Source organism: Garra rufa, chromosome 10 (assembly GCF_049309525.1).
Source record: "Garra rufa chromosome 10, GarRuf1.0, whole genome shotgun sequence".
Taxonomy (NCBI): Eukaryota; Metazoa; Chordata; class Actinopteri; order Cypriniformes; family Cyprinidae; genus Garra; species Garra rufa.
In genome coordinates this window covers 22,770,155-23,275,290 of record NC_133370.1, presented here as the reverse complement: position 1 = coordinate 23,275,290, position 505,136 = coordinate 22,770,155, and the positions used below count along the sequence as shown (strand labels likewise).

The following is a 505,136-nucleotide window of genomic DNA, read 5'->3' as shown; positions in this document are numbered from 1 at the left end:
ATCATTGTAATATATTATCTCAATTATGAACACACTGGTTTGTAATGCAAACAGTTTTACCGTTTACTGTACGTGGTAATTATTCTCGTTAAATCCCTCTAGCGGCTAATGAACCGGAAGTCTCTTCCGCGTTGTAGAACAAGGTGGAATGTCACTGTAACACTTTTTTTTAATATATAAAAATATCTTCTTGTCCAGAGATTAAGTTTAAATACTAACACTTTACCCATTTTAAAACAAAAATTTTATATTTTGATGACTTTTGATTTTGATTTTGATTGAAGAGAATTTCGACATTTGTAGTATGTAGTGTATATATATATATATATATATATATATATATATATATATATATATATATATATATATATATATATATATACTAGTATAGCATGGTAATGCAAAGGTCATGTGCTCAATTCCCACTGAAAATAAATAATATTAATGCATTATTAGTTTAGATACAAGCACATGACAAATTAAAATGATGCACTGGAAGCTATGAAATTAATTGAGTTTTTCTTTGCAGGGAGAATATCGGATTCACGTGGATGTGACCGTTGTCGATGATGCTGAAAAAATGCTGCAGTTAAGTTTCAACGTCACTATGCAAATTAAAAGTACCATTCATAAGAATATTATATTATATTAGAATATTAACAGATTGGAGAGCTATAGGATTAATCTTCTTAATCTTTTTATTCTTAAGAAGGCAAACACGTAAAAGAAAGTAATATTTTTATTCAGCAAGGACGTATTAAAGCATTTATAATGTAACAACGATTTCTATTTCATATAGCACAACTTTTTTCAGTAGTGATAAGAAATGTTTCTTGAGCTGAAAGTCGGCGTATTATAATATCTCTAAAGGATCATGTGACACTTAAGATCAAAGAACACAATGATTTGTAATTAGAATATTTCTTTAATAATATTAAGTAAAAGTCGTGATACGCTTTCAGTTTGGGAAATGTCTGTGAATGCGTAAATAAACTGCAAGTGCAAATGTCCTCTGAATTTACTGTAAGATTTTATTTTGTGGCCGAACTTCTGTTTACTGGCACTTAATTGTTTACATACTTACAGGTACTTGCAGGGGAAAAACACAATTCATGCTTCAATCCAAAAGAGAAGTTTTGCAATTATGCAGTGCTTCATTGTGTCCTGTTGTTAAAGGGGTCATCGGATGCAAAACTCACTTTTACCTGTTGTTTGAACATAATGTGTGTTGGCAGTTTGTGTACACAACCACCCTACAATGAAAAAATCCACCTAGTGGTATTTTTTAATCTTTAAAAGTAATATCCCCTTTTTAAAATCAGGTCATTCTCAGCTTCTTGTTGGTGTGAGGAAGCACTGACAGAGGCCACTCCCACGATAGTTGATTGACATGAGCGCCTTACCTTAGGCCCGCTCTCACCGAACTGAAACGGTCTGACTCCCATCGCCATTGTGTGACTCAGGTGCAGGTGAAGACAATAATGTCTCTGATTGAGTGATTGAGGTGTTCTGTTGTTGGATGTAATGATGAACATAGCAGTCGTTATTTACTCCCGACATCTGAGCCGCTGAAGACGCAGAGGATTAATGTTACTTTCGTTTTTGAAAGGATCTACATGCGTCTATGTTCGTGCAAATCATTCGTGATGCATCTTCACCCACAGCAGCAGTGAGTATAAGGGTTTTCTGTGCATCTTTGCAAATGGCCTTTCTTTATAATGTGCTTGTTGGAAAGTTTTGACCCTAAATGCAGCTAAAGTAAAAATTATGCCTCATCATCCCACGGCAGAGAGGGGCGGGGCAAGCAGAGCTTATTAGCATTTAAAGGAACATGCAACACTCCAAAAAGGGTTGATTTTGACCAGGTAAAAAGAGTTTTTTCACTACAGTTGAGAAGTTTTAACCAAAGTATGTTATAGACTTCTAATTAAGACCCTAAAGAATCATATCAACCTGTGGAAAATGGGCCTCCAATGACCACTTTAACAGAATCACAGCTTTCAGGAAGAAAAAACCTCAAAGACTGCAAAATGTTGCCACTGTTTCATTAGATAAGAACAGCAGTGATGCTTCTGTACCTTTCAGCTTTTCTTTGCTATATTGTAGTATTGTCTTCTATATCCTTGGCAGAAAAACAATTGGGTTTGTTCTTCAGTTTGGTACAGCTATACAATAACAGTTTGCACTAGAAACCAGTGTGATCATAATTAAGATAATATATTAAAATAATATGGTAAGACACACCAGTTTGCAATAGAGTGTTCACGACGTCATCAATCGGCTATCCGCGTCACTGAAAGTAAACAATTCCACTGAACCGAACAAAACTCGCATATTTTGCTGATTATTGCTGCTGAATTAAAATGGTCAATTATTGTCATGTTTTGGCCTGTACTAATCGGTCCGACTGGGAAAAACATTTGGAGTGCTATAGACCTTTTTCCTGTGTAAACGATGAGTGCCGCCATTACGAATTCTAACGTCAGATTGAATGCTTTTCTGTTCCGGTCTCCATAGGAACCCATTCAAATAGCGTCCATCTGTTTTTAATTTAGCTAACGTCCGCAGCTTCTTGTCATCTACACTCATTAAAGTGAGGCACTGACAACTGACGGTCATTGCCAAGTGATGGCGCTTTGGAGCCTTGTGCTATTTAAAAACATTTTAATAGGTTTAACATTAGATTATTAGCTTGGAATATACCCTAATTTGACTAGAAACAATGCAGACCGGAAATGCAAAGCATTCTTTCAGTTAAGGAAACTTACTTCCGCGTTCAGGAAAAACGTCTATAGACTGCCAAAGGTTATAACAAATCAAAGAGAAGAGTGCAAAAAACTGAGGAACAAAAGGCGTTTGTGGTTGGCCAAACTGAACCAGGATTTCCAGGGCAAGAATCTTGACAACAGTTATGTTTGTTCTTATCATTTCCAGTCAGGTAGGTGAAATATTAGACTAATATCATATGTAAGACTGCTCGCAGATACCTTTACCACCTGTTAACTTTAGTGTGTTAAAATATTGCACCATTTCCTGCTTACTAAGTCCGTCTCTATATAATTTAGCAGCTTCCACATGTTTTATCCGTGGTTAAGACAGCATTAATTAGCAGAACAACATATTCAGTAGTAAATTAACCATGCATTCAATGCTGTTGTTTACATCTGAGTATTGCCAGTATGTCCGTGCATCCAGGGAACTGACCAAATCATGACTTTTAAGTGCAAACCCCTGTTTTGTACAGCTAAAAATAGCTGGATGCAGATGAGACCGGGAGACAGACCATAAAGTTAGCAAACTGCATCCGTTCTTACGGGAAAAATAAGGTGGATATGAAATTTTTCTTTTTCCAAAATAAAAGACATCTTGATGATTGAGTAGACACACACTCAAAATAATTTTATTTATCATGTTTTACCTTCTAGGGTAAATATCAGCTTTATATGAATGTCAAAAAAAAAAAAAAGTTTCAATAAGTTGCGCAAGTAAAAAATCCCGAAGTTATGAATACTATTTTTTGACAGATGCACGATATGCTGTTTCCTTTTTTTTGAGCAGATATTCCATTCATGTTTATGATAAGTTAAAGTGGATAATTCATATTCTCCTACTCTGGTGCATAGTGTTTTTATGCCATTTTTATGATGAAGAAATTGATCTACCTGAAAACAGGCAGATTTATTTACACTGCCAGATTGTTCTTACTGTTGACTAGAACCAGCAGACTGAGGAACAGCTTCTTTCCCAGAGCTGTCTCCTTATTGAACTCTGCCCCCCACTGACACCCGCCCCTCTCACCCACCCCACACTCTCCCCACTACCATTGCACTATTTAATATTCTTTGCACTACACTGTACATACCCATTTGTAAATGCACATTTCCATTGCACATATACATATTGTAAATCTGTGATAAATCTATACATGTCTATTTGTAAATTCCTGCTTCAGTAAACAGCAACCTGTATATTATGTTCATATCTACCTGCAATTTACATTATAGTTAATAGCAACCTGTATATTATGTTCATCTATTTGTACATTCTAATTGTAGTTAATTATCATCTGTAAATTATGCTCACAGTACTTCATCTGTAAATATTATCCATATCCTCTCCCTGTACATATCTCCTATAAGTGCACTTATAATTTATAAATTATACCTATATCCTGCATTTGCTGCTTATTGCACTCCTGGTTAGACCTAACTGCATTTCGTTGCCTTGTACTTGTACATGTGTAATTAAAATAAAGTTGAATCTAATCTAATCTAATCTGTTGATTTCTTTGTATTTAACCTGTAAAATACACTGATGACATGAATAAAATCTTTTTGTTTAGGAGGGATGTATTTGTGATGCCATACTTGCTCATGAAAACAGGCACTGGTGTGAAAAGCAGGGAGAGAGGAAATTTCATTTAGTCATTTTCAGTGGACTCTTCTAATGTATAAAATATTTGCAGAAATGATGTCATTCAGTATGTTTGTGATGCTGAAACATGTATGAAACAGTAAATAAAATCATTTACCGTAACCTCTTCATTTCTGCTTATTTGTGCATGACAAGCTTCCTTTCTTCAAAAGTTTCCAGTTCCTAAAAAACACGTGGCAGGTTTCAAACCAACAGTGTTGGCAACAATGCAGTTTATTGTCAAAAGCAAGAACTATAGTTAGTCTGAAATTTCGTCTGTTTAAACCCCAGATTCTCTACTTGTACATAAATTTTCCAACACTGTTTGCCTCTGGTGTTGTTCATAAAGGATAACAGATATGATGCATTTGTGCCTTTCAGCTTTTCTCTGTTGTATGGCATTATTTTGTATGTCATCTGTGACTGCTGAGAGAAAATTATTTTGCTCCTCGGAATATATTGATATTTGGTACACCTTTGATGGTAAGTGAATCAAAAACTTCATATTTACACACATAATATACAGTCTAGGCTCAGTAATGTGATTCTTCAGAAATAATTTAATATGCTGATTTGATGCTTAACATTTTCATGGAAACTGTGATACCTTTAATGAATAGAAAGTTCAAGAGAACAACATTTATTAGAAATACAAATCTTTTGTAACATTATAAATGTCTTTACTGTCACTTTTGATCATGTCCTTTCTGGATTAAAGTATTTTTTTTTTATCTTACTGACCCCAAAATTTTGAACAGCGTAATGTACATAGAAAGACTATAGATAATACATGATAACATAAAAACTACTTTATTTCATTATGAACAGCTAATACTTTTTCTTTAATCAGGTCCGTTGTATTACCTGTCAATGACTATGACCCCCTGTCAGCTAGGAGTGGATATTTACTCTGCAATTTACACAGTAATCCCAAGTAAGTTTGTGAAAGATTTAAAGTTGATTATAGTCTTATTTATGAATCTCTGTTAATCCTTTTTAATTAAATTGATATACAGTTGAGGTCAAAAGTTTACACCCCCTTTTTAGAATTCGCAAAATGTTCATTATTTTACCAAAATAAGAAGGATTGTACAAAATGCATGTTATTGTTTATTTAGTACTGACCTGAATAAGATATTTGACATAAAAGATGTTTAAATATAGTCCACAAGAGCAAATAATAGTTGATTTATAAAAATGACTCCATTCAAAAGTTTACATGCACTTTGTTCTTAATACTGTGCTGTTACCTGAATAATCCACAGCTAAATATTTAACATTTTTGGCTAACATTGAATTCTGCCCTTTAAAGGCTAGAGAAGTTACTTACATGTTTCCCAGAAGACGAAATAAGTTAAAATTACCTTAATCTTTAAATTCAAAAAGTTTTCACTCGTAGGTTTTCCTTATTAATACGTCGTGTTTCCTTTTGGAGCATCAGTGAGTGTTTGAACCTTCTGTAATAGTTGCATGAGTCCCTCAGTTGTCTTCAGTGTGAAAAGATGGATCTCAAAATCATACAGTCATTGTTGGAAAAGGTTCAAATACACAAAAATGCTGGAAAACCAAAGAATTTGTAGGACCTTAAGGATTTTTCTTAAGAACAGTGGGCAGTTTAACTGTTTAGGACAAACAAGGCACTCATGAAAAACTATCACTAAACAAAGAAATTTGGATCATTCAGGTAAGAACACAGTATTAAGAATCAAGTGTATGTAAACCTTTGAACGGGGTCAATTTTCTCTTGTGGACTATATGTAAACATCTTTTATGTGAAATGTCTTATTTAGGTCAGTACTAATAGATAATATCATGCATTTTGTATGATCCCTCTTATTTTGGTAAAATAATTAACATTTTGCAGATTCAGAAAGGGGGATGTAAACTTTTGAACTTTGACATGGCCAGTTGACATTTGCCTTGTTTTTCAGTGTTCACGATCAGTCGTGCTGGATATCACGGTATTGTTTACTACAAAGATCAGCTGTGGTTGGATCATGAGCAGCCAGATATGGCTTGTGAAGACTTTAAATTCTGTTATATCATCAAAGGAGGTACTACTTGATGAAATACGTTTACTGCATTATGTTTTACTGTGCTGGTGCAGCTGCATGAGGATGCTTTCTTGTTTCAGAAACACTTCATGAGACCGTTCCATTTTACGTGAAAAGGTTTTTTGGCCCTAAGGTGAGTAATCAGCCTATTGCTCTATCCACTCCACTTCAAACTCATTTGTATCCTTCAGAAATTAAATGTATTAAAGCATATCTTAATTTATTTAAATAAAAATACAAATTAAAAGATATAACCTTATAGTAAAACAGATTTTGCTCTTTTACTTTACAGGGAGAGTATCTAGTTTACCTGACTGTAAACATTGTTGATGACCTTGAAAACCAACTGACTTTACAATTCAACATCACTCTAAATGTGAAAAACAATCGCAATAAGAAAAACAAATTATTTCCATATCTGGGAGGGTTATAGAACAAGCTTTATTTTTTTATTTATTTTTTTGAGGCAAAAGTCATTATTTATATGTATTTTCGGTTTAGTTTTCTGATCAGATCAGGTGTTCGTCACATATGAGTGTCCCTCTAATAATTGCTCTGGAGCTCCTGTATTAGACATCCTGTCATTCTAGCAAATCCATCTTAAATGGATGATATTCATACTGTTTGTTTGTAGTATTTTGATACCAGGTAGTATTTTTAAGAACATTTAGATTTTACCAAATGGGACAGGCTGCCCCTTCAGCCCCCCCAGCAGTCTGTCAATTAGGAACTTGATTCTTCTTCCTAGATGGTGCATGATCAGCTGCTGAGTATTGTCATTCATTCAGAACAGCCTTCTGTTTGAAGTTCGGACCGACTGAAATAGTTAAAGGAGGTTAAAATAAAAGCCTTGAGCTGCTTCACCAACAGCGTCTGCCATCAACCAGGAGTAGCTCTGATGCATTTCTTGTAAATGGGTGATCTGTGAGACAAAGTTATGTTGATGTGTTATGCTTAATGAATGCAAATTGTAATAATTTGTAAAACAAGCCATATCAGGACTTAAAAAAAATTTCTATAATATGTCATCGCCTTTTCACTATCCACCTTATGCTTCAAAGAGCAAATAAGCTTATGGGCGAGACTTTTGGTTCATTAGCTGCGAAGAATAACAACATAACACTGAACGTAAACAGTGCCTGAACCAGCAAAACTTGCATATTTTGCTGATTATTGCTGCTGAAAATGGTCAGTTATTGTCATGTTTTGCCCTGTACTAATCGTCCCAACTGGGAAAAACATTTGGAGTACTATTATAGCTATAGTTATAACAAATTACGCAGAAGAATGCAAAAAACTGTCTGAGGAACAAAAGGCGTTTATGGTTGGTCAAACTGAACCAGGATTTCCAGGGCAAGAATCTTGACAACATTCGTTTTTGTTCTTATCATTTCCGGTCAGGTAGGTGAAATCATATTTAATACTGCTCATACATATCTTTACCACCTATTAACTTTAGTTTGTCAAAATATGGCTCCCTTTCCAGCTTACTTAGTCCTTCTCTATATAATTTAGCAGCTTCCACATGTTTTTTCCGTGGTTAAGAAAGCATAAATTAGCAGAACAACGTATTCAGTAGTAAATTAACCATGCAATCAATGCTGTTGTTTACATCTGAGTATTGCTAATATGTCCGTGCATCCAGGGAACTGACCAAATCGTGACTTTAAGTGCAAACCCCGGTTTTGTACAGCTGAAATTAGCTGGATGCAGATGAGACAGAGAGATAGACCATAAAGTTAGCAAACTGCATCTGTTCTTACGGGAAAAATAAGGTGGATATGAAACTTTTCTTTTTCCAAAATAAAAGACATCTTGAAGATTGAGTAGACACACACACAAAATGATTTTATTTATCATGTTTTACCTTCTAGGGTGAATATCAGCTTTATATTAATGTACAATGTTTTAATGACCTTGAAAAAACCTCCAAAAATATGTTTCAATATCACTGCACAAGTGAAAAATCCCATTGTTTTGAATTATTTTATTTTTTTTGACAGATTGTAAGTATATAGGACAAGCCATTTGAGCAGATATTCCATTCTGTGTTTTATGATAAGTTAAAGTGGATATTTAATATTCTCCTACTCTGGTGCATTGTGTTTTTATGGCATTTTAATGGTGAAGAAACTGATCTACCAGATATATATACACTGCCAGATTGTTCTATTTGTTTATTTCTTTGTATTTAATCTTTGTATATGTAATTTTCTTTGTATTTAATATTGCTAAATTTCATTTAGTCATTTTCAGTGGACTCTTTCAATGTATAAAATATTTGCAGAAATGTTGTCATTCAGTATGTTTGTGATGCTGAAACATGTATGAAACAGTAAATAAAATCATTTACTGTAACCTCTTCATTTCTGCTTATTTGTGCATGACAAAACGTCCTTTGTTCAAAAGTTCTCAGTTCCTAAAAAACATGTGGCAGGTTTCAAACCAATAGTGTTTGGCAACAATGCAGTTTATTGTCAAAAAGCAAATTTCGTCTGTTTAAACCCCAGATTCTCTACTTGTACAGAACTTTTCCAACACTGTTTGCCTCTGGTGTTGTTCATAAAGGATAACAGATATGGTGCATTTGTGCCTTTCAGCTTTTTTCTGTTGTATGGCATTATTTTGTATGTCATCTGTGACTGCTGAGAGAAGATTATTTTGCTCCTCGGAATATATTGATATGTGGTACACCTTTGATGGTAAGTGAATCAAAAACTTCATATTTACACACATAATATACAGTCTGGGGTCAGTAATGTGATCCTTCAGAAATAATTCTAATATGCTGATTTGATGCTTAACATTTTCGTGGAAACTGATACTTTTTTGGGGATTTTTATGTATAGAAAGTTCAAGAGAACAGCATTTATTAGAAATACAAATCTTTTGTAGCATTATAAATGTCTTTACTGTCACTTTTGATCAATTTAACATGTCCTTTCTGGATTAAAGTATTTAAAAAAAAAATAACACTTATTTTTTATTTCAACAGTTAATACTTTTTCTTTTTTCAGGTCCGTTGTATTACCTGTCAATGACTGGTAACCCCTGTCATCAAGGAGATAATTTGTACTCTGTAACTTATACAGTAATCCCAAGTAGGTTTGTGAAATATTTTAAATTGATTATAGCCTTATTTATGGAACGGTCTCGGTTTAATTTAACCTTTTTAATTAAATTAATATACAGTTAAGGTCAAAAGTTTACATCCCCCTTTCTGAATCTGCAAAATGTTCTTTTTTTTTTTTACCAAAATAAGATGGATCACACAAAATGCATGGTATTGTTTATTTAGTACTGACCTAAATAACATATTTCACATGAAAGATGTATATAGTCTACAAGAAAAACAAAATAGTTGAATTTATAAAAATGACCCTGTTCACTTAACTCTTGACACTTCTGTGTGTGATAGTTGCTTTAGTGATAGTCCCTTGTTTGTCCTGAACAGTTAAACCATGGGTTATGAGCCAGGGGTGAACCTTGATTTTTCTTATTTTGCATAAATGTCATATTTTTTTCATTAATACTGCCCTTCAGGCTACAGAAGATACTTAGATGTTTCCCAGAAGACAAAATAAGTTAAATAAGTTAAAATCCCCCAGTTTTCCTCAGTGTGAAAAGATGCATCTCAAGTCATTGCTGAAAAGGTTTAAATACACAAAAATGCTGGAAAATCAAAACAATTGTGGGATCCGAAGGATTTTTATGAAGAACATCACTAAACAAAAAACAGCTGTGGATCATTCAGGTAACAACACAATAGTAAGAATCAAGGGGATGTAAACTTTTGAAACTGGGTCATTTTTATAAATTCAGCTTTTATTTTCTCTTGAGGACTAGCCGATATGTAAACTTCTAAGAAATATATTGTTCAGGTCAGTACTAAATAAACAATAATATACATTTTGTATGATCTTTTGGTAAAAAAATGAACATTTTTCAGATTCAGAAAGGGGGATGTAAACTTTTGACCTCACCTGTAGACTTGGACATGGCCTGTTGACATTTGCCTTGTTTTTCAGTGTTCACGATCAGTCGTGCTGGATATCACGTTATTATTTACTACAAAGATCAGCTGTGGTTGGATCATGAGCAGCCAGATATGGCTTGTGAAGATGTTAAATTCTGTTATATCATCAAAGGAGGTACTACTTGTTGAAATACGTTTACTGCATTATGTTTTACTGTGCTGATGCAGCTGGAATACCGATGAGGATGCTTTCTTGTTTCAGAAACACTTCATGAGACCGTTCCATTTTACGTGAAAAGGTTTTTTGGCCCTAAGGTGAGTAATCAGCCTATTGCTCTATCCACTCCACTTCAAACTATTTAAATAAAAATTAAAAGATATAATCTTATAGTAAAACAGATTTTGCTCTTTTATTTTACAGGGAGAGTACCTAATTTACCTGACTGCAAACATTGTTGATGACCTAGAAAACCAACTGACTTTACAATTCAACATCACTATGAATGTGAAATACAATCACAATAAGCAAAACAAATTATTTCCATATCTGGGAGGGCTATAGAACAAGCTTTATTTTTTTATATTTTTGAGGCAAATGTTATCCATCGCAAATGATTGATATTCATACTGTTTGTTTGTAGTATTTTGATACCAGGTAGTATTTTTAAGAACATTTAGATTTTACCAAATGGGACAGGCTGCCCCTTCAGCCCCCCCAGCAGTCTGTCAATTAGGAACTTGATTCTTCTTCCTAGATGGTGCATGATCAGCTGCTGAGTATTGTCATTCATTCAGAACAGCCTTCTGTTTGAAGTTTGGACCGACTGAAATAGTTAAAGGAGGTTAAAATAAGAGCCTTGAGCTGCTTCATTAACAGCGTCTGCCATCAACCAGGAGTAGCTCTGACGCATTTCTTGTAAATGGGTGATCTGTGAAAAATAAATCAAAATGAAATGTTTAACCCAACCTTCTGGATAATTTTTTTTTAACAAAAAATAAAAAATGACTATATGGCTGGCCTAAAATGAACCCAGAGTAAATTGTTCATTTTTAATGTTTTTTTTTTTAAAGAATTCTCGTCTGCTCGCCAAGCCTGCATTTTTTTGATCCAAAGTAAAACAGTAAAATTTTGAAATATTTTTTACTATTTAAAATAACGGTTTTCTATTTGAATATATCTTAAAATGTAATTTATTCCTGTGATTAAATCTACATTTTCAGCATCATTACTATAGTCTTGTGTCACATGCTCTTTCAGAAATCATTCTAATATGCGGATTTGCTGTTCAAGAAACATTATTATTATTATTATTATTATCATCATCAATTTTTAAAACAGTTTAGTACATTTGTTCAGGTTTATTTCATGAATACAAAGATCAGCATTTATCTGAAATAGCTTTTGTAACATTATACAGTATCAGTCAGTATCCATTTTTTATTTTTTGGAAAGTTTTATAAAATTATAGAATTGTAGAAAATAATACTTTTATTTAACGAGGATGCTTTAAATTGCTTAAAAGTAATGATAAAGACATTTATACTGTTAAAAAATATATAAATTATATTTTAGATAAATGTTCTTCTGAACTTTCTATTCATCAAGGAAACCTGACAAAATTCTAATCAGCTGTTTTCAGTATATTAAAATAAATTCTGAAGGATCTGAAGATTCTGAAGAATTCTGAAGATGTGACTGGAGTAATGATGCTAAAAATTCAGCTTTGGAATCAGAAATAAATTACATTTTAAAATATATTCAAATTAAAAACAGTTATTTTAAACAGTACCAATACCAGTAAAGTACCAAAAACATTTACTGTTTTTGCTGTACTTTGGATCAAATAAATACAGGCTTGGTGAGCAGAAGAGACTTAAAAAAAAAAAAAAAACATATTACTGTTTGAAAACTTTTGACTGGTAGTGTAATTACTAGAGGCATCAACAATCAAAAGGTGAACATTTATTAAAAAGCAATTAAAAAAATGTTTATTATTTAAATATTATTTATTCAACTTATTCATTTTTAACAAGAAATATAGTCATTTTTAAGCAATAGCTGAGTTAAACATTTAACCCGACCAATGGATCAAAATAACCCAGCATTTTTAGAGTGTATGTATTCACTTATTTTAGCAAAAATATAGCGAAACCAGTAATATTGAGAAATTCTGTTACAATTCAAAACAAACTGTGAATTTAAACTTATATATGTGACCATGGACCACAAAACCAGTCATAAGGTTAAATTTTACAAAACTGAGATGTATACATCATATGAATACTCAATAAATAAGCTTTCTATTGGTGTATGGTTTGTTAGGATAGGACAATATTTGGTCGAGATACATCTATTTGAAAATCAGGAATCTGAGGGTGCAAAAAAATCAAAATACTGAGAAAATCACCTTTAAAGTTGTCCAAATTAGGTTCTTAACAATGCAGATTACTAATCAAAAATTAAGTTTTGATATATTTACAGTAGGAATTTTACAAAGAATCATCATGGAACATGATCTTTACTTAATTTCCTAATGATTTTTGGCATAAAAGAAAAATCAAAAATTTTGACCCATGCAATGTATTTTTGGCTATTGCTACAAATATACCCCAGCGACTTAAGACTGGTTTTGTGGTCCAGGGTCACATATTTATCTGTAAAATGTGTGTGTAATATTGTTTTATGTGAAATATCTTAAAATGTAATTTATTTCTGTGACAGCGAAGCTGAATTTTCAGAATGCTGATTTAGTGTTCAATAAAAATGTGTTACTATGTTGAAATTAATACTTAATACACCTTTCAGGATTCTTTACGGAATAGAAAGGTAAAAAAAATAGTGTATTTGAAATAGAAATATTAGGCTATTTTATAAAAGTCTTTTCTGTCACTGTTTTTGCTGAATAAATGTATTTCTTTAAAACATATTAACAGGATAGATAGCTCGATAGCTTGATGGATAGATAGATTTCCTTTGTATTTATGAATCCCAGCCCTGTGTCTATTTCTCATATGACATAAAATGAGCGAAATCTCTGGTGAGCAGCACATAGCAGACACATGCTGTATTTGTCAGTGTGATATATACAGTCAGGGCTCGCTACAGCTCTTGTCAAGAGGGTTGGGTGTGAGGTGGCATATTCACAGTGGGAGTGTGGGTGTTGCAGGCCTGACAAGAGAGAGCAGGTGTCTCAGGACGGGCTGACCTCGCAGCTTTGACCCTGGGGGCCTATCAATCTAGATCTAATGGCGGGAGTGGGCAAGGAGGGGTAAGAGTGCAGGGTTAATTAGGGAGCCCTGCCACCCAAAAAATAAATACATAAATAAAAAATCTAAAAACCGTAAGCTGAGGTAAAAAGTTTTAACTTTGCATACATAGACTACATGTCACTTTGAATTGATAAATGTCATCTGTGTCCTGGAGCAGCAAAACAAATTAAATTACTTTACATATTAATTAATAATGTAACAATTTTGGGGAAAAAATGTGTTGAGGCATATATGAATATAAAAGAACTTGCTTTATGTGAGAAGGCCACTGTAGTGTACTTTATTGTTAATTTCTTTAAAAAAAAAATAACACAAAAAAACACTGTTCACAATGGCCCTTTACCACAAACCTTTTCTTTAGAAGAAGTGATGACCTGTGAAATATGAGCTGGTATAAGTAGTTTGAGATGGTTGAGGTTTCTCACCGTCTCCCATTCACATGCCACAAATTCTGTGTAACCGATACTGTTTGACCTTGGCAATTCCCACAAAAATATTTCTCAAACTATACAGGATCTAAAGTTGGTCTCAACCAATTGGGGCGAAATTATGCAAACAATGACACAACGTACCGACAGTGGAGGAAATTCCATCGGTGCTGACTGAGCGCTGTCATGTAACTACGTGACATACAGTACCTCTGAGTGATCCTCTTCCTGTTTGTGCGTCAGCAGAGGGTTATTGAGGTAAAATGTCACGTGAGATTAGACGCTAATGGCCGCGGCTGTTGAGAAACAGAACTTTGTGTGTTATGTCTGTTGGCGGAGCCTCTATTTCAGGCTCTTGCTATATTAACTGTAGTCCACCATGGGGTCCATGTTCACATACTAAAAGAGAACAACAAAGCAGCTGGTGGGTGACCTTCCACTCTCTCCAGTGAGCTCAGAGGAGGAGAGAGACGACATAGGCTGGCGCAACTCTCATGGTGCTCAAATACGACCCTCTCCCAGCCAACAGCAGCTGCTTCGCACTATTTTGGTCTTAGGATCACCGCAGCAATCCTCCAGACAAGGAACAATTTTCACACTCAAGGGGGAAGGACTGCTCTAAAATAAAACATACCTGTAAGCCTAGAGAGACGGCATGGAAGTAACGGGAGCCCCCCGTCTGGTCTGATCTCTTCTCTGTCTAATAATTTTCTGCATTCATCTGTGTAAACTCTTCTTTGTCTAATAATAGGTTATTAGGGATGATTCACACTGGGTGTTGGTCAAAGAAATGCGATTAAAACAGTGTCAAGACTTTGCAAAGTCACCTTTTTAATGATAATTTATATCAATAATTTCCAAAAAATAATATATATCTATATATATACCTTTCAGTATCATTAAGGTGTGTGGGACAGTTCATATCAAAACTTTCAGCAACATTTTTCCATATGTTCAACCTTTAAAATGAAAACAATACATTCAAAGCAATCTGAAAATGTGAAGATATTACAATGACACATTCAAGCCATTTTAAATGCCGTATTTAACCCTTTTGTGCTGTTGCAAGATTGTCAGCTAAGCTAGATCTTAAATCTCACAGCACAAAAGAGTTAAACTGAATGCTGTTTCACAATAAAAATACAGATTAGAAAAATACAGAAATTATAACTTATCTTGGTACAGAGATGAACTTTCTTATAACTTTTCTAAATCAAAATGACAAAAAAGTGTTTACTGGTTAAACAAACGCCAAATTTTCATGGGGAAATTTGAATTACATCTAATATGAATCAGGTCATAATGGAATAAAAACAGAAATAGAAAACAAAACAGCCATTTACATAGCCAATGAGTGTTTACCCCGCCACAAAAAGAAACATTTCTTTAAAAGATATTATTTCTTTGAAAATAAGTCTACATTTGAAGATTATTCTCTCTTGTCAAATGACAAGCCATCATCCATTCTGATGCTCTTCTCTTCCCTCCTCCTTCCCTCTCACATACTCTCGCAGTCTGACAAAACCTCTGTAAAAACAGTCACCCTGTTACTGCTGAAATTCATGCTTCACACCACACATACAGCCCCACATCCAAATACACCATGCACGCAGGATGTTCGAATCAATCAGCAAAAGATGCGGTGCTGTAATTTTAGTCAAGGCCATTTAGTGTCCAACTGTTGACTAAATATACTCTGACTTTGTATATAAAATAGATCTATTTATATGTATACATTTGTCATTTAAATACTGGTGCGACTGCACCATGTGCACATTAATTGCAACCACATCCTCATGCACCACCAGACCAAAATAATGGAGAATAACAGCAGATTTGCACAAAAAGTTCCTAATTAAGACAGCATTTCAAAACTCACATTTTCTGAGGTAAACTATAACACTGTTACAAATTCTTTAAAGGCAACCATCTCTACATTCGCATTTTAACCAGTGGGTCGACCTGAATGTATTCAACACAATTTAGCAGGCATAATATCGAGGCAGGTACCGCTCTGCGCGTGTCAAGTTAAGGGTAAGTGCGAGGGGTTTTGGGAAAGGATTAGAGGGCACAGTCTCAGGCCAAGAAGATTAAAGGTGCAAAATATCACAATTAGTCATTTCTCAAAAAAAAAAAAAATAAAATAAATAAAAGCCATGCATTATACCCTATGGTAAGTACATACTGCCTATCTTTCAAAAGAAAACACACACACAATTTTACAATAATACCTTAAATAAATAAATATATATATATATATATATATGTGTATGTATTTTTGAAATCAAACCACGCACTATACTCCTAAAAAAGCCAATTAAAAAAAAGTGTAATATAATTTTTTTTTTCTCCATGGTAAATCATACAGTTGAAACTGTAACGTGCTGTTATTTTCAGGTTTGATTTGACATTGGACTACTAGAGATATTTTCGTCATCCTTAGCTAAAGGTGCAGAAATAAAGAACACAACATGAAGAAAAACAAAGGAAAAAAGTCAAGACAAAGTCGTTAAACCAGTACCATGCACAGGCATGTCACGGATGAATCTCCTAGAACAGGAGCGAGAGATGTTAGACAAGGCTGTAGAGATGGGTAATGGAATAAGACTGGCAAGTGACCCTTTCAAAATGTGCATGGTGTTTCGAACCAAGCGGAAAGCGGACACTGGTACACACTCCTGCTGCCCAAACACACTGGCAACCCACTGCACATCTCCCCTTTAAAACGTCAGTTGGTAAAATAGTAAGGCAGCTGTTCGCTTCCGTCAACTAAAAGTGCATCTCCGAACATATCCAGTTAAGTCCCCCCATTCCACCCCTCCCCTTAGCAGCGGGGTGGACATGCACTTGACTGGTTACGGCTTGGATCAGCAGATTCTTTTTCTTTCCCAACGACTGCTTGCTTCAGCTTTCAGAGCCCAAGCGAGTCACAAATCATCGCCAGAGGAACTGGGTTGGCTCAGGCCGAATGGTCCGGGTTTCGTCTTTCTCCTGTGATTTGCTCTAATTCCAGTCGTCCAGTCCTTTGCCTGTGTCTGAGTCTGACTGGCGCCATTTTGTTTTAAAGGCCATTGACGCAAGTGCGGAGAAGAATTAGGGGCCTATGCCGCTAGGTTTCATGAGCTCACTGAAGGGTCGAAACAGTTAGAGGGTAAGTAATTATGTTGAATAACATTCAGGCACAGCTGCAATCACATGGCAAGAGTAAAGGTAGACTACATTAGTTGGTGACTGACATGGGCCAAAGATCAGGGCCTAGGGCAACCTGCAAAATCCTCCAGCTGAGTGCGAGAGTCTTACCTGAGTTTAATGTGCCGTCAAGTGAGGAAATGGACAAAAATAATTGCCAGTCCAATATTTATCAGCATCACTAGTATGACCAATATTGAGTTGGGACCCTGAAGAACCAGCGAAAGAGACAAAGCTGATATTAAAGACAATTAAAACGACATTGCTGTCATATAGGCATTAGGCATGCATCAATGTTGAGCTTCAGGCCAATAACAAAAAGCCAATAGGTAACACTTTAGAATAAGGTGTCTTATTGTAAAGTTACAATAACTATTTGTTAACAACAGTTCATTAACTAACATGAACAAACAATGAGCAACACATTCATTACAGTATTTATAAATCTGTTAACATTAGTTAATGAAATTCACAGTGCATTAACTAATATTAACAAACACAACTTTTGATATTTGATTTTAAGAATGCATTAGTAAATGTTGAAATTAATATGAACTAAGATTATTAAATGCTGTAGAAGTACTGTCAACCTGATCTCATGACAAAAACGTAACTGTGGGAATTTATTTTGACGTTGGTTTTGTATGTCACCGCAGTTGACTTGAATTGTCCGCCGAGTGGCGCTATAACTCTAATGCTCCGTGACGTTTTAAAATAATGTACCATCTGCACTACACCAAAACCTACTCAGTACTATGAACAAAAGCGAATGTAACTTAAAAACAATCGCATGCAGGCCGTTTCAGCTTGTTTTTCCGATCTCAAATCTTTCAGCTCTTTCATTGTGAGTCATATTTTTTACGGGATTCGTACCCGAGAATCCCGCATCCGAAGTCTAATTCCATGCCATCTGAGCTACCGAGCGAACGTGAAGCTGTAATCATAACTGTGTAAGAAAACGATTACAAGTGCTCATTATTTTACCTCCTCTAGTGTTCCTTTCTATTGAAAACTACAGTGATATGTACACTGTAAAAAGTTTTCACCACTTTCAACTTAAAAACCTAAGTTTAGCAGCTGCCTTAAGTTTTTAAGTTAAATCAGCTTAAAACTACAAGTCATTTTAACTTATTATAATAAAAATGAGTTGATATAACTTTTAAATGACTTAAGTTGATTTAACTTAAAATCTTAAAGGAACACTCCACTTTTTTTGGAAATAGGCTCATTCTCCAACTCCCCCCGAGTTAATAAGTTGAGTTTTACCGTTTTTAAATCCAGTCAGCCGTTCTCCTGTTCTGGCGATATCACTTTTAGCATAGCTTAGCATAGATCATTGAATCCTATTAGACCAATAGCATCACGTTCAAAAATGACCCACGAGTTTCGAAATTTGTCCTATTTAAAACTTGACTCTTCTGTAGTTATATCGTGTACTAAGACCGGTGGAAATGCAAAGCTTCAGTTTTCTAGGCTGATAAGATTAGGAACTACACTCCCATTCCGGCGTAATAGTCAAGGAAGTTTGCTGCCGTAATATGGCCGAAGCAGGAGCAGTAATACCACGCAGCACATGTGCAAATGCTAAACTAGCTGGGAACTCATTTCTGATAATACTCCGCCTGCTTCGGCCATATTACGGCAGCAAACTTCCTTGACTATTACGCCGGAATGGAAGTGTAGTTCCTAATCTTATCAGCCTAGAAACTCGCAGCTTTGCATTTCCACCGTTCTTAGTACACGATATAACTACAGAAGAGTCAAGTTTTAAATACAACAAATATGGAAACTCGTTGGTCATTTTTGAACGCATTGCTATTGGTCTAATAGGATTCAATGATCTATGCTAAGCTATGCTAAAAGTGATATCGCCAGAACAGGAGAAGGGCTGAATGGATTTCAAAACGGCAAAAATCAACGTATTAACTCGGGGGAGTTGGAGAATGAGCCTATTTCCAAAAAAAGTGGAGTGTTCCTTTAAGGCAGCTGCTAAACTTAAGTTTTTAAGTTGAAACTGGTGAAAACTTTTTACAGTGTACTTATTGGTACATATTTCGCGTCTTGCGAAAAAGTTCCCACAGGTACGTTTTCGTCATGAGATCAGGTAAAGTAAAGTGAAATGAAACCTTACTGTAATCTTAATACACTAACTTAAAAATCTTTACTTAAGAAATCTTAAAATAAATATAAATATATTTTTAATTCTGTGCATTATAATGTTGTGATTCCCAAAATACCTTTAAAAAGAGATTTTATATTTTTGTTTTAATTGTATTAATTGTATTTTAAATAAACAATATAGAATAATGACAGAATATATGTGACCCTGGACCACAAAACCACTTATAAGGGTCAATTTTTTAAAATTGAGAGTTATTCATCATCTGAAAGCTAATAGGATAGAACAGTATTTGGTCGAGATACAACTACTTGAAAATCTGGAATCTGAGGGTGTAAAAAAATCTAAATATTGATAAAATTGCCTTTAAAGTTGTCTAAATGAAGTTCTTAGCCATGCATATTACTAATTATGATATATTTACAGTAGGAAATGTAAAAAAAATATCTTCATGGAACATGATCTTTACTTAATATCCTAATGGCATAAACATTTTTGGCATAAAAGTCAAATCAAAAATTTTGACCCATACAATGTATTGTTGGCTTTTGCTACAAATTTAGCCATGCTACTTTCGACTGGTTTTGTGGTCCAGGGTCACATATTATATTGATAGTGATAAATGTCATGCATGTTGCAGCTACTTACTGACTCCTCCTCAACAATGTCAGTAGTAATTTCCATGCTGGCTTTCTTAGTTTCTGCTAGGCTCTTTGGCTTCAATGAATCCTGTTTCTTCAGTTTGGGTTGGGGTTTGCTCTCTTTGGCCATTACTGGTTTGGGAGTCGGTGCGCGGTACTGATTTGCAGGTGGCGGCATCCTGGTTTGAGCAGTTGACGTTGCATGGTGTTCTTCGTCCTCTGGATCATCGGGTGGCATCATCACCTCTGCCTTCACATAGTATCCGTGATACTGGGAGTGCAGCTCACCGTTCCCAGGGCTGGAGGCATTGGCGACCGGCGCCGGCGGCTTGGAGGGTTTGGCTACGGGTACTACCTCCTGTTTTACTTCCTGTTTGTCTGATATTCTGGAATTAGACTTGGTGACACCCGCTGTCAGGCTTTCGGCAGCAGGGGGCTTGTTCTCTTTGATGGCTTTTGGGGCACTTCTGTTAAAGAAGGGCTTTTTCTTGCTTTGGGGGGGTGAGGGGGGTGGAGTAGGACCGGGGCTTTGGGAAGGAGACTGGGTTGGGGTCGTGCCTTTGCGATAAAAGTGCGGACTTCCCGAAGGCGATTTCTCTTTCTTTTCTTCCGGTACTTCTTTAATCTCGATGGGCTCACTGGAAAACCTTTGCTTGATATAGTCAGGACCTTAAAAGGATATAAAAAAAGATTAATATTAAATAATTTAATTTATTTTATATTCAAATTTTTACAAAATTGAACAAAGTAAAAAATATCAAATGATTACTGTCTGACAAAAAGACCTTGATGCATCTAAATGTGGCTCAAATGCCTAATACTCAGAAACAACACATCTCAAGAGAGCCGATTGCGAATATCAAGCTCAGAATAAACTGCCAGCACAACAGATGCAATTTCACATTTTCACAGTCTCAGTCTGTTAGTGTTTATGCAGGGATGGACATTAAGAACTTTGCCACTTGCTTTATGATTCAAGTCTGAGCTTCCAGTCATTCTCCGGATTCTCCAGACCACGGATATGGCCAGAGTGGCCTCACAGCTGACACAGATGGGCTTTCTAGAACTTGCACTGGACCGTGCCCAGGCCCAGGCCCAGGCTGCAAATAAATCACACTGTTTATCAGCCTTTTTTGCAAAGCTAAAGTGAGGAACAGCTCATCTACAGAAAGTGTTGACAACAAGCACTCTCTCAAAAAAAAAAACTGTGAGTACATTTCAGAAAAAAAACTTTCAGTCCATGTTGCTCCCTTGTGAAAGTTGTGTTGATGCTTTGAGGAGGCACAAAATGTGTTTTAATATTTCTGCGAGAGTCTGCAGGTCACAGGAGAACTCATAAGCCTCACTGCACTAAGGTTATTTTTACAAAGTCTGTAAGGATTTTTGACCTTGTATATTATAACATGACTTTTACATATACCACCAGCAGCCTAATTATTATGAAATAAAATATATATTGTAAACTAAAATGAGTGTCTCACTAATATAAATATTTGCCATTTGTATCCCAATCCCTAAGATATGATTCTGTAAGGTTATTAAAATGGTTAAAATAAAATGGAATGAATGAGTCCTGCACTAGAGTTGACTAGTCCTGCACATGCAGACAACTAAGGTTGTGTAAAATTCAGAACCGAAAAATCAACTACATTTTACTTCATGAGCTGGAATTTAAAACAAAATGTATGACATAACTAAAGGGAAATTAGCCGGGTTTCCATCCAAAGTTGCAAATTTAACTTGCAATATCACATAAAACATTTGTGTATAAGCACCGTTTCCATCCAATCAGTCAAAGAGAACAAAATCGTCTTTTCCTAATAAGCTTGCACTATATATCACTAGGCAAAGTAGGAGAAGCCACAGAATATAGTCGTTTTCATATATAATAAATGACTTGCACCTCAGAGCGTGCAGACGAAACACAGTAAATGCAAATATTGCTTTCGAAGGTGGATGCCTGTTGTTTGGTAACGCAGTTCTAGGAGGCAATTGTACAGAAATACTTTGATGGCAGACTTTGCTTGGGCATTTCAGAATGACCATAACAACATTTCAGATGGGTGCGCTGGTTAGTCAGGTTTTGCCGTCCCATAGTGTAAAGTCACATGGCTTTTTTGATGCGTATGGAGGAATTTATTTGGCAAATGTATTTCCATCTCCCATTATTTCCATTAACCCTTTTGTGTACAAACGTTTCTAATGCGATACTTCAAAATACGCATAAAAACAGGATGACGGAATTGTTGATGGAAAAAAATGACATGGAAGGTGAAACTTTTGAGTTTTTTGTGTTCCCTCAAACAAAACTTTGTGATGTAAATTATATGGAGTGGGAGGAAAAACTATATTTCAATGCCTTTGTGAGCAACACAGCATTTCTTTGGGGAACACAATACTTCTTCTCCATGCAATTGTCCAACCCCACAGGTAAAGCATTCTGGAAAACAGAGCTACAAAACTATTAGTTGCGATTAATCAACTCAATATAAAAGTTTAGGATGGTAGCCCTGTTAGTAGAAACATCTGATCTCATTGAGAAACGCATAGGTATTTCATAAGTTAAAGATACAGAAAAAATGTATTCGGCTCTGATATATCTACCACAGTTGGAATTCTGCAATATGATTCTTTGGACCCACCCAACCGGTCATAGTGGACTAAATTTTCCCCCTAAACAGCAGCTTTAATCCCACTGTGGCTGTGCTGTCAGAACCGGCTAGTGCGCAATTAACTGACAATTGAGTCTAAGCTGCTGTTAATGTAATAGCAATGATTTCTATTTATTATTTATTTATATTAATTATACATTATATATTATTTATTTAAAATAGTTGAGGAAGCAATAAGGATTTTGAACAAGACATAGTATCCACAATGTGTAAAATATATTTAGCCTCGCAAGCAAGACGTCAGTGGCCAGCCATGCAGGCCTGCGATTGAGTTGGGGGTGGGGATTTAAGGATTCCACTAGGAGTGTTTAGGAATTATCCCGAAACCATTTGGTAATGTATGGACAAATGCCAAAGGCTTTTTGGCTTTAACAAGGCTTTATATGAGCAGAAAGAGATATGAGAAGAAACTGTGGCCTCACTGAATTGAGGTTAATGTTATATTATAAATCATACATATATACGCTGTATGGCATTCACCAACTCGTTTCATATCTATTGGTTGAAATAAAAAACGAAATGTGACCCTTGACCACAAAACCAGTCATAAGGGTCATTTTTCTGAAATTGAGATTTATAAATCACATGAAAGCTCTGAGTCTTTGTGTTTAAAAAAAAAATCTAAATATTGAGAAAATCACCTTTAAAGATGTCCAAATGAAGTTCTTAGCCATGCATATTACTAATCAAAAATTACATTTTGATATATTCACAATAGGAAATGTACAAAATATCTCCATGGAACATGATCTTTACTTAATATCCTCAATCAAAAATTAATAATTTTCACCCATACAACGTATTTTGGCTATTGCTGCCAATATACCCGTGCTACTTAAGACTGGTTTTGTGGTCCAGGGTCACAAAGGTTCTATAATAAAATATACAGTCTGCCACACACATTTACAATTCTTGACCCTGATGGGATTTTTAAAATAAATTGCAGGAATTAAAATCAGAGAAGAGGTAGATAATTTATGCAAATGATATTCCTCCCCTTCACAACTCATTTGCAATTGCATCTGCTCTCTTTGCCTTTGCTTGACAGGAAGGCAAAAAAGAGACACTTGACCCAGACACAAAGACAAGGACACAAAGGGAGTAATTAGGGAGGGGCAAAAGGGCATAGAAAATGTGTGTTTGTGTGTGTGTGTGTGCGCGTGGATGGTGGGATACCTGGTTGATAGAAGTTGGGGGATAGATCTCTGGCCACTGCTCTGGCGATATCAGAGTCCTGGCTGGCAGATAGGGACGCCTGGTCAGCTGCCTCTGCTTTGGCCCTGGCGTGTGCGGTTCTAGGTAAAGCAAAAAGACAGAGCTGGAGTCAGACAGCTTGGAGGATAAGATACGGGAGGAGGGTACATCACTTTAACACTGCTCCTGGCAGTATCAGCCACCACCACTGCAGTGGCTGCAAGTTCACTGTGCCGCTCACAACAAGCACACAAAGATGCATTCATTAACAGAAGCTAAGAAACAAGTTTCTATGCTGTGAATTGGTTTCGTTTTTCTATTCACAAAAAGCTAATAGTGTTAAAAATAGAGGCAATGTTTGTATTAATCAGTTGAAAGAGTGTGGGATTGTCCTCTGTCAATATACAGACATCTAGGACTGAGAGATATAGCAAAAAATGAAATAAAATAGTAAAATTAAATAAAAGAATTATATTCACTACTATTCCAAAGGCTGAGGTCCATATTTTTTTTTTGTCTTCTCTCAATATACAAACATATAGGGCTAAGATAAAATAAAAAATATGAAATAAAATGACAAATTAAAAATATATACAATAAAACGACATATTAAAAAATATATAATAAACTGACAAATTAAATAAAATGAAATAAAATATCTAGGGCTAAGAGATAAAAAAATAAATAAAATTATTCCAAATATTCCAAATCCTGGGGTTCATATTTTTTTGTCCTCTGTCAATATACAATGGGCTGAAAGATAATGATAAATAATAATATTAATAAATAATAACAATAATAATAATATAATAATAAATAAATAAATAAAATATCTATGCTAAGAGATATAGCAAAAATAAATAATAAAAATAAATAAAAAATAATTGATATTCACTAGTATTCCTAAGGCTGAGGTCGACATTTTTTGTCCTCTTTCAATATACAAAGGGCTGAAAGACAATGAAAAAAAATAAATTATTAAAAAAAAAATAATAATAATAATAATAGAATAATAATAAATAAATAAATAAAATATCTAAAGCTAAGAGATATAGCAAATAAATAAATAAATATATATATATATATATATATATATATATATATATATATATATATATATTCACTACTATTCCAAAGGCTGGGGTTCATATTTTTTGGTCCTCTGTCAATATACAAAGGGCTGATAGATAATGAAAAAAAAAAAAAATAATAATAATAATAATAAAATAATAAAAAAATTAAATAACTAAAATATCTAGGGCTAAGAGATATAGCAAAAAAATAAATAAAAAAAAATAAATGATATTCACTACTATTCCCAAGGCTGGGGTGTATATTTTTTGTCCTCTGTAAATATACAATCATATAGGGCTGAGATAAATAAAAAAAATAAAAAAATACATTAAATTAAATTAAATTAAATTAAATTAAATTAAATTAAATTAAAATTGATATACACTACCATTCCATGTTTTAGCATTTATTAACTTTTTAAGTATTATTACTATTTAACTATGGAACTTTCTATTCAGCAAAATATATTTTTTTAAAATATATCATGGTTTTCACAAAAATATTAAGCAGCACAACTGTTTTGCACATTGATCATAATGTTTTTAAGAAACATATGTTTCTTGAGGAATAAATCAGCATATTAAAGTAAAGCTATAGTAATATTACAGTAAAATTCAGCATTGACGTGACAAAAATTAATTACACTAAAATTAATAAAAGTGTAAAAATGTTTCACATTATTACTGTTTTTACTGTATTTTTGATGTATTTGAAGTTCACAAAGATTTATGCCAACTTTAAAACTATTGCAAATATATACATATTTAATACACAGCAAACAACTCTATATTTAATCCATAAACTTTTAAATATAACTTAGTATTTTGTATCAGCCCAACAAGGCCTTAAATAACCCACTGGATTAACACTTGTTAAGAGGATGTTCACATGAGTGAGTGAAGAGAGCGTACAGATGTATGTTACACTATAAGGTACACAGTACAACTTCAATTATTTATATAGAGATATGCAGTGCAACGAACACTAGAAGGCCATCCAAACCTAATTTTAGTTTGTTTTACATTTAACATTTAATACATTGGAAAACTTTTGCAAGGTTACTCTTACTATCAACAAAACTAGACTGCTCTTCTTTCAGACAGTGGCCTACTTAACCAAATCCCCATCACATACACTGACTAAAATATAAATATCGGTGCTTTCTCCTCCCTCACTATTTGTTAAACATTTAACCATTACTATTTTTTTCTTCTACACACACCAGTCTTACTATGAATGAAGTCGTAAGTGTTAGCCGGCTTTCAGGAAACATTCCAGACAAAGTATCTTTCGAAGTCCATCCACATTACAACTGTTAAGCTAAGCTTGCTTTTAAGGGATCATAGTCTTTAACTGTGGGGTGGAGCTTTGTATTCATCACATTCTAAGAAGAGCTATGCAAATAAATTAAATCGAATCTAAAGCTCTGGTTGAATAAATTAAACTAGCCAGCCTTTACTTTTCCTTAAAAAAATAAACCTCAAGTAATGAGATCTGCTGCACTGTATATACTTAGTACAGTATAATTGTGATATATAGCACTGGTCCTCTACTGCGAATAGCAATAATGGTGATAAATGAAACTTTAAGTAGGAGGAAGATATACTGTAAGCTTGATTTAGAGAGTCATGTCACGGTGTGGTAGCGCTAACACAAATATACCGAGTGTCTGGTCTTCGTAGAGCAAAAGCAGCTCTAATGCTCTGTGAGAACGGGATTAATGATTTATGGTTCATACCAAACCAGCCCAGTTTGAGGCTTTTTTTGAAAGAAATTAATAATTTTAATTAGCAGGGATGCATTAAATTGATGAAAGGTAATAGTTAAGACGTTCATACTGTTACAAAAATATATATATATTTCTAATAAATGCTGTATCTTTTGAACTTTCTCTTCATCAAAGACTCCTAAAAAGTATATTTCCAATAAATGCTGATCTTTTAAACATTTTATTCATCAAATAAAGTGTATTAGGTTTCCATTTTATTAAAAAATATTCATCAGCGCTACTGTTTTTAACAATGATGATAAGAAATGTTTCTTGAGCACCAAATCAGCATATTAAAATGATTTCTGAAGGATTACATGACATTAAAGACTGGAGAAATGGCTGCTGAAAATTCAGCTTTGCCATTACAGAATTAAACTACTTTTTAAAATATATAAAAATAGAAAACAGTTCTGTTAAACTGTAATAATATTTCAGAATATTACTATTTTGACTGTATTTTTGCTCATATAAATGCAGCCTTGGAGAGCATTAGAGACTTTTTCCAAAAACATTAAAACAACCTCCAGAATCCAGACTTTGCATTGTGAAATGATTGGTCTTAAAGGGATAGTTCACTTAAAAATAAATCTGCAAAAGTCAATTTTAACTTATGCAAACATAAAGAAGTGATAAAGATTATTAGTGAAATTTTACTTTTGTCTGTTCGTAACAGAAAGATAAAATAAATAGATTAACAAATAAATGTTTTGTCAAATGGGTTTGAAAATACATGAGTGTGACGGTGTGTTCACACGGGGCGTCAGCGTCAACGCTTCCCATTGAGTTTGAATGGGTGACGTCAAGTGTTGCCGAAAAGAATTGTGGATCCATCGGCGGCGCTTCACTGGCGTTGCTCGCGGCAGAAGTTGAGAATTTTTCAACTTCTGCCGCGAGCAACGCCAGTGAAGCGCCGCCGACGGAAGCGTCAGCCAATCAGGATCGCTCTATGCAAATACAGTAGCCAGGCGACAGCCAATCATGTTCGTCCTGTTCAAGAGAAGCAAACTGTCTAATTTCATTGGCTGATGCTGCTATGACCATGGCGTCAGTCCCAAACTTTAGCCACGCCTTCCGTCAAGCGTTGACGCCCCGTGTGAACACACCGTGAGTAAAAATGACATTTCTGGGTGAACTGTACCTTTAAATGTGTGACCATGGACCACAAAACAAGTCATCAGGGTCAATTTTTTGAAAATTTGGATTTATGCATCACCTAAAAGCTGAATAAATGAGCTTTCCATTGATGAATGGTTTGTTAGGATAGGACAATATTTGGTTGAGATTTAACTATTTGAATGGGTGCAAAAAAAATCTAAATATTGAGAAAATCGCCTTTAAAGTTGTCCGAATGAAGTTCTTAGCAATGCATATTACTGATCAAAAATAAGCTTTGATATATTTATGGTAGGAAATTTACTAAATATATTCATGGAACATGATCTTTACTTAATATCCTAATAATTTTTGGCATAAAAGAAAAATCGATCATTTTGACCCATACAATGTTTTGTTGGCTATTGCTACAAATATACCTGTCCTGATTTTGTGGTCCAGGGTCACATATGTGACTTTGAATTCAATATCGCTTACTACTGATTAGCCCTCCAAACGATTAAAAATCAACTAGAAGCATGGCTTTTCTAAACATACGAGGCATATATAATATTAACACAATATTAAGAGAGCATCTACATACTATTTGTCAGCCAAGTAATAAGCAGCACCTTCCCCAGGCGTTAATGGACCTAATGTGATATTCTTTGGAGTCTGAGCCAAAGAACATCTCCTAGGCGACAGATGGAGCACTTGCAGAAATTCTGAGGGTTTTAATTTGGCAGTGTGTCCTCACATTCGCCCACTCTATCACACACAAGAGCTCAGATAAAGATGTGAAGAGGAGCACATCCTCCTCGCTCGAGCCCACAGCAACTTGACACGTGTCTTGATTCTGATCTGTCCAGTTAGCCTTTACAAATCTGGACGTATTCTTACGCTGCTAGTTGATGTGATGTTTTCAGTGATCAGACTACACTGATAATTAATATAAACATTTTACGGCTGCAAATCACTAAAAATATTTAAGCATGATTAATCTCATATTTTTTTCTTTAGTTCAATTTAGTTAAAATTCCATAATTGTCAAAACAAAATAAAACACAGCAGTGAAACAGGAAATCTGCAATGTGTAAGAGTTTTTTTTCACTAACATGTCTATGAATGACAGACAGCATTTCACTGATGTGCGATACTTCACTTCAATTAAAACTGCAGTTCAAAGAATGTTAATGACTCTTAGTTAAACTCTAATAGAGCAAAAGAAATGCAGGGTTAAATACAACCCAGTGCTGGGTGAAATATGGACAAACTCAACATTTGACATGTCAACAGGTGAACATTTATTAATAAGCAATTAAAAAATATATATATTATTATTTATTCAACTTATTAATAAATGTTTATTTATTGAACATATTAATTAATGTTAATTTCCTACATATTTTGGTTAGTTTGGTCAGTAAGATTTATTTTAAAGAAATGTATACTTTAATTTGGCAAGGACTATACATTCAATTTATGCTGACAGTAAAGAATTAAATGATATTTCAATTAAATGCTGTTCACTAAAAATGACAGTGATTTTAATGGTGAAAACCTATTAACTGGATAAATACTGGATAAATACTGTATCGGACATTACATGTTTTTTACGGTAATATACAGTTTTCGAAGTGAAAAAGAATGTATAATTTACAGGGAATAACTTAAATCTGCAAAACCTTGAATGTTGCTACTGTATTTTTTTATGGTAAAATGTTTCCATCAACAGCTGCCAATTTTTTACATTTTACAGATTTATTTTTACATTTTTACCTTGTTCTTTTGAACTTTCTATTTATCAATTAATTATGAAAAAAGGTATGAGTTTCCTCAAAAATTTATAATAATATTAAATATTTCTTGAGTACTAAAAAAGCATATACAAATTCTGAAGGGTCATGTGACACTGAAGACTGAAGTAATGGCTTCTGAAAAATTCAGATTTGCCATCAGAAATAAAATCACATATTAAATATTAAAATAGAAAACTGTAATTTTGAATTGTAATAACATTTCACAATATAACTGATTTGTCTGTATTTTTGATTAAATAAATGCTTTTGAGTATAAGAGACTCACTTACTGATGCCAAACATTTTGAATAGTACCATATTTGATTAATTTAATTTAATTAATTAATGTTAAAATGTTGAGTTTGACAGCTCTCAAACAAATAAAATGGACAGGAATATTACAAAAATGGATTAACCTAAAATATATAATTTGGGGACAAATAAGTCAAATAAAAGTAAGTATGCCTTTGATTATGCAAGATTTCAATACTTTAATAGGTTGGTATATTAACATTATATTAGTTATTGATGAGTTACTGTTTTTCTAAACAAAAATTTAAGTTAAATTCGCAAAACGTGGCTACTGTATTTTTAACAGTAAAGTTCCGGCAACCACAGCTGCCAGTTTTTTACCGTTAATTTCATTCAAAATGTTTTACAGTGTTTTTTTACACTTTCTATTTATCAACTAATCCTGAAAAAAGTTTCCTCAAAAATATTAAGCACTAAATAAGCATATTAGAAAGATTTCTGAAGGATCACGTGACACTGAAGACTGGAATTATGGCTGCTGAAAATTCAGATTTGCCATCACAGAATTAAAATCACATTTTAAAAAATATTAAAATAGAAAATGTATTTGTATTTGAAAAAGTGTCTTATGTTCACCGAGGTTGCATTTATATGATCAAAAATACAGTAAAAACTGCAATATTGGAAAATAATATTACAATTTAACAGAACTGCTTTTTATTTGTATATATTGCAAAATGTAATTCTATTCTGTAATGGCAAAGATGAATTTTCACCAGCCATTACTCCAGTTTTCAGTGTCACACGATCCTTCAAAAATCACTACAAAATGCAACGTATAAAGCAGATTACCATAGAAGAAACAGGCGTCTATATAAACTGTTGTTGAGGACAAACAGAAGATTAAGAAAAATGGTTAATCTGTTCAGGTAATCCCATCTATTAAAGCCTTGACCAGATCTAGAGATTCATAGGATGCATAAATCTCTCATTATGAAACCAACTTTTTACAAAAACTGAACCATGGTAAGAAATGTTTCCACCAAAATATCATAGTTTCTACAATCTCCTCAAAAAGTAATAAAATGACAAAGCTATTCCTGTATCCCATAGAGTTGCAGAAACTCTAATATTTTGGCAGGAATTATGACAGCCACGGTAAGAAGAAAGTCAGTGCTGACAGGATAAACGCGCACACATACGTGCAGCTTTAAACCTGAGTGCTCTAACAGATGATAACAGGACGCAGACTGGCTACTGTATCAGTGACGGCTGCAAGACTATATTCTTGTCAGCGATTGAGAAGCCAACTCCTGCCTTGCCTTATTTAGTCAGGCTCAGTGCTGACACACAGTGCACACATGTGTGAGAGAACACAGGTCTGAGTGAGAACCCCCTCTCCCTCTCTCGCGCGTTCTTTTTTTCAAGACTCCTTCAAGGCAAGCCAAAGCCTTCTCAGACTCTCCACACATTCCCTGAACCCTCACAGTGCTTATCACTTCTCTGTGTAACAATCTTCAAAGGCACTGAGAGATATTTAATTCATCCAGCAGCTCTGGGACATATTACTATTTCATTAGCTACACGGACTGCGCAAGCCTCATTATAGCAGCTTTCATTAAAATTCATACTCTTTCAGCTATCAGAAAGAAGCACATGGTAATGAATGAACAGGACAAGGACATGGGTTTTGTGCTGGCAGAAAGAAGTAAATAACTGCATTAATAGAGCAAAGCAAAATGTGCTAATGCAGAAACCTGCACGTGAAAAACATAATAAAGAAACACTAAATTAAAGAATAGTTCATTAAAGAATTTACAATTCAGTTGACTTTCTTTCTTTTATAGAACACAAAATCAAGAATAATATAATATGGAGGTCACTTTTGAAATTACAAAAATAACAGCTGGAGCTTTCAAGCTTTAAAATGCCGTTATTATGCCATTTTGACTATTGCCTTTCATGCAGTGTGTAATGTAACTATATGTGAATGCAAACCGCAACCGAAAAGGTACGATAACTAAAGTTATTGCCTCCCAGAAGAAAGAATCAACTCTGAACAGCCCAAATGAGTCGTAAGTATTCGAATCCCAATTCCGTGATGGCTACATGTCATAGTGTACCACATTTTATAATTCCCGCCTTTGTTCTACGTTGACCAGCTGCGAACAAATTGACCCCCCCTCAAACACGTCATTTTACGGACGTATGCTTCTCTAGTGTCCCAGAATTCAACAAGGGATTCACAAAATGCTTACTCTTAAAAGATGGCTCACTACTTAATTTGGACTAGCTGGCTTCACTGAATCACAACCTGAAAGGATAATTAGAAATTGATGTTTATATTTTCTATCGAGCGTTCAAAATACAGAACTATGACAATAGGTGTATCGTTTCTGACATGTGCTGTATGCGGTAGACCAATCACAACAGACTAGGCCATCTGACCAATCAGAGCAGACTAGACTCATGGAAAGGAGGGGTTTAGAGCAACTAAAAGCCCTTTTTTAATTATCTAAGTGCATGTTCTGAAGCTCATGGCGCAGGTGAACTTAGGGCACGTCTAAATCTACTTTTGCTAGTTTAACGACAGAAAAAAATGGTTGGCGCACAAGGCACATGGTCCAAAAGGTCTGTACCTATTCTCTCAATGAGTCATGGGTCAATGTGTTTTGGGTATAACGTCCAATAAACCAATCAGAGTCTCATCTCCCATTCCCTTTAAAGTCGGTTGCGCTTACGGATTCAAAATCTACATGGCAAATGAATGCTTTAGGGATGTGCACGAGTACTCGATTAATCGATTACTCGATCCCATCAGTGACGATCGAGCATGAAAATGACGATCGATTGGCTCTAAAAATGCATTTTTAAAATTCAACTATTTTCATTCTTTCTGATTGGTTATGCTGGTATTTGGGCAGTAGTCTGATATTTGATTGGTTACGGCTGTGAGAAGTTACGGTCTAGAGACAAGACTGGAGCACAGAGCGAAAATGGCTTCTAAAGCGCGCAGGGCTTCAGTTGCCGATGTTGCCGAAGTAACCGGAGAAGCGCATCCACTACTTTATGATTGGCACGTAGTTGAAGCGCACATGCATTTTGTGTAGATAAATACAATTCGTAATACCATTTACATATTTATGTATCTAGGCTATGTGATTAATTTTATATACAATGCGTCATGTAGAAAAAGCGCTTCAGCTTCACCTCATGCTGTTATTTCTTTTAAATGTTTACAGTATACTGTGACGCAAACACCCTGCCCCTTGCTTAAACTCCACCCCCGATTAATCGAGTAATCGTTTCTCATACCTGTGGATTACTCGAAATGAAATATTATCAGAAATACCCATCCCTAGAACGCTTCTACAGAAAGAAAACAAATCTGCCATGCGCAAGGTTAAAACATGCACAATAATAATCGTTTACATTGTAAACCTTTTATTTTTAATATGTGGCATGTTTGTGTGCTGCTGTGTGTCCCTGTGTGCGTAATAAGCAGAGTGTATGCGCATTGTGTACCCGCCTATAAATAAATAAAAAAATACTGCGCCATTGAATTTAGACCAGGGTATACTTGGTCAATGGTGCACTCGTTTTAGTTGCCTCAAAATAGCAACGTGCCAACAATGTGCCTGAACACACCTCGTTTTCAGACCAGCACACCCATGGACGAACAGATGGAAGAGCATTTGCTATTTAAACAACAATGGCGCTGGATGTGAAAATGATAACTGCATCAGGCTGAAACTAGGAAAAAACATTTGAGACGCGTCGCGCCTGGTATCACATTGTGCCGGGTGTATGATACGCCCTTGAATCTTTGAACTGCTTTGAATGAATCATTTGAGAATCACTGGAAAATTAGATATTTAATTATTTGACCTTGCGTGCATGTAAACCTTTTGTTGAAGACTCCTAAAACAATTTAATAACCCTTACAAATGGCATAACAGGGGCACTTTAAATAAGAATGTAAAAGCATCACAAAAGTGATTCAGATAAAGTTTTACAAAGCTTTGTTTGATGAACAAACTGAAATTTAGGTAATTATTCACTGATAATCATCAGTCCGCTTCATTAAACTAAATCATTCAGATCTGTTTTGTGAACTGAATGAACTGAATAATTAAAAAGAATGATTAATTCCCAAATCTCTCTGTTGAAAAAAAAAAAAACAGTATATGATGGTTAGTTATGTTTTGAAGCATGGCTGCTGGTTTAAGCTGGTCATGAGCTGGTTTATGCTGGTTCTAAGCAACTAGCTTCTGCTCTGGACCAGCACATGACCAGCTTAAACCAGCTCACACCAGCAGCCATGCTTCAAAACATACCTGAGCTACTGAACTCAGAAGAACACATCCAGCAAAGCTGGGGTGAATGTAAAGATTTTCAGTCATATGAATCCCTTTTATAATGCTTTTTTTTAATTTTGAAGCTTGACAGCCTCAGTCCTCATTAGTTCATATTGAAAAGAATGGCACTGCAAGTTTGGAACAACATGTGGGTGAGTAAATGATGACATAAGTTTCATTTCTGGGTGAAGCATAATGTAGTCATCCTTTACTCTCCGAGTGTGTCTCTAAATGTGTATCTTAAATTGAAGGGAAATTAATACTAAACAAGTGAGAATCTTCTACTTCAGAATCGGGGTTCAACACCAGCATCAGAAGTGCTAGCCTATAGGCTCACATGTCCTTACATAAATTAGAGGTACCGCTCAGCTCACACAACATTACTGAGTCCCTGTTTAACACACTCTGATCTTGACAACCTGCTTTGAGTTGCAAAAATCGATGTGTGCCTTCAGCCAGCTGTGTTGATGAATTACAAGAGTAAAAAAAGGAAGTTTTAGTGGAGTGGAAAAAACGTGTTGCTGTATTAGTAAAAAAAAAATCCTCCACAATTCCATGTGTGACTTAATCGATAATTATGTGTTATGTATAGTTATTAAAATAACTGATGGTAATTCAATCCCATAGGTATGAAGCAGCTTTGCCTTTGAAAACGCATTTGCCGTTTGATTTACACATGCCACCAAAGTTACATAAGTATCTCCTCAGAGCAAATTACATCTGTGCCAAACTTCTCTTAAGAATTAAAGGCCTTTTTCATTGTTGTAATGAGCAGCAATGCATTAAAGTGCCATGCAGTTTCTCCACTAAAAATGTTTAAATGATTATAAGCGTTATGACTGGCACCCCGATTCCTCTGTGACTTCATTCAGCACATCCTGTTGGCCCTGCATTGATTATGTGATCAGTATGTGAGCTATGGCCGGAGGGCATGTGATGGCACTCATGCAAACAGACTATTCAACGGGGCTCTTCTGCACAATAGCTGTTTGCCTGGTGACCTCCCTGCTGCGTTTTACTCATTCACATGAGGGCGAATGAGCACCGTTCAACTCCTCTACAGCATGCAGGTGCTATGTTGTAATTAGTGTGAGCAATACTATTGGTTAGATGAAGAAAATTATGTTTCATTGAGTTTAGAAAGAGAGTGTTGTTGTAATTATGCCCTTGAGATGCAATTGATAGTGTGGTGTAGCATTGATCTGGAGGAAGTATTAACCTTGAGGTGGCAATTTCTACTTTTGTTCGGGCAATGGCAGACGCTCTTATGGCTCCTTCAACGGCACGGTCCACTTTCTGCTTCGTCTTGGTGTTCTTGAGGGGAATAAGCTGCTTCTTGATGCCACGCACCAAAACGTTATTTTTGTACTTCCCCTCTTCTTTCGTCCCATCTGGGAATATCGTGCACCCGTAGCCGTGGCGTTTGTTGTTTATCCACTCGCCTTCGTATTTCATCCCATTTGAGCGCTCGCTGACACCGAAGCCATTCCGCTTGTCATTCTTCCACTCACCCATGTACGACTCGGTGGTGGTGGCATCAACGTTGTCCTCAGCTGGCATGTACTCATCAGCCACTTCTCCGTCGCCAAAACTAATGGTGGAGTTTGCGTCACTAGAGCTGATGCGGCTCATTGTGGCGTCGCTTCGTGCCGAACTGCGCTTGCTGGATATGGAAGAACGGGAGTCTGACTTCCTCAGCTGCTTGAGGCTTCCAAACAGCGAACCCCGTCTGAAAAGGCCCTTTTTTTTGCCGGAGCCCACTTCGCTGTCACTGTGGAAGTTCAGGACGAAGCCGCCACGGGTTCCAGCAGGGCTGTCGGACATGTGGTCGTGAAGAACGGAGCCGTTACTCTGCTCGCTGCGGAGGGAGGCCAGTGAGGTGCGCAGCGGGGAGCGGATGACAGTGGCCATGCCGTAAGGCACGCTCTGACGTACACCATAGCCGTGTCGCATGCCGCCCATCCACTGGCCCTGGTACGTACCTGACAAAGGGATTAGAGAGACTTTAGTCTAGATATTGCATAACACATAATACAGGGATTACAAACAAAAGAAAACACCAGAGGAACTAACATGTCTGGGTGCTTTGATGTTTTTAAGCTATTTTTATTAAGGCATCACAATATTTTTAAGCTAATTAGATTAAATAATGCATTCATTTAAATGATTCAAATAAATAGATTATTTAAATAAACAATTTATTCATTTTTTATTTATTCTGCATACCATGAACACGGAAAAACAGTATTAGTAATTGAAGACCTTCTTAAATTTTATCCTAATATCTTATATTCTATTAAAATCTATTAAAAGATGAAAGCATCCACTTCAAGATCAATCTACCATCAAGAAACATGAATTTAATCTTTCAAAGCAGTAGGATTTGACTTTGAAGTCATCAAGGCTGCATTTATTTGACCAAAAATACAATAAAAACAGTAATTGTGAGAAATATTATTACAATTTAAAAGTTTTCTGTTTTAATTTTAATTTATTCCTGAGGTGGCAAAGCTAAATATTCAGCATCATTACTCCAGTCTTTAGTGTCACATGATCCTTCAGAAATCATTGTAATATGATGATTTAGTGCTTAAGAAACATTTCTTTTTAATCATCATTGTTGCAACGGTTGTGCTGCTTAATATTTTTGTAGAATCCGTGATTCTTTGATAAATGTGACCCTGCACCACAAAACCATATTAGGATATTAAGTAAATATTGTATTCCATTAAGATATTTTATAAACTTCCTACCATAAATATATAAAAACGTAATTTTTGATTCGTAATATGCATTGCTAAGAACTTAATTTGGACAACTTTAAAGGCGATCTTCTCAATATTTAGATTTTTTTGCACCCTCAGATTCCAAACATTATCCTAACAAACCATACATCAATGAAAAGCTTATTTATTCAGCTTTCAAATGTTCAAAAATTGACCCTAATGACTGGTTTTGTGGTCCAGGGTCACAAATATAAAGTTTAAAAGAACAGAACTTATTTGAAATAATCATTTGTAACATTGTAAATGTCTTAACTGTCACTTTTATTAATTTCCTTTTAAATAAATCTTTAAATAACTGATCCCAAACAACTGAACAGTTTTGTATGTCCTCACTATTCAATATATAGTCATTTAATCTGATTTGAGCAGATATCCAAAGTGCTAAAATGCATAAATGAAATAACATCAGATTATAACTAAATAAATTACTGTCAGGCTAGTAATATACAGGTGTAATCCAATCTACATTATGACGCTGAAGTGACGAAGTGAACAGCTCTCCCTCCTATATCTCATATGCCGGCCTGTCAGACCTAACAGCTTCAACAGCAGAGCCAGCACTATTTTAAAACATGGAAGTAATCTGAGCCGTTGTGAAGTTTGTGACTCCAGCCAACCATAACTCTTATTTATTTACCTATTTATTCACTCATTCCTTCTGATTCTGCGTATGTCATAGTCTCTACAGCAGTAATGCTGAGAAGCTTAAATTCCAATAATAAGTAAAGATGCAGAATGGAAGTGACTTAATATGCGCAAAAGAGCCTCTGTCTCAGCAGTCCAGCCGAGCTATAACACTATTTTCAGGATTCTTTGCAGAAGATGAAAGTGAGTTATGAGTAAGCGGTAATGTGCGACCCTGCCTCATAAATTCGACAGTAGGCCTAACTCTCTGACGCCACCACATTTCAAGAGAACTTCATGCTCCTTGCCAAATATCAATTTACCTTGGATTTAAATTTCTACTTAAAAGACTTCATAATATATTACTATGCAATCTAAAAGTTATTTAAACAGTAATGCTGTTTTATCACTTTGTAATTTAGTCACATTTAATGAAACATAGATACATATTCACTATCATGTCGTAATGTTACTCATATACAAAAACCTCTTTCACTTTAACAATATATGAAGAGTTTATTTGCAAAAACAGATAACTTAGTTTTGTACATGTTAAAAATCATGTTTTTTTTATGTCATGTTTTTATTGTGTTAGTTGTATTTTTTTGTACTTTATATCAAAACAACCCAACTGTAGTATGATTGAATAACTGGAATGCACAATGAACTGTTTTTGCAAATGAACTCTACTACTGTGACATTCTGTGAATAAAAAGTCTTATAATATTAAATATTTTAAATCTTAAAATTTACAGTGTAAACATGTATTATATTTAACAATACGATACATTTAAATTATGATTTTGTTGTCTGATAATTTATATGGCTTTTATAGTTATTAGAAATATTTTGTATTAATTTTAAATCACCTTGTGGCCTTCTATTTTACCACCCATACAAAAGTACATTTAAGTATGTTTGTATATTAAGATATTTATGAATGATATATAGAGTATGCTTATAAACTCTAAAATATAGGCATCAAAATGTCACTTTTAATGCATGAAACACTGTTATTGCATTTTAAAGTGATAGTTTATCCATCCATGAAAATCCTGTCATCACTCACCCTCGAGTTGTTCCAAACTTGTATGAGTTTGTTTCTTCTGTTGAACACAAAATAAGATATTTCAAAAAATGTCTTTGGTAGCCATTGACTTCCATAGCATGAAAAAATATACTGTGGAAGTCAATGGCTATCAACGACTGTCTGGTTACCCACATTACACACATTTCCCACAATCTTCACAATATATTTTGTGTTCAGCAGAAGAAACAAACTCATACAGTTTTGGTTCGACATGTGGATTGCAGTTTTGGGTGAACTGTACAAACAAGTAAATTTAATTAACAGGTGGACATTTCTTACATATGTCAATTTTACGATTTAACTTCCACTGAATTAAGTGACAGCACAGAATTTTAATGTAGCGCAATTATTTCTTCCAAAAGAAATAAGCAGAGACAAGAACTTGTCTGCTGGTCTACTAGTCTGCTAGAAGAGCTTTGATTTGACATGTTGCAGATGTAACTATTATTAGCCATGACCTCTGTGAGCAACTTCTGCTGACCAGTCCGGTTATCTGCCATACATCAACTCAACTGCATGGACAAACTGCTTCATAAATCTGTAGACCATGATTTAGAGGCAAAATCAAGGCACTAGAAATAACTTGAAGACGCATTCTCTTTTGATCTTCCACACAAATGGAACAAAAACAGAATCCTTATTATATTATACTGCATTAGAGGCGTTAGTTTTATAATGATATATTACAAAACAGAGACCTGATTTCACTCGGCATGCAGCTGCAGCAGCATCACATACACGCAAGACTTTAAAGAACATTAAATAGGTCAAGTGATGTTTAGCTCAACTCACCCCCATCTCCGTATGTCTCGACCCCATATCCATCTTGCAGTCCATTACTCCATGTGCCTTCATACCTGGCAGGTGTATTGAGACTCTGGCGAACCCCATACCGACCCTTAAATCCGTGACTCCACTCCCCGCGGTATAGCCACCTCCCCTTGGACTCCACGCCGAGCCCGTGCCGTTTCCCCTGCGCCCAGTAGCCCTTGTATGTATTTCCACTGGGCCAGGTGTATACCCCGACTACCTCAAACCCGTTGGACCAGGACCCGGAGTATTCGCCCTGGCCCTTGGGGCCGGTGCAGATGCCGTGTCCGTGGGCTTTTCCGTCCTCCCATCCACCGCAGAAAGTGCCGCCATCGTCGAAGTCGAACCGTCCGCCCGTCATTCAGATGAAGGGTTGAAATGAAAGTGCTTGCGTCTAGACGGTTGCTCGTATGTCGGATGCTCAACAACTACAACAGTACAAAAGGGGGGTAAATTTCAGACCGCGGGCGCAGTGCTGTGATGCGGTGGTGTCTGGTGGAGATGGGTGAGCGCGCATTTGGTGCGAGTGTTGGCGGTGAGTGAGAGGGAGGATCGCGCACAGGCGCCGGAGCCGCAGGCGCTATCACTGTCGCCGTTCCTGGCTTTTTTTATGATCCTCTCCCCCCTGTTCGCTTCACAGGGAGGGAGAGAGAGAGGAGACAGGAGCCCAAAGCCGGGCGAGAGACACCCAGCTGATGACGTCAGTACTACAAGCCCGCCCTCGCGTTGTACCACATTCACATTGTTTCATATTATGGGTGGGCGAACTATGTAAGTTTTAGCTTTTGATCGTCAGAAATTGAATCTAAATATCCTATTTTTTAAATATGTTCTGTATAAATTCCCTTTGAATCTTATTATCTATTAGCCTAAATTTATTGTCTTTATACGATATTTATGCATTTTATACGATTTCGCAATAGTGTAATTGTTTACATGGCAACTCTGGTGACTCAGATAGATTAGATAGATTAGATAGATAGATAGATAGATAGATAGATAGATAGATAGATAGATAGATAGATAGATAGATAGATAGATAGAATTGTAAACAGATCAGTCAAACATATCCTAGTAGCTTATGCAAAGCCCTGATATCACTTTGTTGACAGCTATGTTGAGCAAATTTCATAATAAATTTTGTTGTGACAAAATGGACTGCCAGAGGACCTTGAGATTTATGGATCTGGCATAGACTTTTATTGTTTCTAAATTCTCCCTCCAACAGTCAGACCAGTTTAGTCCACAATTAAGTCTATAATTATGCAGCTTACCTTGGCCATAACTTGTGCCACTTCATTGTAACTAGTAAAGAAAACAGTGGTAATGTTGTCACAACAAAATAGCCGGCCACTCTCATGATCAGATGTGGCCACGTTTGTCCAGGGTGGGTTTATGACAGCGTTAGTGGTGGTAATGATTGGCCACTATGCTCTTATAACTATAAATAGATCCAGAAAATGTATCATTTCTCTGTGGCACCAAAGGCTACAGAACTGCCAAGACCAATGTGTGCCATTTGAGCACATTTCAGCTGTATATGCCTTGCAGATTGCAGTTTCTGTATAGACTGAACGCTCAGATGATGTCAGACACTGACTTGCTGAAAGATGAATGAACTTGTGCCATGCAAAAGGTGACAAAGAACGTCATCAGTCCTCAGAATAGAAACACTGATCCATGTGGACAGTATTTTACAACAATGCTAAAACAACGAATGCAGAAGTGCATAGCCTACCGCTGTGGTAAGTTACTTAACTAAAGCTAAGCTTAGTTGTTAGACTTGGGGGAAACTAGTTTTTATAATATATTATTATTGAAATCATTATTTTCTAACCTATAGGTCATATCACTTTTATGCACCATGCTTATTATTAGCATATTGACTGTTTATTAGCACTTAAAAAACATTAATCTGCAAGACCATATTTTAGATCCCTTAACCCTACCCCATAAGCCTGCCTAAAACCTAACAACTACCTTACTAACTATTCATACGCAGCAAATTAGGAGTTTATTGAGGCAAAGGTCGTAGTTCACAGTTAGTTAATACTGAGAAGTGGTCTCTAAACTAAAGTGTCACTAAATGTTTACTTGATTTACCCAATAGAATGCTATTTTCTGAGACCTCATAATAATAACATTTTGAATCATTCTTAGTAACAGGTGTTTTGACTGAGCATGGAATAAATCTTCTAATGTATTTGAAGAAAAAAATAATGGCAAGAGTGACCCCTGGTGTCTATCCATCATGTGTTAACGCAAGTATGTCCTTATTCAAAGGCTAAATTATTTAGAGTTCGGTAAGAATTCAGTAACGACTAATTTCTGTGCATTCATTATATTAAATATATCTAAAAAAAAATCAATACAGCTGTGTTAGACTATTAATTTGTGAATCTACAATTATGTGAATCTTTATTAATGTAAAATGTGAGTGACGCGAGTTGTTTTGCGTCAGTTATTTTATTGTTAAAACAATAAAATATGCTTTATGGCCCATAAGAAAATTATTTTTCCCCCTCCAGGTATGTTTACTGGTTTTCAATACTAATGGAAAATAGAATAACAGTAACAAAGCATAGATATATAAAAATGCACTTGTTACCACATGAACAAACCAAAAAAAATAAATAAATCAATAAAATACAAAATAAAACCACAAGAACCCAGTAGGACTTTTTACCATAACACACCACAAGATGTCAGTGTGTGCTTGGTGCATTTCCCATAATGTGTGGAACACTTAAATACTTAAAATGTCTCGTTACAGTACATCTCTTTTATGAAGTATGAAATCTATAAATACAGATTTCCTCTCTTATGCCTCATTTTGGACACAGACATTTGTTCTAAACACACATTCGGTTTATTGCCTTGTCCGAATGACTGCTCCAATCATTTTGAAAATTTATACGACGTGGAGCAGACCTCTTGCTGGTTCCTTTTGGGCAAACATGATTATGATGTCAGTGTCTTTTTCCCCAAACAGCAGCTGTGTTTAAATAAACATACAAAGACAGAACCACTCCCAAAAAAAGAGCAAATTCTTATACCTTAAGCTGATGGGTTAAGCATCAGAGAATAAATTAAATTAAGTCTATTTTAGGATCAGAACATTGCTGTGTCCAATAGTCATATCTCTATTTTGTTCTAACTGCAGTTTTGTGTTTGTGTGTGTGTGTGTGTGTGTGTGTGTGTGTGTGTGTGTGTGTGTGTGGTTACAACAGAACAGTTGAATGATTCTTCCTTTCGTCATAAACCAAACATGATCATTTATAATCACTTGCAAAATGGCATTGGCTTACTTGAATGTTCGCACCAGGAGCTAGTTCGGTTGCATCATAGCTATCCAATAGTTGGCAACACGGTTATCCAATACAATATTTTTCTTATATTCATGGCCACCTGACAAAATAAAGCAGACCAGCTGGTCATGTAAGACCTGTTTCGTGCCTCTCTAGGCAGTAGTTCATGGTGGTTCTCACAAAGGCTGGGCCCTCAGTATTTGTTTGGGGGCACTGCAGAGAGCTCAGGCCTCAAACGGGAGGGAAACGGAACTGCAAGCCAACAATAACACTTGCTAAGCACTTAGATGGAACAAAGACAAAACCAGGGCTGCCAGTATTTCCCAGAGGGCATTGCAAAGCCAAACTATATTCCTATAGATAAAGCCATCAGTGCACTCTCTATCAAAACGACTCTTTGTAGGAGACACAAATAACAAAGGGCCTGCGTTCCTTGTTGCCTAAATAAACATCTCTGCAGAAAATGCATTTAAAATGTGTTTATTTTCCACTGCATAATAGACAGGTTGAGAAATATGAAATAGTCTTATCATGACATACCAAGACAATTTTGCATGCCATATTGCAGTGGATTTTCCCCAAAAACCCACCAAAGCTCACATGTAACCCCTCATCAAGGACAAGACGTCAAAGATTGGGTGCTCAAATATCTCAGAAAAACAGTGCTCAACTTTTTCTTTTCCTGTAAAAACAATGTAATTGATACTCTACAGCTGGCATGGACTTTGTCGTGTGTGAAAGTAACATTTGCTGTATTCCGTGTAAGTGAGCAAGAACACACATGTACTGTATGAATATCCAGTTGAAGTCAAAAGTTTACATACACCTTGCAGAATCTGCAAAATGGTAATTATTTGACTCAAATAAGAGGGATCATACAAAATGCATGTTATTTTTTATTTAGTACTGACCTGAATAAGGTATTTCACATAAAAGACATTTAGTCCACAAGAGAAAATATTAGTTGAATGTATAAAAATGTGCCCGTTCAAAGGTTAAATACACTTGATTCTTATTACTGTGTTGTTACCTGGATGATCCACAGCTTTGTTTTTGTTTTTTTCTTGTGTGTGTAATGATAGTTGTTCATGAGCCTCTTGTTTGTCCTGAGCAGTAAAACTGCCTGCTGTACTTCAGAAAAATCCTTCAGGTCCCACAAATCATTTGGGTTTTCAGCATTTTTGTGTATTCGAACCTTTTCCAACAATGACTGTATGATTTCGAGACCCATCTTTTCACACTGAGGACAACTGAGGGACTCATAAGCAACTATTACAGAAGGTTCAAATGCTCACTGATTCTCCAGAAGAAAAAAAACAATGCATTAAGAGCCGGGGGTGAAAACTTCTTAAATTTGAAAATCAGAGTAAATAGTCTTTTGGGAAACATGTTAAGTATCTTCCGCGAGCTTCTAAAGGGCAAAAGGAAAAAAGGAAAAAAAAGGCAAATAGAAAAAATGTACACATCCTCATTATTTTCAAAAGTTTTCACCCCTGAGTCACTCAGTTGTTCTCAGTGTAAAAAGATGGATCTCAAAATCATACAGTCATTGCTGGAAAGGGTTCAAATCCACAAAAATGTTTAAAAACCAAATAATTTGTGGGACCTGAAGGATTTTTCTGGAGAACAGAGAGCAGTTTATCTGTTCAGGACAAACAAGAGGCTCATGAACAACTATCACTAAACAAAACAAGCTGTGGATTATTCAGGTAACAACACTTTTGAGTCATTTTGTTAAATTCAACTATTATTTTCTCTTGTGGACTAAATGGAAACATATTATGTAAAATGTCTTCTTCAGATCAGTACTAAATAAAAAAAACAACATGCATTTTGTATGATGCCTCTTATTTTGATAAAAAAATTAACATTTTGCAGATCCTGCAAGATGTATGTACACTTTTGACTCCAACTGTACAGATAAAGATACATGACATAAAATAGTCTTTCTCTGTCATTGTTTCTCTATAAAGTTGGTCAGTATCCATTTGGCCAGAAAATTCATCATGTCCATAAAAAAAGTACAACAGAACTGCACAATGCTGCCATAATTTTACACAAAACAAAGATAAAACAAAATCTGGTTGGGAAGTGTAGTCGTAAATTGCTGTTGTGCTGATTTATTGTGTTATTCAGGTGGACGGATACATTTGCTATGCTTCTCCTTATCGTACCCCTTGTATCAGCTTGAAAAACAAGATTGCATGACATCATTTCTTTTTCGAAACCATGACTTCAACCAGTACAACATGAGCTCCTGCCATTATGTCAGCTGTTATTGTTAAAACAAGACTTTTTTAAAGCCAAGGTTGGCTGTTACGCTCTCCTTTCGTTGATGCTGTGACGCATGAGAATGAAATTTGATTGCCAATTTGTAATATACATTTTAACCATAGTTTCATTTTATAGGTTTTGCATGTCATCATATTGTGTCATTACTATAAACAGTTGCAGTGTAGTTCTTCTGCATTAATAGTTTGAATATTTGTAAATGCCGTCTGTTGGTCCTATTTTAGTAGCGTAATTCTATATATGGTACTGAGAGCTGTTTTCTTTTTTGGCATACATGTGAATTGAGGAAGAAAAAAGATGTTGGAATGCAGAAAGAATTGTTACACACGCACACACACATACAGTTACTATGCCCATTTTCATAGCTACATTGTAACCCGATTGTTATGCTGTATCGAAAAGCTCTAGAGACTTTTACATTAATGCATTTGGCTACGCAAAGCAAAGGACAGAATGCTAAAGAAATCCTAATTTTGGTTAAAAAAATGGTGTTGTAATGAATGTAAAACTTAAAACAAATGTCCATATGTTCCTTCTTTACTGAAAATGTGGGCCAATGCCGCTTCCTGTCTAAACCAGAAAAGTGACCAGCCCAATGCACCATCACTTTAATCACTGCAAGATATACAGCTTCTGTTCCATTCGGTCTAGACCACATTAAAATTCCCTTTGATGCAACATGACATTTTACAACATTCAACATTAGTTTGTGCGTTATTCCACACTGCACACTGTAATTCACATTTATTTAAAGTGCTTTGGTTTCCACTCTGCAGTGCTCTGGCCAGAACAGCACCAAATACATGTTTGTGTTTCGTTTTTTAGTTTAAGATGGGATTGTCCCAAAGGTCATTCTATGGTCAATATGTGCTTGACTGAGTCCTTAAAGGGATGGTTCGGAGTAGAATTGACTTCATTGCTATGCACTCCGAAGCCCATGTAAATACCCCATCCGAAGTTTTTTTTGCCTTAGTCAAGCATTTATGGAGATATTAGAGTTTTTAGAATTGCTTGTTACAGGAGTGAATGGTACATGTGATGTATCTCGTAAATTGCACCACTAAACGTGCAAGTAATCTTACCAAACTTGTACAGTAGTGTAAATAGGTTATGTACTCACAAAACGCTGCATCAGAACATTTGTAAGTCCGCCATGAGTGTTTTAAAAACACGTTTTACCCGAGAACTACTAGTCTCAGAAACTACAAGTCGACGTCACTTCCCTGGTTTGAAAAAAGCATGTAAAAGTCCTCCTACTACATCTGTGTGCATGTCAACTTGTAGGAGGACTTTTACGTGCTTTTTTCAAACCAGGGAAGTGACGTCGACGTGTCGCCATTTGTAGTTTTTGAGACTAGTAGGGATCGGCTAAAACGTGTTTTTAAAACACTCATGGTGGACTTACAAATGTTCTGATGCAGCGTTTTGTGAGTACATAACTTATTTACACTACTGTACAAGTTTGGTAAGATTACTTGCACGTTTAGTGGTGCAATTTACGAGATACATCACATGTACCATTCACTCCTGTAACAAGCAATTCGAAAAAACTCTAATATCTCCATAAATGTTTGACTAAGGTAAAAAAAAAAACTTCGGATGGGGTATTTACATGGGCTTCGGAGTGCATAGCAATGAAGTCAATTCTACTCCGAACCATCCCTTTAATGTCTTTTTAACGTACATTCGTTTTTTAGTTTCCTTCAGTAGTTTCCTTGAAGAGATTTGCATTTAATACAGACTGTGATTCAATTATTCAGATTTTTCTGACATAATATAGTTCCAAACATAAGTTCGGGAGGAGCCTAATCATTCAGTTCTGTCAATCATCATTATGAGCCTATATAAGCAGCATTCTTTGATCCGTCCCAGCGTCAATTCTTTCGGCACCCCTCCACCTCCCCATCTCCTCCTCCTATATTTATTCTATTCTCTTCTTTTATAGTTCCGCAACGTGGGGTGGGAGCTCAAGCCGAGCCTTGGGTTCAAACCTTCATTGAGGACAGCAAGCCAAGTTCATTTACCATTAACCATCAGGATTGTACGGGCAAGTGAACTCATGAATTGTAAGTAAGCAATATTACACAAATGTCACAATAGCTGCGTCTCAATTCAGAGGCTAAATTTTCAAAGGATGGAAACTTAAAAGGGGTCATTGGATGCAAAATTCACTTTTACATGTTGTTTGAACATAAATGTGTGTTGGCAGTGTGTGTACACAACTACCCTATAATGTTAAAAAACCACCCCCTTTTTAAAAATCTGAGAAATTTTAACCAAAGTATGTTATAGACCTTCATTAAGACCCTAAAAAATCATATCAACTTGTGGAATATCCGATAACTCCTTTAAATTAGGACACAGCTATAGTCATTTGATCACAACAAATGATTTAATGGCACAGTTTTCACTTGTCTAATTTCAGAACGAATCAGTGTGTTGAACAAATTGGTTGAGTGAATGACTCAATGACTCACTCATAAAGAGCACAGAAGAACACAGCGGTTGTGTTCAAAGTCACATACTCTCCGAGCAGGTATTTGAATGAAATAAGTAATTACTTTGTTTCATTAAAAATGTTCTATATAGGATAAATGTATAGCCTATAATTGTATTCTGGATGTACTACATTTGTTGTGTTGTCACTAGCTGCGTTTCCTTTACCCTTACCACAAATTTAAATTGCAAATTGAAAATACGCGCAATTTAAACAATTTCGCGAAAAATTCCATATACTGCAAAAAAGTTTTTACGGTTACTTGAGGTGGATTTTCAGGCAATTTGAAAAAGGAATACACGTCTGCAGTGTATTACGGCATCTGACACAGCTGATCATGGCTACTCTAGTCAGTGTTTGTATTAATACCAGTCGCGCTGCAGCACGTTTCCAAAGCGCCCCAGAAATGGCTCTCCACACTGCTTTGCTAAAGATACACGTCTATTTCTCTATCGATTAAAAATAATGGCTAGTGTGGTGGCTGCAATATACAGTTGAGGTCAAAAGTTTACATACACCTTGCAGAATCTGCAAAATCTTAATTATTTGTCCAAAATAACAGGGATCATACAAAATACATGTTATTTTTTATTTAGTACTGATCTGAATAAGATATTTAAAATAAAAGACATTTACATAAAGTCCACAAGAGAAAATAATAGTTGAATTTATAAAAATGACCTCGTTCAAAAGTTTACATACACTTGATTCTTAATACTGTGTTGTCACCTAAATGATCCACAGCTATGTGTTTTTTTTTTTGTTTTTTGTTTTTTTGTTTAGTGATAGTTGTTCATGAGCCCCTTGTAAAACTGCTTGTTCTTCAGAAAAATCCTTCAGGTCCAACAAATGCATTTTGTGTATTTTAACTAGGGGTGGGCATAGATTAATTTTTTTAATCTAGATTAATCTAGATTAAATCTTGGAATTAATCTAGATTAATCTAGATTAAAATGGCTAATTTGAATTCTGCTGAAGGCATTCAGAATATGTGTGCTACCCAAATAATGACTAAAAGTAAGTCTTTGAGAATGGGTTTCTCAAGCCAGGTGGCGCATTAGACCAGGGGCTCATCTCCTGTTTCCAAACTGCATCACAAACTGCTCATAAAGCTGTTCTATGACAATTTGTTGATGAAAATAAATTATGTTCAATAAGATGTACTTGTGTTTACTAACTAACTAACAATGGAATTATTTTTTCTACCTATTAGATTGTGATTTTTTTAACGTCTACACCTACCCAACCCTAAATTTAGCCCTTGCTGTAATAAAAAAACAGTATTATTGTTGTACAGTGTGATAAAAATATACATCTACGTATATATATCTATGGTAGCCAGTGTTTCCCCTACGTTTCCAGCTTGGGGGGGGGGGGGGGGGGGGGTTACATGTTACACCGTACTTTTATTTTGACAAGTTGCCGTGAAGTTTCAGTATGATATGATGCGAGTTTTCTCAAATGAAACGGTAAAAGTGACACTCACAGCAGTTTTGGAGATTGAGTTTATCTGTTCATGTGAGATGCAAATGCCAAAAATTACCGGGAGCGTCACGTGTGTTTCAGTATGCGTGTAGTAAAAGCGCGTCTCCATCATTCATACATACAGCTAGGCAAACGGAACATACCGGATTCATATTAAAACGGTCTTTTTGCATTTCAGTTTTCACATACACTAGTCCATATCGCGATTTGAATTAAGTGACAGACCAACATTTGATTTATGAATCCAAAAAACGACGAATTTACGTGGCATTTCGCGCTATAGTAGATTCGGTTTTTATGAATGGAGGACGAGGAGATCCGTCTGTGTTTTGGCGGAGGAGACGTAAACGCGCGACCATATTCTATAGTCTTTGCTTGGTATACATCCGCGTTAAACTATCAAGGTGAAAGTCATCATAGCTTGCGTAGTTTAGACCCAGCTCCCAACCCAAATTTGAGAATAGATTAACGGCGATATTTTTTTTATCGCACGATAAGAGTCTCACGTTAACGCAGCACGTTAACGCCGATAACGGCCCACCACTAATTTTAACCCTTTCTAATAATGACTATATAATTTTGAGATCCATCTTTTCACACTGAGGACAACTAAGGGACTCATATACAATTATTACAGAAGGTTCAAATGCTCACTAATGCTTCAGAAGGAAAAGCGATGCATTAGGAGCCAGGAGTGTAAACTTTTGAACAGCATAAAGATGTGTAGATTTTTTTAAGGTAAATTTACCCTGATCTTTAAATGCTCTTAAAGCATTGGGATTCCTTTTGAAGCATCAGTGAGCATTGGAACCTACTGTAAAAGTTGCTTATGAGTCCATCAGTTTAGGGTCTCAAGATCATACAGTCACAGTATAAAAGTAATCAAGTGTATGTAAACTTTTGAATGGGGTCATTTTTTATAAATTCAACTATTATTTTCTTTTGTGGACAATAAACATCTTCTATATGAAAGGGTCAGGTCAGGACTAAATAAAAAATAACATGTATGATCTTTTTTTTTTTTTGGTCAAATAATTAACATTTTGCAGATTCTGCAAGGTGTATGTAAACTTTTGACCTCAACTGTACATAAACTTACCAACATCGGTCGTCAGGACGGAAACAATGACGTTCAAGTCGCATTTCATCGTAAATGGACACGTCATCATTTTGCAATGTTTTTTTTAATCAAAACGTATAAAGTTTCCCAAAGTTTTGCGCAAATCTGTAATGGAAACAAATCTATTGTCAAGTAACCTACCAGCATCATTTGCCACACTTCACTGCCATTCACAAATCCTCTCTGTTGGTATCATGGGATTTTTACAGAAAGTAGTAGGTCCTCTAAAGACTTTTTGGTTTTAAATACTGAGTATTTAAAAGAAAATAGCACAGATGCTGTTTCTCAATTTGTTTGATATATCTGTGTTAAACAGATACCCTCGGGGCCATTGAGTTTACATAGAATATCCTGTGAATACATCTGATGTGTGAAATCCTTGTCCACACTGTTAGACCTCCATTATCTGTGTCTTGCCAAAGACACAAGATTGCCAAGCCTCAAAATAACCATTTATTGCTATAAAAACCACATTATATTTAGATTTCTTCATTTGATTATAGATTCCCACATGTGGTTTTAATTACTTTTTTGTAGGTTATGTGAGATTCATCTATGGTGGGAAGTTTAAGGTCATCTTATAAATCATTAGCTATTAAAATCCTAATGAGAAAAACACTGCACTGCATCATGGTTGTCACAAAATGACAAAATGACAGCTGATCCTGAGGTCCACCACTGATATCAGCTTTAACTGTAAGAAAGTAAATCAACGACTACTTGTGGACTCAGAAACGGATAGTTAATCACAGCATTAGGCTGAGCCAACTACACTGAACCGTGACTCTTTTAAAGGAAATATATTAGTGTTAATGAATTTCGGCGTAGAGACTCCAGAGGCTGTGTTTGGGTGATCTCCCAATAGTACTTTTACGAGCTTTAACCCTAGTTATAGACATTAATGTGCTTCATTTGAAATACAATTGTTTTTATTACAGCGCTCATAAATCGCACACATTAATAAATAGCCAAAAAAGTCTACGTTAAATTAAAATGATGATATGATCTTCGTATAAACAGGGCGGCAGTTTAAGTAAGTGCATTAGAGGTCTGTTCTCTTTGTGTTCCAGAAAATTCTGTTCAGTGACTCATGATAGTAAGAGAGGTCTTCAATCACTTTTGTTCATATCCAAGCTGTTAGTCCAGTGCTTTTATGGAGTACTGAGAGAGTTGTTGTGCTTGGAGGTTCCCTTAGGGGCTTTTTTCCTCTGTCCCTATTCTGACATAGTCTTAGGTCAATTACATAAAAGCAAAGATTTAATTTTTACTAGAATTTGCCTTGTATCATAATTGTTGGGCTAGTTTCTCCAAGTCTAATCTGAGTACAATTGTTAGCAAGTAAACAATGAGGCAAGAAATGATGTCAGAGATGTTCTGACATTCTGTAACAGAAGACCATTCAGAGAATATGGAGATGTATTTGATTAAGAACATATCATACACACAAGATCGCTTGCCATCGCTGACACAATCTTTGAGTGCATGTTGACAAAAGTTTTTTTAGATAAATTTTTTTCATCACAAGCTGTCAAGACTGTCAGAGTTCTTTTTTTTCAAAGCATTTTATATTACATTTATTGCAATGACAGCTCCCCTGGACAGACTGTTCAGGTTTTCAGCGCCCAGAACCCATTGCACTGTTAAATATTGGAAAATCAAGTGTTTTGTTTTAGGCCTGGCCTATAACACGTGTTGTGTATTGTACCACATTGATGTATTTATGAGTCAAAAAACGTGATTGAATTTTACTTAGCCTACATTTTAGTGTAAGAAGAAACATTCAGCTGAACTTTAGCTTAGTCATGATAAATATTAAGTCATTTTGAAGATGACTTTGTGTTGTGTTTTTGTTTACCAGATGTTTTGGCACATCATCTACGGAAAAGTTGCACAATCTTATTATTCCACAGATCGTTTGTAACAATAAGCACTGATTTGCAACAAAGCTCTCTGAAGAAATAAATGTATTTTGGATGATCTTTCATTTTTGTCAAGGAACACATCACCCTATCGCAGTTATATTACAATGAGACATATTTCTTGACAAATGAAGTTGTAAATTTGTCTTTGATAACCATGACCTGTTCAAATGAACTGTTGCTGGTCTTTCTGTGATACCACATGTTTCTGTCTGACTAATGCCTCAGATGTTTGTTTGCCAAACTTCTGTTCTTTTTTTTAGCATTTATCCCAAGTTATTCAATCATTGCATTTACAGAAGATATATGTACACCATTTTGTGAGTCACATACATCAGACATCATTTTCCAAACTGCTTGTAGGGTCAATGTAACTTTCAAATACAGTTGAGGTCAAAAGTTTACATACAACTTGCAGAATCTGCTAAATTTAGTTAGTTATTTTACCAAAATAAAAGGGATCATACAAAATGCATGTTATTTTTGTATTTAGAACTGACCTGAATATGATATTTCACATAAAAGATGTTTACATGTAGTCCGCAAGAAAAAATAATAGTTGAATTTATAAAAATGACCCCATTCAAAAGTTTACATACACTTGATACTTAATACTGTGTTGTTACCTCAATATTCCACAGCTGTTTTTTTGTTTTGTTTTGTTTAGTAATAGTTGTTCATGAGTCTCAGTTACACTGCCCACTGTTCTTCAGAAAAATCCTTCAGGTCCCACAAATACTTTGCTTTTTTAGTATTTTTGTGTATTTGAACCCTTTTCAACAATGACTGTATGATTTTGAGATCCATCTTTTCACATGGAGGACAACTGAGGTACTCATATGCAACTATTACAGAAGTTTCAAACGCTCACTGATGCTCCAGAAGGAAACACAATATATTAAGAACCAGGGGTGTAAACCTTTGAACATGAGGATGTGTACATTTTTCTTATTTTGCCTAAATATCATTTTAAGCTACAGAAGATACTTACATTCCCAGAAGACAAAATAAGTTACATTCACCCTGATCTTTAAATTCAAAAAGCCCACAGCTTTTAACGCATTGTGTTTTCTTCTGAAGCAACAATGAGCGTTTGAACCTTCTGTATTGCAATATTACAGTTTTTATGGTATTTTTGTTCAAACAAATGCAGTCCTAGTGAGTACTTCTTTCAGAAACCTTTCCTTATGATCACAACCTTTTGAACTGTATGTTTGCAAACACTTTCCATTCACAGTATGCTATATTAAAAAAAAAGGCCAAGGACAACTTGTTAAAACTAAAAGTGATCAGACACTAAGTGTCAGTTTATATGGACTGTGTGGTGATGACAAGGAACAAACCCTCCCTGGTATTTCATTCACACAATGTTCCTGTTTGAGATTTTCATGGCTCCCTAATGAATAATTCAATAGTATGTTTCTTGTCATTATTATTATTATTTTCTTTTTTTTTTTTGACATTTTCTAGCCAAAAATGTTCAGTTCTACATTTTAATATTGAATGAAGTCTGATGAATCATTTGACCAAGACTGGGATTTTGTATTGCTGGAGAACTCCGAGAATACAAGCCATATAAATAGGTTTGTGCAAATCATGTTTTAAAGAATATAAACAATAGTTATATATAGAAGCCATTGGCTTTAGTGAACTGGTCCTCTGATTACAGGTTTGTCATTTGGACATTTTACTGGGACAGTATTTACTTCCTAAACAGGGCACGGGGGTAATAAAGTCGTTATTCTGTGACTATAAGCTGCCAGTTTGCAAGAACATCACTGGGTGGAGCACACAAACGCTCAGCGAGGATATGGATGGTTTGGCAGTAGACCTTTCTTTTTTTCTTTCTCCTACTCTTCAGTTATAGTTAAACAGTAGTTATCCACTAAATTTAAATATGCATTGTAAAATTATCCAATATAATAATAATTATACTAGGCCAACATACATAAATACTGCAAAGGCTTGGATTTTCATATAATTTTTCTACTGCTGAAACTCAGTGTGTGTGAATTGTATTCTTAAACTCAAAAACAGCCCGAATGGTTCCTCCATTAAAAATGGAATACTGTGCACAGGTGAAAGGAAATCCATAAGATTTCAGATTTTACATATGGTTTTATCATTTTCTTACCTTGCCCAAATACTACGCAATTTCAAGTTATTGAAGTGCCTTTCTGCATGAAATAACATTTGTCCATTTTATTAAAGCGATAGTTTACCCAAAAATTAAAATTATGTAATTAATTACTCACCCTCATGTCGTTCCAAACCCGTAAGACCTTTATTTGTCTTCGGAACACAAATTACGATATTTTTGATGAAATCCGAGAGTTTCCGACCCTCTATAGACAGGAAGGGTCCAACCACATTCAAGGTCCTGAAAGGTACCAAGAACATCGACAAAATAGTCAGTGTGACATCAGTGGTTCAACCGTAATATTATTTCATTGATTGGCTGGTTCAGGGATGTTTAATTAGGGTTGGAGCTAAACTCTGCATGACAGTATCCTTCTAGGAACAGGTCTGGATACCCCTGATTCCAGCCAAAGAACTGAAAAAAGCATCTCAAGTCCCTAAAAAGGTTTTTCCTTTAAACAAAATAACCATTAATAGGCCCTGTGGAGAGAAAACCCAATGAAAAAGTTGCAAAGATGCCAGACATTTCCTTAATATACAATTTAACCCAAAAGCTAAACTTCTAACTTAGGGCTAATTACTGTTTGGACACAGTAAACATCTCCCTTCTGGACCGAAGAATGCATAAGCAGTAACACTCAATTCCAAGAAAACCTGCAAATTCACAGTTCAGCGGAAGAAGGGAGGAGAGTTGAAGGGGGAGTGGGGTCATATGTGCGTCACGTTGCTCTTACTCAGCTTCCACCTGCCAAAGAAAACGATATGCCTCTGAAGGGCTTCTTAGCTTGGCTTTACACACATGCTGGCAAATGGGCTCTTTGGACTCTAACACTAAACAAGTGTATAATGAATAAGAAAAGAAAAAACAGATATAAAACAAACAAAAAAAAAACATATTTGAGAAAAGTTACTTATATCCATTAAAACAAAAGTTTTAATCTCGACAAAGAATGTTTATGCCATGTGTTGACTAGGTAGACAAATTTGTACTGCATCCAGTACAACATGGTAGGCTATAAGCTAATAACAAACATGGCTATCTATTACAAGTTTTTAAAGTTGGGTGCTGTGAAAATGACATGACCGGTTATTCCTCACAGCTCTTTGTTTTCATCAGCGTCGAATTCAATATGGCGTAACCTGATTAGAGTCTGTAAGTACGCTAATCAATTATTTTTATTCATAAAAATATTTTTTGCCCATTTATGTATTTCTTAGTTAAGCAACAGTGTCCATAATGAAAAAACACAGGTTGCTCAGAACAACTGGAGATAGTCTGTCACTATTATTAATACAGTAGCCTATAGTGAGCTGGCTGGAAACATGCCCTGTTCAGGTAACCGGCGGGTAGCAGAGCACCTTGCGCTTGCCTCCTGAATCACAGCAGCACAGTATAAAAGCCAGAGGCAGCAGTGGACAGGATGAGAGATCTCCATCAGGATAACTGAGACTCACGGAGCTGCTGCTTCACCGCACGCTCAAACAGATACGAACACTTCAACGGTACGATGTTGTTGGAAATTTACATAAACCTAACATACATAAACTGTTTATATACTTTATATGACATTTTATATATTTCAAATATCATGTTTGTTACTGTTTGTCTGAATTAGAGTTTATTTTGACATGTAAATATTCATGAGTATTATTTTATTTGCAGATAATCAGATTATTTACCAAAGAGGGATGAAGAGCATCAACTTTTTTACCGACTTGCTTCTTCTATTTATAGCCAGTGATGCGAGCGCATGGATTATCAGAAATGCGACTGAAACGCTTACCGGAACCAATATCACTATTAATACGTCGGAACTGGAAAATGACGGATTAGCATCCATGCCCAAATCAAGGCGAAAACGGTACATTTCGCAAGGTGACATGATAGCTATTCTGGACTATCACAACAAGGTGCGAGCGAATGTTTTCCCACCTGCAGCCAACATGGAGTACATGGTAAGCAACCAACGCATCCCTCTCATCTTTCAATCTTTCCATAGAAACAATATCCAACGTTTTACCGCTCAATAGCAAAACTATAAAAAGCTGACTAGATTGACATGCGGTTCTGCATTTAAATCATTCGACAGCTCCTCCTGCTGGATACAATAAAATATGATAAAAGCCTATTATAATAGCCCATGTAATTCCACTGATAAATGTTGTTTTGAGTTTGAAAGGTATAAAATACTTGATTTATTGTACACAGAATACTTGCTTTCTTGTAGACATTTATAACAATAATAAAATGCCATCTTATGACAAGGTTAGGATTTCCTCTACGGTTTTAGGTGTAAAATTTGTAAAATAACAATTAAATTTGTACTTCACACAGTTACCTCTGTTGTTATATTGTTTTAGCTTTGGGATGAAGGCCTGGCCAGGTCAGCTGAAGCTTGGGCAGCCACCTGTATTTGGGAACACGGACCTCCTTACCTTCTCCGATATCTGGGTCAAAACCTCTCAGTCCGAACTGGCAAGTAAGTCTCGCAGGTGAACAGTTGTTTGCTTTTGATAGAACAACCTCTCAGATCTTCATTATTCTAGAATAAAGAAGAATTGTGCTCATGAAATGTCACTTTGGCAGCATTATCGAATTACAAATAATGAACAAGACTCAAGGCAATGGGCCAGACCAGAATTTCGTGTTTTGGATGCAGTCCAGTTTTTTCATTTTCTAAATTGCATCTAAATTGTTTCTGCTCCCGCCAGTTACCGCTCCATTCTTCAGCTGGTTAAGCCTTGGTATGATGAGGTCAGAGATTATGCGTTTCCATACCCACGTGACTGCAATCCCCACTGCCCGATGCGCTGTTACGGACCCATGTGCACACATTACACACAAGTGAGTTTGGTTGCAAGTCATAATTCAGATTAAGCAAACAGTAAAAACGTCTGACGCTTTCTAAATGTTACAGATGGTGTGGGCGTCATCAAACAGAGTTGGATGTGCCATCCAAACCTGTTACAATATGGTAGTGTGGGGCGCCGTGTGGAGGGAGGCAACGTACTTGGTCTGCAATTATTCTCCAAAGTTAGTCATGTTTTTATCTTTTAATGCAACTCTAGCCAGATCTTACACCCAACAAGAGCACAGAGTGTACCATTCAAAGTCTGATAATACTAGCACGTGACTAAAGTGTTATGCATACTCGTCATTGTGGTATATTTTTAACACAGTCTTATTTTTCAGGGGCAATTGGATTGGCGAAGCACCTTATAGAGTCGGGGTGCCATGCTCAACCTGTCCTCCAAGCTACGGAGGTTCATGCAGCAACAACATGTGCTTCCCTGCCATCAACTCAAACTTCATGTACTGGTTTAAATAAGCTGTTTGTCATATGTAACTCTGGACCACAAAACCAGTCATAAGGGTCAGCTGCTGAATAAATAAGCTTTCCATTGATGTATGGTTTGTTAGGATAGGATAATATTTGGCCAAGACACAACTATTTAAACATCTGGAATCTGAGTGTGCAAAACAAATTAAAATATTGAGAAAATTTCCTTTAAAGTTGTCCAAATGAAGTTCTTAGCAATGCATATTACTAATCAAAAATTAAGTTTTGATATATTTACGGTAATAAATTTACAAAATATTTTCATGGAACATGGTCTTTACTTAATATCCTAATGATTTTTGGCATAAAATAAAAATCTATAGTTTCTTAATTTTGAGCCATACAATGTTTTGTTGGCTATTGCTACAAATATACATTTGCTACTTATGACTGGTTTTGTGATCCAGGATCACATATGTTTAAAGGAATAGTTCACCCAAAAATTTAAATTTGCTGATTTACTCACCCTCAGGCCTTCCAAGATGTAGATGAGTTTGTTTCTTCCTTGGAACAGATTTGGAGAAATTAAGCATTACATCACTTGCCCACCAATGGATCCTCTGCAGTGAATGGGTGCCCAAACAGCTGATGAAAACATTATAATAATCCATAAGTAAAAGCAAACTTAATAATAAAAAAAAAAAAACAATTTATCATTAAGATTTGTAAACCATTGCTTCTAGTTAAAATAGGAGCCCTCCATACAAAATATTGCATTCTCAGTGACAAATCATAATTATATGTATATATGTATAGATCAAGAGTCCTTTACAAGCAAAAAAAATGTATAAACAAATATTTTGATGTCAACAGACAAAATGAGATGGACTTATTATGGGTTATTGATATTTTGGACAGAAGCGACAGTTTTTAGTTAAACCGCCTTAAAGATGGATGTTCTTACAAACATGCAGCTTTTCACTTTTCAAGATGTTCACTTGACATCATAATTTGAGTTATGTGCATCACTTGTGGATTACTGAAATGTTTTTATCTGCTGTTTGGACTCTCATTCTGACGCCACCCATTCACTGCAGATCCATTGGTGAGCAAGTGATGTAATGCTAAATTTCTTCAAATCTGTTTAGGTGAAGAAACTAACTCATCTATATCTTGAATGGCCTGAAGATGAGTACATTTTCAGCCAATTTTTGGGTGAACTGTCCCTTGAATGCTATTGAATGCATTTTTACAGTGATGTACTGTGTAATATATCTTTTAAATCTATATTCATTTTGTACAGCAGATACAGCTGCTTTTTTATACGTGATACTGTTGACTCCAGAAATGGTGCTAATGTTAAAGGGATAGTTCACCCGAAAATTAAAATTCTGTCATTAATTACTCACCCTCATGTTGTTCCAAACCCGTAAGACCTTCAGTCATCTTCGGAACACAAATTAAGATATTTTTGATGAAATTTCTGATGCTGCATAGACAGCAACACAACTGAAACTTTCAAGGCCCAGAAAGGTAGTAAGGACATTAAAATACATGTGATGTACATCAATGGTTCAACCGTAATGTTATGAAGCCACAAGCTACTTTTTGCGTGCAAAGAAAAAAAAAAGACTTTATTCAACAATTTCACGATGCATGCATGCGGTGCTGCTGATGCAGGAGTCAGTGTTCAGACGTAGGACCTTGTTTACAAGCAAAAGAAGATGCACACTGTGAATAAAACTGTCTGCGTGAACATGTTTGAAGATTTCGACAGAGAGAATGACTTGCAATTTTTTTGCCCAGCCTTACTTTTTTGAACCAGAATATACAGACGATGAACTAAGAGAGATGGATGTTCTATGTCAGAACGCTGGCTCCTGCATCAGAAGCACCACACTCATACGTCATGATACCCTCGTGAATAGATTCACAGGATTCTTGTAGCTTCATAAAATTCCAGTTGAACCACTGATGACACATGGACTATTTTAACAATGTCTTTACTACCTTTCTGGGCATTAAATGTGTCAGTTGCGTTGCTGTAGGGTCAGAAAGTTCTTGAATTTCATCCAAAATATCTTAATTAGTGTTTCGAAGATGAATGAATGTCTTATGGGTTTGGAACAGCATGAGGGGGAGTAATTAATAACAGAATTTTCATTTTTGTGTGAACTATCCCTTTCATACAATCTTAATATGACTGTTCAATCAGCCATCATATTGATGCTCATGGATAGATTAGTTATATTTTCTTCTGTAGAACTATGTTTATATTCCACTTTTATACATTTATTTCTATATTTTTTAAAAGTCTGTTACATCAGGGGTTTTCCAAGGTGCTTAGACATAAAACATTCAAGCTATTTTTTGGTAATGAAAAGACGTAAGAAGTTATTATAGCTGTCCGTGTATTTTTAGTACCAAAAACCACTCTGAGGTTTTTGTAATGATAATGTTGAATGTATTTTCAACATTTTTATTTGGCCATGTAAAGTTTTCATATGTGTTTAGTTATATTTTATGTCATTGTGTGTGATGCTTTTACCAATATAGATTGGCAATCCATGATTAATGGATTTTTAGCTTTACATAATGTTGCTATGGTTAGACTTACATGACCTCAACCTGTGACCTCTCCCTAACACCACATCCTTGTTTTATAGTTCTCTACAAATGCATCTAAGCTATCTAATATAAATCTGAGCCAATTGGTGGCTCATTGAGATGTTTATTAACTGACATTTGTTGTTTATTCCCAGTGTATAGTAGCGGTATTTTTTCTTCATTTTTTTAAATTTACGTAAAGAGATAGATCATAAGCCCTTAAACCTACACACAGGATAGCATATATTGCACTGAGATTATTTATTTCAGCCCAATATGCAGTGCTGAAAATACACTAATAAAGACGTCTTTACATGTAAGTGTGTGTTTTGGGGTACAGTATGAGGTTGACACTGCATTTCAAATATTGCTTTTGCAAATATACACTGATATTTGAGATCAAGAGATGTATTGTGTCGATTTGTAAACACATTTCTAAGATTTTCCTGGCACATGCTGCTCATTGTTTCAATGTCTTTTAGAGGCTCCTGCACTACATGACCTTTATTGATTGTGTAATTGTGTGTCTATAAAGTTAAATGGTTCCAGGTTTGCTGGACCAACCTTTTGCTTCTCATCCACTTTCCAGATTTTCTTTTGTATTATGTCTTTTTTGTTGTTATGTGTATACCACTTGTGTACATTCTAATAAATATATATATGCTGTTTCTGATTAAAATATCAGATCTGCAGGTCTCAAATATCAGAGTTTTGAGACACCTGAAAATATTCCTGATCACTGTGCAAGACTGATCTGCTGAAAACATTCTCAGCATTTCTGTATGTTGATTAAGCTGAAATATGAGAAAAAGTGAACCAATAGTATGTTTGCTCAGGGAAAAAAACAACACACCCTTATTTTTTTAATTTGCAGACCATCAATATTGGCAATGGATGTAAGCCGAAAGAAACTAAAAGACTTTCCCCCTCACCACCACCAAATAACAAACATAACAGCCCAGCTCCCTCAGCAAAATATAGGTCAGAACCACTGCATACATTAACTGGGCCTGCTAAAGACGTTCCTAGCCAATAGATACACTGAAATGACTAATCTTTTTCACACTAAAGAAATATATATTTTTTTCTTTCACCAATTGCATGACTTTACAAAGTATACATCTCAGGGAAGTTTTAACTCTTCCTCTACTAAAATTACATGGGTAAATATGTGACTTTACCAGAAATATCAGAATATTGTGTGATTAAATTAAGCTTCTCGTTTTAATATTCAAGCTGAATCGGTTATGTTATGTTTAAATAAATCCATGTAGTTATTCAGCCCAAATTTCATGTTTGTAGAGAGTAATAAGAGTTCATGGAGTTCAATCTTTTTAGCCATTAAGTGAAGGCTTAAAAAAATCACTCAATGCTGCCATCTAGTGTTTGTTTGGTCTATGACACAGTTTTACAATACTGTACAGTTCATAGATAGATAGATAGATAGATAGATAGATAGATAGATAGATAGATAGATAGATAGATAGATAGATAGATAGATAGATAGATAGATAGATAGATAGATAGATAGATAGATAGATAGATAGATAGATTTTACAAACTATACAATGTACTGTTATATCCTGTAAACCTAACTCTCAAAGAACACTTTCTAGATTAAAAATATAGTTTCTCATGGGTACCAAAAATGCCCCCACAGGGTCCTAATTGAAAAATTTTAGGGGTATTTGATCTACTTACCACACACACACAGACACAAATAAAAATAGCATAAATCTTGGTTAACTTTGACTAGATACGCAGAGCAGAAACACAGGCTAATGCGCCGGTATTTACACGTATATTTTCACCGGTATATGAGCTTCTGCGCTGTGGGTGTGTGGATGTGGTTGTGGGCGTGGCTTAAAGTTCACTATAAATGAGAAAAGCAGCCTCACAAATTGAAACATTTGTACTTACATTATTTTGCCGCGCAATGACTCACGATGACTCATTCATAAAGAAACTTAAAGCAGATGAAAACGGGTGGACACGTGTATTTGAAATACAAAAACAGCAGCGAATAATTATTTCATCAAGTCAACACCGGAGATAAACATCCAAGAGCGGAACGGCATAAGGTAAATACTGGTGATTTTATTATATATAACATTTAACATTTATTTTAAAATACGTCTTATAATATGATGATACTACAAGGGCAACTCTGGTAAAAAATAGCCTAATAATACATTTGTTAAAGGTAGCATTAGAGTTACTCACATCTGAAGATGCTATGACTTCAAAGACTTGTGCGATCAGTTTTAATGCAGGACACGACCGTATGAAATATTGCATGTGTGTGCAAAAAGGCGTACACACGTCTTTGACCACTGAGAAACAATCAGCTCAGTTGTGAAATTGCTGAAACAGCACTTTTCAGTTAGGCTTGTGTGAACTGATGTAGTTCCGAGCATCCATGCAAATGAATAATTCAGTACAAAAATATATATAAAAGTATACATTTGTGTGCATTAAAATTTAGATCTGATAAAAATGATTTTGATTTCACAGGCCGAGGACAGATACCACTTTGGATTTTGTAACTGACAGCTGTGGAAACATGAAGTTTGGACATGAAGATTTATTTAGTGGGTTTGTGCTGCTAGTGACTGTCCAGACTGTGGTCTCAATGGTGATTCCCAATGCCACCCACTTAGAAGCCATCCTGGAAAAATACATGGATAAGGATGAGGCGTGGTGGCAATCTAAGTCAAGGGGCAAAAGAGCAATTTCACAGAGCGATATGCAACTCATTCTTGACCTACATAATAAGCTGAGGGGTCAAGTGTACCCCCCTGCCTCAAATATGGAGTACATGGTAAGATCACACAATTCTACCTCAGTCACAGTCCTACTGAATCATGTTTCTAACTTCTGATCAAACCATGAACAAAAATATATTTATTGCAGTGTCTGCCAGACTTCTACATTATTTTGCCAATATTAAAATGATATATGATCTATATAAATAAAAAAATAAAAATGACAAAAACAGTTAAGTGGATTTACACATCATAACTTTATAATGTTGAGTTTGAAAAATGAACTATGAGAAGTTATTAATAGTGTCATTTTTAGAGTGTTAGATGACTGTAAAAGTAATCTAAGAGTTAAAAATGGAAATGTTCAATTAAATATGCATTATCTGGCAACGTATATCAAGCAAATTAAAAAATCTTCTAATACATCATGCACCCCTTCTTCAATCTACAGGAGGATGTACAACAGAACGAATTGATAAAATGTATTACAAAAAATATTAAAATCTCTTATAAGATGTTGCATGACTGTTAAATTGTGCTTAAGTACAACTTTCCCATTGAATTGTGAGTTAAAAGGCTATTTATACATTGGTGGGGTCATGAGGGGGCTCATAAATTTATCAGATGGCTCTGCCAACCGGTGTTGGGTACCGCACCATAACCACACTTTGCACAAATGCACTAGAACACACTGAACTACAGTCAAGTTTGTGGTCTACAACAAACAGTTCATCAGGTCCATCAGGGAGGCCAAAATGCAGCTTCTCCTTCCCACGTTCTGTGGCTCACCTACTGTACGTGGCACTCCGCCAGACCTCTCATTGCTTTCTGGCCAAAAATGACCTGATACTTCTTAGAACCATCTATAGCTGCTGCTTCGCCCCGCAGCATTGCACTTGGCAACAATAAAGGCAAATATTGACTCAGACATCAAAGAATAGAATTGAATATATCACTCTAAATCAGCAGATACCATCCTCTTATTTTAGTCCAGTGTACAACACAGTAGATCGTCCTAAATGCATTTCTCATTTCTTATGACTGACACTTGCAATCAGCCGTAAGAGAAGAGTTTCAAAACATTCGTCTTAGACAATTACTTTTGAGTTGATAACATCTGTGGCGCTCTGGGACTCTGAACAATTCAGTGTTAAATCTGTCAAATCCCAGAGCCCTGTATACCACAGCAAAGTTTAACAGAATGTGTCTTTGTGTGGGGCACAGGTAGGGGAGGAGACATTAGCTACCTCCATGCTACACAGTCCTCTGGGTAATTACTCTGAAAGGGAAGTCAAGGGAATCACAGAGAATGCATATCTCCCTTGGAATGCACCCAGATGGTCGCTGTAACAGCAAATTAGGCATCGCAACAAATAAACAATGTCAAGACAGGTCTCAGAGGCCACATAAAATGCCAGCGGGCTTTGCATCTCAATGCATGTTCTGCTCAGATGCAGAAAGCTTGCTACAATTTTAAGCACCTGAAAGACCAATATTACATTCTTATTTACGGTTAACATATCAAGTACATATTGAAGACATAACATTTAATACAGCTTGCACTAACATCATTGTAAACTGTAAGAATGTTCTATATTTTAGGTGATTTATTGTGCAGGATGAAAGATCAGAATTATCAAGGTGGCCGAGGAACAGTATTTGTTGAGGACTGATGGAATGGAATGTACCAGCTCTGCACATATGGAACAGATCAGCACAGGGCAGCAAACTACGCATATGTAATTTTAAATTAAGCTGATCTGTATTGAAATAATCAGAACCCTGTGTAGAACAGTACACTGCTTATTCTTTCATACAAAACACTTTAAACCAGTAGAGGTTACCCTAATGGCAGTTTTAATTAGGCTTTGCTTTGTCTCAAGTTAGTGAAACAAAAATTCTTTATGGTTTTTAACTCTAACTGGCCCACTTATAGATTTATATCAATCTACAGGACAGAACTAAACAACCATGCATTGACGTACATACTGTAGGCAGAACCAGGTTCAACAATTTGCCAAAAAATGTTATCAGAGCTCTTGCTCTTTAAAATAGTTGCTCTTTGGCATTTTAAATGGATGTATGAAAATTCGGTCATTTACTCCTTCACTATATGGATACCTTCATGTCCAAACCTATATGACTGACTTTCTTCTACTGAGCACAAAATATATTTTGTAAAATATTGATAACAAAACAGTTTTAGTAACCATTGACTTCCATTTCAAAAATACAAAACAAACAAAAATATAGCTGCAAGCAGCGATTACCGCGATTAAGTCTGTAACCACCTAAAACAATGATTTAAAAATTGGCAAATCCAGGTAATTTACCATAAAAAATTTTGTTTTTTAACGTTTAATGTTTTCAAGTTTTCCTTTAGGCTTTGGTAAATTTGGACAGGCCCCTTTTCTAAACAACTCCATTATAGCTTCTCAAAGGGTAAATTTCAACATTTTTTTGAAAATTACTGACCTAGAGAATTTGCAAAAGTAGGTTTTTTACCTCTTCTCAGTCATTTAACAAACGATTTGATTGACAGCAGTGGTTCTAGAGGCAAAGTTGTCTGAAATTAGGGAGTTCCATCATATGATACTATTATTGTGTGTATGTGAGAAAAACCGTGCAATGTTTACGACCTTGAAAAACATAATATCGCCCCCCAGTGGCTGATTTCTTTCACATTTCTCACAGACCTTTGGGGCCGTGTCAAACAGGCCCACCGAGTTTTGTTCCAATCGGCCTCTGTTAACCTTGTCTAATAGGTGCTTAAACTTCATGTTTGTGTCCTTTTGGACCAAGATCATGCAGAGATTTTCATGTTGATAGGAAAAACGGTTGCGTAGTTATAGCCATTTTTATGTTTTTTCACTCTTATAGCACCACCAAGTGGCCAAGATGTTATATTGCACATCTGCTATATTGTTCCTGTGACCTCAGATTGAGCTCCTACATATGTGTTTGGCGAAGATATATCATTCCGTTCAGGAGTTATAGACATTTTACTAAAAGTGGCCCTGCCTCTTTAGAACGTTTTATTAATATTCACTCTCTAGAGAATCTTCCTGCACTTGTTTGGTTCCAATCGGGTGAAAAACCTAGGATTAGTCAGCAAAAGTAGGTTTTTCAAAAAATCCAAAATACCCGAATATCTGAGTGCGTTTTGTCCGCCGTGAGCCAAGGATTCCAATGACAAAAGACAATTAACCCGGCAACTGATGGTTTAGGAGTTATGAGTGATTTCATACTTTTGATCGCTGTAGCTCCCCCGTCAGGCCAATTGAGGTGAGGCTTGGTGGCGTTATCGGTGGTGTGAGTACTACCATCTCTCCAAGTTTCAAGTCTCCCCAGGTGAAAAAAAAAAAATAGTTAAATGCAATGAAAATACACTTAAATACCCGCAAATACATTTTTAGTACATTGTTTTTTTTTTGTGTTAAAAAAAGTGTGATGTTTATACACTATGAATACACTAATTAAAAGTATGTTTATACTTCAGTAGGACTTAAGTACACTTGAAAAAAGTATACTAAATACCAGTAATACTTAAATAAATTTTTAGTGTACTAAAATAAAGTATACTACAGAAAAAACATGCAAAAGAGTTTTATTAGTGTGTTTTTCAAAAGTGTGCTTTAAATGCTTTAAACATTAGTTGATTATTAGTAGACTGTTTACATACTAATCCTAAGTTTAAAATAAGTTAATATATAAAAAATCTATTAGTAATGTATTGTAGTAGAAGTATATTTTCTCAAAAGTTGTACTTAAGTACACTTAATATGAATGCATTATTAGCACTAACACTTAAAATGATTTTGAGTGTGGTAATTTTAAGTTTACATTAAATTGATTTTATTAAAAATCTATTAGTAATGTATTGTAGTAGAAGTAGATTTTCTCAAAAGTTGTACTTAAGTACACTTAATATGAATGCACTATAAGCATTAACACTTAAAATGATTTTGAGTGTGGTAATTTTAAGTTACATTAAATTGATTTTATTAAAAATCTATTAGTGATGTATTGTAGTAGAAGTACATTTCCCCCAAAATTGTACTTAAGTACACTTAATATGAATGCACTATAAGCCTTAACACTTAAAATGATTTTGAGTGTGGTAATTTTAAGTTATATTAAATTGATTTTATTAAAAATCTATTAGTAATGTATTGTAGTAGAAGTACATTTTCTCAAAAGTTGTACTAAAGTACACCTAATATGAATGCATTATTAGCACTAACACTTAAACTGATTTTGAGTGTGGTAATTCTCCCAGGTTAAAAAAAAGTGCACTAAAATACACTTTATTTAAGTATACTTACTACACTTTTCAGTAATGCACTAAAAGTGCTCTATTTTCGCACACTAATTTTGTACTTATTGTACTAAAAAATAGTATTAAGTATATTTTAAGATAAACTTAATACCATCTAAGTGTACTCAACTGTGCTATTTTGAGACACCATGAAATTGAACTAAAATGTGCTTTTAACATACTATATCTGTATTTAAAAAAACAGATTTAGTTACAACTAGAAATACACTTGAACCCTCATTTTAAACATTTATAAATATATTTATGACTAATTTAATGTATAACAATAATATATTAAAAGAATATACAAATTGTGAAAAAAATGTGCTAAAATACAATTTAAGTACACTTAGTGCACTTCTCTAATGTACTTAAAGTGCTCTATTTTCGCGCACTAATTTTGTACTTATTGTACTAAAAAATAGTATTGAGTATATGTTAAGATAAAATTAATACCATCTAAGTGTACTCAACTGTGCTATTTTGAGACACCATGAAATTGAACTAAAATGTGCTTTTAACATACTATATCTGTATTTAAAAATATATATTTAGTTACAACTAGAAATACACTTGAACCCTACTTTTGAACATTTATAAATATATTTATGACTAATTTAAAGTATAGCAATAATATATTAAAAGAATATACAAATTGTGAAAAAAAGTGTGCTAAAATACAATTTAAGTGCACTTAGTGCACTTCCCTAATGTACTTAAAGTGCTCTATTTTCGGCAACTAATTTTGTACTCGATATACTAAAAGTTATTCTTAAGTACTTCTTAAGATAAACTTAAGATCATCTAAGTGTACTCAACTGTGCTATTTTGAGACACCATGAAGATGAACTAAAATGTGCTTTTAACATACTATCTCAGCATTTCCAAAAAAATTATTTTGCTACCACTTCTAATAGAATTGAAACATATTTCATAAACCTTTAAATATACTAATTATACATAAAAAATAAACTTACTGATTATTTAAAATACATGAATAATATATAACAAATGTATACAAAGCGTATTTATAATGTATTGCCCACATATTTTTATCAATAAAAAATACACTTGTTGATTATTTAAAATACATAAATATATAACAAATGTATGCAAGGCGTATTTATAATGTGTTTCCCACATATTTTTATTACAAAAAAAATACTCTTGTTGATTATTTAAAATACATGAATAATATATAATAAATGTATACAAAGCATATTTATAATGTATTGCCCACATATGTTTATTAATAAAAAATACACTTCTTAATTATTTAAAATACATGAATAATATATGATAAATGTATACAAAGTGTATGTCACGCCCTTGGACTGTTTGTCTTGGTTTTTCCCAGTGTTTCCCCCATTGGACTGTCTGTTTGGTTTCTCCCATGCCCTTTTTTGGTCTTCCTGCTCATTAGTGTGATCCCCTCCACCTGTTGTTGTAATTATCTCCCCTTTATAAGTTTGTTTGATTTCCTTGTTTCTTTGTCCGGCTACAAGCGTTACACCTATGTTCCTTCATTGTGTGCACATCTTCTCCAGTCATTCCTGTCTATTGTTACTCTGCCTGAGGATTTATTGAAGACTTTTTATTGAAGATGTTATTTTTTGCTTTCCTACACGTTTCGTGACAACGTATTTATAATGTATTGCCCATACATTTTTATTCATTATAATACACTTAATAATTAATTAAAATATATGAATTATATATAATAAATTTATACAAAGCGTAATTATAATGTCTTGCCCACATATTTTTATTAATAAAAAATACATTATAAATACGCTATGTATACATTTATTATATATTATTCATGTATTTTAAATAATCAACAAGTGTATTTTTTATTAATAAAAATATTTGGGCAATACATTATAAATACGCTTTGTATACATTTTTTATATATTATTCATGTATTTTAAATAATTAATAAGTGTATTTTTTATTAATAAAAATATGTGGGCAATACATTATAAATACGCTTTGTATACATTTTTTATATATTATTTATGTATTTTAAATAATTAATAAGTGTATTTTTTATTAATAAAAATATGTGGGCAATACATTATAAATACGCTTTGTATAGATTTTTTATATATTATTCATGTATTTTAAATAATTAATAAGTGTATTTTTTATTAATAAAAATATGTGGGCAATACATTATAAATACGCTTTGTATACATTTGTTATATATTATTATTGTATTTTAAATAATCAGTAAGTTTATTTTTATGTATAATTAGTATATTTAAAGGTTTATGAAATATGTTTCAATTGTATTATAAGTGGTAACAAAATACATTTTTGGAAATGCTGAGATAGTATGTTAAAAGCACGTTTTAGTTCATCTTCATGGTGTCTCAAAATAGCACAGTTGAGTACACTTAGATGATCTTAAGTTTATCTTAAGAAGTACTTAAGAATAACTTTTAGTATATTAAGTACAAAATCAGTGCCCGAAAATAGAGCACTTTAAGTACATTAGGGAAGTGTACTAAGTGTACTTAAATTGTATTTTAGCACACTTTTTTCACACTTTGTATATTCTTTTAATATATTATTGTTATACTTTAAATTAGTCATAAATATATTTATAAATGTTTAAAAGTAGGGTTCAAGTGTATTTCTAGTTGTAACTAAATATATATTTTTAAATACAGATATAGTATGTTAAAAGAGCATTTTAGTTCAATTTCATGGTGTCTCAAAATAGCACAGTTGAGTACACTTAGATGGTATTAAGTTTATCTTAACATATACTTAATACTATTTTTTAGTACAATAAGTACAAAATTAGTGTGCGAAAATAGAGCACTTTTAGTACATTACTGAAAAGTGTACTAAGTATACTTAAATAAAGTGTATTTTAGTGCACTTTTTTTTTACCTGGGTCTACGACTTACGGTTTGGTCTGCATGATTAGTTTTACGTGGAGATTGCTGTTCCTTGGCCATTCAAACAATTACAGTAGGATTTCAGCACTATGTGCTTAAACCCCTAAAAAAATACATTTCTTAAAGTTTATGTGCCACAGAAGAAAGAAAATCATACAGGTATGGAACAACATGAGGGTGATTAAATATGAGCAAAAGCAGTAACAATAATAGCAGTTATAGCAGATCTATTCCGCCAAGACCAAATACATTAACATTGTCATATCCATTACCATGCTAAAATCTTCTGAGTGTTGTCATGCTAGAACTGTATTAAGCGCTCAAATACAAGACTGATAACCCTGTTCTGCTGCTGTGTTAACATAACTTGTGGCTCTTTACTGTGACAGGTGTGGGACACTGAACTGGAGAGGAGCGCTGAGCACTGGGCACACACATGTCTGTGGGAACATGGACCGTCTCACCTACTGACCCGGATCGGCCAGAACCTGGGAGCTCACTGGGGAAGGTGGATAAAAACAATATTGATGTCACATCAAATAACAAGTTTATCTAATTCAGTTCTTATACAGTGTACTAACTCTTTGTTTTACATGTGATCGTCTTTAGAGACAGACCCCCGACATTTCATGTCCAAGCCTGGTATGATGAGGTGAGAGATTTCAGCTACCCCTATCCACAAGAGTGTAACCCTCACTGCCCCTACAGATGCTCTGGACCCGTCTGCACACATTACACACAGGTAAAACCACATTCAGGTTTTAACAATTTACATTTTGTAATGAGACAAGCAATCAAGCAGTTGAGATGTGCTATATCGTAATAGTGATTTTTATTTTATCACAGCTGGTTTGGGCCACAAGCAACAAAATTGGCTGTGCCATTAATGTGTGCTACAACATGAATGTATGGGGGATGATCTGGGCCAAAGCCGTGTACCTGGTCTGCAATTACTCTCCCCCGTAAGAATGTTCAGCTTTTTTTGTCATTTGCAGTATGATATAATTGTAATAAAGCACTATTATTAAATTTAGTCATGTGGCATCCTTTTCACAGAGGTAACTGGTGGGGACATGCACCATACAAGCACGGGACCCCTTGCTCTGCCTGCCCACCTAGCTATGGCGGCGGTTGCAGAAACAACCTCTGCTATAAAGGTACTAAACTGACTATGTTATAAAATGATGTGATGTATATTACTCTACAAATAATAGAGTAATATGAGAGAGAGACTTGAGTGAGTGTGATTACCTGCATCTGATACAGCATTCATTCTTCAGCTCAATCTCATATTCACAATAAAACATTACTTTGAATGTTCGCTGAGGAAAGCGATATCTTTGTCGTAGTATCCATTCATCTCTTAAAGATAATATATCTGATGACAGCTCTGTTCATGACTGAACGAGTGAGCAATTTTGGAGCTAATTTGCTAAATTGCATCAAGCTAATTTGCATATAGACATTATCTTTATTAACAAACTTGCCTGAAAAACTCTTAAAACTACATTCCGTGACACAAAACAGTATTGTTTGTAAAATGATAGTGGATTTGGGAATCGCAATGAATCATTGTGAGAAATACTGAAAGTGGAGTGATACAAACGTTGAAATGGATTTCTGTTATCAAAATAATGCTACTGGCATCCCTAAACTAGCTAAGAAACCAATATTTAGCTAACATTTGAAGGAGGCAGGTCCTGAATCATTTGAAACATGTAATTAAATTGTGCTCTCTTCAGATGATGGCAGTCATTCTCATTACACCCCTGAGACAGAAGAAAATAACTATATTGAACCAGAACCCGAGCCAGTCCGAAGCCACGACACCCACTACAGAGATGAGACACCGACAACTTCTCCCAACGAGAACATTGAGGGGAATGAAGTCGTCAATACTTCACAGATGTGTAAGATGTCTTCACTGACTTACTAAAGATAAATTTCATTGGTTGACTTAAGTGGGCGGGGATGTAAAGTTTTTACTGGGTGCATATGTTTGCATAGATATGTATGTTCTGATATATTTTACACATCTCTACAATGTTAACAAGAAAAAACACTCCTGTGTTTATATATTAAAATCTATTCTTTTTTGTTGCAGCTCAACAAGTAGCATGTGATACTAGATTGCGTGATCAATGCAAAGGAACTACGTGTAACAGGTAAAATGTGTTGATTCGCACATCAGCTATCAAACAAATGTGTTTTGGTCATTCTACTATGAATAATTTCATTTCTTGGTAAATGTTTAATCAGATACGAATGCCCACCAGGCTGCTTGTACAACTATGGCAAAGTAATTGGATCGGGTCATTATGACATGGTAGGTAAACGCATCTGCATTGTGGCATTGCACAGATTTACAAGCTGATTTTTCCATTTACGTATTTAAATACTACCTAATTTTGGATGGATTGTGGTCAGCTCAGGGTCTCTCTCATTATTAATGTTGCTGTTTTTCCAGCAATCCAGCATCTGTGGGAGTGCCTTGCATGCTGGAATAATAGATGATGATGGAGGCTGGCTGGATATCACAAGGGTGGGCAGAAGGCAACGATTCTCAAAGTCCTTCAAACATGGAGTTCAGACTCTAGCGTAAGTCACAGAACCCACGTTTCATGCTGCTAAATGTGGGTTGAAAAATGTTCTCACATTTTCCATGTTATTCCTCAGGAAAAATCAGAGTGCCAATGCCTTCACCGTATCAAATGTCCCAGGTAAGCGCACATGTGATTATTTTTTAACTACAGTCATGGCCAAAAGTTTTGAGAATGACACAAATATTAGTTTTCACAAAGTTTGCTGCTAAACTGCTTTTAGATCTTTGTTTCAGTTGTTTCTGTGATGTACTGAAATATAATTACAAGCACTTCATACATTTCAAAGGCTTTTATCGACAATTACATGACATTTATGCAAAGAGTCTATTTGCAGTGTTGGCCCTTCTTTTTCAGGACCTCTGCAATTCGACAGAGCATGCTCTCAGTCAACATCTGGGCCAAATCCTGACTGATAGCAACCCATTCTTTCATAATCACTTCTTGGAGTTTGTCAGAATTAGTGGGTTTTTGTTTGTCCAACCGCCTCTTGAGGATTGACCACAAGTTCTCAATGGGATTAAGATCTGGGGAGTTTCCAGGCCATGGACCCAAAATTTCAACGTTTTGGTCCCCGAGCCACTTAGTTATCACTTTTGCCTTATGGCACGGTGCTTCATCGTGCTGGAAAATGCATTGTTCTTCACCAAACTGTTGTTGGATTGTTGGAAGAAGTTGCTGTTGGAGGGTGTTTTGGTACCATTCTTTATTCATGGCTGTGTTTTTGGGCAAAATTGTGAGTGAGCCCACTCCCTTGGATGAGAAGCAACCCCACACATGAATGGTCTCAGGATGCTTTACTGTTGGCATGACACAGGACTGATGGTAGCGCTCACCTTTTCTTCTCCAGACAAGCCTTTTTCCAGATGCCCCAAACAATCGGAAAGAGGCTTCATCGGAGAATATGACTTTGCCCCAGTCCTCAGCAGTCCATTCGCCATACTTTTTGCAGAAGATCAATCTGTCCCTGATGTTTTTTTTTGGAGAGAAGTGGCTTCTTTGCTGCCCTTCTTGACACCAGGCCATCTTCCAAAAGTCTTGGCCTCACTGTGCGTGCAGATGCGCTCACACCTGCCTGCTGCCATTCCTGAGTAAGCTCTGCACTGGTGGCACTCCGATCCCGCAGCTGAATCCTCTTTAGGAGACGATCCTGGCGCTTGCTGGACTTTCTTGGACGCCCTGAAGCCTTCTTAACAAGAATTGAACCTCTTTCCTTGAAGTTCTTGATGATCCTATAAATTGTTGATTTAGGTGCAATCTTAGTAGCCACAATATTCTTGCCTGTGAAGCAATTTTTATGCGACGCAATGATGGCTGCACGCGTTTCTTTGCAGGTCACCATGGTTAACAATGGAAGAACAATGATTTCAAGCATCACCCTCCTTTTAACGTGTCAAGTCTGCCATTCTAACCCAATCAGCCTGACATAATGATCTTCAGCCTTGTGCTCGTCAACATTCTCACCTGAGTTAACAAGACGATTACTGAAATGATCTCAGCAGGTCCTTTAATGGCAGCAATGAAATGCAGTGGAAAGTTTTTTTCGGGATTAAGTTAATTTTCATGGCAAAGAAGGACTATGCAATTCATCTGATCACTCTTCATAACATTCTGGAGTATATGCAAATTGCTATTATAAAAACTTAAGCAGCAACTTTTTTTTACAATTTCCAATATTTATGTAAAAACTTCTCAAGTTCTCAAAACTTTTGGCCACGACTGTAGATAATTTGCTAACGTTTCAGAAAACAAATTTAATAACAAATATTTTATTCCAGTGAAAGCAGTTAATTGTGAAACTACAGTGGCACAATTCTGCCCTTTCAAGAAACCAGTCCGGCATTGTCCCAGGTAAACTTACTTTGTAACAAAAATAATCTTGATGGATTACACAAAATACTATGCAGTCAATTTGTCATTAATAGCACATTCATTGTCATTTTTTTTTTCAGGTTGTATTGTCCTCGTAATTGCTTGTACGACAACTACGCCAGAGTAATTGGAAGCCGCTATTATTCAGATGTAAGTCTTCATACCATTTAAAGGGATAGTTCACCCAAAAATGAAATTTACCCCATGATTTTCTCACCCTCATGTCATTCTAGATGTATATGACTTTCTTATTTCTGATGAATACATTGGGAGTTAAAAGACATTAAAAGATGTCCTGGCTCTTCCAAGCTTTATAATGGCAGTGAATGGGTGTTGATATTCAGTAGTCCAATAGAAGTCCAATAAAGTACATCCATCCGCTGGAACGCCACTCTCTTGTGAATGCTAGTACAAAAGTTAGCGGAAGCTAGAGATTCCGGTTTATAAAGTTTTAAGTAATATAGATATTTTTCTTACACAAGCACATTGAGTCGTGTGGAGTACTTTTTATGATGGATGGATGCACTTTATTGGACTTCAGAATCTCAACACCCATTCACTGCCATTATAAGCTGAGAAGAGCCAGGACATTTTTTAGTATAATCATGGATACTAAATACTTTTTATTTTTGGGTGAACTTTTTGTTTTTTTCATGTAAACATGTTACATGAACAATTTGACCATTATCTCACACATGATACACGGTTCAAAACACATTATGCTCAAGTTAAAATAGGTTCAAATAAAAAAAAAATTCACGTTTCTTCTCTAAAGTTTTAAAACTGGTCAGATTTCTGTATTTTGCTATTTTGCTGTACTCTGCTTCGACTTAATTTAAACTCAAACTGTCCACATCTTTTTTTAAAGCTCTATACTACTATTATGTGCCAAAAATTGTCTCTTTTTGTTTCCCCTAATGAACTTTAGGACAATCATCTGAAACAAAGTCTTCTGAGCTATAAAAGAACAATAATATATTCCTCTGGGTCACTCTATTGCAGCTATTAGGAAGTCACTGTTCTGTTACGACTGTAGTAGAAAAGAATCCATCTTTTCTCTTTCTGTCCCACTGAGCAGAATTCCAGTATATGCAGGGCAGCTATCCACGCAGGGGTGATTCGAAGTGACTCGGGAGGTTATCTGGACGTAATGCCTGTGGACAAGAGGAGGCAGTACAAGGGCTCCTACCAGAATGGCATCACCTCAGAGAGGTACTGAGTGTGTTGAGTCAGCTTTTGAGCTACCAATACTGTGTAGCTGATCTTTCCTTCTTGGCTTCAGCTGGTCTTCAGTCTAACTATTTAATATCCCTCAATATGAGCTTGGTCGGAAAACGTAATCATTTTATTTAGTGGGTGGCTGAGCGGTAATCTTATAAAATCTGCTTCTCCTCTGCAAAATAAAACCAGACCACCTACACAGTCTGGTTTTATTTTGCTTCATTACATCGCATGATGAGAGTATCTGAAGGGTGATTAATGAAACATACTACCATGCAAATCATATATCTTTCTATCCTGCTGGTCCTGGATTAATATAGGCCATTATTCTTCCATTTAGCCTACAGAATCCCCCAGGAGGCAAAGCGTTCAGAGTGTTTGCGGTCATTTGAAACCATCGTCCAAGGACAGATGCAAAGAAATAGAGCTCTTGGTAACATTACAGCCAGTAATTACCACGCGTTTGGTTTGCTGGTCTTGCTGGGCTGGATTTAAGGCCAGTGCTGTCACGAAAAATCTCCTCAACGGGAAAAAAAGACATTGACTTTGACACCATCTGGCCCTGAGAAAACATTCTCCATATTTTTTTTTCCCTGCATGTAAATGTCATGTATATAGAGTTGTAAATATAGTGAATTGTTATTCATTACATTCATTCTTGTATGTTTTTATAAAAGTATATATACGTAAAAATATAAAGCATTCCTTAAAATAACAAAATTGTGCATGCAAACACAAAAGTGTTAATGTCTGAACTTGTCGAATGTGTAGAAAAGGCCATATATTACAGTTTATATTTTTGTAAACATATTTTTATATCAGTGTTCAAAAGCTGCTCATTGGTGTATTGCGCTTTACAGTATATTATGCTGCATATGTTCAGAATTTGATACTGTAACAACCTGGCAGGCCAGGAAATCATTATTGCTTTAGAAGAATTTGAAAAATGTACCACAAAGGGAGCAGCGGAGAGACATTTTTGTGTTATTTATTATCATGCAATTTAAAATAAAGATATTTAGACTCATAATTCTTGGTACAACTATTACTCCACAATCCTGTTATGACTGTGACCATTTTATTGCAGAGCAAGTATGTTGAAGTATTTCACATGGTCCCATCACAATGTCCAGTTTTGATGTATTATGTATTTGAAAGTCTGTGATTGTTGGCTAAACACAGCTGTGAGGTGATTTTAAATTCGAGACTCTGGAAGGCGCAGACGGAGCCTCTGCACCTTGAAGAATGAAAACCCAACGTGCCTCATGTGAAAACACTCAACTTCTGCTGGCAGTGCACAGGCACCACAGACAAAGAAGGACATTGTGTGTATGCTGGTGTGTGTGATGATTTCAATCTCACTTCCTGGAGTGCATTTCCTCCATGTCAGGCACAGATGTGGTTGAGTGCTAGTAGTGAGCTCTCTGTCGCTCACCTTGACCTCTCTCATTTCCTGTCTGCCCTCTCAGGCTCTCTCAAGATCATTGCCTCCGGGCTTAGAACCCCTCGCAGTTTATCAAAAATCACAAGTATGTTTCTGTCTTGTTCATATAGCCATCAAACTCAGAGTTCAAGGCCCAGAAAGGTAGTAAGGACATTGTTACAATAGTCAATGTGACATCAGTGGTTCAACTGTAATTTTATGCAGCTACAAGAATACTTTTTGTGTGCAAAGAAAACAAAAATAACAACTTTGTTCAACAATTTCTTCAATGTCCTACTACCTTTCTGGCCCTTGAATGTGTCAGTTGTGTTGCTGGCAAGGTCAGAAAGCTCTCAGATTTCATAAAAAATATCTTAATATGTGTTTCAAAAATGAACGAAGGTCTTACAGGGAGTAATTAATTACAGAATTGTAACTTTTGGGTAAACTATTCCTTTAAAGGAACCCTCCACTTTTTTTTTCGAAATAGGCTCATTCTCCAACTCCCCCTGAGTTAATAAGTTGAGTTTTACCGTTTCGAAATCCATTCAGCCGTTCTCCTGTTCTGGCGATATCACTTTTAGCATAGCTTAGCATAGATCATTGAATCCTATTAGACCAATAGCATCGCGTTCAAAAATAACCAATGAGTTCCGATATAACTGCAGAAGAGTAAAGTTTTAAATAGGACAAATACCGAAACTCGTTGGTCATTTTTGAATGCAATGCTATTGGTCTAACAGGATTTAATGATCTATGTTAAGCTATGCTAAAAGTGATATCGCCAGAACAGGAGAACGGCTGAATGGATTTCAAAACGGTAAAAAATCAACTTATTAACTCAGGGGGAGTTGGAGAATTAGCCTATTTCCAAAAAAAAGTGGAGTGTTCCTTTAAATAAATTTTTACTCAGGAAAAAATGGATACTATTTTGGTCACACTACTGTCAGTAAGATACTATAGAGAGAGAAAGAGCAAGGAAGCATTCAACCGTTCAAAAGTAACAGCATTTATGTTAAAGAGCTTCTGATTAGAGATTATGTTAAAGAATATTAAAAATGTTTCATGGTTTACACAAAAATATTAAGCAGCAAACATTTTCAACACTGATAATAATAAGAATGTTTCTTGAGCACCAAATCAGCATGTTAAAATGATTTCTGAAGAATCATGTGACACTGAAGACTGGAGTAATGCAGAAAATTCAGCTTTCCCATCAAAGGAATAAATAACCTTTTAAAATATATAAAAATAGAAAATAGTCATTTTAAATTAAAATAATATTTCACAGTTTTACAGTTTTAATAAATGCAGGTAAACAACATCCAGTAAGCCGTAAAACTGTTTGGACTACAAACCAGTGTGTTCATAATTAAGATATTACATTAAAATAATATGGTGAGTCACACCAATTTGCAATATCAAGCAGTTTTGTACAGCTACAAATAGCTTGACGCGAATGAGACCAGAAGCCAGACCCATAAAATTTACAAATGGCTGTGCCCGCTCTTATGGGAAAATTAAGGTGAATTGACTTCTCATTCCATCTCAGTAACCCCCTGTTGGATATGTTTGATAGTAGAAAATGGTATGACTATTTAGCGCAACTAACATTAAAAAACAGATTCACAGTCATACATCTATAGCATAAAAGCTAACACTTGTTTGTCAGCTTTTGTGAAACAAATTGCAGTAAAAATTACTACCCATCTTTGGTCAACTGACACTTTGATGCAGGCCTTTTGAACAATAGTCACCAATTTGTTTGACCGCAGTTACCGGGAGATAAACGCTGTGTTGTGGAGAAAGTTTTCCCCAGAAGAGGCTGGGGAACCAGAGCAGATCTGTATGGTGGTCTCCAGAGAGAAGAGGCATGCATCAGAGCTCTGTCAAAATTCACAGGCCAGTGTGGCAGAACTTGGAGGTGGAACGGGATAAGGACATGTCTGTACTCAAGACACCTAGGCGGCACAACAATAAGAGAACTGAATCTGCAAGTGCAGCACTGCGAATATAAAAATCTCAGTGGTATTGTGCATGGTGTTCTTTTATTTCTACATTTATTTGCAAATTGACAAGTCTCCCAAGTGTCATCTCAAGGAAATTCATGTCTATATTCTTAAAATACGCTGTGGACCTTTGAAACGTGGGCAGTGAGTGTGAAGCTACACAGGTTTCACATGCTCATGTGTTCTTGGTTTAGATCCAATGTCAGAAAACAGTGCGACTTTATATTTTATATTTGCACCCAACAGACTATTGGCTGGATCCCTATAAATTGTAATGAAAAATCTTTGTGGTTCATACTGCGGTCAAAATGAATTATGATCAATATGTCACGAAACGTTATGAGCATACCAGAATTTTTCCTAGTAATGTGGTTTATTGCCATATATTTAGAACATATTAGGGATAGATATATAGTTGAGGTCAAAAGTTTACATACACCTTCCAAAATCTGCAAAATGTTAATTATTTTAAATAAGAGGGATTGTACAAAATGTACATTAAAGGTTTTCATACACTTGATACATTCTTAATATTGTGTTGTTACCTGAAATATCCACAGCTGTTTTTTTGCTTGTTTGTTTGTTTAGTGAGTTGTTCATGAGTCCCTTGTTTGACCTGAAAAGTTAAACTGCCTGCTGTTCTTTCGAAAACTTTTCAGCATTTCTGTGTATTTGAACCTTTTCCAACAATGACTATGATTTTGAGATCCATCTTTTCACACTGAGGACAACTGAGGGACTCAGATGCAACTATTACAGAAGGTTCAAACGCTCACTGATGCCTAGAAAGAAAAACAATATGTTAAGAGCCGGGGGTGAAAACTTTTGAATTTGATGATCAGGGTAAATGTAACTTTTTTTTGTCTTCTGGGAAACATGTAAGTATCTTCTGTAGCCTCTAAAGGGCAGTACTTAATGAAAAACATATTATATTTAGGCAAAATAAGAAAAATGTACACATCCTCATTCCGTTCAAAAGTTTTCACCCCCGGCTCTTAATGCATCATGTTTCCTTCTGGAGCATCAGTGAGCGTTTGTACCTTCTGTAATAGTTGCATATGAGTCTCTCAGTTGTCCTCACTGTGAAAAGATGGATCTCAAAATCATACAGCCATTGTTGGAAAGGGTACAAATACACAAAAATGCCAAAAAAAAAACAAAGAATGTGTGGGACCTGAACGATTTTTCTGAAGAATAGCGGGCATTTTGTATTAAATTGGTAAAATAATTAACATTTTGCAGATCTGTAACAGTTAAATGTGTCTTCATACATAAAAATGTATAGCTGCCTCTATAGGTGGGCATCTGCTGACAAAATTTCAATTGTGTCATACTTTCGCTAGCTAATAAATCACAGAGGAAATCACATAGTGGTTCTCACAAACCACATATAACCAAGCCTGGGTAGAATTTTTTTACCTTGTGTAATTTTGTTCTTGGTTTTCAAGGATGAGGACATGTCACGCAACCTGCCCATGTTGGCATCTGGCCATTTCACTACCTTCTTTATATCATACAGTCTTTAGATATGAAATGGAAAGCCCTTTCCTATCTTAACTATGCATGACCGTATGAACACATTTTATTATTCATATTTAGCATTGGATTTCCCCTGCTGCCCACAATACTTTCCAAACAGACCTGTGATCCAGTGGTCCAGAGAGAGATGACCACAGCACTGAATAGTGAGGATGTCTATTTGCGCCCAATTCCATTTTTGATATCCACAGCCTGGTCATTGTAAGGCAGTTTCTAGAAATGAATTCCTCAGAAGCCGCTCGCTTGAGTGGACGTATATGATGTGCATGTGGTCGACAATAAGTACCTTCACATAAGGGCTTGCAGAGGCCGTGTGCGAGCTCACCGCCACAGCAGATTTTAATGAGTATTATTCTAACATACTTACAGCAGGAACTTGGTGATGAGGGTGCTTTTCTTTGCATTGCTGGTTTGTATAATGATAATGGAATATTTTTAACCATGCTTATATACATAAATATCCAGCTCACAGCCCACAGAAGTGTCATATCTGGTTCCAGATGTTTTCATTCTATACATGTAAGTGTATTTCTGAAAATAAGACAATGTGCATGGGCTTATATGGGACAGAATTACAGGAAAATGGTTGTAACTTGATCTGAGATTCGTTATGATTCCAAAATGCTGCTTGCAGATGTTGATGTCCTTTCTGATGGGTGGTAAGTGTGGGTCATTATGATCATACACAAAGAGGGAATTATTTTGAAAATCGGTCAAACTGAGTCCACACCATTTGCTGATACGCTGAAATATTATTCACCTTGGAGGTTTGGCTTTTTTTCCTTTTCACCCACCAACATATACATCCTGTGCCAAGTCTCCCGTTTCTCAGTACTCTAAATCTTTTGCGTTTCACCCTCCCGGTTGCGATATTGGCTGTGTTCTAAGATGTATTTGTCAAGATCCCACACACACTGAGGTTGTGCCAGTGTGGTGGTTGTGCAAGTTTTCCCTATGTTCACACAGCAGTCATAAAGCAAAGAGGGCTTTCTGCCTACTCCTCATGTACCCCCACTGTATGTCCTCGAAGAACCTGAGGAAAATTTTCCGCCATGGCTAAAATAGGCATGCTAACGCTTGGCACGAGCCGTCGGTGCCCTCCTGTCGCTGACCTGAGCAGAGTGCACACAACCAAGCCTATTTTCATCGTAATATTTATAAATTTCATTAAAATGTATATTTTGCTTCATTGGGAGTACACACCATGTCTTGAAAACACGACAGAGGTTAGTTTTTGTCAGCTTGTGTGAAGCAAATCGAAAGAGAGTGGTTTGTTTGGGTTGGATGCCTAAGTGGGTCATTTTGATGTAATTGATTTGTATGATTTTTGATTTGATATGGTTATTCTACATTTTCACATAATTTAAGAAGACTTCATATCTCACAATTATGACTATACTGCACAATTGTGTTAGCCTGGGAAAAATCCAGACCCTAATCTATTAAGATTAAGGGTCTGGCATCAAGCAATGAAAAGGGCCTAACTCGAGGGGCGGCACCAAGCATGCATTTGAAACTCTCACTGCACGCAATTGGATAACGCCACGACCAATCATACGCATACTCCATACGCTTAGCTACCAGCGGAGCTAACTGATAGATTAAACTCTTGCCATATCCAGTTGGCAAAACAGCAAAAACGTACTTCTTGCAAAGGAACGATTCGAGCGCGGTTTTCTGTTCCTCTTTTATATGAAAAGCCAAGTCTAACTCGTTCATTGTAGCGGCCAAAGCCATTTCAAACAACTGGTGTTCATCTGTAGCCATCTTTCAATGTTTACTAAATGATTCCGGACGTCGCAGTGCTGTCGTCATCAGCTTAACTCGCCTCTGGCCCGCCTACATCAGATACACCGATTTGATTGGTTCCCAGAACTGCTTACATAATGCAGTAACATGCATCATTGCTCGATGCCAGAGTGTCTTGCAGAGACAATTCAAATTGTGCTCTCGTGAGACCTCTGGATTTCCAGGGTACAATTGTGTCTTTATATCTCACAATTGTCACTTAAAAATTTGCAAATATGTCTTTATCTCAACGTGACTAAATCTCACAACTGTTATTTTTTTTCTCACAATGTGACTTCATATCTCATAATTATGACTTTACCTCAATGTGACTTTATATCTCACAATGTAACTATATCTTACAATTATGAATCTATATCGCACAAGTGTGATTTTTAATTTCACAATTATGACTTTATCCCACGTGACTTTATATCTCACAATTATGGATCTATATCTCACAAGTGTGACTTTCTCATAATTATAAATTAATATCCCACAAGTGTGACTTTATATCTTGCAATTATACATCTATATCTCACAAGTGTGACTTTATATCTCACAATTATGAATCTATATCTCACAAGTGTGACATTATATCTCACAATTATGGATCTATATCTCACAAGTGTGACTTTCTCATAATTATAAATTAATATCCCACAAGTGTGACTTTATATCTTGCAATTATACATCTATATCTCACAAGTGTGACTTTATATCTCACAATTATGAATCTATATCTCACAAGTGTGACTTTCTCATAATTATAAATTAATATCCCACAAGTGTGACTTTATATCTTGCAATTATACATCTATATCTCACAAGTGTGACATTATATCTCACAATTATGGATCTATATCTCACAAGTGTGACTTTCTCATAATTATAAATTAATATCCCACAAGTGTGACTTTATATCTTGCAATTATACATCTATATCTCACAAGTGTGACTTTATATCTCACAATTATACATCTATATCTCACAAGTGTGACTTTATATCTCACAATTATGAATCTATATCTCACAAGTGTGACTTTCTCATAATTATAAATTAATATCCCACAAGTGTGACTTTATATCTTGCAATTATACATCTATATCTCACAAGTGTGACATTATATCTCACAATTATGGATCTATATCTCACAAGTGTGACTTTCTCATAATTATAAATTAATATCCCACAAGTGTGACTTTATATCTTGCAATTATACATCTATATCTCACAAGTGTGACTTTATATCTCACAATTATGAATCTATATCCCACAAGTGTGACATTATATCTCACAATTATGAATCTATATCCCACAAGTGTGGCTTTATTCCTCACAATTATGAATCTATATAGCACAAGTGTGATTTTTAATCTCACAATTATGACTTTATGCCACATGTGACTTTACATCTCACAATTATGAATCTATATCTTAAGTGTGACTTTATATCTCACAATCATGAATCTATACCTCACAAATGTTACTTTATATTTCACAGTTATGAGTCTATATCCCACAAGTGTGACTTTTTATCTCACAATTATAAATCTATGCAATGCGATTTTGAGCGCGATTTGGCATAGCTTGTCAGAGATATACGTCTCTGTGTATTAATTGCCGCTCCAGCGGAACCTGAGCGGAACGCACGTGATGGAGATTTACTACTAATCAAAGTACCGGCTTCATTGACTAAACGCGCCTCACAATATCGTTCGATTTATCGTCCAGCCCTAATTTTAAGTGTGATTTTATATCTCACAATCATGAATCAATATCTTAAGTGTGACTTTACATCTCACAATTATGAATCTATATCCCACATGTGTGATTTTACATCTCACAATTATGAATCAATATCTTAAGTGTGACTTTACATCTCACAATTATGAATCTATATCCCACATGTGTGATTTTATATCTCACAATTATGACTTTGTCCCACTACTGTGGCTTTGTATCTCACAATTATAAATCGATATCCCATAAAAGTGACTTTATATCTTGCAATTATGAATCTATATCTCAAGTGTGACTTTATATCTCACAAATATGAATCTATATTCCACAGGTGTGTCTTCATATCTCGCAATTATGAATCTATAGCTCACAATTATGAATCTGTATCTCTCAAGTGTAACTTTATATCTCACAATTATGACTTATCCCACAAGTGTTACTTTATATCTCACAATTATGAATCTATAGCTCACAAGTGTCTTCATATCTCACAAGTGTGACTTTATATCTCACAATCATGAATCTATATCTCACAAGTGTCACTTTATATCACACAATTATGAATCTATATCTCACAAATGTGACTTTATATAACACAATTATGAATCTATATCTCACAAGTGTCTTCATATCTCACAAGTGACTTTATATCTCACAATCATGAATCTATATCTCACAAGTGTGACTTTATATCACACAATTATGAATCTATATCTCACAAGTGTGGCTTTATTTTCACACAATTATGAATCTATATCTCACAAATGTGACTTTATATCACACAATTATGAATCTATATCTCACAAGTGTGACTTTATATCACACAATTATGAATCTATATCTCACAAATGTGACTTTATATCACACAATTATGAATCTATATCGCACAAGTGTGATTTTTAATTTCACAATTATTATCATTAATCTATATTTTAAGTGTGATTTTATATCTCACAATCATGAATCAATATCTTAAGTATGACTTCACATCTCACAATTATGAATCTATATCCCACATGTGTGATTTTATATCTCACAATTATGAATCTATATCTCAAGTGTGACTTTATATCTCACAAATATGAATCTATATTCCACAGGTGTGTCTTCAATTATGAATCTATAGCTCACAAGTGTGACTTAATATCTCACAATCATGAATCTATATCTCACAAGTGTGACTTTATATCTCACAATCATGAATCTATATCTCACAAGCGTGACTTTATATCACACAATTATGAATCTATATCTCACAAATGTGACTTTATATCACACAATTATGAATCTATATCTCACAAATGTGACTATATCACACAATTATGAATCTATAGCTCACAAGTGTGTCTTCATATCTCACAAGTGACTTAATATCTCACAATCATGAATCTATATCTCACAAGTGTGACTTTATATCTCACAATCATGAATCTATATCTCACAAGCGTGACTTTATATCACACAATTATGAATCTATATCTCACAAATGTGACTTTATATCACACAATTATGAATCTACAAGTGTGACTTCATATCTCACATGTGTAATTTTATATCTTACAATTATGAATCTTTATCTCACAAGTGTGATTGTTTCTCAAAATCATGAATTTATTTCTCACAATTATGCATCTATATCTCACAAGTGTGATTTTATATCTTAGAATTACGAATCTATATCCCACAAGTGACATTATATCTCACAATTATTAATCTATATCCCATAAGTGACTTTATGTCAAACAATTAGGAATTTATATCTAACAATTTTTACTTTATAATATTGCACAATTATGAATTTATATCTTACAATTGTAACTTTATATCTCAATTGTGACTTTATATCTCACAATTATGAATCTATATCTCACAAGTGTGACATTATATCTCACAATTATAAATCTATATCCCACGTGACTTTATATCTCGCGGCAGAAACAGGCTTCCACAATATTCTTTTCATAGGAAACACAACTCAAACTGCTTCTAAAAACACTGGCATAGGTTTCTCACATAGGTTTTGAATTAGTGAGGTCTCAAACCACTGGCAAAACATTATAGATTTTGTACGCACAGCAAGGAAGCATTTCAAACCACACTATCAATTATTCTACACCAGAAGTTTTACTAACCATTTCAGAAAACATAAACGATTTGCTGTGGATGTGTTGCTCTGTCTTCAAACATATGCCCTGTGACTTTGAATGCTGACTGAGCAGGACACACATAAGTGCACTGTGCAGTGTGTACACTGCGATGACATGATTTCATCCAAGTCGTGGTGTTTATGTGGGTGCTGGGGTTTCTTTTGCCAAGGGTAAACAGTGAGAGGTGCTGCTTATAGAACTGGGCTGCTTAATGATACGGTCAGGAGAGGGGCTTGCCCTCACTGTTCACGTCATCTCTGACCTTTTTTCTGTTTGGAGGAGGTATTTGATTTCACCTCTTTTTTTTTCTCACGTTCACACATAAACCATTGTGGACAGTAGGTGAGTGTAAAATAGCAGCTTTGTTTTGATCCGATAGAGGTGAAGCAGCCAAGGCTTCAAATCATGGCACGCAAGTTTCTCTAAGAGTTTAAGACTATGTTTTTATGATGATCTGTTTGTGTCATTAGTTATCAGATCAGTTTTTGGTCTCCAATGCCTTTAATTCAATCTAACATGAATGTGTTCATGCTCCATCTGCAAACACATGACAAATCACATCTCATTTATTTATGTTATTTATCATTTTTTTATAATGCGTGCACCAAAAATGGAGCAAGAACGAATGGCTGATGGTCTGTGAGTGTGACTGAGCATATGGGTGCAGTAACACTATTCAGTTTTAGACCAGCTGTTTAAAAGCAACACTGCCCTCTACTGGACACTTTGGCCTCATTTCCTCTAGTTGTCATTGCAATTTTCATTTCAATTAGCCTTAAGCACAAAATTCTTATTGTTCTGCAGAAGGGAATAACTTATTACAAAAAAAATGTCCTGGTAAGCAGGAACCCCTGGATGTTTTGGAAATATTCCTGCTGAATCCCACAAGCAATATTTTATAAGCCAACCGTGACTGCAATACTAAAATTCAAACAAAAGAAGGTATCTTACTGATTGCAGTATATGTTTCCGAAGTTTCAGTTTATAAAGCCAAAGAGAACAGGGATAACCTGCTCTGGATTTACTCTGCTCTGGAAGAGTGTAATGAAAGTGCTCAATTTTACAGGTCTACATACACTTGACGAAACATTATGTTCTTTCTTGCCCCTGTTTTCAACCTTTTAAATTTAGTCTCATCAAGTCTCGGATAACAAGGGAGCCCTTTATAAGGGGACACTGGGGGCACAGTCAAAGCAGGTCTGTGTGGAAGAAGCCAAATTTCGTCTCGCTTCAGGGAAGTTTGGCACAATATATACTGCTTTCTTCCTGATAATCAAAGAAAGAGCAAATGCAGCAGAACTGTGTGTGTAGACCACGGGGAACCAGTGGGGTTAAGCTAAGCAGAAAGAAAATAAACCCCATTTCAACAGACAGGCTGCCTATGGCCTCATAGACCCACCGTGGCACCTCAGATGTGCAGCTGAGTTGCTCGCTCTGTTCCAAAATATATTCATTGTGGGTGCTGATGATATTTTTGTGTACCTTTTTGATGCATAGTGCATTTCCAAAATTTTCCAGAAAGAAAACATATTGATTTAAGTCTCTTTTTCTCCTCCTTCCCATGTCTGTCTTGCATAGAGATGCAGTGTCTCATTTGCGCGAGTTCACTTAGTTCATTATATCACATTAGGTAAATCAATTCTAGGCCAGCCACTGAAGATATTAAAAATCTTGAGGTTTGCATACACAAACGGTCCATTAAACATATAGCCAAAATAATCACATATGACTTGTGATTATTTACTCGCAACCCCATTTTTGCACTTGTGGATAGCAATGCATCAGTGTGCCTATTAAACCCCTAGGGGAAACATGTCTGGCAGGAAGCCCTCAGTGGTGATTGACATGTTTTCCTGCCTGTAACCACCTGAACTAGTGCCAGTTTCAGCAGTGGTGACCTCAGCACACTTCCTCTGGATGTCTTATTTAAATGTGGCATAACCCGTAAAGGTCTCAAATACTATTAGTTACTGTCAGTCATTTTGTCATACTTTCATGATATGTCGCATTAATGCAGTGAGTAGATAATACATTTAAGACATTAAATTAATGTCTTAAAGGGATATCTCACCCAAAAATTTTAATTCTGTCATCATTTAAGATATTTTGAAGATTTTGAACAGTTGATGGTCCCCATTGACTTCCGTATATTTTTTCTATAATCATTGGGTTGATCTTATTGGGTCATATGTTGGGTTGTTCTTTCCAGTGCTAGGTAGTTTTTGTGTTACCCAGTCATTGGGTTAGTGTCTGGGTCAATCTCACTGACAGCTAAAACTAAAAACCCCTCTCTTGCTCTGTTGAAACAACCTTCAACCCAGCTGTTGACAGTTGGAGACAGTCAGAGCGCGGTATTTTTGCGTCCTCTTCAGTAGAGAGCGTTTCTCAGCGCTGCCTAACTTGTGCACTTCTCCAGTGAAATAATGGTTTGTATACATTTTATTTTATCTATAAAGTCTTTACCTTGCTGTGAATTCTATTATTTTACGCAAAGCAACATGGACGAGACGTCAGTCAGCTAAATGTGTCAGCAGCGGTCATTCGTTGCTCATGATGGAAATGCCTTATATAACAAACTGATTTTATTCGTGATAATACTGAATTACATTTATTTTGATTTTAAAACATTTTTTTTTCTAATCTCAGCACTGTTTGTTAATGGGCAGGTTATCAGTCGGTCAGCCATGGCATCTTTCAGCTATGAGTGAAACGCGAGGTGGCGGTCTGAGGTTCGCAGTTCCGTCGGCGAACAGCAGCCCATCACGGCAGATTTCGCCGACACACCAACACAAGACTTAGCATATTTCGGTGATAAGGGATTAGAGAGAACGTTTGAATACACTTAAACTGAAATGTTACTATAAATGTTACATTTTCTAGCTCTGAAATGCTTAAACAACTTGTGGTATTGTAAACTATGCCCAAATAAATTCAATTTTGTCCATATACTCTCAAAAATGCTGGGTTAAAAACAATACAACTTGGGTTATTTGGCAACCCAGCACTGGGTAAATACTGGACAGAACACATGCTGGGTTATTTTGACCCAGCTGGTTGGGTTAAATGTTTTTCAACATGCTGGGTTGTTTTATTTAAGTCAACCATTGTTTAAAAATTACTATATTGCAGGCTTAAAATAGGCAGGAAATTAAAAAAAATACTTACAGAATTGTTGAGACAAAAGCAATGATCAAAAGATGAAAATTTATTAATAAACTAAAACTAGACCATAAACCATAGACAAAAATTGACAAGAAATTCTGAATTGATTTGGGTGAAAACACCATAATTTACAGTATTACATAAATTTAAACTCATTTAAAGGGTTACTCCACCACAAAATGAAAATTTTGTCATTAATCACTTACCCCCATGTCGTTCGTCGTCGGAACACAATTTAAGATGTTTTGGATTAAAACAGGGAGCTTTGACTGCCAAGTAAATAACACTGTCAAGGTCCAGAAAAGTGTGAAAGACGTCGTCAAAATAGTCAATCTGCCATCAGTGGTTCAATCATAATTTTATGAAGCTACGAGAATACTTTTTGTACGCACAGAAAACAAAAATAACGACTTCATTCAACAATTCGTCTCCTCCGCGTTTTCGTAGCGCCATTTTGGAGAGTATCCCCTGGACGCAAACTGCGTACGCTGTTCTCTGTCGGCTGCGTCACGCGGATACGCTGTTTTCGTTCGAATCAAATCGTAAATAAACGTAGAAAACATGTCCATGTCGTTATTTTTGTTTTCTTTGCGTACAAAAAGTATCCTCGTAGCTTCGTCAAATTATGGTTGAACCACTGATGACACTATTTTGACGACGTCAACAGGCTGAACCCAGATTTTGGGATAAAAAAAATAACCCAGCATTTTTTAGAGTGTGGGTGTTCTTGTTTATAAATGTTTATCTTGATTATTGCTGGTGTTGCCTCGAGTAATTCTTTGTGTGATTTTTAATTCCAATCCCATTTTAAGCCAGGAAATTAGTTTTTAGTTTTTAGAATTTAGTTAATTTAGTTTAAATAAAACAACCCAGCATGTTGGGTAAAAACATTTAAACCAAACCAGCTGGGTCAAAATAACGTACTCGGTTACTAACGTAACCTCGGTTCTCTCAGAGAGGGAACGAGTACTGCGTAGCTAACGCTAGGGGAAAATCCTTTCCGCGAGAGATATTGAAGCCAAAAAATTATCCTTAATTTTGTATTAATGTAAAACGCGTTGCCGCAGTGAGCAGACATAGGCGAGGCGTACTGCGTGCCTATTGGCTGCTCCGCAGCAACTGCAGCACCTATCGAGCGAGGCTTGGCGCGAAGTCAGCTCCAATGAGTGCATTTCGCGCCTGACACGTCATCTCCCGCCGAAAGTGGCGTGATCCCAGCCTATAAATATCGCTCGCAGGTAGCTACACTCTGGTTTTTTCATCATAAGAGCGCCCAGAGCAGACGCTTGCACGGCAAGGTACGCAGTACTCGTTCCCTCTCTGAGAGAACCGAGGTTACGTTAGTAACCGAGTACGTTCTCTTACGAGAGGTCACTCTTACTGCGTAGCTAACGCTAGGGGAACGCCCTGTAAAACGCCGTGCATGCCAGATCTGATACCATAGACCCTAGGGCCGTAGCCCGGGGTTCATACAGTGCTTAAACATATAAGGGGATTAGTGCCCTAAACACACTGGCTCCTGGTGTATCCGGGCAGGTAAACGGCCTGGATAAACTTAGAACGTGGGTCCAGATATCTGCTAATATCTAGACCGACAGCAATTTGGCCTGTAGGGCGGGAACCTCCAGGTTGTAGAATCTTATAAATGTAGACGGAGAGGCCCAGCCTGCCGCCGTACAAATATCTTGCAAGTCGATCCCACTCGACCAAGCCCACGACGAGGCCACGCCCCTCGTGGAATGTGCTCTGACACCCAGCGGGCATTGCATGCCCTTAGACTCGTACGCCAGTGCAATAGCATCCACTATCCATCTGGATAAAGTCTGTTTTGACGCAGCCATTCCCTTAGAATGCCCGTAAAACGAAACAAACAGCTGTTCTGTCTGTCTAAAAGCAGACGTGCGAGACACATAGACTCTTAGCGCTCTAACTGGACATAAGAGTCTCGCGTCAGCCTCTCCATCCACAGCCGGTAAAGCAGACAGTGCGATGACCTGTGCTCGAAACGGTGTGTTAATAGACTTTGGCACGTATCCGTGCTTGGGTTTGAGTATGACTTTTGAGTCGTTGGGCCCAAACTCCATGCATGTCGCGCCCACGGAAAGCGCATGCAAGTCTCCCACGCGCTTCACTGAAGCGAGCGCTAGTAGGAATATAGCCTTAAGAGACAGATATTTTAATTCAGCCGCCCGTAGTGGTTCAAATGGTTCGCTCTTCATAGCGTCCAACACCACAGAAAGGTCCCATGTTGGGACTGAGGGCGGTCTGGGTGGATTTAACCTTTTAGCTCCTTTAAGGAAGCGGATGATTAAATCGTTCTTCCCTATTGACTGACCTAGCGTTGTCCTCGAGAACGCTGCTATGGCCGCCACGTAGACTTTGAGCGTGGACGGGGATCTGCCCTTGTCCAGTAGCTCTTGTAGGAAGGAAAGTACATCTGTCACACCACAGTCTGTGGGTGAGGATCCGCGGGCTGTGCACCAGTCCGCAAATATCGACCACTTCGATGCATAGAGCCGTCTAGTAGATGGAGCTCTAGCTTGTGCGATCGTTGATATCACTCCTGTGGGGAGTTCATCATATATTCCCTGGTGACCCATACATGAAGGGACCACAGCTCGGGATGGGGGTGCCAGATCGCGCCGCCCGCCTGCGAGAGGAGGTCTCTCCTCACAGGTATTGGCCACGGTGCGATGCTCGTCATCTGCATCAGCGCTGGGAACCAAGTCTGGTTTCCCCAAAACGGCGCTATCAGCAGAATTGCACATTTTTCCTCTTTCACCCTCTCTATCACTTGTGGTAGGAGAGAGACCGGGGGAAAGGCATACAGAGGACGGCGGGGCCACGTATGAGCTAGTGCGTCCTTGGTTTTGGAAAAGAATTCTGGGCAGCGAGCGTTGTCCTGAGATGCAAATAGATCTATCTCCGCTCTGCCGAATATCTTCCATAATAGCTGCACCGTTTGGGGGTGCAGCGACCATTCGCCTGCCGGAACAATGTTCCTGGACAGTCTGTCTGGTCCTACATTTAGGGTCCCCCGCACGTGCGCTGCCCTTAGCGAGCACAGGTTGCGATGAGCCCATACCAGAAGGCGTTCTGCAAGTGCATGTAGGTTTCTGGACCTGAGTCCGCCCTGGCGATTTATGTAAGCCACTACCGATGTGTTGTCGGAGCGGACTAAAACATGACTTCCCTTCAATAGGGGAAGAAAGTATGTCAGCGCATTCTCCACTGCTATCACTTCGAGGCAGTTGATGTGCAGTGACTTCTCTCGTTCTGACCATAGGCCGAACGCCGGTCTGCCCTCTAGCAGTGCCCCCCCCTCCCAAGGTGGACGCGTCCGTGGACACTACTTTCACCCTCGAGGGTCTCTCTAGAGTGACACCCTTTTCGGTACCAGACGGCTGCTCTCCACGGCATCAGGGCTGTAACGCAACTCTGATCGATCGTGAGACGGAGTCGACCGGACGCCCACGCTCGGCGCGGCACGCGCGCTTTCAGCCAGAGCTGCAGTGGGCGCATGCAAATCACCCCTAACTGTAGAACTGATGATGCTGAAGCCATAAGACCTAACATTCTTTGAAAGGTCTTGAGCGGGGCAGACTTGCTGCGGCAGGGCGCGCTCACTGCGCTCTGAACGCTCAGCGCGCGCACTGACGAAAGCTTCGCTTTCATTGCCAGCGAGTCTAATTCTATGCCCAGGAAGGAGATATTCTGGCTGGGGTTCAGCGAGCTTTTCTCCCAGTTGACTTTCAAACCCAAGTTCTCGAGGTGATCGAGTAACATGGTCGTGTGTTCCCTGAGCATTGAGTGAGATTGCGCTAAAATCAGCCAGTCGTCCAAATAATTCAGTATTCGCACGCCTTTCTGTCTGAGCGGGGCGAGCGCTGCATCCATGCACTTCGTAAATATACGGGGTGCTAGGGACAAACCGAATGGCAGGACTGTGTACTGATAAGCTTGGCCCTCGAAGGCGAATCTCATAAAATCGCCTGTGACGCGACGCTATCTGTATTTGAAAATACGCGTCTTTCAGATCCACTGACACAAACCAGTCTCCTCGGCACACTTGCGCGAGGATTTTCCTGGTTGTGAGCATTCTGAACTTTCGCTTCACTAGCGCTTTGTTCAGTTGCCTTAGATCTAGTGGTCACTTCGGCTCGTAGCAGGTGTGCTGCATCTGCCTTTATCGTGGTCTCGACGCGCGCCGTGTAACGGCGAGGGCGTCGTCGAAACTGGAGCGAATAGCCTCTCTTTATAATGTCCAGCACCCATTTTGAGACCCCTGGGAGTTTTTCCCCTGCATCTGCATGTAATGCGAGGGGGTAGGTGCGAAGCGCGCTCCGATCTGTTACTAACGGAGCCGCTTCGGTGTCTGTGACATGCAAGGCTCGGGGTACGCTGACCGCGGGGACTGCTTTCTCTGTGTGTATATGTGGTTGCGTGGTAACGGGCACATTTAACACACTCGATGCAGCTTTTAGCCGCGTAGGCTGGGCGTCGTCCGGTTTACAGAAACCGTAAGACATGCCTGATGTAATATGTGTGGGCACTCTGGGGTGGGCACATATACCACATGCGAAGTCGGTGAAACTGTAGCGAATAGCCTCCTTTAATAATGTCCAGCACCCATTGTGAAACCCCTGGGAGCTTTTCCCATGCATTTATCTGTAACGCAAGGGGGTAGGTGCGAAGCGCGCTCCGATCTGTCAATAACGGAGTCGCTTCGGTGCGTTGTGACGCACGAGTGACTGTGACATTCGAGGCTCGGGGTACACTGACCGCGGGGACTGCTATCTTTGTGTATATATGTGGTTGCGTAGTAACGGGCACATTCAACACACTCAGCGCAGCCTTTAGCCGTGTAGACGGGGCGTCGTCCGGTTCGTTTTTACAGAAACCGTAAGACCTGCCTGATGTGATATGTGTGGTCACTCTGGGGTGGGCACATTTATCACGTGTGAAGCTCAGCCGATTCGGGTCGACTTTATGTGCGCGGGTTTTGTATGACAGGATGTGCTCATGTGTATGCGCATGCGAGCTACACACAAAACACCTTCGGCTATGGCCGGAATACCCGAAAATACACTCCTTTGAGGATTTAATTGGGTAGCCGTGAGAACGGCTCTAGAGTGCAGACAAGCAGGCTGCAGCGCCGGCTTGATGACTGCGGATAACGCTGGAACAGCCCCATTTCTTGGAGCTGAGCGAGCGAATACTTTCGGTGGGAGTCTGGCAGCCGCGGGACTCGCACCGGCGTTCAACACTCCAAACAGCGTTCGCCTGCATAGAGCGAACGCACTCCTGGTTTCGTTTTTACAGAAACCGGTTGACGTGCATAATGAGGTGTCTGTGAGCACTGTGAAGCGGGCACATTTAACACTCCAAAGCATAGAGTTAATGCACTGTTGGTTTCGTTTTTACAGAAACCAACAGTGCATAATGTGGTGTCTGTAGGCACTGTGAAGCGGGCACATTTACCACGTGTGACGCGCAATCGATCTGAGTCGATTTTATGTGCGCTGTGCTTGTGTGTAGAGATGAGCACTGGTTAGTGGGCATATTCTTACAACACGTGAAACACCATCGGCCGTGGCCGGGACACCAGATAATACACTTTATTGGGAGTTTATCTGTGTAGCCGTGGGAACGACTTTTGTGTGCAGGCAAACGGGCGACGGAGCCGGTTTGTTGGCTGCAGAAAACACTGGAACAGTCACATTTCCTGGGACTGGACGAGCGAATAACTTTGGTGGGGGACCGGCAACAGCGGGACTCGTACACCGTCGTTTTCCTAGTTGCTAGGACGATTTCGGAGGCTCAGGTTTCAACTCAATCCTGGGCCGCGGGCCGCGTCTGGCGGGGCGGCGGCCAGACGAGAAAACATCAGAATCCGTTAACCGCGGGTGCCTCTCAGCAACGGTGAGAGGCCATGCTACGCAGCGCTGCGTCTGAGCAGAATGCGCGTTCCCGCTCTGGCGGGAAACGGAAATCCTCCTCCTCCTTCATGGCCCCCCTCGTCAGCGGCGTCGATGGAAGCGGTGGCATACAGCGGCCGCTTTACGTCCGGAACAGAGGCTGACGAGATCGATGAAGCAGGCGGGCGAACCGGCGAGCTTTGTCGGCTGGAGGAAGGGTCCGGGGCCCGCTGGGCACAGCGCTTTTTACGGCGCGACACCGCGCGGGCGGGGGAGCAGTCTCAGTGAAGAAGGCAGGCAAGTCCTCAGAGTCGCCATTGGCATCTGCACGAGCCGTATGAAAGCATCTTTAAAAAGACACTTTGCTCTCTTAGAGAAACAGTGTGTATCGCAGCGGCAACACACTGTAGATTATAAAAGATTATAAAGGATATAGGCGCCGGAAAGCGCAGCAGGAAGGCACGGAAGGCGGCGTGGCCAGCAGCTCCAATGGCTCGTCCCGCTGAGATGCTTGCAGTCAACGGCGGCGGCTTCCTCTCCGGCTCCAGCGATGCGTGAGCTTCGCTTGAAGGATGAAAAAATCAGAGTGTAGCTACCTGCGAGCGATATTTATAGGCTGGGATCACGCCACTTTCGGCGGGAGATGACGTGTCAGGCGCGAAATGCACTCATTGGAGCTGACTTCGCGCCAAGCCTCGCTCGATAGGTGCTGCAGTTGCTGCGGAGCAGCCAATAGGCACGCAGTACGCCTCGCCTATGTCTGCTCACTGCGGCAACGCGTTTTACATTAATACAAAATTAAGGATAATTTTTTGGCTTCAATATCTCTCGCGGAAAGGATTTTCCCCTAGCGTTAGCTACGCAGTAAGAGTGACCTCTCGTAAGAGAACCCTGCATGTGTTCTGTCCAATATTTACCCTGCGCTGGGTTGCCAAATAACAATGGTTGTTTTTGACCCAGCATTTGTAAGAGAGCACAATCAATTTCCCTAACATGTTTCTAAATTGATGTGTATTCTCCATAAAAGGAAACCTGATTTCATTACTTAAAAATCAGAGAAACTTGTCAGTTTGTCATTGTTACATTACAGTGAGGTTATGTCTGAAAGATACTGACTGTAATAGGCCAACTGATAGCTGTGATATCACAAAAACTACATTTTGTTCCATAGTTTTGTACATTCAGTTCAGTGTGCATTAGCACAAACATAGCACATTCTTCGCATAAAACTGTGCAGTTTGCAAAAGCTTTTCGGTCTCACAGCAGTGCATAACACCATATTCCTATGCAGCTTAAATATTTAATTCCTCCACGGAGATGCTATCACACCTCTTGATGGCAGCATCCCCCTTTCCCAAGATATTTTAATATCATGAACAGACAGGCCCCAGGGTAGCAGTGCCAGTCAGGAGGAAACGGATACACAAGGGGGCAAAACAACAAACAAACCCTGGAACCGGTACAGGAAGCTATGAAAATGAAGCTTGTCCATTCCTGCTGATGTTAGTTACTTTCAACCGTAGCCTAAAGCGTTGTGTTTGTATGAATAAAATAAGCAGTGGTACAGCTGCAGGAGACGATGGAGATACCGCTGGTGTCTGGAGGAGATAATGAGAGGTACCAGTGAAATCTTAATTTCAGCATTATTTCCACTCACAGACAAAGTAGAAAAGCAAGAAATCAAGCAAAGTTAACAAAGGAGAGACATCAACAGAGATTTTGAGACAATGTGACTTTATACCTCACAATTCTGACTTACATAAGTGAAATCTTAATTTCAGCATTATTGGAGGCCAAGTGGAAAACAAGAAATCAATCAAAGCTATAACAACAGAAAGACATTCAAATAGTGACTAAAATAGACAGGCCGAGAGCACTTTCCATTACGATTCATTCCCCTTTGTTTGATAGTAAAGCTTTATTGTCTTTTATTTTGTATTTATTTTAAGTAGATGATGTTGAATCAAATGACAATAGTTGTGGCACACACTAACAACTCTCAGTCCTGTCATTTGAATTGTGCTTCAGCTCTTCAACTTAATATTGCAGCAACAATGTCAAACCACTTTAAGAGAAGCAATCGACCAAACAGGCTATTTGGGAACCAAAATATCATCTAAAGTAGGCCGCTGATTATGTTTAACAATTAGTTTGTTCTGACAAGCACTAGCAACATTTATGATGTATTATTATTATTAACATTTCCCTTTAGCATTAAAATTTTCCAAAAGACATAAAGGAATCGAATATTTTAGTGCCCAAAGTCGAGACAAAGCTCTTTTCCTCCGATGTTAATGTCCTATGCTAACCGATTGAGCTGTAAAGGAGACTCGGGTCAGCTCTCTCGGTTGAAGAACGAAATAAAGCCTCATGTCGACAATCAGCCCTGATTTGTGATCCATCATTCACATCACTCCATCACACGGGAAGACTTCTGCAGTGAATGAGAACAGCCTGTTGGTTGAGTCATCACACGTACCCTCACACCGGGCTCCATCACCCCCAATCAAACTCATTGTCCTGCTGCTCACCAGCCCTCTGCGTGCACCTGTTAAACATCCCCGCTAAAGGATGGCCCGTCATGACGGCTTAATTTGACCTCCGACCCTCGTGAGCATGTCAATCACTCTTGCTCATGTTTTCCATCTGGCCTCGCCGCCAATCGAGGCATGAAAACATGTCAGATGACATTGAGTCTCAAGGCAGTTTATGCTATCAGGGGAAAGTAATGCGAGCTGTCATGGCGGGTTTTTGTCACATCACTGTTCAAAACCGCTGGAGAGATTTCTTTGACATACAACAACACAATGTAGGTCTAATACTCATGCCCAAACTGTGTTTGTTTACAGATTGCATCACTTTATTTAATTAGTGAAAATTAAACTTCACTGAGTAGATGATATAAATACAGAAGCATTTGCCATTTAGATTCACACCGTATTTTGCATATGAAAATTTGGAGGGAAAATCTGTAGAACGATTTGCAATATCTACGTAAAATGCAATCCAGTAAAAGCAAAATACTTTGTGTTGTCTGTGATAGAAGTGCTTGGTTAACCCTTGTTGCTGAAGGTAATTATCCCTCTGCAGAGTATCTGTCTCCACGTTGTAGCTTTCGGTACACCTGACCACAACAGCCCACAGCTCTGTCAGTTAAACAGGGCGGAAAAAACAACACAGAGGAGTATGACATCAATTAGCCTGGCCTTGGCATGCTTTGGCGCCCTCTTTAAAATATTACTGACACTAATTAGACCACACTTTAATCAACTAAAAGTCTGATGTGCAAAAGCACAACAAAAGTGCAGGAGGCTTTGCATTTTTGCTTATGAGCAGCCTGGTTTGCTTTTCCAGTGTCTCTTCAAAGAAGTATGAGCGTATTGAGGATAGATAAAAATACTCTGATCTGGAGAACATTTTAATTGGACTGTAGGTTAATAAAATAAAAGTAAACCTGAGTATACATTTTGCACTGTTTAAAATTAGTACAAACAAATAAATACATGCATACATACATATATGACATACGCTGCAGCCACAACAAAAAATGGCCAAAAAATGTAAACAAACAAACAAATTAAAAATAGACAGCTCTCCAGTTATGATTATAATAGTGTCACAGAAGTAATTACTCATTAAGCAACTTTTATTATGTAAAAGAAATAAACTTAAATATTTAAAATAATCTTTATTTTTCGTTATTAATTCAGAACCAAAGCTTTAAAGTAAATCAGTATTCATACATAACCTTGCAAATTTACAGACCCTTAACTGTTGCTTTCACTTTATGGAATTAATTTTTTTTTTTATTTCATCCCCATAATGAAATATTTTGTAACATTATTAATGCCTTTATCAGCACTTTCAATTTAAAGCATTGCTAAATAAAAGTATTAATTTCTATAATTTCTTTCACAAAAAATTATAATTATACTAAAATTATACTGACTCCAAGCTTGTAGCTTTTTATTTCAGATAAATGCTGATCTTTGGGCTTTTCTATTCATCAGAAAATCCTAAAAAAGTATTTATAATTAAAAAAAAAAAAAAAAAAACTGGAGTAATGATGCTGAAAATTTAGCTTTGATCACAGGAATACATTACATTTTAAAATATATTCAAATAGAAAACTGTTATTTTAAATAGTAAAAATATATCAAAAGGTTATACTTTGGATCAAATAAAAGCAGGCTGGTTGAGCAGAAGAGATTTGTTAAAAAACATTAAAAATCTTACTGTTTAAAAGCTTTTGACTGCTAGTGTATACAATTACAACAAATAAACATTTGATTTAATTAAAATATAAAACACGTCAAAACAAAATGAATAATTTAAATAATTTAAACAATATTTACATGTGGTTTCTTGTGCTCAAGCAGATAGTCAGTGCTGCCCCGACGAGCATCAAAGATCTCCTCCCCTCCTTCACATTCATTCCCATGATGCAACAGCAAACAAAGAGGGCAGAGAAAAAAAGACAGTACAGGGAAAAACGGCAGTTAGCTAGAGAAAAGTTTCAAACGCCGAAATTAGGCACAATTCAAAACGTCCACAGCGTACGGTGTCACTTCATCGCAAAACGCGCTCATAAAGTGGCCATTATTTCTCGTCTCTGTGGAAATTGAGCTCGTTTCTGCGCTGTTTTTGTAAGTGCAGGTATCAGCTAGCCGTGAAGTAATAATGTCTCCTAATATGATTTCATAGCTCTCCGGGCACTGAAATGACAACTGCTGTCAGTTGACAGTGTATTCAAGGCACGGCAGGTAATGTATAGTTAATATTTGTATATTAATATTGATGACTAGCGTTGTAGCATTAAGACAGAAGTGATGTTTAATGTACAGGGCCTGTACAGGTTAGCCTGAGTGCTAACTGCTCTTAAAGCGTTAGCACGCACATATTTATCAATTCAAGGAGTGTTTTCAACTTTGAACTTTATAACTTGTTTACAGAGTGGGAGACTCATATTGTATATCTCTTATCATCTGGTGATTTTATGATTTGCACTAGTCAGGTCAGACAACAATCAGACAGAAATATTTAATCTACTGTAAAATAATGTCATTATTCTGAAATACACAGCAGATTTGAATGTGCTGTGTACAACTGGTGGTGCTTATTACCATATGTTTATGTTAAACATATGCATTATGGTTTTGAATTATATTGCAGTTAGCTAATCTGGTGAATCTGGTATTTATTCTAAAATCTGTTCATCAAGCAAACCTTAAAATCAACATGAATTAAAAACCCATGTAATCTTATTTTGTCTAATTCATTTGTGCATGTTATTTCCTGTAGTGTTGCATGCTTCATCTGAACCATTTTTTCAGTATTTACATTTCATTCGCAGTTATTATGCATGCAAATTATTTAGAAAAAGACAGGTATTTGGTTTGACCAGTACTTTTTTTTGCTGATGCTTATGTTTCAGCTTCACTGTTAACTTTTCTTTATTATTAAGTCTACCAATTTAGTACTTGAAGTGATTACTCAGCTGTTTCAATACCAAATAATTAATTTTGAAGTGATAATGCACTGCCATTCAGAAGTTAGGGGTTGACAAGATGTTTTTTAACTGATGCTCACCAAGGCTGCATTTATTTAGCTACAGTTAAGTGGCAATACTGTGAAACAGTATTACAAAATTTATTACAACTGTCTGTTATTTTTTTTAAATGTAGTTTATTCCTGTGATGGCAAAAAAGCTGAATGTTCAGCAGTTACTACTCCAGTCTTTAGTGTCACATGGTCTTAGAGAAATCATTCTAATATGTTGGTTTTGGTGCTCAAGAAACATTAATTATTGAAATCTGAGGGTGCAAAAAATCTAAATATTTAAGTTGTCCAAATGAAGCTCAATGCAAATGCAGTTTTTATATATTTTCGGTAGGGAATTTTCAAAATATCTTAATGGAACTTGATCTTTACTTAATAACCTAATTATTTTTGGCATAAAAGAGACCAATACAGTCTCTTCTTGTCTATTGCTACAAATATTTAATTAATTTAATTAACACGTTTAATTAATAAATTGTCTTTAATTGTTACCTGGTCTTACAAGGGTGATATTTTTGAATCTCAATCTTAATGACAAATTAAGACACTTCACAGAATATTTGTACTTTTTTTATTTACTTTGTTACATGAGTTAGTCAAGGTGAAAAGGTTTATAAAATGGTTGAAACCTTAAAGATCTCACAGAATTTTCTCTCACATTGCAATTGTGATTTGATCCTGAATATAAAGAATCTAAATGTAAGATTAGTTTTTTCCACTCTATTAATGTCTTATTTTGTTTTGTAGGTATGGCAGTCGTGGGCCGTATGTGATCAGCTATGTGTAAGTGTTCACAATCATCTCCCACATCCCAAGAACATCACGCATAATCCCCCTCCAAATCATTAAGGGGGATCTTTCAGAATGAAGAAGATCAGTCTGAAAACAATAAGAAAGTCATTTAACATAAAGGGCAAAGAAGAGAATGAATTTGCCGTATCACAGCCGGACCTGGCGGCCAGTTACTCCGCTGAAGACTCTCTGTTTGGAGGATGCTACAGCAAAGATCTGGTCAGTAGCGACCTGGATAACGAGGATGAAAAAAGACCCAAAGTCCGATCTAAGAGCGAGGGTCTCATGGGCACCTTGAAAAGGAGACTCTCAGCAAAACAGAAACCAAAGGTCAAGGGTGGTTCTCCATCTGTATGCTCTATAGATGAAGACACATTCTCCTCTTCTTCAGCACCCATTACTCTAAGTGACATAAAATCCCAGCGTTCCTCCCGCTCAACATCCGTCCATAGTCATCATTACAGTCCCACCCCGTGGCCTCTCAGACCAGTGAACTCAGAGGAGACGTGCATCAAAATGGACGTTAAGGCGTTAATGAACTCCTCAGATCCAAGTCCGACTTTTAACGGTGTGCGCCAAGACTTCCTAGACCTCCAGAGAGAGTTCAAAGAATCTAGCGATTCGTTGAAAATCACCGGACATGTGCCAGACCACCATTCTGGTGCTCAGAATGGCGATTTGCACCTTGAAATGGATGAAGAACACATGCCTGTAGTTATTGGTCTTGCAGCTCAGGATTATATTCAGTACACAATGCCTTTAGATGATGGACTCTTTCCTGACGACGAAGGTTCGCGCTCTTTTTGCTTAGATGCCACCACACCCATGGATGTCGTTCCCCAGTCCGAGGGATGCAGATCCCTTCATGCAGATGAGGAGCCTATTGACCAGGACCTCTTGTCCCCAGACATCTTCATGGAGACATCATCGGTGAACCAGCTCTTTTTAAACACTGCAAATGTCTTGCTGCAGGGCTCCAGACTCGAAGCCCCACTTTCCCCCTTGCTACCTCCGTTGCCCGATAGTTATCTCCAGAGAAGCTTCTCTGGGTTTGGTGGTACACATGCTCAGGTTGCAGAGAGAGTCATGCACCATCTCAACTTTGACCCCAACTCGGCTCCAGGGGTGCAGAGGGTCTACGACGCCGTGCAGAACAGCGGACCCATGGTGGTTACTAGTCTCACGGCTGAACTGAAGAAACTTGCCAAGCAGGGTTGGTATTGGGGTCCCATTACAAGATGGGAAGCCGAAGAAAAGCTGACGAATCTTCCAGATGGTTCTTTTTTAGTCCGCGACAGCTCTGATGATCGATATCTTCTAAGCTTGAGCTTTCGCTCACAGGGTAAGACTCTGCACACACGAATCGAGCACTCAAATGGCAGTTTCAGCTTCTACGAGCAACCTGACATCGAAGGCCATGTATCAATTGTGGAACTCATTGATAACTCGGTCAAGGATTCAGAGAACGGAGCGTTCTGCTATTCCAGATCTCGCTTACCGGGGTCCATCACCTACCCCGTTAGACTGACCAATCCCGTTTCGAGGTTTATGCAAGTGCGCTCGCTGCAGTACTTGTGCCGCTTTGTTATCCGCCAGTACACGCGGATAGATCTGATCCAGAAATTGCCTTTACCGAACAAAATGAAAGACTACCTGCAGGAGAAGCACTACTGAATGCACTAAATCCTGACTCGGTTGCTACGTGCACTTTTTGGAAGACACAACGAAGCAGGTTTCGCAAACATTTCAAGAGTTTTGTTACCATTCGATTACGCATTTTGTTGAAAGGAATGATGATGGTGTTTGTCAGTCTGGTAGAGTAGATAATTCAGTGGTTTGTGAAGAGATGCAGTGCCAGGATGTCAGTAGAGTGTTTGGATCTCGCATTTTACGCATGTTCTCGTAGTACTGTAGCATTTCGTTTTTGTTACAGTCAAAGACAGTCCAGTATTTTTCTTCATATCCCACACTTGTTCTAGGGCATTTAGAGGTTCTTGGCAACAATGCACAGAGTTATAGACACCTTAATAATGGCCGCACGTTTGCGAATGCGTAGATTACATTCCTCCTCGCCCCTTTTTCAAACACATAACTTTTGTCGTACCAGCCATCTTATTCAAAGGGAAAATATGCTATACAATATGCCAAATGATGTCCTCTCACCATACATATGATCTTACCCTTCTGTGGAGTTAATCTAATAAGCTATATTAGCTGCTCATATTTGTCAGATCATATTCTCACCCGTTATTTGTTATGCATTCTTTAGCAAGTAATGCCAAGTTAAGGTGCCTCACTCAAATCGTCTTTGCTGTAGTTAATTGACTTCGGACTGTATGATTTGTTCTTTATAACAGTCATCTTTTAACAGGCATGCAGTTGCATTATGAATACATCTGGTCTTCTCCCCCTTGCATTGTTTAAGTGTTCATTAGTAGTGTATATCATTGTTTAAAAGCTGAAAGGTTTCCTGTTATGGACTATGTCAATGGTACAGTTTAAAATCATCTCTTTTTGGGAACAGAATTTGCTTACTGATATGTTGTAACTTGAACTTGTTCTCCAGTTCAAAATAAAAGTTTTATATGATTAATCTCTCTCAGTTCATTCTAATGTAAATCTCTTATTGGGTCTGTAATTTAAAATCCAATTCATGGTAGTAAAAATAGAAGCAGAATGTTGGAATGCTGGAATTTCAAGTGCCATCATTTTGGTTTTATTTACATTCATGAACAGATTTTCTTTCTCCTACCACTTTGTCGTTGTTGTTTTATTTTATGCTTTATTTGTACTTGATCTTTTACCTGGAGAATTGCATTTTTTATCAATGAATTGCAAAGCAGCAAACAAACATCAGGCAAAATTTTCTTCTTTCTTTTGTGCCTTTGTTGAGCTAAAGTTGATTGGCTTACACATAATTCCTGTTTTCTGAAAGTTGTTAAATGGTTAAGTATTAAAATAATTAAAATACTGTTTAAGTAACTACATAACAGGGTTGAAAATTAACAATTGCTAGTGTCAAAAATAATCCTACCACAATGAACAAAAATGCCCCATAAATTCAAGGCAAAGGGTCAAAAAATGCCCCTGCACAGTTAAACTACATATTACGGCTGTCACGATTAAAATGAAATGTGAAATTGAATGAAAAGTGTCAGTTCGCAGAATTACATTTAGATTCGCTCACATGGAATCAGATTGCTTTTACTTGCTGTTTTGTGCAGCGTTAAGCCTTATAACCAGTCAAACGCATTTCTGTTGAATTTAGGATTGCATTGGTCAATCAGAGGCGCTCAGATTAGTCAGCGCTGAAAACGCTGGAGCTGAATTCCCTCATTGTACTGTAAACAGACTGCAGATATGATGTAAATAAATGTAAAGCTTTATAATAATAAGGTGGTTATAGGGTTGGGAATCGAAAATCGATTCCGATTCTGGAATCGGATACTTGTTATAAAATTAAAATTTCGATTCCTCGTATCGATTCCTGGGTGCATTCTTTTCATCTAGCAATCTGCCAGGACCTTACGTGGTAATGTAAACATCAGTCTACTAGATGGTTCGCGGGAAGCGCTCGTAAGTGTGGCTACGCTTTGTAAAAACCGAAGACAAAGCTACCGCTGCACGCAAACTTTATCTTAGAGACCTGCAAGGGACGGATTTTTTTATTCCCGCGCCCGCCCGCCCGCCCGCCCGCTCCAGCAGAAATGTATGTAATTTCGTCCCACTCTCGCCCGCAAAAGCCCACATAAAGTAACTTATACCCCCGCGGGAAGACAAGTATCTACTTCATTTCTTGGCTGCATGAAACAAACCCTCCCGTTAATGTAAAGGCAAAGATGATCAGAGTAATAGGAACGTACATTAGGCACGCATAAGTCCGCTGTTGATTCACAAACTATTCATGATTTCGGGCTCTGATCTATAGTATTTTTGCGTGAAATTTCAAAATATTTGCATAGTTGTCAAAATGAATGTCCTGTAAGTGTTTTATAATGAATGCTTACCCATAGAGGTGGATCTTGTAAGGGTCAGTGGTGTTTATGCATATATGAGCACCAGCATCAACAGATTTACAATGTATTTACTGTATTTTTCATTTATATGTTCATTTTATAATAAATACAAACAGTAGATATTCAGTCAGTCCAGTTCAAAAGGACAGGTTTAGTGAGTGGTATTTAATTTAATTTAAAGTTTGTTTGAATTTTTTTTATAACATGAAGTAGAAAAACAAAAAGGCAAAACAAATGTTTTGGTTAATAAAAATGGTAAAAAAAAACAAAAAACACCTTGTCAGGCATAGGGGGGCCTTGCAAAATTTACCCGAGAAGGTGGGGGGCCCCGGTATAAAAAAAGGTTGAGAACCCCTGTAATAAAATAATATGTTGCAAGCAAGCACTGAAAATAAACATGTTTGATATATTAATGTTTGACTTTTGTTGTTGTTGTTGTTTTTACTAAATTGGAATCGAAACTGGGAATCGAAAAGAATCGTAATCGATAAGTGGAATCGGAATCGGAATCGATAAAATTCAAATGATACCCAACCCTAGGTGGTTATAACAATTGCCCGCCCCTCACAAATGTAAAAAATGTCCCTAATCAATTCCAGGGGGCAAATATTGCCCCTTAATGAAAAAGTTAATTTCTGACCCTGCTGAATAATGTACAGTTGAAGTCAAAAGTTCACAAACACCTTGCACAATCTGCAAAATAAATATTTTATGAAAAGAAGAGGGATCATACAAAATGCATGTTATTTTTTTATCCAGTACTGACCTGAATAAGATATTTCACATAAAAAAAGAGGTTTACATATGTGATCCTGGACCACAAAACCAGTCTTAAGTCGCTGGGGTATATTTGTAGCAATAGCCAAAAATACATTGTATAGGTCAAAATTATTGATTTTTCTTTTATGTCAAAAATCATTAGGCAATTAAGTAAAGATCATGTTCCATGAAGATTCTTTGTAAAATTCCTACTGTAAACCTATCAAAATGTAATTTTTGATTAGTAATATACATTGTTAAGAACTTAATTTGGACAACTTTAAAGGTAATTTTCTCAGTATTTTGATTTTTTTGCACCCTTAGATTCCAGGTTTTCAAATAGATGTATCTCGGCCAAATATTGTCTCATATCTCAGTTTTGTAAAATTTAACCTTATGACTGGTTTTGTGGTCCAGGGTCACATATAGTCCACAATTGTTGTTTACGAGTCCCTTGTGTGCCCTGAACAGTTAAACTGGCCACTGTTTTTCAGAAAAATCCTTCAGGTTTAATGAAGATGCAGGACTTTTTCAGATTTTCAGCATTATTGTGTATTTAAACTTTTTCCAACAATGACTATGATTTTTAATCCATCTTTTCACACTAAGGACAACTGAGGGACTCCTGTGCAACTGTTACAGAAGATTTAAATGTGCACTAATGCTTCAGAAGAAAACACAATGCATTAAGGTGATGGTGATGTGTAATTTTTTTCTTATTTTGCCTAAATATCATGTTTTCATTTAGTACTGCCCTTTAGAAGCTACAGAAGATACTGTACATGTTTCCCAGAAGAAAAGTTAATTTACCCTGATTTTTAAGTTCAATAGTTTCTGGAGCGTCAGTGCACTTTCTTTAATAGGTGCATATGAGTACTTCAGTTGTTCTCAGTGTGAAAAGATGGATCTCAAAATCATACAGTCATTGTTGGAAAGGGTTCAAATACACAAAAGTGCTGAAAAAAAAAACAGATTTTGTAGAACCTAAAGGATTTTTCTGAAGAACAGCAGCCAGTTTATCTGTTCAAGACAAACGAGGGACTCATGAACTACTATCACTAAACAAAAAAACACAGCTGTGGATCATTCAGGTAACAACACAGTAATAAACTTTTGAACAGGGTCATTTTTATACATTCAACTATTTTTTCTTGTGGACTATATGTAAACATCTCTACGTGAAATATCTTATTCAGGTCAGTACTAAATAAATAATAACATGCATTTTGTATGATCCCTCTTATTTTGATAAAATTATATTTAGCAGATTCTGCAAGGTATATGTAAACTTTTGACGTGATTGTAAGTAGTAGCTAAATTGCATTTGAATGACTAAATATATAGTGTAAGTTACTTATTGTCAACAATATGCCTATTATGTATATGACACAGACTTGTTTGGTAAAGACTTGTTTATTTTTTCAGTGGGCAGAATCCTGTAGATCGTGATTTGGCTTATTTGGAGTACTAGAACAATCATTCCTCTTTTGTACGCATGTGGTGGGTTTAGATTGATGATCAGTTGTGCTTAATCGTGACGTTCCCTGTTTTTCAGCTGAGAACTGTTTTGATGCCACACTCGGCACACCAGTGCTGTTATTTTAATTTCTCTGAGCTTGAATTAATGTTTTTGGAAATAACAATGCAAGTGGGTAGAGTGTAGGCTTTAATATTGGTTGCCAAAGAAGCTTTGTGCTGTTTTCTCCATTCAGCACACATGCACAAGACTTTCTTAACCTTTCTTTGTTAAATATTTTTTATTACCAAAGCAATTTGAGCCAGGATGATTAAATTTTTATATTTGGAGTTTTTGTTTGTAACTGCTGAGTAAGTGAAAGACAGCACAGGGCCAACAACTCCCTTACGACAACTTTCTGGCTGAATTGAAACATCGTCACATTCCATCAAAAAGACATGCTGAGCGCTCTTAGAACTGACATAAATTGCTTAAGCAGTTCTGTGAGACTCCAGAGACAAATACATTTTTAGTACAGTTTTTATTTCAAACAGTTTTATTTGGACAGATCATCTCATTTTCAAACCAGCATAGTGTTAATAAAAAATAATTTGATGCTGCTGTGGGAGAATCAAAGTGTCTCTCCCTCACACATAGAAAATGTTTTGCTAATGCCTGATTTTTTTGTCTGTTAGAATCTTTTTAGCTTTGTAATTCACCGACTGTACTTCGACAATATGGCTTATTACATTTCACTGCCATTTAAAGACATTAATTTGATAGATTGAAGGCCAACAGCTGCTCCGGTGGAGGTGAGTGTGTGTCATGGGATGTGACATTTACACGCTCTGGACTTGAGAAGGCAACTAAGGTCTTTAGTAAACTACCCCAGGTATCTTCTGAACAAGACAGACATGGATCCTCCTTAACCAGCTTCCATTTTGCTTGCATTGTGCTTTAACTGACATTGTCAGTACGCATTTACTTAGAAAGCTGCAGACGTGTTGTTAATTTCATCGTATGTTGACTATTATGTTGTCAATGCATGATTTGTCAATCCCCTACATCGCAGTGACCCTTCTAGTAATCCATCCTTTTAAGGCTCTGGAGGACGCTTTATTACAGGTGGTGAAGGATTTCTGGCTCTGTTTATTACTCCCTCCCTTCTTTTTTAATTGGTTTCTTTGGAGTTTCACATCAGACTCCTCTGAGAGCTTTCTACACTCCACTTACCGGTATGAATGCATTCTATGTTTTAATCAAAACTACCTTTTTGGATCTGTTTGTCTGTTGTATCTGAGGTAATTGAGAAGTTTTGACAGAACATAAGACTTCAGAAGTTCACTTGTCATTCAAAGTAATCTGAGAATCAAATATAACAAAAGCATTTAAATGGGTTATGTGCTGAGAAATCAAAATTGCATTGATCTTTTGACATATAAGAGGTCATTGTACTATAAAAACATCCTGTAATTTCAGACAAACCAAACCAAAACGATAAATATTGCTCAGAAGAAAACACGATGCTGTGCAGTCTTTCCATTGCCTGATCCCAACATTAAGAGTGGATGGACTTAATTTTTTATGAATTTCCAGATTGTGTCTGTAAGAACTTGGTCCTTTGTTCACTTCATTTTACCAGGGATGTGTTTACAAACAAGGCACAGTTTGACGCAGGAGTTTTAGAAACTAAAAGCCAATGCTGTGCCGACTATATTGAATCCGACACAAGTGTGAGCAACTGTTTTTATTACTTGGTCGCTATTGCTTTGTATGCTATTACAGGTCATTTAATATGTAATGAATATTTATGTTTTTTTAACAGCAGCGTGCATTTATGAAGGCATTTACTTCAGAGTCTATAATCCTCAATGCCTATTCAAACAGATTGTTCTGATGAGAGGGGTCAAAACAGGACAGAAAATAGACTATTACTTGTAAATTATGATGTTTTTTGATGTAAAAAATATTTGACATTATAAGTGGATCTCAGAGAGCAGTACAAAATAATAAAAAAATGCAGTTCATGACCCATTTAAATGTATAAATATATAAAATAGTTCTTGGGGACATCACTCAAAATTCTCATATTTGATAATTTGGTCATATTTGATGGCATTTTACTGCATACTATTGTTCCTCGGGCTCTTTTATTCATACCTTCATCCTAAAAATCAGTACTGCTGCTGGATGTTTTTGTAGTAGACCAGTTCTCACATTTCAACCTTTGACTGTTGTCCATGAAAAGCCCTGCAGGATTGCAGATCCACCAGCGCTTAACATCCACCAATATGCTTTTTTCAAAGTCATTTAATATTTTCACTTGCTCAATCTTCCTTGAATTCCAAACATGTAATTCTCAGTTATCTCATTTCCTGATGTAAATAATACGGTCTGACAATTTTATCTATTCCACAGTCCATGTTGTTTGTTTTATCTGAAGGCAACAATTCACCACACGATAAGACTAAATGCTTCTTCTGTTCACCATGATGATTTGCTCAATATCAGGATACATTCTCTAAGCTCAAATGTTACATCAGAGATTAAATTAGGTTTTATTTTGTCCTCTCTGGGAAACTCATGCAGAGTTTGACTGGCAAGGCCAAGTGCCTTTTAAAGCATATGAGTATATTTGAATATTTCACAGAGGAGCAAAATGTCACAGATGAAACAATCCAATCACATTCCTATAGCCCGAGGTGCCATTTTATGTCCTGGCTTGATAATGAGGAAATGTTATCTGAGCTGGACGGGCTCCTACGAATGTCGCTTGACGCTGAATAAATATTGTAAACCAGCTGTTAGGTATTCTGTTGAAATTATGCAGTTCTTTTAACCTCAGACTTTCTGGAAAAAACAGTTAAAGCCATTTATAATGATATATTTTATCCTATATACAATTGTTTAGAATATCAAAGGGCAAGTTCACCCAAAAATTAAGATTCTGTCATTAATTACTCACCCTCACATCGTTCCAAACCCTTAAGACCCATAATTCATTCATTTTTGTAACATGGTTTAAGAAATTTTTGATGAAATCAAAGAAGAGAAGAAATTATTGAATAAAGTTGTTAATTGTTTTTTTTTTTTGTGTGTGCACAAAAAGTGTTCTTGTAACTTCATAACATTTAAGGATTAGTTCACTTCCAGAACAAAAATGTACAGATAATTTATTCACCCCCTTGTCATCCAAGATGTTCATGTCTTTCTTTCTTCAGTCGTAAAGAAATATTTTTTTGAGGAAAACATTTCAAGAATTTTCTCCTAATAGTGGACTTCTATAGTGCCCCGAGTTTTAACTTCAAAATGCAGTTTAAATGTGACTTCAAACTATCCCAAATGCGGTTGTCAACGATCGCAGCCAAGGAAGAAGGGTCTTATCTAGTGAAACGATTGGTTATTTTTTTTTTACTTTTTAACCTCAAATGCTCATCTTGTCTTGCTCTGCCTGAACTATGCTTTTTCCAGCTCAAGACAGTTTGTCATCCAAGATGTTCATGTCTTTCTTTCTTCAGTCGTAAAGAAATGGTGTTTTTTGAGGAAAACATTTCAGGATTTCTCTCCATATAATGGACTTCTATGGTGCCCCGAGATTAAACTTCCAAAATGCAGTTTAAATGCAGCTTCAAAGGGCTCTAAATGATCCCAGCCGAGGAAGAAGGATCTTATCTAGTGAAATGATCGGTTATTTTCAAAAAACATTTACAACTTATATATTTTTAATCTTAAACGCTCATCTTACCGAGCTAGACAAGATGACAATTTGAGGTTAAAAAGTATAAAACAATTTTTTAGAAAAAACCCATCATTTTGCTAGATAAGGCCCTTTTTCCTCGGCTGTGATCGTTTAGAGCCCTTTGAAGCTGCATTTTGGAAGTTCAAGCTCGGGGGCACCATAGAAGACCATTATATAGAGAGAAATCCTGAAATGTTTTCCTCAAAAAACATAATTTCCTTACGACTGACGAAAGAAAGACGTGAACATCTTGGATGACAAGGGGGTGAGTACATTATCTGTAAATTTTTGTTCTGAAAGTAAACTACTCCTTTAAGGTATGTCGAAAAACTCCCATCTCATTTTTTTCTTCAACTTCAAAAATCATTTCAAAATCATCCTACAACGCTGCAGAAGTACTGACCCAGTGTTTGCAAAGTGAACATGCAAAGAAGATCAAACACCCTTAACAAAAAAGGTAAAACAGTGATGTAGGATGATTTTGGTTGAAGGAGAAAATGAGATGGGAGTTTTTCGACATACCCTAACTGTCTTGAACCAGAAAAAAAACAGAGTTCAGGCAGAGCAAGACATGACAAGCATTTAAGGTTTAAAAGTATGCAAATTGTAATTAAAAAATAAAAAATAACCAATCGTTTTGCTAGATAAAACCATTCTTTAGAGCCCTTTGAAGCTGCATTTAAACTGCATTTTGGAAGGTCAAACCCATGGGCACCATAGAAGTCCACTATATGGAGAAAAATCCTGAAATGTTTTCTTCATGAAACATAATTTCTTTACAACTGAAGAAAGAAAGACATGAACATCTAGGATGACATGGGATTGAGTAAATTATCTGTACATTTTTGTTCTAGAAGTAAACTAATCATTTAAGGTTAAACCATTGATGTCACTTGGACTATTTTAATGATCTCCTTACAACCTTTCTAGGCCTTGGATGTGTCAATTGCCTTGCTGCAGGGCCAGAAATCTCTCAGATTTCATCAAAAACATCACAATTTGTTTTCTGAAGATGAACAAAGGTCTCACAGGTTTGAACCAAAACCCACAATGACACTGACCAAGCAAAGAAATATAAAAAAGCTGAAAAGTTACATGACATTTATTACTAGCCGGGCTATAATTTGGCTATTTTTGAAGCAGTTAAGCTAACATTTTTACTACCCAAGATGCTGCTGCTGAACACTGTTAGGAGATGCGTTTTAAGGAAACCATTACATTATTGAAAAATATCGCACACCCTTGTTGTAACAGCCAATTTCTCAATAATTCAACCGCCTATCCTTACTTATTAAGCTGTTTGGGCCCTTTAAAGGTAGTTCAGACTGCTGAACGTCATATCAGCACCATTTTGATATACTAATACACTTCAACACTTCTGATTCAGTGCGTAAAGAGCGAGAATGAAGCTGAAATCACAACGGCATATGCAGCCTTACACTGGGTCTCTACTAGAGACCTGCAGAGTTGAGCTTTTTGTCACATTGACGCTGTCTTTATCTGTGAGCCATGCCATCTGTCAGAAACCCCAGAAGACCTCTTTCTGAGCACACCATGTGTCTCCACATAAAAGGGTGGCTTAAGCAAACAGTACTGCACAGCACCATACCTCACTCGCTTGAAGATTTGTTATTCTATGAGATTACCCTAAAGGCTTTTCCAGATGTGGCTTTAAATATATCCTAGTCTTCACCTGTTGTTCTTGATAGTACGTTAGCATAGCCGAGATGACACTTTTAATCATTAGCATTAAATTAAGTTAAGCTTAACATAGAATGTGAGAAGATCAGAAGGGCTGTGAATTTTTAGATGTGGCTTTCCAGCTGTTTTCTGGTTTCAGGTGAGCTGTTTCGGTAGCATATTGGTGAGATAGCGTGCAGTCGGGTCTCGTGAGGATTCCTGCTCAGTTTGATTGAGTTTACACAACACATCGCTTTGCTTGCTGCTAATTTACTTGATATTTACAGCAAGGGAACATTTCATCATCTATAGTTCTATCTTTATATCTTTCTGTCACTCACTCCTTTTCATTTTGTTTTAAAGAAACTACTTTTAAAGAACCATTCCCAGTGTGTCATACAAAATCTATAGCAAACAATATCTTTGTTGTATTATTTTCAAACTTCTGAAAGAGGTGTTGGTAGACCTAATTTCTTTCTCTTGATGTCTTTCTCGCTTATAAATAGCATACCTGCTTATTTAACCAGCTAGAGATATTCCTTAGTTTAAATCTTTCATTATCTGCAACACTTCTCTGTATTCTTAGGTTGCTTGTGATTTTGATTGAATGAGAATGTGCATCATCTGTAATGCACTAGATACTGTAAACAATGTCCTTTGTGGCTGGTGCAGCAGGTAGCCTTGCTTTTTACATTTCAACAAACTGAGATGTGATCTCAATAAATAAAATATAAATGTGTAATCTCTTAGGAAAAAACTACTTAATAATAAATCTCAATGTGGACACTTCACAACAGATGTGAAATATCAAGCTAAAATATGAAATTTCCTAGTATGGCACGAAGTCATGGGTTTTGATTCCCTCCTAAAGAAATGAAGTTGTTTTTAATAAAAGCCACTGCCAAATGAGTACATTTAAATGTAATAAAGCGATAATAAAAATGGCTGTAGTCTTAGTTTGATTAAATGAGGTCTGAAATGATCAATTGTGACAAAGTTGTGAAGACATCCTTCTTTATAAAAAGACATTCATTTGGTGCTGCCACTTTTGAAGGTGTTTGAGATTCACACTTCTAGGCAAGAATAAATGTGTGGTCCCATTAATTTAATGTATCCCCTGCTGAGTTTCATCCATAGGAGATCTTTCCTTTGCCTTAAGTCTGAAAGAATCAAGTAGAGGTTAACGTAATTTGAAGGACATCTAAAACACTTAAAAACATCATTAAAGGATAAGTTCACTTCCCGAATAAAACATTACTGATAATTTAATGTCATCCAAAGACACTCATGTTCACATTCCAGGATATTTCTCTATATAGTGGACTTCAATGGTGGTCAACAGGTTGAAGTTTCAAACCACCTTCAAAGGGCTCTATTTGATCCTATAGCCAAGGTATAAGGGTCTTATTGTTTTCTTTAAAAAAGTATATAAAGACAGTTTGTCTAACCTACCTTTTGGAATTTAAGTACACAGATGAAGTAACCTAACCCTAACTGCGCATTAAAAAAAGTATATATATATATATATATTAATTTTTTTTAAAGAAAATGACCAATCATTTCACAGACCTTATTCCTAGGCAAAGGACAAACAATACAATGTACAAGCAAAATTAATATTAAATAAAGCTGCAAGCAGCAATTAAGGGGCCAAGCACAACAGAAGTAAAATGTCTTTAATTACTCAATAAAGACCAGGGTTCTCAAACCCTGCTCCTGGAGAGCTTCCCTCCAGCAGACTTAAGTTCCAACCCTGCTTCAACACCTGAACCTTGATTAGCCAGTCCAGGTGTGTTGGATTGGAGCTGAAGCTGAACTCTGCAGTAGGGTAGCTCTCCAGGAGCGGAGTTGGAGACCTCTGTTAAAGACATTTGTTGATACAGAATTTTGCTACAAAACTCAAAATGGCTGATGACCAAAAAGGCTAACATAGGAGATTTAGATACTGTTTGTTTGCCGTTCTGAATCTAATGAGACCAGTCTTATGATTTTTGGTCAAATTAGTCAGAAGTTATAAGCAGAAATGTCAATTTTTTTAATCTTTTGACCAGTAGGTGGTGCTGTGCTGAAACGACTTGTGTCCTCAGAACATGCTTGTTATAACACATACCAAGTTTGGTCAGAATCTGCTAAAGTGTTGTAGAGATATATCCTCATGTCAATTTTTACAAAAATGGTTTGGTATAACAAAAAGCTTTGCCAGAATGCTTATTTTATCTGAGTCCATTTTAGTTAAATTCAACGAACTGTCTAGGATGAGTTCGAAAAAGTAGATATTTTGGAAAATTGCGAAAAATCTTGACAATAGAAATTAAAATTTTCATATTCATTCAATTTGATGAGAGTCAAGGAATCAGAAGAAAAAAGAACTTTGCTTTTAGAACGTATGGTTAAAAAGATATTAGCAGGAAAATGAGTGCAAATTTGGCCTGTTGGTGGCGCTAGAGAGTTAATGATGAGACTGTCCTCTATGAGTATGCCAATTTTCATAACAATAAATTAAAGCATCTGAAAAATACAGCTTTTCACTACAAAATCTGAAATAGTCCACGCTCAGATAGCTAACCTAGGAAATTTGGTATCATTTGATTAGGTATGCCATTCAGTATGCAAATTTATTAACATGCTTTACAAAAAACATATCAAAAAGCTTTTGATAACTTTTTGCCAGCATTGCCTGAAGATGATCTAAGCCAATTTTGATTAAAATCAGATAAATCATCTAGGAGGAGTTCTAAAAAATAGATTCAATGTTCAAAACTGCAAAAAATATGGACTCGTAGATATTTAAGTTGTTATGCATTTGAGTCAGAGGGAAAAAAAAATTAGCTTCTAGACCTCGCAGTTCAAAGGTTATTAGCAGAAAAATAAGTGCAAATTTGGCCTATTGGTTGGCTATGGTTAATATTGAGACTTGAAAAGATTGTCCTCTATCTGTGTGCCAAATTTCATAACTTTCCCGCAAGCGGTGCTACGGGCTGCCATAACCTCCTAGAGCAGAAGTAGAACCAACGTATACAATAGGTGCCCCTGATAATACCTGAAATATTAATCCTCTGAGAATTTTAACTACATTAAACAACTGAGATGCAAAAATGCACCAGCTGCGTTTGTATAAAAGGGAGCGTAATTACGCAGTGTAATATGATACATGAAAGTAGCACCAGTTTCTGTTACCCGGATGAGCGGACTGATACCGTTTTTTGCTGTGGTTGATGGCAAATACCAGGAAATATCTGACAGCTTAATGATGCGACTGTGTAATCTGTGTAATAACAGTGTTACCATATTTAACCCAAAAATGAAAACCAATGCACTAAACTGAAAGTATGAGATTATTCAAGCATTGTCAGCACACCATGTGCACATCAGTGTGACAATAACTAGACGTGAGGAGTGTGCTCTTCGCTCAGGCTTATTGACTTAATGAGAAGTAAGTAAAGGGTACATAACAGGAACCAGCAGATGCTCTTATTTATTATTTACATACAGCCTCTGACATCCTTTAGAGACAGCTTCTCATAAGAGTTGGCATCAAGGTCTACAGCTTACAAGACAATCAGGAGGCTCTAGAAACAGAGGACAAATGCTCAAATGGGTGCAGTCAGTTGTGAGCTTATTAAAGATTCTTTAAACTGCAGCATTTGACAAAATAGCTAAATTACTAAGGCAGTGTTTACTTTATTTGAATACCTGACACTATACCCTAGACTAGATTTGTTTGTATTGTACTAGCGTTCAAAGCTAGATTGCTCCTCTGAGGACTATTTTAAAAAATGTAATATCACAGCTGATTGTTGGACATTACTCTCCTAGAGTTGCCGTCCCACACATTTCAAACCGGAGCAAATTTATGACCAACTTTTTCAACAGATTGGACATAAATTTTATGATGGCCCACACTCTGTTAAGCAGTCTGAAAATCACAGCAGATGGGGTATGAAAAACCGCTTTAGATGCAGAAAAGTAAATGCTGTAATGTCAATATGCTCTGGCCAAGTTTGACAGAATAAACCATTGTCTGCGATGGAGCCAGCGTGCAAAGTGAACTATTGCATTCAAACAACCTGTTCAGAGGCCATAAAGTGAGAATCCATTTGGGAACGGAGCAAAGGGACAAAGGATACACACTGATATTTCCATACACTGTATTTTACCCAAACAATATTTAATATTAAGGGTACTGAGGATTTAAAAGTTTTAAAATAGTGTTGTTAGATGTTAGTTTTGGCTCAGTATGGTTTTGTTTGGGTCAAAATTATTCTTTTTTTTAAATGCCAAAAATCATTAGGAGTAAAGATCATGTTCCATGAAGATATTTTGTAAATTTCCTACTGTCAATATATCAAAACCTATTTTTTGGTCAGTAATACGCCTTGCTATGAACTTCATTTGGACACGTTTAGAGGCGATTTTCTCAATATTTAGATTTTTTTGGCACCCTCAGATTTCAGATTTTCAAAATAATGTCCTATCCTAGCAAACTATACATCAATGGGAAGTTTTTAAATAATGTATAAATCTCAATTTAAAAAAAAAAAAGTACCCTTATGACTGGTTTTGTGGTACAGGGTAAACTAAATATAAATTATATATATTATCTTTATAAATTATATAAAAATCTAAAATATAATAAAAAAAATATATATATATATATTTTTTTATTTCAAAACCCTACATGTGATATTTATTAACAAAACATTTATAAATTAAAAAAATGTAAAGTTATACATTATTTTAGAAATGTAAAAAATGTTAATTATTTTTATTAAAAATCCTATTTGAATATAATTAGCCATTTACATTTGTATTGTAGTTATTTTCAAATGATAATTCTCTGTTTTTTTTAAAAATAAATTATATAAATAAAACTACTTATAAATATAATAATGTACATATACATAAAAATAATGTATAGGTGAAAAAAATCTAAAAAATGTAAAAATCTCTTATGAATATATTTAATTATTTACATTATTTGCATATTATTTAAAATTTTATTGTATTTTTTTAAATAAATGCTAATTATATAAATACAATTTAACAATGTAAATGTAACTAAACGTATATTTAACATTTTATATTATTATTATTTTTTTTAATACACGAAAATAAATAAATGAGTGATTATTTATCTCTATATAAGTATTAGGCCAAAGCATAATCTGTAAAAACATTGTAAAATCAGTCCTGTATCGTATTCAGTGAGCTAATACAGTAGTACGTTAGGCTGTAATGAAGATTGATGGTAGCTTTCCAGGTGTAATGGAGACACAGAGGAGCCCAGCAACTAATTATGTTTTAATTACAATAACTGTAAGCGTTGTGCCATCAGCACAATATCTGCCTCTTACAAGCATTTTTACATTTTCATTTTGTCATCATCTTTACAGTAAAATAGACAATATATCTAGTTTCTCATACCAATTTGTTCCCCTCCAGTTTTGTCTAATATCTCACTTAAACTGTGTGCCCCAGCACAGGAAGCAGCAGGCTGAGAGTTGATATCCTAATATATCTAAATGCCTGGTAGAGATGGCCGTGGGTTCTTCTGGAGACGTTTCTGTCCCTCTTGCCTATAAAGGGCAGCTTGGCGTGAGTCTGCAGCGCTTGGGCTGATTACGGAGCCACGTATGCCATGTGTCAGTGGGTCACAGATTGGACCGGTGGTTTGCCACTCGGGCTCTCCCAGCATGCATCCCACAAGGGGTACGGACATCAAAAGGCCCTGTGTTGCACTCATGCTGGAGAGATGAGGAGGCTGTGCCTTTACCATCTGAACAGGGACACGTTACAGCCCAAAGATAGATGCGGCGACATGAAATCTGCTCCTGTTGATGGCAACGGATGAGACAAAGGGAGTGCTGGAAAACTCATTTGCATTTGCTTAGTAGGTCCTTTAGCTTTTCTCACCCTAGACAAGACACGTAACACGTTTAATTGAGATAACAAATGAGAATGTGTTTGTCAATGGGGTGTTAAGCGTATAAATCGGTCATTAAATCATTCCTGACAGTGCGAAAATACACACAGAACCAGCATTTTCTCTATAGGATCAAAAGTCTTCAATGCTTAATGCTTGCTGCCAAAGATCTGAAGTATTCTAGGATGAGCCCACGCATGAATTTTGTTATTAAAGCTATTTTGGTTTTAGAGAAATTAAGTAAAAAACATGTGCCAGACTATAGGAGTCCAGGAGCTCTCATTATCACATCAGGCTTTTCCTCTGGTTGTGGCCTTTCATGTCTAAACTTACACAACTCAGTCTCATTTTCTTTCTCTGCTGGAGTCGGCTCTGTTAGACACTATACCATGTGATCGAGTGTATTTTAGGAGATCAACGTAGAGAGCAGGAAACAAAATTAGACAATTCATCCTGATTCATTCATTGATTTATCTTTTTCATGTTAAACATGCCATTTGGACAACTATACAACCAGTCAAAAGTTGTTGAACAGTAAGATTTTAATGTTTTATTAAAGAAGTCGCTTTGGCTCACCAAGCCTGTATTTATTTGATCCAAAGTACAGCAAAACAGTAAAATTTTTAAATATTTGTTACTATTTAAAATAACTGTTTTCTGTTTAAATATGTATTTTAAACAGAAATTTATTATTATTATTATTATTATTATTATTATTATTATTATGTTGAAAAAAAGCTGAGTAGAATTTTTTCAGGTTTTCTTTGATGAATAGAAAGTTCAGAAGAACAGCATTTATCGGAAATAGAAATATTTAAGTATAGAGTAAATGCTGATCTTTCAAATCTTCAAAGAATCCCCCCAAAATGTACTCAACGGTTTTAAATAATAATAATAAAAGTTTCTTGAACGGCAAATTAGCATATTAAACTGATTTCTGAAGAATTATGTGACACTAAAGACTGAAGTAATGATGCTGAAAATTTTACTTTGATCACATGAATAAATTACATTTTAAAATATATTCAAATAGAAAACAGTTATTGTAAATAGTAAAAATATTTTTAATATATAAAGCTGTACTTGAATTAAAAAATGCAGGCTTGGTGAGCAGAAGAGACTTCTTTAAAAAACATTAAAAATCTCACTGTTCAAAAACTTTTGACTGGTCGTATATGTATTGAATGTAATTTGAGGTTAGCTATATATATATATATATATATATATATATATATATATATATACTTTAAATAATACATTTATTTAGGTATTTAAAAATTTATCAAAAGTGACAGTGAAGGCATTTGTATAGTTATAAAAGATCTATTTGAATTCTATTCAGCAAATAATCCTGACAAAATGTATTGTGGTTTCCACAAAATGTTTGTTGAACATCAAATCAGCATATTAGAATGATTTCTGAAGTATTATGTGACACAGACTGGAAAAATGGCTATTATAGAAATAAATTACATTTTAAAATATATCAAAATAGAAATAATATAGCACAATATTACAATTTTATTCTAAATTTGTCACTAAATAAATGCAGTCTTGGTGAGCAAAAGTGGATCCATTCAAAAACATTAAAAAGTTTAGACACACTGGATTTCTATTTTATGATCTTGAAAATTTTATTTAAAGGATTTAAAATCGAATGCATTGCTTAGTAGATGACATGCTTTAGAAAGCAAATATAAATTCACCCCCATATATGAATTTCTTTACAAAACTAAAAACAAAATAAATACAAAATATTAATAATTCAAATGTAGTTGGACAAGATTGTGATGGAGCAACAGCCAACAAGTGTCCCAGGATGCACATTAGGGAGAGAAGATGGTAGAAGCCCAGAGCTGTAATCTAGACAAAGGGTGGCTGCTTTGAAGAAACTAAAATAGTTTCGATTTACTGAACATTTCAAAATTCCCATTCTTCCATTAGTTTTATTTCTCAACTCTGGTTCACATTGGGCATATGTGTTGTATAATAATGATAGCATAAACAATTTAATAATAAAGTAGACTGACCTTGCCTCACATTTGCATATGAATGAGATAAAAAACACTGCAAGTAGGCAGATTCCTTATAAGCCAGTTTAATTCACCAGCACCCAACAGTACCAAGTCTATGAAATCATGACACTTCATCTTCAGCACAGTAATTACAATAATTAAATCATGAGTGTTGGGGGTGAGACCTCATGGTATGACATGTTTACACACATGAGAAGGATAAATAGATTTTAATGCTAATGTTAACAGAATATGTGTAGCACTTGCTTTTTATTTATATTAAAAATAAGATTTCCTTTTCAGCAACAAGATTTGTTCTTAAAGGACAAATGAAAGAATTATGCATAGAAACACTTTTTGCATTTGGTTCCCCAAAACCAAAGTCATGTTTAGTGACCTAGTAGTGACATGTGCTGTTGAGTCATGTTTTCATTCTTAATCATCTTTATGAAAAAGAAAGGTCGGACACAGGCATCAGACAGCTTTTAGCCTTTGGGCGATGTTTACTTCCAAGCCAAATCAAATGACAGAAAGAAGATGCAGTGTCGAGATGGGATTTTTTCCTTTTTTTTTAATTTTGAAAACATTTTCAAGTTCACAGTCTGAACATGCGGTCAAACATAAAATAAAATTGTAAAATATTATCTAACATAATGACAGGTTACCCTCTGAAATAACTCGCACTATGATATAACATAATGTGACACGGCCTTGACAAGTGAAAATATGTGCTAGCGTCTTTTTAAGCTACTCTTGGAAGGAATCTTTCACTGTTTAACACTTAACACCCACATCATTCTCATATCTCGTCGCATTTGCATTTCACCTCCAAATAATGCTGTCTTCACAGTTTTTAATTGTGCCCATGGTAATAAATTACCTAATTTCCATCCCGTTTCCCAGCCATGCTTTGAAAGATATATAAAGCTATAAATGTTAAATCTTTAAAGTTCATCGTTGTGTAAGACAGCATCTCGAAACACACTGCCCTGCCTGAAATGAAGAAACAACAATCTGCCTGGTGTCTATATCTTTCCAGTTTGTGCGCATATTGAACTCTGTAGGCGAGTGTTACTTTCATCCTTCCTAAAACTGCCCCTGTTGACAGACTTAATCAGATATATTTAAATATTATATATGTTTACACCCTCACATTTACTCTCAAATACTTTTAAGATCCCCATGTGAGTCTGTACATGTAGTCTAACTAGTGGAAACTCAATTGAAGGTGATGTATGTATCCAAAAGAAATGTGACCCTGGACCAAAAAAACAGTCTTAAGTAGCATGAGTCATAAACACATTGTATGGTTCAGAAAATTATAGATTTTTCTTTTGTGCCAATTTTTTTATTAGGATATTAAGTTAACATCATGTTCCATTAATATATTTGGTAAATTTCTGTAAATATATCAAAACTTAATTTTTGAGTAGTGATATGCATTGCTAAGAACTTCATTTGGACAACTTTAAAGACAATTTTCTCAGTATTTAGATTTTTTTGCACACTCAGATTCCAGATATTCAAATAGTTGTCTCTCTGCCAAATATTGTCTTATCCTAACAAACCATACATCAATGGAAAGCTTATTTTTTTTATATGTATAAATAAAAAAGACCCTTATGACTGGTTTTGTGGTCCAGGGTCACAAATGGGACTAATAAATGTTACACTGCATTTTTGATGCAAGCATTTAATAAAATAAAAAAAATGTGTACTGAACAGGTTTGCAGTTTTTGAAGGACAGCTGTTGTTCAGCACCATGGACAGCGTTGAGGATTTTTGGATAGTTAACCAAAAAATGAAATAGTTGCTGGTAGCCTTTGACTTCAATAGTTTTTTTTTATACTATGGAAGTCTACTGGGAATGATTTGGTTTCCAACATTCTGTAAAATATCTTTTTTTTTTTGTATGTGTTTAACAGAAGAAAGAAATTCATACAGGTTTGGAACAACACAGGGATGAGCAAATGATGACATTTTGATCCCTTTTGCAAAATAAAACTTTTGAGTCCTAAGAGTTTTTAAATACATTCCTTTAGTTTATGACACAGTATATTTACATTCAAGTAATATAAAAATGCAAGATATCATTGCTTGTCTATGCATTAAGCCAAACAACAAAGTTTAAAGAGAAATGGCAGTTTTTTTGTACTTACTACGCTCATATTGAACATCAAATTTATAAGGGCTATACAAATCAATAAAATGACAAGCACATAACAAAACACATTTCGTGCAAAATATGCTTCTGAATGCAAAAATATCATTGACAATAACAAACCACTCTTTCCCAAAGCAATATGCACACATCGATAAGTCCAAATATGATCACTGTCCTAATTTCTTTTAAATCTCACAAATGCACACACACACACACACACACACACACACACACACACATACATACATACATACAAACTTACATTACATTTCTTTAGATCCTAACAATAAATAAAATAAACGCATTCCATGTTCTCTCTGCTACTTTTATTTTTGAAAGCAGATACGGAAATGTCCCTTAGTCTTCAGTCTGGGCCATTTAAATTGGGCTATATTCAATTAAAGAGGGAAAACAAGAAAGCCAGAGAATGTGGAGTACTTCCATCCGCCCATGAGGTTCCCTCTCTCCAGTTTGAGATACAGTCTGTCTTCACGCTCCAGGTGAAGCAGAACGCCGTTACTCGCTGCCTCTCGGGTCACATCTTGATCACCGGCAAAAGCAGATATTATTGGGTATTCATTATGCATCAGATTGACCTAATGACATGGAAACACAAGATGTGATCAGATGCATCACAACAAGCCAGATTTAACTTTACTTCATAAAACTAAACAGTATCTATTTTTATATTTTAGTATATATTTTTAATTACTAACAAGTATTCATGTTTTACAGCTAACAATTGTTAGTCCATATTCCAATATAGTGACTGTTATCAGTTCAATTTGTAACTACTACAGTGTTATACATTACCTACTAGAAAATAATAATCTGGTGCTAGACAGTGTTCTAAACACTCTTAAAAATAAAGGTTCTTTATTGGCATCCAAGGTTCCATGAAGAACCTTGAACATCGAAGGAACCTTTCAAATGCAGAAAATAGTGGAAAAAGGTTCTTTAGATTTTTAAAATGTTCTTCAAAATGGTTCTTTTAAGAACTGTTCAGATATGCCTTGAAAGGTTCTTTGGGGAACCAAAATGGTTCTTCGATGGCATCACTGCAAAAACATCCCTTTGGAGTGTTTATTTTTAAGAGAGAAACTGGTAAGAAGGAAATCATTTTTCCAATTTAATTATATCTGTGGTTTACGTATTCATATTCTCGTGTGACTAGTTAATGCATTCCGATTGTTGCTGATACCTATTCCAATTAGTTAGTTAGTTGCTATTACAATTCAGCTTTGAAAGAGGCTATTTAATGTATACAGCACATATTTATGAGATAAAAATATCTATCTCAAATGGTACTGATAACACATTTAATCTAATTAGTTACCATTTATTTTTTTTATTTGCCATATGAAATGACTAGCCAGACTAATACTAAGAGTTTAATTAAAATCTTTAATACAAACGTTGGAATACAAACAAAAGTCTAATAAATACTAATGTCTATTAAGTCAGAACTAAGAAACCTGGAACATATTATAACTATTAGGTTAAAGAATGAGTAGTAGCGTCAAATGACTAGTTCTTAGTAAAACTGGACACAGAAAAGAGTGGTTAATATCTATGCTTATCAGTGTTTCAGTGTGTTATAGTTCAATGGCAAAACCATTCAATTTAAGTTTCAGTTTGTCTGTAATTAGTTTCTTATAAAGACCCTGAATGTTAACAGACTCACCTGAATTGTCTGTCGGTTGTAGACCTTCACAACGTGAAAGCTGAAGCTGTAAATGCCTCGCCGAGGAGCTTGAAATACACTCGCCTTAAGATCGAAATGATTTCCAATGTTCACTAGAACCTGCAAAAAGGTGTTTGTTCACTTAATTAGCGTATGTTTTCGGGGAAATTTTTTTAAAGCCTACTTAACGCACAGATATGCCTTGCCTAAATGTGAAAGCAGGGTCTGACCTGATCAAAGTAGATTGTCATGGACTTGTTACTCATTTCTGATGGTTCATGGTTAGTTCCTCTGACAGCAGAAAAAGCCACTTTTGCACCAGCAGCCCGGACTGATATCCCAAACGACGAGGTCACTCCTCCTTCGGCGGACGGGTTCGAGTCACACACAACTAAACATTTTCCTTCCAAAACTACCGGTTCTGTGTCATTCTGTCCGAGGGAAAACACAACGCCGAATCCCAGAAGAAGGGTGGAGGCCAGCACGACCAAAGATCCCGGTTCCCTGGCTCTCAACATGACTGTGGAAGACCTCTGAGCAAAAAACACTAACGAACACTCTTAGGAGATCAGTGAAGACGACAGCACCTCTCCCTCTCCCTCTCTCTTTCTCTCACAAACACACTCTCATCCGTCTCTCTCTCTCTCTCTCTCTCTCTCTCTCTCTCTCTCTCTCTCTCTCTCTCTCTCTCTCTCTCTCTCTCTCATCCACAGACAACGCGCGTACGCTTTATTTGAAAACGCCCTGAATTTTCACCATGTGCTAAAGTTCCCATTGCGCAATAGTCTCCAATCAATGTCTATGTATTACAGCAACAATAAATTATAATATAAAAGATAATTAATTAGAATAAACTCACTAATCGATACTTTGACCAACAATACTACTTAAGAAGCCTAAACAGTCACTTGAAGGGTTCATGCGTTGAATGGATATTCCAACAAACCCTATGCAGTTAAAACTACTGAACTACTGTATTCAGTGTAGGCTACTGTAATGCAAATGTCTTATTATATCTTATAAACGTTAACAGGTCTGCTCAGCATTTAAAAAATGAAAAAAAAAAAATGTAATTTTAATGTAAATTTATGTTCTGTAGGAGGTCAATGGCTGTCCACTGGTGACATCCCATTGTTTAGTGTCGAGGTGGTTCAGAAATTAATATGATGTGCTATTGCACCATCCAGTGGTTGTACAAAGATATTAACGCATACGTTACATGAAGAGACTTCAGACTAGTATTTAGCACTTCAAATTTGAATTCACACATGCAAAATTGTGTTAATAAATACAGTATGCATTAAACTAGTATAACATAAATACGTGCAAAAGACTGGATAATTGATATATAACAAGTACATTGGCTTTTCTTTTAGCAACATTTTAGTTTAATTTAGGCTGAAAGTAATGAATGCATAATAGAATGTGCACAGCTGGCACAAATGTCAACATATTTCAAGCCTATGCTGAGTTGGCAATGTAAATCTTTTCATGTGACAGAATTGGTAGAGTCACTTTTTATAGTAATAACTTTAAATCAGTTGTGGTGAGCATGCACCAGCTATGCATGCTGTTCAGGTGTGATTATAGCCCATTTTTAGATTCATCAAATGACGCAACCACAAATTTATAGTACCATACCCTTTTCAATTATTATTTTGTTCTTATGACACAGTGTGCTAATTGGATCACTGTCTTGTTGAAAGATGAGAGATTTGGCCAACTGTGGCAGGTTCTCGTGCAGTATTTCCCTGTGTTATGCAGCATCCATTCTTTCCTCTGTTTTAACAAGATGCTGATGAAAAGCAGCCCCACAGAGAATGCCAGTTTAGCAGAAGGCATTTGGGACCATATTAGTGTCTTATTTTTCCTTTTTTCATCCACATTTCTGTGCTTCTAGTTTCTAGTTGTTCCAGTCTTGTTGTTAGGTGAATCTAATATGCAGCAATATGGTGGAAAGTGAAACACAAAAGAAAAGGGGATATTTTTGCAGGTTACCATTTTTCCGTCTCTGTTAATAAACATAAACTATGACCAGTTAAAATACATACAAAGTCAGTCTAAATTTAAGTTATCTGTGATTTGACTGTTTGAACGAGGTGGGCCATATGAGAATGTACATTTCATTTTAATGTCATACTTTTCATTGATAGTACATGTTATCAGACCATACAGCTAATGCCAAAACACTAGTAAATAGTGAATGATGTTGAGTTGGAAATAGTAAACTTTAGTAAACATAAAGCCCACCTTATGTTCAAACAGTGAACACCGTGAACACACACACACACACGGAGCAGTGGGCAGCCATAATGCTATTGCTGTGGCGCCCGGGAAGCAGCTGGGGGTTCGGTGCCTTGCTCAAGGGACTCACTTCAGTCGTGGTATTGAAGATGGAGAGAGTGCTGTACATTCACTCCCCCACCTACAATCCCTGCAACCTTCGAGTTACAAGTCCGACTCTCTAACCATTAACCATGCCCCAATAATGCACACCTTAGCCTATATTTATGTATGTACTGTATGTATGGCATTGCATATAAATACATATAAATATTATCATAAATTTCACAATAAAGAAGACCTTATTCAGTTAGAAGCCATAATTTATCACGAATAAAAATGGTTGTGTGTGGTCAGCCATTATGCACTGTTTTAAGGTCACCAGAAAATTCTGGAAGTACACTACCGGTCAAAAGTTTTTGAACAGTGAGATTTTTTTATGTTTTTTCAAGAAGTTTCTTCTGCTCACCAAGCCTGTATTTATTTGATCCAAAGTACACCAAAAACAGTAACATTTTTTAAATATTTTTATTATTTAAAATAACTGTTTTCTATTTGAGTAGATTTTAAAATGTAATTTATTCCTGTGCTTTCAAAACTAAAATTTTAGCATCATTACTCCAGTTACATGATACTTCAGAAATCATTCTGATATTCTGATTTGCTGCCCAAAAAACATTTATTATTATTATTATTATATAATTATTGTAATTATTATAATTATGTTATATAATATACTGTATATATTAAATAATAATAAATAAAAAGATAATTAAAGATAAGCATAAACTCACTAATCGATACTTTAACCAACAATACTACCTAAGAAACATAAAGAGTAGTCATTTGAAGGGTTCATGCGTTGAATGGATATTCCAACAAACCCTATGCAGTTAAAACTACTGAACTACTGTATTCAGGCTACTGTAATGCAAATGTCTTATTATACTTATAAACGTATATCTCATTATATCTTATAAACGTTGGTCTGCTCAGCATCTATTGATGAAAATGTATATATATATATATATATATATATATATATATATATATATATATATAAAATACTAATATATGTAATGTTGTTATTCATATTATATATATATATATATATATTATATATATATATATGTGTGTGTGTGTGTGTGTGTGTATATATATACTTTATCTGAAATAGAAATCTTTTGTAATATTATAAATGTCTTTTTCATCACTTTTTAACAAATTTAAAGCATCCTTGCTAAGTAAAAGTATTAATTTCTATAATTAAAAATTGTACTGACTCCAAGCTTTTGAATGGTATAGTGTATAATTTTACAAAACCTTTTTATTTCAGATAAATTATGATCTTTGGATCTTTCTGTTCATCAATGAATCCTGAAAAAAATGTACTCAACTGTTTTAAATATTGATAACAAGAATAATAAATGTTTCTTGAACAGCAAATCAGCATATTAGAATGATTTCTGAAGGATCACGTGACACTAAAGACCTGATAAGTCTAATGATGCTGAAAATTCAACTTTGTATCACAGGAATAAATTTCATTTTAAAATACATTGAAAGATAAATTTATTTTAAAAAGCAAAAATATTTCAGAATTTTAGTGTTTTGCTTTAGGCTACTTTGAATCAAATAAATGCAAGCGTGAGCAAAAAAATAAAAACTTATAACATTAACATTAAAAATCTTTCTGTTCAAAACCTTTTGACTCGTAGTGTACATATTATGAAATAGGCAACACAACAAGTGCAGCCGTATCCATTACAGCCTTGATTTAATTCTCAAAAAATTGAGAATTAAATTTTGTCTCACAAAGTGTAATCAGTACACGTTCTTTGACAAGTTATCTACACTAAATATAGACGGTATAAGACCGCATAGGCTACTTGGAACTCTATACAAATCACTTAGAGCAATGTTTTCACTTTGCACACATGACAGTCCCATATTTTATAGTAGGCTATAGTTTAGCAAACCATGGGTTAACATCACCTGGACAAACTTCATCTGTGGCAGGGTACCGCATATAAAATATTCTGACCAAATATGAATGAAGGAATCGTGTTAATCCACTCTTCGCGTCCTCGGGTCTTTTGTGCACTGAGGCGGATTACGCAGATGTATTCAACCTGTTCCATCAAACAAGTCTTCAACTACAGCGTGAGTTCAGTTCGGGGAATAGCGGCAACAGTTTTTGCGATGAATATCACAAAATTTGAATCGCGTTCTTTAAGCAGCTTCTTCTAGAGACAGACTGCTTCATAATGTAGTTATATTTTATCTCAAATTCATCCTGCGCCTCGCCACTTCCATTCGCATTTCATGGAATTCAAAGTTGAAACCCTTGGGGAGAATCATGGTGCCGCGGGTGAAACTGCTTGTTGGTGAGTAAATATCAAAACACTGGGCGAGTCAATGAAAACGAAAATAATTATGATGTTTCATTTTACTGTTATCGATGGAATAACCTCTTGGGAACAATACATACATGATTTCATTAAAGTTTAAGCAATATTCATATATTTAATGTCATTCTGTTCGCATGTTCAGACGAAAACATGTACATCACTAAAGCTAAAATAGCAGTTAAGAAAACGTAAAAATGCACTTGTAATAGTGGTGATAAAGTTGCAAAAGAGATAGATAGATAAAAACGCTATTTAGCACATTATACAGTATATAAACGCATCATACAGAGTATACTGTACACTGGAGTTTTATTTGAACATTTAAGAACTGTATAAACAATTTTTGCCTCAGATCATTATTTATTTTAACAGTTGTTGCAAGTCTTGTCAATCTTGGATTTTCTGGAGCACCAACAGCACCACCAAAGAGAGCTATAGGTAATTATCTCTTCCTAACAATTAGCACAAGTAAACAAGAAGGGCTTTGTGATCTCATGCACAAGTAGTATTACTTGATTTGATTGTAGATTGTTTTTATATATCTTTTAATAAAGTAATGCTTTGTCTCTTTAGTTAAAAACAACTCAGGTGTGACGCCGGCAGGGTTGTGTGGTGCCTGGATCAAAGAACCTGAAGGAGGGCTTTTCACATCTCCTAACTATCCTGAAAAATATCCTCCTGACCGAGAATGCATATACATAATCGAAGGTTAGCAAATGGCCACTTTGACCATTTTTAATCAGTAACATTTGTATATCTAACTAGAGGTTTTAATTTTGTCATAGCTTCTCCAAGGCAATGCATCGACCTGTATTTTGATGCAAAGTATGCTATTGAGCCATCGTGGGAGTGTAAGTTTGACCACATTGAAGTCAGGGATGGCCCCTTCAGCTTTTCTCCTATTATCGGCCGTTACTGTGGACAAGAGAGCCCGACCTATGTTAGGTCCAGCGGGCGATACCTTTGGATAAAATTTGTGGCAGATGGCGAACTAGAAGCCATTGGATTTTCAGCTCGGTACAATTTCACCCAAGGTAAGATTTGTGTGTGTTTTTGTCATCCGCATATGGATTTGTCTGGATTGTTTTATGCATGTTTATGTAAAACCTCATAATCATGTCCAATTTGCAGAATTCGAATTATCAACATGTTACAGGTTTAAATTACAATTTGAGTAGCAGATTTTGTGGTCTCAAACTTTTGGACACCATCTTTTCTGAACAAAACCTATATACAGTTATAATACTGGTTTTGTACTAGTGGTTTATTCTTAGCAAGATCCTCCGTGTTTTGGTAAATGCTGTGTTCTGTGCTCAGGTCAGATGGCCCTGCATTTGTAGTGCAGGCACACATGCAGCAGCTGAGTGGGGGAGGTTTGTGATGTCTCTGATCCTAGTTAATGAAAGCTTGTCTTCAGAGGAGCACACTCAGTCTGCTCCATGTCCTGAGCTCTGTCCTCCTACTTCAGCTTCGCCAAATCCTATCGCAAATCTATGGGATGGCCAAAATAATGTGCTTTCTGTATTACTGTTGGGTTGCAATAGACCATAAGTCTTTCATCAAGATATTTTTTAATCCATATTACACATCATTCAGTAGGGATGTAACAATATCAAAATCACACAATATGATAATATCACAATATGAAGTCCACAATACGATATTAAAAAAGAGAGAAATAAAGACTTGGAAAAAATGAAAGTTTTGGACATTTTAAAGTTATATGATTATAACTAATGTACCTTGAGAGTTCAAAATTAATGTGTTTTAAGATATAACTTGAACTCAGATAAAGTGGAAGATATTCTAATGTGAACTGGTAAGTTGTTCCAGAGGGTGGGACCAGGTACCTCAATGCCTCTAGACCCCTTGGTTTTTAAGCGAGTTCTAGGGGTCTGGAGGAGAAGTTTGCCCTCTGATCTTAGTCCCCTCGCCAGGGTGTAGGGGTGGAGTAGATCGGACAAATAAGGCAGAGCTTGATTGTTAAGTGATTTGTAAACAGGTAGCAGGATTTTAAACTCAATTCGATAATGGACTGGGAGCCAATGCAATGGTCGCGAAAGGGGAGTGGCATGATCAAACATTTTACACCCCTTCAGGAATCTAGCTGCTGCATTTTGAATCACTTGTAACCGAGAGATTTGTGACTTGGATATACCAAAATAGAGAGAGTTGCTATAGTCCAGCTGAGATGTAATAAATGCATGGATAGCAACCTCTAAAGAGCTTTTTGAGAGAAATGAGAGACTTGTACCTGAAAGGGAACTCAAGGGGATCCTAAAGGGGACTCAACACAATTCTATTCGTGGTATACTGTCTCAGTATAAATTACATTCACACTGGTGTTTTAGGAAGCCAAATTAGAATGCAATAATAATAATAATAACAATAATTTTATATTATTGATATTTCTATGACAGTAATAGCCATTTATTGTAAAACAATTGCACTGTAAGGGGCCATTCACATGTCGCGCCTAAAAACGCGTGGAAAACGCTAGGCGCGCCGCTTTCTTCCTTATCAACAAAGCGCTCGGGCGCTTGCGCTCCGAAAGCGTCTGCCGTTTCTAAGCAACCATCAGCTGCGCTCTTGCTCCAAGCCTATGCGTCTCCATGCATTGTTTCTTCTATTAGCGTCAAAATAACGGGGGCTTGACAATTCATAAAGTTCAGGAAATACCTGGACCACAATAATGAGCTGCTCCTCCATGTTTCTGCTGAGGTTTCAATGTAACGGAAAAACGTGAGGAAGCTGATTGGTTGGTTCATGACACATGACCTGCGGTGCGCTTGCGGCTGGAAAAAACGAGCACGTCGCACCGCGTGCGCGTCGCGACCGCGTCGCTTCCATTATGCGCGCGCAAGCCGCGTGTCTACATTTGAAATAACGAACTTGAGCGCGCAAAAGACGCTACATGTGAGCGGCCCCTAAAATAAATGAAAATGAATACTTCATAGGTATATTATTTTTGCTTGGCACTTCCGTAGCGAAATTACAATACTTCTTTCTAATTTCTACACTTGAAAGAGATATTTTGAATTTGGACTGCAGTAACATGGCATGTCGTAGAGAGTTGGACTTGTAACTCGAAGGTTGCAGGTTCGAGTCTCTGGTCCGGCAGGGATTGTTGGTGGGGGGAGTGAATAACCAGAACCCTCAATACCACGACTGAGGTGAGACACCTGAGCAAGACACCAAACCCTCTGGTTCAGACATGATGAACTGCTTCCTGGGCGCCACAGCATTGGATGCCCACTGCTCTGGGTGTGTGTTCACAGTGTGTGTGTGTGTTCCATTTAAACTGCTAACTTTTAGCAATTCATACTGTACTTTTAAGCTTTATTATTTTGACGGAAAATTCCAGCTTCGGTGAATACAGGCTTCTCACATCTTACTACATATCTAGTGAAATGCTGTAATCATCTGCTGTGAAAATAAAGCATAACTGGTGAATGTTGAATTCCCAAATGTGTGCTAAACTCACAGCTCATGCAATAAACAATTTCACTGCATTCACTGTGAACTAAACCGTTCTGAGACGCAGAAAACACTGGACCACAAGCTGATCACCTGAACAAAGTGCGCGCTTAGCTTTAAAAACGTGCAGAGAAAATAGACTTATAGTTAATTTAAAAGATACCGTGACAAAACATAATGGCCCAAAACACAAGTTTAAAATCTTTTATGTTAAAATAAGAAGTTTAAATATATTTGAAAATATACACTTTTTGCATGAAAGACCTATCGTTTCATATGATTATTTGACCACAATAATATCAAGACAGTTTTGCTAAAGTGATACCATGATATTGATAGTACCGTTACATCCCTATCATTCAATGAATAGTCATGGAAACAACTGAAAACAACTCTACTCAAGACTACTCAACTGAGGCATATGAGACATATGTAATGTATGTCTTGTCTACACTTGGCTGGTCTTTCTGATTATGTGATGTTACTTAAATTCTGATTACACTAGTGTTTATTACAGCTGCCTAATAAACTCTGAACAGCAGTGCTAATCTCCTCTCAAACCTAAATCCAGTCTTCAGATTTTGGTAATATCTACACACTGTTGAAACCCAACCAAATTTAAACAAAAACATTCTTTAAATTTTAAATTTTTTTACTTTTATAACCATCAAGCAATGTTTTAGGTTGCATATATGTATTCCAATTAATTATTTTTTTGTTACGTATACATCGAAAATACTGTAAAATATCATTCTGCACATCATAAATCAAAGATTTATTAGAGACCTACATCCATGTGTCCTGTTACATCAGCATAAAGATAATCTTAGTCAAGCTGTACCAGAGGTAAGAAAACATGAGAGGATTATTGCGAATCCCTGAATGATTTTAGATTGAAACCCAAAGGACTGAAATATCCTGGTGAATTTTTTGGAAATAGATTAGATCTAGATAGACATGATAAATTGGCCTGTTTATGCCTCTGCATGAATAAAGGAAATTCAAACAAGCTCGTATAAACACACCTACATCTTATTACATTGCTTCCTGTAACACTGGGCAGCCTAATCTGTGTGAGGCTGGTGCAGGGATTATTAATCCACGTACAATCATGACTCAAGCCTCAGGACATCATTCTCATTCCCTAATCCTATGTGCTTCAGTTATTATGGTAAAAGAAAATAAATGATTGTGCTGGGACAGAAGTTCCTGAAGGTCAGGGAGAGAAGTCTACCATATGTTTATCATTGAAACCATCAGTAAAATAAAATTCCATCTGTTTTTTAAATATTTCTTGGGAAGAAATAATGCAGACTATATACTACCATTCAGAAGTTTGGGGTCAGTAATAGTTTTTAATGTTTAATGTCTAAAGTCTCCAAAAAGTGCATACAAAATATATATAAGTACATATAAAATATTAGTATACTGAAAATAACTGCTTTCTATTTTAATATATTTTAAAATATCACTTATTCCTGAAATGGCAAAGATGAATTTTCAACAGCCATTACTTCAGTCTTCAGTTTCACATGATCCTTCAGAAATCAATCTTATATGCTGATTTGGTGCTCAATAAACATTTCTTATTATTGTAAATGCTGAAAACAGGTGTGCTGCATAATATTTTTATGGAAACCATGATCCATTTGTTATGTGATAATTAGAAAATATTAATGTCTTAACTGTCAGGTTTGATCAATTTAATGTGTCCTTCCTGAATAATAGACATACTGATTCCAAACATTTGAACAGTAATGTAAATACACTGTTTTGTATGCTGGTGTATGCTGAAAGATCATTTTGGATAACCAGTATTTTTTGATAGCAAACAGCATGGCACAACCTGCCATTAAATTCACACCGATCTGTCTTTTCAACAGCAAGAAGCCACCACTTTTGATATTTAGGACAATATTTTATATCACTTGCATGAATATGAAATCACTTGTGAGTGGTTTATATGTCCTTGTAAACTAAACAGATTAAGGCCTTATAAAAATCCTTAATCACTCCCTCTCTGATTATTTTGCAGATCCTGAATTCAAAGACCTTGGATTTCAACCACCTCTTCCCAGTGAGTGAAGTGTTTTTTTTTTTAATTGATCTCCTCTGCATAATAAAACCACTTCACAATGATGCGTTACTGTGCTTTTATGTTGTAGTTTGTGAATTTGAGATGAGTGGGCCAGAGGGGATTGTGGAGTCCATAATGGTTACGAAAGAGGGCAAAGCGCTACAGACAGAGGCTGTAGACTGTAGGTGGTTCATAAGAGCTCCTCCTGGCTCGAAGGTAAAATTCTATTAACAACTTTATTTAAAGGTGACCTATTATGCTTTTTACAAGATGTAATATAGGTCTCAGGTGGCCCAGAATGTGTCTGTGAAGTTTCGAGAATAGGGCTGTGCCTTTACAGCTTGTATCTTAGATAGTTTGCCAAAAAACATCTGTTTGGTTTTGATTATCATATCAAAACCAAACAGAGCCATATCAGTTTAAACTTCAGATATACGGTTTTCTTAGCACACACATTCGAAGGACGCACAGAAAGCGGCTGTCACACAGCATGTGAGTACTAAGCTAAGTTCTCTTTCATGTCTTAATACGCTTAAACTGTCAAATACATACAAGTTTATGTTAAAAACAGACAAGAATATAATACAGCGAAGGAATACAGCTGGGAAATAAATTGCATGTTTATATTAGATCTGTGTGGCAGCAGAGTAATATACAGTAAATAAATCAATAAATCCACTGCTCTCTTGTCTCCTCTGAGGCTGGGACTCTAAATAGTGTTCTGTGCTCGTTTTTTCAGCCGAAGACAGAACGGTTAGCAAGCTTAGCTTAACTTTTGCCATGGCATTAGAACTAGTACACCAAAAACAAAATGGTGGCACAGTGCAGTACAGATTAAAGGAGTAGTTCACTTCCAGAACAAAAATCTACAGATAATGTACTCACCCCTTGTCATTCAAGATGTTCATGTCTTTCTTTCTTCAGTCGTAAAGAAATTATTTCAGGATTTTTCTTTATATAGTGGACTTCAATGGTGCCCCGAGTTTGAACTTACAAAAAGCAGTTTAAATGCAGCTCCAAATGATCCCAAATGCGGTTGTAAATGATTCCAGCCAAGGAAGAAAGGTCTTAATTAGCGAAATTATAGTTTTTGTTAAATTACAATTTATATACTGTTTAACCTCAAATGCTTGTCTTGACTAGCTCTGCCTGAACTTTTTTCTGGGTTTAAGACAGTTCCCATCTCATTTTCTCCCTCAACTACAAAATTGTCCTACATCACTGTTTTACCTTTTTTTTGTTAAAGGTGTTTGATCTTCTTTGTATGTTCACTTTGCAAACACTGGGTAGGTACTTCTGCAGTGATGTAGGATGATTTTGAAATGATTTTTGAAGTTGACAGAGAAAAAAATGGGAGTTTTTTGACATACCCTAACTGTCTTGAACTGGAAAAAACAGAGTTCAGGCAGAGCTGGACAAGACGAGTGTTTGAAAGTATATAAATTGTAATTAAAAAAAATAAAAAACGGATTGTTTCACTAGATAGGACTCTTCTTCCTCAGCTGGGGTCGTTTACAACCACATTTGGGATCGTTTGAAGCTGCATTTGAACTGCATTTTGGAATTTCAAACTCAGGGCACCATAGAAGTCCACTATTTAGAGAAAAATCCTGAAATGTTTTCTTTCAAAAAAACATAATTTCTTTACTACTGAAGACATGGGTGAGTACATTATTTGTAAATTTTTGTTCTGGAAGTGAACTTCTCCTTTAGGGGCAGTAATATTATAATGATAACAGGGGAAGCAAAATCTGAGTGGCTCGTTTTTTTCACATGCTTGCAGAGAAAGGTTACTGGGTTGTCCTTTTTCACATTTTCTGGGTTGGTAGATACATCGGGGACTCGATTATAGCACTTAAACACTGAAAAAGTCAGATTTTCATGATATGTCACCTTTAATGAATTTAAAGCCTAGCTTGGTGGTCTAGAGCTGATCTTGGTACTCTAGACCATGAAAAAATATAAATGATAAAAATGTATAAATGATCCCCTAAGAACACTGATATAAATGTGTCTCTTCTTGTATAGATCTATTTGCGTTTCCTGGATTATGAGATGCAGAACTCAAATGAGTGTAAGCGTAACTTTGTCGCAGTGTATGATGGGAGCAGCTCAGTGGAACACCTGAAGAATAAATTCTGCAGCACGGTGGCCAATGACGTGATGCTGCTGACTTCATTAGGTGTGATTCGCATGTGGGCCGATGAGACCAGCCGCAGGAGCCGATTCCGTATCCTCTTCACCACCTTCCACGAGCGTGAGTCATTCGATCGTTTTTTTTTTATCTTAACACATTTCTGTAGCACACAGATTTCTTTCTAGCATTAAAGTCGTGATTTACCTCTTATTTTAACTGCATATTTGGACCTAACACATTATCATGTGGTTTCTTCTATAATTATTATTATTTTGCTCTGCTCTTCAGCTCCATGTGGAGGAGACTCTTTCTTCTGCCATAGCAACATGTGTATTAACCACACATTGGTGTGCAATGGTATCCAAAACTGCGTCTATCCTTGGGATGAGAATGGATGCAAAGGTATATAATCAGGGGAAAAAATAGATATATAGCCAAAAAAAAAATTAAACATGCTGATATCATTTACTCACCCTGATGTCATTCCAAACCTGTATGACTTTCATGAGTTTGATATATTTGAAATATTTGGAAGAAGAAACAGTTTTGTTCATACAACAAAAGACAAGATAAGTATAGCTGCAAGCAGCAATTACCAGGGTTCAAGCGCTTTAAGGCATTTAGGCACATATGAAAAAAGACATTATTTAGCAAGCCTCCAACCACCTAAATCAATGATTCATTTTTGGCAAATCAAGGTAATTTACCTTAAAAATATTGGTTTTAACGGTTATGACAGTTACAGCGCAAGCTATGGTCGGATCTCCTTAAAACTTTGCTTGTTTAGAATCAACTGTCGCATGAGTCCAGAGAATTGTACTGCAGTGTTTTTTCCAGATTGAGCAAAAAAACCTAGGACTAGTTTTTTTTACATTTTTAACAAACAGTTTGATTGACAGCAGTGCTTCCAGGAGGCAAAGTCCAGAATAAGGAGGTTTATCATATGATATGAATATCGCATGAATGTGCAAAAAGCCACCCCAGTGGCTGATTTTTTCCAAATTTCTCACAGACCTTTGGGGAGGTCACACAGGCCCACCGAGTTTCATTCTGATCGGCCTCCGTTAACCTTGTGTAATAAGTGCTCAAACTTCATCGGCCAATGGTGGCCATGTTTTTTTTAATCTGGCGGTTTAGGAGTTAGGAGCGACTGCAGTGTACTGCAGTGTTTTTTTCCAGATTAAGTGAAAAACCTTGGGCTAGTTTGCAAAAGTAGGTTTTTTACATCTTCTCAATCACTTAAAAAACATTTGATTGAGGAATATTGTGTGTATGTGTGAAAAACTGTGCAATGGACAAACGTTTATGCCTTCAAATTTCTCTCAGACCTTGAAGCCGTGAGGCCCACTGAGTTTAGTTCTGATCGGCCTCCGTTAACCTTGTCTAACAGGTGCTCAAAATTTGTCGGCCAATGGCCGTGTTGTCCGGCATGAGCCAAGGGTTCCAATGGCACACTTGAGCCTGCGACTGATGGTTTAGGAGTTTTGAGCAAATTTGTACTTTTGATCGGTGTAGCACCCCTGTCAGGTCAATTGTCATCTTCCAAGTTTCATATATGATTTTTAGGGGTTCAAGCGCACAGCGCTGAAACTCTATTGTAATTGTTAGAATGGTCAAGGATCAGCAACCTTCCATGAAAATAAATCATGCAGACCAAACCGTAAGTTGTAGAGACTTAAAACTGGATGGATGGTAGTACTCACACCACTAAAAACATTTGCCCCAATCAGCTTGACAGGGGTGCCACAGTGATCAAAATTACAAATTCGCTCAAAACTCCTAAACCATCAGTCGCAGGCTCAAGTGTGCCATTGAAACCCTTGGCTCGTGCTGGACAAAACGGCCATTGGCCGACACATTTTGAGCACCTGTTAGACAAGGTTAACGATCAGAACAAAACTCAGTGGGCCTCACGGCTTCAAGGTCTGAGAGAATTTGAAAGAAATCGGGGCATAAACGTTTGTACATTGCACAGTTTTTCACACATACACATAATATTCGTATCATGCGATACTCCTCATTACGGACAGTTTTGCCTCTAGAACCACTGCTGTCAATCAAATGGTTTTTTTAAGTGATTGAGAAGATGTAAAAAACCTACTTTTGCAAACTAGCCCAAGGTTTTTCGCTTAATCTGAAAAAAAAAAAAAAACACTGTAGTACAATTCAATGGACTCTCTAGGCCAATAAATATCAAAAAAATGTATTATACCCTTTGGGAAGCTATAATGGGGTCGTTTAGTAAAGGAGTCTGTCCAAATGTACCCAAAAGCCTAAAGGAAAACTCAAAACATCACAAAAGAGATCAGAGCACAGCTGGCCCTATAACAGTCATAAACTTTAAAAATGTAATATTTCTATAAGTATTTGCCAAAAATGCTTCATTAAATCATTGACTTAGGTGGTTACAGGCTTGCTACATAACATCTTTTGTCACAAGTGCCTTAAAGCGCTTGAATACCGATAATTGCTGCTTGAAGCTGTATTTCAGAATATTTTTGTGTGTGTACGTGTCTGTGTGTGTTCCACAGAAGAAAAAAAGTCATACAGGTAAATGATGAGAGCATTTCATGTCCATGTAAATACATGTAAATATAAATATATATATATATTTTTTTTATTCAGCAAGGACACATTCAACTGATCAAAAGTAACAGTAAAGACATTTATAATTATATAAAATCTTTTACATGTATGATCCTACATAAATATCAAGAATTTAAACATTGATAATAAGAATAAACGTTTCTTGAGCCCCAAATCACATATTAGAATGATTAGCATCACAAGACTAAATCACATTAAAAATGATTTTGAATCGAAAACTGTTTAGGAAATAATATTTCACAATATTTACTGTATTTTTGGTCAAATAAATGCAGCCTTGGTAAGCGTAAGAGCCTCTTTCTTTTGAAACATAAAACATTTTTACAGACCCAAAACTTTTTAACTGCAGTGTATATATATATATATACCCCCCCCCCCCCTATATTTAAAACAATGTGCCAGATTCAATATTTACAATATGCTCCTTTCAAACAGAGAAAAGAAAAGCCACTATCCTGGACAGTCTCGACAACACTAATGTGACTATTATTGGCGTGACCTGCGGAGTGGTGATTATCCTGCTCACCGTGTCAATAATCATCCAAATAAAACAGCCAAGGAAGAAGTACATCATCCGCAGAGATGAATTCGACCCCACCTTGCTACACGAGGCCTTTGAACCCCCTCACTACGAGTTGTGCACATTACGGCAAGCAACCTCGTCCGATGGTGAGATTTTACCTGAGGACTTTCCTAAACTGCAGCGTACTTCCTCCAAATGCATCCACGGCCACCACTGTGGATCCCAGGTATCCAGCACTCGTGGCAGCCGCAGCGATCTCAGTCTGAGAGATGCTGCAGCGATTCTCTCAGAGATGGAGCCATCCATACAACCTCCATTTCCTCTGCAAGTCACCCCTACTGTCCGCAGGAATATTCTAGTGATGAAGCACAGCTACTCTCACGATGGGGCTGAAGAATGCGACCTGGATGATGAACTTTATGATGGGCCCACCACCAGCCGTGGGCGAGCTGCAATGGACAGAACTGTGCATCGGTCAGTATCCAATGACTTTTGATGGTTTTCTATGCACGTCAGCCCAGCTTTTGGATAGATTGTTTCTTTATTGTCCTTTTTGTCACTGTTTTATTTGTAGTAGTCATTCACTTGCTTATTACATTTGTTGACAGACAAAATTTCCTTGTCTAATCACTTCACCGTTTTGTATCCATAAAGAATTATGGATCAAAAAACATGGATAAGTGAATCATTAAACTGTATTACTGTAAGTTTTCCTTTCCTGTTTTGTATATGACTAGTCCTAGGCTGTCTAGTTCGTATACACTACCAGTCAAAAGATTTTGAACAATAAGATTTTTAATATATGCTTATAAGAAGCTATTTTTATTATTATCAATATTTAAAACAGTTGAGTATTTTGGGGATTTTTTTGATTTGAAATAAAAAGCTTTTGTAACATTATACACTATACCATTCAATAGCTTGGAGTTTTTTAATTTTTATTTAGCAAGGATGATTTAAATTGATCAAAAGGGATAATAAAGACATGTATAATGTTACATTTCAGATAAATGCTGTTCTTCTAAACTGTCTATTCATCAAAGAAACCTGAAAAAACTCAACTTTTTTTTAACATAATAATAATGATAATAAATGTTTTTAAGCAGATCAGAATATTAAAATGATTTCTGAAGGATCATGTGACTGGAATAATAATGCTAAAATTTTCAGCTTTGAAATCACAGGAATAAATTACATTTTAAAACATATTCAAATAGAAAACAGTTGTTTTGAAATAATACAAATATTTTAAAATGTTACTATTTTTGCTGCACTTTGGATCAAATAGGCTTGGTGTGAAGAAGAGACTTCTTTAAAAACATTAAACATCTCACTGTCCAAAAACTTTTGACTATTAGTGTAATTTGACTGTTAGACACTTTTGTTTTAATCCTAATATTGAGAAATGATATTAGGACACTCAATCATTTCATGTTTGATGTAAATATCTTTGGTGATGATTTTTGGTGTGGGTATTTTAAAACATTACATAAAGCATGTTATTATTGTAATGGCTGTTTCCACCATTGTGTTTTGTGATGTGGGACCATAGGGACAGGCTTCTCTTTCCTTGAACTCTGTGGTTTGGTTTAATTTAATTGTGTTTAAATGGTGACTTAATTTATTTGTATTTTCATTGCTTTTATGCCTATGTAAGAACATTGTGCGTCTTTTATACTTTGTTACCCTTCAGTGCACCAGTTTTCATTCTCATATCACATTACTGACAAAATTACAAACAAGTACTGTTCTCATTTTATTGCTTTTTTAATATAAAATGGTCTTTAAAAGGCGCTTTTCCGTTTTATTCCCCTCTTGCTTATTGATAACATTTTAGAGTGGTTGTAGTCATGTGAACATTTCTAATATTGCCAACCTCGTAATAATAACATTTAAATAGTACAACTACTGTTTTTATTACAACAATAGTGTGAAGCGTAATGAGAACACACAGGGGGTTGTGAATACAGCATAATAGTGTCTCCCTCTGGTTTATCAAAGTAATTGCAGGCGATGCAATTTTTTTTGCACTATTTAAAAATAACCATCTAAAAGGACTGTTAATTAACAGTCTATAAATCTTGAACCTAAAACCTGCTTTCGTTCATTTTTATTATCTCATGAATAAATAGTATGTATGTCTGTCTGAGGTAAGTGACAGAGTGGAACTAATAACGCTTCCGTTTCTCATCGGACAAATAAAGAGATGCACCAATTCTCATGTCGTTTGTCTCGGGAAATAATGTAAAGTTTTGTAGTTGTTTTGTAATATATAGACAGTATATTCGTCTGTATGTTGTCAGAATTATGCAGTTAAATTATTTTAATATTTTGATAATCGACTTATCTGACCGATTTTAACTGCGGATCTGTCCAAAGCTGCGTGCTGTCATTGGGCTTTCGGTGAGGAGGTCAGACTCACTGGTTGAGTCCCGCTGCTTTCATTTCAGGATGTCTGATTTCGGCACAGAATTAAATCCCTCCACAGAGACTTATAAACAGGGAACAGGAGAAGGTGCTTTTAAAAAACGACTCGGTATCATTGCAACTTGTGTCGTCGGAGGGTCCTTGGTCGCTTTGTATGCAGTAACTGGACCGTTTGTTGCACCAGCACTGAGGAAAGTTTGTCTCCCGTTTGTACCTGCAACAAAGACTCAAGTTGAAAACGTTCTTAAGGTTTTGAAAAATAGATCAGGGTCCCTGGTGGATATCGGCAGCGGAGATGGACGGATAGTGAGTTTCTTGACTGTTTTTGAATATCTATTTGTTTTAATAAACAAAATAGGAATTTATGTAACGTTATATATTTACTTGAATTTTTATTATATGACAAAGCAAAGGATTTTATACATTTTCTCAGAGATATACAGTGATCATATCTTCATCAGAATATTTTATGCTCAGTATTACAATATAACTGTATAACATTATGGATGTTAGTTGATCACAGTTTGTTAATCTGTTTGTAATTCTGAAATTTTCTAGAATTAAAATTTCCTGATAATTTACTCACCCTGATGCCATCCAAGATGTTCATGTCTTTCTTTCTTTAATCGCAAAGAAATTATTATTATTATTATTTTTTTGTAAGAAAAACATTCTAGGATTTTTCTCCATAAAGTGGGCTTCAATGGGAGCCAGCAGGTTGAAGGTCCAAATTGCAGTTTCAATGCAGTTGCACAGGACTCTACACAATATCAGCTGAGGAATAAAGGTCTTGTCTGGCCAAATGATTGTCATTTTTCTTTAAAAAATAAAAATTATATGCCATTTAACAACAAATCCTCATCTTTCACTAGCTCTGAGATGTGCATGTACGTCTTCACGCATTGCGAAATTACGTTGGAAAGGTCATGTTGTTAAAAAAGGTAGAATAGGTAAAACACATCTCATTTTCTCCTATAACTTCAAAATCGTCCAACATTTTTTTTTTTGTAAAGGGCGTTTGACTTTCTTTGCACATTCAGTTTGTAATGCATAAGGTTCAGCTAGTGCAAGATGAGTGTTTGTGGTTAAAATGTATATAAATTTGTATTTTTCTAGATAAGACCCTTATTCCTCAGCTAGGATTGTGTAGAGCCCTTTGAAGCTGCATTGAAACTGCAATTTGGACCTTCAACCCGTTGGCCACCATTGAAGTCCATTATATGGAGAAAAATTCTGGGAAGTTTTCCTCAAAAAACTTTAATTTCCATTTGACTGAAGGAAGAAAGACATAGGAGTGAGTAAATTATCAGGAAATTCTCATTCTGGAAGTGAACTTCTCTTTTAATAGTCCTAAAAATCTTGTTCTTTGGACTAGGTTATCGCTGCAGCAAAAACTGGTTTCAAAGCAGTTGGCTTTGAGCTGAACCCATGGCTGGTCTGGTACTCTCGTTACAAAGCCTGGAGGGAAGGTGTTCATCACAACACATCTTTTTATATTTCTGACCTTTGGAAGGTGAGAACAGACATGTCAATCATAATCTAAATGTGGATTTTCATTATATTTGTAACTAATTTATTAGGTATTTACAGATCTATATAATCTGTATGTAATCATGGCACATGTGTTGGCATTATCATGACATAAGTGTTATTATAGTGTCTCTTAAAGGGATAGTTCGCCCAAAAATGAAAATTCTGTCATTAATTACTCACCTTCATGTCATTCCAAACCTGTAAGACCTTTGTTCATCTTTGGAACACAAATTAAGATATTTTTGATGAAATCAGAGAGCTTTCTGACCCTGCATAGACAGCAACACAACTGACACATTCAAGACCTAGAAAGGCATGGATTATTTTAACAATGTCTGAAGAAAAACAAATGTCTTACATGTTTGGAACTACATGAGGCTGAGTAATTAATGACAGAATTTTTATTTTTGGGTCAACTAACCCTTTAAACTGTCTTTTTTCAAAGGTCAATTTTTCACAGTACTCCAATGTGGTCATCTTTGGGGTTCCTCAAATGGTAAGATCTGAGATCTGACTAATTATATATACAAGATTTTACAATCTGGAGAGACATTATCTTTGTTTTCTCTGCAGATGGAGCAGCTTGAAGTCAAACTCCAAACAGAGCTCCAGGGTTCAGCCAAAGTAGTAGCGTGTCGCTTTCCATTTCCCACATGGACTCCTGATGATGTTGCCGGAGAGGGAATTGATACTGTTTGGGTTTATAATGCCAAGACATTCAAACCCCCCATCAGAAATGATAAAGACAGTGCAAGACAAGCAACAAACTAGGATTTTTATTTCTTTCTTTAAAATATTGACAAACATTTTGTCTTTTTCATGTAAGTATGAAAAATGTAGCCTATTTTGGCTGTCTTCTGTTCCTAATTAAATATCCCTTTGTTTTAGTAAAGAAAATAAACATCAGTTTGTTTTCTGCATTTGTATTATATGGCAAATAAGTTTTGGGATTTTATATATTTTCTCAGAGAGGTGGAGTGATCATATCCTGATATGAATATTTTATATTCTTGTTCAAAGCTTCTTCTATTTATTTAATATGAATTTATTTTAGTAAGTAAACGTACATCTTTGTTACTCAGAGGGAAGAATACAGTTAAAGTCAAAAGTTTACATACAGAATCTGCAAAATGTTAATTATTTTACCAAAATACAAGGGATGATACAAAATACATTATATTTTTGTTTACTACTGACCTGGATAAGATATTCCACATAAAAGACGTTTACATATAATCCACAAGAGAAAATTTATAAAAATGACTGTTCAAAAGTTTACATACACTTGATTCTTAATACTGCGTAGTTACCTGAATAATCCTGAATTTTTTTTATTTATTTTATTTTTTTTTGTGATAGTTGTTCATGAGTCCCCTGTTTGTCCTGAACAGTTAAACTGTCCGCTGTTCTTTAGAAAAATCCTTCAGGTTCCACAAATTCTTTGTGTGTGTGTGTGTTTTTTATTTATTTATTTATTTTATTTCTTTAGGATTTTTGTGTATTTAAACCCTTTCCAATGACTGTTTGATTTTGAGATCCATCTTTTCACAATGAGGGACTCATATGAAACTATTACAGAAGGTTCTGTTCAAAAGTTTACAGACAAATACGTTTTTGGCGACAGAAGACAAAATAAGTTAAATTTATCTTGATTGTCGAATTAAAAGTTTTCACCCCCCGGCTCTTAATTTATAATTTTAAATTCTGGAGCATCAATGAGCATTTGAACCTTCTGTAATAGTTGCATATGAGTCCATCAGTTGTCCTCAGTATAAAAAGATGGATCTCAAAATCATACAGTCATTGCTGGAAAGGGTTCAAATACACAAAAAATGCTAAAAAACCAATGAATTTGTAAGAACTGAAAGAACAGCGGGCAGTTTAACTGTTCAGGACAATCAAGGGACTCATAAGCAACTATTACTAAACAAAAAAAAAACTGCTTTGGATCATTCAGGTAACAACACAGTATAAGAATAAGTGTATGTAAACTTTTGAACGGGGTCATTTTTACAAATTCAACTATTATTTTTTCTTGTGGACTATATGTAAACCTATTTTATGTGAAATATCTTATTCAGGTCAGTACTAAATAAAAAATATCATGCATTTTGTATGATCCCTCTTATTTTGGTAAAATAATGAACATTTTACAGATTCTGCAAGGTGTATGTAAACTTTTGACTTTTGTGTGTCATGAAAATAATCCAACATTAGTCTTTAAATAAATTTATTGACTATGTCACATTTATTCTAAAGATTATATCACATACTTATAACAGATGCATGGATATTCATGTTAAAACTAACACATCAAATTACCATTCATAAAAATCCCATTCACCACAAAACCTTTCAGAGTGATACACACCAAATTATCTTATTTGCATTATTTGTAACCTACAAAACACAAGAGGCCAGTAAAAAGTCAATATCCCTGATAGAAAAAGGTGTGTATGTGTGTTTGCACATGGCAAGGTGTACCAAGATTCAAAGTCCCATGCCTTACTCCCTCCCTTTGTAACATGCAAACCATATGCCTCTATGCTGGCATTGTGCCCTGGTTATAGTAAATTTCCACATACTATGATGCTTCCATATTGTATTAATAATAAAAAAAATAATAATAAGAAGAAGAACTGGATGTTCAAAATATGCTAACATGTTGCATATCCAGCTGCAGTAGTTCATATGTAAATTCATTCATCTACCGTCCAGCGCAGTCACCACCGGAAAACGCTAGAAAGTGTCGCGTTTTTGACGCATGCGCGTTAATTTGCCGTAAATCGAAACCGTAGGCTAGCAGCACAGCAGAGGCCACAAACATGTTCAGCCGAGCAGTACTATAATCGACCAACAAGTAGCTTGTTCAGCGCTATCTGTGTCCACTACGCGAAAAAAGGGGGTCCGGTTTGGTGTTATGCGGCGTTCATGCGTGGATCGATTTCGTCATGTTGCATTTTAGCGTAGTTGTGAGCTGATATCGTGTTTTGTTCCGCGGTGTGTGTTATGTGTTGACTGGAAAGAGGACAGTGCGTCACCGTACAAGATGGACACTGCCGAAGAAGGTAAGCTGTCTAGACACGCAGGCACTGTGGCTGCTGTACGTTTGCTTATTGTGTTTTTTTAAATAAGCGTTGACAAATGTATGTTTATTATTATGTGATGATTTAGCCTGGGCGCGCAAACAAATATGCATCTTTCACTGATGTGGCCTTTGCATGCTAACTAGCTAACGTTTTCCTGCCAGCTTGGTTTTTGGTACAGCTGTCATCTTCCAAGCACACCCAAATAAAGACACTAATATTATTTTGATCTTGATTCTGACTTTACAGGACATTGTTGGGAGCACATTAGTCATGTTAAAGGAGTTTTAGCTATTGTCAAACATGGGTAACATACGTAAAATGGCTTATTTGTGTATTTTGGCTAGGTGTAAACGCACCTGAAATATGACATAAATTAAACGTCACGATATCCCATTGATTTTTGAACTGTACGTGTGTCAGAGTGATAGCTGTCTCTCATGTTATTCATTATTATCTAGTTAGGGTTTATACTGTTGTAACTGCAAGAGGGCAAAGATGACCAGGAGATTGACTCACAAGATACCAAGCAATAGTCTTGCATGTATCTACTTTTTTTTTTCCATCAGTATAAATTAAAAAGCACAAAACGTAATTACGTCTAATTTCATAACTCATACCCTTTCATGTTTTGGCAGGTACAGTGTGTTTGTTGCAACACTCATCCTGTTCATTCTCATTTAATTTAATGTGTTTTGTATACACTACCAGTTGAAAGGTTTTGAACACTAAGATTTTTAGTCTCTTCTGCTCACAAAGCCTGCATTTATTTGATCCAAAGTACAGCAGAAACAGTAATATTGTGAAAAAAAATTACTATTTAAAATAACTTATTTCTACTTGAATATATATTAGAATGTAATTTATTCAGTGATCAAAGCTAGGTTTTCAGCATTATTACTCCAGTCTTCAGAAATAATTCTAGTATGCTGATTTGCTGTTCAAAAACATTTATTATTATTATTAATATTATCAATATTTAAAACAGGTGAGTAAATTTTTTTTTTCAGGATTCTGTGATGAATAAAACTATTTATCAAGGTTGCTTTTTAATCTTAGAGGGATTTCTGAAGGATAATGTGACTACTAAAAATTCAGCTGTGAAATCACAGGAATAAATTACATTTTACATATTTTAAATGGTAAAAATATTTTAAAAATGTGCTGTCTTTGCTGTACTTTGGATCAAATAAATACAGGCTTGGTGAGCAAAAGAGCCTTCTTTAAAAACATAAAAAACTTTTGACTGGTAGTGTTTATCACTTCTAAATTTTAATTTTGCCCATCATTTCTGGCAGCTGATATATGTAGGGTGTGTCGATCTGAGGGAACTCAGGACAAACCCCTCTACCATCCCTGCGTGTGTACTGGAAGTATTAAGTTCATCCACCAAGAATGGTAAGAGCTTTGTTCATTTATTGACAAAATTCCCTATATAGTCTGTTTTTATTTTGTTTTATAAGATGCTTTTTAGGTCAAACTATATCTTCCACGTGTCAGATTGATATACTGTTATCAGACTTAGAAATGGGACATTAGAAGTAACGACTGGCCTGCTTTATTATTAGTTTATTGTGCCTGCTATAAAATTCAGAGGATGTAATTTGAGCAGTTAACTACACTGAACCTGCTGTCCCGTAGTAATAATTCTAGGTGTCCTACTCAAGATGAGTCAGTAATGGCAAAAAATGGGACAGCGTGAAATGGAAAACCACATGCAATGTAAGAAGGGGTTCCAAGCTCTGAGAAACAAGAATATGATCTGATCTGACAAAGGCCTTGCTGTTTGTTAGTAAGCTTCAAGTCAACAACTGCAGGCATTAGACATGGTTAAGATGATTTAGTGGAAGTCTGGTTGATTACGTACTGTTCAAAAATTTGGGGTCTGTAACTTTCTGCATTTATTTGATCAAAAACACAGTAAACAGTAATTTTGTGTGATGGTAAATCTGAGCTATTATTTCAGTCTTTAGTGTCACATGATCTTTTATAAATCTTTTGCATTGTATTGCTGATTTTATGATACTTATCAATGCTGAAAACAGTTGTGGAAACTCTGATACTTTTTGTCAGGATGCTTTGATGAATAGAAAGTTAAAATGAACAGCAGTTATATTAAATAAAAAACTTTTGTAGTATTATTTATAAACGTTATTACTGTTATTTTATCAGTTGAATGCATCCTTTCTGAATAAAAGTTTTAATCTCTTTTTTAAGAAGTTACAAACCACAACTTTTTGAATGGTAATGTGTATAGCTTTGGCAAATGAAGATGGTAAATTAAAAAGAAAAAGGGGTTTAGTTGTATTGCACATTTCTATAATGCCCTAAATCGGCTAATTTGGCATTTTCTAGAACCGAATGACTGTCAGTAGATCTAGGTTAACCTTTCTATTGGGGCCAGTTATTTTTGTTAGGCTTTGTGTTCAGGCTTTTTGGTTACTGGATGGAAAAACTCTGTAACACCCATTTGACTAGCCAACTAACTTATAAGCTCAGGGGTCCTCCTCAATGTAATGGTAACCAACTATCCCAGCTGTTGTTTTTCTTCCCTTGTGGAAATGGGAAACAAAGAAGGATTTTCTGTGCTTTTTCACACAAGTCAGATCATCATCCTCACTCCTGCTTCCTGCCCCCCTCTTGTGTTTTAACAGCTTGGTGCAGTGGCTAAAACACAGCAGAAAAGAATACTGCGAATTATGCAAGCACAGATTTGCTTTCACGCCAAGTAAGTAACCCACTCTCATTACATTCTTCAGGGGAGGTAAAGCCATGAACGGCTCTATAGAGTCACAACGGCCTCGAATGGCCTGTTCAATAGCAGCGATTGTGTGCTTTAAAGCAACAGGGTTCTATGGGTTGATCATGTGATGTCAAAGCATGGCACTCGTGTTGTCTGACGTAGCTGCTCTTTGCTGAGGTGAAACAAAGTTTTTACATGAGTCGCTGCATGGCTTTACTACACTGAAGGTGTTTTCATTTAGTTTTGTTCTGTGCTCTTTAAGCTTTGGGAGGAAAGTAAACACACAAGCCTTTTGGAAAGCATTACTTATAGTTTTCTGAGGGAACTTAATGTGTATTACTTAACATAGAATGACACAATTAAAGGGATATTTCACCCAACAATGAAAATCTTGTTGTTTCAAACCCGTAAGACCTTCATTCATCTTCAGAACACAAATTAAGGTATTTTTATGAAATCTGAGAGCTTTCTGACCCTCCTTAGACAGCAAGGGTTCTTCCACATTCAAGGTCCAGAAACGTTGTAAGGACATTGTTAAAATAGTCCATGTGTTCTTATACACACAAGCAGCTTCAGTATATCATAACGGCATGGTTCTCAGTTTATGCTACTCCAAACAAAATCATCTCTGCATGTGATTTGAGTTTGGGTCACTTATTAAATGCATTTAAGAATGCAACATGCACCAACCTTCCACCCGAACTTATAAGAAGCATTTGTATACCAGCTGTTGTCAACAAAAGAGAAATTTAATGGATTAGATCACTTCCAGAACAAACATTTACAGATAATGTACTCACCCCCTTGTCATCCAGGATGTTCATGTCTTTCTTCATTCGTAAATAAATTATTTTTTGAGGGAAACATTTTAGGATTTCTCTCCATGTAATGGATATATATGGTGCCCCCAAGTTTGAACTTCAAAATGAAGTTTAAACGCAGCTTCAAAGGGCTCTAAACGATCCCAGCCGAGGAAGAAGGGTCTCATCTAGTGAAGCGATTGGATATTTTCTAAACAAATTGCAATTTAGATCGTTTAGAGCCTTTTGAAGCTGCATTTAAACTGCATTTTGTAGGTTCAATTAATGTTGTTTTACTGTTGTAATATAAAGTAAAATAAAATAATTATGGTATACTGCTTCTTAAATACTTTTTTATGTTACGGTTGAATATTACTATTGTAATATTTCTTATTAGTAACCTTGGACCACAAAACCAGTTATAAGTAGCATGGGTATATTTGTAGCAATAGCCAACAATACATTGTATTAAAATGATCTATTTTTCTTTTATGCCCCAAAAAAAAACATGTTCCATGAAGATATTTTGTAAATTTCCTACCATAAATATATCAAATGTTTGATTAGTAATATGCATTTTTAATGTCCTTTCTACCTTTCTGGGCTTTGAACGTGGTAGTTGTGTTGCTGTCTACGCAGGGTCTAAAAACTCCTGGATTTGTGTTCTGAAGAGGGTCTTACATATTTGGAATGACATGAGGATGAATAATGTATGACAGAATTAAAATTTTTGGGTGAACTATTCCTTCATTCAAATGGATGAAGCCCCAAATGTTTGTCTACATTTATAATATAAAATGCATATAACAGTCCTCTTCTGTTTTCCTTTCAGTTTACTCTCCAGACATGCCTTCACGGCTCCCAGTGCAGGACATTTTCGCAGGACTGGTCACCAGTATAGGCACGGCAATCCGATACTGGTTTCATTATACGCTTGTTGCCTTCGCTTGGCTGGGGGTCGTACCTCTAACAGCATGTAAGTGATGCCCAGAGGTCACAGTCTGGTACGCTGTCTTTTTCCCAATGTTGTGCATTGTGTGCAGTGTTGCTCATATAATGTTCTCCTTTTCCTGTAGGTCGCATCTATAAATGTCTGTTCACTGGATCCGTAAGCTCCCTCCTGACTCTGCCGTTAGACATGCTCTCCACGTACGTACCAGACAGGAAAGCTCTCAAGTTTTCTCCTTAAAATATTCATTTACATTGCGGATTGGCTCATTGTGAACTCTGAGCATGATAGGTTATTGCAGTCCTCACCGCGGTCTCAGGTTTAGCCGTGGACGTGGTTGTGTGGTGAACTGTAATGGATGGATATTTCAGAAGTGATGATCAGTGAATGTTCATGCTCTGCAGAGAGAACTTGCTGGCTGACTGCCTGCAGGGCTGCTTTGTGGTGACCTGCACCCTCTGCGCCTTCATCAGTCTGGTGTGGCTGCGGGAGCAGATTGTTCATGGTGGAGCCCCTTTATGGTTGGAGCAGAACCAGCAGCAACCTGCCAATGCTGCAGGACCACCCAATGAGGTACAATGTTCATGTGACATAATGCCGCTTTTCATCAGATTGAATGCATCGCTCTCAAATTTAATCTAGAATAAACAATACTGGCACACTAATAAAACTGTATAACAAAAAAATTAAAAACCAAACACACATTTGCTCGATTCAATTTGAGTACTCAATTTAAAAAAATCCTTGATTGCATTTTGTCTGAGTGAAGTAACCGGCAAAATACCAGAAGTGGTGCATTCCATGAACGAGAATCCGTGAAATGCATTATTAGAGTGTTTTCCAAGGCTGCATGATATATTAAACCAATATAAAAATCATCATACAGCATAATGCTATTGTGAATTCTCAAAGACTACGATTCAAATAAATCTACGCGTTGCAGGTTTAATAAATGCACTTTAATAATTTAAATGCATGTAGGTTACATATGTGTGGCTCTGTTCACATTATATGCTGCTTCACAAGAGCAGTTAGCATGTACATGTGTAGAGCATCTCAAACATCTCTGCATGTTGTTGTGAGTTTGGGTTCATGTTAAAAAACCTGTAAGGAAAATGATTTGTAAGGTAAATCATTTATAAACCTATGCAAACACAGGAGAATACATCAATTTCTTTCTTAATATGCTAACCGTTCATCGCAATTTCAAAATAAAAGCTCACACCCTCACTCCGAGTTCATACATTTTAATGTCAACATATTCAAGAAATTACAGTGGCTGTATCATTTCTGCCGTAAAGAAATTAACAAATATTAAAGATTAAGTAGACATTTTAATTAAATGCTGTTTAGTTTGGTTACCAAAATAATCGTTAGTGACAGCCTTAATTTTGTTACTTTTTTTTTTTTAAATAATTTACTTGTCATTACTACATTGGCATGTACAGTACTATTCATAAGTTTGGGTCGATTAAAAAAATAATTTTAAAAGAAGACTGCACCAAGGTTGCATTTATTTGATCAAAAATACAGTAAAACAGCAATATTGTGAAATATTTTTACACTTTAAAATGAGTGTTGTCTATTGTAATATATTTTAAAATGTAATTTATGCCTGTGATGGCAAAACTGAATTTCCAGCAGCCATAACTTCAGTCTTTAGTGTCACACGATCCTTCAGAAATCATTCTAATGCTGATTTGGTGCTTAGGAAATATTTCTTATTGCTGTTCTGTGTTTCTTATCACTGTTCACTGCTCTTCTGTTTTAAACAGATTACCTTTTTTGATGATGATGTGTATAAAAGTCAGGTTATGTAAAAATATCCTTTTAAATAATTTAATATGTTTGGCATCATGCCACTTTCGGCCCAATTTTTTCGGTGGCTGAAACTTAAGTTTATGTCTAATAAACTGTATGTTCATTTTTATTTTTCCACAATTTTCCACACGAGCAAGTTCTGTACAGCAAAAATGTCATTCCTATTGCAGTTTAAGTCAGCGAAACTTTCTGAAAGCTTGATAGTCTTCCGAGACCAATTATACAGGTTGTGCCATGACCCTGTTTGTTTACTTTGCTTACTGCTTACTGTAATTATCATTTTGATTTGAGCAACAACAGAGTAGCCTGCCTGACCTTCTGTCATCTTCAAATCCCTCATTATCCCCTGAATCTCTGGAGACCACACTCTTACCAAAATAGCATCTTATTTTTTCTTGGATTGAACCAGATGCAGTTTACTTCTTCACGAACACTCTTGTACATACTCTACCGTAGTTAATTCCAGTCAGTAGGAAATTTTCTTCATTATTAATATCCTGTCCTTTAGGCCGCTGGCCAGGGTAATGGGGGTGCTGAAAACCAGCCCATGCCCGCACCGGCCGAACCTCCCGCAGAAAACGCTGCAGCGGCTGAAGCTCCTGACCTCCCTGCTGACCCTGCGGAAGAGATGGAGCTAGATAATGAAGATGAGGAGGATGGAGGAGCGGAAGATGTGGCAGATGCCAACAATGGAGCACAGGGTATGCTGGCTTTAATTAAGCAAATGAGAAACTTTTCAGTGGGTATAAATGGTAACAGGTGCAACATTGTGTATGTTCTGTGTAGATGATATGAACTGGAATGCTCTGGAATGGGATCGTGCAGCTGAAGAGCTCACCTGGGAAAGGGTAAGACTATGTGCTGTATGTCAGTATATCAGACATCATACCAAAATCTTTCAGAGAAACATTAAACCTGTTCTCTACTCTTTCTTCAGATGCTTGGGCTTGATGGGTCCCTGGTTTTTCTGGTGAGTGACACTTTTTTTTCTCAATAAACATCCGGTTTATAAGAACTAAAAATTAATGTTTTTTTGTTTGTTTTGTTTTAGGAGCATGTGTTCTGGGTGGTCTCACTCAACACACTCTTCATCCTGGTGTTTGGTAAGCATCACTGCAGATTTGTTTAAACAAAATAATAACATAAATGCATTCTTGTTCACTAATCTAATATGAAAACACTGACTGTCTTCTCCAATTACAAACTTAAGCTTATAAATTGTCTCTCCTTAGCTTTCTGTCCGTACCACATTGGCCACTTTTCAGTGGTTGGACTTGGTTTTGAAGAATATGTAAGTATCACATAAGTTTTAGACCTTATTTATCCAGCTTGAATAAAAAAAACATTATGTAAATGCAGTTTCAACATTGACAACTGTCTCTTATCTGTTTTCAGGTTCGTGCCTCACACTTTGAGGGACTCATCACTACTATAGTTGGATATGTCCTTTTAGCCATCACACTCATCGTGTGTCATGTATCCTTAAACACTTTTAATAATGCCTGAAATAATCACCCTCTAAGTAACTACCTTCTCTGGTGTACCAAGTCTTCCATGAAGTTACACAACCAAAAATGACTCGCCAAACATCAACCTCCAAATCATTCAGTTTCGGTATATGTTTTCTTCTAGGGCAGTATTACAAAAACACACCTAAATTTGTGGTTTATCCTTGTTCAGGGTTTGGGATTTTATGGGCCAAATTCAGTTGTCTCAGTAGAAATCATTTTCTACAGACCTTTTTTGCCCACAAAATTATGCTGATGTGACCGATAACAATTTCAGTTAAAGTGGTTTGTATGTTAGCTTCTATATGTTAACGTAAGATAGGAAGTTTCTGTAATACGGCCCTTGGTGTTCCTTTCCTTAATTCAGATCTCAGGGATTGGCAGCACTGGTGAGATTTCAAAGATCACGCCGCTTGTTAGGAGTCTGCTACATTGTCGTAAAGGTCAGTTACATCAGCATTTCATAATTTCAGGTTTGCTAAACTTGAGTAATTAGACAGGGTAAAAACAATGACTTAATAACATTGAATGCACCAACTGGTTTAGCAAAGATGTTTGGGATTTACTGTAATTCTGTTCTCAGTCTAATGCTGTAATTAGGTCACATTATATAAGCTTAGATTACACTTATTTATTCTACCATGTATTTTATTATTTATTTGTTAATCATTTAGTATCAGTCATGTACGTCATTTATTGTGGCTTGTATTAAATGATCATCTTTTGTTTCTTACAGGTGTCTCTTCTAGTAGTCGTAGAGATTGGCGTGTTCCCCCTCATCTGCGGCTGGTGGCTTGATATCTGCTCTCTGGTATTTAGTTTCATTTAATAAAGCTAATTTAAAATGTGCTTACGCATTTCTGTTCATGTTGGCCAAAAAAGCTTTCATAATTAGAGAAAGCTAATGGTTTTCATTTCTATTCATTTCAATGACAGCTGCTCTGCCTCTTTTTATTTTTTAATGAGGGGAAAACCAATGAGTGTGTCTTTTAAAGTTTTGCTAAGTTCAGGTTACTAACCTTAACCTTAGTATTTGTCGTACAGTAAAAGTACACATTTGTTTATCTCTCCATTTTGTAGGAAATGTTTGATGCCTCGTTGAAAGACAGAGAGTTGAGTTTTGAATCAGCGCCAGGGACAACTATGTTCCTTCACTGGCTGGTGGGGATGGTCTACGTCTTCTATTTTGCTTCTTTCATTCTTCTACTCAGAGAGGTAGGCATTTCTATATCTGTTTAATCATGCAAAATATTTTTCAGGAGACGTTTGATGGATTTAAAACACTCTACCTGTATTTCTTAGGTTCTAAGGCCTGGAGTCTTGTGGTTTCTCAGAAATCTGAACGATCCAGATTTCAATCCAGTGCAAGAAATGATACACCTACCAATATATAGACACTTGAGACGATTCATACTGTCAGTGGTAAGTAAATGTTTACCTTTTTTGAGACTCTTTTTAACCTTAAAGGATTGATCCCCTTGAAGGATTTGTTCACTTTCAGAATAAATAATTAATTTATTAAATAAATAATTTACTCAAACCCATGACATCCAAAATGTTCATGTCTTTCTTTCTTCAGTTGAAAAGAATTGGTTTTTGAGGAAAAAATTGCAGGATTTTTCTCAATATAGTGGACATCAATGGAGGCCTATGGGTTGAAGGTCCAAATTGTGGTTGTAGTGCAGCTTTGAATTGCTCTACATGATCCTAGGAATAAGGGTTTTATCTAGCAAACTAATCTGTCATTTTCTAAAAAAAAACATTAAAATTGATGTACTTTTTAAGCACAAATGTTCACCTTGCACTAGCTCTCTGATGCACATGCACCCTCACGCATTACATAATCACATTGGAAAAGGCATGCGCAACTAGTTCTTTGTCTGTGTACTTTGGTTCAAAAATTTAGAGTAGGGTGAAAAACTCATCTCATTTTCTCCTTCAACTTAAAAAATCATCCAAAATCATTGTTTCACCTTTGTTGTAAAGGGCGTTTGACTTTCTTTGCACATTTACTTTGTAAACACTGGGTCGGTCTTTACGCGTATTACGTAGTGTGAGGTTAAACTAGTGCAAGACAAGCATTTGTGACCCTTATTCCTCGGCTGGGGTCATGACATGTAGCGCACATTGCATTGAAACTGCAATTTGAACCTTCAACTCATTATCCCCATTGATGTCCACTATATGGAGAAAAATCCTGGATTGTTTTCCTCATAAACCTTAAATTCTTTTAAACTGAAGAAAGAAAAACAAAACATCTTGAGTAAATTATCAGGAAATTTTTATTCTGCACGTGAACTAATCTTTTAAATTGCATTGTGATGGTAAAAAAAAGAGAGAGGAGGAAAAATTATTCAATGGTTTTGCGTTTGCTCCTTAAGTATAGTTTTTGTCCTAAAAACTTTTGCGTTCACTCTTTTCGAAACTCATTCAAATCTTTTGTGATGGAAATAAAATAAGGTGGGAGGAAAAACTATATTTCAGTGTTCAAGTTTCTCAGGGGAACCCAGTACTTTTGTGAAAGAATGCAAATGTTTTGTGAGCAAAACGCAGTTTCTCAGGAGAAAATACTTTTGTGAGAGGGTGCAAAAGCATTGAAACTTTTCCCTTCAATCTCATATTTTTTCCATTACCATGCCCCCTTAGGTGCTTTATATTTTTCTGTTTTCCGTGTTCTTAAATTATTGTTATTATTTCTCATTTCAGGTTGTGTTTGGCTCAATCGTTCTTCTCATGTTGTGGCTTCCTATCCGGATAATAAAACACATTTTCCCTTCATTTCTTCCGTACAATGTGATGCTATACAGGTAAATAAGATGTATTTCTACCTCATTACCTATAATATTTCTCGTAATAATTGCTTAAATTCAGAGCTCGAGGACAAGAGTGACCCTGGGACCACAAAACCAGTCTTAAGTAGCACGGGTATATATATATTTGTAGCAAAATTATCGATTTTTCTTTTATGCCAAAAATCAGTAGGATATTAAGTAAAGATTATGTTTCATGAAGATATTTTGTCAAAACTTATATCAAAACTTAATTTTTGATTAGTAATGTGCATTACTAAATCTTTAAAGGTGATTTTCTCACCTTTCTCTGTGCAGCTTCATGTTTAAAAGGGCCATAAATGTGAAGTGCTAATTACTGCTGTCATGGTAGACCTTTGCTTCGTTACCTAATGAGTGTCAGGACTCTCTGTAGTGTCATGTGGGCCCGTTGCATCATTTGGCAGGTGTGTTACACCTGATGTCATCATTCCCAGCAGAGCATTACCACAGTCTGATCTTGCAGAGAGTTATTAATATGATGTCCACAACAATAATGCTGTTGAAAGTCCCCTCACTCTGCGTTTGTGTAGAGTATTTTACCCTATGTAACCCTACTGTCCTCTTCAACAGCTTTGAGCTTTATATTTATCACTAGAGTACTTTGAACAGCTCTAGTGTGTTTGTTAGGGCACTGACTCTAACTTCTGTGGAATGAGGCCATCTTTCACAAGTCAGGGGCTTTATAATATTGTTTGAATGACTGAGAAAGCTAATGTTTGAACTTCCAAACCCGTATGACCTTCTCCTGTGGAACACAAAAAAGAAAAAAAAAAGCTTCAGCTAATAAAAACAACACTAGACTGCACTGGCATTCATGGATAAATAAAACAGATATATTCTTCAACAAGCAACATGTTGACTACAACCGTTTTTAAATGAACTACACTACAGCAAGCCCATGCACACATACTGCCCAGTAGTGTTGGCTCTATTTTAAAATGGTCCTGTTAGTATTCACAAATTGAAAAGGTGAAATAAAATGAGCTTGTCTGGGAGTCATGGTGTGAAATTGTTATTAAAGAGGAGCAAAAGGGTGGTGTAAGGGCTGGAAAAATGCTACAGATGCAGTAGGATGACTCCCAGGCTATTTTATTTCTAAAAACCAATTAGATATTCCATAGGGAGCCCATGGAGGTTTAGCGTTATGGGTGACCTACAAATTGATGTCATGCCTGAACAGCTCTATTGCTAAGAACAGTGATACTAGTAGTTTATATACAAATGTAATCACTTCCTTTTCCTCTCTTTCTCTCTTTCAGCGACGCTCCAGTGAGTGAGTTGTCTTTGGAGTTGCTATTGTTGCAGGTTGTTCTTCCTGCTCTGTTGGAACAGGGACATACACGGCAGTGGCTCAAAGGTCTGGTGCGCGCGTGGACGGTGACCGCTGGCTACTTGCTGTGAGTCTCATATACACATTTACTATGTTGCTCGTTATGTCCATGACCCTCATGGACTGAAATGACCATACCTGGTTCTCCATGTGTTGTTCTAAAAAAAATCTGTCACTGGAATTGAACTTTGTGTTGGGGTAGCGTGAATGACTAATCATAATTGTTCAATATTTCCGTTGATGTTACAATCACAATCATGAGTGATTTAATAGATCTTAGAATAAATGTATTTGATTTGGAATTTCTATGCTCTCATTCTATTATAATCAATGAATGCTGTCACTTCAGAGTTCATGCAACATGTTTGACTCCCATGTGCAGTGAAGTCAGTAAAGCTCTCCACATTGCAGAATTAATCTTTAATTTACATTATGCCTACACCTTGATTTTACCAGAATTGTTTAGTTCATCTGTCTTTCTTGAATTTTTAAATCATGGACACTACTTTGTGCCACTCCTTTCAGAGATTTGCACTCTTACTTGCTGGGAGATCAGGAAGACAATGAGAACAATGCCAACCAGCAAGCCAACAACAACAACCAGCAGGCCCGAAACAATGCCATTCCTGTGGTGGGTGAAGGACTGCATGCTGCCCACCAGGCAATACTGCAGCAGGGGGGTCCAGTTGGCTTTCAGCCCTATCACCGGCCCATGAAATTCCCTCTTAGGGTACTCCATCCTGTATATTTTTATACTTCAGTGAATGTTTTGAATTTGTGAATCTGATTTTCAGATTTATCTTTAATGTTTTTTTCCTCTTTTGGCTCCCTGTAGATTGTGTTGCTGATTTTGTTCATGTGCGTGACTTTGCTTTTGGCCAGTTTGGTTTGTCTCACATTACCAGGTGAGAGCTCAACAAATTGGGCTGTCTTATTTGCTCACCCTCGTATTTTTCCAAAACGGTGACTGACTTACTTCTATGGATCACAAATGGAAATTTAAAGAATTGTACTAGTTGCACTTTATTTAATTACAATGATGAGATTCAAAAGAAGTACTGTAAGTGGCTAGTAAATACATTTTCAAGCTATCATATGACTTTGCAAGACTAAAGGTTAAGTTCACTTCCTGAATAAAAATTTCATGATAATTTACTCAACCCTACGTCATCCGAAATATTCATGTCTGTCTTTCTTCTGTCGAAAAGAAATGAAGGCTTCTGAGGAAAACATTCCAGGATTTTTTTCTCCATAAAGTGGACTTAAATGGGGATCAACGGGTTGAAGGTCCAATTGCATTTTCAATGCAGCTTCAAAGGGCTCTACACAATCCCAGCTGAGAAATAAGTGTCTTATCTAGCAAAACGATTGGTCATTTTCTAAAAATAAAAGTTTTGATACTTTTTAGCCACAAATGCTTGTCTTGCACTAGCTCGCATTCACGCATTATGTAGTAACGTTGGAAAAGTCACGTGTGACGTAGGCGGAATTACCAACCCATACCCTACCTTTTTGAACCAAAGTACACAGATGAAAAACCGTGTGTGACTTTTCCAACATTATTACATAATGCGTGAAGACACGCATGTGCATCGTGCAAGAGGAGCATTTGTTGTTAAAAGATATACATTTACATACGATTATTTCGCTAGATGAGATCGTTATTCTTTGACTGGGATTGTGTAGAGCCCTTTGAAGCTGCATTGAAACTGCAATTTCAACCCACTTATCCCCACTGAAGTCATATATATGGAGAAAAATACTTAATTTAAATCCTAATATCTTTTCAAATGAAGAAAGAAAGACATGAATGTCATGTATGACATGGGATGAGTAAAATGATCAGGAAATTATTCTTTGAGTGAACTAATCTTTTAAAGCACATTAGTCTTATGGACCTTAATGATATGGGGTTTTATGGGGTTTACAAGGAACAGTACATTGCATGTAAAACGGCAACCTACACATTCTTGGTAATTTCGGTTGCACTTAATTTTAAATGGTATTTGTTACAGTGTAATTACATTTAAGTGCTGAGAAATATGACAATATACTTACTACAGAATTACGATTAGGGTTTGATTTAGGGCTAATTGCATGTAATTATCAATGTAATTATCAGTGTAATTATAGTGATTACATGGAATATGTTACAAAGATACTGTAAAATAAAGTGTCTCCTTTTATGCTCCATTGAATAATTACAGATTTTTTTTTATAAATCCAGCCTTGGTGAGCTTAAGGGACTCTAACTTTTAAAAATGTAATTAGGTGTTATTAATTTTTTTTTTTTTTTATGCTTTCAAATAGAAAGGGGGCATAGAAAAGATTTTCACAGATTTTCAGCAGTACTGAATTCTCTATTTGTGTTTGTCATAGTGTTCACAGGACGCTGGCTGATGTCCTTCTGGACTGGCAGTGCTAAGATCCATGAGCTGTACACTGCAGCGTGTGGGCTGTATGTGTGCTGGCTCTCCATCAGAGCGATCACAGTGCTGCTGGCCTGGATGCCTCAGGGGCGGAGAGTCATCCTGCTCAAAGTTCAGGAGTGGACCCTCATGGTACTGAATGTAGTGGTTTCCTTGTGGCTTAAAAGTCTCTCAAACTGAACCGTTATTACATACAAAGGAAACCAAAGACAGATGATTCCATAATGAACCGTGTCGCTGATTTGTCTGAATTCAGATTATGAAGACGCTGATTGTGGCTGTGCTGTTGGCTGGAGTAATCCCTCTGCTGTTGGGACTGCTGTTCGAGCTGGTGATTGTAGCTCCTCTCAGAGTGCCACTGGATCAGACGCCTCTCTTCTACCCTTGGCAGGTAAAGTGTGAATAGGTGTCATGCTCTTAAAGGGATAGTTCACCCAAACATGAAAATTCTGTCATGAATTACTCACTCTCATGCCGTTCCAAACCCGTAAGAACGTTTATTTTCAAGAACACAAATTAATATATTTGAGGAAATCCGAGAGCTTTCTGACCCTGCATAGACCGCAATGCAGTTGACTCGTTCAAGGCCCAGAAAGGTAGTAAGGACAAAATAGTCCATATGACATCAGTATTTCAACTGTACGTCGCGTATGAGGCTACAAGAATACATTAAAATGCCGGTTCCTGCATCAGCAGCACCACGTGTATCGAAGACTGACATGGAAGAGAAGAAATAGTTTTTTTTGGCACACAAAAAGTATTCTCGTAGATTCATAACATTACGGTTGAACCACTGATGTCACATGGATTTCTTTAATGATGTCCTTCAGGCCTCTAGACTCCTTTTACCCACTGGTCGCTCTTTTGCAACTAACTTTCTCAGTTGGTTGCAGGAGCACATCATTTGGTCGTTTTTGTTTTTTTGCTACATCATGGAATTAATCAATGCCTGCTGATGCACTTTTATCATAGTTTATAGTTATATGGTAATGAAAGTGGTTAACATTCAACCTCTTTTTTTAAATTTTTTTTATCAGTAGTATTATTTGTGATTTGGATTTTGTAAACGGGAGTTGCTCTTTTGCTGCTATAAGCCGGGCTTCGAATGCTTTTGCAATCTTGTGGTCACGTTTTACAAGAAAAGATAATTGTCTGTTTTGCTTGCATCTATGTACCTTTCACTTTTAAGGACTAAAACAAAAGATGGATTCATTGTTGTTAATAATGAGAGAGCACAACAACAATAAAACAGTAGGTTACATTGACAAATTAGGTTACATAATGTTTATTAACAAAAACGAATTAGGATTGGCATGCACCTCATGCTGTATTATATACAGAACGTTTAGCAAACAATGAAGAATCAAATAAATTAACAAAAAATATATAAAAGAGAGCCTCCATGGCGTAATGTGAGGTAAACAGCAAAGATAACAAGCTTTTCAAAATAAAAAAACAGAAAGAAAAGAAAAGTAAAACCAAACTGGCTTTCGGTGACGGTGCTTGCATGTTGCTATTGCAGTGGAAAAAAACAAGTTCACCTTCTTTGGTTTAAGAAATATCTGTCCGTCCATCATTTCCTCAATATTTGCATCATTTTGCCATGCGCTGTGCTGATGCGGCAAGTTTAAACCAGGCTTTACACCTGAAGCGAAATGCGACCATTTTGGTTGCAATGTAAAGACCAGTCCTTACTATCTTTTCATTTTTGGGTAAACTATCCCTTTAAAGACACAATTCACCTAGAAAAGAACAGATGTATGATTTACTCACGTGTATGTTGTTCTAGATCCCTATGACTTTATTTCTGCTCTTTTCCATTTAATGCAAGTGAATGAGCACAGGGGCTGTCAAATCCAACAAAATCCCACCATTAAAGTATCAAAAGCAGTTTATAATATGACATAGTTAAGATTTGGTCACACTGCATGTTAGAACCAATGGCTTTAGGATATATATTTTTAATCTCTTTTCAAGACAAATTAATTTGACGTCATGAGGGTAAAAAAACATTGCCGGAGTGTGTCATTTATCAAACATCACCAGAGAAAATGTGTTCGTCACAGTGTAAAGGGTTTTTTCATTAGGAAACCACATGTGTCTGGAAAGGAATACTGCACCCAAAAATGAAAATTCTCTCACCATTTACTCACCCTCATGCTTTGTTTCTTGAGAAGAACAAAAGAAGATTTTTAGAAATCATCTCTGTAAGTCCATTTAGTGAGACAGGCACGCTTGCATTACATGGACTCATAAAGATTAATTCTTTTTTAAAAGCCTTTGTTTGTGTTCAAATAAAGAAACATATATCTGACAGCATGAAGGTGAGTAAATGATGAAACATTTTCTGTTCTTTAGTGTTGTTAGTCCATTATACACAAAATAACATTGACTTAGCAACTGTATTCTCATCTGACATGTCCGCTGTGTGTCAGTATTTATCTGACCTAGCTTTAGTTTTTGTGCCTTGTGCTGTTCTCTGTTTGAGCTAATGAGCTGTGTCACTGATGTACCGGAAAACAGATTTTGCTTGGATCTACTCCAGCAGCAGGCAGTTTTTCAAAAGACTCCTTTTGCCCTACTAATCTAATCCGTCCTGTTTGGAGAACTTAATTTCCACAGGCTCTAAGTGGGGCGCAGAGGTATGGCCGTGTCAGTGCTATTGACTCTTATTTTTCTCTATATCATTAAGGACTGGGCTTTAGGAGTGCTGCATGCCAAAATCATTGCTGCCATCACCCTCATGGGTCCCCAGTGGTGGTTGAAGACCGTTATTGAGCAGGTTAGTGGCTGCACTGACTATCATTTGTTGATGATCTCTGAGGTGCTGTTACAGGTCTAGATGCTTGACTATAGATGGATACACTCACTCACTCACTAACTGAATGATTTACTGATTTTCAGGTGTATGCCAACGGAATCAGGAACATTGATCTTCATTTCATCATCAGGAAGCTGGCGGCCCCGGTCATCGCTGTATTGCTGCTTTCGCTCTGCATCCCCTATGTGATTGCTGTGGGCATCGTTCCCTTTCTAGGTGTGTAGAAACTATTTTTTAAAAGTTTGATGCAATCACTGTTTTTGTTCAGTCATTCAAAAACATTACTGTTCTCATTCATTCTGGACATCATTGTAAACGACACTGTCGTTGCAATTGGACTTGGTTTGATTCTCATCTTTAGAAGAGGTTTGAGCACTCATTCGAGTGGCTTCATCATGTGGAGCTTCAAGTGGTCTTCAATCAACGAGGAAAAAGTGCAGTTATAACAGCTGCATAGTAAATGACTACTTAAAGGAGTAGTCCACTTTCAGAACAACAATTTACAGATAATTTACTCACCCCCCTGTCATCCAAGATATTTGTCTTTTTTTCTTCAGTCGTCAAGAAATTGTTTTTTGAGATAAACATTTCTAGAAATTTCTCCATATAATGGACTTAAATGGTGCCCCGATTTTTGAATCTTCAAAATGCCGTTTAAATGCAGCTTCAAATGGCTGTAAACGATCCCAGCCGACGAAGAAGGGTCTTGTCTACCAAAACGTTCGATCATTTTCTTAGAAAAATATATTTTTACATACCCTTTAAGCACTGAAACTCGTCCAGCACTAGGGCTTGTAGTGCGCGTTCCCGACTTTACGTACTGCGTCCACCGTGCTCTGCAACGCAGCGAATGCTTGAAGCAGTCCCATCACCTTACTCGCCGATTGTTTGTAACAGTGGAACAGATGTGGTCCAGTCGTGACAGCACTGAGATTCCTCCTCCGCTGGAAATGGCTGGAATTTTCCACACTTGCACCACAATCTCGTCTCGTTTGAACGCGGTCTGCCCGAGGCTTGTGTCGCCGCCGCGACTGTCGCAGTTTTCTCTCTCTGACAGAGTTCATCGTCTGTGTATTCCGGCTCAAAAAGGACGAAACGGTGAAAAACTCCATCTCATGTGCTCCTCCAGCTTCAAAGACGTCCGACATCGTTGTACTTTATGTTGTACCTTGTTGCTAAAGAGTATTTGATTGTGTTGCACTTCTCTCTTCTCAAGTTCGCTTTGTAAACACTGGGTCTCTAGTTTCGCATACGTCACGCGTGACCTTTCGACGTGAGTACGTAAAGTCGGGAACGCTCACTACAAGCCCTAGTGCTAGACAGTTTCAGTGCTTAAAAGGTATATAAAAATATATTTTTCTAAGAAAATGACCGAACGTTTCAGTAGACAAGACCCTTCTTCGTCGGCTGGGATCGTTTACAGCCATTTAAAGCTGCATTTAAAAGGTATTTTGAAGATTCAAAGATCGTGGCACCATTTAAGTCCATTATATGGAGAAATTTCCAGAAATGTTTATCTCAAAAAACATATTTTCTTGACGACTGAAGAAAAAAAGACATAAACATCTTGGATGACAAGGGGGTGAGTAAATGATCTGTAAATTGTTCTGAAAGTGAACTACTCCTTTAAGCTCTTTAAGTGCAAAGTTCAGATGAAATCTGAACAGTTGGTCACAGTTCATCCTGCATATGGGAGTTGTATAGTGACATTTAAGATTCCTGTTTGTTCGTGTCGGGACACTTTGGGGCTCGGTAAAGAGCAGACCACCATCAATCTGCATATGTTCGCACACTGGCTAATTTCTGTTACTGCACCACTGAAAGCATTCTGGCTGTATTAGAGGCTGTTGTGGGAGTAGTGTGGTAAAATTAGCTTGTCACCGGCTGTGCTACCGAACATGAGGGATATCTTACTTGCCTTAAGAAGTCTAGGTATATACTCAGGACATCAGTCACCCAAAAACAGCACTATTTCTTTTTTCTAAATCCTAATAAGCAGTCAAAAACCATCATGTATTTTAAGACCGTGTTTCTGTATTTATGTAATGCTCTTGTCTCTCTCAATAGGGGTCACTATGGAGATGCAGAATCTGGTACAGAGGAGAATCTACCCCTTCCTTCTGATGGTAGTGGTGCTGATGGGTATCCTCTTTTTCCAAATCCGACAATTCAAGCGCCTTTATGAGCACATCAAGAATGACAAGTGAGTCACCCATTTAGTGTGCCACCCATTTGCTCTACCATTCATTTGGAGACCACATTTGGACCTAGCCATAAGAGTATGCTTTACATTGGGGAATTAGATTAGGCCGAGCTACAACTATTTGAAACTCTAGAATCTGAGTGTACAAAGAAATCAAAATACTGAGCAAATCACCTTTAAAGTTGTCCAAATGAAGTATTTAGCAATGCATATTACTAATAAAAAATTTGGTTTTGATATATTTACAGTAGGAAATTTACAAAATATCTTCATGAAACATGATCTTTACATAATTTCCTAAATAATTTTTGGCTTAAATGAAAAATTTATAATTTTGACCCATACAATTTTTTTGGCTATTGCTACAAATATACCTGTGCTACTTTATGACTGGTTTTGTGGTTCAGGGTCACAAATAATTAATACTTTCACTCGACAAGGATGCACTGAATTGATTAAAATTGATAGTAAATATATTTATAATGTAAGATTTATATTACAAATATATATTTTGACTTTAATTTATCAAAAAAATCTTTAGATTAGATTTCTGAATGATTATGTGACACTAAAGACTGGGTTAATAGCTGTTGAAAATTCAGCTTTGCATCACAGTAATAAATTGCATTTTAAAGTATATTATACTAGAAAACAGAAAATTGTATTAATATTTTACAGTAAATAAATGCAGCTGGGATGAGCATAAGGGACTTCCTACCAAAACTTATTTAAATGAAATAATCAGTTATGGCTGTTGCATAAAAATCATACCTTGTAAGTAGTATTATATTTTAATATAATATGAATAATATAAAGTGGCATATATATCATGTTTTTAAAAAAGACTCTTAAGCTCATCACGGCATTTACTTTATTAAAATTACAGAGAAAAACAGTAATATTCTGAAATGTTATTATAGTTAGAAATAATGGTTTTATATTTTAATATATTTTAAAATAGAATTTATTCCTGTGATGCAAAGCTGAATTTTCAGCATAATTACTCCGGTCTTCAGTGTCACATGATTATTTGTTACTTTTATTATCAATGTTGGAAACCCTTGTGCTGCTGATTCTTTTTTTTTTTTTTTTTTTTTTCCAGGATTCTTTGATGAATAAAAGGTTAAAATAGAATAGCATTTATTCAAAATAGAAATCTTTTCTAACAATATAAGTCTTTACTATCACGTTCTATTAATTTAACACATCCTTGGTGAATAAAGGTATTAATTTCTTTCAAAAACAAAGAAAGAAAGAATAAAACATTTACTGACCACATACTTTTAAATGGTAGTTTATGTTGTTACAGATGATTTCTATTTTAAATAAATGCTTATTTTCACTTTTTATTCATCAAAGCGTCCTGAAAAAAGAATGACAGGTTCCAAAAAACATTAAGCAGCACAACTGTTTCCAACATTGATAATAAATCAGCATATTAGAATGATTTCTGAAGGATCATGTGACACTAAAGACTAGAGTAACACTGCTGAAAATTCCGCTTTGCGTCAGAGGAATAAATAACATTTTAAACTATATTCACGTAGAAAACAGTTATTTTACATTAAAATAATATTTCATAATTTTGCAGTTTTTTTTATCAAATAAATGCAGCCTTGATGAGCATAAGAAATCTTACTGATCCCAAACTTTTGAATAGCAATGCATAAAAACTTGGGTCATTTTTGGTCATTTTATAGAATTCATCAAAGAGAAGGTCATTGGATAGAATTTACATTCCACTTTTGAATAAGAATTAAGTCTGTCACTTCACACCTGATTTACTGGCAGCTTTGTTTTTCTGCTCTTTACTTTTTGCACTGATGTGTGTTTTGTTCTTTCTTCCTCCATGTAGGTACCTAGTTGGACAGAGACTTGTGAACTATGAAAGGAAAGCTGGCAAGCCCAGCACAACCACACACAGCAGTTCAGTGCAGGAGTAAAGATCTTGGGATTGCTTTTGGAGTCACTGTTTTTGTGTGCGAGTGAGTGAGCGAGCATGTGCGAGCATGCGTGAATGACTGAACAAGCCTTCCTCTCCTGCTCCATCTGTGTGCGTCTATACATCCAGCACGTCCCAATAAGACTCTAAAAACTGACCTCTGGCCTCTCTGACCCTGCCAGCAAAAAAAGAGGCGAAAGAGCCATGTACATAAACGGGCGAAAGAATGAATCCCTACAGCCAACCAACCATGGATTAAAAAGAATGCCTGACTCCTAAAAGAAAACAAAAAGAAAAAAAAAAGTTGAAGTATGTGTATTAATTTATTAAATCTAGTAGTTACCTTATTTGTAGAGATTCGTTCGTGGCAAGAGTCGACCCATATGGTTTCTTTCATCACCCTCGTGGAGAGGCCAGTCAGACTCCAGGGATGAAAATACGTCTGGGTCGTAATGGAGCTGGACTGTCGCATTAGTACCTTTTTATTTATTAGTTTTGAATTTTCAATGAAATATGATCTTGAAGTTTTGGAATGAGAGGGTCTTGTTTGATTTGATGCTTTCGGTAGTGTGTCTTACCTTCATTGCTCAATGCTTTATCCTCCCTAATTTTATGTGCAGGCCACAAGCGGATGGAGGCGGATTGAATGGTTACGCCACGTCCGTCTGCTTCCTGTCATGTGGAAAAGAGGGAATTTTGTTTCACCAACAGTTCACGTGTGACCGTTGTTGACCAATTCAAGAACATAGAAGCACAGAGTCAGTATCTAGCAGCCGAAGCGTACTTCGACGGTAGAGTTTATGGCTCACAGTGAGCCGGAAGCCGACCTCTGCCTGCTAGCTCTTCGTTCGATCCTTTCGAGTAGCTTAGAAGACCGTAATTGCGTCAGTGGTTGAGCTAGCATATTTGTTTGCTGTTCAAGTTGATATCGACCGTTGTATGTCCGTCTCGTGCTCAGCATGGCCTAGCGACACTTTCGTAGATGTAATTCTGGCACGTACACAGGTTGTTGCACTTTTTTTAATTTAAGAAAGCGTCTTTTAAGAGCAGCAATAGTTCGGAAACCCTTTAGACCAAATTTTAAGTATGAGAGCTCACTAAAATACCGATCAAATTTTCAGCCGAAACGTGGGTTAGGATTCTTGCTTCGGTTCGGTAGAAGTTTTGTGTCTGTAGGTAAGTAGGAGATCCTCGATGCATTTGTAAATAATGTAACTTTTTCGATTCTTCGTAGCAGAGTATGTTTTTCTCCATTTCAATTTTGCTGCATCTGTTACAGGTTCGCGATTCCCCAAGAATTTGTCTCAGACAGCTTTAGAGATAGTGTTAATCAGCGCTGAGATTCTATAAGTGACCTTATAGTATCTTATTACACTGAAACTGGATACTGTATGCTTCTTGATAGCTTGAGCTCCTCTGAAAGGCAAATGTTCTATTTTTATATGTGCAACTAGTGACACCGTTTTCATGTTTGATCAGCCATTGATATGATTTTCTCTAAAGTTTTCTGAGGTCAGCTAGAATCCAGGTTAAGGTAGTGCTCCAGCACTAAACACCTTTGTGTGTCTGGTTTACTAAGCCTTTTCCTTTTCATAGCATGTTTGTGTGAGAAGTATTCAGTATTCTGAATGTTTTCAGACCTCCTCTTAGAGGCTCTCGCTGTAACACTTACATCCTCATAATGGCAGACAATATTTTTTTTTTGTTTGTTGAAAACTTTTATTACAAATATTAAATCACAAAGTGTAGTACATACGCTGCTTTGTGTCTTCAATCAAACATATCATTTGTATACTTGTTTTTACACAATTCACTGACCAAGTGAATTAGAAACCGAATGTGTTTATTACAAAAGATTACTGTCAGTGTAATAAAAAGATATTTAGTATGCAAATGACATTGATGTAACACAATAATATAAATGTTTGTGGTACCAAAACCACAAAATGCGGAGAAAGGCCACTTATTGCAGAATTAATTGCAGAGCAGGACAAATGCTATACGCATGTGGAATAAATGACATCAACCAAGTTTCCAACTCTTTTAGCAATATATTATGAGCCAAACTGCTTTGTTTTAATACACTTTGAACCTATTAAATGTTAAACAGAATAGTTTGCTGATTTACTCACCCTCAGGTCATCCAAGATTGGATCAGGTTTAGTTGGGTTTAGTTCTTCATCAGAACAGATTTTGAGAAATCTCGAAGCCTTTCATCACTTGCTCACCAATGGATTCTCTGCAGTGAATGGGTGCCGTCAGAATCCAAACACCTGATAAAAACACTACAATAATCCACAAATAATGCACACCACTCCAGTCCATTAATTAATGTCTTGAGGAGCAAAAAGCTTTGTGTCTTAAAATGGCTGCAATGATTCCTCTATTCCATTCGAGTATTGAGTATTTTGCCCATGTACCGGAAGTGGCGCATTCCACATATTAAACATTTAAAAATCATGATAAATCATAATGCTATTAAGAGTTCGCAAACTCTGATTCAGTTAAATTAACATATGCGCTTTAATTGTTTACATGCATAAAGCTTATGTACCAGAGCGGCTCCATTCACAGTAAAGCAAATGCAGCTAACAAACTTATCATTTAAATGTGTGAAGTGTCTCAAACTCCATTTCTGCATGTTGTTGTGAGTTTGGGTTTATTATAATGTTCATCTAGGAACTTAATGAGCGCTATTTCATCAGATTTGCAAGGTAAATCTTTTATAAACATACGGGAAAAACATGAGAATACATAAATATCTATCTTAATATGCTAACTGTTCATCGCGATTTCAAAATAAAAGTTTAAACCTTGTTTTGATGGCCACTTATTCAAGAAATGACAGTGGCTGTAGCATTCTGTCATAAAGAAATGCCAAATATTAAAGATTAAGTGAACATTTGAATTAAACGTTTAGTCGATATTAAAAAAGGATTATATCACAGTGTTGCCAGATTGGAAATATCCAAGTATGGTAACAGAAGCTCAAAATTATCGTACAGGAGTCAAACGTTCAGAATACAGCTATTTATTCTTTTCAGAACTCTTTTTCTATACTTTATTGCTAAACTATCAACCTCAGTTTTGAAACAACTAACCTAAGTGCAGCAGGAATGTTAACTTCTCCACGATGACTGGTTCGAGAAGCCCTATGATTACAAGACCATGGTGTCACAAAATTCAGAAATTATTGTACATTATGGTATTATTGATCGTACGTCGTACAGAGGACAAAATTCTGGTACAAATACGATAATTATGGTACGTCTGGCGACACTAAAATCGCGCAGTAAAGTTAACAAACAATCGCCAGGCCATTGGCGCCCTCTGCAGGCATATAATGCTTAATTTACATTGGCTATATTGTTTAACAGTTTTATTCAGTAAAACCATATGATTACTTGCGTTTGATACTTTATTTGAACTAATTATCATTAATTAATTACTATTATATATATATTTTAAGTCATTTTAAAGGCTATTGTTCACTTAAATCTATGTTTATTACTATAAAAAAGGTATAATTATCTGATTACTCAATTAATCGTCAGAATAATTGACAGATTACTTGATTGCCAAAATTAGTGAAAGCCCTACTTAAAAGACATTTTTACTTTAAACCATAGCGTCTAGCCAAAATAATCCATAATAGTGCGTATCCCAGTTGAAAAAGTTGCCCACTGTCATTAGTTTAGAACTGTTTTGGACTTTTTGCTTGTAAACTGTGCTTGATCAGTGCGTATTTCTCTCCTTATTAGGACGAGATGACTTTTTCACTTGCAGCAATATTGTAGAGGTCAGACCTCCAAGGTCTATTCACCTTATTTTTTCCTGTATTGAGTGTGCGTGACCATTTGTCATTTTTATGCGCCTGGCTTCCAGTCTCATTCAAATCCAGCTATTTTTAGCTGTACAAAACAGCTGGTTTTGCTGCTTGATATTGCAAATTAGTCTGTCTTACCATGTTATTTGAATGTATTTCCTTAATTATAAGCACACTGGTTTGTAGTGCAAACAATTTTACCTTTTACTGCAGGTTGTTGTTATTCTTCTTATTTTCTCATTATTATATCACACTAATTTGACATTTGGATGACTGAATTTCTTGTCATATATGTTGTTGGCAAGATGTACAGTTCATTTTGTACTCCTACCTTCTTTTACACTGTAAAATAAAGGAAAACTTTTTTTGTAAACAAGCATGTGAGTGACCAGTATACATTCAGGATGATCAAAGTTCATGACCTTAATGTTCACTGGGGGTTAGTCACATAATCTCTTACAGTGTACAGTTATGTAATAGATGTGTCATGTCTGAGCTACACAATGACCTGCCTTTAGCATGCTGCAATGTTAAGTTGCACAGGTCTTATAAGTAAATACACCATTAAAATGGTTTGCATTCATTCAAATAAAATATAAATACTGTATTAGATGAAGAACGTGGAAGAAGTGATAATTACAAAACTTAAATATTTAAGTACTAAAATTACTACTAAAACTGAAATAAATTGAAAAAACATTTACAAAAGCACAAAAATGACAAATCAGCCTAAAATTAAAATGAAAACTCATGCAAAATCTATAATCATATGTGACCCTGGACCACAAAACGGTCATAAGGGTCTTTTTTTATTGATTACCAAAGATTTTCATTGATGTTTGGGCTGTTAGGATAGTACAGTAATTGGCTAAGATACAACTATTTGAAAATCTGGAATCTGAGGGTGCAAAAAAATTTAAATATGGAGAAAATCACCTTTAAAGTTGTCCAAATTAAGTTCTTAGCAATGCATTTTACTAATTCAAAATTAAGTTTTGATATATTCCCAGTAGGACATGTACAAAATATCTTCATGCAACATGAAGATTTGGCATAAAAGAAAATGGATCATTTTGACCCATACAATGTATTGTTGGCTATTGCTAGAAATATGTCCGCGCTACTTACGACTGGTTTTGTGGTCCAGGGTCACGTATAAAAATAATACTAAAATAACAGATATGAATGTTTTATGTTCATATTTTTATTTGAAATGCAATTTTTTACCATATTTAACTCACTTCTTGACCTGACAGTTTAGAGAAGTCACGTTTGTTGTAGACATTTTCTTCTAAGATAGCACATATCCTGAAATATAATTGGCTGTATTAGTTTCCCAATTACCTTTACCTAATTTCTCATATTCTCTGGAAAATGTGATCTTTTGGCCTTTTGTGAAGATATTAAAGTGGCCATGGGCAGGATAAGCCAGTGGATAATTTTTCTTGTATAATTTACTCAAAGCGGCCTCTAGGATGTGCTGTTTCTGATGTTCTGTGACCAGAAATATCAAGACAAAACATGCCTTTATACATTATCCCAAAGCCACGTAATCCATGGATTGTAGTTAGCCAAAAACACTGAAATTGACAGTATGCGTAGGTATGTTTGTTATCGTTTTTTAGGAACGCAAATGAGAGAACAGCTTATCCACAGCAGCATGTTATTTCTGCTGCATCCAATTAACCTTCCACTAATCCAATGGCTTGTGGAGCCAGCAGTAGATCACAGTCAAATACAGACTACCAAAGTGTGGAAAGTCACTCTGGATGTTCATGTGAGTATCAAAGTCAGCTAAAAATAGAAGCGATAAGAGTAATAATGGTACACAACAGTACAACTCGGACATAGAAGTCCTCAGTGGATAAACAGGCATAAGCTGTGTTGAGTGCTGGTGCGCTTATTCTTAGATGAGTTGGGAAATATATTGCATTGATTCCTCGGACAGTAAGATTACTGTTCAGTACATGTAACTGTGAAAGGGGAGGGAGGAGTAGAGAGAGAGAGAAAGAGAGACAGAAAGAGACTAAAGGGATTAGGAGGCTTCTCTCGAAACAGTGCCCATACCAGTCAGAGCATTTTCCGATGGAAGTCCTTCATCCTTACTTTGAACTATTGCTGAATTCTCCAACAAGAGACAGATTGGATCACAGAGCAAGTCAAGTGAAGAAAAAAATGGGCTAGATTAGGTTAAAAAGCAAAACTTGGGTATGTATATGATAATAATCCGAAACCAAAGCTGGACTTGAATACAACTGGTTTTTGAAGAGCAAAGGATATGATATGGAAAAGGTGCATCTAAAAGATCATTGACTTCTGGTTCCAGTGGTTCTTCGTTTTGTACAATTTCTCGCATCAAGAACTGGTGTTTAGGATTACCATTCACTATGTGACCGTTTCATTCTGGATCCGACACAATTTTTGCTTTTGTGTTCCACCTGTTGGATAGTTAAATGGTGCTAATAACTGAGAATGGTGTTGCAGGAGGTGTACTTCTGGTCAAAGATCACCAACACGGCACTGGCCAAAACCAAGCAAGAAGCTGGAACAATGAGGAGTCCTCAATACAGAGCTCTACTTTTGTGGAGCCGACAGAGGACTCTTATTATGCAGATGACGAAGACCACCATCCCTCTGATGATGATGATGATGACGATGATGTCTACCAAGAATTCGAAGAGTTGGACTTTTCAGAACTACCAGATACCAAGAGCATTGCATCAGAAGATTCCTTCTACCCACTTGATGACGCGCTTAACTTTGAAAAATCTCAGAATCCAGAGACCCCCGAGCCCATCAGCTTGTTCAAAGCATGCTGCACTAACAACTCTGTCATCGTCAAAATCATGATAAGACAAGGAGTGACGGAAGAGGAAGTGCGAGAGGTGGACAAAAACAACAGAGTAAGTTTCGCTACAGCTGTGAAATGTGTTTTTACTATGCCACCAAACTGAAATGATTGTTTCAAACAGATTTCCCAAACCCTGCCTTTAGTCAGTCAAAGAAAAAAGTCTCATCCCCAAACTCTCACCATTGGTTGAATATGTGCCGTTAATCGGGATGCTTAGGAACTCTACAGCTACAAATGGCTTACTTAAAGTCACAGTATGTAAATTCACCGCTAGAGGACGGATATGTTTAAAACAAAGAAAGAAACAAAGGCGTAGTTTGATGACGCAGGGATTGAGTGCATGTGGAATCATGGGAGTAATCGTCTTCATCCCCACAGCCGATGCAATCCGAATGGACTTGGGCAGAAATCATGTTCATGGATGAGCTAATGTAATATTGTGTTGACACCAAACGCAAAGCGAATATGCGTATTGCGTCAATTGCTCTAGATTACCCGTGGGATGTTTTTCGAGTCAAAATTTTCGTGTGAATTGTGTTTATATCTGCACAAATCATTTCACTCCAGATTACTGTGTGAATGTTATGCCATTATAGTGCTTAGCTATAACGTTTTAACCGTATTTGTGTGCATTATTAAAGTATTTTTAATTATCAGTGCCATGCTGTCCCTATGGTGGCTTTTGCAAACACTTCCTCCCTGTGCTGCTGAGTCGGTCGCGCCAACACTATCTCATGACCAATTTGTTTGCAGTTAATGAGGTGGCTAATTCCAATGAAATTGTACAACCCCACTCATGCAATTTTGTGAGATTTGTCTAGACCCCACTGACGGGTAGGTTTGGGGGTAGGTAATTCTTACAAATTGGGGAACTCGTAAAATAAGCAAAATTTTGCAAAAACCATACAAACTTATACGAGCTCATTCAGTTAGCCATCTCAAAAAAAAAAATATGTACGATAAGATTGGGTTGGTCAACATTGCACTGTTTGGCTTCCTGTATGTATTACTTGCAAGAGTATAGAAGACAGGATCAACCACCAGTTGTTACTGAATATTAAGGCTCACATCTGGCTTTAAGACAGCTTTGAGTATCTTTAAGTGGTCTTGAAAGGTAAAAAAATATCTAGTTTAACTAATATCACAACGGCACCACAGGCAGGTAAAACATTATCAGTCATTAGAATTAAACCGCAGGAATGTACTCATGCAGTCCAAATCTCTATCATTACTATTGCTTAGAGTTTTCTGAATACTGGAACAATGAACATATTAATTTTCAGAATCCATTCAATCGAACCTTGTATTTAAAGAATAGCATTCTTCACTGGCAAAAGGCCTTTCACTCGCCTTAGCTCTGAGGAGCTGACAATTATGACAATGTGGGTGATAACAGTGTCATGTTTATGCAAAGCTATTATCATATCAAAGTCTTTAAGCATGCATGATCCATGCAGCGCTCCTCAGGGAATGAGCTCATGCGCTAAGGCTGTCTCCTTCCTCCATAAATATCGACATTGCGCTGAAGTGAGGCTAAGACTTTTATCTGTACATAAATATGACATTAAAAGCAGTCTATAAGAAAATAAATCTGGCTTGGATGGCAACTCTAAGCAAAACATTTACCTTCTTGACACATGGTGGAATTGTGATGAGTCTATAAATATTTGATTGTATTGATGTTTTCATCGACACAACACCCACCATATAGTCAATATGTGACCCTGGATCACAAAACCAGTCATAAGTAGCATGGGTATATTTGTGGCAATAGCCAACAATACATTGTAAGGGTCAAAATAATCGATTTTTCTTTTATCCTAAAAATCATTAGGACACTAAGTAAATATCATGTTCCATGAAGATATTTTGTAAACTTTCAACCGTAAATATATCAAAATGTTTGATTAGAAAGAAGCATTGCTAAGAACTTCATTCGGACAACTTTAAAAGTGATTTTCTCAATATTTCGATTTTTTGCACCCTAAAATCGCAGATTTTAAAATAGTTGTATCTCAGCCAAATATTGTCATATCTAAACAAACCATACATCCATGGAAAGCTTATTTGAAATCTCAGTTTAAAAAAACCCTCATGACTGGTTTTGTGGTCCAGGGTCACATATATGTAAATGGAATGGTCATGGAATGTGCAGGAGTTTACAAACTGCTGTCCAAGGGCCTAAGTCAAATCTTTGTCTTGACCTGACATCCAGTTGTTGTGACACTGTGATCTCCAGCGAACATCTCCCAGGTCTACACCCAGCCAGCTAAGCCCTGCAACAGATGGGAGTGTGGATTGCAGTCCGAGATGCAGCCCAAGCAGATCGTAATCATGCCTGAGCTTTTAAAAGGCTCTCGAAGACGTCAAAATACTGCAAGGCTCTGCCGAGACAGGGATTTTTTCGGCATGTCATATGAGGAGAGAAACCCTAATTTGTCCATTAAGTGCAGAACTTATAATGTAAGCGTAATTCCACTCAAAGGAGTCTGGCTGTAGGCCATGAAAGCCTAAATTTGAATCCGACACCCATTGTCATGCTAAATTATATGTGAGAATTGAGATGACTTCCTTCCTCAATGAATCATTTTGAACTCAAATTGCACTGACTACTGCTAAACGGGTCTGTCTTGCTGAAAATAGAGCTTAAATAAATGAAGCATCACCTATTGCCACTCTCCTTTTTGCCACTCTAGTCACTGAGACCGTGTATCGAAAAAGATAGTTTGGCACACTTTGCCGCCTGGTACAGGCATTGAATTTGTTAATAAACATCTTTTTTGACTATTCATCACTGTTGAATGACGCTCTATCTAGGACTGTATGCTTCGTCTGTGACTCACTCTTAACTCAGACGGCGCAGTTAAAAAACTCAATGTTCTGAATGCAAACAGAAACAACACACGCATGGAAACACAAGGTTACTCATGCAGAGACAGAAAAGACTCTTGTTCTCCCCAAAGCAGAAGGCTCTGTGGCAGTAAAAGACATGTAGTCGTCCTTTAAGACACTACGACCCATTTGCATGTAAATGTCTCCTAACTAACACAAGCCCTGATCATTTGTTTAATCCAAATCTTATTCTACTACCATTAGCACAGGGGAAATTATATGTGCAGCACAGTTAAACAGCTCCATTAAGCGCTAATATTTAATGATCCTGTTTATCAGTCTCGGGAACGATCAACCTGTTTGCAGTGCTGATAATTAAAACAGAAAAATTGATGCTTTTTTGGTTGAGGAAACCCGGTGTCTGTGGGGACGCACATCCGATAGCTTAAAGTTTTAGATTTCACCTTGAGGTTTGTATTCACCTTCACTGTTGAACTCCTGTTGATCCCATGAGGGGGAGCTTTAGGAGGTTTGAGAGGCTTTCCTTTACAATCATCTTATGACAGTGTGACATTTCGCTTCCCTGCACTGTGTAACCTGACAAGATCCCTATGAAGCGTCATTAAAATCCACGACTAGGTAGAAATTGCTACATCTCATATAGTACTGGCTTTTGGCCTGTAATAACCTTTAAAGTAAATCAAATAAAAACATTAATATTTGCAGGGGAGTCTTGGTGCAGACAATGCATCCAAAATTGTGTTTAAAAACTTCGTTTTTTTCCTTAGCTGCACATTGATTGCATTATAGCAGTAATCATATTCAGTTTCTTGATATTCTGGAGTTAAGAACCATAAATGCCAGCAGACAAGCGCTCTGAGCCTGGAGGAAACTCCATACTAAATCTTAGCTAATAGTCTTTATGGGGCTTACCATCTGCCTGTAGTGCTCTATAATCACTCACAATCTGGAGACGCACAAGAAAACGGAACTGCTCTGTACTATTCAAGTAATGCCTCTGACCTCATACATTTGTTTTTATTTCCTCGTAACCCTCACTCATCTGTGCCTTTTAGATTTGCTGAATTGTTTACATATGGTGTTACACTCACAAAGAAGGCCTCGCTGTGTTTGCATTGCATTTGTCTGTGAGTGTTCAGCTGTACGATTTGTTATGCTTGATTGTTAGACATTGCAAAGTTGAATACATTTATAGTGCCCTATGAAATCTATTGTATTTTTTCCCAAATTTCTGTTTGAATTTTTCTGTATTCCATTTTTTCCTTTTAAATTCTTACATTAAATTTTATTAAATTTAAAGGTATATAATTTTATTATATTTTTTTGTCTAAACAAATTAAAATCTTGAAACTTACAATTTAGCATCAATTTTTTAAAAGTTTAAGAAAAATTTAATTTTTATTGGCCTATGAAATGTTTTATTTGGGACCCCGGCCACAAAACCAGCCATATGTTTTTTTTTTTTTTTTTAATTAAGATTTATACATAATCTGAAAGCTGAATAAATAAGCTTTGTTAGGATAGGACAATATTTGGCCAAAATACAACAATTTGAAATCTGAAAATCTGGAATCTGAGAGTGCAAAAAAATCCAAATATTGAGAACTCACCTGTAAAGTTGTCCAAATGAATGAAGTTCTTAGCAATGCATATTAGCATACCTATAAAAAAAATTATGTTTATATATATTTATAGTAGGAAATTTACAAAATATCTTCATGGAACATGATCTTTACTTAATATCCTAATGATTTTTGGCATAAAAGGAAAATCAATAATTTTGACCCATATAGTGTATTTTCAGCTATTGCTACAAATATACCTGTGTGACTTAAGACTGGTTTTGTGGTCCAGGGTCACATTTTTTTCTCACATTCTGTTTTATTATTACCACCAAATTCTGTTTAAGCATGTCTAATTGTTTAAATGCATAAAAACATGTATATTCTTCTTCACCACAATAATATTCTGACAATTTCTACAAGTTAAACTAAACTTTTATTTTGACGGGCTGCCATGAGGGCCTTTAAAGTTTCTGTGATGTGATGATAGTTTTACTTAAATTAATATATTCAGAATTCATATTTAAATAGTCTTTTTGCGGCTTAAGTGTTCAAGAAACCTGCTAGAAACAATGGCTGCATCCAAAATGGTGTCAGGGTATGTATTGCATTTGATTAAATTATTTACTTCTGAACTGTTAATAAACATGTTTTACAAATGTATTCCAAATAGGTGACATGTTAGAATTGTCATGTTACCTGGCTTTTTACAAATATTGTTGACAGTGGTGTTTTGAAAGTAAAAATCCTATTTATTTCTTCCAAAGGGGGATTGATTTTAGGGGCCAAGAAACAAAGGTGCAAAGGCACCTGTGGTATCCGTTGGCATTCCTATTATTCTTCTTCTTGTTCCATTTCTGTTTCTTCTTCCGCTCTTGAGATAAATTAAAAAATCGTAGGGTTTTTCGCTATTTTTAATTTTTTTGAAAATCCTTTTTCAAACTCATTCTAGACGGTTTGTCTAACTTTCACCAAAATTGTCTCAGATCATCTTTAGACAATGCTAGCAAAAAGTTATGAGAAAAAAGCTGATTAGTCAATGAGCATGCAAATATGGATGTGAGGCTATATCTCTGCAATTGTATTAAGACCAAACTTGGTGTATGTTACAATGACCATGACTTAAGACTACCTTCACAGTTTCGGTGCAACGCCACTTTGTGGTCAGGAGATATTACAAATGCTTATTTTGGCTCAGAACTTCTGAATGTTTTGACCAAAAATTAAAAAAAAAAAAAAAAACTAAAAACTGTCTCTTTAGATTTGGTGCAGCATGTCGAGTTGAACCATACCCAATTTTCCCATGTCAGCCATTTTGGGCGTCACATTGGCGAATCTTTATGAAACTCAATATGTGTCTTCGGCATCATGCTGTGACAGTAACTTTTCATTAAATTGGCATATTATAAGTCAGCCAACCTTCCTGTCCACCATTTTGTTTTATGTTGAAAACCTACTTTTTCGAATTCTCTCTGAACAGTTGTCTGATGTTCACCAAATTTGACTCAGATCATCTTCAGACCATGCTGGCAATAATATATAGATTTTGTGTCGATATACGAAATGGTTATCATTTAACGCATCAATGTTTTTGCTGGAATGATGCCAAACTGTGTCTGAGACTGTATCGCTGCAAATCTTTGACATATTGACACCAAACTTTGCATGTGCCATTGTCACCTCACACTGACCACGCCACATCAATTTGGTAACAGCACCACCTATTGGTCAAAAGTAATTAACCATTCATTAAGCATTAGTAATGAAATTTTCAAAAATGTTAACTTTTGATTGCATTAGCCTATATTGTAATTAACTGGTGTCAAAATATTTCTTGGGTCATGCGAGAACAAAGATGCCATTTATGCCATAGAGGATCTATCCTGGCATAGCTTTGACACATTGACACCAAACTCACACAGAAAATACCACATCGATTTGATAACAGCACCACATATTGGTAAAAAGTGATAATCTATTAAATTAATTATTATTAGTGGTTGTATTTATGATTTTTCACCCATTTGGCTAAAATCATCTTAAATTGACAATAACTCATTGCTTCAGTTGTTCTGATGTTTGCGGTCTTGCTTCCCTAGTGCTTGGTCCTTTAATTGCTTAATTAGTACTAAAACAGCCAATGCTAGTAATAGGCATGCTGATAAGTAACCAGTTAATAGTGAGAATTTGCCTCTAAACTAAAGTGTTACCAAAACACCTCCAGAACCAAACCCTGCTTAAAAACTTGGGGAGGCACTGTTGCACACTATGCTTTTTGCAAGCTAGCCTATAAAATATGTAGTATATTTACTCGGGAGGAATTGTTTATATTCGTAAAGGTTATTTGCACTTAGTATAAATAGACACTTTGTTCATTTTTATTCTATTTAGAGATGTATTTTTATTTTATGGATATGGAGATGGAGTTTTATTTAGAATGTCTCACTTCATCTTTAATACCCATAGAAATTTCGCAGTAGTGATATTGCGGTAATATTGACTGATCTAACTTTAGGCTACACTTACCAGTTTAAATATGCTTCTGCATTTACTCTGTAGATCATGAGCTCATCGACCTCATAAATAAGACCACTCAACCCAGGCCTCTCCTACCCTCTAGAGATGAATGTGAAAACTCATCCTCCAACAATCCCTGCCCTTAAATGAACTGCTATATAGTAGGGTTCAACTGCTTCAATGTCTCTGCAGTTTGCACGTTAAACAATTTCTTCAGTAGTAATGATGGACATTCAGGAAAATGACTGTTGAAATGAATCATATTTTTCCTCTCCACTGCTTAACAGACAGGTCTGATAGTGGCGTGTTACCAGGGCTATGTGGATGTGGTCATTGCTCTTTCTCAGTGTCCATATGTGGATGTGAACTGGCAAGATAATGAAGGAAATACGGCTCTCATGACTGCCGCACAAGCAGGTAAGGGAACTGATGCAATTCAGCAATCAAAGGCAATAAAATTACAATCAGCATTTCCCAGTAGATCCTCATGGGCCTTCATTTGACTGTTTCATGAAACTACCACCAATATTTTATCCTTTATCATACCTAGGCTTAAAGTCGCAATGAAACATTAGCAGCAAAAAATAGTTTTCTTCAGTATTGGGCCATATGTCCAAGTCAAAAGGGTCATTGAAAAGGAAAAACAGTTGAACCTGTGATGTCGCATGTTTACAGATAATGTATTCACCCCCTTGTCATCCAAGATGTTCATGTCTTTTTAGTTTTTTGAGGAAAACATTTTAGGATTTCTCTCCAGATAATGGATATCTATGGTGCTCCCGAGTTTGAATTATCAAAATGGAGTTTAAATGCAGCTTCAAAGGGCTCTAAACGATCCCAGCCAAGGAAGAAGTGTCTAATCTAGCATTACGATCGGTTATTTAAAAAACATTTGACATGATCCCTACACAGAGTCCATTGCTCCCTACATCCTTGAGCAGGGGAAATCCATTGAAGTTTACTTCACTTCAGAACATTCATTCACGGATTTCGTGCAGCGCCATTGTCTCCAACGTCTTCACACACAGACAAAACTTACTAGAGAAGCGTGACAAAATATACCTCTGTAAATAAATACAATTTAAATTCACATCTTGCACACTTCAATGCACTTTGAATGGAACATTTGCTTTGAACTGGAATCATGGGGGAATATCCTGTGATGTCCACTTCGCAGGGCAGGACAAACGTCTAAAGCGATGAGAGAAACATACAAAATGTGCAGAGCGGGGGTACGCGAGGACTAGAATTGAGAACCACTGGTTTAGAGCCATTTAAAGCTGCACTTAAACTGCATTTTGGAAGTTCAAACTCTGGGCACCATATATATTGATTATATGGAGAGAAATCCTGAAATGTTTTCGTCAAAAAACGTAATTCCTTTACGACCGAAGAGAAAAGAGAAAAAGACATCTTGGATGACAAGGGAGTGAGTAAATTATCTGTAATTTTTTGTTCTGGAAGTGAACTACTCCTTTAATGGCAGAATTTTCAATTTTGAGTGAACTATCCCTTTATAAGGAATGCTTGAACTCATGGTGTTGCTTTGTATAAGCGTCTGCCAAATGTATAAATGTAAATGTCTTCTATGCCCTTTTGAATTATAGGCCACAGCACGATTACAAAACACCTGCTGAACTACTTTCCCGGGCTTGACACTGAGCGCAGGAACTGCCATGGCTTCACTGCGATGATGAAAGCAGCCATGCAGGGTCGAGCCGAATGTGTACGGTCACTCATGATGACAGGTGCAGTATCAGCAGCTGAAATATGGGTTCCTAATTTAGTTCACACATACGTAATAATCCATTTTGTTCCTTCATGTGGGCATTCATTTTCCTTCTCAAGACCCTTTGCCTGCTATTTTTTTTTCACAGGAGGAGACATTGAAGCAAGGGACTTTGGTCGTAAGCTGACTCCACGTGAATGGGCCCTGTTTACAGGCCGCTACGAGACCGCCAATCTGATGACCCGACTGATGGAACAACCATGTGCCGAACAGTTCTGTGACTCTTACCACATGGAGTGGCCTATGCTAAGCGAACTGGTGGCTCGTTCAAAGGAGCCCAAGTCCTGCTGGAGGAAGTTCTCCGAGTGCGTCTGTAACTTGTTTACCCTGAGCATGAAGACCAACCCTGTGGAGGAAGGCGCCATAGACTACATGGTGCGCATGACCACAGCGCTGACCAGCCCATTCATAGCCACCGCCTGCCACACCGTGTGCCCGGGCAGCCCTCCGTGTGTGGGAAAACGTCGCCCTGCTGTCCAGGACATCCTTCGCAAACAGCGCATAGCTGAGCTGAAGAACCTGGGGCCCGAGCGCCTCAACAACTACAAGCGGCTCTTTCAGAACTCTAGGGTTCTGCTGGTGCCAAAGAAGCAGGATCGGCGTGCCAGTCTGCAGCCACAGTTACTGCACAGTGTCGCGATGGCCTCTACCATGGCCCTGAGGAGAAGCAGCCTACTGCCGCTTCACATGATGCGCAGGAGCAGCGTGCGTCCCGGGATGGTGGTTCCTAAAGTCATGCTGGGCAAAGCACCTTCTCCCACATATGTCCCGGAGCGTCCGCCGCGCAGGACTTCAAAAGACTCGTCGCACCTACAGATCCCTAAATGGAAGTACAAAGCTCTGAAAGAGGAGAAGAAGAAAGCCGAACGCATGGATAGGTTGAGACTGCCTATCGGGAGGAAAAAGTAATGTGGCTTTTGATGCCTTAAGTGTTTTTAAGGATGTTTTCCACTGTGAAGGCTTGTGGTCAGTGTGAGGGTCAGGAATACTCAGCGTACACAACTCTATAGGTGTGTTCACACTTGTAGTTCGGTTCATTTGGTTTATTTTAACAAAAAGCAAAATTATACATTTGGTCCTAATCCACTTAGTGTTCACGCTGGCATTTCTGACAGCAAACCTAAAGGTACAGAACCTAAAGGTGATATGTTTACAACCTGATTGGTCGGGTTGAATGATGTATATTTCGTGACGGAACTCACTGAACACTCCAAACAGGTGCGTTCGACTTAAAGCAGCGCTGCGGGTGTATGAAATTATTGTACCCATTCACTGATCGGCCTGCTCAGCGCCGCTTTAAGTCGACTACACCTAAGTGTTTGGTCCTTGTTGCTTTCATATTTCATTCGAACTGCACCAGAGTTCATTTGAAAGTTTGTTTGGTGCGCACCAGGGATCGGATGGCAGCTGGATCTCGGTACGGTTGTTTGGTCTGCACCCGAGTGCGATTGCTGTATTCACACCTGCCGAAAAGAGCCGCGCCAAGGGGGGAAACGAACTTGAGTTCGATTTAGTCGAGCCAAACAAGCCAGTTGTGAATACACCTATACTCAAATGAACCGCACTAACAGAGTAATCACACCAGAGTTCATTTTAATGTAACCAAACATGACAACTGTGAATGTACCTTAGACTGCGACTTTAGCACTTTTATAATATTTGTTCTTACTGATACATTATTTTTAATTCGTAATGATTCTAATTTATAGAAACAGCTAACATATTTAATATATAGTTTTTTTGTTTGTTTATTACGTCGAGCCAAGTTATACTTGAAAGTTTCTGCATACTAATTTTTATTTTTTATATTGCTCTCAAAGACTTAATTTTTGAAAGTGGCTGTTATATGAAAAGCTGCTAAAACATTAAACATAACAATAATGGAATTTCATAACAATTAAATACTATACTTCGCTTGGACATGGTTTCTTCTCTTACCTATATTTATCTAAAGGGATAGTTCAACCCAAAAATTCTGTCAATAATTACTCACCCTCATGTAGTTCCAAACCTGTAAGAGCTTTGTTAATCTTTAGAAAACAAATTGAGATATTTTTGATGAAATGACCCTACATAGACAGCAATGTAATTACCATGTTCTAGGCCCAGAAAGGTAGTATGGACATCCTTAAAACAGCCCATGTGACATCAGTGGTTCACATATCATTTTATGAAGCTATGAGAATACTTTTTGTGCAAAAAAAGAAAACAAAAATAAGAATTTTATTGAACAATTTCGTCTCTTCAGCGTGTTCACGAGTACCACGACGCATGCGTGTGCATTCCTCTGCTTCAAAAAAGACGGAGTGCATCCGGACTCTGTGTCAGCAGCGCCACACTACAGTGTTGCCAAGTCCGCGGTTTTCCCAGGTTGAAGAGACCCTAAGAACGTGATGTTTAGCCCATGAAATGTGAATTTGACCAGGGGACCCCCACCAGAAACACACTTTTTACAGGAGGACTCCTCCGAAACACAATTGGGCTAGTTTTGAGAAGGAATTGGGCAGGTTTTGTTGTGAAAACCTGGCAACCATGCCACACGTTTGTGTCGTGGTACTCTCATGAACGTGCATCGACTGACACAGAAAAGAAGAAATTGTTGAATAAAGTCATTATTTTTGTTTACCACTGATGTCTCATGGGCTATTTTAATGATGTCCTTACTGGCCCCTTTGAACGTGGTAGTTGCGCTGATGTCTATCTAGGGTTAAAAATTCTTGGATTTCATCAAAAAATATCTTACTTTGTGCTCCAAAGATGAATAAAGGTCTTATGGGTTTGGAACGATATGAGAGTGGGTAATTAATGATAAAACTTTTTTAGGGGGTGAAATAACCCTTTAATTTATCATTGAGTCTGCATTACAAAACTTTGCTTTTTGTTGACATCCAAAGATATTCACACAAAACCTACTTCCTGACTGTAAAAGTGACTTCCAATTCATTAGCTGCCATAGTGCACTAACGTCACGGTTTTGTCAGTTATCTGGATGCACGGCCATATTGGTGATACTTAGATGTAAACATCAGCATGGATTGCACGGTTATTACTGACTACATTGTTCTGCTTATTTATGCTGTCTAAACAGGGAAACCAGGAGTGGAAGCTAATCACATAGAGAAGGACTTAGTGAGCGGGAAAGGGCGCAATTGTTTGACAAACTAAACTTAATAGGTGGTAAATATACTTAAGGACATTAATAATTAAGATATTAGCCTAATATTTCACCTACCTGACTGGAAATTATAAGAACAAATTCTTGCCTAATCCTCCTGGTTCAGTTTGGCCAACCACAAATGCCTTTTGTTCCTCAGATTTTGCACTCTTCTCTATGATTTGTTATAACTTTTGGCAGTCTATAGTACTCCAAATGTTGTTCCCGGTCCGAACGATTAGTACAGCCTGAAACATGACCATTTTCAGCAGCAAAAATCAGCAAAATGTCCAAGTTCTGTTCGGCTCAGTGGCTTTGTGTACATTCAGTGCCACCACTATGCCCAACTGACGATGCAACGTGAAAACCCTCTATAGGTAAATAAATAGTATAAGTAAAGTAAAAATAATGTTAAAATGATCAGTTTGCAATATCAAGCAGCATAACAGACTTTGTACATCTTAAATAACTGGAATGCACAAGGCTTCCTTTGTCAGACAAGTTAAAAGTGGCCGTTCCCGCTCTTACGATAGGATCTTTTACGTATCTTAAACAAATGGCGCTCTGACTGACTAGTTTACTCATGTTCAAGTAGCTGTCATAATCAACGATTCAAATGTATTAATAAAAATTAAACTGTTTTAAAAAGAAATAGGCTACTATAAATTATTCTGAAATACCATATAAGATATTTGAAGATTTGAAATCTACTGCTCGTTGGGTAACTTCAACAAATGTCAATCATAAAGATGTCAAATGATAGCGTTAAAATCCTTTAAAAACAAAACACTTTATAAACCATGCACCTGCACAGCAATGCAGAGTGAAATGGTTATTAAACTTCCAGTAGGGGTCAGTATTACATCTAGTCAGTTGCGATGAGGCTCATATTCCCAAAACACACAATCCAGACATGTGGCCATTTCCGCTCTCAAAACGCATCTTTCAGTATCCGTATCTAACGACACGCTTACATTAGCAATACAATCAACATTCACATCACACCATCACCACATTTCTATGCATCAAACTGGCTGTATAGGGATTAAGATTCTCATACGTATTAGCATTGATGAGATTGAAATGAATGGACGTGGAGGGCCTGGTGTTTCAGAGCTGAAGGCACGGGTTGTCGTTTAGCGCCTGCCACACTTTTTTTTCTTTGTTGCAGACTGGCTCTCAGGACAAAGTGAGAAGCACATAGCCTGTCAATGTCAAAATATCTCTCTGTGGGGAAAATGGTAATGAAACAGTCGTGATGAAACCCGTAACAGGAGCTCGCAGCTTGCCTACCTGGCCTCTGATAGCTATCTAAGAATTCTATCAAAAATACAATGAATTGAAAACTCACGCCAGTACAAGGTAACAGAAATCTGTTAGTGTGTTAGTGCTGATGTCTAGAACACAATAAACGCAGCTGACTAAATCGATACAAAAAAAAAAAAATCAGTGCTTTTGAAGTGTTAAAAAACATCTTTTTTAGTATGTGGATATAATGTGGCGATAAAATACATACCCATGAAAAATTCACCCAGTAATGCAAGAAATGACTCGGACACAGAACAAAATAAATCACAAAACAGTGATTCTCCATTAGTTTATATAGCAGTTGCAACCTGGCATTAAAAAGGTTCACAATTCTCTCAAACACTTTGTCTAGCAACAGAAAAAAAAGTTTTACTTACATCTTCAATACAGGTTGTCTGATATGTCTACTTTTTCACAGATATTTTGCTTGTTCTCAGACGTTCACTATCGATGGTGCTGAAGATATGTGAGTTTGGGGATCATCCTGAATCCTTGCATCTGACAATTACCTCTAAGTGTAAAATGACATGAAGGGAAGACCAGGGCTTGCTTCGTACCTTCCTGAAATCTGACAGACTTGATGTTTAAGGTTTAGAAATCGCAAAATTATAGGGTAGTGTCATTCTTTGTTCTCTGTTCAGTCAATAGAGGAATGTTCACCCATCTTCTCCTGCAATAAGATGACCTGAGATAAGGTATAGGCAATTACCTAAGAGAGAGAAAAAAAATGAAAATCAAGAGGTGCGTCTATACGCACAGCTCTCCTTCTAGAGCATAGGTTGTGTAGGGAACAAAGCTATTCATTTTAGTAGCATCCATTTTACTAAGGACATGAAACACATTTAAAAAACGCATTAGTAAAAGATAGCAATATAGGCCAAAAGGTGTAGTTTTAGCACCTTTTCAAGTCAACATTAGAAGCGTCATTACCTCAACCCTCATTGAGCCCTGGTCTCGCCTGTTTTTACACAGCAACAACATGACAATAGGAGGTCAACATCTGGATTAGAAATTAAGGTGAACAAAACCCTATGCTTTTTTTTACTAGCATTTTTTCCTTGCAATGTTTCTGCGTTAGGTGACATCCACATCTGCACATAAAAAGTATATATATATTTTGTATTTATATAATATATATCCATACTCTATTGACAGATTTGTCTACGATGAGCTTAAGAACCACTGATTTTCTGGAAGAAAAAAGCAGATTTTGCAAATGTCTATTTTACAACACAGCGTCAACTAATTGTACATCTTTGGAGGGGAAGTAACTGTCAAAGACCGTGTCCCTCCTTTATCGTTACAGTGTGAATGCTGCCGAAACACATTGTTTTTAAAAAAAGCATTTACAAACGGGCGGCAATAGAACCAGTGACTTGTCGTTAAACGTAACTTCAACAGCAGCTCTACAGCACCCCTCGGGTCAGGGATTACCACATTTGGCACATAACTAAGCACAGATCACTCAATGGCTTGTGGAATGACCAGTCTTCATGTCAGTACAGCTGGGCAAAAGAAAAAAAAATGACAGATAGGCCTGAAAATGTTCTTATTATTGGTGGTAAACTCTGTCCAGGCAGTGATGCTCTGTCGTCAGTTAAAAGTAGTTTCCTCGCATAGAAAAACGGGGGGAAAAAACACATTAGAGCAAACGACACTTTTGAATTATATGCTTTCTGCTGCATTTCTTACCCAGGATGCTGGAGTTCAGTAAGTGTATTTTCCTCTCTCGTTTAAAATACCGGAAAATAAAACGATGTATTGAGCCACATGGGAGGACACAGTAGTCTTTGCGTAATATACACAATGCACCTTGTATCTACATCTGTAATATACAACAAGTACTTTACACCAGACTTAAGAAGTTAAAAAGAGGTACAAAAACAAGCAAATAATAAAAAGAAACCAAAAAAAGATATAAAGGCAAAGAGTGTAACGGAGCACACCATAAAAAGCATGGTTGAACATAAAGAAATGTCAAAAAATGTGTAAAAACTACTTCTTTAGCTTGTGTTGAATCTCGTTTTCTTGTGCTTCACGTAACTGTCCCATCTCTGCGCCAAATATCTCCCGCTTTCACGTTAACATGTCGATTCTCTCCACTGCTTTGCTAAAAATGCCAAAGTTCAAGTGGTCCTTTTCTGTAAAACGCACAAGCTTCTTTCCTAAATCCTCTTTCTCCAAGCACTTTCCTAACCTCGCTCATCGGCCGAGTGGCAGCCCACTGTGGTGCGAGCAGTGAACCGAACTGAAGGTTTACGTGTGTGAGATGTCTACTAGTGTTCATGCACATGCTGGGCTGGTCTCTGTGTAATGGTGTCCGTAGGCCAGCCTCCAGCCTGCCTCTGTGCCTCTACACCCAGGAGTCCGGCGAGGCAGGGTAGTGGCTCGTCTCGTAGTTGAGTTCACTGTACGGACGGGATGCCGAATAAAAGTCCACGTAGTTCCCCGTGGACTTGAGTCCCAGGTGCATGGTGCCGTCGGCGGCAGGTGGGGGGCGTTTATGCGCTTGGTCCTCGTAATACGGCTCCTCGAAGTTGGCTCCTGGGGGAGTCTGGAAGGGAGGGTAGGCCTCTGGAGGATTGCCTTGAGCGGAGACCTGACGAAAACAATGAGAGTGTAAGGGCTGCTGTGGGAAGTGACATAAATGTGTTATGCGGTAGTTCAGAAACTAAGAATCTCATTTACAATTCAAATCAAGAGCTTTCCGTGCAATGAAGTTAAAAGGCAATGAATGTATTTTATATAAAAGGTACTTCATCTAAACCATTGTTTCTCAACGCTTTTCGGCTTAGGCACCCCCACAGCGCCATCAAAAAGTACTTCATCCACACTAAACCACAAACGTGTTCATTTTAAATCATAATAGAATCATTTCAATCATAATTATCATTTGATATTATGATTATTATAATTCACTAATTTAATATACGCAGTGTCAAACTAACGCCGCCCAGTTTCGTTTTTGAAACACTTAACTTTGCTACGGTTACGCCTGGCGTTTACATACTCCACGATTTCGGCTCTTTCGAGTCTTTTGAAAATGCTGCAGACCCTGTATTACTTTGAAAACTTCAGGGTTGCGTTTCAGGCTATGTTTACACTAGTGCATTTTCATTTTAAAATGAACGAATGAATCATTTTTGCTACAGTTTCACCTGTCATTTACACTATACTAGCATTTTCATCCTCGAAAACAGAGACTTTCGAAAGTGCTGCAGACCCAGTTTTTAGTTTAAAATCTCCAGAGTTGCGTTTAAGGCTACACTAGTGCATTTTTGTTTTAAAATGCGTAACTTTTGCTATGGTTACACCTGTCTTTTCACCCTCGAAAACAGAGGCTTTTGCTGCTTTAGTTTGAGAACTCCAGGATTGTGTTTCAGGCTACATTTACACTAGTGCATTTTTTGTTTTAAAATGCATAACTTTTGTTATGGTTAGCATTTTCGACCCTTGAAAACGGACGCTTTAAAAAAAACGATGTAGACTTTGGGTTTCAGTGAAAATGGACCAAAGCAGAGACTTTTAAAGGGGTCATATGATGCAGTTTCTTGTTTTTCTTTGTTTTTGGAGTGTTTTAAAAAATTTTTTTTTTGCATACATAGGATCTATAAAGTTGCAAAGCTTAAAGTCTCAAAACCAAGAGACCAAGAGATATTTATTATAAAAGTTAAGACTCAGCCACAACTCCCTAAAATGGCTTGTTTAAACACGGCCCCATTTGTCCACGTCACGGGGTGAGTAGATTAGCATAACATCGCCCATATGTATATGCAAAGAAAGATATCGTAACTTTTAGCGGCAGTAGTAGCGTTGCAACCGTCATGCAACCGCCATGCAGACGCAACGCAACGCATAAAAAGACAGTATGAGTCATTATAATTAGTAGTTACTGTATGTCCCCACTGGATGCAACAAATGCCTGGTTTATAATGGGTTTTATAGTTTCTGTCTTGTCTGAAACCCTTTTAAAACAAAAACGCACCAGTGTAAACTGGGCTTCAGTTTAAATGGAATAATAAAAAAAACCTTTTGAAAACGATGGCCTGGCTGCCCACATTCGCTCTGCATATCCGTGACGACCATGTAAACAATAACATCATGCTTATTATGAATTATGAATTATGTGACATGCATTTTCGGCTGGGTACAGAGATCATTAGGGCCTTAGTGTAGACAGCATCTATTGCTACCGCTGCTTTTAATATAACATCTAAGAGGTGTTAAAAACAATAAATAGCAAATATATTCTTCAACACGTTTCATCGACAATTGTTGTTGTTTTTTCCATAAAAAGAAACTGAGATTAATTTTTACAATTGTTTAACCCTTGATAGCCTTGTATTTTAAAGTTAAAATATCTGAAAAAAGCAAAACAAAATATTTCCAAATACCCCAGTAACCTGCTTAACAAATGTGCAAATTTCATGTAAAACAACTGGCAAACAAAATACAATAAGATATAAGTTAAATAAATAAATAAAAAATCCTTTTCAAATTTCAATATGAGCTACACCTTACAACTTTGTGAGCTGTAGTGAACTCACCTGGTTATGCTTGATGTCATCGCCAGGAGACATGTAAGCACCTCTGAACAGTGTAGATGTTCCACTGGAGATTTGAGCTGCAGAGAGAGAGAATTATCAAGACTCTCAGAGGACTGGTAGGTGCTTTACATTTTTTATATATGTACAGAAAATGTTGACATGAAACAGGTGTGCAGGTATATGAATTACTGAGGTAACAAACTTCACACCAAGATGCAAAGGTGAGATATCAAACACATTTCTGTAGAATAAACCTGTTACAATGTTACTTTTACCAATTACAACTCTCACATGGAATTCACTGCCTTTGTTTACAATATATACGTTGGTTTGTCTGGAAATCATTGTCGACTCCGTCAGTCATTTGCCAACGGTGATACTTTCTGCTGTAGAACTCCGAACGGCAGCCTTACCTGCCATGGCGTCTTTTCTGGAGGTGTGCTCGCCCTTGTTTCCATGGTAACCAGAATTGGTTCCAGTTGACTCATAGTCTGTCTTTCTCTCCTTCAAGCTCATCATTTCTCGAGGGGAGGTGGGGGCACTTGCTAAAAAACACAGCAAGTCAACCAATAATGAGTGTGTGTGTGTGTGTGTGTGTGTGTGGGGGGGGGGGTAGCCTGTTTGTTTAGGCAAAAGTATCTTGACACATTTGAAAGCACAATAAGATCTCATTCCATCAAGGGATCTTTTATTTTACATAAAAAACTCATTTACTGTAATGAAGCAATTCTCTTGTTGCCTTTTGAGGCAAACAAGTGTCAGTGCTCTGCTCCTAATTGCCAAATGGAATTGGTCAGGTAATTGATTGGTCTTGTCTGGGCTTCTTACCCGTTCCTTCAGCAATAATTTATTTCACCTTTCTTGTCAGCTTTGTGTTTGGAAAAGCCTTAGTTAGTTTAAATAAAGCCGTCTATACACTTTCTGTCAGGAAGTGAGATCCAAGTTTTTATAGAAGGTATAAAAGAAACACTTAAAAAAAAAAACTTTATAAAGGTAATTAACTTACTTAATTTATTAACTATTAGCAAGCACTAGCCAAGTATTTAAATGTTAAGCAGCAAGCTCATTGGCTGCTGATTTGGAAAGAAACCAATCAGCTGCGCCATTTGAATAATGATGTAATTACTGCGCATCTAAAGTTTCATGACAGAACTTTGTATTAATTTTAGTAAAATTGCAAGAATTTTCACCCAGTAAATACTGAACTGGCTTATTATTATTTCACTCCTTGCTCCGATTATCATGTTTATATTGATTTCTGATGAAAAAAGTTGAATTTCCATATAGTTTTATAGTTGAACAAGGGCAAGTGTAAAACAATAACATTTATGACATAGAAGGCTACTAAGAAAGTATCAAATTATAATAATAATAAAAAATTATACATAGTTTTAATGTGACCTTCATATAACAAAAAGCAAAATGAAATGTGTTGATGAAACTCCTGGGACAGACTTAGTGAAGTGCCCACAGTTGAAGAAACACACAACAATGTCCTCAGTAATTCGCGAAAAGATTATTTTACAACAAAGCATTTTCATTAGACCAGAAAATATGGAAGCCCATTTCAGCCACTGAATAAGAAATAAACAAAGTTTGTGACTTTTTATCTGAATTGTGACACATTAACATGCAATTGCGAATTATAAAGTCAGAATTGTGTGATAAAAACTTGCAATTGCGAGTTGTAAAGTCAGAATTGCGTGGTATAAACTCACAATTCTGACTTTTTTCTCAGAATTGCATGAAATAAAGTCAGTATTAAAAGATGAAAACTCACAATTTTTTTCTTGCAAATGTGAGTTTGTATTTTGCAATTCTGACATTTTTTACACAATTCTTTTACAAAATAACCCTGCAATTCTAAAAACTTATCAATTGTGAAGTTAATTCACAATTTTGACTTCATAACTCACAGTTGCAAGTTTACATCATGCAATTCTGAGGAAAAAGTGGGCTTCCGTAAAAAAGAGATTTATGTGATTATTTAAATATTTTTATGTTAATGAATCAGCTTTTGAGGACAGATTCTGTGTTTTTACTCTTCTCAGCATGCCTTTGTTGTCCGGTATACTGTCTACCCTAGATTGCCATCTTACTTGCAAATGTACTGATTTTCATTTCCCTGAGAAATTACAACTTCCTCAATTTAAAAGGTGTGAGATTCTCATTTGGGATAGTTTTACCCAACCCTCTGAAGCAGCAGGTAGAATAAATCTAACTCCACCTTGTTTGTCCCATGATAAGCAAGGACATTGTAAGCATTTATTATTCAAGCTGCCCCTAGTCTACATTTGAATAAACATAATGAGAATTCTGAATAAAGAGTTACTGCAGACTGAAGATGATACAGCACTATTAATGCAAACCTAAAATGATCTACTAAAACAAACTTTGATATCTGAAACAGAGAAACTAGAGAACAAACAGTGCCTGCTAAACAAAGCATGTTAATTAAGCAGAACAGACTCTTCTGTAGTGCTGTGTAATTAGGATACGCAAGGCGCCCTGACTAACAGTACAGTACTGTATTCTCTGTCCTCCCATCAGTTGGAAATGGACAAATATCAGGATGTACCCTCATCTTGACAGATGTGTTCCCTCTATGATCACATAACAGCACAAGCAACACTTTTCTCATTAATGTACTATTTTAGAATTAGTCATTATGAATGACACGTTGACAAATTCTCCAACAACCGTTTGGCTGATTAATGAGGTCAACTTGCTTTAGATGCTTTAATTGGTGCACTTTCATGTCTTTTTTGAGCACCTTGAGTATTGTTGTCTGTTCCATCCTGATGCACATCTGAAACCATCCTATTATACAGACTAATTAGTTGACTAGGTGTTCATGCAACCCACTGACTACTTGATTTTGAAAATAAGTAGTTTTGATCATTTCAAGTACTTTTTTAATCCTCTAATCCAGGGGTTTTCAAACCTGTCCTGGAGCCTCCCCTGCCCTGCACATTTTGTATGTCTCCCTTACTAGGCACACCCAATTCAGGTCTTGCAGTCTCTACTAATGAGCTGATGATTTGAATCAGGTGTATTAGATGAGAGAGACAAGCAAAATGTGCACGGCAGGGGAGGCTCCAGGACAGGTTTGAAAACCCCTGCTCTAATCTATTCCTGAGGAGATAAAGATGTTGATGATAGAGTGCAAAGCAAATGTCAATGATATCACTTGTCAAAATGGAAAAATAGTGGAGCGTCTCTCACCTGATCGATTATTGGGCGAGGTCCGCACAGGAGAGATAGATGGAGTGCGAGAGGAGGAATAAGGTCGTTGTCTGTCTCTTTCAATTGTAGATGAAGAGCCAACAAAGTGATACTGAGAATAGCCATCCTGTCATAAAAATAAGAGGAGCATGATTATCTGTTCATCCTGAAACTTCACTCATTAAAACCTTCTGGCTTTATGACAAACACGGAAAGATAAAAACTGATTTCCATGCATTTGAAATCGAATTCCTTTAAGAGACTTGGATTAGATAAACCAAAGGGTCAGAATGGCCGGTTAGCACCTGCTGGTAGATGCTGTATCACTTGGCAGGAAAAGGCATCTAACTCCACTGATGCCCATTTAAAAGTATATAGGTGCAAATGTAATAGATGTGAGAACAGAGAGGTCTTCTGAATTTATTACCTTTTTATAGAGGCTTCGCAAATCTCTGTACTGCCACATGCTGTTCAGGACTTGAGATGCTGCTTTCACCACCTTCGGTGTGTGTCTGTAGGGAAATGTAGAAAAGAAAATGGATACACCACATAGCCCTATCTGCAATAATACAAGCAATATAACTAGTGAATGTTTAGTTTACAATCCATTTCTGGGGTTGCTAATATAATGGATTGCTTCATAATCTTTTGCAAAGAGAGCAAACTAAATCAAACTTTATAGAAAGCACTTTCTCAGCTGTATAAACAAACAGTGTTTGTAGACATGTACTGTAAATATCTCTGTAAAATTGAATTTTAGTTCAGCTTTGTGCATAGAATTCTCTAATGGGGATATATTCTAACATACAAAATAAACTCTAATGGGGTTGGGTTTTCTAAATTTGAATTTATTTATACTACTCTACCATTCAAAAATTCAAAAAAGTTTCTGAAAGAAGTCTTTTATGCTCACCATGCATTTATTTGATGATAAAAAAAAAACAGTGAACTGTGATATTGTGAAATATTACTATAATTTTAAATAACTGTTTTCAATTTTATATTTTTTTAATTGATTCCTGTAATAGCAAATCTGAATTTTAAGCAGCCATTACAACCAGTCTTCAGTGTCACATGTTCCTTCAGAAATCATTCTAAGATTTTTGTGGAAAGAAATTCCCCCGTTTCCACCACTGAATAAAAAATATCTTTTTTCTCAGAACTGCGAGATATAAACTTGAAGTTGCAAGTTAAAAGTCAGAATTGTGAGATATAATCTCACCCTTCTAACTTTTTTCTCAGAATTGTGTGAAAACTTCTATAACTTCTGCAATTCTAAATTTTTTCTTGCAAATGCAAGTTTATATCTCATAATTCTGACTTAACTTGCAATTGTGTTATAAATTCACAATTCTGGAAAAAAAAAAGGATAGGGGGATATACTTACAATTCTGAGAAAAAGTAAATTGCGAGCTATAAACTTACAATTCTGAGAAAAAAGTCAATTTTGAGTTTCTCTCGCAATTCTGACTTTATAACTCGCAATTGCAAGTTTATATCATGCAAATTCTGAGTTCATTTCTCAGAATTGCATGCTTATCTCACAAATTTGAAAAAAAAAAAAAAGTCAGAATTGCGAGTTTGTAACATGAAGTTCGGGGAAAAATGTCAGATATGGGAGTTTATATCGCAATTCTTACCTCATTTCTCGCAATTGTGAGTTTATATCATGCATTTCTGAGAAAAAAAGTCAGATTTGGGAGTGTATAGCTCGCAATTCTGGCTTTATAACAATCGCGAATTTGTATCACACTGACTTCATTTACATTTCTGAGAAAAAAAGTCAGAATTGCGAGTTTGTATCATGCAGTTTTATGAAAAAATTTCAGATTTGTGAGTTTATACCACAATTCTGACTTTATAACACAATTGTGAATACTTCATTTCTCACTACATTTCTCACAATTGTGAGTTTATATCACAATTCTAAGCAAAAAAGTCAGAATGCAGATATTAACTCACAATTGCGAGAAAAGGTGTCTGAATTGTGAGATAAAAAGCAATAACCATTTTTTATTTTGTGGCAGAAACTGGTTTCCATAGAATTCTTTAATGAACAGAAATATAATATAAAACAGAATTCTTATTTCTTTAACAAACCTTTAAACAGTAGTGTGTTAACCATTAAATAAATGCTTGCTTTCTGAAAACGGTCTTGCATAACCGCTAAAGCGGAATTGCATTTTTCATAATAAAGAATAGGAGATGTAACAAATGGAGTCTGGCATGTCCTCTTCCTTTATAAACAAATTTGCTTTCCATTTAAATATGCCTAATTATACAGCAAATGTAGAATTAGGCATTTGGGTTTGTCTACACACTCTAACTGGTTGTGATCATACTACAGAAAACTAAGACACTAACTTGTCTCCTTTGCTGCGGGCGATGCCAATGAGTTTCTCAATGCCGCCGGCGTCACGAAGAGCCTTGGTGTTCTCCATGTTCTTGGTGATGACTTCATGCAGAGCGCAGCAGATCGCCGTGATGGTGTCATCGGACATGCTCTTGCTGACGCCGCCGGTGCCGGTACTGTTGTTATTGTTGCCTCCCGGTAGACGATGGACCAAATCCCTCATGGCATACTTGCCTTCGGGTTGCGTGAATGAAAAGAACGGAACAGAAAAGTCAGAGAGGAGGTGCGACAACCAGAGGCCTTTTTTAGAGATGCAGATTTTGGATTCAGATGCTACCGCCGGCACGCGGAGCTCTTTAAATGGGCTGAACCTCAAGGCTGCAACAACCGCAGAACTAAAAATGCCAAAGCGTCCGATACACCCACATCACTACCCAGCAGCTCTATTACACTTAACGTGACCGCGAAAGACCCGTTCCCACCAGGGAGCTAATTCTCCCTGCGCTACAAAACTGCTTTCAACTGGTATGCATTGAAGTTACATGAAAGAAAGGTTCCCATGAGCACTTGCAGCTTTGCCCACTTCATCACTGATTTCCTTAAATAATAAAGGACATTTGAACAGCTCTATCTGAAATGAGCCTGCAGGATCAGTATTCCAAGGGCATTGCCGTCTCGACATTCGTACAGTTTTTTATGCCGTTCCATTTGCCCTATATTCCAAAAGAAATTCACACGCCTTCGAACTCACGCAGGGCCAAGACCAGACTGAAAGAGTGCGAGCGGTTGCCATGGAGACAAGGGGGCCCATCAGAATACACAAACTATTAAAAAGATCAATAGTCTGTTAGTGTCGTGAGCAGCCTTTCAAACAATGCCACCTCGCCTCACCGCAATACCTGACTAGAAATGCTACACAGATGCCCTCGCTGATACACACTTAACAAATACACACGCTCGCACACAAAAGGAAATAGATCTTGAAAGTAATTTTAGGGTACACGTACCTCTGCGGCATTCGACTCTGCTGGAGTCAAAGAGAAAATGTTAGCTCGAGGCAAACAGACTTCCATGTCCCAAACTTACCTATGAGCTCCTTGTTCCTGACATCAAGGGCCATGTTTCGGAGAGCTGTGGCCACAGCGCATACAACCCGGTCATTGTCTATTCTCAGCAACTCCACCAGAATGGGCAGACCTTTTTCTTTACGAACTGCAGCACGGATGTACACCGACCACTATAGACACAGGAAATGGACAAAAGGGTCCCGCAAAATGATTATCAATACATCAACTGAACAGAAGTGAAGGTGTTAGAATGAGACTTTGGTGTCAACACTGTTGTTTGTTTCTCTTTTCTGTGAAGAATGAGCAGAAAATGAGGACAACAGAAGATTTTGAAGTGCAAAATTGCAAATTTTGACAGAATATCTGAGTCACTTTGAAGGCGTTGCATGAGAATTCAGTTCTTTTCTACATTTTATCCATTTGAAGATGTAAGTCTGAACCCATCAGCTATTTTACACTGATTGTGTGCTCTCGAAAAATACTTTGTTCTCAATAGAAAGTTCACAGTGTTCTCCAAGTTTGTGTTTGACATCTGTTTGCTGTTTGTAGAACTCCATGACCTTCACAGACAGAACTGAAGTATGAATGTGTGTGGTGATGGGTGCCAGAGCCAGTTTGTTTGGTTCGTGGCTCTTTGGGTGCAGGTTTACTCACAGGTTTTAAGGTGGGGCCTACCTTCCAGCTACCCGCTGCCAGGTTCTGTAGAGCCCCAGCTGCTCCCTCCAGCGTGTCCGGGTTCGAGCACTCAGACAGTAGAGTGAGGTAAGGTTTTACTATGGACGGGTGCCACAGCATCTGCAGTCCTTTTGGAGGGTCACTAGAGTCTGGGAAAGGCCCAACACCATCCCACTGAAAGCAGAGATAGAGTGAGCGTTATTACACAGTGTGACTACTAAAGGGATAGTTTACCCAAAAATCTAAATTCTGTCATTAATTAAGCACCCTAATGTTGTAAACCCACAAGATCTTTGATGAAATCTGACAGCTTTCTGACCCTGCATAGACAGCAACGCAACTGACACATTCAAGGCCCAAAAAAGTAGTATGGACATTGTTAAAATAGTCCATGTGCCATCAGTGGTTCAACCGTAATGTTATGAAGATACAAGAATACTTTTTGTGTGCAGAGAAAAAAAAATTTTTATTAAACAATTTCTTAGTTTCTTTGTCAGTTTTCAACGCGCATTCATGAAAATGCTACGACACATATGTGAAATTGTTGAGTAAAGTCATTATTTTTGTTTTCTTTGCACACAAAAAGTATTTATTGTAGCTTCAAAAAATTAAGGTTGAAATACTGATGTCATATGGACTATTTTAACGATGTCCTAACTACCTCTCTGGGCCTTGAATGCTTTTCTTGAATGCTTTTCTTACTTAGATTTTTTATCTTGTTTCCAGCCAAAATATCTAAAAATTATACAAAAAAAATATAAGTAAGAAAAGCATTTTTTGCAGTGCAGTTGCATTGCTGTCTATGAAGGGTCAGAAAGCTTTTGGATTTCATCAAAAATATCTTAATTTGTTTTTTGAAGATGAACGAAGATCTTACAGGTTTGGAACGACATAAGGGTGAGTAATTAATGGCAGAATTTTCATTTTTGGGTAAAATAGCCTTTTAAGAAAGAATCATACACAGATACATTCCACAGTTACAAAAACAAAACAATAGACAAAGAAATTAGATGCACAAGCTTCATTAAATATAGATCATCAACCTTGATTTAGTTTATTTTCTATATGGATTTGCAACCTAGTTAGCAATTTTAGCGATGCTTTTCTAGCAAAAAATCACCAGAAAGTATAACACAGTTTCTAGAAGTTTACTCCAGTCCTCACTGTCACACAAACCTTCAGAAGTCATTCTGAGATGCTGATTTGGTGCTCAAAAACTTTTATTATCACTGCTAAAAAAAAACAGTTGCTCTGCCTAGTACAACTCTGATGAATAGTTCAAAAGAACAGCAGTTATTTGAAATGGAAATCTTTTATGGCATTATAAATGCCTTTACTGTCACATTTGATCAATTTAATGCATCTTTGCTGAATAAAACTATACATTTCTTTTGAGAGGAAAAAAAACCTACTCCAAACTTTTTAATGCAAGTCTATTTTTTTATAACAAAGCACAAATTATGACACTGTTGTATGGCTTAAATTGATAGATACAGTGGAGATGGGACAGGCTAAAAATCAATCACAATTTAAAGAGGATGGAGAGGGTTTCACAACAAAAAACATGGGATTTGTGCCAATACGTAATGGGACACAAACTTGTACCCTATTCATGGAAAGTGCCAGATGCTATTTTATTTTTGGCCTCTTTTATTAATAAGCACAGTACAGAGCCATCAGGAAATGATGGTGAGAAGAGGGGGAAATAGGACTGGGCAATGTCACAAGCCAGACTCGAACTAATATTGCCTGGTTGAGCACAACGGCTTAATGCGGACGATCATGATTATTCATATGCTATAGTATTTACATGGCACTCCAAGGTAATTTGAAGAATCCCATAGTATTCATTGAAAATAACAAGGTACTTTGCGTATTGAAATACAGTGCTTTGCGAAAGTATTCATACCCCTTAATTAAACTGCTTTAAATTACTTTTTTCCATATCAATCTACACTCTGTACACCACAATGACAAAGCAAAAACAGAATTGTCACAACTTCATAAATGAAACTGAAATAAGTACATTGCATAAGTATTCATAACCTTAACTCAGTACTTAGCTGAAGCACCTTTACAGCCTCAAGTATTTTGAGGTATGATGCAACAAGCTTTGCTCATCAGCATTTGCCAATTATCTGCCATTCTTCTCCTCACCTCTTCACCTCTCAGTGACATTTACAGAGTTGTCTATAAGCCACTCTTGGAGTGTGCTTAGGGTCATTGTCCTGTTAGAAGCTGAACCTTCTGCCCAATCTAAGTTTCTTAATGCTCTGGACTGGATTTTAATTAAGATAAGGTATGAATACTTATGCAATAGAATCATTTAAGTTTTTTTTTTTTTTTTTTTTTAAATTTGCAAAGAAAGTAAAAACCTGTTTTTTGCTTTGCCATTATGGTGTCTGGAGTGTAGACTGATGTGGAAAAGTAATTTAGCAGTTTAACTAAGGCAGAAACAAAATGTAAAAAAAAATGATGAATACTTTTGCAAGGCACTGTATATGAAGATTAATCTCAGTAGTTGTTTGGAATACAGAATAATTGAACAGACAGGGCAAATTCAACCGTCACACAGCCAGATGTGCATTTGCATCGTTGTTAAAGGAACAGATGACTCACAGACAATTTAGTTATTTAAAAGCCACAATGCAAAGTAATGCTACCTTTTACCTCGCTATTCATGCCATGCAAATGCTGAACAAACACTCCCGATGCCCTTATCTTCATCTGTTTTCAGAAACTAAATGAAATCAGCCTGGAAAATACGTAATTATCCACTGGAGGAGGACGAGTGTCGACGCAGGCGACCCGCACGCGAATGCTGCTAAGTGATGCTAATTGCCAGCAGCTGCAGGGATAAAAACCCCCGGCCCACCTGATCGTGGCTCTTCTTTTTCTTTTTCTTCTTGCCCCAGCAGCCGGAGCTCTCCGCATCCTTCCCGCTGGCATCGGTGCACAGAACCCCGTCCAGCTCCTCCGATCCCATCTGCTGCCCTTGAGACGTCTCTGCAGCCAACCTGTACGACAGGTTCCGCAGGATGCACACGCAGTTCTCGATGGTCTAGAAGGGAATGCGTTTTCAGATTATGAAAAATGCAAGAAAACACCTGCAAATAGGAGACTCATCTGTTAGAATTTACCGTAACACACCTCTAGAATTTCAACTTTATTTGACACAGTAAATATCAAAATGTCTTTTTGTATTTGCGAGACAATCTGTCCTCTTTGAGAAGGCTGTGCATTATTGTGCTCTGAACTCTTAATAGTCTCTTGTTAGATTAGTCCTCTGGACGGACTCCAGTGGAGAGCTGGAGAACTAATCCTATTGTGATGAGCAGTGAGGCAGGAAAAACAAAGAGGACGACTTTGATCTTGTAAATGCTTTCAGAGGGATTAAAGTGTGACGCTCTTTTTTCCCCTCATTCAAACTTGTTCTCACAAAGTATTATGCCAGAAACAGAGACCCCTCGAAATTCAAACAAAACCTGACTCAATATAGAGAGGTGTGTCAATGCATGACTTTATCTGTGTAATTACCATAAAGCTCTCATAAAAGCGACCGCGGTTATGAAGAGCAGTTTTTTTTTACAACATTGTTGGTGGTAAAAGCAATTAGAGGAGACAAAACAAAACCTAAACTGCCTGTCTAATACAATGGCTATTGTCCCTAATGGAAAAATAAAATAAACTACGAGTTTGGACCAGCTTTGAAGCATCAAAGATGATTTTATCGAGATTTAGGGATTTCTTTTTTCTGTTGTGCACAAATGAAGATGATTTGGAGAATGCTGGTAACCTAACAGTTGACAGGAGCCATTGTCTTTCATTGTATGGAATGAAATATACAGTTGAGTTCAAACGTTTACATACACCTTGCAGAATATTCAAAATGTTGTCCTGAACACTGTTCTTCAGAAAAAACCTTCAGGTCCAAAACAATTTTTTTGTTTTTTCAGCATTTTTGTGTATTACAACTATTACAGAAGGTTTGAATGCTTCAAAAGGAAACGCAATGCAATAAGAGCAGGGGGGGTGAAAACTTTTGAATTTGACAATCAGGGTAAATTTAACTAATTTTGTCTTCAGTGAAACAAGTAAGTATCTTCTGTAGCTTCTGAAGTGCAGTACTAAATGAATATATTTAGGCAAAATAACATATATATATATATCTTCATTTTGTACAAAAGTTTACACCCCTGGCTCTTAATGCATCATTTCTCCTTCTGAAGCATCCATGAGCGTTTGAACCTTCTGTAATAGTTGCATATGAGTCCCTCAGTTGTCCTCAGTGTAAAAAGATGGATCTCAAAATCATACAGTCATTGTTGGAAAGGGTTCGAATACACAAAAATGCTGAAAAACCAAAGAATTTGTGGGGCCTGAAGGATCTGTGGACTATTTACAGATGTTCCCTCTTATGCCATACATACATGCACACTCTTGACAAACTAAAAGACGTACAATGATATTTGTATATATTAAATGAAAGATATAGATTTAACTGTCTGTTAATTTGCTTATTTTGCTCAATAGCATGATCTATTTAAGTCTACATGCCATATTAACAAGAAACTCTGCATTTATCCACAGGTTCTATGTGATGTTATGTGCAAATGTTTTTTTGCAACTATGGTTTTAGTGATAAAAACACTTTATCACTAAACTACAACAATGCTTTTGGGTAATGCCCACTGCATCAAGATTGATTTTTTGTGTTATGCGCAATATTCATCAGACTGTGAGCGAACGGACTGTGGGTGGCCCGTGGGCGTGCCGTCTGAGACTAAGCTGGTCTAGACAGGGTTTTTTCCGCAGAACTGGCTTTTTCGGCTGAGGAGTTTTTGCCTGTTTTGCATTGTGTCTTCAATCTCATCTAACATTTAGTAGAGGAGAAGTGCTCTAGAGCAAAAACTGCACAACTAAACCTGCTTGAATTCTCGGTGGCACTCCGCTGAATGCATATACTTCGGTAGAAAGGCAGAGGAGGGAAAGGTCAAACCTTGCTGTCGATCTCACTGGTGCCCAGGGCTGTCTGGATGACATAGAGCAGCGCATCGGTCAGCCCCTCACACTCTCTCATCCTGCGGCGGGCCTCTTCTCCGGCTGAGCTCACATTCCTGTAGAAAACACATTCACACAAAGTCACGCATGTTGTATTATCGACTCCATTGATTACGTTTTGGCAGTTCTGAGCTTCTAAATCAATACTCAACCTACCAAAGGGCAGATGGTCTTCAACATCAATAAGCTTTTCATGGAAATGAGTAGTAACTCACTTTTCCACCACAAGAGCAATGTATGGAGAACAGTGTTTTATACTCTTCACGAAGTCAACTCTGCAAGTTTTTGAATGTAGAAAAATTCCAAACATCAGCTTTATGAATCACCAGCAACATGCCTCAAAGCAACAAGCTTAGAATCCCAAGAGCTGGAGCCTCGGGAGACCTGAATCGGGGAGTCTGATCTGAGCAGGGCCTTATTCGAAGGTGCCTGTGAGAAATCAAAGACCACATCCTGTCGTCTCTCTCTCTCTCGCTCTCCAAGAAGCTTCTAAGAGATCTGTGTGTCTCAGGCAGCTGCAGGTGGTGTGGCAACTGTGTCCAACCATTAAATATTCAATCAGACTTCTAGTTCCTCAGCCATCCATGAAGAGGATTAATTATCACGCTGGGCGTAGGGAGCTTAGTCCAGCCATCCAAGAGTGACTCAGCACTTTCTACAATCCTGCCGCTTCAAACCTGAAAGCTGATGCGCAGGGAAAGAGAGGATAGTATGTGCATATAGTATGTGCTATAAATGTAAAGTGCTGTTAATATCAAAATGAGTTTGAAAGTAAAAAGTTTCCGAGCTCCGAAAGTGGCTGCAGATTTCTTGATGCTTCACGTGAGCTTGTAATAGCTCCAAAATAGACCTTTCCATCTAGTCAGCAAAAACTAGAAATTGGAAACTGTGATCTTTTTATGAAGAAAAAGCCTGAGCATGTGCAAATAATGTGATCATAACTTATGCATGATGCATCAACATTCATCACATAGATAAAAATGACAAAACCACAACATACAGCAGTCAAACGTATTAGAGTGGCTTTTTAGACCACACATAGTTTATGTATACCCAGATCAGAGGTGGAAAGTAACGAATTACATTTGCTCGCGTTACTGTAATTGAGTAGGTTTTTTGTGTACTTCTACTTTTTAAAGTAACTTTTACATTTTGTAATTTTACTTTTACTTAAGTACGTTTTGATTTAAGTATTGTACTTAACTACATTTTAAATATTATCCGTTACTGAGTAAAAATAAAAATAAAAAAAATAAAATAAATTATTTAAAAAAAAAATGTGCGTGGAGGGAAGGAGGAGATAGCGCACCGGAAACTACTGATTGCTTGATGAGCAGCAGAACAAACGCAGCGCGCTAACTCAAGAAAGATGGAGACGGACAAGGCACAGTTTTGCAGTTACATCTCTCGGCTGCACGCATGAAGCTAACCATTGCGCTAATGTTAAGGTAATAACGAACTTGCGCGTGCCTAATGTATAACACTTGTGTATATCAGAGTCGTACATTAGGCACGCATAAGTCCGCTATTGATTCACAAACTATGCACGCTCTCTGGGCTCTGATCCCTATCGTATTTTTGTGTGAAATTTCAAAACATTTGCCTAGTTGTCCAAATTATTGTCCTGTGAGTGTTTTATAATGGATGCTCACCCATAGAAGAGGAGTGAGGCTCGGTGTTTATGAGCATCAGGCGTGCACTGACAGTTCACTGATCGTGTCTTTGTCGAACCTTCACATCGATGCGTTTCAACATATTTAGAATATATTTGCTGTAGTTTGAATTCGTATGTTAATTTTTTAATGGATACAAACAGTAGATATTCAGTCAGTCAAGTTCAAAGGGATAGGTTTAGTGGACTTTTGGCATCTCCCTGTTGTTCTGTTTGGTAAGGCAGGTACACTTATTTAAGAAAAAGTACTCTGAAGTTGTAAAGAATGTCTTTAGTAAGGAATTCAGGAGCTTAAAATCTGTATATATAGTTTTAAAAAGTTAGAATTTTGCAGAGGTTTTCTTTAAAGGTTATAAGGTATATTTAAAGTTTTAATTTAAAGTTTGTTTGAATTTGTAGTTCCCTTCCAGATAACTTCGAGCTGCGTCGAACGCTGTGGGAACGCCTCCTGCGTGACCGCGTCCTGAATCATGTGTGCAACTATCCAACGAGAGTGTGCGACGTCACGGGCGTCATGACGTCACCGACCGGGAAGCATAAGAACACGTGCGGTGGAGTACAACGCCAGCTTCTGTTGTTTCAGCAAGCGCTCTGTGTCTGTGTGTGATCGTTCTCCGTTTTGTACAAGTTAGTACAGCTTTTGTTTTGAGAGTGATGTCTTTACTGTCCTCTAAGATGAGTGTTAGCAAGCAGCACTATAAGGTGTGCGTTCCTCTGTACACTCGTTTCATTACGAGTGAGGACACGCACAGCTTATGTGTTGCTTGCTTGGGTGCGCAGCATGCGGCTTCAGCCCTCGAGGGGGCTGATTGTCTGCATTGTCTGCACATGCCATTTCGGGTGCTTCGTTCTAGGAAGGCTCTCTTTGAGAAGGGAGTCTTCACTAGCGCTCCTCGCGGGTCTGGTCCCGCTTCCGTCGAGGCGGAGTGGCGATTGTACTCATGGGGCTCGCAATTAGATCTAGCAGAGGGAATGGAGACGGGCAATATTCTCACGTGGCAGGGCTTTCAGAGCGTGCTTACAGGGAGATGCCTCGGGTTGAACAGACGCTTGCAGGCTATCTGTCTCCCGATTCGGCATCTTCCTTGAAGGCTCCAGCCCTTCCCTGTAAACCGTTGAGAACTATTTCCGTTCTGGTTGGGAAGGGTTATACGGCAGCAGGTCAGGCTGGTGTGTGTCTGCACACCATGGCGGTGTTACAGTCGTACCAGGCAGACCTGCTGAAACAGTTGGATGAGGGCGATGGAGTTCGGCCTGAAGATCTGGCTGAACTCAGGAGGACCGCTGACCTGTCTCTTCGCGCCACCAAAGAGACCGCTCGCTCTATTGGGCGGTCTATGGCAGCTTTGGTTGCCGCGGAGAGGCATTTGTGGTTGACTCTGTCCAACATTAAAGAGCGTGACAGAGTCTTCCTCCTCAACGTACTGCTTGTGCCTTCCGGTCTGTTCGGCAACGCCGTGAGCGCCATCGTCGACAGGCATCAGGAGGCGCAGCGACCAGCGGCAGCGTTTCAGCGGTTCCTCCCTCGCCGTCCTCCAGCTCAGGGGTCCGTCCGTTGGGCGTCAGCGGCCCCCGAGCTCCTCTCATAGGGAGACACAAAAACAGAGCGTCGCCTCCCGTCCCCCCCCCTCGGGCAGAGTGCGGGACTCTCAGCCACGCTCTAAGCCGAGCTCCTCGAAGCCCAAGACTGACCTGAGGGAAGTCCTGAGAGCTAAGAAGAGCTCGGCAAAGAAGCCCTGACGGTCGAGGCCCAGGGCTAATGAGGGCAGTCCCCTCTGGGGAAGAGCGGTTTACACCTCAGTGTACGGTGCCCGTCTCTGCTCAGTGTCCTCAGGGGGTCGCCATGCTAACCCTGTCACCCTTGGTGTTTCAGGGCGCAGCGGCTCCCAGCGAGCATATCTCTCAGTCACTGCCCGATCTCGTAGCGGTGCTAGGAGGCTTGCGACCTCAGCAGAGGTCTCTCGAACGGCTAGACGGGTTACCCAGTCCCCATCCTTGGGACCCCTAGCTAGCCATTCCTTCAAATCCAGAGGTCAGTCTCGAGGGACTGATTCCCCTTGTAGACTTTCTGGCAGCGTGGAAACTTCTGCCGAATGTCTCTCAGTGGGTCCTGCACACTGTAGGAAGAGGGTACCGCATTCATTTCGGTTCACCTCCACCCACTTTCAGTGGGGTCTTTCCCACCGTGGTGGGTTCCGAGCAGGCTCTGGAACAGGAAGTAGAAACTCTCCTGAGGAAGGAGGCCATCGAGGTGGTCCCTCCTCACGAGCGAGAGTCCGGGTTCTACAGCCGGTACTTCATAGTTCCAAAGAAGGATGGAGGCCTGAGGCCTATTCTAGACCTACGCGTTCTAAATCGCTCGGTCAAACGCCTCAAGTTCAAAATGCTGACGGTGAAACAGGTTGTCTCACACATCAGGTCCGAGGACTGGTTTGTGACTATAGATCTCAAAAACGCCTATTTTCACGTCTCCATCCTTCCCCAACACAGGAAGTTCCTGAGGTTTGCTTTCAGGGGCAAAGCGTACCAATATCGGGTTCTTCCTTTCGGCCTTGCACTCTCACCTCGCACTTTCACAAAGTGTGTGGATGCAGCTGTGGCTCCTCTGCGATTCCAGGGCATCCGCATACTCAACTATATCGACGACTGGCTGATTTTGGCCCAGTCGGAGCAGATGGCGGTTCAACATCGAGATGTTCTTCTGTCAAACATGAAAGTGCTTGGGTTAAGACTGAATGCCAAGAAAAGTGTACTTTCTCCATCTCAGAGAACCACTTATCTAGGTGTGGTGTGGGATTCAACTACGATGCGGGCACGTCTGTCTCCCGCTCATGTCAGTTCAATTCGCACCCAGGTCGTGAGAGTCAAAGAGCCAGTCACTCACTGTGAAGCAGTTTCAGAAACTGCTCGGTCTGATGGGAGCTGCGTCCAAAGTAATTCCTTTTGGCCTGCTGTACATGAGACCCCTACAGTGGTGGCTCAAAGCCAAGGGGTTCTCCCTGAGGGGAAACCAGTTTTGCATGATCAAGGTCACGCGGCGATGCCTTCGTGCCTTAGATATGTGGAAGAAGCCTTGGTTCTTAACTCAGGGCCCGGTGTTGGGAACTCCTTGTCGCCGCATCACGCTTGCAACGGATGCATCCCTCACTGGGTGGGGGGCGGTCATGAGTGGCCGCGCAGCCCACGGTCTGTGGAGAGACCATCATCTCACAATGCACATCAATTGCCTGGAAATGATGGCCGTGTTTAAGGCTCTGAGACACTTTCTCCCGGACGTAAGAGATCACCATGTGTTGGTGCGCACCGACAACACAGCGGTGGTCTCTTACATCAACCACCAGGGAGGTCTGCGTTCACGCCCCTTGTACAAGCTGGCGTACCAGATCCTTGTGTGGGCCCAAGGGAAACTCCTCTTGCTGAGAGCGATACACATCCCTGGGCATCTCAATTTGGGAGCAGACATCCTGTCGAGGCAGGGACTGAGGCCCGGGGAATGGATGCTTCACACCGAGGTGGTGAAGCAGATCTGGAGAATTTTTGGCCAGGCTCAGGTGGACCTCTTCACGACTCAATACAATACGCAATGTCCCCTCTGGTTCTCTCTTCATCATCCAGCTCCTCTGGGACTGGATGCTATGGTACAGACGTGGCCAAGGCTACGTCTGTACGCATTTCCCCCGATCGCTCTGCTCCCGGGAGTTTTGGCAAGAGTACGCCGGGACGGGGCCCAGCTTCTTCTAGTAGCCCCGTGCTGGCCAGGTCGAGTCTGGTTCTCGGATCTAATATCCCTTCTAGACGGCTCTCCCTGGGAGATTCCCGTCAGACCAGACCTACTCTCACAAGCAGGAGTGGAGATTCTCCACCCATGCCCGGAGCGGTGGAAGTTATGGGTGTGGCCCCTGAGGGGGCACAGTTCGTAGCTTCAGGTTTCTCAACTGAGGTTGTTGAGACCATCCTCCAATCCAGAGCTCCCTCTATGAGGAAACTGTATGCCCTGAAGTGGAAACTCTTCACTTCTTGGTGCGGGGACCGCCAGTTAAATCCAGTCGACTGCCCAGTTGGTTCAGTGCTGGAGTTTTTACAGGCCCGTCTTTCCGCCGGGTTGACTCACTCCACCCTGAGGGTGTATGTGGCGGCCATAGCTGCTTACCACACCCCTCTTGGTGGCACTTCAGTGGGCAGACACCCATTAGTTACACGTTTCCTCCGCGGTGCGCTGAGGTTGAGACCTCCAGTACGCTCTCGCGTCCCCCCTTGGGACCTGGCTGTGGTGCTTGAGGCCCTATGTAAGCCTCCGTTTGAACCTTTAGAAGAGGTCTCCGACCGTCTTCTCACTCTAAAGACTGCCTTTCTGTTGGCTATTACTTCCCTCAAGAGGGTTGGGGATCTTCAGGCCCTCTCAGTGGCCCCATCATATCTAGACTTTGCGCCTGGCATGGCCAAAGCCTTTCTGTCATTCTCTGTCATTCTGACATTCTCAGTATGGCGGCACTGGCATACTCGTTCCCACAGCGTTCGACGCAGCTCGAAGTTACCTGGAAGGGAACGTCTCAGGTTACGTATGTAACCCTGGTTCCCTCTCAGTCGGTCTCTACGACGTCACGTCGGAGACCGACGAATTGGGATATCGCTTTAGAGACACCAATCCTCTTCGTGTGCAAACCAAACGAGCCAATGCACATTGGCATGCATGATTGCATCCAGCTGTCGCCGATCACAGCGTGAGCATAAATACACAGCAGGTGCAACGCATAGACAGCATTTCGCATCGGAGCCGATCTTTTCTATGAGAGACGCAACGAGCCATTCTTCAAAGAACTCTTCACTGCGGTGTTGGCGATACGGCGCGTCAGCGGTGGTGGTCTCCTGTGGGTGGAAAAAGCGCGCAGTCAAGGATTGCACTACCTGCCTTCTGTGTCGCAGCGGCCATCTCCCCTGTGTGCTTCAGCACTGAGCAGTTTCTAAAAGAGTATCACGGGTGAACGTCTTTTTAAAGACGAGGTGTTTGAAATACAATGCCGTTTCACCCGTGCGTTTCTGGATGCGGTCGTTACCTGGCGCCAGGTGATGGTCACGATCGCTGTCTGACGTGTCTGGGTATTGAGCACGCTCAGGCGGCGTTTGTGGATGAGTCATGCTGTCATTGCGGCGGCATGTCCATCACGGAGCTGCGGACCAGACTCCGCTTCCTGCAAAGGGGCGGGGTGCCAGTTCCTCTGCCCAGATCTACCGTTCCCCCCGGCAAACGCCGGGGGGACTCTACCTCTGGCAGAGGGCTGACTGGTCTGACGGTGACGGTGGGGAATTTCCCGGCGGATGATCCGCTGGGGGTTCCTCCTTCCACCGACAGTCCGTTCCATCTGGAGCTCCCAGAAGAGTGTTCGGGTCCTCCTCGTGAGGTACCGCTCATTACTTTTGGGGCTCCCCCTGACGACCGGATGTCAATCGCTGCATCGGGGGGTGAGCCAGACTTCTCGGGGGAGGACGATTCCGGATCGCTGCCGTCCACTGGGCGGTCAGCGGTGCCGGATACCGACCCCGAGATGATGGCTATGCTTTCCCGGGCCGCCGAGAGGGTAGGGCTTGAATGGAACCCTCCATCACGTCCCGACCCCTCTCGGCTGGATGACTGGTATCTTGGGGTGGCCCGCGCTGGTTCTCAGCGTCCCACCCCAGTGCCCTTCTTCCCGGAGGTGCATGATGAGCTTACTGGGACGTGGACGGCACCTTTTACTGCCAGAAACCGCTCCAGTGGCACGTCCTCCCTCACCACCCTTGATGGCGGACCAGCGCGGGGGTACGCGGCTGTCCCGCCGGTGGAGCGTGCGGTGGCGATGCAATTGTGTCCCGGCGCCGCTTCCACTTGGCGGGGCAACCCGTTGCTCCCCTCCCGGGCCTGTAGGCACTCGTCGGCTCTGATCGGCAGTGCCTACACGGCTTGTGGCGCTGCTGGCTCCGCCCTACACGCTATGGCGTTGTTACAGGTCCATCAGGCCCAGGCACTGAAGGACCTGTACGAGGGTGGTCACGACCCGGAAGTTCTACGTGAACTCCGTATCGCTACGGACCTCGCGCTACGAGCGACGAAGGTTACGGCGCGGTCTCTGGGTCGTGCGATGTCCACGATGGTGGTCCAGGAACGCCATCTCTGGCTGTGTCTGGCCGACATGAGGGAAGCAGACAAGGTCAGGTTCCTGAATGCCCCCGTGTCCCAGACCGGCCTCTTCGGCGACGCGGTCGAAAACTTCGCCCAGCAGTTTTCGGCCGCCCAGAAGCAGACTGAGGCCATCAGTCATATCTTGCCCCGGCGTGCTCCCGCTGCTGCCTCCACCCAGCCGCCGGCGGCACCTCGGTCTGCTCGTCGCCGAGGGCGGCCCCCTGCCTCCGCCCCCGCTCCACAGCAGCCTGCGCAGCAGCCTTCACGGCGGCGCCGTGGAGCCGGTCCCAGGGCGGCCGCCCCGCCCGTCCAGGCTCCCACCAAGACCAGTGGGAAACGCAAGAACAAGCGTCCCTGAGACGGGCGACCCAGAGATGGAGGAAGCTGCTCTTCGGGAGATGGTGATCGCACCACTCCCTCCCCCGGAGGAGGGCCGGGCGGAGAATCTTTTGTTCCCCTTAAAAAAGTTTCTTTTAAGAAACCCGTCATCGGCCTCACGGCCGGTGACACCCAAATTTTCAATAAAAGAGCAGTTTCTACTATCTCTGGGTCCCCAGAGGGGACAGCGGGTGTTGCACGGGTTAGCCCCGGGCTTCACCCCCTCTCCCCTCCCGCCAGCAAATGGCGCTGGGCGGTTGGAGAGTGCGGTAAGACGGACTACTCACGCACCAGCTGCCAGAACGCAGGTAAATGTCTTGCACACACCACACACAGACACTCTGACCCCGCTTCGGACCGGCATAGAGACGCCCGAGCGGGGTCCCTGCGTTCCACCTCGCTGCCCCCCCGCAGGTACGTCAGTGGTCCCGCTGGTCCCTCTTGTACGTTGGCTGGGGGCCTGGAGAAGGCTTCCCAGCCCGTCTTGCTGGCTCCTCCGGACCATCAGGCTCGGCTACGCGATTCAGTTCGCCCGGCGTCCGCCTCGGTTCAGGGGCATCCACTTCACTACAGTGAAAGTAGCAGATGCCCCTGTCCTACGGGCAGAGATTGCTACCTTGCTGGCGAAGAAAGCAATAGAGCCGGTCCCTCTAGCCGATATGAAGACAGGGTTTTACAGCCCCTACTTCATAGTACCCAAGAAAAGCGGCGGTTTACGACCGATCCTGGACCTGCGCATCTTGAATCGAGCTCTTCACAAGCTACCTTTCAGAATGCTCACACAAAAACACATCCTCAGATGTGTTCGTCCCCAGGATTGGTTCGCAGCGATCGACCTGAAGGACGCGTACTTTCATGTTTCGATCCTTCCGCGCCACAGACCATTTCTGCGGTTCGCGTTCGAAGGCAGAGCATATCAGTACAAGGTCCTGCCCTTCGGGCTGTCCCTCTCCCCCCGTGTCTTCACGAAAGTCGCGGAGGCGGCCCTTGTTCCCCTCAAGGAACAGGGCGTTCGTATCCTCAACTACCTCGACGACTGGCTGATACTAGCACACTCTCGAGAGCAGTTATGCGAACACAGGGACCTGGTGTTGGCACACCTCGCCCGCTTGGGCCTTCGGGTCAACTGGGAAAAGAGCAAACTCTCCCCCGTGCAGAGGATCTCTTTTCTTGGTGTGGAACTGGACTCGGTCAGCCAAACAGCTCGCCTCACGCAAGAGCGGGCTCAGTCGGTGCTGAACTGCTTGAATACGTTCAAGAGCAGAGAAGTGGTCCCACTGAAACAGTTTCAGAGGCTCCTGGGGCATATGGCAGCAGCTACGGCAGTTTTACCGCTTGGCCTGCTCCATATGAGACCACTTCAGCACTGGCTTCATGGCCGAGTCCCGAGGAGAGCGTGGCAGCGCGGCACTCTCCGGGTCAAAGTAACCTCGGCCTGTCGCCTAACCTTCACCCCGTGGTCAGACCTAGCTTTTCTTCGGGCAGGAGTTCCCTTAGAACAGGTCTCCAGGCACGCTGTGGTACACACGGATGCCTCCACCACCGGTTGGGGAGCCACGTACAACGGGCAGGCAGTGTCGGGGGTTTGGACGAGCCCCCAGCTACACTGGCACATCAACTGCCTAGAGCTGCTGGCAGTACGCCTTGCCTTGAACCGTCTCAAAGGGCGCCTTCGAGGCAAACACGTGCTGGTCCGTACGGACAACACTGCGACCGTTGCGTACATCAACCGACAAGGTGGTCTACGCTCCCGTCGCATGTCGCAGCTCGCCCGTTCTCTCCTCCTCTGGAGTCAGAAGCATCTGAGGTCGCTTCGTGCCATTCACATTCCGGGTTTGCTCAACCGTGCAGCCGACGAGCTCTCACGAGCTGCGCTTCCCGGAGAGTGGAGACTCCATCCCCAGTCGGTCCAGCTGATCTGGAGACGTTTCGGGAAAGCTCAGGTAGACCTGTTTGCTTCTCCAGAGACGTCCCACTGCCAGCTCTTTTACTCCCTGACCGAGGGTACACTCGGCACGGACTCCCTGGCATGCAGCTGGCCACGGGGCCTTCGCAAGTATGCGTTTCCCCCAGTGAGCCTTCTCGCACAGACACTGTGCAAGGTCAGGGAGGACGAGGAGCAGGTCCTGTTAGTGGCGCCTTACTGGCCTACTCGGACCTGGTTCCCAGAACTGATGCTCCTCGCGACAGCCCCTCCCTGGCGGATTCCTCTGAGGAAGGATTTACTGACTCAGAGACGGGGCACCCTGTGGCACCCGCGTCCAGACCTCTGGAAACTACATGTCTGGTCCCTGGACGGGACGCGGAGGTTCTGAGTGATCTACCCCAAGGAGTGGTAGACACCATCACTTCGGCGAGAGCTGCATCCACGAGACATGCTTACGCCTTGAAGTGGAACCTGTTCGTCGAATGGGCTTTCTCAAGAAATGAGGATCCCCGAAGATGCTCGGTCGGAGTAGTGCTTACCTTTTTGCAGCAAGGATTGGAGCGTAGGCTGTCTCCCTCCACCCTTAAGGTCTATGTAGCCGCTATTTCTGCAAACCATGACCCCGTTGAAGGAAGGTCAGTAGGTAAGCACGACCTGGTCGTCAGGTTTCTCAGGGGAGCCAGGAGGTTAAATCCTCCTAGGCCCCCCTCCGTACCCTCTTGGGACCTGTCTCTGGTGCTCACAGCACTACAGCGGGTCCCCTTTGAGCCTTTACAGTCAGTCGAGCTGAAGTATCTCTCTATGAAGACTCTGCTCCTGCTGGCATTGGCCTCCATCAAGAGGGTAGGGGACCTGCAGGCGTTTTCGGTCGACGATTCGTGCCTTCAGTTCGGGCCGGCAGATTCCCAGGTAACCCTGAGGCCCCGGCCTGGCTACGTGCCCAAGGTTCCCACTACTCCCTTCAGGGACCAAGTGGTGAGCCTGCAAGCGCTGCCCCCGGAGGAGGCAGACCCAGCCCTAGCTTTGCTTTGTCCCGTCCGAGCATTAAGATGCTACGTCGACCGGACGCAAAGCTTCAGGACCTCAGATCAGCTCTTTATTTGTCACGGAGGACGGCAGAAGGGGAAGGCCGTCTCCAAGCAGAGGATGGCACACTGGATAGTGGATGCCATCGCCTTGGCTTATCAAGCTCAGGGCGTGCCCTGCCCGCTCAGGTTGCGAGCTCACTCTACTAGGAGTATTGCATCCTCCTGGGCGCTGGCTCGTGGCGCCTCGCTATCTGACATTTGTAGAGCTGCGGGTTGGGCGACCCCTAACACGTTCGCTAGGTTTTATAGCCTTCGTGTAGAGCCAGTCTCCTCCTGTGTTCTCACCTCAAACGGGTAGAAGCACTGAGAGGCACTGGCTCAGGTCGGCTTGCTATCTTCTCCAGAGTGTCCATGAAGACCCTGTCGAGTCCTCCTTCCTCGGCTCCAGACGTAGCGGAGCGTCTAGGCGCCAGGCCTCTCTCGATGAATCTTTAGAACCGATAGAAGGCTTAGGATACATGAGAGACTTAAGTGAATCCCATATGTCTTCCACGGTACCCACAGAGGCCGTGTTTCCCCGGTAACCTTCTACCATCTTCACGAGGGTTCAATCACCTCCATTCTTCCATATGTCCTAATTGAGCCATATGCGTATTGCTCCGAACCTCCTCCGGGATGGGTGGGAGCTCCGCACGTTCCCAGTGCTCCAGCTTCACTAAGTAGGTAGTGCTATGTTATACAGTGACTGGTCTTTTCTGATCCGCCCTTGGCCTTAGCAAAAATTGGAGGCCAGGTGGCTTGCTCAGGACACTGGAGGGGGGCAGCAGCTGCGGCGCTTTGCTAGGGATCCCAATTCGTCGGTCTCCGACGTGACGTCGTAGAGACCGACTGAGAGGGAACGTCTTGGTTACGTATGTAACCCTCGTTCCCTGAAGGAGGGAACGGAGACGTCACGTCCCGTCGCCTCAGCTGCTGTACCACCGCTGTGCGGCCGGACCCAAGCTCGGCTCCTCAGCGAAATCCTGTCTATGCGTTGCACCTGCTGTGTATTTATGCTCACGCTGTGATCGGCGACAGCTGGATGCAATCATGCATGCCAATGTGCATTGGCTCGTTTGGTTTGCACACGAAGAGGATTGGTGTCTCTAAAGCGATATCCCAATTCGTCGGTCTCCGACGTGACGTCTCCGTTCCCTCCTTCAGGGAACGAGGGTTACATACGTAACCAAGACGTTCCCTGAAAGGAACGAGAAGGGAACCAGGGTTACATATGTAACCTGAGACGTTTTTTTTATAACATGCAGTAGAAGAATAATAAGGCAAAGAGATGTTTTGGTTAATAAAAAAGATTTAAAAATAAATACTTTTCTCTTTATTGTGGAAGTAAATAAGTAAATTAATAATATAATAATAAATAAGAGGACATGTCAGGCATAGGGGGGCCTTGCAAAATTGACCGGAGAAGGAGGGGGCCTCCGGAGTAAAAAAGGTTGGGAACCCCTGCTCTACTGAATCCACAGTTTATGCCACATTCAGTGGTTGTGATGTTTTAAGTTGTATGGGATCATTTGCACTAAAATTTCCCGAAATGTTTTATATGGTTATTTAATTTTTAATTGTATATTATTTATTTGTTTTTATTGCACTTTATTTTATAAAGTTGTTTCCTCAATTAAAAACAACCAGGTTGAGATTTATAACCCCTTGTCTTTTTTGAATAACACTAGAATCCCCCACCCACCCCTGCTGTTCAAAAAAAAAAAAAAACTAATAAAATTTTAAATGAGTTACTTTTTACTTTTACTTGAGTAGATTTTTTGACCAGTACTTTTACTTGTACTTAAGTAAAATTTCATTGAAGTAACAGTACTTTTACTTGAGAAGCATATTTTATTACTCTTTCCACCTCTGACCCAGATACATAAACATTTGACAATACGCCAAAATGTTTCCCATGCCTGTGTCGTGCCAAATCAACCCCATTCAAACCTTCAGACTTTAAAGAGTAGCTGTTTTAATGCCTCATCAAAAAGTCAGTCACATAGCCATATTTTGTTCTAGCTAATCAAAAGGCTATTTTGTTGTGGAGAATGTGGTCAAGTTAACCATTTAGCTTTAACATAAGCTATCAAGCCATTTACAGCAGTGTTGTTTTCGTCAACGATGACGATGACAAAATCATTTCGTTGACGCCACTTTTTTCATGACGATAACGAGACGATGACGAGATAAAAATGGCTCGTTGATGACTAAAACATGACGAGACGTGTGTGAGTTTTCGTTGACGAGACGAGAATAGATGAAAATGTTAGTGGGTGGTCCGTCAGATGTTTAAAATGCATGACATTTCTGCTTATTGTGCATGCCAATCAAAACCTAAAACGTATCTGCCGCTATGGCAAGCCGTTTTAGCATTAAATACTCTTTGCCATACTAGTATGGCAAGCCGTTTTAGCATTCCATCCTTGTTTGTCTTTTATGTTTTAAAACATTCCTTCATTATTGTAATTATTGGTGAAAATAGTCGATCCGGAAGCTCACATTGTGTTGAAATATAGATCTGCTATTTTCAGAACTTACAAGTGACACTACCCAACAGCAAAATACTTACTGACCTACATTAATTTGTTAAAAGACTACTTTTTCCCCTTTTTTGACTAAAACTAGACTAAAACCTTTTTGACTTTTCGTCGACTAAAACTAGACTAAAACCTTTTTGACTTTTCGTCGACTAAAATTGGACTAAAACTATCACATATAGAAGTGACTAAAATTTGACTAAAACTAATAAGCATTTTAGTCCAAAAGACTAAGACTAAGACTAAATCTAAGATGGTTGTCAAAAACAACACTGATATACAGTCAAACCAAAATTTGTTCAGACACCTTTAACATTTCTCACATTATCACAGTTTATTCGCAATAGTTTAGAAAATGGTTATAAAATATGATTACAAAAGGTATGTAATGGATTAGAATCAACCAAAAATTCAGAAAACTGTTAGAATGACAATATTTACACAACTATCAATACTTTGTTGAACAATTACCAATCAATGGCTACTTTGGTTCAGTCTGTGGTGTAAAAAAGGTTGCACTAGCAATAAAAAAAAAAAAACACTTTTCACTGTATGAATTTTTGGTCTAAATTTTTAAATCAGTTTTACTGATAGTCCTCTGTATGAAGAATTTTTGGGTATAATATGTCACAGTTTACTTTAATTTGCTATCCACACTTACATAAATGAGCTACAGTGTCTTGCACCCACTAGTAAAAAAATACTAGTAAATCTGTATAATTTTTATTTTAACTATACTTAGCTTGCTAACCACAAATTGCAATACATAAAACTCATTATTTGACACATTATTATGGTTAAGACACATTTTAGCACAAACTATATTAAAATATATAAAAACTACAGCATTATAATATAAAAAATAATAATTTGGTTAATATTTAACACCGACTACTGTTCAAAAGTTTGGGGTTGATACGATTTTTTTGTTTTTAAAGGGGTCATCGGATGCCCATTTTCCACAAGTTCATATGATTCTTTAGGGTCTTAATGAAAAGTCTCTAATATACTTTGGTTAAAAATTCTCAATAGTAATGTAAAAAAAAACACCCCTTTACCTTGTCAAAATCAGCTCTGCAAAATATCAGCTCATTTTATCGCATGGGCCCTTTAAATCCAAATGAGCTCTGCTCGCCCCGCCCCTCTCTGTTGAGGGATTACGAGCTGTAATGTTTACTTTAGCTGCATTTAGCCACATTTAGCTGCATTTAGCTGCATTTATCGGAAACTTGCCAACAAGCACATTATTAAGAAAGGCCATTTGCAAAGATGCATAAAAAACCCTTATACTCACTTCCGAGGTGGGTGAAGCTGCATCAGGAATTATTCACACAAACATAGATGTATATGTAGAACGGGATCGGCGCTTTCCTTTTAAAAAACGAAAGTAACGTTGTCTGCCTCTTAAGCGGCTCAGATGTCGGAAGTAAATGGCTACTGCTGTGTTCACTATTACATCCAACAACAGAACACCTCAATCACTCAATCAGAGTCTTCCCCTCCCCCTGTCACACAATGGCAATCGTATTCGGACTGTTTCAGCTCGGTGAGGGCGGGTCTAAGGTAAGACGCTTAGATGTCACAGATGTCAATCAACTGTGTTTCGTCACAACGACAAGAAGCTGAGAATGACCTGATTTAAAAAAGGGGATATTACTTTTAAAGATTAAAAAAAATACCACTGGGTGGAATTTTATCATCGTAGGGTGGCTGTGTACACAAACTGCCAACACACATTAATGTTCAAACAACATGTAAAAGTTAGTTTTGCATCCGATGACCTCTTTAAAAGAAGTCTCTTACGCTCGCTAAGTCTGCATTTATTTGATATGATAAAAATAACTGTAAAAACATTGTTATTACAATATCACCGTAGTGTGAATCATCTTTGGGCAATCCTTCAGGAGGCTTAGAGTAATATATCAAGTCAATGTTTAAATAAACCGACAGCTCGGATGCCCAGATAATGTAATAGCTGCTAATGGTGGACATTATAATGAATCGAAAAAAAAATTTCTATATATAAACTGTTTATGTTATCATATATATATATATATATATATATATATATACCTAAAAGAACATAATTGCTTTGGGGTCCAAAGGAGATTTGGGCAAGGGAAAGGTTTTGGCATGCCATCAGTTCCCCAATCAAAGTGCTCAACGCTATTCCAGAGCTACAGAATCACATTGTTAAATCCGACCAATACTGGGCAGAACATAATCCTACTAAAGTGGCAAAACAAGCTCCATCACAAAATGGTTTTGTGCACAGAGTCTGAGACCAGCCAAATTCATCAAATGCAACTGAATCTATTTATTCAAATCAATTAACTTAAGTTATCAGTGAAGGGCTCCTGGAAAAGCCTCAAAGCTAATTCACAAATGTATTTGGTTGACACACAGAAGCAGAAAGCCATTATCCAGCAGTGTACTTTTGCCCCCTGAGACCCCAATATACGGTGACATTTCTGAAGGCACACAAATTCATCATACCATGTCGCTTTGAAAGACGGAAACTCTGAGGCATTACCATAATATCTGCATAATTCTTACTTGAATAATCACCTAATAAAACAATGAATTGCTTCTAGGTGAAGATTAAGCCTCTTGAGAGCAACAACAGACACAACAGGTCCTTTAAAGTGATGCTTTATATAAATATGAATGAACAATGAAAAACAATAAATGTTGAAACTTGGATTGACATTAATTAGGAGCTGTACCTGAGACACCCAGTAGCATTGCGGAGCACCTGTGAGGAATGCAGGTGCAGCTTGCGGTCGTCCTGGTGGGGCGAGGTGTCCCAGCCAGAGTGAGGAATAATGACTGTGTTGGTCAGCACTGCCAGAGCGTCCTGAATTATGGGCATCTTCAGAGCATCGCACGAGGACAAGTTCCACAGCACACCTGTACACAAAAACATCAGCTATGAACCAAAAAAGCCTGATCCAGTGAGGAATACACACAGGGTATTTATACAGACTACAATTTCCCTTCTTCACCTTGAGATTTTGTTGTGCACAAAAATATATAATTAAAAACACTGATTGCAGCAGGCTACAAACATGCCTTTGAATATTGCATGAGGTCTTGGTCAAGAGCTCTTAAATGAAACACTTTCTAAAGTTTCACTAGTGTGTCCTCATCAGCTTGTGGTACACAAGTTTCAACATTATAGGGTGTGTTCTAAGCCAAATCACAATCAAGAATGAACTGTGAACATCCAGAAAGTAGCATGAACTGTGTCTCATTTTGCATACTATTAAATATAGTATGTTATAAATATTTCATCTCTTTCATGAGACCCCTACAGCTTTGATTCAGTGAACAAGGGAGTGATTTGGCATGTTCCTCCTCCCTGCTGCTAGCAGGGTATAAAACTCTCTCCCAGCTAATTGCATCTTATTTTTGTTTGTTAATATCACAGACTTACAGCCCTAAACAGTATGGTGCATCCCATATTATCCCATTTGTAGTTAAAGGTATATAAATTTGTATTTATTAAAAAAAAAATAACCAATCGCTTTGTTAGACAAGAGTTTTATTTCTCGGCTGAGATTGTGTGGAGCCCTTTTGAAGCTGCATTGAACTTGCAACTTGGATCTTCATCCTGTTGGCTCCCATTGAAGTCCACTATATGGAGAAAAATCCTGGAATGTGCGGAGACACTAGGAGACGCGTGAGAAATGAAAACAGCGTGTTCTAAATTTGGCTCAAAATATCAAACATATTTGATATTCTCCAACTGCATGGAATCATAGTCTGAAGCTAAATAATCGAAGTCTGTGACCATTATACACCACGCGATTTTCTATTAAATCTGTTCACTCAAATCTGCAGACTGGCTCTGACTTTAGGCAACTAGCGTCAACTTGTCTGTACTGTAAATCAAGGGAAATTCGGGGCAAAAATCATGTAGTGTATCCAGCTTTTAGTATGAACACCAAAGAACAAATGCTAGAAATTAGCATGTGGCAACACCATGATTGTGTCCTCATTCACCATACTATCCACCCAAAATAGTACACAAAATTAAGACCAGTCAAACCAAACTCCTACAAATAGTATGCCAAATGACAGTGTGCATCCATACTTAATTTTTTGCCCAAAACTGCTGGAGTTCTGTAATGTTTATTTTTTTTTCAGTTACAGAAAAATGCCGAAGAAACCAAGTTCAAAGCTGCCATAGTACTAACAAATTTAGCTAGACGCTAATACACACAAGGAAGCTCAAACAGTATTAAATAGTACTCAAAGTAATTTCATGACAGTGCATCTGAATAGTCCAAATACATCTAATTGTGCTATTACATACTCAAAAGTATATGGGTTATTTCTGGAATTTGGTAACATTTCAACTTGGAATATACATTTTTGTTAAATTACATATGATTCATTTTCTAAATACCCCACATAATCAGGCACATGTCAAACCTCAAGAAAATCTTTCAAAAAAATATTTTCTTACCTCAGGCATTAACAACCTTTTATTATTTTCATTTTTTTTTTTTGGATTGAGACATTTTCCTCAACCCCGTAACAGACAAAACTGGATTGGTATAAAAAGGATCTTACACGGAACTTGTTATAAATCAAACATCTACCTACTGCTCATGTGTCCCTGATAACAATTTAATGAAATTTAAATAAGAAGTTTAACTAAAACCACAATTGTATTGTTTTAGTCCTTAACATGTCAGATGGTTATCAGCAAGAAACGCTTTCATTCTTATATATTTCTCCAAAAATATTAATGTGACAAGGTGTGATGTCTATAACACATTTGAAGGGTTACATTGCCTTCAATTAAAATTTTTGGTTTTGTTTTTCTCTCAAATTATCCCCTTATTTCGGGGTCAACATATCTGCATGCCCAACACTGTCTTTCTGCTGCAAATGTGGGTGCATTTTCTGATGTAGGATGCTTGTCAAAGTTTAAGTGGACATATTACATCAAACAAATCTATTTATAACAAAAAATATGAGTTGTCATGATTTTGGTAAGTATATATTTGCTGAAATCATGACCTTTTTATTTTTTTTCATTAAAAGTATTATTAAATGAAGTAAATAACTCCACCTGTCATAAGTTTACAACCCCGTAACAATGAGAAATACATATATTTGTGACAGGGTTAAGGTGTTTCACTCAAAATGGCCACTGCTCCTCATGTAGTTAGGAGAGTAGACTATATACGGCAGCAATAATACAAGTACATTGTTTATACTTATGGATTAAAATAATAAGGTTGAAAAATCCATCTTAAATTTTGGTGTTGTTAAGCTTGACAGTACGCTCCCTGACTATAATATGCCTCAAAAATATGAATAAAAAGTATGATACTACCAACCATTTTCTGCACCAACTGAATGATGTAATTTCTGGTAAATTGTGTCACATATGAGCAGTCTAAATTATTATGGGCATAGAATGGTTAGTGTGACAGACTGAGGAACATACCTTTAAAGTCTGTTTTTTTTATAAAATATCTTGTCGTTGTTTTTAGAAACATATTATTCACAAGACAGGAACACATTATTGCATTACATTTTTTCCAAAAATCACAGACACTATGCGCACAGACAGACACTCAGTAAAGTGCCTCGGGGACATGACAAAATGCTTGGTTTAAGATAGATATAAGACATTATTGGTTGCTAAAAAATTAAATTGCAACAACTATTTTTATTCATTATTATGGGCATACAAAAGTATTGAGAAAAGCTTTGAACAATTCATTTTTGTCAACCACCACTTTAGAAACTCTGGTGGACTGAAATATTACAGAATCCAAGGAAATGACCCTTATACTTTTGCATTAGTATTGAAGTGCATACTTTTATAACATTGTAGAAGTGTACAAATTAGAAAACAGTATATGGATGCTTGCCTCTCATTTGTTTGTTACCCTCCACTAATGCGAGTTTGCCTTGTAGCATCAACCACAATGTTCATGTGGGACACTATAATCGCCTTTTTACGAGTCGGTAATGGCAGGAAACATCTTCTTTACTAGTGTTTCACAATTCCGCTCCTGGGGGCTATTTTTTAGGTGTCTTACTGCCATTTAGGTCATGAAGGACCTTACTAATGAGATGATGCACTCAATCCAAGGGCTCAAGGTTAGGCTGGTTAGCATTGCTCTGTTAGCCGCTGCTGGCAGATGCTGTAACTACACCATCTAGTTGTAAAAAGAATCTTTCACCATTCCGAATTGGCTATGCATGGCCAAGCAACACATATATCGCAAACATTTTTCATTACATTTCATTTCAAAAGCATGAAATGGGCTCACTGCAGTGTACAAGGGAGCGCTTTTGTAGGTCCTTCCTCTGTGCTGCTAGCAGGGTGTACAGCTCTGCTCTAGCCAATTTAATCTTATCTTATCTTATCCTATCCAATCTTGTTTGTTAAACATCAAAGACTTCCTGTTTTTATGCAACCACCTGCAGAACGAAGAGTTCTGAGCTCAAATTCAGGCCCCAGCAGGCACGACAGGCCCATGTCTGGCTTCAGCAGTCAGCAGGCAACTGGGGTCTGCGGACATGTTGCGTGACGAGGGTTTGTTATGGACTGACGAGAGGACTCTTTGTCTCCTATTTTGAACCACTCTCTAATTTACATGTTAATTGTCTTTGAAACGGCATAAATGGCTTCTCGCCTCTTTCCAAATGTTTCAGCCAAAGTGAATACAAGCACAGAGACATGGAGCTGTAATAAGCAAGTGCCACTCAGATTCACTCGGCTTATATTCAATTTGAAACATTTTAGATGTTTCTCCGAGCTCTGGATTCAGGAGGATGGTGATTTTTCAATTGATGGACATTTAGATTGCTCACTAGGCTGAAACACAAGGGAGCCGCAGCATCCTATTGAAGCGTCTCCCAACAATTCAGCATCTGACATTTATGAAATGCCTCAAAAAGCAAATTGCCGCCCAATTTTTCCGACATCTCTCAGGAACCGTCTCTCTGTACCAGAAACATTTCTATAGGGGATTTAGAATAGCCTTTGTCTTTTGTCATCGAGTCAAGACTCATTTTACACAAGTCCCTAAAGAGGCTACACCAAGCACTGGTATTATCCTTAATTATTATAGCCCTAACCAATTAGGAGATCATTAACAAATCATTTAATGGGTAGTGGGGTCTACAATAACAAGAGGATGATTCTAGGAGAGCTGATTAACAAATTGGGCCCAATTATATAGAAGCCAAAGATAGTGACAGAAAGGTCACAAACAATGTATTTGTATGCTGAACTTGCAAAAAAGGAGGTGAGAGAGGAAATAAAGATACAGCACGTTCAAAGATGAGGGCAGACACCATGTCCTAATCAGCCGCGACATGTTTTGTTCACATTTAGTTTTGCTCATTTTTACTGTGAACAAGAATAGCCAAGCAAAGACATATTTACAAGTGGGAAACTTTGAATTTTAGATCCAAGTTGTGATTCTGGGAGAGTGACAATTTAAAGGAAACACTGATTTATAATATAACTAGGGCTGCCGTCCACTAAATATTTTTCTCTTTTAGGGTTTTAAGGTTTAATCGACTATTAATTGGACGTTTATTAATAAACCATATAAATCATAATAATGAGCCTTTAATTGCCTACAAAGCTTAATAAGCGCTCTAGTGCACGCAAAAAAAGCTTGCCACAGCGCACCGGCAGATATAATAATCTGAATGTTTCAGGGAAATAACAGCAAGAAAACTGCATTAACTTTCTAATAATTAATTGATAAACTAGTGCTTTCTTTGTTTTTGGCTTAGGAGATGAAGTCAGTGACACTTGACTTGTCATCTCCGCAGAAGTGGATGTGCCTACATGTTTCAAATGGATTATATAATCTGAGAATATTTGTTTTCTATTTGAATTGTTTCATTTAAGACCTGTTTTTATTTGAGACCTAGACCTCAGAAAGCGCATACTGTTTGCTTCCATTATTTTACAAAAGTGCAATGTTTCGTTGTTATTCTAAGTGCACACAAAAAAACGTAGTCTTTACAGATTCGAAAGATGTATTACTTTTATCTGTATGACTAAAAATGACTATTTTTTGACTGTGTTTTTTTTTTCTGCGACTAAACGACTAATACAATTTTGGTCATTTAAGCCTCTTCTCGTCGACTAACAGTTATCAGGGGCATCTTCTCTGAGGAGGCAAGGGAGGCAGTGTCTCCTCAAAATATTAGATGAGAAAAAAAATCGTAGTACAAAAATAAAATAACACCAATATTATAAAATATAATGACCTTATTCTGAATAAGACAATAATATGATTAAGGTGTTTACACGAGTTGCTTTAAGAATATTCCTTTCATGTTCCCGTTTTACATGTTATAGTACATAGATCGATTAATGACACACATCATTACGCTATCAGTTCATCTTCGTTATAGACTTTTGGATGTTTTGGTTTTAATTTTACAAAAGCTTGAAGTGGCTCTGGACATATGCAACAAATTCTTTAGAATGTGAGTTAAAATTTGCAGTGGTCGCATTTGTGCGAGTGCATGCTGCGCTGCTCCAAAGCGTCTGCTCCATACAGCGAGCATTTCAGAGCCAGTCAGTTTTTAGGAAAAAAAAAAACACGCAACAAGCACGGTCACCGAAAGCCAGTTTAGTTTTACTTTATTTTGTCTGTTTTCATTTTGAAAACCCTGTTATCTTTGCCGTTTACCTCACATTACGCTATGGAGGCTTTCTTTTATTTTTATTAATTAATTTGATTGCTCAGTGTTTGCGCTCCCTGTAATAAATTTTTTAGTCGGCATATAACACAGCATGTGATGGAGTCCATGCCTCGTCTTATTAGTTTTTGTTAATAAATGCTATATAAGCCAGTTTTGTTTTATTGTTGTTGTGCTGTTTAATTAAAAATATCAAATCCATCTTTTAGGAATTTGTTTTAATCTTAAAATTAATAGGTATCCTTATATATGTAAGCAAAACCAAGATCATGAATTCGAAAGTAAAAGTGAAAAGCATCCAAAGACCCAATAGCGGAAATCCCGTTCACAAAATTAAAATCACAAATAATACTAATGAAAAAGAATGGGTTGAATGTTAACTACGTTACCATAAAACTATAAATTATGATAACAGACAAACTATTTATCAGCAATGAGCATTTAATCCCATGTTGTAGCAAAAAAAAAAAAAAAAAGAAACCAAAGCATATGCACGTGCGACCAACTGAGAGCGTTATGCCGCGTTCCAGGCAACACGTTACCCATGTTTTTCCAAACTTCTACCCGTGAAAGTGCACTGGAAAGGCAGTCAAACCTGTGAATTTCCAGTGAACTCGTACTAGATCGGCGTACTCCCAGTTCCGAGTTCTGACGTTACATAGCCTGCGAAGCAATAATATCAGCCTCTAGGGGTGCGGTGTTTATGCAAGTGGCACACGGTGGAAAAATTTAGTTTAGGACAATATAACGTTGCAATCAAATTATTATTAATATAAAAATAATAAATGTGCTTAGGCCATTTAGTTGTGGTTTGAAGTCGTGATTTACGAGCTCAAAAACCTGCCTGGAATGCAGCATTAGTGTGTATCCTGTCGCAAAATGTGGCAAAAAGTCCTACACAAGGCGAATAGTGTGATTAAGGTGTGTACATGTCTTCCATAATGCAACTAAAAAAGGAATACTCCACCTGTCTTAATTCGATTTGTGTTTACTCCGATTATGACTTTAGTCGGATTAAATTAATCAAAAATATCAGTTTACATGGTTGCTTAATCAGAGTATTGTCTTAATCGCGTTAAAATCGGAATACTGTTGTCCATGTAAACATACTCATTGTCAAACAGTACGACTCTGAGGTATATGTTTACCAGGTACACTTGAAGACAAAAGAAGTTCTGCAATGTGCATCAACACATTACTTCTCACCAGTATCCCATCATGCCAGAAAACAAAAGGAGACTAATAAATTGAAGTATCCCATCATGCCAGAAAACAAAGGAGATGAAACGAAACTGAATGAAAAATAAATGTGCTTAATGTGCTCGGCGCACCTGTGAGAAGTTCTCTGATCTCCACGTCTGTGGTCTTGCGCAGGAGCCGCACAAGTGCAGGGATCCCACCGCAGTTCTTCAGGGCGATCTTGTTGTCGTCATTGGCCTTGCCGTAAACCAGGTTCCTGAGAGCGCCACAGGCACTCCTATGCACATCTGTCATACGGTGATCCAGCAAGTCCACCAGCAGCTGGATCCCACCCTGCCTCCGTATCTGAGATTTATCAAAAATAAATCACATTTTTGAACATAATAAACTAAAAAATAATATTTCACGATATTACAGTTTTTTTCTGTATTTTGGATCAGCCTTGGTAAGCATATCAGTTTCTTTCAAAAACATAAAAAAAAATCGTGCTGACCTACCATTGAGAAGTTTGGAGTTGACAAGATTCCTTTTTTAAATGTTTTTGAAAGAAGTCTCTTCTGCTCATTTCAATGTTGTTCATGTTGGCAACTGGCAAGTTTGGCTTATTTTCTCCTTGTTGTTAAGAGTTAATAAGCCTATATATTTTGCTATCCTAATTATGCACAATGATACGGTAAGCTGCACTAAGCTGCACAATTTTTTTTCTCCGTTTAGCAGTTTTGGGTCACCAGTTGAAAACCACTCAGCTAGAATGACTCCATACCAGCTCAACTAGCTTGAATCAGCATGGATATATGCAGAATGTACAGTGGGGAAAATAATAATTTGATCCTCTGCTGATTTTGTTTGTTTGCCCACTGACAAAGAAATGGTTAGTCTATAATGTATTTAATGTTAGGTTTATTTTAACAGTGAGAGACAGAATAACAACGACAACAACAACAACAACAACAACAACAACAACAAAAATCCAGAAAAACGCATTTCAAAAGAGTTATAAATTGATTTGCATTTTAATGAGTAAAGTAAGTATTTGATCCCCTATCAATTAGCAAGATTTCTGGCTCCCAGGTGTCTTTTATACAGTTAACGAGATTAGGAGCACTCTCTTAAAGGGAGTGCTCCTAATCTCAGTTTGTTACCTGTATAAAAGACACCTGTCCACAGAAGCAATCAATCAATCAGATTCCAAACTCTCCACCATGGCCAAGACCTAAGAGATGTCCAAGGATGTCAGGGACAAGATTGTAGACCTACACAAGGCTGGAATGGGCTACAAGACCATCGTCAAGAATCTTGGTGAGAAGGTGACAACAGTTGGTGCGATTATAACACAAAATAACAGTTAATCTCCCTCGGTCTGGGGCTCCATACAAGATTTCACCTCATGGAGTTTCAATGATCATGAGAACGGTGAGGAATAAGCCAAGAACTACAAGGGAGGATCTTGTCAAAGATCTCAAAGCAGCTGGGACCATAATCATCAAGAAACAATTGGTAACACAATACGCCGTGAAGGACTGAAATCCCGATGAACCCAATGAACATCTGAATGATTGAGAGGAGACCTGGGTGAAAGTGTTGTGGTCAGATGAGACAAAAATCAAGCTCTTTGGCATCAACTCAACTCGCCGTGTTTGGAGGAGGAGGAATGCTGCCTATGACCCCAAGAACAACATCCCCACCGTCAAACATGGAGGTGGAAACATTATGCTCTGGGGGTGTTTTTCTGCTAAGGGGACAGGACAACTGCACCACATCAAAGGGACGATAGATGGGTATTCCAGCATGCCAATGACCCAAAACACATGGCCAAGGCAACAAAGCCTCAAGAAGAAGCACATTAAGGTCCTGGAGAGGCCTAGCCGGTCTCCAGACCCTAATCCCATAGAAAATCTGTAGAGGAAGCTGAAGGTTCAAGTTGCCAAACATCAGCCTCAAAACCTTAATGACTTGGAGAGGATCTGGAAAGAGGAGTGGGACAAAATCCTTCCTGAGATGTGTGCAAACCTAGTGGTCAACTACAAGAAACCTTTGTGATTGCCAAAAGGGTTTTTACCACCAAGTACTAAGTCATGTTTCACTCATTTATATTCATATTTATATTTATATTCACTCATAAAATGTGTTTTTCTGTATTTTTTGGTCGTTAATCTGTCTCTCACTGTTAAAATCAACCTACCATTAAAATTATAGACCGATAATATCTTTGTCAGTGGGCAAACGTACAAAATCATCAGGGGATCAAATAATTGTTTTCCCCACTGTATGTGATGTTGGTATGCATGAGTTACCTCTGATTTGATCTTGTTGTCTCCAAAGCACAAGTGCTGGAGGTAGGCGGCAGCGTTGGACTGTACCGATGGAAACTGGTGCTGCAGCATTTGGATGACCTCCGGCAGTTCAGGATCCCTCCAGCCAAATTCCCTGAAGAGGCACATACACACACAAAAGTGAACGTGGAGAAGCTTTGACACAAAGAAACACTATAACATTTGAAAAAGCATGTTTGTGTCTATAATAATAGCATAACTCTTTCATATGGTGTGTAAAAACATTCTCCTCTCCAAAGCTCTGAATGTTACTCTTCGCAATTAATCAAAATGAATGCAACATACTCTAACTTTTTGCCAACATCTGTGATTTCCCACTGTTAAACGCACTACTTTTCTCTTTTTGAAAATAGTGAAGTAATACTAATTAACACAGAAACAAATCCTACTAAACAATGAAAACAAATTAACCTCAAAAAAATGATGCATGACGGTGTTTGTGAGGAGAAAAAAATGAAAAGATAAGAAACAAAGCTTTCACAGCTACCGCATGTCAGCGATCATTTTTAAATTCTGATTAAATTCTGAGGTATGTTATATCTCAGCTAATGTATACAGACAATAACATTCTACCAGAAATGTCGGCCTTATCACGGGTATCAGTGACAGCTGTGCTATTGCCTGGAGCAGTCCTAAGGTGCCTGGAACCCCATAGGAGAAGATCTGCATTTCCTAAACCCCTGGGTGCTACGACTATCGTTAAAATATCACCAACAGTGCTATTTTAAAAAGCAGCAGAAGCAAATTCAACATACTATCCTGAAATCTGCTGTGAAAACACACATACTGCTTGTAGACAAGAGAGGAGAACACTGTGTTTGACATTCATGTCTTTTTTCCCCTCTCTCCTTCTCAGACCACCAAACACTGCATCTGTGCTACTGCCATGTCAGAGGCTGTCAAACAAGAGGAATCGATTCAAATAATAAGATCAGATATGAAAGAAATGGGGTGGTAATGACAGACAGAGAGCACAAGGAAGGAGGGAAAACAAGAAAGGAAAAATAAGACATGTGGAGGCAGAGAGAAAATGTGATGCTGGCAGAAAAACAACATGATGGACAAACATCTCTGGGTAAGAGGCACCATGGGAAACATCTATTGTAGCATTTCCCATTTCTCTCTAGCACAACCAGTAAACCTGAGAGGGCAATTGCGGTCATGAAAAGAAGAATGGGATCCATTGGGAAAAGGTCAAAATGGAGATAATCCTGAAAGATGGGTACTTAGTTTTCACTTGCTGTATCTTTGTTGCTTTTTATCATTGTTTAACCTTGAGAAACGAACACTTGTTTAAATCACATCTCACTAAGGGCTACGTTGAGGGCTTTGTTCACAAAACAGGGAACCGAATCCATTACACAGGGTAGGAAATGCCCGGCAGCCCACAAAACGTCATGGCAAACTCTAGATGCAATGACAGGAGGCTGTCATAAATCAGAGGAGTGGGCTAATTGATAATGTTTGCGTTAATCAGTAATTAAAGCGTAACACAAAAATGGCTATAAAACGGATGAAGTTTTTATATGGTAATCAATGTGGCGCTGTCACATAAGTCAACTCTAGGTTAATTAGTGTAAATACATTTTTGACAGAAGCTCTAAAATGACTGCGTTAATTAACTTGTGCACCTAAGGTGAAATTATTCACTCAGTGTTTACCTCATGTAATTATAGACGCCAGTTACGCAGAAGGCATTGCCCCAATGCTTTAACAGCCTCTGGGTTCATTAATAAGTGACGTTTATGCTTAGCAATGCAAAAAGCTAAAGCTAGCTGCTTCAACAATAACCAGCATCATAATATAACCATAAGGAACCAACTATCTGGTGAATGTGAAACAACAGCAAACAATACAGTTAAGTTAATGCTGTGTAACTTACATATTAGGACATATTTTTATTTACTCTGTATATTTTTCTTCAATTAATCAAAAATAGTTCCAAAAGAAGCCACTGCAGAATTATCTGTGGAGACTCTCAGCAACACATAGTTCGTTTCAGAATGAATCACTGCTTTGAATGAATCGTTTGAGAGAATGATTCAATGATTCACCCATAAGGACAAATGAAAATTGTCAGTCAAAATTATTCTTTTGCCATTTTGGACTTAAATGTCAAAAAGTTTTTTAATGGTAACTAGATGAGTAAAGTTCATGACCAAACTTTAAAAAGTTGAAAGTAGTGGTAAAAGCTTTGTTTTGTTGATTGACAGAATTTTTGATTTAGCACATTGATAACATTATTAGCATGTTGCCAGCATGTTTTTTTTAGCACGATTAGCATGTTGCAGGCACATTTTCAACATGATTAGTGTTTTTAGCATGATTAGCATGTTGTTAACATGTTGCTAGAATTCTTTAGCATGATTAGCATGTTGTTAACATGTTGCTAGAATGCTTTAGCATGATTAGCATGTTGTTAGCATGTTTCCAGCATATTTCTTGCATGTTGTTAGCATGATTACCATGTTAACATGTAGCTAGCATGTTTTAACATGAATAACATGTTGTTAACATGTTTTAAGATGATTCTAGCATGATTTAGCATGTTGTCTAGGACAGTCATTAAGCTTTGCTAGTGATAGACTGCTTAAATACTCTTAAAGTCTTATTGTGCAAAAGTTTTTAACCCCTCAATGAAAATCTATGGAAATCTATGAAAAAAATATATTTCATAGATCGGCCATTTAACAAAATTGTAAGCCTGATCAGTTAGAAAAGATATAGCATGTTTTTTTTTTTGCATCATTAGCATGTTTCTAACATGATTAGCATGTGGTTACCATGATTATTATTTTGTTAACATCTTTCTAACATGCTTCTAGAATGATTAGTATGTTGCTAACATGTTTTAACTTATTGCTAGCATGATTTAGCATGTCAATAATCTTTGCTAGTGATAGACAGCATAATGTATTAGTCTTATAGTGCAAAAGTTTTGACCCCGTCAATGAATGTCTATGGGACTTTTGTAGTTTTGATCATCCATTTAACAAAAAACATAAGTCTAATCAGTTAGAAAAGATATAGCATGTTTTTAGAATGATTAGCATGTTGCCAGCTTGTTTAAAACATGATTTGTGTTTTTAGCTTAATTTCCCTGCTGAAAAAAACAGCAAAAACCAGTCTAAGCTAGCATGTTTTTAGCATAATTAGAATGTTATTGGCATGTTTCTAGCATAATAAGCATGTTTCTAGCATGATTACGATGTTAACATGTTGCTAGCATGTTTCTAGCATGATTAGCATGTGGCTAATATGTTTAATATCTTGCTAACATGATTTAACATGTTTTCTAGGACAGTCACCAAGCTTTGCTAGACAGCTTAAACACTTCTTATTAGAAGTCTAAGTCTTATTGTACAAAAGTTTTGACACCCTCAATGAACATACTCCAGGACTTTTTGTAGTTTCGATCGCCCATTTAACGCAAAAATCGCAAAACATGTTTTTAGCATGATTAGCATGTTGCCAGCATGTTTCTAACATGATCTGCGTGTTTTAGCTTGATTTGCATGTTGTAACCATGATTATCATTTTGCTAACTTGATGCTAGCATGATTAACGTGCTGCTAACATGTTTTAATATGTTGCTAGCATGATATAGCATGTCATTAAGTTTTGCTAGTGATAGACTGCTTAAATAATGTGTTTGTTTTATTGTGCAAAAGTTTTGACCCCCCTCAATGAAAGTCTGTGGGACTTTTCATAGTTTTGATTGTCCATTTAACAAAAATCATGTCTGATCAATTCTAAAAGATATAGCATGTTTTAGCACGATTAGCATGTTGCTGGCATGTTTCTAACATGATTTGCATGTTATAGCTTGATTTACATGTTGTTAGCACTTTGCTAGCATGTTTTCTAGCATGATTAGGATGTTGTTAGCCTTATCATTTTGCTAAATGTTTCTAGTATGATTAGCATGCTGCTAACACGTTTTAATATGTTGCTAGCATGATTTGATGTCATTAAGCTTTGCTTATGATAGACAGCATAAATACTGTATTAGTCTTATTGTGCAAAAGTTTTGACCCCTCAATGAAAGTCTAGGACTTTTGATAGTTTTGATTATCCATTTAACAAAAATCGTAAGTCCAGTCAGTTAGAAAAGATAGCAACGAGTTTGGTAGTTGTAGCTTGAAAAAAAATTAAAATTTAGTCTCAGAAGAAGAAGCTTAAATAGTAGATCAGCACTTTGTGAATCTTCTAGTCTTCTAGCGAATTGGTTGTGTCATTGAAGATTTTTTAATAATGTAGAAAGGAAGAGGGAACATACTTAAGGTACCAAGGCCGCTGAAGAAGTGGACAGTCACAGTTGTGCTCTACATCCATACATAACGCAGCATCACAGCATGAACGAATGCATACATAAGTAATGAGGAGTAAATGTGTAGTAATGATTTAAATGTGCATAGCAGGACACTGAGATTTATTAGATATCTGCTGCTCTAGAAAGCGTCTATATCATTTATGATTAAAGTCAGAATAGTAATGGCTCCCCGCTCGTCCTCGTTCGCATCATTAAACCTTAGCGCTGAATCATTCCCAGCAGGCCAGTCCTACAGGGACACACACATATGCAGAGAGCAAGCTGCTGCAGCCTGGTGACACTCCCTCCTCTCTGTCAGGTCTGTCACTGGCAGCCAGATCCTTAACCTCCCCATTACCACAATTAATGCCCGGGTGAGGCCACTCCCCCTCAGCAGAGCTCCAGTCACTGTGACAGGCCACTGAGGCAGGAATGAACCTACCATTAATCACCAAACATGAATAATCAAACGTCTGCTCAGATCCCAGGCCTGCAAAAAATGTCATCCCTTGCCAAAGCCGGAGAAGGATTTGGCTGGGAAATGACTCATTCACGCTACAGAGAACAGAGAGCTCTTTGGTTATGTGTGCGCTCAGACTTGTGATTTCACCCCTCGTGGTCTGATAGGGAGAGATGCTGGTGGGTGGGAGGCTGGTCTACTAATAAACCGTTTGTCCCTTAACCTTCACCTGCAGGATACACCCCCTCATCAGCACAATTAAACTAAGGGTTGACCTTCATTCCAACAGTCAGAAATGAGAGAGGCTCTGGTCCAAAAACCTAGCATGCTGCCTAGGTAGGCAGTATTTCAAGGCACATTCATGCACGTAGACGGTTAACATTTGGGGGAGCGTGGGAAAGAAACTGAAGCCAAGATTTTGAAAATGCATATTTACTCAGTATTTCTGTACAGTATGTATTCTTAGGCTTATTATATATATTTAAATATATATTTTTTGCCATTTTCTAACGTCGCTATTCTTCAATGTAAACAGTCTGCAAAGTTGTTAATCAAAAAAGTGCATTATACATCAAGATATTGTCTCTTTTAAAAGAAAGAGTCGACTCAAGCATTTCCAAACCACAACCTGTAAGTACGACTGATGCAAAATGTGCATTTTCAATTGAGTGCTCAAAATATCTATTTTTTTTTGTGCTAAAACGTGATGTATACCTAGTGCAGCTTTAGGTTTCCGGGTAAACCACAATATCACTGTCTTACTGAAATAGTTCTGATAATTTGCTGTGAACCCGCTGTTTCCTGATTAATGTAGTCGTTGTTCTAATTATTTTATTTAATGATAAAGAATGTAACTTCGACATATTTTGCTTTACAAACTGTGTGTTTCATCAGTTAATCACGTTAGCACTCGGCTAACGTATCCACCTCTGTTGTTTACAGTTTGGCAGCTAAACTTTAGCTATGGGCACAATTCGCTTGCATAAGTGTTAAACAGAATGTTTTTATGTCATTATTTTAAGAAAGGATTGGAGCACTATATTATTGTTTTAAGTAAATGTGCAGGTTGCCAGGTCTTCACAACAAAACCTGCCAAATTGCTATTCTAAACTAGCTCAATCGCATAAAAAAATCATGTTCTATGGTGTAAAATACACACTTTTTGTCAGGGTTCCCCTAGTAAATTCGCATTCCAGGTGCTAAATATGACGTTATTGGAGTCGTTTCAACTCGCAGACATCAAAAACAACTATGGACTTGGCAACACAGATGGTAGAGTTTGCTAACTTGCGCTCTGTGCCAATCACAACAGGCTTATCCAACTTACCAATCAGAGCAGAGTAGGCATATGGAAGGGAGGGGTTTACAGACATTACGCTCAAAGCTGGTTCGAACAAACCGTTTGGAAATCATTGACAAATGACTCTATGTATAAATGTATATTTTGAGAAAAATTGTTTTCTGACTTAAGATGGATTTAAACCTGTTGTAGGGGATTCCAATACAATATTAGGATAATCTAAAAAAAAAAAAAAAAAAAAACATATGACCTGCTCTTTAAAACCTAGAAATTAGCATTTTTGAACTTCTGGTTCTATCATTCTGAAGTCAATGGTATTTTTGAAATGTGTTTTTGGTAAAAGAGATAGTTCTCCCAAAAATTATGTTGGAGGAATTTGCTCTACAACAAGGGGGAAATTTAGTGTTTAAAATGTACAACTCCACTAAACTGTATTGAAATTAAATGTTGAGCTGCTGCCTAAAGGGAGTGTTCCAAAATATGAGGTTCTACATCAACTAGGATGCTGCTTATATATGTGGCAAAGCAGCTCACCAGGTTTATGAACAAAGCTAGAGGAAGAAAGGATTGGGTCTTGTTGTCCATGGATTTCTAAAAGGTTTGCTAGGCATGCAGCTTGAAAATCCTTCAGCTGAAGATGATGTAACATTTGAGCACTCACTGGATTGAGACAAACTCTCCTGTTTGTGACAGGTCTTTGTTAGGGCTTTTGTTCTGGTTCAGTCAGGTGAGCCTATCTTTCATTCCCATAGCAGAAACATTAACACCACAAAACCCAGCTTCATGTTTCAGTGCAACAGCCAAAATAACCCACGGGGCCAGAGGAAGAAGAGGATAAACCCCTCGTGGACCACTGAATATCGTGGCATAAAAAACAGCCAAATAAAAGCATCATAAATTATGCATTCAGGACGCTTGACTGAGCATGATTATTAGAAATAGAGCTAATGGACTGATATTTTGAACAGGATGCAGCAGAGGTAAATCTAATATAGTCTTTATGTGAGAGACACACTTATCCTCCTAGAAAGTAAATGTCAGTTTATTGGTGTGCAGCTAAATTGCCAAGACACTATGACTGTTCTTTCAAAAATTCACAAAATTCTAATCTTTCATTGAAGTAAAACAAAGGAAAGTGGAGGGAAAATCTTATTATGAAATAAATGTTTTTCTCTAGTTCACTCTAGTTTGACCACAATTATTGGCACCCAATTATAGCAATGTAATTTTCAAAAGATACAGTAACAACTCTGAGTTTTCTCCGATAATGCCTGACTGGTTTGACCATTTGCTCATACAGAATCTCTCCAGATCCTTCATATTCCCAGCTCTATGTTAGTGCGTCTTCTCTTCAATTCACGCGACTCATTTTCTATAGGGTCAGGTCAGGGAACTGGGACAGCTGTGGCAGAGGCTTCATTTTGTGCTCAGTCACACATTTTTGTGTTAATTTTGACTTTGTTTTGGATCATTATCCTGATTGAAGATCCAACCACTGCCCATTTTAAGATTTCTAACATAGGCAATCAGGTTTAGATTTTATATCTGTTGGTATTTGATAGAATCCATGATGCCATGTATCTGAACAAGATGTCCAGGACCTTAGGCAGAAAAATAGGCCCAAAACATTAAAGACCCAGCAGTATATTTAACCATGGGCATGGTGTACTTTTTATCCCAAAAAAATCCCCTCTTTTTTAGTTTTATCTGACCATAGAAGCCTGTCCCGTTTGAAGTTCTGGTCGTGTCTGACAACTGAATATGCTGGAGTTTCTGGATACTCAAGGAGGATTTTTCTTGAAACCCCAAACAACATGTGTTTGATATTGTATTAGGTTTCTGACCCCAAGACTCAACTAATCTCTGCAATTCCCCAGATGTGATCCTTGGAGAGTCTTTGGACACTCAACCTACCCTCCTCACCGTGCATTAGGAAGATATAGACACATTTCCACTTCCAGGCAATTTTTTTGTAACATCTTTAGTTGATTGGAACTTCTCAGTTACTGCCCTGGTGGTGGAAATTGGGATTTTCAATGCTTTAGCTATTTTCTTACAGACACTTTCTATTTTGAGAAGCTCAACAATCTTGTTCTGCACATGAGAACGATATTCTTTGGTTTTACTCCTTGTGATGGATGATTAAGGGAATTTGTCCTTTGTGTTCCTCATATTTATATTTGTTTTCTGTGGGACAGGAAGTCATAGCTGGACAAATTAATGCTACTAGTCACCCTGGTGTGCTAAAACAAATTAAAATGTGAATGGGAATATACATCAGAGATATTTTACTCATAAGAATTACTAGGGGTGCCAATAATTGTGGCCAACATGCATTTGAGAAAAACCAACTCATAATGTGAGTTTCCCCCTACTTTCAATTGTTTTACTTCAATGAAAGGTTATAATTTTGTGAACTTGAATGAAAGATAAACATTGCAGATTTATTTCCACAGCCGCCTTTACTCATATTTAACAAGGGTGCCAATATTAGTGGAGGGCACTGTATATGATTGTCAACAGTATGTTGTTGATGATAAGATCATAATTATTTCATGTTATGGCTCATAACTGATCAATATGATCTATATGACATTCAGAGATATTATGCATTCTTATGTTTTAATTAAAATTATTTAACAGTATTTCCATAGTCACTGCTAAAAAATAGTTAAATAAATAAATACAAATTAATCAGCATGTATTTTCAGCAGTGATTTCATTAAGAAGGTCAACGCTATGCAATTAGTCAGGTCTTTTTCATTTCTTGCTCATAGACAGAAGTGGCATTGCTAAGTGCCACATGTTCAAAGTGCGTAAAGCGCCAACGAAACTGCCACGCTACAGGCCTGTTTGTATGTCATACAACTAGCTTCTGGCATTACGGGCAGATGAATAGAGAACTTACACATGCTGAACAGAGTAAATAAGACCAGTCACCAGCCCATGTAATCGCTGCAGCTCTAGCTTGTGGCTTAGCCGCTGAAGCGTGCAGACTGTTAAAACAAACACTCTAATGAGCATAGAGCTCCTCTGTCCTCTCAGCTTGCTCCCTGGCTTTCCTATTCAAACACGAGCAGAGTGCTGAATAAGCTTCACGCACATGAAACATGCACTTCATGCACTTCCATTCTGGTTCGTGCTATTGTCTGAAAGAAAACGGGAAAATGACTGCTGGAACAACAACATGTGACAGCTCAATCAAAGACTGCGCGCATACAAAATAGATTAGACAAGAATTGTGGATTCATTGATAAAGCCGATGTTGAAATACCTTTTTTCTATTCCACCTTAAAGAAATCATGCTGTTCCAAACCTGTATGACTTTCTTTCTTCTGTGGAACATAAAAAGAGACATTTTAAGAATGTTTTAACTGTTTTTGTTCATGCATTGAAAGATCCAAGATGGATAAAAACACTAAGGCATTTTTCAAAATATCTTTTGTGCTCATAGAATAAAGTAAGCAATACAGGTTTGAAATGACATGAGGGTGAGTAAATGTTCATAGAAACTTTATGAAGTCATCCCTAACACAGAAATACTGGACTGACCAATAGCGTGAGTTTGAGGGTGGGATTCTGCTTTGTCCGACCAATGGAAGATGGAGGACTGTATGGGAAACAATATTTGACAACAGTAATTGTTTAGCAACTCTGTTTCCTGTCTGTTTCCACAAAAATACTCATTTCACCTTAAAGTCACCATGAAATTGACAATTCTTGTTTGATTTTAAAGTGCAAACCTTGAAATCTTTAAAGGGGTCATTTGATGCGATTTTATATTTTTCTTTGTCTTTGGAGTGTTACAAGCTTTTTGTGCATACATAAGATCTGTAAAGTTGCAAAGATTAAAGTCTCAAACCCAAAGAGATATTCTTTATAAAATTTAAGATTCATCCATGCCTTCCTAAAACGGCTCATTCAAACATTCCACCACAAATCTACGTCACGGTGTTGAATGATTTGCATAACACCGCCTAAATGTATACGCAAAGGAAAAAGGCCTAACTTTTATTCTGTAGTATTGTTGCAGCCGTGGCCATGTTGTGAAGACACTGTGTGTTTCGCTGTGAAAGTGATAGTACTTTGTTTGGCCATCCAAATGAGTACACAACTAGAAATCAGTGGTTAAGTTGTATTTACAACACTGTTCCAGAACAGTGCAATGCAGGACTGTTTCCTGAACCTGGGAGAGTAGCCTGCAATGCGGCTGTGAACACTATAAAGTGGTGCAATTCCAACTTTGGACAGTCTGGCGCGTCTAGCTCACAGCCTGTAAGTACATTTTCATATTTGAAGAATTTGCTAATGGCTATTCAAACGCAAGTTTTGAACAGTGTAGAGTAGTGCTTGTTTGTTGTTTCTACGATTATGAATGCAGACATAGTGTTATGTTTATGCAGTGCGACATAAGGCAACGCGTAAAAAGACAGGATGAGTCATTATAATCAGTAATTATTTCCTCGCTGGATACAACAAATGCCTAGGTTTTATTGTTTTTGTCTTCACATCGGGACATGGCATTACAACACGGTAATGGACGTAACATTTCTGTCACATGCTTGAGGTATTCGGCCAATCGCAATGCACCAGATTGCTGGCTAATCAGAGATCACTTCGCTTTTCAGAGCGTTGAGCTTTGTAAAAATCGACATGTTTCAGAAAGACAGGGCAGAGAGGAGAAACAATAATGTAAAGTATGTGGAAAACAATGTGTTTTTTTTAACCTCAAACCACGTAAACACATTGCATTGCACCAAATACACAATATAATGTTCTTTTTAGCAACATCATATGACCCCTTTTATCAAAAACTTGTTTTCTTTTAAAAAACCCTCTTCTCTTAACACAAGGACGGGATAATAATCCTCCCTTCCAGGAACCTGTCACTCACTTGAGATTGCAGCAATTATCAAACGACAATGAACCAACAATCCAATCAATTCATGATGGACAAAATCAAGTCCCACCCTAGACTCTTTTCTCATTCAAGATGTTTTACTTGGATATATCTTACAACAAATTTGCAGCTTTCGTTTCATGCCAAAACTTTAAAGGTATAGTTCACCCAAAAATGGAAATTGTGTCATTAATTACTCATCCTCATGTCATTCCAAACCCGTAGGACCTTTGTTCATCTTTGAAATACAAATGAAGATATTTTTGATGAAATCCGATTCTAACTCTACATGGACAGTAATGTAATTACCACATTCAAAGGTAAAGACATTGTAGTAAGTAGTAAGAATATTGATAAAATAGTCCATGTTACATTAGTGGTTCAACTGTAATGTTATAAAGCTACGAGAATAATAATTTCTTATCTTCTGTGTCAGTCTCTTCTGCGTATTCACAAAGAAATTGCCGAATAGAGTTGTTATTTTTGTTTTCCTTGCACACAAAAAGTATTCTTATAGCTTATACAATTACTGTTGAACCACTGATGTCACATGGACTATTTTAACAATGTCCTTACCACCTTTCTTGGCCTTGAACGTGGTAGTTGCGTTGCTGTCTATAGAGGTTCAGAGAGCTCTCGGATTTCATCAAAAATATTCTAATTTGTGTTTCGAAGATAAATGAAGGGTTTGGAACGACATGAGCGTGAGTAATTAATGACAGAATTTTCATTTTTTAGGTGAACTATCTCTTTAACATGATTTTCCCAAATTATTTTTCATTCTAACATCCTTAGTTATTTGATTAACATCTTTATTTGTTCATCCAGAACATTCCTGTCAACCTGTCAGAGTTTAGGGATAAGCTTTAGGGGGTTAAACAACATTAGTATCAATATATCAACAGTCAGCTTACAGTACAGTATATTGCTTTGGGACCAACATAATATGTTCTACCTCAGTACATCATTTTGTACGGGGCAACTAACCACCAGTCGGTTTGGGATTACAGGTGGCTAATTCTGACAGCTCTCACCCTAAAGTAAAACGAACCTCTAATACACTGTTTTGACAGCCGTAAGAGAAACTGGGGACTCAAAGAGCTGCTAACGGCCATATAAATATGATTTGTGCAGCCAGGAGCGCTGAGCTCTAACAGGGTGTGAACGTGCGACCCGCGGTTGACCCCGTCTTTGGGAAAATTGGTCAGCAGTGTTGTGGATTCAGCACACACATGCTTGAATGGTCCTGAGAGGCGGTTTGAATGGTCTGCAATGAGAGAGGTCAGGAAATGTCTCTGTCACGTTCAGTGACCACTTCATCTCCAGCCACCCACTCAGATCGGAGAATCAACACTGCACTTCTCAGCATTAGACTATATTAATGCTTCCACATGCCTGAACGGCCAAACGCTTCTGACATTTTTCAACAAAACAGTCACATAAATTTGATTTCCACAAAATGGGCAAATAAATCTGCACATTTTACGTTAATGGCATTATTCTGGAACTAAAGGAGCTCTGTTGAATCACAAGCATATGGCTTATAATAGTGGATATACTATCTATCTATCTATCTATCTATCTATCTATCTATCTATCTATCTATCTATCTATCTATCTATCTATCTATCTATCTATCTATCTATCTATCTATCTATCTATCTATCTGTCTATCTATCTATCTATCTATCTTGAAAATAAAATAATGCTGAATCAATTTATTTTCATAGATTATGCTAACAAAGGCTGCAATTATTTGATCAAAAATACAGTAAAACAGTAACAATATGAAATACTACAATTTAAAATAATGTTTTAAAATATGTTTAATATATTTTAAAATTTAATTTATTCCTATGATGGCAAGAATGCTGAAAAATCATTCTAATTTGCTAACTTGATGCTTGAGAAAGTATTCTTATTATAACCAATGATGAACACTGTTACGCTGATCAATATTTTTGTGGGAACTGCGTTTTTTCCAGGATTTATTGATAATAGGAAGCTCAAAAGAAAAGAATGCATTTACCGTCACTTTTCGTCAGCTGAATGCACCTTGCTAAACGTATTCATTTTCTTTCAGAGAAATTATTTTGTGTCTTACATTGTTTTATTTATCCTGTGCTATGCTGACAATGCTATAATGACACATTTGACAGAGTTGTATTGTGGTAACAATTATTAAAGGAACTATTTTGACAGAATCTGTAGTTACCACGGTAAAAAAAAGGCAAAGTTTTACTTAATACACTTTAAAAAATGACAACCTGAACTAACCCCTGTGTTACAATATCTTTTGTTGCCAATAAAATGATTCCATTATGCAAAATGTGGTACACAACAACACAATCATGGCTGTTGCTTGCATTGAAAGGAAGACAATGGTGTTAAATAAAGTATAAAAAAGGATAATAAGCATGCGTTAACATAAAATGATAACAAAACAATGAATAACAACACAACAGGAGACACACACATGCACGCACACACGCACAATGTGATGCTTTGCAGGAATGAACAAACTCTGGTCACCTGAAGTATCAAAACCCAACACAGATCTGAACATCTGCTCTTCATGTAACTATGATTAATTTCTATCACCCCGTTAATCAAAAATGACTTTGGACTTGACCACAAATGAACCTTTCTGTGGATGAATCAAAGGCTAGTGCTCTTCTTGGAGACAGAATGCGGAAATGTTGGAAGGAAAACATTTTCTGACATATTCTGTAAAGCAAAGCTTGTCTCAACACAGTCATGCTGCCCTAGCATATGATGTTGAGTAGAGAGGAGAACAGTGCTTTTGTAGATGAGGAGTAGAAATGTAAATAAATGTTGGATTACTTTGTCATTCTTTGCTCGGCTTGATTTTGATTCCAGACAAGGAATTCAGGGTCGTACCTATCAGGAGACAGGCAGAGAGAGAGACAGGGTAGGTGTCTAGCAAAAAGGTGACATTTTAAAAAGAACGTGTTTATGTTTAGCTGTCTTCTTGCTGCTGCATGAACATATTACACACTTGCATTTGACTCTCAACATGCACTACAGTTTATTTGCTGCTGGTTTTTATTAAAGAGGGGTCTCACATAATGGAAAAGAACTCCCACCCGTATCACTCCAGTTTGAACTAGACATTATAAACTGTAACAGTTAATTTCTTGATTTCTAGTCAGTGCGAGAATGGATATGTGACCCTGGACCACAAAACCAGTCTTAAGTAGGACGGGTATGTTTGTAGCAATAGCCAAAAATACATTGTATGGGTTTTTTATGCCAAAAATCATTAGGATATTAAGTAAAGATCATGTTCCATGAAGATATTTTTTACATTTACTACCATAAATATATTGAAACTTAATTTTTGATTTGTAATATGCATTGCTAAGAACTTCATTTGGACAACTTTAAAGGTGATTTTATCAATATTTAGATTTTTTTTTGTTTTGCACCCTCAGATTCCAGATGGAAAGCTTATTTATTCAACTTTTAGATGATGTATAAATCTCAGTTTTAAAAAAATGGACCCTTATGACTAGTTTGTTTTTGTGGTCCAGGATCACATATATGGTTAGAAGTCCTATGCATTCTACTTTTCTTAAAAAAAAAAAAAGTGTGCATTTCTCAAGACAATCATCTAGATTCAGGGGTTTTCAAACTTAAATTTACTTAATATGTTTAACAGAATAAATACAATTATGAAATTGGACATTATAACTTTTTATTCAGATTTTTAAAGACTGGAAATAATGAGATTGATCACTTATATTTTTCCATTGTGTATCTTTCATGGATATTTTTCTGTAAAATTGAATTAAAAAAAGCACAAACCTATTAATTTAAACTAAATAGTTAAGCTCAATTGTTGAAATATTTTTCATTAGGTTTATACATTATACATTCCAGAGAGTAAAAAAAAACTCAGTATGATTCAAATAATTGTTTTGGCTTTAGAGCCAAACTACACATATTTCTTGTAAAATAGCACTTATATTTCTATACAAATATATCAAATTGTATAAATGTGTCATTACATGAAGATACTGTATGTAGCTAGAGTCCTATGAAATATGTTTTATTTTTTCCCAAATTCCGTTTAATTTTTTTCCAAATTCTGTTTTTTTTTTCTTTCTGTTTTCTGTTTCTGTATTCTTTTTTTCCCGTTTATTTTTCTAGACTCTGTTTTAATTGTCTAATTAATTAAAATCAAGAAAACAAGCAACTGATTAAAAGTTTAACACAAACAAAATTTTAAAGCCCTATGAAATCTTTTATTTAGTTTTCTCAAATTCAATTATTTTTACCACATTCTGTTTCTTTGGATTTAATTTTAACGGTTTCATTAAATTTTCATAATCAAAAGCATCTCTAATTAACTGATTTTATAATTCTTTTTTTTTCTTCTAGAAATTCTGCGTTGTGTATTTGCATTACTCTGCTAAATAAATTTGGACAAATAATTTTTCTGGCAAATTTTTAAAAATAATGTTTTAATAGTAATTTTAACGATAAAATACAGCGAGTATCATTCTTCAGTATGTATTTAATAAACGAAACTGCATGTCTGCGCCATTCATTCACACAGAGACATGCAGAACATGCAGGATTCATATCTAAATTGTATTTTTGTGGCTTAATATTTATAGAAACTAGTCCATATCATGTTTTGATTTAAGTGTACTGACCTACTTTTGATTTGTTCATCCAAAATTGGGCAAATTCTGAGACATTCCATGTTTTACAGTAAATTCTGATTTTGTGACTGGATTCCGCAATTCCATTCACGGAAATCATATGGCCCTATATAGCTACTTTATATTTCAAGAAGGAAGTAAACATATTTACAGTTCCTTGATGTCATACAAAAAGTTTGAAAACCCCTAATTTATAAATTTCTTTTTCTTTATAGTAGGAGTTATTATTATTAATAAAATAATATTTTGTGTATATACATTACAATATTTCATTACAAACCTTTAAGTTAAAAAATGCTGTTTTATGTATAATTTACAAGGATTTGGGTAATAAACTGTGGTCGGTATTGTTGCCAGACCCACCCTTTAATATACCAAACACTATTAGTCAACCAAAGATAAAAGACGACTTTGTTTAACATGTTCTGAAACAGTATGAAATTGTCTGTGCATATCTGTGCATTTGTTTGCAGCCAGTAAATGCAATGCATCACACGTCATACCATCTTCACCATAGCCACTAGCAGTGAAAAGACATGGGAGAGAAACAAAGCATGAGGAATCAACAAAAGGGATGACAAGAAAAAAAGGAAAAAAAAGAAACAAGGTCAAATCAGCAGAAAAAGCAAGCAAACCAAAAAAAAGGAAAAAGAAAAGAGTCCTACAGTACTTTAGCTCTCAAGAGATGATCGCCAATGGCCTCTCAGCACATCAAATTAATGTCACACGATAAAACCAAAAATATGCTTAATACCAATATAAAGATAGAGTGAAAAAGGTGGAACTGACTACCTATATAATCCATAAAATCATGCGCTATCATTCTTGAAGAATGTTTACAAATGTGTTTTGTGATTTTGTAAGTGTACACAGGCAAACTAAGGTACTACAGGAAGTGATGTCATGTGAAGTTTGATTCATGCTGTAGGGAAGAGTGAAGCAAGAAGCACCTTTAATCAAGCAAACTGCACTTCTTTTTTTTTCTTTTTTTACATGTGACCATTAATTTAGAAAGAACCTATCATGTGTAGATGCTTGACGGAAAGATCAACACAAATAGTGAGCATTTTTATCTACACCGATAACAAAATATTAGACAAAATTTGGTAAAAAATGTATGTACACAACCATTCAAAAGCTTGGGGTAAGATTTTTTATTTTAAATCAATACTTTTATTCAGCAAGAACACATTAAATTGATCAAAACAGACCGTAAAGATATTTAGAATGTAACAAAAGATTTCAGCATTAAATAAATGCTGTTCTTTTGAATTGAGAAACTGAAAAAAAAAAACTGAATTGAAAAAGAGAATTTAAAAAAAAGTGTTTTTTAGTATTACACAGCACAACTGTTTTCGAGACTGATAAATAGAATTATTTTTAAAAATCTGAAAAAAAAAAAAATATATATATATATTTAAATAATGTTTCAAAATATATAAATTTATAACTGAATTAAATTTTACTGAATAAAAAAATAAAAAAAGCTTATTGCGACTTGTCTCACAATTCTGCCTTTTTTCTCATTTTATATCAATTGCATGATATAAACTCACAATTCTGAGAAAAAAGTTGCAACTGCGTGATATAAACTCACAATTACAAGTTATAAACTCGCAATTACGAGTTAGAAATTCAGAATTGCATGATATAAACTCACAATTGCGAGTTAAGTCAGAATTGTGAGAATTCTGTGAACATAGTCTTTTTTTTCTCCTCAGAACTGGACTCAATAACTTGCAATTGTGAGTTTATTTCTTGCAATTGTGCATTTATATCTGACAGTTCTGATAAAAAAAACTGAATTGCGAGATGTAAACTCGAAAAAGTCAGAATTGTGTGACAAAAAGTTGCAATAACCTTTTTTATTTTTACTCAGTGGCAGAACTGGGCTTCCATACATAACAGACTTTCAAAATCATTAAAAAAATATATTGACCCCCAAACTTTTGAGCGTTAACGTATCTTTGGGGTAAAGTGTGTCAGATGCTTTGAATAAATATTATTCTGATTATAAAATGCTGAAAATGATTTAACTTCATGAAAACATGTAATGACTTCTGTCTTTGGTGGTTTACACAAATGCAAATGAAGTGCATAAAAATTACTTTGGAATTGGATTGTTTTTCATTATTCATCAACTTTTGAACTGCTTTCTTCTGTATTTACTTGACATCAGAAATCCTGAAGTATTATTAGCTGTATTAGATCTGGACAAATAAAATGAATCTGTGGCACAGCTTACCCACTCTACCCTACAGTGTTATAATTGTCAACATGTGCATGTGAAGCTCTGTTTGATTTGTTAATCACACAGCATGTCAGTTCAGCTCTAATTATCACTATCTGGGTGAGATCTCCTTAAGCAGTTCCTTCAAGATGCATTAGACAGTGGGAGAACTCACCTGGGGTCCTTCTGGATGCTGTCCACAGAGGGCGACCTGACCAGCGTTGCCTCCGGGGGCAGAGCAGGTCCGGATTTGCTGTAGGGTGAGTCTGTAGAGGGGCAGAACTGTAGTGTACGGTAGGGGTTGGCATAGTCGGCGGTGGAGGCACCAGGACCAGTGGCATAGCCGGCACGAGGGAACGTTCCCGTTGCGTTCTGGCTTCCCGTACGCTGCAAGGGTATGGAGTCAACACCAGGAGAGGAAGGGGCTACAACAGGAGAGTAGGGACAGAGCACAAAGTTCAGGGCCTGGTCACAAAACCAGTTCTTTGGATCTTTGGGTGCAGCAAAAGGTGAAAAACGTTATATGTTGACCAGGTGTTTCAATCGTAAGAGGGGAGAAGGAGGACAGGAGGAGCAAAACAGAAGAGAGATGAAGTTAAAGCATCAAAATAACAAACTGACCCATAATGATAGCTCTTCAGTAGGTGCTTTATTAGACTGTCTGAGTGTAAATGCAAAACAGTTTTTTTCTCTCTGGCCTGCTTTTGTTCAGATTTGAATAGCTACCCAGAAAGCACCACTGAGGGCTGTTCATTCTGACGGCAGAGTTTTCCAGCTGACTGGAGCTTAGAGCCGTGCTGGAAACGTTCCCGCTTTAAAGTCAACACGAACATTTACTTTTCATTGCACAAGCCTGGTGTGCACGATTTTATTTTTTATTGTTCCAAATGAAAAATGTACACTTTTTTGAATGTTAATATGTTTAAATGTTTTTCATAACAAAAACAGGATAGTTTAAAACATGATGCCAAGCAATAAACAAACTCCTAGTGCATACAAATTGGTATGAAGTACTTTAATATTATAGAAATTATAAAACTTTTTCTGATGGGGACTTTAAAAAATGTCAAGTAAAACTATTTTACGACATCAAGATTCCCTATTAATTTTTAATGCTTCTCTTTCAACAATCTAGCTTCATTTTGATACGCAACACCCACTGTTTTTAGCAAACAAATACATTCTGAATCCATACCCTATCCCATATCATGATCCAAGGAAAAAAAATCTCTCAACTAATGCTGTAAAATATCAATGAGAATCAGTCGACACTACATTACTATAATATTGAAGGTTAAAATTAACTGATTTGTATACAAACTCTTAAGTGCAACTTTATAAAAATAAAGTTACAATGACACAATTATATTTCCATATAATTTGTTATATAAACATTGAAATAGTGGCTGTCATAAAAACTTGACGGATTTATTTAAACATATATTTTGCAAAATGCTCCTCATTTTTGTAGCTGACGAACAAATTTATGGTCACCGAATATGTTTTTTTCTGAGGTAAATGTGACATTATGTGACATTGTTTACAAGCTGTTATATTGCTGTTTCCACGGTTGAAACAGATTGAGCGACTACATGAAACAGATACCCATTTTGATTAGTTGTACTCTTTTTTTTTTTTTTTTACATATCTTCGGATGTTTATTCATGTTTATCTTGTGGTGAAACTGGCATTAAAGCAGAGGTGGTGATCAGTTCATGTGCGCTTTGCGCTGCCACTTCTCTTGAACTACAAAGATCTGTCACTCCAGATTAAACAGCGCCAAAATGGTATTTATTGTTTGAATATTGTAATAAAATGGACAGAATCTGTAATCTGAGACTTTGTTTCATATTAAAAGTAACAAAGCACAAAGCTTATAACATTTTATTGAATGGGAGGCGTGCTATAATGTCTGTTCGTTAACTGAAAACAGGCTAGACTAATCGATTCATGAGATTTAAAAAAAAGAAATATTGTTTCGTAAAAATGAGAATCGATTAAAATTCAGAAATCAATATTTTTTACTCCTAGTTTAAGTAAACAAGCAACTGATTTTTGATTGAACTCTCCTTTTAACTTATGGTACAAAGCACATCCATTAGCCTGCAAACATGTAATGTAAGTGTAGAGAAGCCTGTGCTCTCATATAGATTACAGTGTTTTTTTAGGCAACAAATTTTTTAAAAGGCGTCTAGACATGCCATACAGCATCGTAAATTAGCTGAAATTATATATTATATTCAGCTCAAAACTAAAAGTGAACGGAACGGAATTGACTTTAAAACCTTAAAAGCAAAAACTTGATACTATCTGATACAGTTAAAGTAATGATGTCTAGCGGCTCACTGCTATTAATTGGGCACTTGGGAAAACGTTTCTATTTTGAACAAAAAGAAAGTCGAAACAAGCCTTTTGACTTCATAAACGCACCTGTACCAGAGCCATGAAGATGTTCTAGAAGAGAAGATTTTGTTGTTGACATTAAATTGTTAGAGAACCTGATGTCTGCTCTTACCCTGGCCTTGGTTGAAGTTCCTCAGGGGGGCTTTCTGATAGACTCTATCCTCATAAATGGGGTCGATGTGGTGCTCAGGAGACTGCAGGGGTCTGAGCTCCGAGCCCAGGTGACTGTGCTGACTGCTGTACGAACCCCTGGAACCTATATCATGGACAAAAGCAGCTTCTCAAGCACCATTAACCAGAACAAAAGCACTATAAATAAACTTGGAAACAACAATGTCAAATTTTGATCCATCTGTCTGATGATGAAGTGTGAAAATGACCAGTGCTTATGTGTTTTTGATGGCGATGCTATCAAACGGAAAGACCGTATCCCGCAAATCACACTGACCTGCCAGACTGCCGGGTCTCTGGAGGGTGGCGTTGGCGTACAGATCATGAGAGATCTTGTACTGATCGGTGGTGTGGAGCATACGCTTGGTGGGGGACAGAGTTGCGTAGCTTCCCACCGCAGCGCTGAGCTGGTGTAACGGAGACGAGCTGGAGGCATTGCCCGGTCCGGCCATGTGCAGCGGTGAAGAGGATGAGACTCCTCCCGCCGCCATGTTGATGGGAGAGCTGGTGCTGTAGGACTTGGCCAGCCGGCTCGGGGACTGCTTGGGCGACGACACCCGCGCCAGAGTGGCGTAGCTGGGCATGTCGGAGGCTGAGCCCAGCCTCTGCAGTTTGGATGGGGAGCCCAAAGCCTGCATGGAAAAGGGAGAGCTCACTCGCTGGGCTGGTAGAGTGGAGCAGGAATAGTTTACAGGGGCTGCTGGCTGATCGTCAGGCATGTGGAATGCACTGCCATGACTCTGGGCAAAGGAGTCTCGAGAATGGGCCCGGGCGGCTGTCTCTCTGGCAGCCAGCTGGGCAACACGATTAGACGTCACCTGGAGGTAAGTGACATGTAAAGAGCTAAAATTTCACTCGTCTAGGAGCTGTGAGCTAAGTGATGGTGAGCTAAGGGAAAAAGGGGTGAATTCACTAAACTCTTGCGCCACTTTTGTGACCAGTAATTCAGTGCAGCAAAAGTTCACAGTCCAGTTGAAATGCAAATGAGGATTTAAGTCACTGTCATTCTTTTTAGCGCAAGGCTCCTTTTCTATTTAATTTAGGCTCAGTAAAGATTACCACTATAGCCTCATTTGCATTACAAATTTTAATTTAATAAAAGTGTTATCCTTGTCAAATAAAGTGTTTTTTTGATTTTGTCAACAAAGACAAAACAAAAAATGTGCATCAATTTTAATTAAATCGTACTACTGATTAAACTCTGACAAGAAATAAATAACACAGCAAAATAATGACAATGCACTTTTATGTTTTTGTTTAAAGTTGATGTTAAAATATGCGTAGGAAAGGACAACTTATTAAAGGGTTTGTTCACCCAAAAATAAAAATTCTGTCATTAATTACTCATACTTATGTCGTTCCACAAACTTTGTTCATCTTCTCAACACAAATTAGGATATTTTTGATGAAATCCCAGCTTTCTGACCCTGCATAGACATCAATGCAGCTACCCCCGTTCAAGGCCCAGAAAGATAGGGAGGACATCATTAAAATAGTCCATGTGACATCAGTGGTTCAACCGTAATTTTATGAATCTACAAGAATACTTTTGTACACAAAGAAAACAAAAATAAGAATGTTATTCAACGATTTCTTCTCTTCTGTGAACAAACTTTGAAGACTGACAGGGAAGAGAAGAAATTATTGAATAATGTTGTTGTTTTTGTTTTTTTGTTGCACACAAAAAGTATTCCTGATGCTTTATAAAATTACAGTTGAACCACTGATGTCACATGGACTATTTTAACAATTTCCTTACAACCTTTCTGGGCCTTGAACATGTCAGTTGCATTGCTGTTTATGTAGGATCAGAAGGCTCTCAGGTTTCATAAAAAATATAATTTTTTACGTTCAGAAGCTGAACAAAGGTCTTACAGGTTTGGGAAAATAAGAGGGTGAGTAATTTCATTCATCTCTTTTATTTGTTACATTGTTTTAGGTTAAATTGTGGTACTAATTTGTAATGTAACAGACATTGTGGCCACAATTTAACTAAAATAAACGAGGGAACAAAATAATAAAATGTGGCCATCAATTAATAACACGCCTCAACTTTTACCAAATATAACAAAAATGCTTAAAAAAATGTTTTTAGTATCTTGCAGTGCAATGTTTATATATAAAATATTATTTATTATATTAAAAAATACCTCAATATTTGATTTGACAAATTTCTCAACTAAAATTAGATGCATTTTAGTCTGGGATGTAACGATATCAAAATGGCATGCGATAGTATTGGGATATGAAGCACACGGTACAATATTTATTGCGATATTTAAAGAAAAAAGACAAATGGCTTGATGACTTGGGGAAAATAGAACATTTTGTACATTTTAAAGTTAAATTATTCTATCTAATGCATTCAAAATGAAGAGCTCCAACCCATGTTCTTAATTAAGAAAACTTAAGTCAGAAAAAGTCAGTGAATTGACTTGTACCTAAAATTTTAAAGGGAATCAATCCTCTTTTTAGTTGTGATAAACTGTCTTGGTCTAAATTACATTCACACTGCTGTTTTAGGAAGCCAAACAAATTAGTATATAAGAATAATAATAACAATTTTATAATATTGCATTCCTATGACAGTAAGAGACATACAGTACAGACCTTCTCATTGAGGTGTGTCCAAACTTTTGGTCTGTACTGTAGATATGAATTCAACTGAAAACACTTGTGAAAAAATATCTTTCAGGTGGTCAAATAGCAAATAGCAAATAGTGGAGCTCTGCAGCCACCTACTGGTAAAAGTTATTTGTAGTTTTTTTTTTTTTTTACTTTTAAAACTGGATTTTCCAAAAGATGGGCAAAAAGTCTTACACTAAACCATGTGAAATTATCCATGTTATCCCCATGAATTAACGTTAGAAATGTGGGTCTTTTATAAAGTGAATTTTACATAAAAAGCAGTTTTTGTATAAAAACTCATTTAAAAAATATTTATTTATTAATTTATATATATTTAAAAAATATCACTAATCCACTGAAAACTGCACAAATGTAGAGTAAAAACTTTAATAAACAGAAAAATGTACAGTACAGACCAAAAGTTTCATTTGAATGAGAAGGTGTGTCCAAACTTTTGGTCTGTACTGTATATTGTAAAACAATTGCACTGTAAAATAATTAAAAATGAATATTTCATAGGTATATTACTTTAGTTTTTCACTACAGCAGGAAAATTACAATACTTCTTTCCTTCGCCTTGAAACATGTATCGAAAACTTGATAAAGGGATTAAGCCAAATTGTGCTTGCAGTTTTAGTTTGTTTGACAGATACTGTGCCACAGCATAATGGCCCAAAACACAACTTCAAAGACCTTTTATAGAGTATTTTTAAAATCTACACTTTTATATAATGTTTCATTTCGTCATGTGACCACGATAATATTAAGACAGTTTTGCTATCGCGATACCACGATATTGATAATATCATTACATCCCTACAACTGAATGAACATCGACTTAATTTATAAATGATTTTAATAAGGCAAACCTGAAAAAACAAACATTGTTCAGGCACTAAAAACATGCACATGAACAGCGTTATTAGCGGACGCAATACTTAGTGAATTCCCCCCAGAGGGTTTGCTCATAAAAACAGGGTACAACTCACATGGTTTAAGACAAGAGGGTCAATATCAGAGTTTTTACAAAGAGATGAATCCATACCTGATTATAGCTATGTAAGACTCCTCCCACCTGACCACCGCGAGGAGGTTGGGAGCCTGACAGGTCGCCGAGGGCCAGGGTCTGGTTGCTATGGTAACTGACTGGATAGGGAAAGGTGCCCTCTTGATTATTGAGCTGCAAAGCACTTTGAGAGAGGATGCCTGGTCCTGTGAAGGGAAATTTGGGAAAAAGAATCAACAAGCTGAATTGTTTAACTTTAAAACCTTTACAGTGACTGTTCATTCTTGTGTGTCCAAAGCAGCATGATGCAGTACATTTACACAGAATGAAAGCCTAAAATCTAAACTTACATAAAACTTATTTATTTTGCTGCCTTGCGAGCTCAAGTATTTCCTTCAGGAGATGCAAATCTTGTTACCCTCTTTTCTCTGTCCATATAATTTCCCTCACCTCACTTTACCTTCGTAAAATTGGTTAATTGCTTTACCATTTCATCTCATATTCTTTCATTGTCTTCCAGCCTCCATCCACAGCTCTGTGTTTTACTTTCTTTTACACCGCTCATTATTTCAAGCCTCACAGTGAGTAGATGGACAGAATAGGCATGCATAATTAATCACTGCTGGAAGACACTCAATGAGCACACATTCAAGAAAATGGGGTCAGCATGAACAGAAATCTCAGTCCGTTCTATTCGCTAGGCCCTCCTATACTGACAGCCTGACACTGTAACATACAGCAGTGATTCCCAGTCCTTTTCCGTCTTACAGTACGTCCCCGAAGACCACATAAATAAGGCACAAGTACTGCTAGGAATGTGTTCCTTTAACTCATATTATACTGGATATCATTCAGAATGACCATAATACATTATTAAATTGGACTCTATTAAAATGCTTCACTTTAAAAATAAAACTTAAATACTGTTGGGGAAAACAACTAAAGCAGTTTGAAAAACTGTAGAAACTTGATTTATAACGGCATTTAGTTTGACATTTAATAGGGTGAAAATCTGAGTAAAATGAGAAAAACTGTTGTACAGTTATATTTTATTACACATTGTAAACGCTTCAAAGGAGGCCATAAGCATATGAGTATTTCCACTTTGTTAAAAGCCTGCAGCAACTCAAAAAACTTCACTGAGAGAGTGTGTTAAACCAATGGTGCATGATAGAAAAAACAAACAAAATATTGATATATTGATGAAATATGCATATTTTAATAAAATATTTGTAGTTGGAAGGTAAAAGTAGCTTTTAATCATATTTATTATATATTCTACATTCATGAGGTCAAAAGTTTATATACACCTTGCAGAATCTACAAAATGTTACTCATATGCAACTACTACAGAAGGTTGCAAAGGCTCTCTGATGTTTCAGAAGGAAACACAATGCATTAAGAGTTGGGGGGTGGAAACTTTTTGAAATTGAAGATCAGGGTAAATTTAACTTATTTTGTCTTCTAGGAAACATGTAAGTGTCTTATGTAGCTTCTAAAGGACAGTATTAAATAATAAACATATGATATTTAGGCAAAATAAGAAAAATGTACACATTTTTATTCTGTTCAAAAGTTTACACCCCTGGCTCTTAATGCATCGTTTTTTCTTCTGAAGCATCAGTGAGCGTTAGAATCTTTTATAATAGTTGCATATGAGTCCCTCAGTTGTCCTCAGTGTGAAAAGATGGATCTCAAAAGTCATTGTTGGAAAAGGTTCAAATACACAAAAATGCTAAAAAAACAAAACAAAGAATTTGTGGACTTATAAACAATCACTAAACAAAAAAACAACAACAAAAAACACAGCTGTGGATTATTTAAGTAATCATTTTCTCTTGTGTACTATATGTAAATGTCTTTCATGTGAAATGTCTTATTTAGGTCAGTACTTAATAAAAAAGAACATGCAATTTGTGTGATACCTCTTAATTTGATAATATAACATTTTGCAGATTCTGCAATGTGTGCGTAAAATTTTGAACTCTACACTATATAACATAGCATACATTCATATTTTTATATTTTATAATCTTTTATACAACAGTTTTACTTTCTACAACACCTTGTAAGATGAAGCCAACAAATGCACTAAGCAGTGCTGTCCTCGGAAATCACCCTAAACAGATGAAATTATAATATGACAAAGATACCGCTTTCCTCAGCGGACAATCAAGCTAATGTTTTATTGTGAATATGAGATTGAGCTGAAGAATGAATGCAGTATCAGATGCAGGTAATCACTATCAATCCATCTCTCTCACATAATACTCTACATAATACAGTGAGCTTTTAATACAGTATTACAATAAGCTTTTAATGAAGTGGTCTTGTGTAGACTTTAAGATGTACACTACCATTTAACAGTAAACATGTTTTTAATTAACAAGTAAAATCTGATGAAGTAATTCCTGTGATTTGTACCTGTGTTTGGGAATCACTGCTATGTAGCACCACATATATCACCTGCATGCACAGAGACGAGTTTGCATGCTGTTTAATCTCTGACAGCCTGCAAAGTCGATCATGATGGTGTGTGGTTTGTGTCATGTTAACTGAAGCTTATTGCCACACTGTCAGGACACGTTTCTCCTCTTCTGAGGATGTCTGACAGCACCTAAAGATGTTGCATCTTTTAAAGAGGTGCCAGTTTGAAATGGCCTGACAGAAGCAATAATGTTTATTTACAAAAGATCTTCATGCCACAACATGCTGTAATTATGAAACACCTTATTTTAGTTATATTCACTTGCTACATTTTCATCTCTAATTCTGTTCAAACAAAAATAGGCTGCAAATATGGAGATTAAAAGAAAACCAATAAAGGTTTGCAGTCTATGAAAAGATTTCCCATAAAGCTGACACACACATAGACATAAAGACTATGTGACAGTGTGACTTCAAAACCACTGAAAATGATAACTGGGTCATTTCAGCTGACCCAGTAATATCAGAAATTGTCGGACTGCGGTTATTGAAAATGGTTGGAGTTTACTACTATAACCACTTTAGCCACTATCAGATTCGAAAAGAGGCACATTTACAGTAAGAGCTGGAAGTTTCATAAATCCATAATCAGACTTCTGGTCCTTCTCCAGTATCAACCCAAGCATTTTAGGCATCTTAAGATGCCATTTGCTGCCATACAGAGTGGTAGTGCGGTGGACAATCTATGTCCAGGTGGCTGGTCACTTATCTGTTAGGGAAGACAGGTTTTATCTCCACACTCTATGACCTGCATTTTAGATCAGAGCCAATAAATATTTCAGCTGAATTCTATTTAAAACTCACAACTAGAGAGAGTGGAACCACTACAGCCGAGTAAATAAATACAAAATCGACTTTATCTGACTTGTAAGACGGTTCATTAAAAACTATTAAGAGTCTGTGTATCCATGTACACTGATTTATTTAGCACTTTGCTTAATATTTCATGTTCTACATTAAGCTTTAGTTTAAGTTCTCCGCAGTTAAGTTTGTTAAGTCCCAGCTATGTCAAACTACATATGTTGCATTGTAAAAATAATCAGTAATTGGCACGAATGGCTAAAACCAGCCTAAGATGGTTAGCTGGTTTTATCTGGTCATCCAGCCAGGTCTTAGAGGGGTTTTGGCCACCTCCTTAGTTGGTCAGGTTGGTCTTAGCTGGTCAGGTTGGGGGACCAGCTGGAACAACCAGCTAATACCACCCTCAAAAGCCTAGCAAAGCTGGGAGTCCAGCTAAACCCAGCTCCTTCCAGCTTAAACCAGCTAAGACCAGACAACCATTGAGAGTCTAGATATAGTAATATATCTATACAGTATGTAAGTATAGTGCACTTTAAAAAGTTCATTTTATTTAGTATTTATAGGTTTTAGAAGTACACTAGCACATTGACTATTCAAAAGTACATGTACATGAACACTTTTATTTACTTTTATTTTGCAAGAATGAATTAAATTGATCAAAAGAGACAGTAAAGACTGAATTTGTTTCTTTTAACTTTATATTAATCAAAGAATCCTGAAAAAATGTATTAGAGCTTCCACATAATATTAAGCAGCTCAACTGTTTTCAACATACTTCAACATACACCAAATCAACATATTAGAATGATTTCAGAAGGATCATGTAACACTAAAGACTGAAATAATGGCTGTTGAATATGAGCCTTTCCATCACAGGAATAAATTACACTTTAAAATATATTAAAACTGAAAAGCAGCTATTTTAATTTGTAATAATATTTCACGTCTACTGTTTTTACTGTTTTTGATCAAATAAACACTGTTTTGGTGAGCATTAAAGACTTCTTTCAAAAGTTTTTTTTTTTACAAAATCATACCAACCCCCAAGCTTCTGTACATTAGTGTATTTCTACCTGATTTAACCCCTTCAGAAATTATTTTTGTTTGTATAATCTTATGTACTCAGGCTAATTCTGTTAGCGTCTATTTTAAATAACATTTGATCTTAATATAATATGTAATATAATAATATGTGATGTTAAATCAGATGACCTTTTTATACACTACTGTATATCTCAACATCCCTTAGACACTAAGAAACTGAGCTGTTGAAAATATATCAACTGTTCAGAGTATTCATATTTAATCAGTTCAAATGAGGTAGGGTTTTTGAACATTTGTTGCCTCCTTGAATTTTTTCTCCCAAAGAAATCAGCTCAGAAATAACCTGTAATTCATGCATTAAGCTACTAACATGCAAGGGAGGCTCACTCATAAATTTCAGAAAGCTGGAGGATATACTAAGCTCATGTGGATACACTCTACAGAGCAACACCTGCAAGCTCATATTATGGGCCGTTACACATTCATTTCTGTCAAAGAACACTCAGAGAATGTAAATTATAGTCTTCGACTATCAATCAGTTCAGCTTAAGATCACAGCTCGGCAGGATCAGAACATTTAGAAGTCATTAGCATTGTTCAGTCTCAGTAATTTCATAATTGTGTTAAACTTGCAGCATTTAAAAGTGCTCCTTACTTTCGCCCGCAGTGAATTCCTGTGAATCCAGAATACCAGATTCTTGAAGAGATCGGATGCAGGAATCTACAAGTTCCAGACCAGTGGTGAGCTCCTCCTCTATATCCTTCTGTCCGTCTGTGAGCAAAGACATGAAAGGTAATTTAATTCAGTAGGCAAATAAAAACTCCTAAGGCAGAAAATAAAACAGCTCCCTATGATGAGTGTTTCAATAAGCTCGTAATGTTTAATGTTTTAAAATGTTACATTTTAATTGCTGTTAGGTTACAATGCAATAACATGCTTTAAACATTCTAAAAATTACACCTGTAATTTAAAATTGTAAGCAATAATGTTTTCCATATTCAAATCCCATGCAAATAAAATCACACCAATCGTCATACATTAGACGTATTAAGTATATGGATTGAAATGTTATCACAACCTTTTCATGTTTTTACAATGTAGTTGTGGTAGTTGGGTATCTACGTCATTTGATCAAAGCCACAACATTCTGAAGTACAAAACCTACCGCTGATGAATTACTAAGAAAATTTAATTTGAACTAGCCAGGAATGCGAATGAGATGCTTAATCTGGTTTTGTTTTGATGCTTCATCAAGAGCCCAGTATTTTAAAGAGTGTGGCGTGACCGCAAGCTCATGAATCATTTATGCGCTGCACTGCTCCTGCTCCTGCTCTTCAATCTCAGCCTCTCCTCAGTGTTTTATGTTCTGGAAGGCAGAGGTTGTCATCTTTGGCTAACGTTTTGCTGTAGCACAATCAATAAAGTCAAAAGTCAACATGCTTCACTCTGACATGCACGGTTTACCACGTGGGCTGCTAGATGATGACAACTGTCAAAATGCATTGGAAAACGTGCTCTTCATGCAACATTCACCTTCTTGGTAGGTTTCAATTCTTGCATTTTAAACAATGAGCTGAAGAGCAAGAAAACAGTCTAGTTACCTTGATTGTTCCAGCGAAACTTTTCATCTGCAGAACTGTAAGATGAAACATAGAACAGATTTAGATGCATCATCAACACAATCTTTTACCTGATTTTACAATCCTACACCTGCAACTACTTAATAGACCATTTATATCTTTACTATGTGGTTACAAGTGTGTGGGCACCTATATGTGCTTGTTGAATATTTAATTTCAAAATCATAGGCATTAATAGGGAGCTGGTCTTCTGTAAAAGCTTCCAATTTTCTGGTAAAGCAGACACAAGAGCATCAGTGAGGTCAGGCATGATGGGTTCTAGCTCCCGATTCATCCCAAATTTGTTCAATAGTTCAGACTCAGTGATCCATTTTTTCATGGACCTTGCTTTGTGCACAGAAGCATGCCATACGGGAAAAGAAAAGGGCCATATTTTACTGTAAATGTTAGGAAATCATACAGCTGTATGTTTGGTTTTATGCACCTGCAAAATGTAGGCTTGCACAGACACTATAATTCAAAAGTTCAACAGGGAAAGCATATTTCATAAACTGTATACTGAAGCACACTATGAAAAACTTAAATGAGATATTTAAAAAAGAACCCTGATCAAAATTAGAGAACACTTCTTCCAAGTTATTATTATATTACCTCCAAGTTACTGGAGTTAATCTGGCATCTTGTGCTAATTTCCTGAATTATATAACAACCCTATTTAACAGGCAGCATTCTTCCAGTTTTCACTAAGATTGAAAAGACCTTAGAGTGGGCCGCTCTAAGGTGACTGAAACCCTGCAACAGGAGGTTGTCCAATTGAAGGCCAAAGGGATGACCCTTTCAGCCACTGCAAGAGAAGCTGGTCATTCCAAATCTGTGATTTCTTAAATATTGCAGGTTTACAATGACAATAATTAATTCAAGTCCTACAAAAAGGCTGGTCGTTCAAGACAAATGCATGAGAAGACAGGATAATGCGGAGAATCTCAATGTGGATTGGGTTCAACACTGCAGCTGGAATTGCTTGCCAGTTCAGTGCTGAACAGGGTAAGGGTCTGTCTCAGCATGTTAAAGAAAAGTCAGACAGAATGTGCACTCTGCATTGACCAAACCTCTCATCAGCAGCTCACCTTTGCTGAGGAGCATGTTGAGTGGTGAGTGGAGAACTGGTCCAAAGTTCACTTTAGTGATGAGGGCAAGTTTTAATTTATTTGGGTCTAATGGGAAACAATTTGGCTTCAAACTGAGGAAAGACTGAAACCCAAGTGCGTGAAAAGGTTAGTTAAAGGTGGAGGAGGAAGTGTCATGGTTTGGGGGATGTTTTCTCCAGCAGGAGTTGGGATTCTCATACAGACACATGGCAGGGTGAATGCAAATATTTATCAGAACCTTCTTCAGCAACATGCAGTTTCTTTCTTGCAAGCATCTCCCAATCAGCCTGCAATTTTCATGCAAGACAATGCCCCCATCACACTGCAAAACGAGTAACGCAGTTCCTTTACACTCTTTAAAATAAAGGTGCTTCACGATGCCATCGTGGTTCCATAAAGAATCTTTAACATCTGAAGAACCATTCTGTTTTACAAAAGGTTCTTTGTGGCGAATAAAGTTCTTCAGATTATAAAACGGTCAGAAAGAGATGGTTCTTTAAAAAACCTTTGACTTAATGGTTCTTTTTGGAACTAAAAATGGTTGTTCTATGGCATCTATGTGAAGAACCTTTTAAAGCGCCTTTATTTTTAAGAGTGAAGATAAGAACTGATAATGAAATAATGAAATAGCTGGCCATATGCCCTGATCTAGGCTCTTCCTAGCAAAGTTATGGCTAAGAAACCTATACTAGAGTTACCAAACTATGGACAAGAGTGGAAAAAGAGTGGACCAAGATCACACCAGCACAGTGTGAGAAATAAGTGATGCCTTGCCTTGCGGCCGCAGATGTGCTGAAGTCATTTAAAGCAAGGGCCTCTTCACTTCCTACTATTTTATGACAGCTGTAACACTCCTACTTTCGTGATACAGTGGTTACTGTTCTCTAATGTTGATCAGTGTTTTCCATAAAATAAAGTTTTTTGTTAATATTCCTAGGATATTTTGTCAAACATGTTAGTAGAACAGTGGTTACCCACAGCTAATATTCCTTCAAAGTATAAGCGATGAAATTCCTAAAAAATCTAGTATTTCAAGACTTCTTATTTACAGACTTTTCTCTAATTTTGATCTCAGCTGTATTTTTAAAAGCATTAATGCAGCCTTAGTGAGGATAACTGACTTCTTTCAAAAAATCTTACCAACAAACAAACTTTTAAACAGTAGTGTACTTTTGCCCATGTGGTGTTGCTAAATACTTTGTCTGCCATGAACTGCTTATGTAACTATTTACCCATCAAGTTCATAAACCTATTTGCGCACTTTCTGAATCACATAACTCACTGATCAATGAAGTATCATCTCCGTTGTAGAACACACAAACAGTGGCCATGATGGTTATGGATTGGGTGGAAATGAAGGCTTGAGGAAGAACATAGAGCCACATACCCCTAATCAATGACCGGCTTTGGCACCACACGGTAAATAGTGGCCTGCCTTACCCATAACGCTATCAGGAGGCTAAACGCTCACCCATTGTCCTTGGAGCCTTACAGCAGCTGCTAAATCACTCTATTGATTTTCTTCCGGCGAGTGTGTAAGGATTCATTTTGTGAGGCTGTCTATGTTTGTGCGGGGGGTGACGAATCGCAGAAGAAAACAAAACGCCACATGTTAATAGGGCCATGGCGTTGTTCTCCCAAAACCCATTCATCACCGATTCTTCCACGAACAATGCCTAGACAGAGACAGGCTCCCGGAGAGTGAGCAACAGTGATGAGCCACAAGGCATTTTTACCCCGAACCCCCGTTTTAATGAGTGCGTCGACCTGCCTTCAAACAAGCATTAACTGTTTTCATCCTAATGGCTTCCTATAAAAGACAATTACTGGCTAAATATGTCAGATAATTACATGCAAAGTAATAAATAAGTCCTGTAAGGTAAATAAACACAGATTCGGTTGCGAGATACGATTATGAGGGCCTACGACATAAAATAAATAAATAAAAAACAACTAATTGTTCCCATTGGCTGGAAATTGTCGTTCAGTTTCCAGTACGCCATAAGACTGACAGTTGTGATATCGCTCTCGAAGACGTCTGGCTAGATAACATCACTTTGATAGCACAGAATGAGTCTGTCTTCATGGCGATCATTAAAGCCTTTTAGGATGAAGATATTTTTCTCTCCCAAGATAATTAACTCGAGAATAATGACATGACAGATGAGGCAATCACAGCTGTGGGTCATTGTGTGGTCAGTAGTTAATCACTGTTCTTTATGTGCTCCATTTCCATATTGACTCAACATATTAGCTGAAACACTCGGAGCAATGTGATTTGAGCCATTACAATTAGCACACTGATTTAGTGTTCTTTGCCTCCATTCTGGCTAATTTTAATTATGTACGCTGTACTACAATTATTCAAAAGATCATGGTGAAAATAAACAACAAAGGGGCGTGAAGTGCAAACAAATGCAGTGCTAACACTGGTAAACTAATGAATAGTCTCACCTGACAGTGGCACCTGTTGAATTGTTAGGAGTACCAATAGTGGTACTCAAAGGTGATATTTCCTACCTGTTAAGATTAAGTGATAATTAATTCCCACGTTGATTTTAACTAATAATTTTTCACAAATTATGGTATAGCTTTTATACAAAAACAGTTTATTCAACACAATTTCCTCATTCTCCATTCAAACACGTCAAACATTCCCTGTTGACATTTTTGGACCAGCTGAATATGGCATTAAAATATAATTATATAGTTAAAGTAAAATATTAGTTGTATAAATGTCAAATAGGTTAATTAATAACTGCCTTAAATACATTAATATATACATTTAACAGCATTAAAATAATGTTTAAAAAATATACCTTGCTGTCTGCCTGTCTACAGTATTTATCTATATATCTATATATACAGGTAAACAATTTGTTATTATAAATAACAAATATATAATTTAATACATTTTTAATTTAATTTAATTTAATTTAATGCCATCAAATCTGTGTATATGTTACGGGTGCGTGCAGGAGTTGACGAGACGGACGACAAGGATTACAATATACAATATATTTAATATAAATCTTCGATTGGAACAAGGCAGGAACAAGTCAGGAACATCACACACATCTATTCAGACAAAAGGACCGACAGGGAACTGAAATCAAACACATGCTTATAAAGACAGACTAATTACGGGGACACAGGTGATACAGATGACAAGGACTAAACCAAAGCAGACAGATTAACGGGGGGAGACAATGGGAGAAACCAAATACATGACATGACTAAGACATAAACTGACATAACTGTAACATTACGCCCCCCTCCGGAAAGGCGCGTCCTCGCGCCGTAGAAAAAACGAAAAAACGAGAGGGGCGGAAAACCAGGAAAACAGAGTCAATAAGGGAGGGGGCTCCGGCGGAGGACGCAACCCCCGGAGGAGGACCAGAACACAAGTCCAGGAAACAAAAAGGACAGTCCAAGGGGGCGACGACGGTGGGAGGAGCCAGGGAACACACAGGAGGGACCTGGAGCAGGGGAGCAGGACCCAGATCGCAGCCAGGATGACGGCCCACGGAGGAGCCGACGGAGGGAGGAGCCATGGTGGAGGACGGACCGCCGACTCCGTGGGGCCGACCGACAGAGGCAGAGCAGCTGGCAGAGGAACCCGAGGCGGAGATGGAGAGCCGAAGATCCAGGGCGACACCGCGGATCCGGAGGGCCAAGGCGGAACGGGCTCTGGCGGCCGAGGCGGAGACGGAGTCCCGGAGATCCGCGGCGGAGCCGGAGCGACAGAGGATGGAGGCTGTGCCCGCAGGAAGGAGGAGTCCCAAGGAGCCGGTGGGACGGCGTGACGAGGCGCAGCCGGAGGAGCAGAGTCCTGAGGATCCGATGGGGTGACGACTGACCAGGGCGGAGCCGGAAAGACGATGGAGCCCGGTGGAGCTGGTGGACCGACGGGCGACGGTGGAGAGGAGGGCGCTGAGAGCCGTGGTGGAGCCGCAGGGTCGGAGGACCGAGGTGGAGGTCTGGATTCGGAGGCTGGAGGCGGAGCTGAGGGAACCTCCAGCCTTGCCACCGAAGTGAGCAGGCATCCCTGCGGCGAGCCCACTGCAGAGATGGTGGGCTGAGGGTGAGCAAGGGGACTGACTGCTGACTTGGGGAACTTAAGACGGCTGGGCGGAACCAGCGGGGACTCAGGGCGGCTGGGCGGAACCAGCGGGGACTCAGGGCGGCTGGGCGGAACCAGCGGGAACCAGGCAGATTCGGACAGATGAGGGCGGGTGGGAGGGAAGTCAATGCGCGTCAGTGGCTCAGAGAAAAAGTCTATTAAATCCGGCGTGTCAATATCCACAGTCTCAGAAACAAAGTCAATTAAGTCCCCAGAGATATCCAGCTCACCCCCAGCGGAGTTGCAGTGGGCAGGGCTCTCCATTTCCCTCCCTAGCTCCACGTCGCAATCCACCGTCAGAGATGTAGACTCCGACTCACGCACCTGATCAGCCGGAGAGGACTCTGGCTCTGTCGCTCACGGCTCTAGTCCTGCATCCGCGGTGCGCTCGGGTTCCCACTCTGCGTGTCGGGGTGATGGTTTGCTGCTCTCTGGGTCATGAGTGGGGCTGGTGTCATCCTCCATGGTCAAGGAAGCTCTGCTGGACACCAACACCCACTCGATGTAATCAGCGATGCTCTCTCGAGGACCCTCCCCGGACAGCTGCGCCTTGATGGTGTTGTTAAGTCCATTTCGGTAGAATGTGCACAGGCAGCTGTCCGGGTAGTGCGTGTAAGGCACGAGGTGGACGAAGTCTCTGGTGTGGTCCTCGAGAGAGCGGTTCCCCTGCTCCAGAAGGATGATGAGGACATTGGGATCATCCATAACCAAAAAAAACAAAAACACTGAGACAAAAACGGAAAATAAACGCAGGGGAAAAACGCTGTGACTGTTTAGGTCGGTCCTTATGTTACGGGTGCGTGCAGGAGTTGACGAGACGGACGACAAGGATTACAATATACAATATATTTAATATAAATCTTCGATTGGAACAAGGCAGGAACAAGTCAGGAACATCACACACATCTATTCAGACAAAAGGACCGACAGGGAACTGAAATCAAACACATGCTTATAAAGACAGACTAATTACGGGGACACAGGTGATACAGATGACAAGGACTAAACCAAAGCAGACAGATTAACGGGGGGAGACAATGGGAGAAACCAAATACATGACATGACTAAGACATAAACTGACAGAACTGTAACAGTATAATACTGTCAAATGTCAAATTATATACTGCATTAAATACATGTATATATACACATTTTAGAACATTAAATTAATTACACTTTTTATATTAATATTAAAGCATGTTTATTTTTTTCTGGCTCTATCTAGACATATTAGTATTTTTGATTTGATAAATTCTCTTAATTTAATTTACCACAAATGTGCATATATATATATATATATATATATATATATATATACTGGAATCAGTAAGATTTGTATTGTTTTTTAAATATGTTTCTTATGCTTACCACGGCTCCATTTATTTGACCAGAAATACTAAAAAAAAATAATAATATTGTAAAATGTTAACACAATGTAAAATAACCGTTTTCTATTTTTTAATACACATTCAAATAAAATGTATTCCTGTGATGCAAAACTGAGATTTCAGTATCATCACTCCAGTCTTCAGGGTCACATGATCCTTCAGAAATCGTTCTAATATGATGATTTATTATCAATGTTGAAAACAGTTATGCTGATTTTTTGGGGGGGAATCTGTGATACATTTTTTAGGATTCTTTGATGTAAAAAAAGTTGAAAGTAAATTTTTACTCTTTCTTTTTTTAAAAGAAATTAATAAATTATAAACAACAAGGACTTGTTAAATTGATAAAAAGTAATAGTAAAGACTTATTTTGTTAAAATATATTTATATTTTGAGTAAATGCTTTTCTATTGAACTTTTTTTGAATCAAAGAATCCTGAAAAAAAGAATCACAGGTTCCAAAAAAATACTAAGAAGCACATCAATTCAAACATTGCTAATAATAATTAGAATATTAGAATGATTTCTGAGGAATCATGTGACACTAAAGAATGATGCTAAAAAATCTGCTTTCCATAATATTTCACAATATTGCTGTTTTTTTTTTTCTGCATTTTTGACCAAATAAATGCAGCCGTGATGAGAGAGATTTGTTTAAAAAACATTAAAAAATTGTACTTATCCCAAACTTTTGAATGGCATTGTATACACACAGATCTTGAATAAAAAAAATAAAAACTACATTTTTTTAAATCAAACAAACTAATGTTATGGAACCCGCATTACAAAACCTAGCTGCCTAAACTGCAGTCATGCAAAAAGTTTTTTTGTATATGTTTGTTACAGCCTGTTTGCCTTGGATTGTCACAGGAGAAAGAACGCTGAGATTTTGGTGTGAAAGAGTGAAAGTGTGCTATGAAAAGCTGGAACAAAGCTGAGGGCGGCTTTTGTTCACTGCTAACGTATGTGAAAAGAGTGAAAGAGGGTGGGAGAGGAGGAGGCCGGCCCCAAACCGCTGGGGGTCAATGAGTGCCTCGCAATTGACAGACAGAAAGATAGACACATGCCATCAAGTAAGAGAGGCTGCCTGCTATTTCAAGCTAAATATATCTAAAATATAGAGTAGAAGAAATTCAAATGTGAAAACACAACTTAGAAACCCGAACATCTCCTTAAAATAGATTTGTGCTGAGATTTAGATTACGGTACACACATAAATCTAACTGGTGATTTTTACATGTGTTTGATCGAGGGGGTCGGGCTAACTACTTTCCCATGTCTTCAGTGTGTTGTATAAGCCATGCTGTCCAACAGAGCATGTGAAAGGGCTTCACGTGATTGCATTAATGAGTGTGGAGCAAAGGCACTCTTCCGTAAGAGCCAGGCCACCCATCATTAAACTCTAGATGAGTTTGACTAAAATAGTCCTTGTTAGTTCTGGTACTGTATGTGAGATATAACACATAGAGCAATTTATCATGTAACATTTCAGCTAGACAGATAGGAAACAATTTGTTAAATTTAGTCAATTTAGTCATTAGGGCTTCAAGATTAAAGAGACAGTTCACTCAAAAATGAAAAGACTTATCTGACTTAAATTCTGATTTACTTTCTTCAGTGAAACACAAACTGTGATTTTTTTTAAAGATTATCCTACCCATGTCTTTCCTTCTAATGAATGACAATAAGAGCAGTCAAGCTCAAAACTGACTAAAAGTACTATAAAAGTACCATATGCCAAGTCTTCTGAAGCCATACAATATCTCTCTGTGAGGAATAGACTGAAATGTAAATCATTTTACCAATAGAAGCACTCCCACAGTCCTTAAAAAGTCAGTTTGGCAAGGACAACAGAACAGCAGAAACAATCCTGTGTGGGCTTTTGGTCTCTTCATGAGGTGATATACGATACACTACAAATCAAAAGAGATGTAACACAGTCCTCAGAGAGGAATACATTTCAATCCCAGTGCGATCCCGTAATGAGAGAGCCCCTCTTGAAGTGCTGAATCATGGCCGTCTTTCTCACAGCGGAATTGTGTCAGTGGATAAAAAGGCAATGCTTGGTGTAGCACAGATGCTGTACAGCTGCTCTGTGGTGGCAAACACTCTTTTACAGTGTATTACTATGAATGGCATGAAGGTAAAATACTCTTACTACAAATCACAGCAACATAAACATGAGTCCCCAGACACCTCTGCAGACCAGGCTGGCACAAAATGGCTCTCGTCTGGAAACTGCCTCATGAAAATTTATAGTAGTTTTAATATAGTAACACTAGTGGTAGTACAAAACTGTGGCAACTGTAGTACTTATATGGAATACCATGGTATGTTTATTTTAGCAAAACAAGGGGATCATACAAAATGCATGTTATTGTTTATTTAGTACTGACTTGAGTAAGTTATTTCACATTAATTGATGCTTACATATAGTCCACAAGAGAAAATAATAGTTGGATTTATAAAACTGACCCGGGTCAAAAGTTTACATCCCCTCGATTCTTAATACTGTGTTACCTGAATGATCCACAGCTGTGTTTTTTTGTTTAGTGATAGTTGTTCATGAATCTCTTGTTTGTCCTAAACAGTTAAACTGCCTGCTGTTCTTCAGGAAATTCCTTCAGGTCCCACAACTTCTTTGGTTTTTCAGCATTTTTGTGTATATAAAGCCTTTCCAACAATGACTGTATGATTTTGAGATTCATATTTTCATACTGAGGACAACTGAGAGACTCATATGCAACTATTACAGAAGGTTCAAACACTCACTGTTGCTCCAGAAGGAAAAAAACATGCATTAAGAACCGGGGGTGAAAACTTTTGAATTTTAAGATCAGGGTAAATTTAACTTTTTGTCTTCTAGGAAACATGTAACTATCTTTTGTAGCCTCAGAAAAGGTAATTCTAAATGAAAAAAAATATGATATTTAGGCAAAATAATAAAAATGTACACATCTCCATTTGGTTCAAAAGTTTTCACCCCAGCTCCTAATGCATGGTTTTTCCTTCTGAATTGGGTCAATTTTATAAATTCAACTGTTAATTTTTAAACATCTTTTATTTGAAATATCTTATTCAGGTCAGTACTAAATAAACAATAACATGCATTTTGTATGATGCCTCTTATTGTGGTAAAATAATCAGCATTTTGCAGATTCTGAAAGGGGGGTGTAAACTTTTGACCTCAACGGTATATAGTTGGCGTTTTTAAGCAATTTTACATTTATTCCAAAATAATAACTCAAGATAGTAACAGTTTAAACAATATATTTTATTTGTGAACTTATGTTCAGCTATTTTTAGCCACAGACACAGAGATTTACTTTCACCAAGCTGATTACTCACTAAAAACTCCCACAGATTAAGTTTTATGTCATTTCAAGTCTTATTTTGACTTAACAAAGTGGTTATATCTAAATATGTGAGTTGTTTACTTACTTTTTAAAAATTAGCCATACAAGCCTAGGATTGTAGATGGGGGAGTGAATTACCAGCGCTCTCTCCACCCTCAGTACCACGACTGAGGTGAGTCCCTTGAGCAAGGCACCTTACCCCCAACTGCTCCCCGGGCGCCGCAGCAATGGCTGCCCACTGCTCCGGGTGTGTGTTCACAGTGTGTGTGTGTGTGTGTGTGTGTGTGTGTGTGTGTGTGTGTGTGTGTGTGTGTGTGTGTGTGTGTGTTCACTACTGTGTGTGTGCACTTGGATGGGTTAAATGCAGAGCACAAATTCCTAGTATGGGTCACCATACTTGGCCTCACATCACTTCCTTTCCTTTCCTATTGAAGAACTATGATAAATTTAAGCAAGGTCGCTAGAATTTCAAGAGAGTTTCCAGTCGAATTTGAATAAATTAAAATTAATTGAACATTGTCAATGCTAAAAAAAATGATAAACATTGATTTAACCCCAGTGTGCTGTCATGAGACTAAGACAACAGCAGTTAGCCTGAGCAATTACTGGATCAATCACACATTTCCAATTGCAAGTGTACTTTCTAAAAGGACGAAATGTTATTTTGAGTGCATCTGAGGATGTGGTGGGTCATTAGGCTGACAGCGTGAGTGATATCACATGTGGGGAAGCTCAGTGGTTGAGATCTACACTATGCTAAGCTGTCTTAGTTAAGCTAGGCGGCAGTGTGCTGCTTTGTCACAAGACAAAGATCAAGTATGTGTCGCTGTCTAGACACTTCCGCTGGCACTGACAAGCATGTAATGTTGTCAAAAGACAATTTCCTCTGTGTAAAAATACTCTAGAACCACGTTAAATCCCAAAACATTAGCATTAAATGATAAAAGCTGATAAAAATGATATGATAAATGACAGAACTACTATTTAAACATCTTTTCTGAAATTTGAATAACTATTCAGCTATCAAAGAATCATTTTCATTCAGCATAACCTAGTCATCTAAAGCAACTTTCAATATAGTAATTGCAGGGTTTCCCCAGTAATTGAAATGCAGACGGTATCCTCGTCTCTCAGTCACCAGACTGGGTTTAAGTCTACACGGTTAGGCTAAAATCAAGCAGTACGGGACTTATAACTGAACTTGGTAGTAGAAGAAGCTTTCATCACCTCTTAAGCCTGACAGATTGCTTGCTAAATCAATACGCTCTGTATTCCCTGTACTGTATAGGGAGACACTTAGTGTGAGTCAGCCAGTGCAGCAGACACCCTTAATATGCTTAATATCCTGTAAGAATGAAGAGGGATTGTCTGAGCACAGACAGCCTGGGTACACAGGCAGATGGGAAGGTTTCTTACTGGCCTTCTGACTGTCAGTGTCCTTAACTCTATGCCAGTTCTAGACGGGTTCAACAGGATGAATTTCAATGGGTATAAGTTCAAAACAATAGAAGAACCTGAAAGAGGATATTTTCAAGAACTCTTTTTGTACATAGAATGAAACAAATTTGGACCACACTGACTTTCATTGTATAGACAAATACAATTCAGTAATTTGCTTTAAAGGGATCCCTTTAAAGAGCAGGTCATATGGGTTTTCGAAAAATATATTTTTCTGCATGATAAATAAAGTGTTAAACAAAATTTAATATTTAACATTATTTTAAAAACGGATTGGAGCACTATATTATTGTCTTATGTGAAGGTACGTCAGGGTTGCCAGGTTTTCACAACAAAACCCGCCAAATTGCTACTCAAAAGTAGCCCAATCGCATTTCGAGTGGGGTACCCCATTAAAAATCTCATTCCGGGGTGTAAAATATGCTTTTTGTCTGGGTTCTCCTGGTAAATTCGCATTCCAGGGGCTAAATATGACGTTACTGGTGTCGCTTCAAACTGCAGACTTTAATTCTAACTAACCATTACCTAACTAAATAATATCTAACTAAATAATATTGTTTTTGCATGCAAAACACTAAAGGAATATTGCAAATCAGATAACGGTACAAACAGGACCAATAATGCTGTGATTCATAATGTATAATTTATGTTCTTGATGCTGTTTGATATTGTAGCCTACAGGTGAAAAGATTGCAAAATCCTACACCGAAATACTTTCCCCAGACCATGTTCCAGGCACCTGAATCGGCCTTTGCCATAAATGCTTTTCTACACTGAATGTTTGACTTAATTCACATTGTGACGAGTCGGCTGCCTCCCCCCTAATTATCATCACCACCCCGTCCCTTATTCGCCAACCCTTCTCCAAGCTCCCGACGGGAATGGGTGTGTAGGGGAGAGGAGGGGCGAGAAATCATCTCGGGCTGGCAGTGTGTGATGAGGAACATGTGAAGGAAATGAAGCCTCATCACCGCCGCTGTTTAAATCCCGAGCGCGCCTCTCCTCAGGAGACCGGTCTCTCCCCGCAGTCCGGCTGAAGACCGCACCCGAGACGGCCGACGGGCCAGGATGCCAGGCCGTAAATTCCCCGTTGGAAGTGCCGGACAGCTCGAGAGGGACGAAGCCGCAAGAGATGACGCAGCCCTAGCACCCCGGTCCCAAGCGGGGAGCACGTGCGGCCGCCGGACTCCGCCCCTTACCTGGACCCTTCCCTATCGAACACTGCCCGTCCTTCACAAAACCCCAGTACTCGAGGACACCAGATCCCCCTTTTATTTGGACACTTTATTCCCCCTTTGGACACTTTTCTTTCATTTTCTGTTTAATAAAAGCCTCTCCGAGGCCTGACGCCACACCCACTGTGTCTGTCGTTTGCTCCTCCCGCCACAGCATACTCATGGCATGCTGCGATTTCAGCTTACTTAAAGTCTAGTTAAAGTAGATTGCTGGTGGTTAGTAAATACAATCCAGATTTCTATGCTGAAATACCAAACACAAAACTGTTGAGTGAATTTACCTACCACCTTTCTTTCTATAAATGTATCCTCTTCACCTAAAGGGTAAAGAGAAATATAAAACATTTCTATGCAGTCTCAAAGGACAAGCCTTTCAATGTTTTCTTTCCTTTTCATGTGCAATTTCAAACAAAGTGGGTATCTGAATACTGGATGTGCATCATGCATTTTCTTTTTACATTTAGGTAAATGCTTTTATTCAAAGCAGATTACACTCCAATCAAGTAGCACACTTTATATACATGATGTAGCTAGCGTCATAACTCTACCAATTGTGCTGCAGGAACAGACAAAAAGCTTGTTGCTGCATATAGCAAATGCTGAAATAATGTACATACAAACAGAATACTAATAATAGTATTTTCCCGTTGCCAACTGTACGTCCAGAAGCTCTCGCTTCCCGTTCTACTACAGTAAGATTAGAGCATTAGAGCTGTCAAACACATTGTCTCCTCAATACAACTTATTTACACCACATGCCAACAAAGCATTATCTCTCCTCGAGGCACACATTGTAGACGCGTACACAGTGCCAGCGCAGTCCATGCTCACAGGAGACTGGTGGACTAATCTGGCAGGAAAACAGTCAAACAGCTTTGGCTTAATACTCCCTCGCTGTGCTCGACAGACAGCGTTTAGTGAGACAACTCCACGCTACAGGATAGGGCTCAACAGTGAATGTCTAGTATGGAGTCAAAGGCCTCACTCAGAGCAGCAGATGTTTGACGTTGTGCCGAGGTCCGGTCCGATGGACATCCTGCTAGGGACAATGAGACAACTTCACTTGGCATTTCCAAAGGCATTTTGCACATCGCCGGCTAATCAGAGATTTGTTTTTGCTGAGTATCAGACAGTTAGCTGAAGAACTAGGCCAGTATTGTGTTTGTTCAAAATGGAGTGCTGTTTGAAAAGACCCATGTTTCATTAAACAAGTGGGTCACGGGCTGAAAGTGCTCTCTTTAGCCCACGGTGCTTCTCCTGGTGCTGTGACTTTCAGCTTGCTGTCTTATTAAAAAAAGAACAAATAACCATCTGTGAAGTGTTTTGTATCAGTATTGTTCTGCAATTGAAATCGAACACCAGCTAGTAACACCATCACGAAAAGTTCATGGCTGTTGCAGTCAACAGCTGAAAAAAACGAAGGGATAGAAAGTGCACAAAGTAAAATAACCCTGGATTGTGAGACCAATCAAGATCCATGCAAACCCTGATTAGATACTTGAGCACCGTGTTATTTGACTAGCAGCTTCTATTATGGCCTTGAGCAGCTTGTTTGTCAGTAAGCTGTATTTGTCTTGAGGAGAGATTTGACCTAACTTGACTCTTTAAGAAGACAACACGCCAACAGCCAGCAATAAATGCAAGAACATTCAAAGACCAAGCCTGAGTTCAATCAACAACAACACTGATGTTGATAACCAACATAAAATGTAACCAATAACAATCTGAAAGCACTACAGTACTGTTCAGAAGTTTGCAGTCAGCCTTTAAAGGATTAGTTCACTTCCAGAATAATATTACTCACCAAGGTGTTCATGTCTTTCTTTCTTCAGTCAAAAGAAATTAAGGTTCCCTTCCGGAGGGAACTCTACGCTGTGTCCTAGCGGACACTTTGGGAACTGCCTTCAGCGTTACCGGTTCTGAAGCTCCTATAGAACAACGACAATGAACTTGACATTGGCCGGCGCCAGCCTATGACGTCATTAACAAGGCGCCTACCAGTATAAAAGGGGCGCTTGTAAATACATCAACCATTTGTCCCTTTTCTCGAGGGAATTGGGACATTCATCTGCCCCACGCGGCTCGGGTCCCGCGGCAGCCGAGGCTGCCCGGCGATTGAGATCGTGGGGTTCACAGATGGAGCTCGCTGACGAGTTTGAGAGAGGGCGCGCTGCTGGATGAGGATGTTTTATCTCTTACATCCTCCGATCCAGCAGCGAGTGCTCTTTTGGCTGCAAGCCAGGGCGAGCAGGAAGTGGCTGATATGGACGAAGAGGAATTCTCTGAGTCCATTCAGCCTGCCTGCCCCGCGTATGAGGAGTTGATGGCCGTTATGGAGCGTGCCGCTGTGCGATTAGATCTGCAGTGGAGGCGCACGCAGGGAGAGGTCGCTCATGGTAGCCTCCCATTCCTTTCCGACCTACATAATGAGAGAGACATCAGCATGATAACTATGCTGATGTCGACGGAATGCGTGGGCACGGGTATGTGTCGATGCCCCCCGTGGAAGATACGGTGGCTAGCTATCTTTCAGCGGGGATAACATCGACGCTTAAGGCTCCGACCCGGCATACGCGGCTGTGGGTTAGGGTGGTGCCGCCCTGCACACGGTGGCAGTGTTGCAGGCGTACCAGGCTGATCTACTAAAAGATCTGGACCGGGGTCTGGGGCTTTCCCCTGACGAGGTGACTGAGCTGCGCCGCACCACTGATCTGTCTCTGAGGGCCACCAAGCAGACTGCGACCGCGGTTGGCCGGGCCATGGCTGCCTTGGTGGCCACAGAGAGACACCTGTGGGTGAACCTGGTGGACATCGGGGAAAAAGGCAACTGCCTTCATTCATGTTTTGCTGCAGGGCAGCAATTCTGACTAAATTTTCTTTTCTCTTTGCAGGACTGTGATATAACGTAGATATCTATTGGAATGTCACATGACTAAACATGCGGCATCATTTTCAAAAGCCTCAGTTTTCACAGTCCACACTACAATGTAAAAATGGCGTTTTAAAATGTATCCACTTTTTATTTATCCACTTTTCCTCAGTAAAACGCTGTCTCAGTGTGGACGAAATGGAGAGAAAAAGATGCGTTTTAATTAAAAACGTATTTGTGTGGACAAGGCCTATATTAGTATGTATCACATATACTGTAGCAAAAGCACTTGATGGCCTGACATCCAAACCATCACTGACTGTGTTGTCTCCGCTCCACTTTACTCTAATTAAATATTCTATGTGTCTAACCATGTCCGTTGGCAGCTCTTGTCTAATGTGGGAGAGAAGTGACTGAACTGCTGCATGAGAGAGAACAGGCTTTGCAAAAATGACTTGCGATAGAACAGGAAATAGAAGATAGCTAGGGAGATATGAGTATGTAGAGTTGCAAATTTAGACATTTTCTGTTTTAAAATAATTTCCCAAGGTCAGTAGTTACAATATGCAGTTCTCCGCTCACACTGATGGTAGTGATACTAAAACCAATGATACAACTTTAAACCTGACATCATCCTGTACAACAGAATCTCACTGACAAAGCAAGCAACGTGGAAGTCTTTCTGACTGAACAGCTGAAGGACATTTGATTTATTGAGTTTTCAGGCTAGATGAATAAACACACAAAATATGCTTCACGGCAACAACAAGAGGACAATACAATGGGGCTATTCAATTCAATTTGAACATTCGGTGTAAACAGTGATTAGAAGAACTTATCAGCCTTTGAAAGGTCGAACAGATACAGATGCATATATAATCCATAAGTCTGTTTTATTATAGTATCTGTTCTCGTTTACTACTTAAACAAGATGAGATTTTAATTACAAGCTGAATTCGAAGCTTGTGATAATTTAATCTTTTGTTTACTTAGCAGTAGTGAAAGAATTTAGTTTGAGAGAGGAAGTTTGAATGTGTGAATGTGGTTACACAAAAATATTCATGATGGAATATGCTGGGCAAGGAAATCAAAAGATTTCAAATTTAAATGGCATTTGATGGCTTAATGACAAGTTGGATGGTGAATATCAACTTGTCGTTAAGGGTATGAAAGATATATTTAGCTTTCGCTGGTGTAAGTGGTGATGGTGGGGTGAGACAGATTGAGTGAGTGAGAGGTGTCACTCCACCAAACCTACCTGATGCTGCTCATGCTTCCAGTCTCAGATCCCAGCTTGCATCTCTCCAGCTGGGTGGCGACAATCTGCCTCTCAGCCTCCAACTCTCTCGTCAGTCGCTCAAATTGCAGCTCCTGCAAACATAGAGCAGACAGAGCGTATGTGTAAGGTCCTGAAGGTATTATGGAATTGATTCTGTCTATAACATGTACCAAACATGCACTTACACATGCTCCAGTAAATACTGCACAGAGCGTGTGTGTGTGTGTGTGTGTGTGGGATGTAAAGACACTGTGAGGCTTTGCAGCCACTCAGGGCTTTTATATTGATAAAATGCACTTGCATTTTATTTCTTTAAAAATGCTGGCATATAAATCTAGTCTCCGGCCAATAACTTCTGCAATTTTAAACATGGTCAAACTGTAAAATTGACTGTTAAACCCTGCTGATGTAAGCTGGCACACAGGCCATGTATTAATTTTTTTTTTTTTTTCAGAAATTTATATGGCAAAATATATGTGGAAGGCTACTTGCAGTAAAACATAAAAAAATATATATTATGAACAACCTCCAGTGAAAAAAAAACTGTAAAAGGTATTTTAGTGTACTACAAATACATTGACATATTTATCTACCTAATAAAAATACACTGCAATTGAACTTTTATACTGGTATACTTAAAGTCTGCTAAATTAGAACAACTAATTTTATGCTTAATGCACTTTAATTGTGCACAAGTATTGCTAAGGCCTAAAGCTATACTTGAGTGTATTTCATTGTGCTAAAGTGGAGCTACTTCAAGTATACTTCAGGTACACTTTAAATATCTTGCATATGAAGACTAATCTTGCATTTAAAGACTAATATTATACAGAGATCAGTGGTACTCAAAGACATTTTAGGCATAATATTAATGAACAAACTCCATCGCACACCTGCAAGTGATAGGTGTGTAGGATAATAAGACCAACCAGGTGGATCGTTTCAACAGACAAGCAATTCCCGCACACTATCGTAACTTGCAACTCCTGATGAAGGTCGTGTGACCGAAACGTTGTGTCAATAAATATTACTTCTTTGCAAGGCATAATATTAAGAAATGTGCATTATGTGATAAAGAAATCCTCCAAATAAAGTTTAATTATAATGTTCTATCAGTAGGTCTTAAGTGATATGTCAATAAACATGTTAATGGGTTTGAAGTATACTTGGTATTAAAAAAATGTATTTTAAGTAAATTAAGACAATCTAGGGAAATCTTAATGTGTCATCTTATGTGTACAGGCACGGTTCTACAGAGAGATGGAAATTAGCTTTTTTATTTAGGAGAAAGCAGGCAGATACCATTTATAATTTTATTTTATTTTATTTTGTGTGGCCATGAAGCTGTAGTTTGCATCATTTTTAATAAATAAATTGCTAATAATATACACCATCATTCAAAAGGTTGGGGTTCATAAGTTTTTTAAATGTTTTAACCCTTGTGCGACCTTATGGACTTTTTTGTCCGTTTCAGTTTTGTTTTTTTTGTTATAAGTGTGCCTGTGTTAATGCCAACTGCATAAATCTTGGCTCAGGTGTGTATTTTTATTGAAATTTTAATATTTCACCCCCATTTCCTTCAAAAAATAAATTTTACCCTCTGTACAAAACATACTCACACTCACGACCTTAAGGACAAAAATGTCCACATTGAAACCCATTAAAACTGAAATTTTTTAACCCAGGGCCATTTGACTATAAAATGATGCAATATTTGCTAATAGGCATTCATTCTATCGGCAAGGCTTCAAATTTTAAATGTTTACTATTTTTTACTAGATTGTACCATTTTTTTCAAATTTGGCATATAAAAGAAATCTACTATTTTTCATTTTTTCATGAAAAAAAACCTGTGGCATTATTTAACAAACCAGCATTTTAAGGGTTATAATTCTGAAAATTAATGAATGTTTGGTATCTATGGATAGAACAGATGCTGGTTAAAAAATTGACATCAGTGAAAGTGGGAAAAAAAATAATAATAATATTTTTATGGCATTGGCATTGGACATGGACATTTTTGTCCATTTTGCACCTATGTGTAACTTTTTTTTTTGAATGCACAAGGGTTAAAGAAACAGTAATATTGATAATAATATATATATGTTTTTCTTTTTTAGTTTATTATAAGATGTAATGTATTCTTGTGATGGCAAAGCTGAATATCCAGCAGTCTTTACTTCAGTTTTCAGTGTCACATGATCCTACAGAAATCATTAAAAAATGTATTAAAAAAAACCTTTAGGTAAACTTTAAATATTTTGCATTTAAAGGCTGATATTATACAGAGATCATACAATACCTATTAATAGTGATATTAAAATACATTTTATGCATACTATTAAAAAATGTGCATTGTGTGATAAAGAAATCATCCAAATAAAGTTTAATTACAATTTTTATATTAGTCTTAAGTGATATGTTAATAAACGTATACTTAGTATGGAATAAATGTATTTTAAATTAATGATGTCAATCTAAGGAAATCATGATGTGTCATCTTTTGTGTACAGATACAATTTTACAGAGAAATGGAAAATAGCTTTTTTATGATGCTGAAAGGAGAAAGCAGGCAGATGACATTTATTTTATGTGGCCATGAAACTGTATGAAACTTTTTTCTATTTTAGTTTATTATAAGATGCAATGTATTTGTGTGATGGCAATATATATTTAGCAGCCTTTACTTCAGTCTTCAGTGCCATGATCCCACAGAAATCATTAAAAAACTGTATAAGAAATACTTCAGAAACACTTTAAATATCTCACATTTAAAGACTGAGATCATACAACTCTTATTAATAGTGCTATTAAAAGACATTTTAGGCATAATATTAAGAAATTTAATAAAGTTTAATTATAATTTTATATCAGCAAGTCTTAAGTGATATGCCAATAAATATGTTAGTTGATTTGAAGTATACTTAGTATGAAATAAATGTATTTTAAATAAAACCTTTGTGTACAGGTACAGTTTTACACAGATGGAAACTAGCTAACAGGCAGATAACATTTATTGAATTTTATTTTATTTTATTTTATTTTATTTTATTTTATGTAGCTGTAGTTTACATTATTTTTGATAAAAAATAAATTGCTAATAATATACACCACTGTTCAAAAGGTTAGGGTTCATAAGTTTTTTAAATGATTCAAAGAAAGTCTGATCACCAAGGCTTAATTATTTGACCAGTACAAAAAAACGTAATATTGTGATATATCAGTGCAATTAAATAATTAAAATTATTTTAGTTTATTATAAGATGCATTCCTGTGATGGCAAAGCTGAATATTTGATTTGATTTTTCAATGTTAAAAACAATTGTGCTGCTTAATATTCGGAAACCCTGATACATTTTTCAGGATTCTGTGATGAATACAAAAAATCTAAATCATTTTTAGAAATACAAATCTTTTGTAACATTATAAATGTCTTTACCATCATCTTTGATCAATTTAATGCTTTCTTGCTGACTGAAACTTTTAGTACAGACCACAAACTTTTAAAAAGTGGTGTATATATACTTCATTTCAGACCCTGGCCATAATGAATCAGCTGTCTGCAAAGTTCAATAATTAAAAAAATGAAAGACTACATTCTTTTTAACTACTCTCTCTCTCTCCACATTTTCTCCAGACATCGAAAGGCATTATTCTGAACTTTGATAGTCAGTGGACCATTCCAGCACCACACACCCCTCCCACCCCTCTCTTAATTAGATATGCGCCGCTTAACATTTAATGACAAACTTGTCGATGCTAAATCAGAGATAAAATCCCAAAGCTCCTCTTTAAAGTAATCACTGTGAAAATCCAGTCAGAAACATTGCACTATGTGCCTGCGCCCGGGGCTACGACAGTCAATGCGACGTTCCCACTTCTTTTGTGACAAGGCTGAAATGAGTTCACTCAGCCACAAGGTCAAAGACTCTCTCCCCAGAGCGGTTAACGCTAAGAGGGCTCCAGAACGCATCACCTGCTATTTTGGGCACAAACCCAGATGAAGGCTACAAAAATACCCATTCACAGTGTTGAAGAGAGCTCTATGGATCATGACGACTCTAAAGAGCCGCTAACTGCAGCATTCAAACACTTTTCAACAATCATTACACACGTCTAGGGTCTCAATTAATGCATTTCGGGTGCATCTGCAACATACAGGCAAGCTGCATAGCTCCACGACTGAAAAAGCAAAGGCAATTATGATACTAACAAGCATCATCTCTGACCTTTCTTATTTCACATCAACAAGTTCAAGATGGAGCCGCAAACAGAGAACAACAACTGATTAGACTCTAACAATCTGAGCATCAACAACAACAAAACTGCTTTAGCTTTCACTCCCGCAAATAAAACACCTGTTGCTTTCACAAATAAAATGCCAGCACTCTTACCGGCACATGTACCATACTCCAGAGGCCGTCCGCGCTGAGAAAGAGCCGTGTCTGCGCATCACTATCCCACTAGACTGCGTTCATCTCTGCTTATCAGGAAAGTAAAGTCATTAGAGAAACTACAAGAGTGGTAGTGACTGCCTTCCAGCGGGAAAGCAAAAAGTGGAGTGCAGTCAGGCACAAAGGTCGTCATGGCAACAGTGAATTTAGAGCCCCTTTGGCATTATTTATGCAACATTGCATCACAAAGGGTCCCTCCCACCAGCCAGTCAGCCAAATACCACCGCCCTCCAGTCACTCTTCCGCCTCCTCCTAAACTCTTCCCCTCTTTCTGACGCCATCTGTGCTTCACTCCGAAGAGGGGGGGGGGGCGTGGAGTCTCGTTGAAAGGATCGCAAAACCGCAGAGAGAAAGAGGTGTTTTTTGCGGGTCCAGGCAGCAAAAAAAGCACCGTTCCACTGTGCAATGCTAAGCTTTGTGCTTCCTCTAGGGATCCTAACAGGCTGTTCTGCCTCAGTAGCCTGCAATGGACAGGCTCCCTGAGCGGGAAGTAGCCTCCACTTGTCACAAAAGTTGGTTAAATATAGCACTCCGAGCAGACAGAAAAGCACTGGGGTAGTCTAGTAGGACAGCAGACATGTCACCTGGACCAAAAATGGTGATTCTTTAACATTCAAAGCTTTTTCTCTCACTACGGTACGCTGTAAAAAAAAATTTACAGAGAGATTTTTGGAGATTGTTCACTAGGGGTAGGAATCTTTTGGTATCTCGTGATTCGATTAAAAATCAACTCACGTTTTTCGTTTTTTAATCACAACTCACGATTTTTCATCTCATTTTTGGTGCACACTGAATGTATTTTTTATTCAAAAATAAGCAAAAATATTTTACACTTCACATTAGCGATGTGCCTGAATCCAAATACCGTTTCCAGAAAGAAAACGACGTGTACTATGGAACCCTTGAAGGGAATAAATTCGAGATGGGATGAAAAAATATATTTCAATGCTTTGAATATGAATATCAATCTGTTTTGTTTAACTGTTTAACTTGTCAGTTCTTGTCATATTTTATTACCATATTTTATTACCAACTATAGCGAATAAACTATGATCATTTAAAAAAGGTGTCTGAATTCTTTTGGTTTGACTGTATATGATTGGGTTATTCTACTGTACATAAATTGCAGGCATCAGGGAGCTGTTATTAATATATAGGGCTTTGAAATGGCTTTTGAACGCACGCTTGCTTTTTACTTTCACTTTCGAGATCCCATGATCGCACATACTCGGCGTGTACTGGACGTCACACTGGACGTCAAACTCACCATTATTTTGATACAAAAACACACTCTGTCCTGACTCGAGAATTCAGTGTTTCGTATGAACTATTAATTTCCTAATAAAGCAAAAATATTTTACACTTCACATTAGCGATATGCCTGAATCCGAATACCATGTTCGGAAAGGAAATGACGTGTACTACGGAACCCCTAAAGGGAATAAATACGAGATGGGATGAAAAAAATATATTTCAATGCTTTCTCTTGCAATTACAATCAAACCAAAACTTATTCAAACCCCAGATATAATTTTTATATTTTTTTACTAGTGGTGAAGGACACTATAGTTCTTTTATGTAAGTGAGGATAGCAAAATAAAGTAAACTGTGACTGGGTTTTTTCTTTTTTACACCACAGACTAAACAAAATTAAGCATTACCTGGTAATTGGTCAACAAAGTATTGACAGTTGTGTAAATATTGTCATACTAACAGTTTTGGTTGATTGTAATCTATTACATACCTTTCTATAAGTTATCTGACATTATCAATATGAATTTGTTCTGAAACTGTTTAACTTGTCAGTTCTTGTCATATTTTATTACTATATTTTTCACCAACTATAGCAAATAAACTATGATCATTTGAAAAATGTTTGACTGTATATTGTTGGGTAAGTATAATGTCTATAAATACCACATGTTTTACAAAATTAGATGTTTGTCAGTGGTGCTCAGGATCTGCAAATCATTTGCCATTGTCCTATCAGACGTCTCTTCTTACTCCCTTTATAGGTGGTAAGTGAAATTTTATGTACTGTAATGTAACAGGCAACCACTAGCAAGTGGCTATCCATTGTTCGTTTTCCGTGGCTTTCCGAATATGGATTCACTATTTGGGCACATCCCTACTTCTTATACTAGATCAATAATTATTGTTATTATTATTACTATATTAAAAGTCCACTGAAGTGCTTTGAAACATGCAGCATTATTCTATGTGTTGATTGAATTTCAACTGAAACAGGAAGGCAGCTGCAGCTTAGATGGCGGGATGCATTTGACTGGACAAAAAGTTTGATGAGAAGCTGAAGTGATGTCATCAAAATCGTTGATCCATAGCGGCAGAGATGAATGCTTCTTATAAATGCAAATTTTATCATTGTTTTGAAACACGCTAACTTATAGATAATCTTAAGGCTAACATATTCATACTAAAAGCCAAAAAACTTTTTGATTTCATGGGGATTTTAACTTGATTTTTGACATTTGTGAATCGATTCCCAACGCTAGAAGACTGAATCGTGATTCATATGTGAATCGATTTTTTCCCCCAACCCCTATTGTTCACTCTTGTCTAGAAAATTTAACTTCTAATTCAGTGTGTTACTTGCCATTTCTTTGTAATTAACTTTTTGTACACCATTTTAGTCTGTTTATTTTGATAAAAACTCATAAAATGTGTTTTGAATAGTCAGGAGTGTGACAAGAGCGCCAAACAGAAATGTATTCCCATTATCTTACATAATAACTCCAGAAAAGGCAGTTAAACCTATTTGTTTAGAAAATAAATAGCCAAGGGACTGAGAAATTGATTTGACTGCTTCAAGAGCCGAATGTGGTCTTCTGGCCTAAATGCCTAATTGCACCCTGTGGACAAAGACTGACATTTAAGTTTCTTCATTGGTCCATTTGATTGCAAAATGTCACTTGGGGTTCGCCTCATGAGTTCCTTTAAGGATTTAACCCAATTTCTATAATTTCACGGAGTTAAATGAGTCCACAGCCACTCCAGTCTGACCACACCGACTGAGAACTATACAAAACAGTGTTAAACAGACAGGAATGACTTGGATAAACTAATTCGGTTTGTAAAATGTAAAGGGAAAAGTAGACGTATTCCTAATTGAAAATTACAGCAGAAATGAGACTTCAAATAAACTTGAACAGCCTTTTTGTTGATAATTTGGTCAAAACAGTCTCAACTTTTATTGGAAGTAATTAAAAGAACTACTTCATTACATTCAAAATGTGATATTATTATGTGATTAAAAAAAAATCTAAATGACTTCACTTCTGGCTAAAGCAAATCACTCCTATCGGACAAAGATATAATGAGCTGATTAACTTGATTAAAATAAAAAAAGACTAAAATGCAGAGTTAGAATTAAAAGGAAAGAAATATTTGACCTTAGCAGTAGTACACCTTACAAACACTGACACTTTCCCCAAAGAATCCTTGCCATGCTCATAATAAAACTTCACATGCCAGTGGCTTTTTTATGAATAATTAATGTGTCATTTGAAAAACTCTAAGATAAATTTCTTTAATTAACACCACAAAAGCTAGGCTTTAATAACATCTTCTGAAAATTCTGAGAACACCTGTACTTCATACATTAATACAACTACTATAATCACTGTGTCAACATAATCTAAGAAAGTGACACTCAAAGGCAAATAATAAAATAAAGAGAGTTCACTATACAGAAGAAATCACACTAAGCAACATTTTACTATACAGTGTGAGCATTGCATATAGGTTGTTAAACATGCTTTCCCTGGTCATCGCATGTGATTCTGTTTAGCACAAGTGATACAGGAGAATTTTAATGGGAGAGAGTCGTACACAGGAGAGACTGTTCTGCTTGCACGTGCAACCTTGAAAACTGCACACAAAGCACACATACAAGAGACCTGGACATTTTGCCAGACATTTTGGTACGTTGTATTTATACATGGCAGAGAGGAGATGCTTTTTCACTGCTGCAGAGCATCCTTTGTCATCAAAATCTACACTGGTTTTAGATTTTCAGTTCAGTTTTATTCTGTGAATTTTGCCTCACGACCTCTGTGATAAAGTCTGACTAAATGCCTCCAAAATGGGAGATTGCCATCTAGTGGAGGAGAACAAAAAAAAAAAAAAAAAAAAAAAACATGGTAATATGTGTGAGTAGACAAGCAGTGGCAAAATGATAAGCATTTATTTTTAGTGTATTTTGAAAAGGACAGCATGCCTGCTGTGCTTGATTACAATATTATGAATCATAAATATGACTGTCATGAAAAAAAAAAAAAATTACAAAAAAAAAAAAAAACGCACAGGGTTATACTAAAACAGAGTGGGATGTGGTTTATGCTTACAAACCCCATTAAATCATCAAAATATACTGTATTAGTTAGAGTTTCAGTAAATGACTTTTCAGCTCGTTTTGAGGACTTATTTTCCCTGTTCCTGAAGGTTGGCAGAATTCATTTTTAGCACATGTAAAGTGTTTCTTTTTTCAGGAAATGGACCGAAAATAGTGATGACTCATCTTGTACTACACATTTCTGTACACTAAAATGCTCTCTATAGTGAGAATGCCCTATCTGCCAACATAACCTGACTACACTATATTTAGAGAAAGCTATTTATTAGCATTCCCATTGAATTCATTGTCTAAATATGCAAAATAAATGTATTTGGTCACTTTACGCAACTAATTTTGATAACAAGTAACTAAGATGAAAGAAGGTCTTACAGGTTTTGGAACAACATGAGAGTGAGTAATTATTTGACAGAATTTTCATTTTTGGGTGAACTAACTCCAAAACTTCAAACGATCCCAAATGTGGTCGTGTAGTGAAACGATGGTTATTTATTTATTTATTTTTATTACAATTTATATACTTTTGAACCTCAAATGAACATCTTGGATGACAAGGAAGTGAGTTCATTATCTGTAAATTTTTGTTCTGGAAGTAAACTACTCCTTTAACAATGTCCTTACTGCCTTTCTGAGCCTTGAACGTGTCAGTTGCATTGCTGTCTATAAAGGGTTAGAAAGTTCTTGGATTTGATCAAAAATATCTTAATTTGTGTTCTGAAGATAAACAAAGGTTTTATGGGTTTGGAACAACATGAGGGTACATTTTTTTGGTGAACTAACCCTTTAAAATGACAATACTTTTGGCATAACAGGAATAAATTGCATTATAAAAAATATTAAAATAGACAAACAGTTTATTTAAATGTGAAAAAAATGTAAATGACATTCAAAAATGTAACAACATGGCAACTAAAGCTCTTTGATATGCCCCATCCAATAATCCTTTTTTAATAGGAAGTACATCAACTCAGAAAAGAAATATCACACCATTTTTAAAATCTCCTCTCCGAGAGAAACACTGTACACGACATGGACTCTGTCCACCAGTACCCTCCAGTGAAAAGCATCAAAAAAAGATGGCAGACAGTTTTTCTCGCTCTGATAGGAGAGCTATTAGACTGGCCCACAGCAGCCTATGGCTGTGGCCTACTTTAACACTCCCCGCGTAGATTTCCAACCCTAAGAGCATGCCGCTTTTTTCTGTCCCATGTTTAAAAGCAGGAGTGCGAGCTAAACGCTAGCAGGAAGCGAAGGGCTTGTCACGATCCATTTTTATCTACACATGGTCTTGACTCAAAAATGGCCTCCACCCAAGACAGACATATATATATATATATATATATATATATATATGCAAAGTAAAAGTGAGAAATACTCTACATTATCACTCACTACACTCTGACATAAGCAATAATCCTATAATGCATTTCCTAAATGACTTTTTATGACAGGAAGTCATCAGCAATTACAATCACCTGTCATTATTCCTGACAGATCAAGCCGGTTTATCATAAGGTTGCGCCAACGTCTGGGAAGCTGTCCACCTGCTGACAAGCAGGTGACCAATCTTATTATAGATGGGTTCCGGCGTAGTGCCTAGCATAGCATGGAGACCTGATTGCAACATGGAGTGTCAAATATTTCACATTTCTTACACCACGCAGCCTCAAAACCTACATCCATTCCTCCCACTCGTCCGCAAAACCATGTGATACCGAGGCGCAACGGCGCATTTGCAGTGTGTTGACCATCAAAAACCATTTGTATCTGTGAATTTAGAGACCAGGCGCTAAATGAAACCGGCAGCACGAGATGATGGAAATGACTCACGCAGAAACCACCAAACCTTGCGGCTCCTTAACCCAGATGGCATATGCAGTTCATCTGAGGACTGGTATGGTTCTGTGTAATTACTGTTTACAGTTTATAAAGATTTAGAGAGTTTATAATTAAACTGTTGGAAAATGAATGTTTCCCCAAGAGTGTGGGGAGAATCATAACCGTCTATTAGAGACGGTCTGTAAGAATGAAGAACTTTACAGTAGTTTGAAATGAAGTACCTACCTGTTCTTTAACAGAGGCCAAGATGGCGGAGGTGGTCTCCGTCTCGGATCCATCTCCGTTTGAGGCGTTCAGTACCGGGCTCAACATGCTGGAGTTCTCTGTGTCAGAGGGTTGGTCTGGTACTGGCATTACTTCTGTAAACCAAAACAATAGCATCAACAGTTACTAGAGCATTCAGTTGAAGTATAAAAAATTTATAATGATTGACTGTCGGTTAAAATGCCATCAAAAATCATGGTTTGGCACTTCTCAGATGTCATAATACTAATCAAAGTGCTTTATCAACATTTTTGATTGTTTGTCCTGATGTAATAATTGTTAGACGTAATATTTAATTAACCGTCTCTGTTTCTTTCGGTCTCTCTCTGTCTTCTTTGACCTAGTTTTCTCTCCTCATCTCTCGAGGTTTGTGATTCCAAACACGATTCTCAGCTTGTCGCCGTCATGCTTTGATTTGTATACATCAGCTTCAGAAAAGACTTTGAAAACCCCATGAAACTAATTTTGGTTGTTTTGTGGCTTTCAGTTCATGTGCATTAGCATTGAGACCAACTATACGCTAATGTGTTAATAACCATTTACAAATTTTACTTTTAGCAGATATTAGGGTTGTCACGATACCATAAAAATGACTTACGATACTATACCAGCTGAAGTATCACGATACCAAGTAGTATCACGATACCATGCAGTATTATGTTAATTTCAAATCTACAAAATGAATAAAAAAATTCATAAATAAAAAGATGTAAATGAAAACAGGCAAGATTTTTCTCTGAATACTTCACTAATGTGAATAAATGACTGGCTATTGTTATCCATGAAATCATGTCAACAAAAGTCATCTGAGCACTGCACAGAAGCTTCATAGAGTGACATTTAGATGTGGTATTTATGCATTTAGACTGTACTTATAATTGCATAAATAATGTTATAAGATAAATGTTTTAAATACAAAACTCTGAATATAGAAATATGTTGGAAAAGAATGGAACATGACGGGAAACTTAAAACCGCCAGCAGATGGCAGCAGTGTTCATGATTGAATCACTGAGTTGTTCAAACGATTCTTTCAAAACGGCTGAATCATTCAGGGGTGAATCAAATGACTCGTTTTTATGAATGGCTTAGTGAATCAGTGATTCGCCCAAACTAACGCGAATTCAGATTCGAACACAGAAACGAAACTAAAACATCTTGCTCGTGTCTTATTGCTGAACTGTCACGGGCATTTTTGCTGCCATATCTTAAAATATCCAAGTTATATATATATAATGATTGATAAGAACCAAGGTCAAAACCACTGTTAATGAATGGAATTGCATTCGTGATCGCAAAGATGCTTCCAGAAACAAATTATTACACATGTTCTAAAAGTGGGCAAATGAATAAAAATACGAAAATTCTGTCTAGTAAAATATTTTGATGTTTAATAATTGATTCTTGGGCTGATATTTTTTAAATAACATTAGACAGTCGTCTGAATCAGACCCTCTCTTTTGATAAACTGCAGCGTGAACAAGGACGTGCGCGTGCAGCTTCTCATTTCAAACTGAACTGAAGCATGGTGAAACACTGAATAGCATATAGGCTAAAGCCTATACACCGCTTGTACTACACAAAGCACAGCAGAAAGACATTTTGGCAGTCAACTTGTAATGTTTCTGCTGGCGTGCATGAACGTTTTAAACAGTGTTCCTGGTCTTATCAACATATCTTATGGTGCTACCGTTTGGACGATACTACCGTTTCAAAAATGCAATGGCACCGCGGGTATTTGTAAGCTTTAGTATCGCGATACTACCGTAGTACCGGTATACCGTGCAACCCTAGCAGATATACACATATGCTACCATTAAAAAATTGGTACAATTTTTAAAAATGTTTTTAAAAGAAAAAGAGAGTTCGCATTTAATTCATTGAAATTGTGATTAAAAAATGTATTATGGTGAAATATTTGTAATTAAATCAAATGTATTCCTGTAATTTATTCCAGTGATAGCAAGGCTGAATTTTCAGCAGCTTTACTCCAGCCATCAGTGTCACATGATTGTTCAGAAATCATTCTAATATGCTGATTTCTTATTATTATCAATGTTGAAAACTGCTGCTTAATATTTTTGTGGAAACCATAATACATTTTTTCAGGATTCTTTAATGAACAGAGAGTTCAAAAGAAAAGCAATTATTTAAAACTTATTTTAGTTTACAGTCACTTTTGATTTTTTTTTTTAACTAGGGCAGTTACCAACAATTATTTTGGTAATCGAGTAATCTGACGATTATTCTGACGATTAATCGATTAATCGGATAATTATAAAAAATGTGTTGTAGTAATTAAAAATAGACCTAAGTGAACAATAGCCTTTAAAATGACTTAAAATACATATATAATAGCAATGAGGCAATAATAATTAGTTCAAATGAAGTATCAAAAGCAAGCAATTATATGGTTTTACTGAACAAAACTGTAAAAATACATAATGTATTATAAACAATAGAGCTAATGTACATTATGCATTATAACAAATGCCTGCAGAGGGCGCCAACGGCCTGACGATTGTTTTTACACTTTACTGCGTGATATAATCATTTTTTAATATTGACTAAACAACATTTAATTCAAATGTCCACTTAATTTTTAATATTTGGCCATTTCTTTGCGATGAAAATGCTTCAGCCATTGTAATTTTTTTTAAATATGTGGACAGTAAGGGTTTAAACCTTTTATTTTGAAATCGCAATGAACAGTTATATTACAGTTATTAACAGCATACTGAAAATGATATTGATGTATTCTCCTATTTTTGCATATGTTTATGAACGATTTACCTTATAAACCTGATGCAATAGTGCACGTCGCATTTCCAGATGAACATTATATTAAACTTAAACTCACAACAATACGCAGAAATGAAGTCTGGGATGCTTCACACATGTAAATGATAACTGTTTGTGTGGAGCAGCATTTACTGTGAACGGAGCCGCTCTGACTTACATAACCTACACGCATGTAAATAATTAAAGCATATATTATACCTGCATCACATATATTTATTCAATTTATGAATTCTTAATAGCATTATGCTTTATTATGATTTTTAAATTGGTTTAATATGTGGAGCGCACCGCATTTGCCGATTATTCCACACGGTCAAAATGCAATTGAGGATTTTTTTAAATCAAATACTCGACTAGAATCGAGGAATTGTTGCAGCACATCCTTTCTCTTGCAGGAAAACAGATGTTTTTGAAATTCCTCACTAGTCCCGTTCCAACACCACCTGCAACCAACTAGCAAGCAGTGATGTAACAAAAGCCTAATAGCTTTTTTTTTTTTTTAATGACGATAAGCCCATCAATATGTTTGGCTCAAACTTTCTGTTTCAAATACATAAAGTGATTTTGTGGGTTTATAAACCTTCTATTTCAAGTAATAAAATCCCACTCCTCTCTCTTCATCCTCAGCTTCCTCTTTGCCAATTGCTTCCCCTCTTCAAAATCAACCACCCAAATTTAAAGCTTCCCCGGAGAACTGTCTGTGCACAGCAGGAGCAGACAGAAAATGGCTGCTCACGTGTGAATGTGTACCTATGAGCACCAGCACACAAAGCCTTTTTACACAACCACATCAGGCACAACTGCGAACACATCTGTTCTGTACGGAAGAGAGAACACACAATCAGAAATGCTAGTTGTTGGTGAAATAGGGAAAGTATTGGCAAATGCACATTTTATTCATTAGATTTGATGACCCCTTGACAGATACTTTTCATTTCGAAGTCAAACCGATGACTTACTTCCAGTGAGATCATGCAAAACAGACCAGAACATCAACTAACGCCAGTCCCAGCTGTTGGTGCGTGTGCGGGTTCAGAAGGATTACACTTTTTTTTTACAATAATCTTGGTTATCCATCTGCCTCTGATTAATAGCATCCTGATATCATAAATAAATCATGATTTAAAAAATAAACAAACAGAATATCATTCAATGGATGGCCTGAAGACTCATGTTGCGTGCCAGTGCAGTGTTTTAATAATGTTTTAATGTCTTGCAATTGCACAAATATTGTCACAGTTCTGTCAGTTCATGTCTGTTCTATTGGTTTCTCCCATTGTCTCCCCCTGTCATTTTGTCATCTTTTGGTTTAGCCCTTCGTCAGTGTGATTCCCTGCACCTGTCCTTGTATGATTAGTCACCCTTTATAAGTTTGTCTTTCAGTTCAGTTGATGTCGGTCTTTATTTGATGTTATTGTTACATGTGTGTGGATTATCCTGCCTGTTCCTGTCTGTTCCTTGAAGAAGATATTAAATATAGTGTTAATTGTTGATCTCGACTTCGTCTCGTTCATCCAGCACGTCTATACCGTAACAGAAAGACCGACCAAAACAGTTTTTCCGGCACCTTCCCCTTTGTTTATTTTGTCGTTTGTTAGCCTCAGTGTTTTGTTTTTTGGTTTTGATTTTTTCAAGCATGGACCCTACTGTTCTCCTGATCCTCCTGAGGCAGGGGGAACGCTCTCTTGAGGACCACACACGTGAGTTTCTCTTCCTGGCTAACCAGTCACACTTCCCGGATAGCAGCCTATGCATCCACTACCGCTTAGGACTGAATTCCACCACCAAGGCGCTGCTATCCGGGAAGGGTCCTCAAGAGAGCCTGCCGGATTTCATCGAGTGGGTGCTGGCGTCCTGCCGATCATCCTGGACTGTTGACATCGTCAAGGAGGACGTCAGCCCCACTCCAGACCCAGAACCCAGCCAATCATCACCCCGACATGCGGAGTTGCAGCCCGAGCCCACCGCAGATGGAGAGACAGAGCCGAGAGCGATAGAGCCAGAGCCTGACCCATCTGACCAGGTGCGAGAGCCGACTACAACCTCCGTGATGGTGGATTGCCACGTGGAGCAAGAGAGGGCGATGGAGAGCCCTGCCCACTGCACCACCGCTGAGGGTGAGCTTGGACTAAATTCTGGGGATTTAATAGACTTTTTCTCGGATCTCATCGAAGATAACTCTGGTAACTTAATTGACTTTGATATGGAAATATCCGTCTGTCCTGTCTGCCCGGAATTCCCACCCACCCACCCTCTGTCATCCGATGCCATGTTCGTCTGGCCGCCGCTGTCCCCTGACAGCCCCTCAGCTCACCCTCAGCCCACCACCTGTGCAGTGGGCTCGCCGCGGGACTGCCAGCGTCCATCGGCGTCTCGGCTGGAGGATCCCTCAGCTCCGCCTCCAGCCTCCGAGTCCAGGACTCCGCCTCGGCCCTTCGACCCCGCGGTTCCACCACGGCTCTCGACGCCCTCCTCTACACCGTCGCCCGTCGATCCACCAGCTCCACCGGGCTCCATCGTCTTTTCGGCTCCGCCCTGGTCAGTCGTCACCCCATCGTCACCTCAGGACTCTGCTCCTCCGGCTGTGCCTCGTCGCGCCGTCCCACCGGCTCCTTGGGACTCCTCCTTCCTGCGGGCACAGCCTCCATCCTCTGTCGCTCCGGCTCCGCCGCGGATCTCCGGGACTCCGCCTCCGCCTCGGGCGCCAGAGCCTGTTCCACCTTGGCCCTCCGGATCCTCGGCGTCACCCCGGATCATCGGCTCTCCGTCTTCGCCTCGGGCTCCTTCTCCATCTGCTCCGCCTCTGTCGGTCGGCCCCATGGAGTCGGCACGCCTTCGTCCACCATGGTTCCTCCCTCCGTCGGCTCCACAGTGGGCCGTCATCATGGCTGGGGTCTGGGTCTGTTCCTCCTGCCTTACGCCCCACCCATGTCCTCCCTGGCTCCTCCCTCCGTCGTCGCCCCTCTGGACTGTACTGTCTGTCACCTGGACTTTTGTTTTGGTCCCCCTCCTGGGGTGGCGTCCTCCGCCGAAGCCGCCATGGACATTTTCCTTTTTTCGCCCCTCTTTTCTGTTTTGTTTTTCTTTTTCTACGGCGCGAGGACGCGCCTATTCGGAGGGGGGCGTAATGTCACAGTTCTGTCAGTTCATGTCTGTTCTATTGGTTTCTCCCATTGTCTCCCCCTGTCATTTTGTCATCTTTTGGTTTAGCCCTTCGTCAGTGTGATTCCCTGCACCTGTCCTTGTATGATTAGTCACCCTTTATAAGTTTGTCTTTCAGTTCAGTTGATGTCGGTCTTTATTTGATGTTATTGTTACATGTGTGTGGATTATCCTGCCTGTTCCTGTCTGTTCCTTGAAGAAGATATTAAATATAGTGTTAATTGTTGATCTCGACTTCGTCTCGTTCATCCAGCACGTCTATACCGTAACAAATATTTGTGTCACATATTTTTTTTTTTTACATTGTGCAAATGTTAGCACTGGTGTCATCCTTTTTGAGCTTGTTCTATAAATGTTTTAACTGTGCTAAAAGTTGGTTTATGATTTCATAACTTGATGAGTTACAATATAGCCAAATTCAGCTATTATTACAAATAAGTAAACTAGCAAATTTAGCCATTTTTTTTAAAATCTTTCTATAAAATAATTATTTAGCCCCAATATTTACACTGTCTGAATCATTCCATATCCCCTATATAGTGCACTTCTTTCAAAAACACTGAACAATCTTGCCGACCTCAACCTTTTGAAAAGAACAGTTGAGGACAAAAGTTTACATCCTCCCTTCAGAATCTGCAAAATGTTAATTATTTTACCAAAATAATACAAAGTGCATGTGCTGTTTATTTAGTACTGACCTAAATAAGATATTTTATATAAAAGATGTTTACGTATAGTCCACAAGAGAAAATAATAGTTGAATTATTGTTTGTCTCAAATAGTTAAACTGCTTGCTGTTCTTCAGAAAAATCCTTCAGATCCCACAAATTATTTGCTTTTCCAGCACTTTTGTGTATTTGAACCCTTTTTCAACAATGACTGTATGAATTTGAGATCCATCTTTTCACACTGTAAGAGCTGGGGATGAAAACTTTTGAACAGAATGGAGAAGTGTACATTTTTCTTATTTTGCCTAAATAAAATATTTTTAACTTAGTACTGCCCTTCAGAAGATAGTTACATGTTTTTCAGAAGACAAAATTTTTGTTAAATTTTCCTTGATCTTGAAATTCAAAAAGTTTTCACCCTCCAGCTCTAAATGCATTGTTTCTTTCTGAAGCATCAGTAAGCGTATGAATGTTCTGTAATAGTTGCATATGAGTCCCTCAGTTTTCCTCAGTGGGAAAAGATGGAACTCAAATCATACAGTCATTGTTAAAAAGGGTTCAAATAAAAAAATGCTGGAAAACCAAAGAATTAATGGGACCTGAAGGACTTTTCTGAAGAACACTGGGCAGTTTAACTGTTCAGGACAAATGAGGGACTTACCAGCAACTATCGCTAAACAAAAAAACACAGCTGTGGATAATTCAGGTAACAACACAGTATGAATCAAGGGGATGTAAACTTTTGAACAGGGTCATTTTAATAAATTGCTATAAACTGTTATTTTCTCTTGTGGACAATATGTAAACATCTTTTAAGTGAAATATCTTATTCAGGTCAGTGTTAAATAAACAATAACATGCATTTTGTATGATCCCTCTTATTTTGCTAAAATAATTAACATTTTGCAGATTCTGAAAGGGGGATAAACTTTTGATCTCAACTGTAGTGTATAAAATACACTGCAGTTCCAACAAACCTTTTCATGTTTTGCTATGAAAAATTCTCTGCATGTAATAATCACAAAACAGAATGTGAATGTTCAATATTCCAAGTAAACACCACTTGACCAAAAAAGAAAAAGTCTCCTTTTTATGCCATTATACAGAATAATCATGTAATATTCATGTAATTTGGATCATAATCAGCTTGCATACAAGGCATATATCATTAAATTCAAGCACGCTGTTGACCTTTGACCACTGAAGTGGTGTTTTTACTTGGAATACTGAACTTGGAATATACATTTTATTCAACGCTCACATGAAGAATTTCTCATAACAAAAAAAATAAGGCTTACTCAAACTGCATTGTGCACTAAGAACTGGCTGTGTCCAAAAAGCACAATACATCTAGAGAAGTTACAGGATGCATTAATCCAAATGAACATGTAAAATATAATGAGTCCTCTGATTTCTGACTCATAAAAGGAAATGGCAAAAAGGCTAAACTCTTAACATACTAAATAGACCATACAGAAGCTAACTGGCATAACATCCTGTGCGTTTAGTGGGAAAAGGAAGAGAAAGAAAAGGCATTACTTAGAAACAGGTAAAAGAGCCTAATTGTATCGAGACAAATGAACGCCACAATCACTCCAAGGCCGCAGTTACCTTAGAAACAGACCTGCGCTGCTCAGTGAATATTTACTGTAGTTTTACTAAAACGCCTCGCACAATGGCCCCTGACTCTACCTGTCAGATCGGCTCAAGACAGTATACAGGAGAGATACAGGAGAGTCCCGTAACACAACCTCAATTTCATTGTCAAATACTAAACAAACAGAACAGTGGAAGAGCCTGAGCCATTGTTGCCAACAAGCCGTTATATCCCATTTCATTTCCTCAGTGGCGTTTTTTCATTTAAAGTGACAAAAGCTACATTTTTTGTTAGAACGCACTTGATTTTGCTTTCCCAGTGACTTTCGTCTGGTCAATGTAGACATTTTAAGTCGTTCCACTAGTGTAGCTGCAGATATCAAATATCCAAAAAGGGGAAATAGACATAAATGGACCAAATTTGTGAAATATTCCTAATTTGTGTCGCTGAATGCTCTGCAACAAAGCAGGAGCTCTCTATCGGGGCTCAGCCACACATGTCTGAATGCCTAATTTGTCTATGACATCATGCTTGAGCCCGCTAACAGGCTCCCGTTTCCATAGAGATATCAATCCATTATGACAGTCTCTCACCAAGAAGGCAACCGTGAGGCTTACAGTTGATCATATCGGTGATGCGGCACAAGATGCTTTGCACTGATGCTTCAAGGTGGTTTTGGGTGGCAAAACACTACACTCTTCAAAAAAAATAAAGGTGCTTTAAAAGGTTCTTTACAGCGATGCCATCGAAGAACCATTTTTGGTTCCACAAAGAACCATTCAGTCAAATGTTCTTTAAAGAACCATCTCTTTCTTACCTTTTTATAATCCGAAGAACCTTCCTGCGAAGCAGAAAGGTTCTTCAAATGTTAAATGTTCTTTATGGAACTATTTAGACAAAAAGGTTCTTCAATGGCATCGTGAAGCACCTTTATTTTTAAGAGTGTAGGCTAATAATTCTAATTGGATCTGCATGAAACTCGTGGGTATGTGTTTGCTGCATGTGTAAGTTCATATATACAATGGTGTACGAGTCTTGTGATTGCACCCAAAGGAATTACCGCATTGTTCATCCTTTGGGATTATATACAACTCACAGCAACAATCTCTGCAAAAACAGACCCCAAAAACCAGGACTAAAGAAACCTCACCATCTGATCAAATTTGAAGCAATCTAATTTGTTTTAAGCTTCACACTATGCAATCTCACAACCTGTTAATCTTGTTTTCTGCATTAAACATCTCATTCAAGACATCTGCCCTGCTTTTGCATTTTTATCCCCATTATATCCTATTAAGACAATGGCCATATGCTTTTGACAATGGTTTACTCCCCTCGGACACTCCCCGGTTTGTGTTTTTTCTGCAGGATTCAGAAGACTTGCTCCCAAGATCTGATCACCCGGTGAAACACCAGATGTTCCAGAAAAGAGGATCTGCATACACCCAGAGGACATGAAGGTGTTCGACTGATGCTGCCATTGGCAGGCATCACGGCTGCAATCCCAGATTAGTCATGTGATCCCGCAGGATACTAAAGTATCAAAATGCACAAAACAAAAGGCACATATTGTGTTTACAGTCACACCCGCATTCGCTCATTCACACACCCAACAGTATTTTCAGCGTAAAAATCAGACTTTGCTAATGAGAAAATGATGGCGATGCTTTAGGAACATAAAAATATTTATGTGAAATCTCATGCAAAATCAGTACAACTAATTTGTAATTATTACAAAGTATATTAGTTATGTAACTTATATGCTGGCTGGGGGGATGGGATGCTAAAGGAAAACAAATATTTTTACAGCTTCATTAATCACACAGACATTAATCAGTCCTTTGTATTCTGACTGCGGACAAATTTGTTTATTTATTGTCTCGACACACGACTGACAACGCAGGGAATGAAACAGCAATAAAATTCAGAGCACATTGCAAGATTAAAATGTTCAATAAGGTCTTAAAGGAAACTAATCTCTTTTTCTGAGAGGCTGGCACACTGGGAGATGACGTTATGCGCTCCTGCACAAAGCACCAAAATGGGACTGGAGATAATGTGTCTTTTATATTGCAATCTGTATATTAATTTAACCATGTATTTGCTGTACCTGTAAACATTTTTAGTAGACTAGAAATGCATGATGCATGTATTATATGTAGGGCTTTCACTAATGATTATTTTAGTGTTTGAGTAACCAGATGATTATTCTGACAGTTAATTGAGTAATCGGATAATTATAATTAATTTATTTGTGGTAATTAAAATAGACCTAAGAGAACAATAGCCATTATTCATAAATATAATTATGCAATACTAATTAGTTCAAATATTAAACAAAAATAAGTTTTATTAAACAAAACTCGAAAGAAAGAAATTGAAAGAAATCGTTCTGTGATAATGACAGCTGTTTGCGTAGCTTCTCAGTGAATTGTGTAGTAAATGGCGATACATCTGAAAGCACGTGAAAATACCACGTTTTTTTTACTCCAAACTAACTTCATAATGTCAGTCGAGTCATTTTTCATAGTATTCCAAGCAGTGATAAAGGCATTGCATTATTAACATACTTTATTATAATGAAAATTATAATAAGAACTCAAGATAAACCATATATGTGACCCTGGACCACAAAACCAGTCTTAAGTCGCTGGGGTATATTTGTAGCAATAGCCAAAAATACATAGTATGGGTCAAAATTATTGATTTTTCTTTTATGCCAAAAATCATTAGGATATTAAGTAAAGATCATGTTCCATGAAGATTTTTTGTAAAATTCCTACTATAAATATATCAAAATGTAATTTTTGATTAGTAATATGCATTGTTAAGAACTTAATTTGGACAACTTTAAAGGTGATTTTCTCAGTATTTTGATTTTTTTGCACCCTCAGATTCCAGATTTTCAAATAGATGTATCTCAGCCAAATATTGTCCCATCATAATAAACCATACATCAATAGAAAGCTTATTTATTGAGCTTTCATATGATGTATATATCTCAGTTTTGTAAAATTTAACCTTATGACTGGTTTTGTGGTCCAGGGTCACATATTATCGTAGTCGTGTGTTTATTAGTTACGCTGGATCAATGAAAGCAGTTAAATCTTCTGTTTATTTAGCTAAAGTGAACCCATTTCCTGGGTTCCTTCTTACTTATTTGGAGTTTCCGCACGAGGATGAGAGCACGCTCTGGACTTCGGATGAAGATTTACTGCTTCTCTGAAAGATACACATGACAATTACAGCTTCTGCCTAATCGCGATTGGGATTTTATTTTGATTTATCATGCAGCCCTACTGCAGACTCCAACAGCCTGGCGATTGTTTTTACACTTTACGGCGTGATCTAAGCCTTGTTTAATATTGACTAGACAGCATTTAATTCAAATATCCACTTAATCTTTAATATTTGGCCATTTCCTTACGACAGAAATGCTACAGCCACAGAATTTTTTTTTTTTTTTTTTGAATAAGTGGACAACAAAATGAGTAAACTCAGAGTCAGGGATTGAGCTTTTATTTTAAAATCATAATGATGAACAGTTAGCATATTGAGAAAGATAGTGAGGTATTCTCCTGTGTTCGCGTCACTGGCGTTGCTCGCAGCAGAAGTTTAAAACTATCAGCCAATCAGATCGCCTTATGTAAATACCCTAATGCAGATGCTACCCAATCACATTCATGCAACACCAGAAAACGAATGTGATTGGTTGTTGGCACTATGACAGTCACATCAGCATTAAGCTGTTTGTGTGGAGCAGCATTTATTGTGAACGGAGCCGCTCTAAGATGCACATAACCTACATGTATATAAATAATGAAAGTGCTTATATTAAACCTGCATTGCATATATTTAACTGAATCATAGCGTTTGTGAATTCACAATAGCATTATTCTTTATCATGATTTTTAAATGTGTTTAATTCATTCCAGTTCATTGTCCACTATAAGGGAACAACAAGACGAATAACAACGTGCAGTAAATGGTAAAACCGTTTGCACTACAAACCAGTGTGCTCATAATTAAGATAATACATTAAAATAATATGGCAAGACACACCAATTTGCAATATCAAGCAGTGAAACAAGCTGTTTTGTACAGCTAAATATAGCTGGACGTGGATGAGACCGAAAGCCAGACCCATAAAATTGTCCGTGCCCACTTTTATGGGAAGTAAAAGGTGGATAGTATGTCACATTTAAGACCTAATTAACCATCAGCAAAAGTCATGGTGAAGAATTGTATAGTTTTCCAAGACATGTCTCCTTGCCCAAAATGTCAGTGATACATTGAGAAGCAGCGCAAATGTGAGGCAATTAAAATGCTCCTCGGATCATGTTCTCAAAGGACAGCTGAGCGTGACATCGATGATAAAGAGTAATTATATGAGGCTTGCTGTGATCAAACAGCCCCCACTGCTTATTAGGGCTTTTTCTCTTCTGTAGTCTCTGGTGGTAATGTCTGAGTGCATTTTATTTTTTCAATGGCCACCTCTCCCCCTCTTTATTTGCATTAAATAGAAGTACAAAACAGCATATAAAAGCTAAAACCTGTGCGCATTAAGAACTGTAATTGAAACAGTTATCCCATTGGCGTCCGTTTGCCGCTGAGAGACGTGACTTTTTATGTTCTGGTTGGAAAAAAAAAATTGTGTTTAGTTCTTTTCTAACCCGCTGACAAAAAATGTTTGTTTACACGTCACAGCATGATTAACTTTTCAAATCTGTCTGCAACCTTCAACTGTCATGAAAGAAACTACTGATGATTTGTGGCATGTCGGGGAAATGACAGAAAACATATATTTGCAATTCTGCAGTACGCCTGGAAAATGCATCATGGGATATCAGTATAAGGCTTGGATTTTTCAAGCGTGGCACGAGGACATTGCTGCCATGCCTGTGTAGCTCTGGGTGGAAGCGGCTGGCCCGGTAAGAGCCCTGACCTAGTATGGGATTAATGACTTTGCTGCTGGAGAGAGTTGACATTGCTGAAAGCTGTGTTTACTAGTGTTATCTATGTACAAGAACAGCAGCAGAAATTTAATACACCCACAGAGCTCTCCAAGACAAAAGCAGTGTGATACTTCTTATGGATGAGGAAAGTGAATCTACTGGAGACCAAACCATGCAACCTATTTGGTGTGTTTGTTTATGTAAAGCTGTTTGAAGACTATGCAACACTCATTTGTTTGTATCAGATAATAAACTCACCAACATGCAGAGACCCTCAATAATTGGCCACTGAGTGGGGACCCCTACTGGTCAAACAATGACAAGCTCACTTATGACCTCTTGCTAATACAAAATAGTGCAATTATCTTACTTTGAGAGATGCAAAAAATAAAAGCTAACCAAATATTTTATTCTTACCAGTGCTAATAAAACCTCTTCTTACAGGTTTATAACAGCTGTTTCCATATAATCAAATAAGCAATTCTAGTAAGTAATTCTAATTATATTAATTAATTTAGATAAATAAATATTATTTGGGGGATAACAAGTAATCATTATATTTTATTATAAATCAGTTTAATATAGCAAAATTAACCCAAAACGGTGTTCTTGTATCAACCAGGTATTTTTTTCCATATTACTCAGCCAAATTATTACAGTAGTAAAATGCTGCAGAGATTATATATTTTTTAGGTATGCATTGATCTGATACTCAGTATCGGTATCAGCTCCGAAACTGGCATTTTCTGCCAGGTCAAACAAGACTGATCCGATTCCGATATTGTGCATATACTTTTCTGTGTTCAGGTTCTTCAGATTATAAAAAGGTAAGAAAAATGATTCTTTAAAGAACCTTTGACTGAATGGTTCTTCGTGGATTCAAAAATGGTTCTTCTAAGGCATTTGCTTGAAGAACCCCTTAAAGCACTTTTATTTTTAAGAGAGTATGTTGCTGCCATCATTACTGTGCTATGCATTTAAAAGAAATGTATTTAATTTTATAGTATATATTTATATATAAATGTATTTACTTGTTTTTTCATGGATGTATTTTACAACAATACAAGAGTAATGTGTAATATTTTACCAGATTTAGTCGTACACTTATTCACTTTTATTTGTAAATAAAAATGTTTCACTAGATTTTATAAAATTATTGTGCACTCGTGATTTTTCTAGAATATATTTTGCTGCTCAATTATCCACTTACCTAGTTTATAATAGTATTTTTGTCATAGATTATGATTATACATTTTTTTATTTGTTATTTTTCATTAAAATGAAGTTGTCTACTCTACAGTACCAATCAAAAGTCTGGACACACTTCCCCATTCTCTTTGATGGGGAAGTGTGTCCAAACTTTTGACTGGTAGTGTATATGTAATAGATTGTGTTAAACACACAAAGGAAAAAAATAAGCTGGTATCGGATCAGTTCTGAAAAAATTGTATTGTTGCATCCCTAGTATTTTTGTAGCCCAAAACCCAAAATGAGTTAACACTTTCGGTTTCATCCTGAAGTTAATTTTTTTTGTTTTTTTGTAAATGGCTAAAATATGTTCTATGGTTACCACAAACTTAAGATATTTTCATAATTCTTGTTGAAAATAGCAAATTACTGTTACCAAATTACCTAAATTACCGTTTATTATCTATTGAAAGCACACTTTCTTGTTTAATTTTGAGGTGGAGCTGTATGGTTTTTCCTGAAACATTTGATCACCTATTCTTTTACTACAAAGTTACTTCTGAATTCTGGTTTGATATTCATTGCTGGTTATCAGTAAAAATGGAGACAATTTCCCATTTGTTTAGCAAGATATCCACTTTCTAAAATGTGATTTAAATTCTCATTTCTTGGATGTTGTCAACTTTGTTTTATTGCTGAGCAAATATCATATTCCTATATGCAAATGGAAATGTTTGTGAAAATATTTCAGAGCTTCAGGTATTAAAAAAAAGCCAGAATCTCTCTGTTTCTCTGTTATCTCAAAATATGTATTATTTCAGTGTATTCTTCTTCTGGGATCATCTTTATGTACTTTTCTCGGATTCTTGCTTCTTGTGTTTTTCCCCCTCACTGTTGCTATTAATGTTGTAAGTGTACCGTAATTATTATTATTATTATTATTATTATTATTTATAGTGGATTGCCTTATGCTCCCTGCCTTGTAGTGTACAATTTGCAATTAAAATTAATTAATTAATTAATTAAGTACACTTTTTTTCTCCCTCAAACATAGGTGTGGTCAGCGTGGTGTAAGTAAAATAATTGACTCTGGTCTGTTAAATTATTTAAAAATTATACAAAAATTCCAAGTTTAATGCTTTGCACAAACAAATCTTATAAAATAACCCCTGAAAATGTAGTTAAGATTAACTGATGTTGCATAAATAATTTCACAATTCTCACCCAGTGTATTCAAGATGTCTTAAATGACTCCGGATATAAAGCAAACTATTGCACTACTATTTGCATTTGCAAAAACAACACTACCCTTCCTTTTAAATTGATTTTGGTTGGCAAATCTAAAAATAGATAGCCAGGGCCCTGCTGTCTCTCATACTGTATTTCATATTTCATGTGTCAGTGGATTCCTTAATCACAAGTGCAAATGCTCAGTGAGCACAGCTTGTCTCTCCTCACTCCAGGTCTGTATAATCCAGGCAGTCAGGTAAGAATGTATTTCTGCCCTCCTATCAAGTCCTTTCTGGAGCACTGACAGCGTGTGTATAAGCAAGGCAGCTCCCCGGTGCATTGGCCGTGCACATATAAGAAGATGTTTCCATGGTACACTGGCTAAATGAAGTTGAGGAAAGATCGCTCACTCAAGCACTTGATCTGTGTACAAGGCAATGCTGGGAAAAGACGCCCCCCCCAATAACAGTAAGACAGCTTAACGCACATGGGAAATTAGCTAGGAGGAGGCTATTAGATTTCAAAATCTTATCTGAAGGATTCTGTTTGCTCATCATTGCTCATAAACTACAAACTGAATAAATGAATTTGTTGACATTATAATCTTACCTGTATTTTATCTTAATGCTTTCACTAAAGAAAAAAACATAATGTATACAACAAATGGCCTATAGCCACAAGACGGACAATGCAACAAAATTGCATTATTGTTATTTCAATACTCATTCCTCTGAGGTCCTCCGGGGTCCTTTTTTCATGACAATCAATAACTGTGAAGCAAGATGGTGCGGTGTGATACAAGATGTGAATGTAGCACTGGTTTTAAGAATCTTAAGAGTTTCAGAGAGCTGTGTAATAAATATTTTTGATCAACTACAGTATTTAAAATACAGCTGAGGTCAAAAGTTTACTTCCCCCTTTCAGAATCTGCAAAATGTTAATTATTTTACCAAAATAAGAGGGATCATACAAAATGCATGTTATTTATTTATTTAGTACTGACCTGAATAAGATATTTAACATAAAAGACATTTACATATAGTCCACAAGAGAAAATAATAGTTGAATTTATAAAAAATACCCTGTTTTAAAAGTTTACATCTCCTTGATTCTTAATACGCTGTTGTTACCTGAATGATCCACAGCTATGTTTTTTTGTTTAGGGATAGTTGTTCCTTGTTTGTCCTGAACCATTGAACCAACTGCCTGTTGTTCGTCAGAAAAATCCTTCAGGTCCCACAAATTCTTTGGTTTACCAGCATTTTGTGTATTCAAACCCTTTCCTAAAATAGAATAGAAAAGAATAGAATAGAATATACTTTATTGTCCCATTTCTAGGAAATTGGTATTGTATTGGGCATCTTGGGGATCCATCTCTTCATAACTGAGGGACAACTGAGGGACTCATATGCAACTATTACAAAAGGTTCAAACTCTCACTGATGCACCAGAAGGAAAAACAATGCCTCAAGAGCCGGTTATATAACAAAATAAGTAAAATTTACCCTGATCTTCAAATTCAAAAAGTTTTAACCCCCCAACTCTTAATGCATGTTTTTTTCTTCTGGAGCATCAGTGAGCGTTTGAATCTTCTGTAATAGTTGCATATGAGTCCGTCAGTTGTCCTCAGTGTGAAAAGATGGATCTCAAAATCATACGGTTATTGTTGGAGAGGGTTCAAATGCACAAAAATGCTGGAAAACCAAAGAGTTTGTGGGACCTGAAGGATTTTTCTGAAGAGCAGCAGGCAGTTTAACTCTTCAGGACAAACAAGGGACTCATGAACAACTATCACTAAACAAAAAACACAGCTGTGGATCATTACAACACAGTATTAATAATCAAGGGGGTGTAAACTTTTGAACGGGGTAAGTTTTATAAAGTCATCTGTTATTTTCTCTTGTGGACTATGTAAATATGTTTTATGTGAAATATCTTATTTAGGTCAGAACTAAATAAAAAATGCATGATCCCTCTTATTTTGGTCAAATAATTAACATTTTGCAGATTCTGAAAGGCGGATGTAAACTTTTGACCTCAGCTGTAAGTAATAATGGTAATACTTTAAAATAAGGCCTCATTAGTTAACATCAGTTAACTTAATGCATTAACAATGAGCAATCTATGTGTCACAGAATTTATTCATCTTCATTAAAGGTAGTAGTTAAAGGTACAGTTCACCCAAAAATAAAAATTACCCCATGATTTACTCAACCTCAAGTCATCCTAGGTGTATATGACTTTTTTCTTTCCAACTTATACAATCGGAGTTATATTAAAAAATCTCCTGGCTCTTCTAAGTTTTATAATGGCAGTGAATGGATGTTGAGATTTTATAGTCTAATAAAGTGCATCCATCCATTATAAAAAGTACTCCACATGGCTCCAAGGAGTTAATAAGTGGATAATGTAGAATGTAGACAAACACGGTGATGAACATGAAAGTGCAGTGAAGAGAGCAAAACAAAACACCATTAGAAGTACAAAACGAGGATTTGTGAAGAAAAGTGACAGAGGATTTATATATAAACAAACAGGAAACTGGGTTTCCTTTGCTAAACAAAGGAAACTTTGCTTCTTTTGCTCCTGTAAACAAAACTTGGTTCTAACAAGACTATTATTTTCCCATCAAAGCTTACGCTACACCTCTGTCATCCGATAAAATATCACTCTCTTGTGAACGTGCATTCGACAGTTAGCGGAAACTAGAGATTGCAGTTAATACAATTTTAAATATTGATATTTTTCTTATACAAATGCATCACTTTGCTTCAGAAGGCATTTATTAACACCCCGGAGCCATGTGGAGTACTTTTTATGATAGATGGATGCACTTTATTGGACTTCAAAATCTCAACACCCATTCACTGCCATTATAAAGCTTGTAAGAGCCAGGACTTTTTTAAATATAACTCCGATTGTATTCGTCAATAGGGTAATTTCAACTTTTGGGTGAATTATCCTTTTAATAATAATACAACTATTTATTATTTGTTCATAAACAACATACAACTTAACATACACCTTTTGATTTTGATAATGTATTGTTAAACTTTGACATTAACTAAGAATAATAAATGCTTTACAAGTATTTTTCATTGTTATTGCATGTTTTATAACAAAGCTAAGTAATGTTAACAAATAAAATCTGATCATAAGGTGCACTGATCATCTAATGCACTGGTCTGCATTGGTTTCACAGTCAATTCTGAATTCTGTATTTTACTATATCTCATAAAATCCTGTAATATTGACTGCCATATTTTATAGTGCCCCTTTAAAGCTGATAATAGATATTGATCTCCAAATATCACAGGAAAAGCTAATAATAATCATGTACACATCATATGTAATTTCGGTAACACTTTACAATAAGGTTCATTAGTTAAACATTAGTTAATGTATTAACTAAGATGAACTAACAATGAGCAATACATTTGTTACTGTATTTACTAATCTTTAAGAATGTTAGTTAACAAAAATACAGTTCTTCATGTTAGTTCACGCTGCATTAACTAATGTTAACAAGATTTTAATAATGTATTAGTAAATGTTGAAATTAACATTAACAAAGATTAATAAATGCTGTATAAGTGCAGTTCATTATTAGTTCATGTTAACTAATGTGGTTAACTAATGAACCTTATTGTAAAGTGTTACCTTAATTTCCTCTCTTTCACATCCTTTGAGGTTAACTAGTGTTGGCACATCTAGCTACAAATTAAGTACACACATCAAGCCTCAAATCGAGTCATGAAAGATTCATCAAACTCCAGGTCTCTATTTGGCAGATCTTCTTAGGGACAATCATGAAAATATAAAAGCCTCTGCACTTTCATATCCTCCTGTATGATAGCTATAACTGCATATCAGCTTGTGAGTGTCAGCTCAGATGACAACAATGGCAAGCGTCTGTGTCATCACCAGCTTTATCTCTGGGGTCATTATCAGAAGAGGAGACTGTGTCAGTCCATACCGAGTGGCTGGAGTCAAGTCTGATATTTATCAATAGGTCTATTACTTGCTCCTGAGCAGAATACTGAACACTATAAGAGCATGATACAGTCTTCCCCTTCCCCTACAACAAAACAGTTTAAAAAATTACAAACACATACTGGTTCCACCAAAAAAAGATTGAAAATGTTTGCATTTATAACAAAATATTGATGGCAAATAAAACAAACTGTGGTTAACATGATAAATCATATACAAATATGAAATTAAGCATAAAAGACCATCTCTATAGGCTGACAACAAACAAATTGTTAGTAAAATGCCTATTATAAGCACTAATGTGCTCTATGTGCTGCACCATTTTAATAATTAATAACAATACCAGCACTCTGCTTTTGGACATTTTAATGTCTTCACGCCAAGTTTAAGCTATTGATTACCTGTCCATTATTGTGAATTTGCAGGCCCATTGAGAAAGTCAGGTCATAACAGTTTTCTACTATTATCTGTATCGAATATTTGAACGTTTAACATTTAGCTACAAGCATTATAAATGTTTATGGGTGTTTTGAATGCATTTTCAGTGTATACTGCAAATACTACTAATAGGTGAACAGCTCATCCTATTCTCCTGTGAGATACCTCAGTGAAGTCTTCAAGCGTATATGACCTGTTACAAAATGCATACACAGCTCCTCCATTCTAAATCATATGCAGCCATATGCTGTAGCTAGCAGGTTAATACCAGCATGCATACAATATTTCACAGTCATGCACTGTTGCTCTCTGAGAGCATGCTCTTAGTGTGGGTGCATCAGCACATTAAAATGTTGAATACCAGGGCCAGTTCTGCTGAAACCTTTCTGCACGAAAAAAAAAAAAAAAAATTCCATATGCAATGTATAATTTATGATCAACCTGAGAATGTCCAATCCCCTGAACGATCAATATTCTCTCTCTGCATCTCTCTCACTCCCTCTCTCTCTCTCTCTTGCATTATATCTCTTCTGATTTTTTCGGTAGAAAAGTACTTTTGTGCATTAATGCATCAGTAAATCAAACCTTTGCAGCAACACTTCATCACTTCATCTTGTGGGTGTAAAAAAGACAGAATAACTGCTAATATACCTAAAACCAGTCATTAGTAGCACAGGTATATTTGTAGCAATAGACAAAAATACATTGTATGGGTCAAAATGATACATTTTTCTTTTATGCCAAAAAATCATTAGGATATCTATTAAAGATGATGCTCCATGAAAATATTTTGTAAATTTCCTACCATAAATATATTAAAATTATTATTACTAATTGTTACTAATTTTTGATTAGTAATATATTAGTCCAGTATTAGTAATATGCATTGCTAAGAACTTCATTTGGACAACTTTAAAGGCAATTTTCTCAATATTTAGATTTTTTGCACCCTCAAATTCCAGATATTCACATTGTTGTATCTTCGCCAAATATTCTCCTATTATAACAAACTATAAATCAATGTAAAGTTGATTTATTCAGCATCAGCAGATATAAAATAACAACAAAAATAATGATAATAAAATAAAATAAAAAAAACCCTTATTACTGGTTTTGTGGTCCATGCTCACATACTATGATAAAAATTATGCTCTACATATTGTATAAATAAAAATTTGAATTGCTTAGAGAAGAAATGTAATTATTAAATTAAGCCTATTTAGCAAGGCAATAAGTATAACTTTAATATTTCCCTACGTAAAATATCTCATTTTATCTCTCTTTTGTAAATGTTTGTTGTCCACATGTTACGAACTGTAAAATATACAGTGACCAAAATGCCATCCTGTAAAGTTTGCAACCCTCATCATATTTTTACAGTAAAATTCTTTCAACCACAGCAGCCAGGTTTTAAATGTATCAAAAAAAAAAAAAAATTCAAGAATTAAAGAGATGTCATAATTGTATTGTTAAACAGCTGCTCATGCTTACCAGAGCACCAACATACTAGGCTAGTGATACTACTGATACATGAACATAAACATGAATGTGCCACATGTGGGGAAAGATAGTAGCCTATATTATTGAAATATATATAAAAAACACAGATGATATGAGGGCCTAACAGCTTCTACACCATCTGAATTATTGTTTATTCTATTTCAACGGCCTCACCTAAGCAAGTGTAGAGAGAGGCGGTCAGTCTAGCCACATACAGCCCTCCCATTTCCACATCAGCACACGTAAACTAACAAGCTTTATTCATCTCTCATACTAAATATCTATTTAAACAATGTTTTATAAAGGATTTGTCTATGTTAGACGGTCAAAAATGCTAATTCTCACCCGTTATGGTACAAAAAATGAGGCTACGCGAACCAGCAAATCAAGAAATTCAAAATGAATGGACACAAATGAAAACGGTGCTTTGCAAGCAAAGCAGTTGACAGTTGGGATTTCATAACGAAATGCGAGGAACATGCTGTAAAACTAGACAAAGAAGCAGCGGTCATGTCAGTGGACTAGTGTAATCTTATAAATACATCATTGAAATTTAGGTCAATAGGGAAGTAATAGGTTTTCTGTGCTTGCGCTCCCCCTCCCATCCGTCTTGGATGGAGAATGATGCTCTAATGGATTCCATTTTCAGTTCCCAGCCTGCGCTCGTAGCCTTGTGAATACGAGCATTACATGCGATAAAAATCCCTAAACACAAACCCAGCGACATTCACACGCTAATAAACACAAAACATGCGCTGTTAATGCGCGTACCGGGGGTTTCGCAACTGTTTCGAGCGTTTTCTTGGCAGATATCGTGGTTGTAGGTGGGGAATGTGACAGCTGGAAATGCAACTGGAATGACATTGCGCTTACCGAATAATGTCCAGAGGAACAACGCTCTTCTCCGCTTCCCCTCCCCGATTAATGCCGACAATTCACAGCGAGCGACACACGGAAATCATTCCCAACGACGGGCATTGAAAGCAGAAGAGATGCTGGTGAGTCGAGGAAAGGATAGCATCCGCTAGGTATCCAAGGAAAACCGTGAGGATAGAAGGAGACCGGAAAACTGCGGTGGGTAGCCACGGACACAGCAGCAGCAGCAGCGCCTGCTTTCTCCCTCTCTCTCCTCCTCTTCCCTGCTGGACCATCCCCATCCGAGCACCTTGCTGCAGTGATGACGACGCGTCCCACAGCGACATCTCGCGGTCATGTTTGAAATTGCACATTTACGCTTCCAATGAAGCAGCAGAGTGTCAAGCCATCGACGTAATTTTTGGTTGCAGTTTAATTTTTCTTTGCGTGGTTTTATGAAGATCAGACGTCCTATTTCAAGATCTGTGTGGTAAAATATAATAGCAAGCCAGAATTGCTTTATATACACATATATGATCGAAACGGCAACGGCTACTATAGTAGCTGTATTTTCATTATACCAAAAATTCACTATTGAAATGGGCTTCTTCTGTGCAATTTTTACAGAGCATCACTACCAGTCAAAAGTTTTTGAACAGTAAGATTTTTAAGAAGTCTCTTCTGCTCACCAAGCCTGCATTTATTTGATCCAAAGTACAGCAAAAACAGTATAATTTTAAAATATTTTTTACTATTTTAAATAACTGTTTTCCATTTGAAAATATTTTGCAATGTAATTTATTATTATTCCAAAGGTTAATTTTTAATCCTGCTGAAATCATTCTAATATTTTGATTTGCTGCTCAAAAAAACATTTATTATTATTATGTTAAAAACAGCTGAGTAGAATTTTTTCAGATTTTCTGATGAATAGAAAGTTCAGAAAAACAGCGTTTATCTGAAAAAGAAATCCTTTTTAACATTATATCACCACTTTTGATCAATTTAAAGCATCTCTTTTATTTCAGATGCTGATCTTTGGAGCTTTCTATTCATCAAAGAATCCTGAAAAAAAATTACTTAACTGTTTTAAATATTAATAATAATAATAATAGTAATATATAAGAATGGTTTTTGAAGGATCATGTCATGACACTAAAAATGTAGCTTTGATCATAAATATAATAATAAATTACATTTTAAAAATCTATTCAAATAGAAAACAGTTGTTTTTCATAGTAAAAATATTTCAAAACTTTTACTGTTTTTGCTGTACTTTGGATCAAATAAATGCAAGCTTGGTGAGCAGAAGAGACTTCTTTAAAAAAAAACACTAAAAATCTTACTGTTCAAAAACGTTTGACTAGTAGTGTAGGTCATTGATTTTAAGAGGGACAGGCATTTTTTCAAGTTGGCAATCCATATTTTTTGGTAATTCAACACGTGAAGGCAGCAATGCTTTGGCCAAGATCTACCACTTAGGCCTTCCTCCAAAAATTGATTGATTGCTTTTGTATCTTGCAAACATTGACTGGTTTCCAGATGAACTGAAAAGAAGCCTATTCCATTATTCTTAAGAGCTGTATATAGTCAGCCAATCAGATTAGAGCTTGCCAGACCAAGAAAGTGCTTTTCAGCTCAGAAAGTCATGTAACAGAATATGCATGGTCAGTAGACATGCCATCTGAGGCTAACGTCCACAAATTTTTAAACGGATAGTTCACCCAAAAATGAAAACTCTATCATTACTTACTCACCCTCATGTCGTTCCAAACCCGTAAGACCTTTGCTCAACTTTGGAACACAAAATAAGATATTTTTGATGAAATCCGATTCAAGGCCCAGAAAAAAAAGAAGGACATCAATAAAATAGTCCATGTGACATTAGCCGTTCAACCTTAATTTGATCAAGCTATGAGAATACTTTTTGTGCACAAAGAAAACAAAAATAACTTTATTCAACAATTTCTTCTCTTCTGTGTCAGTTTCCACAGCAAGTTCACGAGGGCCTTGAACGTATCAGTTGTGTTGCTGTCTATGCAGGGTCAGAAAGCTCTCTGAATTCATAAAAATATCTTAACTTGTGTTCCAAAGATGAACAAAGGTTTTATGGAATGACATGAGGGTGAATAATTAATGACAGATTTTCACTTTAGGGTGAACTATCCCTTTAAGAGAAATTTCTGATGAATATAATGATGAAGATTTTTGATTTTTGTTAGATGTTTGTATGAAACATAAATCGTAATGGGATGATGGTTTCTCTTTTCAGACGTGGTGAGTTAATGTAGGAAATGGGCAATCAGATAAAGGCCATTTTCTGTTTGATCAGTTTAGATCGCTGCTGCCTTTGTCTATAAAGGTATTCAGTGCAGACTAAAATGTCAGCATGATGTCATGTGAGAGGCACCATTGTATGAAAACACTGTTAATCCCAGTTCTGCCAACCATCAGCCAAAGCAACACACAGAGAGACAGCGTGTCTGGAGGGGGTACTTCCGCTGTGGAGCAACGGACACAGGCGCTCATTCACTCCAGTGGCATTGAGTGGAAGATTAGAGGATGAAAAGGCACAGCAGACTTAGTTCCCTACTCTCAATTAACTCCCATTCCATTACAGTTCATCATCTGAAGATAAATGTTTCTTGGGTTTGAATACACAGTCTGAATTATAATCATAATCCAAACTAGCAATGACTTTATACTGTCACAGTAAATAAAAAAAAAACTCTTGGATGACCAGACTAGATTGGCACCAGTTACTGTTTGAGGAAACCGATTGCCTTAAACCATTTAATTTTTAAAACCAATAAATATGAGTACTATAAACTCATCTACATTGAATTACTTTATTGAGTCACTTTTGGTTTAAGGCAATCGGTTTCCTCAAACGGTTTGAGTTACCGTAACTTGACGGGTTTTAAACACTTTTGCATAAGTAATTACAATCAAATACTTTTACTAAAGATAGTCTGAAGTGTCCAAAGTTATACAGTAGTCAACATTCGAAGTGGATCAAAACCTTTCATCAAATTTGTCCTAAAACCAAAAAGAATACCCGTTCTTATCTTAGGACAACTTTTGATTAACTTTTTTGATCCACTTCGAATGTTGACTACTGTAAATGCATGTAGCAAAAAAAGATACACTGAAGTTATAATTTATATTTATGGAGAAGTATTTAAATGGGACAAAATAATACGGCTCTCAATTTAAGTTAGAATACATGCACAATAAACATACACATATACACTTAGTAAAAAGCTAGAACTGAAAAGAAAGCAGCGTTTAACTAAATATGTCATACTAGAATTATTGTCCCATTGTTAGACACAAGAATACATTTTGCAACACACTTAAGACATTTCAGCTCACTTGGGTGTTAAACTGAGCGCACAATAAAATGTGACATGATTAGTTCTCCAAGCATTATTTTACAGATGGATACTGCATCTTCCACTATATTTTCCACTATAATTTTGACAGGAGAGAGGAATGTTTGTTTGTTTGTTTTTTAAATGAGGTTAATGGAGCACATTAGCTCAGAAAACAGTACACTGTCAGGTGCATTGCAGGTTAAGTCACGTAGACAAAGTTTCAGGGAAACTTTTAATATTCAGTGCTTATTAAACAGCTGCATAGAGAATAGCTAGCTAAATTACATTTTATATACACATAAATGTATATGGCCCAAACTGCAACGGCTAATACAGTAGCTGTATTTTCATCATACCAACAATTCACTTTTGAAACTGCCCTCTTCTGTGCCATTTAGAAAGAGTATAGGTCATCGATTTTTGGGAGGTCAAGCAATTTCCAAGTTGGCAATCCATATTTTTTGATAATTCAACACATGAAGGTGGCCAAGAACTGCAACGTAGGCCTTTTGCAAACTATACAAGCGCATTATTACAGATTGCATGCACATTAACATATTACAGCTTTCAAACTAAACATATATGTGTGTGTACACACACACACACACACACACACACACACACACACATAGACAAAAGAAGACATTTTACAACACATTTTAAGACATTTCAGCTCACCTGCACAATAAAATGTGACATAATTAGTCCTCCAAGTATTATTTTACACATGCATACTGCATCTTCCACTATAATTTATTTTATTTTGACAGGAGAGAGAAATGTTTGTTTGTTTGTATTAAATGAGGTAAGGACTGCTGAATATCTGCAATGAAGCACATTAGCTTAGAAAACACTACATTGTCAGTTGCTTACATGATTTACTAATGCTGTACAGTAAACAATATAGAAAATCAAGTTATTGTAGAAAGAGCAGCAATATTCTATAACCAAATAAAGTAAAAAGACGGTTAAGCCAACTTCCTCAAGGCTTCTTTTAATTAACCACACCTCCATATTCTACAACCAATTGCTTTGTCGTATCCATGGTGACTAAGCAATTATATTACCAATCCACCTTTTTCTTCAATGCGGAAGTAAACCTATGGGTAAGACTTCCGGTTCATTAGCCGCAATAGGAAAATAACGAGAAGAATAACAACATGCAGTAAATGCATGGTAAAACTGTTGGTGCTACAAACCAGTGTGGTTGTAATTAAGATAATACAGATAATATGGTAAAACCATAGACTGTAAAAAAAAAAATGGACGTAGTGTCTGTGACGTCACCCGTAGGTTTCTGAAGAGCGTTTTTAAAGCAAATTTGGCATCTTCTGCAATTGTCAATTACATACAAGTTTATAGATGAGTTGACTCTTCTTCTTTATTGTTTCGGCTGCTTTTTGGTCTCCATATTCCTATTAGGAGGCCTCTGTAGGCTGCAAAAGCAGCTGGAGACACCCTCCAAATTTAGGAAAACTAACCACGCTCAGGCGCTCAGCTTCCGGATTTCCATAAATGGACTTATGCTGGGGACACACTACACGACTAGCAGAAGCATTCTAAGACTGACCTGAACACACTTAACGATTGTTTCCACCGACTGGAACCGATTTTAGTCTTTGACAATCGGAAAGGAGCACAAACCTAATGACTGAGTCACTCCACTCCACAACACACTTAACCATTGGTGAGTCACGACTGGACAAATTCTGCCAAACCCAAAAAAATTAAATAAAAAATACAGTGTAGGCTACTCCAACCGCAGCATCTACCCGCGCTCCCTCAGCCGCACCAAAATACAACACCGCGCTACTTTATTTGACACCCGTTTTACCTATTGAAACGTTGTAACGCATTTTTATTATAATATGTCTTTTCAAATGCCTAGGTCTGTTTAATTTCCTTAATTATAACATTTCTAGCACTACTTTTAAAAGGTTTATTCAAGCAATAATATATAAATGATATCATGCATGCTTGTCTAAAATAAGGGATTAGAAACGAATTGGTTCCAGGTAAAATGGTATTTTTTTCTTTACATTTACAGAGAATGAAACGAACGAAATTAAACATTAGCCTACTTAATAAATTCAAGGCACTATAATTTTCTTATCCATTTGATACAACTGTAACAGCTATACAATTAATTTATATAGAATAATTGTACTTCGTCATATTCGTGATTTATGAAATTATATATAAAAACTTCGTTTTGAAGTGTAAGCTATTCGTCTTGTTTGTATATTTATTATGAAGAAAATTCGTTAACCTAGCCTTTAAAGTTGATTTAATATTGTTTTAGAAGAAGTTAAAAGTTAAGAAAAAAATAGGATTAAGTCTGTAGTTTATATATATTTAGGGCAATAGGCTAATCTTTTTTCTTGACTTTTCTTACACTGCAGATCGAAATAAAATCATTCTTGATCATCTTTAAAATAGGAGAATCACTGAGAATCAGAGCGCGGGGCACAAACGAACGCGGGGTTAGTTGTAACGCGTGGTTTAAATATTTCCACACATGCAAGCATAACCAAATTTTCAGTATTTACTAGTTGGCGTAGCAACACTATGCAGAGAAAAAAAGTGCGCCAAAATGCAAAAGCCTTTTGAAGATATCGCAGAATATTTTGTTTACCATAGTAAAAGTACATTTCTGGCTGAAATAATTTTTTCATTACAGCTTTTGGTATTCATTTAAAATGAGACAAATATAGGCTATTATATTTTATTCTCCAATATGTTGTTTATCAGTTTAGAAAGTTTATTAATGGTTCTCAAACCAGCAAGACCTGTATTATATCCCAGTGGCGCAGAGAACGTTGTAACACTGTGTTATTAAACTATGATATTCGATGCAGTTTACACTATTGACTTTCATGGATTTTATTGAGAAATGTAAAGCATTTTGGCTCGTTTATGTGTGTTGTTTATGTGTGTCGTGTTCTTTGCGAGCTGTGTGTGGACAATGTGTGTCCACATTGTTTTTAACTACTGTACAGCTGTGTGTTGCGATCAGGGCCGTTCTAACCATGTGGCAATGTGTTCATTGTCAAACTCCAAAATTGGATTCTTTTTATTATTATTTTTTTTAAACGTCATTACTTTATTTGAAAAAGTGAATGCATGCATTTTATTGACAAAATATTTTAGTTTGTTGTGTAAATGTTTTTCATTCGATCAGAGCTGTCATATGGTCGTGTTATAATGTACCCCACCTACGGGGCATGTTGTCACATTTCACTACCTTTCTTTTGAGGTAAATAACGAAAAACGTATACACTGTAAATATGAAACAAAGCCACATATTTGTACTAGACAAGTGTGAAAACAATGTGGACAAAAATTGTACTCCGAACCCCTCGCAGACTAGGCTATACAAACCATGAAATTCAAAAAGTGTTATGCGCTCCCCTTTTGAAAACGAAACTATTTAAATCTGTGTAGCCTTAAATTATGAATTAAAAGAAAGGCGAAATAAATCACATCAAGACAAATCTGTATTTTTCTTGTAATCAAGAACATTTTTTTGGACAAAATTACCTAATTAATGCAGAATTATGTTTGACAGTGAACGCATCTCCACCGCATAGCTGCATAAAATCGCTGGTGTCAGTCGCAAATATTAAACATGTTTAAAAAAATCTTAGTGAAAACGACTGGCTCTTGAATTCTAAGATTATTATCTTTAGACACCACACACTATGCGATTTTTTGTGACGACTATAAACAGCGACTGGAACAGACTATGCCCGACTAGGCACGATCTGTGATCAAGACCAAATTCCATTCATAATCGGCATGAAAATCGTGTAGTGTGTTCTCGGCATTACGCAATATTAATGTGCGCATTAACCGATTGACCAGCAGAACGCGCCTTAAAATTCATCAGATTTCGTCAGAATCACCGCGGCCCTCAACCACATCTACTGTTTCCAGCCTGTTATAGCGATATCTCAAGATAGTTTTTTCAGTGGTAAGTTATACTTAATTGAACACGAACATTTTCTGCATACCATTTTAAAAATCTCTACAGCAATAGGCATGTTGCAGCTTCTTTTACATTAATTTACGTTATCTTTCACGGTTTTTTATGAGCCCTCGGGTGTAAACAAAACCCCTCATCAGTTGTGGTTACTGTTTTGCAGTTTATGGTGGGTGTTGATCGGTCTCACATGATCATGATGTTTTTATGGTATTACAGTATATAATTAGTCTAAGTTTACAGGAAGTGGCTTCTGGGTTCACCAAGTGTTCAACATACCAGTGCAGGGATGTATTTTAGTCGTCAATCAACCATGGTTGTCAGGACAGTGTTTGTCATTTATTAATTTATCCAGAAAGTAGGGCGTAGCAGGCAAAAAAAAACTTTTTGTTTAAGTCAGAAACAATCATATCCAGTAGGAAAGAAGGTCTTTTACCATAAAAGAAACAACATAAATGTAAGAGGAAGAAAGTTGTTTAATATCCTAACAGAAGTCAGGTAACTGTTGGCATGAAGCAGCTCTCAGAAAGTAGTTATTTCTCAAGTTTTAAAAGCCGACTGAGGATGTAGTTAACGTTTATGCAAGTGTTTCAACGCCTCTAGAGGGTGCTAAAATACAAAAAGGAATTCTTCCTATGCAGAAATCAGTATGAACATCACAGTTATTGAACCCTATCCACTGTTGACCTATTTCATAGTGTTATTTGATTATTTGACTGTCTTTGTGTCACACCACAAAGTAATGTGATGGGACTGTTAGACTTTACCGTTATAAGGAACTCTCACACACACACCTTATCACTTCATTGGCTGTATCAGTGGCAGTTTGATAGTTTTATTCCAAAGAAAAATAAAAAATAGCTGTTCATAAGTACAAAATAGATAATATCATTATATAAATAAACATACATGTATTTTGAAATAATGCTTCTTCTGAAATATGTATATTAAAACATATATATGTACTATTTGCACCCTTACCCCTGGTTTCACATACAAGACTTAAGCCTAGTCCTAGACTAAAATGTAAGTCTGAGCTGTTTCACCTGACAGAAACTTGCACTGACTGATCTTAAAAATATATATCAGTGCCTTTGTTTTGTCTCAAGATGCAATGTTTTTTTTTTCCGAGCATGTTTATAAAAATGACCTAAATGTCTTAGGCCTGTGGCCTTAACTTAAAATTAAATGTTGAAAAAAATCTATAAACACCTAAATAAGAAAAGACAAGCATATAATGTAAATCTAATGTAATGACTGTAAATTATTTAATGCAAATTTCATTATATATCAATAAAACATTCTGTAATGCAGAACAACAGTTTTAAGCTTATAAGGCGTCACAAAATGGAAACCAACTGAAAACCAAAATGTTAAACAATTCACTATATCAAGAACTGTAACATAGATGCTGTAAACAGTAAAATCATCCCCTTGAATGTATAAGTTTGCATACATCTCTACCAGCAAAAACTATCATATCAAAGCAGCTGAAAGCAGTGACAGCAAGAAATACTTCATTTATATGATTGATTTCTTCAGTCTTGCCATAATAACTCACATAATATATTCTGAATCCTTGATAGGGCACAAAGCAAAAAAGCATGACTGACAGGAAAACAACGTTTTTCAGTTGTGCCCAGAACTCTTGACGTTGCCGTGTGGCCTTTCCAAATTTCTTACACACGTGGAGTAGAAAATAACCTTGGATAAATGCTAGCACAATCCAAACCAGTATTACTACTATACAAATAAAATAGTTTAATGCCTTTACAGAAGGCTGCATAAGAGCCTGACCGAAATGAAAGCAGCGAGTTGAATCTTTCTCTGCTTTTCCGTAGTTAGTAATGGTTGCTGGGAACATAGAGCCGAATATGACCAACCAGACGGCTGCGCTTGCAATTGTGGCGTGAAGGAGGCGATGAAACTGTAGCTTGTGCTGATGAGAGTGCTCCAAAAAACGCACAATTAGAATGAAGACATAGAAAATGAATGCAAGATACATGTGGGCATGAATCATAAGACTGACAATTTTGCAAAAGAAGAATCCCAGAATCCAGTCTCCATCAGAAGCATAATAGTAAATTCGAAAGGGCACAGTGAGAAGGAAAAAGAAGTGCACTGCTATCAGGTTGATCACAGACACTTTGGTGAAAGAGAGACGTCTTTGGGACTGTAGCATACAGGACATTAGTACAACATTCAGCGTCCCAGCAAGAAAGATGAACATGTATAAGACCACAAGAGCAATTCTAAAATCTTCTGGCATGCCAGTTTGGTTTGCAGTGTTGTTTTTCATCATGCCTGACACTGCTCCAAAGAAAGACAGACAGAGAGAGAGAGAGAGAGAGAGAGAGCGAGAGAGAGAGTTATACAGTATGTACAGTACATTCAATGCTAAACATATTACAAAACAGGGGCTTTAAAAATTGACTTTTAGATTTAAGACTAAATCTGAAACATAAACTCATGTTTTCCCCAAAACTTTTTCATTGTAAAATGTTTTGACCCTGAAAAATGCAAGATAGATTAATCACATAACCTTCTTTTGAATGTTTATCTTTTTTTTCTTAAAAGCAGGTAAATAAATGAAAAAAATATATGTTTAAACTTACAAAAGTAAGTTTAAAAAGTATAGTCAACTAGAAATGTGAAGTTGTACTATGTAAAAAACATTTTTTTATTATTATAATTTTTTTACTTAAAATAATAGTCTGGTCATGTCTTACCTGTCAAGGGGAAAAAAAGTACTTGATTTGTCCTAAATGTGCTTGGTTCTTTCAAATGATGTAATATTAGCAGAAGCAGAAGTTTCCAAACACTTCCCTTGTAATGCTTCTAAACACCTTTCAATGTTTTAAAGGAAGATCAAAAGAGAAAAGGATGAACAAAAAATCCCAAATCTATATAACTGTTTTAGTCGAGGCCATCTGCAAATGTATTTGTAAATTAGGCCTAACACGTTCTTGTTCTTGTTCTTTTTTCTTGACACAACATGATAACATTCAAAAATAATACTGAAACAACCATTTTACACCATTTTCTACTTGTACAGAGAAAATGATCGCAGATACTTACCAATTTACAAGTAGTATCAATCATATAGTGAATGTCAATAATCCTTCAGCAACAACATGCAGACAGTTTGATGTAATAGAGACAGTTCATCCATCTACTTTTGGTGCCAAGAGAGTTGAAGATGAATGTGATGTCAGCTTGTCAGTTCATGTGTAAATCTTCTCTCACTGTCAAACGGCCAGCCTCCAGAGCCTTCAGGAAACACCTCTTGACTGTTATTTGCCACAGTAGAGATTAAAGATTTACAAATCTCACGCACAAGGAAGTTAGCGAGTTTTAGTACATTGCAATATTTGCTTTCTCAATCTGGCCTTTCCTGTTCTCTTTCTCTCACTGTCTTTCTATTACATAATCATTTGTGTTTTTAATACCCTTATTCTTGTCTTTTTCTAGCTAAGATGATCATGAAAAGACAGTACAGTATATTCTCATTAGACAATGTTATTTTGACAATATCCTGTTAAAACTAGGTAATATAATATTAGTGGTATGAACAATGGCAGTACACAAAAAGAACTTTTGTTATAAATCTAATGCATTGTGTAGGCTGTTAAATAAAATATTTAACTTTTGAAGGTAAGTGTTACGTCTAGTCTGTTCTGTTTTCATTGTTTTTAGTTCTGCTCTCTGTAACCTAGTTTTCGTATGTTAATTAGTTAATTCGTTTCAACCTGTGATCATTAATTATCTCATTATTTCCCTAGTTTAGTTCCTGTAACAGTACGCCCAGTTTTGGTCAGTTCTTTGTTCTGTCTTGTATGTATGTTCCCTAGTGATGGGCAAATGAAGCCTTGTGAAGCACTGAGGGCTCATTCACACAAAGCCAGAGCGTTCCCTATTCGATCTTTTTTTCCTTGTTCTCGTCTCAAGAAATTTCAGAACGAAATACAGGCCAGATCAGTATGTGGCGCTGTAATTCAGCCACAGAGATACACTAAAAATGGAGAAGAAGACTTGGAGCATGCACATAAACCTTGCACACTGTACACAAACAAAACAACAAGAAGATGAACATGGAACAATACGTTCATTACACTACTTATTAATCTGTGTTTAAGTTAAAAACGCAGCCATTCATTGTTTGTTCATGTTGTTGTTGTTGTTGTTGCTGAACTTGATGTAGCGGTCTCTGACTAGGGTCAAGACATGGAGTGTCATGTCTTCTCGACACAAGCTCCAATGCCTCAGTTCAAACGTCACATCACTAATGTTCCCTTAGTTTATACTTGTCACAGTCTGGCTGAGTGGAGGAGTGGAGATGAAGCAGGTGAACCGGAATAAATGAATATAAACAGTTTTATTAAACAAAACACTGAAACTAATACAAACAAACAAAAACCGGGAGCAAGCAATGATCACATGTAACAATACAAACGGAAGTAACATATACATTGACGGACAAACGGGGAGTGCAAACACAGACTCTAAATACTCTGAAAACAAGGCGTGGTAACAAACAAGATGACAAGGGGGAAATACAAATATGGGCAAGACTATAGGGCGGATCAGGGATCTCAGGTGGCCATGGCGGGTCAGGAAGCTCAGGGGGCCATGGCCGGATAAACAGTCCAGGAGGCCATGGTGGATCTGGGGGCTCAGGAAGCCATGGCCGAGTAAACAGTCCAGGAGGCCATGGCGGATCTGGGGGCTCAGGAAGCCATGGCCGGGTCAATAGTTCAGGAGGCCATGGCGGATCTGGAGGCTCAGGAAGCCATGGCCAAGTAAACAGTCCAGGTGGCCATGGCTGGGTAAACAGTCCAGGTGGCCATGGCCGAGTAAACAGTCCAGGAGGCCATGGCCGATGGCCCAAAATTTTCTTTGGGAAACCTAGGGTATAGTCCACCCAGGAGAGCACGGAAGGGCGCGCAGGAGAGAGCTCCGGCTCTGAAGGGCGCGCAGGAGAGAGCTCCGGCTCTGGAGGGCGCGCAGGAGAGAGCTTCGGCTCTGGAGGGCGCGCTGGCTCTTGAGGAGCGGGCTCTGGACGGCGCTCTTGAGGAGCGGGCTCTGGACGGCTGGACGACCCCAGCGGAGATTCAGGAAGGCTGGGCGTCTCCAGCGGAGACACTGAAGGAGCAAGCTCTGGGCGAGCGGTCACTGGAGGGCACTCTGGCGGCGCGGTCACTGGAGGGCGCTCTGGCGGCGTGGTCACTGGAGGGCGCTCTGGCGGCGCTGTCACTGGAGGGCGCTCTGGCGGCGCAGTCACTGGAGGGCGCTCTGGCGGCGCAGTCACTGGAGGGCGTTTTGGCGGCGCAGTCACTGGAGGGCGCTCTGGCGGCGCAGTCACTGGAGGGCGCTCTGGCGGCGCAGTCACTGGAGGGCGCTCTGGCGGCGCAGTCACTGGAGGGCGTTTTGGCGGCGCGGTCACTGGAGGGCGATCTGGCGGCACGGTCACTGGAGGGCACTCTGGCGGGGCGGTCACTGGAGGGCGCTCTAGCGGCGCAGTCACTGGAGGGCGCTCTGGTGGCGCAGTCACTGGAGGGCGGGGCGGAACCAGCGGAGACTCAGGGAGGCTGGGCGGAACCAGCGGAGACTCTGATTTGACGGTAGCCATCTTAGGTGCATACTCAGGCTTGGCGGCCATCTTGGCCGGGGACTCAGGCTTGGCGGCCATCTTGGCCAGGGACTCAGCCATCTTGGCCAGGGATACAGGCTTGGCGGCCATCTTGGCCGGGAACTCAGGAACGGCGGCCATCTTGGCCGGGGATTCAGGCTTGGCGGCCATCTTGGCCGGGAACTCAGAAACGGTAGCCATCTTGGCCGGGGACTCAGGCTTGGCGGCCATCTTGGCCGGGAACTTAGGAATGGTGGCCATCTTGGCCGGGGACTCAGGCTTGGCGGCCATCTTGGCCGGGGACTCAGGAACGGCGGCCATCTTGCTTGCAGACTCTGGCATGGCAGCCATCTTGTTTGCAGACTCTGGCGTGGCAGCCATCTTGCTTGCAGACTCGGGCGTGGCGGCCATCTTGTGCGCTGGCGTGGCGGCCATCTTGTGCGCTGGCGCTGGCTTAGCGGCTGATGGGCTTGAGCGCGGAGAGGAAGCCTGAGGTACTGGGCTGAGGACCATCGTGGGGCTTAGGAGGACTTGGGGACACATGGGAGGCAAGGAGGGAATGAGGTTGCTGGAGTGATATGTGGAGGGCACTGGCTGTTGGTGAGATGGGATGACTGCTGCATGTTTCCAGATGGGAGGAGGATTACCATCCTCCACCATGACTTGGAACGAGGAATTACACAAATCGAGAACAAAATTTAGGAAATCTGCTACGGGACGGTAGCAATCACCAGGAATAATCAAATTAAACAAACTATCATCATTTAGTCCCATCTGGAAACATGCGTTCATCATCTTATCACTCCATCTCACCAGATGGTAAACACTCAGAAATTCCTCCACATATTCCTCTAGCGAACGCTCACCTTGTTGGAGGTTCCACAGTTTGTCCTCAGCCCAGTTCATTTTCTTGTAGGTCCGTCGATCTGTCACAGTCTGGCTGAGTGGAGGAGTGGAGATGAAGCAGGTGAACCGGAATAAATGAATATAAACAGTTTCATTAAACAAAACACTGAAACTAATACAAACAAACAAAAACCGGGAGCAAGCAATGATCACATGTAACAATACAAACGGAAGTAACATATACATTGACGGACAAACGGGGAGTGCAAACACAGACTCTAAATACTCTGAAAACAAGGCGTGGTAACAAACAAGATGACAAGGGGGAAATACAAATATGGGCAAGACTAAACCAAAAGGACTAAACCAAAAGGGGGAGAACAAGGACTAAACCAAATGAACTAGAAACATGGGGGGGAAAACACTTGGAAAACATGACAGAACAGGACAAAACACAGACATATTCCTGACAATACTTCATCTCCTGTGGATTATTTAATTAAAGACTATTTCCTTGTACTCCTCATTTTCATGGTCTACTTATATTCAGCCACTTGTGACAGAAGACAGGACCATAACAGAAATTTATTTTGTTGTGTTTTTTTTTTTCCTTTTTTCCTTCTGTTTATTTTTCCCCCTGTGGATCTACCCACTGTACAGCTTCTCTGGCTGGAGCAGAAATAGAGCGTTCCTTGGAAGATCACACAAGAAACTTTTTGGTTTCGGCATGCCAAACTTATTACCAGCCTGAGCAAACAGTCCAAGGTACCTCTCCCTGGAAACGGTCCTGAAGAAAATTTCATCACATTCGTGGAGTGAGTGCTGGTGAACAATAATTTACCATTCACCGTCAATCTTGCAGAGGATGACACCAGCCACAATCCACATCCAAAGACCAGCCCTTCACCACCAGCTAATGACACGACAAAGACATTGCATGTGCCCACCCCAGACCGTGGAGACCGGCCTGTTGAAGAGGTCAAAAGAAGTCATCGCCCCGGAGCCCATTTCACAATATGCGTCTGACCACGTGCGTGAGCCAGCAACACCACAGATTGCCAAGGAAGTGTTAGTGGACATTGACGGCTTAGAGCAGGGGTGCTTAAACACGGTCCAGCAGAGTTGAGATCCAGCTTACCTCAACACACCTTCCGGGAAGCTTCTTCATTAGCTGGTTCAGGTGTGTCTAATTGGGGTTGGAGCTAAACTCTGCAGGACACTGGGGCCGTTTCTCAATGCCAAGTACGCAAAGTTCGGACTTGCGTCCTTCGTAGTTCGAACTTGGAAGTTTGACTTGGGAGTACGAACTCTCGAGGACGTGAGGATGCAAGTCCTGTAATTCTGCAAATGGAACAGCAGTGTACTTGATAACGTCAGTCGAGCTGACTACTCCGGTTATCTTCACTGTATGTATTTACAATAAGACGAAATATCAACCACCTCTGCCTCTTTTCGTTTTCATTTAAACATATTTCATTTAAACATATTAATAGCTGCAAAAACGTAGTTCAGGGAATGTACAACATTACAGTGAAACGAAATATTTTATATCAAACAGCATTGCCTCTTTTCCGTTTCATTTAACGTTAAACATATTAATAGCGACAAAAATGTAGTTCATGCAACGCGTTACAAAACAATAATTACAATAAAAGTGATATCAAACACCACTGCCTCTTTGTTTTCTTCAAAATATAAATCACAACTCTCTTTTCGTACTCATTTTAAAAATAATAAAACATTAATATGTGATTTAAGCTGTATGTGCAGTGTGTATAATACATCTGGACTTGTAAAATGAAACATGACAAGCACACCTCTGCCTTTTTTGTTAAATGTCAGTTTTAATGAACAATAGCCATTATAAAAGTATAAGTATAAAGTATAAGAGATTTATGTAATCGGAAATAAAGACAAAAGGAGACAATTCGGTCAAATGCATGCTAAAACGTCAGCGTTAAATTACGATTGATAAATAATTTATGAAGCATAACTTTGTCCTCAGTCAAAATGATATGACCTGGAATAAATAATAGATTCATGAGACCAAAAATTAGCTGTTAGATTTACCCAAAACGAATTATACCTCGTTTAACTACTACAGAGACATCAGGACCAGCGGCAAACGTCAGAAGGACTAGCCGCGATGAGGCTCTCTCTGCGGGATACATGACCACTGAGCACCCGGTGTTCGCCTGGAACTCGCATCTCCAAAATCGGCGAAACAAATTTTCAAATAGGCGCTGTCTTCGTAAATAAACCGCAGATTTGAATTTAAAACAACTACATTCTCGCCTGAAATACTCTTAAACCTACATTTCATGACACAATAACAGTAATATTTTGAAAATTATGCGGGGTTTCTCCTCCGCCATTAACGCTCGCTGATTGGTGTGAAATGCATTCTGGGATACATGGCTGCATTAAGTTCGCACAAGTCTCCTCTTGATGCATCCTTGATAAAAGGGGCGGATCAAGAACACATCCGGGGATTTGAACTGTACTTGCTAGATGTGAACTTTGAATTGGAACAGTACTTGGGTGACAACTGATGACGTTTCACAAGTCCACAAGAACACATGTACAGACAAGAACGCATATTGAGAAACGGCCTGGCACTCCAAGACTGAGTTTGGGCACTCCTGGCTTAGAGGAAAGCCCCGCTCACACTCCTGCTGCTGTGAGTGAGTTGAGCCTGGCCTCTGAACACTCTTAAAAAGGATGTGTTAAAAACAACACAACCTGTGTTGTTTCTTAACACACCTTTGTGTCTAGTTAAGGACAACACATTTTGTGTTAGTTTTAACTCAACCAGTGTGTTATTCCTTCTAACACAGAAAAAGTGTTGATTTTTTTCTACACACTATGTGTTATGAATACACAATTTGTGTCAAGTATGTGTTATTTTTGAATAAATCTAGTATGCAATAAAGACACAGCAAACTAACGTATAGTTTATACACCATTTATTAAACCTGCTACTAACAATTACATAAAAAATCAAAAAGGTAAAAAAAAGAAAGGTAAACAATCAAAATACAGTAATTTAAACATTTTAATTGTTCCTTGAGTGAAAAGTTGTTAATGGTTAATAAAGTTTGTACTGAAACTAAAAATGTGGTATTTGACAACCTCTTAAGCATTAATTGTTTTATTTACATATTTTCGACGGCAGTATACAACTGATGGTGAGGGTCGGTGAGATGAAGTCTCTCGTTTGTCTCCTGTCTCGTCAGTAACTGCCACAAGCGCTTCAGGAGTGTCTTCCATTCAAAGCTGCAAGAGTAAAATAAAGATACTTTTGTTATTTATAGGCTACACATAACGAATATTGTAAAATAGCGATAGCTAAAAAGGCAAGAAAAGCTTAAGCATCAGAGATTATGTTAGCGTCATAGGGCAATTTGCACAATACGTGGCACCACGAAGCTGTTCATTTTCAAAGAGAAAGACGCGATGAACGACATGGATTTCCTCATGTGAGGCACTACAACGTGTCAATGATTAATTAAAAGCGATTCTGTTCATAATAAATCTAACAAAAGAAACCATAAAGCTTGTTAAAATAAGCTCCCACCGCCGAAATGTGCAGCAGGTGCAGCTTGCATCGCCATTCATGAGGCAGTTTTCCAGCTACCACGTATATGTGCCAAATGCCCCTCAACCATCTACAAATGATCACAAAAGACATTTTAAAAATGTATAATGGCAAATACAAACATTTCTCTTACCTTCACACGTCGAAGTTATGTCCTGACGATAAAAACTTGAAGCGCGAGGAAATTTGCTTGTGTCAGAAGAATAACGGCTCATGAAGTGACGCAAGCAGCAAAGTGATTGGCTGATATTTAACACATATTGTGTTAGACACACTGTGCTGAATATTTTATTTTTTATTTTTCGTATTTAACACACATTTAACACAAAATAACAAAAAGTGTGCTAAAATAGACATAACACAAACAATGTGTTAAAAAATTAACACATCCTTTTTGAGAGTGAATTATGAGGAACTTAAAGACATTTTTGAGGAAGATTTTATTGATTGGTTTGAAAACGTTATTCCCAGTATCACTGAATCTCCTGCATCTCTGCTGGCTCCATCCAGCTCTTGGTCTGTGTTCCATCCTAGCCTCGCTTTCCCACCTCCACAATCAGCCAGATCCTCAGCCCTATTTCCGCTAAGGTTCTTCAACCTCTCTGCATCTCCCATTGGCATTGAGGACCTGCCCTGTGTCTTTAGGCCACCAGCTCTGTCCAGTACATAGGGTCCCCTGTCTTCACCTCCAGCCTCTGTTTCCATGGCTCCACCTTGGCCGGTCAACACCTTGGCTGTGCCTTGGCTCCTCCCTCCCTCAGCTCCACTGGAAACCATCAGCCATATGGCTTCTCCAGGCTCCCTTGTCCCTCTGGCTCCACCTTGGTCAGATATCAACCTTCCTGCGCCTTCAGCTCCATCTGGCTCTGGATATCCGGCTCCACCTCGGACGCTCATCACCACAGATTCACTTTGGTCTCCAGGACCATTAGCATCACATGGGCTCATCGGCTCCACTTGGGTCTCCTTCTGTAGTGGTTTCTTCTCCTTTGGTCATCCCCAGTGTGTATCCCAGAGATCACCACACTCTGTCCTGGAGGGACAGTGTCCAACCCTAATCAAACACACCTGAACAAGCTAAACAAGGTCTTACTAGGTGTACTTGAAACTTTTAGGCAGGTGTGTTGAGGCAAGTTGGAGCTAAACTCTGCAGGACACCGGCCCTCCAGGACTGAGTTTGGTGACCCCTGGTGTATCCCATTAAGTATCCCATCCACCTGTGTTCATTAATTATGTCATTAGTTTCCTCATTTAGTTCTTGTATAAGCACGCCCTGCTTTGTTCAGTTTGATTATACCCTGTCTCCTGTAGATTATTGATTAAAAGACTATTTCGTTGAACTCTTCATCTTTGTGGCCTACTTATATTCAGCCACTCTTGACGGTAAGAGGAAACAAACTTATTTTTTTCTGGGTCAGGTTTTTAAAATGTGCATTGAGACATAATGATTGGAAAATCCCATTATAAACTCCATGCCAACAAACACTTGTAAAGTTCAATTATAAACTTGTTAGTAAGTCTAAAAACATTAATATACAAATAAATAATGATTCTCTCTCTTTCTCTCTATATTTAGTATTACAAGACTTGTGGTCAACTTTATATTTCATGTTCTTTTAGAGCAGCAAATCTCATTCTAATTTCATATTTCTAAATTAATTTTTGTCTACTCTATTGCACTGATCATTTACACACAGCTGATTTGTTACCTATCAATTGTTCTAAATATTTATGTATATTTTTAGGTTCTTCATACATTTAGGTTACTCAGGATATAAACCTGCAGCAAGTTTCCAGAATCCATGAGGAATGCATTCACGTTGAGTTAACAGTAGATTGGTGCTTTAAACCGATTAGCTGTGGATTAGTCTGTTCGATTTCTAATCCTCACCAATGCACTGTGGCTCATGTTAAACAATGCACTTTTTAGTGCAGTATCTGCTAACAACTCCAGAGGGAAGTCATGTGTTGTCTTTAGAGCCTCTTTGCATTGAGCAAGATGTCCAACATATACACTCTGAGGTAGGTCTATAATTTATTAATTTTGACTTAAATTTGCAATTGACATAATTAAACTTTCATAACAGAAGAGAAAGAGAAGATATCTCACAACTTTTGTTTATTGCTGCTACAATAATTCATATTTTCATTTTAGATTAGACATATTTATGTCATGTTTATATAGTGTTTTTTATTTATTTACTCTTTCTCTTACTTAAGTGATTAATTCCCTTTTCTTGTTCTCCATTGAGTTTATCAGTGGGCATGTGTACACTGTAAAAGGCCTGGCCCATTTGTTTTTATCTCTTCTGTAAAGGAATAAAAGATAAAGGAAGTTTTTCTTCAAATGTAAACTCTGCCATTTGTGTACTGTTCCTTTAACTTACATTTATGATGCATTTGCACAGAGAAATGTTCGGTGGCCAGTGGTCATCTAATGCACAACTCGATGGCAAAACAGTCATTATAACTGGAGCAAATACTGGCATTGGAAAAGAAACCACAAGAGACCTGGCCAAACGCGGTACCACATTTATCTTACTCTTGTGTGCAGTTACAAGCCTTTGTAATGTAAATCAGATTCTAGCAACTAACTAAAACTAAAAAACATGAAATGTATGTTACACAAATTTATCTAGGACACCAATTATGAAAAGCATGGCTTTTGGAGTTGTTTCACAGGGGCCAGAATAATAATGGCTTGCAGAGACTTTGAGAAAGCAGAAAGAGCACAGAAAGAGATCATGGAGGAATCGGGGAACCAAAACATAGTGATCAGGAAACTAGACCTATCTGACACCAAGTCAATCAGAGAATTTGCTGAGGTAATCAACAATGGTAAGTGATTAATATAAGAGTTTTATAACCAAATCTACACTGTTTGTATTTGATCTAACAAATCTTGACAATTTACTCACAAAAATACCAATGTGCATCCTACAGCAGCCCAAAATAATTATTAAATCCCTCGTGTTTTCAGAGGAGAGAGCACTTCACATACTCATTAACAATGCTGGGATCATGATGTGTCCCTACTCCAAGACAGCAGATGGTTTTGAGATGCAGTTTGGTGTCAACCACTTAGGTAAAGTGTTTTTCTTGTTCATTCAAACAGTTTCACAGATCTCTGTGCACTTCTTTAATGCCCTTCTTAGCATATAATGCCTATTTTAATAACATTTCTTTTGCATAGCTTTACCTTTTACTTACAGTATATAGGGGCTTTCACACCGCTTACAGGGTGGTTCCTAAAGAACCAATTTCTCATCAATCAGGTAAAAATCACGTAGTCTGAACCGGGTTTAAGTCTCAATAAAAACTTACTCGTAAAGTAAGGTCTAGGGGTTCCAGTATTCCGACACGCAAAGAGAATCATGCATGTGATTAGACAGAAGGTGAGGCTTCATTTGTCATTGGTTACGTGATTTCTACATTAACAACACAAGCCTCACAAATCAGATCACTAGAGGAAGCTGTGATCTGAGCTTTTATTGTTGTGTCGTGAGTTTCGTGATAACGGAGATGGAATGTAAACAGTTTACGTAACTGAGCATGAAAATCTGACTAAATCTCCTATGGGTGAACGTGAGTTCACCAAGTATAACATGTTCCTGGATCAACATCCTTGTTGATTCTGGAACAACATTTCAGTCAACCAATCAGAATTGGGGGATAACTTTGTAGGAAATGCCAGTTTTAGGCTTACGATCAGAGAGATGCTTCTACACCCTTCTTAATCAGCTATAATTTCCCTCAGGCGACCTGTTTCATATGCGTTTAGCCAATCAGTGTACTAATGCCACTGATAGTTCCTATAGAAATGGTTTAGACCCTTATCTGAGGTAGAAGCTAATTTAGTTCCTTCAAACCATTCCTAGTTTTTGCATTGCGAACACGCCAAAAAGCGTGCACTTCTGCCTATAGTTCAAGGAACTATATGAAAAGGTTCCTCCGGTGGGAAGCCCCTATGAATTGTGTTGTTGTTTTACAATTCCTTAAACAGATAGTTCACCCAAAAATTATGTCATTAATTACTCACCCTCATGTCATTCCAAATCTGTGAGGCCTTCGTTCATCAACGGAACACAAATTTAAGATATTTCTGATGAAATCTGGGAGCTTTCTGACCCTCCACAGACAGCAAGGGTCCAACCATGTTCACAGTCCAGAAAGGTACCAAGAACATCGACAAAATAGTCCATGTGACATCAGTGGTTCAACTGTAATTTTATGAAGAAAAAACTCTTGTAACTGAGAGTACCACTCCATAATGGCGGTAGATGGTCACCCATCGGAGAAGAATTGTTGAGTCATTATTTTAGTTAGATAGAAGATGAACGAAGGTCTTATGGGTTTGGAACTACATGAGGGTGAGTAATTAATGACAGAATTTTCATTTTTGGGTGAACTATCCCTTTAAACTTCAATGTAAGTGACATAATTGTTATCGATTAGGTCACTTTCTGTTAACCTTCCTGCTGATTGATCTGCTGAAGAGATCTGCTCCCTCAAGAATCATCAACCTTTCCTCCATGGCTCATGGTTGGGGCACAATATCGCTTGATGATATCAATAGTGAGAGGAATTACCACAGTAGGAGGGCATATGGTCAGAGTAAATTGGCCAATATCCTTTTCACTCGCTCCTTGGCCAAAAAACTCAAGGGTAAGTGTTCTTTAAAAAATAGGGAATATTAAAAAAATTGGAAAATTAATGGGTACTTGTGCCAGCGGGAAATTTGGAGTACTTTTTGATCTATCATGAATTGTATCTTCAGACACAGGTGTTACATCATATGCAGTCCATCCAGGAATTGTGCGAACAGAACTTAAAAGACATATGAATCTTGGCCTTCTAATTATGTGGAAGGTTGTGAGGCCTTTCACAAAGACCCCAGTGCAAGGAGCACAAACTACCATCTATTGTGCAGTACAACCAGAATTAGAGAAAGAGAGTGGTGGTTACTACAGGTACTGAATTGTGTTACACAGCATTAAATATAGTTGCAGAGGCAACACATATAACCTGACTGGCTCCCATAATGAATTTGCTTGCTTTGTTTTTTCTGTCTATTCCTTTCCCATTTTCTATAGCAACTGCAGACCTTCAAGATGCACCAGAGCTGCTAGAGATGATGAAATGGCTGAGAAACTTTGGGAGCTCAGCTGCAAAATGCTGGGAATAGTCTGGGAATGATCACAGTGTTTTCCATGGACAATTCAGTATACCCATCAAGATATACCCAACTTGTGTTTACAATTAATTACAACATGACCACCCAAGCAAAAATGCCATAACACAAACCAAATCAACAAATATTTATTTTTCTGTAGCTTGTTTTCTATTTCAAAGTTAGATGTCAAACAATACAAGCATGTATAATAATTCCCATACACTGAAATTAAAGTCAAGATCAGTTCTTTGACTTTCCACCGGCATTATTTCCTATATAAAGTTTTATATAGTTTAATAAAGTAGATACTTTGTAGAGGTGATGTAATTTTATTTGATATCAGCACAATAAAAAAGTATCACATTTAAAGTGATAATGATGACAGCTGCCTTTGTTACACTTATTGATTGTTGTACATCACATTTTTACACTGTGCTCTTCCCCAGGATATTGTGCTATGATATTAATACTGCATTTATTAAAACTGCATTTTAATGTAAAAGACACTAAAATATTGTCAGTTTAACAGATATTTAACAGATCTATTGTGTTTGCCAGTGTTTCATGTTACCTAAGAAAAACATGAATCTACTAGACCAACAATGGCACAAAAAATATCAGACAACAGAGCATTGCTCACTCCTATTCTAACCAAATGACACTGGTTGAAGTAACAGTATAAATTACTTCTCTATATGTATTTGAGGGCTTCCATACAAAGATATTTGGAAATGTGGTTCAAAGAGTGAGGCAACATATCTTGAGAGATGTTTTAAACTTGCACATGAAATGTTATGAATGATAACTCTTGTTTTTTTAATTATTATCTTAGTATTCCAGAGTCCCTAAATCTCTGGGGAAAAACCAAGCATATATTAGAGCTGAGGGTTATAAATAACCAATCAAATAAGAAACAGGTCCACATTCAGAAACAAATGCAACAATAAAGCCCATGTATTTTTTCTCTATATAAATACCACTTAGGAAGTTCAATAAATTCAAGTAAGTCAGATGATTTGTGCAATATAGCCCCTGTAAAATGAAAATACATGTTTAAAATAACCTGAAGAACTGTTTAAAACACCCAAATGTATACAACTGAAAGCTTAAAGACCAGCAGGCACCGAAGTGAGGAAATTAAAGTCTTAACACTGCAGTTAAAGACTGTATGCCTTTACATTGTGCTGTTTAGGCCAGGGGTCTCCAAACTCGGGGCCGGAAACTTGCAAAGTTTCACTTCAACCCTAAATAAATACACCTGAATCAGCTAATCATGGTCTCACTTGGCAACAGTTGCACCTGAAAACTGAAAAATGCTGCCTTCAGAGGACACATTTCAAGGTAAGAAGGCATCAAGGCACCTTCAAATCCAATGTTAGCTTCGCTTCCTGCCTCCTGAGATACCTTCATCTGGTCGATTTTTGAAGGTGTGTTGAGGCAAGTTGAAGATAAACTCTGCAGGACACTGGCCCTCCAGGACCGAGTTTGGAGACCCCAGGTTTAGGCTTATAAGCTACTATCAATAACTAAAATCTGACAATACCTTAAGTATAAGTGATTGTAGCTGGTTCATTTTCCCTTTTGAACTATAGTATTGGGCAGTGCTGCCCACACCTGAGATTTAGCCATTCCCTCGACTCCTCGACCTCTTGTACTCTCCGACTGTCTTGACTCTGAGATCTGTTAGTACCAGATTCGGACCCTTCCTGAGGATGGACTTTCCCATCAGGCAGTTTGAACTCAACAGATGCGAATGAAGACATGCTTCCATTTTTCTTTGCCCACATTTTAGAAGGCTCACCCATCGGAGATACCTTTAGTTCCTTGTTTCTCCTAGCTTTCCCTCCACCGCTGCCATTATTGACACTTCGGGCATCCAAGAGAGGATCAGAATCACTGCTATGTGACATATTGAAGTACGTACACTTCTGTGTAGAGGGTTTAGCCATGTCCTCCAGCTCAGAAGAGGATATTACAGCCAGAGGCGAGGCTTGATTTTCACAATATGGGTAGGCCGAATCCTCACTCTTGTTGTCCTGAGCCGTGTCGGCTGATGTGGTGTCTCCATTTCCATACATTCCCATAATTACAGGAGGAGAGTTACGGATGAGGTGGTTTTCTTTGAGAAGCCACCTGCCTTTATCAATCAGCACTCCTTCTTTAGCGTCCACGTTATCTTTTAAAGCCATGCACTGTACTGACTCAGAGTCTCCGTCAAGTGAACTTTTATCGCTCTGCGATCTACTATGGGATAGCGTCTCTTGGATTGCACTTTTAGTATCCTGAAAAGAAGCAAAACTGCTGCTTTTTAAACTTGGACTGGGAGTAGGTTTTGTTGTCATCCATTTAGATGATTTCATCAAGCCATTCTCTTTTACATGGTTTATTCTTTTTGGCTTCTCTGAACTTTCTTTAATGATTTCTCGAAAAATACGTAACCTCTCTGCCTCTTCTTCTCCACTTTCTGTAAAGAGTTCCTGTGACTGGTACCCACCATTGTCAGATGTCTCAGGTCTGTAATCAGACAGATCTGATGTATTTGGGCTCGGGAGACATTTTTGACCATACTGATCATCTGTCATTTGGCAAGCCATGAATATCTCCTTCATTTTGCATTTGTCTGGTTCTATTCTGAGGTTACCATTTGAATCACTTGTGACAGTCAGGGTAGAGGACAACAAAGCTGAATTAATTAGGTCTAACAGCTCTTGTGGGATCTCAGTTTGGTGTAGTAGATAATGATAGCCATGTTCCATACCAAAACTCTCAGCTTTCTCAAACTGGTGCTCACTTGTACTCATACTGCAGCATGACTCCCCATCCACAGAATCTTTAGTATCAGTAATCGAGTGTCTAACACCATTCACGTTATTATGAAAATCAAGCAAACCTTCATGATCTTCCTGTTCTACATTAGCATCTGGATCTACTCGTTTACAAACTTCAGAGTTCTCATGGTCCACTTCATTAACGTCATGTTCTTCCACAAGGTTATTTTCAATTTCAATTTTCTGGTATTCAGCCCCAGAAGTACCATTTTCATCATTACTAACATATTGAGGGCTGCTGTTGCAGTGTGGATCAGGATCCTCACGTTCTTGATCTGCATCTTTGACATCTGGAGACATCACCTGATCATCTTCTTGGCTAGATGATTCTAATGTTTGCTCACAATGAGGCGATGATGTCTCTGAGAGCTCTGAGTGAATGGACTTACATTCTGATTCTGACTTGATTTCTTGTTTATGTCCTCCATCACTAGTCGTTTGTTGTCTACATTCACGCTCTGTGTCATGAGAAGGTGATAATATCTCTGGGGGCTCAGACTTACATTCTGATTCTGACTTGTTTTCTTGCACAGGTCCTCCATCACTAATTGTCTCCTCAAAATCAGAAAGATCAGCTTCCTCTCTGACAGAACATTCACCCTCTGTATCATAATGAGGTGATGATATCTCTGGGGGCTCTGAGTGAATGGACTCACTTTCTGATTCTGACTTGTTTTCTTGCTCAGGTCCTTCATCACTAGTTGTTTGCTCTCTACATTCGCCTTCTGTGTCACGATGGAGCAATGATGTTTCTGAGAGCTCTGAGGGAATGGACTTACATTCTGATTCTGACTTGTTTTCTTGCTCAGGTCCTCCATCACTAGTCGTTTGCTCTCTACATTCACCGTCTGTGTCACGACGAGGCGATGATATCTCTGGGGGCTCTGAGTGAATGGACTTACATTCTGATTCTGACTTGTTTTCTTGCTCAGGTCCTCCATCACTAATCATTTCCACAAAATCAGAAATATCAGCTTCCTCTCTGATGGAACATTCACCGTCTGTATCACGTCGAGGCGATGATATCTCTGGGGGCTCTGAGTGAATGGACTTACATTCTGATTCCGACTTGTTTTCTTGCTCAGGTCCTCCATCACTAATTGTCTCCTCAAAATCAGAAAGATCAGCTTCCTCTCTTGTGGATAATTCACCCTCTGTATCACCTTTAGGTGATGATATCTCTGGGGCCTCTGAGTGAATGGACTTACATTCTGATTCTGACTTGTTTTCTTGCTCAGGTCCTCCATCACTAATTGTCTCCTCAAAATCAGAAAGATCATCTTCCTCTCTTGTGGATAATTCACCCTCTGTATCACCTTTAGGTGATGATATCTCTGGGGCCTCTGAGTGAATGGACTTACATTCTGATTCTGACTTGTTTTTTTGCTCAGGTCCTCCATCACTAATTGTCTCCTCAAAATCAGAAAGATCATCTTCCTCTCTTGTCGATAATTCACCCTCTGTATCACCTTTAGGTGATGATATCTCTGGGGCCTCTGAGTGAATGGACTTACATTCTGATTCTGACTTGTTTTTTTGCTCAGGTCCTCCATCACTAATTGTCTCCTCAAAATCAGAAAGATCATCTTCCTCTCTTGTGGATAATTCACCCTCTGTATCACCTTTAGGTGATGATATCTCTGGGGCCTCTGAGTGAATGGACTTACATTCTGATTCTGACTTGTTTTTTTGCTCAGGTCCCCCATCACTGATCGTCTCCTCAAAATCAGAAAGATCAGCTTCCTCTCTGACAGAACATTCACCCTCTGTATCACGATGAGGCGATGATATCTCTGGGGGCTCTGAGTGAATGGATTTACATTCTGATTCAGACTTGTTTTCTTGCTCAGGTCCTCCATCACTAATTGTTTTCTCAGGATCAGAAAGATCAACTTCCTCTCTGAGGCCGTCCTCAACTGTACTGTAATGACTGTCTTCATTTTGCTCAGCTGCCTCTCTGTCTGAAAATGGCACACACTCAGTTTCTGATGTTGAACATGAGCGTTTGGCATTTGTGTCGTCAGGTTCTGAAGCATCTGATTGTTCGCTAGTTCCCCTGATGTTCTGAATGGTGTCCTTCTCTGCATCAGTGTTGAGTTCTTCTATAATACCTGCCGTTACATTGTCCTCTCTTTCAGGCATATTGTTTTGGTGATCAGAGAGCTCATAAACTTCTTCTGCAGCTACATCTTTTATCATTTGCTCGGATGTTGGAGAACAATTTTCTTCATCGTCTTTGTTTTCAGGTTCTGAGTCTTCATTAGTTACCCTTTCTTGTATGTTCTCTGAATTCATCTGGTTGTGATCAGATGTTTCTAAAACCTCTGGTTTACTTGAATCACTACCATTACCCTCAGGTGATTGAATGGGCACTGCTATACCAGAAACTTCATTACCTAGGTCCTCTTCTATAGTTTCAGAGTCAGGGGAATGAGCTTGGATTAAGCACAGTTCCTGAGATTCTGGTTCCACTGGATCATCATCATTGGTTTTGTCACCGTCTTGGCCGAAATTCTCATTTTCCTCTTCCATGTCAGCAGCTTTCTCTAAACTACCACCTAAGGAGCCATCTTCATTTTCAGTCTCTTTACCTGAGATGTCACTGATGGTATCATCATGTTTAATTAAGTCTGCTTGATTAAAATACTGTAGTTCACCTTCAACAAGAGAGGAAATCTCTCTGTGAAGATCTTCAGGCATGTTCAGTTCACCCAGTAAATGTTCAATGCTAAAACTGTGCTGTTTGTCCTGATCGTCCGTTTCACCTTCTAAGTCCAATTCTACAGCAAACTCCTGCTCTGAGAACCTTGGTGACAGTGGCGGACTCTCTTCAAAGACATTTTGCTCTCGGAAATCGCTCCAGCTTTGTTTTAATTTGGAGGAAGTTGAACTTTGAAGACTGGTCAAGCTGGCTTTCAGCTCATCCTCATCCTTAATATTGGATATTTTTTCCAAGGACTGCATTACCTGCAGGGCCTCTGGACAGACATTAGAGTTGCTGGCCTGCGATTCATCTTTTGTATCTCTCAGAGTCATCAGTGACAAGAAAGACAGAAGAGCTCTCGAGGGAGAACCAAAGGCAGAAGCCACCTGAGAGGAAAAATCTGGGAGGCTACTAGACTTTTCCCTTTCCAAAGGTGTTAAGCTGGTCTGACTAAATGCTCGCGTGATGGACTGAACAGACAAGCACATCTGTTGCAAAACTGGTTTCACGCCTGACCTAACTTTGATCTCTGTACTTTGTGATGTCTCAGTAGCATCGGGGGGAACCAAATTCTCAGATGACTTGTGCATTCTTACAAGACCCTCTTGTTCAGAAGGTACCCTCAAAATTGGCATCGATTTACAAAATCCTATCGGCCTCTGTGGCTCAGTTGGTTCTCCCTCACACCTTATTTGTACAGGTGGATGAGACATTGGCCTCTCGTCAGCATCTTGTAGAGAAGGGCCTTCAACATCTACGCTATCCTTTTCAGGGTCACTTTTAATCTCAGAGTCTTCTGTGGAGTCACTGCCTATCTGGAATACTGCTCTTGGTACAGTCTCTGGATGGTTTGTCTCCTCATCATAGGGCACAGATTCTGGTTCGATTTTATTTAGCCAGCTTTCAACGTATTGATTTACACTGCAGGAGGACAACTGTAGCACAGGCAATGACAAACTTTCACTCAACTCCTGTTTTTCTTTAGAGGATTTTAATCTGACACCATTCATTGACCTTTGTTTCGGTAGCCTCTTTAATGTGGGAGCTGGATGGGCTGGCAATTGAATATCTAAACTATTCTTCTTTAGTTTAGGACCTTGAGAGTCATGGCCATTTGTGTTTACTTTGTGGGAAATGTCTTTGATGGTTTTATCTTTTAACTTGAGGTCTTTATCTGAGCTACTTTGATTCCCAGAGTTTAGATTCAAGTTTCTAATCTTTGGAGAATTTTCAGATGTTTTTGTCTTCTTATTTTTGTCTCTAACAGCTTTGTTTTCACGTCTATCACTTTCTGCTGAGCTAGTCTTTTTCTCTGATCCTGTGTGGCTCAGTGTGTCTGATATCATTTGGAGGTCTTTTGAAGACCCTGGAGCACTGCCCCTTATTTTTTTCCCAAATCCAGATGATTCAGAAGAAGTACTTTTCTTTGATTTTTTGGACTTTGGTGTATTATTTTTATTACTAACAATGTTTTTATCATCAGAGACTTGTTCCATTGCTGATGCAGGATGTATAATTTCCTTTTCGGGCATCTCAGACATGCATTCAACCAAGGTTTGTTTTTCATCATCAGTGAGGATGGATGGATTGTTTTTTAATTTTTTTGGAGGTGTTGAACAAGCAGATGACAATGAGAGCATATTAGATATTCCACCATCCTGCGAGTTGGAACTTGTGGACTGCCTAGTGAGATCTACATCGCAATCATTACTTGACGAACGGGGTCCTGAATCTGTTGAGCCTGGCTTACTTTGAGGCAAAGCTTTTGTGTGATATCCAGGCTTGTTGTCCACATACACCTGAGTATTTGCATTGTAATTGTCACATGTACCTTGTGATTCATATATGTGCACCACAGTCTCTGTTATTCCCATTGTCCCGTTGTTTTGTAGCTGAAGAATCTCTGCAACCCCTGACGATCTAAAGGAGGAGTGAGAGTTCTTGTGCTTAACCTCTCCTAATTCAGTCTTTCCGGGTTTTGACACATTTCTTTTGCTGCTGCTACTGCTGCGACTGACCACACAGTAACCCTCCGTCAGCTCTCCCTGAGCAGTTCGCTCCAAGTATGAGTAGGCACCTACTGTACTCTCCTGAACTTCAGTTTGGATGTTTTCGACTGAGGCCTCTGTTCTTCGTTGTCTGGGACCTGGAGTGGGTAGCCTTCTATAAATGGACTTAGGCTTTTCAGATGATGTATCACTGCCATAATGTTCCCTTTCTTCTTTCATGAACCCTACCGATTTGTTAACGAGTGTATTGATTTCTTTAGAATCTAGGCTGTGAGCTCCATTCGACTCTTTGCCTGAGTCATTGGTTACATCTAATGAGTTTGCACCTGATTGTGGCTTGGAATTGCACACTGCCCTCTGCTGGTTATTAACGGAAGTGCGGCTCAGTGTAGTTGTCCAGTGGATCATTTCCTCTTGTTTTATAGTAAGATGCACCTTCATCTCCACTGTCATGCTGCCATCTTCATTGACCCGGAATGATTTTTCAATGTCGTCTTCGGTAGGCATAATGGGGTAATTCCCCTGCTCCACACCATCTGTACAGTCACAGGTCTCCATCTCGTCTGATTCCACTGGCTGACTGCCTTCAGTTTCCATTGATTCATTCTTTGTCCTATTGTGCTCTGTCAGATTTCCATTTAGTGACTTATTGATCTGCTCTACAAGGAACCTCTCAGAAGATAAAGAGAAATTCCTTGATCTTGAAATAGTCCCTGCTGGAATCTTTTTTTCTTCTTGTGGGCGAATGAGCCGATATTATTAGAAGACAGAAGATGGAAGATGGTGAGGAGGGAAAAAAGAGAAAAAACATTAATTAAACTTAAAAATCAGAAACTAAGATCAAAATCAGTTTATCACTAAAGTACGGAAACCTATTTCCACCACGTAAGAAAAAAATCATGTCTTAAAAAGTTAAAATTATGACATATTTAAGTCATAATTATGAGACAAAAAGTAAAAATTCTGACTTTAAAAGTAAACATTATGACATACTTAAGTCATAATTACGAGATAAAGTGTTGAAACTCTGACTTTAGAAGTCGAAATTAACTTAATTACTTCATAAACACATTGGTTGTATGTATGTATAAATATATATAAATATATATGTATATCTATATATTTACATATATTATTATATATATTTACAGGCAAGTAGATGTGGCCAGAATATGACTTATCTCATAATTATGACTTAAGTAAGTCATAATTTCAACTTTTACTTGCAATTATGACTTTTAAAGTCCTAATTTCAACATTTTATCGCATAATTATTACTCAAGTACTCATAATTTAGACTTTTTAAGGCATGATTTTTTTTTTCTTACATGTCAGAAATGGGCTTCCATACTAAAAGGGCAGTGCTAAAAATCATAAAAGATTTTGGGCTTACGTAGTGGTGTCTCAGTTGTTGCATGCAAAGATTCAGATATCCTTGACTGGACTTTAGTGGGAGCTTGGTGACTGTAGTTTCCGGGTCTGAAGGGTTCGTTACCAGCTGCCACAACAATCCCAGAGCACAAGATGAGGGCAGGAAGTCCTTCAACCTATAAACAGAAAAGAAACTTATGTGCATCCAGTAAATAACATTATTCTTATATTTGCAGAAGTTCAAACTTTAGGACATAAGTTCGAGCTTTAGTCAGTCATGTGTGTGAGTGATTATAGTGTACTCTCACAGCTGGGGGTTAGAATTAAAAAGCATGGCTTAGTACACCAAGGATTGACGGAATGACTGTAATGAACAAAGACATAGTATACTTTGAAGCCTAAAAGCTAAAAAGGCCAAAATCTTGCACAAAAACATATGTCAATATGTATTCCTAATTACCGTACCATTCTTTAAAGATAATTTAAACCAGGAAAGCATTTATATATGTACTTACTCTTCTGCCATCTTCTGTGTAAAGCTTCACAACTGGGAACTGCATCACTTGAGAAAGATAATCCAAAAGAGCTTCAAAATTTGGGGCTGTTCTCCTACGAAGAACGATTACTCGCTTCACGCTCGGATCCCTGTTTTTGTACACCGTCAGTCTTTTCGGTGTCCGTACCACCGCTCTATTTTCTGCCATTTTTCCTGCCCTTGTGGTCACTTCATTTCTTTTTGCTAGCTGCCGGACCACTTCTCTGCGTGCTTGCCACCCCGCACTGACACTTCTGGTAGTGTTCCAAGGGACCTGTCTCTTATGGACCTCATCCAAGTTAAAAGGCTTGACTTTCTTCTGATCTGAGCACAGATAAGAGCCCCCATCCTGCACATCATCAAGTGTACGGACAACATGTGTTCCCCTGGGTGTTGTGATGGTCCTTACCCCAAATGGCAGAGGCACTTTTTTGGAGAGGGCGTCTAGAAGGGCATCAAAGGTTTTAAAAGTGCGGTTGTTGATGACCATCCGGTGCCCTGTGAATTGAGGGTCCCCGCTCTTGTAGAAACATACCCTCTTAGTGGTAATGGGGTCTGGTTGGGGGTGGAGGGGTCTGGAGAACAACGTCTGCACGCTCCCCGCGGACACGTCGGGAAAGGGTGCATCATTAAGGTGTGCTGTGCTCATATTAAGAAATACTGGAAGAAAATAAAGAACCAACAGTTAAATAACAGACTTTTTTAGTTAAATATAACTTTATTTGAATATATTTGTATTTTGGTGTATAATAACAACATCAATTCTGCACGGCATGCTATAATATTGTTCTGTTTTTACTATCTGCGTCCCATTAGGTTTAATTCTCCCGTACTAAAATTGCTTCCACATCCACTTTGTGTCACCCGTAAAGCAAGTGCTTTTATAAATGAATATACTCTAGGGACTTTCAGCTGATGACAACAAAACAAAACCTTTAAATGATGTGATACGCTCTTTTAATGAAGTCTTTATACTTTGCAATTCCTACTACTACGAATGCATTAGAAAAATCAATCTGCAGTTCATTAGCAGCAACAACTACATTCATCTTTCAGGTATTGTTTTCAATTTTTCATTATAGTCATTAATGAAATGGCTTCCTGCAGTCAACAGTGAAATAACCTCTCTCAAGGACTAGAAGAGTTTGCTCAGGAATATTTGCTTAACATGACTAAGTAAACGAATGGAAGACAATAAACGAATGCTAAGGCTGATAGTTACAGAACTCAACTTAAAGTAGAGATACATGAATAATGTAATTTTTTGTATACAAGTGAACTTAAGAAATATGGAAACGGCTTTCTAAATGTGCTATATGCTATCTAAAAACATCATCTTCATAGAGATGGCTTTGCCGTGTGGCACAGACAGCCTCATTCAACAGACAAATGATGTTCCACAAGAATTTTTCAGGGCAATAAACCATTGCATAACAGCCACAATACATAATCTGGAAATCATGATTCAAAAGCACACATATATATAAAGCTCAAACACAAAAATCGCCGTCTAATCTGCTGCAAATGCAGTTACATAAAACAATCCATACAATGTCTCTTAAAACAAAGCAGGTACATTAATTTACCAATGTAAACATTCAAAATATATACAAAAAAAGCTACTAGATTTGATACTACTATTTAGATATTTGAAGCCACTCATCCTACCTTATTTCACATTTTCAGGAGGGTTGAGTTGGCGAGTTTGTTGTCCATCAACTGAAGAGATTATGAACAACGCTCAGGGCTATTTTGGGACGGCAGGCATCAGGGTCGATTTGTTTAATCTTTGGTCATGATTAAACAGCATTTTAAAGAAAGAGAGCATTAAGAATACTATAATTTCAAGCCTTTATATTTTGAAAGCACACTTTTAAATAGGTTACTTGTATAATCTAAGCTTTTGCACTAACATATAATTAAACTGTATATTTAGCCTAGGAGGTTTCTAACAGTACAGTACTGATAACCATAATAACAGTAAGTGTGATAATGAACGATACACAAACATAAAACATCATGCAAACCTTTCGGTTGGTCTCAACTGTTTATATAATACCTGCATTTTGTCTCATCTTACTGTATAATCAGCTAAACAAATTACATTTCTAAATGCTGTTTTAGTGGTTTTCCCTCAAACATAATGAAACATAAAGTATTTGTTCTGCTGCATGTGATATCCAGCAGATGGCTGAAGGTGTTTCTAATTTCTTGCAGAGATATAAGCAGATTTAAGGCCTCTGCTAATAGGGATTAGAGTAGGGTGAAGTAGAGAGGTTTTATGCTGTAGCTGACTATAAGGGAAAGGGAAGTCTCCGCTGGTAAAGCATGTGTCTCTCAGTGGGAGCGTAACTGTGACTACGGAAGCACAGCAGGGATATTGTGATTGTTATTGGTTTCAACAGGGCAACATCAGTTCTCAATGTATTACATCTGGGGTGATCTTGTATCACATGAATCGATCAGCACTAGATATGGACATGTACAGCATAAGAGATGACTTTGTTGATTCTGTTCATTCTTTAACTTGTATTAATTTTTTTATGTAATCGGTCACTGTTTGATGTTTTTCACTGACACTCAGCAGTTTCGAGTAATCTCAAGGCTCCCCGTCATGTCTCAGATAGTTTTATAGGATTTCCTTATCAGCATGGGGTGGAGATTAGCCTTGCAGTGTTTCTAGGGAAATTTCAAGCAGTTTGGTTTAAGCAGAACCTGATCAAGCTCTTACTCTATTCTATAACTAGTTAAGTTTCAGATGTCTTGATGTGATTATCAAAAAGTCGTGTAAGGTGTTAGGGCAAAACAAATTCACTGGATGGGGAATCACGTTGTCTTGATCTCTAAGGATTAGAGGCTTGCACACATGCCAGGCGCTGAGTAAGAAAGCATGGGATTTTATTTAATAACAAACAAGCACTAGAGTAATAAAATGCATTTAAATGAGATAAAAACATTGAGAGCAAAGTACATTTAATAACGGACTAAAAATATGTTAACATTTATTTGAATTACAAATAATTTAAAAAAGATAACATTAAATTGCTAAATACCTACCAGAAAAGTTGTACATATCCATTGCATATTATAGAATCTCACATGTTTGTATTATAAAGGGGTTTGCACTTACGGCACGTTTTGGTCAGTCACCCGGATGCTCGGCCATACTGGCGATATTCAGATGTAAACAACAGCATGGATTGCATGGTTAATGTGCTACTGAATATGTTCTGATAATTTATGCTGTCTAATCCATGGGAAAAAAACGTATGGAAGCTGCTAACCCTGCTGAAAAAACCAGCATATGCTGGTAAGGTATGTTTTGGTGCTGGGATGCTGGTTTATGTTGGTCCTTTGCTAGTTTATGCTGGTCCTTAGCTGGTTTATGCTGGTCATGTTGCTGGTCAAGGACCAGCATAAACCAGCAAAGGACCAGCATAAACCAGCATCCCAGCACCAAAACATACCTTACCAGCATATGCTGTTTTTTCAGCAGGGAAATCATATAGAGAAGGACTTAGTAAGCAGGAAAGGGTGCAATATTTTGACAAACTAAAGTTAATAGTTGGTAAAGATATATACAAGCAGTATTAATTAAGATATTAGCCTAATATTTCACCTACCTGACTGGAAATGATAAGAACAAACATGTTGTCAAGATTCTTGCTCTGGAAATCCTGGTTCAGTTTGGCCAACTACAAACACCTTTTGTTCCTCAGACAGGTTTTTTGCACTCTTTTCCTTGATTTGTTATAACTTTTGGCAGTCTATAGTACTCTAAACGTTTTTCCTGGTTCGACCAATTAGTACAGTCAAAAACATGACAATAATTGACCATTTTCAGCAGCAATAATCGTCAAAATTTGCGAGTTCCGTTCAGTTCTGTGGCATTGTTTATGTCCAGTGCCACTAAATGATGACACTCTATGCTTTATATTTTAGATGTGTATATAAAACTTACTAAAAAATTCAGAACATTATTAATTATATATAAAACAGCAGGACCAATATATTATTGATAGAAAAAAAATATTTAGATATCCACCTTATTTTCCCCGTAAGAGCAGATGCGGCCATTTGTACATTTTATGAGTCTGGCTTCCGATCTCATGGGCGCCCAGCTATTTTTAGCTGTACAAAACAGCTGGTTTTGCGGCTACTTCACGTTGTTATTCTTCTCTCGCCCATAGACTTACTTCCTTTATTTTACCTTGCCATATACTAAGAATGTGCTGCATTACCTTTACAAAAAAAATAAGAAAGATTTTTTTTAAACGTTATCCTACATTAAAACCTGTTATGTTATGCCAGCCGTTGTAGTAAAACGAGCAGGAGCGCACTCTAGTGTTGCAAACAGAGGTTGTTGAAATCTCACCACACAGCACTTTTCAGCACAAATCACTGCCAGTTCGCTCCATATGTTTTACAAATTTACATCACTTATATGTGAATCACTTATATGTGTCATTTGTAAGGAAAATAATTAAAAACTCGGTCGTTTCTTCGATTAGTGTTGCCTGCGCTTTACGTCGATTGATTCATGGCGCTTCTAGTCTACGGTTTGATTAGTGATGTCTGGGCTTTTCATAGAAACGCCTTCCTGCCAGAGCTGCTGCGTTCGCCGCCGGTTGTTGAGTGGTGTGTTCGCGTGTGGCTTTACGTTTTGTACATTTAAACTCTGTTTAAATTTAACAGTTACCGATAAACATCAAAAATGGGTAAGAAGGAAGAAGAAGAGATTATCCGGATCGCAAAAAAGATGGATAAAATGGCACAGAAGAAGAACGGGGTGAGATGTTTTGTCATGAATGAATTCCCTGTCTTGGACCAGACGAGGCTAACATTATGTAGCAAGCTAACAGCTACATACATAGAGAACAACTGATTTAATAATCTACAGCGAAACTGGGGATCTGTTTTCTGAATAGATTTAGTGGTTAATGCTTAAGTGAGAGAAATATATAGTGGTTTGGTTTATTGTTTAAGAAACGTAACGCTTAGCGGGGAAATTAGCAGCATTAGCTGTTGTTAGCGCGGATAAATGCACAGGGTCAGTCAGCGGGAGGCAGTAATGAAACTGATTTCTTTTAGAAAACAAACTGACTCTTGAGTTCAGTATGCTTAGGAATGTATAGTAAACTATGACTTTATCTAGATTATGTCAGGAAAAGTGAGGATAGTTAGGTGTTATGCTACATAGTTGCTTATGTTGACGTCGCTGTAAACAAATGCATGTATTAATGAAATTCCTATAAAGTGTCTTAAAAAAAATGAAATGTATTTTAATAAGTCGTGCTTTTTATTCTTTTTTTTTTTTTTATTAGGCTGGTGCACTGGATTTACTAAAGGAACTAAAGAATATACCCATGACCCTGGAGCTTCTGCAGGTAACATTATGTTTACTCTATTGTTTATTTAGTTGTTTCATTCTCACTTAAGTACTCAAATTTAACGAGAGATTTTCTCTGCTTTTCTTATGAACAGTCTACAAGGATCGGGATGTCTGTCAATGCCATCCGCAAACAGAGCACAGACGATGAAGTGACCTCACTGGCCAAGTCATTGATCAAGTCCTGGAAGAAATTGCTGGGTTAGTGTTATCAACAAATAACATTGACACCTTCATTTAAGTCTAATTGTAAGCAGACATTGTGTTTTAAAATGTCTATTATCATTTCTCATGAGTTTTCCCTCCATTTTTACAGTTTGGTTAAATTACCCATATATATACTTTCTTGGTTATTAAGAGGTCATAAAATACTTGTATCTGCATACTTGTATCAAATATAGACACTTAACGTAACTGTACTTAAAGTATGAAATCCGTTATATTAGAATTCAAGTATGAAACCATTCATTGTACTACACACACCCACACACGCATATTTAAAATGGGCCTTTTTTTGTCTAAATACTTTTAGGGCTTTTGCATAATATTATGTATAAATCTGTAATTAATGTTAAATTTCTTATGTAACATTAATTTAGGTCACAATGGGGTTGTGTTGTTGTAATACCATTAATAGCCTGTATGTGGTAGCAACTGCAGGTTTTCTTTTGTACAAGATTTTGAGTCACCACTCAGATATATAGGTCAATTTCTGATCATTTTAGTATTTCTCTGATGACACGTCTAACAAGTGGTTTTTGACATCCAGACGAACCTGCTGCCGAAAAGAACTCTGAGAAGAAAAAGGAGGAACGCACAACACCAGTGGTTTCACCGGCTCAAGCCAGTCCAGAGCCCAGAGAGGAGAGGTACTAAAACCATGTTAATGGTCATAAGGATATTATAAGACTGAATAATTGAATTGTTGTTGATTTTAAATATGGCTTTATAGCTCTAACTTTCTCACCCTGTTCCTTATTCCTCTGTCTCTTTATTTCTTCTCTATCAGCTCAAGCAGTAATTCTAGCAGTAAGAGTGAGTCTGTCGATGTGACACCCAACACATTGATAGCCACTTTCCCACGAGCACCGGGCACATCTGACTCGGTCCGTATCAAGTGCAGGGAGATGCTGTCAAATGCATTGCAAACAGGAGGCAAGTCATGGCAGGCCATTCTTCTGCACATGTTTTTCTCTTTGCTAAATTACCATACAGTGTCTTGCCAAGAATATTTGGACCCGTTACTAATTTTTTGTTTTTTTCTGAATTATAAATTCTACATTCAAACTTGCGTGAATGGTGCAAAACACATTGTATTTCAGTGAAGTGTGCGTGCGTGCATGCGTGCATGTATGTATACACACTACTAGATTTGAACAGTAAGATTTTTAGTGTTTTAAAGAAGTCTCTTCTGCTCACCAAGCCTGCATTTTTTGGTCCAAAGTACATCAAAAAAAGTAATTTTTTGAATTATTTTTACTAGTTGGAATAACTTCTTCTCTTTAAATTTTCTATTTAAATATATTTTAATATGTTAGCATCATGACTCTAGTCACATGATTCTCGTTATCCTTAATCATTCTAATATTCTTGTTTGCTGCTCAAAAACATTATTATTGTTAAACAGCTGAGTAGATTTTTTTTTCAGCTTTATTTGATAAATAAAACGTTCAGAAGAACAGCATTTATCTGAAATAGAAATCTTTTGTAACATTAAATGTAAATTTAAAGCATCCTTGCTAAATAAAAGTTCTTTCCCCAAAAAACAAAACTGACTCCAAGCTTTTGAATGGTATATTGTATAATGTTACAAAAGCCTTTTATGTCAGATAAATGCTGGTCTTTGTATCTTTCTATTCGTCAAAGAATCCTTATAAATAGCACTCAGCTGTTTTAAATATTGATGATAATAATAATAATAATAATAATAATAATAATAAATGTTTTCGGAACAGCAAATCAGCATATTAGAATGATTTCTGAAGGATCATTGTGATAATGAAGACTGGAGTAATGATGCTGAAAATTTAGCTTTGATCACAAGAGTAAGTTATTTTTAAATATATTCAAATAGAAAACAGTTATTTTAAATAGTAAAAATATTTTAAAATTGTGCTGTTTTTATAGAGGCCCATTTCCGCCACTGAATACATAATTAAAAGGGCAATTTCTACTTTATCTCACAACTCTGACTCTATTTTTCTCGCAATTTCGAGTTTACAATTCTGACTTTTTTTTTTATAAAGGTACAATTGTGAGTTATAAAGTCAGAATTGCAAGATATAAACTTGTTTCTCGCAGTTGCGAGTTTGTATCTGAATTCTGAATTGTGAGATATAAACTTGCAATTGAAAGTTATAAAATCCCATTCTGATGAGGAAAAAGACAGAATTCCAAGTTTATTTCACACAATTTTTTCTCACAATTTCGATTTACATCTTGCAATTCTGACTTTTTTTTCTCAGAACTGTGAGATCTAAAGGCACAATTGCGAATTATAAAGTCATTATTGTTAGATATAAAGTCAGAATTTTAGGATATAAACTCAAAAATTGTGAGAAAAAAAAGAATTGCGATATTTAAACTTTTTTTCTCACAATTGTGAGTTTGTATCTCGCAATTCTGACTTTTATCAAAAATCTGACTTTTTTTTTCTCAGAATTGTGAGATATAAACTCCAGTTATATAGTCCAGTTCTGATGAGAAAAAAAGACTGATATGTTCACAGAATTGCGAGTTTATATCTCACAATTCTGACTTTATAACTTACAATTGCGAGTTTATATCACACAATTCTGACTATATTTCTCAGAATGTTTTCACAATTTCGAGTTTTCGAGAAAAAAGTCAGAACTGTAAGAAATTGCAATAACTTTTTTTTTTTTTTTTTTTATTTAGTGGCAAAAACGGGCTTCCATAATTTTTGCTTTACTTTGGATCAAATAAATTCAGTTTTGGTGAGCAGAAGAGATGTCTTAAAAAGCATTAAAAATCTTGCTGTTTAAAAACTTTTCACTGGTAGTGTATATATAAATTGTGTTTTGCATTTTCTTGTTTTTAAATGCTTAAAGTGTTGTCTTATTTTTCTTTTAGATGATCACATTGCGATCGGTGCTGACTGCGATGAACTTGGAGCTCAGATCGAAGAATATATCCTTTTCATATTCATCTCAAAAAGTAGTAATTGCTATTGAAATGTGAGCGAACTCTCACTGAAAAAATACTAGTTGACAATACAATACAAAATTTCACATGCGTTCCTTGACCAACTTGCACGTATCTTTGTGGAGTTCAAAAATACTGATATGAAATACAAGAATCGCGTACGAAGCCGAATCTCCAATCTTAAGGATGCAAAGAACCCCAACCTGAGAAGGAATGTGCTGTGTGGGAATGTGAGTCCAGAGCGCATGGCAAAAATGACAGCAGAGGTGAGTGACAATCAGTTCACTTTAACATTGTGTAATAACTATAGGAACATGTTCTCTGTCATACTGACAGTGTGAATCAAAATCCAACAGGAAATGGCGAGCGATGAACTAAAGGAGATGCGTAAGAATCTGACCAAAGAAGCCATCAGGGACCACCAGGTGGCCACTTCTGGGGGCACCCAGACTGACCTGTTCACCTGCGGGAAGTGCAAAAAGAAGAGGTGTACCTACACGCAGGTAAATCTAGACAATGTTTTATGAATATCGCTGTAGGTTTTTTAATATATACATGTTATATAAACACACTTATACTTCCTGTAGGTTCAAACTCGAAGTGCTGATGAACCGATGACAACGTTCGTCTTCTGCAATGAATGTGGAAATAGGTGGAAGGTATGTTATATAAATATTTTGTTGTATCCATTGATGATATTATATTCCGACAAATGGAAAATTTGAATTATTTCATTAACACGTCTCTATTCAATCTGTTTTCACAGTTCTGCTGAAGTTGGGGGTTGTTCTCAGTGTTTGGAGATGTAGCTAAATTCCAGGACCACGTTTCTATATCATGGACAACAATTTAATGGCGCACCTGATGTACAAAGGCCACAATAGATCCCATCAACCGTTTGTTTTATTATAATGGTCCACAAACTCATGTCCTGTGTTTTAACTTGATGTATAGCTAGGCCATAGGCCTTTGGACTATGATCAATGTTGTTGAATTTGTTTTCTTTTACCATCACTTTTTATACGTAGTTAAACATTTTGACAACATTCATATTTAGATAGTTTTGCTTCGCTCTAATAAAAGCTAGTCAAAGCTATTTAATTTTCCTAGACAAACTTGCCCATTTAAAAAAGAAAAAAAAAAAAAAAAAGCTTTTAGCGTTTGTTTGCTTTTGGAAACGGCTCAAGATTTTTTTTAAACTTGTTCATTTGGAAGATACTTTGAGTCTCTTTGTCACTCTGAATTATACATATTTATATGCATGATCTACAAATTTTTACTGTGTACATGGCTTTTACTTTCAGGAGTAAAATGTTTAAAAGATTGATGGTGATTGTGAATTTATACGTCATCTTAAGATGACACTTTATATCTAAGATGGTTGATTTTCTTGTCGATTGTCAATTGTCAATTTTTATTTTTACTTTTAACTGTTCATAAGTTAATTTGAATGATTTGCGTGGAATCCAGTCATAAAATTTAAATTTACTGTGTAATGCCAGATGTCATGGAATTTCCTAAATCTCACCTTGTTCTTAAACACAGAAGTAAGCCTATGGGTGAGACTTCCGGTTCATTAGTCGTGGAAATAATGAGAAAAATAATGACGTGCTGTAAACAGTAAAACTGCACTACAAACCAGTGTGTTCATAATTATGATAATGTAAATAATATGGTAAGACACATGAATTTTTAATATCAATCAGCAAAATTTGCTGCTTTGGACAGCTGAAAATAGCTGGATGAGACCGGAACCCAGGCATATAAAATTTTGAAATTACCGCACTCGCTCTTACTGCAAAAATAGAGCGGATAAATCAGCAGTAGGCCAGTACACTTAAATAACAATGTAAATATTAAGCTGCAAAAATTATATTTAAATATGAATCCTGCAATGGCGCAGGCGCACTGTTTCATTTACTACATGTAAACTGAAATGCGTGTAACCCTTATGATGTTTTTAGCCTCAATATATGAGTACATGAACACAAACAATCTCTACAACTGCTCTATGGTCATATATACAAACAGAAACAGGTCTTTACAGCAGCCTGTCAAAATAAACGTTTGGTTTAACTTGAAGAAACTTTGACAAATATATTACTCAATGTAATAATAGTGCAATACTACTACTAATAAAATGAAAAGAATATTTACCAGAAAAATGTAAATGCACAACACAGTATTGCTGAATTTTTTTTTTAAATTAATTATGCTTTTAAAGATGCTTTTAACTCATAATTTTATGAAAATGGAATGCAGAAAATTAATGCAAAATAAAGAATTTGGTAAAAACGTATTTCATAGGGCCTTAAAATTACATTTTTGTTAAATAATTCATTAAATTGCTGTTAAACTGTGAGTTTCCTGATACAGACATGCTTTTTGAATCATATTTTTTTATTTCACCACTAAAACAGTAGAGAAAAAAAAACTGAATCCAGAAAAATTATAATTCAGAAAAAAACAAAATGTAATTTGAGAAAAAAATAACTGATTTCACAGAGCCCTAGTTAACTGCAACTAAATAGGTAGTCTTATAGATCAAGGTTACTGTAGATTCTAGATACTGTAGACAGTGGTATTTGTAATCTTTTTTTTTCTTTAAGATTTAGTGATGATTTTTTTTAAACGCTTCAGTGCGTACATCAGACACGTAGGCATCTTTTGGGTCCATATATTATCTAGAACAGCTTTTTATAATTACTTTTTGTGCATGATAGGCATTTGAATTCATGTGAATTATCTAAATGACCCATAACATAATCTCAATTTATTTTATTTATTTGTTGTTTTGGTTTTGTTTTGTTTAATAGAGGTCATTTGTTTGCTTTTCTCTGTAAGGCAGATCATTCAAAAGGGTCATCGGATGCCCATTTTCCACAAGTTTATATAATTCTTTGGTTAAAATTTCTCTAAAGGTAGTGTAAAACAACACCAGTTTTACCTTGTCAAAAACAGCTCTGTTTACAGCGATGCATTTCGGTGTCCCTTTAAATGCTGATGAGCTCTGCTCACCCCGCCCCTCTCTTCCGTGGGTGACGAGCAGTTCTCTGAGACTGTTAACTTTAGCCGCATTCATCGTGGATCTTGCTAACTAGCACATTATTGGGAAAGGTGATTTGCAAAGATTCATTAAAAAAAAAAATATATATATATATATATATATATATATATTCACTTCTGCTGTAGGTAAAGCTGGATCACGAATGATTCACACGAACATAGACGTCGCATTTAGGCAATAATCCTCTGCATCTTCAGTCAGAAGTCAGGAGTAAATAACTACTATGTTCATTATTACATCCAACAAGAAAACACCTCAATCGCTTAAGCAACATTCTGCTCCGGCGTCGAAAACATTGGCGGTGAGTTTACAGCTCACTCAGGGCTGGTCTACGCTAAAAAACAATCAACAATCATGGGAGGGGCCTGTGCAGAACTACATCACTCTGCCAAGAATCTGTGAACGGCTTGATCTGAGAAAGTGGTTATTATTTATGCAGATTTAAAAAGAAAAAAAAAAAACACTGGGTGGATTTTTATCATTATAGGATGGAAAAGTACACACTGACAACACACATTTGTGTTCAAACAACATATAAAAGTGAATTTTGCATCCGATGACTCCTTTAACAAGCAACAAACAGCATAAAACAGATTAATGATGATGAGATAATGTGTTCTAAAGAAAAATATATCAGCGTATAAGATCAGTCATGGCAATGTTACTTTTGACATCAGCAATCAATACAAAGTGGATAGTACTTGCCATTTGCGGGCAGATGACATGTTGCTCAGTTTGGTGAATTTCTATCACTCTCTTCTCAGATGATTTTGCTGTAGTACCCACTACCGCCTTGATGTCCTAACAAGCCCCTTGCATTAGCAATGTCTCATCTGAATAACAAACAACCCTTTGGTGGTTGTTCTTGACGTCCTTTTGTGCATATGGAAAACAGGAGGTTTATATCATCCTAAAACCACTGCATTTTTACTCATCATTTACAGTAGTTCAAGATAAGGAGAGCAACTCACCCACTTTTAATAGGAAAAGATGTTTACATTATGGATGCTCTTTATGTGTACACCAACTTTAGCCCTTAGAAACAGTTAAATGGGGAGGACACTTTTTCAAGGTTCTTTTGTGAGGTTCCCAGGTGCATCCTCTCCAGAGCGGAGAGTGAGTGGGCAGCACTGTTACGCTCCACTGTAAATGAAGACCAAACAGAAACCCCTGGGGTGATTCTGAACATTTGGATTCATTATTTAAATGGCAATAGGCAAATATAGATCAAATAATGGCATTTTGGGTACTGGTGATCTTTCTGAATAATTCTCTATAGTTCTCTATATCCATCGCAATATGATTGGATATCACTGGTTATGATCGACTGTGATTGGTTCATGAGATAAATCCTGCCTCTTGCGTTTGTGCGCATTCCAGTCTAAATAACAATAATGGCATTAATGGGAAGGCTAATTTAAAAAAGTAAGTAAAAAACTAACACACTTACAATCGTGGCCAAAAGTTTTGAGAATGACACAAATATTAGTTTTCACAAAGTTTGCTGCTAAACTGCTTTTAGATCTTTGTTTCAGTTGTTTCTGATGTACTGAAATATAATTACAAGCACTTCATACATTTCAAAGGCTTTTATCGACAATTACATGACATTTATGCAAAGAGTCAGTATTTGCAGTGTTGGCCCTTCTTTTTCAGAACCTCTGCAATTCGACTGGGCATGCTCTCAGTCAACTTCTGGGCCAAATCCTGACGGATAGCAACCCATTCTTTCATAATCACTTCTTGGAGTTTGTCAGAATTAGTGGGTTTTTGTTTGTCCACCCGCCTCTTGAGGATTGACCACAAGTTCTCAATGGGATTAAGATCTGGGGAGTTTCCAGGCCATGGACCCAAAATTTCAACGTTTTGGTCCCCGAGCCACTTAGTTATCACTTTTGCCTTATGGCACGGTGCTCCATCGTGCTGGAAAATGCATTGTTCTTCACCAAACTGTTGTTGGATTGTTGGAAGAAGTTGCTGTTGGAGGGTGTTTTGATACCATTCTTTATTCATGGCTGTGTTTTTGGGCAAAATTGTGAGTGAGCCCACTCCCTTGGATGAGAAGCAACCCCACACATGAATGGTCTCAGGATGCTTTATTGTTGGCATGACACAGGACTGATGGTAGCGCTCACCTTTTCTTCTCCGGACAAGCCTTTTTCCAGATGCCCCAAACAATCGGAAAGAGGCTTCATCGGAGAATATGACTTTGCCCCAGTCCTCAGCAGTCCATTCGCCATACTTTTTTGCAGAAGATCAATCTGTCCCTGATGTTTTTTTGAGAGAGAAGTGGCTTCTTTGCTGCCCTTCTTGACACCAGGCCATCTTCCAAAAGTCTTCGCCTCACTGTGCGTGCAGATGCGCTCACACTTGCCAGCTGCCATTCCTGAGCAAGCTCTGCACTGGTGGCACTCCGATCCCACAGATGAATCCTCTTTAGGAGACGATCCTGGTGCTTGCTGGACTTTCTTGGACGCCCTGAAGCCTTCTTAACAAGAATTGAACCTCTTTCCTTGAAGTTCTTGATGATCCTATAAATTATTGATTTAGGTGCAATCTTAGTAGCCACAATATTCTTGCCTGTGAAGCCATTTTTATGCAACGCAATGATGGCTGCACACGTTTCTTTGCAGGTCACCATGGTTAACAATGGAAGAACAATGATTTCAAGCATCATCCTCCTTTTAACGTGTCAAGTCTGCCATTCTAACCCAATCAGCCTGACATAATGATCTCCAGCCTTGTGCTCGTCAACATTCTCACCTGAGTTAACAAGACGATTACTGAAATGATCTCAGCAGGTCCTTTAATGACAGCAATGAATTTTTTCGGGATTAAGTTAATTTTCATGGCAAAGAAGGACTATGCAATTCATCTGATCACTCTTCATAACATTCTGGAGTATATGCAAATTGCTATTATAAAAACTTAAGTAGCAACTTTTCCAATTTCCAATATTTATGTAATTCTCAAAACTTTTGGCCTCGACTGTATATTCAGAGTCTGTCCCTTTTTATACTAACCAGTTAAGCATTAATGATGTTAAAATTATAGATAATACATTTAATAAGTTTTATATAAAAAATGTATGTAGGCCCAAATTATTGCCTAAATGCAAACATTTTTGGAATTCATTATATAGTCAGACTGATGGAAAGGTTGTTTGGAAATTACCTAATAAATAATAATGTATTACTAATAAAATTAAAGAAGTTACATATAAAATTATTCATCTTATTTATCTGGTAAAACAAGTAGTTGCAAAATTCTTTAGAGATATGGATACTACATGTATCATTTGCAACATAGAGGAAGAATCCGTTAAACATTTCTTTTATGATTGTATATATACCAAGATGTTTTGGATTGATATTGAATATCTAATATTGAAAATTTTTAAATTAAAGATTCAATTCTCTGATAGAGATGTATTTTTGATTTATAAGAATATGAGTCTGGAGCAAAATTTGGTGATTAATTTAATAATTATGTACGGAAAATATCATATACATAAACAAAAATGGTCTAATAACAAACCTGACATCTTATTATTCAAAACTGAAATAAAGCGTCACATTGAAGATTTAAAAGATCTTAGAAATAGAAAAGCAAGAAGGCTGTATAGAATTTTTGAATCCTTTTCTTATGAAAATGTATTGTGAATTATCCCCTGTGTTGCTGCTTTTTTTGTGTGTGTGTGTGTGTGTGTGTGTGTGTGTGTGTGTGTGTGTGTGTGTTTTGTTTTTGTTTGTTTGTTTGTTTATTCCTTTGATGCTATTAGGAATGTATTTGATAATATTTGAAAACATTGTGATCCTCTTTGGATGTATGTTGTATTAATGTTCTTGTTATCCAGTTAATAAAAAAAAAACAAAAAAAACCACAGCTTCTATTGTACAACTGTTAGTGTAAGCTAGAGAAAAGTGATTATTACATTTTAAAATGGATATTTTTTCTTAAAAAAAACGCATTGATTTGCCACAGGAGGCACTTATTCACCCCTGCATTCCTCTGAAAGAAGGAAGTCATGAATGCCTTGAGGGTGAGTAAATTTGCTAATTTTCATTTTTGGGTGAACTAACCGTTTAAGGTAAATCTCCGTGTCTGAGCTTTGATGAGTGATGACCAACAAAATTAAAAAGTACTTGCAAGTTAATTATTAAAAAAAATAGCTGAATATAGGTTGACAAATAAAACATATTTTTAAAATTGTTACTGCCTTGAGTTATTATTTTGGAATAAATGTAAAATGCTTAAACACTAGCTTGATGAGATTCATATTTCATAAATGGAATACTGATTACATTGTTAATGTATTTTTTTTCTGTAGGCAATATTTATCTAACCAAGAAAACGTAACTGGGACATGAATTTACATTTGATTTAAAAAAACAAAACAAATCAAAACAAAAAAACGTTGAGATTTCTCATATTAGAACACCACCGCACACCATTTTATGTATATATTGTATATATTCTATTATTTAATTTTTTTATTTTATTTTAAAGGAGGGCATTGCATTTGTTTTATTATTTATGTTTTGTAGTTTTCTGACTTTATTTATAGAACAGTATGAGTAGACAGCAAAGTAAGGATGAGAGAGGTGCAAAAGCACCCAAAAAAAGACACCATATGGATTCGAACCTGAGTTCCCATGATCACACAAGCTCATATATGGCATATATGTCAATCTACTATTCCTCAGCTCTGACAACAATCACACATTTTAAAATTTATTGTGCTTTATTGTATCTTAAAGTTTCCAAATGCCCACAAATCATTATTTTTCTCAATTCATTAAAACAGAAAAAAACCTAATCTGATTACTGTAAACATTCACATATTATTAATAAAAAAAAATATTATAATTTTCATGTAAACTGATTTGAAAATAACACTTTTTGTATACTTTACAGAACAACAACAAAAAAAGAAAGAGAGAGAGAGAGAGAGAGAGAGAGAAAGAAAAAAAGATTTATAGGCAGTATAACTCCAAACCATTGGCTTAGATTGTGTTTGAGGTTGATCTATGTGGTGAATCCATCAGCTCAAATTGCACACATCAATTGCACATTTCATATTGAGTTAGTCTAAGACAAGTAGAAGCACCACCATGAAATACATGTTGGTAGATGTACGTCTGGACTCAGATCAACAATGGTAATGAACTGTACCTGACTAACCGAGAGACTCGCTTTCTTAAATTTGCGACTTCAGCGCTTGACAAAACCAATGGTGTTTTTCGCTCCGAAACTAGAGGCAAATGAAGTGCAATAGTCACCGTGCAGGACAAGTCATCTCATGAATTGATCAAAGGCCCAGAGTCTACGTACTGTATGTGGCAAGAGTTTAAATCAACTATTGCCAAAAAAGAGATGTCACAAAATTGAATGTCAAGGCACTTCCCCGAGTGAGGATCTTGTCTTTGAGCGACATGAAAGTCAGGCAACAAAGTAATTCACAGAACTAAAAATATAGTAAGAACTTGGCAGCTCCAATTCTAGTCAGTTATATTGGAGAGAAAGCTAATCGCACAGTTTTACTGGACTTGGCTACTTTGGTGTCATCTACTTACGAGGGTCCTAGCAATAAAACCTGCACCTTTTCCAGTCAGGGCTCTTGTTTAGATCTAAATACTGTAGTATAATACCTGCATGTTAAATCTCTTCGAGGTCATTCGTAAAAATATTACTTCCTCTACATACTGTACACAAATGAGGCTTTTAGTCTTTTGGTTGAGTACACGCAACCAACTCTTAGCTGCTCGTTCTGGATGCAGCATGGGAATAAATGAATGCTATGATAGAGAAAAACACTTGAAGACAGATGATATTTATGTAAATAAATTCTTGATACTTTCTAGCTGAGAAAATAACTGTACTAAGCAATTTGAGATATGCTATTTGATTTTAAATACTGATTTAAATACATGATATTATTTATTTCTCATCCACACTACTGATATATTTCCCCCTTCAAATAACGATAGTTTTAGTTTTTTTCTGATAATGATTTCTCATTGGAGATGCCAAGTCATTATAATAGGGGTATTTAATAAACAATACTGTTTTACAACAGGGCGTCCCGTGAGTAGAGCTGAAGTGTTGCCTTGACTTGAGCTTTGATTCTCATACGCATTTTTCATAAACGGGCAATACTTGTTACCCATAATTCCCTTTTCTTTAAATATTATAACACGAGAAAACAAAGGTTGAAGAAATGTAATACAAATTCATAAATATATCTACTGTATATACTGTATATAGCCCACGATTGGTATCACATCTTCCTTCGAACATTGATACAAAAAAAAATGATTAAAAAAACCCCTTCAACACAAATAAAATAGATTATTTTCTTAAAAACATCGAAACGCACTGATAATCCTTTGGAGCATCTTTTGCTATGCTGATCTGTAGCAGTACATGTGGTGTTGAGCCCTCAGGAAATTTGAGACATTTTTTTTTTTAAATCCAGTGACCTGGAGACCTGAGCGTCTTTTTTCAGGTACAGATCGCTATAGCGGTAAAATCCCTGGGAGGACCCACGCTGAGGCCCTTTTAAACATATTCTACACGAGAAAAGGTAACGAACGAAAGATAGGGAGGGGGCATTCGGCCAGGATCACAGAGATCTAAGATTCCACCAGCTGCTCAGAGACTGTCTTAAGCAGGTCTTTGTAGACCGGCGAGTTCATGAATCGCGGATATGAGTCTCTTTGCATTAACGTGTATATCTGGAGCTGGGCGTCATCGAACGTGTGGGACGTCGGCTCCAGCATGTTCCTGTTTATAACCTCCCGAACTCTAGAGTCGAGGCTCACCTAAAAGAAAAAAGCAGAGAAAATGAAAATATTAATCAAACTGATTAAAAGTGTGATTAGGTTGTTCCTGATGCGTTCCCTTACCTCTTTGGGCGAGAGGATAGAGATGTAGTCTTCATATATTATCCGCGCCTTCTCCTCGATGACGCTCTTATTGGTTTCCTTAGTGAATTCCTCGCAGGCCAACCAGAAGAGCATGTTTTCTTCACTGAACTCTGTGCGCAGAAACTGCCGGAAGGCACTTCTTCCAGCGGGGCAGTGCATCAGTTTGTCGAAAGATTGCCCCCACAAGTTTACCTCCTCCGCAGTCGGTTTCGGACTGCCAAAAAACAAAGGGGTCTTAGTCAATTTTGGCAGCCAAAGAATCAGTAGCAGTTTTCCTCTGTTCTTCATGATATTTTCAGGACTGTTACAGCAAAAATATTTTAGGTGTAATTTGTCAGAAAGCTGAAAGTTGCAGAACTATAGTCATTCATTTAAATAAAAATAAAGAACTTTTTGGGTAATTTGTCTGAAAGTTGCATCCTTAAAAAAATAAGAAAAATAGAAATTAATGTAAATAAAAATAAATTATATTTCAGGGTCATTTCTTAGAAAGTTGCATCCTACTGAAAAATAGTAATTATTGTAAATAAAAATAAACAATATTTTGGTGTAATTTGTCAGAAAGTTGGATCCTACAGAGTAATAGTCATAATTTAAACTTAAATAAAAATAAAGCAAAGTGTGGGGTCATTTGTCAGAAAGTTGCATCCTACAGAAAAATACTAATTCACTTAAATAAAAAATATATTTATTTTTTTGATGTAATTTGTCAGAAAGTTGCATCCTACAGAAAAATTGTAATTTATTTAAATAAAATCAAAAAATATTTTGGGGTAATTTGATAGAAAGATTCATCCGACTGAAAAATAGTAATTCATTTAAATAAAAAAAATAAAGATTATTTTGGGGTAATTTGTCAGAAAGTTGCATCCTACAGAAAAATGGTAATTTATAAAACAAAAAAATCAAAGAATATTTTGGGGTCATTTGATAGAAAGTTGCATCCTACTGAAAAAGTAGTAATTCATTTAAATAAAAATAAAGAATATTTTGGGGTAATTTGTCAGAAAGTTGCATCCTACAGAAAAAATGTTATTCATTTAAATAAAATCAAAGAAAATTATGGGGTAATTTGTCAGAAAGTTGCGTCCTACAGAAAAATTGTAATTCATTTAAATAAAAATAAAAGAAATATATATATATATATATATATTTTGGGGTAATTTGATAGAAAGTTGCATCCTACTGAAAAGTAGTATTTAATTTAAATAAAAATAAGGAATATTTTGGGATAATTTGTCAGAAAGTTGCATCCTACAGAAAAAAATATATAATTCATTTAAATGTAATCAAATAATATTTTGGGGTCATTTGATAGAAAATTGCATCCTACAGAAAAACAGTAATTAATTTAAATGAAAAATAAAGATTACTTTGGGGTAATTTGTCAGAAAGTTGCATCCTACAGAACTATAATAAAGAATATTTTGGAGTAATTTGTCAGAAAATTGCATCCTACAGAAACATTGTAATTAATCTAAATAAAAAAATATTTTGGGGTTATTTGTCAAACAGTGGCTTCCTACAGAAAAACAGTAATTCATTTAAATAAAAACAGAATATTTTAGGTATAATTTGTCAGAAGGTTAAATGTTACACAAGTATAATAATTAATTGTAATAAAATTGAAGAATATTTGGGGTCATTTGTCAGAAAGTTGCATCTTAAATAAAACTAGTAATTTATTTAAATAAAAATAAAGAATATTTTAGAAATTTGCATCTTGCAGAAATTGAGTAACCAATTAAAATAAAAATTAAGAATACTTTGTGTATTTCTCAGAAAGTTGCATCTTGCAAAACTATAGTATTTTACAGAAAATGCTTGTTTTTTTCTTTCTTTCCTTTTTTTTTTTACATATAAAATCAAATTAGACATAATTAACATTACATTGTAGTTAGCCAATATGTCAGTTTTTATGACTTGTAACTCAAGGTTTCAACTACTTTTACTAAATCTCTTTTTATACAAGGCTGGAGCGACTGACCTTTCCTCGAAGTCAGCATTCCCCTCAGCTTTAAAATCATACGAGGCTCTCCGGTTCCTCTCTTCCCTGTCTTCATTCCTAACAGTGAGACTGCAAGGTAGTACACACATCATGATCCCAAGACACCTAACAGTAGGCATCAGGAAGCCTTGGAGTAGCTTTCACCTGCTCAATGTTCAGTTTATAACTGTAACTGATGTTCATTAAAAGCTCACAGCCAGAACATCATGAGTTCTGGTGATTTTCAAAAGCAGATGTCTTGGGATCTTCAGAACATTCCAGTAAAAATGACATCACACTTATAAGCAGAACAAGCAAAAACAGCATGCAAATCGCATCCAAACAATATCCCAGGTACATTTACTGTAGTAAAGCTAATGGTCTTGTCACATGTAATTATTTTCTCATGATAAGGTGATTTCCTGGCCATTAGTTGGGCCCAAAACTGACCTTGTTAGATAAGTATCTCAAATTAGCTGCGTAACGAAAAAGGAAAAACTCCTACCAGGAGCAGCTGCAGCAACAGCACCAACAGAAGCAGCAGGCGTTGGAGCCACGGTTCCCCTGGCCGGGCTGCTCGTTCTGCGCCGGTGCTGTGGTGCCCGCCACCGACTCCTGCTGCACCGACATCTGCCTCTTTCGCATCTCCATCCGCTCTGATCCCATGGGCTGCAGGAAACAGGATGCAACTGAGACGGAGCCAATACAACTGCAGCCACAGAGATCAACGGGACGAATTAATGGTTCAACAAAGCAATTGTAGGGTGTAGATATCGGAGGAAGTTGTTTTCCTCAAGTCCACTTAAACATTTTGTGGCTTGCAATAGAGAAAATAATGCTTTTAACAAAACAACAAATATGCACGAAAGTGGTTTCCATTAACTGACTATTCTAGAAAATAAAGGGATGGAACGGCAACCCCCAGGAGATGCTAAATGCGCATATAAATTGGATGAAGAAGACATGCTTTAACTTGAACAGAAACCAAAATGTCCTAGCATGTCACAAACACTAACATGACCTAACATGTCATGTCACTTGTCATATTAACACCATTTTCTTTTTTGGAAAGGCTTTCTTTAGTGTGGAAAAAGTCAACCTGTACAACTAAATAACTGATAGATTCCATATCTGAATCATAAGCATGTTGATGAAATAGCTTATTATCATAAGATAATTATCACATTCAGTGTTACAGTGCTTCTCATTCTGCAAACATGCTTAGGCCTACTGCACAATAAATTTAGACTTGTTGCCATGTGGGTGGGTTTTCTCTATTTCTTCAGGCTTTGGTTTCTGTACTGCTTTAAACAACCTGGCTTTGGGGCTCAAACAAACCATGCATAACCATTTGAAACGAATGCATAAGGTCCTGGACTGAGCTGTCTTCATAAATGCATGGAGTTATAATTAATAAATGACTCCTGGTCAATAGTTGTGATGTTGCTAATCTTCCAAAGAATCGTGGAATCAAATTCCTAGCTTGAGCTCGAAGATGTTGGAATATTTGGGGGTAGGAGGGGGCGCAGCACGCATCTAGCTGCAGTCGGATCCCTTCATCAGTGATCACAGCCGCGGTGCATAAGAAATGCTCGAACCGTGATTGATGGTAATAAACACGATTTAAAAAATCATTTGGTAATTTACGGAATATTTTGCATGCACGATTAGCAAACGATGATGGTTACACTGCCTCACAGAATAATGATAAGGTCTGCTAGATTTTTTTACCGAGGCAGAACAGACGAAAATGAATATTATAGGTTTAAATGTAAACCGCATCCTTAAAGATGGGGCGCAATGGGAAAAATAAAAACACAGCGCATTCTACTCTAGTGAAAAGCGAAAACGTAACGGACTAACAGCATTTCCATCGCATATCCTCGCATTGCAAAGTGCCACCATGAAGCACAGCTACAATATCTCTTTATCGCCCAGGACAACCATCGAAAAGACATTTCTGTCAAACATGACATGCCATCTTCAACAATCCAAATCAAAGGTCGTTTTCTCCACGGATACCTTGTACATTCAAAAACAACTTTGCATCCCCATACTTACAATTTCACCATGTATGCCCAGAGATAAGAGATATTCTTTGCCTTGATTACATCCGTTGGCATAAGGATTTTTTAAAGACCGGCTGTTTTTTGTCAGTGCGCATGCGCGTCTCTCGCAAGCTGTGGCGGTGGTAGCGTAAATCCTCTGGATGTCACTGATACATGATGCACTTGCATCTAACGGTGAAATACGACATGTTTAAATGTTTTCCTACACTCCTGCGGTTCTTAGTTTAACATTATTTACACACCCAACGCCACGCATTCGCGGTTTGTCAAGACAAACGAGTCGCAAACGTCAGCTCAGTAATGAATAAAACGCTTAGCTTGAATATTATTTTGTGTAGGCTATTTAATGGAGGAGGTTGGCTAGGTTTCACACTGCCACCAATGAAATGCGTGTTCATGCGGACGATTTTGTCCCTGTGCGCCTCACATGAGGTGTCAATAATGTGTCTCAGAATGTGACTGACAGGGTTATGCTGGACCATGGGCTTGAAAATGTGAGGAAGACCCCCGCCCTAAGCACAGGAACATCATACGGAGGTTCCCTTTCTCGGCAGGAACCAGGGCTTCCTAGAGTCACTTGTGACATAATGGATTCTTGTGCACTCTTAGATGAAATGTATGTGTTTTACAGGAATGTAATAAACACTCAGCAAATTCTTCAAATAAATGATTAAATAAATAATAGTGCTATCAAACTGATTAATCGTGATTAATCGCATCTAATATAAAATTTGTGTATACATAACATGTATGTATAAATATACACACCTAGATGTATCCACCTAATTGGTGAGACTTCTGGTTCGTAGCCGCTATAGGGAAATAACCAGAAGAATAACAACGTGCAGTAAATGGTAAAACTGTTTGTACTACAAACCAGTGTGTTCATAAATAAGAAAGTACATTCAAATAATATGGTAAGACACACCAATTTGCAATATCAAGCAGCAAAACGAACCGTTTTGTACAGATTGTACAGATTTTAATGAAACCGCAGCCAAACCCATACAATTTACAAATGTCTGTGTTCACTCTTACGTGGATATATTTAAGAAATAAATGTAATATATGTTTAGATATAATATAAATCATATATAAATAGGAATACATTTTTTTAGGATAGGGCAATATTTGGCCGAAATACAATTAGTTGAATATCTGGAATCTGACGGTGCCAAAAACAAATAAAAAATAAAATAATCTAAATATTGAGAAAATTGCCTTTAAAATTGTCCATATGAAGATCTTAAAAATGCATATTACTAATCAAAAAATATTTTTTGATATATTTATGGTAGGAAATGTACAAAATATCGCCATAGAATATGATCTTTACTTAATATCCAAATAATTTTTGGCATAAAAGAAAAATCGATAATTTTAACCCATGCAATGTGATTTTGGCTATTGCTACAAATATAAATAAACTTTTATTTGGATGCAATTAATCGTGATTAATCAATTTGACAGCACTAATAATAATAATAATAATAATAAAATTATTAAATTATTAAAATGATTAAAAATAGCCTATAGACTGGAATAAGACATGGCTCGATTATTCCTCACTAAAACAATATTTTAAATATCAGTATTTTAATTTTGTGCAAGTGAAGACTGGAAAACATTAATCCATTTGTTCTTTCAGTGTGAAATTTGATCTGAAATGATCCAGTTCTTTAATATCAGAATAAAACAAAATATTATTACGTTATTGTAGTACCACCATGCAGCTGATCGTTGGAATGTTTTGTTAATTTCTTAAGTTTAACATGGCAGATTCAAACTGTTTACAGTACACAATACAAATTTCTCAAATTACTAGCCTTATCCCACTTTTAACTAAAACCCTAGCTTATTAAATCTCTAATAATATGGTTAATACATTGAGATCAAATCTTGGTGACAACAGAATAGAGGCGAATAGCAGCACCACTGACTCTGTCCATGGTCCTGAATTCGAATCAACATAACAGTTTCTAGCAACCAAACGCATACAAATACTCGTTGTACAATGAAAAAACATATATAAAAATATAAAAGCATTACTTTGTAAACATGAGAACTGTTATAGTCTGATATGCAAGCGCCTATGACTTTAACCCAACAACATGACGTGTTCATTTGCTGACATAATTAGCAGTCGCATACAGTCGTAATTACCATCTTTGCCGGTGGATATCTTAGGACATTACTGACATCTGCTGGAGCAGTGAGCGGAATTGCTGGAAAAGCCAATTGTGAGTAAGACATCAAAAACGAGCCTGCTGTGCATATCAGAAACGGCGTTTTTAAAGGGGATAATGTGCGATGGAAATAATTCGTTTCCATCGGGAATACTAAGAAACGTGAAACTATATATCTAGATGTACTACATATAGAGATAGAGTCATGACATCCGACCACTGTGTGGGAAAAGAGAGTGGGAGAGGCACAGCTCATTGCAAACACTAGGTGGTACTGTTTAACCGCTTGAATAGGTCTATACCTTTTTTCCAAATAACATTTTAGAGTGTATAGGGCTGCATATTTTAAAATCATTTGCCTAGCTATCATGAACATGTTAATTCTTTTAGTTTGGTCTAAAGTCCATTGATTTTAGGTTGTGGCCTGTTATGAAATAATATTCAATGTTCAAAACAGACTAAATATAAAACAATCAGAAACAGAAAGACAGACAGCTCAAAGCACCAATAACATCAGTTTACTGTGTTCCAGCACTGGATTAAGCTGCTGTATCTATGATAGATGAAAAGTTTCAGTGCGTTAACAAACATTAGATAATCTGAAATCATTCTTCTAGGTGTGTTTATTTTTTTATGTAAACAGTAGCCTTTCAGATGGAAATCAAAATAGTCAAAAGGATTAAGTTCATTTAAAATGTGCTGTAAAGCAGTAAAGGTTTCTTCAGAGTCATGAATTAAATGTGACTATTTTGTTGTGTGTCTGTCTATGTGTCATTCTGTGACAAAGTGCAAGATTTCTTCACCTCCAATACATATTCTTCTAAAAAGTGAAAGGTCTGTTCTAAAACGATTTTGCATCAAAACCAATACCTTAATGCCAATAGCGGTTCATAACTGTTCTTTCTGACCTTTGAAAAAGAAAGGTCAGGAAAAACACAAACCGAGAACTCTCTAGGAGAGCAGAAGCTGGTCTTGAGGTTCATGCCATTTTCGAATTGATCTCAGTGAAGGTCATTAGAGTTTCTCTTATGTGTATTTAAGACATTCATTAAAAAATACACTATGTGTCCACCGCTGTAAGTTTCGAGGCCAGTCAGGTCTGTTATATCAAACTGTCTATGACATCATGAGCTTTTAAATCTTGAAATTAAAAGTGAATAGAAAGTGTTCCATTCAATGAGAACAAGCTCTATATCTGAAGCTGTCATTTTTTTCTCTGACATCATTTAATAACTAAAAGAGACTGTCTAATTTTCATCCAACATGCTGAGGATGTCAGAGGGCAACTATGTAGGGCTCAGTCTAGAAAAACCTGTCACATTTACTAAGATGTTTCACAATGATGAGTGCAATAGGTCATGCTATAATCAGTACAGCCAATTCAGAAAAATAAGTATTTCCTGACCTTTTTTTTCTCCAGGTATTCTGTATAATCTGCCACCAAAAGCCAAAACACTAAACATGTTTTAAAAAATACATGTTGCATTTTGCCATTATATACAGTGCCTTGCAAAAGTACTCATATCCCTTCATTTTTGTTATGCAGCCTTTTGTTAAACTGCTTTAATTTACTTTTTTTCCACATCAATCTACACTTCAGATAACCATAATGCCAAAGCGCAAAACATGTTTGTAACAAGTTTGCAAATTTATTAGAAATAAAAAAAATGAAATTGCATAACTATTCATACCCTCTTCTGGGACATGTGAAATTTAGCTCAGGAGCATTCATATTCATACTTGTAGATGTTACTACACTTCAAATGGAGTTAACCTGTGGCAAATTTATTTGAATGTGTATGATCTGGAAAGGCACACGCCTCTCAATAAAAGGTCTAACAGCTGAAAATGCACATCAGAGAAAAAACCAAGCCCTGAGGTCAAAAGAAGTGCCTGTAGAGCGCAGAGACAGGATTGTGTCAAGGCACAAGTCTGTGGAAGGGTTCATAAAATAAAATTCTGCTGTATTGAAGGTTCACAAAAGCATGTAGCCTCCATTATCCATAATGGAAGAAGTTTGGAACAACTAGGCCTCCTGGCCAAACTGAGCAATTAATAGAGAAGGGCTTTGGTTAGAGTGGTGACCGAGAAGCTGATGGTCAATCTAATTGACATTAGTGGCGACATCTTCATTTTTAAACCTTTATTTGAATATGGCAACATAATATCTCCCTCTACAACATTTTTATGAATAAATCTCTGACTGAGACCCCTCCCCCATCAGCCAATCACTGTGTACATAGTTAGTTAGCATGCTTAGAAGTAAGAAGACACATGAAAACACACTTGGAATTAGCAAAAAAGGACTCTCAGACTGAGAAACAAGATTCTCTGGTCTGATGAACCTCAATTCCAAGCATCATGTTTGAATGAAACCAGACACTGCTCATGGCCTGCACAGTACTATCCAAAAGTAAAGTGTGCTGGTAAAAGCCTCATGCTGTGGGGATGTTTTTCAGTGGCATGGACTGAGGGACTTAGAGTAGAAGGGAAGCTCAGTACAGAAAAATATAGAGATAGCCTTAATGAAAACCTAGTCCAGAGCATTCAGAACCTCAGACTGGCCTGAAAGTTAAACTTTCAACAGGACAATGACCTTCAGCACACAGCAAGAGTGGCTTATAGACAACTCTGTAAATGTCCTTGAGTGGCCCAGCCAGACCCTGGGTCTAAACCCAACCATACATTTCTGGAGAAACCTGAAAATGTCTGCCAAAACCCATCCAAGCTGACAGAGCTTGAGAGGTGAAGATGTGAAGTGAATAATGGCAGATAATTGCCAAATGCAGATGTGCAAAACTTGTCGCATCATACCCAAAAATACTTGATGCTTTAACTAAGTATTAACTAACTGAGTTGAGGGTATGAATACTTATGCAATGTACTTATACAGTGTTTTGTTTTTAATAAATGTGCAAAGTTGTCACAAATCTGTTATGTGCTTTGTCATTATGGTGCATGAAGTGTAGATTAATGTGGAAAAAAGTCATTTAAAACAGTTTAACATAAGGCTGCAACATAAAACGTGAAAAAAATGAAGGGGTATGAATACTTGCAATGCACTGTATACCTGTTGTGTCTAGATTATATTTATTGCAATCACTTATAAGATCTACTATAGGGATAGTTCACCTAAAACTGAAAAATCTGTCATCATTTACTCACTCTCATGTTATTCCAAACCTATATAGCTTTTTTTTTTTTTAGTCTATACAATAAAAATCATTGGTGTCCAGTGTTGTTTTGGACCTCACTGACTTTATGAACAAATTCCCTTTTTGTGTTCCACAGAAAAATGTAAGTTATACAGTTTTAGAGCGATATGAGGTTAAGTAAATAATTTGTATTTATTTTGGTGAACCACTTTAAGAGAAAAAAACATGACTTTAATGCAATATTTCAGCCAACTAAAGACACTGTTAGATTGGAGAGCCATGTTCCTATAATCAACAAAGCTATTGATGTTATATTTTAACTATAGCCTGAGGAGGACTGACCCTCTGGTCTAACCTGGTGTCTCTCAAGGTATTTTTTCTTCATTATCTAACATTAAATGTTGTTTTCTGTTCCTTGCTACAGTGGCCTTTGGCGTGCACACTAGGGAACTAAAGATAAAAAGTATCATGCCATGACTTTCAATTACCTTCTTGGTTGAACTGTTACAGTTTTTTACAGACGCTAGGACACATTTCTCAATACTTAGGTCACTTTTGCAAAACTCTTCACACAATTCTCCTAACTGACTTTCAGCTTGGCAAAGCAGTTCATTTCACATTCAAAATGCACTACAACTACCAAAACACTTTATTCAGGTCTCAAATAAACACATTCTTCCAGAACACTAGCAAAGGTTGACAGCCGACAAACACACTTTGTCACCCACAAAACAATGACCTAAAAAACACTAACAACATGTAGCATTACAAACTGTTTTCTTGTGTAAAACAAGGAAACATCTGTTTATAATTGCAATATATATTGTTTATAAGTGCAATATATGTTACTGGAATGAATCAGACATGATGCAGAATTCGTCAGTATTTTATGTTGTTTATTTATTTTTTATTTTTTTGCACTAAGTAATTCCAAAATACAAGAATTTGTATACACACCATCCACTGATACAGATACAATAGTAATGCTAATCTACTGCATTTTTAGATTTGAAATATGTTTCAATAAAATATTGCTGTTGAATTTTGCTGTCTTGTTCAGTTTTGCATTATGTTATTGTTTGGAACATAAGTTTAACAGTTTTGAAAACAGTATGTAAGCATGTGCAAAATGTGCTGTACGTACAAAGATTTTTGGCAGTTGTTGTGTCTGAGTGAGAAAAGAATTCATGAAATTTGAGAGATGTAGTCATTGAATGCATTTTGTGCCAAAACAATGATAATTGATCCTCAGTTTAGCCCACATAGACTTCTGTTGTGCTCACTGTGTCAAGAGTTTTGCAAAAGTGACCTAAGTATTGAGAAATGTGTCCTAGCGTCTGTAAAAAACTGTAAGTAGTGGGTGATATGCTGAAAAACCTAAACCTTGACACCAAAATTGTATTAATTAGAACCAAAGCAGTAGAATACTAATTCTCAAAATCACTGCATACTCAGTTTAGCAAATCTCAACTAGGAAAAAAGAAACTATCCTATCGCCCGGCTTTAAATGTGGACTCTAGTTCTCCTAGAAATGAAAATTCTGTCATTAATTACTTACCCTCACGTCGCTCCAAATTACACAAGACCTTCGTTCATCTTTAGAACACAAATTAAGATATTTTTGTTGAAATCCAAGAGCTTTATGACGCTCCATAGACAGCTACTACAGTCAAGGCCCAGAAAAGTAGTAAGGACCAGTGTTGGTGAAAGTTACGTTTAAAAGTAATGCATTACAATATTCCGTTGCTCCCTAAAAAAAAGTAACTAATTATGTTACTTAGTTACTTTTTATGGAAAGTAAAGCGTTACATTACTTTTGCGTTACTTTTTAAATCTGGGTAAGGCTTGCTTGTTTGTTTTTTAATATAAAAAGTTCTATATTTGGCAAATGTAAAAGCCCTTTCACACCTAAAGTGAAATGAATACACCTCAGTCTGAAGGAAAAGTACATTTACATCTCTATAGTAGTTTATCTAAAGTATTTTTGCTTATTAGTATGGTTGAATTGGATCATCAATGACTCTCTGGTCTGATGAACCTCAATTCCAAGCATCATGTTTGAATGAAACCAGACACTGCTCATGGCCTGCACAGTACTATCCCAAAAGTAAAGTGTGCTGGTAAAAGCCTCATGCTGTGGGGATGTTTTTCAGCAGCAGGGACTGAGGGACTTGTTAGAATAGAAGGGAAGCTCAATACAGGAAAAATATAGAGATAGCCTTAATGAAAACCTAGTCCAGAGCATTCAGAACCTCAGACTGGGCTGAAAGTTCACTTTTCAACAGGACAGCGACCTTTAGCATACAGCAAGAGTGGCTTATAGACAACTCTGTAAATGTCCTTGAGTGGCCCAGCCAGACCCTGGGTCTAAACCCAATCATACATTTCTGGAGAAACCTGAAAATGTCTGCCAGACCCCATCCAAGCTGACAGAGCTTGAGTGAAGTTGGTAAAGGGAAGAATGGCAGATAATTGCCAAATGCAGATGTGCAAAACTTGTCGCATCATACCCAAAAAGACTTGATGCTTCAACTTAGTAATACTTATGCAATGTACTTATACAGTGTTTTGTTTTTAATAAATGTGCAAAGCTGTCACAAATCTGTTATGTGCTTTGTCATTATGGTGCATGGAGTGTAGACTGATGTGGAAAAAAGTAATTTAAAACAAGGCTGCAACATAAAATGTGAAAAAATGAAGGGGTATGAATACTTTCGCAAGGCACTGTATACCTGTTGTGTCAAAATGATATTGATTGCAATCACTTATAATATCTACGTAAGAGATGGTAAATAAAATGGTATTAAATACATACAGAATATTTGTTATTTAACATATTTAATTGTAGGTTTGCTTCATATTCTGAGTTTGCATTTCACTGTTTTTCTTCATTTTGAGAAATACTGAATCTGTTTTTTGTGAGTGAGAGGAATTAATGCATGTTCACCTTTACTCTAAAACAGTAACATTATGTTTACCGATTTTTCTCAACATGGGGACAGGAGACTTGTCAGTCAGTAAATGGGGGAAAAAAATACTTTACTAGTTACTTAAAGTAATCTGATTACATAACTCTGTAATGTTCAACAATAATTTAGCTATGAGAATATTTCTTGTGCACAAAGAAAACAAAAATAACAACTTTGTTCAACAATTTCTTCCTGTTCAACATTACGGTTGAACCACAGACTATTTTATCAATGTCCTTACTACCTTTCTGAACGTGTCAGTTGTATTGCTGTCTATGGAGGGTCAGAAAGCTCATGGATTTCATCCAAAATATCTTAATTTGTGTTCCACATTATGAATTTCTGAAAAGCTGCTATAGGAATAAAAACTGATTTGTGTATCCGCCTTGTTTTTAATCTAAGAGCGGGTACCCTCAGTTAACTTGAATGTACGAGGCTTCTGGTATCATTTGCTTCCAGTTATTTTTAGCTTTACGAAACAGCTTGTTATGCTGCTTCATACTGCACTAGTATTTCTTATCATAATTTAAATTTATTGTTGAAATTAAAAACACTGGATCGTAGCACGAATAGCTTTACTGTTTACCACACTAAGTTATTCTAGTTGTTTCCAATAGCGGCTAATGAATTGTAAGTCTTGCACGTCTACTACAAATAGCTTACTTCCGTGTTGCACAATATTAGATAATCACTCCTCTAATTCTGAAGACAAACTGATAGTCTAAGTGTTTAAAAATAAAATTTGATCAAAAACATGTAGTGTAGACCTTATGTTTACAATTATGTTGGTGTGAAGCTATTCCTGTTAAACAAAACGTGTTGCATAAATTGTGTTGCACCTACTTGATTATGCAATCATTTAGTCAAATACTCTTAATCCGTTTTCAGACAGGAAGGCTTCCAGAAATAACCTGATCACATCAAAGAGAGCCGCCTCCATGGACAATAAATAGCACCCAGAAACCACTGATATAAGTCTATGGACATGGAGAGCATTTGTAACTGAGAAAATCTATACTTTCTCAACATCATCAATTTAACTGTCAGGAATGATAAAATGCTCTTTGTAAAGCTCTTGTGGCTCTACCACATGGCTATCTTTAAATAATTTATAGTGCTCAGTCAGGTTGGTCCATACCCTGACTTACCTGAAAGGATATGGGATCCTTTGATCTGTCCTCCGTATTATCATCCTCGTCCTGATTTTCATAACTTCCTGTCGCTAAGTAACCCTCGTCGCGCCGACAGGCCAAGAGAAGATGCCGTAGCTGCCCCCACATCAAGTAGGGAGAAAGCCGAACGCTGTGTACCACAGAAGAGGGCCAGACCTCCCACTTTAAGACGATTCTGTTACATGGCATAGCTCATCTAAAGCCTTTCCAGGTTGTTAAAGAACTAACATGTTTCCAAAGACCCAAAGCCTTGAGGTTTCTCATGATCCACGGCAGTTTCACATCTCTGGTCAGCAGGTACCTTAACTAAAGGAAGTTAAACAGAAGATAACAAATGAGAGCAGCACTTGGTGAACAGGGCAGAAAGGGGATTACATTTGTGCATGTCCCATCGAGTCTGATCCCCCAGTGGTTTAGTGCACTTCAAAGGCTTAGGACAGATTAAACACAGGATGTGTGCGCTTGTCGTTCACAGCCATGAGTGTGTGGTGTGAGCGATATTTTGAATAAAGCGCATGCGTTTATTGAGTTCAATATAAGGACTTCACCAGTTAAATGTGGTTAACTTTAATACTTTACACTTTGATTAACTTCAATGTGCTAACGGTTTGATTTCTATATCTGGAAAAGTCATGTAAATTAATGTTTTGATTGTTGTTGTTTTAAACAAAACATTAACTTTATACTAATGCCAAGATATTTAGAAATTGTGAGTAAAAAATATTTAAATAAATATATACACTGCTGTTCAAAAGTTTGGGATCGGTAAGATTTTTAATGTTTTTAAAGGAATCACTTCAGCTCATCAAGGCTGCATTTATTTGATCAAAATACAGAAAAAACTGTGATATTGTAAGATATTATTATTAAAATAACAGGTTTGTATTTTAATATATGCTCAAATATAATTTATTTCTGTGATGCAAAGATTCATTACTCTAGTCTTCAGTGTCACATGATCCTTCAAAAATCATTCTAATATGCTGATTTATTATCAATGTTGGAAACAGTTGTGCTGCTTAATATTTTTTAATCCTGTGATACTTTTTTTGGGATTCTTTTATAAATAAAATGTTTAAAAAACAGCATTTATTTAAAATTTAATTTTTTAAAAACAATATACACTACTGTTCAAAAGTTTGGGGTCAGTTATTAATTTTTCTTCAAGATTCTTTGATGAATAAAAAGTTTAAAAGTACAGCATTTATTGTACGTCTTTACTATCACTTTTTTATTCATTTACAGATCACTGCTGAATATAAATAATCATTTCTATCAAAAAACACCTAACTATTAAACAATAGTGGACATTGTTAAAAAATTATAATAATTATATTGTAAACAAATGTTCTTCTTTTTAATGTTTTTTCATAAAAGAATCCTGATAAAAAGTTTCCACAAAAAATATTAAGCAGCTCAACTTTTTTCCATTTTCAACATTAATAATAAATCAACATATTAGAATAATTTCTGAAGAATCATGTGGCACTGAAGACTGGAGAAATTGCTTTGCATCACAGAAATAAATTATATTAAATTACATTATTTTAAATTGCACTAATATTTCACAATATTACTGTTATTTCTGTATTTTTATCAAATACATGTAGCCTAGGAGCATAAGAAACTTCTGATCCCAAATTTTGAATGGCAGTGTATATCTATCTATCTATCTATCTATCTATCTATCTATCTATCTATCTATCTATCTATCTATCTATCTATCTATCTATCTATCTATCTATCTATCTATCTATCTCCTTGAAAAACATTCAGCTCTTAAATATTCTGGAATTCTGAAACTTAATTATTTAACTTAAATAAACGTATATAGCATACTGTATAAAAGAATTACAGAAGTTTTAAGAGCTGAATGTTTACAATAATTTAAATTATAATGATTTATTTATTTATACAGTTTTTTACTTTTAAATGTATATTTAATTGCAGTTATTTACATTTTAATTATTGTATGTATTTATTTTAATCTGGTTTCACTGTCATTACAGCAGGCTTCTCAGATTGTGTACATAAGTCCTTGGAGTCACAAAGTTAAAGAACCACGGATATAAATACACATGACTGTATTATATAGGCTGCAGATGTATATTAAATGAAAATATGGACATTTACTTACATAAGTAGGCCTTATGTACCTCAAATTGCTCTACAAAGCACGACACAAGTTTCTTCTATGTTTGCAGGGTGTTCAGTATGAACGCGTCTAGTGTTCATTTCATAGAGGGCAGTGACTTTCATAAAAACACCACTGACTGAATCAGTGAACACATTTTAACTGATTCGAATGATTCAAGTCACTGAACTGAATCAAAATCCTCACCACTGAAAAAACGGCGCACTTTAAAGGGTTAATTCACTGGCCCTCTCACATGACGGAATCACGTGACATTGATCCCGTGACGTCTTGTAGCAATTTGACAGCAGAAAGAGCAGGTAAGCGAGAAGTCAGATATTTCTAATATTTCTACTGTAAATATTGATTTTTGGGTTCACAAATAATTGCCAGATAACTGTATAGTAACATTTGACTAAACACAAAGTCTATGCGGTACCTTTCCAGTTCGCTGCTTTCTGCATTAGCAGTTGTCAGTGGCTCTGTGCAGTCAGTTTTTTTGTTTGTTTTGAAGACGTATATCAAATATTATTATATTAGTTTGAAATGCTGTGTCCAGACCTATCGAAACGTTTAGTTAATTTCATCTGTATTTATACAGTGAAGTGTAATTCGCATTTTTATCCGTCCACCCTTAGCTAGCTTACACACAACCCCTGCTATGCTAAATCATTTTGATAGTGTTCATTAGTAACACACCGTCGTTTTTGCACACATCTTTGTTAATCTTCATTTTTCCTTTTCCTTCACTGTTCTATCTACGTTTCTAACCCTTTTTTCGAGGGGAGTTTGCTGGAATGAGTACAGATGCTGCAGTAATGTCATAGTGGCCTTTCCAGGGACAGCACATCACGATTTGATATTGTGTTCAGTTTCAAGGTCCTAATATATAAAAACTCAAGATGGATATCCGAGGGGCAGTGGACGCTGCCGTCCCTACCAACATCATCGCAGCCAAGGCCGCAGAGGTCCGAGCAAACAAGGTCAACTGGCAGTCCTACCTCCAGTGAGTACATTTGAATACCACTTCTGCTTCAGTATTACTCTCCTAGATCAAATTGAACAACTATATCTGAATTCTGAATGCATTTTTGGGTCTCATAGCATAGTGTCAGAAGATATTTGGAGCCTATGATGCCTAAAATGCTATGTATTCAGTTTACTAGTTTGAAAAGGTTTCCAACAGTGAAACAAGAATAAAACCAGTTGTGTATTTTCAGAATTTGGATCTTGGTTTCTTTTTGAAATTACTTTATCATGTTTGCTAATTTCTCTGGTGTAATGCTTCTTTAAAACAGGAACAAGCTCTAGATGTTTTAAGGAAACTGAGTTTGTGTCACTGTCTTGTGACAGTTATGTGTGTGTGTGTGTGTGTGTGTGTGTGTGTGTGTGTGTGTGTGTGTGTGTGTGTGTGTGTGTGTCTGGTTCTGACAGTTAATGTTTTAAGGCTTGTCATTTCTTGTATACATAGTCCTTCCTTAACAGTATTTACCAATTCAGCCAACATTACTTTTTTTTAATACAATGATGATGCTTTTATAAACTTATAGTTTGGTTTTCTAACCCATATTTACTGTTTACATGGTAACATAGTCATAAGCATAGTATAATTGGCTTCCAAAGTGCATTTGAGACAAGTTGACTTTTACATGTTGTCCAATTAAAAGACGTGGAGCGTGTCATTTGTATTTTTGGTATATTAGAATGATTTCTGATGGGTCATGTCATAACAGCAATACATATGGACAACGGTTATTTTAAGTTGTAATAATATTTCCCAGTAGTTGTTTTTGCTATATTTTTGATCAAACAAATTCAATCTTGGTAAGAGATTTATTTTAAAAAATATATTAGAAAGTCTTACCAACCTCAGACTTTTGAATGGTAGTGTTTTTGTTAAATATGTATGTTGTATTATGGTTGCTTTTATTTTATTTTGCTATAAACCAAGCAACTGAATAGTTACATAAATATAAGGATATTCAAAATTCAGTTAGAAAAGATTAATAAATGATATACAATACAGACTGTTTAATGAAGTATAATTAAGACTGTTTAATGAATTATGATAATCAGTCTATATTTGTAATTTAAACTAGATGCATATTAATGCAGAGGGCATGTGGCAGGTGAAATCAAATTATTAGAATGAAGGCAATAGCATGAGTCATTATTATTTTTTAAATGTCTATATAGTTTTTTTAAATGAGATTTTAGTCTCTATTTTTATTTTATTTAGTTTGAGTTGTTTTATTACTTCAAAATGAATGAAACAAAAAAGAACAAAAACATTTATTATTATTATTATTATTATTATTATTATTATGTTCTTCTATTTTTTTTCTTTAAATATTGATAATAATAATAATTATAAATGTTTTCTGAAGGATCATGTCACACTGAAGACTGGAGTAATGATGCTGAAAATGTAGCTTTGATCGCAGGAATAAATTACATGTTAAAATATATTCAAATAGTAAGTATTTTAAATAGTAAAAATATTTGCTGTATTTTGAATCAAATAAATGCAGGCTTGGTGAGCAGAAGAGACGTATTTAAAAACATTAAAAGTCTTACTGTCCAAAAAACTTTTGACTGGTACTGTATATACACATACCTATATCTTACGTTTATCCTTGACATTATCGTGCAAATCAGAGTAAAAGTGCAAAATTACAGTTCAGAGAGTTTTATTGTTATCTCATATTTCTCACAAGTTTTAAAGTAACAAGGCAGAGCTCAACAAGAAGTATAATAGCAACAGTAAAGCAATTACAATTAATGTATTAGACCTAATTAAAACAGCAGATTTTTCATTTGTAATACTAGCCAGAAATTATACTGAAAAAGTATTGAATGCACCTTTAATTTTTAAGGCTTAGACACTTGTATGTGATGAATAGGACCCAAATGGACCCAATAGGACCCAATGGGACAAGTAACAGTTTCATCAATGACACTTCGTCCCATCCTTATTGAGTCCTGCAAGCTCTCCACAGATGTGAGAAAAAATGATTTCCTCGTGTGTGCTCTTGAGAATGGATATATTGAATCTTTGACAGATTAAAACAATAAAAAAGCGTGTGAGAGTAAATATGTTTAATAAAAACAATGTGAGAAATTGATGCACTTTTCTGGATTGCCTTATGTTGTGCCTATCTCCCTTTAGTCATTGGTGAGTTTCTTGCTTTTCAGGGGCCAAATGATCTCATCCGAGGACTGTGAGTTTATTAAGAAGTTTGAGATTGCCGGGACTGAAGACAAGCAAGCAATTCTGACAAAAGAAGGACATCAGGTTGATAGGACATTCTTCTTGTATTAGTTTTGCCTCTCCCAACTTGTTTAGTTTTAAAAAAGAAATGTGCCACAATAGATCATTGCCTATGTTTTTTTTTTTTTTATCTTAGGAGCTCTTTTATATAAATAATAGCTTTCTTAAAATGACTAGGCTCACATGGGCTCGCATGTTGTTGTATTTCTATTTACAGTCAAGCCCAAAATTATTCACACCCCTGGCAAATTCTGACTTAAAGTTACTTTTATTCAACCAGCAAGTTTTTTTTCGACCGAAAATGACACAGGCTTCACCCAAAAGATAATAAGACGATGTGCAAGAGGCATCATTGTGGAAAAAAAATATTTCTCAGCTTTTATTTACATTTGAACAAAAAGTGGCATGTCCAAAATTATTCATACCCTTTGCAAACTGTCACAGTCTATGGGAAAATCCAAAGTTCTGTACCATTCCAAATAGTCCAAGCTGTTCAGAATTTGCCAGGGGTATGAATAATTTCGGGCTTGACTGTATGTCTGAACATTTAACTAATTCTTCTATCATATTTTATTATAGTGTGCAAAGACCTTCCTCAACCTTATGGCTCATATATCTAAAGAGCAAACAGTTCAGTACATCTTGACCCTGATTGATGACACGCTGCAGGTAAAAACACGTGCCATTTCAGAGACATAAAAAGTCCAACTTTAATGTCTGTTTTCTCATAGACTGTCAGACTTAAAAGCTTTGGAGTGTTCATTTTTAATGCATCAATTGACCCTGTATTATCTCAGTTGAAAGGTGTATTGAAATGAAAAATGTGGGCAGTCACATGAATATTATGCTTTTTGTCTCCTCACAGCCTTGGTCTTGCAAATGTTCGAAAAGGAAAAATGTCACATTCTCAAACGGATTTTCATTCATAATGTCACTCTGTCAATCCTTAAATAAATAGTATGTTATGGCCTAGAAGCAGAATGATGCTCTATCTTAGATTTTTCGCTGTATATTTTATCAGTATTATCTGTTAAGTTTGTGCTGATAGATGACCTTCATGAAAACCCATTGTCAATTGCTTTTATGGAGTCTGCGGTTTTGTGTACAGAGTCAGAGTCTATACTGAATATTTTTGTATTCATACAGTGACTTGTCCTCTCAAATCTCGCGTAGCCTATGCTTCTGTGATGAGATCTTCTATTCATATGCAAAGTGGTTATAATTTTAAAACCAAGATAAATAGGCTCTTCTTTCTATTTAAAAATCAATTCATTTTGTAAATGTATCTCTGGGGAAATTGAAGAACTGAACTGACTCACTCTCGTCAAGTGTCATGTACATGATGTAGGGTGTATATTAAGTGTTTTTCAGGAACACAACCATGCAACCAAGTATAACTCATGTTGTAGTGGCGGTGAAATGGAAGTTCTTCACCCTTACAGATGTAGCCACTGACCTTTTTGAATGTTCATTTGTGGAAAGCTTTTATGTCTTGATACGATTTCTATATCTTCTATATATTTTCTTATCAGTTTATTTTATGTTGCAATAATGAGTTTGCTCTACCATGCAGGAAAATCATCAGAGAGTGAATATCTTCTTTGATTATGCCAAGAAGACTAAGAATACAGCCTGGTCATATTTCCTCCCAATGCTGAACCGTCAAGATCTCTTTACTGTTCATATGGTAAGTTGCTATCAAGCAAAGAAATTTATACTTTTATTCAGCAATAATGCATTCAATTAATCTAAAGTGGCAGTGAATACATTTGCAATGTTACAGAAGATTTATAGTTAAAAGAAAAGAATACAAAACTTTCTATCCACTGAATAATCCTGTCACAGTTTTTACAGAAGAAAGGTTACTTAAGCACCAAATTAGCAAATTGGAACGATTTCTCAAGGATTATGTGACACTTAAGACTGGATTGCTGGCTTCTGAAAATTCAGCTTTGCCATTACAGGAATAATTTACATTTCTCGTTTTAAAATGTGTTAAAATAGGAAACAGTTATTTTAAATCATAATAATTTTACACATTTTCATACTCTAAGCCATACTGGACAGAAAGTGCTTTATTAAATATGAGAAACAATGAAAAACAATCACAATATTCCTTAAATTATTTGTCATAGCAGTGAAATAAATTTAAAGTGGTCATGAACTGCCTTTGTTTTTTTATTTTGTATTGTTCTCTGTGGTTTACTTATGTTTTCAAGATTTGTATATAAAAATACATCATAATTTAGAAGTAATAGGCTATTTTCTGTCCTGTCCTGATATCAACTCCCTCATCGGAACGCTTTGTTTGAATAGGTGTGGCGGATTGTAGACTCTGAAGTAAACGCTTAAAGCTATGATTGGCTAACAGTTGTGTATGTTTGACATTAGGGATGTAACAATATCAAATTCTCACGATACGATAATATCTCTATATAAAGTCCACAATACAATTTATATTGCAATATTTAAAAAAGAAAAAAAAAGACAAATGACTTGGACAAAAACTTTTACATTTTAAAGTTAAATACTTCTATCTAATGCACTTTGAGAGTTCAAAATTAAGAGCTCCAACCCATGTTCTTAACTAAGAAAACGTAAATCGAAAAAAAGTCAGTGAATTGACTTGTACCTGAACTTTAAAGGGGACTCAACCCTCTTTTTATTTGTGGTATACTGTCTCAGTCTAAATTACATTCACACTGGTGTTTTAGGAAGCCAAACTGAGCCGTTCTGAGGTGCTGAAAACACCGGATCAGGAGCTGATTGCCTGAATGAAGTGTGCACTTTGCTTTAAAACGTACAGCAAAAAACAGACTTGATGAAGGGATTTGGCCATATTATCCTTTAGTTTTTAACAGATACTGCGACAAAGCATAATGACCCAATAACACGGCTTTAAAGACCTTTAATGTAAAGCCCTTTTTATGTTGGGGTAGTTTTAAAACTACACAAATGACCATTGGTTTTATGTTGTCATGTGACCACAATAATATTGAGACAGTTTTGCTATCGCGATACCACAATATTGATAATATAATTACATCCCTATTTGACATTCTACATCCTTCACAGATGGACGTTGCTGCAATTTAGCTTAAAAACTTTAAATTCTCAGTACCTGAGTATTTACAATTTGTAATAACAGACAAAGCAATAAGGACCACCTAATAAAAACAGTTACTCACACTTGTGTGGTGCGACATTACCGTCGGATCCAAAATAGTCGGCACTCCATCTTCTTTTAGATTCAATCTTTCTGAAAATCCTGCATTTAATTGTGCCTTGTTTGTAAACGAATCCACAGTAAAATGAAGTGAACAAAGGACCAAGTTCTTACTGAAGCGGACTGGATCTTCATTAAAAAATTAAAAAATTCCTAATGTTGAGGTCAGAAGCAAGGCAATGCAAAGACTGTTTTTCCACAGCTTAGCACTTCACAGCATCTTCTCACAGTTGTCTTCGGAGTCATCTTTATCTTTCTGCATAGATGGGCACTTGCCTCTCCTGTTATTTATACTACATGTGTAAATTGGTGGACAGGGCTAAACAGGCAGTGATGTAGAAGCAGTGGTTAAAACAACTTTTGCGGAGGTGGTGTTTAGCCACACTATTACGTCATAAAGTGGCACGTTCCACAACCTGTCATTTTGGCAGATTGACTTCAATATAAGCTGTTTTTAGACTAACAACAGGATGCTTTTATAGTACAATGACCTTTTATATGTCAAAAGATCAAGACAAATTTGATTTCTCAGTTCATGACCTCTTTAATTTATTCTAAGAAGCTAATTTGACCTGCTTTACCTCTTATTTTCTTCTGTATAAGAAAAGTGATTTCAACTACGAGCATAAAAGCTTAATTTTCTCAATTAAATTTCAGGAGTGTGCAGGTGGTGTTTACTGATGGTTCAAATGCATTTACGTAACAATGTCAGCGTGAAATATGGGCCAATATCTCACAACCCTTTTCTCCTGGAAGAAAAATATTTCCAAGTAATTACTGAACAATGTTAGCTTATCCATCCTTCTCTCTGTAATTACTCTGGAATGAAGTCAGTGCCTAAACAGAAATACAGCCAGTTTCTGGAGTTGCCCAGAATCTTCCACACAGTATTCTGTTTATTATCGAATGGCATTGTGTACATTGTACATAAATGCAGATTACTAAGCTTACATTCAGGGCCAATACCTATAAACCCTTTGTTTGAGAGCCCATAGTTAGTATGGGGTCCATCAATAATTCATCAAAGAGATTTCCATGCTTACTTTTGAACATTCACTCAACAGCAGAACATTTACCCAGGATACTCTCATTTTTAGGATACATACTTCACACGCAGATCAGCGTGAAGTCAGTCGTCACAGTTTAATTACCCTTCAGGCAGACGGCGGTCGCGGGGTGCTGAACTGCATGAGGATGGTATTGATTTCTCTTGCCATCCTCACCTCAGCTCTTAATGAAACACTCTGAAGTTCCCCTTTTGCATGACAAGCAGAGTAAATGTCATGTCTTCTGGAAACATCAGAATGACTCTGAATGTATTCATTACCGTAGCGCACACACAGATGTTCGGAGTGATAGAGCTCTCAGTGAATCACTTCATCTGACCAATAATTCAAGCATATTCTGCAGTGCTTGCATATTCATTTGGCTGAAATGTTAATTTAGGATGTTTAATTTCAGGTTGAATGTTTCAGATGGATGTGGAGCAACAGTTGCCATTACTTATCCCAATTAAGGCTGTTAATTGTCCTTTGGCCTTTTGCCACTTTTATCAGAGGACAACAGAGAGGCTGGAAATGTTGGGGAGAGAGACTGAGAGCTCTATACAAACTCTGTTTGTCTGCATGGCCGCAATCCATTGTGCCTAAACAAGGCATAATATAGGCCACAGCCCCGACAAGGCATTTTATATATTCCTACATTCAATCATCTGTATGAAAGCCACGTCTAATAGAAATGCATTTTTCAAGCACCAATGAGACATTTCTTTTCTTTCCCTCAGGCTGCGCGGATCATAGCCAAGCTGGCTGCCTGGGGACGTGACCTGATGGAGGGCAGTGACCTGAACTACTACTTCAACTGGATTAAGACCCAACTCAGCTCTCAGGTAGAAAACAAAGAGATTCTATTCTAAAATCAGCAGACCTTCTCTCTGCAACCAATTAAAGAAGTTCACTTCCAGAACAAAAATGTACAGATAATGTACTAACCCCCTTGTCATCCAAGATGTTCATGTCTTTCATTCTTCAGTCGTAAAGATGTTTTTTGAGGAAAACATTTCAGGATTTTTCATCATGTAGTGGACTTGGAGCTATGGTGCCCTGAGTTTGAACTTCCAAAATGCAGTTTAAATGTGTCTTCAAACTATCCCAAATGTGGTTGTAAACAATCCCGAGGTAGAAGGGTCTTATCTAGCGAAATTATTTAAAATTTTATATACTTTTTAACCTTAAATGCTCATCTTGTCTTGCTCTGCCTGAACTGTTTTTTCCGGTTCAAGACAGTTAGAGTATGTCGAAAAACTCCCATCTCATTTTCTCCCTCGAGACCCTTGTTCCTCGACTGGAATCACTTACAGACGCATTTGCGATCGTTTGAAGCTGCATTTAAATTGCATTTTGGAAGTTCAAACTCGGGGCACCATAGAAGTTCACTATATGGTGAAAAATCCTGAAATGTTTTCCTCAAAAAACATAGTTTCTTTCTTGAAAGAAAGACATGAACATCTTGCGTGACAAGGGGGTTCTAGAAGTGAACTTCTCCTTTAAAGGAACAGTTCACTCAAAAATTCTGTTATCATTTACTCACCATCATGTCATTCCAAACCTGAATGACTGACTTTAGTATTGAAAGGCGATGACTGTAGTGACTCTAATCTTCATACAATAAAAGTGAATGGAGACTGCAGATGTTATTCTGCTTAATATATAATTTTTTGTTCAAAGAGAAAGAAATTGCAGGTTTGGAACTACATGAGACTGAGTAAATGATGTTACAGTTTTTATTTTAAGATTTTTACATGAGATTTTAAAAAAGCTGCACAGAAATCCTCTCTCCCTTCTTCAGCAGGCTTTTATTTTTTGAAAAAAGCTCTTACCTTATCTAAAACACATCTGCTTCTTACGTCAGTCTCAGAACATAATCTACTGTATCTGGATCTTTGTGCATTACCAGTGTTGCCTCTGTGCCTTATGATGTAAATTTTCCTATACAATGAAACTTCAAAAGATGCCATCGCTTTCTTCTTGTTTTCAATCCTCCTCCTTTCAGTGGAGTGTGAAAGGCAAGCTGAGACATAAAAGAATTTGTGATGTCAAAGCACTGACCGTATGCTGTGTTCCTTTTCAACATTTTTTTTTTTGGGTTTAGGTTTTTGTAGGTTTAAATAAGGAGCTTTCAAATTGAAGAAGGTTATTTGTGTCCGTTTTTTTGGTTTAGTTACTATCAGTAGCAGTTACAACTAAAATATTCCATCTATATTAGAGAAATACAAACGAAAGTGAGTCTGCATTGAAAATTTAAGATCAAAATCTTATTTATTGAGGGGGTTTTTGGCACATGTAAAGCAAAAATTATATAATTTCTAAAAAGTAGGAAATATTTGATTGAGCAATATTTGTAGTTTATTTTTCTGGGTCCTTTTAATAATATGTTTTTTAGACCTAATAAAGAATATTTCTATAATTAATATACTTTGGGCCAGATTTATAAACAGGCCAAATTAGCGTTAGAGCATAATTCCATAAAAGCACAGATGGGATGGAAAAAATTTAGCGTGTGATTTACTGACAATACGCGCATTAAAGAACACAGACACAGCCAGATAATTTCCATTATAACCAGCACAATCTACCAAGAGCAGTGCTAATTACTGCCTGCTTTAAAGGAGTAGTTCACTTTCAGAACAAAAATTTACAAATGTACTCACCCCCTTGTCATCCAAGATGTTAATGTCTTTCTTTCTTTAGTCAGAAAGAAATTGTTTTTGAGGAAAACATTTCATGATTTCTCTCCATATAATGGACTTCTATGGTGCTCCGAGTTTGAACTTTCAGTTTAGTTTGCGCTGGCGCAAGCGGTTAGTAAATCTGGCCCTTTGTTTTACTAGAAAATATTTAATCACCCAGTTATTAGATTTCTGTAGAGCAAATTTTCTTCAAAGCCATAGTGATGAGTCAGTTTCGATTTTTTTTAACTGAATCATTTGAATTGGTTCACAAATTTCTCTGAATGATTAATTACCAAGCTGATCAGAATTTGAATGATTGTTTTATATTATATCCAAAGTATAAATAGTCATGGAAAATTGCTCACAAACCAGGAAGGCAGCCTTCGACTTCCAGAGCCCAGCTTGTGTGTCAAACACTTTGCAGCACCTGCACAGGAACGAGTGAATTTGTATGTACTATGTCACTCCTCGAATCCTACATGTACACAGTAGGGGGTCGAGATCTGCAGAGGCAGCCGTGTCAGGCCACTACTGCAGCAGAGTGCTTTATATAAAGGGCACAACAAGAAGAATAAACCAAGAAGTGCCTAGAGCACGATTTGATCCTACATCCTCTTGACTCAGAATGAGCTGTGAGCTGTGAGCTCTGCTGCAGCAGACCAGCCACAGATACAGATTAAGAGATTCACTCAGGTCCCAGTGGTGTTAAGGTGCACTGGTTTGAGTCATTTATCACCAGCACATGGGAACCAGGGGTCGACCTTACTTGTGGCGGTACCAACTGTGCCGGTTCATCATGATGCTCTAAATGTTTTGTTTGGGTTACCTGCTAGGGAGAACTGGTGAAATAGCATGCTAAATTATGTTGTTGTTTCTGTTTCTTTTGTTTTATGCCCCACAGTACCTTTTTGGTGTAGATATGCATGATATATTGATATCAAGCCAAGCCTGTCAGTGTACCAGGCGGGAAGTTATAAAGTAACAAGAGATAAGCTTTTTTCTATGTATACCTGAGTTTTGTCCTAATCAGTCGCAATGAAGGGCAGGGCGTTTTGCCAATAGCTAAGTTCTTGTATTGCCTCTTACAGTGAAATCTAACTGGTCCAAAGACATCAAATATCTAATAATTGGCTGCAATTGTGTCACATAACAGTTTAGTATGTTTAGAGAATGTTCTGTGTGCTTGTCGTTTCGTATCACACCTGGTTAGTACACAGATTACCTTCAAATATATTTTGTGTTGTTTCACAAGCCTGAACCAGAATCCATTTGCATCAGAGTGCAAAAAGTGTGTTTTGTAAGGACATGTTTGAAGATAGCTGTAATGAACTTCAATTTGCATGCAGTACCAATAACAGGACAAGTGTTTTCATTATAGCAGAGATTTGAAGGCTGTGTCAACATTTCAGAATCTTGTTTTCACTCATAGGCATTGTTTATGGTGGATACGGTGGGACATGTCCCCACTCTTTTTTTTTCCATGGTAGATTTTATCCCCACCATCGTAGTTCAAATTGATTGCATTTCAATGCAAATAATTGTGTCTCCACTCCTGATATACACTGCCGTTCAAAAATGTGTTCATAAAATTTATTTTAAGTATTAAAAGGTGACATATCATGAACATATTTTTTTTCATGTTTAAGTGTTATAATTGGGTCCCCAGTGTATCCACATGAAAATCAACAACCCAGTAACTTTGTTTTGGTAGCCTTTGTCTGCAAGCATTTGAAAAAATGAACTGCACAGGTTTTGGTCTCACCGTGACGTAGAAGGGGGTTCTTATTATAATTTTATCACCCCTTAATCTACACGTTTCCAATCATGGAGCTGCCATTTAGTTTTCACAAGCGCCAGTGGTGTACCGGTTCTAACGCCATGGCAAAAGTTTGAGAAAAGCATGTTAACTCTTCTGTTGTTGGTTGCGTGGACGAGCAAAAAGACTGTTTAGAGGAGACGAGACTAAAATAAACATGCAATTTCATGAAATTTCTTTCCCTGCTGTTTACCTTCATAGACATAACAGACTGTTTTTGTAACTTATTTGTGTTTTTAACATAAACTGGTGTGTATTTGACAGTTTAAGCTCAATAAGACATGAAAGAGTACTAGTTTAGTACTCACATTCCATGTAGTCTCGCGTAGCCAGACCTTCAGACTGACGACTGAAGGTCTGGAATTCATGGCAGCTTTAATTGGCCAAGTCCTGCCCATAAGGCTGTTTGACCGACATGTCAAACAACCAATCACAGTTCGTTTCGTTCAGCGTCACGTTTCGGGGTGTAGAAATGCCCCCGCAACAACAGACTGGCATGCAACAAGTCAGTCATTGAAATAACCAGCATTGAAAGTTAACGAAGAAGAGGGAGAACAAGCAGTAAGTCAGTAATTTGTTCGCGAACGTCGCAAATGTGTATAACAACAACGACGTCTGCATAAGCACCTTTTAGCAAAACGCGAGTAAATCAGTCTGCGCTTTGTTTCCCGGCGGACCGAAAATAAACGCGACACTCGCGTGTCCCGGATATCCAATCAAATTCAACTAATCAGATCACGACTTCGACATTCCTGAAGTGTTTCCAGTTAAGTGTACCCAGAGCCGTTGAGTGTACCATATGCATCAGACGTTTAGCCAACGTTCCGTGGGCGTGACGCCTGAGGCTGAGACTACATTCCATGTAACAGCCGCTGTCTGTAAGGGGTGGGAGTCTTTTGGGATTCAAATTTATTCTTGGGGTCACGATTTGACTAAAAATCAATTCACGGTTTATCAATTTATAATCACAATTCACAATTTTACATATTTTTTTTTAATTGCGAACATCAGGGAGCCATTATTAATATTTGGAGCATTGAAACGGCTTTTGAAAGTGTGCTTGCGTTTTACTTTCACTTTCGATATTCGCGATCACACGGAGAGGCAGTAGGCCTGCTTACCACATATTTTACAAGATTAGATTTTTGTTAGTGGTGCTTGGGATCTGCAAATCCTTACACTGTTTATGTGGTAAGTGATATATATTTTGTACTCTAATGTAACGGGTTTCTGCTAGCCTCTAACCATGCTCTAAGTCCGACTCTTAACTGAAAGAATGCTTTGCATTTCCGGTCTGCATTGTTTCTAGTCGCATTAGGGTATATTCCGAGATAATAAACTGATGTTAAACCTATTCAAATGTTTTTAAAAAGCACATGGCTCCATAGCGCCATCACTTGGCAATGTCGCAATGACCGTCATTTGTCAGTGCCTCATTTTCATGAGTGTGTAGATGACACGAAGCAGCCGACGTTAGCTACATTAAAAACAGTTGGACGCTATTTGAATGGGTTCCTATGGAAACCGGAACAAAAAAGCATTCAATCTGACGTTAGAATTCGTAATGGCGGCGCTCATCGTTTACTCAGGAAAAAGGTCTATATTGGCTCCGTAGAACGTGTTGTTAGATTTCCATGCATGATTTCAACCTAATAGACATTATAATCAAAACTAAACAGAGTATCTGAAGTATGAGCTGTAATGGCACTTATTCTGGAAAAGCGGGCAGGAGCAGCAGCTCATTTGCATTTAAAGAGAAATGCACAAAAACAGCATGTTGCTGCTTCCACTCAAAATAGGCATTTTCGAAATGATGTAATAAATATATGTGGGGTATTATGAGTTGAAACTTTACACTTGACACATTCTGGGGACATCTGAGACATATTACATATTGTAAAAAGGGGCATAACAAGTCTCCTTTAAAAAAGTGTCTTATGCTTACTAAGGTATTTTATTATTTATAATTGTTCTCTATTTGAATAGATTTTAAAATGTAATATATTCCTGTGATGGCACATCTGAATTTTCAGCAGCCGTTACTTTAAAGTAGAATGTTGTGACATGGCGTGAATGCAGCTTCAGTTAATTTTTTCTGAACCTACATACTGAACCAAACACAAACCTTTGAACAGTAGTGTACATCCACTGAAGTACAGATGCAATTTTGGTTTAATAAAAAGAAGTGGGTATACAATGAATTTTCAGGGAGTTCATGGTCCCTCTCTTTTGTACTAACAGATTCAATATGTTTTCCAATTGCTTTCATTAGAAAACGGCTTTAGAGTAAATTTTTTTAGCTTAATGGAAAAAGACAGTGATACACTTAAGGAGAGTGTATAACCTTGAGATAGAGAAACGCATTAGATTGGTTAATTTAATGCTGGGGTAAAAAGAGTGAATAAAAAAATTGTATTAAAAAATCTATATAAATAGTGTGTTATTCTTCAATAGATATGATGAATAAGATGGTTTACTTTTATGAGATTATTAAATTATGAATGCCATCTTATGAAATGTTTTCAAAATGAATGAAAGAACTTTTGATGCATTACAAAATCTTTATTTAGTTTATTATTTATAAAGTCACTAATTCATACGAGTTGTTGTTTTTTTATTATGACTAAGAGATCAGCAGTGCTTTGGTCCTCTGCTGTTGATAACACTACATGTGTGTGTGTTTATTCATACAGTTTAGTGAATGCATATACTTAGAGATCAAAGTCCAGCTTTTATTTTCACTTCCTCTACAAATCACCTTATAGTAATAGGATGCCACTTTTTGAATGCAGTTTCATATTTTAGCCCTGGGGCCCTCTGAATTAATGAATGCAGAAAATCATAAACAGAAGGCCTCTCGAAGCAGTTCAGGTTTATTAGACCACTCAGAGTGCACTCTATAAATTTGTTTCACTGTAGCTAAGCTGCATTGGCTGTAAATAAACGTTATCAATGAATCAATGAAAAAATGCTGTCTATTCTAAGCAGGAAATGACTATAAATACCAGTTTAATTTTGTTGGGGTTTTCATTTTGATGCCTGTTGTAAGTGTTGACTTGCGTGTCTTTACATCCAAATTGTGACTTAGCTCTTGTAGCAGGGTTAAGCATTTCATTTTCCAGTGCAGCTGAGACTGAAATAAATTCAGTGCCACTCTCCCACAGAATTTTAGACGATTGCCTGTCACGAACAAGCGGCCTCACTTACGCAGGAGTCATATGCCTCTCATCATTGTCCAAGAATATCGCTCTAGTTCTCTGCAACAAGAGACCCAAAATCACAGATTTTTTTTCTTTCTATCTTCTTTTTTATTTTTTTGTTAGAAACTACATGGTACAGGTGCTGAACCTGGAACAGGGACCATCTCCCCCACTGAAGTGAGTATGTCACAGATGAAGGACGCGGATGTGCAACTGTGAACAAGCCTCCATCACCTTTCAGAGGCCGAGATCTTCACCCCTCTCTTTTTTCGGGATGCAGCACATGCTGTTTCTTGTCCACTGCTTTTTTCCCCCCATTCATATCCACTGTGAATCTTTTCACTTTTTCCTACAGCTGCACTTCTCTAATACAACACCTTTTTTTGTCTGTGTCCATCTATAAGCATTTTTTACAAAGATTCTTTCCTCTCTTGCCAGTGGCTGTGGTCATAATCCAAAATTTCTGCTGTTTTTTTTTTTTTTTTTTTTTTAAGATACTAGATTTGATAGATTGAAAGGACCACCGGAAGGCTTTTGTCTTGCACTATAGCTATCTTACTCTTTCATTTCTTTTTGCGTCTTTTAGAGTTAATTTGAAAAGAAATATATATTTTTTCTTTTCATCATGCGTGGCGAGTCAAAATCTGCTGGCGCAATGTAAGCGGCCACAAATTTTAATTCAATTTCCTCCCATGGCTCTTATGACGTCTCCACTTTGCTATTCTTCATGACCTGTCTCCCTGTCTCTTATGTTCTCTGGACCGCTCTGCTTTTATGCATATGGTGCTGATCTCCAGTTAATGACTGAGTCTGTTCTTTCCTCTCAGCCACATCTCCTCTAACATCTCTCTATGATTCACTCACTCTGTCCAGGTTTCAAGGCTGCTGCTTTCTCTCTGCTGCATTGTGGGATTGTCTCTTTTATCCAGCATGTTACCCAAAAGGCCTTTTTTAAAAGTCAGAACCGTACTGCACGTGCATAAGTGAATGCAGAATTTTCGAGAGTGTAAATGCTGCTTGAGCAGCCTAGTTTCATTGTGTTCCTTTGCTAGTACACGAAAATGACAGGCTTATTTCATGCATCCATTTCCCTGCTTATCTGAACTGTTCTGTTCTTGGTGTTCTGATCGTGTTGACCTTTTGTGTTTGTGTGCATGCTAATTTGTGTTTGTGTGTGTGTCGTGTATGTGTCTTTTTCCTTCTGACCCTCACAGAGCTCCCAGTACGTTCAGTGCGTCGCTGGTTGCCTGCAGCTCATGCTGAGAGTGAATGAATACCGATTCGCCTGGGTGGAGGCCGATGGAGTGAACTGGTAAAACTCTATTTTACACTAATATGTAGGTCATGTTTTGAATAATATTGCATATAGTAGACAATATCTATAGGTTTTTAAGCTCTCTTGGTGTTATGGTTATTTAGAAGTATTTGGGGACTTTATAATTGTGATTTCCAGACATGGAATTAATCAAATGTATAGCAATATTGTATTAAATAATATTTAATGTTTTATATTATAGATTTGACTTCAGTTTGAAGTAAGAATTTTTTAATGCTCTTAAAAGAGCATCTTATGCTCACCAAGGCTGCATTTGGTTGATCAAAAATGTGGCAAGAACATTAATATTGTGTACTATTTTTACAAGTTTAAAATACTTGCTTTCTATTTTAATTACTACCAGTCAAAAGTTTATGAACAGTAAGATTTCTAATGTTTTTTCAAGAAACCTCTTCTGCTCACCAAGCCTGTATTTATTTGATCCAAAGTACAAAAACAGTAAAAATTTGAAATATTTTTACTATTTAAAATGACTGTTTTCTATTTGAATATATATCAAAATGTAATGAATTTTTAGCATCATTACTCCAGTCATATAATTCTGATTTGCTGCTCCAAAAACATTTATTAATATTATTTTTTTGTTGAAAACAACAAAGTAGAATATTTTTTCAGATTTCTATGATAAATAGAAAGTTCAGAAGAACAGCGTTTATCTGAAATAGAAATCTTTTGTAACATTATAAATATCTTTATCATCACTTTTGATCGATTTTAAAGCATCCTTGCTAAATAAAAGTATTAATTTCTATAACTTATCCCCCCCCCCAAAAAAATTGTGCTGACTCCAAGCTTTTGAATAGTATAGTGTATGATGTAACAAAAGCATCAAAGAATCCTGAAAATCATTTACTTAACTGTTTTAAATATTGATAATAATAATAATAATAATAATAATAATAATAAATGATTCTTAAACAGCAAATAAGCATTTCTGAAGGGTCATGTGACACTGATAACTGCAGTAATGATGCTGAAAAATGTAGCTTTCATCACAGGAATAAATGACTTTTTAAAATATATTCAAATAGAAAGTATTAAATAGTAAATATATTTCACAATAATACTGCTTTTGCTGATTTTGAATGAAATAAATGCGGGCTTGGTGAGCAGAAGGGAAGGGAAAAAAAACATTAAAAATCTTACTGTTCAAGAACTTTTGACTTGGTAGTGTATGTTTTAAAATATATTTTTTTTCCTGTGTTAGCAAAGCTGAATTTCTTCAGTGTCACATTGAAATCATTTTAATTCATTTAACAAAAATCATTTAACATTTTATTATTTAATTAAATTAAATTATATTTTAATTAAAATATTTAATTGGCTAGGACTTTTTAAACTGTAACTGTTAGTCTGGAAAACTCATAGAAAAGGCATGAAAATGTAATGGTCAAAAGGAGTAATAAACCCTTCAACACTTTTTTTTTCTAAATTTATTGTATTTTTTTTATGCTTTTCGCACAATTAAAAGTGTGCTCTACTCACGCCCCTTTTATGCTCCCCATCCCTTGTCGTATTGAAGAACAAATCATGTAGAACAAGAAAGCATCTCTCATTGTCCTAGCAGGTTTTAGCCCTGTGATCATAAAAGTTCTTTTGTTTGCTAGTGTACAGACAGTGCAAAAGACAGGATAATGAGGCTTCTCTGAAGATAATTTTCTTTTTCTTGCCTCTCGAGTCAAATTTCTTTCATCTAATGGTCTCATTATACATCACAAAAATGTGGGCTCTCATTTTCCCCTCATCTCACCCATCAAACCATCAGGACTAACTTTATGAAGACCATCCTCTCAGCACACCATTAGGGACGAGATGCCCTACTGTTTACTAACTTCCACTGTTCTGTCTTTGCATCCTTCAGCATCACGGCAGTGCTGAGCAATAAGTGTGGCTTCCAGCTACAGTATCAGATGATCTTCTGCGTGTGGCTCCTGGCATTCAGCCCGCAACTCTGCGAACAGCTGCGGCGCTACAACGTGGTACCGGCGCTTTCCGACATCCTCCAAGAGTCTGTCAAAGAGAAGGTCACTCGCATAATCCTGGCTGCATTCAGGGTATGTGTCATGAAACGCGTCTGCTTCAAACTGCACTCGTTAGCAACCCAGTCTCCTTTCCTGACTTTGTGAATGCAGTAGTGTCAAATTTTTTCTTTTTTTTTTTAAAATAAAATGCATTAAGCGATTGTAGGACCCTATTTATTATAGCTTTTTTATTTCAGCCCCCTAAAATCTGTGATTGACTCAGCTGCAGTAAGCTAATAGGTTATTTCACACAGAAGCCACCCCTGAATCCTCTCAGATACACACTCCTACTCCATCACTTAGCCAGCCACAGAATAATCACAGAATAATTTGCAATCAAATATGCCACTGTTACTAGATCCAAAAATCTGAGACCACTAGCTAAAATGCTTCTATTATGCATTTTTCTAAATGAATACAGTTTTATGATTTTTTTTAATATAAATTCTCAAAGGAATAGTTCACCCAAAAATGAACATTTGCTGAAAATGTACTCCCCTTTAGGCCATCAAATGAATCAGAATTAGATTTTCAGATTAAGGGAAATTTACTATTGCTGCACTTGCTCACCAATGAATCCTCTGCAGTAAATGGGTGCCGTCGGAATGAGAATTTAAACAACTAATTGAAACATTGCGAAAGAACATGCTGCATATTTGTAATAAACAAATACATCAAGATGTCAAAATACAAGTCCTCTATTCATAATTTTGCTTCTCTGAAAAAGTAATCTCTCCTGAATCAGGAGAAAAATATGCACAGATTAAGATGTATTTCAGGTTTTTTTTTTCACTTCGCAAGACATTAATTGATAGACTAGAGTTGTGTGGATTATTTGTGGGTTGTTGTGAATTTTTTTTTTTTTTTTGGCGGTAACATCTTTTTTTCCTAATCTGTTCTGATGAAGAAACAAACTCATATGCATCTTGGATGCCCAGAGTACCATCGTTGCCAAGTCTGTGGTTTTCCAGGCTACTTTTACACTGTTGTCGCGGGTAGTTTTTCATGTCCACAGGTTGAAGTGACCCCAATAACGTGATATTTATTTATAATCAGATTCTTCAAAATGTTAAGTATTTTACCAAAATAAGAGGGATCATACAAAACACATGTTATTCTTCATTTTGTACTGACCTGAATAAGATATTTCACATAAAAGACATTTACATATAATCCACAAAAGAAAATAATAATTGAGTTTATAAAAATTACCCCATTCAAAACTTTACATACGCTTGATTCTTAATACTGTGTTGTTACCTGAATGATTCTCAGCACAGTGTTTTTTTTTTTTTTTTGTTTAGTGATAGTTGTTTATGGGTTCCTTGTTTGTCCTGAACAGTTAAACTGCCCATTGTTCTGAAAAAATTCTTCAGGTTCCACAAATTACTTGATTTTTCAGCATTTTTTTGTGTATTTGAACCCTTTCCAACAATGACTGTATGATTTTGAGATTCATCTTTTCACACTTCAGACAACTGAGAGACTCATCTGCAACTATTACAGAAGGTTCAAATGCTCACTGATGTTCCAGAAGGAAAAACAATGCTTAAGAGTCAGGGATGTAAACTTTTGAACAGCATGAAGATGTGTACATTTTTATTATTGCCTAAATACTTTTTTTATTATTATTTATTTTTTTTATTTTAGTACTGCCCTTCAGAATCTACTTGTTACTACAAAATAAGTTGATAATAAAATGTAAAGTTATGTAAAATATCTTATTTAGGCCAGTACTAAAAAAATAACATTCATTTTGTATGATCCCTCTTATTTTGGTACATTTTGTAGATTCTTCAAGGTGTATGTAAACTTTTGACCTCAACTGTATCCCCTGGAATGCAAATTTTACCAGGGAAACTCTACTAAAAATTGTGTATTTAACCCCCCAGAATGCAATTGTTAATGGGGGACCCCCTCGAAATGCAATTGGGCTAATTTTGCGCAAGTTTTGAGTAGCATTTGGGCCTGTTTTGTTGTGAAAACCTGGCATCCATGGTGAGTATGTTTTGGGGTGAACTATTCCTTTAATATTTTGTTTTTGAGTTTTGAGTATTTTGTAGTTTTCATTTCTTAGTATTTCATTTTATCCCCACCCCATTTGCTTATTTAATTAGTGACCTAGAAATAGTGCAGAATATATATATATATATATATATATATATATATATATATATATATATTGAAATTAGATTTTATTAATTTTATAATTTTTTTATTTTTATTTTCAGTGTTGTCTCAGGCTTATCAACCCCACTGAACGTCTACTGAGAAACAATGGCGTTTTAATTGGTTTGCTTTAAAAAATAGTCATTAGGTCATAATTTGAACCGCTGTGACCTTTCACACTGAAAACGTGAAACATTTTTCAAAGCCACAACATATTAAGACACTTAAGAGAAAGACACTTAACCCCAATCATGTACAAGGCACCATTGGTGCAATTAGAGTGCTTTAAGGAAATGGATTGCAAAGCATCTGTTAAATGAAGATAAGTAAAGGCGCTATATAAACATACCTCTGGAAATACTTAATGAGTGATCATTAAGTCTGATGCCAGACTATTTAACTGACTGTTTTTTCTTTTCTTTTTTGGTGTACAAATAATGAATGAAACAGTGCATGTGCTGAATCCATTACAGATGGATGGGTGTGTCGGTTTTCTCACTTTTTTCTGATCAGGGCATCACTCAGCAGAAGGTGTCCTCTTCAAAGTCCATTAGCGGATCACTCACTCTTTTATTCTGAAAGGATTTAATTTGTCCAGAGCTTTCATGATGAATATACTAAGAACCCCATTATTACCTTATTAAGGTTGCAGATTGACAAAAGCGCTCATTTTAATCTCTTCCACACTTTTGCGTCATCGTCCATTCAGTGCTTGGTTTTTAGAGACTAGGAATGGATAAAAAACCTCGTCACCCCCACATTGCCCTTCCTGCTCGTGTTGATCATTTGAATTAGGATGTAGTGCTAGACCAAATGTAGTCCTAAGGCATTTTATCTTCCGTCGGGCTTATTACTTTTCCACTGCCGGCGCATATTTGTTTAATACATAGCCGAGGCACAAAAACAGGCTGCTTGTTACTCTTATTCTGCATTTCATTTTCCTGCACATGGCGTTCATAGTGCAGGCTACATTTAATGTTCAAATTAGCCCTGAAAGCTGGGCTCTGTTGTTGGTATTAGAGTTGTGTAATGAATTCATTGTCCATGCCGCTGACAGTATTGAATTAGAGTGCAGCGCTTCATTCATCTCACCTGCTGAAGAGCTTATTAAGTTGTCCTGACCAGGTATTCTCTCCCTGTGCCTGTTCCTGATTACACGGCTTCCATTTTGCAGCTATCAATGGATCTGCCTCTGCACATTTGCCATTATTTATGTTCCGCATTTGTACGCTCTTCCCCACTGTTATATATAGTATTGCCTAAAGCAGTACTCTAAACACTCAGGATTGAGGATATTGGTCTGTAGTTTAGCCTAGTTGTAATTCTTTATCCATGTTAATCAGCTGATTATTGTGGCTGATCGTAGGTTTCTTTTTATTCTTATAAAGCAAATATTCTTATTACATAATAAACTGCACAGCTTTATCTCTCTGTTCTTGGTATAGAGATGTGATTATACAGGAATGATGTCACTTCTTGCGTCTGTTCTCTAAAGATTGAAATAGACAACAAATATGACGGATGAACGCAATATTAATAAACATGATATAGACATTTCCTACTCCATTTATAGTGTGTATATCTTATATATAATCTATCTGTCTGTCTGTCTGTCTGTCAGTTGTGTCTTGTCACTCGGGCAGACATCAGCTGTTTCTTTCTGTCTCTCTTTATCTGTTGCTCCTGATATCTGTCTGTCTATGTATTAGTGCTGGCTGATATACGTGTTCAAACAGTAGACCAGTTTGAATTACGCAAATGGTATGAATAAAAAAAGCAAAAAAAGCAAATGGCATACCAGTACAAGTGCATAAGCGTCATTAATTGAGAGGAGATCCCTGTTAACTGCATACACTTCTGACTAATGTTTGGAAAACTTTTAAAACTGTTAATAACACACAATTAATTATTTAACTGGGAAGATAAACCAACTCTAAATAGGCATTACTAGAAGCCAGAGATGAAAATACTGTAGCAGATCAAGCTTACAGTTTACGATGCTTGAAATGTAGGGAAAAAAAATGTAATACTGAACTGGGGTTGGGGGTTTATATGAATGTATCTCTGAGGGAACTGACTTCTCTTATAAAGGTTTAGATTTTATTTTATTTTCATCTTACCTACATATAATGCGTTTTAAAGTAGTATTTAAAAGCTCAGCTCTGCTTTGTTTACAGCCAGAAGCAAGGAATTGCTGTATTGCTGCAGTTCCATAAGCACCACCTGCTGTCAGCAAGTGAATTTATGTTCTTATTTTTGTAGGGCTGCCCCCTAATAGTCGACAAACTGTTTGTGATGCAGTGTTGTTTTTGACAACCATCTTAGATTTAGTCTTAGTCTTAGTCTTTTGGACTAAAATGCTTCTTAGTTTTAGTCAAATTTTAGTCACTTCTATATGTGATAGTTTTAGTCCAATTTTAGTCGACGAAAAGTCAAAAAGGTTTTAGTCTAGTTTTAGTCAAAAAAAAGGGGGAAAAGTAGTCTTTTAACAAATTAATGTAGGTCAGTAAGTATTTTGCTGTTGGGTAGTGTCACTTATAAGTTCTGAAAATAGCAGATCTATAGTTCAACACAATGTGAGCTTCCGGATCGACTATTTTCACCAATAATTACAATAATGAAGGAATGTTTTAGAACATAAAAGACAAACAAGGATGGAATGCTTAAAACGGCTTGCCATATAGCAAAGAGTATTTAATGCTAAAACGGCTTGCCATAGCGTCAGATACTTTTTAAGTTTTAATTGGCATGCACAGTAAGCAGAAATGTCATGCATTTTAAATGTCTGACGGACCACCCACTAACATTTTCGTCTATTCTCGTCTCGTCAACGAAAACTCACACACGTCTCGTCATGTTTTAGTCATCAACGAGCCATTTTTATCTCGTCATCGTCTCGTTATCGTCATGAAAAAAAGTGGCGTCAACGAAATGATTTCGTCATCGTCATCGTTGACGAAAACAACACTGTTGTGATGACAAGAGGCTTGGTCGACCAAATTTTATTAGTCGCAGAAAAAAATCCACAGGAAGTGGCACAGTCATGTAGTTTTTTGTCGGAAAGATCATTAACGTGTTGTTTATATGGTAATATAGTACATTGGGCAGAACAACCAAACGCTCCCCTATCATTCATTGACCTCAAATATGGCTTTTAGTAGTAGCAACTTTACATGAAAGCTCAATCTAATGTTAACCTAGAAAAATATGCGCTATTGAAGTGTCACTGCATGACTGATAGAGGTGCCGGTGCCGTCACTTGCTCTTAAAATGCTTAGTCATTTTTGGTCATACAGATAACAGTAATACATCCAACTCTACGTTTATTTGTGTGCACTCACAATAACAACGAAACATTGCACTTTTGTAAAATAATGAAAGCAAACTGGTTGCACTTTCTGCCATCTCGGTCTCTGTGAACTTGAGCACGAAACTTAGAAACTCTGTATATATTTACATGACAGACATGAAAAATATAGGCTATCTATAGAGAGTGAAATGACTACTTTTAGCTGAACCAATTCAAATAGAAAACAAATATTGTCAGATTATATAATCCATATGAAATATGTAGGAGCATCCACTGCAGAGGTGACGAGTCATAGTTGCCGACTTAATGTCTTAAGCCGAAAACAAAGAAATCACTCGTTTATCAATAAATAATGAAAAAGTTAATGCAGTTTCATTGCTGTTTTTCCCTGAAGCATTCATAATTATTATATCTGCCAATGCACTGTGGCAAGCTTTTTAGTATGTGCTTGAGCGCTTATTAGGCTATGTAGGCAATTAAAGGCTCATTATTGTGAGTTATACGGTTTTCTAAATGAGCGACTAATAGTCGACTAATGCTTAAAATGAATCTGTCTGTCTGTCTGTCTGTCTATGTCGTTCTGTCTGACATTCTGTTTAACATTCTATTTAGCAATCGTTGTTATGTCGCTCTATCATTTTCCAATTCTCAATCCTAATGTCTTTTTTTTAACAAGTTCATTTACTCTTATGCAAACGAACCACGCTTACTGCTCATTCATCAATGTCTTGTATCCACTGAATAGAAAAGCAGTAAGTATGCATAAATTCAGAATGTCACAGAGGAAGGTGTAGGACAGCACTGTGGTAACAATCCATCATCTTGTTAACTGGAGCTGTACATTGGGCTAATCAGTTTTCTGACCTGTTCACCATGATTTATTATGTGTTGCAAAACAAGCATTATATAGCCAGAAAATGTGACAAATATATGAAGGAGACTTCCTCTCAGAGATGTCAGTGAATGGTCACGTGATATTGGGTTCATCTGGAATAGTATCTGATAAAGCATGTGGTTTACTGTATATACATGGCGGTGAGAATGAGAATAGCTATGAAGCTTTTGTCTGAAATGGAAAAATGTGTCCGGACTGCATAAAAAAATGTATGTGTGCAGCAGGACTGCCAATACCAAGACCTCTCAAACTGCCTTACGGCTGTCCGCAATGAAACCGAACGTTAGGCTGCTGCAAATTAAAATGCCAGCACTGTTCATCGCCTCTTTAAAATGCATCGCTATTGTAATTCAACGCTGCAGCCTTCTCTCTATTAGGAGTCTGTCACTGCTGCTTAATATGAACTCTTTCTTTGCAAGCTTACTTGCTCCTCTTTTAAATATTTGCTGTCTTTCATACATGCAACAGCATGACATCCTTCATGCTGGACAGCTGAGCATTCACCGACTCTAATTGTTCATTTTCACCCAGGCTTTATTGTATAATAATGTCACAATTCCGGTGATTAAAAGCTGCTGGGGAGCAATGAGATGCCTAATAATTACTTGGTTTCTACCTCACTAGTTTCAAATTGAAGTCTCAGTAACAGTGATTCAGGCCTTTTCAAAATGAAATCTGGTTCTGTTTCATCAGTAATCAATACTTAACCTGTTTGAGAGCTTGTCGTCTTAGGCTGCTTGGGCGGAATGAAATTTATGTACCATCTTGAGTCTTGAGAATTATAAAACCTACAGCCAAACTTTATTAAACCAGCAGACATAAAAGGAAAATATGATTCATTTATTAATTTCCTTTTTTTTTTTTGAGCGTCTGAGCATCCTCATGTCCATTAACTAATGATATTTTTTAGAGTAGCACAATGAGTTGATTTGATATTTCACCCTATTTGATCTAAGCAATTTAACTTGATGACTACTGGTAGCATGTAGAAGAACAAGGAATTTTCCAGTAATGCTAGAAAGGGCATGTTTTCAAGGCTTGCAGGTGAGTTTTCAAAGAGCAACACCTAATTTTAGTACAGCTAAGAGCAAAGGGTTTTAAAAAGGAAGTCGTAGCTTATGTTAGCATTCCTGCCAAATGAGCCATGTCCATTAAGACCGTAATGAATTCTGAGAAATAAAAGCACTCTTATTCAAATGTGACATGTTAATTTCCTCTTCAAGTCACATTGCTCAGTGCTGAGGTTCGTTTTTTTTGGTTGTAGAAAGGGGCCGTGTCAAACGGGTGCTGGTAAAACATCATTGTGCGCACTATGTGGTTGCACAAAGCTTTCCTGCTGTTTTTTTAAAGTAGAAACTCTTAAAAAAAAGATTAAGAAAGGATGGACCCATATGTAAAATTTAAAACACTGTCTTTACAAGAGTCACAACAATTCAAATGGTCATTTATTCCAATGCTGTGCAGTATCTCGCTTTCTGGGAAATATTCTTGAATTTACTGAAAGCCAAGGACAAACCTTTAAAGTCAAGTTAGTTGTTCAACCATTGTTAAGTTAAACTTTGAGTTCTTCATGGTCATGTTTAGTTTGACCTTGGCTTTGAATATATATAATCTTTATTACTAAACACCATGGTAGCATGGTATGTACCTTCAAGTGATATCTAATAAAAGAAAATGGGTTTTAAAGGGTTAGTTCACCTAAAAATGAAAAGTCTGTCTTTAATTACTCACCTTCATGTTGTTCCGAACATGTAAGAATGCAAATTAAGATGTTTTCACAGTTCTCTGACCCTGCATAGACATTGTTAAAATAGTTCATGTGACATCAGTGGTTCAGCCTTAATTTAATGAAACTTCGAGAATACTTTTTGTGCTAAAAAAACAAATAACAATTGCGTTATGATATTCGGAGATTGACCTGGAAGAGAAGAAAATGTTGAACAAAGTCATTATTTTTGTTTTTATTTGACAAATTGTCGTAGCTTCTTAAAATTATGGTCAAACCTCGGGAGTCACATGCACTATTTTAATGATGTCCTTACTACCTTTTCTGGGCCTTGTACATGATAGTACCATTGCTGTCTATGCAAGGTCAGAAAGCTCTCAGATTTTATCAAAAATATCCTAATCTGTGTTCTAAAGATGAACAAAAGTTTTACAGGTTTGGAATGACATGACGGTGGGAAATTAAATGTACAGAATGTACATTTTTGGTTGAGCTATCCCTTTAAATTTTATTCTAGAAATCAGAATAAATTGTGTTTAGGTTATTTTTAGTACTCTACTTGTTATCCACTTGAATATTTTCTACAATAACAACAGTTAACATGTTTCATGTTTGTTCATTTCTGAAGAACCTGCTTGAGAAATCTGCTGAGAGAGAGACCCGTCAGGAGTACGCTCTTGCCATGATCCAGTGCAAAGTGCTCAAACAGCTGGAGAACTTGGACCAGCAGAAATATGATGATGAGGACATCACTGATGACATCAAGTTCCTCCTGGAAAGACTGGGAGAGAGTGTTCAGGATCTCAGGTAAAGCCCACATACGAAGCCCACATGTTTTCAACAGGTTTCTTTTTCGTCACATTAATGCTGTTCCTCTTGCAGTTCTTTTGATGAGTACAGCTCTGAGCTGAAGTCTGGCCGTCTGGAGTGGAGTCCAGTGCACAAATCAGAGAAGTTCTGGAGGGAAAACGCTGTTCGCCTGAACGAGAAGAACTACGAGCTGCTGAAGTAAGAAGCATCTGGTGTTAGTATTAGGGCTGACCAGTGGGTTGTTGTATAACTTGCTGCAGTGTCAACCAGGCATTCAAAAAGTAACATTATTCTCAAATACATTATAACTAGTAATAGGAATAAAGCAAGAGAGATCACTTGTTTACAGCAGCTGGGTTTCCATTAAAATTTGCAAACTTAACTTATGTGCAAAACTGGAATATCACATAAAACATTTGCAAATAAGCACCATTTCCATTTAGAGAGTCAAAGACATCACTTCCTGAAAAACTGGCAATAAATATCACTAAGAAAAGTAGGAAAAGCCACTGAATATAATCATTTTCATGTATAATAAATTACTTGTGCCTCAGAGCGAGCAAAAGAAACACAATAAACGCAGTCATTGCTTTCTGAGCTGGATGCCTGCTGTTTGGGGACAGTTCTGGAAGGCAATTGTACAGAAATACTTTGATGGCAGACTTTGCTCTGGCATTTTAGAATGACCGTAACAGCATTTCAGATTCTGTGCAACGACATCAATCCATAGCTCAAAGTGTTTCCAATACATTGATTTATTTATGACGGCCCACCACAAAATCAAAACTGACCGTCACAAATAGATTTTCCAAAAGGCTTTGACTTTATTGAATAAACATGAGCACATTTCAAAGTACATTGTATCTAATGTATGTATCTTTGTCATTTTCATTTAATCTTTCTTAATGCCTGATAAAGTAGCGTTTGTGAACGCGGCGCTGCTTTGTGTACAACCATTACTGGGGAAAAAGCGATTTCTGCTGCTCCAAAAGCGCCTCCTGCTGACAGGGAAGGAATTAGCATTTTAAATCAGACCATCTCCTGTTTTACATTTACTTATATATTTATTTATATTTGCATTTTATTTCCCCTGGGGTAAGTGCCGCCACACATAGAGTGAAAATCTGTTGATTATTCAGCAAACGTCTTTCCATCTCCCATTATTTGCATTAATTCTTTTTCAAAGTCAAAAACTACCTCAAGTGAGCTTAAAAACTTTTTGGGGTGAACTATGTGATTTTTGGCATTTACACCACTCATTTTTTATGCGATACTTCAAAATGTGCATAAAAACAGGAAGATGCTTTTGGCATCTACAGTGATTTGGTACACCACATCATAGAATGTCAACGCCACATTTATTGTCTGAATTTTGTAATAAAATCAAAAGAATTTGAGATGTTATCGAAAATAACAAAAAAGCCAAAAATATATTTGAAGTATTGTGAAGATTGTGAACATATGGCCAGTCAGAATTGACAGTTATAGTAATATTTGTGACTCTGGACCACAAAACCAGTCATAAGTACCACAGGTATATTTGTAGCAATAGGCAAAATACACGGTATGGGTCAAAATTATCGATTTTTCTTTTATTCCAAAAATCATTAGGATATTAAGTAAAGATTATATTCCATGAAGATATTTTGTAAATTTCCTGTCGTATTTATATCAAAACTTAATTTTTGATTAGTATTATGTATTGCTAAAAACTTAATTAGGAAAACTTTTAAGGCAGTTATCTCAATATTTAGATTTTTTTTGCACCCTAAGATTCCAGATTTTCCAATAGTTGTATCTCGGATTAAATATTATCACATCATATCCTACATCAATGGAAAGCTTATTTATTCAGCTTTCAGATGATGTATGAATCTCAATTTCAAAAAATTGACCCTTATGACTGGTTTTGTGATCCAGGGTCATATTTGTTTAAATTATGAGTTTTTTGTTTTTACAGACAAATAAACAGATCTTGTCCTGTTAAAACAAAGAAGTACATTTACTTGTATAAATTAATAAGACTTGTTTTCAAGAATATATACCGAAATACAAAGCATAAATCTTACAAAATGTTGTCAATTTATGGTTTAAGAAAAATCTTGTTTGTTTACCCCAAGAAAGTGCAATTCAAGATAAAGTGGCAGCAAAAAGCATTTGAGTGCTTGTGATTTCCCACTATATTCCCCCCATTATTTCTAGAAATCTTTCTTTTCTCCTCTTTTTAAAACAGTTGCAAAGACCATAGGTTAAAAATAAAAATACGAATACGAATACGGCTGCTTTAAAGCATACATGCTGTATGAACTGATATAATATACACGTGTGAACAGTCATAATGAGTGTTTTCTGCTCTCCCTGCTTTTAGAATAAAAAGATGTTAGCAGGGGTCAAGTGTTCAGAGAGCGAGTGAAATGATTTTTGCAGTATTAAGCAAATGTTTGAATTACTGTTTTGAAAGTACCGTACTGTTTTTCCACCTGTTGTTTTTACTGTCTGAATCACATTGTATATGTTCCTCTCCACCCTCTCTGGTGAAGGTCGCTTCGAGTTGAAACCAAAGCCGAGTATCACCCGTTAAAACTCATTTTCATTGTCTCTCAGTAGTTTAATCATGCGTCAGCTCGACCCTTTTGACAGCTTCGTTTAAATCCTAATCTACTCATCTCATTCCTCTCATCACCACCCTCTCCACAATCAGCACAAGGCTCCATTTCAACCCTACAGCAATTTGTGTTTTACTTCAGTTCGTCTTCGTTTTTTTCCTTCCGTTTGTTGCTCTCAGTGTGCTGGTGATTTGTAGCGCTTGAACCCTCTCATTCCATTCTGTGCGATTGTTATAATTTCACGCTCTCATGCGATAGAGACCTGTCTCATACTTGACATAGTTTTTGAGCAGAAATAGATTGAAAATATATTCCCCAGAGCAACAAGTTTCTTGTTGGCTACAAAATAAATAGTTTCTTCAAGGGTTAGTTCACCCAAAAATGAAAATTCTGTCATTTATTATCTCACCATCATGTCATTCCAAACCCTCTGAACACAAATTATATTTTTATGAAATCCGATAGCTTTCTGACCCTTTATAGACAGCAACGGTACTACCACGTTCAAGGCCCAGAAAGGTAGTAAGGACATTGTTAAAATAGTCCATGTGACATCAATGGTTTAACCTTTATTTTAAGAACTTTTTGTATGCGAGGAAAACATAAGCAGCGATTTCATTCATGAATTTCTTCTCTTCCCTGTCAGGCAAGCATTTAATAGTTTTATTCAATATCTTGTTGATCCTAAATGTTTTTGGGCCTGCTGTATATTTTTTTAAAATAAGCAATAAATGTATCTGGCTGATGCTTAAATCCTTTTACTGGAAAACAAGACAAAAAATACTGTTTAAGGAAACCTTATTTGTTTCTTACTGAGCTAACCGAACCTTGAATGTTTTCCTGGGCTGTGGTAGACACCATGTGTCCAGCTGTACAGTACCTTGGGATATATTTGCTCAGCGTGGGTTTAGTGTTGCCCTGGAGGTGTTACTGATTGCTTTTGGGGGCCTGAAATGATTGTGTGTTTGTGCTTCCTGCCAGGATACTGACCAGGTTGTTGGAAGTGTCTGATGACCCTCAGGTTATTGCTGTTGCAGCTCACGACGTGGGGGAATACGTGAGACATTACCCTCGCGGCAAGAGGTGAGCAAGCGTCCTTCATCCGTCATCCATAAACGACCATCTCTCCAGCTCTGCAATTTTATGTCTGTTTCTCAGTACCCAAATATCCTGTAGCTCTGTATGATTATAGTGCTGAAAATCGCTCAGGTTGGAGTTATTACCATCTGTGGCAACTGCTTGCATGCGATGATATCAGTGTCAATTTACACTTACATCACTTCAAAGAGAGCAGCATACTAACTCATCCATGCTGACCTATTGCAAGATGTTGCTCAAGCTTGCCATTTATATTGTCGACACGTAGCATCGGCCAATCAATTTTAGACTTAAGAATGTTATATATAGTTTTCCTCTAAAAGTAGAGTGATCCGCCACTCGTGTCTAACGGCGCTGTGAGTGGCTAATACCTTCTCTAATCCAGACCATCCTCCCCCTGAGGTCAGCCACTCACAATGCACACTCTCACTTTCCTCTTCAAAATGCCCCATCATTCCAAAAAAAATGCGCTGAATCTATAGGGACTCGTTGGTCTCATCAGCCCTGGTTCGAACCCTGTAATTAGACCACTCCAGAACAAATTACCTTCTGCAGGTGAGCAGTTGCCCAAAAGAATTGTACTCATTTGCGACAAGTGCTGAGATATTACCTTTTCTCTTTTGTGATCTCCAGCGCAGGGATTTTGTTTTAACCATGGTAAATGTGAAAAGAAATCTTTCTGTCTGTCTAATGTTCTGTCTATCTATCTATCTATCTATCTATCTATCTATCTATCTATCTATCTATCTATCTATCTATCTATCTATCTATCTATCTATATCTATCTATATCTATCTATATCTATCTATCTATCTATCTATCTGTCTATCTGTCTGTCTGTCTGTCTGTCTGTCTATCATCTTTCTGTTAGGGATGGGGCGTTAAATCGATTCGCGGATCGATTCTGAGGTCTTCCAAATGCATCACATTTCTCTTTGAAATCGATTCTGAGTTTAGATTTTAACAGCAGATGGCGCTCTAATCTAGTTTGAACTTTTTCGAATTGTACGAATGGTTATTTTAGGTTCAAGTGTGTGTAAGGATTTGAAAACAAGTAGAGCACGGCTGTTTCTAAAGCAAGCAGAGCCATCTGCTGTTCAAAACTAAGCTCAGGATGTATTTGAGAAAGAATCGCAATGTGTTTGGAAATCTCAGAATCGATGCTGAATCATTTCTCGATTCACGTTGCAACAATTTATCGTCCCATCCCTACTGTCTGTCTATCGTTCTGTCGGTCTAATGGTCAGTCTGTCCTTCTATCGTTGTCTGTCTGTCTGTCCTTCTTTCATTCTATCTATCTATCTGTCTGTCCTTCTGTCATTCTATCTATCTGTCTGTCTAACAGTCTGTCTGTCTGTCTGTCTGTCCTTCTATCGTTGTCTGTCTGTCTTTCTGTCATTCTATCTATCTGTCTGTCTGTCGTTCTGTCTGTCTGTTTTACTGTCATTCTGTCTATCTGTCTGTCTGTCGTTCTGTCTGTCTGTTTTACTGTCATTCTGTCTCTCTGTCCTTCTATCGTTGTCTGTCTGTCCTTCTGTCATTCTATCTATCTGTCTGTCTGTCTGTCTGTCTGTCCTTCTATCGTTGTCTGTCTGTCCTTCTGTCATTCTGTCTGTCTGTCGTTCTGTCTGTCTGTCTGTTCTACTGTCGTTCTATCTGTCTGTCTGTCTGTCTGTCGTTGATTCTATCTATCTGTCTTTCCTTCTGTCATTCTATGTCTGTCTGTCTAACAATCTGTCTGTTAATCTGTCTGACTCTCGTTCTGTCTATCATCTATCTGTCTGTCTGTCTGTTTATCATTCTGTCTGTCTGTCTGTCTGTCTGTCTGTCTATCTCCTATCTACGTGTCTGTCATTCTGTCTGTCTGTCTATCTTTTGTTCTGTCTGTATGTCTGTCTATCATTCTGTCTATCTGTCTATCTATTTGTATCTATAGTACAGATCCCACAGGCAGCACTCAAGTTGGTGCATATTTTTTTTGTCAATAATATTTCTTACAGAAGGCAACATTTTTCTACCGTGAACATTTCAGATAAAGTTCAAAATGACTTTAAATGGAAAATTGTGAGTGTCATTTAGCAGTTCTTAGAAAGCGCCGTGTTAGATAAGCTTGAGCTCTTTTGGAGTGTTTCACAAAGCATCAACAAGAGTCTGATTATGGAACCTGATAAAAATTCAGCTCAGTATTTGTTGAGGAAAATAAAATGTTATCAAATAGTTATTTTATTTTTTCTTTCTCATATTTACAATATTTATAAAAGTGCACATTAGCATCCTAGCATGGTAGTGGCAAGTTTTGCAAGGATGGCTAATGTTTCTTTCACATTTTTTCTAGAAAATGTCACATTTACATTTTAGTCACATTTTCTTTGCAAAATTACTTTTTTAGTTTAAGGATTTGAGCTGAATGTGATGGCTTTTGAGCTTTGTGGGGTTTTTTTTGTTGGTCTTACACTAAAATGCCTTGTCATTTTAATGATTGGAATTGCCAAAAATAATGCAGCTGTTGTTCTCTGTTATTCCCAGAGTTAAATTGAAAGGCATGGAAGCCATGTGTTATTACCCATCTTGCAGAACATAATAATCTGGAACAGCATCTCTCTGCTTCTGTGTCCTTTAGGGTGATCGAACAGCTGGGTGGTAAACAACTAGTGATGAACCACATGCATCACGAAGACCAGCTTGTCCGCTATAATGCCCTGCTGGCTGTTCAGAAGCTCATGGTGCATAACTGGTACGTTAAACTTTGTATGCTTTAATTAATCCAATATTTATGTCCAGTGTTTATTTATTACTGTTTATTACATATTAGTATAATTTATTTACAGGATATTTACACACAATTGTAATCTCTTTAACCTAACATCTCCACATCTTCACAGCAATTCTGCTTGTTTTATTTATTCCTCAAGCAAAACAGCCCCAGTGTTGTGCCTGCCACAACATTGCCCTCAATAGCGACCTGGAATGGAGCTTTCTACTAATCTCTCTTTGCCACGCAGTAGATATTTTCTCAATTCAGAATTGCATAATATAATGAATTATTCAGTGGACCATTGTGTCTTTTCAACATTAGTTGATCTTTGATTAAAACCCAGAGCACAGAATAGAAAAAAAACATGATTAACTTCTCCATGCATGTTCGATGTGTTTGTCAGAGCGGCGAACTGTTGAATCAAGGCCGGCGAGGCAATAGCTCAAGTTCAGGTAGAACAAACACATCCTAACACTAACAGCTCATTATCGTGTCTGCATTTATCCTAGGAGCTTCAGATGACTCTTTCAACAGGGATGATAAAGCTGAAAGGCCTAGGAACACAGCAAGCATGTTTAAAGCACAATAGACGTTTACTGGCCAACATTCAGTGGTGTCATGAAGAGTAATTGTTTGCTGTCAGTGTTTCATTACAGTGGCTTTAAATCAGCCTTTAAATTAAAAGTTTAACATCAAATTGAGCAGAATACAAGTCGCCAAGAGTGATATAGATCACTCCTGCATAGAGAGAATGCGGTAACACGCTCCATAAAGTATCTCCGAATAATTCATCTTTATCATCGGCCACACTGCAGGAGAAAGAAATTTATGGAGGCTGATGCACATCGTCGAATTTATATGTTAGTATTTATACTGTGAACTTGGGCAGAGGGTTATATGTACAGTGCCTTGTGAAATTATTCATACCCCTTCATTTTTTTTCACATTTTGTTATGTTGCTGCCTTATGTTAAACTACTTTAAATAACTTTTTTCCCACATCAAATCTACACTCCTTACTCCACAATGGCAAAGCAAAAAATAGGTTTTTAACATTTGTGCAAATTTATTAAAAATAAAAAAACTGAAAAGATCCTGTTGCATAAGTATTCATACCCTTTTCTGGGACACTCGAAATTTAGCCCAGGAGCATTCATATTGCTTCTAGATGTTACTACACTTGGAGTGGAGTTAAACTGTGGCAAATACATTTGGATGAGTATGATTTAGAAAGGCACACACCTCTCAGAAAAGGTCTAACCACTGAAAATGCATATCAGAGCAAAAACCAAGTCCTGAAGTCAAGATAACTGCCTGTAGAGCTCAGTGACAGACTTGCATTAAGGCAATGATCTAGAGAAGAGAAGCATGTAGCCTCTAATATGTAGCCTCCATTATCCATAATGGAAGACGATTGGAACAACTAGGACTCTAGAAAATGTCTGCCAGCCCCCATCCAAGCTGACAGAGCTTGAGAGGTGAAAAGGTGAGGCAAAGAATGGCAGATAATTGCCAAATGCAGATGTGCAAAGCTTGTCACATCATACCCAAAAAGACTTGAGGCTGTAAAGGTGCTTCAACTATGTACTGATACTTATGCAGTGTACTTATTTCAGTGTTTTATTTTTAAAAAAATTGCAAAAATGGTTTTTGCTTTGTCATTATTATGGTGTATGGAGTGTAAACTGATGTGGGGAAAAACTAATTTAAAGCAGTTTAACATAATACTGCAACAAAACAAAATGTGAAAAAAAAAATGAAGGGGTATGAATACTTTTGCAAGGCACTGTATGTATGTATAAGTATGATCATCTCAACAAATCCTTTATTTCCTTCCTTAGAAACAGTTCCGTTGCTAATTCTGACTCATGGCAATTATTAGCCATTACCTAAATGGCTCACATGTAATTTTCTGGATTAATTGTGCATAATTTGGTTTGATGTAAAGCTTAGAATGTCACCACTAAAAAGAAGGGAAAAAAGCAAGCAGATCAGTTTTGATTGTTCTCAGCAATAATGTAATGGTCGCATCTCGGTTCAGGTCTCTCAGATACGAACCCGGAGTTAAAAGGAAACTATTAAAAATGGCAATTGGGCCTGAAGAGCCAGAGAGTGCATGTATTATATGAAGATCTGAGGGGAGGTGAAGGCCAACTCTTATTTGTATTCTTAATTGGAGGAGGAAATTACAGGGAATGTAATAGCTAGATGATTGAGTTAAGATTTGATGAATGTGGTTTCCAAGGTGCTCTAAAGAAGAGTCACACAAGAATGGCCTTTCATTGCCTCTTCTCAAACGCCATCTTTGTAATCCAGTTGCTTCCATGAATGCCATGTCCTTTCACTGTACTCTTCTCAAGAGATTTTTATTACCTGTGAGGTATGTCTTCTGTTGTGAGATGATGTTCAAATAGAGGAACATCTTGTTTCTATGGCATTTTATGCATGGCACATTGTCTTCATGGTTACTAAAAGGTATTTTTTCTTTGTTGTTGCTTTTTTTTTGGTGTAGAGCTTTTTTTTACTCAGAGCTGGATACCGAAAATAACAAAAAAAAGCATGTGTGCGTACAGTTTATTTTCCCCTTGACAGATATGGTGCTGCCACCACACTATGGCTGTCGCTTTCTCCCATTCTCACTCCATCGAAACTGTTTGGTGTCATGGCAACAGCCGGAGGAGAAGATGTTTTAGTTGGCACAGTTCTAGATGGCCGACTTTGCACGCTGTTAGCTTATTGTATCTGTACCATCTGGGTTAACCCCTGGAGATGTGCCGCTGTGCGTGTGCAGAAATTCAGCCAGCGGCTCCACTGTCTTGAGATGTTGGATAACAGTGTTTAATCAATTTTTTTTTTCATGTTTGTTTTGCACAAGCCTTTACGCACTTGAGGACTCCGTCTGTGGTCTGTTTGATGCAGCTTAGCGTGAAATCTCTCAGATGTGCTTCGCTGTTATGAAACTTAATTTTATTTGGAAATGAAGTCATGATCGGAATAACAGAAAAATTATTAAGCAAGACTTCACTGCAAAACAAGAACAAAGATGACCACACTTTGCTGTTGTGATGTGCGTCATATTTTTATCATTTAGAAATAATTCATACAGTGAATGTGGAAAAATTTGAAGCGAAATTGCATAGACATCCAAGTTTAAGACATTATTTTATAATAGATAGATCGATAGGTAGATGTGGAGAGATTTAAAGGAAAGTGGCATTGACATCCAAATTCAAGACATTATATTGCAACAATTTAAAATGCCTGATGATAGATTATTTCACTCCAGAATTAAAATGTCCTTATTTACTCAGCCCTATGTCATCCAAGATGTGTTTGTCTTTCTTTCTTCTGCTAAAATTAAGGTTTTTAAGCAAAACATTCCAGGATTTTTCTCCATATAGTGGACTTCAATCGGGCTCTTTTCTTCTTCTTTCTTCTTTTCTTTATTTATTAAGCACTTTTACACAACCTACAAATGTAACTACTATACCCCATTAAATGCTCGAGCTAGCAGGTATTTTTTAAGCTTATGTTTAAAAACAATAAAAGTACGTTCCAATCTGATAGAAAGGGGTAGATCATTCCAGAGTTTTGGAGCAATCGCTGCAAAAGCTCGATCTCCACTTTTCCGCTTTGTTCTTGGAGTCATTAAAACCAGCTGGTCAGCTGACCTCAAGGACCGTTTTGGTTCATATTTCTTAATAAGATTTACCAGGTACAATGGTGCCATACCATGCAGTGATTTATGAACACAAATTAAAATTTTAAAATTTATTCTGCAGTCAATTGGTAGCCAATTTAAAGAGCTCAATACTGGGGTAATGTGGTCTCTCTTACGAGTCCCCGTCAACAGTCTCGCAGCGGCGTTTTGAACTAATTGTAATCGATTAATCAGTGATTTATTTATGCCGATATATAACGCATTGCAATAATCTAGTCTTGTAAATATAAATGCATGAATGAGCTTTTCGAGATCACGAGTGGACAGAAATGGTTTCACTTTCGCTATTAATTTCAAATGATAGAAACAAGACTTAACGACAGAATAAATCTGTCTCTCAAACCTGAGATCACTGTCGAAAAGAACACCTAAATTTCGGACTAATGGCTTACAAAAGGGGGCTAAATCACCCAGATCATCAAGATTGTTTGGAACTCCAAACCACACAACCTCAGTTTTCTCTTCATTTAGTTTTAAAAAATTTAAAAATAACCATGACTTAATGTCATGTATACAATTTTGCAACAACTCAATTTGGTTCTTGCTGTTTTTTTTCAGAGGGAGATAAATTTGCATATCATCTGCATAGAAATGAAAAGGTATTCCATGTTTGCTAAAAATTGACCCGAGGGGTAACAAATAGTGGGAAAACAAAATTGGGCCAAGAATGGACCCCTGTGGAACCCCACTAAGCAAAGAAGCAGATTGTGAACTATCTCGACCAATATTTACCAAAAAAGTTCTATTTAAAAGAAAAGACTTAAACCATGCGAGCGCTGAACCTTTAATTCCTACTACATTTTCTAGACGTGTGAGTAAAACGCTAAGGTCTAATAAAACAAGAACTGCTGAAGACCCTGAGTCGACTGCAGTCAGTAAGTCATTTAAAACCCTAATCAAGGCGGACTCTGTACTGTGAAAAGCCCTAAAACCTGACTGAAAAACTTCAAAGATATCGTTCTGAATCAAAAAACTATTTAGTTGATTCAAAACGACCTTCTCCAAAACCTTAGACAAAAAAGGTAACTTCGAGATTGGCCGATAATATGATACGACAGCAGGGTCCAGGTGAGTTTTTTTCAAAAGGGGCTGGACAAGAGGTTGGTTGAAGGTCCAAATTACAATTTGCAGCTTCAGAGGGCTCTAAAAAAGCTAATTTATATACTTTTTAACCACAAATGCTCATCTTGCCCTAGCCAGACCTCACACGTTATGTAATCACATTGGAAAGGTCACACATGACCAGGGTTGCCAGGTGTTCACAACAAAATCCGCCCACTTGCTATTCAAGAGTAGCCCAAATCGCGTTTCAAGGGGGGCCCTGGTCAAAAACGTAAAATACACGTTTTGTGGTGGGGTTCCTCTGGTAAAATTAGCATTCCAGTGGCTTAATATTATGGAGTTAGGGTCGCTTCAACCCGCATCATGAAAAACAACCTGTGGCAACAGTATAAAAGTGGCCCAATTCCACAGGAAACCCACAGACTTGGCATCTATGCACATTACGTAGATGGTACAGACCCTTTGTTTACAAAACAAACGTGCAAAGAATGTCAAACGCCCTTTACAAATAAGGTAAAACAACGATGTCGAAAGATTTTGAAGTTGGCAGAGAAAATAAGATTGCGTTTTTCGCCCTACCCTACCTCTTTAAACCAGACTACACAGAAGAAGAACTAACCGCATGTGACCTTTTCAATGTAATTACATAAAGCATTAAGTCATAGACATGCATCGCAAAGCTAGTGCAAGATGAACATTTGTGGTTGAATTTTTTTGTAGAAAATGACAGATCTTTTTGCTAGATAAGACCCCTACTCCTTGGCTGGGATCGTGTAGAGCCCTTTGAAGCTGCATTGAAACTGCAGTTTGAACCTTCAACCCCATTGAAGTTCTCTAAATAGAGAAAAATCCTGGAATGTTTTCCTCAAAAACCTTAATTTCTTTGCAACTTAAGAAAAGAAAGACATGAACATCTTGGATGACATAAGGGTGAGTAAATGATCAGGTAATTTTAAATAAAGGAGTAAACAAATTATTTAAAAGGGACTACATTAGCAGATTAGTTGTAATAACTAAAGTGGCACATTTAGAGAAATGTTTAATAATGTGCACTGGCCCTTTAATTCCAAACAGAATAAAGTATGCTTAGATATTTAAATATTCAGATATTTATTTTAGCATTATTTCTATGGCTCCCCTAATTTTCAACAAACTGTTAGTCTGTAACAAGGAGGGCGGTGAGAGGCGGATCCAAATGCAAAGCTTTATTTGGGAGAAGACGTAGTCACAACAGGCGGGGTCAGAGATGGCGAACAATAACAAATGAAGATAATCCCAGGGGTAATCTGTGAAACACAGGCAGAAGGTCAAAATCCAGATGAGCAGTCCAAAGAGTGAAATAACAACAAAACTATGAAACTAGGAGAAACTATGACTAAGTAACTGAACAGAACTGGAACCAGGCTAGGAAACAAGGCAACTATGAAACAAGATAAACTCTAGGATAAATGCTAACACAAAACACGAAACAACTATCCATACAGACAGAGGGGGGAAGGGAGGGCTTTATACAAAACACTAGGGGTCACATGACAGAAACAACCAATGGGAGACAGACACATGGAAAGAAGGAACCAATGGGAACATGACACGGAAGGACAAAGCATGGTGGGTTGAGTGAACACATAACATCAAACAGTCCACATTGGAGTGCCCTCTAGTGGGGCTGCCGGGCACTCCGTAACATAGTCAACAAGAAGAGGCTTATTCGACTAAAATTTTATTAGTCGCAGAAAAAAAAAATCCACAGGAAGTGGCGAAGTCACACAGTTCGTGATGGACAGATCGTTAACCGCTGGTCAATGTGGCAATACAGTACATCGAACAGGACATCAAAATGCTTACCTATCATGCATCAAGCTCAAATATGGCTTTTCATCTAAAAGATATATAGTAGCAACTTTACATGGCAGCTTAATCTAATGTTAACCTAAAAAATATGCGCTATCCAAGTTTTTGTGCGGGAGTGTTGAAGCTGAATAGTAGTGCGCACTGCATGACAGATGGAGGCACCGGTGCTCTTAAAATACTCCGTCATTTTTGGTCATACAGATAAGAGTAATACATCTTTTAAATCTGTAAAGACTCTACGTTTATTTGTGTGTACTCAGCATAACAACGAAATGTTGCACTTTTGTAAAATAATAAAAGCAAACAGGATGCGCTTTCTGCCGTCTCGGCCTTTGTTAACTTGAGCGTGAAACTTAGAAACTCTGTGTATACTTGCCTCACAGATATGAAAAATATATCTATAGAGAGTGAATTGTCTACTTTTAAACAAACTAATTCAGAGAAAACAAATATTCTCAGATTATGTAATCCATATGAAATATGCATACAGGCGCATCACTACTGCAGAGATGACAATGTAATTTCTTGAACTCAGGAACTCTAAAATTGGATCATTCTAGATGCAGTCCACAGAGTAATAGAGCATTCATTTGAATGCTCTTAGTCATTAAAGTCTCAGACACCTGAGGATGCAGGTAGATTGTTAATCAGCTCTTCAATTCTGAATTTTATGTTTTAAAATGCATGGTGTTGTTGATGTCTGGTAGCCACAGCAGAGTCGTCTCTTTCTTTTCAGCTTTCAGAATCAGCCTCAGCTCTTTAAACACAAGGTCGCCATGGGTCATAGTCGTATTTACCACAGGTTGAATGAATAAGGCCACAGACATAGTCAAGCGTCTCATAAGCCGCACTCAGAGGATGAGTCTACCGTCTCTCTCTGTATACGGGATGAATGAGGATGAAAACTCGCCTTTGGCAGGTTTATGAACTTTGCTTGCTGGGAGTTATTAGACCTTGACATTGAAAAAATGAAGGAATCAGTTCAAGGTGGCAGTGAAGAAAAAGTTAAGAGTCTCTTGAAGTCATCACGCTGACACCGTGACCCTCACATACATCTTGTGGTTTGGGTCGATTGCAGGTTTGGCAGAAAATTGAATGCAAAGTGCAGCTGATTGAGCCCAGTGGAGTCTGATTGTTGTCTGCATACTGTTTGTTCTGGAGGACTGTGTTTGTGAGTTTTGTTCGATGCCATTCACTCTAAAATTCTGAGACCACACTGAAAGATTTTGAACCTGGGAAAACTTGCTAAAATAAATCTTAGACATGACTCGTAGTGCTTTTTAGTAGGAAATGAAAATAGATTGCAGTATAATGATTCATTTACCAGGTAATGTGTTTTTCTGCATATCCATTTTAGACTGCACTAAAAGTTCTACATTTGTATTTTTTTTAATTCATAAGGTGAGGGACGATTTTGGCCTTTAAATGAAGACCTTTTTAAAAGTTTTCATAGGCCATTTTAATATATGAATGTCATCTACTGCTGATCTTTGTATTAGCTGGAAGCTTTACTCCAATTAGTGCAGTCCATATAATATTCAATTATCCATGTTCCACAGACAGACCTTATGGTACTTTGTGAACTATTAGCTCAGCTTCTGTCCATAGCAAAGCTCTATCATTTTATGGTGGCTAAAAGGGATAGTTCACCCAAAAATGAAAATTCTGTCATTAATTATTCACCCTCATGTCGTTCCAAGCCGTAAGACCTTCGTTCATCTTCAGAACATAAATTAAGATATTTTTGATGAAATCTGAGAGCTTTCTGACCCTGCATAGACAGCAACGCAACTGACACCTTTAAGGGCCATTCTACAGAATTGGTGCAAACTGCTGTCCCACAACCAAAAAACACATTAAAAATGCATTTAAGTATTTAAATCTTAGATGTTTACTAAAATCCTTCTATTATCTGCTGAAATCCACAATAATATTTAAATTATCAGTAAGCTAAATATATATGAAATCATTATTAATTGGGTACTTTCAATTGGGAGGTGGCTGTCCCAAACACTAACTAGTATCTTTTAGTATCTTTTAGCATTTTCACGCCACTATCAAAACAGTAAATGTTCTTAATTAGGTTCAAAAGTATCTAAAATTGTCACTACCGAAATTCTCACAACTGAAACATTTAGTGAAGTTTTGGTAGTGACATAGTTTTTTTGGATGTTATTCCATAACATTTCATTTTTATATGTGTACAACTTTTCATAACTGTGCTAGCTAATCATGTGCTGATTAGCATCTTTCAGCATAGCTCAAAAGTATCTAAAAGTGCCACTACCATAACAGTCACAACCGAAACGTGTCGTCATTGTTTCGGTAGTGACAAAAGGGAACACATATTCTTTATTTGGGGGAAATAAACAAAATTTCGCTACACCTATGGAAATTTTTAGTTTTTTTTGTAGTGTTTTAGTATGAGTTAAAATTCTGTAATACGATACTAAAACATTATTGTGACTACCAATTGATTGACTCTAAGCCTTTTACAAAAAAAAATGGATTCAGAATACAACAAATTTCATAAATTACGCTTGAAATATTGTTACAGTTAGGGTAGTGTCAGCCTCAGACGTCACGCCCACGAAAAATTGGCTAAACGTCTGATGCATATGGTACACTCAATGGCTCTGGGTACACTTAACTGGAAACACTTCAGGAATGTCGAAGTCGTCATCTGATTAGTTGAAATTGATCGGATTTCCGGGAGACGCCAGTGTCACGTTTATTTTCGGTCCGCCGGGAAAAGCCCACACTGATTTACTCGGTGTTTTGCTAAAAGGTGCTTATGCAGACGCCATTGTCGTTATACACTTTTGCAACGTTCGCAAACAAATTACTGACTTACTGCTTGTTCTCCCTTTTCATCGTTGACTTTCAATGCTGGTTATTTAAACGACTGACTAGTTGCACGCCAGTCTGTTGTTGTGGTGACTTTTCCACGCCCCGAAACATGATGCTGAACGAAACGAACTGTGATTGGTTGTTTGACACGTCGGTCAAACGGTCTTATGGGCGGGCCTTGACCAATGAAAGCTGCAATGGGTTCCAGACCTTCAGCCGCCAGTCTGAAATTAAAATTAGGGGTTCAAGCGTGTACCCCACTGTAATGGTTAAAATGGCCAAGGATCAGCAATCTCCACCTAAAACTGCAGACCAAACCATAATTGTTACAGAGGGATGGTAGTACTCACACAGTCTGCAACGTCAGCAAGGCTTGCCCCATTTGGCCTGATGGGGGCGCTACAGCGATCAAAAGTACAAAATTGCTCATAACTCCTGAATGGTTCGTCACAGGCTCAAGTGTCTTATGTCGTTGGAATCCTTAGCTCATGTCAGACAAAATGCCATATGCCAGATTTGTCCGTCACTGAAATTTTGGGGTATTTCGTATTTTTTGAAAAACCTGCCCAATCGAATCAGACCAGTGCAGGAAGATTTCCTGGAGAGTGAGATAAAATATCTTCGCCAAACTTACAACGCCTATGTAAGAGCTGAATCTGAGGTCACATAAAAAAAAAAAGTTGCAGCGCTTGGCCACTTTGTGGCACTATAAGAGGGAAAAAACATAAAAACGGCCATAACTATTAGACAAGCTTAACGGAGGTTGATCTGAACAAAACTTAGTGGGCCTTGACTGAAAGAATTTTTCAAAGAAATCGGCCACTGGAGGACAATATCACTTTTTTCAATGGCGTAAACGATTGTCTATTGTGCGTTTTTTCACACATATGCACGATATTCATATTATATGATAGACCCCCTCATTCCAAACAACTTTTTTGGTTTTCTAGAACCACTTCTGAAAAAAAAAAAAAAAACTACTTTGGCGAAGTAGTCGTAGATTTTTCGCACAATCTGGAAAAATCTGCAGTGCATTTCTCTGGACACTATAGGTCAGGGGTCATCAAACTTGATCCTGGAGGGCCGGTGTCCTGCAGAGTTTAGCTCCAACTTGCCTCAACACACCTGCCTGGAGGTTTTAAGTATATCTATTAAGACCTTGATTAGCTGGTTCAGGTGTGTTTGATTAGGGTTGGAGCTAAACTCTGTAGGATACCGCCCTCCAGGACCGAGTGTGGTGATGCTATAGGTCAATAATTATCCCAAAAAAAAATGTATTTACACTTTGGGACGCTATAATGGGGTCGTTTAGAAAAGGGACCTGTACAAATATACCCAAAAGCCTATAAAGCTTAAATAAAAACTCAAAACTTCACAAAACCTGGTGACTACATGCGGCAAGTGATTCTAAACGAGCATAAAATATAATTGCCATTGATTTATCTCTGAAAATCTTTTAATAAAATAGCAAAGCATATATTTACAAGGTAGATGTAAGCAAAATCTTAATAAAGGTCGATATAACCATTCTTATTAAATTATATATTACTGTGTTTCAGTAGTGACAAATTTCATAAAATTTCGGTTGAACCACTGGTGTCATATGGGCTGTTTCACTCATGCAGTGCATCAGACTAAACCGCAGCCTTTTGAGATTTAAATTTTGTGTTAATTCATTACGCAACCCTACTATTTACTTATTTTAATTTTTTACATTTTATGTCTTAATCATTTCTTAGCTTTCCATCAACTCACAAACCCCCTGCAGTTCCGCTTGGAAACTGCTCTGCAGTTAGTTAACACTCTATCTCAATAACAAACCCTTAATGCCATGCATATTGGGTTTCGTGAGGTAGCTGTGAACATATTAGCTCAATTAATATACAAATTGGCAGTCAAGCTGTTATTAATCCTCATATTTTATGCTGTTTTATCTCTTTTTCTGGATCCCCAATGAATCAGCCCTCTGTGATTCTCTCCTTCAATCTCTCCGCTGATTTACAATAGCGCGCTGTTATCTGCTTTGTTTCTGTGCAAATATGGTCTGATGTTCTGAAGTCAAACCCAGTAGCTGTTTGACAAGCCGCCAGAAATGACAATTAATGAACGACAGGTGTGTGCTAATGTAGTCAGTTGCCAATAAAGGAAAAAAAGACCTGAACTCACATAGTTGTCTTTGAACTCCGATGACTTCAGAGCATATATTCTGCTAGATAAGCTTCTTGACCCTTCACAGGTTGTACATGTTAGATTTTCAGCATATGTGGTAAGTGCTTTCCTGGATGATGTTTATTCTGACATGAATGGTGCGAGATACATCTATTGTGTGTTATTTCTGAATTGTATGTTCCTTAATTGTATGCTTCCTGCGCTATCTTATCTGAAGCGCCTGAAGTAAAGCACACCACTTAAAAAAGGTCACAGTTAAGGAGAAACTGTTACGAGGTTTGACATAAAGACAGGAAACGCTGACGGCTTTAGCTCGACATCAAGATGGTGAACACGTTGAAAGGATTTAAATGACAGATAGCATTTCCCAACAGTTGAGAAACCACAGGTGCCATTCAGAATTAACTCTGTCTGGTGAAATGGCATTTTCAGTAATCAAAGAGGAAGGAATTGAACCTTGTGAGGAATATTCAGGAAGGCAGGTTGAATTGAATATAGTTAGATTGGAGAAACAGTTGTAGTGAAAATGCTGTGATCAAACTCGCACGTCTTTTGTAATCACCTCTTTCCGCATGCATGACATTTTCTTTTTTCCCTCACCAAGCTTAAAGTGGCAGCTCAAAAACCTGCTATTTTACTTGCATAAAGGCTTGAGAAATATCTGGAAAGAGAGGTGCATATCAAAGGTGTTCAAAAAGATAAACAGGCATAATCATTCTGTGGCCTTTTTTTTCTTTCAGGGAGTACTTGGGGAAGCAGTTGCAGTCCAGCGAGCAGTCGACTCCAGCTGTGGCTGCTCGAAGCTGAACTGCTCCAGTGCTTGTCTGAGCCAGTGTATCTGATCCAGTGCTCTTGGTGTGAATGTAAATCTGTGCTACATAGAATGAACATGTTAAACAAAAACCGAGTTGATGTATTGAACCCTAAATTTATGATTTACTTCTTCTTTGTTGTGCTCTATGTTGTGTAAAATTGTGCGTCCTTATAAAAAAACATCACAGAAAGTGATCAGAACAGTTCACAGAGTAGTATTAAATGTTATTTATGTCTTTGATGTAAAACAGTAAGTATGCATTCCAATAAAGACTATACGATGACAAATGTTTCTGTTGAGTGTTTTTAACTTTTTATGCACTTGGGATTTAGTCTTTCTTCAGTTTGATGCTGAACCAAATGTTTCCCATCAGACCCAAATAATTAATGGAGCAGTTTTACTCTGTTCACACAACATGTTCCTCAGCCTTTTGATTTCTTACTGCTGATGAGAGATCTTTACCCTGTTCAGCACTGAACTGGCATGCAATTCCAGCTGCAGTGTTGAACCCATTCCCTATTGTAAGACTCTGCATCCTTTTGGGGGGACTTGAATGAATTTGTGCCATTGTAGACCTGCAATATTTGAGCAATCACAGATTTTGAATGACCAACTTCTCTTGCAGTGGCTGAAAGGGTCATCTCTTTGGCCTTCATCTGGACAACCTCCTGTCGCAGGGTTTTAGTCATCTTTGAGTGGCCCACCATCTTGCAATCTCAGTGAAAATTGGAGGAATGCTGCCATTTAAGTAGGGTTTGTCATAAAATTAAGGAAATTGGCACCAGGTGGTAGATTAACACCAATAATTTAGGTATCCGTAAGTGTTCTCTAATTTTGATCAGAGTTCTTTTTTGAATGTTATTTCAGTTTTTTTATACTGTGCTATTAATGTCTAATCTATCTATGTCTGTTTAATTGTAGATACATTGATCAAATTATTTGTGTTGTTATATCTGATAGACAGATACAACTGACAGGCAGACAGACAGATTGAATCAGTCTGAATCATATTATGTCTGATTATCTCAAATTTGTTTTCTCAGAATAGATGGAAAAATGATCTGAAGTTATTTGCACTTCATCCCAGGAGCTTAGAAGCACAGATTGATTTTCTGTGATATTGTAGTCTTGCTCAAATATCAGATTCATATGATAATCCTTCAATGTTAGAAGTCCCTCGACCATATAATTCCTTTCTGTGTAATACAGCTGCCTTCAGATTGTAATTTTATTTTCTGTGTTTCTCAACGTTTTGCTTGTGATGGAGTACTAAACAGCTATTTCAAACCTTTTTTTGGATCATAGACTTTGCTCTAAGGGAGTATGCTATTAACATTTAGGAGAACTTTTGAAATTATGAATGTGTCTTCATAAACAAGAAACTGGAGTGTCTTGTAACACTATAAACCTCAGATCTTGAAATATGATTTAATATTTTGATGTTAAAGGGCTTAAAGTTTTTCATATTTGCCACCTTTTTTCTAGTGACCTATTTCAGACTTCATCTCAGGATACGCATGTAAACATGGTTCCCTGAGAAGCTGAACAAGACGCTGTGTTCCCTAGAGGGCGCTATGGAAATGCAGCGCAAGTTCCCTTTGAAAGGGAACGTCGCAGGTTACATATTTAACCATGGTACACTGAGAAAAATTAGATGCTGTGTTCTCTAGAGCAGTGTTTCCCAAACTTTTTTTCTGGGGACCCACATTTTAAAGTCGATAAATCCTTGTGACCCAATAAACATTAGGCCCATATAGTTCAAATATCACGAAGAGAATTTATGCATTAACAAATTATGTATGACCATTTTTAAGGTCATGCTTCCACTTAACTATTTAAAAGAGATACAGATATTTGACAAAGCACTTTTTTTTAAAGTAAAATGCAGATTTGCAGAAAATGCTGTTTAACACAAACACAATATGTATCCGTTATTTTGATTTCAAATCCAAAAGTGCTTTTTTAGCATTGTGATCCTCTTTTACCACAGTTCACTAATACAATAACAGACATGCACGTTTAAACTCAATAAAAAACAACGTATTATTCAATGCACTTGACTTCTAGATTTGTATATTAAGTTGCTCAAGCAAGTTGCAACACATTTTAACACAACATAGGGAGGCTATAGCTTCCTTTTCTAGTTGAAATTGGGCTATCAAAAAATATTTTAATTAAAACTTACCACAGACAGAAACAATCGGCTCTCATGCTGGTTTCGCATTCAATCTTTATTAAAAACAATCCTTTAAAGAACTTTTCTACCTGGACAAGTGCACGTATTATGTTCCCTTTTTCTTTAAAACTGTACTTTTCCTTATTTTAAACCTAGCCAAAAAGCCACGTGTTGACTGTGAAACAGTGGACTTCATTTATATGCATTTATGGTACATTTTCGTGTCAATCCATGTTCATTTTTACAGCGAAAAATGTGCTGTCACTTTAATTCAGCGCATGCAGCACAGCAAAAAATACTCTGCCGAAACGATCACTTCTCTGCTGCAAACGCACTGCTTCTGGGACGCACTGCTGGACAGCAACCGCGTGCAGTGTGAACGCTCCAATCTGTGGGTGCGGAAAAAAATACGCAACGCATACGCACTGCAGACGAAGTTTGTGTGAAACAGGCGATGCAGAGCGCAGCTAAAGAACAACAACAAAAAAGAAAGCAGAAGAAGAAAACGACGAGCTCCCTCGTGCGGCTAATAGGTGAACTACACATAAATTTTAATCAAGAGTATATAGCGCACTGAAAAATAGTGCTCGACTTGGCGACCCATACAAAATCTCCCGCGACCCACTTGTGGGTCGGGACCCCGCCTTTGGGAATGACTGCTCTAGAGCAGTGATTCTCAACTCCAGTCCTCGAGGCCCACTGCTCTGAACATTTTGTATGTATCCTTCATTAAGCACACCTGATTGAGATAATCAGCTCGTTAGGAGAAAGATCCATGAACTGAACTGAGTGTGTCAGATTCAGAAACATACAAAATGTGCAGAGCAGTGGGCCCCGAGGACTGGAGTTGAGAATCACTGCTCTAGAGGATGCTAAGAAGACGTAGCGCAAGTTCCTGTTCTTGGTTCCATGGTTTCCTGAGAAGGGGTGCGAGACACTGCATCTCCTAGAGAGCCCTATGAAGATGCACCATGATGTTCCATTTAAAACGGAGCGTCTCTGGTTATGATTGTAAGCATGGTACCCTGAGAAGGGGAACAAGACACTGCGTCCCCTAGAGGGCGCTACAATGACGCAGCATGAGTTCCCATGCAAAAGGAACAAGACAATGTATGCCCTAGAGCAGTGGTTTTCATGAGAGCCGCACTTATAGGACAAAGTCAATAGGAGAGCCACTTTTACTGCAAAGTATCAAAAGTTACAAGTTACAACCACAAATTAAAGCTTGGCAAGCCGCATGATGTTTGCGAGCCGTGCAATAAGTAACACTGCCCTAGAGGGCGCTTCTTATTTGAAAGGGAATGTCTCAGGTTATGTATGTAACCTTGGTTCCCTGAGAAGGAGAACGAGACACTGCTTTCCCTAGAGGGCACTATGAGAATGCAGCTTGAATTCCCATTTGAAAGGAAACATTTCAGGTTACGTATGTAAGCATGGTTCCTTGAGAAGGGGACAAAGATACTGCATCCCCTAGAGGGCACTATGAAGACGCAGTGTGAGTTCCCATTCGAAACGGAACATCTCAGGTTATGTATGTAACCATGGTTCCCTTAGAAGGGGAACAAGACGCTGCATTCCCTAGAGGGCAAAATGAAGACGTAACGTGAGTTCCAATTCAAAGGAAGGATTTAACTTTAGTTGGGTTAAACCCACTTTAGTTCAGTTAAACTGCTTCCGCTTTCATTTCCAGTCAAGATCCAGTCAACAACCATTGCACAGAACCAAGTCTCCACTCTACACATTTTCTTTATAAATAACCATTACACTCAATGTACAGATATTTCTTTTTGTTGTTGTTTTTGACAATTTTTCAAAATTTCTCCTTCAGTGTTCCACAGAAGCAAGTTATAGAGTTTTGGAGCAGCATCTCCCACAACACAGCGTTCTAAAATGTGCCGCAAATTTAAGATGTTCAAACTTTAAGAACTATCTCTGGGGTGTTTTTTTTTTCCATTTTAAACCCAAAAACATGTTTGTGTGAATTTCCCCAAACATCACCCAGAAATTTGAATTCCTCATGTTGTCAGTTTCTCTAATATTTTTAGTTAAATTCATGTATTTCATTTCATGTCACACCTTTTATGATAAGGTGTCACGCCTGTGTCACTCGTAAACACAAACCCATTTGCCAATTTGCAGCATTCCTTGTGCATCCCATTTTTTAAATAACCTCCCAGAACCTTTTCCATACACGACTGGGCAGAGCATCAGACGAGTGCAGATGCAGCCACTGGGTAATTTGTGTTCAGTCGCCCTCTCTCCTCTCTCTCTCTCTCTCTCTCTCTCTCTCTCTCTCCATCTCTCTTTCTAAATGGAAAACAAGCTGTAGCTGTAGCACTATCGGTTAGCAAATAGCCCGGTACTCTGTGTGCTTTGTGGATGTCCAGATAGAGATAACCTTCAAAGCCTATTACCGCCACACTATCTGACGGATCCACAGCATATGTGGTTATCAACTCGTTCGGGATGTGTCGAGGGTCATTTGAATTCTAACAGGGTCATCTCAGGCCTCGTGAAACAAGGTTGTCAGTGGCATTATCAGATGTCTGATTCAACCTTACTGGGAAACTTGTTTTTTTTCTTTCACACCTCCGTTCTATTCAGATGCTGCTTTTGTGTCAAGAATGAATTGACTCATGTCTACGATCCCACATCTCAGCAGCGCTGTATGGCGTGCCAGCACTTGTATGACACTTCCCACACTGAGTGGCTGCTTTAAGTAATGTGCAACTCTGTCGTCCTTTTGCCATAATCAATGATGAACTTGTTTCAGGGCTCTCGGAGGCATGTCGCTTTGAGAACTCTTCACCAGTGGCTTTTGTGAAGTCATTCTCAAGCTGCGTCTAGCATTTTCAAGGGCTGTTTTTATAAACGGCCTCCTTTAGTGACATTAAATGCACTGATTATAGTATCAGAATTTTCAAGCAAGGACAAAACTTCTGAATGACTCAGACTTGGTTTACTTATGTTTCAACAACAACCTTAATGCTTATAGCTGCATGTTACAGCTGAATGTTTGCAGCGGAGCCACTCACTGAGGTTGTCAGTTGAAGACGTGGCTTTGTAATACAGGTGGAATATTATCGACTAGTCATATTGACCGGATTTGTCTGCTCTGCTCTTGTTGACATGGGTCACAGATTGCCTGTTCCCATGGTTACAATTAAAACAGGAGCAACTCAGACAGCATTTAAGAGTGATTTTCCTTGTCATCCTGATAGCAGATGGACTGACAGAAAGATTTATCGTGGCGTTTGTTGATTTCAAAGTTTGCAGGTCTAGCTGAATCTCATCCAATCAGTATAATGCCATTATGGGACTATTTATATTCATTAAGCACTATTATGTGTTTTGTTAAGCATAATGAAGTACTTTCTGTGAATCATTTTTGTGAACATTCTAAATTCGCACAGATGGGCTGCACTGTCTTTGGATATTGGATCACATTTATACTGCTTTGTTACAATCAGTCTGCAATTGAGTCCATTTGACATTTTGCAGCCGTAACCTCTCCTTCCTCAATGAACCTTTCACTAACAACAGGAGTTCCTATTCAGCTCCTGATTGCTGAGATCAGGGCCATTTCCTGACACGTCGGTAGTGAAACTGCCTTTAACCCTGCAGCATCAGCCAATAAGCTCATTCATTGAATCACACTGTTATGGAGATCAGACTTACATGACACATTTCTCTCATATTTGTTATTAAATGGAGAAGTTGTACAATTAATCATCTTTGGTTAGCCTAAAAAATCAGTTCACCCAAAATTGAAAATTCTGTTGTAATTACTCATCTTTATGTAGTTTCAAACCCGTGAGACCTTTGCTTATCTTCAGAACACAAATTAAGATGTTTTTGATTAAATCCGATAGATTTAATTAAATCCTGATTTAATCCTGATGCCACATGGACTATTTTATCAATGTGCTTCACTTTCTGGGGCTTGAACGTGGTAGTTGTGTTTCTTTCTATGCAGGGTCAGAAAGCTCTCGGATTTCATTAAAAACCCTTCAATTTGTGTTCCTAAGATAAACAAAGGTCTTACGGTTTTGGAATGACATGAGGGTGAGTAATTAATGGCAGAATTTAAATTTTTGGGTGAACTATCCCTTTAATATCTAGAAATCTAGAATAGAGATAATAACTATGGGGATGATGTGATAAAATATATTGATTTTTTGTTTGTTTGTTTGTTTTTTAGATGCTACAAGGACTACCAGGATGATTTTACATATTGTAGTCCCCTTGCACATACAGCTCATATGTATAAACATTAAGGAAGCTCTTTTCTTCCACTGAATAAAAAAATTTAAAAAGGTAATTGCGACTTTCATCTTGCAATTCTGGCTTTTTTCTCAGAATCATGAGATATAAATGCACAATTCTGAGAAATGAAGTCAGAATTGCTTGATATAAACTAAATTGCGAGTTATAAAGTCAGAATAAACTCACAATTCTGAGAAATTGTTACAATTTGGTAATTCCATGCAAATGTCAACTTTACCATGAAAAAAATGTTTTTACCATACTGATAGCACATTTGGTGGTTCGAATACCCATGTGAGGTCTCTCTAAAGGTTTTTAAAACATTTTGTTAGTGCATGATTTTCTATAGTCTGGTAAGTGCTATTTTCAGACTTGTCACATTCATAACAGTACATATTGCTTATAAATAGACACATCAAAATTAAAATAAAGTACAGTTATACTTTATTATATGTTCTGTGAAGAGCCATCGCTTCTCTTTTTGTTGGCTATTACTGCGTCTTGTTTGAGCATTTTAATTCACAGAAATCCTAAGTATGTAGTCCCTCAAAAGTAGTGTCCTTTTTTGTCACATCCATGATGCATGATTATTTCCCTTTTTTAACATAGAAAACTTGTGCATAGGCTGACATGTTTCTGATGTTTAGACTCTATCACCAAGGGTTTATTAAAATATAAACAGATGGTTCGGTATATTGGTGACACATACATTCTCTAAGCATTTATATGTCACATCCATAACACTGGATTTTGCCCAATTCTGACAAATAAACGCAGACTTTTTTCTTTTTTTTAACCGGTAAATACAAAAAAACAGGCAATGAAGTTCTGTTCTGTCTCTGTCAGTAAAGCACCATTCATACATCATTTTCAAATCATGTACAAATTTGTGACATTAACCAGAAATGATCTCTAAATGCCTGTGCCTCCTGGTGTATACGTGGTCAGTGTTTTTGTGTCCAACATTTACATTAAGCAGCTGGTTTTGGCCCAGAGTCATCGTATTAGACGACTTCAAACTGAACTACACAGTGCAGAATAAACGCTTCTTTTGCGTCAGAATGTTATGATTGGCGTAGAATAGTCAACTTACGTCAGCGTGTGATGCTCTGTTCACACAGAGCACATTACCGGTAATTTACTGGTAATGTTACAACTTCTCATACAAAAGTACTCAAATTGGCAGAATGAATTTACAGGCATGTTTGAAAAAGTCCTGTTTACACATGATCTCTTAACATCAATTTACTGGTAATTTACCAGTAAAGACTGTATGAAAGGGGCTATTCATTAATGGTGAGTATACTATAAATGGACTGATATATCTCTGGTATGTTGTGATGTTGGTCACATGGTTGATTTTATGTGTGATGTTTCTTTGTCTTTGTTTGTTTTATATTATTTTGTTTGAGTTTTAATTTTATTTATTATTTTTATTTTCATATATTGTTTTCCTTTTCTTTTTTATATAGCTTTATCCTGTTCATTTATTTATTTTTTGAAGTTTATTTTTGTTTTGTTTCTGTGCATGCTTTGTATTTTTTTCTTTTTTGTGCATTTTATTCATTTTATTTTTCTTTTTATATATTTTTGTCATTTTATTTTTTATTTGTTTTATTATTTAGTATTTTTTGTTATTATTATTTTGCCTTAAAGTCCTAAAGTAATTACAAACAATCAACGATAAAATGATGGAGTTAACTGAATGTTAATATCTAAAACCAGGCGTCTCAAAACTGACTTTACCTCACTTTTAGTCAGGTTGCTATTTATTACTGGTTGATATCGTAAAATGCACAACCACAGTGAATAGAGTTCGACCATAAATTTGTCCTCCAATATTGCACCATCAGCACTAATGGCTCTTTAAGAGTGCTCAATCTTCAGGCCTGTGCTAGCATGACACGGACTTTGATCAAGCTAGGCACCATCAGCTGAGCCATCTGTGGCTAGCCTTTATTTGGAAAGCCTCTTTGCAATGTTCAGATGGGCTGGAACGGAACAAAATCTGAAGTTTGTGTTCCTTTTTTATCCTTGTGTGCATGATGAACACTCGCCCATTAGACCAAAAAAAACATGGTCACTGTGTTTGGGATTCACAACAATAAATTAGAAGGTGAACATAGACTGGAAATGAAGCAGAAATAATTCAAGAGCTGTTTTCATCACCAGCGTGCAGTCCATATGCAGCATATTACTTATAGATGTGAACGTCAACATTACTGAGTATACTATGTGGAAACAATTAATCTTGCAACAGAGAGACACAGAAAGGAAAAATGTCATTCTCATCATGATATTGATGATTTAACATTTGGTAAATAACTAATTAACTATTTTGTTGTAAATTCGGGCTATTTGATGATATATATGAACGCAGAAATCACATAACTGATAACATTTTTAACCTGTCGCTTGGTTTATAACTACCTGGCACATCTATGAGGACTTGTTCTTCTTGGAAGCATTCCCCACTGTGAGAGGAAGTGTTGATAACTTATTATTTTGCTCTGGTACAGTAGTCTTAAAAATAAAGGTGCTTTAAAAGGTACTTTACAGCGATGCCAAAGAAGAACCATTTTTTTTCCACAAAGAACCATTCAGTCAAAGGTTCCTTAAAAATACATCTTTTTTTTTCTTTTCTTTTTTTTACCTTTTCATAATCTGAAGAACCTTTCACCAAAAAGAACATTTTGTGCAACAGAAAGGTTCTTCAGATATTAAAGGTTCTTTATGGGACTATTTAAACCAAAAAAGATTCTTCTTTGGCATTGTGAAACACCTTTGTTTTTAAGAGTGTAGCATTCAAAATCGTTAAGGACTGTGTCTCTGATTTCCTTGCAGGCAGCATTCTTGAATCGTCATTGTAACACTTAATTTTTATTTGTGAGGGCGCATATAATCCATTTCATGGCTGGGAGGTCTGAAGTTTGGCATGAAATCACACACACTCTGAACTGTTGCACCTTACTGCATATATATATATATATATATAAAGAAACTTTGGTTTCCATGGAAACTGTTTCTAAACAAACCGATGCCTTCACACAGCACACTCCTTTCATTCTTCAAGGGCACAGAAAAACAGAAAGAACAATCCCACCATCTCTCTCTTTCTACCTTTCTCATGCATCCTCTCTCTTCTCTCTCCTTTAAATGCAAAAAAAAAAAACATACATAAACTGTCCTCTGCGTGGTTTATTTCTGCTCAGTTTCAGCAAGTTATTTCTTAGTCTACTTTAGATGCTATGCATTTGAGAAATTATAATTCATAAGTGTACACCACAGCGTATATATTAATATATTTATTTAGACTTGAACAGACTGTACGGATTCATCTTCAGCTGTGTGTTCAACTGCTGAGCTTGGGTTTAAAAGACCATATCATAAAAGAGATTCATGTGACTCTACTGGAGTTTTTTTCTTGTCCTTGACTTGATTTACCTTGAAACAGAATTACACGCAGTAATATTTTTCCCTTTTGTTGATTTCTAACACATAATAGTTTTCTCCTCCATCGATGATTGAATTCATCATTGGCAAATATTCAGTTTTTTGTGATGTGCTGTGTTTTGTTTGTTCACAAAAGACCCACACAAATAAAGGGACTCTTATTCTAGTCTTTATTCTCTATGATTTTCACTTCTGACTGAAGATTTGTGCCTCTATTGTTGGAAAATTTGTATAAATGGCATTTGAGTGGGATAGTAATTATGTCATTATGTACAAATCCTCATGTCGCTGCACACAAGGCAGGTTGGACGTGTGCCATTGGCTCTTTAGTCTTGTAAACAATGTTGGGCACGTTACTTAAAAAACTTCTCACAAATAGTAACTGAGTTAGTAAGTTAGTAACTATCCTGCTGAAAAAAAAACAGCTAAAACCAGCCTAGACTGGTTGGCTGGTCTTAGCTGGTTTAAGCTGGTCTCCCAACCCTCTAAAACCAGTCTGCTGACCAGCCAAGACCAGCCTGGATGACCAGCTAAAACCAGCTTTTTTTTTAGGGATTGTTACTTTTTTTTAAAAAGTGTTTAAATATGTCAAATAACTTGGATGCCCCCTATATTAAATATGTTAAATGAGTAAAACATTGTACACTAATCTATGTTGCTGTGGGACAATGTGAAAGAGGCTTTCAGAGGCTAAATATCATGCTATTGGGGTCGCTTTAACCCGCGGACATGAAAAACATCCCACAGATAAGAATAAGGTATCGTTTGGCAAAGGCTCTACTTTTCTTTGTGTAGTCATAATAACAAAACATTGTACTTTTGTAAAATAAAGAAAATAAACAGGATGCACTCTCTGCCATCTTGTCTCCGTCACCTCTCTTCACAGACACATAAATAAAACAACCTATATCTTAGTGAATACCTACTTTACAGACATAACAATTATATTTATAGAAAGCGTGAAAACGTCAAAAACAAATATTCTCTGATAAAGTAATCCATATGATACCAACGCGAGCTCCAGTTTTTCCCGTCTAAACTCATTTTTAATGTAATCATGCCCATGAGCTGTCACGGTTTAGTGTTGAAAGAACTTGCAGCGAAGATGAAAGTAAAAGTCTTCAATATCACAAGGTAATATACAACAGAAAGGCAGCAAACACATGTGCACATTGATGAGACCAGATGAAGAAACACTGAACTGAATGCAACTTAGAAGGTAAGGTAAATGAGGGACAGTGAGAACGATATACTAATGGCACAGATGAACGGAGGTTAACTAATAATGACCCAAGAAGCACAGCAACAGGAACCACCAAATATGGGCACATGAGGGAGAAAACACAACCAAAAGTCCAATGGGGTGTGACACGAGCGGCTCCCCTTTTCAGTATTTAAACATCCGCGTGAGACATCCAGGTAAAAACAAAAAAAACCTTTTTTTCCTGATGATGAATAACAAAAACATTGAAAGACAATCAGAATCAATTTAGAAAGATTTACATTTGAACAATATTTTAATTTAGACAAACTTTGGCATGTTTACATCCTGCCAGGATTGCATCTGAAGTTTCTTGTCTTTGCCGTTTGTAAGCTGTTTGAGTTGCTGTGGTCTACTAACCCTCAAAGGAATCAGGGCTAAAGTGGAGATGTTTAATGTTTCTTGGTGTGAAAGGGTCTGTCCCCCTTTTTAAATTTCCAATAGTGTTTCATTTATATTAGCTTGGGCCAGAGCCATTGAGCTTGGTAAAGCCGCATTTGACAGTAAATGACAGCCACATTCTCATCCATATCGCAATAAAATCTAGCATTCTGTGCAGAATTCAAATGGATCTGAGACATTTTCACGCATACGATCTGCTCTGTGCTATCGTTACTCCAGACTGATGCATTCTCATCAGATTATTCCATTTCTTTAGAAATTTCAATCTGTTCTGAGATGGCAGATACACAGATATGTCTGGAGCAGGAATGTAAAATCTATATGTACATTTATTTCATGACAACTCTCTGAAGATTTTAGCATGGATATGACTATGTTAATGTGTTTGGTTTTGGTGGAATAGATCTGCTATGCTGCTGAATTGCTGCTGCTTTTGCTAACTGCAGTTGTAAAATATTGCGGCTGCTATTGCAAAGCATGTACAGGAACTTGCTACTGCCAATGTATACGCCGATACCGTGCTGTGCGTATTTAATTTAAGACATACTGCTGCTGCACAAGTAACATATATAATAATCTCTATAGGAGATCTATACAGGTGGAGCTGGGGAAGGTGGAGGGTTTCAGAAGAGCTCTCAAAGGGTGCTGCAAAATGCTCTAGTGAATGCTGCAGCAGAGGGGAAGATTATAATGACTTAGATATTGTTCTGTTTCTCACACACATATCATATGACTTGATAAAAATGAGGAATGTGGAGTTATGAACTATGACTATGAACCTTTGTTGTATGTTTTTGAAGATTCTTCAAAAAATTGTTTTGTGTGTGTTCAAACATTATTGATGCTACAATGTTGATCATCTGTGACTTTTTTTTGACTGTGTTCATATGTGGTGTTTTTATTCTCAGTTTTGTATTTTATTTAGTTATTTTTAATTGTCATTTTATTGTTTTATTATGTTATTTACTTCCAAATTAGTCATTAGTTAATCATGTGATTAAATTAATATTAATTAATAATAAGCCAGCAATCTTATAAAACTGACTTTCACTTATTTTTAGGCAGAAAATAATAACACATGATTTCGGAACAAAACAGCAGAATTGTCATTGTTAGGTAAACTAGCCATTTAATTTGTTGTCTTATATATGCCGTTTTATAGCTGTACAATAATACTTTAGTAATTCATGTAGGCAGAGTGCTAAAAGTAGTATACAGAATATGACAGAATATGCCGAAACATATCTAGTCAACTTATAGGCCTGCTCAACTGTGTTAAATGTACTGTATATGTCTGTGTAGACTGGAGAGAGACACACCGACTAAATAAAATATCTGATTAAAACCATTTTTCCTTCCACACAGCTGTGTCCTTGAGTGGGATTTTGTGATGTCTGATGGAGCTGCAATTATCTACCCCATAAGCCCTTCTTCCTGAGGTTATAAAGCACAAGCACTGGAGGGAAACATACCACACACAAACAACATCTACCTATGTCTCTTAGCAACATGTGAAGTACTCCTACTTTTGCCTAGAAAGAACGAAACGAACAAGATTCTGCGTTCACAGAATGTCATGCTGATGAACTAGATATTTATTGTGTCCATTACTGACATGACAAGACTGTGTTTAGATGAGTATAATCAATACGGAAGAGTAAATAGTAACATTAAAGGGGGCCATTAGAGCTCTTGCGGTGGTCGACCCTTAGTCATGTATTTTGTTATCAAAGTTGTTGGGTCGGAAAAAATAATAGCACATGTGCTTTCATTAAGGAAAGCATTTGGGTTTTGCTGAACCTACTACTTTTTTCATTTCATTTATGTTTCTAAAATTGCCATCTAGAATGGGCAAATATTTAAGAGCAACAAAATATTGCATAATAAGCTTCTCAACCTTACTTCAAGAGCATTTTATAGAGTTAATAAGGTGGTCAATTTGGAAAATGTAAATGTAGGCTACTATTGTATACTACAACCAGACCACTACTGTATATTAGGTAGGTTTTTTTGCCCTTTCAAATAGTCTATAAAGCACCTACTGTTCTAAAGTGACACTGTCAAGTAGCAACAAGGTAGGCAGCATCTCTTTTGCCTCTTCTCCGTGAATGTGAGGGGGAGTAACAGGTGAAAAGTCATACGAGAGGAGGTGGTGCCTCCAAGTCACTGTGATTGGCTGATTTGTGGAAAAATGGTGCAGATCATGTTCATAACAGGTTTGCAAATATGCCTGAAACTAGAGAAACTAGATAAACTAATTACAAAATAACTACACACCCACTCAAACATCAAGACTGCATCTAAATATGCATACTTCCCTATTAGCATGTGAAAAACAGTGAAAGAGTGAATGTTAAAGAGTCCAAATTCACTGTATAAAACAGTAGGCAAAAAGTATCTGGATGACCTAAAGTACTACTTTTGGAAAGATTTTGAAGTGTGCATGAACACCACTATCCAATAAGCATGGGAGAGGATTTGTGGACATTTAAAAGAAGTACCCACTCAGAGAGTATGCGATTTTGGATGTCAGCGCTATAGTCTGAATCTTGATCTATGACACCTGGGGCCTCATTTATAAAACTTTCTTACGCACTGATTTGATCTTAGAGTGTTCGTACGATCAAATCCACGTCAAAGTACAGATTTATAAAAACCGTCTTTGACGTGGAAAAGTACTTATCTCCACGTCAGTTTCCAGCTTGGCGTACGACCGTTTCCTTGTGGTAATGCCTGGTATTGCAGATAGTTCAGCCTCACTATAATTAGATTTCTTGCGCTCCTTTTTACTTGCCATTGTCACAGAGTTTTTGCTTTAGGAATGAGCTCATTTTATATGTTAATTAATTAAGCAGGGGCGTTTCGACGGCGGAACATTCAGCTGCACACAATTCCACGATCATTTGTGATTTATAACCGAATGACTGGCGTACGCATGGATTTCGTGTGTACGTTCGTTTCTCTGAATCGCTCTTACGATCAAATCAGAAAAGTTCTTAGATAAAATCAAGGATGGTTTCTACGCAAGTCTTTATAAATGAGGCCCCTGCTGCTTTACAGAAGTATACTTCCAGATTGAAAATGTCCTGATAATTTACTCACCCCGATGCCATCCAAGCTGTTTGTGTCTTTCTTTTCTCAGTCGCAAAGGAATTATGTTTTTTGAGGAAAACATTCTAGGATTTTTCTCCATATAATGGACTTCAATGGTGGCCAATAGGTTGAAGGTCCAAATTGCAGTTTCAATGCAGCTTCAAAGGGCTCTACACGATTCCAGCCGAGGAATAAGTGTCTTATCTTACAAAACATTTGGTCATTTTTTAAATAAATTAGAATTTACATACTTTTTAACCAAAAATGTGTGTCTTTGCGTAATCATGTTGGAAAAGTCAGACGCGGTCAGTTCTTCGTCTGTGTACTTCGGTTCAAAAAGGTAGGGCGAAAAATACCATCTAATATTCTCCTCCAACTTCAAATTGCCTGACATTGTTGTTTTACTTTTTTTGTAAAGGGCACGTTCACTTTGTAAGCACCAGCTCAGTACTTTTGCTTGTCACAGTGAGCATTTGTGGTTAAAAACCATTGAAATTTTAGTTTTACTTATAAAAAGGCAGATTGTTTCACTAGATAAGACCTATATGCCTAGACTGGGAAGTTGGAACATGTAGAGCCCTTTGAAGCTGCACTGAAACTGCAATTTGGACCTTCAACTTGTTGATTCCCATTGAAGTCTACTATATGGAGAAAAATCCTGGAATGTTTTTCTCAAAAACCTAACTTCTTTTCGACTGAGGAAAGACTGGAACATCTTGGATGACTTGGGGGTGAGTAAATTATCAGGAGATTTTCATTCTAGAAGTGAACTTCTCACTTAATTGGGCAGTTGAGGAATTGAATTAGGCTAACCAGAAAGAAGGTACTTTTTAATAATACTAGCTGAACAGCAGTTAGCGGGGATAAATATAATTGACAGAAAATGTGTTACTGTGTAAACCTATTGTTTTTTTAAGTAATGTAAGAGTTTTATCTACCTTTTTCTTCAACGTGGGAGTAAGCCGTTTTCTGTGAGTGTGCGAGACTTCCGGTTCATTAGCCTCTGTAGGGAAATAACAAAGAATAACAAGTACAGTAGGCTAAATGGTAAAACTGTTTGCAACAAAACAGTGTGTTTATAATTAAGATAGTAATTTAAAATTATATGGTAAGGCACACCAATTTGCAATATCAAGCCGCAAAACGCTGTTTAGTACAGCTACAAATAGCTGGAAGCAATGACAGGAAACCAGACCCATTACATTTATAAATGACCACGCCCACTCTTACGAAAAAAAAAAAAGTTATTCATTGCTGTTCAAAATTGAACCCAAAAACCGTTTGAACATTATGGAATTTATACTGTATCACAAAACAAGACAGACGGTCTTTCCCTCTTGATTTCAGAAGACCGCCACACGCATCACTCCTTAATCCTTTATCCTAATACGTTTCCCGCCCACAGAATTACCGACATCCTTCTCTGACAAAACTAATGCGGTTTCCCCCGTCTTTGTCTCTTTGAATAAAAGACAAAATCCACTCACTCTGGAGAACTTCACCTGCTGCTATCTTTACTGAACCTGCAGTCTTGCATGTTGAGTTCTCCCTCATGACAGTGTGCGCGTCAAATATCTCCAGACGTGAACTTTGGAGCGCGTCATCTCTTGCAAAATTAAAACTGTTTAACCAACATAAGTGGCTTATGTTTCCAAGACATTTGACACATTTAGAGGACAACTTTATTGCCGCCGATATAGGCGAAGAGTTGCAGTGAGACGCTACAGCTGCTTAACGGACTGTTTCAGATGGAGACCGTCACATGAGATCTGATGTCATACGGGACGCGCGGCAGAGGCAGCTGCTCTCGTAAGGTGGCAGTCAGTCATCAGTTGAATAGGAGCGGGCCAAAGAAATCAACGCATTGCGCACAGACATCATTGTTGTTTTAAAACCTTGGGATTTTCAACTTAAATTCGCGGTAAGTCTCTTATATTTGATGTTTTACCAAGAGTGCAACTGACGTTTTTGAGGTAAAGTGCAATACAGAATCATCAGCAGATATATGCACTGAATCTATTTTTTTTTACAAATGCATACTAAATAATTATGTTGTAAAAACCTGTCAGTATTATTATCCATCGTTTATTTATTCATTCACTTATTTCTGATTATTATTTTGCAATTTTTATTTAATCTGTGTTCTGAAGCCACTGAACTTTCCCAATGACTCAATTAGACATTTGTTCTCATTTTGCAAATGAACAGACGATGGACAGCAACGTGGTGCAGATTTTTAAGGAGGACAAATGTCCCTCATCGCACCCCGAGAAGTGTTTACCCAACTTCACATGGCAGTCTGCTGTCTCGGACATTTATAACTATTCACTGAATGAAAGCTGGACGAACGAGCAGGAAACTATGTCGCCTATTATTCCGATCATCACTGCCGTGTATTCTGTGGTGTTTGTTGTAGGACTAGTGGGAAACTGCCTGGTGATGTATGTCATTATCAGGTAAGAAACAGCATTGTCCTAAGATGTAGCTCACTGCCTTGCATTGATTATCATACGAAAGCCTTTTTTCAAATGTATTTCTCTCACTTTTAATATACTTTATTTATAAACAGTCATATGAAACGTTTCTGATGGGATAGTTTGGACGAAATACCTGCTTTGTGGAAAACATTTTGTCAAGTCCAACTCGGCAGTTTGGCTCCCCCCGGTGGACTACAATATAAATGCACAATGCGGTCAAAATTACCTTGACATCCACTTAATATATTCTGCTTTGAGCAGGGACTGTGTCTGCTCACATTTTGTGTATAGACAAATTAAAATCATAGTGCAGGGCAGTGTAAATGACACGTTAGATGCCGTTTCTGTGCTGTGTGAAGACGGTATATGTGTTTTTTTAGACATTTGAAATAAAGAACTTTACAGTTTGTACTTGTTGAAAAATGTATGACAGCACAAGCCAATCACAAATCTAATCACAAAAAATAAATAGGTTTAAGCTGTGAATTATATATAATGTCTTTACACAACCAGTGAAACCACTGAAAGACAAATGTTTGGTGATGTTTGCTGCTTATTTAGTACACAGCCTGTAAGCAGTCTCACACAAATTTATCACACTGATGGGTTGTGCTTCATTATTTTGACACTCTCTGGCTCAATCGGTTTTCCCAACAGATACACTAAAATGAAAACCGCCACCAACATCTATATTTTCAACCTGGCTGTTGCAGATGCCTTGGTAACCACCACCATGCCCTTTCAGAGTACAGATTATCTACTGAATTCCTGGCCGTTTGGAGAGGTGGTGTGTAAGGTTTTCATCTCCATCGACTACTATAACATGTTTACTAGTATCTTTACCTTGACCATGATGAGTGTGGACCGCTATGTGGCTGTTTGCCATCCCGTCAAGGCCCTGGACTTCAGGACACCGATGAAAGCTAAGATCATTAACATTCTCATTTGGGTGCTGTCCTCGGCTGCTGGGATTCCTGCAATGGTTCTTGGGAGCACTCAGACAAACAATGGTAGGGATGAATGATATATACTGTACTATTCAAAAGTGTGGGGTTGGTAAGAATTTTTAAATATTTTTTGAAAGAAGTCTTAAGCTCAGCAAAGCTGCATGTATTTGATCAAAAAATATAGTAAAAATAGTCAAATAGCATTGAAATTTAAAACAGCTGTTTTCTATTTTAATATGTTTTAACATGTTATTTATTCCTGTGTTGGTAAAGATACATTTTCAGTCTTCAGTGTCACATGATCCTTCGGAAATCATTCTAATATGTTTATTTGGTGCTTAAAAACATTTCTTAATATTATCAATGTTGACAACAGTTGTGCCTCCTAATATTTCTGTGGAACCACAATACTTTTTTCAGGATTCATTGATGAACAGAACCTTTAAAGGAACAGCATTTAATTGAAATGGATTGAATCTATTGTAACATTTGATTACTTTAATGCATCCTTGCTGAATAAAATGATGAATTTCTTATACAAAAAAATCTTTCTGGCCCCAAACATTCATTAATTCATTTTCAATCTTATTCATTTACTTATTCCAAATATTTATTAAATATTTATGGTAATTAGTCCCCCATTAACAAATATTCACTTTAAATATTTCACTTTAAGTTAATCTTTAAATATACTGATAATTTAATAACACTGTTAAATGTAATCTTTAGCAAATCTCAGAAGAAACATTTTCATACTGTATATTATAATGCTGTGATGGCTAATTTACATATAATTTTATTTAATTTTTGAAATATTCTAGTGTATTATTATTTATTAGGACAAAATAGTTTTAATAACGGCAATTCGTTTATTGGCCAACATAATTATTGACTTAATCATAATTTAAATGTCAGTATATTATACAATATATGTGACCCTGGACCACAAAACCAGTCATAAGGTAAAATTTTACAAAACTGAGATATATACATCATATGAAAGCTCAATAAATAAGCTTTCCATTGATATATGGTTTGTTAGGATAGGACAATATTTGAAAATCAGGAATCTGAGTGTGCAAAAAAACCTAAATACTGAGAAAATCACCTTTAAAGTTCTCCAAATTAAGTTCTTAACAATGCATATTACTAATCAAAAATTACATTTTGATAGGTTTACAGTAGATATTTTACAAAAAATCTTCATGGAACATGATCTTTACTTAATATCCTAATGATTTTTGACATAAAAGAAAAATCAATAATTTTGACCCATACAATGTATTTTTGGCTATTGCTACAAATATACCCCAGCGACTTAAGACTGGTTTTGTGGTCCAGGGTAACATATAATATTTGTTGATGTGGGGCCACAGATTTTTAAAGTTTTTTTTTTAAAGAAGTTTCTATATGCTCATCAAGGCTGCATTTGTTTGATCAAAAATACAGAAAAAAACAGTAATATTGTTAAATATTATTTCAATGTAAAATAACTGTTTTCTACGTGAAATGTAATTTATTCCTGTGATGCAAAGCTGAATTTTCAGAATCATTACTCCAGTCTTCAGTGTCACATTCAGAAATCATTCTAATATGCTAATTTATTATTAATATTGAAAACAGTTGTGCTGCTTAATATTTTGCCGGAACCTGTGATACTTTTTTTCAGGATTCTTTAATAAATAAAAAGTTAAAAGCATGTTTTATTTAAAATAGGAATTTTTTTAACAAATAGAAAGTACCATTTAAAAGATTTTATTCTTTCTTTTTTTTTAAGAAATAATGCTTATATTCACCAAGGATGTGCTAAACTGTTAAACAAGTGATAGCAAAGACTTATATCGTCAGAATAGATTTCTGTGTTGAATAAATGTTTCTTATTAATGTTTTATTCATCATAGAATCCTGAAAAAAAAGTATCACAGGATCCAAAATAATATTAAGCAGGACAACTGTTTCCAACATTGATAATATATCAGAATATTAGAATGATATCTGAATGATCATGTGACACTGACGACTGGAGTAATGGCTAATGAAAATTCAGCTTTGCATCACAGGAATAAATTATATTTTAAAATATATTGAAATAGAAAACCGTTATTTTTAACTGTAGTAATATTTCACAATATTACTGTTTTTCTCAGTATTTTTGATCAAGTAAATGCAGCCTTAATGAGCGTTCTTTAAAAACCATTAAAGATCTGTATTTGTACTGTAAATATGTAAATCTATCTATCTATAAATCAATGTATAATAATCTGCAGTGACATATAATTATCATTTAGGAAGAAATCCAAAGATATTTATAGTAAATGATGGCACTGTGAGTTCTCATCTCCATCCTAATGTATTTGTTGTTCCTTCCCTCAGTGGCTTCATTACTGCACAGATGATTAAGCTGTCCTCACTTGTGATTAATAATTAACCACTGTTGTTATATTTCTTCTCCAGGCACTACAGAATGTGCTCTGCAGTTTCCAGACCCGTATATCTACTGGGACACATTGATGAAGATCTGCGTCTTCATCTTTGCCTTCGTGGCCCCTCTTCTGATCATCACAGTGTGCTACACACTCATGGTCCTGCGTCTCAAGAGCGTACGTCTGCTGTCAGGCTCCCGGGAAAAAGACCGCAACCTGAGACGCATAACCCGCCTGGTGCTGGTTGTGGTGGCTGTGTTTGTGGTGTGCTGGACACCCATACACATCTTCATCCTAGTCAAAGCTCTTGCGCCAGGAGTGCCGGAGACCACCGCGGTCATGGCCGCTTACTTCTTCTGTGTGGCGCTGGGATACACCAACAGCAGCCTGAACCCTATCCTGTATGCTTTCCTTGATGAGAACTTCAAACGATGCTTCAGGGACTTCTGCTGCCCCGGTCGGACCGCGGGGGACGGGCGCGGCGTCAGTCGGGTCAGAAGCACTCTTCGCGAGCACACGTGCCCAGCAGAGGCCAAAGGGGATGGGGGCCACGGTCGACCCGTATGACTAGCCGTGGAGCTGTCGTCCTTTCACGGTCGAGAGGACTCAAATGATCTGGGACTGACACAGATCACCACCGCCATCTAAGGACGAGATTGTGCCCTTTATGTTGAGAAAAATAGGCTAACTATAGAGAAAAAAGAGATCTTTAAGCATCATTGTCTTGTTTTGTATGTCCATGTTCAAATTTTTATAGTACACTTTAAAAAAACAACAACATGAAATTTACAGTAAAAATGGCAGCTGTGGTTGCCAGATCTTCACTGTAAAAAATATGGTACCACTGTTTAAAAACCTAAATTTACAGTAAAAACCTATACATCAGTTTTAATTAACTTATCTAATTTTAAAACACCAACCTACTGAAATATTAAAATGTGACCCTGGACCACAAAACCAGTTCTTAATAGCATAATATATTTGTAGCAATAGCCAAAAATACACTGTATGTGTCAAAATTATTGATTTCTTTTTTATGCCAAAACTTAATTTTCGATTAGTAATGCGCATTGCTAAGAACAACTTTAAAGGCGATTTTCTCAATATTTTGATTTTTTTTTTTTCCAGATTTTTAAATAGTTGTATCTCCGACAAATATTGTCCTTTCCTAACAAACCATACATCAATGGAAAGCTTGTTTATTCAGCTTTCAGGTGTATAAATCAATCTCAATTTCAAAAATTTGACCCTTAGGACTGCTTTTGTGGTCCAGGGCAGGATTGCCAGGTTTTCACCCAAAAGTAGCCCAATCGCATTTCCGTTCCGGGGTAAAATACACATTTTGTGGTGGGGTTCCTCTGGTAAAATTAGCATTCCAGGGGCTAAACATTAAGTTATTGCGGTCGCTTAAACCCAAATAATCCACGGCAACAGTGTGAAAGTAGCCCAATTCCGTGGGAAAACTGCAGACTTGGCAACACTGGTCCAGGGTCACAAATATATTTTATACTATTATAATATGCTGACAACCACCGAAAACAAAGGTGTTCATGAGAAAACCACTCAACACAAGTAACTTTTCCACAAGCTGAGGTGTTAATATAGATATCCATTATACATGACTCTAAAATAATGCAGTAAATATTCATTTACCAACGTAAGATGAAACATAAAACCCTGATGTACAGAACTGATAAGAAAAAAACTAAGAAACAGTTATTTCAATCAAAAATCTTTTTTATTTCCAGAAACTGTAAATTTATTAAATGTCCGGTTAGATTTATTACAGTTTTTCCTGGTACTTATGGTTGACAAATCACCAGGTTTTTACTGTATTTATACTGTCTTTTTCCATTAAAATATGATCTTTTTTTTTTTTTTACAGTATATCACCTCATTCAAATCTTCAAATCTGCTTTTTTGAATGTCCATTGACCAAAGATGATTTATAATTAAAATCTGATCCCTCACAATCAAACATCATGCTCAAAGATCCTTTTACATAATAAGTCCTATGGGATATATAGTATATTACTAGCCACCATATTTTAATTCTAACTTGTCCACCTTGTTTTTCAATGCGCAAGTAAGCTGTTTTCTAGTAATGTGTTATGGTCATTGCACACTGAGTCCGGAATTTTTCCACGTTAAAAAATAAATACGACTTCATGTTGTGTCAATCACGTTTACACACTGCCTCCGAAACTTTCGTCATAAAAACTTAGGATCAGGTTCAAATTTCTGCGTTTTCACATCCGTAGCAAGCATTTTGATAGAATTACGAAAAAACATATACAAAAAATTCAGACTCAGTAAGCAATGACCTTTAGACTTCCGGTTCATAAGCCGCCATAGGAAAATAGCGAGAAGTTTAGCAAATGGTAAAACTGTTTGCACTACAAACCGTGTTCATAATTAAAATAATACATTAAAATAATATGGTAAGACAGACCAGTTTGCAATATCAAGCAACAAAACAAGCTGTTTCGTACAGCTAAAAACAGCTGGAAGTGGATGAGACCGGAAGCCAGACAAATTAAATTTACAAATGGCTGCGCCTGCTCTTATGGAAAAAATTAAGGAGATAGTTTTGCTTTTGAGTAGATATTATAAAAAATATTGTAGCCATAAACAACAAACAAAAACACTGTATATTTGTGTCTGTTTGTACTGTAAATACATAAACCTTTATTTTGGATTGTGAAACAGTCCAGTTTTATATTAAAAAATCAATGTGTATTAATCAGCAGTGTCACATAATTATCACTCAGGAAACTGTATATCTAATGATGGAAAAAATAAAAAACTAATATAGTCTATAGCAGTTTGAGTAAAGTGAATGTAATGTTTTTCCGAACTGCTTACTGTCTGATAAGTGCTTTATATTCTCAGTTTTTGATTTGGATCGAAGGATTATGTTTGAAAAGGATTATGAAGGATTATATATGAAGGATTATGTATCTAAATTGCCTTAGAGGGAGTCTGCAGATTTTTATGTTTTTTTTTTGTTTTTTGTTTTTTTTTGGGAATAGGGCTTTAAAACAACCAACTAAAGGACTGAATCTACTTAGTCAGGTTGTTTATGCTTAATACAATGTATTATTTCTATACAAAAAAAGATGTACATCTCTATTGCATGTTTGACTATGAAAATGTGGGAATCTTTGAGTAATGTTTATGTAGATACAATTTATGATGAAAATACAAAATCATTTCTGTGGTAAAGTAGAATGGCAGTAATATGTCTCAAGCAAAACAGTTCAAACATACATTGTTTTTGATATTATCCACCATTTTATTCAATGCGGAAGTAAGCTTATGGGTGAGGCTTCTGGTTTATAGCTGCTGTAGGGAAAAAAGGAGAAGAACAACAACGTGCAGTAAATGATAAAAACTGTTTGCACTACAAACCAGTGTGTACATAATTAAGATAATACATTAAAATAATACACATAAATTTGCAATATCAAGCAGCAAAACAAGCTGTTTTGCACAGCTAAAAATAGCTGGACGCAGATCAGACCGGAAGCCAGACTCTTAAAATTTACAAATGGCCGCATCCACACTTGCGTGAAAATAAAAGTGGACTGATGTAACAGTTTTGTAATGTTGCCTTTAGGTTGTAATATATATATATATATATATATATATACACACACACATACACGTCTTGACATTCTTAAAAATGTAATGTTTTACTGTAGTTTTGTTCTTTGGGTGTGTGTGACTTTAATATTTACTCATTAAAAGTATATTATGACATCATCAGTGCTCTGTTGCCACAACAGTATTAGAAATTGCTAAATTCTTTTGAAAAATGTAATGCCCTTTGTGCCTTTGTTTTTTCATAAATCAGTATATATGACATTATTGCAAATATTTACATCTTAGATGTAAGTTCCACTGTATTTTCAGTAATGTGCTTGTACATTATTATATCATGGCAGATTTTGAATGTGTTGGCATTTTTTTCTTTCTCTGCTTGTTTTTGATATGTGCAATTAAAAAACAAACATTTGAAATTAAATGAAATGAGCTTTGGCATTGGTTGTACCTTGCTTGTATAATATTACCTGTATTTGAAAATTATATTGTCAATAAATTGAACTGTAAGAATCAGTGTTGAGATGAGTCTTGTAATGTTGAGAGATGTCCATTATGGGGTTTTCATCCATCACGACTGCATTATGTGTCAGAAAAATCATACAAGACAACAAAGCCATGAAAGAAGCGTAACCACGTAACAAAGGCAGTATCGCCATGGCAACCCATTGTGCATCTTATAGCCTAATTCAAACAGCAAGAGACATTCTTTTTTCCACACCTTTGATGCTTGTCAGTGTAATGAGAACATCTCAGATACGTAAGAGGATGACATGAGATGATGAGGGCTTGAAACCAATGGACACTGCGTATAGCCTTAATTTAGAATATATCTATACATCTAGATAGACAGATAATAGATATACATACACACAATACCAGTCAAAAGTTTTTTAAATAAGTCTCTTCTGCTCATCAAGCCTGCATTTATTTGATCTAAAGTAGAGCAAAAACAGTAACATTTTGAAATATTTTTATTATTTAAAATAGCTGTTTATTTGAATATATTTAAAAATGTAATATAAATTAACATTTCAAAGCAGAATTTTTGGCATTATTACTCCAGTCACTTCAGATCCTTCAGAAATATTTCTTATATTTTAAATTGCTGAAACATTTATCTTTTTTTCAGGTTTATTTGATGACTAGAATTCAGAAGACCAGCATTTATGTTAAATAGAAATATGTTGTAACATTATAAAATGTTTTATCATTACTTTTGATCAGTTTAAAGCATCCCTGCTAATTAATTTCTGTAATCCCCCCCCCCTCCCAAAAAATAAAAAATTATACTGACTCCAAGTATTTAAATAGTAGTGTATAATGTTACAAAAGCTTTTTTATTTCAGATAAATGCTGATCTTTTGATCTTTTCAAATAATCCTGAAAAAATGTACTGTTTTAAATATTGCTAATAATATATATATTTAAAAAAAGTAAATCAGCATATTATAATGATTTCTGAAGGATCACGTGACACTTAACTTTGATCACAGGAATAATTATTATTTTTAATATATTCAAATAGAAAGCAGTTATTCTAAATAATACAAATATTTAACAAAAGTAGCTTTTGCTGTAATTTGGATCAAATAAATGCAAGCTTGGTGAGCAGAAGAGAATTCTTTAAAAACATTAAAAATATTACTGTTCAAAAAGTTTGACTGGTAGAGTATTTTCTCTCAGTAAACTGGTGATATTTTTAATTCAATGTTATGGAACTAACACAAAAAACCTCCATTGAAAATATATAATAAATTCACATTTTTCTAATTCCTTCTGTCATGGAACATTAAAAGAGATATTAGTCCAAATGCTCATTTCCAAATACAGTATAAGTGGATAGAAACCATTTTGCTAAATTCCTCACTCTGGAACGACATGAAGAGAAATAAATGATGGCAGAATTTACATTTTTTTGAACAGTCCTTGTAAAAGTGCAGTAAATATTTTTCATACACCATGCTTTGTTGAATTTAAAATGATGGTAGGCTTCAAGAAATAGAAAATTACATGTTTTGTTTTACAGAGTTGTACATACCTTGTCAGATTATGTGCACATTAACACTTTTTCAGGGACGCTTCTTTCAGTACTCAGTTAAATCTAGTTCTGGGTGAGTCTGATGAAGTGTTAACGTTGCCATGGTAGACATTAATGGATAAACATAGCGCTTCAAGGTCACTCTGTGAGACTGTGAAACATCTGTTTTTCAGAACAGCCCTAGAGAAGGAACATGTACAATTCATTTCCATGGAATCTGTGAGGTGTGTAATTACAAATATATTCTGAGAGAAAAAGACTTGTCCGTATTTACACCTACACTTTTTTAATCCAAATACTAGTCTACCATATTTTCTGACTGGAATGGTGTAAATTTGCATAATCAGATTGTGGTTATACCCAGCTAGAAATCTGACGTTCCCAGAACATTCTCAGAATGTCCCTGTTGGTGTTAAGGACGTTGCCCAGTAACGTTCCCAGAACATTCTGAGAAGGTCACGATGTGGAGTTCTTTAAAGGTTTGAGGGACGTTATTTGGGAGACCTTTACAGAACATTTAGGATAATCTCAGAACGTTTTGGGGACCATACTTTATTAGGAAATTTGACGTTCCCAGAACATTTTCAGAACGTCCCTGTTGGTGTTAAGGTCGTTGCCCAGTAATGTTCCCAAAACGTTCTGAGAAGGTCACAATGTAGAGTTCTTTAAAGGTTTGGGGGACTTTATTTGGGGGACCTTTAGGGAACATTCAGGAAGTTCTCAGAATGTTTAGGGGACCATACTTTATTAGGAAATTTGACGTTCCCAGAACATTTTCAGAACGTCCCCTTGGTGTTAAGTATGTTGCCCAATAATGTTCCCAAAACGTTCTGAGAAGGTCACGATGTGGAGTTCCTTAAAGGTTTGGGGGACGTTATTTGGGGGACTTTTACAGAACATTCAGGACGTTCTCAGAAAGTTTAGGGGACCATAGTTTATTAGGAAATTTGATGTTCCCAGAACGTTCTCAGAATGTCCAGGTTGCTGTTAAGAACGTTGCCCAGTGATGTTACCAGAACGTTCTGAGAAGGTCACAATGTTCTTTAAAGGTTTGGGGGACTTTATTTGGGGGACCTTTAGGGAACATTCAGGAAGTTCTCAGAACGTTTAGGGGACCATACTTTATTAGGAAATTTGACGTTCCCAGAACATTTTCAGAACGTCCCCGTTGGTGTTAAGGATGTTGCCCAGTAACTGTGACGGGGATGAATGAGAGTGGAAGCAAATGCAGAGTGAACACAAATATTTATTGAAGACAAATATAGTGAACACAAACTCCGTGGTGATGATGGTGTCTCTCGGCTGGGTGGCGCAGAGGCTTGATGGCTGGTGATGACGTGGCGTGAATCTCCCGTGATGAATACAAATCCAGTGACGATCAACGGCGAAATAAACAATCCAACGTGAACAAGACCAAGACAAACCAACAAGACAGTCCAACAATCCGGATCAACTATCAGACAGGGAATGAGAGAATGAGGTGAGTATATGTAGCTGATGGTAATGCGAGACACCTGGAGCGGGGACTGATTAGCAGCTGAATCGAATGAGCATGACAAACCACATGAAGACACCAAATCACGAGACCTGAGAATGCAGCTGATCCATGCACCGTGACAGTAACGTTCCCAGAACGTTCTGAGAAGGTCACAATGTGGAGTTCTTTAAAGGTTTAGGGGACCTTTACAGAGCATTCAAGATGTTCTCAGAACGCTTAGTGGACCATACATTATTAGGAAATTTGACATTTCCAGAATGTTCTCAGAACGTCCAGGTTGCTGTTAAGGTCGTTGCCCAGTAATGTTCCCAAAATGTTCTGAGAAGGTCACAATGTGGAGTTCTTTAAAGGTTTGGGGGACTTTATTTGGGGGACCTTTATGGAACATTCAGGATGTTTTCAGAACGTTTAGGGGACCATACTTTATTAGGAAATTTGACGTTCCCAGAACATTTTCAGAACGTCCCCATTGGTGTTAAGGATGTTGTCCAGTGACATTCTGAGGTCACGATGTGGAGTTCTTTAAAGGGTTGGGGGATGTTGTTTGGGGGACCTTTACAGAACATTCAGGATGTTCTCAGGACCTTTAGGGGACCACTACTAAAGAATATTCCCTCTAGGCCTCTACACTACATTCTCATAACGTTTCCAAAACCTTCAGGGGTTTTCTGGTCCTATTTAGGTCCTTTCATGACATTTACTGAATGTTTTCAGTTCCTTTAGTAACAAAAACAAATGTCATTTTAAAGACAAAGAAATTATTTATATTCTATATACAGTGTGTGTGTGTGTGTGTGTGTGTGTGTGTGTGTGTGTGTGTGTGTGTGGGCATGTGTCAGTCACTGTCTCTATCTTCAAGAGATGTCCCAAGTTGTTATTATGCTGCCTGAAACAAAGCATAAATAACAATATTTACAAATCACTTCACTAACTTTTTATTTGCTTTTAATTACTTTCAGACATATACAGTGGTGCTTGAATGTCTGTAGCCTTACCCCTTTAGAATGTTCTATATTTCTGGATAAGTAAAACAAAATAATACTGAAAGTTGACAAAGCAAATCCAATCAAACAAAAAAGATGAAAATATATACTTTCTTATTTATTTATTTAGAGAATGTATCCAATATTACATATCTTTTGAGTGTGCAAAAGAATTTGAATCTCTAGGACTAGCCGTTAATTTGAAGGTGAAATTAGAGTCCATCTGTTCAGAGGTGTGTCTAATCAATGAGATGACTAACATGCATCAGTGTCTGCCCTGTTTTATAGTCAAAAGGTTATAAAATCTCAAAAGAGTTTGGACCTCCCAAATCCACAGTCAAGACAGATTGTGTACAAATGGAGGGAATTCAATTCATGGCTTGCCATCATTGATGGAATAATGAATTCAGAATTATACCAACAAATTCTATAGGAATATGTCAGGACATCTGTTTGAGAACTGAGTCTCCAGAGAAAGTGGACCATGTAGCAAGACAATGACCCAAGCACACAAGTATTTTTACTGGATAAAGAAGAACAAAGTTAATGTTTTGGAATTGCTAAATCAAAGTCCAGACCTTAATCCAATGAAAATGCTGTGAAAGGATTTGAAGTGAGTAGTTCATAGGAGGAAATCCTTCCATCCGGCGGGATTTCCTCTAGTTTGTGTTCGAATATTTAAAAACTTAATAGTTATCATAAATGCTGTTTCAACTAAGAATGTGATATGATATGATGATATGAGTAATTTTGCCATTTTTTATTTATTTGTTATAGTCATTTTCTTTTTTTGATGCATTTTCAATTGTTCTATCAATATTTTTATGATAAAAAAAATCATTTTTAAAAATGTTATGTGACCATAGAATAACTAATAAAGAGCGTCCTCCTAAAGTCATATTGGAAACATTATTTTTGAACAAAAGATGACTATATGGGGACGTTCTGTTAACGTCACAAATGTGCTCTTTGTAACGTTGTTATGTGACTATAAAATAACCAATATAGAACGCCCTCCTAAAGTCATATTGGGAACGTTTTTATATGACTAAAAGAGGACCATGTGAGAACGTTCTGTTAACGTCACAATTGTGCTCTTTGTAACGTTGTTATGTGACTATAAAATAACCAATATAGAACGTCCTCCTAAAGTCATATTGGGAACGTTTTTATATGACTAAAAGAGGACCATGTGAGAACGTTTTGTTAACGTCACAATTGTGCTCTTTGTAACGTTGTTATGTGACCATAAAATAACCAATATAGAACGTCCTCCTAAAGTCATATTGGGAACGTTTTTATATGACTAAAAGAGGACCATGTGAGAACGTTTTGTTAACGTCACAAATGTGCTCTTTTGTAACGTTGTTATGTGACCATAAAATAACCAATATAGAACGTCCTCCTAAAGTCATATTGGGAACGTTTTTATATGACTAAAAGAGGACCATGTGAGAACGTTTTGTTAACGTCACAATTGTGCTCTTTGTAACGTTGTTATGTGACCATAAAATAACCAATATAGAACGTCCTCCTAAAGTCATATTGGGAACGTTTTTATATGACTAAAAGAGGACCATGTGAGAACGTTTTGTTAACGTCACAAATGTGCTCTTTTGTAACGTTGTTATGTGACTATAAAATAACCAATATAGAACGTCCTCCTAAAATCATATTGGGAACGTTATTAGGATATGACTAAAAGAGGACCATGTGAGAACGTTCTGTTAAGGTCTCAAATTGTAACGTTGTTATGTGACCATAAAATGACTAAAATAGAACGTCCTCCTAAAGTCATATTGGGAACGTTATTATGTGACTAAAAGAGGACCATGTGAGAACGTTCTGTTAAGGTCCCAAATGTCCTCTTTGTAACGTTATGTGACCATAAAATAACCAATATATAACGTCCTCCTAAAGTCATATTGGGAACGTTATTATATGACTAAAAGAGGACCAAATAGGAACGTTCTTGTCACGATTTGAGCCTCTGTCGTCCTGTCATCACAAACTCTTGCACTACACATCATGGACTTCATCCCCCACAAGCCACTGCACCAATCACTGCTCACACCTGCTCCTCATGACCCACTGCACTGATTGCTGCACACATCTGTTTCTCATCACACTGACTGTTCATAAACCACTCACACACACAGCTTCTTCGCGAAGTCTTGTATTGCCCCGGCTGCATTTCTGAGCGTTTCTTCCCGTGTTTGTTTTCCCGTGTTTTGATTCCTGGACTCCCTCCAGTGTTTGATTCACGCTGCCTGCCCCGACCATTCTGCCAGTGTTTGACTACGATTTCTGCCTGCCCCTTTGTGTTTGTTTGCCTGTACTATTAAATGCTGCATATGGATCCGCTCGTCTCAGACCATCCTTGTGACAGTTCTGTTAGTGTCACAAATATTTTCTTTGTACCATTGTTATGTGACCATAAAATGACCAATATAGAACGTCCTCCTAAAGTCATATTGGGAACGTTTTTATATGACTAAAAGAGGACCATGTGAGAACGTTTTGTTAACGTCACAAATGTGCTCTTTTGTAATGTTGTTATGTGACCATAAAATGACCAATATAGAACATCCTCCTAAAGTCATATTGGGAACGTTTTTATATGACTAAAAGAGGACCATGTGAGAACGTTCTGTTAACGTCACAATTGTGCTCTTTGTAACGTTGTTATGTGACTATAAAATAACCAATATAGAACGTCCTCCTAAAGTCATATTGGGAACGTTTTTATATGACTAAAAGAGGACCATGTGAGAACGTTTTGTTAACGTCACAATTGTGCTCTTTGTAACGTTGTTATGTGACCATAAAATAACCAATATAGAACGTCCTCCTAAAGTCATATTGGGAACGTTTTTATATGACTAAAAGAGGACCATGTGAGAACGTTTTGTTAACGTCACAAATGTGCTCTTTTGTAACGTTGTTATGTGACCATAAAATAACCAATATAGAACGTCCTCCTAAAGTCATATTGGGAACGTTTTTATATGACTAAAAGAGGACCATGTGAGAACGTTCTGTTAACGTCACAATTGTGCTCTTTGTAACGTTGTTATGTGACCATAAAATGACCAATATAGAACGTCCTCCTAAAGTCATATTGGGAACGTTTTTATATGACTAAAAGAGGACCATGTGAGAACGTTTTGTTAACGTCACAAATGTGCTCTTTTGTAACGTTGTTATGTGACCATAAAATGACCAATATAGAACGTCCTCCTAAAATCATATTGGGAACGTTATTAGGATATGACTAAAAGAGGACCATGTGAGAACGTTCTGTTAAGGTCTCAAATTGTAACGTTGTTATGTGACCATAAAATGACTAAAATAGAACGTCCTCCTAAAGTCATATTGGGAACGTTATTATGTGACTAAAAGAGGACCATGTGAGAACGTTCTGTTAAGGTCCCAAATGTCCTCTTTGTAACATTGTTATGTGACCATAAAATGACCAAAATAGAACGTCCTCCTAAAGTCATATTGGGAATGTTTTTATATGACTAAAAGAGGACCATGTGAGAACGTTCTGTTAAGGTCCCAAATGTCCTCTTTGTAACGTTGTTATGCGACCATAAAATAACCAAAATAGAACGTCCCCCTAAAAAGAGGACGTTTTCAGAACGTCCCTAATGTTCTGTAAAGGTTCGGGACTTTCATCATCTTTAGAGAACTTTCAGGGAACGTTGCGCAAAGTTGCAAGAACGTCCCCTCCTACGTGGGTATAGGTATAAACATGAAAGTGTACTAAATGTTGCTAAAATGTGACCCTGAACCACAAAATCAGTCGTAGGTAGCATGGATATTTTGTAGCAATGGCCAAAAATACGTTGTATGGGTCAAAATGATCGATTTTTCTTTTATGCCCAAATCATAGCATTATTATGTAATGCTCCATGGAGATATTTTGTAAATTTCATACTGTAAATATATCAAAACTTAATTTTTGATTAATAATATGCATAAGTACTTAATTTGGACATCTCAATTTTATTTGATTTTCTCAATATTTTGATTTTTTTCCATCCTTAGATTCCAGCTTTTCAAATAGTTGTATCTTGACCAAATATATTGTTCCTTTTATACATATATGAATAAATGAATGTAGGTAATTCATTTATTTGTTTGTTTAAACTTTAAGATATGTGACCAAACCATTTCAGGGGGAAAATACGACAAAAGATAAATCCATACAGCAATAGTCTACATAAGAAGCACTAAATTTAGAGAGTTTCTAAAGCATTATCAGTGGGAACCAATAGAAAAATAGCGGAAAATAATCCTGAGCCGTGACTTTTATTATGGTGTGTATACCACGACCATCCGGAACAAGCCCGCTGTGATCAGCGTTTAAATACCTTAACAAAGCAAATAAGTGTCAGTCCCGTTTAAAAATGAACCGAATTTTCGGTCGGAGCAAACAAACGCCTACTCCCAACCTTTCTGACTGCATAGGCAATGTAAGTAGTGGACTGTTGTGAGTGTCTCGCATAACACGAGTGCAGCATCCTGATTGGTGTTTGCATGTCAGACATGGATGGACTGTGGATGCTGTCTGTGTGCTGTTCCCGTTATAGGTGGATACGAGGGTCGAGTCCATCGATAAGAAAATAGCGAGAATCGATGCAGAGCTCATGAAGTATAAGGACCAAATGAAAAAGATGAGGGATGGACCCTCAAAAGTGAGCATCAGAGACTCGAGTTGTTATAATATGAACAATACAATCTCTCATTCTAACTGTACAAGCACAGTACAGTGTGAGCCAAAAGTCTGTCTTGCATTTTCAATACATTTTTTTCAAGTACAAATAATTTTATCAACATAACTGGTTAATCAATTGTAATTTTTAATTGAGAGATTAACATGAATGTCTTAGTTTTAGAAGTCCTCCTATGATAGTTCTTGAGCCAGTGTAAATTTAGTAATACTGAGATACTATTATTAGTTAGAATTTAGTTGTGTATTTTTATTCATATTTATTTTAGTTTTAGTGATTTTAGTAACATATAATCTATTTAAACTGAATGAAAATAAGAAATGTTTCTGATTTTCAATGTGGTCTCAAGTTTTTGGATCCCACTATAAATCATACACAGTTCTGTAAGTGTGAGATGAACAATGTCTTTACAGAATGCAGTGAAACAGAAGGCGATGAGAGTGCTGAAACAAAAGAGAATGTGAGTTTTCTCCCATAATAATGCAATTTGCAGTATGTAAAATGTTTATTTTAATATCTAGGATGATGTTTTGATTTTACGTTAAATAAGGATAAAGTGATAAAATGTTTTATAAAAATATTGTGAAATTATGTTTTTGCTTTACTTTTCACTATATTGTGCAGGTATGAAGGTCAAAGAGATCAGCTTTCCCAGCAGTCATTTAACATGGAACAAGCAAACTATACAATCCAGTCTTTAAGGGACACCAAAACAACGGTAAAGACTTGTTATTTAACTGCTATCCAGCACTACTGCATTTTATTAATTTTAATCTTCTATAAAATGTGTGTGTGTGTGTGTGTGTGTGTGTGTGTGTGTGTGTGTGTGTGTGTGTGTGTGTGTGTTTTTACTGAGGTCAAAAGTTTACATACACCTTGCAGAATGTTAATTATTTTACTAAAATAAGAGGGATCATACAAAATGCATGTTATTTTTTTTATTTAGCACTGACCTGAATAAGGTTTTTCACATAAAGGACGTGTATATATAGTCCGCAAGAGAAATAATACTTGAATTCATAAAATTGACCCTGTTCAAAAGTTTACATACACTTGATTCTTAATACTCTGTTGTTACCTGAATGATCCACAGCGGTGTTTTTTATTTTTTTGTTTAGTGATAGTTGTTCATGAGTCCCTTCTTTGTCCTGAACAGATAAACTGGCCTGCTGTTTTTCAGAAAAGTCCTTCAGGCTCTACAGATTCCATCTTTTCACACTAAGGACAACTGAGGGACAATGCATTAAGCTTTTTGCCTGAATATCTTTTTTTTTTTTTTTCATTTAGTACTGTCCTTCAGAAGCATTGTGTTTCATTCTGAAGCATCAGTGAACGTTTGAACCTTCTGTAATAGTTGTATATGAGTCCCTCAGTTGTCCTCTTTGTGAAAAGATGGATCTCAAAATCATACAGTCATTGTTGGAAAGAGTTCAAATTCACAAAAATGCTGAAAAAACCAAAGAATTTGTGGGACCTGAACGATTTTTCTGGACAAACAAGGGGCTTCTTTTTTTTCTGGTGTCCATAAAATCTCTAGCATGATTTTTAATTTATTCATTTATGTTTATTCATTTTAATTCTTAGATTCTACGGATGTTTTATTATTTGTAGGTGGAGGCTATGAAGATCGGAGCAAAAGAAATGAAGAAAGCGTATAAACAAGTGAAGATGGATCAAATTGAAGTATATACACTAATCATTCTGATATTGGCTGTTTTTAAGCAATATTTTTGATTGATGATCAGTGATAAATCATGTACACTTTTCATTACCAATCTGTGTGACTGATAGGACCTGCAGGATCAACTGGAAGACATGATGGAAGAGGCCAATGAGGTTCAGGAAGCCCTCAGCCGCAGCTATGGCACACCAGAGATCGATGAGGATGAACTGGAAGCAGGTAATTTTGTGTGTGTGTGTGTGTGTGTGGGTGGGTGCATGTGCGTATATAGAGCTTAGAGCACCACTTCTTTTCTTTGTTGCAGAGCTGGATGCTCTGGGAGATGAGTTACTGCTGGATGATGACAGCTCTTACTTAGATGAAGCCTCGTCTGCACCCTCTATTCCTGAAGGAATGCCCAGCGACGCTAAAACCAATAAGGTGCAGATTACATTGATAAAACTGTCAATGACAAAATATTAAATTGTTATTATTTGTCTTTATGATTTACTCAGTGCATATTTGTCTTTGTATCTCTTAGGATGGCGTTCTGGTCGATGAGTTTGGCCTACCACAGATCCCTGCTACATAAGAATCTGTTTTCTGATCACTGTTTTGTTTACATCTGGAGGAGTTTTTCTTGTGCTGATGGTATTGAACATGTTGTGTTGTATTCATTGACCAGTCTAACATATGGCATTGTAACTTTTTTATGTTTAATATGATCACATGAAGCTGATTTTTCAGTTTTATTTAGAATTTGGTCATGTAAACATGTTCGCCTGATTTCCATAATCCAGTAAATTTCGACGAGATTACAGTTTTTAGATATCTAGGTAAAACTCCTGGTATATGCTTTTATTAATCAGAATTTTGGATCACTTACTTTCCATTGTATCTGAACATACCTTTATATTACTGCATGTCCAAACAAAAGTAATTCTGGATGAATTACATCTTGGGAAAGTCTAGTTATTGAGGAGACTTATTTTTGGAGCATGTAGAATTTTTGTTTTGTTTTTTGTTTTTTACAAAAAATTACAAGAACATTAAAACAGCTCACACTTGAATGTTGTTAATTATATATAAACTCGTATTACTATTAATATTCATTTTACATTTGCCAAGTAATATAGACAGAGTGTGTCTTGAGTATTTCAAGTCCATAGTTCTGGGTAGCAAGAATGAAGAACCTGTGTGGAACAGCTATAATCTAGTCCAAGTATTGCTTGGATTATTAAAAATGACCTGGTTTTCTTAACAAACTTCAGTAATGGATATATATTAAGACCTGAAATGTAAAAATGCATCACTGGAGTCTGTATGAGATCCAATAAAAGGTGGTATTTGAAAACGGAGGAACATTTTTGTGGAACCATTGGGCTATTCATGCAGCACTAACACATTTCAGAAAAAAGACAGATTAAACAAGAGGTACAATTGCGTTATTTACAACATTAGCTGAAAAAAACACATTTTACATTTTAGTGGACATTACATTTTCAGCGATTTTTTTTAAATTTACTGCTACTGCTAATCAAAAGTTTTTGAACAGTAAGATTTTTAATGTTTTAAAGTCTCTTCTACTCACCAAGCTTGCATTTATTTGATCCAAAGTACAGCAAAAACAGTAAAATATTTTTACTATTTAAAATTACTTTTTTATTTGAATATATTTTAAAAGGTAATTTATTCCTGTGATTTCAGTTTGTTTTTTAGCAACATTACTCCAGTCACAAGATCCTTCAGAAATCATTCTATTATTCTGATTTGCTGCTCAGACAACATTTATTATTATTATTAAAGGAGTAGTTCACTTTCAGAACAAGAATTTACAGATAATGTACTCACCCACTTGTCATCCAAGATGTTCATGTCTTTCTTTCTTCAGTCGTAAAGAAGAGTCATTTTTTAAGGAAAACATTTCAGGATTTCTCTCCATATAATGGACTTCTATGGTGCCCCCGAGTTTGAACTTCCAAAATGCAGTTTAAAAGCAGCTTCAAGGGGCTCTAAACGATCACAGCCGGGTAAGGAAGAAGGGTCTTATCTAGCGAAATGATCGGTTATTTCAAAAAACATTTACAACCTATATAATTTTTAATCTCAAACGAGAATTTGAGGTTAAAAAGTATATAAATTGTAAAAATAAAAAAATTGAAAATAACCCATAATTTTGCTAGATAAGACCCTTTTTTCCTCGGCTGTGATCGTTTAGAGCCCTTTGAAGCTGCTTTTTGGAAGTTCAAACTCGGGGGCACCATAGAAGTCCATTACATGGAGAGAAATCATGAAATGTTTTTTCTCAAAAAAACACCATTTCTTTAAGACTGAGGAAAGAAAGACATGAACGTCTTGGATGACAAGGGGGTGAGTACATTATCTGTAAATTTTTGTTCTGAAAGTGAACTACTCCTTTAATGTATTAAAAACAGCCGAGTTTGTTCAGGGTTCTTTAATGAATGGAAAGTCCAGAAGAACTAATATGCAAATCAGCATATTAGAAGGATCTTGTGACACTGAAGACTGGAGTAATGATGCTGAAAATGTAGCTTTGATCACAGAAATAAATTACATTTTAAAATAGATTCAAATAGAAAACTGTTATTTTAAATAGTAAAATATTTCTAATATATTCTGTCGGTTTGGTGAGCAGAAGAGACTTCTTTAAAAAGAAAACATTAAAAATTTTACAGTTCAAAAACTTTTGATTGGTAGTCTCGTTTTGTTACATTACATAATGATATTCTCACAAGAAATGTATATGTAGGTTTCTAAATCGTTTCGAATCATTCTTGAGAAGAACATTGATGAGACGCAGAAAAGGGGCGTGACGTACACACACGCGTCACTTCCGGTTGCATGTGTACAGTGTAAAGTTGTGAAGCGTTAGCTAACATTGTGCCGATATGGCGGAGAACAGTATGACAGTGACAGTTGCTTATGGTAAAGATAACTGACCACCGTTTTATATTTTAAAGCATTAAGATATATCGAAATGTAGTCGATATTTTTATTATTGTGGCTTTATACGGTTCGAAAGTGTTGAAGCTAGCTAACGTTACCTGTAAATCATCTGAACATCCCTGAAAACCGCATTTATTTCAATATTAGTTAACGTTACATCTTAAGGCTTAGAATATATATTTTGAGTTTTTCAGGTTAACTGTAATCTAAATGCGGTTAGTTAAGTGGTAAATGTCAATGCTGGATTTGCAGATACAGTGCCAGTTAGCTCTCTGAATCATTTTGAGTATCAAACCTGTCTGTGATAATGACTGTTATTGTCTCAGGCACAACCAAACACAGCATCACTTTAACAGCACAGGATGGACAAGAACCACTGTTAAAGGATTTGTGTGAGGCGCTGACAGAAGCCACAGGAGTTCCTGTACCATCCCAGAAAGTCATATTTAAAGGTAATGCAGTACATGTAATATTCTTTACTTTCAGCTTCATGTGTTATACTTACTTAATTGTGAATGGCCACCTGTGTTTTGTGTATATTATAAACTATGGTAATTATGATCAGTTAAGCTCAAACAGAATGATGCAGTGTTTGAAATAAAAGCATTATTAATCTATGCCAGTGCGACAGTAACAGTGTATTGTTGAATGCAAGAATATCTGGATCACTGTAATGTAATGTAATTTTATGTTCTTTTGGCTGTAGGGAAATCACTGAAGGACATGGAGGAGACTCTATCCAGCTTTGGAGTAAAGCAGGGTTGTAAACTGATGATGATTGGAAAGAGGGTAAGATGTGTTACTCACAAATACATACAGATAGAATTGTAACTACAGTGCCTTGCTTTTTCCACGTTTTATGATGTTGCTGCTTAATGGTAAACTGATTTAAAGTATTTTTTTCCACATCAATCTACACTTTATACACCATAATGTCAAAGCAAAAACAGAACTGTCACAACTTCGTAAATGTATTAAACATAAAAACCTGAAATAAATATATTGCATAAGTATTCGTACCCTCATCTAGGTATTTAGCTAAAGCACCTTTACAGCCTCAAGTTTTTTTGGGAATGGTGTGACAAGCTTTGCGCATTCTTGTCCTCAGCTCCTCACCTTTCAAGTTCTGTCAGCTTGGATGGGGTAAACACACATTTTTAGGTTTCTCCAGAAATATATGATTGGGTTCAAGCCCAGGCTGTAACTGGGCCACTCAAGGACATTTACAGAGTTGTCTATAAGCCACTCTTGCTGTGTACTTGGGGTCATTGTCCTGTTGGAATGTGAACATTCTGCCCAGTCTGAGGTTCTGAATGCTCTGGACTGGGTTTTCAATAAGGCTATCTCAATATTTTGGAGCGTTGAGGATTTCTTCTACTCTTCTACCTTCAGTCCTTGCCGCTGAAAAACAGCCCCACAGAATGAGGCTGCTACCACCAAACTTTACTTTTTGGGATGTTACTCTGCAGGTGATGAGCAGTGCCTGGTTTCCGTCAAGCATGATGCTTAGAATTATGGTTCATCAGATCAGAGAATCTTGTTTCTCACAGTCTGAGGGTCCTTCAGGTGCTTTTTTTTTTTTTGCAAATTCCAAGTGTGTTTTCCTGTGTCTTCAGTGAGGAGAGGATTGAGTTTTGCCACACCGCCATAAAGCCCAAATCGGTGGAGTGTTGCAGTGATGTTTGTCCTTTTGCAAGTTTCTCTCAACGTATTATCATGAAGCTCAACTAGAGTGACCATCAGGTTCTTGGTCACCACTCTAATTAAAGCCCTTCTCCATCAGTTGGTCAGTGTGGCCAGTAGGCCAGCTCTAGGAAGAGTCTAGTCTAGTTGTTTCAAACTTCTTCATGGACATTTCTCACATTTCTGGGTTTCTCATAGCAGAAGTTGTCATAGTTGGGTAAAATCAGATAACAGTAAATGAGGGTGCACCACAAATATGTGACCCTGGACCACAAAACCAGTCTTAAGTCGCTGGGGTATATTTGTAGCAATAGCCAAAAATACATTGCATGGGTCAAATATTTTGATTTTTCTTTTATGCCAAAAATCATTAAGAAATTAAGTAAAGTTCATGTTCCATGAAGATTTTTTGTAAAATTCCTACTGTAAACATATCAAAATGTATTTTTTGATTTGTAATATGCATTGCTAAGAACCTAATTTGGACAACTTTAAAGGTGATTTTCTCAGTCTTTTTGATTTTTTTGCATCCTCAGATTCCTGATTTCAAATAGATGTATCTCAGTCAAATATTGTCCTATCCTAACAAATCATACATCAATAGAAAGCTTATTTAGTGAGCTTTCATGATGTATAAATCTCAGTTTTGTCAAATTTAACCTTATGACTGGTTTTGTGGTCCAGGGTCACATATATTTTTTGCATTCCCATGTGCTTAAATAGCAAAAGCAAAACTCAATCAAAGGAAAAATTAAGGTGTGAATACTTATGCAATGGAATCATTTAAGTTTTTATTTTTAAAAAGTTTTTTTGCTTTGACATTATGGTGTATGGACTGTAGATTGATGTGGGGAAAAAAGTAATTTAAATCAGTTTAACATAATACAGCAACAAAATGTGAAAAAAAAATGAAGAGGTATGAATACTCTGGCAAAGCATTATATTTCTAAATCTGACAAGCTGGTTTGTTTTTACAGAACAGTCCTGAGGAGGAAGTTGAACTTAAAAAGCTCAAAGACATTGAAAAGTCAGTGGAACAAAATGCCAAGAAGCTTGAGAAGGTGGATGGTGAACTCACAGGACTGAAGAATGTATGTGAGACATGGATAAAAATCAAAAAGTTGCTTGGCAATATGGTTATTTCATTTAATGTACTCTTTTCAGGGTTTTCTTGCAAAAGAGTTGCAAGCTGAGGCACTTAACAAACTGGACCAGAGGGTGAAAGTTGCCGCTGAGCAGTTCATGAAAATCCTAGAGGAAATAGATGGAATGGTAATTGTTTTTCATTGTTGTTTAATTAAGAATCAAGTTCCTGTTTTACATTTTTTCTTTTTTCAATAATCTGTTACACATTTAGATGTACAACAAATATGTTGCTGCTCATTTCATCGCAAACTGATCATTTTTATTATTATTATTTAGAGATTTTTTTCCTTAAATTGCAGTATATTGGATATATACTGCTGCTCAGTAAATCTTATTTGTGCCTTTTTATATTGATTATTTACAGAGCTTGCCTGAGAGTTTTAGTGATTGCAGGATGAAGAAAAAAGGACTTGCGAAAACTGTTCAGGTATGATTATGACTTATCAGAGGAATAGTTCACCCAAAAATAAAATATGCTGAAAATGTATTCACCCTTAGTCCATCCAAGATATAGAGATAAGTTTGTTCACTTGCATTGGATCCTCTGCAGAGAATGGGTGCCATCAGAAAGAGAGTTGATACAGCAGATAAAAACATCACAATAATCCACATGGCTCTAGTCCATCAATTAATATGTTGTGAAGTGAAAATCTGCATGTTTGTTTGAAACCAATCAATCATTAAGGCTAAAGTTAAAATCATTTTAACTTTCAGTCATCACTTTTGGCCAAAATACCAGTCCATAATAACACTTATTACAATAAAAAAAAATCATCCTCTGTTGTCCTCTCACATCAGAATCAACCAGCATATTGTTTAGAACTGTTTTCACTTGTAAGCGGTGCTTGATCTATGCATATTTCTCTTATGAATTAGACAAAAACATCCTAATAATAGTTTTTTTCTTAACAACACAGCATTTTGCTTCACAAGATGTTAACTGATGGACTGGAGTTGTGTGAATTACTTGTGGATTTTTGTGATGTTTTTATTTCCGGTTTGGACTCTGATGGCACCCATTCACTGGAAAGGATTCATTTATTTGGATGGCCTAAGGGTGAACTATTCCTTTAATATTGAGTTTTAATTAAGTACCTTAGACTTTAACATACCATCTTAAATCGTGTTCTCTTTATTTTCCTTATACTCAGGGTTTCTTAGCTCAGTGTGACAAAATCGAAGCTGGAATATCCGATCATTTGGCTAAGATTCAGACAAAAAACTTGGCCCTAGCAGAATGATCATGAATTAAGACTCCTGACATCAGTTGTTACTGGTGCTGCAAATGAAGAACCTCACTGAGAACTTTGGCAGCGGAGGTGGTTCTGCAGTTCGCCTACACCCTACAACCTACACATGCACCTGTCATACAGAGAAGAACAGGCAGCATTCGAAACATTTTGAAATTGTTTTCTTATGAGTTTAGATTTTCCATGCTAATTGTTGAAAATACTTACGGCTAGGTTTAGAGAGTTTTGACCATCTGGACCAACACTGTTCTCTCTTTAAACTTTTTTTATCTAGCCTGACAGATGTGGATTCATAATCTAATTTTGATCAAAGAGAGAGAAAAAAAATAACGGTGCTGGAAAAATATCCTTTTAAAGGATCTAAGAAATGAATGATCTAATTCAATAAATCCAATTTGTGCAGTAAAACATTTGGATAAAAAAGGTTTCTATTTATTAGAGTGAATTTGTGCAAAGCAAAAGGTTGTAGAATTGATAGTCCTTGTTTTGTTTTTATCATGATTAAATCTCAGGGTGCTTCAAACCACTGGTGGTTTCCCCCATCAATTTCTGTCTCAAATGTTGTTGTGAAGTTACTGAGAGAAATTAAACATTTGAAGACAACTTGTGTCATCTCAGTAAATCTTCTACCAGGTTTCAATGATATTGTGAATTAAAATACTAAATTCCTGTTTTTTAAGTGTAAAAATATGTTGGGAGAAACTTTAAACTGACTATTTTTTCATAAAATTTTCCACATTCTCTAATGAAAATTTGATGACTTAACTTATTTTATGAATTATTTATTACAAAGTGTAAACGTCTAGCAACTCCAGGCTACATTGAATAATTCCAGGATTTATTTCTCAACATATACATGCCAGAACAGCATTTATTCACTTTGAGGTTTACCACAGGTTACATGTCTACGTATTTCAACATTATGTACAAGTCTACTTAAGAGACTGTATAAGAGGAAGTCCAGTACAGTAATGATTTTACCTTGCTGATGAATGTATCCCTTTGCACTAGCCCATGAATGTGGGGAAAAGAAGACAATTAAACATGTTGTAGTGTTACAGTGTAGTTTTCATTAGCTTCAGTAGTGCTTGACCTTGTCCTAATCATCCTTATCTTTAGCACCGTGTTTCAGGATGCGTGTGAATTCTACGTAGTTGAAGTTTCCTTTCTTGTCAATAGGGGCCTCTCTAAACAGCTCGTCCACTTCTTCATCTGTGAACCTGTCTCCCATAGTGGTCAAGAGCTCCCTCAGGTAGTCCTCCTGAATAAAACCTAGGACAAATGAGGCAAACTGGTTATCAACATTGAAAATAACTTAACAAATGCTTATCAAATACATTCCTCTATTTTTGGTAATTCAGACTAATTCTACAGATCACCAGTGTTAGAGAAGTTCACTTCCAGAAGGAAAATTTCCTGATAATTTACTCACCCCCTTGTCATACAAGATGTTCATGTCTTTCTTTCTTTGGTTGCAAAGAGATTAAGGTTTTTGAAGAAAACATTCGAGGAATGTTCTCTCTATATAGTGGACTTTAATGGGAACCAATGGGTTGAAGGTCAATGCAGCTTCAAAGGGGCTCTATATGACCCCAGACGAGGAATAAGGGTCTTGCGTAGCAAAACGATTGTTTTTTTTTTTTTTTTTTTTATAGAAATGTACATACTTTTTAACCACAAATGCTCGTCTTGCACTAGCTCTGCAATGCGCATGCATGTCTTCACGTATTTCATAATCATGTTGGAAAAGTAACAAGTGGTTAGTTTTTCATCTGTGTACTTTAGTTAAAAAAGATAGGGTAGGGCAAAAAACTCCATCTTATTTTCACCTATAATTTCAAAATCGTCCAACATCGTTGTTTAACTTCTTTTGTGAAGGGCATTTGATTTGTAAACACAAACACATCAGGACTTCCATGATTATGCAATGAGTGTGGTCGAGCTAGTGCAAGACAAGCAATTGTAGTTAAAAAGTATAAAAATGTTTATTTTTTTATTATTATTATATGTTTAGTTGGAGAAAGACAGATCATTTCAATAGATAAGACCCTTATTCCTCGGCTGGGATTGTTTTAAGAGTCATTTGAAGCTGCTTTGAAACTGAAAATTGGACCTTGATTCTGTTGTCCACCACTGAAGTCCACTATTTGGAGAAAAATCCTGGAATGTTTTCCCTCAACCTTAGTTTCTTTTTGACTGAAGAAAAAAAAACATTAACATCTAGGATGACATGGGGGTGAGTAAATTTTCATTCTGAAAGTGAACTTCTCCTTTAATTGCCGTTTTATTGAAATGGTTTGTGATCATGCTTACCCGTCCCCTCCTCATCAAAACAAGCAAATGCATTTTTGATTACATCCTCAGGATCTGTGCCATTAAGTTTCTCTCCAAACATTGTGAGGAACATGGTGAAGTTAATGGGACCAGGGGCTTCATTCATCATTGCCTCGAGGTATTCGTCTGTGGGGTTCTTACCTGCCAATGAAACAACCTGTCAGCCAAAAGCAGTTTGAATATGATTAAATGTAGCTTTTGAAGAGATAGTATGCCCCAAAATAAAAATTCTGTCATTATTTACTCTCCCTCAAACCTGTATGAGTTTCTTTCTGATGTTGAGCACAAAAGAACACATTTTAAAGAATGTTGGTAACCAAACAGTCCACAGTAACTATTGACTTCCACAGTATGGAAATAATTTAATAATCTTTTCCCAAAAAAAGAGCAAAATCCAGAAAATGAGGGAAAAAATTAAGCATGTATTCTCTGAAAAAAAAAAAAATCTTTATATTTGTATTTATATTTATGTAAAAAAAATTGTAAATATAAATACATTTATATAATTCCTTTTAATATTTATATTTTGTGCATAATAGCACTTAATAATTGCATTTACATGTATGCATAATATCGTATTGTTTTCTTGGTAACACTTTACAATAAGGTTCATTAGTTAACATTAGTTAACCACATTAGTTAACATGAACTAATAATGAACTGCACTTATACAGCATTTATTAATCTTTGTTAATGTTAAGTTCAACATTTACTAATACATTATTAAAATTTTGTTTACATTAGTTAATGGAGTGTGAACTAACATGAACAAACAATGAACAACTGTATTTCTGTTAACTAATGTTAATAAAGATTAGTAAATACAGTAACAAATGTATTGCTCATGGTTAGTTCATGTTAGTTAATACATCAACTAATGTTTAACTAATGAACCTTATTGTAAAGTGTTACCGTTTTCTTAAATAAACTGATTTTGTTTCAAGGTTGTTCAACTTTTTTCTGGAAAATGACAAATATTGATGAATGAACATTATTTTTGCATTTACAAAAAAATCTAGAAAATGTGCCATGAAGTCAGAACATTTTTGATGTTTGTATAGAGACAATGACAGTACAAAAACATTTACATTTTATTAATTATAGTGATCAGAGTTGCTGTTTAGAATTAAAAATTCTAATAAAACCATTAAATCAGAAACCAGAAAAATTTAAACAGAAAACACAGAATTAAAATTAAAACTGAATATGAAAAAAGTAAAATACCATGGAATGTCTTAACTGTCTCTAAATTACTTGTAACATATAGATTTAAAGATAAAGTTTGTATCTGATTAAGACTTTATCTTTAACCTTTATTTTAACCTGCTAGTTAACCTTAACACAGAGGTAAAGTTTATGTAACTGGCCCCAGAACTCTATAAATACTTTTAAAAATATAATGTGTGACACTGGACCATAAATCCAGTCATAACTAACACAGGTATATTTGTAACTATAGCCTAGAATACATGTTTCAAAATTACAGATTTTTCTTTTATGCCTAAAATCATTAGGATATTAAGTAAAGATCATGTTCCATGAAGATATTTTGTGAATTTCCAACCATAAATATATCAAAAATAACTTTTGATTAGTAATATATTGGGAAGAACTTCATTTGGACAACTTTAAAGACAATTTTCTCAGTATTTAGATTTTTTTTTACACCCTCAGATTCCAGATTTTAAATAGTCATATCTTGGCCAAATATTGTCTTATAACAAACCATACATCAATGGAAAGCTCATTTATTCAGCTTTCAGATATATGTATAAATGACATAAATTTTAAATTGGTCCAGGGTCACATACTAGCAAAACTGAGTTTTATTTAGAGCTCACTTTATGCTAATGTTTTGATAATATTTATGTGAAAAAGTGTGGGAAAATGATGTCCATTAAAACAAAAAACAAAAAAAAACGGGTCATTATAGGCCAAGGACTGAAGATTAAACCTTCTGCTTTGCCAACTTTGTTCTTACCTAATGAGGCCAACATATCATGCAGATCCTCCTTATCAATGAAGCCGTCCCGGTTCTGATCGATCATGTTAAAGGCTTCTTTGAATTCCTGGATCTGGGACTGGTCGAACATGGCAAACACGTTTGACGTGGCCCGCTGGGGGCGCTTTTTGGTGGTTTTTCCCTTAGCCCTTTTGCTAGACATTTTGACAGTTCTGTGCTATTAAACTAAAATAAAAGAGATACATTGATTGTTAGACTTGCGCATTAGTGGAAAAACGTTCAGCAAAGACTATACGAATACATGACCTATAAAAGGAATGACGAAAACTCATTCAGCAACCATGTCACTGTAAGCCACAATGAATTTTAAACAAATTACTTTTAAAACAAACACATTGTCGTGTATACAAGACTATAGTTATGAGTGTATTTAGCTAACTTTGTAAACATCAGCCGGGCAGCCCACTAGCCAACTAACGTTATCTATGTCAACAACTGAGTAACAGCTGACCTGACCTTATGTTTATTTTGATAACGTTACATTATTTCAGTTCCTTCGTCGACATTCAAACATAGTGTCTTTGTAAGAGCACTAATGTTCAGTAATACTGCTTGTTGTGTTTACAGAAAGCATAGAACACATAATTACAAATAAGCTAGTTAGCAACGGAGCTGGCTGGCTTGACTTCAGTTAGTCTGGGTCAGTGTATAATAAAAAATGCAAGACTATAACGTCACATAAAACGCTTACAAATATGTCCAACTAGATCTGAGATACATTTAGCAAATTTAGTAAAAATGTCACATACCTATCCGAGTAAAAAAAAAAAAGGCAGGACACCTAAACAACGGCTGCCACGCTGGTCATGCCCCACAGCACCCCTCTGTAGATTAGTGCAATGGGAAAGTCCCGTCGACACATCATTACATCACCGACTGGAATAGCCCATGCGTTATCCTGTAGGGGAAGGTTCAAATGATCAACTAGGAAGAATGCCAAAATGACTGCTAATATGAGTCAAATGTTGCAGCAAGGTAACGGGTGTGTTTATTGTATTATGGTTTCTATATATAGGTTATAGTTTAATTATACTGTCTTTAATTAAGTTAAAGTGTAATAAAGTACAATTTAAGTTGGTATGTCATTAAAATAATGGATTGTTTTTATAATACATAAAGCTAAATTGTTGTATAATTGAAAATATAGATATAGATTTTATATCATAGTAATATAATACTTGTATTAAATAACAATATCCATATGTGACCCTGGACAGTAGCACGGGTATATTTGTAGCAATAGACAAAAATAAATTGTATAGGTCAAAATGATCGATTTTTCTTTTATGCCAAAAATCATTAGGATATTAAATACAGATCATGTTCCATGAAGATATTTAGTAAAATTCCTACCCTAAATATAACAAGACTTAATTTTTGTTTTGTAATATGCATCGCTAAGAACTTCATTTTGGTATCTTTAAAGGCGATTTTCTCAATATTTCGATTTTTTTGTGCAACCTTAGATTCCAGATTTTCAAATAGTTGTATCTCGGGCAATTATTGTCCTATCATAACAAACCATACATCAATAGAAAACGTATTTATTCAGCTTTCAGATATACAGATAGCAAATAGTAATTGAAACGATGTTAAATCAACATCCCGCTGTCAACGATAAAATCATTGAATCAACGTCGAACTCTGATGTTGATTCTTCATCATGTTGCACCCTCTATTATCATTGAAACAACGTTTAAATCATACCTAGAGATCAACAGAATTTCAATGGTATTTCGATTACAATGAATATTAAAACAATGTTGAAATCCCAGCATATCATCAAAACTTCAATGGTGTTTTAGTATACCACAGGTTTAATCTGAAGGTCTGTAATTTTAATATAATATTAAAAACATTATTAATAGGCTATAATCCTGCTTTATCGACAGCAGGATGGGCTAGCAAAATATAGAAAATAGAAACTATACCTTTAGGCTATAACCTAGACTAGCACAAATGACACCCCACGCATTCTTTAAAAATTAAACAATATTTTTTATTGTAATATTTCATTTTTTTTTCTTTTAAAGTGCTGACTCCTGCTGCGTCCCTCTTCCAGCTCCTCCCACTCGGTCTTGGGCGTAGCGCAGCCACTTCTGTATGGCTTGAGTGAAGTCATAGGTGTTTGCCGGTGTGTGCCGTTGAGTCAAGGCGTCTAGAATACAAGTAAAAGTATACTGTGATTTATTCAATGATTTGTTCAATCAAGTTGTCGTCAAGGATTGGGAGCAGAACATGGCACGAACACAGTACACATAGGAAAGTCAAATACACACACACAACACGCTACACACACAGGGTTGGACGCAGCCACCCACACACGAAGGGTCACACACGGGGTAGAATTAAAATGGTAATCACACTACACTAAAACACGTACATAAACAGTAAATAAGGCATAACACACACGTAACAACCCCAAAATTCTCCCAGAATCCATCAATGAGGTTTTGCTAACTTTATAAACTAGACGAGAACCACAAAGTACTTTTGGCAGATTTTGACACATTGGTAAAACAAAAATCTATTTCAGCGACTGCAGCACTGCGTCGGTTACTACATTAACGATCATAATGATCAACATAACAGTATTTGATGTGGTACAATTCATTCATATCGAACATTAAGCAAGCTTACCTCCTGTACGCTTGTGCCAAGGTCCAGAAATGAGCTGTGTGCGGTGCAGTACATTGGTGTTGATCTCCCGGTCAACCAAAAATCGATGGATTTTCAATCAAATTTCCCGGTCAATTATATATCGATGCATTTTCAATCATATTTCCCGGTCAACTATATGCCGATGACTCTTCAACAACAGCGTCGTTTCCCGGTCAACTATAAATCAATGACTTTTCAACACATTCAGCGATCGCCCGATAAACCAAATATCAATGCTTAATCAATCATAAAGATAACTATAGATCAATGTTGTTCCAATATTGTTGCCATCAACATTAATAACATCGGGTTTTCATCGATATGGTAATGGTGATTCAACAATTACTTTGCATTGAAATTTCAACATCAACCATAATGATGATTCAGATGGAAAAACTATGTTTATTCAATGTTGGCTTGCTGTCTGACATATGAGTTTTAAATTGGTCCTGGGTCACATAGGCTATTAGCAAATACTGAGTTTTATTTCAGATGATGAAAAAAATCCCAATTTAAAAAATTGACACATATGACTGTTTTTGTAGACCAGGGTCATATAGCCTACATTATTTTAAAATTACAGCAGAGAAATCTTTAACTTGAACGTTTAAGTACAAAACACTGAAAGAAACGGCAAACATTTTGTAAACTTTTCGGAAATAATATTTATATCTCAGATATCAATATAGCCGATTTAAACTTCACAACTGTGATGATTCTATGGAACGTTCGTTTGGCGGGAAATAGACATAAGAAAACTGACCAACTGTAATGAAAACGCAAAGTAAAACATTGTTTAATGGAATGTTTAAAATAAATAAATTATGTCAGACTCTATCGCTTCTCATTTCACTACTCATTATACTAGAGTTTACTACTTGCGGCACAAGGCCTGTAACAGCAGCCTTGTGATAGTCCTTAAAATATAGTTATCCTACGCTGCTTTTGTTGTCTAATTGCGTTTATAAATTGAATTACGCGCGTTGCCAAAGTTCGCATGTTGAAACTGCCTGCCCCCTAGTCAGGGTCTATATTTAACAAACATAGTGGCCATACAAGGTCGTGGCTGGACGCTGCAATCTGCAGAGTGGCAGCATTATTTTTGTTCAGTGAAGTCCCGTCCTGTCGGCTGCCCCATACCCGCCGCTGTGCCTGGATTTTCACTGGCTTCTCATTTTTTTGGAGTTTGTCCCTTCTTCTTTTTGCTAAAGCAACTTTGACTCGGTAAGTGGCTTTGTGTTTCTAATCAAGGCTAGCCTTGGCCCAAATAAAGTAAGTAATGTATTACTCATCCAATTGTCTGTAGCCTAACAGCTCAGTCTAAATTTATGAATTAGTTACCATCACAACAAAACTAATTGCTTATATAACTGTATGGTGTTTGATATTATACTTTAAATACAGTTTCATAGAACCATGTGGCCTATTTAATTTTAGCTGTTGTGATATTATGTCATTTTAATTAATTATGTCCTTTTAATATGAACAAGATTGTGTCTGTTACTATTTTGAAACAGTAAACAAAGATACATAGACAAATGTCTTGGATATGTGTGTTGGCCTATACATTGTTTCGCTAAGCCAAATAGTGGAATTTACACTCTCAGAGAAAAATGTGCATATAAAGTATGTATTTAGCCATACAGCTTTTGACTGGGGCAGTGCCCTTTTAAAGAGACATCAGTGTACCTTATTTACCAAAGATTCAGAGTATTACCTTAAGGGTACATTCTCTACTAAGGCACTAGGATGTCCCTTAAAAGGTTGCTGCCCTTTGACAAGCTGCAAATCCCCCCTTCATGAGTAATATTGTATTTATTTGAAGTCAGGTGTTGTTTTTTGTGCAACTGAATTAACATTCACTGAAAATTGTACTTGAGACTGCAACTGGAGAGAGAAAGGGGTCCTTGGGCCGATCTAAAAAGCACCTCAGGATGTCAAAATCCTTAAAACTACAAAAGGAACAGCAGCAACGGGACCTTGAGACGCACTATGAGAGCAGCTATCACCAAGGCTCCTTGTCATCTGTTAGCCGCCAGTCTTATGCTACTTATGTGAGCAGAAGCAGCAGCCATGGGTAAGAGGACATAGGGAACATTGTCCCTGTGCTTATGCTGCCCTGAAGAATGCCCCCCTGTAGAGCAACCCCCTCACAAGTGCTGCTTCATAGATACCAGTGCTTTTATAACAAATTTCATGCTGCTTATTTGAAAATGTGTTAGGTACCCACACTACAACCCTTTCATTCTAACCTTATGATGTTTGTTTGCTTTAAAACGGATCAGCAACGTACCTCTAAAAATCTCACTAATGTTACAAAGAACAAAGAACGCTAATGCATTTTCCTTTATTATATGTTATCAGTTTCACTTTGTGATGATCACAAATTACATCAGAGCTTGTTGCAATAACAAAAAATAACTATGACCAATGACAACATGAGTTCTAAATTCAAGTCATCTTCAAAAATACTTTGTTTTTCTATGGCAGATGCAGAGATAGTATTTTCAGCTATTATATTTGGACATTTTTGAGTAAATAATCATTGGTGTATGCAGATGCTGTAGTGTGCAGCAGTTTAACAAGCAAAAATCTGTCATGTGTTCTCTAGACAATTTTTTATGTAAATGTATAAACCTTTTAAACAATTAGGTTAAGCCTTAATTCAGTGTCTTTTAAAGTGATAGTTGAAAAATTCTGTAATTAATTACTCGTTCCAGACCTGTAAGACCTTCGTTTATCTTCAGAACACAAATTAAGGTATTTTTGATGAAATCCATGTGCTTTCTGACCCTGCATAGACAGCAACGCAACTGACATGTTCAAGACCCAGAAAGGTGTGCAACAAAAACAAAAATAACAACTTTGTTCATTGTCGTGGTACTCGCAAACGTGCGTCGACTGACACGGAAGAGAAGAAATTGTTTAATAAAGTTGTTATTTTTGTTTTCTTTGCCCACAAAAAGTATCCTCGTAGCTTTATAAAATTACAGTTGAACCACTGATGTCACATGGACTATTTAGACGAAGTACATACTACCTTTCTGAGCCTTGAACGTGGTAGTTGTGTTGCTGTCTATGCAGGGTCAGAAAGCTCTCAAATTTAATAAAAATATCTTAATTTGTGTTCCGAAGATGAAGGTCTTACAGGTTTGGAACGACATGAGGGTGAGTTAATTTTTGGGTGAACTAACCCTTAAAGTTTAGTTATTAAGATGTTTCATAGCTACCTTCCTGTTGAATAACTTTACATCAGCATCACTTCACCAATCAGAGAAGTTGCCATGGGAATGAATATTGGTTCTAAAGTGCTTAGCAGCGACCGCCCACTCCCATGACACAATGCAGATTTTTCCTACACTATACTATATCTCTATCTGATTGCACAAACAGATGCGCTGCCTCACACTCACTTCATTGGTTGAGCAAATATTGCTGTGTCTGATTGATTCTCTTATTATTTACACCATAGTTAGTTTGTAATATTGTGATTCATCTTTTCACTAGTTGCTAAACTTCTTTTGAAATCCTTATGGAGAACACCAATAGAAAAAATACTGCCTTAGGAGTATGCGGTGGCTGCTGTGCTTTCTTGATGCTTATATGCATTGAAACCATGTTTATAAATATTTAGGTCCGAGTCCTTTGTTATAGAGGAGCATATGTGCTCTTGAGGACTGCATGATGGCATGACCCTGTGGCTGGAGGAATTTGAGCTGCTGTGGGAGTGAGCCAAAGTTATTAATGGTCTTAAGGATTATTTTTGGTCACTGAAACTTGAAATCACAGTAGTCGAGCAGGACTGTAACTGTACATAAACTGTATAACACTTTTGAGATAGCTATATGATATAATTAATCCATTTACTCACTCTTCTTTTGTTACAAGCCGATATGAATTTCTTCCTTTTGTGGGGCATAAAAGAAGATATTTTGAGAAGTGTTTTTGTCAATAGGTTCCAGTTTTGTTTGGTTCCCAGCCATCTTCAGAATATCTTATTTTGTGTTCAGCAGAAGAAAGAAAATCGTACAGGCTTTGTAACAACACAAAGCTAAACAATAAAACAGTTTCCATCCCTCAAAAGAGGAACACTTTTGTTGCTCTTGGAAATCTGATATTGTCATATTATTTACCAGTTATGACAATTTATTAGTGTTTCTGATGGTTGATATTTGTGACCCTGAACCACAAATCCAGTTATAAGCGTTACTTTTTTGAAATCGAGATTGATACATTATCTGAATTTTTTCTATTGGTGTATGGTTTGTCAGGATAGGCCACAACTATTTGAAAAATCTGGAGTCTGTGGATTCAGAATAATCAAAATATTGAGAAAATTGACTTTAAAATTGTCCAAATAAAGTTCTTAGCAATTCATATTACTAATCAAAATATATTTATGGTAAGAAATTTACAAAGTATCTTCTTGCAACATGATCTTTACTTAATATCCTAATGATTTTTGGCATAAAAGAAAAATCAGTAATTTTAACCCATGCAATTTATTTTGGCTATTGCTACAAAATTATGACTGGTTTTGTGTCCAGGGTCACGTTTGTACAGAAAGTAGTTGTATAATATGTTCCTGACAGCAGTTCTGAATTGTTGCCAATATATTTAAATGAGACCTATTATTCCCCTTTTTACAAGATGTAATACAAGTCTCAGGTGATCCCAGAATGTGTCTGCGAAGTTTCAGCTCAGAATACCCCACATATCATTTATTATATCATTTTGAAAATGCTTATGTTGAGTGGAAGCAGAAGCATGCTGTTTTCATGCCTGTATTTTCAAATGCAAATAAGCTGCTGCTTTCTGCCCAGAATAGGGCTATGCTTTTACAGCTCATACTTTAAACACTCTGCCAAAAAAATGATCTGTTTGGTTTTGTTAGTTAGTTTAAACTTATGATATAGGGTTTTTTAAATGCACACAGAAAGCGGCTGTCACACAGCATGTGAGTACTAAACTAGGTTATTTTTCTTGTCTTATTGCGCTTGAAAGGACAGATGCACACAAATTCAGGTTAAAAACACACAGGAGTTACAAAAACACTCAGTTATGTCTGTGAATGTAAACAGCTGGGAAAGAAATCGCAAGTTTATTAGATCTGTGTGGCAGCAGCATAATATACATTAAATAAATTAATAAATCCACCGCTCTCTTGTCTCCTCTGAGGCTGGGGCTCTAATAAGTGTTCTGTGCTCGTCTGTGCATCCAGCGACAGAACAGTTAGCATGCTTTGCTCAAACTTTTGCCATGGCGTAACTTGTGAAAACAAAATGGTGGCGACGTGGGTAGAGACGTGCAAATTAATAAGCGGTGGTTACCCTTTCTGTGTAAGGCTGGGAGTGCCTAATTTTTTCACATGCTTGCAGAAAAAGGCTTACCAAAACAAAGTTTCTAGATTGTCCTTTTTCTGAGTCTCAGTTTTTCTGAGATTCACTGGGGACCCGATTATAGCATGTGAACACAGGAAAAGTCAGATTTTCATGGTATGTCACCTTTTAAATATTTCTGTTATAATCTTTCCATTTACGCTTGTAGTGTTTAGCCTATAGTTGTTCAAGAGAATAATTAGAAAAATATGCACTGTATTATTGTATTACTTCTGAAACAATCCACAGATGGATTGGAAGCTGCTGTAATCCTAAAATATTTTGCAACAATGTAAGAGATAAAAGGATCAGCCTGTCAAATAGCAGTCAAAGCTCTATGTTTTGTCTATAAATCAGTCCAAAGCCCATAATGCCGTTGGCAGTTGTGAGTAAGTGTCAGGATCATATGCATACTAAATGGTTTATCTCCGGCTGACGTGACATTTCAAGCAATGTTTGCTTCTAGCTGGTCATGATCATTCTCGATTGCAATTAACAAAATGTGCATTAAAAGAGAAAAAATATCTAATGTAGTATTTATTTTTTATTAATATTTTTTGCTGTGCTATTGAGGAGCATTGTAAAATGGATGATGTGCGCATACACAGCAACAACATCCTGGAGTAGTGTATATTGATTTGATTGCTTTTTCTAAAGTGCTGCTTATTTCAGGCTTTTTAATTTATTTTTTAATAAATGCTTAATATAGTGGATGTCTCTGCTAATATTTACTTTCCACTAACACACTAACACTGACTTTCAAGTGACTCTGTTCCATCCTATTCCATTAACCCTGCTGAAATATTAAGCATTTTGTTCCATTAGCAGTGGGAAGTTTTAATGAAAAAAAAAAAAATGTGTCTGGCATTTTTTGATGGAGTAATGGAATAAAGTATTTTCAGCCATATAAAAAAAAATCTTCGATGCATTTTTCCATATAATCCAACTGTTTATGTTAACTGTTGTTTAGGCACAAGATTTCAAAGAAGGAGAAGAAACTGAGCGCTGTCTCTAAAAAAGAAAAGCGCTCATACCTGGGGGTGGACAAGGAAGACGAGGTCATTGGATACGTCGTGCCAGTCTTCAGAAGCAGGTGATTCCATAGTTCACTCAGGAAATCTGTAACAGTGACATGGAGTTTTACATTTGGTAATTAGAGTCGATGTGGGATGTCTGTTTGTGAATTTCTGTTGAGGAAAAATGTCTAATCTTATCAGATAGTTTTGGAAACCTAAACAAGACAAGCCAATTTAATCTTATTATAATAGTTATTTTGTGTTTTTAATAATGAAACCACATCTTTTCATGTCTAAATCTCTCCAGTCAAATCCCATTATTTGCAGTTACCTTGAAAACTGTCATTTTTGTGTAATTGAGATTTTAATTAGTATCAAAGTCTAATATTTTTATTTTTCTATAGCTATTTTCTTTTTCAGGTGCGATAATGACAAAAAATGGTATCAATATTTTCTGGAATTTGGTTGATAACGACAATTAGCTGATATTTTGCTGCGCGTGTTATTGAGCTGGTAGTGATAAAGCTGGTAGAGCTCAGTAGTGATATTTGAAATGATTTTGTGGGAAAAAGGGAAATATACTTTATAACTAAACCTAAAAGTACCAGTAGGTGACAGTTGAGTCATTGAGTCATTCATTCAACTGATTTGTTCAAACGGCTGATTAATTTGGTAACGTAACACAGTCATATGTTGCTCAGAGAGGCAAAATAGCTCTGCTCTGGCTTTGTTTAAAACTATTTTCGTTGACGAAATAGAGCAAAAACACAATTGCAATCGTGCTGATATTTGAAGAAAAACTACTCTTTGTGTAATATTAACTATATCAGATTATATAAATATAAAAGACATAAAAGTCATTTTTACCCCCTCATCTTGAATTTTGAAGGAATTATAAATGTATTTTATTAGACTAAATCACACAGTGAAAGCATGAACTCTTAATGCAGTGTATGCACTCTCTGTGTGTGTTTTTTTTTTTTTTTTGCAATATACTCGATAATGTCAAATCTCCTACCGTTTAAACAACAATTACAATATATATCTTAGACGATATATATTGCATATATATAGTTCCAAGTTTTAATAATTTTGTTGTGTTTTTTGGTAATTTTTTTTTGTTTCAGTTGACTACATTAAACCTGACTGAAAATTCTGCCATCATTTATGCTTAATGTCTACGAAACTCAAGACTTTTTTTAAGGTCCCTTTGCTGACTACTTAAAAACTCTATGTCTAGACTAACATGGATCTCACATGTCAAACAGTCTTAGTCAATATTGGTCGGTCTGCTCATTAACTTGATCTCCTCGATTAGTCACTTGGCTACCCAGGATCTGATGGAGTCTCAGGAGGAGGTGAAGGAGGAGGGTGTGGGGTATGTCGTCATGAGGAACCTGTTCTCCAGAGAGACTGACTTCAAGATGAGAACTGTGAAGAAGTCCAGAGAGACCAGTTTGAGAGAGTCTGCTGAACGCATGGCTCTGAGCAGGAAGGTTTGATCCAAAATGTTTCATAATATGCTTATATAAAACATTGTGCCTTAACCTGTTAAAAAAGTTTCACTTGTTGTATGTCAAAACCATATTTTGAGGCTTAGGGCCAGATTTACAAAACAGGACAAATTAGCGTCAGAGCGCAATTCCATAAAATCGCCAAATCGGGGTCCTAATTTGTTATTGTTGTACACAAGATGCACGAGAAAGAAGAATTCCAAAAGAAGATGAACCCAGACAGTTTGACTCACCCCCCGGAGTTCATCGTGAAACCACGTGGCCAGACCGTGTGGGAGGGGAAGACTGTGACGCTGCACTGCACAGTGGCTGGATGGCCCAAACCCCGTGTGGCCTGGTCAGAAACACTTTCATTTCAGCAGTACTGGCAGTAGTTGGGTAGTAACTGATTACATGTAATCTGGATTACATAATCAGATTCCAAAAATCAAGTACTCATAATTAGAGTAATCCACATAGTCAGATTACAGTTACTTTTTTATGGATTACATGATTACATATTATTCACACAATGGCAGTAAATCATTCTTAATTTAATGATTCTAATTCTTGTTTTTCTTTTATTTAAAATGTTCCTTTCTAAAAATCCTGCTGTGTTAGACCATTTTTCTTAGACTATATTCACAGTATAAAATGTCTGTAATTGTCATGCAAAAGATCCCCAGAAATGAAATATTTACATGAAATATCATGCAGGTAAACAAATTAAATATTTAGATTTTTAGAGTTCTTTCATTTTTATGACTTAATTATTAGCTTTTTATCAACTCACAAACCCACTATAGTTCTTCCAGTTTTAGAAACCCTGATTTAATGTAATGTTTAATGCATTTTATGATAGTGATATAAAAATGGAATATATTTTCTTTCTCTTTGCTTTTTTATATCAATATGATATGTTTAATGGGAAGTTTAATAGTAAAAAAAGTCATCTGAAAGTATTCTAAAAAGTAGTTGGAATACATTACCAAAAATGAGTAGTCTAGATCTAGATTATGTTGCTAACTACAGCTTTCGTCATGTAATCTATAATCAATAATGGAATACAATTTGAAAGTAATCTACTCAGCTCTAAGTACTGGATAGATCTAATAATTAAACCTAAGTTTAATTTAGCTCTCTTTTCTCTTCATCTAATCATGCTTTTCAGGTACAAAAACAATGTTTTAATCGATGCTAAGGCTCACCCTGAGAAATACTTCACAGAGAGCCAGTACAACATGCATTCTCTGGAAATCAAGAAGTAAAGAAAGTTTTTATTCCTTTAATAATGTTTGTGAAAGTTTGTTTGTGATTTTTTTTATTATATTGCACTAAATGCGTGGGGTGATTTCATTTATTAGTAATATCAGAAGCATGCAAAAGATAAACATTAAAGGCATGGCTGTTATTTTTTGATTATTATATAACTATATTATATTGAAACTGTATTAAAATTATTCTTGTGCTTTACAGTTGTAATTTTAGCGACACTGCTGAGTACCGAATCTCTGCACTTAACGTGAAGGGAGAAAATTCTGCGTTTGCCTCTGTCATTATCAAAAGTGAGTATTTGTTTTTAATGGATTTTAAATCTTAAATCATTTTCAAAATTTCAGGTGTTTTACATGTGCTCAAAATTACCCTGTTGCCTCAGATCTGCCAAAGCAAATCAGGAAGACTGATTAATCAATATTGTATTTCATTAACCTTAATTAATTTAGAAATTATGTACAGTTGAAGTCAAAAGTTTACATACACCTTGCAGAATCTCCAAAATGTTAATTATTTTGCCAAAAAAGAATGATCATACAAAATGCATGTTATTTTTTTATTAGTACTGACCTGAATAAGATATTTCACATAAAAGCACATGATCCACAAGAGAAAATAATTGAATTTATATTATAAAATTTTTTTTTAATAAAAATTAAAAATTATAAAAAAAATTATAAAAATGACCCCATTCTAAAGTTTACATACACTTGATTCTTAATACTGTGTTTTTTTTTTTTTAAGTGATAGCTGTTCACAAGTTCCTTGTTTGTCCTGAACAGTTAAACTGTCACTGACTGTTCTTCTGAAAAATCCTTTAGGTCCTACAAATTCTTTGGGTTTTTCAGCATTTTTGTGTATTTGAACCCTTTGAATGTATGATTTTGAGATCCATCTTTTCTCATTGAGGACAACTGAGGGATTATATTCAACTATTACAGAAGGTTTAAATGCTCACTGATGTTCCAGAAGGAAAAACAATGCATCAAAGGCCAGGGGTGTAAACTTTTGAACAGAATGAAGCTGTGTACATTTTTCTTATTTTGCCTAAATATATATTTTTTTCATTTAGTACTGCCCTTCAGAAGCTACAGAAGAAGCTACATGTTTCCCAGAAGACAAAATAAGTTACATTTACCCTGATCTACAAATTCTAAATGTTTTCATCCCCTGGCTCTTAATGCATAGTATTTCCTTCTAAAGCATCAGTGAGTGTTTGAATCTTCTGTAATAGTTGCATATGAGTCCCTCAGTTGTCCTCAGTGTGAAAAAAGATGGATCTCAAAATCATACAGTCATTGTTGGAAATGGTTCAAATACACAAGAATGCTGGAAAAAAAAAAAATTGTGGGACCTGAAGGATTTTTCTAAAGAACACTGTGCAGTTTAACTGTTCAGGACAAACAAGGGACTCATGAACAACTATCACTAAACAAACAAACACAGTTGTGGATCATTCAGGTAACAACACAGTATTAAGTGTATGTAAACTTTTGAATAGGATCATTTTTATAACTTCAACTATTATTTTCTATTGTGGACTATGTGTAAACTTCTTTTATGTGAAACGTCTTATTCAGGTCAGTACTAAATAAAAAATAACATGCGTTTTGTATGATCCCTCTTATTTTGCTAAAATAATTAGCATTTTGTAGATTCTGCAAGGTGTATGTAAGCTTTTGACAACTTTATATTCTTAGCTGATGAAGGGCATAATAAAGGCTTCTGCTGCAGCACACCTGTAATTTGTTCTCATTTTGTCTACATTATCTTACTAAATGTAGAAACTGCTTAAACTTGTGTGTAACTCACTCTGCTCTGGTTTTCAGCTGCTGTCCTCTTAACATTCTATTTTAAGGCCCTTACAGCACCTCAGTTTGCCCTGTGTTATTCTAGAGCATCTTTCCACTGCTTCTGCACAGGCTAATGCTATGAGAGACTTTGACTGGGTCTTTATTATTTAATATTGTTTGGTGTATCAATCATGTACACCAAGGTCACCTGTAATATTTAAACTTCTGTTTGCAGTGCACCATGCAGTTATGCAGTCTCATTAACATTTTCCACTTTGAAAACACTAAAAATGATTTGCATTTTCATTCTAAAGGATTCAAAGAAGGGGAGGAGGTGGTTGAAAGGCCCCGTAAGTTTCCTATACCATATAATTGTCTTTTACGCTCGCATCTGTACTCAGATAAAGCACATAAGTGTTTATGAGGTCAAATGTTATGTTATTACAATAAATTGTACAGCTAATTTCTTCATTTCAGTGTGTATAATAGAAACTATTTGACCTTTAAGATGTTTCTATTCATATTCTGCTCAGATGGTTTCAGCCCTGAATATGGTGTGACCTTCAACACTACCATCATTGACAAGTTTGACGTTTCTTTTGGCCGTGAAGGAGAGACCATGAGTTTGGGCTGCACAGTCATTGTCTACCCGACTGTGAAGCGCTACCAGCCAGAGATAGTGTGGTACAGAAATGGTAAGTGCGCACTAAGTGCACCATGCACTTATTGTGCATTTTAAAAAGCTACTTGCAAATTTATTGAACCATAAGTCACCCTCTCTTACTCATTGTCCTCCTCTGTGCTCTTTATATGCAGTAGCTATTAATTAAAGTGCAGTTTACAGTCTATAATGATCCCTTTTCTTTATCAGGTGTCGCCTTGTCACCTTCTAAGTGGGTGCATATGCACTGGAGTGGTGAGCGAGCCACTTTGACGCTTGTGCATCTGAATAAAGAAGACGAGGGTCTCTATACTCTGCGTGTCAACACCAAGTCAGGCTTCGACAGCCACTCTGCCTATGTGTTTGTCAGAGGTGAGTGCTGACTGTATGCTTGTGTCGAGTAGTCTTAAGTTGAAAGGCATCGCTTATTGTCCTTGCACAAGTTGTGTGCACTGTATCTTTAAGAGTTAACACATGTATTAGGTTTCTCTCTGGGAATGCTGTTTCTATCTTTGGTTGACGGCACTAAAGGCAGCCAGTGTGAAATACAAGTTAGACTATCATTCAAAAGTTTGGGGTCAGTAACGTTTTTGAAAATAAATTAATACATTTATTCAATGTGGACGCATTAAATGGATCAAAAGTGACACTGAAGATTATTTAAAAATATTTCTGTTTCAAACAAATGCTGTTTTTGTCATTTATGTATCAAAGTATCATGGTTTGCACAAAAATATAAGACCAACTGTTTTCAAGTTTTCATAATAATAAAAAATGTTTCTTGAGCAACAAATCTGAATATTAGAATCATTTATGAAGGATAATGTGACACTGAAGACTGATGACTGCTGCAATTTCAGCTTTGAAAATGCAGGAATAGATTACATTTAAAAATAAATCAAATTAAAAATAAATCAAACTTATTTTAAACTAAAAAATTTTTACTGTATTTTTGGTCAAGCAAATGCAGCCTGGTGAGCGTAGAACTATATTTAAAGCATTAAAAAAGCTACTGACCTCAAACTCTAACATTTCATTGTGTACATTTTTAAAGAAATACATAAATCAGAAGTAAAACTGCATTTAGTGCAGTTTAATAATTACAATCAAATTCTATCCATTTACGGTTGAGGTCAAATGTTTACATCCCCCTTTCAGAATCTGCAAAATGTTAATCATTTTGCGAAAAAATAAGAGGGATCATACATGCTATTTTTGATTTAGTACTAACCTGAATAAGATATTACACATAAAATATGTTTACATATAGTCCACTAGAGAAAATAATAGTTTAATAAAAAAAAAAAAATGACCCTGTTCAAAAGTTTACATACACTTGATTCTTAATGCTGTGTTGTTACCTGAATGATCCACAGCTGCTGTTTTTTTTGTTTAGTGATAGTTGTTCATAAGTCCCTTGTTTGTCCTGAACAGTTAAACTGTTTGCTGTTCTTCAAAGACGTTTTTCAGGTCCCACAAATTCTTTGGTTTTCAACATTTTTTCAGCAAAATAAGAAAAATGTACAAATCTCCATTCTTTTCAAAAGTTTTCACCCCCAGGCTCTTAATGCATGGTTTTCCTTCTGGAGCATCAATGAGTGTTTAAACCTTGGAAAACCAAAGAACTAAATAAACAATAACATTAATTTTGTATGATCCCTCTTATTTTGGTACAACAATTAACATTTTGCAGATTCTTCAGATGTAAACTTTTGACCTCAACTGTAATTGGAGATTAGGCTTGTTGTTGGCTCGTGAATAGTACAAAATAAATTTTTAGGAAGTATTTGTTTTTGACATTATTTGAGCCTTACATGATGAGATCATTAAAACACTTCCTAACTTAAGAGAGAGCTGAAATTAGCTAGCTGTGTTCTCAGAGCGGAGGCGCTGTCATGTATCTTACTTTGCCATAATTAGATGTGACAGCAGGGTGCAAATCAAGCTGATTTGTGTGTTTCAGATGCTGATGTGGAGGAGGAGGGGGTTCCTGTTGCTCCTCTTGATGTGCGTTGTCATGACGCTAATAAAGACTATGTGGTTGTTACCTGGAAGCAGCCCGCAGTGGAGGGCAGCAGTTCCATCATTGGCTATCTCATTGACAGGTGAGTCATGTGCCATCAGTAGTATGATCATAAACGTTCACATCAGTGCTCCTCATTTAAACATTTTTTTTACAGGTTGGAAGTTGGCACTCATCACTGGACCCAGTGTAATGACACTCCTGTGAAGTATGCCCGTTTTCCTGTCACTGGGCTTATTGAGAGCCGCTCCTACACCTTTAGGGTGCGAGCTCTTAATAATTCTGGTGTGAGCCACCCGTCCCGGGCTTCTGATCCTGTAGTTGCCATGGATCCATCAGACCGGGCCCGCCTTAGAGGTGAAGGATATATGAATTAAGATTGAGAACAAAGAATTAAAATTGAACAACAAAGCAAATCAGTTTTTCTTATTAGTATAAGTATGTTTTTTTCACAGCTGGTCCCTCAGCTCCATGGACTGGAATGATCAAATTCACTGAGGAAGACCCCACAGGTAAAATATTACACTAACTTGTTGATAGTCTGTCATAATTTGTCTAGGTACACTACTGTTCTAAAGTTTGGGGTTGGTAATATATATATATTTAAATTAAGTCTCTTATGCTCGGGAAGGCTGCATTTGCTAAAACAGTACAAAACAGTATTTTTTATTTTTAATAATAAATATTTTCCTTTTTAATAAATTTAAAAATTTTATTTACTCCTGTGATGGCAAAGCTGAATTTTCAGTAGTCATTTCTCTAGTCTTCAGTGTCACATGATCCTTCAGAAATCATTCTAATATGCTGATTTGCTGTTGAAGAAACATTTCTTCTTATCATAAATGTTGAAAACAGTTGTAATGTTTAATATTTCTGTCAAAACTGTGATTTGTTTTTTTCTGACTTCTTAAAAACAGGATTATTTGTTCAAAAGAACAACATTTCTTTGAAATAGAAGTCTTTTGTAACATTGTAAATGTCTTTACTGTCACTTTTGACCAATTTAATGAGTCCTTAAATTAAAGTAGTAATTTCTTTCTTTTTTTTAATCTTACTGATTTCAAACTTTTGAACAGTAGTGGGAATTATAAAAGAAATACAGAAAAGTATTAAATTCTTCAAGTAAATCTAGCATTGCAACATTATAAAATATTATAAAAATGGATATTCCTTTTGTATATGTATAGATTTATAGATTTTTAACATTACATGTATCAGTGTTATTAAATTATTACATTTTTAAAAATAAACTTTGTGTTAGATGACAGCAAAGATAATCAAAAGGTAAAAATAGAGGAGAAATAATGTGTGAAAGTTCCTGCAGCATTATTTCTAGGGATTTAATGATTCACTCAAATCAACGATTCACAGTATTGATTCATGATGTGATTTTAACAAAAAAAACTGTCCATTTATTATTGCTTGGACAATGCTTATGAAATTGAAATATGTCAAATAACAAAACTAAATTTAAAATTTAAAAGAAACTCAAATCAAATAAATGACAAATAAAATATTAGTGTGTGTTGTGTGTATTTATTATGTGTATATATAAATACACACACATGCATGGACATATTTAAGAAAAATATGTAATGTTTATATATTAAATATATTTATTAGGGCTGTCCCCGACTAAGAATTTTCATAGTCGAATCAGAATTTTCGAATCTTTCTATAGTCGACCGATAGTCGAATCATCTAGGCGTATGTGTGTGTGTGAATGGTTTGGGAGGGGCACGACACTATAGTCAGCAGGAGGGTAAAACGATTTTTATTTTATTTTACACACTGCACACAGCAACAACTTTTAATAAAGCGACCAAAACTGCCTGCCAACTGACAGACGAACTTATTTAGGTTTAAAAAAAAAAACACAGAACGTGTCTTTTAGTTCTAAAAACGCAAGGCGCACAGCACTGCCTTTTTTGCTAAGCAACGACCAAAACAGCTGTCTTGTCAGTCAAATCAAAGGATTATAGCGCGAGCGCTCTAAAATCTTAGTTTTTTGCTGTTAAGTAAACTGTCATATTAGCAGAAACCCTAAATAATACAGCTCCTGGTTACCCACGATATACACCAAAGGTTTCTCCTCCATTTCTTGCAGTCTCCGGACTTTTTAAGCGACGGTAAACTTTCGTCAACACAACAGAAGACCCGCCTGTCCATTCATTCGATTGGACAATGGAAAAGAACGCGAATGACGTTGGCCGTTTTTCCGCTCAGAGTTGATTTTTTTTTTCAACTTCAGGCGCTCAGAGCGCTCCTGCAAAAACGCGAGGCGCGGGGGGCACATAAACAGAGCGCAGAACGCTCACTGCCAACAGAAAACCATTCAAAAGAGGCGCCTCCAACGGCAAAAACGCGTTCGGTGTGATCGCGGCCTAATCCCTGCCGTCAAGATGGTCCTCATCTCATCATGGACCAGGGCAAGTGAAAATTTAATCTGTCACAGGGGTGGTTGGATTTATTCACAAACATGTTAAAAATATTTATTGAACGCTTCTTTCTTTTCACTTTTGTTTTTACTGCATTATCATAATCTAAGGCTGTATATAACTTAATATAACCGTACAAAACCAGTAGTTCTGTGTGCAATTAGACATTGAGCACCCCCATATTGCCAAAATGGTATGATGCTCGTTTCACCCGCGAAGATTCGACTGTGAGATCGGTGGTCGAATCAGGCTCCGCATATCGATGCATCGAATCTTCGACTATTCGGGGACAGCCCTAATATTTATATACAATTAATTGTATTAAGAAAAATATGTACATGTAAATAGATGTATACAAATATTTTCTAAATATATGCAGTATGTGTGTGTATTAAGATGTACATAATAAATATACATAGTACGCACACATATTATGTAAACAAAAAACATGATTAATCGTTTGACAGCACATATAAACAGCATGAGCAGTTTTTAATCTAAATTAGATTGTATAATTTAGAAATTTGAAGCAAAAAAAAGAATGGTCTTACTTTAATTTTGTAAAACTACTGTATACTACATAAAACATCATCTGCATGAAACAGAAACAGCAGACGGGCTGCAGGAAAACGCAAATTCACTCTCTGACAGCAGGTGGCGCTTATGGAACAGCTGCAATATTGCATTTCCTTGATTACAGCTGTAAACAAAGCAGTGCTGCGCTTATGAACATGACTTTAATATGCATTACACAGAGGCAAGATGAAAAGAAAATACCATCTAAACTTTCCCCTCAGAGATAAATTACTATAAACTCCTACTCCAATTGTATTGCGATTTGTTTATAATCTCAACCGATTTGAATCGTCACATATTTGTATTGATTTATTTCTTTTGTTTCTTTCAGTGGGAGTGGTTCCTGGTCAACCTACTGACATCGCTGTCACTGAGGCTACTAAGAGTTACGTGGTATTGAGCTGGAAGCCACCCGTCCAGAGAGGACATGAGGGTGTTATGTATTATGTGGAGAAGGTGAGGTAGAATTTAAGGTATAAAGTATTTCACCTTGAATTGAGTTTTTCCACATTTTTAGACTATTAAATCTTTTCCCAGTGCTTGGAGGGTACAGATACATGGCAGAGGGTAAACACTGGGATGCCAGTGAAGTCCCCCCGCTTTGCCCTGTTCGACCTTGCCGAGGGCAAATCCTACAGCTTCCGTGTCCGTAGCTGCAACTCTGCTGGAGTTGGAGAGCCGTCGGAAGAAACTGGGGCGACTACTGTGGGAGACAGATTGGGTGAGTATTAGCACTTGACACAAAAAAAGAAAATGGGTTAGTGACACATGTTCAGAAATGCATGATGGAGAGTATGTATTAAGACTGCTGTGACAAGTACTTCAGAGGGGCCATATTGCGCACTTTGTAATCCTATGTGGCGTGAATCTGGGATGAGATCAGCAGTACTTTTTGTCAGACTTTTTAACTTGTAATTATGACTTAAGTATGTCATAAATACTTTTTTTTCATAATTGTGACACTTTATCTCATAATTTCAACTTTTTATCTCATAATTAAATGATGTCATAACTTCAAATTTTTATCTCATAATAATGTTTTTTTTTCTCATTATAAGACTTAAGTATGTCATCATTTCAACTTTTTATCTTGCAGTTATGATTTAAGGATGTCATAAATCCGATTTTTAATCTTATAATTTCAATTTTTTATTTCGTGTTTTTGACTTTTTATCTCGTAATTTTAACTTTTTATCTTGTAATTATGACTTTAAGTATGTCATAATTAAAAAAAAATTAGCTCATAGTTCCGACTTTTAATCTCATCATTTCAACTTTTATCTTGTAATTAAATTATGTCATAATTTCAAATTTTAATCTCATAATAATGATTTTTTTTTAAAGTGATAATTTCGACATTTTATCTTGTAATATGACTTAAGGATGTCATAATTCTGACTTTTTATCTCATAATTTCGATTTTTTTTTTATCTCGTAATTATGATTTAAGTATGTTATAATTTAAATTTTTTATCTCATAATTTTGACTTTTTATCTTATAATTTCGACTTTTTATCTCGTAATATGACTTAAGGATGTAATAATTCTGACTTTTTGTCTCATCATTTTAACTTTTTATTTCATAATTAAGACAAGTATGTCATAATTTCTACTTTTTAGCTCATAATTTTTTAATTTTTATCTTGTAATTATGACTTAAGTATGTCATAATTCCGACTTTTTATCTCATAATTTCGAATTTTTATCTCGTATTTATGATTTAAGTATGTCATAATTTGACTTTTTATCTCGTAATTATGACTTAAGTATACCATAATTTCGACTATTTATCTCATAATTTCGACTTTTCATCTCGTTATTAACTTAAGCATGTCATAATTTCAAATTTTTATCTCGTAATTAACTTAAGTATGTCATAATTTCAAATTTTTATCTCATAATTCCGCCTTTTTATCTCATAATTTTGACTTTTTATCTTATATTTTCGACATTTTATCTCGTAATATGACTTAAGGATGTCATAATTCTGACTTTTTATCTCATAATTTTGATTTTTTTATCTCGTAATTATGACTTTAGTATGTTATAGTTTAAAAAATGTATCTCATAATTTTGACTTTTTATTTTATAATTTCAACTTTTTATCTCGTAATATGACTTAAGGATGTCATAATTTTGACTTTTTTATCTCAAAATTTTGACTTTTTATCTAGTAATTATGACTTAAGTATGTCATAATTCTTACTTTGTATCTCATAATTTCGAATTTTTATCTTGTAACTATGACTTAAGTATGTCATAATTCTTACTTTGTATCTCATAATTTTGATTTTTCATCTTGTAATTAACTTAAGCATGTCATAATTTCGACTTTTTATCTCATAATTCTGCCTTTTTATCTCATAATTTCAACTTTTTATCTCAAAAGTATGTCATAATCCTGATTTATATGTGGCAGAAATGAGCTTCCATAGTTTTCAACATTGATTAATACAGTATTATTCTTGAGCACCAAATCAGAATAGTAGAATGGTTTCTGAGAGATCATGTGATACTGAAGACTGGGGTAATGATGCTGAAAATTCAACTTTGCCATCACAGGAATACATTACATTTTAAAACATATTAAAATATGAATGGTTCTTTTGAACTGTAAAATTTCACAATATTATATTATATCACAATAATATATTTTATAGTGCTGTCAAACTGATTAATCACAATTAATCACACAAAGTTTGTGTTTATATTATATATGTGTGTGTACATTTATATGTATACATGTACACACATGCATATATTTAAGAAATATGCATATATAATTTTGTTGTTGTTATTGTTGTTTTTAGACCTGCCTTCAGTTCCAGGGCCTGTTATTCCCATCAGAAACACTGACACGTCTGTTGTTGTGTGCTGGGGGGCATCTAAGGAGGTTAAGAATCTGGTTGGCTATTACATCGAGGTCAGCGTCAATGGCAGTGGCGTGTGGGTTCCCTGCAACAACAAGCCTGTCAAAGGCACTAGGTATACCAGTCAGGTGACCTTAGATAGAAAACTGCTATAAATGTACATTGTTATTAAAACATCAGATATTTTTCTAATGAATTACAACAAATTTGTTTATAGATATTAGATATTTATAACAAGCTATTATTACTATGTGTAACTACTCATAACTTGTGTTATGTTGTACAGGTTTGTGTGCCATGGGCTGAACACTGGGGACAAATGCGTGTTTAGGGTGAAGGCTGTGAATGCTGCAGGATACAGTGGAAGCAGCGCCGAATCTGAGGCCTGCATTGTACAAGCAAGCATTGGTAAACATCTTTAACCTATTTCAGACCAAAGACCTTTTATAGAGACTGAACAGGTTTAACTAACAAGTAGCATGGCCTATAATTTACATACTTATGTTTTCATCACAAAACTGATGAAATAGTCAGCATATTCTTTTTTTTTTTTACATTTTAATTTTGCCAAATACATTTTAATCTGAGAGCACAATAACATATTTACCTGAACTTTAGCTTTGGTTCAAAGTAAAGGGACAGTTCACCCAAAAACTGTCTGTTTGTTACAAACCTGTATTAATTTGAACACAAAGAAGGTATTGTTGGTAAACAAATAGTTGACGGTAGCCATTGACATTGATTCAACTGTTTGGTGACCAACATTCTTTGAAATATCTTGTGTTCAGCTTGAGGGTAAGTAAAATATGACAAAATTGTAATTTTAGGTGTACTTTCTCTTTAATTTGAACTGTGTGTAATGCATTCAGTATGTGTAATTCATGTTGCAGCTTTGGGAAAGGAAACCATTAAAAACATTTAATATCTGTGATTCATTCGTTCCCTAATGTATGCCAGCACTTAACACCATTCTGTCCTTGACCAGTACAAAACCATTCTCCAAATTCACTTTATATGTACAGTACCCTCTCACCTAGCTTTCAATGCCATTCTAAAGTCACCATTATACTATATAATGGCTGTGCTATTCATTCTTTTGCATACCACCAAGCTAAAAACACAAAGCCTGCATGCATGAATGTCTTATTAAAGCAAAGCCTGCCTCTGCATGTCCTGCCCTTCTATCAGAACTCCTTTACTTCCCTCCGAAACACACAGTTATTACCTGAGTGTATCCTGCATGGCACAAACATCCAGGTACAAAGATTAACAAAGCAGCCATGTGAAAGAGACAATAGGGGTATCTTGTTAACTATCCCAGACGGCAAAATTTGCATCGACTGAAAATCAGACAGTGTGTTATGCCTCTGTGTGTTGTCATGCAGGTGTGACTTTGCTGTGTGTCTGTTTGCTGAATAACTGCAGGGTGTGTAATGCAAACCCATGCATGAGCACGATGGGTGGTAGAACAAGTTGAGCAAAGGTCATCCTTCGTCCTGAGCACAGTGAGTATAGACCTATTCAGACTGACAAATCTGTGTGGCATAATGTGTCATGGACAGAGGTTGATGAGACTTGGTCACAATTCTTGTCATTTTCTTCTAAAAAAATACTCTAAATGACATTTCATTTATTCATACTTATAAATAGAAAATCCAGAGAAACTGATCATTTTGCAGAAAGATAGATGGATTAAGCATTGTTTTATTTTCTAGATAGACCATATTTTTTTAGATAGATAGATAGATAGACCATTATTTTATTTTTAAGATAGATAGACAGATATTTAAATTCAGCATTATTTTATTTTCAATTTAGATAGATAGATAGATAGATAGATAGATAGATAGATAGATTTTTATATTACAATAAAAAAAAATCAGTTTTTCATATTACAGTAGGTTAGTAAGAACAGACTTAATCTTTGTAAAAGAAAATTGTTAATGCATAATATACTTAATATTTTTTTCCACCGATTTTGTGGTTAAATTTAACCTAGATAGAGTATGATATATAAAATAATTTTTGTTATATAACAAGAGCTGCATGCTTACTGACTGTTTGTCTCCAGAGTCTGAACAGCATAAAAATGTTATGAAGTTATTATTTTGGCTCTGCATTGTTCAATAAAATGCAGAATGTGTGTATGAACACATAATAGCTAAACTTCAGGTCATCAGACTGATATGCTGCAATATGTGACCCTGGACCACAAAACCAGTCTTAAGTCGCTGGGGTATATTTGTAGTAATAGCCAAAAATACATAGTATGGGTCAAAATTATTGATTTTTCTTTTATGCCAAAAATCATTAGGAAATTAAGTAAAGATCATGTTCCATGAAGATTTTTTGTAAAATTCCTACTGCAAACATATCAAAATGTAATTTTTGATTAGTAATATGCATTGTTAAGAGCTCAATTTGGACAACTTTAAAGGTGATTTTCTCAGTATTTTGATTTTTTTTGCACCCTCAGATTCCAGATTTTCAAATAGTTTTATCTCGGCCAAATATTGTCCTATCCTAACAAACCATACATCAATAGAAAGCTTGCTTATTGAGCTTTCATATGATGTATACATCTCAGTTTTGTAAAATTTAACCTTATGACCTTATGACTAGTTTTGTGGCCCAGGGTCACATATATGTCCGACTCTGAAGACAAACATCAGGTCTTATGCTAAAGATTAGAATGTGCATTAATTTGAGTAACACATGTAAAACAGCTAATGTTTGAATGTTTAAACTAACTCCTGTCCTGTCCTTCTGTAGCCGTCCCAAGCCCTCCCATCGCTGTGACCCTGCAGGAGAGGGTCCGTGACTACATGGTGCTGGGCTGGCAAGCTCCTGCTAAAACTGGTGGAGCGGACATCAGAGGTTACTACCTGGACTACAGAACAGTGAAGGATGGAGTCTCAAGCAAGTGGCATGAAATTAACCTCCAGGCAGTCACTACCACATCTTACAAAGTAGGTCATGATATCACGGTGTTGTATTTATCACAATGTTCATGGATTTTAGTGCACATGGTGCTGTAGACTGATCCAAGTAACTGTTGTCCCTATTCCTGTCTCTTTGACTTAGGTGACAGACCTGAAGGAAAACCTATTCTACCAGTTCCAGGTGCGTGCAGTCAATCAGGCTGGTATTGGTGAATCCTCCGTACCCACTGTCCCCTTGGAGTGCAAGGAATGGACTGTGGCTGTTCCAGGTAAACCACTCAGTGTTTATGTCAGGCGATGAGACTTTTGTAGATTTACATTCTTGTTTAAATCAGTGTATGGGAGAGATTATAATGGGGAGGAGATAGACCACTTATAGGAAAATGATGCGCAAATGTGTACTTTTTTTTTATTTGCCTAAATATCATATTTTTTTCATTTAGTACTGCCCTTCAGGGACTACAGAATATAGTTACATGTTTACCAGAAGACAAATTAAGTTAAATTTACCCTGGACTTCAAATTCAAAAGGTTTTCACTCCCGGCTCTTAATGCATTGTTTTTCCTTCTGGAGCATCAGTGAGCGTTTGAACCTTCTGTAATAGCTGCATATGAGTCCCACAGTTGTCCTCAGTGTGAAAAGATGGATCTCAAAATTATATAGTCATTGTTGGAAAGGTTTCAAATACACAAAAAGGCTGGAAAACCAAAGAATTTATGGGTCCTTAAGGTTTTTTCTGAAGAACAGCAGGCAGTTTAACTGTTCAGGACAAACAAGGGACTCATAAACAACTATTACTAAACAAAAAAACACAGCTGTGGATCATTCAAGTAACAACACAGTATTAAACTTTTGAACAGGGTCATTTTTATAAAATCAACTATTGTTTTCTTTCGTGGACTATATGTAAACATATTTTATGTGAAATATCTTATTCAGGTCAGTACTAAATAAAGAATAACATGCATTTTGTATGATCCCTGTTACTTTGGTAAAATAATTAACATTTGCAGATTCTGAAAGGGGGATGTAAACTTTTGACCTCAATTGTACTTATGTTTATTTTAATGCTTGATTTTTCTCATTTCAAATCTTTTTATGTTTTGAATTGTTAAAAATGTCAAATTCCTACATGGAAGTTAATTTTATTGCTGATTTTAAATAAGTATATAAATCTTATTGAAATATAAATATAATTTACATTCTTAGGATTGAAAGAAGCTCTACTGCCTGTTAACTATTTAAGCTGGCCACCAAACATGCTAATTTTCCACTGAAGGGACTTGGGTTCAATTTATTCAACAATAGTTTTTTTTTTTTGTCCATATTACCTGCCGTGATATTTTACTTTTCAATGAACCCAGGTCCTCCCCATGGCCTCCGTGTCCAAGAGGTGCGTAAAGACTCCATGGTGCTTCTGTGGGAACCACCTACATTCAATGGCCGCAGTCCTGTGACTGGATATTATGTGGACTATAAGGAAGAGAAGGGCAGATGGAGATGTGTCCAAGAGAGATCCACAAAAAATACTTACATGAAGGTAAAACACAAGATTTTTGTCTGTTTTAGTTCTCACAGTTTAGTCATTTATTGTTAGAAAGGAGCCAGAGCTGTTCCAATGGCTTAACTGCAAACCAATTTCCTATAACTGGCTTTTTTTTTCAATAATGTTTTTTATGTTTCTTTATTTTTCGTGTTGAGACATTTTGTTTTTCTTCAAAAGAACAGGAAGAACAAAATGTCAGAGGCCGTTTTACTCATATTACTTTTCTCTGTTTGATAAAGATAACTGGTCTCCAAGAGGGTGTTTCCTACAGGCTGCGTGTCCATGCCAAGAATCTGGCAGGTGTAGGTGGACCCTCAAAGTCAACCGATGCTATTTTGGCTGAAACCCGCCCTGGTGAGATTTTATTCAAGGACATGGAAAACATCTGTCACTCAGCACCTGCATTTCTAATTTTGTTACACATGTTGGGTTCTCCACAGGAACCAATGAGATTGTGGTGGATGTGGACGACGATGGTGTGATCTCTATGATCTTTGAGTGCGCCGATCTTAAAGCAGACTCTCAGTTTGTGTGGTCTAAAAACTATGAGGCCCTCACTGACACTTCTCGTCTCACCATTCAGACTTCTGGGGGCAAGTAGGTTGACTTCAAAACTAATACAGTCAAGTTTCATTAACTTTGATATTTTGTTGATATGGACTGTTGTTATGTTTGGATGCCCAAATAATGTACATCAGGGCTGGGTAAAAAGCATAGATTAGTTTTATGAAATGTTATCCTTTCTTAAATCCCAAGAATTAATTAGTCTAGCCTTTTTTCAGTTAATGGACGGAACATTCTAGCACACATTCTATCCAAAAAATCGCAATAAGCTTTGTGCTTTGTTACTTTGATATGAAATGAAGTCTTAGATTTCAAATTCTGTCCGGTTTATTAGTGTCATACTATATTGTATGGAATATAAGGGTTGACTAGATGTGCGAGACGAGTCATTTGTCATGTATTAATGTTGACAGAACCATTCATTTTCCTTTATGCAGGTCCAGAGCCATCTTTAATGACCCATCATTGGAAGACTTGGGCACTTACTCTTGTGTTGTGACCAATACTGATGGTGTCTCTGCCAGCTACACGCTCACTGAGGAAGGTGAGTCACTTTCTTTTAATCTGCGGTTGCAGGCGGTGATATTCCATCCCGTTACATTTCTTTGAATGACGTTTGTGCTTAAGAAGGGAACACAAGGAGATCACTACCTCTTAATGTCAACTGAGAGTACAGCAGCTGCTGATTTCTTTTTCCATCAACAACAAACAAATGATTCCACATGACAAATAATTGTCGTCAATGATCTTTCTACTCTTAGAGTCGAGTAAATTTGTTGATTACATGTGATGTTGTTTACATTTTGTAGGACTGAAACGCTTGTTGGACATCAGCCATGACCACCAGTTCCCCAGTAAGTGCTTTACGTAGACCTACTCCAGACTTTTATCCACCTTATTCTTCAACGCAGAAGTAAGCCTATGGGTGAGACTTCTGGTTAATTAGCTGCTATAAGGAAATAATGAGAAGAATAACAAGGTCTAAACAATAAAACTATTTCCACTACAAACCAGTGTGATCATAATTAAGATAATACATTAAAGTAATATAGTAAGACACACCAATTTGCAATATCAAGCAGAAAAACAAGCTGTTTTGTACTGATAAAAATAGCTGAATGCAGATGAGACACATAAAATTTACTCTTACAGGAAAAATAAGTTGGATAGTGTATTCAGTATGCATACTTAATATACATTTACCAATCAATAGGTTGTAATAGATTAACTGTGAGCAATTTTCTGCAGTAATTCCCTTCAAAAGCGAAATGGCCATTGAGCTGCAGGAGAAGGGCCGTGTGCGTTTCTGGGCCGAAGTTGGCAAGTTCACTTCTAATTGCCAAGTGGAGTATGTCTTCAATGATAATATCGTTCATGAAGGAAAGGTAAGAGATATCAGAACATTATAGCTCCAGTGAACTTAAAAATGCAAACTTAGACAGTATACATAATCTTGTGTTTGTTTGTTTGTCAAACTCAGAAGTACACAATGAACTTTAACAAAAGCACTGGCATTATTGAGATGTTTATGGACTTACTGGAGGTTACTGATGAAGGAACCTTCACATTCAACCTTGTTGATGGCAAAGCAACTGGACGCACCAGCTTAGTGCTTATTGGAGAAGGTGAGGTTATATTTTTTAGTCACTTAATCTGTAGTATACCTACATCTTAATGGTACAAACTATACCATTATATCACTTCTGCTTATAAAGCCTGCATTTATTACAGCAAAAACTGTAAAATTGTGAAATATGTTTACTTTTTAAAATAACTGTTATTTATTTGAATTTATGTTAAAATGTAACTTGTTCCTGTGATCAGCATCATTACTCCAGGCTTCACTGTTACATGATCCTATGCTTTAGAAAACATTCTAATATGCTGATTTGTTGTTCAAGAAACAATTTTACATATACATTATATTTATTATCAATATTTATATTAAATTAATATTCAGTATTTATAACATTAAACACTATACCATTCAAAAGCGAGTCAGTATAATTTTTTTTGGAAAGAAATGATGGAAATGAATACTTTTATTTACCAAAGATGCTTTAAACTGAACAAAAGTTATGATAAAGACATTTATAATGTTACAAAAGATTTTTATTTCGGTTAAAAATTCTTTTTATCAAAGAAACCTGAAAAAAATCTACTCAGCTGTTTTCAACATAATAATAATAAAAGTTTTTGAGCAGCAAATCAGAAAATGAGAACGATTTCTGAGGGATCATGTGACTGGAGTAGTGATGCTAAAAAAATCAGCTTTAAAATTACAGGAATAAATGACATTTTAAAATGTATTCAAATAGAAACCAGTTATTTTAAATAGTAAAAATATAAAAAAAAAATTTCACTGTTTTTGCTGTACTTTGGATCGAATAAATTCAGGCTTGGTGAGCAGAAGAGACTTCTTGTATATATTTAAAACAAAACATGCTGCAAGTAAATAAATAAATTCAAAGTTGCCCAATAGTTTTAAATCACTACTTACAATGCTTCAAGTTCATAATTCTAATAAAAACATAACATTTTCACTCATATTGTTTTGAGTAAATAATAATAATATTTTTATTTTGAATCCCAGATTTGTAGCCCACTATATATTTAAGTTCAACCCATTAAGCAAACCAGTGAACTGCTAGTGCATCTCACTGTAACAGCAACCTACCAGAGCTTTTTTATCCATATGTCCTTTAGAGGGCAGAAGAGTACCGTTTATAACTCCAAATCCAAATAAACTAGACCGGTGGGGTGACAAGAAATGTGTTTTGTTATCTATCTCTAGGGAATGCTTATAAATGGCCTCTAAACAAAATTCAGCACTCAAAATAAGCTGTATTCTGCATGCTTTGATCATTTTTTTTAGATTTTTTATAATCTGTTTATTACAGAGTTTGCTGAGCTTCAGAAGAAATCTGAGTTTGAGAGAGCAGAGTGGGTCAGAAGACAAGGTGCGCTGTCTTTACACTGTATTGTTTGTGTTAAATCACATTTTAGTTGTTGAGTGTCTAAAAATATTCTCCCACACGTAGGTCCTCACTTCGTGGAGTATCTCAGTTTCGAGGTCACTCCTGAATGTGACGTGCATCTGAAATGCAAGGTAAGGCTTTAGGAATCAAAGAAGGAAACATGAAACTGTCTGTCAATGCCTTGGGTTGAAAAGAGACTTATTAAAAATCCCTTTTTCCATCTTTCTCCTGCTCTAGGTTGGAAACATCAAACCTGCCACTGAGATTGCCTGGTTAAAGGATGGACTTGATATTGAAGAGGAGGATGAGGATGCTAAGAAGATTGGAAAGTCTGATGAAGTCTTGATCTTTGATATCGGCAAGGTCAGACTTGGTTCAGCAATGATCTGGGATTCCAGCATCCATATAAATATTAAAACAAATGTGTTTTTGCTAGATGCAGTATTAAAGATATGTTACAGGCTTTGCTACGCTAAAAGCCACTCTCCTCTCTGACACACAGACTCATAAATGATGAAATATTTGCATAGTACTAAAGAATATTTTTTTCTTTATTTCTTTAGACTTAAGGAGATATAAGTTATTTTTATTACAGTATATCTCAGAAGCCTTCCTGAAAATTAATAGTGTTGAAAATCAGCATGAAATGAAAATTTACTTTCTTAATACATTCCTGGTCTGGATTGTACATGATTCATCCGTATTTTTTCAATGAAAAATGGTCTTCATAATCTTTTATCCACATTTAATAAGTCACTCTGCCTCTAAAATGCCTTTCATTTTCGTCCAACATCACCTACGCTAGAAAAAATATTAACTTGCAGCCAAAAAGCTACTTTTAGACTAAATTTTATGTAAGGCAACATTTGAAAAATCTTACAATAGTTTACACAGCAAAGTAATGCTGGTTAATGTAATGAAGGCTACTGCAATATTAGTAATAAAATCACATTTAAATAACAATTGAAGTAAATATAAAATGGCATATGCACCTATGCTTGATAGTATGCAGTGCCTTGCAAAAGTATGCATACCCCTTCATTTTCTTCATGTTTTATGATGTTGCTTTAGCTAAGTAGTAAGTTAAGGGTATGAATACTTATGCAATATACTTATTTCAGTTTTTTATTTTAATACATTTACCATTACGGTGTATGGAGTGTAGATTTGATGTGGGGAAAAATATTTAAAGCAGTTTAACGTAAGTCAGTAACATAACAAAATGTGAAAAATATAAAGGGGAATACTTTCACAAGGCACTGTTTTTAACATGTTTATCATGCCCTGTACTTTGAATTGACAGGATGCAAAACCTTTTTAATTATTTACGACATTTATCAACATTTATGTCCATATATCATAAATATATGGCTCTTCCGCGTGTGAACCTTGGTTTTTAAAGGAAGCCATTTCCTGAATTCAATCAGATTTGGATGGCAAAAGTGCAAATTATCATCTTATGTGCAATCTGACCACCATTTTGTAATATTAATAGGTTATGAATATTAAAAGCCATCTTAGTTTGACTGAATTCAACTTCCAATAAGGTGCCAGTCCAGCTGGACTGAGAGAGGGGTGGATTTAATTCATACTGCAGAAGAGAGGCAAACTCCATTGCCATTCCAGTAGGGGGCGCTGGCATTAACTGCAATGTTTGTTTAATTCACAGCTTGTTATTAAGAGTGAAAAGGCAGAACGGAAAAAGAAACCAGCAACCGAAGAAAGCCCAAGCAAGCCAAAAGTCTGGAGCTTTGATTTATAAGTTGCCATCAGTGTCACTATGTTGTTATTTGTGATGGTGCTGTCTTTTCCTCTCTTACTCTGTTGACCTGCAGCATCCTCAGCAGGAGAAAAGCTTGGCTTTTCGGTCTTTCCTGTTTCGTTTATTTAAATGTTGTGCAAAAATGTTCAATTGATTGTGTTCTGATTCGTATTGATAAAACTAGTGTCCAGGGTCTATGCCTCACTGTTCCTGCAATTCTTCAACAGATTTCAAAGAAAGATGCAGGAGTGTATGAGGTTAAACTGAAGGATGAAAGAGGAAAGGACACAACTTTGCTGAACCTGACAGATGCAGGTAGGAGGCACTTTGTCATCATGCCTGATCAAAATTCTGAATTTAAGGATTGGCATAATTTCAGTTGAGGTAGGATTTGCATTGAACCGATGACAACCCACAGGATGTTGAATTGGAATTTGAATGGGGGTGACAGGTTGTGGAATTTACTGATTTGCAATTCAAAGAAATTCAGCACAGACATACAACAGAATTTCATTAGTCTTGCACAGAAACAAACTGGAAAAAAAAAGACTTTTTCAGATGTTTTGCTAGTTTCGCTCTATATTAAGACTCATTTAAAGAATATATATATATATATATATATATATATATATATATATATATATATATATATATATATATAATTAAATATATTTCTTATATTTAATATTTAACTGCAGAAATGTGTGTGTGAGTGTATGTATATATATATATATATATATATATATATATATATATATATATATGTATGTACACAGTTGAGGTCAAAAGTTTACATACACCTTGCAGAATCTGCAAAATATAAATTATTTCACCAAAATAAGAGGGATCATACAAAATGCATGTTTTTTTTTAGTACTGACCTGAATAAGATATTTCACATAAAAGACGTTTACATATAGTTCACAAGAGAAAATAATAGTAAATTTATAAAAAAAATTACCCTGTTCAAAAGTTTACATACACTTGATTCTTAATACTGTGTTGTTACCTGAATGATCCACAGCTGTGTTTTTTTGTTTGTTTAGTGATAGTTGTTCATGAGTCCATTGTTTGTCCTGAACAGTTAAACCGCCCACTGTTCTTCTGAAAAATCTTACAGGTCCCACAAATTCTTTGTTTTTTTTCAGCATTTTTCTGTATTCAATCACTTTCCAGCAATGACTGTATGATTTTGAGATCCATCTTTTCACACTGAGGACAACTGAGAGACTCATATGCAACTATTACAGAAGGTTCAAAACACTGACTGATGCTCCAGAAGGAAACGCAATGCATTAAGAGCCGCACACTTTTTTAAATTTGAAGATCTGGGTAAAATAAACATGTAAGTATCTTCTGTAGCTTCTGAAGGGCAGCACTAAAATAACAAAATTACGATATTTAGGTAAAATAAGAAAAATATACACATCATCATTCTGTTCACAAGTTTACACCCCTGGTTCTTAATGCATCGTTTTGCTTCTGGGGTATCAGTGAGTGTTTGAACCTTCTGCAATAGTTGCATATGAGTCTCTCAGTTGTCCTCAGTGTGAAAAGATGAATCTAAAATTCAGACAGTCATTGTTGGAAAAGGTTCAAATACACAAAAATTATGAAAAACCAAAGAATTTGTGGGACCTGAAGGATTTTTTTGAAGAACAGCAGGCAGTTTAACT

At 36.8% G+C, this 505,136-nt stretch overlaps 21 protein-coding genes across 32 annotated transcripts in view; 14 read left to right on the top strand and 7 right to left on the bottom strand.

Annotated features, from left to right (window-relative positions):
- Positions 1 to 14,948: 14,948 nt before the first annotated feature.
- jph1b (junctophilin 1b) lies at positions 14,949 to 40,242 on the bottom strand. Of its 3 annotated transcripts, none has more exons than XM_073849586.1 (6): positions 39,595 to 40,242; positions 35,522 to 36,284; positions 23,939 to 24,057; positions 20,098 to 20,759; positions 17,442 to 17,539; positions 14,949 to 17,326 (listed from the first exon to the last, which is right to left on the bottom strand). In XM_073849586.1, the coding sequence occupies exons 1-5, from the start codon at positions 39,971 to 39,973 to the stop codon at positions 17,459 to 17,461; spliced, it is 2,004 nt and encodes a 667-aa protein (XP_073705687.1). In that variant the 5' UTR covers positions 39,974 to 40,242; the 3' UTR covers positions 14,949 to 17,326; positions 17,442 to 17,458. The 3 variants fall into 3 exon arrangements, with proteins under 3 accessions (XP_073705687.1, XP_073705685.1, XP_073705686.1); XM_073849584.1 differs by having other exon boundaries at positions 14,949 to 17,268; XM_073849585.1 differs by having other exon boundaries at positions 14,949 to 15,668.
- A 15,802-nt stretch (positions 40,243 to 56,044) lies between these two features.
- On the top strand, positions 56,045 to 60,837 carry pi15b (peptidase inhibitor 15b). Its single transcript, XM_073849188.1, has 5 exons — positions 56,045 to 56,328; positions 56,734 to 56,852; positions 57,085 to 57,217; positions 57,291 to 57,406; positions 57,566 to 60,837. Exons 1-5 carry the CDS (start codon positions 56,062 to 56,064, stop codon positions 57,699 to 57,701), a joined length of 771 nt encoding a protein of 256 aa, XP_073705289.1. The 5' UTR covers positions 56,045 to 56,061; the 3' UTR covers positions 57,702 to 60,837.
- A 1,357-nt stretch (positions 60,838 to 62,194) lies between these two features.
- Positions 62,195 to 76,958, top strand: crispld1b (cysteine-rich secretory protein LCCL domain containing 1b). Its single transcript, XM_073848997.1, has 15 exons — positions 62,195 to 62,341; positions 62,775 to 63,081; positions 70,642 to 70,760; positions 70,862 to 70,994; positions 71,099 to 71,214; positions 71,309 to 71,409; positions 71,995 to 72,162; positions 72,357 to 72,417; positions 72,512 to 72,578; positions 72,720 to 72,850; positions 72,929 to 72,972; positions 74,631 to 74,703; positions 74,805 to 74,874; positions 75,803 to 75,936; positions 76,286 to 76,958. The coding sequence occupies exons 2-15, from the start codon at positions 62,824 to 62,826 to the stop codon at positions 76,335 to 76,337; spliced, it is 1,527 nt and encodes a 508-aa protein (XP_073705098.1). The 5' UTR covers positions 62,195 to 62,341; positions 62,775 to 62,823; the 3' UTR covers positions 76,338 to 76,958.
- Positions 76,959 to 100,129: 23,171 nt separating this feature from the next.
- Positions 100,130 to 103,991, top strand: socs6b (suppressor of cytokine signaling 6b). Its single transcript, XM_073848938.1, has 2 exons — positions 100,130 to 100,438; positions 101,982 to 103,991. Exon 2 carries the CDS (start codon positions 102,099 to 102,101, stop codon positions 103,698 to 103,700), a length of 1,602 nt encoding a protein of 533 aa, XP_073705039.1. The 5' UTR covers positions 100,130 to 100,438; positions 101,982 to 102,098; the 3' UTR covers positions 103,701 to 103,991.
- A 17,710-nt stretch (positions 103,992 to 121,701) lies between these two features.
- On the bottom strand, positions 121,702 to 126,093 carry cbln2a (cerebellin 2a precursor). Its single transcript, XM_073849233.1, has 3 exons — positions 125,693 to 126,093; positions 125,463 to 125,582; positions 121,702 to 124,374 (listed from the first exon to the last, which is right to left on the bottom strand). The coding sequence occupies exons 1-3, from the start codon at positions 125,978 to 125,980 to the stop codon at positions 124,177 to 124,179; spliced, it is 606 nt and encodes a 201-aa protein (XP_073705334.1). The 5' UTR covers positions 125,981 to 126,093; the 3' UTR covers positions 121,702 to 124,176.
- Positions 126,094 to 129,859: 3,766 nt separating this feature from the next.
- On the top strand, positions 129,860 to 141,770 carry LOC141344324 (neuropilin and tolloid-like protein 1). The gene is made up of 9 exons (XM_073849184.1): positions 129,860 to 130,132; positions 130,529 to 130,594; positions 130,730 to 130,864; positions 130,942 to 131,190; positions 135,669 to 135,710; positions 135,799 to 135,926; positions 137,739 to 137,967; positions 138,136 to 138,249; positions 140,890 to 141,770. The coding sequence occupies exons 1-9, from the start codon at positions 130,105 to 130,107 to the stop codon at positions 141,471 to 141,473; spliced, it is 1,575 nt and encodes a 524-aa protein (XP_073705285.1). The 5' UTR covers positions 129,860 to 130,104; the 3' UTR covers positions 141,474 to 141,770.
- A 1,112-nt stretch (positions 141,771 to 142,882) lies between these two features.
- On the top strand, positions 142,883 to 145,843 carry atpsckmt (fATP synthase c subunit lysine N-methyltransferase). The gene is made up of 4 exons (XM_073849641.1): positions 142,883 to 143,710; positions 144,780 to 144,917; positions 145,383 to 145,433; positions 145,511 to 145,843. The coding sequence occupies exons 1-4, from the start codon at positions 143,429 to 143,431 to the stop codon at positions 145,706 to 145,708; spliced, it is 669 nt and encodes a 222-aa protein (XP_073705742.1). The 5' UTR covers positions 142,883 to 143,428; the 3' UTR covers positions 145,709 to 145,843.
- A 1,894-nt stretch (positions 145,844 to 147,737) lies between these two features.
- Positions 147,738 to 171,153, top strand: marchf6 (membrane-associated ring finger (C3HC4) 6). Its single transcript, XM_073848664.1, has 26 exons — positions 147,738 to 148,005; positions 149,322 to 149,421; positions 150,678 to 150,751; positions 152,399 to 152,542; positions 152,643 to 152,715; positions 152,920 to 153,088; positions 154,845 to 155,037; positions 155,123 to 155,184; positions 155,274 to 155,306; positions 155,388 to 155,439; positions 155,569 to 155,627; positions 155,732 to 155,812; positions 156,219 to 156,287; positions 156,581 to 156,655; positions 156,925 to 157,059; positions 157,147 to 157,266; positions 158,551 to 158,651; positions 159,935 to 160,072; positions 160,531 to 160,735; positions 160,841 to 160,910; positions 162,385 to 162,566; positions 162,691 to 162,825; positions 165,127 to 165,216; positions 165,339 to 165,471; positions 167,323 to 167,458; positions 169,314 to 171,153. Exons 1-26 carry the CDS (start codon positions 147,987 to 147,989, stop codon positions 169,399 to 169,401), a joined length of 2,736 nt encoding a protein of 911 aa, XP_073704765.1. The 5' UTR covers positions 147,738 to 147,986; the 3' UTR covers positions 169,402 to 171,153.
- Positions 171,154 to 175,145: 3,992 nt separating this feature from the next.
- On the top strand, positions 175,146 to 186,718 carry ankrd33bb (ankyrin repeat domain 33Bb). Its single transcript, XM_073849087.1, has 4 exons — positions 175,146 to 176,129; positions 183,297 to 183,426; positions 184,617 to 184,757; positions 184,887 to 186,718. Exons 1-4 carry the CDS (start codon positions 175,680 to 175,682, stop codon positions 185,705 to 185,707), a joined length of 1,542 nt encoding a protein of 513 aa, XP_073705188.1. The 5' UTR covers positions 175,146 to 175,679; the 3' UTR covers positions 185,708 to 186,718.
- A 2,817-nt stretch (positions 186,719 to 189,535) lies between these two features.
- Positions 189,536 to 312,623, bottom strand: ctnnd2b (catenin (cadherin-associated protein), delta 2b). 6 transcript variants are annotated; one of them, XM_073848447.1, is made up of 23 exons: positions 312,368 to 312,623; positions 289,923 to 290,056; positions 279,012 to 279,124; positions 262,198 to 262,232; positions 261,251 to 261,367; positions 256,303 to 256,469; positions 252,907 to 253,447; positions 252,571 to 252,714; positions 250,231 to 250,480; positions 245,979 to 246,035; positions 232,124 to 232,256; positions 229,961 to 230,174; positions 222,656 to 222,839; positions 206,127 to 206,244; positions 204,003 to 204,188; positions 201,107 to 201,301; positions 200,472 to 200,622; positions 199,397 to 199,619; positions 197,460 to 197,544; positions 197,033 to 197,159; positions 194,221 to 194,352; positions 193,808 to 193,884; positions 189,536 to 191,859 (listed from the first exon to the last, which is right to left on the bottom strand). In XM_073848447.1, exons 2-23 carry the CDS (start codon positions 290,049 to 290,051, stop codon positions 191,614 to 191,616), a joined length of 3,624 nt encoding a protein of 1,207 aa, XP_073704548.1. In that variant the 5' UTR covers positions 290,052 to 290,056; positions 312,368 to 312,623; the 3' UTR covers positions 189,536 to 191,613. The 6 variants fall into 6 exon arrangements, with proteins under 6 accessions (XP_073704548.1, XP_073704549.1, XP_073704553.1 ...); XM_073848448.1 differs by having other exon boundaries at positions 201,128 to 201,301; XM_073848452.1 differs by having other exon boundaries at positions 252,907 to 253,261.
- Positions 312,624 to 321,134: 8,511 nt separating this feature from the next.
- Positions 321,135 to 322,000, bottom strand: LOC141344523 (probable G-protein coupled receptor 141). Its single transcript, XM_073849401.1, has one exon. It carries the CDS (start codon positions 321,975 to 321,977, stop codon positions 321,135 to 321,137), a length of 843 nt encoding a protein of 280 aa, XP_073705502.1. The 5' UTR covers positions 321,978 to 322,000.
- Positions 322,001 to 331,671: 9,671 nt separating this feature from the next.
- LOC141344089 (retinol dehydrogenase 12) lies at positions 331,672 to 335,338 on the top strand. Its single transcript, XM_073848828.1, has 7 exons — positions 331,672 to 331,803; positions 332,190 to 332,305; positions 332,464 to 332,619; positions 332,762 to 332,866; positions 334,237 to 334,446; positions 334,559 to 334,751; positions 334,875 to 335,338. Exons 1-7 carry the CDS (start codon positions 331,781 to 331,783, stop codon positions 334,975 to 334,977), a joined length of 906 nt encoding a protein of 301 aa, XP_073704929.1. The 5' UTR covers positions 331,672 to 331,780; the 3' UTR covers positions 334,978 to 335,338.
- Positions 335,339 to 335,475: 137 nt separating this feature from the next.
- Positions 335,476 to 345,050, bottom strand: LOC141344088 (uncharacterized). Its single transcript, XM_073848827.1, has 5 exons — positions 344,382 to 345,050; positions 343,889 to 344,042; positions 339,617 to 343,229; positions 338,371 to 338,494; positions 335,476 to 338,121 (listed from the first exon to the last, which is right to left on the bottom strand). The coding sequence occupies exons 1-5, from the start codon at positions 345,048 to 345,050 to the stop codon at positions 336,541 to 336,543; spliced, it is 6,141 nt and encodes a 2,046-aa protein (XP_073704928.1). The 3' UTR covers positions 335,476 to 336,540.
- A 3,946-nt stretch (positions 345,051 to 348,996) lies between these two features.
- On the top strand, positions 348,997 to 354,279 carry tcea1 (transcription elongation factor A (SII), 1). Its single transcript, XM_073849200.1, has 10 exons — positions 348,997 to 349,190; positions 349,726 to 349,788; positions 349,886 to 349,991; positions 350,560 to 350,659; positions 350,800 to 350,945; positions 352,884 to 352,940; positions 353,067 to 353,221; positions 353,312 to 353,458; positions 353,543 to 353,614; positions 353,722 to 354,279. Exons 1-10 carry the CDS (start codon positions 349,116 to 349,118, stop codon positions 353,728 to 353,730), a joined length of 930 nt encoding a protein of 309 aa, XP_073705301.1. The 5' UTR covers positions 348,997 to 349,115; the 3' UTR covers positions 353,731 to 354,279.
- Positions 354,280 to 360,769: 6,490 nt separating this feature from the next.
- On the bottom strand, positions 360,770 to 376,851 carry rgs20 (regulator of G protein signaling 20). 3 transcript variants are annotated; one of them, XM_073849115.1, is made up of 5 exons: positions 376,466 to 376,851; positions 365,444 to 365,607; positions 364,939 to 365,028; positions 362,931 to 363,165; positions 360,770 to 362,846 (listed from the first exon to the last, which is right to left on the bottom strand). In XM_073849115.1, exons 1-5 carry the CDS (start codon positions 376,676 to 376,678, stop codon positions 362,658 to 362,660), a joined length of 891 nt encoding a protein of 296 aa, XP_073705216.1. In that variant the 5' UTR covers positions 376,679 to 376,851; the 3' UTR covers positions 360,770 to 362,657. The 3 variants fall into 3 exon arrangements, with proteins under 3 accessions (XP_073705216.1, XP_073705217.1, XP_073705218.1); XM_073849116.1 differs by having other exon boundaries at positions 364,939 to 365,016; XM_073849117.1 differs by lacking the exon at positions 376,466 to 376,851 and adding an exon at positions 367,000 to 367,082.
- Positions 376,852 to 378,845: 1,994 nt separating this feature from the next.
- On the top strand, positions 378,846 to 425,345 carry atp6v1h (ATPase H+ transporting V1 subunit H). 2 transcript variants are annotated; one of them, XM_073849265.1, is made up of 14 exons: positions 378,846 to 378,943; positions 379,496 to 379,629; positions 381,819 to 381,918; positions 382,474 to 382,563; positions 383,468 to 383,581; positions 386,904 to 387,008; positions 393,990 to 394,043; positions 395,081 to 395,178; positions 397,064 to 397,256; positions 405,952 to 406,130; positions 406,206 to 406,331; positions 409,721 to 409,822; positions 412,458 to 412,571; positions 424,985 to 425,345. In XM_073849265.1, the coding sequence occupies exons 2-14, from the start codon at positions 379,526 to 379,528 to the stop codon at positions 425,049 to 425,051; spliced, it is 1,446 nt and encodes a 481-aa protein (XP_073705366.1). In that variant the 5' UTR covers positions 378,846 to 378,943; positions 379,496 to 379,525; the 3' UTR covers positions 425,052 to 425,345. The 2 variants fall into 2 exon arrangements, with proteins under 2 accessions (XP_073705366.1, XP_073705367.1); XM_073849266.1 differs by lacking the exon at positions 393,990 to 394,043.
- A 16,111-nt stretch (positions 425,346 to 441,456) lies between these two features.
- oprk1 (opioid receptor, kappa 1) lies at positions 441,457 to 449,623 on the top strand. Its single transcript, XM_073849512.1, has 4 exons — positions 441,457 to 441,630; positions 441,918 to 442,165; positions 442,844 to 443,196; positions 445,588 to 449,623. The coding sequence occupies exons 2-4, from the start codon at positions 441,921 to 441,923 to the stop codon at positions 446,121 to 446,123; spliced, it is 1,134 nt and encodes a 377-aa protein (XP_073705613.1). The 5' UTR covers positions 441,457 to 441,630; positions 441,918 to 441,920; the 3' UTR covers positions 446,124 to 449,623.
- Positions 449,624 to 458,008: 8,385 nt separating this feature from the next.
- On the top strand, positions 458,009 to 461,436 carry chmp5a (charged multivesicular body protein 5a). The gene is made up of 8 exons (XM_073849145.1): positions 458,009 to 458,162; positions 458,280 to 458,384; positions 458,834 to 458,880; positions 459,045 to 459,138; positions 460,032 to 460,103; positions 460,212 to 460,320; positions 460,406 to 460,521; positions 460,622 to 461,436. Exons 1-8 carry the CDS (start codon positions 458,097 to 458,099, stop codon positions 460,670 to 460,672), a joined length of 660 nt encoding a protein of 219 aa, XP_073705246.1. The 5' UTR covers positions 458,009 to 458,096; the 3' UTR covers positions 460,673 to 461,436.
- A 1,490-nt stretch (positions 461,437 to 462,926) lies between these two features.
- Positions 462,927 to 467,652, top strand: bag1 (BCL2 associated athanogene 1). Its single transcript, XM_073848499.1, has 7 exons — positions 462,927 to 463,026; positions 463,374 to 463,499; positions 463,754 to 463,836; positions 465,708 to 465,821; positions 465,895 to 466,002; positions 466,241 to 466,303; positions 467,028 to 467,652. The coding sequence occupies exons 1-7, from the start codon at positions 462,990 to 462,992 to the stop codon at positions 467,115 to 467,117; spliced, it is 621 nt and encodes a 206-aa protein (XP_073704600.1). The 5' UTR covers positions 462,927 to 462,989; the 3' UTR covers positions 467,118 to 467,652.
- A 291-nt stretch (positions 467,653 to 467,943) lies between these two features.
- myl12.2 (myosin, light chain 12, genome duplicate 2) lies at positions 467,944 to 472,309 on the bottom strand. Its single transcript, XM_073848500.1, has 4 exons — positions 472,233 to 472,309; positions 471,442 to 471,648; positions 469,440 to 469,601; positions 467,944 to 468,398 (listed from the first exon to the last, which is right to left on the bottom strand). Exons 2-4 carry the CDS (start codon positions 471,623 to 471,625, stop codon positions 468,226 to 468,228), a joined length of 519 nt encoding a protein of 172 aa, XP_073704601.1. The 5' UTR covers positions 471,626 to 471,648; positions 472,233 to 472,309; the 3' UTR covers positions 467,944 to 468,225.
- A 2,923-nt stretch (positions 472,310 to 475,232) lies between these two features.
- myom1a (myomesin 1a (skelemin)) overlaps positions 475,233 to 505,136 on the top strand; it is a 35,903-nt gene continuing 5,999 nt past the window's right edge. The window contains exons 1-31 of one of the 2 annotated variants that reach the window (XM_073848613.1): positions 475,233 to 475,368; positions 476,025 to 476,221; positions 480,493 to 480,615; positions 481,857 to 482,034; positions 482,232 to 482,389; positions 483,203 to 483,295; positions 483,508 to 483,596; positions 485,414 to 485,449; positions 485,633 to 485,794; positions 485,971 to 486,132; positions 487,724 to 487,865; positions 487,941 to 488,140; positions 488,239 to 488,295; positions 491,129 to 491,253; positions 491,335 to 491,518; positions 493,608 to 493,782; positions 493,954 to 494,075; positions 496,440 to 496,636; positions 496,752 to 496,878; positions 497,975 to 498,150; positions 498,396 to 498,510; positions 498,597 to 498,753; positions 499,158 to 499,264; positions 499,530 to 499,574; positions 499,969 to 500,105; positions 500,201 to 500,345; positions 501,621 to 501,680; positions 501,762 to 501,829; positions 501,936 to 502,061; positions 503,368 to 503,439; positions 503,688 to 503,775. In XM_073848613.1, the coding sequence (XP_073704714.1) occupies positions 476,079 to 476,221; positions 480,493 to 480,615; positions 481,857 to 482,034; positions 482,232 to 482,389; positions 483,203 to 483,295; positions 483,508 to 483,596; positions 485,414 to 485,449; positions 485,633 to 485,794; positions 485,971 to 486,132; positions 487,724 to 487,865; positions 487,941 to 488,140; positions 488,239 to 488,295; positions 491,129 to 491,253; positions 491,335 to 491,518; positions 493,608 to 493,782; positions 493,954 to 494,075; positions 496,440 to 496,636; positions 496,752 to 496,878; positions 497,975 to 498,150; positions 498,396 to 498,510; positions 498,597 to 498,753; positions 499,158 to 499,264; positions 499,530 to 499,574; positions 499,969 to 500,105; positions 500,201 to 500,345; positions 501,621 to 501,680; positions 501,762 to 501,829; positions 501,936 to 502,061; positions 503,368 to 503,439; positions 503,688 to 503,775 (3,769 nt within the window). In that variant the 5' untranslated portion in view covers positions 475,233 to 475,368; positions 476,025 to 476,078. The remainder of the gene's footprint in view (positions 475,369 to 476,024; positions 476,222 to 480,492; positions 480,616 to 481,856; positions 482,035 to 482,231; positions 482,390 to 483,202; positions 483,296 to 483,507; positions 483,597 to 485,413; positions 485,450 to 485,632; positions 485,795 to 485,970; positions 486,133 to 487,723; positions 487,866 to 487,940; positions 488,141 to 488,238; positions 488,296 to 491,128; positions 491,254 to 491,334; positions 491,519 to 493,607; positions 493,783 to 493,953; positions 494,076 to 496,439; positions 496,637 to 496,751; positions 496,879 to 497,974; positions 498,151 to 498,395; positions 498,511 to 498,596; positions 498,754 to 499,157; positions 499,265 to 499,529; positions 499,575 to 499,968; positions 500,106 to 500,200; positions 500,346 to 501,620; positions 501,681 to 501,761; positions 501,830 to 501,935; positions 502,062 to 503,367; positions 503,440 to 503,687; positions 503,776 to 505,136) is intronic. The other variant, XM_073848614.1, reaches the window with a different exon arrangement.

What these genes read in the sequence shown, in the direction of transcription:
- jph1b (XM_073849586.1), bottom strand. Translation starts at nt 39,973, where the DNA reads ATGACGGGCGGACGGTTCGACTTCGACGATGGCGGCACTTTCTGCGGT. An exon ending in GTAGAAATTGCCACCTCAAG is followed by an intron (nt 24,058 to 35,521) that starts GTTAATACTTCC and finishes TGCTTTACCTAG; the next exon opens with AACCGCACACGCCAGGGCCA. An exon ending in CCCCAACTTCTATCAACCAG is followed by an intron (nt 20,760 to 23,938) that starts GTATCCCACCAT and finishes TATCCTTTTAAG; the next exon opens with GTCCTGACTATATCAAGCAA.
- pi15b (XM_073849188.1), top strand. Translation starts at nt 56,062, where the DNA reads ATGAAGAGCATCAACTTTTTTACCGACTTGCTTCTTCTATTTATAGCC. An exon ending in CAGCCAACATGGAGTACATG is followed by an intron (nt 56,329 to 56,733) that starts GTAAGCAACCAA and finishes ATATTGTTTTAG; the next exon opens with CTTTGGGATGAAGGCCTGGC. An exon ending in TGTGCACACATTACACACAA is followed by an intron (nt 57,218 to 57,290) that starts GTGAGTTTGGTT and finishes TAAATGTTACAG; the next exon opens with ATGGTGTGGGCGTCATCAAA.
- crispld1b (XM_073848997.1), top strand. Translation starts at nt 62,824, where the DNA reads ATGAAGTTTGGACATGAAGATTTATTTAGTGGGTTTGTGCTGCTAGTG. An exon ending in CGTCAATACTTCACAGATGT is followed by an intron (nt 72,163 to 72,356) that starts GTAAGATGTCTT and finishes TTTTTGTTGCAG; the next exon opens with CTCAACAAGTAGCATGTGAT. An exon ending in GATCGGGTCATTATGACATG is followed by an intron (nt 72,579 to 72,719) that starts GTAGGTAAACGC and finishes CTGTTTTTCCAG; the next exon opens with CAATCCAGCATCTGTGGGAG.
- socs6b (XM_073848938.1), top strand. Translation starts at nt 102,099, where the DNA reads ATGAAGAAGATCAGTCTGAAAACAATAAGAAAGTCATTTAACATAAAG.
- cbln2a (XM_073849233.1), bottom strand. Translation starts at nt 125,980, where the DNA reads ATGTTGAGAGCCAGGGAACCGGGATCTTTGGTCGTGCTGGCCTCCACC. An exon ending in TGACAATCTACTTTGATCAG is followed by an intron (nt 125,583 to 125,692) that starts GTCAGACCCTGC and finishes ACCTTTTTGCAG; the next exon opens with GTTCTAGTGAACATTGGAAA. An exon ending in ACAACCGACAGACAATTCAG is followed by an intron (nt 124,375 to 125,462) that starts GTGAGTCTGTTA and finishes CCATGTCATTAG; the next exon opens with GTCAATCTGATGCATAATGA.
- LOC141344324 (XM_073849184.1), top strand. Translation starts at nt 130,105, where the DNA reads ATGGTGCCGCGGGTGAAACTGCTTGTTG. An exon ending in ACCACCAAAGAGAGCTATAG is followed by an intron (nt 130,595 to 130,729) that starts GTAATTATCTCT and finishes TTGTCTCTTTAG; the next exon opens with TTAAAAACAACTCAGGTGTG. An exon ending in ATGCATATACATAATCGAAG is followed by an intron (nt 130,865 to 130,941) that starts GTTAGCAAATGG and finishes ATTTTGTCATAG; the next exon opens with CTTCTCCAAGGCAATGCATC.
- atpsckmt (XM_073849641.1), top strand. Translation starts at nt 143,429, where the DNA reads ATGTCTGATTTCGGCACAGAATTAAATCCCTCCACAGAGACTTATAAA. An exon ending in GCAGCGGAGATGGACGGATA is followed by an intron (nt 143,711 to 144,779) that starts GTGAGTTTCTTG and finishes TCTTTGGACTAG; the next exon opens with GTTATCGCTGCAGCAAAAAC. An exon ending in ATATTTCTGACCTTTGGAAG is followed by an intron (nt 144,918 to 145,382) that starts GTGAGAACAGAC and finishes CTTTTTTCAAAG; the next exon opens with GTCAATTTTTCACAGTACTC.
- marchf6 (XM_073848664.1), top strand. An exon ending in CCATGAAATTCCCTCTTAGG is followed by an intron (nt 160,736 to 160,840) that starts GTACTCCATCCT and finishes GGCTCCCTGTAG; the next exon opens with ATTGTGTTGCTGATTTTGTT. An exon ending in TTCAGGAGTGGACCCTCATG is followed by an intron (nt 162,567 to 162,690) that starts GTACTGAATGTA and finishes GTCTGAATTCAG; the next exon opens with ATTATGAAGACGCTGATTGT.
- ankrd33bb (XM_073849087.1), top strand. Translation starts at nt 175,680, where the DNA reads ATGGTGCTAATAACTGAGAATGGTGTTGCAGGAGGTGTACTTCTGGTC. An exon ending in CATGACTGCCGCACAAGCAG is followed by an intron (nt 183,427 to 184,616) that starts GTAAGGGAACTG and finishes TTTGAATTATAG; the next exon opens with GCCACAGCACGATTACAAAA. An exon ending in ACGGTCACTCATGATGACAG is followed by an intron (nt 184,758 to 184,886) that starts GTGCAGTATCAG and finishes TTTTTTTCACAG; the next exon opens with GAGGAGACATTGAAGCAAGG.
- ctnnd2b (XM_073848447.1), bottom strand. Translation starts at nt 290,051, where the DNA reads ATGCCAGTACCAGACCAACCCTCTGACACAGAGAACTCCAGCATGTTG. An exon ending in GTTTCGCTGGAACAATCAAG is followed by an intron (nt 261,368 to 262,197) that starts GTAACTAGACTG and finishes CTTTGCTCACAG; the next exon opens with ACGGACAGAAGGATATAGAG. An exon ending in CTCGCCCAATAATCGATCAG is followed by an intron (nt 194,353 to 197,032) that starts GTGAGAGACGCT and finishes TGTGTTTTTTAG; the next exon opens with CAAGTGCCCCCACCTCCCCT.
- LOC141344523 (XM_073849401.1), bottom strand. Translation starts at nt 321,977, where the DNA reads ATGCCAGAAGATTTTAGAATTGCTCTTGTGGTCTTATACATGTTCATC.
- LOC141344089 (XM_073848828.1), top strand. Translation starts at nt 331,781, where the DNA reads ATGTCCAACATATACACTCTGAG. An exon ending in TGCTGAGGTAATCAACAATG is followed by an intron (nt 332,620 to 332,761) that starts GTAAGTGATTAA and finishes TCGTGTTTTCAG; the next exon opens with AGGAGAGAGCACTTCACATA. An exon ending in GTTTGGTGTCAACCACTTAG is followed by an intron (nt 332,867 to 334,236) that starts GTAAAGTGTTTT and finishes GTTATCGATTAG; the next exon opens with GTCACTTTCTGTTAACCTTC.
- LOC141344088 (XM_073848827.1), bottom strand. Translation starts at nt 345,050, where the DNA reads ATGAGCACAGCACACCTTAATGATGCACCCTTTCCCGACGTGTCCGCG. An exon ending in AACAACTGAGACACCACTAC is followed by an intron (nt 343,230 to 343,888) that starts GTAAGCCCAAAA and finishes TTCGCCCACAAG; the next exon opens with AAGAAAAAAAGATTCCAGCA. An exon ending in GGACCTGAGCAAGAAAACAA is followed by an intron (nt 338,495 to 339,616) that starts GTCTGAATCAGA and finishes AGGCGAATGTAG; the next exon opens with AGAGCAAACAACTAGTGATG.
- tcea1 (XM_073849200.1), top strand. Translation starts at nt 349,116, where the DNA reads ATGGGTAAGAAGGAAGAAGAAGAGATTATCCGGATCGCAAAAAAGATG. An exon ending in TGGCACAGAAGAAGAACGGG is followed by an intron (nt 349,191 to 349,725) that starts GTGAGATGTTTT and finishes TTTTTTTATTAG; the next exon opens with GCTGGTGCACTGGATTTACT. An exon ending in TGGCAAAAATGACAGCAGAG is followed by an intron (nt 353,222 to 353,311) that starts GTGAGTGACAAT and finishes AAAATCCAACAG; the next exon opens with GAAATGGCGAGCGATGAACT.
- rgs20 (XM_073849115.1), bottom strand. Translation starts at nt 376,678, where the DNA reads ATGCCATGTAACAGAATCGTCTTAAAGTGGGAGGTCTGGCCCTCTTCT. An exon ending in AGGATCCCATATCCTTTCAG is followed by an intron (nt 365,608 to 376,465) that starts GTAAGTCAGGGT and finishes TGTTTCCTGCAG; the next exon opens with CCCATGGGATCAGAGCGGAT. An exon ending in TGTTGCTGCAGCTGCTCCTG is followed by an intron (nt 365,029 to 365,443) that starts GTAGGAGTTTTT and finishes ACTACCTTGCAG; the next exon opens with TCTCACTGTTAGGAATGAAG.
- atp6v1h (XM_073849265.1), top strand. Translation starts at nt 379,526, where the DNA reads ATGGATATCCGAGGGGCAGTGGACGCTGCCGTCCCTACCAACATCATC. An exon ending in AGACCCAACTCAGCTCTCAG is followed by an intron (nt 387,009 to 393,989) that starts GTAGAAAACAAA and finishes TTTTTTTGTTAG; the next exon opens with AAACTACATGGTACAGGTGC. An exon ending in GAGGCCGATGGAGTGAACTG is followed by an intron (nt 395,179 to 397,063) that starts GTAAAACTCTAT and finishes TGCATCCTTCAG; the next exon opens with CATCACGGCAGTGCTGAGCA.
- oprk1 (XM_073849512.1), top strand. Translation starts at nt 441,921, where the DNA reads ATGGACAGCAACGTGGTGCAGATTTTTAAGGAGGACAAATGTCCCTCA. An exon ending in GTGATGTATGTCATTATCAG is followed by an intron (nt 442,166 to 442,843) that starts GTAAGAAACAGC and finishes TTTTCCCAACAG; the next exon opens with ATACACTAAAATGAAAACCG. An exon ending in GAGCACTCAGACAAACAATG is followed by an intron (nt 443,197 to 445,587) that starts GTAGGGATGAAT and finishes TTTCTTCTCCAG; the next exon opens with GCACTACAGAATGTGCTCTG.
- chmp5a (XM_073849145.1), top strand. Translation starts at nt 458,097, where the DNA reads ATGAACCGAATTTTCGGTCGGAGCAAACAAACGCCTACTCCCAACCTT. An exon ending in TTTCTGACTGCATAGGCAAT is followed by an intron (nt 458,163 to 458,279) that starts GTAAGTAGTGGA and finishes TTCCCGTTATAG; the next exon opens with GTGGATACGAGGGTCGAGTC. An exon ending in TGAAGATGGATCAAATTGAA is followed by an intron (nt 460,104 to 460,211) that starts GTATATACACTA and finishes TGTGACTGATAG; the next exon opens with GACCTGCAGGATCAACTGGA.
- bag1 (XM_073848499.1), top strand. Translation starts at nt 462,990, where the DNA reads ATGGCGGAGAACAGTATGACAGTGACAGTTGCTTATG. An exon ending in AACTCACAGGACTGAAGAAT is followed by an intron (nt 465,822 to 465,894) that starts GTATGTGAGACA and finishes TACTCTTTTCAG; the next exon opens with GGTTTTCTTGCAAAAGAGTT. An exon ending in GACTTGCGAAAACTGTTCAG is followed by an intron (nt 466,304 to 467,027) that starts GTATGATTATGA and finishes CCTTATACTCAG; the next exon opens with GGTTTCTTAGCTCAGTGTGA.
- myl12.2 (XM_073848500.1), bottom strand. Translation starts at nt 471,625, where the DNA reads ATGTCTAGCAAAAGGGCTAAGGGAAAAACCACCAAAAAGCGCCCCCAG. An exon ending in TGATATGTTGGCCTCATTAG is followed by an intron (nt 469,602 to 471,441) that starts GTAAGAACAAAG and finishes TTTCATTGGCAG; the next exon opens with GTAAGAACCCCACAGACGAA. An exon ending in TTTTGATGAGGAGGGGACGG is followed by an intron (nt 468,399 to 469,439) that starts GTAAGCATGATC and finishes CATTTGTCCTAG; the next exon opens with GTTTTATTCAGGAGGACTAC.